The sequence below is a fragment of the Rhipicephalus microplus genome, chromosome 3 (assembly GCF_043290135.1).
Source record: "Rhipicephalus microplus isolate Deutch F79 chromosome 3, USDA_Rmic, whole genome shotgun sequence".
NCBI lineage: Eukaryota > Metazoa > Arthropoda > Arachnida > Ixodida > Ixodidae > Rhipicephalus > Rhipicephalus microplus.
The window spans coordinates 260,635,574-261,158,640 of NC_134702.1; the positions used below are offsets into that span (position 1 = coordinate 260,635,574).

General features: G+C 45.9%; 2 protein-coding genes, 2 long non-coding RNA genes and 1 pseudogene across 4 annotated transcripts; 4 read left to right on the forward strand and 1 right to left on the reverse strand.

Moving 5' to 3' along the window:
• The first annotated feature begins 35,466 nt into the window (after positions 1 to 35,466).
• LOC119173547 (gonadotropin-releasing hormone receptor) lies at positions 35,467 to 346,167 on the forward strand. Its single transcript, XM_075890965.1, has 3 exons — positions 35,467 to 36,333; positions 285,408 to 285,591; positions 344,422 to 346,167. The coding sequence occupies exons 1-3, from the start codon at positions 35,842 to 35,844 to the stop codon at positions 345,081 to 345,083; spliced, it is 1,338 nt and encodes a 445-aa protein (XP_075747080.1). The 5' UTR covers positions 35,467 to 35,841; the 3' UTR covers positions 345,084 to 346,167.
• Positions 189,204 to 195,669, forward strand: LOC142804237 (uncharacterized). Its single transcript, XM_075890964.1, has 2 exons — positions 189,204 to 191,756; positions 193,389 to 195,669. The coding sequence occupies exons 1-2, from the start codon at positions 190,360 to 190,362 to the stop codon at positions 194,419 to 194,421; spliced, it is 2,430 nt and encodes an 809-aa protein (XP_075747079.1). The 5' UTR covers positions 189,204 to 190,359; the 3' UTR covers positions 194,422 to 195,669.
• On the forward strand, positions 196,965 to 198,740 carry LOC142804238 (uncharacterized). Its single transcript, XR_012894533.1, has 3 exons — positions 196,965 to 197,036; positions 197,569 to 197,826; positions 198,502 to 198,740. It is a non-coding gene; the product is annotated as an uncharacterized LOC142804238 (long non-coding RNA).
• LOC142802677 (uncharacterized) lies at positions 324,201 to 343,019 on the reverse strand (annotated as a pseudogene).
• Positions 346,168 to 370,200: 24,033 nt separating the features above from the next.
• On the forward strand, positions 370,201 to 372,840 carry LOC142803550 (uncharacterized). The gene is made up of 2 exons (XR_012894163.1): positions 370,201 to 370,303; positions 370,670 to 372,840. It is a non-coding gene; the product is annotated as an uncharacterized LOC142803550 (long non-coding RNA).
• Positions 372,841 to 523,067: the final 150,227 nt, after the last annotated feature.

The window sequence follows — 523,067 nt, forward strand, 5'->3', positions numbered from 1 at the left end:
GTACTTAAGGCCCTGCTCGACGACCCGACGACAGGACCCCTCGGTGTTTCCCACACGCTCGCAAGGATACAAGAAAGGTATTACTGGCCAAGCCTTACCGCCAACATCGCTCGTAATGTGAGCACATGCCGAGACTGACAGTGACGCAAGACATCACCGACAAAGCCAGCAGGCTTTCTTCAGCCGATCAAATCACATCGACCGTTCCAACAAATTGGGATGTACCTACTCGGGCCGTTCCTGGCGTCGAATTCCGGAAACAAATGGATTGTCGTAGCTACCGACTAGCTTACCCGTTCCGCCGAGACAAACGCCCTGCTCAAAGGTAGTGCATCTAATGTAGCCAAATTCTTCGTCAAAAACGTCGTCCTCCATCAAGGCGCTCCAGAGGTCCTCATCACCGACAGAAGAACGGCATTTACTACTGAGGTAACCCAAGCGATTTTGACATACATCCAGAAACGCCACCACCGTACTACCGCGTACCACCCACAGACCAATGGCCTCACCGAGCGCCTAAACAAGACCATCGCCGACATGCTGGCCTTGTACGTCGACGTCGAATGCAAAAAGTGGGAGGCCATTGTTCCGTACGTGACGTTCGCATACATGACGATAGTTGTAGCGCGAGTACAGAACGATGACAAAGAGACAAGAAGGACAAGAAGGTTGTCGTTCTGTTCTCGAGCTATAACTCGTGAAGTCATACTGTCATCCAAGGTTCTTCATGCCGATTTACATCTCCTGGGCTCAGCCTCGGAGAGTTTTGCTAATAGGGAAAACGCTGTTCGGTTTCAAAGAAAACCCACACAAAAAGTTTACTAGAAAGGTAAAAAGACGAAAAATCCCCCACGACACCGAAGCGCTCAGTAAAAGTTCTCTACACGCGGTGAACACTCAGATTGCACACAAAACTAAACCTGAAGTAAAGACTTTACAGAATATAGTCCTGCCATAGCTGAGCAGCGGAGCCTGGCAAGATGTCAGTTCGGTCTCACCAAACTGAAGTGCTTGACTTTTGAAGTTGATGGTGGTCAGTTGGTTGCACCGAAGGAACGCTGGCTTGAGACGACAAGCGAACGCTGGTGGTGATGACGAAACGCTGGCTGTTGGCAATGCGGCCTGAAATCAGACCGAAACGTGGTGGCTCTGGCTTTAAGTGTGGACACGGGCTGTCGCGGATGAGAGAACGCTGCCTGTTAGCGACGAGTCACGCTGAAATCCGGTGACGATAGGAAAACAGGAACGCGGTGTTTTCAGCCTTAGGAGCAGACACTGGCTGGCTGTTGGTTAGGAAGCCTTCATGTGCACGCGTCTCCGTGTTTTAGGTTGGTGACAATTCCGATCATGGTTGCTTAAAACTGGCCGAAATGGCCCCCATACTTGATGGGCCACCATGTTGGTACTGAGTGGTTGCTCATTTACATTGACGGCAGCGTGGGTTTCAACGAGAAGAGGGGTTTTTTTTTGTATAGCAAGTGCTGAAGGCTTAAGGGTTGTTCTTCGAAGTTAGCCGTGGTTTGGTAGAACAGCAAAGACATGTTCGTGACTCGAGTTTGTATAAAATACTGTTAAAACAGTTCGTTTCTCCCACTTGGTAGACCCACCACACTGGCGGAGTAAGGTTATTTAGGGAGACTATATTTGCGAGGGGAAGAACCTTGTTGTCACTATGAATGAACTTCAATGTCTGCGCGCCATTCATGAAGCATATTCACCTTAGCACTGCAAATACCTCAAAGGCCTAGTGCAAGGCTCAAAACTGTGCTGTTTATATGATGAAACTCGTAACGACCGGGAATGCAAAACAAAAAACCGGGTAGCTCGTGATGTTCTCTGTAAACCGAATAGCTCAGCTAGCCTGCTTCTCATGCCCTAAACATTGCGTTTCTCCGTAATATAGTTTCCTACAACAAGTTTAGTTCCTGCGAACGAATCTGTGCATTGACTGCTTAAACACCTTATAAGCTGTAAGCATTGCCCGAAAAAGTAGGGCATTCAATCACATTACACCACCCTCTCCCTATGCCCACAAGCCTGTATGTTAGGGTACAAGAAAAGCAAAGGGGAGCAACGAGGGACAAATCAAACTTTTTCAGGTCAGATTTTAATGCAAACAGCATCCAAACGGCATCTGGCCTTGTGTCTTCCAACCACCCTGCCTCATTTGCTGGAAGCTTGCGTCCTCGCAGTGGGCCTATAGAGTAAAGCAATAAGACAAAAAATCATACACGGCTCCGACCACATATACGGAGTTCATACACATTTGTCTACAAGCACTAAATAAAAGCAGAGTTTACGATATCAAATCATCTGTGTGTCTGGTTATGAAACAAAAGGACGACACAAATAACGATGCACCACATAGGGCATATTTGAGTTATGGGCTGACAACCGACTTGCTTAGTGCACATATACTGCTCTGTTCAGGACCGACAGATAGACAGAAGGATGGACGGACAAGAACAGTAAATCTGTCGCATTCTATGCCATTAAAGAGAAGTCCTGTTTGCAAATATTGAGTGAGTTTCGGTGTGGTTGCGCGTGTCATTGAAGCGAAGAACGAATACCCCATGGCAAGCCACACAAAAAGTTAGTTGCGTTGCAACGTTGCAAGACAAGCGCCTACAGGGAACGCGTTCATTGGCTCGTCTGTCTACCTCTCCGAATGCCCTTCCTCAGCAACCGAGGTAAAATTGCAGGAATGCGAACATCTGCCAGGAAAGGAAGAAGCGAACGGGAGCGTCTGTAGGTGATTTACGGGCCTGGCGTTTTCCGCGACGAATGCAGCGACGACTTCGGAAACCGACAAAGTGCAGATAGTGAATGCATGCAGGACCACAAATTCGACTAGTCATATTATTCGATTGAGGAACTGCGCTTCGACTACAAGGATAAACAAGCATACTCGACCATCTTCCGCTCACACAGCGTAGCCGAACGAAGCCTAATACATTATTATACAGTGCACGTTGTCAAGCTTACTTTGCTCAAACTGCTTTTCGTTGCATGGCTAGATCAGCCATTCCACGAAATGTGCGGTGATATACTCAACCCACTCGCAATACAGCGGGTACTCACTTCACAAACACGGCGAGAAGTAGTCGCCTCCAAGCAGTCTCACTTCCCTTGTGTAGCCCAGCGTTTTCGTAGCCCAACGTTTCCGGGTACTCAGTTCACAAACACGGCGAGAAGTAGTCGCCTCCAAGCAGTCTCACTTCACTTGTGTAGCCCAGCGTTTCCGTTTGCTAGAGCAAGTCGGGAAGCGCGAAAGTCTCCAGATGGCTTTGCATTGTGGCACGCAGCACCTTGGCATATAGACTTCAAAGTCCTTTTATGTGTGGTTAGCACGAGGATGGTGTCGTGGCGGAAGCTACGTCTATGGGGTAATCAAACGCAGCTCATACCGCAGCTTGCACACCCGCGCCAACATGCAGCTGGTGCAGTGCGACGGACCAGGAACGCCTGGCCGCAAGAACCAACATGGCGCCTGTTGCCATGGAAACCGGGACTGGAAACAATGTGTTTTAGCGGGTGGCGGCAAGTGGTGGGTCAAAGGCTGACACCACCCTGAAACACAGAGACGCGTGAGCATGAAGGCTCTCTACTGTGGTGATGGAGGACGCTGCCTAGTTGCGACGAGTTGAGAAACCAGGGTCAACCTGGCCAGGCAGCTGGGCGCACAGCTCGGGCCCGTAGCCCAACGACTGTTGCTCTCCTGATAGAATCGAAGTCTGCAGGCCCTGGGCAGGAGTTCAGGACCAGATGGCCACGGTCCTTTCGAGCGGGAACACGACGACAGCAGGCCCCTGCCGGTTGAAGTCTTGAAGGCTCGGGTCTGACGCCCGACGGCCCATCTTCAGCGCCCGGTCTGGTGACGACCTTCCCGCACACCCGCCCTGTTCGAACTCCTCTTGCTCTCCTCTGCTCAAGCTTCTGCTTCCACTCTGACCCATTTGTCTCGTCTTGATCGGAGATTCTTCACTTTCGTGGTGCCCAGCCATTGGTCTTTGAAATATCCCTTTATATTTCATTGGATGTCTTCTCCCCTGCTTTACAAGCGTCTCGCCGTGTGTCCTCGTGCTTTCTCTCTCTCTATATCTTCACCATCGTCTTCTTCTACCTCAGCCACCATATGCGCGTTTTGCATTATTTTCCTGTTGCTCGCTTTTTTAAGGCACACACTTTAAACGTGCACTCCAGTTATCACACATACCAACTAGCCCAAACTGCCACATTTCTAAGTTCACATACAACACCACAGTACAAGAAACGACGCCCATGACGCCGTACAGGTTGGTATATGGAAGGATTGCGTCAACGACGCTTGACGCCATGTTACCCGATGTCGCCTACGAAGAGAGCCTCAATGTGAACGAGTTTCTTCAGCGCGCTGAAGAAGCCCGACCACTCGCCCGCCTCCGTATCAAGAACCAACAGATGACGGTTTGCCGCTGTCACAATCTTCGACGACTCTGCACGCAATACCAGCCCAGTGAGCATGCCGACACGCCAACTTAGACCAAGAGAAAAACTTCTACGACAGTATTTTGGATCATACAGGGTAATTCGACGTCTCGGCCAACTTGATTACGAGGTTGTCCCCAACGGCATCACGAACTCTCAACGACGCCGATCACGACCTGAAGTCGTTCATGTCGCGCGACTCAAGCCGTTTTTTGCGCGTTAACGAACTGAAATAGTGTATATTTTGTTGCTGTTACTGTTTGTTGTTGTTACTTTATTTCGCTATCGTAGTTTATTGTTTGTTTTTTTTAGAATTATTTTTTGTATTTTCATATTTCGTTAAGCATTGGTACAATGCCTTTTACAGAGGGCGCAACGCCACGTTCCTTTTCTCACGTTTGATCAATCCGTTACGCTATGTCCAGCGCAAAACCGCCCCTACGGTGTTCGAGAAGCTTCGAGGCTGTAGTAGATCGTTTTAAGTTACGCCGACTTCGTGACCCTTTGAGATTATTCTGGAACCTATGTCGCCGCTATCGATAACGCTAGAATGTTCGATGGCAGGTGTATAAATTCCGACACGCTTCGCCGCTTGTCAGTTGATGGACGGCCGACGCTCTGTTCGCCGCTATCAGCACCAGTGTCGTACGTTCCTTTTGCGTGGCCGCATGTTCAGTCCAAATAAACCGTTACTTTTTCGACGTGGAGTCTGCTCCCATCGTTTAGGTCACCACCCCATTCCATCTTTCTTGCGCACAATGACGACAGGAGAGGACCAGGTGTTTTGGGAGGGTGGAATAAGTTCGCGTTGAAGCATGTTGTCTACTCGTTCGCTAATAAGCTCGTGTTCCGTCGCGAAAACTCGATAGGTTTGTTGGCATAATGCAGAAATCGAGCCTGTAATAATTCGGTAAGGAACGCTCTTTTTTAGGCTCAAGGTTGGCTGTAGTCGAAAGGAAAGTGAAAATCAGGCAGAAGAGCGAGTAGTTCACTGCGATAAAACGGCGGCAGGTCGTCGGCATTCAAAGGGTGAAAAATATTTAGGGCTGAAGACGTCGGAACAAGTGACGTCATGGCATTGCGCTGCAGGTAGGAATTGTTCGCACAGGGTTCCAAGGAACGCAAGAAGGGGATACGTTGTAAATTCCCCACAGTCTCCCCTAGAAGCAACGTCACGGCACACGTGGGCGAGTTGAGAACGAGCATTATCGTCGCGCCAGACTCAAGCGAGAGTGCTGGAAAGTGTAGTCATTAGCCGCGGTGACGAAGGAAGACTTCTGAGGGAGCGGGGAGTGGTGCCACGTTTGGCGCGGTCATACACGTTAGGGCGACAAGGGTCCTCGTGTTGGGGGAATATCTGCGTCCTCGGCGATGACAACTTGGTGAGGAAGGTGTTCTTAAACAGAGGCCTTTAATGCCGTAAGAGCAACTTGTGCACTAGAGCAGTCGATATTGGCGCTGTGGCTTGAAATGATGTCCCATCCGAGAATATTATCGTTGTAGCAAGACAGTAGCACGGAAAACTTGATTACGTAGAGGGTGTCTGGAATTGTATTACGCACCATGCACACAGCGGACGGCGCAATGCACTCGGAGCTGGCAGTGCGAAGCATTAGTCCTGAGAGCGACGTCGTCAGTTTCTTTCGCTTGCGGCACAGTGTCTCAGAGATAACGGAAACGATGGCTTATGTGTCAATAAGCGCTACGGTGGTGGTTCTTTCGACATCGGCGTCAGTTAAAGTGCACGGCGAAACATACGGAGGCCCTGGGCAGCCATACTTACATGAAGCTCCTGCCTTCGGAGCTGCTGCAATCAGTTTTCTTGCTCTGTAGCGTAGCGGCGACACATGCTGGATAGATAGCGTCACAGAGGTTATGGGGGAGGTCACGGAAAAATAAGGGGCGGTTATTCGAGGTGGGAGTCGGTGGCGTGCTTGGCACCAAGAGATTGGGCATGGTCCCCGGATGGAAAAGCAAGGTAGGTAGCAAAGACAGTCGCGAGAGACGTGGCCAGCGAGTCCATAGGTGAAGCAAGGGCTGGTCGTCCGTCGTTTGCCACGCGTCTGAGCGGTGTATTAACGGAAGCGATGGACGTGTGTAGTGAAGCGGTGCTGCAGAATTTATGGATGACGGTGAGGCAGGGGTCGGCATCACAGAGCGGGCATACGATGTAGGCTGTTGAGGGTGCCGCGAGGTGATGACAGCGGAAGCAAGCAGCGCCTAGCCGGAGACACAGCGTGGAAGCTGCAAACAAGCCGAGAGTCGATGGCAGCGTAAGTAAGCGGCGCAGAGACGGGCGGTGGCTGGGGCTTAGAAGGTAGTTCTTCCACAATTTCGTTCCGTATGATGTGATGTGCGTCAGGAGCCAAAGTGTGTTATGGCACGTTCGAGAGAGAGCAATAAAAGCTGCCACCTCACGGATGAAGCCCCTGATGGCGGAAAGCAGGGGCTGCTGGTAAGCATGATGTGCCGTAAAGCTGCAAGTTCGATATTGCCTCGGTTGTTGCGAGGGCTTTGTGGGCGATCGAGTGCTGCCGACGCAGCTTGTCGAAACTCTGACGCAAGGACATCAGTGCTGCGACGCTGGTGGGGTTCTTTGCGATATGTATCTGAAAAACGTCACCTTTGATGCCATTCAGGATTTGGTTGATTTCCTCCTCTTCGGGCAAAGTGGAGTTCACACAGCTGCTGAGTTTTAGCACATCTTCAGCGTAGGCTGGGAATTCTTCACTTGGGAATTGCATTTACTGACACAATCTTTACTCTGCCCGAATCTTGCGAGCCCACGGCCGACTGAAGACGTCCGTGATAGAAATCTTGAAAACGGACAAAGTTAGAAGGTTGCTCTCATGGTTGTTGCGCCACACTTGAGCGACGTGCGTAAGGTAAAACTGAACGTACCGAAGCATCATTTGGTCACCTTACTTCTTACTAGCAGAGGTGCGTCATATTTTGTAAGTGACGCAATACCTAATTTCGCTTATGTGAAGCTAGCGAAACGGCCGTGAGTGCATCATGAGTATGGCATGTAGTCATGTTGTTACATGACCCGCATGTCATGATTATCATGTTTGCACCAGTCACATACCTTCGTCATCCAGTCACGTCCAGTAACACCAAATCTGGTATAGGTGAAGCTAGAAAAACGGGTGCAACCGCATCATAAGCGTGGCATTTGGTCATGTTGTTACAAGACACGCATCTAATGATTATCATGTTCGCACCAGTGGCATACTTTTGTAATCCATTCACGTCCCATAATACCAAATTTGGTATATTTGAAGCTAGCAAAACGGCTGCGAGCGCATCAGGTGCGTGACATGTAGTCAAGTTTTTACATGACACGCATGTCATGATTTTCATGTTACAGTCTGTCGCTTGTGTTGGCCTTGCAGTCATGTCATGTAAAAAGAGTTTTAAATGCGAAGCATTTCTTAGCGAACTGCGCCAACATTGAGCGTATCTATCTATCTACCTACCTACCTATCTATCTATCTATCTATCTATCTATCTATCTATCTATCTATCTATCTATCTATCTATCTATCTATCTATCTATCTATCTATTTAGCCGCCAACCACTTTCAGCTCTCCTGGCCGTTTCGATAATGTTATCATTACCAACTTGGTATGGCATAATATTACTGTATGAAAAACATATTTGACTTGTCATAACATAAAAATCAAGATATGTATACCATGATATACATTTCATGGTCCTACATCTCTTGCAGTGATTTCATTCACATGGCATGTTGCTAAACTGGTATGGTATGACATGATTGCACGGCGAACGCAAGCGACAGAACCTATCATAAAAATCATTACATGCGTGTCATGTAACAACCTGACTACATGCCACTATCATGATGCGCTCGCGGCCGTTTCGCCAGCTTCACATATGCCAAATTTGGTATTACGGTACGTGAAAATATAACGTAGGTATGTTGCTGGTGAAAACATGATAATCATGGGATGCGTGTCATGTAACAACATGACTACATGCACACACATGATGCGCTCGCGGCCGTTTCGCTATCTTCACATATACCAAATTTGGTATTACATGACGTCGATGAATGACGAAGGCATGTGACTGCTGCAAACATGACAATCATGAGATGTGGGCCATGTGAGAACATCAGTACATGCCACAGTGAAGGCGCCAATACATTCCAACGTGACGCGGTGAGCGTGCTTGCCGGCGTGAATTTTGTCGCGTCACGCCGGCGTTGCCACGCCAGGCGCCGGCCCTACCATATACTCGCAGGCGCGCGTCGCGGTGCGTTGCTTTGACGCATGCACGTTTCAGCGCGTCCCGCATCCCTCCGTCACGAAAAGAGGGAGACGCAGTGTTCTCTCGGTGACGCATCGGCGCGAAATGCAGCATGTCGCATTTCGCACCGGTTGCCTTCGGACCGCGCCGATGGACGCTGGTCGCACTGGTCGTGCCTGACGTCATACAATAGAGTGCTCGCATTTTGCTAACGTAGCGTCGCTGTGCTGAGCACGCGCGTGCGTCCACGCTACATTGGAGTATATTGGGCCCTTCATAATGCGCTCGCGGCCTTTTTGCAAGCTCCACATATATCAAATTTGGTGTCACGTGACGTCAATGAAAGACGACAGCATATAACTGGTGCAAAAATAATAATTGCGAGAAGCTTGTCATGTAAGAAAATGACAACATAGCACGCTCATGTGGTGCTCACGGCCTATTTGCTAGCTACACATGTACCAAATTTGGTATAACGTCACGTGAATAGATGACGAAGGTAAACGACACATCCAAACATGATAATCATTACAGGTAAGTTATGTACCGCGTCATTTACCTCAACCTCGTAACATTGTGCTGACTTTAAAGTGACATATCAACTTTTCTTATTCGTGATTCGCATTTCATCGATTCCCGCTGTACGGGGAATCGGACAATTTTTTCAACATGTCTTCTGAACAATACCACCGCAAGAACAGCAAGACCATGAAATATAAAGCATGACAATAACGACATTCATGTCATAATTTTTATATGACTAGTCACATAAGCTCGTCATGCAGTCGTGCTAGGCCATATCAATTTTGGTGTCGATGCCATTATCGAAACGGCCAAGAGAGTTAAAAGTTGTAGATGGCTAGATAGATAGATAGATAGATAGATAGATAGATAGATAGATAGATAGATAGATAGATAGATAGATAGATAGATAGATAGATAGATAGATAGATAGATAGATAGATAGATAGAAAGAAAGTCGCGGAAGTTCGCAAAGAAATGCTTCGCCTTTAAAAACTAGTATCAGAAGGACGCGCTTTAAGCAATACCTGACCACGTTACCCTCGCTAGGCGTAACCTCTTAGGCTTCAGCGTAGTTTAGGTAGGGTTGGGCCACAGTGCCATGAGCTATAGCGGCGGTGAAAGGGAGGATTTATACACCAAGCGCACGCCGTAAGAAAGTGCGCGCGTGGCGCTCCTCTAGTTCTGCCGTGCCACCTCACGTTTAGTCGTTGGAGTGTCCGCTGGATGGCGGTACTCCTGTATAATGAATTTATGACGAAAAGATGCGAGATGGGGGTACTTGAAGCGTTCACTAGATGGGCGGAAGGATGGACAGACGCATGAACAGACGAATGGATGGACAGAGAGGCAGATTTACGAACGGATGCATGAATAGACTGACAGACGGACGGAAGCATGGATAGACGGACGCAAGGATGGATGCATAGACACACGAACGGATGCATGGATGGACGAACGAACGTACAGACCGACGGACGCATGGACGGACGTATGGACGGGCGGATAGACGCATGGACTGTGGCAGTGATGAACGCACGGACGGATGGAAGCGCGGATGCTTTACCCCACTTATCATCATGCCCTTCATGAATATGCTGTGATTTTTAGAAGGTTTTTCGTAATTCCTGCCCACAACCCTTAGGCACAAAAGTTTGCTCCCAGATACAAAAAATCCCTTGAACTTACTGATGGAACAATTCGTCCACTAGCCCAGCTTAAGAACAAAACTCATCTATATCATTTTCAAAATACAGAAAACTAGATCATTCCATGTACACGTTGAGGTTTGAGGGAGCAGATGCTGTGTTAAAGACTTCCAAAACAGCTGAACTACTTGACAGACATGAAATTCTGGTCCAATCAACTAGTAAGAAAACATTAGGGCATTTTTTTCGTGCCTCCTTGATGGTTTATGACAATGATAAATTTCACGTTGTTTTTTTTGTGAGTTTTAATGCGTTTTGACAGTGTTCTTATTTCTGTTTCCTTTCTTTGCAAAACGAAACAAATATATTCACTGTGCCTCTCTTATTTCAGGAGTATAGCATGTGATTTGCCGCACGTACGAAGAATGTTCATTTTTAAAAAAACGCAGCAAAACACAAAATGTACAATCTGTTAGCACATATGCGCGTATCGCACGTTTTTATTTGCACCACAACCACTGTCCCGATGCATGCCTTTTAAGGAGGCCCCGAATCCCCGTCAAGTAAACGGTGTTTCAGGTTTTGTTCGAACCTCCTTAATTTTTTGGGTGCATGGAGAGAAAAATGGAATAAAACATGAATGGAACAAAATATTGAATATATTTCTCCCGTGTGCTCAGATTTGGGCGCACGTTAAAGAACCCCAGGTGGTCGAAATTTCCGGAGCCCTCCACTACGGCGTCTCTCATAATCATATGGTGGTTTTGGGACGTTAAACCCCACATATCAATCAATATATTTCTCAGACACAAGTACCGCCATCTAGCGGACATTCAAAGCATTAAGAAAGAGGTGGCTACTACGACAACGACACAGGACGTTCGACCTGTGGCATAAGCTTCGCTCCTAAAAGAAAGCGATATTTCTGATAGCAGTAGATTCACACTGCAAATTGGTAGGTGTGAAAATAATGGCTTCAACTACTGCGCAAACGACTGTCCAAATTGTAAAGCTAGTGTTCATATTGTAAGGGCTTTCTCATGAGATACGTGCAAATAACGGGCCACAGTTTTGGGCAAACTAGTCCAAAAATTTGTTGCGGGCGGAAGATGACAGCGCATATTGTCACTCCTCCTTACCGTTCTCAATCGAACTGAAGCACCTGCTGACGGATGAACGGAGGCAAAGTTTCAGAGTCCTGCTCAATTTTTTTTACTTTATTTTCATGTGAATAATATTAGGATTAGGTTCGACTTGGCGATTACCGTCACAATTTTTAGGTGACTTGAAATGCTGACAGGGGAATCAGACAGATCATTTTAGAGGGCGATTAGTGATCCATATCGTGTGTGAACGCGCGTACCCTGTCATACTACACAAAAACTGGGCAAACTGTCTGGAAAGCCATACGTTGCTTATTACTTGTGCGTTAATCTCAAATGATGACACCAGATTCGAGAATACTTTAGGTCTTGGAAGGAATCTGCGAACATTCGTAAACATAACGCAGATGTAAAAGGCAGTACTTGGTATGCGAGTGAAATGGCCGTACGGTTAATGTTCACAAGATAGCTGTATTTGTGCTTGCGTACTTTGTGAACTTTCACCAAGGAAAGAACAATTTTAACCGTTGTGCAGCGTTTTACAGCGAAAGCTGTTATCAGGTCAAAACTCGGGTCACGCGCGGCACTGTAGTTGACCGCCACCGCCACAACCACCGCCGCCGCCGCCTGTGTACGTAATCACATCACACGGAACTAGAAAAAAAAACCTAATACCAATGACAGAGTGGGTCTTCAACCCACGTCTGCTGGATGCCGACACAATATTCTACCACTGATCCACGCCAGTACTCGAAACATGTTGGCAAAGTTGCCTTAGGCAGGCTTGATGTCAGGAAAGCAATCACGTTATTACGGCTTAGAAAGCACTTTAAAACAGCGAATGAAGAAGCAGTCATCGCACAATGCGAATAGCGGAAAGATTGGGTCATCAAATGAATGAAGGAAAGAACCTTATTAAGGTCCGGTAGGTCGTGCCTGGGTCTTAGCTCGAAGCGAGCTACTCCCACGTTGGGACCAAAAGACCTAGCCATTCAGCTGCTTCGTGGGCCTGTTGGATTGCCTATAATTTTTCTTCTGATGTAGTACTACGCAAAGCTGCGTCCCATCGTTCTTCAGTATTTTCCTTGTCACTGCGTATCGTGGAGCATTTCCAGAGCATATGAGCAAAGTTTATGGTGTCTTGGCATTTATCACAAGCTGTAAGAACACAGAACTCCGGATGAGTCCTGTTATTTAACCGCGGGTTCAGATAGGTTCTTGTTTGTAATCGCCTGAGAGTGATGGTTTTTTTGAGCTCGTTGTAGGAAAAGAGGTGATCCTGCTTCAGCCAATGACAAAAGCTTGTTCTTGCTCACCCATTAACTGTGGCGTGCGCTCACTTCAGCCATAATTTCTCATCGTCGCCAGTGAGTGCATAAACAATTGGCAAAAATCCTTCAAGGTTAAGCGGATACCAAGCTCCTCAGAAAAATAACGAAAAATAACAATTTCCAGCCTACTATATACCCTGAATTGTTTAATATTAGTGCTGTAGTGGGTATCAAGCACGTGTATTTGCAGCAGGTACCCAATGAGTAGTTGTAACATGCTCTTCTAGCTTTCGCTGTGACTTTGCTGCGCCATACGTGCAAGCCCGTCCTTTTTGTACCTAAATGAACGCGACATCGACTTGCTCTTTGTGAAAGTGTTTACGTGCGTTTCGTACACACTGGGAAAACTTCATATATAGTGGTTACCTTTAAATTTAAGAGTGTTTTTAAGGATTACCTTCTTCACCTCTAAGGCAAAAAACCTGACAATCTTGAGCTTATTAAGGCCAGGGAGAGTTGTGGTGACCTCAACAGTGCGCTTCTTTCATTTTCTTTACTTGTGTGTTATGTTTCATCGTTCGGAGGAAAGCTGCAGTGTTGTTTTTCCTGCACGCAGATGAGATGTAGACTTGGGGATACAATATTATATTCAGTTGTTACAACAGAACAATTCTAAGCTTCATAAAAATGGCTCTCTAAATTTGAAATATGACAGATTGCTATGAATGAGTGAGTGAGTGAATGAACTTTTATTTGGTCTGGCAAAACGTGACAAAACGTGTACCTGGCTAATCCCACCACGGAACCAACAAGTGTAGCCTGCCGGCTTGATCACGGGCACACTGGGCGGCCAAGACTTGATCTTCGAAGACGTGACTTCACAGGAGCGTGACCCACTTTTCCTTGTGGAACGTCGGGCCCAGCGACCAGCACTCCCAGAGCACGTGAGGCAAAGTAGCAACGTCACCAAAAGCCACGCGAGAACTGTTTGTGTGATTTTCCGGATGGATGATTTTAGGTAACGCAGAAGTAGAGTAAAAGTTGGTTTGCAGAAGTCTGAGCATGACCGCCTGCGGTCTGCTTGTCTTAGAATGAGGTGGTGAGAAGAGCTTTCTCTCTAAATAAAAAAATTTCGTTATCTCCTTGTGCGAGCTAAGAGCGTCCCTGTGTCCAGGCGCCTAATCCGAGGGCAGCGAGATCGGTAAAAATACGTGCAGTCTCGTGGGCAGACTCGTTAAGGTTCAGAGAAACCCCCTCAATCGCTCCGACGTGAGCAGAGAACCAGAAGATGCTGTATGTGGCGCCTCTCAAAATATAAATTACTTGCCGTGCTATCCGGCCTTTCTGAAATTCCCTGATGGCTGCTTTGGAGTCGCTATACATGCTGCCTTTTCGACTGTCTTGCATGATGATGGCAATGGCCATTTACTCGGCCACCTCGGGGTCTGTCGTGCGAATCGAAGCACAGTTGATGATCTTGCCCTGCGTGTCCACAACGGAAACCAAAAAAGCCTTGCCATTTCGGAACTCGGCGGCATGTATGAAGCTTGCCTCGATCTTGTACTTGGATATTTGCTGAAGTATCGTCGCCACTCTTGCCTTGCGACGAATTGCGTTGAGTGCTGGATGGACATCGCGGGCCAGTGAAGCAACGACGAGCTTCTCCCTCATTTCTCCAAGTGTGTGTATTACTAGTAAAATTCTTGGTAGGAGTGATCCAAGTTCTATAATCCGCCTTCCGGCCAGCGTGGTAGAGAGACGAGCTAGCTGGGCCCATTCGTGAGCCTCGGCTATCTCCTCCATGGTGTTGTGCATGCCAATCTGAATGAGGTCCTCGGTATGCGTTCTGACGGGCAGCCCAGCGGCTCTCTTGACGATTTTTCGTATGAGGGCATGAAGCTTGTCGCGCTCTGCTCTGAGCCAGTGGGGCATGGCCACCGTGTAAGTGAAGTGACACAGTACAAAGGTGTTGATGAGCCGAAGCAGGTTGTCCTCCTTGACAGCCAGTTGGGCATGGCCACCGTGTAAGTGAAGTGACACAGTACAAAGGTGTTGATGAGCCGAAGCAGGTTGTCCTCCTTGACGCCCCAACATCTGTTCGTGACTCTTCGAAGCAAGTGAAAAGCGTTGTTGATCTTTGCAGTGGTCTTGCGCAACTCAGTGCCATTGCCGCCCCGTAATTCAGTAAACATACCCAGGACTCTGATGGTGTCGAGCTGGGGTATTAGGTCGTCACTCCGAGTGAACAGGTGAATGTCACTTTCAGAGACCGGCTTCCAACTGTTCGGTCAGCCTTTTTTTCTCTTCTTTAATGCAGGAGTTTCGACTTAGTCGGGAAGCACCTGCGTCCGGTAGGTAGGAAGTACTCTTCTATTGCGTCTATGGTCTCTTGTATGGCACTTTCCACTTGCACTTCACTACCTCCGGTGCACCAGACTGTGGTGTCGTTAGCGTAGATGGTGTGGTTGATACTTTCGACTTGGGCCGGTTTCTTCGAAAGACCGACCATGCAGATGTTCAATAGAGTGGGCGAAATGACCGAGCCTTGCGGTGTACCCCGTGGGCCCAGCAGCACCTCGTCAGAGACATAGTCACCCATCCGAAGTTTCGCTCTCCTCCCTGTCAAGAATGAACAGACGTAGTTATACAGTTTGGGGCCCAGCTCGAGGTACACGATAGAAACCGGGATGTATGAGTGAAGAGCATTCTCGAACGCCTTCCCGAGGTCGAGTCCGAGCAAGGCCCTGGCGTCCCTGTTACTGACGTCAATTATTTGATGCTTGATCATCTTCATGGCGTCCTGCGTCGACAAGCTGGCTCGGAAGCCAATCATGCTGTCAGACGTTGTTGTCTTCCAGATATCAGCATAATCGGTTGAGGACGACGTGCTCCGCCACTTTCCCTACGCAGGACGTGAGAGAGATGGGTCGGAGTTTATCAATATTCAGAGTCTTGTCTGGTTTGTGGATCGGGATATTCATGGCGGTCTTCCATTTTTATGGGACGCTGCCGTTTCTCCACGTCTCGTTGATCTTCTCTGTGAGGTAATGGATTGAACTATCATCAAGAATCTGCACAATCTTATTGGGGATGTCATCGGAACCTGGCGCGGACTCTTCATTGAGTGCAAACATTACTGTTATCAATCTGTATGGTTACAAGCAGCTGCTTCAAGGGCTTCGTGGGCTGATTGTGCTCCCAATTGGCTTCAACACACGACAGGCATTAAGCATGGCCAGTGATATATTACTAGAGACAAAAAATTGTGCCTTAACGTATTTAATTAGTGCAATAACATGCGTGATGGGGTGATGAAGGTCTTGCAACACTTTTTTTTGCACGGCGTTCCACTCAACTGACCGATGGCTAGCTCACGCAGTTCGGCAGGCACTGCCACATTATCAGGCCCTGTGTTTCACTCTATTCACTTGCCGCTTGCATTAAAGAACGCACGACAACTTGACAATTGCAATAGGTAGCAAACAATCACTGAAGGGTTGACAGATGAAGTACAAATTCCTCGATTTTTTAGTAAAGGCTGTACAATGAACGGGCCTGCATGAGGAAGTGCCCTGAGTTAGGCGTCACTTTTTATGAACGCCTGCTGAGCCCACAAGGTCATTCCGATAGAGACAGTGGCTGTATAAGTTAATTGGGGAACCAATAATCACCTCCCCGTTTGGACTGGCCAAGCTGCCCAGGGCTCAAACGGTGACTTTGTATGCCACGTTGAGTTCTGAGGAGCTGTCGCACATGTGTAGTCTATGCATTTGCTCGAAACGGTTTCGCGCGCACCTATGATGCGAATGGGGATGATACAGAGAGAGGAAAAAACGTCACAGCTGTCAAATGGGAGGTAATGTGCGTGACGTGGTCATGAGAATCTCGCGTAGAATCTTCTTAACCCTGCTTTTTCCCTCGATATCATAAACTAAGGAGCCCAAACACCTACCCCGCTGGGAAAACATATCGCGCGTCTCTGAAGCCTGACGTTGTCGATTGACACAATGACTGGAATTTTCGCGCCACCTTGCAAATAATTGCAAATTAGCATGCTTTAAACTCTTACTAAAAGTGAAAGAAATATTTAAAATTCTACTATTACTTAATGGTTTCCTTCATACCTGTCTTTTCGTACACAGTACTCAGACAGACAGACAAGAACTTTATTGTGACAGACAAAGAACTTTACAATAAACTGACGTACAGGCTCATTCAATCCGGTGTGCTTTGAGGCAGTGATTTGAGCCCTCTTCTATTTTTATAAATGACCTGTCGTGAGATTTGTCTGTTCCAGTAAGATTCTTTGCAGATGACTGTGTTATATATAGGAATATCACATTCCTGAGAGACCAGTTAGACCTGAACAACAACTTAGACAAAGTTTTCCTTTAATATAATGAATGGCAGATGACTTTACACTCCTTAAAATAAGTTTTCATAAGCATGACAAAAAGGTACCTTTGAAGTATAATTACAAAACTGGTCCCCACGAACTAAAATAGGTAACAGGATATCAATGTTTAGGGCTAATATTTACTCCAGCCTTGAAGTGGAACACTCACGTAGGCTTCACCTGTAGAAAGAAAAATAAAACTCTATGAAGTGTGAGAAGAAGCTCACATAACCCAACATGCGAAGTAACAAGCATTGCGCGCAAATGTTTTAAGACCAATAATCGAATAATATAAAGTAGTATGGCACCCTCACACCACCGCTAACCTATATAAACTGGACAATGTTCAAAGATGGCTTTCAGGTTCATATCCAATAAATATCGACGCATGCACTCGGCTTACAAACTTTGCAACCTTGCAAACCTTCATGCCTTAGAACTTGAAACTAAGTATGACCGTTTCTCATTTGTATTACTCATTATTCTTAATCAGGTTAAAAATAACACATTAGATTTCTTTGATATTTCTTAAGATCAGTGCTGTTGACACAAAGTACATATATATACAGCCACCAGTCACTCAAAACGAGCCATTTAAATACAGCTTCTTTTTAAAGGACATTAAAAAACGGAAAGATTTACCAAACCCAGTCGTGATGTCTTCCTCTATCAAAGCTTTTCTGCAGTTTTAAAATCACTGATTTTCTCAGAAACAGATGGGTTTATAGTCACTTATAATTGTGACTGTAATTATATGGACACTCTCGCCTGTATTTTTCTGCCGGCGTCGCTGTCACCAACACTATATGTAAGGTATCTATAAATGTGTTAACAAAAGAAAAATAATTAAGAAAGAACAATAGGACACATGCAACCGAATGTCGGACCTATGAAGCGTGAGTTTGCGTTGTTAGTCACTGAGTCACCAAAGAGCACCTCCAGCGTTTAACGGCAAGCTATTTATATCTATCACTGCCGGTGACTGGTAGGAAGTCTACGTGACCACTTTTGTTGTGGCGGGGACATATCAAAAGGGCCCTCAAGAAACTCAGCCAAATTGTGTGGGCAATCGGGCATGCTGCTGCCAGCTTCCGCCAAATTTAGCATAATTTTTTGTGCCGCTATTTTGTGGCCAGCTGTACAATCACCCCCTCCCCCACGCTACTCAAGATCTCTAAGATTATTAGCGACTTGCAGTGTATTTTAAAAGGCCATTTTTTATGCTCAAACCTAATTAGTGCAAAAGCGTTTGAAACATCAGGCTTGAAATGTCGGTGACGGCCAGCGTCGGCGTCCACATGTTACCAACGCCTCCCGGTACATGCATCAAGCTCGAAACGTAACCATCGGTGTAGTCCAGCGTTGGAGTCAATACGTTACAAGCATCAAGCTCACAACGTAATTGACAATGCCGTCGTCCAGCGACGGCATCAACACAAATCCTTACGTACATTAAGCGCGAAATGTATCCATCGTTAGCGTCCAGCATCGGCGTGAGCATGCAACGTGCAAAGCTCGAAACTTAAGCGCCGGTGGCGTCGTACAGCGTCAGCGTCAACACGTTACATGCACCAAGCCCGAAGAGTAACCATCGGCGGTGTCCAGCGTCGCCGTCAACGCGTTACATGCATCAAGCGTGAAACGTAACTGGAGATGCCATCGTCCAGCGTTGATACCAGCACGAAAGCTTATGTACTGTTATAAGCAATAGAAGTTCGAACACGCGAGCGCGTGGGAAATAGCCTCGCACTCTACATCGGCCGATTTGCAGCGGCCGTTCTCGAAAGCAAAGCCGGAAAGGCGGCGCGCTTGTGGCATTTGTTGGCACTCCCGCCTCTGTATCGTTGCTGCCAAATGGCGCCTTATAAACGCCCGGCAATGCAGTTTACGAAATCTAATGGTTGCGCCGGAGCACACAGCCTAGCGGGTAGGCGTAGCAAAACCGAATCTTCCAATGCGTAGCCTAGCAAGTAGACGCAGCAAAACCAAACTTGCACGTGCACATCAATATCGTTTCCAGTTGTGAGCAAGCGGTCACGGCTGAATATGTAAGCGCCCAGGAAGCGTTCTTTGCAAACGTGCCAAAAAGGGCACTGACACTTCAGCGTGTCACTGTGTTCAGCGAGCGTTCCATTTTCTTAGTATCCCTGGCGGTCAATACCAGCAATGCTGAGGTGGCCCAAAGTAAAGTCCCTGAAAAATAAACTAAAGTAGCGCCAACCACACCCCTTCGCCTCTACCTCCTCTCCCAGCAGCCACAGCAGCGCCTCTAGGGTGTTCACCAAGAAACTACGAATGCGAAAGCACGCGGGCTCACTGGATGTGCCAGACACTTGGGCAGCTCGGGCACTGCTGCATATAATGCTAAGTACACATACCCCAACATTTCTGCCTCAATCGAAAAAGCAGCCGCTGCGGTCGGCATGGACGAAACCAGAGACGCAACGTTTACACGGCACTAAACGCGGCACGCGTTTCAACTGGCATGCACGTTTACCATCGACGCGGTTACTCTCTTTGTGTGATGCTCGAGCTTGACAGTACCGCAACACTGTAAACACGAATACAAGCGAAACAACAGAGTTTAGCTCGCCGGTATTCACCTCACAAAGCCGCGACGATACAGGGTCCAAGTCAGTCCTTCCGATACGCTGGAGCCACACTTCTTGCAGAGCGGCATTGTCTTTTCCTCGCGGAAGCAAAAATAGCTTCTTTCCTCTGCTGTACCTGCTTTTGCAACCGCTGGCACAGCAGCTCAGCATCCCGAAACGTGCAGGATTACCGTGCACACACTCATGCGTGGTCGAACTCCGGCTACACAACAATACCAAGCGCGCACGCCTAGCCACAAACACCGCGAAAGTGGACAAACAAAATGGCGTTTGCGATACCTTCACAAAGGCTAGTGCGTCATGCTGCAGATTCTTATCAGTTTATCATACAGACAGCAGTGGCGCTGCCATCGAGAGCGACACCGCTGAGCGCGTCTGCATGCAAACGGTGGGCTATCGCGTTGAGTATTGCCTCCTTGCGGTGATGTCTTTTGCCACTGCATGCCACTTGCTTATATACACGTCACATCGTCGTATTTACCGTTACTTTTTAGATTATTTTTCTTTCTCAATCACTCTTTCGGTGCATCGCCTAGAACTGCAGCGCCCAGATGCGCTTTAACGGAAACATGAGCACAAGCTCATCTTTGCGGCCAGGAGCCATACAGCCCCTTAACGAGCGTCGTTTACTATCTGCAATGCACGCGAGGGGAGAGGAGTCTCCACATTGACACGAATGGCGCTACTTTAGTTTATTTTTCAGGGACTTTAGCCCAAAGAGCTTCGTTGCGCCCTCTGGTTCATTGTCGGTTGCCTATAGTGCATTAGTGGTGACAGCGGTCATATGAGCTCACATAACGCGCCCAGTCACGCCCAATGACCCAATAGGCTTTGTAAATATTGGCCGTGACGCAGGCTGCCACGATGTCATGCCTACATTATGTGTATACATGGTGTTGGCTGCACATTTTGACGTCTTTCACACACTTTGTTTTTCGTGTATTTTTTTGTTATTATCGCTAGCGGCAGATTGCACGCAGTCATCTGTTGTTTGTCCGCAACGCTAGCGTAAGGCAGTGTACTGACGGGCGCACTAAGGGTTCGGCCTCAAACAGGCGGGGTCTAGTACGTCTTCACGGAGCAGTTCCCTTGGGCCGGAACTCCGGGATCAACGGCCGCGCCTGTACGCGACCGCGTCACTCACCGAGCTACGGCATCGGAAGCTCGACGACTTCGACTCGGGGAATGTTCGAATGTTCGACTTCGACTCGGGGATTTCGACTCGGCGTTACATCCCGCATCAAGCGTGAAATGTAACCTACCTCTCCATCGGCTACCTCTCCATCGGCTCTGAATGGCACAAGCCTGTTCTGACTCTCACGTGTAGGGTACGGGATATGGGCTTTCTAACTACATGTGTTCGTCTACTCTGGTATGTCGTTCGCGTGTGTAAATACGTTCTCGTGAACTTGTTTACCTGCGTGCTGCGTCGTTCTTCTGGAGCGAATTCTGAATCCAAACGCCACATCACAGGGAGCGCTGACAGTGGACTAGCACCCCTCTTTTCCTCCGTGGTTTGGGCAGGGTCGTCCACGTATCACGTTATCTCAGTTTTAAGACTACTTGACACACGCTCGCGTGTTCGAGCTCATACTGCTCACAATAGTGCAGCAAGCGCGAAAAGTAACCGTCGGTGGCGTCCTGCATCGTCCGTTCATCCGCCCATCCATGTGTCTGACTGTCTGTACGTCCGTGCGCCCGTCTGTCTGTCTGTCTGTCTGTCTGTCTGTCTGTCTGTCTGTCTGTCTGTCTGTCTGCCCGTCCATTCGTCGCTCCATGCGTCCGTCTGTCTGTCTGTCTGTCTGCCTGTCTGACTGTCTGTCTGTCTGTCTGTCTGTTCATCCGCACGTCCGTCACTCAGCCATTCATTCAGTCAGTCACTGGTAGTCAGTCATTCTATCTATACTTTGTCAGTGCATCCGTTCGTGCAGCTGTCCGTCCGCTTCACCCCACTTGTCATCGTTCATCCCGAGGGTATTCTGTGATTTTTCGGGCTATCTGGAACTTTGATGTAAATAATGCTTCGTGTTGACACAGACGTTGGACGACACCGACATTTCTCACTTGACGCATCTACTGCTTCGCGTAAACGCCGACGCTGGATGACACCGACGGTTACATTTCGCGCTTGACGCATCTCCTGTTTCGTGTTAACGCCGATGCTGGACGCCACCGACGGACACACTTCACACTTGATGCATCTACTGCTTCGTGTTGACGCCGACGCGGGACCGTATTCTGGAAGATGAAATAGAGGCAGGCGTACACGCAGTGCGGGCCACAATATGGCGCAACGGCGTGGCATTGTCGTCTCGCAACATTGTGTTTTAGCGGGCAGACGAGCGTTGGTGGCTTGTAGTGCGTCAAAGGCTGGCACCACCCTAAATTATGTTATCATGTAGACTTCTAGTGACGGGCATCTCGCGGTAAACTACTAACGTGTTTTCCGCATTACCAGCGGGATGGCGCAATGAGTGTGTGTTGCTAGCGAGTCTTCATGAGCGCGTCGGCTCCGACCCTCAATTCATGGTGGGGAGAATAGCACACCTTAGGCTTTCGAAAGAACGACTCTGTTGCAGTTACTGAGGCACAGTGGACACTGCACTCGTTGCACAGTCTCCGTTTGCGAAAAGAGCACGCGTTTCAGACAAAACGAAGTAACAACTTAGACGCTAATTCGCGTTGATCTGTACCTTTGGGTACGTTTTGTGCATTAGTTGCGCGTGAGAAATGCGGGGCACGTTTCGATGTTTTTTGTCATTCTGCGTGTGACCTTCTAAATTGTTGCACTCGCGCCCATCGCTTAGCCTTTGCAGCAGAGCTGTGACTGGCTTTTATTACTCTACAATCTTGTCCTCACGATGTATATGTAGATTGCCTCTCTCTTTGTTAATTTTATTTTTCAATGCGCAGATTGTAAGTGTGTATGCCTGTGTTTTATTTTTGCCCATATTGTTGGTGTAAATGCCAATTTCACTGTATTTCTCCATTTTATAACCTATTTCAAGGCCATTTTTTATTTATTTTCGATAGAATTTTAGTACAAACGGGAATGCTATAATTTAAAATCCTACGCGTTTTTCACTCCTGTAGGAACGCCCACATGGGGTTCACAGCTTTTTTAAACAAACAAACTAACAATTGGCAGCAGGCAAGCACATTCCGATAAAAAATGCAGCATATTCACGGAGTAAATGACTATGACTGCGGCGAAGCTTCGGAGGGTTTCATCGGTTAAGCCTTAGCGCTAAATCCACCAGTCTTTCTGTCTGTCTGTACGTTCGACCGTCCGTACCTGCTGAGTGAGCCATAAAACTAGGTGGCCACGTCCCAAGAGCATGTACGGACCGACGACCTAAACAGCAACGCCTCTAAATGCATGCTCGACAGAAAATGTCCTCGAAAGACGATAGTCTTTCTTCCGGAGAGAGTGGATAGAATACAACTTTTATTTCTAGTTTTACGTGATAAAATCACTGAATGAGATTCTGTTGGTGCTGCGTGAGACCTAAGCGCTATTTCGCGGTAATCTCAGAAAACGAAAGGACGGCCTCCGTTATAGTGAGCGCACAGCGTGCGCGCACAATCTTGGAGGAAATATTTTGCAATTTACAGGTAGGTGGCAACACCGCACTATCTTAGCAAAGCGTAGGAAACTAGCCTTTTCGTGCATTGCATCGTATTGGAAGCGTAGCGTAAAAAATGCTACAGTTCTTAGAATTACTCGTGTATTTATTTTCTAGCATAAAGAAACAGCGCAACACACTGAGTTGTTTTTATTGTACCTCAGATATGCGCAGTGTTTATTTTCTTATTCGACAATCACACAACTATGAACGCATAAGCCTGAAAAATAATGGTGGGCACTGCGTGTGTGGCCGTACTTGAGCCGCCTTGGCTGACAAACAGACAAACTGACAGCGAAACTAAAATTGTTGTGTTGATCTCTACTTTCGTCCTAGTTCTGCTGTTGTCACAGAAGATCACGTCTCGAAGCCTTTTGGTTCGTGCTGTGGAGTGAGGCAGGGCGATCCACTTTCGCCTGCTCTCTACGTGCTCGCATTCAAGCCGCTCTTACAGAGGCTTTCTAAACACATCAGCATTGGTAGATTTCCTCTCCCGCCAGGTCCCCCCCCCCCCGTTTACAATGTACACCTATGCTGATGACCTCTGCATTGTCGTCCGGACGAGGCAACTGTTTGCACCATCTTGGATGTTATAGAGGGGTGTTGCTCGGCGAGCGGCGCCAGGATAACTCGAAGAGCGCAATAATGTATCTGAAATGCGCTTCCTCCAGCCCACGTGCCGTGCATGACCTCTTCATAAGGAGTGCTTACGCATATTGCGTTTTCATTTCGAACCGGGTGGTCTGAATACCAAAAAGTGGTGGTTAGCTAGGAAAAAGTAAAGAAGCCCAGGTGGTCAAAATTTCCGGAGCCCTCTACTACAGCGTCTCTCATAATGATAAGTTGCTTTTGGGACGTTAAACCCCACATATCAATGAATAGCTATAGGAAAAAGCTGACTGACAGGATTCAGGAACTCGGTGCCTAGTCTTGTTCACTTACAGCTATGGTCCCGATAATTCGATCGCTGTTGTTTAGTTTTCTTATCCATGTAGGTTCAGGTATGACAGTTGAGCCACATACCAGGATTCTCCAGGAAAAGAAACGTTCCAGTTTTCTTTGGAGTCGTGCATCTCCGTTTCTGTTTTGCTCCCTGCTGAAGTTGCGCGGGGATGAAGGAGGACTCGGTATTCCTCACCTGAGCGTTGTTGCCACAGCGTTACACGTTAGATGGACACGTGTATCTCTCGATTTGGATCTGCTCCTTACTCGAAGCTTTGAATCATATTCTCTGAGCACATGGTTGAGGCTGTTCTCGCCTGGGGCATTTTTGGATTCAGTGCCTCGAGCGGGAATGCCTTCTGCGCTCTGTGCAGGGACCGCTTCTACTTTGGCCCGTCTCCAAGAGGTCAACCTCGAGATAGATTTAACTTCGATCGAGCTCCACGAGCTTGTCGATAGACTCACCCCGGAGTTACCTGCTAACTGTAGAGCATTTATTCTGCCCCACTATAATCCTAACTGGCTGCTCATTACTGCCGATTGCCTGGACGCCAGACGCGCTACATTAATGTATCGCTTGACCAGAGGGTACTTGCACATAAAATTGAGGTCTTCACGAGAATTCCTCAACAAGGAACGTGTGCCTTTTGTAACAGTATGGAGGACCTGATTCACATGTTCTCTCAGTGTGCATTACCAGCCGCCCTCCATCGAAGAATAGCTAGCTTGTTTGGTTACCCCTTTGTTCTTTCAAGCACCGTTTGGTTTTTGCATCCCCTGTCAGGACGAGCGGTTAAGCAGTATGTGCTTCTGCTCGTCGAGTGCTCCTATAAGTGTGCGTGGCATGGCGCTGTGCCATTTTTGGTGGGAGGCGGCCTGTGCTTCTCGAAGTACTTCCAAAAGTAGGAAGGAGGTGTGGTTCGTCCTCCACTGAGAGTGGCAGCGCCTAGGTGCAAAAAAGTTTTACGAAACGTGCACCGTCCGACAGCGATTTTCAGTGAGTGAGGAGGGTACATAAACGTCAATCTTTAACGATGGCACTGTTTACAGTTCCACGGCTAAGCCTAGTGAGCTGGTCACCTCGAGTTTAGCTTGTGTGGTTGTTCGCCTGGTTTTTGCATGCGCTACAGTGACCTTATCGCCTTGTCGGGCTTTACCCGCAAGGTTCGTATTGACCTCTTCTCTGTGCCCAGCGACTCAACTCGCCGATGCGGAGGGTGGCTCCCTTCTTCATGAAGGACTAAGCCGGCATTTAACCGTTGTGGTTTACCAGGCTACGTTGGGTTCGCATGCAGCGGCATTCGCTTCTGCACCAAACAGTAGTCCAGTAGTTCCCAAAGAACGGATTGTGTCTCGCTGGGCCCTAGCGGTCACGAGACAGGCCGTGACCACAGCGCGCTCCCGTTCTGCGATGGCCCACCTTTTCAGAGTACGTCTCCTTTGCGTGTTGTGATGGAAGTTACCGCACCGACGGGTAGCTCTTATGTTGGGTCTGCCTGGCTTGTATGCCGGGGTGCAGGCCACGTCTGTTTGGCGCCTGGCGCCGAGTGGCGGCCACTTTGTCAGGGTATGGCCGTCTGCCCGAAAAAACATTCCCCTCACACGCACTGCCACCCTCACTTTGGCATCCGTGTAACAGGCAACATGTCAGCGATCGGCGGACACTAGCCAACGCCAAGTGAGTCCCTGATTTGTTTATTTTCGCGAAGCCACACACCCGCCCAGCTAAGCCTAACACAGAATGCAAGCCCATCGAGAGACGCGCCGTTAGTGCGCAGCGCGTGCTGGCGACGCTCGAGTGCTTCGGGGAGCATTGCACTGGCGCCAACTCACGCGGCGTCCAGTTTGCAAGATGAGCCAAGAAAGAGAAAAAGCAACCGAAACGCACAGTGATCAGCTGGCCGATGACACGAACGCTATGCATTGGAACGCGACCGAAAAGCGGAACACAGAGACTTCTTGGCGTTATGACGAGAGCAGTGGCAGAACAATTGAACGTGAAAGCGTTTGGATCACGAGAAGAAGAAAAGGCATGAAGGACGCGGGGGAAAACACCACGCCAAAAGAGAAACTTCACAAGGAAGGAACAACAACGCAGCAACACCAATCACACCGTCGCAGGCCTATGATGCCACCCCTACCGTTTGCCGACTACGAGGTCTCCTACCGCCCGCAAGCAGGCCTCGACCTAGCAAAGTGGAACAATATCGCCATCATGCAAGCCATCGGAAGGGCCAGCGATTTGCCGAAGCAATATTTTGGCGAGAAATTGTGCGTACAAGTGCAACGCCAAGAAAACCTGATTATAGCAACCACGGCGGAATAGGAAGACGCGAAAAAACTTGAAGGCATCACCACCATACAACTTTGCGGCACTTTCTTCACCATAAACGGCAACACGAGAACGCCAGACGACGTCTCTCGCAGTGTCATAAGCGGACTTCTGCCGAGCACGACGGAAACAAAACTCAAGGATGGCCTTCGTGCACCAGCGCGGTACACGATTCTCCACGCCCGTATGCTTGGACAATCGTCAGCTGCAGTGATCTTTTTCCAAGGGCCGCATGTTCCCTCTTACGTCCGGTTCTACAGTCTCGACTTTCGATGCAGACCGTATCAAAAATCGATGCAATATTGTAAGACCTGCGGCAACACGGGACACCTTCGGGATGTCTGCCCTCGACCACTTCAAGATTTCTGTCTAAATGTGACAAGGCCAAACAACCATGAGACCACGCGTGGAAACCCGTCTCTAAGATATGCGGAGGGGGCATGAAACTGCAAGCAAGGATTGCAAAAAAAGGCTTAAATTCAATCCGGCACCATTTCACATCCGACAGCAACGAATGGACTGGCTAAAAGCACGAGGCTGCCGTAATAGTCCCGGGAATGAAGACTTGTGGGTTCTAGGAAGCCAAACGACCAATTTGAGCAGCAGCGCTAGCATCACTCCTGCACAAGGTCGATCACGGCCCATACTCCGACGAAGCTCACGATTCCTATCCCGATCACGCTCACGGTCGCACTCGCCCAAAAGAGTGAGCTATGCTGCCGCAGCAAGTGGTTCGAGTAGCTCCGAAGCAACAAGCAAGTGCGTGCCTTCGTCACTTTAAAACGAAGCCTTCCGATCACTCCAAGATATGGTGCACAATCAAGAAAGTGCACAACAGCATCAAGCCAGTCAACTACAGTCAACAAGCCATTATCGACAAGCTGATACATAGCCACCAGGAACAGCAAGACAGTATGAAAAAGCTTCTTAAAACATGTGAGGAGCAAAAGAACCTGATAGACAAGCTTCACCAGAAATGCACTACCATCCAAAAGCATGATGGACAACCGGGTGCCCTCGTTCCCTCAACAATAGTGGAATCTAGTGTCGACGCCCGATTCCAGACCTTACAAGAAACTTTAATGAGAAGCATCCACACTACGGTTGAGAATATTGTACAGACAGCAATAGCGAATTTCACCGTAAGCATAAACAACAAGATTACCACGTTTGACGCCAAAATGGACGGACTTGCAGCGCAGCTGAACAACTTCATAGCATACGTGAAGAAGACCTACGCCACCATAGAGCACCTCGATACTTCTCTAAGTGACGTTCATCCTGACAGGAAGCGGGCACGAGCGAAAGGCCGAAGTGCTTCTCGTTCAGTTTCACCTACCCACGAGCGCCAGCGGGGACCTGAACAAATTGAAGATGGCGGTCCCTAATAAGAAGGCAACAAACACGCTCTCCACTCTGCACATCTGGCAGTGGAACTGTCGTTCCTACCATCCACGTTTTTCTACTTTGCAAGATTTTGTCAAGCAAGACCCACGCGACCTCATAGCACAGCAAGAAACAAATACACATAACGTGCGGCTACAAGGGCACAACGGCCACGTCCAAAGAAAGCGTATAGCAATACTTACAAGAAAGAATCTCCCGGTACAAGAATTAGAACCAGTAAACACACAAATCGCAAAACAGACTCATTGTTGCGAGCGTGTACAGCCCCCCAAAAGACCAACTGCCAGAATTTGACCTTCTGGTTCGAAAACTGAAGAAACGTGCTGATGGCCATCAAGTTGTTACAAGGGTAGACTTTAACGCCCCTCACACAGCTTGGGGCTATCATACCACAACAAAGAAAGGTGTCCGACTACACGACATGGCTTAGCAGCACAGACTGTCTTCGTGGAATGATCCGCTACAGACAATAAGAGTAGGGAAAAGTGTCTCCAGAAACACAAACCCCGATCTCACGTTCACGTTAAATGTGCGTTCAGCGGAGTGAATCTGTTTCCCAGAAACCCTGGGAAGTGACCGCCACATCATCCACTTGACCGTAGCTCATACACGCAAGCCCAGGAGGATTTGCACGACCCAAATAACAGAGCGGGATTCATCCCGAGGTGCTCTAAATGTTGAGACCGCCATCGATGACGTAGACGATTGGGTGAGGAAGGTCCTCAACATTGCGGACCAACACACCAAAAGAATACAGCTGAATGAGGACTCACCAGACGTGGACACGCACCTCCTTCATCTCTGGGAAGCAAGAAGATCTCTTCTCAGGAGATGGAAGAGGCAGGAACTAAATAAGAAACTCAAGAATAGAATCGCCCTGCTCACTGAACAAGCGCACGAATATGCAGAGAAGTCAGGAAGACAGAACTGGTCTGCATTGTGTGACGCACTACAGGGAACTTTAAGCACAAAGAAAATGTGGCACATTCTGCGCGCTCTACTCGACAACAACCCTACAAGAATGGAGCAGCGCCAAAATATTTGCGGGTTGATACACAACTATGCCGGATCAGAGGAGGACCTCCTTCGAGAGCTCCAGAAGAAGCTGTCTGGAGACACACCCATAACCACGACGGCACACGACAAAGCCTACAACGAAAAACCAAATTCCGAACTTGATGAAAATTTTACGTTGGCAGAACTAGGTGCAGCACTAGCTACACCCACTAAAAACACCAGCCCAGGGAAGGATCGCATTATGAACAAGCATCTCCGCAACCTTCCTCAACAGGCCACCGATGCCCTACTCCAGAATCTCAATGCTTGCTGGGAGAGTGATGAGATACCGCCTACCTAAAACATTCCGAGATTACTATGATCCCGAAACCCAACAAGCCCCTCAGCATCGAAAACCTGCGCCCGTTTTCCTTACATCGAGTGTAGGGAAACTTTAGAGCACATGGTACAAAAAAGGCTAACCCCGTACCTGGAAGACAAAGAATATTTTCCGAACACAATGTTCGAATTCAGGCAACACCTATCCAAGCAAGACATCTCCCTTTTGCTCAAAGAAGACCTCATCGATCACCTCAGCACCAGAAGCAGATCTTCAATCGTAGCAATTGATTTAAAGGGAGCCTTCGACCACGTCAGCCATGACGCAATCCTCTGCAATCTTGAACATCTGGACTGCGGGACTCGCTTATACAACTACGTGAGAAATTTCCTCAAGCATCGCAGGGCCACAGTAGAATTTTCAACCTTCGCAGCGACACTTTCCGACTACCGAACAGAGGTACTCCACAGGGTTCGGTCATTTCGCCGTTGCTTTTCAACGTTGCATTGATCAGGTTACCCAGCCTCCTCGATGCTATACAAGACCTGCGATATGCCTTTTATGCGGACGACATTACGTTATGAACTAGGGCCTCAAAGACCGGAATGCAAGAAATGCGCTTACAAGAAGCGGTAGATATCATCGAGAGGTACTTGAAAATATGTGGCCTCGAATGTGCTGCCGAAAAGTCGGAACACCTCATCCTGAAGTCTAGAACGAGAGGGCGGCCTGCCGCCTACATTGAACCTGATCCCAGCGTCACCGTCAACGGAAAGCTCATCAAGAAAGTGGAAACATTAAGAGTACTGGGGCTCCGCATCCACAAATAAGGGTCAGGGGTGGCCACATTCCCTCGACTACAGCGCACGCTATCTCAACTAACGCATCTCGTCAGGCGAGTAACGAACCGTAGAAGCGGCCTTAAAGAGCAAGACACGCTGCGCGTTGTGCAAGCTCTCCTCAGCAGTCGAATAACGTATGACACTCCGTAACTCGCCATGAAGAACGCAGAGGTAGAGAAGCTGAACATCATGATTCGTAAGGCCACCAAAATTGCTTTAGGGCTTTCATTCACGTCTTCCACTGTGAAACTACAGAAAATGGGCGTGCACAATACCTGGCAAGAACTAGCCGAACCCCACAGGGCTAGCCTGCTAGAACGACTGATCATGTCGCCCACTGGAAGATCAGTGCTGCAACGGCTGAACTATAGCGAAACGCTTATGGGCGACACAGACGCGAACCGAAAAGAACGTATTCCGCCAAACATCCGTGAATCTTTCGGTACTGCACGAATCCTACGCAATATGGACCCCACACATCACAAGGAAAAAAAAGGCACGAGCTAATGCTCTACGGCGAAATCACAGCCAAAATCCAGACGCCAGATATACAGACGCAGCCAGCTATCCTGGTAGAGACGCCTACGCTATGAGCGTCGTTCATAGTCGGGTTGTAGAGCTCGCATCTGCCACAGTACGCACCTGATGCCCAGAAACTGCAGAGGAGGCGGCGATTTCCCTAGTTACCACAACGTGCTTGGATGCAGCTGTGGTATTTACAGACTCTCAACCAGCCGTGCGAAACTACAGCAAAGGTCGTGTGTCTACCCAAGCAATTCAGATATTGAAGCGCCGAAGCACTCCAATGCCGTTCATCTGTGTGACATGGGTTCCTGAGCACGGAGGACTGGAGCGAGACGAGGCGGCTCATGCCACGGCCCTCGATCACGCCTACCGGGCCCCCCCTTTTCGCTTTCTAAACGCCAGGACTGTGTCCGTGGAGGCTGAGTCGTTACCTAAGACTTACTCTGCAATAGTGCCACATCATAGGCTGGCGCGCAGAGAGTATCCGCCACCACACTCGAAGCTCAACAAAGAGGACAGCACCATACCGAGAAGACTGCAGAGCAACACGTACACACACGGCATACTAATGCACCGATTGTACCCAACATTACACGAATATGTTTGCCCGATTGGCGCTGTACCTGACACGTTGGCTCACTTGATCTTCGAGTGTAAATGCAATAAAAATACAGATCTATCGCCTTCGCCGAACACCAATGATGCTGGTGAAGAAAACGAACACCTTCTCGAAACGTGGGAGGCCAAGCTCACCTTAGAGGACCTGGACCTACAACGACGTCTTGTCGCCAGGACCAAGGATGCAGCGAAGGCCAGAGGGTTCCTGGAATGAGGAGACCTCCCACCTAAGGTGAACGCGGAACCTACACCGCTACACCATCTCGAAAATAAACGTTTATTTCTCCCCCTCCTCCTCTCACATGGCCCTGGGATGGGGGGGGGGGGAGACATACCGGGCGAGACGTATGTATTATAATGGGTTGATGAATTACGTGAGACTCTGAGACACAGCACTTCCAGGCGCCGCGTCTCCTTCCTATCTGACAACGCCACGTATCCTAAGAAAGACTATCGTCTTAAAAAAAAAAGCCGAGTTCTGCTTCATTTCGTTGTATAATCACACTAAGCATTCCGGAACGACAGTTTTACCTTCGGTTTTCATAGTGTTTTCAGCGCGGCGACAACTTCCCTTGTATTTTTTGAAATTAATTCCTCCACAAGGACCTTGCTATATAAAGTGAGTTTAGGTGAGTGAGTGTTTTCTAGAGTGCTACCGCGAATATTCTGCAGCTTCATGAACCAATCCACGAACATATAGCGAAATGTTGATTGCGTTCAGATTTTGAAGTGTAGACAATCTTTTTTAAGCAGAATTAGCTGAACCACTCATTTCCACGAAGTTTACCCATTAAACATACGGGTATAGGTTTCATTTGTTATTGGCAAAAGGTTGAAGTGACAGTAGGACGGAAACCTGTCTGGTCAGTAACAGACGCGGAAACAATAAAAACAAGACGCTGAAAACAACAAAAAAAACAAATAAAAGCAAGACGTTTCGGCTTCATCATATAATCTATGATAATCCTGACAACGGCGCACACAATATATCGCAGTGCCGGCAGCTTCTAACACGTGTACATACGTTGTTAGTGTGTGTTAGTATGCATGAATTCACTGCTAACGCACTGAATTTTCATTTGGGAACAAGTTTCCAGTACGGCAGCTGAAACACCTGGCTGTATTTGCTTTTTTGTCGTCAGCGCCTTGTTTTACTTGTCTTCATGACAATAGCTTTCATGTGAATGTTATTAAGGGTTATTTTTGTGACTTTACTGATATTTTTCAGCGTTAAAGTGGGCGAAGTTCCGCTTAACTGGCTATTCCAAAATGGCAGAATCTTGAAACACAATATTGTGCTATATTTTTGCTTCTCAGTAAAGACAAGACGAATTAGATTTGACATATATGCAATATGATGAATTATTTGCTGCCATATCTACATTTCACCAAGGTAATATACCGAGGTGCACTGTGAAGTACACTCCGAAACGTCGCTGTTTGGCTGCATTTCCTCATTGTATTCACCTTGTAATTCCTGGATACTGGAATGCGGAAGACGCACCAATGAACCAGCTTAAGTTGCCCGTGACGCCGTTTTAAAACTTTCTTCGCGCATAGTTGTAACTGTGGTGTAGTATATTTCTGATCTTCACTTGTTTTTTTTTTTCACACAAACCGTAATAATAGGTTCCTTGTTCCTTCCTTTAATGCTTAAATAAGTTAGTTAAATATCTGCACTGGAGCCTTTTTGTGATTTTGCACTTTTAGCAACGAGACAACTACCAATTTATAAGCAGTGACTGCGAAAGCTAGCCAACGAACCTGAAAACGACCAAAGGTGTGTCAGTGTACGCTGCTTTTGATCTGAGGCCTATGGTACCAAAACGCGTGCAATATGCGCATCAGAAAGGGGAAAAGGCCTACACTGGTACTTTCGCAGGAGTGCTTGGCAGGGTAGTGAAACATGTTGTTTTTTGTATGGAAGATTTCCTTACAATGTGGTACCTAACCACTTTCAAAACCAAGCAACAAGAAAACAAAAAAAAAATGAGGGGGCGTGCAGGCGAGCGCAATGTGTGCCGTAGTTTGGAAATTGGACACTGCTGCAATACTCATCTGGATTTAGTTGTATTTGCAGGGAACGTATTTGCCTACCGATTTTTTCACACATTACACTTCTTAACATCCCTGCCTTTCCTTTCCTTCCTATTCTTTACATTCTTTCTGCCTTCCTCACGGCACCTCTAACTGAATGTAATTATCCGGGTGGACATTTCCTTTAAACATCTGATTTCTAGCGCTGAAACAACATTCATTGTGTGAGTGTCATCGTCATGTGTTCTCCAATTCTTAAAATCTTTTGTAGACACTCAAGCAACAACCACTCTTGCAATCACCAGAAAATATTGCAACAGTGAACTAGTTTACCATGAAAACTTGAATGCTTCGTAATCATATTCAACATTAGGTTCTTCATATTTTCTCTTTAATATTATGAAGCTACGTATACTGAGCTCCTTACACTGCCTTCAATTTTAGAAAAAAAAAACTTGTCTAATTTTTTATGCATACTGTCTGTGTTCTATATAGGTGTATGTTCAGAACAGTGCCGAGATGTTTGGTTACTGCTAATAACTCCGTATCTGGCGGCATCATAGGTGTGGCTGATGGATTCAGGAATTTTAATTGATCAATCTTAGTGAATTTTCGCCTATTTGCGACTAATTCACGACGAAGCCTTACCAAATGAACTCCATATTCTCCACTCCTGCTGCTTGTCCTCTAGTCCACTATACTCCCTTCTTATCTGTCAAAATGGTGCAAATAATTTTTTATGCCATCACAGAAAGCGTCGCTGTTGACCTCCCGAGTCTCTCATATCTTTCGTTGTTTCCGTCCCATGTCTTGCAATTGGCAGCATGCGACGTTTCTTTCGCATTGAGCTGTAAGGACAGCGGTTTCCCGTCATAATAACCTGTCATAATTTGATAACATCTTCTATAAACGCTACAGCACGTTGTCATTCTTCGGTAGATTTCATTTTCGTCAGTAGCCTTGTCTGTGACCAGTTGCCCTAAGCACACATGCGCAAGTACAGATTTCAAAGATAGTGGTCAATCTTAAGCAGTTTCTTTTTCGGCAGGCTATTATCTTTGTGATACGCACACCCTGCTTTGGGGCTTTTACGTTTAGGTCTTCAGTCGCCAATGAAAAGCACCTAGCTGTGTACAAATAATTTGTTGCTACGATATTCTCCTTAAATATTGATTGATTGATATGTGGGGTTTAAAGTCCTAAAATCACCATATGATTGTGAGAGACGCCGTAGTGGAGGGCTCTGGAAATTTCGACCACCTGGGGTTCTTTAACGTGCACCGAAATCTAAGTACACGGGCCTACAACATTTCCCCCTCCATCTGAAATGCAGCCGCCGCTGCCGGGATTCGATCCCGTGACCTGCGGGTCAGCAGCCGAGTACCTTAGCCACTAACTAGACCAATGCGGCGGGACTCCTTAAATGTTTATGACAATTTTAATGTAATAAACAATTTAAACCACTTGTTCTGTGCATGTAATGCACGGCACTTCACAGAGTTTATCTCATATTCATGTTTGTTTGGTGTAACTAAGGCTGATTCACATTTCACCGCGATGGAAAGTTCTATATTGCTAGTCCGGAAACTGATCTGGGGCGTCGAGATCATGCCAACCATTTATGAGCGACTTTTGGTAGTACTACATTTTATTATTCGAATAACTACAACATAGTAACATTAGTAGCGCCAAAGACATATTCTACGTATTTTGAACCGGCCATAAGAGGGCAACTTAGTCAGCTGTACGTTACACTTCTTTCCACACTTTGCGCAAGACAGCCCGAAAAGGCTCACGGAATTCAATCGACGCCTGAAAAGCGTATGTTCGTGTACCCCGAGATATGATGTGCATTCTTCGATGGGCGCTTTGCGACGTCTAGTGGATGTCAGAGAGCGCCAGCATGTGCTTGGAGTGCGAACTTTCTTGGCGGGAGAAGGGTGTGTGAGGAGGACCGCGATCGGTGCCGCACCGTCGGCGGCGACTCCGCACAGCGACCGAGGCGCGTGTCGCACGCGTGCGTGCCTTCTCCTCCCGAGAGGCGTGCCGCCGTGTGCGCCAGCTCGATGTCGGCTATGGAGTTTCGCTTGACGGGGTACTTTCTTTTCTTGTTTGCGGGCATGGCTCGCGCCTCTCTGACGCTCAGCCCTTCTACGTGCCACGAACTCCTACTATGCGGCGGCCTTCATCGGCCGGGCTTTCATATTCGGCTGACCTTCATGTTACCGGAAAACAAAGGCGCGTACATCTCCCGTTTCACAGCTCGTGTGACCGAGCGAGGTATTCGAAATAGGCCCACGTTTCACTGAGAGTGATACGGCCACGTGAATTTTGCTGGCAGTGCCACGCTTGCTGAGGCCGTCGCAGGTTCTGAAAAGAAAATGAACTACTCAAACGGCACGATCGCTCAACCACCGACGTTGTGTGAGGAGCACTGTGATCTGCCTTCGGCGCCGGTCTTCAAACACTCGTCTCTCGTCCGAGTAGTCGTACTGTGCGTGATCGGCGCCCTGTCTCTCGCGGGCAACTCAGCAACGCTGGCTTCAATTTGGACGCATCGACGTCGGCCTTCTTCGCTCTACATGCTGCTCGCCCACCTTTCTGTGGCCGACCTCCTGGTGACGTTCTTCTGCGTGTTGGCGGAAGCCGTCTGGACGTGGACGGTGCAGTGGGTGGCCGGCGACCCGGTCTGCAAACTTATCAAGTTCCTGCAGGTATTCGCGCTCTACCTGTCGACCTTCATACTGGTGGTGATTGCATTTGACCGCTTCGCCGCCGTGCGCTTTCCCATGCGCCGTGCCAGCGCCCGGCGCACTGCCGCTCGCATGGTGTATCTCGCATGGTCCACAGCAGCACTGCTCAGCTTACCTCAGGTAGGACTCAATCAAACTGTCAAAAAATTGGCAGGTCCCACACTTAGCGCGAATCGGTTTCATGCGAAGCAGCGGGCCACGGATTGTATATGCTCCATTTTTTGGCTCTTAGCCAAGTATTGCGAGGTATATGGACGCGCTTTTGTAGGTGTAGTAGTTCTGATCTCGCCGGCAGTATCGACTATAAAGGGTAACTTGCGGTCTGACGTAACGTTGGCACCGGCGTTAGAGAAAGCATGTCAGTATTATCGAAACCAAGTCCACTTTACGATGCGATGATGTGAAGTTCATCCGGAACTTTCATGGTCCCGTTCCTTCAACGTTAGGCAGCGTAACTCTCTGAATTACTGGAATAAAAATATAATGTTTATTCATTAGCATGCTCTAAAAACGGAGTCCACACAGGAACCACAACTGAACTTAACCAAACATGAACTTTTCATGTAGAAATACGTATGCAATGCTTGTTTTTTTGTTTAAAAAATGAGACAACTAGCACTGCAACCACAACTGGCGTTGCGTGGAGAATACATAAGGTATTTTTTCATAGCTCTTTCAAAATCTGACGTAGTTCTGTGCAAATATACCAGACAAAATGCTTGAATTTGATTGCTGCTTAGCTATACATGCAAATTTGTGACAACATTCGTGGAGTCAACGATGCTATGTCTGTTTTTCTTAACACTCTCGCAATGAAAATACTGATTCCTGTTCTCTAAATTTAAAGGCTTTTTTTTTCCTTCGAATGAGTGAGAGAAACAATCTTACTGGTACACAATAGGCGCAACGCGAGCTGAATTGATAGCACATCACTATGCCAACTCGAGGATGGTCAGGTTAAACCTTGTCGCACTTATAAAAACCGAAACCTACTGTACTGCTGGCTTGCCCAGTTATCCCCGTCTCCAGCGCCCACGTCTAGTTCGTCCCTTCTGCCGCTAAGGCCGTAATCTACGAGCAGCATGGAGCTAGTTAGCACCTGTCTGCTAACGTTAGCTTCAGCGTTTATGCTCATATTTCGGTCAACAGAGCATTCATATAGCCTAATTATTAGGCGTAGTTGCAAAATATTTCTTCAATGAATAATAGACCCTTTTCATAAAATACGCCATCTGATGATGAGCTTTTTGTCAGTTTCGCTTTGCAAAGGAGCGTGGGATAGCTAGCGTCATCATGAGGGCATGGAAAGCGAGCCGTCAATTGCGTGAACGCTGTGATTTTTGTGTTGACGGCTTGTTCTTTGTATCATTCGCGGCAATCGCACCCCTTTCTAGCTTGAACGTGCTCCTAGTACTCTCCGATAAGCTTTCTGAGCTGCTTCCACTGCACAATGAGCAATATTTTGTACCCTTCAAGGGGTTGGACGAGCAGTTTGGCTTGTTATGACTGGCAAGTCGTGGATCCAGCGTGCAAGAGATTTTTATCGGCGAGCCCTTCAGACGCGGTCCACGTCGTGCAGGATCACAAGAGGTGTCTGTGTGCGCTGCAAGAAACGTGCATCAGCGTCACTGGGACGCTGTCAGTAATTCTCTGACAGTAATTCTCCATTTCTCTACAGTGTTCGAGAAGCTTCAGGACTGCGGTAGATCATTTTGTGAAGATTACGCCTACTTCGTCAACATTACAGATTAGTCTCAAACCTACGTCACCGCTAGCCATGACGCTATAATATGCGATGGCAAGTGTATAAATGCCGACACACTTCGACGCTTCTCAGTTATCCGCCGGCCGTTTGCCGCTATCAGTGCCAGTGTACGTCTTGCTGTAACCTGACCTTCAGTTTCCTGGCCACAAGACTGGCCGTATAAACGGTTTCATCTGCACATCGAGTCTGCTGCCTTGGTCCACGTCACAACCTCGTGACATGTTGTGGAGGTGTCATAGAGTAACATAAAAATTACAAGAATGGTTACTCGGGCCAAAACGTGGCTGAGCTACGCAGCTTCACTCCAGCCGTAAGATGGCAACATATCACTTAATGTTTCAAGTAAACACGCGTACTAGTTTATTGAGTTGAACTGACTTTATTTTTTCTGTTTATAACGGAAAGGAAGCAAAATCTAAAAGCCATGTGGCCTGACAAAGGCTTCTGCTCCTACAACAGTTCAGCACGCAGGCCGTACGTAGCACAAGTCAATACAAAATATACTGTACGGACATATTCCACTGAATAGTCACGAAAATAAAAGAACGTGTGCATAAAAAAGTAGAAAAGCGAGAATAAACCCATTATGTCTGCAAAGAACAACAAAATAGTGTTACATATACACTGTTAGGTCATTTTGCCACAGTCAACAACTAAAATTTGCAATTAAAACACGAGAATTGAAAAATCACAGAGCAGCTTTGTCAGACGAACTAAATATTGTAGTAAATGAGCAATGTTATGAATGATTCATTCGAGGCTTTCATAACTTCGTCGTGAGAAAATGTATTCCATTAAGCAGGGGAAGTGCTTGATAACTTTGTAACTGTTTTCCATAATTCGTTCTTATTTTTGGTGTTTTCAGATGGTGATGCTGAAAGCTGTAACACTGGTTAGTGGGCGCATCCGTGATAGAATGTGTCCTGTTTTGTTTGATATGTTGCATTACCTTTTAATGCTACAGCTGATTTGCCTTTAACATAGAGTACTTGATAAAAACAGGCTGTGTTTTGAAATTCTGTAAACGTCCGCGATATCCCTAAAAGCCCGCGGGTCTCTTTTTCGCAGCACAATCAGCTTCTTATAAGTTTTTGTGTGGCCGTGCCCCAGATAATAATGCAGTAGGTTAGTCGGGAGTAAAATAGTGCGTAATACAACGAAATTTTCAGCCAAGAAGGAACCAGAGTATTCAATCTGTATAAGCAACCAACAGTTTTACCTAATTGTGTTACAACTTCATCCACATGTGTGTTCCAGGCCAAATCTTCCTCAAACCAGACTGCTAGAAATTTTTGACATTTAACCTTTTCAATAAGACTGTCTTGAAAACCAAGACTCTCGTTGCAGTTACGGGGTTGATTAGTCGGGGCAAATATATATTTTGTTCTGGAAGCGTTCATTTGTAATTTGTTCAGTCGTAACCATGAAGAGAGTTGCCTCATATAGCAGTTCACCTTTGACTCGTGACCTGGAATAGTGGCAGCTTCGAAGAAAATGTTACTATCCTCTGCGTACTTAACTAATTTTGGTTACTCGGGGATATCACACAAGTCATTATTGAACATCAGAGGTCCAAGTATTGAACCTTGTGGGGCGCCCATAGGGATTTCCGCGTAAGAAGAACATCATTATTTATGCTGGGGTACTGATATCGCTTTGTTAGGTACTTACAAATTTGTCTGAGTGCGTTACCCCGTATACCATACTTTTTAAGCTTATTAATTATTAAGTTGTGGCAAACCGAGTCAAATGTTTTTCAAGACCAACAGATAGACCTAATGTGTACATTCGATTTTGAATATTTCTTATAATTTCATGTTTAATATTAAGAGGAGCTCCTTCACAAGATTTTTTTTGAAAACTGTACTTCATGTCACTGATTACATTCTACTTATTAAAGAATATCTGTAGTATAACGTTCAAGGATCTCTCAAAGACTTCCGATAAAACAGGTAAAACAGAAATGAGCCTGTAATTTGTCATAAGATGCCTATCCCCTCCTTTGTAGATTGAGCACACTCGTGCTCTTTTTTGTAGATCGAGAAATATACCACTTTCGAACATCCTGTTTATGATATGAACTAAAACGGGTGCGATATTATGCGCAATATATTTAATTGGTGCTGGTTTAACGTCATCATGACCAGCAGATACAACGTTCTTCACTTTGAAGAGTAGCTGAGTTACTTCAGCAGCTGTAACAGGTGTAAGTATAATTGAGTGAGGTAGCCTGGTACAGTTCACGATAGGTGTGGTCATATGTCCCTCCTTATCAGGATTCTGGGTGCAGAAAACATTCATTCAAAGCAGCTGCAGCCTTCATACCCGTCAACACTCCTGTGGGTGTTTTTAGGTTGATGTCAGTGCTCTTTGCCTTCATGGCATTGAGGCCTCTGACTTCATTCCTAACTTTTCTCGGGTAAGTCTTTATCTAACCAAATAATTGTGTGTAATACCTAATTTTGCCAGCTTCAGTTCAGCATTCACCTCATTTCAAAATTTCCTAAGGTGACTAAACAGATCAGCACTTCCGCATTTTACAAACTTGTGAAACAACTTGTTTTTCGTCGTTATCATTTTTAACAAATGGGGATTTATCCAACGTTTGCGTATCTTCCTGCTCTTTTGGTTGCGTGGTTTCAGCGGAAATGCTTCGTCATAACAGTGGATCATTTTTTTCAAAGAACGAACCGTACGCAGAATTTGGGTCTTGCGTGTCAAACACACATGACCGATTTCTTGACAGTATCAAGGAGTGCAAAGTTTCTAATGCTGTGGCATAAAAACTCTATGTTATATCATTTCCTTTCTCCCTTCCTCTCGCTCACGAACATAAAAAATGAAGCAGAATATAGGCAGACGATCGCTTATCTCAGCTGATAGCAATCCTGCAACGCAGTCGATTGGGTGTAAGTTATACATCTATCCGGTAACGTTTACTTTATTTACTATACAGTACCTTTTCTAGTGCATTATACGTCTACATGTTCTTGCGTATGTGGTAGTAGTCTGAATACGTCTTTATTGTCTGCGATTGTGCGGTGTGATAACGTTGGGTTGGGATCAGGCATGAATCGGACGCAAGAGAAGTGCACAAGGCGTCGACGCGACGGCCACGGTGTCACGCTTTGTGTTCGTGAGCATTTGCGGCAATGAAGAAGTACGGGCAGCACCAGGGCGATGACATAAAATATGTGCGATAACATGCATGGCGTGCGTCGTGGTCTTCGCTTGTTCCAGCTGCCTCTCAGCCTGGCTGCTGGTAGGTACAAACGCCATGAATAGTATGTTAAGTACGTATTGCATTCGTCATTGAAGCCTTAACATAACATTTCTGACATTGTGTTGTTTGGCGCAGAGGTCTTTCTTGTGCTCTTCAATTCGCGTACTGTTTTCATGGATTGGTTCACACGAAAGAAAACTGTCTGGAATGCTTCATTGCACGTTTGCGAGAAATTTTTTTTTTGGCTTAAGAAATGGAATCGCCGCTCGCGTTGTTAAATTTTCTTTGTGCCACTACATGTATTCCAACGCGCTGCATGAGTGAGATTTTGTGAAATGGGCAGCTATGCTGAGTATGATTATCTGTGCCGTTCACTAATTGCTTGAAGCTCGAACTAACGCAATAAGAGAAGTGGTGAATCTAGAAAAACGTTTGCTAGCTGAAGCTAGGACGTCATCTTTGAGTGAACACTCCTGCCTCTTTAATGGCTTGCATGACGCCTAAAATTGCTTTGTTTTGGCTGCGGCAACTGCGTGTCGCTGTTTTTCGCGAAAAAGCGAAGTAAAGTGTGGAGGACAAAATTAGTGCGAAGGTTAGAAACAAACGTAGCCAACATATTTCTTTTCTTTTTTCGGTTCATGCCGGAGTCATGTGCTGAGGCAACTACTGACATCACGTTGTGCACTGAATGTGCAGCTGTGTGCGTTTAGTGCAGTTTTATTCTGCTGCGGTTCTTGTTATACTGTAGTCTATATGTTCATTTCTTGTGTGTAATTTATAATTATGATATGGCAGCTGTATTTTCACGCGTCGCAGTGCAATGAACCTTTTTTTGCCTGCGTTTATCAAACAATAACTAATTGGCATGTGCTTACCAAGAATATCACTTGAAAAAAAAATTCTCGCTCCTGCAATGATTCTCATGTTTTAATTAAATTGTGTGCGTAGACACACATTGACATTGTGTGCTTGTCGCTTTAGTGCTGCAGCTTACACGAAGCTCATCGATGCATGAAAACGACGCCCTAAAAAATTTAACTATAGCCTCAGAGATTGTCACGCACGTAGAAGTGGCTCGGCGGTTGTATAATATTCCTAGTCACTACAAACTGGTCTTCAAGACAGTATTTTCTGCGGTCTACCGTCTACAAGGCCGCAAAGTTTCACCACAACCGTTTGGTGCGCTGAGAACCCGAATCAGCCGCAGGGGCCTATGGAAGTGTCCTCTCTTCGCCTTTTATATTACTCTATGAAGGTGCTGCTTCTTTGATGTAATGGACGCCCCCGTCAGGCTGCCAACCCACCCCAAGCGGCGAAGAGGACGGCGACGCCGAACAGCGAGAAAGTCGCAGGCAGAGGTGACAGCGGCCAGAATACAGGCTCCTACTCGCAAAAACCAGGCAGGCCCGATTCACGACATTGACAGCGCCAACGATGACAACCCCCGCACAGCCTGCCCCAATCGTTCTCTGGCAGCCCTAGAAGCCACCAACCTTCCGCAGATCGTCAATCAAGGATTCGGGAAGCTGGCTTGAAGCATTCGATTGATTCGCCGCTTTCAACGCTTGGACCACCGAAGATAAGCTTCGACATGTGTACTTCACTTTGGAGAACGCAGCTTGTACCTGGTTTCCAAACCAAGAATGAACGCTGAAAACGTGGGAGATATTTTGCCCCAGGTCCCTCGCCACACTCACGAGCGTCATCCGTGAGGAGAGGGCCGAGGCCTTTCTCGAAACGCGCACCCAGTACCTAAACGAAAGCTTCGCAAGATTATCATGTTTGCCCCATTCATATGGCTTCGTCGTTCATTCACGTCACGTAATACCAAATTTGGTGCATGTGAAGTAGTGAAACGGCCGCGAGTGCGCAATGAGCGTGGCATGTAGTCATGTTCTTAAATGACACACACGTTATGATAATCGCATCTACTCTCGTCATATACTCGTCATATATACGGCGAGGGGGATCATATACGATCACCCTCACCGAACCTGTAACTCTTTCACCTTGAATGTAAACACCTAAAGGTAAACGGCGAAGACTCTATCAGCTCTAAAGGTCACCGTTAAGGCTGATAGAGCCATATACCTTTAGAGCCTAATACCTTTATATTTAGATTGTAATCTTTGTGAATCAGCATGTCAGTCAGTCAGTCAGAAAGACGAGAATTCCCCCGCCAGGTGGTACCGTCTAGAAGCCCCGCCCACGATGGCACCGGGAGGTTAAAGCTCTCGGCGACTTCGCAGGCTCTCTGGACAGCCCTCAGCTGCTGGTCCTTTGCGGAGCTGGTGATAAGCTGGAGCCAGTCTTCCTCAGTGGAGGGAGACCCTGAGCCCCCGTGCAAGTCGTGACAATGCCGCAGCATGTGCTGGAGGGTGGACCTCGAATGACCACAACGCGGGCAGCGTGGGTCTATTCCGTCTACGAATTTTGACCGAATAAACGGACATGGATACGTGTTTGTAACATTCGCAGGGTGATTGCCTGTGGTCTGTTTAGATGTGGGTGTGGAAGCGGAAACTTCCTACGCCCTAGCTAATAGTGCTTACAGACCTCGTTGAAAGTGAGAAGAGGGTCTCTTTGCCACTGCCCTCCCTCAGCCTCCGAGTGCCCACTTCCGGCGCGGTGTGTGAGACCTCACGCCTGGGAGTGTGCAAGTTCGTTGGCGTTTGGGATGGTTTCGTGAGCATCACTGCCCACATGACCAGGAAACCAAATTATATGCTTTTTGCCTGTCCAAGATGCAGCAGAGAGAACGCGCGCGGCTTCTTTGCACACCGAGCCTTTCATAAATGCTCTAGTGGCGGCTCGCGAGTCCGTGTAAATAGTAGACCGGTTCGTTGTGGCCATGGCGATGGCCACTGCCACCTGTTCGGTTTTGCGACAACCGAATTTTTGAGCGTAAGTGATGTCAGCAGCTCTCCCCTTAACGACATAGCTGCTGAAACAAAGTGATTGGAAGCTGCGTATTGCGCTGCGTCTACGAAGGCGACATTGTCCTCAATCGTAGCCGCTGTTTGAAGAAGAGCTCTGGCCCTTGCTTTGCGTCTGCCGCTGTTGTATTAGGGGTGCATGTTTCAAGGTACCTGAGATACCGTATACATTTCCCTGACTTTGATAGGGAGCGCGCACTCCCTCTGTCTGGCAATGGGAGACCGTATACCAATATGCGCTAGTAACTGTCGGCCAGCCTCCGTGGAAGCCAGTCTTGCAACTTGGGCGACCTGTTGTGCCTCTACTATTTCGCAGAAGGTGTTGTGGACACCCAGCGCCAATAGATGTTCAGTACTGGTGCTCTGTGAGAGACCCTGTACCTTTTTTTATGTTCTTGCGAATTATTGATTCTAATCGGGCTTCATCTCTCCTGCTGCACTTGTGGGCCAGGGCGACGTAGTTGATGTGGCTCCTTAGGAAGGCGTGAAAGAGTCTACGAAGGTTCTCCTCGGATAACCCCCCTCGTTTGTTGGCCACTCTCATGAATAATTTTGTCATGGAATTGGCTTTGGCGGCGATGCGTTCTAACGTGTAGGCGCTACTGCCATTCTCCTCCAGGAACATACTGAGGATTCTAACTTTCTTTACGATCGGAATAATAGAGCCGTTCGTTGTGGTGATCAAGATATTGGGGAAACTTTCTTTCTTTGCACCGATTCTTGGCCGGTAAAGGAGCAGTTCCGATTTATTAGCCGACAAGCAGAGTCCTGCCTTGTGAAGAAAATCTCCGACAACCCTGATCGCTGTTTGTAATCGCTCTTCAATTTGCCCATCACTACCTCCCTCGCACCAGACGGTGATGTCGTCAGCGTAGAAGGCGTGACCGAGACTTTCAATCTCGGCCAGACTGTGGGAAAGTGCTCTTAGCGATAAGTTAAATAAAAAATGGGGATAGCACTGCCCCTTGTGGAGTGCCTCTGGGTCCAAGATCAAACGTCTTCGAGCCGAGAGATCCTAGGCGAATGGTAGCTTTTCTTTTCTTAAGAAATGAGCTGATGTAGTTGTAAAAATGTTCTCCTAGACCCGCTTTTTTAATGGAATGAAGTATATGAGAGTGTTTGACCTTGTCGAAGGCCTTTTCCAGGTCAAGTGCCAGAACAGCTCTGGTGTCTCTGGAGACCCTGCCAATGATCTTGTGTTTTAAACGCAACAATACATCCTGCGTTGACATAGACGGCCTGAATCCAATTAGAAAAAATGGGAAGAGATTTCTTTCCTCAGCAAATTTAGTGGACCGCTTGAGGATAACGTGCTCGGCGACCTTCCCTGCACATGAAGTGAGAGATATCAGCCGGAGCGAGCCAAGCTCCAGGGGTTCCCCGGCTTCGGAATGAGGATGACGGTCGCGTCGCGCCACTCTATTGGAACCTCGCCGGTCTCCCACACCTCGTTGATTTTATTCGTTAGAAGCTCGATATCCTCGTCAGGCAAATTCTTTAAGAGTTTGTTACTGGTCCCATCGGGACCCGGAGCTGATCTGCCGTTGAGCTCATATAGAACCTCTCGTACCTCTGCGCACGTGAAGGGGGAACTAAGAGGGTCTGTTCCGTTCTCTGGCAAAGCAGGAGGGTAGTCATTGTGTGTGGCGGGTTCTGTGCAAAGATATCTCGAGAGAGCTCATCGATAATTTGTGTCCCTGTCAGACCAGACTTCTTTAGGTTGTGGATAAGTCTGTCAATTGTAAGCTGCTGATTGGTTTTGGTTTGTTTATCTCCCAGTAGATGTTTGAGGAGGTTCCACTTCGCACCACTCCTCATTTGCCCATCGACGGCATCGCCTACTTCGTCCCATTGCTGTCGAGCTAGCGTTTCACTATGCTCATCTATCTGCCTATTAAGTTCAGGAATTTTTTTGCGTAGGCGTCGGTTTAGTTTCTGCGTTTTCCATTGAGCCTGCATCGCGTTTTTAGCCTCCAGAAGGTGGGCTAATTGACTGTTCATGCGCTCTATCTCTCTTTCTGTCTTCACTTCCTTTGTGGAAGCAGCAACGTCTCCTTTGAGGCGAGTGATTAATTCATCAGCATGTGAGCCTTTATAACTTGGGAAGATAAAAAACACAAAAACGACGACCCACGTAACCAATAGAAGAGAGGATCCATTTAGAAGGTATACTTAGAGAATACGTGGTTAAGAGTGTAGTCATCAGCAAGCTTTCCTCGAGTTTACTGGTCCTATTTCGGAGCCCGAGTACTGATGCGTGTAGCGTCTCAATAAAGCATTGTATGGTGCACAGCATTTTTTTCATGCCCATAATTTCAGGTCGTAAGTGACTCTCGGAACCTACTTCTTTGGTTTCTGTTTGAATCGCCCGTTTTTTTAAATGCGAAGCATTTCTTAGCGAACTTCGGCGACATTGAGCGTATCTATCTATCTATCTATCTATCTATCTATCTATCTATCTATCTATCTATCTATCTATCTATCTATCTATCTATCTATCTATCTATCTATCTATTTATCTATCTATCTATCTATCTATCTATCTATCTATCTATCTATCTATCTATCTATCTATCTATCTATCTATCTATCTATCTATCTATCTAATCTATCTATCTATCTATCTATCTATCTATCCGCCTACGACTTTTAGCTCTCCTGGCCGTTTAGTTAATGGTATCGGGACCAAACTCGGTATGGCATAACATGACTGTATGAAAAACATGTTTGACAACATGAAAGTTATGATATATATGTCATGAATATTATGATTTACATTTCATGATCCTGCAGCTCTTGCGGTGGTTTCGTTCACATGACATGTTGCAAAACGGTGTGGTATCACATGAATGCCTGGCGAGCACAAGCGAGAGACGCTAACATAAAACTCATGATATTCGTGTCATGTAACATGACTAGATGCCCGCCCATGTAGTCATGTAACAACATGACCAATGTCACGCCCATGATGCACTCGTGGCCGTTTCGCTAGTGTCACATTTAGAAAAATTTGTATTATGGTACGTGAATGAATGACGAAGGCATGGGACTGGTGCAAACATGATAATCATGACATGCGTGTAATGTAACAACATGACTACATTCCACGCTCATGATGCGCTGGCAAACGTTTCGCTAGCTTCACTTGTACCAAATTTGTTATTGACGGACGTGGTGTGCGTGCTCGCCGGCATTCATTTCGTCGCGTCAAGCCGGCATTGCCACGCCATGTGCTGGTCCTGCCATATACTCGCAGGCGCGCTCCGCGTACGGTGCTTTGATGCGTGCGCGTTTCAGCACGTCCAGCGTCCCTCCGTGGAGAAAAGCGGGAGACGCAGTGTTGTCTGAGTAACGCATCAGCGCGAAATTCAGCATGTCGCATTTCGCGCCGGTTGCCGTCGAACCACGCCGACGGACGCTAGTCGCGCCTGGCGTCAGACTACAGAGTGCTCGCGTTTTGCTAAAGTAGCGTCGCTGTGCCCAGCGTGCGCTTGCGTCAACGCCAAATTGGAGTATATTGGGCCCTTCATGATGCGCTCACGGCCGTTTTGGTAGCTCCACGTATGACATATTTGGTGTTACGTGACGTCATTAGATGACAAAATATATGACTGGTCTAAACATGATAATCCTGACACGCGTGTCATGTAAGAACATGAGAAAATATCACGCTCATAGCGTGCTCGTGGCCCTTTCGCTAGCTCCACATATAATAAATTTGGTATCACGGGATGTGAATAGATGAAGATGGTAAACGACACATGCAAACATGGTAATCATGACATGGAAGCCATGTACGGCATAATTTACCTGCACCTTGTAACTTTGTGCTAATTTTCAAGTGACATATATCAACCTTTCCCATTCATGCTTCGTATATGATCGGTTCCCACTGTACGTGGTATCTGCCATTTTTTCGTTTTTTTAGAGCTGGAGCGTCTGAGTCTGAAGCGCTCACGTCTGGAGCACTAGCCGGCCCCGAGTGGTGTTCGGTATGTTTGTTTTGTGCTGACACACACGCTCGCACCTGAGTTCTTGCATCTCAGCTTTTGGTCTAGCTCGCGCATCACCGCATTCTCTTCTCTTAACCAATGTTTCCACACATGAACGTGTCTTCGTAAAATTTCCTACTGAAGAAGAAGAACACAAAGGTATTTGACAAAGGCAATTTCACATGGTTAAAACCTTGTATTGATTTTTGATGAACAACGTTTTGTCAACCAAGGAAGTCAATTTCACAGTCCTGAAGAACCACACATCTGAATTTCATCTCAGCAAGTGGCCTTGTTTTCGGAGATGTCTTTTCGCGAGTGTGTCGCTTATCTTATGCTACAGTTCGTGTTGAGAGGCAAGAAAAAAAATATTATATTTAGCACATAGCGGAAGCTTTAGTAATCTCGCAAAGTGCGCTCTATATTCATAAGTAACAAGCCCTTCTTGCCTGTCGAGCGTACGAAAAGGCGTCCTAGACTTTCACTTGCACTACAAAGCAGAATGCCGTAATTCTATTCCGGAATTGGATATGCCACATTGCTCGATTCGAGAGCTTCAGTTTTCTTCGGAGAGCACTTGCTGTATGCGTTCAGGTATTTTGAGGACTTCATTTGATTTCCCTACTTACACTCGAAAAATATTGTCACTGATACAACATGAGAGAAAGTGATGGTAGTTGTGAGTAGAAAGATGATAAAGTGCCGATCTAGTTATTGTTTTCTTCATTACGGAATGAAACATCTCGGTGAGCAAAAACGAAGGGTTGTTGTAGGCCAGCCAAGCTACGCAACCTTTTCTTGAATTGTATTCGTAAAAGAACTTGAATATTTATTTGGTGTTTAAAAAGGCAGCGTCGTAAGCCAGAAACAATTTAGTGTTTTTTGAAAAAAATACTGCAGGGCATTTTGTCCGTGTTCTAATATTTATTGTCGGGTACATTCTAAATATTGTGCAATTATTATGGCATAGCCTCATGAAATGCTTCAGGAATTTAGGACCACCTGAAACTGTTAATGTTCACGGTCTGAAACATTTTCTCTTCCTCCAGAGATCCCGCAACCTTTGAGTATGCAGTCAAGCACCACAATCTTGTGCTGGCTTCTTGCTTGGAGTCGATACTAATCCCTACAATCCTAGACCTGCATAGTGCATTTTGCTGGTTTTGACCTCAGGACATATTTATTTATTTATCTGGATACCCTAAGGAACCCGAGGACATTATATACACAGAGGGGGGGGGGGATACGAAGAAACAAGAAACAAATACCCGCGCATGCGTTTTTTCTTTGTGTCCTGTCTTGTTGCGCAATTTTGTCAGATGTTCCCGTGACAACTTGCCCAACTTTCATTGCTTCTCTGCAGTAAACATTGTACTCGAGATACTAGGGCACTAGAAGCCATATCAGACAGCATACAGTGTTCGCTCTATGAAAACAACGTGGCACTGTGCACGTTCATGAATGTTTCTTGTGTGCGTGCCACAGCAAGCTTGAATTAGGAAGACAGGATAAGGAGCATGCATCGTGCGTGGTCTCTATTTGACTTTAAATAACTCGAAATACTCAGTGGTGAATGGTGAGTAGCTGTGTGGGTTTAACACAACAAAACAAACGGGTATAAATTCAGGAATGATTTAAGATAGAACAACTACCTGGTGATATTTGATCACAACAGGAAGGACTCGCTCCCTCCACCGATATGCACTTAAGTCCATGTGTCAGCGGTACCGATGATGGCGCTCAGCTTAGACAGCAGTGAATGCATGGTGTCAGATATGTGTTCCGCCGCAGCATGTCCCATTTGTTGACAATGGGAACGTGGCATTGCAAGATCCATATTGAGCTGAACAAAAGAGGAGCTCCTCTGCAGTACGTTTTTCCTTTTTTTTGCCTAAAAACTATACTGCGTTGTTTGCCTGGTTTACCATGTTTTGTATACAAGAAAAAGAGTGCGTTAAGATTATTGAACGCTTTCGTGAAAACTACGTCACATTTAGGAGCAGTTATCTAGTCTTGTGGTAACAAAATGTCCTCGTGAAGAGACACGTTCAGGCTTTGACCTCACTAAAACATTTCTAAAATTGCTCCTGCTCCGTTATGTTTTATCCTGTTAAGCCAGCGCAGCAGTACGACTCTTACTGTTGAGCGCTTTTCTTTGTTCAAAGTTAAACCAAGACAACGCACAATGTATGCTAATTGTCGTGTCGTCCTGATCGAAGTGTACTGTGGTGCACACACAGTGAAAAATCATTCATGAACGCACGCAGCACCATGGCATTTCGAGAGACCAAGCAAGCTCTGCTGTGAAAATCTGCTTGCAGCACCCAATCATCACAAATAAAGGCTGAGAGGTTGGCGTCGCACAAGGTTTAATGCAGATTATTGGCCCAGTTCGTGCAAAACCTTGAATACTGTGCACTGGCCAGCAATGCGGCAAGCAAGATCCGCCGTGGCAGATGACACGGTTCAAAACAACACTCCTGAATCATCTGCGTACGCGCGAGCGGCTGTCGGCGCGTGGTTGTAGCGCTGGCCACATCAAAATTCCACGTGCTTCGAGATTTCCCCCAAGTGTGAAACAGCCTGTACATGCTGTACCGGCCCGGTCAATTCTGGTCAGTGAAAACTCCATCGTGAAACTGGTCGAAGACACAGCCAAATGTCGAATTCCCTCCAAGGTAGACATCTGGGCACGTTGGTGTTTCATCTTTAGGAACGGTAAAAGCGCACTAAAAACAGACACAAATAAGGCACGCACGCACGCACACACACACACAACACACACACACACACGCACGCACGCACGCACACACACATACACAGACACACACACACACACACAACCACCCACCCACCCACCCACCCACCCACACACACACACACACACACACACACACACACGCACACACACACACACACACACACACACACACACACACACACACACACACACAGGGTGAAAATAATGACTATGCGCACATCAGTGACGGAGTAGAAGCAGATCATTACTAGGTACAAGCCAGACGCGAAGATAATCAAATTCATTTTCTTCTCAATGCAATAGAGGGCATTGTATTACACTTGTTCTTGTCGTTGAGTGTTTCTCTATTTTATGTGTGTGTTATTTGCGGCCAAAGCATGTCATTATTACATTTGTCAGCGATCTTTTCAATCTCCCCGGCTTTCTATATTTCGCGTGTAAGCTGACCTCAGTTTTTGCAAAAATTCTGCATTTTTCAAACCCAAAACAACCACTCTTCTTATATTGCACTGCTAAAAAGCCGCCTGTCACGTTTCCAACATTGTAGTGGTGTTCAGGCAGCCGTTCATTTAGGCAATGACCAGTTTGACCACCCCGCCGCGGTGGTCTAGTGGCTAAGGTACTCGGCTGCTGACCCGCAGGGCGCGGCTTCGAATCCCGGCTGCGGCGGCTGCATTTCCGATGGAGGCGGAAATGTTGTAGGCCCGTGTGCTCAGATTTGAGTGCACGTTAAAGAACCCCAGGTGGTCTAAATTTCCGGAGCCCTCCACTACGGCGTCTCTCATAATCACATAGTGGTTTTGGGACGTTAAACCCCACATATCAATCAATCAAACCAGTTTGACCGACGTAGCAGCAGCCACAAGATAGCAGCAGGCAATACCACCTCACAACGCAAACAACAAACTTCTGAGCTTTGTTTGGCACCCCCAATTTTTGTTTTCATTTTTTTGTCGTGATCTTGCACAGCTTTCCCAAATTACTTGGTGCTGAAAAAAAGCGCAGGCACCTCGACCCGCGGCGCAATATTTTCCAGAATATGGGAAACCGCGTATAATAAAATACCCTTGTGCGATTCCCTTGCTCTAATGTTCTCGCATCAGGACGGGCTTCGTTTTGCAGTCCTTCAAGATACATTCAGCCACGGGGAGTAGGAAAAGCTGAGGCAATCCTGCAATCAGCCGCATGCTTCGTTGCTGGTCAGAACTGAATTGGACCTTATGGTGGCACAACTTCTTTAAGGCACTCCTCTAACAAAGCTTCGTAATCCCTCTTTTCACTAGTTTAGCATGCGCTGAGTAGTAGGGCAGTAGAGGTTTACGTGCACGTGGTCCACAATGAATACAGGAGTGGTCTTTACTTGGTGACAACCGAGGGCCCAAAAGCCTCATGGTGGCGTTCTTCGGGAGCGCATACGTCACCTCTAATAGCACGAGACACTCTTTCAACACTGGCAACGGGACGTTGAAGTTAGTATTTACATCTTCGAAAGGAAAAGTAAAAAAACAAAGTCGTCGACATATCTAAAACTTTTTACTACTTTTGTATCCAGTAATCCTGCTGACAGCTTCACACAATTCTGAGCTTAAAATAGGTCACACAGTCGGGGAGCTATAGTCAAGAACTGATACAGATGCTTTTTTTTTTGGAAATGTGCACAATCTACTCATAAACCGAAGTTAGACATAAGATACAACGTCAGAAGTTCTAAGAAATGCCCACATGAGACACCGACCTCGTTTACAAACCTAATGACACAAATTCATCAATAAATTCTTCAATGAAACACAATAAATTAGAAGGAGGCATACAATAAAATTTTTACCGTGGATACAAAACACCTGAAGGCATTCGTCATGGTTTAGTTTCATAATATGAACAACCTCTTCGGAATTCCTCACAAGGATCACTGATAGGTAAAATATCAAGCTTGGCTTGAAGGAACAACGCAACTTGTTGTTGCCAGGTGTCATGTTCAGAGATTATAACTCTGACGGGAACATATATTTTGTGAGTCTTTGCTGTGAGAAACACGGCTAGACGATCGCGCTTTTCCTACGCCACCGCCAGCGATAACGCTAAAACATGCGATGGCAAGAGTATAAATGCGACGCACTTCGCCGCTTATCAGTAGTTGATCGACGGCCGACGCTCTGTTCGCCGCTATCAGTCCAAGGCTGCTACTGTAATCGGACTTTCCGTTTACTAGGCACAGGTTCGCCCAAATAAACAGTTAAATTCCAACGCAAATTCTCCTGTCTTCGGCCACGTCACCACCCCGTGACAATGTGATTGTAATTAAGAGACGCTGCACTGGAGGGCACCAAAAATTTCGACCACCTGGAGTTTTTTTAACGTGCACCTAAATCTGAGCACACGGGCTTACATCAGTTTCGCATCCACCGAAAATGAAGCCGCCGCAGCCGGGGTGCAATCCCGTGACCTGTGGGTCCGCAGCCGATACAGACTGCATTTCTTAGCCACTAGACAACCGCGGCGGGGCTGTTATTTAAAGGAGCCGATGTGGTTATGCCACGGCCATTACGATCAGAAATGCATAGTCGGCTACATGAAGGCCACTTAGGCATAAAGAAATAACTCGCGAAAGTGAGGCTTTTGATGTTCTGGCGAGGAATGACTCGGGACATTAGGAACACTATCAGCAGATGTGACACTTGCAAGATCGATGCGTATTCTTAGCAATAAAATTCGCTTTTGATGAAAGAAATTTCGCATTTTCCATGGATTCATGTTGGACCAGGTCTATGCCAAGTAAAGGGTGCCTGGTGATCTACGACGCGTTCTACAAGTGTCCCCAGATTGTAGAGCTACAGGATGCTTCAGTACTTAAAGTGATACGCAAAGTTTTCTCCATTTTCGCTAAGCTTTGAGTGCCAATGAATGTTCTCAGCGACAATGGGCCACAGTTTACACCAAGAGAGTTTGCCCGCTTCATGGCGTCGTTCGACTTCAAGCACAATGCGTCAGATGCTCGCTTCACACTTTCAAATAGACTAGCCGAAAAAGGTGTGTAAGTGGTGAAACATATCTTCAAGAAGACACAGCATTCGAAAGGTGACTTTTATGAGGCCTCCTGAATTATCGCGCAAGCCTTCTGGAGTGCGGCAGTTGACCTGGTATATATCTGATCAATCGCCGCCTCAGGTCCAGTCTTTTCGATTCTAATATACTTCGCAGCCGAAAACTCACAAAGTGACCTCAACATGGTGAACCTAAAGAAACGCTTTCAAGTCTTCTGCCAGGGGACTTTGTTGGCCTGAGAAATCAGAAGGAATGGTCAAGAAGTGCGACGGTGATTAACAAGGTTTTCTTGTTCTTACAAAGTACTTTATGAAGATGGTGAGGAGCACAGGTGAAATAGACAGCGCCTTCGACCGACCTCGGGCGCCTTCAGATTTAGTAGTCTATACGAAGATGACATGACAAAAAATGTGCAGCCACCACACGATTCGGATGTGCCTCGAACGCCTGACCAAGATTACGACGGCAGAACTAGGTCATCCTCTCCTGTGACTGAACCAGTAGAAACTTACATCAAGCCAGAAAGAATTTACGACACAAGTTACTGTCCTGCGACAAGCAGTTCCAACAGATCATCGAGATATAGTGGTGACCAATGCATGTTCGCAAAGAAAGGGAGATGCAGTGGATATTATACAGTCCTCTAGCAACCCCAGGCTGCGTCTCCTTACAATAGTTCTAACGATTAACCAGCGTTTGCTTATGAGATGCTACAGGTACCGCAGCGTCGTGTGGTCTCTCGTGCCGGAGTGCGTCTGTTCTTATAGCATGGCTTAGGCCCAGCGTCGGGCACTAGCACCAACTCCTTCGTTTACATCGCAGTGATATCCGACATGATAAAACAGAGATACCGTACAGCCGAACTCCTAGCTTTGCCCCCTCGATGACGATTTTCTTCCGAATATGCAACATCTAAAGCGTTCGCTCATTCAAGGTCATCGACCCACCTGGAATGGTCGATGTCGCCACAAAAGGCGCCGACAACATAAACCAGGTTGATCTGCTTAACGCCACCCGCACACCTCCCGGTACATCCCAGGCTGATCTCGCGCTCATCCATTCAGCGTCAACCCCAAATTTCACTGTCATTTTGAAGCCACACCATAACTTATCAACACAAAGCAAACGCCTAAAATTGTATTTCAAGAACCACCCAGGGTCGTTTGTAGACTGTCATGGAACTCCCGCGATATTATTTCACCTTCTAAGCTCACTGTCCGTAAACAAACTACCTGCGCTCTTTACGGGTAGTCGCAGTGCAAGGTGTGTCGGCACATGGTAACAACGGAAACTGTAATTAGTACATCCATTGGCTTTCAGCAATCAGGCGCAATCAAAATTGTGACAGCTCCTACGTAGTATACATGCTTGAATGTGATGCCTGTAATCTTCAATATATTGGTAAACTGAAACATTGTTTAGAACGTGATATAGTAGTTATAAGTCACACGTCAAAACACTTTCAAATTTGTCTCTGTCGAAACATCTGACAATGCCTGGTATTTATTTCGACAATATTAAAGCAACGGTATTGTAATGTAGTTTCCGCTAACACCGCAAGCGGAAAATCAGCGAATCGTTTCTGGTATACATGTTCAATACCCTTAAGTCTAGAATAAAGAGACATGTAGGCGTACCCACTAGTCGACCTTCCACTACATAACGCGTGTGATATCACGTCGTCTGAAGATTTTTATTTTACTGTATTTCAGTGATATTTCTTATTTTTCGCACAACTACTCTTGTTCCCTGCTTCAAAAAAGCAGCTCACCTGGTAGTCTTTAGTAGGTATTCGTTTGTTTATATCATCTGCACGTATCGTTGTCACAATGCATTTTCTTAAAACTGAGCGCAAATTCAATGAGCACAAAAATAAAGACAGAAAGATACGGATAGCGCCCTGTCCTATCTTATTGTGTTCGTTCCTTTCCTCGTTGATTTGGCACTTCTAAGTTTTAATAGTATGAACCAACTGGCCCAGCAACGCGTTCTTTCATGTCACAATGCATTCTCATTGCATTCTCACAATGCATTCTCACAATCAATCAATCAATCAATCAATGAAGCTTTATTTTCATAAATAGATATATGCAATTACAGGGATTATTTGGACCGATAGCCTAAAGTGGCTAGTGGACGGTCCAATACAATGTGCAACATAAAAAAGTGTACAGGTCAGCTCTGAGGTAACAACATAAATAAAAAAACAATCATGTGATACAGATAACACAGTAATACATTTTTTCTTGCAGATATGCATATTTATTAGCTTGCAGCTAGTTTCTATACATAGGCACTTATTAAAAAAATACAATGAAAATCGAATCACACACACATGCTTACATGTCTTGACTCCACAGAAAAAATGATTTACATGCCATGCTGAAATTATGTGCCGTTTTAATCTCTAGGGGGACCGTGTTCCATATTTTTGTTCCACTAAACTGTATCAGTCTTTCTCCGTAAACATTAAAACATTTGGGCAGATTGAAATTACCATTCGAAGCATGTCGCGTATTGCGTTTAGGAATTGAAAAAAGATCAGCAGGCAAAGGTGAAGTTCTATTAATTATGTTATTTACTGAAACAGCAATTTTGTAGTCACTGCTGTCACTTCACGGTTTAGGTTTAGGTTCACGGTTTAGGAAACGATTGACTCACAATTTTCAAGCTACTTCATCACATGAGACAAAGCGCTGAGAGCTAGGGGGGCAGCACATGTTTCGGGACGAGCTCTTTACACCTGACACCGAGAACTTGCGGCAAAAGACGGTGCCGCAACTTTCTACTATGTCTGCCATTCGCATTCTACGTTGCCTGACAGTGAGGTCTCAAGGTAAAAGAGGTGTGTTATTTTGAACAGCGTGGATGAACCAGACACTTGAAATGAAAAAGTGGCATAGTACCACAATTTTACAAACTCTTTCGTAAATTACAAATGTCTAAACATGAGAGACCTCTGAAAGATACTCGGGATGTTGATGGCGTCCATTAGTACCATGTGTCAACGAATAATACATGGTGTGTTCTAGTATTGTGCTCACTCTGGCATAAATAAATCAATTTCGAGTGTTTTTGTAAACAGATATTTTGTGCTTGGTTGAGTGTGGCATTTTTGTCGCTATTCTGTTATGTCATGCGTTAAGGTAAACCACTGAAGCGTCACAACATATGCAACAAGACGCGTCAGAATATAAGCTTCACAGACTAATTGCTCAATCTTGCCGGTTTTTTACGTTGTTATACAATGTGGCAAGAACAGGACAGCTCTTCCAATCTGATATACCCCAAAATATGCTTATGTTCTGTTTTCTCTAGCATTTGTCTCCATTTGTCGTCTAGTTCTGTTCGTAGAATAAATATGCTTTGCGCCGCAGACGCGTGCACCTTGGCCGGATGCCAGCACTTTGCGCTTCTAATTCTAGCAGTATTTGCCATCCCGGACATTTCAATGAAAGAATTGCACATCCAACATATGTCGGACAAACATGAGGGAGATGAGCTTAGCAGAAAGACATGCCGTTTCGCCGAACACTGACTAAGGTAGCGGTTCGGTGAACAGAGATCACGTCCGGCGCAAATGACCATAGCGTGTGACGACCTCTGCTTACGCAACAGGTGGCACCTACGAAGCTAATACTATTCATTCATTTATTTGCAAATACTGCAATCCTACGTGGGGTACCATAGCAGCGTAGAAATAGAAATCAGGAGTATTGTATTGTAAATATAAACAAAAATAAAGTTATGTGAGAGAAGCAACGCTGGATCGACGATGCTGTTGACAAAATATATTATAACAAATAGTTGTGGCGTGACGAATGATGATGATGATGATGGTGGTAATGATTGTCTCATATTTCTGGCCCTCACCCAGAAAGACGGATTGGGAAGAACCAGGCGGCAGGATCTTTAAGTTAGTCAGTTAGGTGTCTGAAAGCATCCAGTGAAATTTAAGCAAAAAATTAAAACAACAAGTTGTAAATAATGTACGAAAATGCTAAACTAGCAAGCGGTCAAGTAATAGTATAGTCTCAAAGCCAAAAATAATAAGATTAGACTAACAATGTAATCTTCTTGTTTTCATTATGTACGCAAACACATAAGAGCAAACCTCCCTGTGGCTATACGCTAATGAAATCCCTCCACAAAATAAAATCAATACTGCAACGTTCATTTCTAAACCTACCTTTTAAATGAGATCGACAAGGTATCTCTGTTCCTTTGATAAGGATATCGGCAACAAAATCAAAATAACTGGTCTTTGTTTCTATTTTCTTGCAAAATAGTCATAACAAAGTTTCTGTGAGGCCAGCTTTATGCAGGTTTTTTTTCAGATGCGTATTGTTCAGCGTAATCAGGTAATTGTAACTTCTAACTTCCAAGATCCACCCCAGTGTTTATTTGAGCTAAATATTAAATTTACGAAGTTTCTGACTTCATCCAATGATGACTTGTCTATTTCCTTGTGCAAACAAGCACCTATATATCTTAATGCTGTTGCGTAAGCCAAATCAGATAAAATAGAGAAGAGGGGTCCGCCTAAGGATGCTTTGGCTAACAATTCTGCTATATCACTCAGATACATTTAGCAGTGGCCAGGTATCCATAACAAGTTGAATATTCTCAGGTTTCCTGGTAATAAACTACTAATCATACTCATTGTTGTTAAAACTTTTGCTGTAGGAAGTGCAGTACGTTCTGAGAGAGAATCACTAAGTTGCATGAAGTTTTCGAAGTACTAGAACTATAGCGAAAAATCTAGCAATGAGCATAAGCGTATAATTTGTTAATCGAACTGACAGGGACGAGTGGACAGGTCAATAGGTGCCTACTGCAGCTATTGCGTTCAATACGAATGCATCCATCGCAATAATGTTTATGAACGAATGAGTCAAATAATTTTGTAACGATTATTGAAATAATGAAGGGGCAGTTGTGTTTCAATGGAAGGAAAAATGTCGTCAAATTATATGTGAAGTTTTCAATTGAGCATACATGATGAGGTAATCTTATTCATATTTACAATCGGAGCTTCTAGCAGCGCTTGAACAAACCTAATGTTGGAAGCTGTAATCTTGATCATTGTGGTCCGAAGAATACGCTTGGTTCTTGATTAAAACCGTAAGAAGCTCGTCTCAGAGGTGAATTGTACATTTTTTTTAAGTTTTAACGTTAGGTATCTAAAACTGATTTAAGAAAGGAGGAAAACGTGATCCACTCACAAAACATTATTTGCAACAAACTTGGGGAGCGCAAGACAAAAGCGCAAACTAGGAACCCTGGTGGTTGGTGGGTCATGACGATTGTTATAGTCTTAGTTTGAAGTAAGCGCTCGCCTTTTTGTCCCTTCGTCATCGTTCTCAGCTCGGGCTATCACAATTATCTTAAGAAGCGCCAAGCTTTTCTTTCCAATAATATTAGCTCACTGATTTTATACTGTGCAGTACCAGAAACTATTAGGCCCTGAAATTTCATAATGGGCCCTACATGCATCTTGTAAATCATTATCGATGTATTTCTTCGCGATCATGTTTTTCTGTTGCCAAACTTTTGTTACCACCCCAAGGCACGTGTTGTTTTACAGCCAACTTCTTCTATTAGGCTGTACCAATTTAACGTTCTGTTATATACCATACCTAGTTATTTCAGGTAATCGATCTGGGGAACGATCCTGTTGCGATACATCAGTGAAAGGTTAACAGGATCCTGAAAAGAGAAGGAGAGAAGCGCAATTTTTAAATGCGAAGCATTTCTTGGTGAACTTCAGCGAATTTGAGCGTATCTATCTATCTATCTATCTATCTATCTATCTATCTATCTATCTATCTATCTATCTATCTATCTATCTATCTATCTATCTATCTATCTATCTATCTATCTATTTATTCATCTATCTATCTATCTATCTATTTTTTATCTATCTATCTATCTATCTTTTTATCTATCTATCTTGTTACAGGGGTTTATAAAGGTACGCAGCAACCGAGACGATAGCATCAAGAGCAGGCAAGACGTAGCCAGGGAGCGAACAGCTGAGCGAGGCAGGTGATGGCAATGCGCTTCTGCACGTGCCTATGTTATTCCTCGCAATCTGGCCCTGTATTGAGAGGTAGCCATCCTGGTTACCTGGAGAGAGGTCATAAGAGCATAACATGGTTTGAGACGGTTATAGTGGGCTGTTTCTGGCCCCCGACAACGAAGGCCGGAAAATGGCGTAACGGGTTCAACCACATAAATAACAGGAGAAGCCTGTGCAACCATGCGGTAAGGTCAGTGGTACTTTAGAATTAGCTTAGACGAAAGGCCTGGAGCAGCAACTGGCGGTACTCAAAGCCACGCGAGGGTCAAAAGGGATGCCGGTGACGTGGCGCTCTTTTTGGCGTCACTGTTGGTTGCAGGTGAAACGGCATTTCTCGGCATGTTGAGCCGCTGCAGACACAGGTTGGCAGTCGTCCGGTTGATATGGTAGAATCGTATCGATGGCGCTGGAAGGTGCACGGCCGTATAGCAAAAAAAAAAATAATGAAAATCTGGCGGTGGCTTGGGAGGTGGTATTGTACGCGAATGTGACAAACGGAAGAACAAGAACCCAATTGCAGTAGTCTGATGCAACGTACAACGGCAGATGTCACCAAGAGTTCAGTTGAATTGTTCCGTTAATCCAACTGGCTGTGGGTGATTAATATCCAGTAGTGGTGTGGTGAATGATTCTTCATTTGGATAGGAGTGATTGCTGCACGTCTGACAGAAATACATGGCGGCGATCACTGAGCAGTTCACGAGTGGCACCTTGGCGGAGAAAAAAGCTGCGTAGAATAAACGAGGCAATGTCTTTCGCTGCTGCGGGAGGTAATGCAGCTGCTTCAGCGTATCTTATAAAATAATCCACGGCGACGACAATCCAGTGGTTTTCAGCGCCAGTGCATGGCAGAGGTCTGTACAAATTGCTGCAGAAACAATCAAATGGGTGTGCTGGGCAGGGAAGCAGCTGAAGAGGCGTGAGAGTGGTTTGCGTCATTTGATAACGAGGCAAAAACGAACGTATTTGCATACGAAGCTGTACATACCGCGCCAATATTAGCGGTGGCGAAGGCGCGTGTACGACTTCAACACGCCGCTGTGACCACACTGCGGGTCATTGTGGAAAGCGGAGTATAAATTGTGGAAAGCGGAGTACTTTTGGCAGCAGTGGTTGCGGCTAGAGGACGGCGCTCTAATTCCCTGCTTCTGCGCGATACAGGTTGGTGACAGCCAGCTCGTTTCAAGGACGATCACCTATCCGCCGGTCGATAACGTTCATTCAGCTGCCTGCTGATCGCAACTGCACGGTCACTACACGTGTCTGGGAAACCTGCGTCATCTGCGCTTGGTTACCCTCACCACCGACGGAAAAGACGTCACTGGACAGCTTGGCCTGCCACCCATAGGCGCCTTGGACCCTACATAAGGATTCCCTCTAGTCCTGGCTCGTCACTTTGGCAGCAGTGGTTGCGGCTAGAGGACGGCGCTCTAATTCCCTGCTTCTGCGCGATACAGGTTGGTGACAGCCAGCTCGTTTCAAGGACGATCACCTATCCGCCGGTCGATAACGTTCATTCAGCTGCCTGCTGATCGCAACTGCACGGTCACTACACGTGTCTGGGAAACCTGCGTCATCTGCGCTTGGTTACCCTCACCACCGACGGAAAAGACGTCACTGGACAGCTTGGCCTGCCACCCATAGGCGCCTTGGACCCTACATAAGGATTCCCTCTAGTCCTGGCTCGTCACTTTGGCAGCAGTGGTTGCGGCTAGAGGACGGCGCTCTAATTCCCTGCTTCTGCGCGATACAGGTTGGTTCCTTACTTATTGTTTTGTCTTGGAACTCCTTGCCGCTCCCACTGCTGCCAGCAGTTTTTGTAGTTTTTAGCGTTGTCTTTATTATACTCTTTTTTAGTGTTTTCTACTATTGCTGATGATTATTAGTGTTCTAAGCATTGCATCATGCCAACCACGGCCGAGCTTTCGAGGCAAATTGAGCTGCTTCGTGCTGACCTTGCAGAAATGAAGAATAGCTTGCAAGTGCATAGCCAACTCTACGAGTCCGTTAAGAGCAGAAATGAAGAATTGTCCAAAGAAAACAAAGAACTCAGGGACGAGAGTAAACAACTATGTAATCGTCTGGCTGCCTTGGAGCAATACTCACGCTTAAACAATGTTGAGATAAAGGGTATCCCTGACACGAAAGGTGAAAACTGCCTTGCTATAATGCAGGCAATTGGTGAGAAAGTTGGGTGCCCCGTTGAGCCGACAGACATCGATGTCGTCCACCGTGTCCCGGCGAAAAATGGATCGAACATTATAGCGAGATTTTGCTCCAGGACAAAGAAAGCAGACTTTGCTTCCAAAGCACGGAAAGCACGAATCACGACGGGTGTCATTGGCTTTCGTAAAGAGACGGAAAAACCGGTGTTTGTTAACGATCACCTAACCCCAGAAAACAAGAGATTGTTTGCTCAGGCTTTGGAACTAAAAAAGGCGAAAAATTGGAAGCATCTATGGACAGATTCCTGCGTAATAAAGGCCAGAAAAAGTGATGACAGCCGCGTCTTTCGTATACGTGAAGCAGGCCATCTATCTGTCTTTCAGTAGATGGCTGCCTCTAAGATATCTGGAACAACCATGGATTCCTCTGTTTTGTCTTATCAGCAAACTAAAACATTTCTCAAGAATAAACCCCCAGCTTTATCATTGATTCATTTCAATGTCCGCAGCCTCAGAAAGCATCATAATGACCTCATACACTTCCTGACAGCAATCAATCACACGTTTTCAGTCATATGCCTCTCTGAGACATGGTTAACAAATAACGATGGTAATCTATATGGCATGTCGAACTATACCTCTGAGTACTGCAACCGCGATTCAGCCCGTGGTGGTGGTTCTGCGGTCTTTATTGATTCGTCATTGTCATATAGGCGTCGTCACGATCTTTCTTTTACTAACCTAAACTGTGAATCGGTCTGGCTTGAATTTGACCAAACGGTTTTTTCACTGAACGGCAGAAACACCATCATTGCATCAATCTACCGCTCTCCGTCTTCATCTATTGTTCATTTTTGCTCGCAACTTGAATCCCTTCTAAACCTTCTCGTTTTTGAAAACAAAAACGTCATCATATGCGGCGACATTAACATTAACATACTTGACCTTTACAGTCATTCATGCTCGGATTATGTTCGCGTTTTTCAAAGTTTTGGCTTCTCATCGTTAATCACAGCTCCTACTAGGTGCGATCCATCAGGCACGAATACACTGATTGACCACATTTTGTCCAGTTTGACAGCGAGCGCCTCTGCGGCTGTAATAGACTATCAGTTTAGTGACCATTATCCTGTTTTTCTCAGAATAGAATCCGCTCTCTTGCCCCGTGCCACAAATCATAAACAAGTCATGAAAGCGGTGTTTAACACAGAAACATTTGTTTCCTTGATTAACCAACTAGACTGGACTGATGTCACACAAAACGAATCTGCTGAGCAAGCCTACGACTCATTTTCTGCTCTAATAGCAAACTGCATAACACAGAGCACATCGCATGTCCCTATTTCTTGGCGGTTTAAAGAGCGAAGAAACCCATGGATCACCAACGGATTATTGCACTCAATTTCAAAAAAAGATAAAATGCATAAGAAGCTTAAGGACCAACCATTTAACACAGTGCTACAAATTCGCTATAAAAAATATTCGAATACGCTTGGTGCAATTTTGAAGCGTGCTAAACGTGACTATTTTCAAACGCGCATATTGCTTAATGGAACTGATACTAAACGAAACTGGCAGCTAATTAAAAAGTTTCTGAACAAAACCGATTCCCATGCACGGTTAACGAAAATAAGTACTGCATCCTGCACATTCACTGAGCCAATTGACATTGCCAATGCTTTTAACGACCATTTTGCCAACACTGAAAACAATCAACACCGGCCATCACTTTCCCACTTATCGCGCTGTCCGCAATCTTTTTACTTATATCCTACTTCTAGCGCTGAAGTTCGCTCTGTCATATCATCGTTAAAAACAACCGGGGCGGGTTTAGACTCCATTCACCCTTCACGAGTTAAGCTGATAATCGACTATGTTTCACCTGTTCTTGCTAACATCATCAACAAAATGTTCAAGGATGGCACATTTCCAACCTCCCTAAAAAACGGCAAGATAACTCCCGTCTTCAAGAAAGGTGACCGTGAATGCATTAACAATTACCGTCCTATTTGCATTCTTCCTTTTTTTAGTAAAGTAATCGAAAAGATTTTGTACAAACGCCTCATGTCATATTTCAAAAAATTCGACTTGCTCTCTCCCCATCAGTTTGGTTTCCGTCCAGGTTTCTCAACCGAACTGGCGCTCATTAGTTTCACGGACAAAATCAAACTAGCCATTGATGACGGTTCACTATTTGGTGCAGTCTTTGTTGATCTTACTAAAGCTTTTGACACTATTAATCATTCCATTCTTTTTCACAAGCTCGCATCTTACGGCATTACAGGACCAGCCTTGAGCCTTATTAAGAATTACCTAAAAAACAGGTCGCAAGTTGTACAAATCGACGGTAGTGTTTCCTCTCCCAAGGTTACTAATACAGGAGTGCCTCAAGGATCTATTCTAGGCCCGCTGCTTTTTCTACTCTTCATCAACGATTTGCCCCTAACACTTCGCCATACTGACTGCTTGTTATATGCGGACGATACAACCATATATTCATCTCATAAAAGCATCGCCGTACTGTTACAAAATCTAAATGTTGACTTAAAAAATGTAAGTGATTGGTGCAGTCGTAACTGCCTGCACATTAACCCCACTAAAACTACATTTGTAATATTTCATTCTCCATTATCAAAAGTGCCACCCGTGGTGCTCACGATGGGGGACAATGAAATACCCGTTACTAACAGCGCCAGGTTTCTGGGTGTGACATTAGATGAGCACCTAAAATATAATATTCATGTTCATTCACTAATGCATAAAGTTTCTTTTGGCATACACGTAATCATTAAATCACGTAATTATTTCGAAAGGCCCATTATTCGTTCACTTTATCACTCTTTCATTCATAGCCATCTGTCTTACTGTGTATCATCTTGGGCTAATACTTACTTTTGTCACCTCGATTCCCTTCAACGCCTGCAAAACCAAGCTATACGACTAATGACCTTCAGTAATGTTTTTACCCCCTCTAAACCGCTATACCAAAATCTAAATATTTTGCCACTCTCAGAACTACTTAAACAAAAACTATCTCTATTTATTTTTCGGCTAAAGAGATGTGGCACCTCCATTCCGGCTTACTCAAATGAATTTTTTGTCAACACTAACATTACGAGGTTCTCTTCAAACGACAATCTACTTCTTCCCGCCGCTCGAACAAATTACGCGAAACTAACAGCCCTTTTTTCAGGCATATCCATTTGGAATTCGTTACCATACGAAATTAAATCAGCATCCTCTGTACATACATTTCAAAGCCTTCACAAAAAATACTGTCTCGGCAAATTATGTGGGCAGGCACACTAACTCAGGGATCTGCCATTTTTTTTTTTTTTTTTTTTTCGCGCATGCTTGATTTGCTACCATTACCGCTGAACATTTTGCTATCATTTGCTGAATATTTTGCTATCATTTGCTGAATATTTGCTATTATTACCGATATGAATTAATCTTGCTTTTGTTTTGTAGCCGTAATTATTATAGCGTTTGGTATTCACTATTTTATATGCTGCTATTGTGTTAAAACTTACTATGTTCACTTTGTTTTGATGAATTCATGACGCCTGTGTCATGAAGATTTCCCTTATAACTGTGTTTTTATTTTCCAGCGTATATTACAGTCATAGACTTAAATACCATGCCAGTTTTTTTGTTGCTTTTTGTCTTTTTTTTTTTTTTGTTCATTTCTTGCTTTTACTCTTCTTATGTAGCTCCTTTAGCTTTCCTGTAAATTTTATACATGTATTTTTTCTTTTGCTATCAGAGCACGCTTTTTTCATGCTGCCCACGTTATTCAACTTACACATGTTCTAGTATTAGGAGGTCCCCCCGTCAGTTCCTGAAACTATGGGACCTCCGAATGTATTACTTACTACTAAAGATGTTACATTGTATCCAAAGAAGCTGAATAAATTGATTGATTGATTGATTGATTGAAATCCTGACGAAGATGGCGGGGCACGACTAACAACCATGTGCGGTCATCGTGGTAGTTACGGCGGAGTAAAGGGCCGTCGCGGATATTGTATTGCTGCGCCTGGTGGCGTAGCGCTCGTGGAGCAGGTGTGGTCAAGGGGCTTGACAAAACGTTGAAAATTGTGCTGGTCTATGATTCATTCCGTTGCTCCGAGGCTTTGTTCGAGACCTTAAGTGGCGAATTATTGTGATTGTTACTAGATGCGTTGGCGTCTGAAATTAGTGGGAGCTTGACAGGGCGTCAGCATCAGAGTGTCGGCGGACAGAACGAGATACGACGCGGATGTCGTATTCCTGCAGTCGGAGGGACCATCGAGTGAGATGACCAGAAGGGTCTTTGAGATTTGACAACTAACACAGAGCGTGGTAGTCTGCTACGATGGCAAAAAGACGACCTTAAAGGTCGGAGTTCAACTTCTGAAGAGACCGTTTGATGGCCAGGAACTCTTTTTTGGTTATGGTGTAATTGGTCTGACGTTTCTTTAGTGCACGACTGTCATATGCAACCACGTATTTGGCGTCGGCATCGTCACGTTGTGCGAGCACAGCACCAAGACCGACGCCACAGGCATCAGTGTGAATGTATGTGCGTGCGCTCAGATTGAAGTGACGCAAAATTGGTGGAGACGAAACAGGTGGTGAAGTGTCGTAAACGCATCGTCACAGCCATCTGACCAAGTAGATAGTTCGTTGCCGTCTTGAAGGAGTGCGTTGAGAGGTGCGATGGCAGTAGCAAAATATCGAAAGAAGCGTCGAAAATATGAGCACAGGCCGATGAAGGTGCGCAGTGCTTTCAGGTTACTAGACTTCGAGAACTCGGATGTGGCACGACGTTTAGCAGGATCAGAGAAAATGACTTCTTTGGAGATGACGTGGCCTGGTATAGTTAGTTTGCTAGTGGCAAATAGGCACCTTTTCAAGTTAGGCTGGAGACCGGCACTTAGGAGACAGGTCAAAACTCAATGTAATCGGTGCATGTTGGTCGGAAAATCGGGCGAAAAGACGACAATCTCATCTAGATAGCTGAGACGAGTGCGCCACTTCAGGCCGCGTAAGATGCCGTTCTTCAAGCTTTCAAAGGTGGCGGGCGCGTTACAGAGATCGAATGGAAATACAGTGAATTCGTGAAATCTATCTCGTGTTACAAAAGCGGTTTTGTAGCAGTCAGACTCAGCCATGGGCATTTTCCAGTAGCCAGAGCGGAGATCCAAGGAAGAAAAAAAAACTCTGCTCCTTGAAAACAGTCGAGTGCGTCGTCAATTCGTGGCAACGAGTACACATCCTTTCGGGAAATCTTGTTAACCCTCCAATATTCGACGCAAAATTGTTTCGTTTCATGTTTCTTCCAAACAAGCACGACAGGTGAGGTCCAAGAACTGTTGGAAGGTTGAATAACACCGTGTTTAGGCATGTCATTCACCTGGTCATCGATAACGTACCTTTCATTCGCCGACACTCGGTAGGGAAGCTGTCGAATAGGCGCATGACTTACGGTGTCGATAGTATGTGAAACAGTCGTTTCGCGGCCGAGTGTCCTTGCTTGGCATTCAAAAGAGAAAGAGAAACCGCCGTACGAGCGAAGAAGTTGGTCTCGTTGCGTAAGTGGTAAAGTCGCTGGCCACAGTACGTGTGAAAAATCGTGGTAGTGAACGAGGAGTTGATCTCTCGAGGGTGGCCATATTAGTGGAATTGTCCATGTTGACGAATATCGAAGATGACGCCAGCAGCTCCGCTTTGCCAAGGGTTACGCGGTGGCGCAAAGTAATTGGCTCAGAGGATGGATTTGAAATGTACATCACCGAGGTGCCCGAGTTAAACTCGAGGATGGCAAATTGCAATGGCAGTGACCAGCGGCGAATTAGAAGTTCAGACGGGGCAAAAATCACTAAGCTGTCTGTTTTAAGGTCACAAGAGATGGAGACAAGACCAGTAGAGTGGGCAGGCAAAACGATGTCGTCAAAAGCTGTGATGTTGCGACATATGTCCTTATCATCAATGATGTCTGTCAAAAACATAAATAACTCGAGGTCTGCGCGGGCGCAATTGATCGCACCATGTGTAAAGAGAAAATGGCATCCTAATATCACATCGTGAAAACAAAATGGCAACATGATGAACTCGATGACATGCAGAACATCGCAGATGACGACAAGGGCTGTGCAGGCACCGGATGGCTCCACGTGCTGCGCGTTGGCTGAACGAAAGAATAGTCCAGAAACAGGCGTCGTCACTTTTTCGACATGGCGGCAAATGCGGCAATCAATCGCCGAAAAGGCAGTGCCAGTATCGACAAAGGCTAGTGTCCATGTTCCTGTTATAGCGACTTTATAAAGTTTTTGTGATAATTTTGAGGTTTTATGCACTTCGCCGGAACCACAGTTTTTGCCTACTGAAATGCGCTACATAGTTTTCTTGGCGCATGGCTCTGCCTTCGGCGCATGGGGGAAAAGGAGCGGCGCCAAGAAGAAGGCGATCGGTGAGAGGAGGGTGGTGTCGCGGAGGTAGGAGCAGATTCGTAGTCACCTGGATAACTGCGGTGGGGTTGACGTGGTGCATACGTAAGCCATGGTGAACGCACATTGTTCAAGATGGTCGGTAGGCGGAAATGACAGTAACGGGCCACATCTCCAGCGAGGCCACAATAAATACAAATAGAACGGTTTTTTCCATGCGCCAAAGGTCATCAGCTCGGGTGCGCTGTACGAGTGGTCAGGCGGCTGGTGGTACTGGTGGGCGAATAAGCAGACGACGTGGACTATTACTTGGCAGCACATGCCTGGAAGCGTCTGTGGCGTGCGTCAGGGGAGCAGCAGTCGGAGCCTGATAAGGAGAAGGCGGGAGTTCACCGGCGACCTAGTCTCTGCTGTTTCGGAGAGTGGACGCCAACGGGGAATTCGACTGGTCGTGAACAAGCGGCATCAGCGAAAGCGGGCGAGTGACCTCTTCATGGACAAAATCCTTAATCTATCGCAGAAGAGATGATGTGTCAGCAGCAACAGCCAATCCCAAAATTGAAGTTTCCTGTGGATGAGAGTGGCGAGTGGCTGCATGTTGTTTGCGGAACTCATTGATGCTTTGGCAAAGACTGAGAAGTTCAGACACTGTAGACGGCTTGTTTGCCAGCACCACCTGAAAGCGGCATCTTCAATTCCTTTCAAGATATGCCTGATCTTATCGGCATCGGCCATTGCGACATCAACGTGGTTACATAGGTCAGCAACGTCTTCTATGCAGCTGGTGAATGTTTCACCATTCTGCTGCGCACGGCCACGCAACCGCTGCTCGGCAAAGTGTTTGCGAACAGCGGGGCGCCCGAATACCTTAGTCACTAGTGGTTACAAAGTGGCCCATGTCGGGAAGTCACATAGGTGGTTTCGATGCCACACGCTGGCGACGCCACTGAAATAAAATGACACGTAGTTGAGCTTCGCATCGTCATCCCAGTGATTGATCACGCTTACCCGTTCGTATTCAGCGAGGCAGTATTCAACATCCTCCTGTTCTGTACCACAGAAGATTGGTGGGTCGCGTTGACGCGATAGGCCAGAGCACACCAACGTAGGCACCAGAACAGCAGGTTGTTGCTGTGCTTGAGTTGGTACTTCTTACGGCATTCCAGAGGCTGGCTTGAGTTTCCGGTTGCGAAGTTGCAGGTTTTCGCTAAACAGCACCTCCACCAACTGTTACAGGGTTTATCAAACAGGCCCTGAAACACTTTTTCCACTAACCATAAAATGAATTCACTGAAAGAGCTGATGGCCTCACAATTCAACGCAGCAACAATTTGAGGAATCCGTCCAGTGCCAGTGAAGTTACAAAGGTTTGTCGCATGCTGCATTTGCATTCTCTCTTCTCTCGGCCCGACAAAAGCGCTGCAAGCTAAGCAGGGAGCGATGGCAACGCCACAGAAAAACGTCACGCGCGCTTCGCGACCTTGAGAACTTTCTTTTTCATTTTTTTTATTCGAATGCGCTACTTATCTAAAGTGATCGCGCGCGCACGCGTTGACAAGTAGCGGCCTCCGGCGGTGATCTCTGTAACAAGCGAGTGCGCCTCGTTCAAATCAGCCAATGGCTGTTTAATGGATCATTGATGTAAGGTTTTTGAGCATATAACTTGATTTGTCGTGAAAAACGAAAGCTATTTTCAGCTGACTGATAATTTATTGTGAAATCCAGGCCACGTGCTGTTCTATAGTATTTGGCCCGCGTGTTGTGGGGAGCCTCTACCACCAATTGGCAGCATTTTCTGACCACACTCAAAGAGTCTCGCAGGGCCCCTTTAAGGTATGCAGCGACCGAAATGATAGCAGCAACAGCAGGCAAGGCGTAGCCAGGGAGCGAACAGCTGAGTCAGCCAAGCGATGGCAATGCGCTTTCGCACGTGCCTATCTTCTTCCTCACTATCTATCTATCTATCTATCTATCTATCTATCTATCTATCTATCTATCTATCTATCTATCTATCTATCTATCTATCTATCTATCTATCTATCTATCTATCTGTCTATCTGTCTGTCTGTCTGTCTGTCTGTCTGTCTGTCTGTCTGTCTGTCTGTCTGTCTGTCTGTCTGTGTCTGTGTGTATGTCTGTCTGTCTGTGTCTGTGTGTATGTCTGTCTGTCTGTTTGTCTGTCTATCTATCTATCTATCTATCTATCTATCTATCTATCTATCTATCTATCTATCTATCTATCTATCTATCTATCTATCTATCTATCTATCTATCTATCTATCTATCTATCTATCTATCTATCTATCTATCTAGCCGCCTACGACTTTTAGCTATCCTGGCTGTTTCAATAATGGTATAAATACCAAAATTCGTATGCCATCAAATGACTTTACGACAAGCATAAGTGACTAGTCATGACATGAAAATAACGGAATGTATGTCATGATGTCCATGTGATCGTTTTGTTGCTATTGCAGTGGTTTCCATCACGAGACATGTTGCAAAACTGGTATGGTATAACATGACTGCAAGGCGAGCAGAAGTGGCAGACCCTAACATGGAAATCATGATATGCATGTCATGTAAGTCATGACTACACGCCATGCTCATAGAACACTCGTGGTCAATTCGCTAGATTCGCATATATCAAATTTTGTATTACGAGGCGTAAACTAATGAGGAAGGTATATAACTGGTGCAAACATGATTATCATTACTTGCGTGTCATGTAAAACTGTGACTACATACCGCACTCATGATGCGTTCGTGGCGGTTATGCTAGATTCACATATGCCTAATTTGGTATTACGTGACGATAATGAACGATGAAGTTATGTGGCTGGGGAAAAGGAATGGCGATGAGGTTAAGCGTGGTAAAGAGGTTAATCAGCGACAAAGGTTTGTGACTAGTGCAAACTTGATAATCACGAGATGCGTCCCATGTAAGAACCTGACTACATGTTACGCTCATAATGCGCTCACCGCCATTTCGCAAGCTTCACATGTACCATATTTGGTATTGCGGGACGTGAATGGATGGCGAAGGTATGTGGCTGGTGCAAACATAATAATCATGAGCTAAGTGTCATGTAAAAAACATGTCTACGTTTTACGCTCACAATGCGCTCTCGGCATTTTGCTAGCTTCAAGGTTGCGAAATCATGTATTACGTCACGTGAACAAATGACAAAGGTACATGAATGATGCAAATATGATAACGATGACAAGCGTGCCATGTAACAACAAGACAACATACCACGCTCATGAGGCGCTCGTTGGCGTATCGCTAGCTGCACACATACCAAAGTTCCCGTAATGCTAAATTTGGCATTACATGACGTGAATGGAGGACAAAAATTATTGACGCGTCCAAACATGATAATAATGATTTTTGTCATAAAAAACATGATGACATTCTATTCTCATAGCGCGCGCGTGGCTGTTTCGCTTGTTCTACATATATCAAATTTGATATTACATGACGTGAATTATCGATGAAGGCATTTGACACGTCCAAACATGGTAATCATCATATGCGTGTCATGGAAAATATGACTACATGCTACGCTCATACCGTGCTCACGGCCCTTTCGCTAGATCAACATGTACCAAGTTTGGTATCGCGGTAGGCGAATATACAATGAAGGTAAATGACACTTCCAAACACGTTGATGGCAGTCGATAGATGGATACAACGTAGTGGATAATCATAAGATGAACAGGTTAAGTGCCTCAGACTGGCTGGCTGAAGTTTAAATAGGAGGACGCCTTTAAAAAAGATAGGTACTCCTATCGAAATGTCGGTAAGCCAGTCTGAGACAGTTCATCTGTTCATCTTATGATTATGCACTACTTTCAAACATAGTAATCATCTCATAGACGTCCTGCAGATACTTTACCTCCGCCTCCTAACGTTGTGATGAATTTAAAGTGACATCTCAAGTACCCTTACTCGTGCTTTACATATCATTGATTCCCACTGTACGTAGGATCTGCGCATTATTTTTTGACGTTCAATGATGTATGACTAGTTTTAAGCCATGCCTTCAACTTGTTTATGTAATTTTGTAATGCCTGATACAATGAGTGTAAGTCCCTAATTGTTGCAAAGAAAGCAATATCATCTGTATACACGTAAGTTTGAATATCCCAATGAACTAGAATGGAATTTAGCAATATGTTGAGCAGGTGGTAACACTGAGCCCGGAGGTACACCTCGTCTCTGCCTATAATTTTTACAAGCGCATCCATTAAACAAGCGATAAAATTCTCTGTACCTTACAAATTCTGTAACCCTTCCTGTTACATGTTATGTCAAGCAATCGTCTTCCATATGTTGGATTAGAATAGAACACTTCACTTTATTGCATGCCTTAGCTAAGTGTAGAGTCAATAGTGCACAGTATTTGTGGCGACGTCCAGCCAGCTGTATGCTGCTTTCCAAATTCACATGTGCACATGAAATGGAGTATCCCGATCTCAAGGCAATTGAACTGGGATTGAACATTGAAAGTTCATTGCCATAGTTCATTATTCAGACATTCAACACTCACTCTACTAGTTTTAGTAGGTTAGACGCCAGATGACTTCATTTTATAGAGGGTAAATTTCATTCCCTGCTCTTTTACTGACCCGTTAATCAGCAATCGAGCACAGACAACCTGTCGTCCTCTTTGTCAGGCACACAAGCGCTTTCTTCTATTGAATGTCTCAATGCATGTAGCATAATCTCCGACGACAAAAACGCCACCTCAGGGCATCTAGATGTCAAGGACACCTGGAGAGTGATATGGCTTCAAGAGTTCGCTGTGTGCAATATCGGTGGCCAGTGGGGCAGCTGAAGGTGACGAGGCGGCAGGTGCAGTTTCATAGGTCCCAGCGATAACCTCACAGAAGACTCGGTGTCGACCTCTGTAGCGGGAAAGCAGTTTTTCCGGCAAGCCGACTTGACAGGTTTGGAACCACAGTACAGTGAAGTAGAAGGGGGCAGTGGAGTGACCGAGGCGGCCGCACCGTATGTCGGCTCATTCTCCGGCGGGTGACAGTAGTGGTGGTGCTGTAGTCCCAAGGTACTAAGATCTCAGGAGTGTCTGCATTGGGACCGTGTGTGCCCGAGCCTGCGAAAGCATGTAATTGCTCGTTTTTAGCGTGTTTATTGCGTTTCTGAACCTTTATAAGTCGACGCACCTGCTATGTGCTATGGCGCACGAGTGAATATGTAGGCACGCCGCAATTGAGTTGACGCATTCAGTGTTTCAAAAACCTGCCGACCCACAAAAAATGCCAGTCGGAATTTGCATGCATCTGCCTAGCTTCTCAGTGGGGTTCTTAAGGAAATAAAAATGAATGAAATGAATTAATGAATGAATCAGCGATTTGAGCGGCGTTACATCATAAGTCGCTACTGGCGAACTACAAAAAAAGTAGAAGTATCAAAACCGTGATTAAATCATACGCTCGTTTTGTCGGCAGTCTCTATGATATGCAGAGCACAGTGTTCCTGATATGAGCCTACATGCGCTTGATTGTTTCACGAAAACCCGAGTATAGTTAACGTTGTCAAAACATTAATTGGTGACGACTCTGTTTTATCATGCCAGTTTTGATGAAGATGGTAATTGTTGCTTTCGGAAAGGCTTAATACATATTAAACTTATTCAAACAACACACAAACATAGTAAAAAGTGCCCATATAGCCCGTCTGTTAATCTTCGTATGTTCATTGTAACCAGTTGTAACTTTGTATCGACAGCTCAAACTATGGTGATTTCCATAGCCATTGCGATCGAGGAAATTTATGAGGTTGCTTTGTATTAAAAGTGTAGTTTTATTATTAAGTGTCAAAAGTGTAGGCAGGCAGTGGTGCACCTTGTTTTGAGAAATTTACTTTTCTTGTATCCACACACACACACACACACACACACACACACACACACACACACACACACACACACACACACATATATATATATATATATATATATATATATATATATATATATATATATATATAATGAGATATAACAGACAGTAATGCCAAGGAATGTACAGGGGAAGTTATTAACATTAATGGAATGTAAATAAGAAGAAAGAAAAGTGGATGAAAAAATTACCAACTGTAAGCAGGAATCGAACCTACGACCTTCGAATTCGAAGGTCGTAGGTTCGATTCCTGCTTACAGTTGGTAATTTTTTCATCCACTTTTCTTTCTTCTTATTTACATTCCATTAATGTTAATAACTTCCCCTGTACATTCCTTGGCATTACTGTCTGTTATATCTCATTATTATTGTGTTAAAAACACGGAAAAACGAGCCCTTAGGTATACACTTCTTTCCCTTATATATATATATATATATATATATATATATATATATATATATATATATATATATATATATATATATATATATATATTGTAAGGCAACGCTTTTGGCGGCAAGACACTTCTATTATTTGCCGAGCCTCTGCCCCACAACACAGGTCAGACTGATGATGATGAGTATGTACATATAAGATGACGCGTATGAATAATGCTCACACTTATTTTCCCCCCACGCGTAAGCGGCCAGCCCGGACGCGTCTTAGATAGAAACGGAACGTCGAACGAATGGCTTCAGACGCGATACGTGGACTATCTCCGAACCACGACAGCGACGATCCAAAGAAAGGTTGGTGGGAGTGACACGATAGTTCACTGGGGACGTTTGTTCATTGATTGTATATGGTCCAATGAAGCGTAACTGAAACTTGTCACACAATTCTGGAGTACGAATGGGCGTCTAAAGCAGCACTTCATCCCCCGGACTGAAGGAGACGTCGCGATGAGAGCTGTCGTAGCGTTGCTTGCGATCTTGCTGATTGGCTTCTGTATTAAGGCGAGCCCATTGCCGACATTCTTCGAGCCTTGTGATGAACTGCTCTGCTACGGTTGCCGAGGCGTTGGTTGGCACATTTAGGAAAGAGGCGTCGATGGTGAATGTCGGTGAACGGCCGTACACGAGGTAGGAAGGCGAGTAGCCAGTAGTTCTTTGAACAGCGTTGTTATGGCCAAACGTCACAAAAGGCAAAATTGTATCCCAGTTGTTGTGGCTTGGTGCGATGTACATCGACAGCATGTCTGTTATTGTCCGATGAAATCTCTCTGTCAGCCCATTAGATTGGGGATGGTAGGCTAACGTCGTCTTATGTACTGTGCCACAGGTTGTGAGCAGGGTTTCGATTATGGTGGACAGGAACGTCTTGCCGCGATCACTCAGGAGGACGCGAGGTGCACCGTGACGCAATACAATGGCGTTCAGAAAGAAGTCTGTGACGTCTGAAGCAGAACTTGTGCGTAGTGCAGCAGTCTCTGCATACCGTGTCAGGTGGTCGACAGCAGTCACAATCCAACGATTACCTGCTGGCGTGATGGGGAGAGGTCCGAGTAGGTCTATGCCAACGATGGCAAATAGAGTCTCTGGACACGAGTAGGTTGCAGAAGGCCAGCAGGAGACGAAGTAGGTCGCTTCCGCCATTGACACAGATGGCAAGATGCAACGTACTTGGCCACAAAGGTAAAATGCCTGGCCAGAAGAAACGGTTTCTGATGCGGCTTTGTGTTTTGTGAAATCCCAAGTGGCCTACACATGGGTCGTCGTGAAAGGCTTCGAGGACTTAATGACGTAGAGAACGCGGAAGTAATGGAACCCAGCGGTGTCCCTCAGTAGTGTAAACATAACGATGGAGCACATTGTTATCGAGCTTAAATTGCCGTAGTTGTCGGCGCAATCTAGCATTAGGAGTAGGTGATACGCCATTTAGGCGTTGGATAATGCGATTGCAATATGGATCATCACGCTGGCGTGTGGCGAACTCGGTGTAGCGCTTTGAATCCGGCGTGTCGGTAACCGCAAGGTGTGATAACGTGAAGGGTGACGCAGTGCCTTGCCCACCAGATGAGCAATAAGCTGACCTATGTGATGATGAAAGCGGAAGCGGGCAGCGAGAGAGAGCATCTGCATCTTGGTGTCTTTTGCCAGACTTATAGATGACGTCAAAATCGTACTCTTGTAGGCGGAGCACCCAACGACCAAGGCGACGAGACAAGTTTCTCAGTGTCGATTGATGATTGATTTGTGGGGTTTTAACGTCCCAAAACCAACATATGATTATGAGAGACGCCGTAGTGGAGGGCTCCGGAAATTTCGACCACCTGGGGTTCTTTAACGTGCGCCCAAATTCTCAGTGTCGAGAGCCAGCACAAGGCGTGGTGGTCTGTAATAACCGTGAAGTGGCGTCCGTAAAGATATGGTCAAAATTTTTGTATGCCCAAACGACAGCAAGGCACTCCTGCTTAGTTATGAAGTAGTTCTGTTCAGCAGCCGTAAGAGCACGACTAGCATACGCAATAACTCTTTCCCGTGAAGTGGCATCCCGCTGTAGAAGAACTGCACCAATGTCATGGCCGCTCGCGTCGGTGTGCAGACATGTAGGTGCGTTCTCGTCGAAATGGCACAGAACAGGGTCGGACGTTAAAGAATTCTTGAGCGCTTGAAAGGCATGCTCGCAGTCGTCGTTCCAAGCGAAAGTTGATACGGATCTGAGCAGCTTATCCAGTGGCGACGCGATGGCAGCAAAATGACTAATGAAGCGGCAGAAGTAAGATGCCAGGCCCAGGAAACTTCGTAGGTGTTTCGGATTTTCTGGCCGAGGGAAGCGTATCACGGCAGCAAGCATGCATATATAAATATATGTATATATATACATATATATATATATATATATATATATATATATATATATATTGCCACGTTCCATTACCCAAGTTTTCGTTATCGTCCCAAAACACCACACGATTCTCAGCGCAAACCGCGCCTGCAGTTTTCGAGAAGGTTCCCGACTGTAGTAGATCATTTCGATAAGATCACATCACGCCCACTGTGCGAACGGTACAGATTGTTCTGGAACCTACGCCACCACCAGTGATAACGCTAGAACATTCGACGGCAAGAGTATAAATGCCGACGCGCTTCGCTGCTTGTCAGTTGTTGATCGAAGGCCGACGCTCCGTTCGCCGCTATCAGTCTGAGACTGCTATCTGTGCGAGACTGCTGCTGTAATTGGACTTTCCGTTTACCGGGCTCAGGTTCGCCCAAATAAACAGTTAAATCCCAACACGAAGTCTCCTGTCTTCGGCCACGTCACGACCCCGTGACAATATATATATATATATATATATATATATATATATATATATGCGTGTGTGTGCGTGTGTATTCCTGCAATGCTTCTTAGCACAGCTACTATCTTTAGGCGGTGCATTTCTCGCCCAAGTACGTTAGACTTGAACTAGTTATGAGACCTCATACTGTTGGAAAGTTGAAATCTACAGTGTGCATCTGTAGAGGCATGCTATATTCAGCTTCGCCAACTGTGAACTATTGGCGCTGGGCTACCCATGACAGATTTGTTTCTTTTTCCTTACGGGGTGGGGTGGGCAGCAGAGTGCCTAACTTTCGCACTTGGTGGTGACTGTGAATACGTGTAAATATTTTAGCGTACTCTGAAAAGTTGAATGGTGTATGGGGTTCACATTCCCTTTCTTTCTCCTCTTTACTTATGGCTTTCTGGTACTGCGTGTGGGTGACACAGTATTTGTTTTTTTAATGTCACAGCTTTCTGAGTATAGCTAACTTCCATGAAATCGGCTCAGTTATTCTGTACACTGTAGACGCCAAACCAACAAAGAAAGAGTTAAGAGAGAATCAATTAGTATAAGGCACCCTTTCTAAATTAATTTCGATCTCTCAAGGGCTTTTTTGGAGCTTAAATTCAGTAGTTTGGCATGTCGTGCTTCAATGGCTATGGCATCATGTGCTAGACGTGATTGATGGGCAGGAACAAAGAAATCTGCATCAAAAAAGCGCGATGGAGGAGACGGAGCGCATAGCAGTTCCTGCATGCGGCGCGTGGCTCTTTCAGTACTATTCGACTACAGCGCCACCGCTGCGGTATACGCGGGAGGTATCAGGCGGCGAGGCGCGGTCACACCACTCAACACTTCTAGTACACTCTAACAACAGCTTATTAGCTGGTCGCTGCAGTGGTAGACGGGATGACTGTATAAAGAAAAAAAAGAAGAAAAAGGAAGAAGCAAAAAAAGAGGAAAACCTAAATAAATGCCCGCTGCTGCCGGGCCCGTTCCCTTGGTGGTGGATCGCTGGGAGTAGTCCCCTCCTTTCTTTTTTTCTTTTTGTTACTTCTTTTTTTTTAAATTCTTTTTTGGCCTCTGCCCTATTCATTTATTTATTTTTATTGGATACAAACCCATTATACTTGTGGTACGGGTCGGGGTATGTTCATTTATGTTTTTCTTCTATTTACCCCACAATAACTATTGTATCTAGGGACCTGCGATACAGTAGTGGTGCAGGCTCTTCTCACAATCTGTATCTAGGGGTACCTGCGAAACAGTAGTGGTGCAGGTTCTTCTCACAATCTGTATCTAGGGGTAACCTGCGATACAGTAGTGGTGCAGGCTCTTCTCATATTCTGTATCTAGGGGTAGTGCAGGTCCGCGGCCGAACAGAAAACATGAAGAGTAAATGGCAGTGTCATGGCGTTAAGAATTATATGCAATTGTAACGTATGGTAAAACGTATGGTAGTCAGAATGGTTGAAAAAGCACTTTGCAAGCCTGTCTGTAAGTGTTTGATTCAGACGCTCTTGCAGTTTATTTGTCTGCCGGTGATACAACTTAGTGTCTCGTTTCTCGTGACTGCAGGATATAGGCTATGACCTTCGATAGAAAGGTACGACCAGGACCTGTAAGAATCTGGCGTGGAGCTCCACGTTGCAAAATCACGTCGCGTAGGAAGAAGTCGGTGACATATGTGGCGTGGCTTGTTGGAAGAGCTCGCGTGATGGTGTAGCGCACACTCTTAAGAAGATGGAGTGACGTTCTCTTCATTTAGGGAGGAACGGCGACGTCCCAATGTTCGTCTTTAAATAGAGAAACGTTGCTCCCTTTCTCACGGAGAAACATGTTTCTCCTTATGAAAATCAACATGGCTGCCCCCAGGCGAAGCAAGTAGGCTTAGCGAATTCAACGATTCTCGACAGATAAGGAGTACATGACACTGAAAGTTACAAAACACGGTCCCGCTGAGCTTGATATTGAACGAAATGATTATAAAAACAACCATACGAACCTGTGGCGATGAAAAAGAACGACGGAGCAAGCAGGTTTCGTTCGGTCAGCGAAGTGACGTTCACTCCGAAAGACACGGATACTGCAGAGTCTTCACATGAAGAGTGCATGCTAGGCTTGCTGTATTTCTTTCTCGCAGATTCACATAGTGTAGCGACGTTATCCATGCGTTTACGGGGCTGCAGGTCATGAAATGTGCCTCCAAACCGTAGACTCGATCGCGGCGAAACCATTCAGACTCAGTAGTGCAGCTTTGATAGATAGATGTTCAACGTTATATAAGTAGCTGGAGGTGTGAGAGCGTCATAGCCGTGAAGTAGGTGGTGGCTGGCGCAATCTGGAGAAACTGATTGAATGTACGTGGTCATACCCACTATCACGGTTGCCTTGCGGATCAGATCGTTACGCCTCGGCACATTCAGGAATACTCACTGACACCGGACTCCTATTATGTGCTAATGCAATGGATATAGCTACACATGCACACAAGGACACATACTACACATAGTACGCAACAAGCACGCTAAGGTAAACGCTAACAACTCGCAACAAGAGCACAATCAACCATTCACAGCAGTGGCACACACTTCGACGTGTTTACTCACACCCCACTACGAAAGCGCACAAGCTTATATAGCAATGAATTTCGACTGACAATAGTGGCACAGGTTACAAGTAGGTTTTCTTACACTTTTTGTGCGTTTTGTGACAATACCACAATATGCGCAAGGGTAAATTAATTGTATATGATGCTTAGACAAACGGTATTTTATAAACGGTTGCACATATATGAACGAAATAATTACTAGAGCTTATCTAGTTTTCACGAAAGCGAATACCCCCAAGCCATGCATAGAATGCCCACGGCATTCCGAATGCTGCGCCATCTCTCAACCACTGCCACAGTTATTTTTTTTTCTTGAAGCCTCCGAGAGCGCAAACGCTTGGCGCGCGCTAGCCATTTCGAAGGTCCCGTTTTTTTTATTCTTCTTCTTGTTACTCGGAGACGGTGCAGCATGCAGACCAAACTTAGTCTCCGTCATGGTAGGTGTTCTGTGGTCCTGTCAACCTCGTTTAGTTGTTTCGTGTTAACGTTTACTTATATTCTTTTTACGTGCTTACCACAAGTGTGATTGTTAGCCATAGATACAGTACACTGCTAGCTCATCAATGACAATGTTTTTCATGCGGTAACGACCGTACTAGCAGCGTATACGTACGTCACAACGCGGGTCTTGCGAGAGAAATAAATGAACCTCGCATACCACGGTGTTTTTTCGTGAGCTATGGCAGTGGCTGTTGGTGTCGCGGCAGCTCTAATTAGTAGAGTAACTATCGCTGCAGTGTTAAAATTTACTATAACGTTATAGCATGTTGTGCCTACATACTTTTCTGCTTCAGATGCCTCTCGCGATTCGCCTCGCGTGTCAACTTGCAATCATAGTGCGTGCTACATTGTTGTTGTTAGCGCTGTGACTGTGGTGGTTATTACTCTGGATTTGGAATACTCTTTTCACAAAGGTGAGTGAGCGTTAGTACTTACCTGCTGTGCCCAGCTGTTATTAGAAGGGCATTTTAAGTTGAGTTTCTCACGACAGAGGATAATCATGGACGAGAAAAACATACTGCACGCGTGCTGCATAATTCCGTCTTACCTCTCAGTGCTGTCATGGGCAATTCAAAACGCGTGCGATAGAGAATTTGGTTTACCTGACAGAAGTCATTGGTATAGTTTTCACAAAGGTTTAGTTATGATGCTTAAAACATTTCTGATGGCTGTAACGTAGTCTGGCGAATAAACGCTCGGTGAAACTTCGCAGCCTGTTTCCCATTGTGCTTTCACCTGACGTGGTAGCAGAGCCTTATTGGATGTCGTGTGACTATGTTGGAGGATGCAGGTTTGACTTGCGGCCACGGTGGCCGTATTCGAATGGGGGTAAACTGCAAAGAACATCCATATGGCAGTAGCGGCACGTATAACTCTATCAATTGTATATGATTGTGCTTTCACGCATGAACTGTAGAGTGGTATCAGGTTTTCTAGAATGTTGAAAAATTTAGTGTGATGCTTTTTTATGCGCCTCGTTGAATTCATGAGTGCTGTTGGTGCCGTGCGAAACTAAAAATGAGTGGGCTTACCAAGTATGTCAACACCGAAAAAAAAATCATTATTTTCGTACACTGTAATGTAATCGATAAAGCAAGACTGCTTGGAAAGCAGAGCTCCTTGTATTCGTGACAAATTAGTAGTATCAAACAGCAAGAGACACAAATGCAAGTGTGCGGAGCATCGTGCGAGTGCCTGACGACGAAAAAATAGGCTTTTACTCTACACCAATAAAACAGAAGAAAACGTCCCTCCTCCATTGCTTACACCAATCTTAGCTAAAAGCATTCACTCGCGACTGGCCGCGGCCGGCTAGGCTTGGCGTGCGCATGCGCGCGCGCAAGACCCTTCTGATTGAGGAGAAACTTGAACGCTGAAGGAAGAACGTTGCTCCTTTGCTCCTTGCCGCGAGAGGGCGCCAAGGGCGCCATGGGTAAAGAGCCTGAAAGGGAAGAAGTCGCTGCGCCGAAGGAGGAACGGAGCCCGTTTCTCCATTCTCGCTCTCCTTTTTTTAGAGTGCATGGGAAAATCTGTGGCCACAGCTACCTACTTATTCCGGAGGAACGCAAGAAAAAAGGGTAGAGTAAGCCTAAGCCGATGTGAAAGAACGGCGCTCAAGAAATGTCAGGTAGTTTATGGTGTCCGGTGGAAAGCGTTAATGATGTTTTGTGGCGCTGACGTTTCTCACAAGCCGCGACGTATCTTCTGACTGAGCGTGAAAGCCCTGGTCAAAAGAAGGGCTGGTTCATCTGGGTAAAATTTTGGTGGTATAGTTTACCATCGCGAAGGACTAAGAAGCTAAGGGACTGGTCAGAAGAAGGCCATTCGAGGCGTTCGATAATACCACTCATGGTCACATCACGTGTTGCTAGTCATCCAGGCGAGCTCATTGCGAAACGAAAAAAACGCGAGTGTTGGGGTCGGTGTCAGGGATGGTGCTCGATTCATCGTCAGGTAGCGGGACAGGCTGTCTGCGTCCAGACGTAAGCGTACCGACTTGTACGCCACTGTGCCGGAATACTCTTGCAGTCGTAGCACCGAGCGCCCGAACCGGCCAGTAGAATCATTCAGTGACGAAAGCCAACTTAGCGCGTTGTGGGTGGTTACAGAAAAATTTGTGCCATATAAATATGAGCGGAACTTCGAAATCACCTAAACAAGAGGAAGACAGTCACTTTCTGTAACTAGGTAGTTGGGCTCGGCAGCTGTGGCTAGCGTAGGCGATAACTCGGTTGTGTCCTTGTTAGCGATGGGCTAGTATGGGCCACTAGCATCGGTTCGGACTCCTGCAGCGGCAGACGGATCAAGATAAGCCATTATATATGGAGCTGTAAGGAGTGTGATGAGGTGAAAAACAGCGACAGCTTGAGTTCACCCTCGCGTAAAAGCTACAGCTTTCTTCAGAAGGCCGGTGAGTGGTCGAGCGATTGTTGCAAAATCTTTCACAAACCCAGGAAACTCCTCAAGTCTTTGACGGGCTGGGGTACAGAAAAACTTGTAAGTGCACGAATTTTCTCTGAGTCGGGCTTTACACATGATGCGTTGACAAGGTCACCCAAGACTGTAATCTGCCAGTGGCCTAAGTCACACTACAACGAGTTTAATTGAAGGCCAGCAGTACGGAAAATGTTGAGAATAGCTGACAAGCGTGGAAGCTGAATCCCAAATGTGAACGAATATACAAGGACGTGGTTGAGGTAGCACAGGCATGTTGACCACTTGAACCCTTGTGGCAGCAAGTCAATCATACGCTTGAACGTGGCTGGAGCGTCGCATAATTCAAAGGGCGTTACCTTGAATTGATATAGGCCGTCGTAATTAACAAACGCAGTCCTTCTTTGGTCTTTCTCGTCAACCGCAATCTGCCTATATTTAGAACGTAAGCCTGTTAAAGAAAAAAATCGCTCATCGTAGATACATTCAAGAGCGTCATCAATACGAGGCAAAGGGTAAGCATCCTCTTTGTGATTCGATTAAGATGGCGGTAAAAAAACGAACAAGCTCCACGTGCCATCTTTCTTTTTAACGAGAACAACGAGAGATATCAAGAGCTCGAGGAGGGTTCAACAATACCTTTGGATAGCATCCCATTGACATTTTGCTGAATTACTTTTCGCTATGCGGCAGACACCTGGTACGGTAGGTGGTGATTGGGAAGAGAATTGCCAGTGTTAAAGTGGTGCTTTTCGAGTGAAGTCTCACGGATTGAATGGCTGACGATGTCGCATATGCTGCGATAGGAAGCCAGAAGGCGGCATAGAACGTTTGATTACCCAGGTTTGAGTTCTTGGGCAATAATGGGGCATAAGGACGCATCGACAGATGTGGTATCTTGTGGGTAACATGACAGGTCAGAACATACATCTGCCACAAAAGTGGTGACGTGGTCCTTTATACTGAAGGTCGCAGCGTTGCGGCCGAGATTTCATGAGGGAATACTTTCTTCAAAGACGGAAATTGATAATAGGGAGACTTGTCTGATTATTATAGGTCAGGGTTACGAAGGATTGGGGCACAGTGATAAAACGCACCAGGAGAAAATCAGGAATAAGCGTGACTATATGTTCACTGTCAGGCATGAAAGAGGTTGTCTCCAATTCAAATAATGCGATTGTTTTAGGTTGTATCCGGCAGAAGTCGGTGGTACAGAGGCTGCTCGGGAGTGCGGGGCGGGAATCTGGAAGAAGAGGAAGTTGTAAAGTGAGAGTACCGGTGGAACAGTCGATGAGGCAGAATGCGTTGAAGGAAGTTCATTCGGAAGATGAGGTCGTGAGGACAATTTTTGAACACTGTAAAAAAATCACGAGCATGACAGTCAGCATGGCTAACACGAGCGGTACACATTTCAATGACGGCCACAGTTTCACCATCGGCGACACGGGTGGCTTGGGTTGCGGCAGGTGTTGCGACTTTTTGAGGCGGCGATAGAGATGAGCACTTATTATGGACACCTGAGCTCTAGTGTCAACTAACGCCGTCAAAGAAAGACCGTCCACATGCAGTTTAATCAAGTTGGTATTAGTAGGGAGCGTCAATGAACGACTTCAGTCAGTCGCACTTGATGGAGTGCTACCCCTAAGGGCTGCATGGTCTAATTTGCCGTATGAGAGGATCCGTAGTTGGTTGGCGATGGATAGCGGCGTGGTTGGGGCGATGGAGAACCGTGGCGTTGCGTTGACGGTGAACGAGTGGTAGAGTGGCTGTTATTTCTGTTGGAAGCAGGATACTCACGGCTGGGCGAATATCGACGGTGATTTGTGTATGGGCGAGAAAAAGCCGAAAATATGCTTCAGTGTGAAGGCACATCTTAGTTAAGCGGCAGTATCGGGAGACGTGGTAAGATGGGTGAAAGCGGAAGCAGATTGGTTTGTCGTCTGCAGTTCTGCATTCCACCGGATTGCGAGATCTTGGAAGAAAGTAGGGGTCTAGGCGCGGTGCATTCACTGGCATTTGTCTGGTGTCTCGTCAACAGATGGAGCAGGCGACAGGAAAACCAAGCTCTGCAAGTTCTTGCTATGAAATGGCTTTGGTTTTGCCGTCTCAAGCTCTCGTGGAACGATACGTGTCACGTTGTCCTGAAAGGGAGGGGCGGCGCCTAGATCGGTGGAGGTTGACGGGACAGCCGTAATTCGTAGCAGAGAAAAAGAAGGCAGATTACGGCGGGTTTTGGCAATTTGAAAGCGAAGACACTCTTTGATAATGAGATCGACGCTGTGTGCACAAGCAAGTTGAAAGCGTCGTGTGTGATGCCCTTGAGCAGGTAGTAGTAGTAGTAGTAGTAGTAGTAGTAGTATTTTTATTTACAGTAAGCCAGATACAGAGCTCACTGCAGGGGCAAAGGGCTAAAGGCGAACAGCCTGACAAAGGCCCTTGTCCCTCCGCAGTCCGTGACAGTGCAAGCTTAAACAATATATATATTCAATACATTAGTTTCAAGCAACCTGAAATTGTAAACACAAAATTCAAACATAAATAGCATAAGAAGTTTACATAACACATTTAAAAAATTATAGGTCACTCTCGTTATAATTCACAACTAAACAATATCAATGAAACAACTCAAAAACAGACATAAGAGGCATGTGGATACAATGAATTCCGCGGTATACACTCGTATAATTGACTTATAAGTTTATGAACAATTTAAGCATTTGTAGAGGCATGAGACTCCAATACGTAGTTTCGATAGTGTAGACCGGTGGTTATGAATAAGTTCTTTATTTGTTTCTTGAAAGTCGCACTACTAGCCCTAAAGTTCAATTGATCTGCAAGGGTATTTAAAACCTGAGGCACCTGGTAAGCAATACTTTGTTTTCCATACTTGGTTCTTGTTCTAGGAGCTCGCTTCTTTTGTTCTCGCATACTGTAGTGTGGTCTTTCGGTGCAACTTTCTTCATATAGCTTAGTCTTTTGTATTAACTGAAGTAATTTAAAATGATATAATTTATCAATTCTGAGTATCGAATGTTTAATGAATAGTGGAGCAGTGCGCAAGTCTTGTAGATTCCCCCTGTAATTTTCAAAGCAGCGCAAGGTGACCCAACTTGTTGCTCTCGGTCATTTGCTATTCAACTTTCCGGCACAACGCGAGCACACCCTGCATAAACGAGACGCACGACTCGTGGAGGACCGCAGACGGGTGACGCGTTCTCGCCGCGTGGCCATTGGGCGACTGATACTGTCCCCAAAGACGTCGCGTTGCTCTTTGAAATTGTTTCAGCTGGCAAACTCGGTCTCATGAGCATCGAACCATATATGTGGAGGGCCGTCCAAGTAAAGGATTACGTTAGCGAGCATCACAAGAGGGTCTCAACAGTGAGTCTAACACGCTCGTACATGCGAAGCCAGTAGTCGACGTCAAGGTAAGGCTGCACGGAAAATGTACTGGAATCCCGGGAGTGGGACATCGTGAGGCACGTAGTGGCTGACGAACCAGGTGAAGAGAGGGACGGGTTGTTGTGGTTTGAAGCCATGGCTGGAGGCTGAACGATGCGACTGTGAAGCCTCGTGGCGAGGACGAGGAATGTTCCACCTCAACAAAATACGTTACGTGAGTGGAGGAACACCTGATCTATGAGGATGTAGACAAAATATATAATTACCATCAGTTGTGGCGAGGGCAGTTATTCAGCCACTAAGCTTGTTTGCGTGCAGCCTGGAATCTATGGCGCTTACCCACTCTGAGGAACTGGCCAAGAAAACATATAGTATCCTAAGGGTGGTAACTGCACTATTGCTTAACAAAAATATAGAACAAGGAAGACAATATAAAAACAATCAACAAATATCCAGAGATTGAGAAAAATGTCTATATTCATGTAGCAATATGTAAGCAAAAGACACTTCTCTAAAGTATAAAGAAACACTAATATACAATATAACGGCCACTTCACTAACCACGGTGACAAATTACTACTCAAAATATACAGATTCGTAGATATACCACGTACTTACTGACATAAGCAGGCAACAAATAATACCACCGTTGACTCTGCACAATGTCAAAACCAAAAAGTAGGAGTTAGGCACGATGCAAACATTGTATGTGATGACTGTAAAACAGAGTATTTAGTTGTATTGTCAGAGGCAATGGAGAAGGGGTAATTTTCTTTTCTTGACGCTTTGTTTTACTGTTGTGAAGAAAAATTTTTCGTTCGTTCACATCAGCAAATTGAGCCAGGAGTTGCTCGCTATTGAACTAGAAAACAATCAAACTCAGCCAGATTCATTATTCTAGCGCTGCTCCAACAGTGCTCACCGAAGCAACCAACGAAGAAGCATCCCATATGTTCTATTTGTGTCCTAGTTGCTTGGATATCGTGTTTTTGTGGCTCAATTAGTTTTCCTTGGGCGAGTTGGTACTTATTGATGCACACGATGTTTTAGCGATAAACTCGATTTGAAAGAGTAAGAGCCGAACTTTCCTACTTCTTCCTTCTCTTCATACATTGATTTTAAGATTTGTGCTTCCTCCCGTCGTTTCGTCCTGTCATTTCAAGACAGTATGTTTGAAGCAGAAGACAACAAATAGCGAGACATTGGGCACTGAACAATTCATTGCAGAAGCAGAAGTGATCGGACGCATCAAAACGTGAACAGAGCTAAGGAGAAGAACAGCTGAATCATTAATATTGTATAACGCAACATGCTCATTAGAGCTGTACTGTGCCTGCGTATCTCTTTTAGACTTTCTTATTGCCTCCTCTTGAGGGTGCTCCAAGCTTTCTATTCTTTCTGTAGCTGTAATAATTGCTTAGTGAGAATGATGACAGTAGACATTGTTTAACTCGATTGATATGTCATTTATGTTTTTCGAGTTTTCTGTGTTCACTTTTACTAATATATGTACGAACCTCATGGTTGTGCCCACGCTTGTATCTCCGTTAACGTAATGCCCTTATTGGGCCCTTAGGGTATTCGTATAAAAATAAATACATACATACCATGAAAACCTTGATTATATGTGAAAGATTCGAAAACGCTGTCAACAGTCCAGAACAGTGCGCTTTTCGCCCAAAAGAACTACTCGCTCTACAAGCCGAGTCGGCGCCGTAAGCCCATGTAGCAAAGAATCCACTGACTGAACGAAACGGAAGTTGTTATAGTAGTCGTAAAATACTGCTGAATTGATAATTCTTTAGGATTTAGACTTATTTTGGGACCTGATTTATGTTTAAATGAATTTTACGAGTCTGGACAAGCAAAATATAGATTTAATTACTCAATACCGGTGATAGTGGGCTACACAATTTTAAGCTGCAATAGCGATGTGAGGTACTGGGATGAGGCGTGAGAACTGGAAAAAACGTTTAAGCAGGCCTGACCATACTGCAAGCAGCAACAGCTGCGTTTAACTCATTTTCAGTTAAAGTGTAATGAACTCTTTTAGAAAACAAAAACGTCACAAACATGTGTGAAGAAAATTCTAGAATTTCATATGTATGATGCACGTGCTAAACATACTTTAAACCTATTATTGCGCCTGTAAATTGGTGAACTATCGTTCATCTGAGCTACCATTTTATATACTCCTTTAGGTTCTTTAAATACTTTAATATAATATTGGACACAAATAACTTGCATGTAATACTACATCAGTATACACGAAATAACTTGAGGTAACCTGAACATAGAAGGGTGAAGGCTGGAAAATCTTGAATGATTGTTTCAAAAACTGCGGTAAAAAATCTTGAATGACTGGACAAATCATTCTAAGCTGACAGCGAGGCTGCGTGGAGTGCCTAAGTTGTCATGATAACCAACCGATGTGCCGTGTGCAACTTCATTTCCACATTCGGGAACCATTTTTAACAAAAAGTGCCGGTGCGCCTCAGGGCAATGACTACATCGTCGTTGCTGACGGTTTTTAGAGAATACGACCATCAATGTCCACCTGAACGCGGCAACGTGGAGGTGCAGAGCAATTTTTATTGCGAAAAGTGGCCCTGCGGCATCAATACATATTAAACAAAATATGAAGCCTTCTTTCCACTATGCAGTCGAGGAGGCACTTGTGGTTTGGACCGTAGAGCTTGAAGTCAGGCGACCTGGTGTACTTGAGTCCCGAATGCCGCAGATGGCTTCGACGGCCCGTTTGAGGTACATAGCGTGCCCACAAAAAGTGGTCATGGTGTGCTTCCCGCACCGGCGTGGGGCAAAATGGCAGCTTTATGTGTTGGTGGAGTCGCACTTTGCACGGTCTGAAGGCGTCACAGCTACTTTTATTCGAACTCTTCGAAGTGATGCCTCCTCTTGACGAGTTAGTCCCCTCGGGAGGTCATGACCACGCAAATGTGTGAGAGCTCGCGTGGTGCACCGAAGATTTTGTTTGTGAACGTCCACAGTGTCAGAAGATTGTAGGAAGAGCAAAGGTAAGGGCACATGACAGAGGATGACAAGCGGCGTCTCACGCTGCGTGAGCCAGAACAGGAAATGTTCTGTTCGAGGACACTGGAACAGACCAGGGATAAACTGCAGCACATCAGTGAAGCTGCATGCAACACCCACTGAATGGTCAATACGACGGAGTGCACGAACAGCTTGATCCGAGTCCGTGTAGACGATCACACTTTATGGGTGCTGCATCTCGACAAGTGGCTGAAGAGCTCCAAGCCCATCGCAAAGAACAACCAGCTCTTTCCTTACGGATGTATTTGGGACCTTTAACGCATGGGAACAAGTTTTGTCCACATGTGGGTGAAAACGGCACTATAAGGAAGTGTGCAGCATGAATGGTGTTAACCTGGCATCAACATATGCTCTCAGTTTGGGCTCCTGAGATTTCGAAATTGAAGAGTGCAACTGGGTATGTCGAGACGGATTCACCTGCCAAAGGATACATCTCAGAGGGTTGTAAGTAGTCACTTGGCACTTTTTCCACGGTGACTCTGACAAAGTACGTTCGTCAAGCGAATGTACTTGATTGTTTATGTAATGCGCTAAGGCAGCAGCCGCAAGAACACTGCTGTTGTTTATTATACTTGCTTTGTACCTTTGTTGATTGAGCTCGTCCAGCGTTTTGATTTGTGCTTGTTTTTGTCGTAATCAGACTGAATATTAGAATACCATGCCTAGGTAAGAAACACGAGCTGGAATGACGTTATGTGCTGGATATAAAAATTTTAACGCGATAGCGTTAGAGAGATCGTGTCGCAGGAATTTCGTCGTCGGTGTTGACCCGTTGATTGCGAGCGAAAAATCGTCGGTGAGCGAAAAGGTTCGGTACAGAGGTCTCCGTGGGAGTCCGCTACTTGTCCACGTGTGCGAGCGTGATAACACAGAGAAAGCCGCGCATTAGAAAAAAAAACACAGAAGTGCTCAAGGTCACTAAGCGCGGGTCACATGGTTTCCTTGCCTCTGTCAACCCTTGCTGCTTAGCTTACAGCGCTTTTGTCGGGACGAGAGAAAAGAGAACGCATTTTCAGCATGCGACAAACCTTTTCAACTCCACTCGCACTTGACGAATTCTTAAAATTTTTGCGGCGTTGAATTCGTGAAGCAATAAGCTCTTCCAGTGAAAAGATTCCACAGTTACTTCAAAACGTGTTTCAGGGCTCTGACACATTTTCCTCGACGGGTATCACGACGAAAACGAGCCCAATCGGGGATTTATAGGTGCATTTTTGAGGCCACGAACAACGTCTAAAAAGCTCGGGATAGCGCGGCCATCACCGCTAATAACCCGCAGGAACTTTAAACAGGTCTAAAGATAGACAACTATGTTTATCTAGTGGAAAACATATCATGCATTTAGAGAGGCGTTGAGGAAGCAAATAGCAAAAGCTAGATAACGGGCTGCTATCTGTGAGGCACTGTGAGACTCCTTATGGCTTTCGAGATGGCAAGCGCGTGGCGTGTATTTTGGAGGCAATGCGACTCTTGCTTTAGGTAAAAAACTTGTATGCACGATTCCCACGCGCGCGCTGGTACAATGTACTGTGTGAGTGTGTGTGCCTGCGTGTGTGTGTATGTAAGAAAACATAATAATAGGTATGGACTTAGCGGTTGAAGGGCACACTAGGGGCACAATGTACTGTGTACGTGTGCGTGTGTATGTAACAAAACATAATAATAAGTATACACAGAGTGATTGAGGGGCGCAGTAGGGGCTGGATTTTGCTATCCTGAAAAACAGAACATCGGGTTTATTGCTCTGCTTTATATTTCGTCGGAAAATGTATATTTTGGTCCCATCTCGCCGACAATTCTATTGCCAGGTTTTAAACTGTACCTCACGTCGTTCGCCCATATCTTAAGTTGCGTGTAGCTTGCCATAGAATAGCTATCGGCGTTGCCGCGGTTCAATCATATGAGGGATGCTGTTGCTGCGGTTTAAAAATAGCTCCAGCATGTACCATAGATGGTGTTTTTATTGGACTGTAGGTACATCGTTCTATTGTTTTGGCAATCGTGGTAAGTGCTGCAATATTGATGAAAGCCTTGATTGTGGCAATGATATATATAATCTACCTTCTTTTGGGGGGTATATAACCTGATTAGAACCAGACAGATCCAGCCCACAATGCATTTACTTGCTCACCACTCGTGGTCATGCCTCACTACCTGGTAATTATCGCGCTCACGTGGTCGCTCTAAGAATTACCCACCAAGCTTTCCGGCATGATGAGGCCGAGGGTTCATATCGAGAGAGTTCTACACTCACGTACAGAGAGATATTGACATACTTCATCAGATAGACGCCCCATGCACCCGGTACCACTATGTTTTTCGCGAGAGGAAGAGGTGACGTTCTGCCTACTCCAAACGCATACCATCCCCAACCTCCTCTTCCTCCCGCTACGCAGACTCTTGCCGGGGCTGTGACAGCTCCCCAGTAGTGTTTCCATTTTACGGTGGAGCGCACCGCAAAAGTATTTTCTTCCCTTACCGTCATTCTGCACTTCTTCCCTACCGAAGAGCTGTGGTGTAATGTCCTCTTTGACAGGCCTTCCAACGTCAGCCAAGCCTTGACTAAACGGGTCCAGGAGGTTGCCGAGATAATCATAAGTAGCCTGGACTTGGGTTGCCGCCCACATTTTGGTTTATCTATATGGTAAATCAAATGTTTTTCTATCTGTTTCTAAAGAAAACAAACGGGTAATTTATTGCCATAGCGTGAAGAAAAACTCATCCTTGCAGCCTGAACCTAAAACCTCCCCTCCATTCGTTTTCCGCCAACTAGGTTAAATTGCTCCAACTCGCTCTTCCTCTCTTCCTTTACACCTGCCCTCCGATCAGCGGAAACGGAAGTGTCGCCAATTTGTTTCTGCTGCTTTTCTGGTTCACGACCTACCTCACGGCTAGCCCTATCACTGTTAGGGTGGAGGGGGGAAAGCGTGGATGACTTGTCGTGTCCAGCCCGCTAAAGTTTAACCCCGTCTCATTGATTCTGTCTCACCGCTCGGCCGTCTACCCCGTCGGGCATCCTCGTGCACAGCAGCGAGGTGGAATTTCGCACCGGCTTGGGATGAAACTCGAGACAACACTTGTAGAACGAAGAAAAAATATTACTTTCTCGCGTGTTCGGAAACGAGATGCAAAGAAAAAAGTGAAAGGAAGTGGTTCAATAACATTCTTTTGGAAGCTCCGGAACCACAACTATGCAGAGGCGGTGGAACAATGGTTGGCGCTACACAAAAAGCGGCAGTAGATGCGATGGAGGGGCTTTACATGAACCCGACTAATTCAATGAATAAATATCGAAATTCAGGCTTGAATCACACCCAATCATTCTGCGTGACAATCTAGATTCCTACCGTAGTGCAAAGCCAGGTCTCGAAATTTATTATGAAGAGACCAAAATGTAATTAATGCTGGTGTAAGGTCAAGCGTGGTGTCAGTGCTTGATATATATAGTTTTGTAATCATTACATCTTTACTTCATTGATACGGGGGTTACGTATAATTAACGTCAGTTGCATGCGTAAGCGCTATCCTCTGAAGTTGGTCTACGGGGCGCTTTTTGGTCCTATCAATTTCGCAATAACAGCTAACAATTTTGGTTTTGGCAATACTTATATTGCTAGTGGCGTCATTACTCAACAGCGAACAGCTCGTTGTTTAAATGTAGGACTGTGTAACGTAAGACTCTGTGTACATTTCTACATATATCTAGTGCCGATTTGCAAAATATTGTTTGTTAAAAAATTACAGAACTGTCAGCTTGCATTTTCATGCTTCGATAACATCGACTTCCTTGGTAGCTAGGAGTTTCCAAAGTTTAAGGGCGCAGCTCCTAAAGCTTTGGGTCTGTCCGTCCTAGCTCGTACGTGAATGCCTAGTTCGATGAATCACTCAGCAGGTGCAAATGGACGGACTGATGGGTGGACAGATGAACGGACGGATGGTCATACAAAAAAAACAGGCGGATGGACAGACAGACAGACAGACAGACAGATGGATGTGCGGATGGATGATCCATGGTTTACCGAGAAAACCTACGGAAGCTTCGCCCCACTCATCATGAATAACTCCATGAATATGCTGTGATCTTTTTGTCGTAGTTATTGCAAGAGGTATTGCTGTAAAAGAAACGAGGCTTTGTTTCTGATTTTTAAAATTCACATTATTTTCAAGCCTTCTATTCGCTATGAAACGTCACAGCTTTTGTGTCTCAATTTTGTGTCAGCTTGCGGCTGCTATGTTAGAGGCGTAACGTTCGGACGGGCGCTGAATGCCAGCGATGTTGGCAGCATTCAGCGCACGTCTAGTGAGCGGCCCTCTTTCAATGTATCTTTACTCATCCTTGTGTTAGGTTGCGCTGCGTCCACTACGTTCCGTCCACCCTTCCCGTTGTTTCATGAACATTGTCCCTTCCTGTGCTTCGACTTCGCGTTCATACTTGTTGTTCATTGATGCATTGCGTTGTGCACCAAAGTGATGTTTAGTTTCGCTTGCAGTGCCAATGCCAGCATCTTGTAAATGTTTTTATAACACTCGTCCTATCTCTTTACTTAGAAGAGATCCAAATGGTAAAACAAACTTATGTATTAACGTGTTATGTCTTTTTAGGTGTAGTAGTCTACACTCTCGTCATCATTCTGCTTTTGATGGGGTGTGTCTACGGTGTCCACGAAGCTGACCCTACTGCCACAAAGAGAACTCACGCTGATTGCAAAAGATTGAGTGCAAATAAAAAACTGATGACTAGGGTTGCTTTTATACAACATTTTGATGAATTTCATAAAATAAACCTCAAAATATAATTTGTAAGCTGTTTCCATTACGGTTTTTGATAAACGCTCCGCGAGTTTTTGAAATCAGTTATCATAAAAAGGCAATATCTAGGTATAAATAATACCTAATAAATAAGAATAATTACGGTTGATAGATATGTGGGGTTTAACGTCACAAAACCACCATATGAATATGAGAGATGCCATAGTGGAGGGTTCCGGAAATTTCGACCACCTGGGGTTCTTTATCGTGCACCCAAATATGAGCACACTGGTCTACAACATTTCCGCCTCCATCGGAAATGCAGCCGCCGCAGCCGGGAGTCGATCCCGCGACCTGCGGGTCAGCAGCCGAGTGCGTTAGCCACAAGACCACCGTGGTGGGGCAAGAATAATTAAGAATAACTGACCATCACCTGAGGGGTTTCTTAGAACAGCACGTGAGGGCATCTACTGTTTCTTATTCATAATATGGCACCTGGGTTTAGACAGCGCTTAGTTGGCCCAAGGGCTCAGCAAGGAACGGGCAGTCCGAGAGAGAGCGCGCACACGCGCGATGATGATGGTGGAGACACGCAGTGAAGATGAGGACAGAGACCCGGACGAATGATGAGGATTGTGATAACACATATATGAGAAGAAGCGCATAACAAATGCTCACGCTAATTCTCCCCACAATTTAGCGGCCAACCTGGTTGTAGCAAGCCAATGTGACAAAAACGTCGCCTGAAAGGCTTCATGCGAGAAGCGCGCACGATCTCTGTAGTGCGGGGACGGCGGTCTGTTACGACAACAAGTTTGGTCACATTATAATTAACGGGCGAAGTCTGCTCAATAACTATGCAAGGCTTGTTGAGGAAGGTGAGGAGACACGGTGATGATGAGCCCGTGCCGAGGTCACAGCAATTATTCGAGAAGCAGGCGTAGGCGGAGTCGCCGCTGCAGCGTGCAGCCAGGCCAGGAGCTCAGCCGTTCTTTCTCGTGGCTCATGCAACACGAGCCACGTGGCTCCTTCTTGTTCTGTGCGGCCAGATGGCCGAAACTGGCGTGGCGCTTCATAGGCTTCCCCCTAGCGATTTTGGCGATTTCAAATGATGATTATGATGAATGACGATGGTGATGACGCTACAGATTACTCCCCCCTACAGAAATAAATCAGAAACGAAAACAATGAGCACGTATATACCAGTGAGTCATGTTTGTAAAACCAAACGGTCCGTGAGCAGTCCAGGTCTTCAACGGGAAGGAGCTATCGGTAACCAGCGAGTCTCTGGCGGGCGACTCTGAGAATCGCGCAGCGGGTGAGGGTCGTGGTTGAGGGACGCTTTAGGTGATCGTGAGTAGAACCGACAACGTAACAAATGGTTGAGGGCCAAGAACACACGCGGGCTGTTTCGGTGTGGTCAGCTGTGACGCGCACTTGGGCACTGATGTATGACAGATAAATTCTAGCATGCGCGCAGTACGGCCAGTCTAGTGGGACTTATGTAACGTTCCTGCGGTCCTCGGAGGCAGTTTGTTGACGGTGTTGGTACCGTCGTTTGTGATGGCACATTACCAGCTGGGGCGGCCGCACAGTCTGCCGAGCAGGGTGCAGACAAGCAGGAAGTCGAGTGCTCTGCACAGACGAAGTGCGACTAGCTTAGCGTGATCACTAGCCGCCTGAGATAGTGCCGATAGATGTCCTTTTCCGGCCTTTGATGACGTGCAATGCGTAAGCGTACGCAGATCTGTCGACGCGGTGTTCGCGCGAGAGCCGAATTTGGCGACGCAAGGTCGAGTAGTGGTCTGTGGCGTCACAGTAGTAGAGGCTCTCAACGGCGCTGACATTCTCGAGCACGCGTGAGGAGCGTCCGGTGGGTGGTCTGCCCGTGTGTCTGTTATGGCATACAAGGTGGTGAGGCAATCACCAATCGTGGTAAGGCAGTTGGGCGGTCTCCGGAAGTTTCGGCCATCGTCGCAGCATCATGCACGTTCAGCTGTAAATGGTTAGGGACTCAAACTTCTCTTGCTGGGGGCTTCGAAGACGACGGCTGTCACTGGTGGCAAAATGCGCACAGTGTCGAGGTCGATAAAAAGTCATGTTTGCTACACATTGTAGATTGTGAAAGCTCTGCGATTGGGTGGTGAACAGCGGGTGCAAGGATGTATGCGCCAGACTCCGAGGCGTACGGCAAGGTAGCTGTCGTGGAGTTGGGTGGGGTCATAGTGTCGCGTGCCGTCGATGTTGTGGAAGACGTGCAGGTAGCAGGCACGTGCAACGAAGCTGCGTACGTGGGCTCCGAGGGAATGCACCCCTCTGAGGAGAGGTCAGTCACAGGGGGACGTCTTCTACCTCATGGTGGTCAGGTACATATTTGGATGTTTCTGTGACCGAATCGCAGGCAGAAGTGGTGGTGGTGGTAGTGGTGAGAAGAGAAATAGGCACCTTATTTCTGGGGGCCAGTCGGAAGCACGGCGCAGTGCCTGACAAGTAGTCGAACACGGGGTACCAAGGTATGGGCCAATGGAGGGCTGCAGATTGGTTGGTACCTTGCTCTGCGACGCCGGAGAACTTGCCAGGTGTGAGTAAAGGGAAGCGGGCGGTACGTGTTCCCGTAGCAGGTGAGCACCGCGGTGCAGAGGGCATCGTAAGGCTGCGAGCTGGTGCTCCAAGTGAGAGCGAGATGACACAACTCTACCGAAAGAGCATCAAGAAGAATGGCGTGCATCAGTGGTTGGTCCGTGACGCGATTCACCACAACAATGGCGTCGAGCTGCGTAAACCAAACCTTGGGGTAGGTCAATTGGAACGGAAGCACTGGCAGGCAGAGTCGCGGGAACATGGCAGCCGATGGCTCACCGAAGGGCGTGTCCTTCTTTTCACCCGGTCCTTCAGGTTCGGAACGGTTGCAGAGGCGGGTCAAAGTGTGGCTGCAAGGCTTGAGCTGTCTGGAACATGGCCGCGAAGCTCGGATGCAGCGGTGCAGCATCGGTCGCTTGTCCGTTCGTCCGTGGTCACCATATGTTGAGGAAGGTGAGGAGAGGCGGCGGCGATGAGCCCGTGCCAAGGTTACACCTTTTATTCTAGACATAGGTACGGCGGAGTCGCCGCTGCAGCGTCCAGCCATGCCAGAAGCTTAGCCAGTATTTCTCGTGGCTCGCGCTACACGAGTGACGAGCTCCTTTTTCGGCGTAGCCAGCTGGCTCAAGCTGGCCTGGTGCTACCGGCCCAATGAAGTGTGGGTGAAACTTGTCACACAGACAAGGTGTACGATTAGTGTGAACAAGAGCACCTCGCCACAAGGACGGAAAAATACAAGGTGACGGCATGCGTGATAAGAGACTTTTTGATCGTTCTGTCACGCTTCCGTGTTGATGAGAGCACAATCGTGACACCGGGCTAATCTTGTGATGTATTCTTCGCTGGAAGACGGAGACGGGTTGACGTTGGTGTTGAAAAAAGAAACATCGAGAAAGAAAGTAGAGGATCGTCCGTAAACGAGGTGGGACGGCGAATATCCGGTGGTGCGCTGAACGGCTTTGTTGTAGGCAAAAAGCAAAAGTAAGAAGTAGGAGATGTGTATCCCAGTTTTTGTAGTCTGGACAAACGTAGACGGCTATCTTATGAACAAGAGTATGGTGAAATCTCCTGGAGAAACCATTGTTCTGAGGGTAGTAGACTGAAGCTGTGTTGTGTGTTATTCCAGAGGCGCACAGTATTTTATTTAGCACTTGTCACAGGAACAACCTTCCACGGTCACTGAGCAATATACGAGGGGCGCCGTTGCGCATAACGATTGTGCGGAGAACAAAGTCGGCAATGCCTAAAGCATAGGCAGTTGACGCAGACGTTGTCTCCGCGTAGCTCGTGAGGTGGTCTACGGCGGTCACTATCTATCTTTTCCCTGTGGGTGTGACGGGAAGAGGGCTGTAAAGGTCGACTCCTACAACCTCACATGGCATTGTGGGACACGAGATTGGCTGCAGAGGCCCAGCTGATGCAGTTGCCTGGATTTTACGACGTGGGTATGAGACGCGGGATGTTGGTACACATACCAGGCGAGTAGAATGTGGTCGTGAATTTTTCGAAAACCAAGATGGCCGCAGTCAAGTTAGCCTGGAAGGCTTTAAGCCCGTCAAGTCGATGAGAGCGTGGTTGCACGCGAGCTCGTCATTGACCATCAACATGGTAGATGTCACGGTATAGAACACCACTCTCCAGATTTATTTGCAACAGTTGACGACGAAGCCCCGCGTTAGGTGGATGGGAAGCTCCTGAGAGCTGGTTCATAATATGCCGAGAGTACGGATCATACAAATGGCAGGAATGAAATGTGTGCTTGTCGTCCGAGAATATCCGGTCTATTGAGGTGAGCGAGGACACTGAAGTAGAAGTGATGGCTGAGTTTTGACCGGTACTGATCTGGACAGCTGGTAGCGGGCTTCGCGAAATGGCGTCGGCATGTTGGTGTTTTCTAGCAGACTTGTAAATGATGTTGAATTCATATTCCAGTAGACGTAGAATCCACCGACGCAAGCGTCCAGACAAGTTCTTCAGCATGGAAAGCCAGCTTAAGGCAGTTGGTCCTTTAGGCCCAACTCCGGCGATTTTTCGTGGTCAAGGGATCTCAATGAATTTGCTGGGTACGTTCCTTTGCGCATTTCCTCCATTTAAGCCAACTTACAGGCTTGAGAGACACGCTGATTGTTTGCAAGTGAATTTTAAAGATTTCCTCAAAAAGATAACTTCGCTTGCCAGAATTATTGGGAACACTGTCTGTGTGACGTCATGTTTGGCATTTCAACAGAAAAGGCGCAGCCGACGGCATTGCTACTTTGACTGCTACAACGTTTATTGTGCTGGCCACAAGGCAACAACGGTGGTGTTCGGCACGAGTATAGCACGGGAAAGTTTTCTTCTTCTGTGGTGTTTAGCCAACGCTTCGCTGGTCTGCATTTTGCATTTTTCATACTACGCGTCTGCGGGACAAGTATATGGTCTCCTGCTTTTACCTAATAGTACTTCATGCGCTGACAGGGCGCCTGTTCGGATTTCAGTTTCTGTTTAGTACCTTTTTACATATTAAAAAGTATTTTCGAAGTTCTTGAGCGTTTCAGCTATTGGGCTTGTGACAAGAGTGTCTCAGCAACATTTAAACACCATTACCCTAACATGATCGAAAAATCTCTGGAGATGATGTTTTTTCGGTCGTGCAATGCGTTGATAGTTGCGGAACTTTTGTACTGACCAGACCAAAGTCAAGCATTCCTGCTCAGTTATGGTGTGGCTCTTCTCGGTGGCGGTCAGTACTAGACTGGTATACGCAGCTCTCCCTTGTGAAGAGGTGTCGCGTTTGAGCAGAACGGCACTAATATCGCGGCCCCTAGCGTCCGCATGTGAGATGGTTGGTGCGGCCTCATCAAAGTGGGAGAGTACAGGTTTGGACGAGAGGGCGCACTTTAACAGGTAGAATGCCATTTGACATCCTTCCCACCACAGAAAGGGCACGTCGGAAGCAAGAAGCTGGTGCATTGGAGCTGTTATTTATGCAAAGTTCTATATAAAACGGTGAATATAGGATCTGAGAAAACTTAGCAATTCTTTTGGCCTATCGGGTTGCGGAAAGCGAATGACTGTAGCATTTTTGTCCGAATACGGCTGAATTCCGTCTTTGGTCACGACGTGGCCCAAGACCTTGATAGCTTTTGTGGCGAAACGGCATTTCTGTGTGTGGAGTTGGAGACCAGCGGTGGCAAGGCTCACCAAATCGCCATCCAAACGTTGGAGGTCCTGAAAGAACATTGATGAAAAAATAACGACGTCGTCCAAGCACAAACACGTCTCTCGTTTGAGACCGCATAACACGGTATCAATCATGCACTCAAAAGTAGCGGGCGCGTTTAATAGCCCGAAAGGCATAACACCTCATTCGTATAGCCCATCGGGGGCTACAAATGCCGTTTTCCCTTTATCCTGTTAAGCATAGGATTTTAACAGTATACAGAACGTAGGTCGAGGGTGGAAAAGTACTCAGCGCCTTGTAGAGAATCAAGGGTGTTTTCAATGAATGGCATTGGGTACAGATCTTGCGAGTGGTCCTTGCGAGTAATCGCCATTTTCGCTGAACTTTTACCAAAAAAGTATCCATTCTGCATATGTGTGGCATCCCTCGTAATAAAAATTTCTAACCATGTATACCCTCGAAGAGAGCGGTACCATTCATAAAACCTAAAATATTGACATTTTTAAAGCGAGCCATATCACCTTCACCAAGGCAGCCATGAAAAAAGGCATGCATGCACTAGCAGCATCCCTGAATGCTAGTGCTTCATAACAAAAGCTTGTGATGGCTTCCATTGGAGCCAATACCGCAGGAAGCAATCACTGCAACAAGAGATGAATGGCGTGCCTATCCTGGAGATTTAGAGAATTTTGTTGCCGGGAAATAATCTATTCGATATACGAATAACTTATTAGCAAAACAATGAACATGGATTCGGAAGTATTGCGTAACTGTCGCAATGTCTGCACAACTCTTTATGAATGGTCATGCTCATTCTACTCATTCACCTCACTGCGAATACTGAAGGCTGCTCAAAGAAGACTGACATGCTGGCCCACACAAAAAGTATCTTAGGAACAAATTTAAGCTCTATGTACAAAGCTATGATGCACAACAGCCGGGAAGAAGTCTACAAGCAACTCACGACAGTTGAAGCTGTGGTCGGAACACGCAACCTTACCGTCCCCTAACCACTTCAGAAGCAAAAATTTGAAGAAGCCTAAAGCTCTATAAGCACCTATAGGGCTATAACAACACCAACTCGCGGCATTCGAAGCAGTCCGCTGGCCTAAAGTTTGCTAGGAAAACATGGCGGACGCACCAGTGCGCCAGTACCTTCCAAGGTGAATTAGCAGATACACGCGAGAAACAAAACACACATAGTAAATTGTGCGTTAAGTGCGCCTTGTACAGGTAGGTCTGAAACTACAAAAAATAAAAACAGTTTTGGCGTGCATTTCTTTTGAAGACGCTGAGTATTTATGGCATAACTCAGTCGACACCTAAGCCAAAAATCGCGAAAAATTCGCCAAGCCGGCATTCATAATTTTAGGTCTCCACGAGCCCTTCAAATTCGCCCATTTGGCGAAAAGTGGCCACCAGTGGCAACCCTGTGCACCAATCTCACAGCATTAGGCGTCAAACTGATGAGGAGGAGGAGGAGGAGGAATAAACTTTATTATAAGAAACCAGCAGGTTTAGGTGGCTGGGCCTAAGCCTCCCATGAGGGAACGTCAAAGGCTTGCCTCGACGCTGCCTCACGGGCGTCGAGGCTCTTTACTACCAAACCTGAGTCAAACTGAGAAAGAGAATTATTTTAATGAGGAGCTGGAGAGGTTTGCCTGGCTTTTCACCTGACAGGCTTCTCCAGTTGCTGGGTGATGACAATGATATATAGAATGATAAACACACAACACATACAGTTACATACTCGAATAACAGTCACATAACACATAAAGTCACTCACACGCACTGCACTATTTGCAACGATTCGTTCAAGCCTGTTGCCCTTAAAATGTCAGTAGCGTTTTTGTAGAGTCTAATGCACTGGAGGTGTTCGGCCATGGACCTAGAATATTTTTCAATTTCATGTTTGTGCCCTGTTGTATTTTAAGGCCATCTTCAAAGACTCTCTTTCTGGTGCGTATTTCATACACAAACAGGAGACATGATTGATGTCTTCAACAACGTTACATTGAGCACAAAATACTGAGTTGGACAGTCCAATTTTTTTCCTGAAGTAGTTCGTATATGCAACGCTTAATCGAATGCATTGCAAACATGTTTTATTTTGCCTGTTGAGAGTTCGCGGCATCCTGAAATCACACGATGGATCGATCTTGTACAGAGGCCCATACTGTTGGCCAGGATCTGTCCAGAGGGATCGCTGGAGGCGCCAGGCGTGTGCCGACACTAGTGTTGCTGCGTCTTGCCTCGAGAAAAGTATCTCGACGATTTATGCTGAAGTGTCATGTCCAGCTTTGGCAGCGTCATCCACCCGGACTTTGCCTCGTATTCCGCAGTGGGTAGGTATCCACTGCGGAACAATGCGATGATGGAGGTCACAGGCTTTCTTGCATGGGCATTTCACGTCTATGACGAGTTGGTCCTGTGTGCATGGAGACCTCAGCGACTGCAGCGCTGCTCTTGAGTCAGTGAAGATGACCCAGGATTCGGCTGTCTGGTCCACGATGTAAATAATGACAGCCAGTAGTGCAGCCTGTTCGGTGGCTGTAGATGAGGTGCAGTGACTGAGAGTGGCAGAGATGGTCACATTGGCAGATGAAATCCAGACGCCTATGGCGGATGATGTATACGTTACAGAGCCCTCAGTGTAGATATGCCGATGAGCTGTGTAGCAGTTTTCTAAATGCTCTAGAGCGAAATGTCTGAGTGCTCGTCCGGGTTTGCGTCTTTTGCTCTTGAACCCAGGCACAAGAGCTACTACGGTCCACGAAGAAGTTTTCCACGATGGTTCTGCATGCATTGATGCTCTGTGATAGTGTAGCGGGAAGAGGCTCCACAGAGGACTACTGTCTGAAGCAAGCAGATGATCCGGCGCTGTGATGGCGTAACGCAAGTGGACTCGAAGAAACTCCGGTGGCAGAAGAACAGGAGCTGAAAGGCGCCTATTTTCAGAAAGGGTTCCGATGCTTAATGTTCTCTTTGGTAGGCCAAGGTACACCCTCAGGGCTTGTGCATGGACTCCAATCAGTGCCTGTATGTTCGTTTGAGAAATTTCGTGTATCGTAGGAATGCTGTAACGTAGAATACCTTCGCAGAGAGCGGTATACATTCGTAGCACAGCTATAATGGTACAGCCACTGGCATTGCCTGATAGCAAGCGAAAGATGCTCGCGTATGACGCAACTTTTTCCTTTAATATCCGAACGTGGGGAGTCCACGTCAATAGCCAGTCGATCGTCACTCCCGGAAACTTATGCTTTGTCACGTATCGAATGCGAGAAATAATTAATGTGTAGCGTGAAACATCACGCCTCGCAAAAGCAATGGTGGCACACTTTTCTGGTGACATCGTTAGACTTCATTCGAGCAAAAATTTTTCGATGGTGTTGAGAGCTTTCTGCAATCTTGTTTGTAGAACACGTCTGTTGTGACCGCTTCTTTATATGCAAATGTCATCTGCGTAAACTGAGATTTCTACCGATGCAGGGATGCACTTCTCTTGTCCGATGAAAGAGATGTTGAATAAGGTCGGGCTGAGGACACCACCCTGGGCAACTCCTTCATGCACTGTGTGTGGAGTTGTGTCACCTTCTTCTGTGTTCATGTACTCTGTCCCGTCTTGAGGTAGTTCAAAATTCAGTGGTACATACGACCTCTTACACCTAATGACCTGAGGGCGTTTACGATAGACTAATGAGTTACGTTATCGAATGCTCCCTTGACGTCGAGGAATACACTGATAGTAATGTTGCCGATTGTTTTGTTCAACTTTGCGCAGTTGATAAGATTGATTACATTGGCAATGCTGCTGTGGCCTTTTCTAAATCCAGACAATCGGTGGGGGGTATGCATTTTTGTTCACAAGCAACCACTCCAGGCATATCGACACCATCTTCTCCATCAGCTTTCCTACGCAGCTGAGAAGAGCAATGAGGTGATAGGAATTGAGTTCCGTGGGAGGCTTGCCACGCTTTAGAATAGGAATAACACGAGACAAAGTAACTGAACTGAAGGGATGCAGTTAGGTCGGTGGCATTTTCAGGCTACGAACAATACTTAATATTCTTGACAGCGGCTTTCTTGGGTTTAGTTTTGAACAGGAGAGCCATCATTGCCTCAATCTAGCTTGTCCAGGTGGCGTTTACTTCACTTTTGTATTCGCCTGACATCACGAATGTCATCTGCAGACAATGTCCTACGAGCACGTCTCTCAGATCGGCGACGAATAGCCCGCAGCCTCTCATACTCCACGTCGACGGTTGAGAGACTTTTAAGTGGTTCTAGATGCTTGGTGCTGCTTTGTTTTGCTCAATTCAGAGCAGCCACGATTTCCTCATATGTCATTTCAGATGGCTATGTGTCTTCGACTGCAACGTTATAAGCATTCCAGTCAGTTCATCACACCCTCCTTCTATTTGTGTTTAGGGTAGGATAGCCCAATGAGATGTAGATAGGCACGCGGTCACTCCCATGACTTTCGATATCAGCTAACCAAGTCGCCATAGACATGAGGCAGGAGGAGATCATGGTGACATCCAGGGCGCTGCATCAGCCGTTCTTAAGGAAAGTTGGCTGCCCATCATTAGTAATCACCAGATTGTTTCAATGTGCGATGCCAAAAAGGCGTCTATCACGCACTGAAGTCCTCCTGCTGCCCGAGGCTACGTGATGTGCATTGAAGTCTGCGGTTAGTATGTGAGGTCAAGGTGTTCCATATAATATGTCCTCCAGTCTGTCCACATCGAATGTGGTTAGAGGCGGTATGTATGCCGCAATAACCGCAGATACCAAAGTGTATATACTCAGCATTGTGCAGCATATTCATTGGATGCGTCAGCTGATAAGTGGTGAACTTTTAAAATAAATCGTTGCGAACAGCTAAAATAACTCTACTGATATCTGCTCCTGTCTGTAAGACTATGAAGGTGTATCGTGAAAGACGTATGCCGGTGCGCACTGGGGACTCTGAGGTGGTGATTACCGGAAAGCGGTATTTGTATACAAATTGTCTGAAGTCGGAAAGACGACAGCGGAGACTGCAGGCATTCCATTGAAATGTAGTTGCCTTTTCTCTAATGTTCTTCAGACTAGGTGCCTGGGCCATTAACGCCATTGTGCCAGAACAGGAGACAGAAAATCAAGTAGTGTCAATATAGATTTAGCAACAGGGGAGGACATCGGAGCTAGGAAGCTGCGTACAGCGTCGACAGGTGCAGATAGCAAACAGTATATGTTTCCATTGTCTTGTCGGGCGCTGCATTCGCGTCGAACGCTGTACCATGCCAAGAAGTAGGGGCCCGTGACTCGTTCGACTGGCCAGACGTGCACTTCTGAGCACTTCGTGTGAAAGGAGCTGGATCTGATTGACGTGTCGGTAGAGACGGGAACTGAGCTGTGTCGCCGACCCGTAGCGGATTTGCTGATGTTTGTTTGTGGGCATCAGTTCTTGGCCACCACTTCGAGGTTTCTGTTGATGGCATACCGCATCCTTTGCCAATCGGTACCCAACGTTGTTTTCAACGTTATAGTTGTGGATGCGCTTCTCTTTGCGCAGAATGGCGCAGTCAGTGGAGGTAAATTCATGTTTTTTTCGCACTTAGGACACTGTGGCTCCTCATTTTCACATGCAGATTGAACGTGGTTGCCACCACAGCGAGAACACCGTGCCTGTAGCCTGCAGGCACCAGCAACATGGCCGAAACGCTGACACTTGGTGCACTGTCTTGGAACCTCAATGAACTTGTTCACTCGATTTCGTATATTGCCTGGCATTACGTGTTCAGCAGCGCTTTTTGTGACAAACACAATGTGGTGTTTTCTGACGCTCCCAGCCACCTTACAGACCTGACGGGAGCTCTTTGAAGAAGAGCAGTGAGGATGCCTGCTGGATCAAGGTCTACTTGTACTCCCTTAATGACGCCTACCGTGCAGTTACTCGGTCGTGGCTCGGAGGCTTGTACAAGTATTTATGCAATGCTTGAGATTTTCAGTGGACGTTCGGAAGCGTCTGCATTACGAGTATCTGCAGCCAGAAGATTCAGACGTTCATATGGTCGTGCTTTCAGTACACCATCTGGAGTTGCTTCTTCGAAGGCTGCTTTCAATGCAAGTGGATTGAATTGTATGATAACATGGTCTGGGTTTTTCGGTTTGGATATAATGTTCAAGTTCGGCTTAGGCGTGCTTTATGCTGGCAGATAGTTAGGCGCATGTGCGACCTTTTCAATCCGCGGCAGCGTTGGTTAGGTGCTACATCGACGTGTTTTTTCGAGCTATTGGAAGAAGGCGTGGTCGCATATATGTACGTAGTAGTGGCAGAGTATTCAGACATGTCAGAAAAGTCACCATCTGGATCCTCAGGCAGATTGATGTCGAGACAGGAGACGCGTTCCATGGGAGGGCCTTGGCAAGGTTGTAGCAAGAGATTTGCAGAATAAGGAGTATATATCTTACCTGTAGCCGTTGTAGGCGGCTGCCCTGCGCCAGTTGTTGTCCTGATGCTTATTTGCGCCACTTCCTTTTTGATGTGCTTGGTCTCGCGTGGTATCAGTCTTAATGTCAGGAGGTTTCAGCGGGTGCGGTTCTTGGGGCACCGCGCCCCTTGCTGGGATCATGTTCGATGCTCAGAAATTCAGTGTGCACAAGAAAACGCAGCGAGGCACATAAAATAAGAAAAACTACGCGAAGACGAACAAAGCAGCACAGCCAACACGCAGCTTTTTCTTCTTCGCCGCGTGAAACTGCTTGATGCTTGAGCCTTATTGCATTGGATGTTTTCTTTTGTACACTCTTGGCACCTTGCTAAAACTTAAAATAAGCAATAACTTGCAAAAGCAGATATTCACACACGCGACCCATGCTCACCTCTGTGCGCCTAGTATACAGGACGCAGTTCACAGCACTCCTGCTGTAGCCGGATGTTCACGCTTATCCCGTGCCACTCGACAACGTGAACGTTACTATAGCTTTGTAACGAACCAATATCAATATTTACAACGTCATCTTAGTACAGGCCTTGTTAACGTGAATTGTGTGTAGTCTGTCTATGTGTTATAAAATCTGAGCTTCATGGCCCCGACTATGTAAAAGTTTATCTTGTAAAATATTTCAAATTAATTCTTTGCTTGGCTAATTCGGCTCAACCTTGAGGCTTCATTACTCCTCACAGCAGTAACTTTGGGGAGGACTTGGACGAAGTCCTGTTCAGCCCACACCTCAGCTGTCCCACTCATCCTTGGGTACATTTCCAAAGGTAAACAGCGTTGAACGGCAAAAGTTCAAGCTTTAGGCCTAAAGTTGTTCTTGCAAAAAGTTCAAGGATGACGCGTGTTTCTGGAGACAAATTGGTATTAGCGACTAAGAAGCAGTTTCACTCTCAAAAAGCAGATACTCAGATAGCAAGCACTTGCTTTTGGCACGTGAAAAAGACAATGTCCTGACCAGAAAGCTGCCCGGACCGGAGATTTCACCAGTAAAACCAGGCTGTAGGTATGTTAGAGCCATCTAGAGAGTATTTCGTGAGTGTCCCTGAAATAACTGTAGGAGAGATACACGAGTTGTCCCATTTCTTCAACTGTCTCAAACTTCTTTACTCTCCCATACTGAACAAATCTGCATTTGATTATGTATGTTTGCGTGGAAAAGTGGTAAATGTGAATGATATTTTGTAGAGGAGTCAACAGGCGTATAATACGTTATTCGTGCGAACCTTAATGCTGAATCTCCAGGCCTGCACATGCGAAAAGCAAGCCCGACAGGTTTCTGTGCCCGTTCATTTTCTCTTTGATTGATTTGTGGGGTTTAACGTCCCAAAACCACCATATGATTATGAGAGACGCCGTAGTGGAGGACTCCGGAAATTTTGACCACCTGGGGTTCTTTAACGTGCACCCAAATTCCATTTTTCTCTTTAGGTATCGTGGTCGATAAGATAAAAACATTTTTGGAGACTTTACCTCCGGCTATGTGAGATGTCTTTTCTTTCTTGCTTTGTTTGTTTCGCCTTGGATGGCTGGTTGAATTAGGCAATAAAAGGAAACTATTAACAGAAAAGGTGATCTAGAGATAAGCTGACCTTGGCAGACTTCGTTGAGCGCAATAAAAACACTTTATTTCTGGCTCTTTTAGGGGCGAAGCTCCTTAGGGCGTGGGCTGTGCGTCCCCTGTAGCCTGTATGTAGCCACCTCTAGTTTAGTTCTTGCAGTGTTCACTAGATGGCGGTACCGTCCCCTGTATGTAGCCACCTCTATTTTAGTTCTTGCAGTGTTCACTAGATGGCGGTACCGTCTCCTGTATGTACCGTCTCCTGTATGACTTTGGTAGTGCAATGCCAGAGGTCGGACGTGTTTTTGGAGAGCTCCGGAATGACAGCTACAGATAAGTGTTTTTGCATGTTTCCAGCTTGCCTCTGTATGTAGCGTTATGAGAACGTAAGGCGCTAGCGTAAAGCTTGATTAGGTCTAGTACGGTGTAGGTTTTTTTTAGTATTTTGTACTGTGTCTTTTTTTTCTCCAGCCACCACGTGGCTGAGGCCTGCGCGTAGACCGACCACGTGCAGGCGCAGGTGCTGTGAAGTGTAGCGTATTTATTTATTATTGTGGTTCTTATTGGCTTAGACCAGTGTATTTTAGTACAGTTTCTAACACGTACAGTTTTCTAACACGTGGGCATCGGTAAACTGAGCTAGCCATGGTCAAAAAGACCGTAAAGTGTTCAGAGTGCGGGGTAGGGTGGAAGGTGGAAATTAGTGCGGAGGAGAAAGCAGAAGATGACGCCAAGTGTAGACAGTGCGAGTTCGAGGAGAAAATGAAAAATATGATGGCGGTCCAGAGTGGGCTCATGGAGAAAATCGCAGAGCTGGAGAATGCATTGGCGAAGGAGCGAGAGAAAACGTCAGCCATGGAAGAAAGGCTCCGGGCAGCCGAGAAGGGCCTATCGAAGGTCGTGAAAGGGAACGAAGACGCAGGTGACGGCGGAAGCATTATGGCGACGACCCCCCGTGCGGGAGAGATGAAGGAAACAGGCATGACAAAGGCAGATACATTGGCCACAGGGCCCAGCTACCGGGAAGTAGTTTTGAGGGAGGGAGGGAGCAAACCAGCAGCCGTGACTCACGCTAGTCACCTAGTCAGCAGCCAGGTGCAGGTTTCAGATGGAATGTCTGAACAGGTCATCATCGCCGGTGACTCAAATTTAGTCCGATGCGCAGCGGCAATCAAAGAAAGGGTGAAAGGCGACAAGAGAGTTGCGATAGGGACGTTCCCAGGACAAACGCTGGGGACAGTAATGAGTCAAGCGGGTGAACAACTCGCAGCTAAAGCTAACAATCGTAACCTCGTTGTAATTGCGGGAGGGTTAAATGACGTCCTGAAAAAAGAATCGTCAGGACTAGCGACGACCTTGGCGAAAGGGGTGGATGACATGCGCACCGTGTCCCCCCAGGTGCAAATTGTAGTATGCACAGTACCAGAAGTACCAGTACGCAACGTCAACCTGCAAAGAGCGGTTGTCGACGCAAACAAAGAGATATGGCGAATTAGTCGAGAGAAGGGTTTCGAGGTAGTGGATTTAAACAGGGAAGTGCACAGGTGGGGTGGATTCCAAAGAGACAAGATTCATTTCGATAAGAGGCTTGGACACGAGGTGGGCTGGCGACTGGCAGGACGCGCAGTAGCTTTTTTGGGGGGCTCACGGGCCCTTCGGAGTCCGGGGTAGCTCGTAACAGGGAAAACAACCAGGAGGACGCTTTGACAGGTAGAATTGCGAAAAACCAGAAAAAAGGTAAAAGAAAAAGGAAAAAGGCGCGTGTTGCAATTAGTTACATAAACATGCAGGGTGGCAGAAAGAAGGCAAAATGGTTAGAGATTGAGGAGCAGTTAAACAAAGAACAGATAGGCGTGTATGCGGTTACAGAAACACACCTTAGAGACTTGGAAGAGCCACCACATATTAAAAATTATGTTTGGGAAGGGTGTAACAGGACCATATCGGAAAGGAAAGGTGGGGGTGTAGGAATACTAATTCACCGCGGAGCCAAATGGGTTAGAGTGAAACAGACGTGTTCAGAGCACCTCTGGGTTCTGGGCACAGTAGGTGGAAAGGAAACGTGTCTAGGGGTAGCCTACTTGTGGACGGGGAATAACTGCAGAGAAAAGAATCAGGAGATAGTGGATTGCATGAGTGCGGATATTAAGGAATTTGGTAATGGGGCCGAAATCATCCTTCTAGGGGACATGAATGCCCACATACATGACCTTGACGGATATTCAGACACCAATGGGAAGTTATTACTAGATCTTTGCGAGCAACATAGTCTGGAGATAGTTAACACGGGGCCTAAATGTGACGGCCAGATCACATGGGAAGTCAGAAACAAGCAATCAAGTATCGATTATTGTCTCATGACTGAAGGAATTTACCACAAACTGACAGAAATGAGGATAGACGAGGAAGGCATTAACAGCTTGGGTAGTGATCATAAACGAATAACATTACAAATGGGATACGAAACTGAAAATATGAGCATGGAATCAATGTCTGGCAGCTCGTATTTAAATGACAAACAAATAATAAATATAGCCGCAAGAGTCGAGGAAGAAGTAGGCGAAATACCAGGCAAGGACTGGGAGTATAGTGAGCTGTTACATCTAATGACGAAGGAGATAGGGAAAGAGAAGAAAACTGTTTGCTGGAAAGGAAAAAGGAAGCCAAAAAGTTGGTGGAACAAGGAAATCCGGGAGGCGATCGAGAAGCGACGCGAAGCATCACGGGAGCATATAAAGGCAAAAAAGGAGAAGCGGCCGTATGGCGAAGTAAAAAAAATATGGGAAATATATTTAGAGAAAAAATCCCTTGTACAGAAATTGGTAGAGGCAAAAATTAAAGGTGAAAGTGAACGCTGGATGACAGAGATACACGAAAAAAAGGAGGCCGCGCCTAGGATTTTTTGGAGCCACATAAAGGCGCTAGGTAGGAAGTCTGTCACAACGCAACAACATATTCTAGATGAAGGAGGAAATCAATTGGAAGGGTACGAAGCGCTAGGTTACATCCAAAAGGTAACAGCCGACTCGTTTCAAAAGAGCGTCCAGGGGATCTCCCCGGTGAGTAAAAGTGTGGCGGAGAAAGCAACAGAGGAAGAGCTAGTACTTGATAATTTCAACTGGAAAAAGGCCGAAGGAAAAATTCCAAAGCGCACTGCCGCGGGCTTAGATGGGATTCCCGTTAGCCTCATTAACGAACTAGGACATAACACTAAAGAAGCATTGTTAAAAGCAGTAGAAAAAAGCTTAAAGGACGGACAAATACCGGACAGTTGGCGACAAAGTAGAATGAACTTAATCTATAAAGGCAAGGGAGAAAAGGACAAGATTCGCTCGTATAGACCACTAACCATTACATCGGTACTATACAGGTTGGCGATGCAAGCAGTAACAATGAAAATAGAAACATGGGCCGAACATAACGATATTTTGGGAGAACTTCAGAACGGATTTCGAGTCGACAGGCGGTTAGACGATAACCTGTTTGTTCTCACTCAGTGTATAGAAATATCTAAAATAGAGAATAGGCCCTTGTACGTGGCTTTTCTAGACGTCACTGGGGCATACGACAACGTTAATCAGGAAATTTTGTGGGATCTATTGAAAGGAATGGGCATGGGCGACGACTGTATACAGCTTTTGAGGGAGATATACCGAGCAAATACAGTTTGCATAGAGTGGGAAGGAATGCGTAGCAAAGAGAACGTTGAGGTTAGCAGGGGTCTGAGACAGGGATGTCCTTTGTCCCCGCTGTTATTCATGCTGTACATGGTGAGTATGGAAAAAGCGCTAGAAGGTAGCAACATTGGTTTTAATCTGTCACACAAACAGGGCGGCATGATGATTGAGCAGAAGCTTCCAGGTTTATTTTATGCGGACGATATCGTCTTATTTGCGGACAGTCGAGATGATATACAGCAGCTGGCGAATATATGCGGAAGGGAAGGTGAAGCTCTTGGACTAGGATTCAGTGTAACGAAGTGTGGATTAATGGTATTCAATGATCCCTGTGATCAGACGGTGTCCATACAAGGCCAAGAAATACCGAGGGTAAGTGAATACAAGTACCTTGGAGTATGGGTAAATGAGAGTGATAGATACATGGAGGTACAGGAAAAAGCCTCGGCAGCAAAAGGAAAGAGGAATGCGGCAATAATGAAGCACAGAGCGTTGTGGGGATACAATAGGTATGAGGTGCTTCGAGGTCTGTGGAAGGGTGTAATGGTTCCAGGGCTTACTTTTGGGAACTCAGTGGTGTGCATGAGGGCAGAGGTGCAATCGGGAATGGATGTAAATCAAAGGACTGTGGGACGCCTCGCGTTGGGTGCTCACGGAAAGACGACAAACGAGGCTGTAAAGGGATATGGGGTGGGCAGGTTTTGAGGCGAGGGAAGCGCAGAGCAAAATAAGGTTCGAAGAAAGGCTAAGAAATATGAAGGAGAGTAGATGGGCAGAGAAGGTGTTCCGTTATTTGTATAGGAAGAGCGTGGACACACAGTGGAGAAAAAGAACTAGAAGACTCACTAGTAAATATACGGCTGGTATTGTAAGCCATATGTCAACAAAGAGCGTTAAGGGAAAAGTCAGGGAGGCGGAGAGGATTTACTGGATGGCAGCTATGGAAAAAAAACCGGCTTTGAGTAACTACCGAAAGGGCAAAAATGAAATAAGGAGGGAGGCATTTTACGATAATTCAAGGGGAAGCGCTTTACTGTTTGAAGCGAGATTGGGTTGCCTTAGAACGCGTAGTTATAAAGCAAGATTCAGTAAAGAAGAAGAACAATGCACATGCTGCGGGAAAGATAAGGAAACGGCGGAGCATGTTCTGATTGAATGTGGAGATATCCACCCAGGTGTACGTTTGGGCACGAGCCTACAGGAAGCCTTGGGTTTTAGGGACAACAATGGAAAGCTGAACACACCCGCGATTGAAACAAGTAAGAGACGGTTAGAGTATTGGTGGCAGAAAATTGGAGAGAAAGGACAAAAATAAATATTGGAAAAATAAAATATGGACAGTGTGCCGTAAATGGCAGAGAACTTAAGCTGAAAATTTACCTTTTTTTCCATTAAGATAGAATTTATCGAAGTAGAGGCATTAGGCCAACATAAAAAAGAAAGGTTTTTTTTTTGTCGAGCCTGATGGCATACTTGTCACCACCCCGTTATAAAGGGGACGCTCATAGCATCCATCCATCCATGTAGAGATAACAGATAAATACAAATATCTGGGCGTATGGATGAGCAATGGGACCGAGTTTCTGAGGAAACACGAAATATACGTGACGACTAAAGGTAACAGGAATGCAGCAGTCATGAAAGATAGGGCACTGTGGAATTACAATAGGTATGATGTTGAGAGAAATATGGAAAGGGGTCATGGTTCCTGGGCTGACGTTCGGCAATGCGGTCTTGTGCATGAGATCAGAAGTTCAAGCAAGATTAGAAATTAAGCAACGTGGAATAGGTAGGCTTGCTTTAGGAGTTCACGGGAATACACCAAATCAGGGAGTACAAGGTGATATGGGATGGACATCATTTGAGGGCCGGGAAGCTAGCAGCAAGATAAAATTTGAGAAACGATTGAGAGAAATGGGGGAAGAGCGTTGGGCTAGGAAGGTTTTCAGCTACTTGTACATGAAGAATGTCGATACAAAATGGAGGAAGCGAACCAGGAAGTTGACTGGTAAATACTTAGAAAACAGCAGGTGGCCAAACCAAAAAGAACTATCGGTTAAGAAGAAAGTGAAGGAAACGGAGACTGACATGTGGAGAATGGGCATGATTAAGAAGTCCGCACTAGAGATCTATCGAACTTTTAAGCAGGAAATTGCCAAGGAAAGGATCTATGATAATACTCGGGGTAGTTCTCTACTGTTTGAGGCCAGGACGGGAGTACTGCGAACCAAGACATATCGGGCCAAATACGAAGGGGTAGACACAGTATGCAGTGCGTGTAGAGAGGAAGAAGAAACTGCCGAACACTTGATAATGTTCTGTAAAGGGCTTCACTCTATAGTTCAGGATGATGGCGCAGAGTTTTTCAAACCACTGGGGTTTAGGGACCGGGAGGGCAAAATAAACTTTAAGCGGGTAGACTTAACCAGAAGGAGGTTATCTGATTGGTGGCTAAAGTCAAGACACGAGTGAAAATTAAACTCTTCACTGCAAAGTACGAATCCTCAAACTCACTTTTTAAGGAAAAAAAATAAATATAGTTTTTGGTTCATTAGGTGTTACGGCTTGGTGGCGCTAGCCACCGCCCGATCTAAAGGGTACAGCCATATCCATCCATCCATCCATGTAGCCACCTCTCGTTTAGTTCTTGTAGTGTTTACTAGATGGTGGTACTTGTAGCTGATGATGAAAAGATTCAAGATGTTATAAACTAGAAAGCAGTACTTGTAGTTGATGAAAGACGCGAGATCTTATAAAATAGGAATGATGTCACATATGGCGCGTGTCATTGGTTGAAGGCAATCGTTCGATTTAGTGCGGTGACGTATGCTAGGGGGAGCGATGTAATAAAATCGAGTGGGCAAAATGTACAGAGGATTCATGGTTTACCAGGTTTACCTCCAGAGCTTCGCCCTCTCATCATCATTCACTTCGTGGATATGGCGGATTTTTTTTTTCGCCTAAGGACAATTAGCCGTGAGGCGGTGTCATGAAATGTTTCGTAAACATAATATTTTTAAGGCTCCATTTGGAAATGCAGCCTCTTCATACTATTGATATGTGGGGTTTAACGTCCGAATACCATTTTTGCACTGTTAAGCACTCATAGTCACCATATAAGCTCACATTTGCCAATTTACAGCCAACTGCGTTACCCTAATGGTCGCAATATTGAGAGAACAACATGCACGAGGGCTCGTGGAAAACGTTGCATGCATGCACTCAAGGAGAAGCTACAGAGAAAGCGCTTACAGGAGCAACGAAGAAATTTTAGACTCGTGCTTTGTTTTATAAAAAGAGAAGGTAAATGTGTGTTTCGAAACAGATGTCCGATTTCCCAGAATGTTGCAGCACATATACTACACATCTATGCTGCAGAATGCTAGGTCGTCGGTTTGAAATAAAGTTGTTGATGATAATGTGATATAGATTATCAAACGAGCTGTGACGTAAGACCATCGTCATGAGAACCGCTATAAAAGCAGAGCTTTCACTGAAGAAAGAGATATTCGTTCCCTCGTGGTTCCTGCGTTCGTTTCATTCCTTGGCCGAGATAGAAAAACTGGCGACGAAAATAAGATTGTTAGTACGATCCTGAAGCAAGCACGGGTACAGCGGTTGAAGCGGAACGGACGACTGGCCAGGAATAGAGGGCAAGCGTTTCGAAATGGTGACTACACTATCGCTTCGCAACGTTTCGGAAGTATGCTATAGTTGCACCCTTGAAACAATGACATCAAGTAGTATTTGGAGAGGTTTGAGAACTTTTTGGCACTTAATGGAGTTCCGGAGACAAAGAAGCTGAGACGGCTCTTGAAGGTAGTAGGAACTACATTGTACGGGGAGCTACAGGAAATCTTAGTCCACGAGAGGCCTACTAACAAAACTTTCGCAGAGTTACAGAGTTGTTCTAAAACATCACTACAGCCTTGCATGTTCGGTAATTTCTGAGTGTTGCTAGTTCAAAAAACACATGCAGAGGGAAGGAGAATGCGTCAACGACTTCATGATAGAACCAAAACAATTGGCGCGTAATGACAAGACCAAGGCGTTTCTAAACGATGCGCTGAGAAATCGACGTGGTGCAGGATTACGCACCCAAGAAGCTGAAAGGATATTGATCGCAACAGAAAACTTGACATTTGAAAAATCATGCAAAACTAGGTTTGAATAAAAAAAGCTTGCTGCCAAGCAGGCCATGGAATCACGTCGTCAAGCAATATTGTCGACCGATATTATTGCGGTTCGAAGAAAAACAGCAGCGTAAATCAGACAGTCGGCACATAAAAACGAATATGGTCACACAAAGACCACTTATTATCGCTGTAGGAAAGAGCACAACTCAGAAAAGTATTGGCATCGCAATGCGAAGTGTCGTGCATGTGCCAAGACAGGGCATCTGCAAGTGATGTGCCGCGCAAACTAAGAAAACCGTGCGTTGAACTACGCTGAAGTGACAGACGAGAAAGTGGACGATTCTCAGACATATCACATTGTGATGTGTGCTATAGATGGAAAACGAGGCTATAAAGTATCTTTGCTTATTGAAGGAAAGCCTGTTTCTATGCTTTTGGATACGGCTGCAGCTGTTTAATTGATGCCTGAAAGTGCGTTCAAGCAACGATTCCCGCAAATTGCGTGCCAGCCAACGAAGGACAGTCTGTCAAGCTTAGAGGACAGGTGACTATAACTGTCGAGCATAACTGCTGCAAGACAACGCTTCCATTACCCCGCAGGGGCGAATGCCCGAGTAGGCGTTTGGTGTGTAGTGACACCAAGGACCCGAGCTAACGGGGAGTTTTGACTCCCTCCCACGCCTAGCCGTGCGTGGCTTTGCCGTGTCCGGGGAAAAGGAAATCCTTAGGGTTGAGCCAATGCTGGGTGATTGGACTTTTAAGGCCCCCCAGTGGCGGCAACACACCCCTTTGGCCCCGGCTTCCCGTAGACGGCACCCCTGGGCTGACCCACCCAGGGGAAACCGGCAGTCGCCTTTTCCTGTCTCTCCCTCTCTTCATCTTCGTTTTTCCCTCTTACTTTCAATCTTTCCTGTTCTCTCCTCTCTTCAATTTGCTTCTGTTTTTCCTGGCGGCAAGGGTTAACCTTGTGTGGCTATCCAAACTAGGGTAAACCATGTTGGGTTATAGTAACTGCGCACTGCTGGCGTTGCGCAGACATGGCCACATGCTCTGCCACGTCCCCTTGTTGGACTCCGTGGTGGGTGGTAGGCGCCGTGACCGAAAAATTCACATTTTCCCTTGGGATCCTTGGCCCCCTCTCTAACTGATCGTGCCTCGAAAAGGGTACGCACCGACGCAACTTTCCTACTTTGGCCCAAAAACAGAGAAACTTTTCCAAAATACCATGTCCTCCACTGCGAACAATCATCTACGAAAGCTAGAGCAATCTCACCCTTCCTTTTGGCCAAGTGCTTGAGAGAGACCATTGGAACCGGTTATAAGGCCACGAAGATGGCAAGTGGAGATCTGCTTCTCAAATTAAAATACAAGGAACAGTACAATAAACTCTCGCACCTTGTAGCCTTTGGTAACATCCCCGTCTCTGTGAGCGCACACCATACCATGAATACAGTGAAGGGCGTGGTATCGGACGAAGATTTGATGACACTGAGTGAAGAAAAGCTCCTTGATGGATGGAAGGACCAAGGTGTAATACATGTCCAGCGCATCAAAATCACACATAACAACGAAATAGCGACAAAGAACTTGATATTCACCTTCAACTCAACCAGTTTACCTGAGACTCTCGAAACTGGCTATATAAAACTCCATGTCCGACCCTTCATTCCAAACCCGAGGTGTTGTTTGAAATGCCAGTGATTTGGTCATGCATCCCAGAGCTGCCGAGGACAGCTGATGTGTGCTAAGCGTGGCACAACCGGCCACAGTGCGGATGATTGTAGTCATGACGAGGTCCTCTGTGCTAACTGCGAAGGTAGTCACCCCGCATACTCCAGAGCGTGCCCAGCCTGGAAAAGAGAAAAAGAAATAATAACCATAAAAGTTAAGGAAAATATCACATTCAGGGAAGCAAGACAACGGATCTCGTTATCATTGGCACTAAAAATACCTTTTGCCGACGTGGTGAAACGAAGAACGGCACCACAAAGGCCCTTGGCAGTTGCCCGGACCACGCCTAGCGTGCCGAGTTCAATGCCACAAGCCCCTACCGCGGGAGCAGCCAGCGCTGCCCTGCCCACATTCAGCCTGTCCACACCAGTGACCTCTACAAGCTCTGGCAGCAGCCAGGGCAATCACGAGGCCAAGGGGGTTTCATCGACCCCCAGCTCGGTGGGGACAAAGACTTCGTCGATCGAGGCGAAGTCTAAGTGACGCACAGATCGCTCTGTAGAGCGGCCGTCCAGTGCCTCGCAAGAGGCTATGGACACCAGTTAAAACTAAACGGTGCAGGAAGCGCCGAAGGAGCGGCGAGCTTCTCTCGACCGCCCCAAAAAGGACAAAACGCCGATTACAGGGCCTGTAAAATGAGCTAATCTCCGTCTTCTCTGCACAAAGCACTTTTTCCCCTTTTTCCCACTATGGACAAAATCATACAGTGGAACGTGAGGAGAATACTTAGTAATTTAGATGACGTCCAAGAACTTCTGAGTAAGTTTAACGCGAAAGTGCTATGTGTGAAAGAAACGCACTTAACTCCTAAGCACAAAGTCTTCCTACAGCAATCTATTATTTTCCGAAAAGACCGGGAGGATGCTGTCGTAACATCTAACGGTGTGGCCATTACAGCTGATCGAAGTATAGCATGCCACCACTTGAAGCTCCAAACGGCCCTTGAGGCAATGGCCATTCGAGCTGTACTTTTTAATAAACTCATTACCATATGTTCTATGTACATACCACCGCATCAACAGCTACACAGACGTGATCTAGAATCATTAATAGATGAACTCCCAGAGCCGTTTCTGGTTCTAGGTGATTTTAATGCACACAATGTCCTGTGGGGCGATGCTCACTGTGCTGCGTGAGGACGTCTCATTGAGCAGCTCTTTTTTTCTTCTAGTTTATGTCTTTTAAATATAAAGGAGCCTATGTATTTTAGCCTTGTAAACAACACGTACTCCTCCATAGATCTTAGCACTTTATCACCGTCCCTTTTACCTGTTTTTAAGTGAAATGTTGTTAAAAACTATGGGAGTGACAACTTCCCAATCATCCTGAGTACGCCGAACAAAGATCAACTACCCCCGCAGGTTCCTCGTTGGAAGATTGACTCAGCTGATTAGGAAGGGTATAGAACTCTTACACACATGACATAGACTGAGCTCTCTGCCCTGACCATAGATGACGCTGTCACGTATTTTACAGCTTTTATACTTGATACCGCATCTAAATAAATTGCCCAAACGAGCTGCATGTCTTCTAAGCGGCGAGCCCCATGGTGGAACAACGCATGCAGGAAAGCACGGACCACTCAGAACAAAGCATGGGCGTTGCTTCGCGATTCCCCTACAGCAAAAAAACCTGGAAAATTTCAATCGGGTAAAATCGCAGTCAAGGAGAACGCATCGACAAGCTAGACGAGAGAGCTGGACAAAGTTTATATCGAGTATCAACTCACACACAGATGAGGGAGAAGTGTGGAATAAGGTAAAGAAAATTAAGGGCCAACAAACGTATTGCGTTCCACTAGTAAATAGCCTCGGAGAAAGCTTGGAGGATCAAGCAAACTTTTTTGGCACACATTTCGAACACATATCGAGCTCCTCACATCACTCCGAATCGTTCTAGAATTGCAAGGCACGAATAGAAAAACAAAAGTTAGAAAGTCCGCAAGCAATGACGCATATAATGCACCATTCTGCTTAGCAGAACTGCGAACAACACTCAGCTGCTGTAATACATCTACCCCAGGTTCTGACAACGTAATGTATGTGATGCTGAAGGAACTACCCTCCTAAACTAAAGAAACCCTCCTCTCTCTTTATAATCGCATATAGTTTTCAGGTGTGATCCCCTCCTCCTGGAAGTAGGCTGTTATAATTTTAATTTTGAGGAAGGGAATAGATCCCTCTACTGTATCAAGTTACAGACCTATAGCGTTAACAAGCTGCCTCTGCAAACTATTTGAGAAAATGATTAATTGCCGCTTACTCCACTACTTAGAAACAAACAGAATGCTCGACCCATACCAGTGCGGGTTTAAAGAGGGCCGATCTACCACCTAACATCTTATACGTATCGAGGCACTCATTCGTGAAGCTTTACTTCATAATCAGTTTTTTTTATCTGTGTTCCTCGACATGGAGAAGGCCTACGATACCACGTGGAGGTTTAGAATATTGAGAGACCTCTCACACATAGGTATACACAGTAATATGTTCAGTGTCATTGAAAGCTATCTGTCTGATTGTACATTCCGCGTTAGAGTGAGCAATGTTCTGTCCCGAGCAATTGTACAGGAAACCGGTGCTCAGCTGTACGCTCTTTATTATAAAATTAAATTTTCTCCGTCTGTACATTCCACGTAATATCTTTTATTCAACATATGTCGACGATGTGCAGATAGGTGTTCAATCGTGTTCTTTTGGGATCTGCGAGTGAAAGGTTCAGCTCGCCCTTAACAAGGTATCCAAATGGGCTGATGAAAACGGGTTTAAACTGAACCCACAGAAAAGCACCTGTTTCCTTTTTTCACGAAAAAGAGGCTTGCACCCTGATTTTGAACTGGTCGTTAAGGGTGAGCGTCTACCCGTAAACACAGAACATAAGTTCCTAGGTATTATTTTAGATGCAAAGTTAACCTTTGTACCGCACATAAAACATCTTAAAAATAAATGCTTGAAAACAATGAATATCCTAAACGTGCTGTCACGAACAACGTGGGGCAATGACAGGAAGTGCCGCATAAATCTGTATAGAAGCCTTATACGCTCACGCCTTGAGTATGGGGCGATAGTCAATCACTCTGCCATGCCAAGCGCTCTGAAAATGTTGGACCCTGTTCATCATCAAGGCATCCGCCTGTCCACAGGCGCCTTTAGAACAAGCCCAGTTGAAAGCCTTTATGTAGAATCGGACGAGTGGTCACTCCATCTGCAGAGAACATATTCTTCCTTCATATATTTCCTTAAAGTAAATGCGAACAGTGAGCAACCCGCATATTCCACCATCAACGACCTGTCCAGCTATCAACTTTTTTGCAATCGGCCCGCAATGGCGCGCCCTTTGTCGGTGCGTGTTAGAGACCTAGCTGAAGAAACAGATGTCCCACTGCTTGAATACAACCTCAGCCCCCCCCCTCCCCCCGCTCTGCGGCTCCCGCCATGGCAGTGGCAGGTTATAGACTGTGACACATCTTTCGTAGCTGTCACAAAGCTTGCCTCCCTCATACACATTCAGATGTATTTCTTAGAGCTGCAACATAAATATGACTGTCAAGAATATTATACTGATGCATCCAAGTCCAATACTGGCGTGTCCTATGCGGCGGTCGGCCCATCCTTCTCAGATGCCGGCGTTCTGTCCACCAGCACAAGCATTTTTACAGCCGAGGCTTACGCGTTATTCGTAGCCGTTAAACACATCAAAGAATTGAATACGCCAAGGGTAGTTATATACACAGACTCCCCGAGTGTCGCAAAAGCGTTGAAAAATCTAAAAAACACAGAAACCCTATAATTATATCCCTATATTCAATACTCTGCGTGACCTATGCTTCCAAGCAACATATCATCGTGTGCTGGGTGCCAGGACACCGCGAGATCGAAGGAAATGTGTTGGCCGACCAGCTCGCCACGCCAATTAACGGAAGCACTGCCAACTCTTCAGTTGGTGTCCCTACAATGGACCATAAACCAAACATACGGAAAAAGCTCAGGGCTTACTGGCAGAAGTTATGGGATCTACAAAGTCATAACAAGTTACACTTGATTAAACCATACCTCGGTAAGTGGCCACCCACCTCGAAAACGCGCCGTACAGAGGTCAGTCTCTGTCGGCTTAGAATAGGACACACACACAGCACGCACACACAACTTTTGTCCGGTGGTGACAGATGTGGCCGCCCACTTACCGTACTCCACATACTCCTTGAAAGCTCTGAGCTAGAAGCTTACAGGAAAGAACATTTTCCACTAGCGTACAAGGAACACATACTCCTTCACCCAGCTATGTTTATTGGTCGCCAACCTCTTTTTAAATATTGTTACGGTGCATCATCGACAAGAGCAAGCGTGGCACTTAGCGAAGATGAAGAAGACGCCTGTGCGTTAGGCGCTTGCGCGAGAGGCCACTCAGACATCGTGTTCGGCTGCCGATTCTCGGTGGACGCTATCCTGTAAGCCGAAACCTCGCCCTGTCACATTTGGTGGAGGTGCTGGGTAACCACCTCGCAACGGAACTTTGCAGTCGCCGACGTTTGAAGGGTCATTCCGCAACGATGACGGAGAGTACGGCGTCTGCATCTGCTCCTGGTGTTCCTGCGGCCGGAGATGATGCGGTAACTACATCTCCTTCTGTGACCACAACCTTCGTGCTCGAACACCTGCGGGATCCTGGCACGTTCAGCGGTTCCGGTGATCCAGATGAAGTTGACGTTGAAGATTGGCTGGCAGAGTACGAACGTGTGAGTACTCGATACCGATGGGGCCCGACTCCTATGCTGGCAAACCTGTTATTCTATCTTAGGGGAACCACCAAATTGTGGTATGAGAACCATGAAACAGAACTTGGGAGTTGGGCAGTGTGCAGGGAGAAAATTTTGGACCTGTTCGGAAAGGCGATTGGAAGAAAAATGGCCGCGAACAAAATGCTCGCGTCTCGGGCGCAGACCTCGACCGAGTCTTACGTCTCCTATATAGATGTGTTGTCGTTGTGTCGCAAAGCCAATGCCGAGATGCTGGAGGCTGACAAGGTCGGGCATATTCTTAAGGGGATTGCGGATGACGCATTCAACCTCCTCATCTGCAAAAATTTTTCTACAGTGGACGCCATCATAAAAGAATGTCGGCGCTTTGAGCAAGCGAAGAGCCGGCGGATTAACAGCGTGTTTATTCGCTTTCCGAATACGGCTGCAACATCATCTTGCGAAGACCGTGCAAGAACACAGCCACCACCTCTAGGTTCATCGGATCAGGTGACCTGAATTGTACGGCGCGAACTTGAAGCCATTGCCTCTGCTCCGGCTCACACCGCTGCAAGTGACACGACCCCACTCACTGCTAACATGGTTCAAGCCATCGTCCGCCAAGAACTCGTCAGCATAGGTATTCCCTCGGTGTGCGCTTTGCCCAGCCCGCAGCGAGCTTCATGGCGTTCACCCTCGTCCTATCACGAGCAGCAGTTTACGGCCCGATCTCGCGACCCTGCTGCGTGGAAAACCGTCGACAATCGACCAATTTGTTTTCATTGCCACCGTATCGGTCATGTCGTCCGTTACTGCAATTACTGCTGGTCCTCGCCACCTCGAACTTCATCTAAACCTCACTACCGACAGGACAGCACCCGCTTCGTGTCTGCCGCGCAGCCTTCTCCGCAAAACAACTACAGAATGTTCAACAGCCGATCTCCGTCACCGCATGGTTGTCAGTCGCGTTCGCCTCCAGGACGTCACCAGTCGTCTCGCTCACCGCAGACTCGCAGGCCGTCGTCCCCATTCAACCCCGCTCCTGCCTACCCGGAAAACTAAACCGTGCAGCGCCCGGAGGTGACGCTGCATTTTCGACTCCCTCCACAAATCCTTTCTTGACGCTTCCGACGAGACAAAATTTGTTAGACGTTGCCGTTGATGGTGTGGCTATTTCTGCCCTAATAGATACTGGAGCGCACATTTCTGTAATGAGCGCGATACTTCGCCGACGCCTACATAAAGTGCTCACGCCTGCCGCTTCCCACAAACTTCGTGTCGCTGAAGGGAGGACCCCTGATATTCAAGGCATGTGCACGGCCCGTGTGTCCATTGCCGGTCATCCTACATTAGTTCAGTTCGCCGTCACTGAAATGTGTCCTCATGACCTAATACTTGGCTTGGACTTCCTGTCACGTCATTCTGCGCTCATTGATTGTGCCACTGGTACTCTTCAGCTTGAACTGCCGCAGTTTGCCGATTTTCCAGCTGACTATTCTCCCCGTTTATGCTCTCGTCACCACGTTCGCTAGCCTCCGCAAGCTGCTGCATATGTCACTTTGTCGTGCTCACGTCATGTACCCGATGATGACTACCTCGTAACTCCTAAAGTCGCCGTACTGATGGCCCGAGACGTCGCCCTTGCTCACACTGTTGTCGCCGTCGCTAATAATACAGTGGTTATACCACTACTCAACGTGAGTCTCTTGACTCAAGTTATTCCGCAAGACATGTCTTTGGCCACCCTATCTCCACTTGTCAGCTGCAACGTTACTGGTTTGGACACCGGTACTACATCCCCCTGTCTTGGTCGCAATTACACTCTGCCTGCAGATGACATTAATAAGATGATTGCTCCCGACCTCACTGCAGTGCAAGCTGCCAGCCTCCATAGTCTGCTAACATCATATAGAGACGTTTTCGACTTTGACCACCGCTCTCTCGGCCAAACAACTGCAGTGACTCACCGGATCAACACTGGTGATGCCAGTCCTATACGGCGGCGTCCATATCGCGTATCTCACAAGGAACGCCAAGTAATTCAAAATAAAGTGGATAAATTTATTACTAAAGACGTAATAGAACCCTCATCCAGCCACTGGGCCTCTCCAGTCGTGCTCGTTGAGAAGAAGGATGGCAGCTGGCGCTTTTGCGTGGACTATCGCCATTTAAACAAAGTGACCCACAAAGATATCTACCCTTTGCCTCGGAAAGATGGCACCCTCGATTGACTCCATGGTGCCCAATACTTTTCGTCTATCGACCTTCGGTCCGGCTATTGGCAAATTTCCGTCGACCCCATGGATCGTGAAAAAACCGCTTTCGTTACGCCCGATGGCCTTTATCAGTTCAAAGTCATGCCGTTTGGACTGTGTATTGCGCCGGCAACTTTCGAGCGCATGATGGACTCCCTTCTCTGAGGATATAAGTGGTCCATCTGCTTATGTTACTTAGACGATGTCATCGTCTTTTCACCTACCTTTGACAGCCATATAACACGTCTGTCAGCCGTTCTGGATGTTTTTCGAAGAGCTGCTCTCCAGCTCAATTCTGCAAAATGCCATTTCGGACGTCGCCAAATCACCATACTCGGCCACCTTGTCAGTGCCGATGGTGTTCAACCACATCCCGGAAAGGTGCGAGCAGTACAACAATTTACTGAACCACGCTCAACCAAGGACGTCCGAAGTTTTGTAGGGCTAAGTTCTTATTCTCGTCGATTTGTCCGCAACTTCGCCGACATCGCTCGACAGCTTACTGATCTCCTAAAGAAGGACGTTCCCTTCGCGTGGGGTACAGAGCAAGCGGACGCCTTTTCGGCTCTTATCCATCTGCTGACTACGCCACCAATACTGGCCCATTTCGACCCAGCATCACCTGCAGAGCTTCGGACCGATGCCAGTGGCCATGGAATTGGAGCGGTCCTTGGCCAACGACAGCACGGGCAGGACCGCGTGATTGCTTACGCCAGTCGTCTTCTTTCACCTGCCGAACGGAAGTTCTCTATTACTGAGCGTGAATGTCTAGCTTTAGTGTGGGCCGTGGCGAAATTCAGGCCTTACCTGTATGGCCAAACTTTTTCCGTTGTTATGGACCATCACGCTCTTTGCTAGCTGTCATCGCTAAAGGACCCACCTGGACGTCTTGGTCGCTGGGCGCTCCGTCTGCAAGAATACTCATTCGTGGTCCACTACAAGTCGGGACGCCTCCACACAGACGCAGACTGTTTGTCACGTTATCCGGTTGAAACGCCCGACTTGACAGACCTTGATTCAGACCCCTCCGTTCTCTCCATCCACGCTTTGGGTGATATCTCTACCGAAAAACGACGTGACCCGTCGTTACTCTCCATCATCGAGCGTCTGACCTCAGCTCTAACAGACCCTTCCGTTCACCTGTTCGAACTGCACGGCAACATTCTCTACCGTCGCAGCTTCAACGCTGATGGCCCGGAATCACTACTCGTGCTTCCCCATCACCTGCGTACCAGCGTTTTCGAACAACTACATGACGTACCTACAGCCGGTCACCTAGGCGTCTCTCGTACCTACGATCGTGTGCGACGTCGCTTTTTATGGTCCGGACTGTATCGTTCTGTGATTCGCTACGTCGCTGCTTGCGACCGCTGCCAACGCCGCAAGCGCCCCTCTGTGCTACCGTCTGGCCTCCTACAGCCCATTGACATAACGACTGAACCATTCTTTCGTGTTGGCCTTGACCTGTTGGGCCCGTTTCCTACGTCCACCTCCGGAAATAAATGGGTTGCAGTCACCACAGACAACGCCACACGCTTTGCCATCACTAAAGCACTGCCGACAAGCTGTTCTACTGACGTTGCTGACTTTCTCTTGTATGAAGTCATTCTTCATCACGGCGCTCCGCGGCAGCTGCTTACTGATCGAGGAAGGTACTTTCTTTCACGTGTTGTGGATGACATTCTCCGCGCCTGCTCGACTGGGCACAAGCTTACCACCGCTTATCATCCACAGACAAATGGATTGACCGAGCGTCTGAACAGAACGCTGACGCAGATGCTGTCAATGTACGTTTCGCCAGACCACCGTGACTGGGACAAAGCACTCCCCTTTGTCACGTTCGCGTACAATTCTACACGGCACGACACAGCTAGTTATAGTTATTCGCTGCTTTATTTGCTATTCGGCCGACATCCAGCATTACCATTTCACACGGTCCTTCCTTCGGCTGCCCCCTTGTCTACTGAGTACGCCAGCGATGTCGTTTCTCGAGCCCATGCAGCCCGTCAGCTTGCCCTTGATTGGCTCCACTTGTCGCAAGCGCACCAAAAAGACCGCTATGACAGTCGCCACCAAAGCGTGCACTTCTCGCCGGGGTCTCTGGTACTTCTCTGGACACCAAACCACCAAGTCGGCTTATCAGAGCAGCTACTATCACACTACCATGGCCCCTACAAAGTGTTACGACAACCTAGTGACGTGAGCTACGAGATCGCACCCCTAAACAATGCCTCTTCGACCACCTCACTCCAGACAGACGTTGTACACGTTTCAAGACTGAAACTGTATCAGCCTCCTCGTTCGTCGCCGCCGTACTAAGCACCGTGACCGCGCTTCCGCCGCAGGGGAGTGATGTTACGGTGCATCATCGACAGGAGCAAGCGTGGCACTTAGCGAAGATGAAGAAGACGCCTGTGCGTTAGGCGCTTGCGCGTGAAGCAACTCACATCTTGTTCGGCTGCCGATTCTCGGTGGACGCTATCCTGTAAGCCAAGACCTCGCCCCGTCACAATATAATGCATTGAATGCATTCTTAAAGGAAGTAAGGAATACTTTATTCGAAGGAATTTCAAACAGGTGACGCGCGAAATGAAGGAAACTTTGTATTCTTTGCAGGTCAGGTCCATACTTAATTATGCATGCGTAGTATGGGACCCCCACCAAGACTATATTATAAATAAAATAGAAAAACTTCAGAATCACGCGGGGGGGGGGCACGGAGTGCGGACGTGTTGCGCGTCGGCTCCGCAACTTTCCTATGTTTTTGGTGGATTGTCGAATTTATCGTGGAAAACGCTTCTCACCATCGATCGGCGGCAGTTTCAAGGACTTCCCTGACACCAAGTTTTGCCAGGTGGGACCACTTTTTAGCCACTTATTGGCGCCTTTTATTCCACCACGAAAGCAAGAACGCCAAGTCCAGCGTCTCTGCACACGACGCCATAGGCCGGCCGCTGCGGCGGTGGGGCCTGCAAGCCTAACGTGTCGCCGGACCTCCTCGGAGCTCCCGATCCCCGACGGCAGCGTACAAGGCCTTTGCCAGGGCTAAATGGATGTCGTAGAGGTAGAAGGAGAGGACATTCGGCCGGAAGATTTCGGCGAGGGAGCAGGATGGTGCAGCGTAAACAGAATGAAACAGGCCGACGGCGCGTCCGAGTCAGCGCAAGACCAGAAGACGGAGACGCAGCAACAGGCGGCTGCCGCGGAGACTACAGGGATTGCCCCGGATACTGCCACAGCGGCGCAGAATAAAAATAAGTGTGCTCGTTACTTGCAGCACCTCGCTAAGGCGAGCCGAATGCCAGAGCTACCGCCCGATGACTACAGGATCATTGTGCGCCCCCGCGGCGGATTCAACGGGGCTGAATACAAGATAGATCGCATTTACTGCTGCCTTCGTAACGCGGCAGGTATCGGTAGAGAAGCGGCTAGAGAGGACAGCATCTGCCTCAACGTTAAACAGAACGTCGTGGTGCTCAGCACTCCGTCCGCGGACAGAGCCAAACGCTACGGAGCCATCAGCAAGCTTTGCATCGGGAACCGAGAGTTCGAGGCGAGCGCCTATCAGGCCGCCCCGGAGAACACTTCCAAGGGCCTGATTAGGAACATTTCCAAAGACGAGAGCCCGGAGGACATCGTTAACAACCTAGTGACGCAGCGCAACCCCGGCGTGCTGCATGCCAAGCGAATGGGCACCACGGACAACATCATCGTATTGTTCGACGGTTTCCATGTTCCCGGACACGTATACTATGGACCTCTGCTTGTGAGATGCTCCCTCTACAGAAAGCACATTGACGTGTGCTACGCGTGCGGGAGGCTGGGCCATCGCTCCGACGTGTGTCCCAACCCTGCCGACAAGATTTGCCGTGGCTGCGGAAGCAGTAACCCACCGTCTGACCATCGCTGCGAGCCGCGGTGTCAACTGTGTGGCAAGGATCATCTCACGGGTGACCGCGTCTGCAAGGCGAGATACAAGACTCCTTACATAGTCAAGCGTCGCCGCCTAGAGCGAAAGCGGCGTGAAGAAGAGCAAGCGGCCGCAGCGTCCGACAGCATCTAGAACAGCGGCATTAGCACCGAAGGCAACGGAGGTTACTACAATCATTATCCGGCGTTTGACAGTCATTCATCCAACGCCACCCGAAGAGGACGCTCGACAAGCCGAGACGCGAGAGGCGGCGGCGGTAAATCCCGGTCCCGCTCTCGCAGCCGGACACCAAGGCCGAGAAGCATGTCGAAGACGCGCGGTGGCGCCGTTCCGGGCGCCGCAGCTGTCAACCAAGGCACCCAACAAAGTCAGCAGCATCAGACGTGGCGGCAGCCGCAACAACAAGGACCCATGGGCACATGGCAGCAGGTGAGATGGGCGGATGTAGCTGCCTTTCGCGCCGGCGGCGTTGTTTCGGCGGGACGTCCTGGCGGTCCCGCCGTCGGTGGCGGCGGTGGGAGCGAGCTCAAGCTAGCGGTAGAGCGAGCGCTAGAACAACGCCTAGGACCATTACAATCGATAATTTCAGAGCTGAAACGCGAGAACGCCGCCCTTAGAGCGGAAAATTCCAAATTGAAAGGAGAGGCTCCACGAATGCAACAACCGCAGCAACAGTCGACGGCGCCGCCACCACCGACGCCTCGGTCTTCGACTCCGTCGAGACCCGAGGCGGCGGGGATGGGCACGGATGACGAGAGCAGTTCGGGAGAGGGGGCAGGCGGACGCGAAGACCGCCCGTGTATCGCGAAAAGGATAGCACTAGATCCTGCCAGGCACGAATCCACACAGCGACTTGGCCGTTATGATAAGCTACAGAAACAAATCGATACTATCGAGACCAGCCTCGATGAACGTTTTGCTAAACAGGTGGCACAGATGAATGACATGTTCAATAGTGCGATAGCTAAGCTCTCTGAACAAATGACACAAATGCTCACCGCGCACACGGCGCGCATAGAAAACATTGAAGCGCGACTCCCGCCATCTGCTGGCAGACCGATTAGAACGGTGAGTAAGCCCTACGCTAGACAGCAACAGAGTCAGCAGCAGCCGAACGCGCTGCCAGACGCCGAGCCGCAGATTCAGCCGCACCCCAGTCGCCTCGACGGCGATGGGCTAAATTAAACACAAGCATCACCATGGCTAGACACGCGCACACTCACACCAACACTCACAAACAACAGTACACGATCTGGCAGTGGAACTGCCGGGGATATAGGAGGAAGCGGGAAAATCTCGAGCAATTTATTCGAAGCCGTGAGACGAAACCGGACATTATCCTTTTGCAGGAAACAAATTATCCGGCAAAACTAGCTGGTTACAAAGCCATAAATGCGGCCGCGGCGGACAACAGGCGGAAAGAAAAACGTGCTACACGGCGCTCGGCGCGTGGTGGGGCGCCTGGGGCGGCCGCGGGTCGCCGAGGGCGGGGCGATCCGCTCTCGTCGTCGGCGCGACCGCGGTCGCTGCCGTCGCCCCTGCCGCGTCCGGCGCCGGTCACCGCCGTGCTAGTTAGACGTCACGGTGGCGCAGCGCGAACTTGAGTGCGTAAGGATACCGCATGTTTTTGTAGAATTAATTCCTAAGCGCGGCCGAGGCCTGTTTGTACTTAACGTCTACAGTAAACCCATGCTACAGCACCGATTTGGAGAGATGCTCCGGAGAGCAAGCACGGCCGCCAACGGCGCACCTCTGCTAATTGCGGGTGATTTTAATGCGCCCCATGGGGCCTGGGGATACACGCGTGAAACGCTCAAGGGCAAACACCTTTGGGAAGACTCGCAAGACCAACGGCTTGAACTGACCGCGAACCCCGCCGATCCGACGCGCCGGGGTAACAGCGTGAGCGCAGACACGCTACCGGACCTCGTGTTCGTGTCGAATGTCACAGCGGCGTTTTGTCAAAACACGCAGGAGGACTTAGGGAGTGACCACTCTCTGATAGGGATTACAGTAGACACGGGCCCGAGCGTTCGTAGAACATACTCTGAAAGCACAGGCCGTAAACTCAAATTAGTGCAGTGGGACGCGTTCCGTAAAAAGAGAGCAGAAGGCGGGCGGGGCGACGAGCCGATCACGGATATAGACGAGTGGACCGCGACGCTCAATCGGGACGTAGACGCGGTAACGTGCCACATCCCGCCCGAAGCGAAGCTCGAAGTAATCGACAGCAGGTTCCTACACATGTGGGAAGCAAAGCAAGCCCTACTCAAGAGGTGGAAACGCCAAAGACATAACCGGGCGTTGAGGAAACGCATAGCACGGTTAGACAGAGAAATTGAGGAACATGCGTTCCAAGTCTGTAGGTCACAATGGGAAGACCTGTACAACGGCCTCGAGCGACAGATGCGCAGGGCGAGTGCTTGGCGCCTTTTCCGGCACCTATTGGATCCGGAAGCTACTCGTGCCGCACAAGGCCATAAAACTCGGAGACCTGTGAACGATCATAAAGGCGATGACCTGCTCGGTGCAATACGTGACCGTTACTTTAAGTCGGCAGAGAGCGTCCAACACCCAGATTATGACGGCGTTGCTAATGAGCAACTAGACGCCGAATTTAGCGAAGCGGAAATTCGGGCAGTCCTTTTTGAACTAAACACCCGATCGGCGCCCGGCCTGGACCGGGTTTCGAACAAGGCTCTCCGCAACTTAGATGACGAGTCAATCTCCCGATTTGTGACTTATATCAACGAGTGCTGGCAACGCGGTTCCCTTCCTGAAGCGTGGAAAAGAGCTCGAGTTATCATGATTCCTAAACCGGGCAAGCAGGTTGCGCTTGATAATCTAAGGCCAATTTCGCTCACGTCTTGTGTAGGAAAAGTTCTGGAGCACGCAGTCCTCAAACGCGTGACTGACTTTCTCGAAGTGCGCGATGTATTTCCGCACACCATGCTGGGATTCCGCCGCAATCTCTCCGCACAAGACGCGTTGCTTCAGCTGAAGCACCACATTGTTGATGACATTACCAGCTCAACCAAGGCGATCCTTGGCCTAGATATTAAAAAGGCCTTCGACAGCGTTAAACACGAAGCAATTTTAAACAGAGTTCAAACATTAGGACTAGGACAAAAAACATATAATTACATACGTGACTTCCTTGCCGGCAGACGCGTACGCGTCGTCGTTGGAGATGTGGAACTGCAAGAATTTGAGATGGGCTCGAGGGGCACGCCACAAGGCTCCGTAGTTTCGCCATTACTCTTTAATTTAGTTCTATTGGGGCTACCCGAGAAATTATTAGGCATACAAGGATTGTATCACAGTATCTACGCGGATGACATCACCCTCTGGGTTCCCGGCGGAGGTTGTGATGGTCACGTCGAGCGTACGCTCCAGGCAGGTGTAGACGAAGTTCAGGAGTACTTGCGAGGAACGGGCCTCGAATGCTCGGCAACCAAGTCGGAACTTCTAATCTACAAACCTACAAGTAGAGGTCGCAAAACCCCGCGCGACGAGGAAAGGGAGTGCTACAAAATAAGCGTTCTATTGGCAGATGGCACTCCCATTCCACACGTAGACAAAATTAGAATTCTGGGGTTACACCTGCAGGCAAACGGCCATAATGGTGAGACGGTGCGAAGACTACGTCGTTCGGTAGACGACACGATCCGACTCCTACGTCGTATCACGAACAGACGTACTGGTATGCGCGAACACTGCGCGATCCGTCTAGTGCAGGCGTACGCAATAAGCCGTATAACATACGTTGCCCCCTACCTCAAATGGCTAGGCTCAGAAAAAAACAAGATCGAATGTATAATACGAAAGGCTTTCAAGAGAGCAATTGGAGTTCCACTGAATGCGAGCACTGAAAAGTTACTAGAACTTGGACTGCACAACTCACTCGACGAGTTAATTGAGGCCCATGTCGTTTCGCAAAATGAACGCTTGTCGGGGTCTAAGACGGGTCGACACATCCTCGAGTCACTTGGCATCCGGTACCACACTCAGCAGGGAGAAAAAGCGGATGTTCCTGCCTCGGTTCGCGACCGCCTAATTGTTCCGCCGCTTCCTAAGAATATGCACCCGACGCACCACGTCGGGCGCCGTAACCAGCGAGCTAGTGACCTTCGAAAGAAGTACGGCACTAGCGACGAAGTTGTGTACGTAGATGCCGCGAGATATGGGGACGGGAGACACGCACACGCCGCTGCGGTCGTTGACCGTGTGGGCACATGCCTCGCGAGCGCCACGGTGACCACGAGACATACGGAGGCGGCCGAAGAAGCCGCGATAGCCCTAGCAATCGCTACGGTGCCGAACGCTACGATCGTAATCAGCGACTCGCAGGCAGCAATCCGCGGCTTCGCGCGCGGCCGCGTCTCGCGGGAAGCGGCCCGCATCCTTAAGATGTGCGGTGATGGTGACTCAGCGTCGCGATCGCCACAACAAAATTTAACAGTCTTCCTCCTTTGGACCCCGGCACACACCGATGTCCCGCTTCCGGGCAACGAGGCGGCCCACGCCGCGGCTCGCGGTCTCACTCGCCGAGCCGCGGCACATTCCGTGGCCGCCGCCTCCGCTCCCGAGAACGGGGCTTCTGATCTGCCGGATCGAGACACTTTGACAGACACGCAGCGACAACACAGACCACAATGGTCGTGGGGTGATCGTCTCATCACGTTCCGGGATATTACGCAACACTACAGACTGGAAAGGCGAAAGTTCCCGCCACCGCATGACAAATTAAACAGACACGATGCCGTAAGCTATCGCTTACTACAAACCCACTCTTACCCCAGCCCGGTCGTCTTACGCCACTGCTACCCGCACTTACACATTACCGACCTATGTAAAGCATGCGGGCACAGAGCAACGCTGCGCCACATGCTCTGGGAATGCGCCGATAACAATGGTCGAGAAACGGCCGCCGTTCGCGATGCGCCTATGGCGGCTGCCAATACCAGGCAACAGGAAGCCTCGAGCTCACTCGTTCCCGCCGCCGTCCCGTCTGCGGGAGCCGCGGGGGACCTTCTCCGTCGGCGACGCCGCCGCTGGGAGGCGGCGCTCAGAAGCTCGGAGCTCAACGACCAGCTCTGGGCTGTCCGGCAGGCCGAAGATGCCGCCCGAGTTCAGGGACTCAGCGCCGCCCTCTGAGGACACCAAGACCAAGCTGCCGGCCAAGTTCTAATAAAGTTTCCTCTCTCTCTCTCAGAATCAAGCGGCAAGGTTTGTTTTAAATATTTCTAGCCCCTACGCCAGCGTTTCACAAATGGAGGCCACTTTGGGATGGGATCTGCTACGTGTACGTAGACAGAAACTACGGCTTAAACTGTTGCACCAGGTATATTACTCTAGCACAGGAATCAATCACCATAGCTATCTTGCTCAACCCCCCTACACATCGACTCGCTGTGACAATAGCAAAAAGATATCTACCTTCAAATGCAGATCCAATCCTTTTTTCCACTCATTCTTTCCAAAAACAATAAGAGAGCGGAACAGCTTAAGTGACGACTTGGTTAATATAACAAATAATGATTTATTTTTTTCCATGCTGTGAAATTCTTCTTTTATTAAGTATGTTCTGAGTGTATGTAAATGTATTTTGTGGTGCATTATTATGTTCTGATAAATGTGGTGGTAGTTCTTTTTATTTTTTTATGTGCATTATGTATTTTGCTACGAATTCCTTTGTACTGACTGTTTTTGTTCCCCCCTACGTAATGCCTATATGGCGATGTAGGTACTCTATAAATAAATAAATAAATAAATAAATAAATAAATACTTTCCATGTTATCTACTCAAGTGATCGGTAGCACGGCCTCTGAAAGGAGGCTGCTGCTGCGGAAGCTACATCAAAAGAGAGCACCTGTCTCCCAGCCCTTGGGACCAAGGGTGCTGGGTAGGTATCGGTGTTAATATAACACTCCTATTCTATGGTGTCATGATAACTTAAGACTCGTTCTCACCAGGCATGCTTCAATTCACTTTCATGATTTTAATAAATATGTCTTACGCACCTTTAGAGCGCAGAATCTTAGGCCCTTTTACAGCCATTTAACATAACCATTGCTCTCACCTGATATCATTTCCTGGTGCTCTTTGGCCATCAATGACCCTTGCGCCATTAAACAACATATATCATGATCATCAACGCTTCCGTTACCTATAGTAAACTACCAGGGCAAGGCTATGCCTCTACTCCTAGGCCGCTACTGGCTTGAAAAAATTCAATTTGACTGCAATACTCTCGGTGCTGTCGCAGAAAATGCCGATGTAAGTTCTTTGAGGGAAAAGTTTCCAGAAGTCTTCTATACGACAACAGGGGTAGTGCGAAACTTCGTAGCCAGCATAGCGGTAGACCCAAAGGTTACGCCTGTTTTGCAAAGCCAGGTCGATGACTTTCACTACTAAAGATGCAGTAAGCGAGGAACTCTGACAGCTAGAGAGTCTAGGCATTATAAAGAAAGTCACAACGAGCAAGTGGGCAACTTACACCGTACTGGTTCCGAAGCGTGGAGCGGAATTAGAATTTGCAGTGACTACTAAGTAACGATCAATCAAGTACTTAAAGCTCATTCTTGTCCACCGCCGCTTTCTGAAGATCTGTATTTGATGCTAGCTAGGGTCACAGTATTTTGTGTGCTGGAATTATCTTCCGCGTACCAGCAAGCACCTCTCAGTGAAGTGCTCAAGCCACTGCTCACGATGAACACGCGTCAAGGACTATACGAATTCCAGAGACTTCCATTTTGAAACAGGGTAGCCAGCCGGTCTGAGAACTGGCTAACCTCCCTGTCCTTTCTCATTCATTCCTCCTCCTCCTCCTCCATTTTGAATGGCGAGTGCACCGGCCTTATTCCAGGTAATGATGGACAAAGTTTTATAGGCGTCAGATGCTACACTGATGACGTCATCATCACCGGTAAAAGTTCAGAAGGCTGCTTCACAACAACTACAAATGTCCTGAAAGCACTCAGTGACCACAACAGAATGCTGAAAGAAGAAAATTGGAAGTTTTTTTGTGAATCCATGGTTTACCACGAACACAAAGTCACGGAAAAGGCATCTACCCCACCGATGAAAAGATAAAAGCAATGCCAGATGCGGCAGAGCCAAGCAACATCACTGAACTCAAAGCCTACTTGGGTCTTTTAAACTTCTATAGAAAATTGGCCCGTCAGAATCATCGCTACTTCAATTGTACAATGCTCTATTTGTGGGATACATTCGACACAGCATGCCGGTGCTCTCCAGTATGAGACCTAGTGGTATGAAGACGTTAGAGAGTGTTCAAGTTCAATGCTTACGAAGATGCTTGGGTCTACCGCGCTGTACTTCAACAAATGGGACAATCGCAGAGGCTCGGGCTTGTCCCATCAGTGTATACATGCTCTGCGAGCCACTCAGAGTTCACCTCCGATTGCTGAGCAGACACAGACAGCACCCACTCTCTGTACTACCCGCCACTGACCCAGATTGCAGTTTCTGAAGAGTAATGTCGTGGCATGAAGATATTATAGCATCAAGATTTTCTCCGCCAAATGCCCCTGCAGTGCCTCCATGGGTCCTGCCTAAACCACCTGTTTCTTTTACGATACCTGGAATCACGAAGAAGTCGCTCATTTCTTCTGTTGGCCTCAGACAACTGACCCTATATCACATTTATACAACGTACAGTGATTCTCTGCACGTGTACACCGACGGATCCACCACGCTAAACACCTCCGCCGCAGCCTTTGTCATCCTAGACATGGATATCGCTCGACAATTAAAAGTGGACTTTAAAACCACATCCACTGCCGCAGAGCTTGTCGCAATCCGGGAGGCAATAAGATTTATTTCCGGAGAGCGACCTCGAGCCTGGACGATTTTTTGTGATGCCAAACCCGCTTTTCAAACCATTAATTGCATCATGAAGCAAGGTCCGTATTACAGCTTGGCAATAGAAATCACAGAAGTTATTCGGGTTGCTTCAACAAATATTCATCTTATAACTTTCCAGTGGATTCCCGCTCATTGCGGCGTGATGGGAAACGAAGAGGCAGACGCTGAAGCTAAAAATGCCTTAAGGAGTGCCCCTGAAGTACGCATTGCGTTTTCACGAGCTGACACGAACGCCCTGCTTAGCTGCATGATGCGCAGCTGCACACTTCAGCACTGGACCAAACCGGAACGGCGACACCAGCGACTTCACAAATGGGACCCGGAAATGAGGTTCCGCATGCCCCCTAAATTGAAACGGCAACTCACAAGTATGATCCACCGCATTCGTCTTGGTTAGCGTACACGAGACGTTAGGCACATATCATCGGTCGCAGTGACACCGATCCTAATTGTGAACACTGTAATGTGACAGAAACACTTGAGCATATAATTTGTGTCTGCCCAGCATACGCACGTAAACGACAAACACTGATTTCTTCTACTGAACTATATCGCAGTAGGTCATTAACTGATAAAACCATGTTGGGCCCTTGGCCAGACACCAACAGTGCAACTGCGGTCACAAGAGTAGCTATAACCTTTTTGCAAACAACTGGACTATGTGCGCGGCTATGAAATGTGTCTCAGCTAGAAAGAACACTACATACTCACCTCTCTATCTCACCATTGTCATCCATTATTCTTTCTTTTCCCCTTTCCCTTCCCCCAGTGTGGAGTAGGAGGCTAGAGCAAGCTATCACTCAGGCCGACCTCTCTGCCTTTCTGTAAATAAACTTACCTCCTCCTCCTTCCTATAGAAAATTGTTGCCAAATTTGGCAACTGTGGTAGCCCCACGTTATGAGCTTCTTCAAAAAGAACGCAAGTGAAAATGGACACAACAGTGCAAAAAGGCGGTCGAAGAAGCTAAGGAAATGATTCTGAACAGTGAAGTATTAGCCTTCTACGAAGTAACAGAACCGATTATTATGAACAAACTCGCCAAGAAAAAGAACGGCTATTTGGGCTAGTTGGTTTGAAATTATGGTAATAAGGGCTGCAGTGCGAGCACGAAGGTGCTAGAAGAAACAGACGAAAGACGAGGCAAAGCAAAGAGGACGACACGACAAAGCAAAGAGGACACGGAAAGCAAAGAGGACAACACGAGCGCTGGACAACAAGCGCTTGTGTTGTCCTCTTCGCTTTCCTTGCCTCGTCTTTCGTCTGTTTCTTCTAGCACCTTCGTGCTCACGCTGCAGCCCTTATCGCCAAGAAAGCTACGTTGTCGATCCGACTTAGTTGCGAATCTTCCGCTTATGGCATGGAAGCTATGATTTTTCCTGCAATGCCTGACGGAACAGAACGACCTATCGCATTCGCGTCATGTACAATAACCAGCACTGAACGCAACTATTCTCAAGGTGAAAAAAGAAACGCTCGCACTGATATTTGGTTTGAGACGTTTTCATCGTTATTATGGGGACAAGTTCAGCCTATACACCAACCATCAGCCACTGCTTTGGCTTCTTGGGCGCGATAAGCTACTGCCGACTTTAGCAGCTGCACGAATTCAGAGATTGGCTCAGACGTTGGCGGCTAAGCAGTACGATCTCAAGTTTCATAGCGGCAACGAAACGGAAGTCACTGACGAGCTCTCATGGCTGCCACTGTCTACAGGTTGCGTAAACAATTAACTGGAGTGTTTGGCTGGCTTCGACGCAACACCGCTGGCAGCGAAAGAAGTTACTCGAGAAACGAAATAAGACAACAGACCACCGAATCACCCTGATGAACTGCGGTCATTTTGAATACATACAGATGAACTGTTTGCAGAGCAGGGGTGCTTCACTCGGAGCAATCAAATGATTATGCCGAAAACTTTGCAAGCACATGTTCTCTCATTGCTGCACGAGGGGCATCCAGGAATTACTCGCATGAACATGCTTGGACGGGTGTACGTGTGGTGGCGTTGCCCCAACAAAGACGTAGAAAAAACCACTCGGTAGTTGTCAGCAGCGGCGCCACAGCAAACGGACGACTGATTGACACTCTGCTTTTTCGCAGATATCAAGAAACCCGGTCTTTGTTGAAGTATATCAAGGTTTTTCCAGCTGCGCTGAAACCACGTTGGATCGCTGATTGCTCATCGACTTGTGCGTCTGTGGGGCGCTGCGAACCATCAGAAGTTCGAGCAAGATTAGAAATTGAGCAACGTGGAATAGGTAGGCTTGCTTTAGGAGCTCACGGGAATACACCAAATTAGGAAGTACAAGGTGATATGGGATGGACATCAATTGAGGGCAGGGAAGCTAGCAGCAACATAAAATTTGAGAAGCGATTGAGAGAAATGGGGGAGGAGCGTTGGGCTAGGAAAGTTATCAGCTACTTGTACATGAAGAATGTCGATACAACATGGAGGAAGCGAACCAGGAAATTGACTGGTAAATACTTAGAAAACAGCAGGTGGCCAAACCAAAAAGAACTATCGGTTAAGAAGAAAGTGAAGGAAACGGAAACTGACATAAGGAGAATGGGCATGATTAAGAAGTCCGCACTAGAGATCTATCGAACATTTAAGCAGGAAATTGCCAAGGAAAGGATCTATGATAATACTCGGGGTAGTTCTCTACTGTTTGAGGCAAGGACGGTAGTACTGCGAACCAAGACATATCGGGCCAAATACGAAGAAACTGCCGAACACTTGATAATGTTTTGTAAAGGGCTTCACCCTATAGTTCAGTATGATAGCGCAGAGGTTTTCAAAGCACTGGGGTTTAGGGACCGGGAGGGCAATATAGACTTTAAGCGGGTAGACTTAACTAGAAGGAGGTTATCTGATTGGTGGCTAAAGTCAAGGCACGAGTGAAACTTAAACCCTTCACTGCAAAGTACGAATTCTCAAACCCACTTTTTAAAGAAAAAAAATAAATCTAGCTTTTGGTTCATTAAGTATTACGGCTTGGTGGCGCCAGCCACCTCCCGATCTAAAAGGTACAGCCATATCCATCCATCGGAATGGATACAACCTGCACACTTCGTGCATTCTTGTAGTTGGCAGCAGTGGCAGCACAGTGAACAGATGACTGAATGCAACTCTGCTTTTTCGCAGGTTGGTAGTTCATTTCAGAACGTTCTTCCTAAAATTGCGCCACTGCTGCTGCTGTTGTCACCATTGAAACTGTTGCCTTTGTTGTCGCGGCGCGTTTCTTCAGATTGTGCAGTAATGTCTGTGAAATATGTTTGTCTCTCCTGTAAAAACACTGTTGTCTCACCTTATCTGGCGGTTCATCGCACGGAATGTTCTGCTTGTTACAATTTCGGAGCCTGCTCAAGCCTCACGGAAAACAGTACAGGTGTAAAAGCATAGCAGCTAGGCAGAAGTGGGCGTGCCAAACATGTAAGACTGGAAAAACTAACTAAGGGACTCAGACAGATAGAGCAGCGATGAATGAAATGGCGGAGATAAGACTACTTTTGTGGAACATAAACCAAAAACTGGACGGCTTGATGCCAATTAAGGAGACTGTGTCTAACATCGAATAGGCGGTTCAGATGATGTCAGAAAAGTATGATGAGGTTCTAGAGTGACTGGAAAGGCAGGAAACAACGACTAAGGTCTTTCGAAAACAAATAAACGTGAGTGAAACACAATGCAAAAAAGTTAAGATGAAAAGCACGTGCTGCAAACAGAGCTAAATGACCTTGAGTGGCGAAACAGAAATCTAATTTTGGATTTTCATGTAATCCAGGTAACTGAAAGCGAGAACCTATTGCAGAAGATGAACAACTTGGCTGACGTGATGACTCTGCCAAGACTCTCCGATCTAGATGTTGCTGCTATCTATCACTTGCGAGCGAGACCAGGAAAAGTTCCGGGTGTAATGGTGAGGTACACAAGACAGGCAGTTAGGGTCCATTGGCTGGAAAACCGGCACAAAGTGAGAGGAAATAGTCGTAGAGATATCGTGTTGGAAAACTTGACCAGTTACAACCAGCAGTTGCTTAATGTCGTGAAAGTGTGAGCAAAAGACAATGACTTTCAGTTTGCGTGGCACGAGAACGGAATAGTCTTCGTGCGCAGAGTCAATGGTGAGCGAGCTGTGCGAAACGCGAACGACTTTTCCGCATAATGCTGTTCTGTTCCACTGCAAACACTTGCTAACCTTCTCGTGATGGATGAAAAAAATCATCTATTTATTTTGCAAAGAGTAAATTTTATCGGCTAAAACATATAAAACAAAAATTTATACATGAAACCTTTGAAATGTTTGCATTTTTATGTGAGTTCTCTTGAAAATACACTAGAAGACCTTTAATTTTTCATTCATGCATGTTCATTCATTTTCGACGTCATACTGCTTACTGAAACGTATATATAGCGCAAAGATAAGTATGAAGTGGTTCCTTTCATTTCTTACCAGTCTTTTTGTTTAAATTGGCCAACGCGTCGTGAGGGCGGTGTCATGTCACTGTTGAACATAACACGCAATGCGTATTGTTTTCTGAATTTCGTCTTATGTGTGATGTTTTTGAAATGCCTACAGTTCGATTCGGTAAATATATTTTTTTCTGTGTGTTATAGGCGATCGGAGAGAAACCTTTTTGGCTTCTTTTGCTTCGATGAGACGTTTTTGCGTTTTTCTTGGAACAATACGTATTTCTCGGTATCGGGAGGGGGCTTTAACATTGATATGTTATGCAACTGTGATTGATATGTGAGGTTTAACGCCCCAAAGCTACCATATGATTATGAGAGCCGCCGATGTGCAGGGCTTTGGAAATTTCGACCTCCTAGAGTTCTTTAAGGTGCACCCAAATCTGAGCGTTATGCAACTCTACACCACAGCAAACTATGAATGCAACTATTTCATTGAACAGTTTTTAAAATGTGATTGCTTTGCCGACCAGTGTTACAGAAAAGAGCGCAACTTTGCTAGATATGTTCAGTACAAATACCAACGATATTAACATCTTTGTAGGAGCTTAGTCTGAAGATAACGGCGATCATCTTCCTATTGTCCTTTTTATTAAAAAAAAGCACCTAACAAAAACGTAAGGAGCAGGCGGTGACCATTTAAGATATCTCTGAATCTAGCCTAGAAGATTTTAGAAACGAAATGAGTGGTAGAACCCTTACTGCAATCTTTTAGATGAAAAACGTAGAGCAGGCCTACAATGCATTCTTAGACAATATCTTAGATATTTATAAACGTCGCTTACCCGAAAAAAAAGTTCGTTTCAACAAGAGATCCGTAAGAAATGATTGGCCCGGGACTTGCTTAACAAATTCAACATAAAAATGAACTTTGTCTCATATTTCTTGTGAATAGAAAATCTGCAATGTGTATATATTATAGGGTATACGAAAATTGAATAAATAAGGAAATCATCAAGCGCAGATAAATCTCACACCTTGTGGACGAAGCTGAACCTATTTTTGAACCATAGTACAACACGGGTAAGTGGAGAATCTCACTATAAATGGGCGCAACGTATCAGGAGCTGAACTTACAAATGACCACTTAGTCAACAGCACACATTATGACTTGTCTAATGATTTCTACTAGATCCAAATTTATCTTTCATATTTTTTTAGCCTGTAGTGAACGAAGATGTTTATTTTGTTTGTTTTTTGCTACTTGCAAACACTTATTCTCGTGATATTGATGGTATTCAGATTAGACTCGTCAAATGGGCGCTGTATGTCTGTGTCCCTTATATCACTCACACATTCAATCTCCCTCTGTCAAGTGCAATGTTTTGCGAAAGAATGCAAGAAGCAAAAGTCAGTTTTTTGTTTAAAAAGGTGAAAAAATTGATATTCAAAACTAGTAACCCATATCTATTTTTCCGGTGTTTTCGGAAGGGTTAGAAAAGTTGATGCATAGTCAAGTGTAGTTATAATAATAATGATGTTTGAGAGCCTTGCGCTATATATATAGTGCAAGACCTACATGATACTGCCGCAACACCTGTATATGCACAGGAACGGCATAGGCCTATTAAACATGGCGTATATTTGCTTTCGAAACGTCTTGCTTGTAAAAAAAAAAACAATTTTGAATTCCGCTGCCTGTGATGTCCGTTTACCTCAAACCACATGCATCCAATAATTAATCATCGAAAGGCTTATTCGCACTTTTTTTACCTAACTAGAACAAACCCTGAAAATAGATAATTTTTGTGGTTAGTGTATACTCACGATACCGTAATGAATTTGGCTCTCTTTTTCTTTTTCTCTTGGTGTGGCGAAGTGCCAGTTTGCTAATGACAGGTGCTGTATATCCAGAAGTGTGCACGATTGACTTTGTTGTTGGAGGATGCTTTAAAATTGAAAGCACTGCACTGACAACAAATGGAAGCGAGACTTCTGTTTCTTGTGTCTTCCGTTCTTACGCGCTGTATTGAAGCTGAACTCGCGCTGCAAGTCGCTTTCCTTGCTACAATATCATCTGCGAAGCTCTCTTGATGCTTCTCGTGGATGATGTTTTGGCGCAAAGTACCGGCGCCTTGTTTACAATCATTGTGAACAAGGGCACAATTCGAGTCCCGAAACACGAAGGCATTTTTATGCTGTTGTGGTTATCGTTTTTGTCTTCTTATTTGATGATTCTTCCCCGCCAGACGTTTGTCTGTTGTAGCTTTGATTCAATCCACACAGCATTTGCAGAAAACGTAAGCACAGTGTACCACTGCCAAGCAAACATTTATTGCATTCAGTATGTTACGTCAGCTGTTTCCACCCTGAACCCTTTTTTACAAGAATTTTGTACGTTCATACCTGTTTTCGAAGCATGCACCACCAAAGAGCAGATATAAATTTAAATGTATACTGAACAAAAAATTCGCTCCAAAAATAAATGCTAAAGTGAAAGAATGAATGCTGAAGTGTGTAGACACAACCTTCTTTCCAACTTGAGACTAGCAGAAAATAATGAATATATTTGATTTTTCGCAAATTGATGCATCTCGCTGTTGCGCCGTGAACTAGGCCGTGATCTATCTATCTATCTATCTATCTATCTATCTATCTATCTATCTATCTATATCTATCTATCTATCTATCTATCTATCTATCTATCTATCTATCTATCTATCTATCTATCTATCTATCTATCTATCTACGACTTTTAGCTCTCCTGGCCGTTTCGATAAAGGTATCAATACCAAACTTGGTAGGTATGGCATAACATGACGGTATGAAGAACATATTGGACTAGTTATAACATGCAAATCATGATGTGTATGTCATGAATGTCATATTTGCATTTCATTGTCCTGCAGCTCTTGCAGCGGTTTCGTTCACATGACATGTTACAAACTGGTATGGCATGACATGATTGCATGGTGAACACAAGCGACAGACCCTAACATGAAAATCATGACATGCGTATCATGTAAGAACATGACTACATGCACAGTCATGATGCGCTCGCGGGCGTTTCTCTAGCGTCACATCTACCAAATTTGGTATGAATGGTACGGTACGTGAATGGATGACGAAGGTATGTGACTTGTGCAAACATGATAATCACTAAATATGTGTCATGTAACAGCATGACATGCCACGCTCATGATGCGCTGGCGGCGTTTCGCTAGCTTCACTTATATCAAATATTGGTATTACCAGACGTGAATGGAAGACGAAGAAGGTATGATGCTGGTGCAAACGTGATAAACATGAAATGCGAGTCATGGCCCCGCCGTGGTAGTCTAGTGGCTAAGGTACTCGGCTGCTGACCCGCAGGTCGCGGGTTTGAATCCCGGCTGCAGCGGCTGCATTTTCGATTTAGGCGGAAATGTTGTAGGCCCGTGTGCTCAGATTTGGGTGCACGTTATAAAACCACAGGTAGTCGAAATTTCCGGAGCTCTCCACTACGGCGTCTTTCATAATCATATGGTGGTTTTGGGACGTTAAACCCCACATGTCAATGTCAAATGCGAGTCATGTAACAACATGACAGCATACTACGCTGATGATGCGCTCGCGGCTGTTTGGATAGCTTCACATGTACCAAACTCGGCATTACGTGACATGAACGCACAACTTAGGTAAATGACACAAATAAACATGATAATCACAACATGCGTGTCATGTAACAACATGACTACATGCCACGCTCATGATGCGCTCACTGCCGTTTCGCTATCTTTACATATGCCAAGCTTGGTATTACGTGACGTCAATAAACGACAAAGGTATGTGACTGGTGCGAAGATGATAATCATGAGATGCGTATCATGTGAGAACATGACTTCATGCCACAGTCTAGCGGCCAGTACATTTCGACGTGACGCGGTGCGCGTGCTCGCGGGCGTTCACTTCGTCGGGTCACGCCGGCGTTGCCACGACTGGCACCGGTCCTATACCATATACTCGCAGTGCGCGCCATGCTGCGTTGCTTTCACGCATGCACCCTTCAGCGCGTCCGGCGTCCCTCCTTCACGAAAAGAGGGAGATTCAACGTTGTCTGAGCAATGCATCTGCGCGAAACGCAGCATGTCGCATTTCGTGCCGGTTGCCGTCAGGCCGCGCTGACGCACGCTGGTTGCGTCGGTCACGCCAGGCTTCAGGCTATGCAGTGCTCGCGTTTTGCCAACGTAGCGTCGCTGTGCCCAGTGTGTGCGGGGGAGTATATTGGGCCTTTCATGATGCGCTCGCGGCCGTTTTGCTAGCTCCACGTATACCAAACTGGCGTTACGTAACGTCAATGCATGACGAATGTATATGACTGATGCAAACATGATAATCCTGACATGTGTGTCATGTAAGAACATGATAACATAACACGCTCACAGCGTACTCACGGTCGTTTCGCTAGCTCTACATATACTAAATTTGCTATCACGTGACGTGAATAGAGGACGAAGTTAAACGATACATCTAAACATGGTAATATGACACGAAAGTCATGTACGGCATCATTTATCTCCATCTCGTAACGTAGTGCTTCTTTTACAGTGACACATCATCAATGACAGTCAATATCAAACTTTCTCATTCGTGCTTCGCATACCATCGATTGCCAATGTACAAGGGATCTGCCAATATTTTTAACCACACGATTAATCTTTGCCCTCGTATATAATGCATTGATAAATGCTGCTATTTCCTAGATGACACCAACGTGAAAAGCGAAAAAATAAGCGAAACGAGTCAACATACAGAAACGCCGTCGTCGCTGTGTTTACCTGTGAAATGGCCTTGGATCGCTGCTCACGATCCCACTAGTCGTTTCAAAACAGGCGTTGTCTTTTAGAAATGTCACTTTTTACATATCAGTTTATTCAGTCCGCAATTATTCGGCATCACAAGTGAAATGTATTCGACGGTCTTCACGCCACCGCGAGCAGTGATGTCTACAAATGCTTCCAGGCTTGACTCCACCTACTCTCCTTGGGCATGGTGGGGACACCAGCACATGGTTCAGTGCCACACTCGGCAAGGTATTTCAAGGAAGAGGCGGAGAAAGGCAAGCACTTGATTGCGAGAGAGCGCCGCTTGCCCGCTTGGTGCTGCACATGGCATTACGGCCGCTAACAAGCGCACAGGCGTGCAGACGCCACGATCTCACAATTCACTAGAAATACGGCTATCTGCTAACCATTAAGTAGAACAAACGCTGTTTATAGGAGCAGTCATATCGTCCGAGCAGAACTTCAGTGTTCTTCTAGTTTTCTTTTAGGTTTAGTTCAGCATCTCTTTAGGATACCTTGTTGTCGATTCCGTACTCGGGTACCACCTTGTTTGTTTGGGCCTATGTTAGGCCGCGCCGAGATGGCGAACTTTTCTCGGGCACGGGCCGGGCCCGGGCTTCGCTTTGAGTCACCGGGCCAGCTCAGACAGGTAAGTTTAACGAATTTCAGCCCGGGCCGAGCCCGTGCAATGCTTATTGTAGGGGGCAAACTTCTAAATTACAGATTGAAAAACATGAACAAAGAAGTAAACATTTCAGAACAATAACGAATAAACAAGGAAAACGCAGATTAGTGGCAAGTCAATAACATTTCAGTGTGCATAAAAGAGAAGAAATAAAGCTACATTATAAATAGTGGAAGGCTGACACGCATTTAGCTTTGTGTGGCAAAATACCCAGCAAATTATGCGTAACTACTATTATTAACGCACACACACACACACACACACACACACACACACACACATATATATATATATATATAAATATATATATATAGCGGCACATATTTTAAAAAGAAGACAAAAATTAAGAAAAGAAGAATATAGGCGTAGACATAAGAGAGGTTTAGCAAGTTACGAATATACGGTACGAAAATATGGTAAGGCCGTACAGTAGCGCTCCTCCTTTTTAATTTGTTGTGCTTTTGCCACTCCCGCTTCCAGTGACACTGCCTACCCCAAACTACAGGTGTCACTTCAACAATGTGTACGCGGAAAGGCAGCAATGGGGAGTGACTGCAGCACAGTTTTCTTGAAGAAAGCTTTTGTTGTGTTGGGGAACCTTCGATTGCAAAAAGTCGATGAGCGAAGAAGGACGAACGGTTCCGTCATGTGGTAGCATATTGACGTACCGCGTTTCCATTACTTGCTAGAACTCGCTATTGCCTGCGCACATACCTATTTTGAAAACGCCTTATCTTAAATATGGTTGAAGAAGGAATATATCAAATGGGTGACAGTGTAAGTGAATGAAGGCACAAAAATAGTTTATGACTGTACACGGGCGTCACAGTAAATGGTTTGCTACGTACCAGTGAAACAAAGCACTATATTACGTGATCCACTAGGTGTAGCTAAAACATCGCGCGTATAGGCACGCGCACAGAGGGACGTTGCGTTTCATTCCATTTCATTTCAGTTTTATTGAGCATTTTCTTCACAGAGTTTCGGAAAGAAAACGCAAGGATAAGAGCAAAAAGCTGCTACGCTAGCAGCTTGACGAGGCTTCCACCCCTTTTCACTTGGCATTACAAATCCGCAGAGCACAAATTTGAAAAAAAAAAACAATTTGACGTAGAATTTCAAGCTTCAAGAAATTAGGAAATAAAAAGAAAAGGCATCAAAATACATCAGTTTCAAGTTTACATAAAATGAGCAAACCCCAAAGAGAGAAAAACAACAAATAAAACAAGAAGACAGCGTACGGTCAATCATGAAATAATGCACACTTTTCTAAATGGCTAACAAAGTATTACGAAATGATTATAAAACGTTTACAACACTGGGTATGCGAAAAGCACAAGTTTTAATGTACAAGGGAAACACTTGCGAGTGAAATGTTACATGTTTTACTCGTAAAAAGCAAATAAAAATGGCAAAGAAAGCAAATATCATGGGATGCCATGTTACACACGAGCACTATTATAGGGTGTTTCTTTTACATATAGTATTTTAGCCGGACAATTAGAAGAAGCTAAACTACACGCTGCTATTCTGGATGAGAAGCTTCTTAAGTTGTTTTTTATGTATAGTAAAGATGGCGAAGTTTTTATTTTCAAACATGTTAAAACAAGTAGGAATACAGTGTTCAAGTCTCCTCAAACCATGATTAGCTCGCGAATAAGCAACGAACCAGGAAGGCCTTTTCAGAATGTCATAATAGGATTGTGTAGTTTTCCTGAGGTTACACAGTTTAAGAAAACAAGCTTTGTTTGATAGCAAGCTTTGTTTGTATTTCATAATAAGTTTAAAGCGGTGTATGTGATCGATCAGTAAAATGTTATATTCTCTGAATAAATCACTTGTATGTGCGTCGTATGGTACGTTTGCAATATGACGAATCGCTTTTTTCTGCAGTAGAATTATTTTGTTCCGAGTTTCTTTAGATGTATCTGCCCACATTAGACTACAATAATTTATGTGAGATGAAAACAACGTATTATAGAGTAAAAGTTCAATATTTGCTGGAAACATCTCTCGAAATTTAGAGAGTGTACTACACGTCCTAGCTATATTTAGAGTTACTTTATTAACGTGTTCGTCCCAATGAGGATTTTTATTAAAATTACTCCTAATGACGAAACTTCTCGGCAAACCGCACTTTTTTCGGGCCCTAGGTGCATATTCAAACCACGACAGACAGCCTTCTGAACCGGTGCGAATACCACAGCTTTAGATTTTTTTTGTGTTGATCATTAGATAATTTGCAGTACTCTATATGAAGATGTCGTTAAGAATGTTGTTGGCTGTGACTGCAAGCTTACCTAAATCATTACCATGAAAAAATATACTAGTGTCATCTGCACAGATCATAAAGTCCACATATTTTCTGACACTTGTTATGCCGTTTATATAAATATTAAACTGTAGGGGCCCTAATATGCTGCCCTGAGGTACACCTGACGTTATGGTTAGTAGGGAGGATTGGCTGTCATTTATAACTACAGATTGCTTTCTTTGTGATAAACACGATTTCAGAAAGTCAAGTGGGGTTCCGCGAAAACCATAATGACGCAATTTTGCATAGAGTATTTCGTGGTTAATTCTGTCGAATGCTTTGGACTAGTCAATAAAAACACCCAATGTTAACAGTTTCTTTTTGAATGAGTTAGGTATGAGTTTTTTTTGTGTGAGGAGAGCCAGTTCCGTGGACATGCCCCGTCGGAAGCCGAATTGATGCGGTGATAATATAGAGTACTTTTCACAGAAAGACATGACACGTTGATATATGATTTTCTCTAGCCCTTTAGATATAACAAGAAGTATGGAGATAGGACGTTAGTTAGAAAAGATATTTCGGTCACCAGATTTGTATAAGACACTAACTCTCGCATGCTTTATTCTTTCTGGGAAAACTCCCGTAGATAAGCAGGTATTAATGCTCCGCCGCGATGGTCTAGTGGCTAAGGTACTCGGCTGCTGACCCGCAGGTCGCGGGATCGAATCCCGGCTGCGGCGGCTGCATTTCCGATGGAGGCGGAAATGTTGTAGGCCCGTGTGCTCAGATTTGGGTGCACGTTAAAGAACCCCAGGTGGTTGAAATTTCCGGAGCCCTCCACTACGGCGTCTCTCATAATCATATGGTGGTTTTGGGACGTTAAACCCCACAAATCAATCATTTAAATAGGTAATAAACAGATAGGTAAGAACAGGTAACAAAAGATTAAGTGCTGCTCTAATAGGCTTAATTTGTAGGTCATCTATGTCCAGAGCAGCAGTGTCTTTAGTGACATGAATACAGACAAAACTTCTTCGGGGGTTGTGTATAAAAATATGCAGTGCTCATGTTTGGCACACCTAGAAAGTCCCTGTACTCGCTATTACAGGCACAAGAAGCGTTTGATAAATCGGAGGACACCAGCGTTGTGAAACACACGTTAAATTTATTAGCAAGTTCTGCACCTTATACTATCGTGTTATCTATGTTCAACTCAAATGCGTTGTCTCGAGAGCAACGACTATTTAGAAGCTTATTTATTTCTCGCCAAAGCACGTCGCCACGAGTGCTAAACCTCTTGAAGAGAGCTTCATCGTACGCATCTTTAGTTTTTCTCAGGTGCTTTGTTACAAAATTCCTGTACCGCTTGAATTCCGAAAGATTGTTATGGTGTCATGTTTCCACGGTTTTCGCGTATACAGTAGATTTTTCTTCTTAATAATTTCCGGACATTCTCGCGTCATCCATTATTTCCAACCTTTCTTGAGGGTTTTCACCATTTTACATTAAAGCACTTACGGTAAGTTTTTGTTAACAGGTACATGAATATTTAATACGCCCCATTAGCGTTACTGATTTATAGACATGATCCAAACTAATCTGGGTAATTTAACGCCTTAAAGTGTCTAATGTTTTGTTACTAATTTCCGCATTTTGTATGATTCTGGCGTTTTGTACGTTCATGTCTTGGAACCTGAAGCTCTCGTGTTGTTTGTATGCACTCAACCCTTTCCTGCGCTGAAAATAACTTACACGCTATAATTGCTACTTAGAAGCCCCTTTGCAATTCTGATGCACATCTGATGCGCAAAAGTGGAAAGTATATTTCGTTTACCCAGCTAGCATTTTGGCGGTAAGCTCTCAAAACACGCTTTGAAAGATGCCATCTCAGCCAGCTTCAAAGTGGAGAGTTCAAAAGCGCCGGCAATTCCTTTGATAAGCGGCACCGAAGCCCAACACGCAGCGCACCTCTTCTAGCGTGTGCAATGGACCTCGCCACTTAATTTGAGGAGACCAAAGATAGGGAGAAGGGTACCCTAATGAATGCTCCGTGTGCTCATTGGCATCGCACGCAGATCGAAGCTCAATTTGCTATTCAGTGTTCCACGCAATTGCGGAACGCAAAGGCCATTTAGGTGCTCAAGGGTTGGAAGCTCAGCAATTCTGTCGATAACGGGAGTGCTGGCTTTCGCTGGCGCCTGCAGATGCCCGGAATTGACTTACTAGTGGACTCGAAAAAGTTTGGAGTTTCGCAAGATACGCGTAACAAAGCAAAAAGCAGATTCCTCTTTAAACCAAGTCAACTGCCCTGCTGTGCGACTGCAGCTGGGCACTGAACGTATATGTCCTGAATCCTCATACTGGTGCGCTTTTCCGCAAAGTGTATATAAGGCATTTGCGTTCCAAATTGAAAAGGGAAATTAGGACGCCCTATTGACCTTCAGATTGGATGCTACACCAAGGGAGGGAGCAGCGCGTCGGTGAGCAGAATATTTCACGTGCAATTTCTTGCCCAGGACCAAACAGACGCATACAGATAACCAGGCTATAATGCTACTGCCGTCCTTAAAAAATACAGTCTTCCATTAAAGGGAACCATGTGTACATGCTAAGCAGTGGGCGCTAATGCTTACACTGACGGTGACGTTGACGCTCATCGGGGTGTTGCGATGGAGAGGCGCGAAGCACGCAGTGACGGACTGCAATGTGCCAATCTCTGCTAATGAGCCACAAGAGACAAAAGACTCCAACTGGACACAGATACCTGCAGTCCGTTTTTATTTAACGCACACGCTGTGAATTTTTCGTTCAACAATGCACAGGAGAAATCCCCCTCCGGCGGTCAAAATTTAGTGCCTATATAAACGAAGCGTTCATTGAACTATTGTGCAGCATGAGCCATTGGTTTTATATATATATATATATATATATATATATATATATATATATATATATATATATATATATATATATATATTTATATTTATATATATATATATATATATATATATATATATATATATATATATATATATATATATATATATATATATATATATATATATATATATATATATATATATATAGTTGTTTTTGTTTTGTTTTTTTCAATCAAGAAACTAGCTAGCACATGCTGCCTGCATCGGCAATCGGCGTTCCCAGACGAGAGAGGAGGAGCGAACGAGAGGAGAGAAGTGAGAAGAGGACGTGGGGTGTAATGCCTAGAGGAGAGAGAGGGGGAGCGCTCGAGCGTTGATACAGCGGGAGTCACACGACGTATAAATACACGGGGGATAAAGGCGGAGTCTAGTTACCTCAACAGGCGAGGATAAGTCCCCTGAAATGTCTCTCACTCACACAGGCAAACCGAACGGGGGGGGGGGGGGGGGGGCAGGTTAGTGTGGCCAAAGCATCCGCTATATAATGGAGCGGGAGCACTGAAGAATTATTTGACCTCGAGCCATAGATATCGGCAAGCCTTCGTCTTAGAGGGGGGAGGGGGGCAATTGGCATTTAGGCAACCGCTTCTGGATGTCTCGGTCGTCCACTTCTCGTCCGCAAATCGCCGATCGGCGTCCAGCGGACATTCGCAGAACTCTAAGGCGCATACTAATTGGCGATCCAGCGGGAGTCCTGCGGGTGTCCAGGGGGGATATGCAGATTTTCAATGAACATATATGCCGTTTCATTGTATTATTGTTTTCGCAACCTAATCTCCACTAAATAATTAGCATATGGTAAATCACAGACCATTAGTGGGCACCTAGTCGACCATTCATTTTTTATTTATAATGCCTAATTGGTGCAGCTGGTCATATATGATAGAGGAGGTTCATTGTAAACAAAAGTACAAACAAAACACAAATGGTGTTTGTCTTGTCTCGTTTACTTTCAAGTGGCAGCCAGCCATTACAAACATCATTTGTTTTTTATTTGTTCCCGTGTTTGTCTTTGCACCGTACCTCTTTCATATATATGACCATTTGCACTAATCAAGCATTGTAAATAAAAATGAACGTCCAACTCTGTGTCCACTATTGATTGGTGATTTACCCAATGGATAGGTGGTGGAGTTTGCACACCACTTCCCATGATAACTTTCTAACTATAGTGACACTTGCATCGTTTCGCACTTTTTAACATTTATATATTCATACAAAAGAACACGTTTCTGTGCATTGCAAACTGCTATATTGCAACTGTTAATAATTGAAAAGCGTCATGACTTAAGCCATCACATTTTCGCGAAGCAGCATGAGGACGCAAACTGTATATCTTCAAGATGTAACGATTTGGCCGCCGACTTCCCGTCTCCTCATAGCATCCGTCATGTATGTGTTCCATCTGTTACCGCCCTGTATGTATTTGATATGTAACCGTCTGGTATGTCTTCCAGCTGTCATAATTTTGCTACCATGTTTATGTCTACTCAAGTGTGCATATTGTATGTGTCCTATAAGTAGCCTACCTTTATGCATACCAGAAATTAGGCCAGTTGATAGCCTGTATGGTGCTGAATAATGGAGGCTGTTATAAGTGGAATGTATATCAACAAGCATTTCAAACTGCAAAATTATTTTCTTTTCATTTATGTGAACAGTTGAGAGCATTTTACAGACAATATTTTAACAGGTAACGTACATCAGCTGGTGGTTTAAGACAAATAAGAACAACAGATCAGCCTTAGCCCAATGAAGCTTGAACATATCATTGTTATTGTAAAAGTTTTTACTCTTTCAGCATTTTCCAGGTAATTGAGAGTACAACTATTTCTCGAAAACAAAAACAAATGTTTCACATAAGAAACTCATCAAAACAGTAACTTCTGACCAGAAGGCTCTCTTCAAGGCATTCGTAACTATATTGAGAATATCCTCAGATTAGCTTTGCACACCCAAATTAGCCATCTGTTGTATAATGACATCTGTTGTATATAATATAATATAATGTACGTAAATTATCTCGCAGTGGCTTCTTGGGCTTTATAAGCTAATAACAAATGTATGCAGCCTTACAGAGTATAAAAGCCAGAACAATCATAATGTCAGAACCAACTCACGTGGCAATCAATAAATATTGCAATAAATTGGTAATGTAGTGTGATAGTAAATTACGAATGTGACAAACGCCATCAGTGCACTATCAGAGATACCTGGTTGGAACCAAACTGCAGTACTTAGCATCCATCATCGAAAGCAACACTACAGTATAAAAGCAGCAGTACACTTATTGTAACCCTTGACTGCTGAACTGAAGGCCGCGGAATTGAACCGCTGCTGTTGTGGCCGCATTTTCATAAAAAAAAAGTCTTGAGTTAGACATAGGTGCACTTCCCAGGTGGTCAAAATTTCTTAAGTCTTTCTCTATGTCATCCCTGATATTCATATATTGTGGTTTTGAACACGTCAAACCCATCAATTAGAATTCCTAATAAATATTACGCGAAAAGAAGCAAGCAAATATCAGTATGTAGATGAAAAATGTCACCGTTCTCGTTATTCTATGGACATAAGTTACAATATTCCGGAATGCCTTGATAATTGATATGTGGCGTTTAACGTCCCGAAACCACCATATGATTATGAGAGACGCCGTAGTGGAGGGCTCCGGAAATTTCGACCACCTGGGGTTTTTTAACGTGCACCCTAATCTGAGCACACGGGCCTACAACATTTCCGCCTCCATTGGAAATGCAGCCGCCGAAACCGGGATTTGATCCCGCGACCTGCGGGTCAGCAATGGAGTACCTTAGCCACTAGACCACCGGGGCGGGGCTTCCGGAATGCCTTCTGTCAGTTATAATTAACAATGTCACACATGGTTAAGTATCACTAACATATCACACATGGTTAGGTATTAGCAAAGTAAAGTATGATTAAGCATGACTGTAGGAAATCACTTGATTGCACTTATGGCATTGAATTCCAGAAGACAATGAACTAATATTACAAAAACATAACAAAATAAAATATTTAGCCAATTTTAGAATGAAAGTAATATCAATTGCCTACTACAGCCTTACCACAATGCAAAAAGTTCAATTTTAAAAGGAACTAATTAGACATGACACAAAATTAAAACATGACACGTAAATCCTAAGGGCACCTTAATAAGTAGATTTTGAAGAATATATATATGCTGTAAAAAACTTAGGAAGCAGCACTGACACATTCAAAGTTGTGCGTGCTTTGTACTTGTATTAAAACTTAGCCCTAAAAATAGAAAACTGCCTTTTTAAAACAGTTATGTGTCCAGGAGGACACTAAGAGAGACAATAATGCTGTCAACTGCCCAATAAACTAAGAATAACGAAACGTTGGGGGCTACATTAAGTGGATATGTTTGCACAAAAAAAGTTTGCGGCAGTTGTGATTCTACACACTTCCACATAAAAAAATTCTTCGAGCATGTCTATGCTTCGAGATATTCACTCCGAAGTTTAATTGTGCTTTTCATGATTACACATGCAAGGCAGTTAGTATCAGCAAACTATTGCTCCCTGGTGGGACGAACAGTCACTGCTAGCTCACCAGCCGGTGGTAAAAGGGTAACCCTTATAATGTTTGCCTACGGCTTCGACGCATGGTCAGATTATATGCGGCCATCAAAAATGATATGTGGGGTTTCACGTCTCAAAACCACCTTGTGATTATGAGAGACGCCGTAGTGGAGGGCTCCGAAAATTTTGACCACCTGGATTTCTTTAACGTGCACCCAAATCTTAGCACACGGGTCTGCGAAATTTCCGCTTCCTTCGGAAATGCACCCACCGCAGCCGGGATTCGATCCTGCGACTTGCGGGTCAGCAGCCGAGTACCTTAGTCACTAGGCCACCGCGGCAGGGCGGCCTATCAAGGAGTAGTAGCTGTGTGCTCTCCTATATGCATATTGATGCAAGCCGCAACTAAAATTACTTGTAGGATATCTAAGCACAGGCATTCAAAAATGTTTTGGATCCATGCAGTAATGTGACTGACTCAAATGTGTAATACATGCATAGGGGCCTGCTGCAGTGTAAGTTCAATATTGCATCTTATTCAACGGCACGGCTGACAGTAATAAGTATTGTTGCACATTGTGTCCCCCTGAACACAGAGCTATCTACAAAGGTGGCTTTTACACAAATAACTTACAGCACTGACTTCTTCAAAGAAAAACAAAGGGCTTATTTTGAACATCCTGAAAAAGCGAGCTACTTGAATAAAGCAACCAGGTTGCTCAGTGAAGTTCCCTTTTCACAGAAAACAGAAGCCAGGCGCAGCTGTTGTACATCTGCAGCCAACGTTTCCACGAGCTACCATGATGACAGGCTTGTCCGAAATTCTTTCACACTCAGTTTTCACAAGGAACATGCATAGGCTGTGATGGAAATACAGAAAAAAAACAATTTAGTGACATTATTCTCTTGGTAAAACTGAATTTTTCAGTCTTTTCAAAATTATTTGGAACAATGTGTCTTAAACTAGCAGGATGTACACAAACTAGAGATGTTACAAGATAAACTTTCATGATGTTTTTGGGGAACACAGTTGAAACATTGTAAAATAGTATGCAATTTCCACATCACAGTTGTGTCAAATACATGCTTATTGTGCTCTTGCATAGTGCATTGACATGCGAATTCAATGATACCACAACACACACAGTGGTATGCAATTTCATCAGGTATCCATTGCAGGTAACATATAAAATTGTAATATAAATTTGATTTTAAATGCAACAAATGTAGCTTTCTTCAGGCTGCTCACATTGGAACGATTATATCTATAATGTCAAATATTATAGTCACTAAATTACTATTGTTTGCTGCTTAACTATGGTCATTAGTTTCAATGATTCTTGTTGGCTAAAAACACGGTACGCCTCTCTTAGGCATCACAGACTGTCTAGTGAAAAACAAACGTGGATATAGGTTTAGAAATGTTTCAACTCCAAGGTTGAGCGAGGTGCATACAATATTTACTAAACCAAAACAAAATAACGAAATCCAGCCATAGTGGAAACAAGCAGAGTAAAATCTGTGGTGCTCGAACGCTTAGACTAATTACCGAATTTGTGCTCGCACTGTAAGGTATAGCGATTCGGCCGTATTTAGCCATGAATTACTCGTTCAAAAGGCAGTTCCCTATTAACGAATAGCTTAAAATGCACCAGTTGTGGCCGCATCAGGTAATATCCGTTGCAGGTGTATACCGCAAGTTGTAATTTTACTAAACGAGCTGCATGAAAACCTAAGTGTAAGGCAACCTTTGCGAGCAATACCTAAGACGATGCAACACATTGCAAACGAACACGCATACTCAAGTATTTCTGTAGTTTATAAAGAAGAGTACCGGTGAGGATGCGCACAGCGGCATTCATTCGGCCACTCGCAAGAGAAAAAAACTTCACTGATAGTTGTCGTAATGGATAATAATACTGTAGCTGTTTAAAATAAAACGTACAGCGTATCAAATTGCCATAGACACGTTCACTTCAACAGCACACAATAAATACGATGGGCTTACGTGCCCTAGCCATGATCAACGCCTACAGCCAAGAAACGCCCCAGAATTATTAAACAAAAATAGTGGTCACTTGCGAGCAGAGCCCCCCTCCAACACCACTGCCGACAGAGGCGGGCGCCATTCCGCCTCAGCTCAAATCTGCCACCGAATTTCTGCTGCGTGTGCATGCGCTCCCTGCTTCAAACTCCATACAAAAGAAAAACTCGCCCATGCTTAAATTCGCTCAACCTTGCCTTTATCCTCATTAAATGCTACAGACAAACGGGCTCGCCACGTACACAAAAGCTCACTTACCATGCACATGGTACGAAAAACGAGGTGAACGCGGTGTTAACAGAGCGCTGACCGCAGAAATGTGGTACATACCTGGCGAGTGCTTCACGATACGAAGCCACACAACCTCACTTGAGTGTATCGCATCTTCGTAATCAGCAGCACTTGCAGAACACAAAACACGAACACAGAACGCCACCACACGAGAGAAGTCGACTCAAACACAACCCTTCAAGAGGCGGTCGTCGGTCGAGCAGCGGGTAACAAGTCCAAACAAGTGAGGTAGTTCCCGCCGTGCAGACGCATACCGCGTTTGCGCGTCTTATTTTTTAATGCTGACTAAAAAGTTTGTTATAACAATCAATTATGTAAAATATATGTACATATAAAGTACATAAATACGTAAAGTGTATAATAATTTGATATAAAATATAAAGAAACGTTGAACTTGAAACGTGCAAACTTTGAAACTTTTATTGAAGGTACACATTAAACGCAATTTGGAACAAAGAAATGAACAACAGCGGTAATAAACACAACAAAAAATTCATATTTAGTAAAATAAAAATATACAGTTGTTGATTTACACGCGAAAACATATTGCGACTGATACGGCTTTAGATAAAACAGATAGCAAATACAATATATACAATGCGGGACGTGGTGTGTGTGGTATATATATATATATATATATATATATATATATATATATATATATATATATATATATATATATTGTGAGACGACGTCAGGTACGAAGGAGCGACCGTTTTATTGTCAACCCAGACGCGCGAGCCAGCAACCGAACAAGCAGCGAGCCGCTACGATGATGATGATCACGGTGCTTTGTATGCGCAGGTGAAAGTGAAAATGATGAGCAACACAATCAGCGCTCACACTATTTCCCCCCTACACGAAAGCGGTCTGCAAGACGTTCATTTAGTAAGTGTATGAGCGCTGGATATAAGGTTTCAGGCGAGACACATGGACGATCTCGGTCCCGCGACGACGGCGATCAGAAGCCGAAGTAACCGGCGCGACGCGATAATTTACGGCCGATGTTCGTTCAAGCACGGTGTAAGGACCCAGGTATCTGTGAATGAATTTTTCACAGAGGCCGGGTGTGCGAACAGGTGTCCAGAGGAGCACTTCGTCGCCTGGGTAGAATGACACAACTCGACGTGTCGCATCACAACGAACTTTTCGCTGGGCCTGAATGGTAGAGGTGTTGGCGCGGGCGATTGTGCGGCAGTGGTTGACACGGGCAGCGAATTCTTCCGGAAGGGACGCAGATGGGACAGAAGGCGTGGACAAAAAGCTGGTGTCTAGAACAAAAGATGGTGCACGGCCATACACAAGAAAAAACGGGCTGTAACTTGTAGTGCGTTGTATGGCAGTGTTATAGGCAAACGTGACGAAAGGTAGTATTGTGTCCCAGTTCTTGTGATCGGGTTGGACATACATAGAGATCATGTCTGACAAAGTTCTATGAAAACGCTCAGTAAGACCATTGGTTTGCGGATGATATGCCGAGGTGGTCTTATGGATTGTGTCAGAGGCCTGTAAAACTTCAGCGAGCACACGAGAAAGAAATGTCTTGCCACGGTCACTCAGGAGAACACGAGGGGCGCCGTGGCGCAGGATAATGGCACGCAGAACAAAGTCGGCTACTTCGCTGGCAGCTCCAGTAGGAAGAGCTGCCGTCTCAGCGTAGCGAGTAAGATGGTCTACGGCAGTAACAATCCAGCGGTGACCGGCGGCGGTAAGCGGAAGGGGTCCGTATAAGTCTATGCCGACGAACTCGAAGGGAGCGGATGGGCACGGGAGAGGCTGTAGAGGGCCGGCGGGAAGAGATGTCGAACGTTTTCGGTGCTGACATGATGAACAGGAAGTGACGTACCTGGAAACACTAGTGGAGAGGCCAGGCCAGAAGCAGCGAGTCTTAATGCGATCGTAGGTTTTATGAAAACCCAAGTGGCCAGCCGTCGGGTCGTCATGAAAGGCTTCTAAGACTTGGAGTCGAAGTGAGCGAGGTATGACCGGGACCCATCGGCTACCGAGAGGATGGTAAGTTTGTCGAAGTAGCGTTCCGTCATGAAGTTTGAAACGCGTGAGTTGTCGTCGCAAGCGGCTGTTGGGAGCACGAGATGAGCCGGTGAGCCGATCGATGATTGTACGGCAGTATGTGTCTGCACGTTGGAGCGAGGTGAGGTCTGCGGATTGAAGGAAGTCATCCGGTGCAGTGGGCTCGATGGGACTAAGACTGGTCATCTGCGTGGTCTCTTGGCTGGGAGGTGCTGCGCAGCAGGTAGATGCGTCATGATTTTGCAACAGCGGACAGCGTGACAAAGCGTCGGCATCTTGGTGTTTGCGGCCCGACCGGTATGTGACACTGTAGTCATACTCCTGCAGTCGGAGCACCCAACGACCGAGGCGTCCTGACAAGTTTTTTAATGATGACAACCAACAGAGCGCATGATGATCCGTGACGATCGTGAAGCGGCGGCCATACAAATAGGGGCGAAATTTTTGCACGGACCATACGATAGCGAGACATTCCTGTTCAGTGATGCTGTAATTGCGTTCCGCTGGGGAGAGAGTACGGCTCGCGTAAGCCACGACTTGCTCTTGTGAAGCCTGGTCACGCTGCAGCAGAACAGCGCCGATTCCGTGCCCACTTGCGTCAGTGTGTAATATAGTAGGGGCTGTGGGATCAAAATGGCGAAGAACTGGCCCTGACGTGAGGCATCGCTTCAGGGTCTGGAAAGCAGCTTCACGGTCATCTGTCCAAAGAAATGATGCACTTGTGGTCAGGAGTTTGTGAAGAGGAGCCGCGATAGTGGCAAAATCACGATCAAAACGGCGGAAGTAAGAGGCTAAGCCGAGGAAGCTGCGAAGGTCTTTGAGCGTGGTGGGCTTAGGAAAGTGCAGCACAGCGGCCACTTTGTCGGGATCAGGTTCGATGCCAAGCTTGCTGACAACGTGGCCTAACACTTTGATGCTGCGGCTCGCAAACCGACACTTCTTGGTATTTAGCTGGAGACCGGCTTTGGCTAGACATGTGAGCACCTCGTCTAGACGTTCTAGGTGTTGCGAGAAGCTGGATGAAAAGATGACGATGTCATCCAGGTAACAAAGACAGGTCTTCCATTTTAGGCCACGCAGCACCGTATCGATCATCCGCTCAAATGTGGCTGGGGCATTGCAGAGCCCAAAAGGCATCACATTGAATTCGAAGAGACCATCAGGAGTAGCAAACGCTGTCTTCTCTTTATCAGACTCATGCATCGGGATCTGCCAATACCCAGATCGTAGGTCGAGACTTGAGAAATATTCTGCACCCTGTAAGGTGTCAAGTGCATCGTCAATTCGAGGCATAGGATATACATCCTTGCGCGTAATTTTGTTTAGTGCCCTGTAATCAACGCAAAATCGCACTGATCCGTCCCTTTTCTTAACTAGGACAACAGGAGAAGACCAAGGGCTTGTGGAAGGTCTGATAACGTTGCGTGCGAGCATGTCATTGACTTGTTCCTCGATGACCTTGCGTTCTGAAGACGACACGCGGTAAGGGCGACGGCGGATAATACGAGAACCGTCTGTGGCGATGTGATGAGAGGTCACCGTAGTTTGACCTAAGCCATCCGAACAAACGTCAAAACAAGTCTTGTGTTTTGTTAAAAGGGCCATTAAGTCATTAGTTTGCGTTGGAGTGAGATATGGACTCAAAGTGGCTTTAAGCGCATTAGATGAGCCTCCTGGTGGCGTACACTTAGCGACTGACGGCGGAGACGATACAGTGACGACACATACCGGTGCTATGTCGATAAGGCTGGCAACAGTGGACCCCTCTGGCAGTAGTTGTGGCTCTGTTGTCGTGTTGTAGGCGGTGAGACTGGCATGACCACGCGAAAACCGCACTAGACAACATGCGATGGCGATTCCTCGGAAAATGCAGCGCTGATCGGGGACAACCACTGCGTCACCGTCAATGGTATCGCTGGATCTAATGGTGAGGATACGTTCTTGGGCCGGGGGCAGTACAAAGTCTGCAGCTGCAACAAGGTGAGGCGACGAAAAATCGTAAGCACTAGAATTTTCAGTGTCCGTAATGCGAATAACGGGCGGACCACACGAAATGACAGCGGAAGCGGCTGACAGGAAGTCCCAGCCCAATATAATCGGATGAGCACATGAAGAAAGCACAGCCAATTGTATATGGTGACGAATTCCGTCGATCAGAACACGAACAGTGCATTGTCCAATAGGGTAAATTCTATTTTCATTAGCACCACATAACACCGGACCAACATATGGAGTTTGCACTTTTCGTAGACGATGACATAGTTCGCGATCAATGACCGAAATGGCTGCTCCAGTGTCCACGAGTGCGTCAACCGAAATGCCTTCTACACAAACAGTTAGTAAATTTGCAGGGCGCGCAGGAGGAATTGGGACAATTCGACGACAGGCAGTTTCTCCTCCAAAAACTGCAGCTGCTAGTTTTCCGAGTGGCTGTCGAGGGGCGTCAGGGCAGAACGTAAAGGCGAAGTAGTACGGCGGAAGGGCGATGGTGAACGACGGCGGGGTGAGCGGGAAGAACGAGGTTCACCGTGGGACAAAGGAGGCGAAGGCGAACGTCGTGACGAGGGAATGTAGGTTCCTGGAACGTAGGGGTCAGACCTCGCAGCCCGGTCACTCTCGTACGAAGAATAACCTCGTCGTTCATCTTGCTGGCGCCGACGGCAAAAGCGGGAGATATGTCCTCTTATGCCACAGTAGTAACAGACGGGGCGCGTAGGGCGCCAGGCAGGGAAGTGTGGTTGTGGTGGTGCCTTGGCTGCCATCGCAGCCAAATGGTCGTATACGACGTCCGTAGTTACAGGTGGAGTAGGTGGAGGAGGCCGTGACACGACTTCGGCATACGTAGGCACATGTAAGGGCACAGGAGGCGGGGCACGTGCGACGCTCGTCATCGACGCCAATTCGTCCTTTATAATTTCCCGCAGGTTAGGAGGGGGTGAGCGGGCAGGTGAAGTCGGTGCGCTGGCAGGAACAAGGCTGTGAAGTTCCTCTCTCACTATGGTGCGAATTAGAGCTCGCAGCTCATGCTCGCCAGTAAGACGAGTGTCATAGGAGGCGTGTGGAAGGCGCATTGAGTAAAGTGCGTCCAGGCGCTGGCAGGTGGTAATAATGTCCTGAACTGTTGTCGGGCTCTGCATGACAAGAGCATTAAAGGCGACGGAGTTGATGCCTTTCATTACTTGCCGAATACGATCGGCCTCCGGCATGTCCTTTTGGGCGCGGCGGCAGAGGGCCAGAACGTCTTCAATGTACGATGTGTACGATTCGTCAGGCCCCTGGATGCGGGTAGCGAGCTTCTGTTTAGCTACCTCAGAGCGTCCTGTAGAAGTGCCGAATATTTGACGCAGCTGCACCGTGAATGCTGACCAATCAGGAAAGTCGCGTTCGTGGTTATGATACCACGTCTTAGCAACCTCCTTCAGATAAAAGGGTACATAGCGCAGCTTATGTGCCTCATCCCAGTAATTGCAAGCACTGGTACGGTCGTAACTGTCCAGCCATTCTTCTACGTCCTCACCGCGAAGGCCAGAAAACACTGGAGGGTCTCGTTGCGAGGTACTCACGGTGTGGTGAGGCCCAGCAGGCTGAGCGGGTGGTGCGAAGAAGGCGGTAGGGGGTGGGTCGTTTTGCGCCATCACTGTTGGCAAGCACAGCCGTCGACCTGATCGGAGCTCCAGGGGTGACCGGTAGTGCACGAGGACTTGGGAATCACAGCACGCTCCACCACTTGTGAGACGACGTCAGGTACGAAGGAGCGACCGTTTTATTGTCAACCCAGACGCGCGAGCCAGCAACCGAACAAGCAGCGAGCCGCTACGATGATGATGATCACGGTGCTTTGTATGCGCAGGTGAAAGTGAAAATGATGAGCAACACAATCAGCGCTCACAATATATATATATATATATATATATATATATATATATATTGTAATGATGACAAAGCGGCGATCGTGCTCGGCGCATACCTGAGAGAGACGGAAGACGACGAAGAGGAAGCAGATAAAGAACAGCCGGCCTGCAGCAAAGGCGTTGTCTCTTTGTCTTATTTCTCCACGTTACAATGGCGCAGTCGCGAACTACTGACCCCGATATCCCTGCGTCCACTACACTTCGAAGTGGACGAGTGCTCTCGAACTCCCCACCGATCACGGACGGCGTCCAAGCCTCCACGGCGGCACCGCATCATGACTGCAGCGAGGCCATTTCTCGAGGCTTCTCTCTGTTCGCCCAAGAGCTCAAGACATCCGGGTTTGGCTGCGCCTCTTTTGGATCGTTCAACGAGAACGAAATTCCATATTTTCATGGATTCAAGGATGACCCTACCAACTGGGTAAGCGTGATAAACTCGGTTGCCCTTAAATACTCGTGGAGCGACACGATTAAGAAGTCGGTCGCTGAAGGACGTTTGCGAGGATCTGCCCAAGCGTGGCATCGTTTCCAAGGCAGTACATACGCTACATGGCAAACATGGAGCGCGGCCCTGATGTCCGCGTTTGCGCCGCTTCCGAGCGCTTACGACGACCGTTTCATGACCATGCGGTCACGCCGGCAAGGTGCAACCGAGGACGTCGCGACTTACATCTACGACAAGCTGGACCTTTTACAAGCTTGCGATATACAGTGGACCTCCTCCGCAGCCAGGCAGTACATCATCGACGGGATCCATGACTCGACGCACGCAGCCGTCTTGTCCGCCTACAACCACCCAGTCCACATCTCCACTTTCGTACGCCAGGCAATGGAGTTGCAGGACACGTCTCATCGCCGGGCGGCTGCAGTTGGCCCAAAGGAGCCAGCTTCACCGAGACGCGGATGCTATACGTGTGGCCGCATCGGGCATGGGTATAAAAGCTGCCCACAAAGCCAACCTCAAGCGATGCAATATCAATCACGCCCACTTCCAACCCTCAAGGTCCGCGTCGACGGCATCGGAGAACTGACAGCTCTCGTTGATACCGGAGCTCAACGTACGGCGTTGCTTCGCCGCCACGCCTCCGAACCTCTCCAGCCTTGGACTGAGCCACCACTGCGGGGTCTCGGTGGCGACGTACTACCGGTCGGTGCCCTAAACCTGCAACTCAACACCGAGGCCGGCAGCAAGTTTTTGTCCTCGGTGCCCGTCTTCGACGACCTGCCCACAGACATGGTTTTAGGGGCCGACTACCTGCTCTCCGGAGAAGTGCGCCTCACGGTGGAAGGAAGTACCGTCAACCTCCATCCTGTGGCTCCAAGTGTGCCTCCGGCGCAATCCCAAGGTGAGCTGACGACGCCACTTACACTTCCCGCAATACTCGAGAGGCACGCATCGCTCTTCGCTGATACTACTACTCAGCTTCCCGGAACTAGCGTGCTAGTGCACCATATTACTACCGACAATCATCCGCCGGTGTCCATACCGTTACGTAGATATGCCGAACGAGAGCGGATATTAATTGACCAGCAGGTGCAAGAAATGCTTGCCGCAAGCATAATCAGGCCATCTTCTAGCCCGTGGGCAGCACCTGTTGTCCTAGTCCGTAAAAAGGACGGCAATCTCCGATTCTGTGTTGACTACCGAGAGCTGAACAAGCACACCATACCAGACTCGTACCCGCTGCCACGCATTGACGACGCTATTGACGCCGTACGAAAAGCGAGGTTCTTTTCGTCGCTAGATTTAAAAGCAGGGTATTGGCAGATCAACGTGGCTGAAGAAGATAAGTTTAAGACGGCCTTCCGAACACCATCTGGCTTGTACGAGTTTAATCGGATGCCGTTCGGTCTGCGAACTGCTCCAAGCACCTTTCAGCGTGCCATGAACACAGTGTTAGGCACACTGATAGACCGTGCCTGCGTCGTGTACCTCGATGACGTTCTAGTCATCGGGGAAACAGAAAAACAACATCTACAAAATCTCGACACGGTTCTGCAGAGGCTATACAACACCGGCTTTCGACTTAACCGCGAGAAGTGCCAGTTTGGGTTGACGACAATATCTTATCTTGGTTATCAGATATCTCATAATGGCGTACGACCCTTGCCTGAACGCATAGACGCCGTTGCCAAATACCCTGCACCAACATCTATAAAACAGCTCCAGGTATTCCTAGGAATGGCGTCATACTTGCGCAAGTTTGTACCGAGCTTTGCGTCAACTGCTGCTCCACTCACGGACTTACTGAAGAAAAACGCCCAATTTCAGTGGGGTCCTTTGCAGGATAACGCCTTCCAAACCCTCAAACACCAGCTTACACATAGCCCGGTGCTCTGCCACTTTAATGAAGATTGGATGACAGAAGTCCATACTGATGCGAGTCAGATTGGCCTGGGGGCGGTTTTACTTCAACGTGACTCGAGTGGGCGTGGGCACGTCATCTGCTACGCCAGTCGTAAACTATCGGACGCAGAACGGCATTATCATTCGAATGAACTGGAGTGTTTGGCTGTAGTATGGAGTGTGGATGAAAAGTTCCGCCACTACTTGTTTGGCCGACACTTCACGGTAGTAACAGACAACTCCGCGATTGCGTGGATGTTCCAGAAGCAGCACCTCAAGCACAAGTTTGCCCGATGGATTGTTCGGCTCCAAGACTATACGTACGATCCACAGCTTCTGATACGCGCAGAGACAAGAGAAAACGGAATAACTTTGCGGTGCATGTGTCGCGGATGAAGAACTGCATACGGCGGCAAACGTGACATTGGTTTGTGTTTTTCTTACAGGAGTAGACCAGCTGCAGCGTGGCCGAGTGTAATGATGACAAAGCGGCGATCGTGCTCGGCGCATACCTGAGAGAGACGGAAGACGACGAAGAGGAAGCAGATAAAGAACAGCCGGCCTGCAGCAAAGGCGTTGTCTCTTTGTCTTATTTCTCCACGTTACAATATATATATATATATGACGTATCAAGACATGGTTAGTAGAGAACGAGAAGGAAGAAGTGAGATAGAATAAACATGAGGTATGAGCCAGGCCACGTCTCCCATTCATCATAGCGTCACACGAGTCGACAGGATGAAGACCTGGCCACCACTCGTCAGCCACACATCATTCACGAAGCCACCGGCAGTACGCCTCAACTGAATATCGACCACAGAAGAGGTGATCTCAAGCGCAAGCAGTTACCGGCATCATGGCAGAACCATCGACCGACCTTCCCATCCCCAAGTACACCGGAGCAGCGGACGATGGACCTGTACAGGACTGGTTCGACCTGTTCGAGCTCCACGCTACCGCTGCATCTTGGTCGTAACGGGAGATGGTTACGAACTTCAGCGACTACGTCACCGGTGAGGCATTTAAGTTTTACGTCACCCACATATTCGACAAGGACGAGTCTTGGCAAAAGATAAAAGAAGAAATGATCATCTGGATTCAAGACTATAATGAAGATTCGATTAGCCCACGCACTCTCAGTGCATTCAAACTCAGTCATCGCAGTCATAAGCAGCCTTCACGCACTCGAGTACAGAGCATGAATTTAGAATTCCCGTCAAGTGAAGTTAGCCACATGCTCACGGAAAAACCACGTGGTCATGTTCCCAACCTTCCACCTGATTCCTCATCCGCGGATATATCACCAATGCTCAACTCACCGCTGCATAAAAGAATTGAATCCGCTATCAATGACCGAGATGCATTTAATACTTCATGCCACATGCGTACTTTGCAAACTGACTTGGCATTCGGCTCAGCAGTACCACAAAGACAGAGGCATTCACAATCAGCATCTTGTGAAGGAAAGTCTTCTGCAGAAGCGTCTAGTGTTAATCAATTACAAAATCGAAGTGACGTGAATCCAGTATGCAACCTCACCGCCAACAATGAAAACAAAAGCACAGGTGCGACTTCTGATGACACAAGTAATCTTCAGGCAACCACCAACAATGAACGATTTATGAATACAGAAGATTCAAGTGCACGAAACCCCGCACATTGTTTTGTGCCGGAAACATCTGCATTGGTTCACGTCGTAGAAGCCTGCGAAGGACTTGCTAAGAATCCTGGCGCAACACGATCAATGTCACACCACAAGCAAGTTGACGAAACGAAGAAATTATAACGTCAACGCATACTTCAACATTGTCAACGGCGAAACAAAACTTCATCGAGTGCACTCTTATGGCTTGAAGAACATTGCAAAAAGGCCCATCGTGGTGGATACATTCTCCATCAAAGATCAAGAATATGCCTTCCATCAAACCATCTGCGACATCGCCACAGAAAAAATTCCAAAAGCCACAAAAGCACCCCTTGTACTCGGCAGAAACACAGGCAGCGCCCAATCAACCTCGATCAACGCGCACACAAGCTGCCTGCACGACCTGTGCCACGACGAAGAATTCGATGCCTACGATATCTGAACTGTCCATTCTGCAAAGTGTTCGAACCTCGTTTGTTTTTCACAAGAATGCCGGCTGCGATTTCCGCTATCTCCACGTCCAAAGCATTCTTCGTGTGATGTATCAAGTCATGGTTAGTAGAGGTCGAGAAGGAAGAAGTGAGATAGAATAAACATGGCGTATGAGCCAGGCCACGTCTCCCATTCATCATAGCGTCATATATATATATATATATATATATATATATATATATATATATATATATATATATATATATATATATATATATATTCACAATACGTCCTTCTCGTTATGTCTCGGGGGCGTCCGCTGGAGAAAGCCAAACGGATGTAAAAATTTATTCCGACATAAGTATTCTTCGGATGTCCCATGGACATCTGCTTAGGGCGGACGTGGACGTGCGGACTTTATCTGGATGTCCAAGGAAGTTTCAATGCCCATTGGGCGAGGGGGGGGTGTTTAAAGCTGCGTTCTGTCTTGATTGGAGAAGGAGGAAAGCGCTGGTCATCTTGAGTGAATAAAGTGCTGTTGTGGCTTTAGGAAATACCCCCACTGCTGCTTTGCTGCTTATAAAAACTTTCTTGTTTATATGTCTTGTTTTTTGTGCGCAATGTACACGTGGCGTTGCTGTCGGTTTCACTCGCCACCACAAGCTTTTCTTTTTTGCAGAGATTAACTCGCCCAAAGCGACATTGTGGGCAAGGTAATTGACAATGCCTTTTCCTTTTTTTCGACTACGAAATTACTCACAGCTTCTCTGACTCATTAAATACTACTATTGAGTTGGTAGATAGGAATTTCAGTATCTGTCGATATCGGTTGGTTTTCTGTGAACGAAGGAATCGTGCAATCATAGCATTTCTCTCCGGAGAACATTCGAGAACGGAAGGGATCTAGCCTATTATTATTTGACAATTATCTGTACAAGCATGTCATTATAATTTTAAAACACAAGGTAATAGAAGACCACTTCTGTCTTCATTACGCCAACTCAGCCTACGATTCTGCTGTATCAGTGCATTTGATAAAATAAAATGTGAAGTATGGCATATTTTGGCGCTTAGGGCGCAACTAACAGGTGTCGTGAGGAATGAATAACTACTTGAAAAGAAGCAATGTGGAATTATCGCAGAAGACAGCAGCGTTGTGACTGCTGTTTGACCGTGAGGACGGTGAAGGTGTAGTTAGGGAGTGTTGAACGCGCTAAAAAAAAGCAGGATAGCGGTGACAGCTTTCACGTCTGATACTCGCGAGATTGTTTCAAGAAAACAACGATTCTGCCTTTACTACAGCTAGCAATGCCTCAGTGGTAGATCGTGCATTGGACAACGCTTAGCTCTAGAAGAAATGTTGCTTGGTGGGTTCGGCTGATGACAGTCATAGGGACATTGTCAAACAGGACTGGACAATGCAAGTTGGCATCCGGCGTGGGTGCGAGGAAGTGTTGGGCAGCCGTGAATCATGACGTCTTCAAAGTTATGCTAGCTTCACGGGACGCCTCCGTGGAAGTTGTTTTTACCAAGTCAACTATACTAGATTAACTAAGCCTCTGTGAAGACTCGTGAAGACAGCTTATACTAGGATATTAAACAAGTTGCTGCTCATTAAGAAAGGTCGGGTAGCCGTGATCGTATAGTGGTTAGTACCTTGCGTTGTGGAAATAGAATAATAGAGCTTATAATAATTATCTGGATTTATCAGAGGCTCTGCAGGTAGTGTCTTGCAATAGTAATAGTTTGACTGATCAGAACAACTACAACAGATTGTAGTTTAGAGAGGCGTATAGTGCCTCTGAAGTTAGAGATAATTCCATAAGGTATATTTACTATGTGTAAAAGTTAGGATGGAGCGTACAGGCTTGAGTGTAAGGTGGAGTATCTATATTCATACACCCACCGCTATACGTACACATTTAGTCAAATTCTGCCTACACTACACGCCTCCCTATCGGAAAAAAACGAATGGTGGGCATGGTGGAAACCACCACCCACCATTATAGTGGATTAATGTAGTGGGTGAATGGTGGGAAACACCCACCATGGCGCATGGTGGGTATGGTGGGTGCTGCAGTGCCGGCAACACTTGAGCGCAAAATGACGTCAAAATCACCGTGACGAGCTGCAACAAAAAATAAAAAAGAATTCTATAAAAACGGTATAAAAAAACACCCGTCCCGTAAAAAAAAAAAACAAGGCGCCACGGAGAATCGAACGTGCAACCTGCGGATTTCCATTCGAAGACGCTAACCACTGCGCCACACCAACATGACGGTGGTTGCGTGTTAAATACTTAGTTGGCGTACAAACTTAAGGTTCAACTTAAGTTATGTTTGTCGTGTACACAACATAGACAAGATCTACACCTGCTACTAAAAATTGCACATTTATTAAACACAAGCAACTGCGCCCTGTAACGATTGCCACTATGTTATTGGCACTAGTGCTATTTTTTTTTACAATTCACAACTTAAAGGAAAGAAAAAAACCAAGTGGACTGGGGAGCAGAAAAAGTTTACCGGCGGGGTCTGCCAAGTTTAATATCCGTTTCGCGCTCGTTCTAAAGGGCGACATCTGCTCACGCTTTATGACGCTTCTAGGCTCATTTCATAGATACGCCCGCCTAATTTATTTTAGTGAGTATTGGGATGCTTTTCGCGCAATGTAGAGGGCGGTCGCGCCAGCGCAATGCTGTTGCTCTTTCGCTAAAGCAACAACTACATAACGGCTTGGCCAAAACGAATGCAGTGTACCGGAAACATTACGCTATCATAATGGTTCACCAAGCACACGAATTGCCACGTCTGAGTTCTCGTACAAAAGCTAGAGAAGTGCCGGCGAGTGCGACCGGCGGCTGTCGGTGAGAAGACACTAAATTACGTTCTCTGGGAGTGCTTTAATCACGTCGCATCGATGTTTGTTGCTTCTTGAGCGAACAGCATACACAATGAAAAATGCTTCATTTAGATTGATGCCATATGGCTGCGCTGTATTGTCGTACTTAATCGTCGTAATCGTGTATTCTCAAACCCGGAAGCACGGATAACACAATTGTACGGGCTCGGTCAGTAGGCCTAACCTTTGGTGGAAATCATGATGGTAGAACATGTAGTGTACAGATCCCAGCTTGGTACACTATATAATTTGCCCGCCATTATAAGCCCACCCATCATCTCCTTACTGCTTCCCAGCATTATCGCGATGGTGGGCAGAGCTTCTCAGCTTGGTACACCATGTGGCCCACCATAACAAGCAGCACCCATCATCTGCTTAGTGCTTCCCAGCATTATCGCAATGGTGGGAAGAGTTTCTCAGCTTGGTACACCATGTAGCCCACCATAATAAGCACCACCCACCATATGCTTAGGGCTTCCCAGCATTATCGCAATGGTGGGCAGAGTGTCCCATTATTGCCCACTATCTAGCCTCTGCTTTCCACCATCATTTCCACTTTACCCATCATCTGTACACCATACCACCCAGTATGTCCCGGCATAACCACCATATTTTCCACTACGTCCCACCATAGCCATCATAATTTCCACCATGCCCACTATTATTTCCACCATGCCCACTATTATTTCCACTACGCCCACCATGTTTTCCAGTATCCACCATGGCAATTTTTCCAATAGGGCTGCGTGCAGGAAATCAGGTCAAATTATTGCCGCTCCTACGCGGCTCCGTAACCATGTCCCAGAAAAACCGGGCCGATTTGAAGTGGCCTTCAGAATAGCCGGGATTTTAGTTCAAACTTTTCCTGGCAAGATAAGACCTGCGTTAGGCGTGACATTTCCGTAGGTGGCCCGGCCCTGACGCGGTGGCGGAAAAAAGCATTCTTTTACGCTTTTGAGAGTGGTTTCTCGCCGATAATGCGCCGGATATTATGACTATGGATAATTAGAACACCAATGGTATCACAATGATCTACAAATACGAGATTAACATGCAAAGCACACACAGCCTTGGAATCAAACTCGGGACCGCATGCACGTGAAGCATGTGGGTTACCCAATGCACCACAGCGACACCGCATGAATGCTAGTCTTTTTGCGGGGTATATAGTTACCATGTGGCTTTTTTCACACCATCGGTAAAACCTTGAACTGTTTTTGTGTCATATAAATGCGTTTGATCAGTGAATTGTTTGTAGAGCTTTATGAATGTGAGACAACCACGGTGAATGCTTTCGGCTCCGACTTCGGTTCGTGGTGTACCGTTTCGCAACAACGATTAACTTGTGTTTGTGCGTCGTTTAGTACTTCCCCATGAACCGAGATTGTTACGCTCACCAAAATTAGCGGACGAGCCTGTGTTCGACTGTCGAAACCTACGTATTTTTCTCGCACGCGCGTGTGCTGTGAACAATTTCGCTGATTTCAGTCGTGAAGTACACGCGTGTCAGTGACAGCAGCCTATTTTGAGCTGTTTGAAGACAATGCGTTTTCGCACGTAAATGTTGCATGGGTGTTTTAGCGTGCCTAGTCTAAAATTTACATTTCGTGCGCTCGAACTGCCACGAGCTGCATGCTGGGGCAGCAGCGCCTATTTAGCATTTTGACGATTATTTATTTCTGCAGTTAGAATTTATGCGCATTATTTTGCTATAGAGTGGTTTTTCCTCATTTTCAGTCTTTAACTGATCTTATTTGTGGGAAGTGGCTACTCTTACCTTTATTCAGCTTCACACCGCTGTTAGAGTGAATGCCGAAACGCGTGCCAAGGTCAAGTATGACGAACACAATTGAGCGACGGACGGGTTGGTGTCCCTTCAAATAAATAATGCTTCTGCAAATCTCTTTCGCGAACGTCGGCGTGCAGTTGGGGTCAAGAAATGGTGCAGAACAAACCTCAAAATGTTTATTGTTATGGCATGCAGTTGTGTTTTAGAAAATGGGGATTTTTATAGCAATTACATTTCCTCCACAGCAGTACACTGGTTATCTTGGTCAGGGTTCACTGTTACAAATCCATGATGGAATATAAAAACTCTGCCTAATATTCAAAAGAGTGCGCAAAGTTCTGTGACTTACGCTTTCCTGCTGATTTCTGCACCTGACTTCTGACCTCTGTACTTGATGTTCATGATCAAATTACGGTACCACTAATTAAGCATCAACCAGTCCATTTTCAATTTTGCTCTTTCTCTGTCTCGCTGCTTTAGGTTTGTTTCTTTTTTTCCATGCTTTCTTAAAGTCGTCAGTTAAACTTGTTTCGTAGAACACAAGCATCGACATAGATAGGCCAGTGTTTCAGTAAGCTGTCGCGCATGCACATTTTATTTAGTGCAAGACACAATATCATGCCTCAACAACTGATAAACGAAAAGTTGTTTGTACTCTTTCATTGAAATCAAAAGAGTAACACTGGAACTGCACATCCCAGCGTTTGCCCAAATGCAGGAAGATGTATGATATCTTAAATAAAGTGTGCTGTAAGGCACTGCGAAATGTTTCTGTCCCAGATGATCTCATAGAAAAACGACCATCACCAGATAGTGGAACGAAACGGCGACGCACAAATGCCACGGCATGCATGTGACGGTGAACGTGATGCCGGTGCCACGCTGAGCTGGCGAGGAGGCGAAAAAGGGAGGGGGTGTTTCTTTTTTTTTTCGTGCTCACGCATGTCGCTGAAGGGTTTTGGGTAAATTGATGCTGGCTCGTGGCGCCAGGCTGGCGCGACAGAAACGGCGGCTCTCCCTTTTTTTCTTTTTTTTCCTTATTGTGCCTGCTCTTACCGGCCATAGGCGTTACTGCCGCACCACGCAGCTGTCACGGTTTTTTTTTCATTGCTGGGCTACTTATAGACAGAATTTTGGTCAGTAGGCAGGAGCGCGCTGCCTATATGCCGTTCGTTATGCGGCACCTGGCTTAGAGTGTAGCCATTATCGTTCCTGTGTTCATTTCGTCTTCTCACGGTAGCATGCACAATAGATGTCACGAAGAGTTCATATTTCGTTACTATTATCTTGTGTTGACGGGGAGAACATGGAGTTGTGTTTCTTTGGTTCCCGTTCTAAGTTGCTGCAAATCCCAGGCGACGTGAGTTTCCCACGGCGAGAATACATCAACTTACTTTCCACGGAGGATGTTCCGAGTTCTCGACCATCTTTAAACTCACTCTTGTCTAAGCTCTCCATCTAAAAACACAGGGAGCTGAACAGACCTTGCACACTGATGGCTGCACGTGTCACTTCTCGAGTCACGTGTTGCCTAAACAGCACATGATTGATGGTACTGCACCACTGTATCCCTTAGAAAATCACGAAGTAGATCGTCCCAGAGGATAGATGAGAAGGATGCCTTATGAACACACAGCAGAGCCTCTAGTCCTTGGATGTTTATGAGAACTTGGTCATACAAGCTGCGCTGGCCTTTCGTGTCACTTGACGAACAAAAGAGGCTCAACATCTATAACTTGGCAAAATACTCTTGCTCTAGGCCCGTCCCTGCTCTAGAGCGCGTCTGTAGTATACTGGCGGCATTGTTGTCATACGCAACTAGCGTGAAAAAGTCTATATTTCATTAAATTATGCTAGAAAACCGTCCAAAATATCTATTTGTTATATTTCGCATTGGGAAAGGCTCTGCGAATTCACTCTCGGGCATCTAATACTTGCACAAAATATTCACTAGAGTAATTAGTTCGTGATGTTTAGAATCAGCCTCAGCCGAGTACTATTAAACAGTGCAATAGATATTCAGCAAAGCCTTCTGTCAACTTTTCTTTCGGCAGCACAAGGGCCCACTCACGCTAGCGGCACGTCAGCTGTAACAGCGCTGTGCCGTAGACTGCTGGCCACCACTGTCCGCAGGAGACCTGTTCAAAGTGCATGGCAAGCTTGGCCGGCGAGATATTTGAGCCTCCGACAAACATGGCTGCCTCCGTGGCAGCATCGCGTCTGGTAGCATGCTGTTCGTCTGGTAGCATGCATCGACCCATGCTGTTCGCTGGGCGGGCTGGCCATTACCTGAATGAAGAATCGGTCTCCGATGCAGGTTGACCTCGTTTGTAGTCGGACTGACGCGGCAAGGACCGTCATCATCATAGCGTCGCACGCCGACACGTGAGCCACTCCATCGCGCCTTTCGCCGCCGATTGCTTGTCGGGCACGTCAACGTCCGGCATACCATCCTTCGTACCATGAGGTTCCTGAACTTTCTTTCTTGAACTCGCGTGTATTGTTCTCATATAGCTTAGCTTGTTAAATCGAATCAGTTCTTAGCAAACTTCGGCGCCTTTGGGCGTATCTATCTATCTATCTATCTATCTATCTATCTATCTATCTATCTATCTATCTATCTATCTATCTAGCCGCCTACGACTTTAAGGTCTCCTGGCCGTTTCGATAATAGTATCGATACCCAACTTCGTATGGCATAACATGACTGTATGGAGAAAATATTGATTATTCATAACATGATAAACATGACATGAATGTCATGAATGTCATGATTTATTTTTCATGATCCTGCAGCTCTTGCGGTGGTTTCATTCACATGGCATGTTGCAAAACTGGTATTGTATCACATGATTGCATGGCAAACACAAGGGACAGACCCTAACATGAAACTCATGACATTCGTGTCGTGTAACAACATGACTACATGCCAAGCTCATGATGCGCTCACAGCTGTCTGCTAGCGTCACATTTAACAAACTTCGTATTATTGTACGTGAGTGGATCACGAAGGTATGTGACTGGTGCAAACATGATAATCATGAGATACGTATCGTGTAACAACATGACTACATGGCACGCTAATGATGCGCTGGAGGCCGTTTCGCTAGCTTCCCTTACATTTGGTATTACTGGACGTGAATAGATAACGAAGGTATGATACTGGTGCGAACATGATAAGCATGAGATGTGTGTCATGTATCAAGATGACTACATGCTATGCTCATGATGCACTCGTGGCCGTTTTGCTAGCTTCACATGTACCAAACTCGGTATTACGTGACGCGAACGGGCGACATAAGTAAATGACCCATACAAACATGGCAATCACGACATGCGTGTCATGTAACAACATGACTACATGCAGCACTCAGGATGCGCTCGCGGCCGTTTCGCTAGCTTCTCACATACCAAATATGGTATTACGTGATCTCAATGGATAACGAATGTATGTGTCTGGTGTAAACATGATAATCATGAGATGCGTGTCACGTGAGAACATGACTACATGCTACAGTCTAGGTGCAAATACATTTCGACGTGACGTGGTGCGCGTGCTCGCCAGCGTTTATTTCGACGCGTCACGCCAGCGTTGCGACGCCAGTCGCCGTTCCAGCCATATATTCGCAGGCGCGCACCGCGCTGCGTTGCTTTGACGCATGCGCGCTTCAGCGCGTCTGGCGTCCCTTCGTCACGAATAGAGGGAGACGCAGTGTTGCCTAGGTAAGGCATCGGCGCGAAATGCAACATGTCACATTTCGCACCGTTTGTCGTCGAGCCGCGCCGACGGACGCTGGTCGCGCCTGGCGTCAGACAATAGAGTGCTCGCGTTTTGATAATGTAATGGCGCTGGCCCAGCATGCACGTGCGTGAACGCAACATTCGAGTATATTGGGTCCTTCATGATGCCCTCGCGGCCGCTTTGCTACTTCCACATATACCAAATATGGTATTAAGTGACGTCAATGGATGACTTAAGTACATGACTGGTGCGAACATGATAGTCCTGCCACGCGTGTCATGTAAGAATATGACAACATACCACGCTCATAGATTGCTTGCGGCCATTTCGCTAGATCCACATATACAACATTTGGTATCACGTGATGTGAATAGATGACGAATAGAAACGACAAATCACAACATAATAATTATGACACGGATGTCATTTACGGCAAGATTTATCTCCACCTGGTAACGTTGTGCTGATTTTAAAACGAGATATTAATCTTTCTCATTCGTGCTTCGCATATCATCGGTTCGCACTGTACGTGGAATATGCGCTTTTTATGCTATAAAGACCATTTGTTCTGTTACCACGCTGCCTTTTTGTCCATTTCTCCTCGCAGGGCGCGCATGAGCGCGATGAGCTTTTGTCCTTTCTATATTTTCATTACAGATAGGAATTTTTTGCTAATAACAAAGAATTGAAGACAGATTTGCTTCAGTGACACAAGAGTTTAAAGCAAGAAATCCTTCACCTGGCGATGAGCAGAGCTTCTTTTCATAAAAGCTTAACCTTGGTGCCACCTGATCTGCACGCATTTTGAATGCACCTCGGACTACAGGTACCTTGAAAATTCACAAATATAACAATGGAAGTGATCGTCGCAATTCCAACGCGTTTTACCACTGGGTCTTCTTCCTCAATGCTTTTTGTTCAATGAACATTCGAAAAAAAATATTCGATTGTTTTATTATGCGCTGTTCGAATTTGTATTTAAAATATTCGAATATTCACACATCCGTGATTTTAGAGAGCTCCGATGCATTCCCAGCTCCTTTATGATAGGCACAAGAAGCCTTGACGCTTTGCTGAAATCACGCCGGCCCTAAAGTTGGAATCAAAGCAGGAACACCTTTTTTTTCATTCGTGCATGTTCTGCTTAGTTATGTCTAGAAATGTTTGAAAAATAGTTTATCCTCCTTTTTAGGTCCTTGGTGGATGTTATAGCTATTTCTAGCTACTTCTTTTGCTCTAATCTCTCTGTTTTTGCTCTCCAACGTTTTGCAACACTGCCACGGAGTTCTTTTTGATCAATGGGGCAAAGCGTCTGTCCGTCCGGTCATGCGTCCGTCCGTCTGTTCGTTCCTCCTTTCGTGCGTCTATCCGTTCATCTGTCCATCTGTCCTTGATTTCGTGCTTTCGTTAGTCTGTCTGTCTGTCTGTCTGTCTGTCTGTCTGTCTGTCTGTCTGTCTGTCTGTCTGTCTGTCTGTCTGTCTGTTTGTCTGTCTGTCTGTCTGTTTGTCTGTCTGTCTGTCTGTCCGCCCGCCCGCCCGTCCGTACCTGCTGAGTGAGTCATCGAACAAGACGGTCACGAACCACGATGAGCTGGGAGAGGCAAACCCCTGGCTTAAGAAGCTTCCCCTAAAAACTGTGAGTGTGCAATAGAATTCTATGTATTTCATCTTTCATGTATATTGAAAAATCAGTTGAAGTTTTCTTCTCTGTAGTTGTGCAGCGATTTCGCAGCTGATATTTAAGCATTCGATTAAACGAACTATAGTCTAGATAAGTGAAATAACAAAATATCCTCTTTGGAAAGCCCCCTGTGGCGTCAAAGCGTGCAACAGCGTCGCTTAGACATCTTTTTTGGCACCTAGAGCGCGCCAGGCGTCAGCCGTGCGCTACGCCGCTGCGCAGTAAACACACCAACGTTTTTTATTGTGATAGCAATCTTATGAACAATCTCGGCCGGTTTTTGCCGTCGTTGTCGCTGCCAGCACCACTGATGCCACCGCCGTCATTCAAGTATATGTATATGTAGGTATACATATACGGGAAATGATGCGCTAGGCTTCTCTTTATGGGGAGCAAACATCGCTTTTCTGGCCGGGGTCGTCTGCGCGCACGCTTATCTCGTGAGCGAACAAGGAGGGGGGGGGGCGCTTATAGTTGCCGTGCTAACGCGCCAACGATCAGCGCGCAGCTTGTGTCCCTACAGCAGGCGGTAGTTGCTACGGGCTGCGTCATCAACACGTAAGACGGTGCCAAAAGTGCACCAAAAGTGGCCATGTTCTTTTACACCCGCGTTTTGTAGAGTTACGCGAGATGGGATCTAAATGAGTTGACTGCAAGACTCGCATAGTATATCAACGCCGTCACTAGGTACCACTCTTGTTGTGGTCATTTAGTGCTTCCCCCCGTCACAAGAAACTTGGTTACTTAGCAAGCGCATGTTTACTACAATTATTAGTGCTCCTTAAATGCTAGCCTTGCCTCATAAATTATTCGAATATGTTACTATTGCATTCATTACTGTGCCCTTTTGGCAAAACTGAATTTAACGCGATAGCGTTAAAGAGCTCGTTTTGTAGAAATTATTGAAGTCGGCGTCATTAGTTGTGAGCGAAAGATCATCATTTTATGCGTGATCATGAAATAGAGAACGATGCAACTAAAATAACTTAATCATAAAAAATCCTGGAGCAGAGTGGGGACGGAACGAGGGTTTTTTGTGTGGCAAGCGGATATTCTACCACAATGGCACGATTCTGCTTGTAAAAAAAAAGTGAGAACTTCGTCTTCTTGAAAACACACCGAAAGTAGCTATCATGTTTCGCAAACACGTGTCCTCTATACACGCTTGGCAACGCAACATGAAATATTTTAGTAATAATGCTTGGTACAATCGTCCATTGCCAACGGGTGCCAGAATATAAGAATATCATATTGAATCGTGGTTGAACGCTGGTACCCCAATACAAAATGAACACACGTTGCAGCGCCTTGCCTTAGGGCCTCGTTGTGAGTGCATAGCAAATTCGAAAACGTTTCATGTACTAAGCGTGCCAAGCACCCACTAGGAAAATATGTCGTTATCGCGTTCAACTCCCAAAGGCGAAGCTTTAGGGTCCCCCAATTTTTTATATGCAACAAAACTTAGCCGGAAAACGTACTATTCTGTAATGAAATTTCCAGCTATGCCAGCCTGCTTTATCGGCTGGCTTAATTGCTGCTCCGTGTGCCAGGGGATCACCATGCTATAAACAATGATTGCATACGCACACGCAAATTACTATCGCCGACAAAGTACACGTCGTTACATAAAACACTCATTCATAATGTTTTCTTAGGTCCTCATATGCGCCAACAGCGCTTCTGTGTTGCGCGCTGCACAACCGTTGTCTTGAAACGAGCCGAAAATTGAAACTTGAGCAAGTTGGTGCTGAAAAGAAAAAATGTGACACCACATTTGAATATTAAAACGCCACATGCACCTGTTGATCACAAAGATTATCAGTTCCTTGTTGTTTTATACCTAATATTTGCATGTTTTATTTTTTTGTTAAAGTTGAGTTGCGAATCGGCGCCCGTGCTGGGCCCATTCTTTTCCTCTTAGTCACAGTCCCCCAGGGCACTGGTAAAATCAAGACGAGCCGAGAACGTGACAAGTTCTAGCCACGTCGCAATTGTAGCGCTGCCTTCAGAATCTTCGTTCCATGTTGTGAAGAAAACAGTCTGAGAGGACGTGTTTTATTTATTCCCGGACATTGTATGTGGCGCATGACTTCGTGTCTCACTGCCTGATCTTGTGCTTATCCGTCGTGATGAGGGATGATTTTAAATACGAGTGCATTTCATAGTAGGGTTATGTCAGACAACCAGGGTTGTCCGCGGCGATGTCCGCGCGCCGGCAGGTGTTATCTATCCGCTCTCACTCCCTCTCGCATAGCAACAGCTGCTAGCGCGCGCGCTTATGCTCGCCCCTAGCAACTAGAGCATGAGGAGCGAGAGAGTGTAGGAGAGAGATGGTGCAGTGCTTCGCGCTTCTTCTCTCGCTGTTTGCTTTCTCTCCTTCCTGCCTCTCACTTTCCCGTTCGCTCGTGCCTCACTCTCGACCGTTCGGTGGCTGGGCGGCTCTCAAGAACACCCAGAAATGTTTGCTCGAGACGCCGCTGTGGAGCGCCAAAGCCGACCCGAGAACCTATTTGTTTTCTTCATTTCATAGAATTTTATTATGTGCACTGTATCTACTGGAGTTGGGTGTCTCGCAACAGAAAAACGCCACGTGCGGTGATTGCTACTATTGGCGGCAAGGTCTAAGTAAAAAAAGAAACGTTATACTTCTAACACCATGTTCTCACGTGGAAAACGTCGTTATGAACGCTACGCACTGCATTTATATTTCCTCACGATTCCTTTCGGGGAAGTGGGGGATTTTTTTGTGTGCTCCGCTACTGACCCGAAAATCCCCGGCTCCATCGCAACCGCGTCGGTGTCACCGATTACTGACTGCTGGTGCTGCTGCTGCTGCTGGCGATAAATTGTGTCGTGACTCCCTTAACGAAACCCATTTATTAAGCACACACACGACACACCCTCCATATACAAAGATACAAAACCAAATTCAAGCTAAGTCTGACTAAGCTTACACGCCAATTGCACAATGTCGTAAAGCGTCTTAATCAACGTCGTCGGGCATCTCTATCGCCAAAGTTCCGTTCAGGATTCAGATCGATCTTGCTTATCAGCTCTGATGATCTTGACGCCAATGTCTTAATTTTCGTGTCTGGTACCTGTCGGTGATCTCGACGCTCTCGACGAACGTCTCCGTTGCTACCGCTGCCGACATGGTCGCCCGTCATCGTCGTCGCCTGATATCGGTGGCGTGGCGATGTCTAGGTGGTTTGCCCAGCGGCCATAGGTGATACCCGATGCTACACGCTAACGTGGCCACCCGGGGACTGTCTTCGGTGGCTGGCTTCAAAGAGGGCCGGCGCCAGGAACGTCGGCGCTTGCTGTGCGTGGCTGCTGCATGCCGAGCAGCCTCCCTCGAAGCAGGTCGAGGTGTCTGTATTCTTCTCGGAACGTCCGCGTCAGAGGTTGCCGAGTCGCTGTCCTTCCGCTCCCGTCACCAGTGCGTTTGATGGCGATGTGAATTTCTTCTGCCAAGCCCACGTCGACAATGCTTCGCTGCTCACGTAGCGCTCGCCGTTTGAGTCCCGCTCCTCGTGCTTTTTGTTAGGTGCGCGTGGGCGCGCAGTGCCGACCATTGTCTATATCTGATTGTATTGTTTTTATCTTCTCCTTTTGAAGGGCTCTTCAGTCACCTTTTCTACGAAGGTGAAATACCAGAGGCCCGTGTACTGTGCGACGTCATTGCACGTTGAACAACACCAGAGCGTCAAAATTTACTTCATTAGAACATCTCATATATCCTCTTTCGGGAGCTCATAAGTACGTATTTTACGTAGGCAGCGTCGAGTCTTAGCCAGACGTTTCGTCTTGTCTATTTACTATTGAGAACTAATCTTTTTATGAATATTGTGTCTAACAAAAAGAATGAGCTCTTACATTTAAACTTATTTCCTTCATTATAGTTCTTGTCGCAAATAAAAGCTGGCCGTCGGGTCTGTTAGGTTCAGTGGTCACAAGCATCACATCATCTTGTTCACTGCAGATTACATGCGCTTGACAGTCACGACTGTCGTAGATCATGTGGTCATCATAGAATCATCTTAAGAGGCCATCTTAAGCGGCCATATTAGAGTCAAGCCCTGCCGCGGTGGTCTAGTGGCAGAGGTACTCTGCTGCTGACCCGCAGGTCGCGGGTTGGAATCCCGCCTGCAGCGGCTGCATTTCCGATGGAGGCGGAAATGTTGTAGGCGCGTGCGCTCAGATTTGGGTGCACGTTAGAAAACCCCAGGTGGTCGAAATTTCCGGAGCCCTCCACTATGGCGTCTCTCATAATCATATGATGGTTTGGGACGTTAAACCCAACATATCAATCAATCAATTGTACAAAACACAGATTTGGCTAAATTAGGTTGCACTAGTATAACAGGCCTGGTACTCAAATTGTTACAAAACTATCTGAAAAAAAGAGAATATATTGTATCAATATCTAACACTTACTCGCACCCCAAAACGAGTAACATTGGGGTACCGCAGACATCAATATTAGGTCCACTCTCATTCTTAATATATATTATACACCTTTCAAAATGAATAAAATTATCTGACTGTATTCTTTACGCTGACGACACTACTATTTTCTGATCGGATAACAACATTGATTCATTATTGCGTAAACTTAACCCCGACGCGGATAACATAGTTACCTGTTGTCAACAAAATAAACTACATATTTATGCTACAAAATCAAAGTTCGTCATTTTTTTTATCTAGGCAAAATCTTTTTTTGAGATCTCCATCATTAACATTTGCTTCCAGCACACTCTATTCTACTAATAATGTCTAGTTTCTTCGTGTCACAATAGATAAACACCTCAAATTTCATGAGCGTGTTCTCACGTTGACAAAAAAAAGGAGCTTATGCCATTAAAATATCATGTGAAGTTTGCAATTTGCTTCAATGAGAAACACTAGCTTCTTTTTACAACGCCTTCAATCATACGCATAATAATTATTGCATGTCGTCATAAGGAAAAACCTATGCGGTCCATTTATCACCCTTGCAGCACACTCAACATGAAGCTATGCTTATCATGACACATAGCAGCTACACATCAGAAGCGTTCATTGATCATCGCTAACGCCCTTTTGTTGGTGGGAAAACTTCACAAATACTCACTCGCAATTCTGATGCACAAATCTATCAACGGAAAGCTTCCGTTCCCCAGAGTCATGAAAAGTCAGCATGCTCACTCATTGTCAACCAGTTTCACTTCTAGCAATAGCTATTTATTAGCGACACCCAGAACTACTTATGACAAGTTCACTACAAACCTCTCCACCACACAACTGCGTAACTCAGTCATTATATATTGAGACTATCTCTTATTGCCACAAATTGAAGTTCTACCTTCGTTCTTACTCGCATTCAGCATAATCATTTCATTATCATCATTTGTTTACCTTTTTTTTTAACAGATCTTATTAGTATTATGAACCTTTTGTTACAGGGTTCAGTTTGTGTTCATATATAGCTGTGTTATACATACTTTTGTGACTCATTCCTTATGGAAGGTCCCCTGTACAGTCTGTTGTCCTTGGGACCTCCCTCTGTATCTGTATAATCCCTAATTGCAACTACCATTTCGTGCAAATAAATGATTGATTAGTTGATTGATTAATTGAAAAGATCCATGAGCTTCTATAAGGTGCCATGGATTGCGTCTAGAACTTCTAGGATGCGCCACGGATTGCGTCAAAAAATGGGTAATTAGCTGATGATTAAATTCAGCTGAAGATCATCGGCAACCTACAACAAATAAAAAAGTCAGAATAGTTATTGGTATTCAGAAGCAAGCCAGAAAGTGAGAAAAAAATAAAAAAACGCCAGGCCTGCGTGGGTGGCGCAGCACAGTCAAAGCGAAAGCTGAAAGATCAGCCTATCAGAGCCTCTCCTAAATACCCATTGGGCAAGTGCTACAAGCACACTTGCCTGATACCCACTACGGCATGAGTAATAAACTTTTTTTTAGTAGGAGGCCGCTATTTGCTATATGCTATTTTTCGTCATTCTTCAGAGAAGCGCTAAACACTTCCGCTAAACACTTGCAACAACACTTCCGTACCCTAAACACTTCCGTACTAAACACTTCCGCTAAACACCTCTCGCACACTATACGGACGAAAAAAAAAAAGAACCTCGTCTCTACGCCCCGGCCCCTTCTTCTCCTTATACCAATGTTTGTAAAGCTTTTGATAGTTGCGGCTTGCTCAAATAAGCTGTGCTTTAGCATTTGTAGTTCAAGGAGCGTTTTTTGTTATATTTCAAAGATCTTTTTGACAACCGTGTCAGATTGATCTTGAAGCAGTTTTTTTAATTTATTAATAGGGCGGTTTATAAAACCAAAAGATGAGAGTGTCTTTTTATTGGATTACAACTATATCAATTGAGAGGTTCGGCTACGCTAACGTAGTTATCCATTGTCCAGAAGAAAACAAATTATGGGTGAATAAATGAAATAAGGTATTCCTATCTTATACGCCTGCTTGGGTATTCCGCTGCACACTTCAGTTTACTATCAGATATTTCACTGCTATCAACTTTGAAAACATGTGCACACTCTAGAAAAAGTGTATTATCGAGTGAACAAAGTTGTTCTTGATTAGGCATTGCATGGATCGTCAAGAGCACACGGCACGTAACAGCGATGATGTGCCGCCTTTCTACGCTGGCTGCATTGATTACATTCAACGTATCAGGCAAAGAATCACGCGGAAGTGTTACACGAGAGCAGCTTATAAGTATCTTCATCATGGCTTGTTGCATCACGTCTTGACATTCGTTGTAGCGTGCGGACCGACTGGGAGTAGCAGCGCCTCACGCCTTTTGGGATAGGTGCAAGGACCAATGCTCGGCGAGTAGTGTGGGAATTACGCGCAACAGACCGGCAAGTGGGTACGGTTGCGTCGGTAATTGAAGCTGTGCCACCGCCGTCCATCCCGGTCTGGCCGGGGCAGCATCTCCGACGCTGAAAGCACGAGGGAAGATAGGTGAACTCGCAGAAGAAAATGCGAGACTCGCCGGAAGAGCGCGTCATCAAACGCGCATCTCGCTCATCTCGGCACGATGCGAAAACGGGCAATTAACCACTCCTCTTCGGCCGCCGTTGCAGCCCCCGAGCACCAAGCGAATGCAATTACGCGGCGTCAGGAGTCAGGGGTGGCTGGCTGCGACTAGCCGCTCTTGGCACCAGCTTATATCACTGTAGTGGAAGGGTCGAGAACCTAGCACATACAGTGAACTGCAACTGCAGTCGAGTGACACTTCTACTATATATATATATATATATATATATATATATATATATATATATATATATATATATATATATATGAGATCTAACAGACAGTAATGCCAAGGAATGTACAGGGGAAGTTATTAGAACCAATGGAATGTAAATAAGAAGAAAGAAAAGTGGATGAAAAAATAACCAGCCGTGAGCAGGAAACGAACCTACGACCTTCGAATAACGAGTTCGATGCTCTAACCACTGAGCTACCACCGCGGCCTTCCCTCCATCCACTTTTTTGGGTTTATATGTGAATTTAGATGTAGGAGTGACAGTCAGCGCCATCTATAAGCCAAACGACGAGTGTGAAAACACTCTTATGCAAATGTTTGGCGTCACGTAGCACGTGAACTTATTATGAGCGGGCAGCTGAATAATTGTCCCTCTTATACAACCTAAATACACCAAGTCTGCCAGAACGAGACCCTCGTTCAATGAAATAAGGGAAAGAAGTGTATACCTAAGGGCTCGTTTTTCCGTGTTTTAACACAATATTAATCAGATCTAACAGACAGTAATGCCAAGGAATGTACAGGGGAAGTTATTAGAACCAATGGAATGTAAATAGAAAGAAAGAAAAGTGGATGAAAAAATAACCAGCCGTAAGCATGCCGGCGCCTGTCTCAGGCTTCGAAGTATAAAGTATAACGATTTGGCTACTTTCGCCGCCATTGAATTAACAAGAGCATTTCATGAGCGGTCCTTCTTCTTACTGAAAAAAATATGAAACGGGGACAACCATATTCGTCACGAGCCGTGTGTTTAGGGCCCTCACTGTAGTGCGTAGTATCGGGTCTCTGAGGGACCATTGAAGCTGCACTGCTCGGAAGCGAGTACCTAACTGTAGAAGACCCTTGCGCCAAGAAGACGTTTTAGATACATTCAATTTAGAATGTGAGTTTTACCAAAAAATGCTTCACATAGGAGCTTTAACTGTAGTTTAATTCGACGCGATGATAGAAATTCCTATCCTAGTTCATCTTTCATGTTGTTACAGCTGCCGTTTTTTAGTAATGGTTCAGGACAAACCTTGAAGCCATGTTCTGTCTTTTTTCATATTTGTCGCTTAAAGACATATGACAAGCGATCTCATACGAAACAAGTGCATTCAGGCATATTGTTAATGTATGCTGAATGTGCTCATTGTAACCGTTCATTGTAAACATGCCGGCGCCTGTCTCAGGCTTCGAAGTATAAAGTATAAGGATTTGGCTACTTTCACCGCCATTGAATTAACAAGAGCATTTCATGAGCGGTCCTCCATGGTTTTTCATCCATTGTCCAGCTACCCGTGGCTGCCCAGAAAAACGTGCTCTTCCTTTCCCACCGCGAAACCTCGGTTTTCAGGGCGGTTTTCCAGTACCTTCAGGGCACTGGACAGCTGTCTGTAGAAGGCGGTCGCCACGTCCTCGGCCATAGACGTCACTTTTATTTCCTTACCAATCTTCAAATATATCTTCTTCTTTCGCTGCAGACGATGAGACGTTCTTCAACTTATAGGGCTGCAGAAATAGCGTCTTTTGCACTCCTCATGCTCCTCGTCCAATCACTCGCGGCATGTCAGCTTTGTCTTCATTGAACCTTATATGTTTGAAAATATCAATGTTCGCTTTTTACATGAATAACGATTTCACACCATGCTCGAAAACAAAATTTTGGCTTGAATATTGCTCACATAGGCTCTCATTGGGAAAATAGGTATTTTTAGGCACTATAAACACACCATAAAAGCCTTTCTTAACCTCTAAGTCATACTCATATATCAAAATGGCATGATAAGAACGCAAGGAACAAAATAGACATTTGCTTATAATCCAGTCTCTGTAGATAGTTATAACACATCACAAATCACTATACCACTTTTTATGGTCTCTGAATAGGCTAATGTGTAGTGTAAGAGTGGTTCCACAGAACAGGGGCCGGATTCACAAAACTCACTTACGAAAAAATTTTTGGGCAAGAGAAATTTTGTTGCGTAAGTCGATTCACGAAACGAAAAAACGTCGTAAGAGGCCATCGTTGTCACATCGGCTGCTGTAAATAAAGCGCGCTGTGACTGCCCGGGAACATGTCAGCGATGGTGATGCAGTTGCTATATTTGCTTACGTCACCGAAAAGTGCTCGTAAGTGGATTCACGAAGCGAAATTGTGCGTAAAAACAGCATTGCTGAAATAAAATCCTAAAAGTGGTCCGGACCACTCTTAGGAACAATGTGGCTACTTAGAACCTGCTGCCGCGGCGGTATACTTTGGTGCCCTGGCTGGTTTTGAGTAAAATCACGTTCATTAAGGGCTGCCTGATGACTGCTGGTGAGTTTTTAATTCTTTCGGTGCTTTGAGCTTCGCGTGTTGTTTCCCCTGTACGCAGTGGATGGTGTTGACAACCACCATCGTCCAATAAGTTTGAAGTCGCAGTAATTGAAGAATTCTATTGGGCGTCAATGGCATAAAACTACGCATGTAAAGATTTGTGGTTGGATGAAAACCAGTGTGATACGTGAACGGTCGGTGTATTCGAACGCGGCATGGCATAGGATCAACCTTATCTGTTATGTTGTTGTGTTGCGCCCCATCTCATCCAATTAAAAGTGCGACTCGAGATCCTTGCCTCATTGGTGGAAATTACCACCAAAGAGGTTAATGGGAGCACATTCGTTGTACGCTATTGGAAATAAAAATGAGAGGAAGTTTTCAGTAAGTGGTTCATAAAGTTTGTGCTCTAGTGTACTTTCATTGGCTATAACTGATCAATGGTTGCGATCTCTGAAATACAGCTGTCGATACACTTTGGGACGATCTCGAACAAAGCGTACTTTGTAAACCAAAGCGTATTAGGGGTGCGCGTGATTACGCAAGGAACTACAAACAAATCATGCATCTTCACCCTCACTGTTCAGACACCGATATGGACCGTGATAATATGGCAAGCCATCGGAATGAAATGACCCTAGTAACATTGTATGACACCGAAAATATGCAATTCCTCATGATTCTGGAGCAAACCTTGGCTGAATTCATCCCTGCGTCAATTACCAGCCATTTAACTTGGCGCACGAACATCATTCAAAGGTAGAGCGAGCCACTGACATGTATTTTGTGCGACGCAGCGACCACTTGACCTGAGAATAATAGCGTTGCAAATGCGAATCCCCTGTCGCATGCTCTAATCGAAGCAGACGACAAACGCGAGCAGACGACGGCTTGGCCGACAGGCACAGCTTGTGATTGGTTGTGAAGCAATACCCTCTACATCAGCTCACTCCGTGACGTTGCCAAAACACTTCTTTCATCTGGCACGCCTGTCCTGTTCGTCGTATCACCCCCCTCGCACATAAGAGAAATTTTTTTTTTACGCCGTGACAATAGTGCAAGTACTTTCTAAGAGCTCTCTTACGTGCGGTGCAGTTGTCGAAAACAACATGGCGTCGTAAACAGCATATCGGTCGGTGCGACTTTCAGCAAATGCTTCTCGCATGAGTTACTTCAGCATTTGACCGGATGTGTTGTGATTACAGCAGCTCTTTCGGTGCGTGTAAGCAGTGCGGGAAGCTGCGACAGTACAGTGGTGTACGGTGAAGCGCAGCGAAGCCTGTGCGTCGGTGTGGTTATCCAGCGGGGATCGGCGTCGATGTATCGACGGTGTTGTGATCGGCCCCCATGTCTGGGCGCCGCTTGGACGCGTGGAATGGTTCCGGCTTCGCAGCGCGTCCTGAGACGTCCGGAATCGGCAACAACACAGCAGTAGTACTGCGAATTCCTTGGAGTCGTCGGCTCGTCTTGCCAAAAAGCCCTTTGGGCACGCACGACCGACAGATTACCGGGGGGGGGGGCTGTTCGCTGTCTGGGCTGCCTAGAAGGAGTGGTCATTGCTTGGGTCGTCAACATTCAGCGGACAATGAGCCGAGCGCTTTGTATTCATCTTCGGGGACATTCCTCACGTTCCATGGCGCCTTTCCCGAGCGATGTTTCCTCGAGGAGTCATCTCGGCGCGTCCGACTCCCCGTTCTCGCACTGTGCCAGTGGTGTCGTGTATTGTGTGTGTTACACCCTCGCCGGGCAGCGAACTGGGCGGGCCTCTCCTCCCTTCCTGGGTTGGGAAGGAGGCGGTGTGACTTTCTCTCTTCGGGGGCATAAAAACGCGAGCGCAAGACGCTCGGAGAGAGAGCTTCCTTCCATCATCTAGTATGATGCTTACTCCATGTAACACGCTACCTTCAACATCATGTAAAATAGTGTAAATAAATCGTTCAAGTTATCAGCTCCGGCTCCTCGGCCCGTCTTCGCCCTGACCCTTGGATGGCTCAAGGCCCGACAAATTCCCCCAGTCACAACAGGGATGGCAGCGGTGAGATGATCTGCGCAGGAATTCGACTCCGGCTTGGTGAGTGCACGACCTTTTCTCCTTGAGAGTTGCCAGGCTTAAATTAGTTCTTCCTGGTAACAAGAGTGTTGGAAGCCTGTTCACGGGAACCTTGCTTCAACGCTTTCCCTTGAGAAACTTGTCGGCAGAAAAGTAGCAGCCATGGCTTGGAGAAAGTTGCACAGATCGGACCTAGACGTGATATGCGGGGAATTCGGGATTGATTGCGGGAAACATCTTAAAAAGGCGGAAGTCATCAGGGCTATGGAGGCAAGCAGAGATGACGAGGAGATCGTGGAGTTGTGGGAGGATATAAAAAAAAAAGGGAAGATCAGGAGCGCGAGCGCCATAAAGAAGAGCAGGAACGCGTGCGCGAGCGCGAGCGCAAGCACGAACTGGATAAGAAGCGCCTAGACTTAGAAATAGCTCGGGCAACTACCTCAGGAGGCGCAACACTCAATGCTCCAGTAAGCAAGGCACCAAAAATAAAAGACCTCCTGAATCCTTTTAAGATGGGAGAGGATATCGGGTTATTTTTGGTCAATTTTGAGAGAAGTTGCGAAGGCAAGTTTGAGCGTGAGTTATGGGCACAAATGCTCTTGACCGTGCTTCCATGCGAGGCAGCGGATGTACTGGCTCGTTTGCCGCGAGATGAGGCGAATGACTACGATATTGTAAAGCGTGCGCTACTAAAGAGGTATCGGCTGTCTGCTGAAGCTTTCCGACGACGTTTCAGAAATAGTAGCAAACGTAGCAGTGAATCATTTGCCGATTTTGCATACAGTCTGAGGTGCAATCTCACCGAGTGGCTTAAGGGCGAGGGAGCTTGTGGAGACCATGACAAGGTAGTCGAGTTGATTTGCACGGAGCAATTCCTGAACGTTCTAAGTGACGAAGCACGCTTATGGGTATTAGATCAGCCCGGGGAAAAGAATTTGGAGCGTACCGCAGAACTGGCTGAAGAGTACACCATGAGGCGTGAGGAAATAAGAGAGCGCAACAAACCCGCAAAGAAACCATACCGTGAGAATTCTAAGCAGTCTGAGCGCAACAGTTATGCCCCTATTGCACCAGGAGGGACGAATGAAAAAGACACGCACGGGGAATCGACCATGAGTGGACGCGCTGGCAAAGAGAAAGAACAGGATAAGAATCGCGACAGAGCATTTGAGGCAAAGAAACCCATTGTGTGCTATCGATGTAATGAACCGGGGCACTTAGCAGTGGGTTGCCGTAAGGAAAAACTCGTTTTCTCCCTTTTTAACCATACTGATGAGAACATGAGGTTACTTGAACCGTACTTAAGAGAGATGACTGTCAATGGGCAAAATTGCCGGGTTCTACGCGATTCTGCGGCCACTATGGATGTAATACACCCATCTTACGTGCCCGCGGATGGGTTCACCGGAGACTGCGCGTGGATCAGACAGGTAGCGCAGGAAGACAGTGTGTGTCTGCCAGTGGCCAAAGTCCTCATCAAGGGTCCCTTCGGAGAACTGGAAACAGAGGCTGCCGTGTCACAAAGTTTGCCGAAGCAGTACGGTTACCTTTTTTCTAACCACTCGGAGGACCTGTTAAGAAAGAAAGGTCTGAGCTTTGGAGAACACACTGTACATGCTCTAACGCGGTCTAAGGCAAAGGAGATCGCAAAGGAGCTCGGCAGTTCCCAAAATAGAGAGGCACAGGCCCCCGACGAAACAAGGGCAGACGCGAATCAGGAGAACGTCCCGAGCGATGGCGAAAGCAGCTTTAAGAGTTCCAGTGAGGCCAGCGAGGAAGTTAACCTTCTTTCCGTGCTACCTTGCATGGGCGGGTTCTTGGAGCTATCGAAAGTAAGCCCGGAGGTTATCGCTGCGGAACAGGCCGAGGATAAAACGCTGCAAAAGTTGAGCGATATGGTGGAGGAGGGGTTGGCGCGGAAGAACGTCTTTTTGCACCGCCGCGCCGGAATTTTGTACCGTCAGTACAAAGACTCGAAGGGGGTGCACTATGATCAATTAGTGGTTCCACAGAAATACCGAGCCAAAGTACTGGAGCTGTGTCACGGTGGCGGGTGGTCGGGCCATCTTGGCAAAAAGAAAACGAAGACTCGTCTACTTAGGGAGTTTTATTGGCCCAATTGTTTCAAGGATACCGAGAGGTATGTGCAATCCTGCGATGTGTGCCAAAGAATAGGCAAAGCACACGACCAGCAGAAAGCGCCCTTAAAGTTGGTGCCACTCATTAGTGAACCTTTCCGCCGCCTTGTCGTGGACGTTGTGGGCCCCCTGCCTGTGACAAAGTCAGGGTACCGCTACATCTTAACCTTGATATGTCCTGCCACAAAATTCCCGGAGGCGGTTCCCTTGAAGGAGCAGTCATCTGTAGAAATAGTGGATGCTTTGCTTTCAGTGTTTTCGAGAGTAGGCTTCCCGTCAGAGTTACAGAGCGACCAGGGCAGTGTGTTTACTAGCGCACTAACTACCACATTCTTGGAGAGGTGTGGCATTAGGATAATACACAGTTCCGTCAGACATCCTCAGAGCAATTCAGTAGAAGCATGGCACTCGGTTCTCAAAAGGGTATTACGGGCATTGTGCTACGAGAATCGGAAAGATTGGGAAGCATGCTTGCCAGCCACCATGTTTGCCCTGAGGTCTGTGCCGCACGAGGCCACCGGCTTTAGTCCCGCTGAGCTAGTATATGGGAGATCTCTAAGGACCCCACTTCGCATGCTGCGAGAATCTTGGGAAGGGAGGGGTGAGGATCCCACTGTGATCGAGTATGTGTTGGGCTTACTCGGGCGACTTCAGACCTGTAGAGAACTCGTTGAGGCGAACATGACAATGGCGCAGCTTAAAGCAAAACGTCTGTACGATAAGAACGCACGTCAACGTTCGTTTTCAGAAGGAGATCAGGTGATGCTTTTAGCATCATCTAAAGCGAACAAGCTCGCGGTTCAGTGGGAGGGCCCTGCGAAGGTTATGCAGAAGTTGTCGGACACCAATTATGTGGTCAAACTACCGGGAAGGCGGAAAGAGGTAAAGATTTACCATTCAAACTTGATGAAACCTTACCACCAGCGGTCAGCAGTAGTTCAACTCGCGCTTAACGTTCCGGAAGAATTAGAGACAGATTTTCCTTTTCCCGGGCAGGCTTCTGATTCTCAGTCCCTCGACATCTTGCTAGACACGGTCACCAGTAACTCGAATTTGAATGCAGAACAGAAAAGAGAACTGGAGAACCTACTGCGCGAGTTTGAGGGAGTTTTCGTCGACCGGCCAGGAAGAACCGATTTAGTTGAGCACGACATTGAACTAACTTCTAATGAACCCATTCTTTCACGGCCTTATCGCGTGTCACCCAGGCAAAGGGAAATTCTCGCACGCGAGATTCAAAGAATGTTGGAAATTGGTGTCATCGTCCCGTCGGAGAGTGAGTACACCTCCCCTCTAATACTGGTGGAAGCACCCGGGAAGGAACCGAGACCCTGCATCGATTATCGGAAACTGAATGCCGTCACGCGAGACCAGCTGTACCCTATTCCCAACGTAGAGGAGAGAGTGGAAACTGTTAGCAGGGCTCAGTACGTCTCCACGCTAGACCTCACACGCGGCTACTGGCAGGTGCCTATGACCGAACGAGCCAGTAAATACGCAGCGTTTATCTCCCCCTTGGGCACTTTCCGACCCCTGGTCATGAGTTTTGGGCTCAAAAACGCGCCCTTTTGCTTTTCACGGCTCATGGATCGTGTGCTGGCGGGAGCAGAGAACTACGCTGTTCCTTATCTAGATGATATTGCAGTGTTTTCGGACAGCTGGGAAAAACACCTGAGCCACTTGCGGGACGTCTTGACGCGCTTAAGGAACGCGGGCCTCACTGTTAAAGCAGAAAAGTGTCAATTGGGACAGGCGGAAGTAGAGTATCTGGGGCACATTGTTGGGCGAGGATGCCGGCGGCCCCACGAGGTAAAACTTGCCGCCATCGAGAACTATCCCCGACCTGTCACTAAAACTGATATCAGGGCCTTTCTAGGCCTCACTGGATATTACCAACACTATATCCCCAAATATTCACAGATCGCCAGTCCTCTGACCGACAGTTTAAGGAAGGGAGAGCCCGTTAAAGTCCAGTGGGACGAGTTAAGGGAAAGTTCGTTCCAGGCTTTGAAAGCAGCACTGACGTCTCAACCGATTTTACGAGCTCCGGATTATAACCGACCTTTTGTACTTCAGTGCGACGCTAGTGAAAGGGGTCTTGGGGCTGTTCTGAGTCAGCGAGATGAAAGTAGAGAGGAGCACCCCGTGCTTTTCATTAGTCGTAAGCTTTCCACACGTGAGGAGGCTTATAGCACCTCAGAGAAAGAGTGTGCATGCTTAGTGTGGGCTATTTACAAGCTTCGGTGCTACTTGGCCGGCTCGCCCTTTCTTGTCGAGACAGATCACTGTCCCTTGTCATGGCTTCGGAATATGTCGCCTAAAAATGGCCGCCTACTGAGATGGAGTTTGGCACTGCAAGAACATAATTTTGAGATCCGCTACAAAAAGGGGCGGGATAATGGAAATGCTGATGCTCTCAGCCGAGGCTTCCTGTGATAAGGAGCAAGCGCAATCCGATTGAGTTACGACAGCCCGGGTTTTTTATTTTTGTTATGTCATTCCGTGTATCTTTTCGTTTTGGATTTTTTTTTAACCTTTACTGCATGGTGAACCTGTTACTTAGTCTGCCTGCCACGGCCAGACGATGAGAAAGGGATATAATTTGTTAGTTGAGTTTCCCGACCTTCTCACTTCTCACTCGCCATTTGCCTCAAGGCTATGCGACTTGCGGCTTGAGTGCAATTTATTTAAGGTAAATTCTTCAAAACTTTAGGAGCGTTGCCATATTGCTTTGTTTGGGGACGTTCCAGGCAACGTTCTAGTGTGGCTGCTTTTATGCCGACAACGGGCTAAGAGTTCAGTAGCCTGGCATATCTCGGGAGGGGTGGTGTACCGCCTTGTCGCTGCTTGGGTACTGTGCGGATTTGATCACTAATGTCAGTCCCAGCCTTCGACCTGCGGGGGCCCCTTTGACGGAGAGTGCTACTTACGGACCTGCTGACCCCACTTGAGCGAGAGAGAAAACCTGAGCCGCAGCCGTTCCAGAGCTGCTGCGCTGCCAGGCCTCTTCAAGGTGCAGCGTTGGGCTGCCCATCTACGAGTCCTTTTTCCCGGCGGCGGACGAGCTGTTGTGATCGGCCCCCATGTCTGGGCGCCGCTTGGACGCGTGGAATGGTTCCGGCTTCGCAGCGCGTCCTGAGACGTCCGGAATCGGCAACAACACAGCAGTAGTACTGCGAATTCCTTGGAGTCGTCGGCTCGTCTTGCCAAAAAGCCCTTTGGGCACGCACGACCGACAGATTACCGGGGGGGGGGGCTGTTCGCTGTCTGGGCTGCCTAGAAGGAGTGGTCATTGCTTGGGTCGTCAACATTCAGCGGACAATGAGCCGAGCGCTTTGTATTCATCTTCGGGGACATTCCTCACGTTCCATGGCGCCTTTCCCGAGCGATGTTTCCTCGAGGAGTCATCTCGGCGCGTCCGACTCCCCGTTCTCGCACTGTGCCAGTGGTGTCGTGTATTGTGTGTGTTACACCCTCGCCGGGCAGCGAACTGGGCGGGCCTCTCCTCCCTTCCTGGGTTGGGAAGGAGGCGGTGTGACTTTCTCTCTTCGGGGGCATAAAAACGCGAGCGCAAGACGCTCGGAGAGAGAGCTTCCTTCCATCATCTAGTATGATGCTTACTCCATGTAACACGCTACCTTCAACATCATGTAAAATAGTGTAAATAAATCGTTCAAGTTATCAGCTCCGGCTCCTCGGCCCGTCTTCGCCCTGACCCTTGGATGGCTCAAGGCCCGACAAATTCCCCCAGTCACAACAACGGCAACTAGCACTCGAGAAGCCTGCAATGTGTGTTTGTGTGCCGGTAACAGCTCGTTCGCTTGACTTTCCAGTCTCTCAGTTGGGTGCTGTGAGACATATCGGATTGACAGAGTTTTGACGCGTTACTTGAGTGACCCCAAGTACGTACGGAAACGTATGAACTACGCGCTCGGTTCTTGCTTCGCCACTAGTTAGCCCGTACGCTTCTATTTACTTGAGAGCAATGTACTGTTCGGGAGTGAAACGATGTTCGTTGTAAACAGTGGTGCTGCGTTGACGTTCCAAGACTTGTGAACAAGCTGTGCTCGTGTGACCAAAAATTGAAAGACAGCGTTGATAACTGTTTTGCCCTGCAAAGTTGTGGTGGGGAAGCTTGGCGCTTTTGTTTATTAAGTCGTCACTTCTCCTTTTTGTGATAACCATAGTCCTAGCGCTGTGATGTGATCAACCAAAACTGCGAGATGCTACATTCTGTTGTGGATCGTGTTACTTTGGAAGCGCGCCTAGACTGTTCTTCGGTAACAACTTGAGAGTTCTATGTGGCAGCGAGAGCCCGTGAACGTCAAGCTTCCCTCCGGCCCCCAGACCTAGCGCTGTGATGTGATCAACCAAAGCTGCGAGATGCTACATTCTGTTGTGGATCGTGTTACTTTGGAAGCGCGCCTAGGCTGTTCTTCGGTAACAACTTGAGAGTTCTATGTGGCAGCCAGAGCCCGTGAACGTCAAGCTTCCCTTCGGCCCCCATAAAAAGCAAAGTTTTCACCGGTGCTTTGCTTTGGATGAAGTTGTAGGCCAATATCGCCTAACTACAGGTTTCCGAGTTCGCCTGGCCATCGTTTTGCACGGCACTAGAGCCTTGACAACAGCCGGTCATGGCCAGTTCTTACACTTTATCAATGGACGTGCATGCCTGGCCAGCCCTTCATTTTTTTATTTTATATATTTATTTATTGTACCCTCAGGGCATACAGCATTATAGAGGGGAGTGGGTATAGAAGACAAAAAATACAATTGAAACGTGAAAAACCAATCACATTCAGTACATGCGTACAACACTCGAGAACAACGTGTAAATGACAACGCTTACACAATATCTAAAAAAAAGAAAAAAAAGGAAGCACCGCGACAAATCAAACAAGGAATCCAAAAATCAAACAAGGAAGCACCGCGAGAAAAAAAAAATACCGTAATCATTGCTGTCATTGGCAGCTTCCAGTCTGCGGATGCCCTTTGCCTGTTGGCCGTACTTGGTTCCTCATGACACCGACGGCTACTAAATGCTGCCATCGGTGAGTTCACCTTGCAGAACTAAATTTCACCGGTACTATAAATCACGCAGTTCTATAACGTGTGCAAGTTTTTTAGCCCATCAGATGTAATGTTTCTCTATGGTAAGTTGAAGCATGAAAAATTTACTACTACTGTTATATACATACATATGTTATGGAGCAAATACATAAAAAGTTTTTTGTGATTTGATACAAGTGAGCTCTTGTTTGATTGTGAGGTAGGGCCTGTCGACTGACCACGTTTGATAGTTGGAAATTAATGTGAATTTATTTTTCAGGAGCCAGGTTGCACTTAAAAAATTTAGTTATTTTGGAAAATTAGTTCTTTAGACGATTACCACTGTGGTAGTACTATACTTCACTAGGACATATATATTGCGGTACGTAAATTTTACATGAGGCTTCAGTTTATTTCAAAGTGATTATAGCAGATTTTGGTCACTTTAACGAAGTGATAGCTTCCTCAAATAAGTATTAGAAGTGAGTGCTTTTAATGAATGTTTTTAAATATCTCGTTTTTGGCTCTTCACAGATCGCAGAGATTGGTTTGTTAAGGTCCTGTGATGCATCGGTTGCACATTCTGGCACATCAATCCTCATCATTACTTGGAGCACCTGTACAAAAATAGGAAGGACACGTTCTCCCTAACTATGCAAGCCTATGTCACTGCCGGGACTGTTATCATTCCAAGGATGTGGCGTGGAAGCATGCATGGCAGCCTCATCTGGAAGGACTGCGATCTGCTTGGTAGCTTCGAGGGCACAAAACTGCCTAACGGCGGGCTGCAAGGTTAGTTTTTCTTTAATACATACGATTACGTGAACACCACTTACTGTGCACAGCACAAATTGAAAACCCAAGCATGGTTGCTTTCAGTGGATACCTGTAATATTCTTACACATAGTTCTTACTCAACATTATAGAACTAAATTGCAAGATAATTGAGAATGTTTAAAGCTGAAAACCTGCAGCTTATGAATGAAACTCCAATAATCTGAGACTCAAAAGCTTGTGCTTTGAAACGAGCACAAATACTTTGATTCCTTATTGAGCTCTCGAACTTGTCACTCCCTCTGTGGATCAAGTGCTCTGGAAAGAAATAGCAAGTGGGGGAAAATTGCCTGGCTGTTCACAACTTGCAAGGAGAAAGACCTATTGAAGAAGCCTCAGATGACATAGAGCCAGTAACTGCATCTTTTACCTAATGTAGCTTTTTCTCTCTCTGTGCTGTTGCTTGTGTTTCAGCCGAACATGTTCACCACGATTGCATAGTGTTATATATTCTTCTACAAATTTTACCTGACCTAAGTATGCATTATTGATCTCTAAAGGTGACGTTCAGTGTGTTTCAAAGCCATGGCTTCTCATTTCTCTGCCTGTGGCTAGCCTATTTCAGCAGCAGAGCGATGCAGCTAGCACACGTGCAATCCAAGTCATGGAGCGCTCCTTTGGTGTTCTGTGCAGGACGCAGCATATCCATCCGGCAAGACACTGGTATCAACAATAATGGTGAGTGTTGGTGGCACCTGTAGGAGCCCGTTGTGTTTGTTGCGTATGATTATTTCCCCTGATGAAGTGCATTTTTGAAAGGTTTTCTTCATTTAGAATAATAGATGTCAGCAACAAGCACACTCATAATCCACAAGTTCTTTGTGTCTTCTAGACTGCCCGTTTGCTCCTATACGCAGTACGGTGAGCTGGCTATGTTAGACAGCCTTAAAGTTATGAACATTGTCTGTTGTGTTGTAATGCACTCTAACTTGTGTTTCTTAGTGAACTTAATTGTGCTCTGCTTCTCGCACCTAGGGTAAAGTCAAAATAGAAGAAACTTTATTGGCTTTTTATGTCTGGCAGAAGTTTCATGCCTTCATCTATAACATTGTAGTTTGGCTCTTGTATCATATTAAATATGTTTTCAGTCTTCACTGTTTGTGTGTGTGCGTGTTGAGGCTTGTCATTGGCTTCTGAAAATACAATATCTGTAAATATGAGCACATAATTGACAACTAAACACTCTTGCATGTAGCATGGTTGTAACAATGATCTGTATTTTTCTAAGTTCTAGCAGTAACAAGGGGTTTGGTGCTCCACGGTCATGTACAGTGTATCAAGAACAGAGCACAGAAGACCAACAAGTATAAAGGGACTGCCAGTGACTGTTCTCCTGCTCAAAGTTTACAACAGCAGAAAGAGCACATTGTGATGTCAGGAGCAGCTGCTGCTTAACTTCTTAGCAGTGCATTTTTCAGCAGTTCATTTGCTTGCATTCGAAATTATTTAAATTTTGCATGGAAGATACCTAACTATGACACTAATTTAAAGGCTGCTGTAGTGTTAGTGGGCAAATATTTTTGAGCTGAAGTTTTAACATGTGTGTTAAGTGCCTGCGTGCCTCTACATTTACATGCCAGAAATCACAGCATCCATGGTCGCCAATGGTAACTGTGTTTGCATTCTTTGTAGTACAAGAAGTAAAGCCATGGATGCAGTAATCATGTACTTAGTCGATGTAATTCTTCAGTGTACACTCATTTGTATAGCACCAATGATGCCATAAGTGTATAAGCTCTGGGAAGTGAATCTATGTGGATTATTTTATTTGGAAGGAAGAAGATCATCACTACTCCTAGTATATCTTAACAGTAGATTTTAGTGCTTGGGTATTATCCCACTGCCTGTCCGTCCTTCAGCAGTCTACTTATCTACTGTGTGAGTGTAACTTTTTAAATGTATACTTTGATCGGATAGGTTTGTTCATAATGTAATGCAAGTGACTTATCATCTATGTAGCTCTACTCAGACTAGAAATAAAAGTAGTTATTTTTATATGTATCTATAACATGCATTGAATTGTGTTTTTCTAGGTGCCTGTACAATTGTTTAGCCCTACAAAAGTGCTGGTATACACTAATATTGAATCTGGCATCTTAAAATAGCTTGTTAGTGGAAGTAAGAATGTGTTCACAACCAATATTACTATCCTCATGATGAACTGTGAAAACTGTGGAAATTTATTTACATTTTTTGAACTTTGTGAAGGCAAATGTTGTTATGTTCTTTTATTGTGGTCCCTGTTTCATGCAAATGACACATAATTACTTTGCAGTGGCATAGTATTAGTTATTTTACACATATGTGCTGAGCAACATCGCAGTTGAGGCCAGCAGCAAGACATACATGCAGTGCACTGGAGCATCACCTCACATAGTGTACAGTCTTTGCCCACCAGTAAACTCAATATTTTTCAAGCAGACTAATAGACAGCTGTATGGGAACTGTGTTGATGTGCAAACTTTGAAGTCTTCTTGAGGAGTGTTTTTCATCATTTTTGTCCAAGTGAAGTAGCTACCCAAGGCCACAACTGGTGGGAATGTGGTGGTTTCCTCTCTCCAAAGGCACTCTTACCAGCTGCCTCAATGTTAGCATGGGGTGAATTCACGAACTGGAAAAATAATTGGTCTTTGTTTTCTTGGCCGAAAGAGTCGCTTCCACCGTTGAGCCACCACGACGCGCCAGAATAGAAACTTTTAGCTAAATAAAGTTGATTCTACTTTTGAGAAGTGTTTTGGAGAAACGAAATGGCACCTATAGCTGTCAATATAAACACTGTTTGCACCAAGGAGCTTAGTAGCTTACAATTGTATTATTCATGTTTTGTCTAGAATTTACTCGCGCTGTACCAACTTTCAGCCCAAGTGTCCTTACATGCTTTGTTAGTGCGTTGTGAATGAGCCAAGCTATGTAAATAAACAGAGTGATATTGCAGACATGTACAAAATATTGATGCACAGCCCTTTTCTTTAGCATGACATTGTCAAGGGCTTTATTCTTGTGTTTTTTATAAAAACTGCTTGTCACTGGGCAGCAGCGGAAAACTATGCATCAAGCTTTTGCGAGATGGTTCGAGAAACACCGTGTTCAGACATAACAGTGCCGGTGGATTTCTCTCGTATGTCACTTTCTGTAGTATATTCAAAATGAGTGTATTAGAATTGTTGTTTTATAGTCATTCATTTTAATATTTACACCTGAGTGTATGTATGTATGTATGGGTGTGCATATGTATATGTGTGTGTGCGTGTATGTATGTATGTATGTATGTATGTATGTATGTATGTATGTATGTATGTATGTATGTATGTATGTATGTATGTATGTATGTATGTATGTATGTATGTATGTATGTATGTATGTATGTATGTATGTATGTATGTATGTATGTATGTATGTACGCACGCACGCACGCACGCACGCACGTACGTACGTACATACGTACGTACGTACGTACGTATGTATGTATGTATGTATGTATGTATGTATGTATGTATGTATGTATGTATGTATGTATGTATGTATGTATGTATGTATGTATGTATGTATGTATGTATGTATGTATGTATCTTTTAAATGAGAATCCGTTTATCATTGGTGAGTAAGTTTGGTTATGATTTGGCTGAATTTGTTTCTAGTTATTTCTCTTTTGAGCCATTATACATTTCAATTTGTTTTGTACTGCATAAAAATAAATGTAAGCTTACACAGAATATGTGTGTTCGAAGAAGTTGTTTCATTTACCAACCTGCAGTCATGGGCAAGAAATTGGGTAAAATGGAACGAACCTGCGAAGATTAGTTTGGAGCATAGCTACTCTACATGGCATATCTCATACACATTGCGTTGGTTGAATATGTCGATTTCAACCTTTCAATTTTAATCAGAATAAGCAAGCTTATCACCCGTGGTTGTATATGTGTGTGATATTTATGCATACTGTGATACCGGTTCGCGATTACAATTAAGGTCACAAACCTAGTCAAGCTGAATACACGAATTTTGTCCATGCACCTTTCATCTGCACTGGAACTGTTGTTAATAAAAAATAAACTTCAGTTTAGAAATTTATTCTAGTAACTAAAAGCAGGGTATCTCTTTATCACACAAATCAAATTGCCATTGTTCTGTTCCATTCTGGACAATAGGGGACCCTCTCAGCAGAACTCGATTAACTGCTATAGTTCAATTTAACCATTGACAGCGACATTACACTGAAGCGCGCAGCATGGCAGATAGCGAGAGAGAAGGCACAAACTAATCTCTTTTTGTGTCTGCTCTAACTGTCCATGCTCTTTGGTCTTGCTGCATGTGATGATGCCCATCAAATTAGCACGAAAGCGTATCCCTACAAAGGCAGTCAACATGGATGCAAGCAGTTAGCTCACTGCATGTGTAGATTTTCTTCAAAACACCGTGAAGACTGATTGCTGGTTGAATATGCAAACACGTGAAAAGTAATATACCAGGTATGATATTGGTATTTCAGCACTGGAAACTTTTGCGATAAAAGAGGATGGAGGATAAAATTATGAACCCTGAATTGTTTAATTTTTGAAGGAGCACAGTACAGCGCTTTTGGGTCAAAAGGGGAGTGAAAGAAGCAAGTGCGAAAGCCTACTTCTCAAAAAATTAGTACCCGCCACCACGCATAATGTCAGGCCGGGCAACCTCTTGAAAAAAAAAGTGCTAAGTGATTCTGCGAATCGAACCAAGTACCTCCTAGATTGTAGTTGAGCGCTGTAACCGCTTGTCCACTGCAGCGGTGCTTGCATTCGCCCTATTGCTGATATATCGTCATTCCTTCGAATGAAGCCAAATGCAAAAACGTCCGCTAAAACTTTGTCAAAAATAGAAAAAATAGTTAGAATGCGTTTGCTCAAGGTTACTAGAAGATAGAAACCGCCACGTGTGACTGTATAACCGTGCGCTATTTATTCTTGTACATTACTGTCATCACGTTGGGATAGCCGGCTCTAACGTAGGCTACCTTCTCATAGTTTGCCAAATATAAATAAGAAAATAAAAATATATATCGGCCTGTGACAACGCTACTCAACAATTATGAGTTCACTGTCACTAGTGTCACTTTCACTAGATGAATGCTCAGTTTGCTTCCATTATCGTTATTTAGGAAAGTTTTGGCTCATTAGCTCAACTCCCCTAATTAGCATTGATTCTCACATCTAAGGACAGTCACACTTCATCTCGCTTTCTGAGTGGCTATCGCTCCCATAGAACGCGTACTCCACTTTTTCATGCTCTCCGAGCATCTGACGCTGCTTTGTGGAGACTTTCCCTGACGTCTGCTGGGCCAGAAAATTGTCTTTGTTATCTACCAATTTCAAGCTTTTGCGAAGCCGAAACGAGAGTCACTCTCTCTCTCTCTTCATTCTTTTCGCACGTGTGATAACGTCTATCGACCTCAAGACTCGTATACACGTCCCTTGCTTTGTTTGCGCACTAAAACAACGCTGGACGAAATATTTACACCGTGTTTTGTGAAAAGCATTAGCACTGAGACACCTCCCGACGAGTCTCCCTCATTTTACGTAGACATATACCTAAGCGTAAGTGTATGCACGTTCTCACATTCCGGCTTTACAAAAACGCTGCAGTGCATGGAACCAGCAAAATTGCGCTCACAATTTCATTTGATTACTGCTGTTATTTATTTCCGCACAATTCGTCTGCAGGCACCAAAGTCGCTCATGTGTCTTGTAATAAGAATATTGTAACAAAGGCTACCTTTGACTATAGCTACAAAACACCCTTACGTTCACCACTATACCGTGCTAGATTGCACCGAATTAGTTAAGTAGCAGCGCAGCTTCAATGAAATGTAAGGTAACTGGTCGCGTTAAATAGGGGAAGACATTCGAGGCACATTTTCAAACATTGCATGCATCGATTTATGTGTGGTTTCATTTATGTGGTGCACCTGGAGTGTTGTTTACTTGTACTTGGCGAAATAGTGCATAGATTGCTCGGTGGCTTAAGGCCATCGAGCAATTATTTTTTTCAGCTACAGTCGTTGATTAAAGGCGAGTGCTTGGCTTTGCACAGCCCACCAAAACGTCTATTACAACGTACGCGGCATCGCGTAAGCGCAGTAGCAGATGCTTGCGGAACTGAAACTTAGATGCAGCAAATCATTCGCTATCATCGTATACTCTCGATGCTAGACGCTTTGCGTGCTACCTTGATATTATCGGCACACACTTCTTTCTTTCCTTGTCGTTTCATCGACTATCGTGTGTTCTCCTTGCCCTCTTAAGTGCCGAATAAGTTAAATTCATACCCGCACTATAGTAATCCCTCCAGATAAGAGAATTTTTGGCTAAGAAAATGCGTAGCCAAAGAGAAAGCTTTGTGAATTCGGCCCCAGGACACGTAGCAGGGCTAGTTGGTGATTTATTCATAGTTCAAATGTTCTATCCTTCTATTTTTGTGTGGCGCAGCACTCTTCACTTCAGTTGCAACGTTTTTTGAACCCGCCTTTTTTAGGATAGTGTGGCGAAAATTGGGTCAATCCCACTACTCACTAAAAACGAGGAAAGCACTGATCAGCCCAAAAAATGATTGCGAAGCAACTCGTGCGTAACTATACACAGCCATAAGTCACCCGAAGATTAATCGCACTCCCGAGGAAGAAGCCGCGATGCGAGAAGTGAGACACCATGCGTGAACGTCAACGGCATGAAGCGCTGAGAAGATCCGGAGTGTATAAGGACAGCACAGACTGCAATGGCAACAAGACGCAAGGACCACAAGCGTGCGGCGAATGCTGCTGGTGTGCCTTCGCTGCGATAGGATTCAGACTACGGAGACGCGGGGTGAGTCTGTACATTTAACCCAGCATCGCAGTCCTTGTCAAGGATGAGTTCCCGTGGTGAAGAAACGAGGACGATGAGGCGAAGATGAACACAAAACTTGCTACAACATCAATAAAGCGAACTTCAAACCAAATGAAATTTCGCCACAGCAAAGTTCAAGCCAAGATTGTCACTATAGCCAAGTTATGCCTACATATACGTCTATAAATAAGCATGAGAGTAGTCTACTTCGCGGTGTATCAAGCTTTTATAGGTCCAGTGGAAGCTCTTGACCATTTCTAGCCGCGTTTCGTGACACTCTCAGATAATATGGCTGCACCTGCCGCTTGTCAGAAACAGATGTACTGCTGACATATTCTATGTCAGCGAAAGTCTACTTCCTTATGGTCGCGTAAAAATTGAGGTTGGGATTACGGAAAAAGAAAGAGCTAGTACAGGGCGTGGCATGAATCGTCTTTATCGATCTGAAAACAGTTCAGCCCAGCTGCTTGCCACAGAATGAAGAGACAAAAGTTTTCTTTTTGCGGTTAAGTAAATCGTCAATTACTTTAAAACCGAAGTTTTACCGGCAAATTGCTCTTAAACAAATGCAGCAGCCGGTGCAGTTTCTTCTGGCGTTTCTGCGCAGGCGTTCACCTTATTTATTCTCGTTCATAGAATCATGCCATAAATGCAGAAAGAGATCTTTGCACGATATACTGAAGAGCAAAAAGAAACCTTGGAAAAGAAACGTTTTTGAAATTGTAAAAAGCTGTAGTGCATATTTTCCTAATCCCGTAGGGAGCGAGAGGCTGACCCGGAAAAAAAGACAGACCGGAGAAAAATCGATACGTCAGGAATCCCTGTGCCATAAAGTATGGAGGAATATGGTGTGAGGACTCGATCGCGGCTGTATGGCGTGGTCATTGCGCATCCTCTCTCAATCGAGCCCACTTGATCTCACGGTGGAGCCGACTCGGCTCAGCACATATGTCTATGGTGCAAGCCTTTGTCGGGCATACCTCTTAACAAACGAAGTATGAGCGTGCGTACATGCGAGTGTTTATTTCACAATGCAACGCGTACAAAACGAAAACTCGTGATTTAGCTCCGCCGCCGTGGACTTTTTTTGTAACATTAAGACCCGTATCCACAAACCAACCTTGTCCTCACCTCCGGTTTCGCTCAAGTTTCAGTACTCTCTTCGAGCAAATTAAGGTCACAAAAATGGTAACATGGTAAAAGATAACATCAAGATTGGTTCATGAATACCAGCCGACTTTGTCATTAGGCGCAATCAAGGCGTAAAATCTATGAGGAAAACTCGAAGTAAAGATGAGGTCGGTTTGTGAATACATGCCTAAATGTTTGTCGGGCTTTATGCATCGTTCAGTCATTACTATTGTCACAATTAAGAGAATTGATCTTTTTAACCACATATTCATATAACCAAATCAAAGACAATAAAAATGAGCAACTGTCGTGAAACAAGAAAAATGCCGCTGAAAACTCTATTGTTGTAAATTAGCTGGAGAGCCACGACCGTATTTTATTAAGGTAGCAATGGCACAAGAGAATTGGCACACCAAGCTCGGTTCGATATTTTTCTGTGATCCTAACAAGAAAAGTGTACAGCGTGTCGTTTAACTGTATAACAAATTTGATGCGCAACGCGAAAAAATTGCTGGTGCCGCTGAACCCCATTATTGGCAAAGATAAATTTTTGACATGCAGATGAACTCTACAAAAACTTCTTTACTTTATCATTTTATGCCACGCGAAATGCTGTAAAAAACGCTGGTAAAGAAATGTACCCTGACTTCAACACGTTACTCTGGAGCAGCCGCAATGACAAAAGCTTTATTAGTTGTCGTAATTAGAAAAAACTTAAAATCATTATGCAATAGGAAAACTTTGAAAAGGATGCGCCAAGTATGAAACAAATATTATAAATATATAAAACGAAGAAAACGTCGTAAATGTTATGATGTTTTACAATGTTACGCTGGAGCGTGTTGGTACAGAGTGCATAAAAGACAAAAAACGCTGAAATTTGATCGAACACAAAGGAAGAGGTACGATGACAGGCACTGACACACAAGTGATCTCTACAATTTTTTTTTTCAGAATACAGACACACTTATTGACTGATATGTGGGGTTTAACGGCCCAAAACCACCATATGATTATGAGAGACGCCGTAGTGGAGGGCTTCGGAAATTTCGACCACCTTGGGTTCTTTAACGTGCACCCAAATCTGAGCACACGGTGCTGCAACATTTCCGCCTCCATCGGAAATGCAGCCGCCGCAGCCGGGATTCGATCCCGTGACCTGCGGGTCAGCAGCCGAGTACCTTAGCCACTAGACCACCGCGGCGGCGCCAGACACATTTACACCATCGCATTCAACACACGTGGCTACCACTATTGTGATGCTAACCCTCTGACGTCAACAAAACCGCAACATCATTTCATGTCATAAACCCGCGTGATTCATCTCAAGAATAAAAAGTTGAAGAAATAACAACAGATCTGTGCTAACTAGGTGTGTTTTGGCTGCCAAGGTACAAAACGGTTCGCATTCGAAAAAAAGGATTATCTTTAGGTTAGCCTTCATCGTCGTCTGCCCGTGTGCTCAGATTTGGGTGCACGTTAAAGAACCCCAGGTAGTCGAAATTTCCGGACCCCTCCACTACGGCGTCTCTCATAATCATATGGTGGTTTTGGGACGTTAAACACCACATATCAATCAATCAATTCGTCGTCGTCTGTGTTCCTTTGTGTTCGTGAAAATTTCTTTCGGACTTTCTCCTTCTTTGCAGGAAGCTTTAAATACCGAACCTTTATAAGCGAACAGCAAGCAACTCGACCGTTTCCATATAACCATTCATACATCACGTCCATCCGTCCGTCTGGTCGTTTATTTCTTTATTTATTAAAATTATTTATTAATATTTATTAATTTATTTATTAAAATTTCTTTATTTATTAAAATTATATTTATTTAAATTTATTAAATTATTTATTAAAATTTATTTATTATTAAATTAAAAAGATCTGGCTATTCATATCGTCCCTTCAAGAATACGGCTCACGGCCGTTGCATAAAAAAAAAAAAAACATGGTGCGGCCCGCTGTGTGCCGCCGAAGCGGCGGGACGGGCGTAGTTCACCTCGCGCCCGCTCTGTCGCCACCGTTTCTCAAATTCAGAATCAGAATCCACTTTATTTTCAACAGATTCGTTGGGGGTCCCCCAGGCGAAAAGCTGTGTAAACATCTTGACGGAACCTGGACGCCTACACAGGGCAGCACATGCAGCAGATACTACACAGCTGCAAGCTGTTATAAACTCGGGTTTGATAGCATTCACGTCTGCCACCACTGTTGGAATGTCTTGTTTGTTGCGATGATAGCGGTAGCTGAAAGCGGCGAGCAGTCGAACGGACTTCACTGAAGACTTCGCCTGGAGGTGAAATAGGGAGGCAATCAGTTTTGAAAACAGCAACAAGAAGGTGCGTTTACACTATAGCAGGTTGTCGTTTGTACAGAGCCGGCCAGCACGACAACGTCGGCTGGGGCAAAATACCTCTAAACATGGGGCTAGCATGGCCTTAAATAACGTTTTGGTCTCTCCTACGATACTAGTTCTCGGTGCTTGGAGGAGAATGTGAAGTTTTTCCCGGAACGGCTCGGCGGAGGAGGCGACGCTTTGCTCGGAACTGCATGATGCTGCCTTCTGCGTGGAAGGTGGCGCTAGGATGGAGGGAGACAGTTCTCCGGAACAGTGCTCGATCTCGTGAGAAGAAGCGCTCCCGAACGAGGACCATGTCTGTGGCATAACAAAGCACTGTCAACGATACAAACAGCTTGATACGATTAAAATCTTAAAGTCACATACAGGAACGTCGGATCACTGGTACGACATGATGCACACAACATGAAAAAAAATTAAATCTTCGTCAAGTAATCACGCACATCTGATTTGAACACAGCGAAAGGGGCGCAGAACATTGTATGGTTTTTTTAGGAATATTAAGGAATATGACAATTAAGACCTTATCTTCAAAGTTCGTAGATAACAATTAGGGAAAACAATAAACAAAAACACAAAGGATGAAAATGCAGTCACCGCTGCATGTAAATAATATGTTTAATGTATTCGTGCTTTACATATTGCGACTTTTGATTTATATTACTATATATGTTTATTGCACTGTGTCTGTGTGGGTTTTTTTTTTTTTTTCTTTTTTAGTTTGAAGGCTTTATCAATTCTAATTTTGTTAATGTTGTGTATTCTTGTCAGCTGTGGTGTTCTGTTGCCGCCACCGCCACTGCCTTATGTACGTTGGGGGGTGAGAACTTAGTCAAGCGGATAATCGCTTTTATTCTCACCCCCTCCATCAACTGTGTATTGGTGGAAATAAAAACCATTATTATTATTATTATTACAGAGTGAGTATGCAATACTCTAGTCTAGGTCTGCCGCAGATAGTGCGTGTATGTGGTGTTGGTGTCTGCCTGTTACGTATGCTATAGTCATTACGAGTGTGCTTTTCATGTTTCAGAAGCTTGTTTTTATGCATATAAAGGAAGAGTTTATAATCGTGTAACTTGAAAGTTTTGGCATATCCTGTTTATTAAATAAGGAAGCAGTGGGAGCAGGGCTTGGGTGCCTGATAAGATTTACAAAATTCCTAACACATTCTTTAGCAGCTGTTCTAGTTTATTAAAGTTGGTGGTTGTTGTACCCCAAACTAGGGTGCAGTAATAAAGACGTGATTGAAAATTTGCATATTATATTGAAATTTTCGACCTAGTCGAAAATAAGTCTCCAAGTTTGTAGAGGCATGTAACTGTTTTGCCTAGTTCAATTGTTAGCTTGTTAACATTCGTGTTCCACGACATGGTGTCATTGAACCAAACACATAGAGACGTTTCTGATGAAATGCGCTGAAGGATGATGAAACGCGCTGAAGAGTGAGTTCGCAGTCACAATTTTAATGTTTAAAAAATATATTTGGGTTGCCTAATATTTGAACGTAATCTATTCGGAGTTCAACCATTGTTCAAGTTTACATAAATGGTTATTCATGCAAGTGTTTAGGTTACTTAAAGTTGGTGGGGGAAAGATAACGTTGGTGTCGTCAGCGTACATGACCAGTTTTGGTGAGTCGGGCACATCACAGAAATCATTGATGTGAAGTATGAAAAACAAAGGTCCGAAATTCGAGCTCTAGGGCACCTGGTATTTTACAATAGTAGTTGGATACGCCAGTTCCGGTGAACTTCACACACGGCTTCCTGTTACAGAGATAACTTTTTATGAGTTGGATGGCAACGCCGCGAACACCATAGTCGCGCAGTTTTAACAGTAGAATATCATGATTCACACAGTAAAATGCACTCTTTTAATTGATAAATAAGCCAACACTAAAATGTTTGTTTTAAATATTGCTCAGAATTTTAATTTTAATTCGCCATAACGGCATTTCGGTAGATTCTCCTTTCTGGAAGCCATATTGTGAATCATTTACTACGTGATATTTAGTTGAAACGTTTACGAACAGTGCATTGATGACATTCTCTAATAATTTGGACAGGATCGGCAGCATGGCAATTGCTGGGTAGTTTTCTATTTCACTAACAGCCCCATCTTAGTGTACAGGGATAACACGTGCCACTTTAAGATCAGAGGGAAATATACTCGTTTCTCGCATTTGATTGAATATGTATGTTAACGGAAGGGCTATGATAGAAGCAACGTGTTTATTAGGGTGGCGCTCAGCCCACCCAGGCCAGCAGTGGCGTCATTTCTAATTCTAAAAATAAAACTAAAGCCTCCTTGTTCAGTAACCGGAGAGAAAGTAATTGAATTTGCTAGTGCTGAACGAGTCAACGCCAGCGCGTTTGTGCACCACTGCAGCGGAACGGAGGCAGGTATATAGTCACCGACTAAGGAAGAAAAAAAGTCGTTAATTTTTGTTAGCGCTTCTACATACGTTTTGACTTGAGCAAAACCGGCATTTTTAAGTGGGCACTTTACATTGCAGCTGTTTAATAAATTGTTTATTTCCTGCCATAGCTTCCTCGGATTATTGTACAAACTAGCAAACAGAGATTGATAGTACGAACGGTTTGATTTCTTTAAGTCAGCGCTGAGTTTATTGCGGTACGATTTAATTTCTGCAAACGAGACAGCAGCACGTGATATAACGAAACGATAGTACATTTTGTTTTTTATTATATCTTTGCGCCGCTTTTTTGTCATTCAAGGCTTGCGTAACCTTTTGGTTTGTCTCGTGCTGCGCACCAGGGGAAAGTGGTTTGCATATACAGCTACAATTTTCGTTAGAAAAAGACGATACGCATGGTCTCGGTTGTTTTCGACGTACACATTTTGCCATGTTATCGTTTCTACATCCGAGTAAAAATTCTTCAGTGTAACGGGGTTGATATCGCGATATCTCGAGTTTGCAATATTTGCCTGCTTTTGGAGGACTACTCTGCAAAACGCAAAATTCGGATTGGAAGATGGTCACTGATATCGAGGATGCAAACACCTGATGAGCACCGTTTAGAAGGCGTGCTGATAACACCGATATCAAGGAGCGTTGCGCTATTTTCAGTAATACGAGTAGGCATCGTGATTGAATTTGTGCTGGTAAAAGTACGAAGGACAAGTTTGAAAGGATGACTGGATGAATCTTCGCTGAGCATATTTATGTTCACATCGCCCGTTACTAAAAAGGCTGAGTGCATTCAGTGAAGACTTGGCAGCAGAGTTTCTATAATCTAAAGAAATGGACATATGACCCATTGGAAATCTATAGACTGCTGCATTAACACCATTAGGTCCTAATCCAAGACACTCAACACTGGGCATAATACACGTAAGTTTATTTATAACGTCACATACAACAGAAGTTTTGATGAACAGCGCTATACCTCTTCCGCGTTTTACGAATTGCAAACTACCATGATAATAGTACTCTTGTATTTTTGGTCTGTTATCGCTCGGAGAAAGCAACAATTTTCTCAAAAGTATGACATCAAAATTTACCGATAACCTATCTAAAAAGTGACGCAGGTTGTTTATTTTGCATTCATTGCTACGAGCGTTTAGGTGGAATGCACTGAAGGTAGCTGGTGACCCCTTGATTCCTGCGTTGAAGCTATCAATGACGTTGTTCTTGCAATCTGCCGCGTCAGCCATAGCTAAGTTATATCATACACTAAAGACAAAAGCAAGAGTGAAACCCTCAACACAGCATTTTATTCAGATCTTCTTGGCAGGCACTCGTTATCATTTCAGATGTTTCAGAATTTCTAGCGAAAATCTTCCCACCGTGCGTCCGAACGAACCTCCGGCCCCGTCGCGTTGGTCTAGTGGCCTAGGTACTCGGCTGACGACCCGCAGGTCGCGAGATCGAATCCCGCGGCTGCGGCGGCTGCATATCCGATGGAGGCGGAGATGTTGTAGGCCCGTGTGCTCAGACTTGGGTGCATGTGAAAGAACCCCAGGTGGTCAGAATTTCCGGAGCCCTCCACTACGGCATCTCTCATAATCATATGGTGGTTTTGGGACGTTACACCAGGCATATCAATCAGTCTGAACAAACTACCACCCTATTTCCTACTTCTTTACGTTAGCCGCTCCTAGCAACTGCTTAGCCTGCCTAGTCAAGTGTTCGTTGACAGAAACAGGACCATTTGAATCAAACCCAAGTGTCGCCGTAGTCATATGTGTCTTTCTTGCTTCAGCCGGAACTACATTTGGCTTGTCTCGTCGGATGAAACGCATTACAATATTTTTCACACTTGGCTTATTTGTTCACACTCTGTGGCAAATGTCAATATTGTTATGAGTGAGCGGTTCTTCCAACGCAACACAAATATTCTAGACAGTGTCAAAATACTCACCCTCATTAGCTACGCCTTTGAATTCGAGATTATTCGCCCTTGAATACAGTTCAATTTCTTCAATTTTCATCTTAAGTTGCTTTTTTTTTACGCAGCAAGTCTTTCATTGGCCTTTCGCGTGGTGACCAGCTCTTCATGCAGAGCCTCTATTTCTAAGGAGAGTGCCTTAACACACTGTCACATGTTTCGCCAGAATGTTCAACATTCAGTTCAAAATACCGAAATTCAGCACGTATTTTGCGCATGAAATCCTCGAATGCTTTACTCAGGTCCTTCGCACCTGTCATGGCGATTTTCAGGAACACTGGCACTCTTGTCTGGCACCAGTGCACGCAGTAACAGTATTACAATTGAAACAGTACGAGTCTTACCTGTGAAAAAAAATGTTTTCGTAAGTGTTTTGCGGTCCGCACGCACTGCTGCTGAACTAAGTGGGATACGAAGGGAAGGCAGGTCGCACGAAGGGAAGGCAGGCGAAGGGAAGGCAGGTCGGGTAACTTTGTGAGCCACAGCGCAGGCACAGAGAGCGTAGGCGGACATAGTTGATCGTCGCGACAGCACTGCAGTCTTTGCCGACAATAGAGAATTTTAGTACTACGGGATGGGGCTGCACACGCATCACGCAAGCGCCTTGCGTTACGTAGTGTCATTTGCCCCGAATTGAATTTTATTACGCCGTAGGACCCAGGCACGTAAGGAACGTGAAGCGGGTTGCGCCACTTGGTAGATCAATATAGAAGTACGTGTTGTTGAAGGCCAATCTGAGCCAATCCAAGTGTGCTAGCCGCATTATGGCCATATTTTTTTTTTTTTTGCCGCTGTAGTGCCAAATCATACAAGATGGAAACGTACAGGCGGTCGGTGCTCACCTTTGATGCCGCCATTTTGCGAAACCAAGTTTCGCGCTGTTGTGAACGTGTTCGAGAGCGGCGCGACCACCTCATACGTACGCACACACGCATCGCATGCCTGCGTACGTAGCGGACGCGTACGTAACGCGATACGTGCGCGTTGCGGTCGCCGCATGCGCACTGCGCAAAACGTGGCGTCCTCACGTACGCAACGCCGCCTCGTACAGTACGCACGCAGTACAGCAACTTTTTACTAGCGCCGCTTGACCTTGTTGGAGCCTTTTTTGCGCAGTTACACCAACGTAAAACCGACGGATCGCGTCGAAGGATTGTGCAACTGTGCAAAAAGAAAATGTGTTCGTTTGTATTTTTAAGTCCGCGCGCACTGCTGCCAAACTGTACCACTTCCAGGAAAAACGCTTTCACACGCATTTTTACGCGGCACAGTAGGCCGTAAATAACGCATTCCGTAGCTGCACATCACAGGATAAATTCTGAATTGTTATTAGGAGTACCCATTACACCACATATGTGGACAGTTTGCCCAAGGAATGCCAATCATTCGTGAAGTATAGGCCTCAATACTTTCCATGATTGCCGCCCGTTAGACTCACCTGAAATGAAAAGCCCAACTGATTTCGTTCACGGGGAGAGAATCGCCGGGCAGATTTGGAGGGCTGCCGTACCGGCCCACGAAAAATCACAACCACCCACACTTTAAATATTGGTTCTTTTAATTCATTAACGATGCCGGTGGCGGTCCGTTAAAAAGCAAGAGCTTACGACACAAACAAAATAAGTATTCTCAGCAAAGCCCTCGCACTTATGTGAACATTGGCAGCTACTTAGTACAACTAACTAAATGACTTAGAAGGTATTTATTACAACAGGAACAAACTTAAGCGCTACAAATGCACTCTCAAGCATCATAAATTGTGCGAAAACATTTAGCGGCCCCAAATATTACCAAACGCGTCTACTCCACAATTCCCCGGACGTGTCTCGAAAATTTATTTTCAAGCAAACACTGAAACAACTGCAGCGCTGGTAATTGTCCTGGCGGCACTCTTCAACAGGATACACCAGCGGTGGCATAGATCGATTTTTTTACCATCTGCTGGCTGCACTACACGACTCACTCACACCGCTCAAACATCACAACATCTTGGCCGAAGTTCATCACCAGGGTCCTATACCCTCCGACACCTATAGCTTGAATCCTTCCCAGTTTCACGAACATTCCAAGTAATTTTACTGCGCGTAGCACGTACCAGTGCGGCAGCCAGAAAAAAGGGTTTCGTCTCGCCGCTTCTTTTGCGAAAACGGTCGGCCCCAAAAGGTGCCCCGTTTCGATGTCTGGATTTTTCCTCGTCTGTGCTGGTTGGCTGTCGCATATGTAGAGGGTAAGGGCACGCCCTGAGTGCCTTCTGATGGTTGTTTTCTTGTTTCGTTGCGCGTTTCCATAAATGAAACGCTTGACACGGTGATTGGACCCTGTCGTCTGAAAGCTGTGGCGTGCGTCTGTCAGCGCTCGTTTGTGAAAAATATAAGTGCCCTGTTACAAATACTGCACATTCCCATACGCTTCTTGAAGCTGTAGATTGCAGGGAAATGCATTGTGCTTACATGTAGCGCCTTTTCTCGCGTTCGAGCTGCTCAGTGGCACACAGCAGCTTCGCGGCGTCACATCATTAAAAAGACCGTCTGCCACACATGCGAGCACCAAACAATCGTGTCCGATCACGAAAAACATGAGGCAAATAGGACCCCACACACGATCGCGCGCAAAGAAAGCACGAGAGCACACAAAAACGCAGAAGGACACGCACAAATCCTCACGCAACCACAATGAAACCCGAAGTGCCATCCCCTTCGATGAGTGAAGCGTCAGTGCCCTCCCCAAAAAAGCGGCCGAAACTGTCAACTCTGCCCAGACGCACTCGCATAGTGACGCGTCAACGTGACACAGCAGGTCACACCTTGTTGTTTATCCAGCGGCCATGCACGGTGCATACCAAGCTTGGCTTGGCCAGGCATGACGAACATGATGAACAGATAGGAATAACGTAACACTTTTGTCGCATATTTGAATCCCAATAATAGCGCGAGGTAACAGGGCACAAGAAGAACATGGAGACAAACACACAGCGCTACACTTCCAAAGAATGGTTTATGTTGTAGCTCCACGCGGTTTACGTATGTAAACTTTTTTGCACACAGCTGCAACTAACACATGCTAGAGAAAAAGCAATTATTCTACAACCTTTTTGAGCCGATACTTATGCACGTGAATGATATCGCACAATTAAAAACAAAATTCACATGCCGCGCTGCGTCAGATCATGCGCAGGTACTTTTCCTTTTAAAGACAACCGTCTTCTTTGAGAGAGCAATCGACGGGAGGTTGATACATGCAGTCCCATCCCTATCTATCAATTCAGCTTCTACGCTGAAATGTGTCACTTCATACCCACTCCTACCTAAGATGGTGGTATCCTGAAAGCCTCAATTACACAAGCATTTATCTCAATGCAAGGGCAGGAATTCATGTGGCGTTGTCTGTTCCCTTTTTTGTTTTGCTCACACAGTCTGTCGTTGATGAAATTGTGTAGCTCTTTCCACAACTAACGGAAACTGGTATAGGTCATTTTCCACAGCTGCAGGTTTTTCAATCCAAACTAGATGGAGCTACCGCACCGTGACCCTCCGCTTACCGTGTCTTATGGAAGCGCTGCTCAATTTGTTTTGACAGCGCCTCACTGGCTTTTATAGAGTTCATATACTGACTCTAGAGCAAAATCTGGGCCGCAAAAGCTATTACCACCGAAGCAGTGACATTTCGGAACGTTGTCAATGTAGCCTTCACAATGCTTTAAAGAAGCGGCAGTTTTTAGATGTTTACAACAATCGAGTTTTCGAAGTACAACTCATAAACAAGCGTGTTCACGCATTTTGAACGATCGAAACTTGCATGACACCCATATCAACTACATTTAGGAGACATAACTATGGTCATTTATGGAGTTTGCGGCGCGCAGAATAGAGAATTTGCATGTTTGTTTAGTTGAAGGCGCCACCTGCCTTGTAACGTTGAGAGGGTGGCGGTGAGACCGATCGCGCCGCCTTGCTTGCGTGCCGGGTGAGTGGTATACATTGCCGCGTCGTCTGTGTTTTTCATTGCCATCAGCCAAAAATTGACTTCATGTGACAGTCTCTACTGCAATGTAACAGAGATCCACAAAACGGGGAAAAATGCGAGGTTTATTGCAGCATGCAGTGGAGAGTGCGAGTGAACGTCACCCGAAAGCTGAGTGTCGTTCCTTCAGGGCGGTACCCGTGTAGTTATTGGTTTTAATGCATGAGTCTTAAGAAAGCTTGTCTTCTGGAGTCCGTATGTTAACTCTATCCTGCCTTCCGTTCGCATGGCGTAATCTGCGCACGAGAGTATAGTGAGCAGACGGCAGTGATGGAAATATCGACAGGGGGAAGCCTGTGGATGAAGTTTCCTGCAGCCTCGGGCTTATCACGTCATCGTTCTGCACTGTGCGGCCTCTAAGTTCGCAACCAATGCATTTTTAACTTTTATTTACGTCCAGAAGCTTTGAGAGCTGTACTTGTCAGTATTTTACAGTCTTCTCAAAACTAATTTTCCTATTGTTCGAGAGAAACCTTTGCCGGCATGGTTAAATAACCACCTCTAATTTCGGCAATAAAGACAGAACATACCTGATGCTTTGTCCCCGGCGTGAGATTGTTCGAAGCGATAGCTGATTTCGCATATTATTTATTTATTTGAAGAGAGTGCGCGGAGGAGGTAGTGCGAGTTCGGAGCGAAACGGGCGGTTGCATCTACATGGGTGCAGCCATGTTGGCTTCCAACCCCACTGGCACTTTTACGGCCAGAGCCACTTCGATGGCCCTATGCGTTGGGTGGGGCTGGGAGAAGGACAGTAGTTCTAACCTGCCTAGCCAGAGGAGGGCCAGAATTCCCATTCTAGTACAGGCGCCAGCAGCTATGAACCTGGTGGTGCTCCAACTTACACAATCCGCACTGACTGGTGGCGGCCTCAACTTGCGCCGCCTCGCTTCTTTTTTTTTCTTTTGTCGACTGCTAGAGTCATCCACCAAAGATACCTATTTGAAAGTTCGTCCGCGTGCTGATTATGAAGATCGATAGGGTTTTAAGTCCCAAAATCACGACATTATTACAAGAGTTGTCGTGGGATTCTCGAACTTTTTTAGATGTGGTGGCCTAAATCTGAGCGGTACGCGAGCTCATCACTGTTGCTCCTCGTACGGCGAGGAGGTCCACTCGGTCAGGAAGACAAACGAGCTGTGTCGAAGCGATTGAAAAACGAAACGAGCGATAACCTCTATCGTATCAGCGAATGCCGAAACAAGGGAAAACCTCTCTTGTATCATCAAGCGCATGTAACTCCGTCAATAGGTCAGCGTATCAAAAAATTTGCATCGCCATGAATTCAATCTTTGTAGGCTTTTGCACGTAAAACACCACAAACAAAATATCGACCTCCGGGTGCGGTTTAGGGGCCTTTAGGAACAAGTGGAACGCTATTAAACTCTCGATATGCAATCAGGAATTTGTCAGACTTTCAGTATATGTCATTTTTGTTTGCGAAGACCATAAAGTCGTATGCTGCCTTTTGGTTATTATATCAGACGAATGTATCTGGCAGACTGAGATCATATCTCCACTTATGTTTCTGCATGATAAGCTAGCTATCTTTAGGAATAATGACCCGATTCTTACTCAAATATACTGCAGAGGTTGAGTATTTAGCAGCAAAAATTGCAATTTCGTCAGCCTTTTCAACAGACATAAATGACCTATTTTACAAGTTTACACCACCAGATGTGCTATTAATAAGAGTTGAATAAGCGATTGTAAGCGCTGTTTCGTGTTCCAACAGTTGGATAGTGTCTGTCATTGATTTGCATGCACTTGCAATCGAGAGCTTCCAGTTGAGACAAAGGTATTTAACTGCAAAATACTGCGTTTGTGTTTGGCTGTTTTTATGCACGCTCGATGAAGCCGCGGCCACCGTCAAATGTCACAGTTCTTGCCTATTCTTGCCCAAACAGTAACTGCAGGCCATCTTAGTACGTCAACAGTAACAAGTCCATCGTTGTATACACATATTTCATTTCATTTCATTTTATTTCCTTAAAGACCCGCGAGGGGGTATTATATAAGAGCTGGGTACTTATAAAGACAAAACATAGAAGCCAAATATTTAACATAGAAAGTGCTTATTGATATTTTCTATTAACGATGATGGGCAGGAAATGGTTGCAATTTCACTGGGAAGGCCGTTCCAGTATGGTGCGGTACGTGGAAAAAACGAAGCAGAAAAAGTAGAAGGTCGGGAACATGGCCGAGCAACTTGAAGCCATTGACTCGTGCGGTGAGATATGCGTGGCTCGTCCGTGAGATATGTATATACATATACCTGGTATCATAAGTTGAATAAACAGTTGGCGGTCGGCACTTCCTACAGCCAGTCTCTGTCATCTACTTGCAGTTTTGCACACTGAAATTTGTGTTTGTATCTGATTTGCGGTTATATTTGAAAATAATGTACTGATATGTAAACTAAAATGCAAGATACGCGCCACATTTTAATACGATGCATGATGAAACACTTCTTGAACCGGCGACAACCCATGCCTTGTCGGGCATCCACCAGCGCTCAGCTGGTGTAACTAGAACACCCCCTAGCGGCGAAGTTCGGAACGAGAACCGGCACAGACCGCTCCGTAGAACGCCGCAAGCTAGGCAGGTCAAGAGTACAGTAGGTCGTGGAGAAGGCCAAGTAAGGTCACGCAATCAAACACTGCAGCGCCCGTGCAGCACTGCGAAAAATCGTCTATTCAACGCCGGTACAACAATAGACGTGTGTGTGTGCTATTTTGCATATCTAGGTTTCGTCACTTTACTTGGAATAGTTTTCTGGCATAGATTACGCTAGCCTGTGGAAATAGATATGTAGAATATACCAACAGTTATATTATTAGAAGGCTGCATTAGCATAGCAACAAATTGAGAAGACACTGCCAGATCGAATCCTGTGCTTGCATTGCGAAAATTTCAAAGGCGTAATGCATGCTTTCAGCGTACTGCCATCTTAGGTAGGACTGGGTGTGAAGTAACGCGACTAATTGTAGTAGCTGAATCAATAGATAAGGATGGCTGTGCATCGGTCAGCAGGGTCAGCAGTGCGTCGGTTGCGCTCTCAAAAACACACAAACACGCACGCCAGGCGTGCGCGAGACGCGCAGCTCAGTCACATCAAAAGCATGAAGAGCGGCCTTTCGGGCATTTTGTAAGCTCTTTGGGTAACTCCTACAAGCACACTCACATGGTGCCTACGATTCCACTATTCTTCTAATTTTCGCATAGTGGATAGGCATTCACTATGGCATCCTTTGTCATTCCAAGGAAAATCGTGGTACCCGCTACTCATGTATACATGGAATTTCAGGCAAGGTTTTTAGGCTGTGGTTGAGGACGATGAACAATTCTGCCTTGTTGGGTAACGCGTGTGTCTCAGCTCGCGGTTGCATCTGCGCAGAGCAAATAGACGGAGCGCACAAGGCTACCGCGAGTTAAGGCAACATTTATGTACTGTATAAACAGAGACCTTACGTTTTCGGCACTTACGCCGGCAGCTTAAAAGAGCACTGACATCAAATTTACTTATGTCAACATTTTTGCGTCAATGACTAGCTACCGACTCCATAGCGATTCGCGACCTAAAACGCATCTGAGTGACGAATTAGTATCTGTGAGAGAGAGAATAAAATGAGGAAAAGGCAGGGAGGTTAACCAGAAAATGGAGCATCCGGTTTGCTACCCTGCACTAGGGGAAGGGGGAATGGTGAACAAAGATGGGAAAGAAGCGAAGAGGGCAATAGACGCGCGCAAATAAAGGGGGGGGGGCTTGGGTGCTACAATCTATACAATAGGCCACTGCCACGCATAAAATTCAGTAAGGCCTTCACTGATTTTCTGTGAGCACACAAATCATGTCGCCTTTCCAGCACTGATTGTTCAGACAAAGGTCTGTCGTCAAGGCGAGCTAACGCAGCAGCTAGTTGCCGTCTTTGCACGCTGTAACGAGGGCAGTGACAAAGAACGTGCTCTATAGTTTTATCGCTGCCGCAATGACCGCAAGCAGCACTGTCTTCCATGCCAATTCGGAAGGCGAATGCTTTGGTGAAGGCGACACCAAGCCATAGTCGGCAAAGCACCATTGTCTTGAGTCTAGAGAGTCCAGACGGAGGCCGGAGCCGACAAGACGTGTCCAGTCTATGCAGTCGCGTGTGCCGTAAGCACTCGGCGTTCCACAGGTATTTTAATTTTGCATTAGCGATAATTCGGATTGTCATTGCAGCATCAGTCCTTGAAAATGGTATAGATTCTTCTTCACCATCTTCGTGTGCTGATCGAGTAGCTGCATCAGCATGTTCTTTGCCCAACATGCCGCAGGGACTTGGAAGCCACTGAAACGTGATTCTGTGTCCTTCGTCGAAGAGGTGGTGAAGCAGCTCTCTAATTTCCAGCACTAGTTGTTCATGAGGTCCCCGGCGTAAGGCAAATATCAAACACTGTAGTGCTGCCTTAGAGTCCGTGAACACGCTCTATTTCTTGGCTTCTTGGTGTTTAACGACTTTAATTGCGCTACGTTGAGCAGCAAGTTCCGCAGCTGTCGATGATGTCTGGTGGGATAACCGAAACTTCACCGTTGTCGCTGTTGCAGGAAAGATCACCGACCCTGCAGACCCACCCACTTTAGTTGAAGCGTCAGTATAGAGATGAGTATGCTCACTGTACTTCTCATATAACAAAAGAAGAGAAAGCTGCTTTAGCGCTAGAGACGAGAGCCGGGCTTTTGACCCTATGCCTGGAACCGTGAGTTCAACATGTGCATAGGTCATACTACATGGGGGAGTTGAAATTCTGGATGGAGTTGTATATCCCGCAGGAATGCGTGTGCGATATGACAAGACTGTCTGGCAAAATGAGGCGCGAGGTCGGTCTTCTGGCAGTGAAGCTACATGATGGGCAAGGGCACTAGTAAGATGCCTCACGTGTGCTCTGAGCACTTCCATCATGGTATGCGTCTTGAGCGGGTAGTCATTAGTGATCTGGATTGTCTCAGCTGTTGATGAACATCGCGGTAGCCCCAGACAAACTCGCAGAGCCATAGCCTGGATGCTTTCGAGAGTCCAAATGCTGGTTCTACAGGTATTGGTCACCACAGGCAAACCGTAGCGCAAATAGCCAAGAAAAAGCGTCTTGTAAAATTGCATCATTGCATATACTTAAGTCCCCCAAATTTTTCTTCCAAGATACTTGATTAAGTTAACAATTTCTGTCAGCCTCTTTTTTAAGTGGGCCACATGTGGGCCCCAGCAGAGGTCTCTATTAATGAATACGCCTAGAAATCTGTGCGTCCTGACATATGGTATGACTTGGCCGTCGATAGATATAGCGTATGGTCTCATTGACTTTCGACTAAAAGCAATCAATACGCATTTTTATGGCGAGGTTTTCAGACCCTGGTCCTTGAGGTACACTGATACCAACGTCACAGCTTTCTGAAGTTTTGCGCGTACCTGAGTTCTTGTCACGCCAGATGCCCAGACGCCGATGTCGTCAGCGTACATGGATAACTTGACCACACTTGGTAGTTGTTCTACAAGACCAATAAGAACGAGGTTGAAAAGGGTTGGACTCAAGACGCCACCTTGCGGAACTCCACGATGCGTTGGGTGTTGGGAGGTTGGACCATTTGCAGTGTTCACAAATAAGGTCCGCCCTTGTAAATAACTGCGTGTCCAACAATACAGTTGTCAGCCTACGCCCACTGGCTCAATGGCTTCGAGGATGGCGTCATGTATAACGTTGTCGTATGCTCCTTTTACGTCAAGGAACATGGCAGCAGATAGTCGTTTACATGCCTTTTGTTGCTGGACATATGTGACGATATCTACAACATTGTCGATCGAACTTCAGTGACGGCGAAAACCAGCCATGGCATTCGGATATATCTAATAGTATTCCAAGTACCATTCAAGCCTCGCCAAGATCATTCTCTCCATTACCTTTTTTACGGAACTTGAAAGTGCGATCGGTTGGTAAGAGGCAATGTTCAGGGGAGATTTGTCAGGCTTAAGAATAGTTACCAAGCGGCTAATCTTCCAATCTTTCGGAACGACGCCAGCTTGCCAGGAATCGTTGAAGATGTTAAGGAGTGCTTCTCGTGGCCGTTTACCAAGGTTGCACATAATGCTGTATGAAATGTCATCCGGGCCAGTCGACGATGACTTACTGCATAAGACGAGCGCCGTATCGAGCTCCTGTGATGTAAACGGTAAATCTATGCGCGGGTCCCGTGACTGAGGAACATGATTCACTGTATGTAGGCTTGTGTACGTTGTCTGGCCCACGGTCATAGCGCAGAAACCTGCTACCTCAATTTCGTGCCGGCGATGAAAAAGTGCAAGGGCTTTGAACGGAAAGCGCTGCTCTGGAACAGAACGTAGGCTTCGCACAATTCTCCATATCTGAGGCAGTGGTTTATGAGGATCTAGTGACGCACAAAATTTCTTCTATCGTTGGGTATATTATTTGTCGAGGCGCCGTTGTATCTTCTTTTGGATGCGCCGGGCTGTTCGTAGATCGTCTGTGGAATTGGTGCGTCGGTATTGTTTTTCGGCACGACAACGGATCGCACGAAGTCGCTCCAGCTCGAGGTCAAATACAAAGTACTTCGAAGAGCACCTTATTGTGCGCATAGCCGCATGTGCAGTTTCCTTAATAGCTTGCTGAAGACCACTGGACAGGCTTTCTTCACAAGCATCCTCAAGTTGAGTTTTGAACACAGTCCAATCTATTCTTTGTGTTGTGGTAGAGGAGTACGCGTTCGATATACCTTTAATCTTCAGGTAAGTAGGGATGTGGTCGCTTTTGTATGTTTCAATGTCAAAAACCACTTTACCCGTGTAGCAAATCAGCGTGAAACAAAGAACAAATCAAGGCAGCAGCTGTTATCTGTAGTGCCTCGCAAAAACGTAGGACTGGCGTCATTCAGAAGGACGAGACCATGGCTGGAAACCAATGATGCTAGACGTCGTCCCGTTGAATTAAGACTTGAGCTTTCCTAGCTGGGATGATGCGCGTTGAAATCCCCGGTGATAACCCACGGACCCGGATGTGCCCTTAATATGCAGTCTAGTTCGTTGGCGTCGAATTGACTTGCTGGGGATATATACACACCTAGAAGTGCGAATGTCGCCATTCCTTTTTTAACAGACAAGCGCACATACTGATTGCCGCCATGAGGTTGCACTGGCTGGACGACGTAAGTAAGCTCCCGGCGAATAAATACAACAACCTTGCTACTTTCGATGTCACTTGAGGAGAAAAATGACTCGTAGCCGGATAGTCTGATTGGGTTCGATTATTTCAGTTCACATATAATCATGATAGAAAATTGGTACAGATGAACGAACTGGCGAAAATCAGATATGCGAGATATCAGACCTCTTGCGTTCCACTGAAAAATCGAAGCTTCTCTGACCTCCTGTCGGAACGACTTGTGATTGTCGGCCATAGCTTTACTGGAGGCTTGCAAGAACCAGGCTCAATGCGTCTAGCACCTGTAGGCCGCTCATAGCAGATGGCGTATCGAGAATATTCAATAATATATCGCTATTGAACGCGGTTCAAAATTGGTGGAAAGTCCGACAAATTGTAGTGCTGGCAGCGCTACCTCGTGGTTACGTCTAGGCCGCTGCATACCTGATGCCGCTTTCACAAAAATGGCGACGCCACACTGGCGTTTTGTCTGCTAGGAACGCATGTTTTTGCCACCGGGGTTTGCAGGCACCGGAGGTCTGGGATGAAGTTGTCGAGACAGGAGGAGTTAGACTTGAGGAGGATTTTTTTACATTATATACAGGGTGAGCTCTGGTACATGGTGAGCTTTTTCTTACCTGGCGAGCTCTCGAATCTGGCGTTCCTCTACATGGCGCTCTTGCGAATGAGCCGGGTGGCTCATTATAAAGGGTATGTGCTCCCCAGATCCCTAGATCAGGGAACATGTTCAGATGGTATTGTCCAACCACATATCACACACAACTGGCGAGGGGGACGAGCATGCACGGCCCTTGTGAACATTTAATATTGCGCCGTGATCACTGCAATCTAAGGTGGCGCCAGTGGGGCTCTTCCTCGTCGTTTGTGTGCCGCTGGTCGAGGGGTCCCAAGCTCAAGACAGCATACTTCAAAGGGTGCGCCGAACTGCTCGCTCAATTAGCAAGGCGATTTGTGGCGTGCGGCGGGGGCTACGGTCTCTTCCGAGGAAGATGCTGTACTTGTTGTCCTCTCTCAAACGGCTTATGGTGTCGTGGCGACACGACGTCTCACCCTCCGGCTAGGAGGGACAATGCCTGGCGGTCATAGGCAGCCGGCCTGTCTGCTACATGTTTGAAGATCCAAAGAGCGCCGCTCCCTCGTCAGCTACAGCACCAGTCACAACAATGTACAGTTACAACAATGTACAACAATGAAAACAGTCAGAACAATGTGAAGGCGTAGACATGTCTCTGTGGCCAACATCGTCGTCCTCGCCGTCGCCGTGATCAACATCGGCAAGTGATGATGACAACGACCTGAAATCGGGTATCACCGTGATATGCGATGATCGTTGCTTGACAAGCTCCTCGTTCAATGCAATGTATTTTTCAGTCCTGGCCGTACTGACGCAGCTCAGAAACACAAACTACGCACCTCATCTCGCTGACGTTGGGTGGGTGAATCGCTGCTTTCAGCTGCAGCAAGGCATATGGTAGGAATAGCCCCGGCCTCGAGAAGAGTCCTCGTACTGCCAGTGAAACCGAACGGGTCCACGAACACAGGATTTACCCTGTAGCAGCTCGCCGCAAAGTGAAGGGAGCAAATGCGGCTGTTCTTCACAGGCGTCCAGTCCTTCTGTCGAATGGGGCGTACGAAGTCAACCCACTGGCTGCGCTGAGGTTCCGGGTTTGGAAAGGCATGAAACGCCACGCACTTTCCGCTTTTTCCGCACCTCGACGTGCAGGTTCTCACAACGCAGTGGTTCCCCGACATTTTGTCACGTATTGTCGCTCTGAATGATCGTACTCGCATGCAGTGGAGCACAACGCAAATCAGTCGATGCGACACGATGAATCGCACGCATGCTTCAACACAGCAAGGAGAGCCACTAGTGAGAGCATGGCAGGAGGTCGGCTCTAAACACACTCAGAGATCATCTACGTCATCGTTACTAGCTTATCGTCACTCAGGATGGTATTTGTGGAATGTATCACACCGAACAGGTAACACTAGTGTCGATGTCGCAGGGCAGTCTATTTTTTGTTTTTTCCCCTTAGCTTTTCTACGCTGTTTGACGTCGAAATAAAAGAACTTGGACGCGACTGACTCCATGGAAATTTGTCCAAAAAGACCTATGCATACCAAGTTATTGAATAATGGGCACATCTCGATCTTGAAATTTGATGTCGGTGATCCTTCAAGGCGCTCGAACTGAGGTGCGACGATGAGCCGGGATTTCTTCGGATGCTCTCGGACGCCGCTCCTCGTCTAGCCACTTGGTTCTTTTATAGGCCCTGGGGAGCCCTTGCGTCAACAAGTAGTTTGAAGCTTCCAATCAGGAACCGCCACTAGTCGTGGGCTGGAATTTCACCCATTGGCGAGGGGCTTTCCACGCGTAGGGTAAGGCGCGCGCAAGAGTGGCTGGTGATTGTGTAAGCTGGGTGTAATCGGAGCGGTGGGTGGAGGGAGCTTGCCACGCGTTGCGGAAGACACCCCGTTGCCGGTGATTGCGTCAGCCTGGCTTTTTCGCTGGGTTTGACGCTGGTTGCATTTGCAGAAATGAAGTTCGGTTTGGACTCACGCGTAACAGCACCGCCGCCGCCAGACATATGGCCAGAAACACGAGCTACTTTCACGTGGTACGGATGTCGGGTGTGCTCGTTCCCCAGGGCGTTCGAGGTTCGCCTCCAGGGCCATGGGAACGGATGTGGCTCCAGCCTCAGTTTCGTGAAGAGATTTCATTCTTAAAAAAGGATCCTAGCTTGACTGGCTTGTCGCATAATTTTGTCGACTAGCTTCACACTCGTCTAATTTGATAATTTTGGCTTCAGCAATTGTTCTGCAACTTGTCAAGAACGGTTCGATGATAGGCAACACACGACACAAGCAAATGCCGTCGGTTATCTGACAGAACACCAGACACAATATAGAATATTATATACCTAGCTACATGTCTATCAGAATTTCGTTCCCTTTCCATCAAGAGGCCCACGTAGGACACAAAACTCTTAAAATCAGAGCTCTAAAATTTACACGCGCAACAACGCAATAAAGTAGAATACAACATAAAGTTGGCCCCTTGAGATCACTGAGAATGGGAGCGCTCCGCTAAGGCCTCGGTGAAGAAAGAATTTGCCCCGACCCGCCAGTGAAAGACCGATAGGCTGAGAAGATACTGACTAAAACGAACGGCTCATTGTGTCTGCGTTAGCGTTTAGCTTGCTTTTCCTGTAATGAACGTCTAAGTTGTGCTGTTGGAGTATAATGCTCCACCTCACTAACCAGCCAGTTTTAGGTGACTTGTGGTTCAACCAGGTTAGAGGACAGTGGTCCGTTTCGACGACAAACTTCGAACCGGAGGCATAACATGCCAGCTTTTGAACAGCCCACATGAGGCAAGCAAATTCCTTTTTAGGCGTAGTGCATGCCTCTTCCTTGCCGCTCAGTTTTCGGCCTAATTACAAAACCGGCCTTTCGTTAGCAGTGTTGTCTTCCTAGCACAATATAGCTCCCATGCCACGACCACTCGCGCTGCCTTGAATGAGAAAGCCTCTAGAAAAGTTGGGTGCCATGAGAACGGGCGTTTTGCTTTAGGCTTGTTTCAGCTTGCAAAATGAATCTTCTTTTTTTCTGAATCCCACACCACTTTGACCAGCTCGAAATTTCAAAGGGCATCAGTTAGAGGGCTGGCAATGATAGAGTACTTGTGTACGTAATGCTGATAACATGCAGCTAAGCCCAAGAATCTCATACTTTTGGTTGGTTATCTCATACTTTTGGTTGGTCGTGAAAATTTCACGATGGCGGCTACCTTAATTTCTGAAGTTCTACGCCGGCCACGGCTCACGACGTGTTCCAGGTAAGACACATCACCGCAGTTTAACAGGTTTCGCGATAAGACCAGCTTCTTTTAACCTGTACAGCACGACTCGCAAATGCTCTGCATGTTCTTCCCGGCTGTTCAAGAACATAGCTACTACGTCAAGATATGGCAGAGAGAACTCGGAGAGACCATTAGGTACGCAGTCAATTAAGCCCAAAACACAAAAGGGCGCGTTTTTCAATCCATAGCTCCGCTTAAGTGGACAATACATTCTGAATGAAGAAGCAAATGTGGCATAGCTGCTAGCAGGATACGTAAGGGGGACTCACCAATATCATCGCACAAAATATAACGTGCAATAAAATACACTGTTACACAGTTTCCACCTTCTCCTCTAGATTTGGTATCGGGTAAGTCTGTTCTCGAGTCATGGCGTCAAGACTCCAATAATCGAGGCATGGCCAAGGATCTTTTCACTGCACTTAAACCAATATTAGAGGACGTATATATTCACTCTCGCCCGGTGCTATGACTCCCAACTCCAGCTTTATATCAATATTCCCTGTCATGATCTCATTTTTCACAGGGGAACAACGGCACGGCTTGCTGCTAATCGGTTCCTCAGAGGTTAGCTGGATATTGCGTTCAATAACCATCGTTTTTTTTAGCGCGGTCTGAAAACACCTCTTTCAACTCGGAAACCATCCCCCCGAAGTCTTTCTTCTGGACTCCGATTAACCTTGGCTCCTGGTTCAACTGCTCCAAGATTACCTCTGATCTCCTTTTGATCTTACAACTAGAGCTCAAAATTTATGCTCCTTCTATCGCTGAAGCACTCAAAAACAGATTTACGACCGCTTGAGGTTGAACGTATAGTTTCATCAAGTTACTGTGGTCAATTTTTTACCACAGTAACTGAGAATACTGGGCTGGCTTCCTAATTTCACTGAATAGTTGGTATCCCAAAGCTTCAGTATTACTTTAGCGGGGTCTTCTTAATGAACCTAAAGCTTGTTCGTTCTTTTAGGATGGCCACAGCAGCATTACCTGACTTCCCACTTCAAAGGTACGTTTCTTCACCGATTTGCCATAGTAATCCTTCGACAACACTTGTCCAGCCTTCATGTGACTCTCCACAAGATCTTTTGTTTTTCCAAGTCTCTGAAGGAGGTCCAGAACATACGCAACTATAGGTTAGAGTTTTCATAAAACCCTGCCCAGGATTCGCCTAGCATTCGCAATGGTGTTCTTAAACTATGGCTATTTACATGCTCTGGAGGGCTAAAGTTAGTGCTCTCATGGGGAGCCGATCTCAAAGCGGGCAGAGCGGGAGGAATACATGCTTCCCAGTCGCATTTCTTCTCGTAGGAAAGAGCCTCAGTATCCGTTTCAGAACGGAATGCATACGCTCTACTGGATTAGATTGCGGGTGATGGATCGAGCTGTGCAGTACTTTTATTCTACATTTATCCAAAAAGGTAGAGGCGAGGCAATAAGGGTGATAACTGGGCTAGTGCGTAATTGATCATTTTACCGTGAGGTTAAGTAGCGCAGTTTTGAACATGGGCATTTGCAGAAGCAATGAAGTTTAGTTTGGACTCCAAGGCATAACAGCCTGAAGCTTTTGAAATGGGTTCGAGCATTTAATGCCCCACTCGTTACGCGATTCGCATTTTATCACGCCTGATTTGTCCTTTGCTGCTGTAAAAGGTTTTATTGCTCGTAGTAACGAGATTCATTTTCCGACATTAACCCAGCCTAAGGCCAGTTTGCAACCCTGTTTCAAAGGCCGGCGTAGCTCTGTGGTAAAATACTGGGTTGGCACGCAAGAGACCGAGGTCCTAAACCCATTGTGTTCTTGGTGCTTTGTATTTACTTATTTTTTCCTATATATACTTCACATAAAAGTGGTTAGGACACCACCGGTGGCGGCGGCGGACAACTACGGCGCACGCGATTCTTGTGACGTATGTATTGCTGAGCGGTGGAATACTGGGCTGGCAGGCAGGGAACCTGAATCCGATTGCGTCCTTGGTGTTTTTCATTTACTGAGTTTATTTCTTATTTCGTGTGATAGGATTACAGACACCGGCGAGGCGGTTTCAGTGGCGGGGGCTGCAGACAACTACGGCACCGCACGGGACCAGTGTTGGGATCTCATAACAGCTTTCGCTGTAAAAGGTCAAGTAAAAGGCAAGGAGGTTAACGTGAAAAAAAATTCTTGTCGTGATGGAGTTGTGTAACCAAGCCTCAACGTTAAACAGTGACTTAGCTGTCAAAAGTCAAGACACATATTATAAGCCCTTTTATATAATGGACTGTAAACATAAAGTACTTCTGTAAAGACACATTTTACTTTGTTTTATACAGATTTCTGTGATGGAGGCATCAAGCAATTGTTCATTTATTCATATATCGTCGTAGTAAAGAGGGAAAAATGCCTTGTGATACATGCCAAAAAGTCGAAGGGGGATAGCGTATTCGCGAAAACAGTTTTGTCTTGTATACTCCGCGACCCCATAGTCGTGAGTCGTGGCATCAGACTCGAATAGCCGTAATCTGAAGATTGGAAACATCCGCGCCCTGCGAGGCCGGAGACTTTCTACACGTCGGAAATATAAATAAATGTTATTTTTCTCTCTGCGTGGTTTTATGCATGCTGGAATTGCTGGCATAACCACAGTTGCTACTCGCCACTTGCGATACTACAAAGTGATTCATTCCGCAAGTCTTATCAGTTGTCTGGAATGGAGGACAGAAAGAAGTAAACACGGTCTGAGACTAGTCAAGGCATTTGATTGTAATGTCTGATGAATCATAAGGCAAGGGGCAACATTGTTGTCGGAACGAAAACATCATTGAGTGGGAATGCGTAAATAATTCGATCAAACGAAAACAAAACAAATTGCACGACATGAAGTTGACAGTGGCAACTAGGGTTTACTCGAAAGGTTCAATAATTTTAGAATACTCTAAGAGGCTTGATAATAAAAACTGGTGGTAAAGACACAAAAAAAGTGTAATAAATTTTAGCTATGCAAGTCTCTGCCAAAAGCGGCACCGTCAGGCCGAAGAAGCATATATCTTCTACAAGAGAACGTGTAAGCTCCACACACGCGCCTCTCGTGTTCCGTATTAGACACTCTAAATCGCATGATGAATGCACATTGGAGCTTGAGAAGGGCAAATAATTATGTGAGCTCATAAGTAAAACGTCCAGAGTAGTTGTTGGAGCCCACAAAATAATCAGAAATTGAATGGAGCATATCAGACACGGTTGCAAAGCGCTGTATCATGACAGAGTAACTTTTTAAGACACGCCATTTTACGAATGGCAGTTTTCTGACATGCGTGTTTTATACCACAAACTCCGTGTTTTTATTTTTATTTTTGCCCTTTTTATTCCACTAAAACATGGTTTTGTGCGCTCAAGCTATTCATTGAATGTAACGTTGCATAATCAGCCTGTCTTCCAAATTTTCACCGTAGCTTGTATTTGTTCCGGCAGTTAGTGAAAGCCAGAGATCAAGTAATGTAATATTTTTTCTTTGTCATGGGCTATGAGTGATGCCCGGTTGCATTCGGCATCGTAATCTGGGTCTGGTGGTTTTTATTCGCTCGCGAATAAACTAGTGCTGAAGTGTTCCTGAGCATAATTGTCTACAACGTATATAGCGTTGCTTGCTCGCGATGAATTCTATTCATAGAATTAAGAAATGAAGCGTGTTTACAATCGCTCGTTACTGACTAAAATTTTCTTTTCTGGAAGTAAGGAGCGACAGAACGTTGCACCGCTTGAACTGCAGTAAATTATTTTCCGTCTGCGTTTTCGTCGCCTGATAATTTTATTTCCCATTGCTGTCTTTACTAAACAGATAACCGTTGTTATTGAATGAAATACCTGTCATAAATATAACAACTTCTGCTCCTAAGCAACACCGGAAAGTTGCAAAGATATTTTTTTCCTTTTAGGGCTGGAAGATGCCACACAGCGCTGCTCATTATTGGAAACAAGAAAAGAAATACGCACACGCACCCCCATAGTCATGTCGGCCAGTTTGCGTTGTTCTTTGACTTCGCGTAACAGAACGAAAGCCCGCTGGTGCTGCTACGAGCCATTGTTTCAGTGCGAATGAACACGCCCAGTTGGCTGATGAATGAACTTCGTCTGATGGCCTCGCGCCAAGAACGACTTGTTCGTGTCCGCACATGGGCGCCGGAAAAGAAGGGAGCTCACACTTCATCATCCATTGGCTGGATTGCGTGTTTTTTGTTTGTTTGTTTATGTCGCTATTTTGCGTGAGGGTCTTCGGTTAATGATACCACCATTGGCCTCGGTCCTGCCCGATGCATTCAGCTTAGTATTTTGACCGAAGAAAGCAGGCATCGTGACGGTGGGGGACTAAAGTATCGCATCATTACCCTCGCTGGAGAGGCTGTTTGTACCATCACGCCCCACCGCAATAAACATTGAATTGTCCCAGTATTTTCTGGCTCATCGCGACTTATTGTTGTATTATTATTAACGTGCTTTAGAAGTTCTTTTCATCATTGTTAGTGTATGCTTGTGCATTTCTTTTGCTGGTGTACAAACTTCTTAATACAAAAGCTTTTCTGCCCGCGAGACGTTTAGTTCCATTCATTGCCTCACGGTGATGTTATTGCTCAACGTTTGAATATCAGTTTGTGTGTATGTCTTCGCGCACTTTTTCTAGTGTTCCTGGCAACTGTGCAAATCTTGGTGGGCCTGCGTTGAGAAATAATTTTTGCATTTTTACTAAAAGGTTTTTTTGGAATACCTTAGTAGTTTACATTAAAGCATTATTCTCGTTTGCAGCTCTCGTGTGTTACATAATTTGTTACTAGATTACCAACTACTAATAAAAATGGGATTTATATAATGTGCAATGATTTTTGAGACGCATGTGGTTTCTGCAGAATTCAATCACGTAGGCCATTGTTATTGGGCACTTAAAATAAAATGCCCACAATAATTCACTGTTGCAAAAAATCTGAAAAGGTGGTGAGCGTCGAGCTTGTGCGCGTGGCGCAGAGATGACGTATAGTTTTGATGATGGGTAGAAACGTCTGTTTTGAATGGATTGTGCAGCCGCGTCCACATCTGTGCGTAGTGCGCGAGCAGGCGCTTTTGGCCTGGGGTGGCCGTGGACTGTGGCGTGGTGTGCCCAAGATCATATAGCGTACCCAACAAAACTTTCCATGCCAGTCATGTTTGCTGGCAGCATTCACCACGGGCAAATAAGCGGCTGCTTCCGTACCATTTAAGTCGGAAACAGTCACCAGCCGTCTTAGTTGATGAAGCGGGGTGTTGCTTTGCTCTGCCTATATTCTGGGCTAAAAAACTTTTGCGTTGACATGGTGGAGGCTGCCTGTGATAAAAATGTTAGGCGCCTATTATGGTGGCCTACCCCGGTTTGTAGCTCACGTTGGTGGTGGAAACTCTCTTGCGGAATATTAGAGGCGGAAAAAAACTGGAAATAGCAAGCACGGCTGCAGTGCCCGGCAGTTTCTTGTTTAACAGTAGCTTTTTCGCACTCACCACTGAAAGTGGTCGTATCGGATATTATCATAAAAAGTATGAGAGACGAGATATTTTCCATTTAACAATGGCTTCAATTCACAGTCATATGTCCGCAATCTAGTTAACAAAAAGCATAAAATCATAATTGTTAAAGCCTCATTCTTGCCACACTGCGCCTAGTGGCTATAGAAAAAACTAAATAGTGTCATAAATAAAACCTGCTTGAACTCTAATGACCACATTCAATATATGTCAATTTATAGTAGAACTTAACTATTTTTTAAGGGATGCTTCCTGTATACCAATAAATGAATGATGATAAGTGGGGTTTTGTGGCACAAGGGTAGCCAGAGAGCGCCAGGTCTTTTCGGTGACCAATGAGCTGGATATAGCGCCAGAAGAGCGAGGTGGGTGCACGCAGTGCGAACGTTTGTGCGCCGCGAGAAAACGAAATTGACGTAGAAAGAACGAACCTGGACAACAGAAGCGCGAAAACAGCACAAGCGGGCTTGCGGTGTCCCGTCTCATTCTTTATACGTTGGTTTAGCTTCTGTTTTGCGTGTCGATAGCGGCCAGAATGTTGTAGGACCGTGGGCTCAGATTTAAGTGCACGTAAAGAACTTCAAGTGGTCGAAATTTCCGGAGTCTTCCACTACGGCGTCTCTCATATTCATATGGTGGTTTTGGGACGTTAAAACCCACATATCAATCTTTGTTGCGAGTTAAAGTTTGCACTATCGTTACAGCGCATTGACTAACGAAGTGGACATTCCTCTGTGTCACGTGAATATTTGTCTTGATAGTTTGGTAATGACAGCCGTAATGAAAAATAGATAGGAAACGTTTATAAGTGAGATGAGTGTTCCGAAAGGACGCCATCCACTAAGCTATTGTCGGGTACAACTTTAGAAGGGAGTGGAATTTTCCTATCTAAGGCACACGAGCCTATACCAATAGGCACGCACTTCAGGTGACGTCATGAGCCGGATGACCGGGGGCCATGCCGATTGAGAATATGCTGTCTTCGTTGTCTGCAGCTCAGCGCGCAAATGACCAATCGTTGGCAGCAGTGTGATAAGATAGCTGAGCTTCTAGCTGCCCGAATGAGCATTTCGAGCTAGCCAACGATAATGAGGTTACATTGGTGTGTCAATTCGGATACTTTAGCGTTGAAATATGTTTCTCAGCCACTTATCTAATCGAGCACGACATCTGAGGGACGTTGCTTATCGGAATACGTGCTTTAGAAGGAATCACAATTTTTTTAATGAGACTACTGTTTTAGTCGTGGAGCGAATGGAGTGCTGCGCGTCGGTCACCTGGGTGGCGCTTCTCCTGTAGTCTTAAATTGTAGCCGAATATAATCGAGATGCCGTGCGATACAAGGCCGACATGTCGTACGCGCTTCAATTCAAATCTTGTGGTTGTGCTTTCGGCTGAGTTTGGGCCGATGAACTTTACTGACGTGACCGAACCGGTGCGAAATTCGAACAGCTGATGGCCGGCCATTATTATAGTAACAGCGTTCACTCGATGCCCATTTGCAAATCGTTAGCGTGGCGTAGCTTTTGAGCAGACTGCCGAACACCCGGCACCATCAGCCGCCGACCTGCCTTGATGACGGTCTTTTTTCTCCTCAGGCGGGAAAGAATGCAGGGTCTCTCTTGGGGTATCCTAATTGAATGCTGGACTTGAACATCTTTTACTCTAGTGGAATCACACTTTTCCCACACCAGTCAATAAAATTGAAACTGAGCTGATAAAAATTAGTTAATAGCTTCAGTACTGTGTCCAAGAAAAAAACTCATGAAAACAGATTGGTCCTGCGATTAAAGCTGTCTTACTCCCGTTAACATTTGCTATCCTATGTCTTTCGAAGTAATTGTTTATTTTTTTGGTAGGATAAGTTGAACAAGCAGGAGTGACTATTGACACGAGCGACTGCCACACGCACATGGCAACGTGGCTGAAGCAATGCAAGAAAATCCCTTACTGGCGATCACGTCAGTCATCACAAGTGATAGCTTGTTATTTATTTATTAACTGATAGCTCAAGGTGCCCAACAGATCGTTTCACTAGGGGAGGAAAAGAATATCATGGTAATGTTGCCTAACTAGGAAGGTCAGTAGGGTTTGCGTGGATGGCTGCGTTGTGCCAAACAGGCTGCTGTAGTTTCCCATCTGGCTAGGAAAACTTCATAATGGCATCATGGCTACCCTCATGGCTGCGTTGACTATCTGTTTTGGGGCACTTGAAGCGATCTTTTTATTATCGCCGTGGTGCTACAGCGGTAGCAGTGAAAAGCTGCTAGCAGAAGGCTGCTGGTTGCAGTGTCCGGCTGCGACAGTTGCATTGCCATGAAGGCAAAATGCTAGGGACCTGCGTGCTGTGTGATGTCGTGCCCGTGAAAGAACACCAGATTGTCGAAACTTCCGGAGCCCTTTTCTACGGCGTGCCTCATATGGGCATCACGGTTTTGGAACGTAAAACACCAAGTATTATTATCTTTCACTATTTTCTGTCTTTGTAGCTGCTGCGCGTGCATCCCCTCGCCCGATAGAAGGTACCCCAGCGGAATGCAAGGCAAACCTTTTAAGACGAAGTTGCGCGCACATTCGCGTGGCTCACGCTGCCCACCAGTTATTCTGATGTCACTGTCTCACTAAAGCATGGTGCGTGTTCTCACGCCAGCTTGACAAACAACAAAGTCTACTGTCAAGTTTGCCTATTATTGTTGCAAATCTAATTACTATTTCGGTGTGTGGCTCAAGACTAAGCAGCTTAAATCTCCACGCCCTGTGGTCCTCGTCCTTGTCCGAGTAGTTGCGCCAGTGAGTTCAACTTCAACAAATGTTTGATGTTCCTACTGGCTTGTCGGCTGAAATGTTCCAAATTACTTTGGCAAGATCTATCCTGCTTAACTGTACAGTGGTGCAATGAACATATACGTACTGATAATTACGATGCAGTTTCTCTGCCACCTGATGCTAAATATTGATAAATATGTTTACGGAACCTATTGTCAGAAAATTGCAGGTTATTCGTTCCCACCGAAACACTAACAGTCCGACTGATTACCTCGTAAACAGCCTTGTATTATAGCCCGTCACTTGGTGTGAAGGTTCATATTCCTTCATTATACGCAATGCAAACAGAAAGAATCTGATTCTTCAAATAAATCACGGTGCTAGAGTAGAAGTCATGAAATCTAGCCTTTCTTTCCCCGTCTCTTACATCGTATCGAAGTTCGTGGCTCTTTAGTTTATTTTATAGTTTATACCGCCATAGTGCCCTTCACGACACGTTTGTTTCGTCACATCAGTGCATGTTCCACTGCTTTCGTTGTTATTATGAAGTAGACATCCCAAGTTACAAAACTCCAAATCTTTTCTCACATGCGCAAAAAAAGAGTTCAACCATTTTACTTATTGATAGTCTTCGTGTTGGGGATGCAATAACCATTATTGCAGAAACACTGACTAGCCCTTTAAAAGCCGTAGTTTTTAATTTTTTTTACTTGCTGTACTCTCCTACTTTTTTTCTTTGTGCTTGATTCAGTGTTCTCTTTGATGCTATTGGATTTCCACAATATGAGCAAACAAAGAATAAATAAACGAACGAGTTATTAAATGAATAAAAAATAAAATGTTGTAGCACCTCTGATTTCAAGAGAAACCGAGAGGGAAAAAGGATCTTATTTCAACTTTGTTGAAGTAGTTGCTTGTGTAATAACAAGAACGTTAATCGTAATACCCCTTTTCCTCAGTTTGCCCATGATTTTTGTGACAAAGTGAAATGAAATGGCTACTTTGGTTACTTCACGCTCAAAATTCATTTTCAAGACTACCTGACGCCAACCCTGAATGTAGGCAAGGCAGTCGGCGGAATATTTACAACTCGCCGTTTCTATCATCTGCACCGTACCCTGAGAAGGCGGGCAGTTCTAGCGAACAACGGCTGCGTGAACTTTGTGGAAGAAAGTTGGATTGAAATTACAGAGTTCAGTTAACACCCCCCCCCCCCCCCCCCCCAGTGGTCTAGTAGGTATGGCGCTCGACTGCTAACCCGAAGGTCACGGGATTGAATCCTGGCTGCGGCGGCTGCTTGAGGTGCTTGTGCTTAGATTTACGTGCTCCTTAGGTTACTCCAGATGGTTGAAATTTCCGAAACCGTTTACTACGGCGTCTCTCATAATCAAATGGTGGTTTCGGGACGTCAACTTTAGATATCCAATGAGCCTGCTAAAACCCGCGAAGTTACGAAAGGTTTGTGAAATCTGTACGGATTTTTTCTTGGTGATAAGGGCTGCAGCGTGAGCACGAAGGTGCTAGAATAAACGTGAAACGAAAGGCGAGGCAAGGAAAACAAAGAAGACAACACGGGCGCTGTTGTCCTCTTTGCTTTCCTTGCCCCGCTTTTCGTTTCACGTTTCTTCTAGCACCTTCGTGCTCACGCTGCAGCCCTTATCACCATGGATTATAACCGACTAGCCCAAATAGCCGTTCTTCTTCAATATATTTTTTTGTAGTTCCATGCTACGAATGGAGGGTTGTCTTTTTTCCCAGATATCATGATCCTCATACTGAATTCCGACAGTTTGCCAGAAAAGCATGGTGAGCGGGCTGTCATGACGTGATAATAAACTTGTCTTGGAGACATAAGATGGAGTGGCGGCGATGGCATGGAAGATGCACGAGATCAGGATATTGTCGTGGGGTCGTGACGTCGACGAAAATAGCAGACTCTAGTTCAAAGATCACTATATTTATTCGCCCGCACTTGTCGCCTGTCAACGAAAAGTCAGATTTCAGCAATACACGCTGCCACTGAGAGCGGCAAGCTGAGCGTAGGCCGTTGATCAACTGACAAGCGGCGATACGCGGTGGCATATAAACATGTGTCGTCAAATATCCAGCCTTATCACTGTTCTTCACGCAAGCTTTGGAATATTTCGAATGTCCGCGTCTCGTGGGTAATCCTATGAGAACTATCTACAGTGATAAAAACCTTCTCCACCTGGTGCAATAAAAAACACATGTCTGAGCCTTCGCAGTTCTTGCTCGGGCAAGGACTTCAGCCGTGAGGGTCACGGGACTTGCTGACTCCTTTATTATCAGACTGCAGCCTGTAAAATGAAGGCCTGTCACAAAGTGATGTTCCTTTTAAACCACTGCGTTTTGAAAATTTCATAGACATTTCCTAAACACCATTTGTTTTCATTTTAGGACTGGTAACCTGAAATGAAACAACGCTTGTACTGGCGCTCTTTGGTCTTTGATGCTCTCGCGCCAATAAAACTTAGCGTAAATAAAAAATAGAACAATCAGGTGCAAGCTGAGCATTCCAGACTCAGGCTTAGTGAGTGAAAACCAATTCCAACAAAAGTGACAATACGAAATGCACTTGAAAATATATTCCGCGGCCAAAGGATGAGTGTAACAGAAGAATCTCAAATTATTTCTGAAAAATGGATATCTACAAAGTTAAGAGCCTTAGTGAGTATATATTCATCAGCCTGACTTCGATCACTGCAGGGCGAAGGCCTGTGCCGTGTTCCGCCAATCAACCTGGTCCTGTACTTTCTTCTGCCACGTTATACCTGCAAATTTTATTGTAATAGCAATTGTAAGAACACTCTCGGCTGGTTTTTGCCGCCAGCGTCAGTGTTGTAAGCCGTATATGTATACGTATCTATATATATATGAAAACTCAAGAAAGGAAGAAAGCCGCCCGCGTTTGCCACCCAGCTCGTCGCGAATTGCCAACGCGCGCTTATCTCCCACGCAAGTGTGTACTTTGCCCCGCGAATTGGGGGGGGGGGGGGGGCGAAGGTGAGACGCCTGTGGGTGCACGCTTATCCTACGGTGGGGAGAATCGCGTGCCTTCGACTTTCACCGGAACGAACGATTACGTTTAGTTGCCGGGCGCGGAAAGATCCCTTAACTGGCTGTATATGCACTGTTTGCGAAAATAGTGCGCTTTTCAAACACAGCGAAGTAACAACTGGAACACGTGTTAGTTTGTTCTTATCTGTACTTGTGATTACGTTTGCTGCGTCGTTCTTGTTTAAACAGAGCATAAGTAAGCGTTCTTAGGTCACCCTCATCCGGTGTGTGCGTCATTTGTGCGTGCGCAGCGCGCTGTAAGTTTCGATCTGCTTGCTGATAGTGGTAGAGCCAAGGTTCTTGCCATCGCATTCGTTGCTTCGCCCTCGCGGTGAAACTGTGGCTTTTTTATTCTTATCTGCTCAGCTAGTTTTTTATATTATCTGCCAACCTAGTTTTCTATCTCCCCCTCAAGCGTTTGCCTTCTCTTGAAATTGAGTTGGTTCCTCTAATGACGAGTGGTTATCCTGCCAACGTGCTACGTGCCCAACCCACGTCGATTTCTTCTCAATTTAAACTATGGTGTCCTTAACCCCTGTTTGTTTCAAGTCCCACTGCTCTCGCTTTCTGACTCAAGAAGTTACACCCATTATTTTTTCTTTTCCCAGCTTACAGCGCCACCCTCAATTCAAGTTGAAATTTCAGAATTTTCAGAAGTGGTTTTATTTTATTTGTCATCGAATCATTTACAAAGATTTGTGTATACAGATGGAGGTCCCATAGTCAGAGACTGAATCGGGACCTCCTACAGTAGTGAATATAGAAAAAATAAGTGATGCAGCAAACAGTGGTACAGAAAACAAGAAATGAAATACATCGCAGGTGAAAACGAAAAAGGAGTTCTACTTAAGAAAAACCTTAGCAGAAAGCAGCAACAAAAACTGAAACGAGACAACATTGAAATAGACGTAATTCAGCTCTCCTAAGTAGTTTTCAGATAATTACCATGGCGAAAGTTAGTAAAAATAAACTACTAGAAAAGAAAACTAAACAGTGACATCTGATATCAGCAATGTAGGATGATGATGTGATGCTTTGTTAACGTCAGATTGTGAGAAAGCATGAAAGGGAGCGGGAGTAAAAGAAGTCACTAAAGCTATCTAGTTAATGGATTGGATGGGAGGAAAGTCTTCATATCTTTTTTGAATATGCCGATTGATTCCGAGGCTTTTATTTCTGAATGTATAGTATTCCAGAGATAGATTCCAGTGAAGTGGGCTGTTTGTTTGCCTTAGTTAGTATGAACTATAGGTGAGATAAAAAGGTAATTTTGTGCAAACCTTGTCAAGTTTGTATTCTCTAGGCTAGATGGAGGGATTATACACAAAGGAAGCTGATTTTTATTTGCTTGAAAACTAGCATGCCTAGATTATATTTGAAAGTGTTCTCGACTGTTAGGATGTTGGCATGCAGAAGTGCTTTAGCATCAGTGCGATAATGACTGTGGGTAGGAATTCTAATAGAGTGATTTTGCATAGTTTCAAGGGAGACGAGATGACTGCTGTAGGTATTGCCCCAAGATGTGATACAGTAATTAATATGAGAGTGAATAAAAGCATAGTACAATGAAAGTAATGTGGCTTTGGAAAATATATCCAGGGATTTAATTAAAACAAGTATGCCGTAAGCCGTTTTTTCCCGCAGGTATGCAACATGCGAATGAAGTTTCAAATGATGTTCTAGTCTAATTCCCAAGAATGTCGCCTCATCGTCTGCTTCAATTGCGAATTGATTTAGGAATATTGGCGGGATATAATTATGTTCACGTTGGCGAGAGTGAAAAACAACAAATTTCTTTTTGGTGGGATTTATTTGTAATTTATTACGGATACACCACGCAGCCAAGCCTGAAAGGTCATGATTTAGTTTCTGTGTTAGAGATTGGAGGCATTTATCAGTGTTCACAATTGTTGTGTCGTCTGCATACAATAAGCCTTCTGAGCTGGCAAGGCAAGATGGCAAATCATTTATGTAACTAATGAAAAGAAGTGGGCCGAGTATAGAACCTTGAGGTACTCCTATATTTGTTACCTTAGGTATGAAATTTGTTACCTTAGGTATGAAAATATGCTTCGCGAAAACTAAATTGGGAAATAGATAAAATCTGAAACTTCTTGAGGTATTTCGTCAGACGAATTTCGAGCACTTTTTCGAATATTTTACTGAGAAATGGTATAATGCAAATGGGTCGATAGTTGGATATCAGTGTAGGGTCAACTGCCCCGCCACGGTGGTCTAGTGGCTAAGGTACTCGGCTGCTGACCCGCAGGTCGCGGGTTCGAATCCCGGCTGCGGCGGCTGCATTTCTGATGGAGGCGGAAATGTTGTAAGCCCGTGTACTCAGATTTGGGTGCACGTTAAAGAACCCCAGGTGGTCGAAATTTCCGGAGCCCTCCACTAAGGCCTCTCTCATAATCATCAGTGGGTTTGGGACGTTAAACCCCACATATCAATCAGTGTAGGGTCACCTTTCTTAAAAACTGGGACTACTCTGCTACTTTTCAATTCTACAGGAAAGATGCCAGCTTTGAAAGCTAGGTTGAAGATGGATGCCAAAATATCAGAAACAACATGAACAATCATTTTTACGTGGGTTGGGTGAATGCCATCAGTACCAGCACTTGTTGTGTTCAGGTGGCGAATGACATCATGTACTTCATGAGATGTGGTAGGAAATAGGAATAACGATTGTGACATACGAGAAAGGGGAAGATGAGAGTCAGCTTTGGGGATGAGATCAGAGTTGAAAAAGTGGTTACTGAAGGCCTCCGCAATTTCTAACGGGGTATCATACGTAACGTTTTATACTGAATAGTAATGATGCTAGAATGCCTTTCATTTCTGTTCAGGAATGAGTTGACGATTTCCCATTTTTTCTTACAATTTGAAGCAGCATTTTCAATTTTTCGTTTATATAAAATCTTTTTTGCATTTTTCAGATGCAATGTAAGGGCATTGCAGAATTTTTCGTAACGTGCGAGTAATTTCAAGTTAAAAGGCTTCCGTTTTGTTTTCCTCTAAAGGTTCTCTTTGGCTCTCAGCTCCTTCAGTAATCTTTAAGTTACCCAAGGGTTTTGTGGACTGGCGTATGTTTTTTTTTACATTTGCGAACTTCAGTATGACGCTGAATGTGTGACAATAATATGGATGAAAACTCTGAAAATGCAATTTGGGGATCATTCAAGGGTATTGCTGACGACCAATCAGTGTTCATGATGGCATCGATAAACGTTTCTTTGTCTAGAACACACCTGGTGTAAGATATGCTAGTCGGTGAAGAGATACAGCTGAAACGCAGAAAAATCGGGTAATGGTCAGTGATGTCGACATTAAGAACTCCTGCATCTGGCGCTTGTGATAAATTAGAAAGTGCGTGATCAATCAAGGTACTTGCGCCATTCATGCAGCGTGTGGGAAGGAAGATTAAACATTCATAGCCAAAACTCTGATAAACACTGGAGTAATTCAAAGAACTAGAAGAAGATAGGTCAAGTATGTCAATGTTGAAATCACCCATAATCGCTATATTTCTATGACTAAGAGATAGTGTGTATAATACTTTGCGGAGGGCTTCACAGAAATTTTTGACCGATGAGGATGGGGATTGATAAATGCATCCAAAGATGAAGCTCTTGCTGTCTAGCTTAAGAAAATCGTGGTTAAGTTGTACCCAAACACTTTCGCAGCCAGTTACATTTCGTCGTATGTAGTGTATGTTCGGTGTAATATCAACTTCGACACCTCCATGATTGCTGCTAGGCCTATGCGAGTATTCAGACTTGTATGAGGGGAGACCGAACAACTTTTTGTAATCATCGCTAAGCCAGGTTTCAGAGAGACCGATAAGCGAAAACGGATTGTCAAGAGCAGAGAGAAGAAGCTGTATGTCATCGAAGTGTTTACGGATGCTTCTTGCGTTGATATGAATCGCAGAGCGGGAGACAGGTGAAAGGAAGTAATTGAGATGATCTATTGAGAAATAAGTAGCCGTAATTGAATGGACTTAAGTGCTACAGAGGCAAAAATTGAAATTCAATTAGGTTCGCTTGCAGACTTTGGGCAGGTCGGCTTTGCAGGTGATGCGTAGCACCTTGCTCTCCGTTGTCCTTCTGGCTTTGATTTGACAGTTATCTGTCTACAAGAATTTCCAGTTGTTCGCCTTCTTTAAAGCCAGTGCCTGAGAAAAAAGTGCCTTGTTTTCGGGGGTGAGATGATCGTAAATGTAGACAAGGTTGTTGGCGGCTCCGGGCAGTTCAATGTCACTTAGGCATAGTTTGGCCTTCCGAGCCTTGCTGGCAAATTCAGCCTTTTTCGTCCGAGAGCAGAAGCGAGCAAGCAGGTTCTTTGCGCCAGCTTTCACTGTTGAAACACGGTGAACGATGTCGAGATCACAGGGTGCCAGTTTACAATTAATCTTATCGCCTATAGTCTGCACGATCGTCGCGCAGTCTTCCCCTTCTGTCGCCGGAACGCCCTTGGTCTCGACGTTGTTAATCCGTGAATATTGTTCCATTTGCGTCACTTTACGGGATAGTTCCGCATTTTGTGCTTTTAGCGCCTTGTTTTCCTATAAAGCACGATCATACTGGCCTGAACGACGGCGAAAACAAGAGCAGACGCGGAAGGTCTCCGTGCTCTACGAAAAATTAACCCTGTATATATATATATATATATATATATATATATATATATATATATATATATATATATATATATATATATATATATATATATATATATATATATATATATATGGTGGGGTGATATTCAATGGATCCGGTGGAAAATGCAGTATAAAAAGAGGTCGACAAACGTGCGAAAAAACACTAGTTTTACTAACGTTTCGGCAGGTGGGCCTGCCTTCGTCGGAGTGAATTGTTACACATGGCACACAGGGCACATATATAAGCCGCTTCTTTGCGTATCACACGGCTAAGTCATTATCAGTAGTATAGGAAACAAGATTATATATCACCAAAGGTACGAGGCTATAGTGTATATACAGCTGAAAACGCGTATCATTATACAATAGTGAATTGGCACGTATTAGATACCCTACAACTTGTGTGGAATGAAACAGGTCAGCAAAATAACAAACTGCGCACGCAGTAGCTCACTTGGTCAGTAGCTCACTTGGTTTAGAGAGATAAACAAAATCACAAAGCAGGCAGAGCAAAATGGATGCGAGTAAATGGTGAAGCGACAAAGGCCACCTACATTATGTAGGTAATATTTGACAATAGGCCAACATCGTGCGAAGAATATACACTTGTCAGTAAAACAAAAAAAAAGCGATTTACTAAGGCAATATGCAAGTAAGCGTACCCGGGCTCTCGTTCATGCCGGCAGATAGTGTTTTGAATTTATGAATTAAAAATGACTCTTTTACTTCGCGTTCATGGTGTGATTTAAAACCTGATTCCAGTATTGTAGCTATCATGTTACTGAATGAATGACCTGCCTCGGTGACATGCCTTGAAATCGGTAAGTTAGGAAGGGCATGCACATGAGCTTTATGATTATTGAAACGGTATCGAAAAGCAGTTTCAGTATGACCTATGTATTGTACATGACAGATTGAGCATTCTAGCAAATATACGACATTTGCAGTATCACAAGTAAAACTGCCCTTAATTTTGAACTTGAAGTTCGTCGCAGTACTGGCTGCCAGTGTTGTTGTCGTCATGTGTGCACACACTTTACAGCGGGGCTTTTTACAAGGACGGCAACCAAGCGCCTGGTCGTTATTGCTCTGTCTGGCTTTAGAGGAAGTTAATAAATCTCGCAAATTTCTGCCTCGTCTGTACACAACACGTAGTGGTTCTGGAAACGCTTTTGCAAGGCGTTCGCTCTGCATAAGTATGTTGTGGTGTTTACGGAAAATTGATGCTACGTTAGGTGCCGATGCGTTATGGGTTAAAACCAGGTTAACCTGTGAATGACTTTTAGGATTTTTCTTGGGGATGCAGAGTGCTGTACGGTCTTGTGCGTCGGCACGCCTTACTGCGTCATCGACTAACTTGGGCGGATATTTCTGTTTAAGAAGTGCAGTGCGTAGCTGGTTACAGTTATTATCAAAGTCATATTGCTCAGAGCAAATTCTCTTAAAGCGTAAGGCCTGGCTGTAAGGTATGCTGGATTTGCAGTGCCTTTTGTGGCTGCTTTGAAAGTGTAAATACCTCTGTCTATCAGTCGGCTTGCGGTACAGTTTAGTGCTCAATTTTGCATTATCGAGACAAACGGTTACATCGAGAAAGTTAATGGTCTCTGGTGAATATGTGTGCGAAAAGGATATGGAAGGGTGAGCATTATTAAAGTCCGAAATAAAAGACAAAAGTTCCTCCTCTCCATGTGGCCAAATCATGAAAATGTCGTCAATAAATCTTTTATAATAAAAAGGTTTTAGCGAACGACCCAACAAGAATTTGTTCTCAAGGGATCCCATAAATATATTTGCATAGCTTGGCCCGATCTTAGTACCCATAGACGTACCACTTACTTGAACATAATGCACTCCATTGAATTCAAAGTTGTTGTACTGAAGAATCATTTCAAGCAGTATAGCTATAGTCGAGCTATCAATGGACTTGTCGAGAGCGGAGTGATCGTAAGCCTCCACCACGGACGTTATACCATCCAAGTGCGGTATGCTTGTGTAGAGAGACGCAACATCGAGAGTTACAAGAAGAGCGTTGTTAGGTATAATAAGGTTGGCAATATCAGAAAGAAAGTCGTTAGTATCTCGCAGAAATGACTGGAACGTAGGGGGTATCTGGTTTATCAGGTTATCTACGTAACGCGACAAGTTTTCTGTCACGGTACCTATGCCGGAAACAATTGGGCGACCAGGATTGTTGTGTTTATGGATTTTCGGCAACAAATAGAACCTACCAGCTGCCGGACTAAGAGGGATTAGAGAAGCTGCCCTATCATTTAGTTTTTTCTCCTTTATTAGTTTTCTTAATGTGCCGTCTAATATCGCTTTATAATCCTCAGTCGGATCGGCCTCGAGTCGCTTATAAAACGACCTATCATCAAGCTGACTGTTCGCTTCAGCAATATATTTGGTCGTGTCCATGACAACGATGGCACCTCCTTTGTCCGCAGGTTTTATTGTGATGTCGGTGCGTTTGCCAAGGTTTGCTATAGCTTTTCTTTCTAGGGTCGATAGGTTTCGACGAAAAGACTGGGGTTCATTATAAGCTTGAATGATATCTCGCTGCACTGCCTTAATAAATATGTCCAAGTGTTTGTCACGTTGTGACCCCGGTGTCCAACGTTTAGCCGAGGGTAAAGCGGTTGGATCGTCGGCGGGAGTCGGCTGATCGAAGAAATATTCGCGTAGTCTCATATTTCGTGCGAAGTTGTCTAAATCTTTGTATAACTGAAATTCATTATAGTTACCACTTGCTGGACAGAAGCTTAAACCACGGGATAAAAGACTGAGTTCTTCTTTAGATAAGATAGCAGTTGAAATATTAATAATGTTGTCGGGTGCAGGTTTACATGTTCTTTCCTTGGCCGAAGATGGAGGCGTTGAGTTTCGAAGTTTTACACCATCTCTGAGCAATTTTTTGCGTTTCTGTGCGTTAAGCTTTGAACGTTTCTTTTGCTCATATGCTCTTAGGGACGATGATTCCTCTGGAGAAAGGCTAAACTGATCGAGTAGTTGGCGCTCCCTGTTTATCAGCGATTTCACGGAAGATCGATAATGGTTTAATACTATGTGTACTAGCTCAAGTGAGGCGTTCTTTAAGGTGTCAAACCACTTCCTCGCGTTGCGCTTCGATAGCTTTGATGTTGCTGGCTGTAGACAGAGACTTAAACCTCTAGGCGGAATGGAAGCCGCTAAATATGCTTCTAGAGTAGACACATGTAGCTCGTAACGGACACGTTTCTCGACAGACTTCCTAATTATTTGAAACTGCTTAGAACACTTTGAACTCAGGATACTATTCGACAATGAGTGCTGCAGTCAATTATTCGGTTTTCTTTTTAAAACGTCTGAATATTTGCGTCGAAGTGGGTACCTGGAGCCCGTAAGGGAAACTGCCGTCTTTCGTGGGTCTTGTGGAGCCAAGCTGGCTGATGTTCCTGGTGCGGAATTCCTCTCGGCAGAGCAGGAGTAGCATTTCTCGTTCCGGGGCACACAAGGATGATCCGATGACCGCTGGTTGGCGGACGCTGTAGGCGTTGATTCGGCGAGCATGGCATTGCAGCGTAGCTCCTTCAAGGTGGATTCGTTGCGAGAAGAACTTGCATGACCCTGGATACTTTTGGTCGGCCGGATAGCCCCAGGTTGCCTTTTGCGGGTCTTGGCGGTTTCTGGCGTAGTCCGGTGGCTTCTTTGTGGGGTAAGCCCCCGAAGGTGCTGGGGCGAAGAAACAGCATCGCCCCAACCATTTGAAGTTGCTTCACTTGGGGAGTCGAAGCAAAGCTGGCGTATGTGACTTGCCATCAGCGCGACGCCCTCAAAGCTCACGTGCAGTCCATCGGCTGCCAGTACTCGTCCAGGTGACAGCCATTCGAACATGTGGTCCAGAAAAGACAAATCCCTAGAGCGTTCGCAGAAACTTCGTAATAGGCTGTTGAAATGGCTTGCTTCGCGGTTGAAACGATGGACAAATACTTGGTTATTATTTCTGCGACGTTGATTCGTGGCCCTTGGCAAGACAAGCGTGGCGTACAGACGGCTTATTTCGGGTCGCTCTTCACGGATTAGGTGTAGAAGGTTGCGATAACAACGAAAGGTTGCTTGAGCACTTCTTTTTGCCAAGTCGTTGCTCCCGACGTGTAGAACCAGAGTTCTTGTCGACGAAGGAACTAGGTCAAGCAGTGAAGGAACATCCCTGACCAAAGCGCCCGACTGCGTTATGAACGCCGGTGTTCCTTGTAGCAGGGGGTCGAAGTATTGGAACAGGTACTTTGTCTGTGAATCACCCAAGATAGCCGTGGTTATTCCGAACTTGGGATATTTCCAGGTGGTGCATTTCGACGTTGTCTTCCGGATATCCATAGCAGGAAAATATGGTGGGGTGATATTCAATGGATCCGGTGGAAAATGCAGTATAAAAAGAGGTCGACAAACGTGCGAAAAAACACTAGTTTTACTAACGTTTCGGCAGGTGGGCCTGCCTTCGTCGGAGTGAATTGTTACACATGGCACACAGGGCACATATATAAGCCGCTTCTTTGCGTATCACACGTGTTTTAGTGTTTTTTCGCACGTTTGTCGACCTCTTTTTATACTGCATATATATATATATATATATATATATATATATATATATATATATATATATATATATATATATATATATATATATATATATATATATATATATATATATATATAGTCAAGTATAACCTCCGTGAGCGGTCACAACGTGGTTTATTTCGACGTTTCGGCCTAGAGTCTGCCCTTCATCAGGATCCCGATGAACGCCAGACTCTAGGCCGAAACATCAAAATAAGCCATGTTGTGACCGCTCACGATGAATCTGCTTTACTATATGCAACGCTACGGCCACTCAACCACTCAACCACCATGCCTGCATATATATATATATATATATATATATATATATATATATATATATTTAGTGGTATTACCCAGTGTTTTGGTGCTCCCGCGCTTGAGCTTACCCGGGCATGGGAGAAGGGCCGCTCCGCTCGGCAGTCGAGCTTGTGTAGGCTCAGGGCTAACGGTCCGCTGAAACCCTCGGAAAGCAGATAGGGGCAGCATTCGGAAACATGACCTTTACTGACCGTGCTTGAACTCGACTGTCAAGAGGTCGCTTTTCCGTGCCCGCGCCAGCTCGGGAGCCCGAGCACGAAAACCCAGAGTAATACCTGATATATATATATCAATATATATATATATATATATATATATATATATATATATATATATATATATATATATATATATATATATATATATATATATATATATATATGTACATATATATTTATTATTTTGTCACGTGGTTTATTTGCGCACAGGCGAACACGAAGGCTGAGAAACATCAGCAGTCCGAAATCCAAACAAGCGCAAGCGCGGTTAGCGCGCGTATATCACCAACGCTGTGGCGTGCCTTGCTTGCTTGCTGCTTCATTGTCGTCTCACATTGTTTCCTACAATGGTCCCCAGTGAAGAGCGTAGCCATCCTGGCGACTTAAGGCGTATAGTCACTATAGTGGGGTGATGATAGAGCTTCGGGTGCCTAACATGTACAATTTCTCTACCACGATGACGTAAGTCATCAGACGGTGTGAAAGGCTGAATCTCATAATTGATTGGTGATGTTCGGGCGAGAATGCTGTAGGCCCCGCGGTATTGTGCCTGTTTTTTTTTTTGACGAAAGGCCCGGAGTACTCAGCGGAATCCAGAGCCAAACGAGGCCAATAGTCGTGAAAGTAGAGAGAGTTCGGTCGGTGTCGTGCCATAGCTTCTGGTCGCCTTGGCCCTCCGTTTTATGTGAACGGGCCAATTGTCTGCGATTTTCGGCGTATTTAGCAACATCAGAAACTGCGGTGTACTCAGACGAGTCAGGCGTGAGGGGAGGAGATTGTCCAAGGTGCACGATGGTTCGCGTCCGTTCAACAGAAAGAATGGGGAAAACCCTGCCGTCGCTTGCGTAGCGGTATTGCGTAAGCGCAAGCTAGTGGTATCGCGCAAGCGTAAGTGTAGCGCAAGCGTAAGCGCAAGCGTAGCGGTATTGCGCAAGCGACCCTGCCGTCGCTTGCGTAGCCCATGCGTGACGAATCGAAAGACAGTGTCACAATTGGTCTCATCTGAGGCTGTGTACATTGTCAGGAATTCAGAGTCTCGCTTCAGAACAGGTACTCGGCCCTTATCGAGGAAGCCAGCCATAGCGGGGACGCAATGAATGATAATCTGACGAGTATCATTACGGAGTGTGCAGTGGAAGTTGGAAGTACGTTAGTTAGACAGGACACTGGCAAGCTTTCCCAGAAAACAATGAACCTGATTAAGAAGCGTCAAAGCACCAAAGCCTCAAGTGCAACAGACAAATGAGAGTTGGTAGAACTTTCAAAGTTGATTATTAAGCGTAGGGTATCCGATGGAAGGAGGTATACCACGGAAAGAATTGAACACGCTCTGAAGAACGGAGGTAGCGTCAAAGCAGTAAACAAGTGAACAGAAAGCTTGAGATAGACCAAAATTAGATTGTGCACTAAGAGACAAGGAATGCAAAAGGACTATTAATATGGATAGGATAGTTAAGATAGTGGAGGAGTTCTACAGAGATCTGTACAGTAGCCTTGGTAACCACGACTTTTTAAAAAATAACTAGCTGTAAACCAGTTGACACCCCACCAGTAATGATAGAAGAATTCAGAAAAGCCTTTTAGAGCATGCAAAGAGGCAAAGCTGCTGGTGAGAATTGCATTTCATTTCGTTTTATTTATTTTACCTTAAGAACCCCGCAGGGGTGTTGCATAAGGGTTGGGGTATACAATATTGTCACAGGGGTGTGAGAATGATAGATATAAATGTATTTAATTAAAAGATATACAGGAGAGCTGGAGGCAGCTGCAGCCAAGATGGAGGTCCAACAGCAGCAGCAACACGAGCACGATCCCTTTCATCGTCTTCGTCGTCTATGATGCTCTCTCGTTGCCGATGTCGTGTAACATACAACTCCCGGCCACCGGTAGCGCCGTCTCGGTGCCTAAAAGAGAGTAGCATCATGCGGAGATGTATGGTTTCAGGCGGGACACATGGACGACGTCAGTGGCGGGTGCGGCCGACGATGACTGACTGTCCAACAGAGCGATCTCATACGTGACTTCAGTAAGTATGCGTAAAACCTCGTAAGACACCAAGTAGCGAGACAGGAGCTTCGAAGAAAGGCCGACGTGGTGGCATGGTGTCCAGAGGAGGGCCAATGAACCTGGAGAGTAAGAAAACTACTGTGTGATGGTTATCGTAGCGGGCCTTTTGATAGAGCTGCGAGTCAAAAAGACGTTTTCGTGCGATTTGGCGGGCCACTCAAGCACGAGCAGTGGCATCCCAGGCGTACTCTGTAACCGTCTGCGTAGTCGATGGGAGAAGGGTCTTGAAGGGTAACGCTGGATGGCGGCCGAACAATAAACAGAAGGGGGAGAAACCAGCGGTGTCGTGGCGTGACGAATTGTACGCGATTGTCACACAAAGCAAAGTACTATCCCAATCAAGGTGATTTTTCGAAACGTACATGGAGAGCATTGTTGTCAAGGTTCGATATAGGCGCTTGGTAAGACCATTTGTTTGTGGGTAGTAGGCCGTAGTGAGCTTGTGACGCGTCGAAAACGAGCGCAGGATGTCACCTAATACGTTTACAAGAAATTAGCGGCCATGATCGGTCAGCAGCTGTCGAGGAGCGCCGTGATGAAGAATTACGTCATGAAGCAAGAAGTCCGCGACGTCAGTGGGACAGCTTGTCAATAGCGCTCATGTGATAGCGTATCTTATGGCGTTGTCAGGGGCCACGGCTATGTACTTGTTTCCAGTGAGAGAAATAGGAGATGGCCCAACGAAATCAAGACCGACGCGGTATAAGGGGATGGTGGGTATGTCTATTAGTTTGAGGGGACCAGCTGGTGGCAAGGTGGCAAGGTGGCAAGGATGTTTAGAGTGCTGGCAGGACTCACAAGCAGCAACGTATCGGCGCACAGAACGGTAAAGGCCTGGCCAGAAGAATCTACGCCACACGCGATCGTATGTGCACATGACCCCGAGATGCCCAGCGGTTGGAGCGTCGTGAAGCTGTTCAAGAACCGCAGAACGGAGTGTCGCCGGAACTACGAGTAGTAGCTCTGGTCTCTCGGTGCTGGTGTTGCGTCGATACAGCATGCCATCGCGTTGAACGAACAAGTGTAGCGACGGGTCTACGTGGGGCAAACGTACACTCTGCATGATAGACCGCAAGTGGACATCGCTGAGCTGTTCCTTGCGTATGTCGGTGAAAGCAGACATGGCGAAAACACAAAGGTCATAATCATGTGCTGAAAGGTCGGGTGGGTCCACAGGCTAACGGGATAGACAGTCGGCATCCTGGCGGAATAGGCCAGATTTGTATGCCACGTCAAAGCTGTATTCTTGGAGTTTTAAGGGCCAACGGCGAAGTGGTCCAGTTGGATCTTTAAGGGACGACAGCCAGCACAAGGCATGGTGATCCGTAATTACCGAAAAGTTGCGGCCAAACAAGTATGGCCGAAATTTTCCGACTGCCCAGACTAGTGCGAGGCACTCACGCTCTGTGATGGAAATCTTGCTCTCGGAAGGGGAAAGGAGGCGACTGGCATAAGCGATGACGCGATCCTATCCTCGTCGAAGCTGGGCGAGAACAGCAACGATTCCATGTCCGCTGGCATTGGTACGAACTTCAGTTTGGCCTGACGGGTCGAAATGGGCCAAGATGGGTGGGGAAGTAAGTAATATTATAAGGGTACTGAAAGCAGTTGCTTGGTCAGTACCCCAATAAAAAGACATGTCCTTCTTCAGTAGTTCCGTAAGTGGTCGGGAAAAGTCAGCGAAATTGTCCACAAAACAGCGAAAGTAAGAACAGGCCGATAAAAATTCGCACGTCTTTTGCGGAACGTGGTACGGGAAAAGCCTTGACAACTCTAATTTCGTCGAGATCAGGTTGCACGCCTCGAGCGCTGGCAAAGCGGCCAAGTACAGTGATTTCGCGACGGCCAAAGCGACATTTGGAAGAGTTGAGCTGAAGTCCTGCTGTCTGGAAAACCTCAAGAACAGCTGATAGGCGGCTAAGGTGGCTTTCAAATGTAGGTGAAAATACGATGACGTCCTTGAGATAGCACAGGCATGTGGACCATTTGTATCCATGCAGGAGAGAGTCCATCATTCTTTCAAATGTAGCTGGAGCATTACATAATCTGAATAGCATGACCTTGAACTAGAAAAGTCCATCAGGTGTAATGAATGCGATTTTCTCACGGTCTCGATGATCGACAGAAATCTGGCAGTATCTTGATCGTAAGTCGATAGATGAAATGTAGGACCCATGTAGGCAGTCGAGAGCATCGTCAAAATGCGGCAGTGGACACAAGTCCTTACGTGTTACTTTGTTTAAATGACTGTAGTTTACGCAGAAGCGCCAGCTGCCATCCTTCCTCTTGACTAGCACGACTGGCGATGCCCATGAACTGCGGGATAGTTCGATGACATCTTTTGTGAGCATTTCTTCAACTTCGTGCTGGATAACTTGTCGCTCGTCATTAGACACGCGATAAGGACGTCGTCGGATGGAGCTGGCGTCTCCAGTGTTAATCTTATGGGTTACGGAAAATGTCTGAACCAAAGGGCAGTCATCAAAATCAAAGATGTCACGGTAGGATTGCAGCAGGTGTCAGATATGAGCTGTCTTTGCTGAAAGAAGGTCAGGGGCAATCATCTTGTCGATGATGGCATCCGCTGCGCTCTTCGATGAGAAGAATGAGGCAGGTGAGGGAGAAGATTCGGCAGCGAACGCCGAAATGGCATCATCTATAGAAGAAACTTTTGCCAAAGTCATACCATCTGGGATAACTTGGTTTCACCAGCTGAAGTTTAGGATCGGAAGAGATGCTGTATTTTCTGTGACTGTCAAAAGTGTGTGAGGCATGGCAACATTTTTGGCCACCAGAACGTCAGCAATGGGTGTCAACATGTAGGCACCGTCGGGAACTGGAAGGACAGATCTCAGGTTCACGTAGGTAACGGCTTGAGGTGCTAGGCGAACGTGATCTACAGAACACAGACGTCGTTGAGCTGATGTTGGGTCGTAATGGTAACACGGTAAATCAAGTTGAAGCATGCCGGCTCCACAATCAATAAGGCAGAGTGGGCGGATAAAAAGTCCATGCCGAAGATAAGTTCATGGGAACATTTCTCGAGCACAGCAGACAGCATTGTCTTGGAGCGATCAGCAACTCTTATACGCGTGGAGCACATTCCAAGCACGACAAATGTGCCACCGTCGGCGACCTGGATGAGTGGTACTGTGGGTGGCGTTAAAACTTTCCTAAGGCAGCAACGAAGTTCTGCATTCATCACTGATATGTGAGCCCCTGTGTGCACAAGTGCAACAACGGGTGTGTCGTCTACTTCAACGTCAATAAGGTTGCGTCAAGCCGGCAGCATGGTCAGAGGATTTCGCAGGCAAGTGGTCGATGCAGCATAACCTCCGGGAGCTGCATCGTCTAGTTTTCCCGCCGCAGGTGGTCAGTCGACGACGTTGGTCGGCGAAATTGGGGTAAGCGAGACGACGGGCGACGGAAGAGCGGTGAACGGGACTGGTGAGCATGCGGAGATGGAGAACGATGACGATATGGCTGCATAAAAGGAACGTCTTCACTGGTGGCCTGAGGTGATTCCCGGTAAGGTTGAAAGCGCCCATGATCCCTCTCTGGGCGTTGGGTGCACCCATAGGATACCTGATGCCAATACGACCAAGTGTTACAATGGCGGGCCACATGTCCGATACGGCGGCAGTGTAAACAAATCGGATGGTCGTCAGCAGTCCTCCACTCGGCTGGATTGCGAGGGCGCATCGAAAGGTTTTGGCTTTGTGCATACGAAACATGGGGTCGACGACGGTCGATCGGCTGAGAGGGAGCTGTATTGCACTCGGATGCCAGTCCAGCATGGGAAAGCTCTTGTCGCACAATGGCATGTACCAGTGGCACCATCTGAGGGCTAGAGTCACAGGCATGGGAGCACGTGGACGCAGGAGACAGAGCTTCAAGTTCACGTCCAATGAACTTGGTCACACGCTCTGCAGTTAACGGCGTCTGTAGTGCAGGCCCGTCTTCGCACGACCAGGTTGCTGCTGTGTTTGGTAGCCGAGGGAAATGGTGGGTGATACGTCGACTTTTTGCGCCTCAAAACGCTGGCACTCCTTGATGATGGCGCCGACCATGTTTCAATCCTTGCATATAAGAAGGTTGAACGCATAATCTGCAATTCCTTTCAATCCCAGCACCTCCACCAATTGTCACGGGGCTGAGAGAATGATAGAAATAAATGTATTTACAAAATATACAGGATAGTCGGAGGCAGCTGCGGCCAGAAGGTAGGTACAACAGCAACAACAACACCAGTGCAATCGCATTCATCGTCTTCGTCGTCTACCTGATGCTCTATCGTTGTCGATGTCGTGTAACAATACAAACAGGAAAATAAATACAGAGACTGCTCACAAAAATCTTGTTATTGCGTCCGTGAGGGCAGTTGAGGTGGCGATGGAAGCAATGTGGTGAGGAAGGCCGTTGCACTCTTTGCTTGTGCGATGAAAAAAGGATGACGAGCAAGCGACAGTACGTACACTTGAGCGAGCAACGTTACATGAATGGCCAATGCACAGTGAAATGCGTGAAGGAGGAGAAATGTAAGGTGTGTGGCGATGTGAATTGTTGTAGAACTTGTGATATAATGATAAGCTCGCGATCAGACGGCGATGAGCCATCGATTCCAATCCAGAATATGCTTTTAAAGATGAAACACTGATGTCGTATGGGAATGATCAATGAATATACCTTACTTCGCGACTCTGCACAGACTCTATGGCGTCGTTCAGGTAGTTCTGATGAGGATTCCATAAGGGCGATGCACATACCAGCTTAGGCCTGACAAATGTTTTATGTGCGAGTGGTTTTAAGAGTCGAGGAGCACTGCAAATGTCACGTTTGAGAAATCCTAAATTATTCTTTGCAGATGAAGTGATGTTAGTCACATGGGAGTGCCAGTTGAGATCATGTGTAAATGAAATGCCCAGGTAATTGCATGAGTTGACATGGTCAAAGGGGGCGTCGTCAAATGTGAATGTAATGTGATTACGATTACGTCGGCGAGGAACTGACATGGATGTAAATTTACTTGCATTCAAGACCATCATTCTTCAACCACTGATCACATCAGTTTTTAATGTCATTTATGTCATTCTGGAATGGGATGTGGTCGTTGTTATTGATAGATCGATAAAGGACGCAATTGTCTGCAAAAAATTGAATGTTAGAAGATAAATGAGATGGTAGATTGTTTATGTATATTAGAATAGAACGGCACCTAAAACAGAGCCCAAAGGGACGCCTTACGTGAGTATTGGAAATTCAGAAGCAGTATTGTTAAAATGACAGATTGTGTTTGGTTACTTAGAAATTCCTTTATTCAATTTAAGACGTTAGGGTGCAAGTTTAAGTGAGAAAGGTTTATTATGAGTGTTTGATGAGGTACTTTATTAAATGCTTTCGCAAATTAAAGCAAAATGAGTTGTGTTACAATGTTATGATCCAGGTTTGAGTGGAGGTCGTGCAGAAGTTAAGCTAGTTGGGTTAAATATGATAAATTCTTACGGAAGCCGTGCTGTGACGGATGGAAAAAGTTATTACTGTCAAAAAACTTATTACCTGTAAAAATATGACGTGGTCTATGATTTTGCAAAGTATACTAGTGTTGGATATGGGGCGATAGTTCAATGGTGATTCTTGGTTACCTCCTTTCTAGACTGGAACGACCTTGCTCTTTTTCCACTCGTCTGGAAGGGTGCCTGATGACAACGATTGCGAGAACATCAGTGTTAGGTACATGGAATATAGGCGTTTAGTGTTTGCAGTAACTTCGAAGTGACTTCATTAACAATGACTGATGAGGATAATTTGTGTTTGTCAATCAGTGCAGATATTCAGATTGGTCAAAAAGTTACTTCCGGCATTGAAGGCAGTAGAGGAACAGAATATTCAGGGAGAGGCATGGGCGGTTCGATTGTGAAAACAGGTGCAAAACCGGAGTTAAAATCATTGGCACAATCTATTTTGAATAAAACATCACAGACTTTAGAAATTGTGATACCAGGAGATGAATTGGGGTTGACGACCTGCCAGAATTTCGAGGGGTTGCTATTAGGCATGCGAGGTAGATCTTAATGAAAAAGACGAATATTTGTGTTGTTAAATAGTGACCAAGTAGGTGCGTTCAGGTAACACCAAGATCAGGTAACATAGGATCTGCGAAAAGATGGAGGACATATTGTGTTAGAACTATCCACACTGTTTGCAAGGTGTCTCCTGAAAAGAAGAGTACCAGAAGCTTGGAAGAGCTAACATCATCCTAATAACACATAAGAAAAGAGATGACAATGACTTGAAGAATTACTGGCCGATCAGCTTGCTCTCCGTCGTATACAAGCTATTTACAAAGGGAATTGCCAACAGAGTGAAGACAACATTACAAAGAAATCAACCAAAGGAACAAGGAGGATTTTGAACAGCCTACTCAACAATCGACCATATTGGTACCATCAAGCACGTAATGTAGAAATGCTCAGAGTATAGCCAAAAGCTATACATAGCCTTCATAGATTACGAGAAGGCGTTTGATTCAGTGTAAATATCAGCAGTCATGGAGACACTGCGGAATCAGGGCATCGACGAAGCATATAAAACATCCTGGAAGAAACCTACATGGCATCAACTGCTACCACAGTGCTTCATTAAGAAAGCTACATAATACCAATCAAGAAAGGTGTAAGGCAGGCGGATACAATCTCCTCAATGCTATTTACCGCGTCCTTACAGGATGCTTTCAGAGGCCTAGAATGGGAACAGTTAAGAATAACAGTTGATAGAGAGTACCTTAGTAACTTGTGCTTCACCGATCACATTGCATTGCTGAGTAACTCGGGGGACGAATCACAACTCATGTTTATAGAGTTACACAAGGAGAGCAGAAAGGTAGGTCTCAAAATTAATCTACAGAAAACGAAAGTAATGTAGAACAACCTCGGAGAGAGCAGCGCTTTGAGATAGGTAATAGTGCACTTGAAGTTGCAGAAGAGTTTGCCTTCTTAGGACAGGTAATAACTATAGAGGCGAACCACGAGAATGAAGTAATTAGAAGAATAAGAATGGGTGGATCACATTTGGCAAGCACGCTCACTTTTTGATAGGTAGATTGCCACTATCTCTAAAGAGCAGGGTTGTTGTGACCCTGGTTCACAGGCACCGGAGGTCTGGGATGAAGTTGTCGAGGCAGGAGGAAGAGATACATTATATACATGGTGAGTTCTCGTACATGACGAGCACATTTTACATGGCGAGCTCTCGAATCTGGCGTTCCTCTACATGGTGCTCCTTCGAATAAGCCGGGTGGCTCATTATAAAAGGTATGTTCTTCCCAGATTCTCAGAAGAGGGAACACGTGCAGATGGTACTGTCCAATCACAGATCACACACAACTGTCGAGGGGGACGAGCATGCAGGGCCCACGTGAACGTCCATTATTGAGGCGTGACCACTGCACTTCAAGGTGGTGCCAGTGGGGCTCTTCCTTGGCGTGTGTGTGCCGCTGGTCGATGGGTCCCAAGTCCATGACAGCATTCATTAAAGGGTCCGCCTACCTGTTCGTTTAATTAGCTCTCGAATCTGGCGTTCCTCTACATGGTGCTCCTTCGAATAAGCCGGGTGGCTCATTATAAAAGGTATGTTCTTCCCAGATTCTCAGATGAGGGAACACGTGCAGATGGTACTGTCCAATCACAGATCACACACAACTGTCGAGGGGGACGAGCATGCAGGGCCCACGTGAACGTCCAATATTGAGGCGTGACCACTGCACTTCAAGGTGGTGCCAGTGGGGCTCTTCCTTGGCGTGTGTGTGCCGCTGGTCGATGGGTCCCAAGTCCATGACAGCATTCATTAAAGGGTCCGCCTACCTGTTCGTTTAATTAGCTGGGCAATTTGCGGCGGCCGCTGCGGTCTCTTCCAAGGAAGATGCTGTATTTGTTGTCCTCTCTCGAAGGGCTTACGGCATCGTGACGACACGACATCTTACCTTCCTGCTAAGAGTAACAATACTTGGCGGGCATAGGCAGCCGGCCGGTCGGCTACTTGTTTGAGGTATAAAAGAGCGCCACTCCCTCGTCAGCTCTGGCGTCGGTCACAACAGGGTATATACCAGCTGCATCTCGCCGGTCCTTATCTACAGAGCGAAAACCCGGAGTCTTACAAAGAGGGTTCAGCTTAAATAGGATGATGCAGCGAGCAATGAAAAGGAAAAAGGTAGGTGTAATCTTAAGAGACAAGAAGAAATCAGAGTTTATTGGGAAACAAACCGGGGTTAAAGTTATTATAGTTAAAATCGAGAAGAGAAGTTGGACATGGGCTTGCCATGTAGCGCGTTGGCAGGATAACCGCTGCTCATTAAGGGTAACTAACTGGATTTCCACAGAAGGCAAGCAGGTTAGGGGGAGATGGAAAGTTAGGTGGGCAGATGAGATTAAGAAATTCGTGGGTATAAATTGCCAGCAGTCAGCACAGGGCCAAGCTGACTGGCGGAACATGGGAGAGGCCTTTGTCCTGCAGTGGACATAGTCAGGCGGATGATGATGGTGACATTGTAAACTTATCTCTTAGAGCGCGATGAAATCGTTTTGTGAGGCCGTTCGTCTTCGGGCGATATGCTATCATCATGCGATGAACCGTGTTGCACTGAGCGAACAAGGCTTGAATGGCGTTAGAGAGAAAAACACGCCCCCTGTCCCTCAAAAGTTCGCAGGGAGCACCGTGGCGAAGAACAAAGTTGCGCAAGATAAAAAAACGCAATTTCTCTTGCGGTTGCTGCGGATGGTGCTGCCAACTTCGCGTAACGCGTCAGATGGTCCACGCCACCGATTATCTACCTATGTCCAGAAGCCGACGAGGGAAGTGGTCCGTATAGGCCAATACAGACGCGGTCAATTGGATGCGCTAGACAAGGCAGAGGCTGAAGTGTACCGGCCGGGCGTTCAGGTGAGACTTTGCGTCACTGGCATATGATTGATATGAGGGGTTTAACATACCAAAACCACCATATGTTTAAGAGAGACGCCGTAGTGAATGACTCCGAAAATTCGACCACATAGGGTTTTTTAACGTGCACCCAAATCTGAGTACACAGGCCTACAGCATTTCCGCCTCCATCGAAAGTGCAGCCGCCGCAGCCAGGATTTGATCCCGCAACCTGCGGGTCAGCAGCCGATTACCTTAGCCACTAGAACACCGCGGCGGGGCGACACTGGCATATGCATTACAAGCACGTGCATACCTTCGACCAAATGTGTACATGCCACGCCAGTAGTACCGCTAACGCAGACGGTTGTACGTTTTGAGAGCGCTGGGGTATGCGCTATGGGAGTCGTTGTGGAAAGCAGGACAGATTTCAGAGCGCATGTTGTTGGATATCACCAACAACCACTAACCTTCAGACGTGTAATTCCGCCGACAGAGGAGGTCGCCTCGAATAGCGAAATGTGTGGTTTGATGGCGGATGGTGCCCGGTTGAGCGTACGGATAAGTCAGAAAGCCGAGGAGTTGGGAAATTCACGCATCTTTGCGTTGCTTCGATGCCATGTGTGCGAAGTCAATTAGTGTCATGACAGCTGAGAAGATGACGACGAGGTTGGGTCGGCCAGTAGCAGTGAGCAGGATAGCTTCGGAGTGCTTGCGGCCGGATCGGTACCAAAACGAATATCTTATTCCTGTAGGCGAAGCGCCCAACGACCAAGGTTTCCCGACAGATCTCTGAGCGACGATAGCCAACATAGTGCGTGGTGGTCCGTGGCGACTTCGATAGGACGGTCATAAATGTATGGGCGGAACTTCGCCAAATCCTAGATAATTGCGAGGGAGTCTTTCTCACTGACGAAATTATTACACTCGGCTTTCTTGAGGGTTAGACTCGCGTAAGCGACCACGTATTCTTGGTATTATGGTTTTCGTTGAGCCAATACTGCGCCAAGACCAATACCGCAGCCGCCGGTGTGGACCTACGTACGCATTAAGGTCAAAATGACGTAGTATTGGCGGTGATAATAAAAACCGCCGAAGCGTGGTAAAGGATTCCTCGCACTTTTTCGACCAAGCAGAGATGCCTTTAGAAGTTTTCAGCAGATAGGTAAGAGGTGCCGTGATGGAAGACAAGTCGCGCTGAAATCGACGAAAATAATAGCACAGCCTAATAAAACTTGGAAGCATCTTCCCGGCATTGGGCTTCGGATAGTTGGTCACGGCGCAAAGTTTCACCGGATCCGGGAGAATACCCTCCTTGCAGACGACGTGAGCCAGTATTCAAACTTTCACAGATGCTGACGTCGCCATGCGGAATCCGTCGTAACTGTCGTTTGAGGGATGGCCACGCAGCCACCCCATGCCATCGTTCAGTCAGCCTCACTTTGGTGGTTCACTGCTGCTTTGTATTATATCGCTGGAAAGTTTTGATTGATATGTGGGGTTTAACGTCCCAAAACCACCATATGATTATGAGAGACGCCGTAGTGGAGGGCTCCGGAAATTTCGACCACCTGGGGTACTTTAACGTGCACCCAAATCTGATAACCTCGCAGTACGTGCCCCTAAGAAAGATTTTGTGTATTTATACATTTTCGATCCAAGCCCAACTTCCTCTATCGTTTGAAGGATGTATTTGGGCCAAATGTTGTCGAGTGCTTTCTCTATGTCTAGTCCGAGGATGGCTTTGGTATCTCTAGAGTATCGGTCTAGAATGTCGTGTTTAATCTGCTTTATAGCATCTTGAGTAGATAGTGAGGATCTGAAGCCTAACATATTGTAGGTGTATATGTTGTTGTCCTCCAAGAAATCCTTAAGCCAGTTGAGGATTGCATGCTCGGCAACTTTTCCAATACATGATGTAAGCGATATTGGTCGCAAGTTCTCCAGACTTGGTGGTTTACCCGGTTTCGGTATTAGTATGACTTGAGAAAGTTTCCATTACTCTGGAACTTCACCCGATTTCCATGCTTCGTTAATAAAATCAGTCAGGGATTTAATAGAGGGCTCGTCGAGCTTCCTGAGTGACTTGCTGTTGACGCCATCTGGGCCAGGGGCCGATTTTTTGTTCAACTCACTCAACACTCTTCTGATTTCAGATAAAGTGAAGGGTCGATCCAGCTCCGGCTGAGGGACTCCCCGCTATTCCGATCGTGGAAATTGTTCTGGCTCCTTAGCGACTGGTAGGTATTTGTGTATGAGTTGTTTAGTAACTGTTTCAATGTCTTGATTTTAAAGTGCTGTGTGTATGGCCCGGGGAAGACAGTGTCTCTGGTTGGACCTTAATAAGCACCTCGTCTAAGGCAGCTTAATAGGTTTCCATGCTTTGCCGTTCCTGATCTGCCCATCAATCGTTTCACAAAATTCATCCCACTGCTGCTTACTTAGGTTAGTGCAGTGCAGTTCAATTTGTTTATTCAGTTCTGCTATTTTCTTCCTTAGTTTACGAGTCAGTATTTGAGTGCACCATTTTTAGTAATGGCCTGCTTTGCTTCAATTAAGTGGGCTAGTTAAGAATCCATGGCCTCCACGTTAGCGCCAGTGAGAAGCTTTCTGGTGTCTGATTTGATATAATTCCTGACGGATTCGCACCAGTCTTTGAGGCTTGGTTTGGCAGCATTTGGTTCGCTTTGCGTTCTAATTTTGCGAAAGACATCCCAATAAACAACCTCAAATTCTCGAGTGCAGCCTTTCTCAACCTCCAGCTTAACTTCGAGAACATAGTGATTAATGCCGAAGTTATGACCGGTGTTTGTCTATATGAGATGTTCTACATTCTTGACAAAGGTTAGGTCAGGTGTGGTGTCTCTACAGACAGAATTGCCGATTCTTGTGGGATACCCTTTATCCGTAATCAATACCTGGTCTTGCTCGTCAGCATGATGCCATAGATTCCTGCCTTTAGGGTTTGTCGCAGTATTCCCCAGAGTTCACGAGCAGCGTTGAAGTCCCCTAATATGATTAAAGGCCTAGCTTCTGCGAGTTTCGTAGCTTTCTCAAAACGTATCTTGAACTGTTGCTTGTAGTGCTTCGGGTTACTGTAAATGTTGAGGATGAATAAGCTGTTGCATCTTTGATTTTTGTATGAGACCGGCACTAAAACCTCCATCATGAGATACTATAAGTTCTTGTTCCGAATGTCCAGATCGTGAGAGATATGTGTCAGCTGCCTATTTAAAAACACCTATAAGCCTCTACCATAGCTTTTGCACTCTATAGCTCTATACACAGTGAGCGTGACGTATCCGTACCCAGTTTCTTGAATGCTATTATATCCGGCTTAGGCTGTAGTGATCTGAGATATTGCTGGAGTGTGGCACGTTTGTTGTTGTACCCCCCGCAATTACATTGCCACACTCGAAATTCTCTATTAGTGTAGGCCATATTGGATGTTCGTATGCCCTGCCTGGGGAATCATGGGGCCTGTGTGGAACGATGGTCCACACTGATCTCTGTCGTTGCCGGACGTACTCATCATTTCAAGAGTTTTCACTCTTACGCTAAATGCTTAAGTTCTTCCCTAGGATCATTCATTGTGCTCTGCATTTGTCCCACACTTATCGTCAACTGTGAGACGCTGTCTACGATCATTTTCATTTTAGCTAAAATGAGGCTGGTGTTTGTTCCATTTCCTCAATGTGCGTTTCAGTATTCTTCAGCTTACTTTCGACGGCTCTGCGCTTGGCCGACATGGCCCCGTCACCCATAGGCGCGGAAACTGGCGTTTCCTTTGGCATTTTTTTGTTCTCGGACTGCTTGGTTTCACTTAAAAGTTTTTTATATGCTGCTAATTCTGTAAGCATATTTTTGTTCATTTCCCTTAGCTCTTCATTTTCTTTCTTGAGCCTCTCTATTTCCCTGCTTTGATCTGGGGGTGGGTAACAAAGCATGACACTTACTGGTTCGGTTCGCGCATCATCGGCCCAGGCAAGTCGTCTGTTGTCGGAAGATTGTCCTCTGGTAGTTGGCGTCTTGTCCGTCATTGCCAATTCCTTGACTTGGTCGGCCCACGTCAAACCAATGCCTCCTTCGGATTCTGGGTTAATCAATGAACTCGGATTCCCAGACCACACCACGAATTCGGACCTGGATGCACTCCTTCTTCTGGATCTATATACACTTCTTCCTCTGGATCGGGAGTGATTTCGAGACCTGGACCTGCCGCGAGATGCTGCTGTTGGCTTCGAGTCATCCATTGGAGCTGATGCCGTGGAGTGCCGCTCGGATGAGTGCAGGTTCAACGAATTGTCGACTTGTCTCTTTTCAGCGTCGGCTGCCATTGCTCTTTCACTTCTTCTTCTTCTGACAACGTGTGGAATTTTGTAATGCTGTCTGCACATCTTGTCCGCCGCGGGGTGTGGACCACCGTAAATTCACATCTGGGTTGACACCTGCGTTCCTTAATCACGTTTATATTGCCACATCCTCTACACATGGTCTCTTCCGGTGTGGGGCACACATCAGCTCTGTGACCCAGCTGGCCACAAGCATAACATATATCGATCTTTTTTCTGTAGAGCAAACGCTTCACCAGGATTGGACCATACCTGACGAAATTCGGAACCTTGTAACCGCCGAAGGCGATGATCACCGTGCCGGTATTCTTAATTCTTTTAGCCGCAAGCGCCAAGGGATTTCTTGGGTTGACAATGTTTCTCTCAAGCTCCGCCGGCCCATCGGCGATGTCGATGGTTCTTATCATTCCTTTGCAGGTATCGTATGGTGCAGCCTCGTAGGCATTGATGTCATTATTGCAACCACCCGGGTCTATTGATCTTATTCTCACGTACCTCTCAGCATATTCAAGCTCCGGTGTACTCGCCACCATTATGTTCTGGCTGACGTTCGGGTAGATGATGCCTGACGCCGTCATATCCAAGCCCAACCCTGCAGCTTCTATGATGGCTTTGCCTACCTTGGTGGAACCAATGTTGATAATATTTATGCCGCCACGTTGTCGTAGGATAATCTTCAAGTGATCCTTCGGCCTGTAGGGCATGCGGGACGCCCTGGTGACCCTGTTCTTGACATTATTGCCTTTCTCGAATGTTCTAGACGCCGCGTCTATGTTAGGCCCAGCTCCGGCTGAGTCCCCGCTAGCAGCGGATTGGGTCGACATTCGCTTGGAAACTGATGCTTTCCACCCGAACTGTTCGGTACTTTCATCGGGAGGTATGCTCTCCTCGTCCATCATTACTTGCATGTCGAACGCGCGGCCACTCGCCCCCGACGAACGCCACTTGGCGCGCGTCCGTGTGGCGTTCACCCCGCTCGGCGTAGGCCTACCTCAAGCACGGCGTCGTTGGCACAAAAAGTCTCGTAAATTGATGAAAAGTTCACCCACCACAGAAAATTGATGTAACCTTGTTCTCCTCGATGTTATGCGTGGATCGATGTAATCCATTCATTGACACACATTAACTGGTGAAAACAGACGTTTAAAAGGGAGCCGATATTTTTCTTCCTCACTTTACAGCGCCTGCGGCGTATCCCGCAGTAAGAGACTGTCACCTGAAATCAACTTCTTGGCTCATGGCAAAAAAAAAAAAAACACAGACGACAAGGCAGCGCGTTGGCTGCGCCCAGTCATCCCAGCAGAAAGCGCGCCACCAGCCATTATGAATACGTGACGACGAGCGGAAAAGGTGCGCAAGCTGCCTCCGAGAACTGCGTGTCGGGACGCCTCTCACATGTACACAAGCTGCGGCCGCAACACAGGAAGTTGCAGTCATGGTAGAGGGGTTCTCAAATGAACATATGAGATATCTTGACGTGTAGCTTTATCTTTGAGGACCTCATCAATTTTATGAGTACCTTAACTGCGGAATTGTACCTTATTTGCAAAATATTCTCTTCTGTGCTGCAGCCTAGAACACACTTGCACACTTTAATTTGTACTAACGCAAGGACAGACCATCTCTGCAAGAGGCTTGCTTGCTTGCTTGATCCTTTCTTTTGTGGCTCTCACCCGCTAAGGTTGATTGGCAAAGAAGCCGGTGGTAATGCAAGTCAATACCTTTAGGTTTTCTAGACTAGAGGAATAGGATTACTTTGTTTTGTCTGTGAAATTATTTGGCACAATGTAAAAAAGGGGGGGAAGGAGAGAAATAATAGAATTTGTTGTATATCAGAGGTGTAATCGTTATATGAAATTTTTCTGAAGGTTAGATCATTGCAGTGTAACAGCTAAATAATAAATGGTAGATTGGCTAGTAAAATTAGAGAGCTGATCAATGGCTCAGCAAGGTGATCTATTTGTGTTATATAGGAATTCGCAGAGAACCATGCAGATGTTCTTGTCGCTGTGTCCCAATGAAGCGGCCCCAAAAGACAAATTATTAGGAGTAGGAAGTGATATTCCTAGGTTTATAAATAAAATTTCGAAGCGTTTTTTCTTTGGTTTTTGAAATGGTGACATGTGCTAAGAAAATGGTCGATATGTTCAGGTTCGTTACAGCTTTAGCACAGAGGAAATGGCACCAGACCAGACCTGTTTCAGTAGAAATTAGGAGGTGGCACACGGCAACGTAATTTTGTTTTAAGGACTTCCAGTTTACGCGTGGGACACCATTTATTATTCAACGCGAAGTGCAGGTGCGAGAATTCTGGATTCGGTATCGTAATTTTATATGAGTCTTCAAGAAAGGAAAGTTTTCTGAACCTCGCTGCTGTTGCATAAGCTGCAGGAGGCATGATTGGCACAATCGAAAGATCAAGGGATGTTCGCGCGAGTGTGTCAGCCATCTCATTTATAAATATACTACGATGGCGTGGCACCCATATGATTCGCACTAGACGAATGTTTGCTGGGATTAATAATTTAAAAGTTTCTAGTACTGCTGATGCCGACGACAATGATAAAAATGGACACACGGAATACGAGTCATCACTATCACAGCTGTCGAATGAGTCGCAGGAAGTTTACGAATAGCTTGTATAACGGCCGTTAATTCCGCTTAAAATATTGGTGTATAATCTGGGAGGCGTAACGAAAATGACCAGAATAATTAGAGAAAAAAAAAAGCCACACCTGCCTTCTCACCACTCATAGATGCATCCGTTGCAATTACTATATTAGTACCTAATTCAGATAGGTGTAGTTCTAATAAACCAATCAAATATTTAGAGGGCAAGTGTCTAGTATTCAAGGGGAAGATATTGTCAAATTCTATTTGCACGTTGCCGATTGGTTTGTCAGATGATGTGATCTCGAATATATTAGCATTTAAAGCATCTAGAAGTGTTTGAACAACTAACACTTGGGGTTTATATACACGGGACCGATGCTCGTTTAAAAGGACACCAGGCTTGGCAAAGAATCCAAACTGTCGCCTTCTTGAAGTAGATTCAGAAAACTTTAAATTGGTTTTGACTGTTAAAATACGGACTCCGCAAGCAAGGGTGGGTATCCGAGCTTCCTAATACAAAACATTGTTAGCTGTGAATTTTGACACACCTAAACAACATCGAAGAGCTTCCCGCTCTAAGAGAATCAAGGGGTTTATTTTGTATGCTGGTCCACCAGAGAATAGTACACATCCTAATTCAAGAATTGGACGAACGTACATGCGATAAATCATGATCAGCGTATCTCTGCGAAGACCGGAACGGAGGCGGCCAAGCCTACTTATCATCCCGACAGCGCGTGTAGCCTTAATTTAAATATGTTCAATGTGATCACGCCAGCTCAGTTTTTTATCGTACAATACACCCTGATATTTAATACAGTTAACCTGGAGAATTATTTCTTGACTGTACTGAAGAGAAATAGTAACTGGTACGTCCAATGGAAAAACCATTACAGCACTTTTAGTTACGTTCAGATTCATATGAACTTTCTGAAACCAGGTTTCCAATGTTGCCAAATAAAACTGTAAAGTCGAATGCATTAAATGAATATCACAGTCATATGCAAAAAAACGCAATATCATCTGCATATACATATACTTGTACCTCATCACTCAGCGGTATTGAACTTAACAAATTGTTGAATAGCACAGGCGATAGAACAGAGCCTTTAGGGACACCTCACGTTTGGCTATACTTCGGTGTGAAAACACCTCGTTGGGAGCTATAAGATTTTCTGTCTTTTAAAAGTTCGTATTTCCAATTTATGTACTGCGGGAACGTTTGCTCTATTATGGCATTGATAAGAATAGGATGTTCAACACTATCATATGCCTTAGCTAAATCAAGGGTTACTAGGGCCACATATTGTCGTCTGTGGCGAGCAAGCTTTATACGAGTCTCTAAATTAAGGGACAGTCAAGAGACAGTTCAATTAAATTTACGTGCGTCCACCATATAGAGTAACATGGTCTAAACCCAATCTGGCACGCACTGAGTATTGCATTATCTGTTATGAACTTCGTCACTCTAATGTAAAGTATTCTTTCTATTAACTTAGCTACATGTGATGTTAAAGCGATTGGCCTAATGTTATCTATGTGCATTCCTAGTCCCTGTTTTTTAAGAAGCGGTATTAATTTTGCAAGTTTCCAATAAGGATGTATGCAACTATTTTCAAGTGAATAGTTGACAACGATAAGAAGGTCTTCAGGAGAGATGTCGAATAATATTTTTAACATTCCTGAAGTGACGCCATCTGGTCCAGGACCTGTGTTTTGCAGAATATGAACGACGTGCGCAAGTTCAACCCTACTTACTTCAATAAAATTGTTTCCGAATGATGGTTTTTGCAAACTCTATTTTAATTTGTGATGTAAATCTCTTCTCTTATCCTGATGCAATTTCAGTTAATGTATCTTCCAACGCAGTTGGAGAAAAAATAACTGAGTCAATATTTACGGGTGCTGTAATAGCTCAATGATTACGGAGAAATCTGAATAGAGCTTTCTTGTTACCACTCTTGAATAGATAGCTATACTGTTTATCTTCATAATCGTCTTTCGCTAATGAAACTGTTCTTTTATTTGTAGCTTTGGCAAATAAATAATTTCTACAACTAGTCGGACATTGGTTGGTAAGGAGGTTTGTTTTTTTCCATGCAGCTTTAAGGCGTCTATAATCTCTGGCACAATCCAAATTCCACCAGGCATATATGAATTTTCCTTTTCTTGAAGATATAGTAAACTGTGACTTTTCAATTGTACACTTTAAAATGGAACAAAGGGTCATAGCTTTCATATTTGATTCCATATTGGACAAGGAAGACAACGTTGACTGTAAGTTCGTTTTAAATTTAGAGCAGTTTGCAAAACTTTGCACCTGGCGATCTACCGTCACTAAAGAAATGCTGACTTCAAATATCGGGGGGCAGTGATCACTTGTAGCGGTATCAAGAACAGTCCAAGACGATATTGTCACATTTGAGCTAGCAAATGTCTAATCTAAGACGGACCTCAAAAGAGGCTCTAGAGTACAACAGGCAAATGCGCGGTGCAAAAAATATGTGGCCGTGAATCGTTACGGTAAATCCTCGTATATAATAAATGTGCCTGAGAAGTTATTCATCCAAATGACTAGAACTACCTCGGCGACACTTTCATCCACAACACGCTTGTGGTAATGCTTCAATAACATGATGTGGACAATGCGGTTACGTACTTGTAAGGTCCACTGCTCAATTTGTAGGCTCAAGCTTACGCCGCGAAATGCGCACGACAGGGCTAGTTTCTGGCATGATGTTTTTCTGTGAATTCACACAGACGTGAAAATCTAGTGAAGCGTACCAGACCCAAAACAGGGTACTTGTGTCAGGTGTGTCATCGCAGCCACATATCATTACAAAAAACATGGTTTAAGCTATCCTTTCGTTCGCTGCTACTTTAATGAACCGTACCTAGGCAGAAACAAACACCTGCTTGATAGTTGGCTCAATGACCGAGTGACACCTTTAGTTCACGTCAGTATGGCGATATCATTTTGAAGTGTTGAAGACTTTTGCAGTTATATCAACAATGACAACCGTGGAAAATGCTTCGCATATAAGAATGCTATCCAGAATGTTAACGTGCTTGAGGTAAACGTGCTCGATACGCCTCCACGGCTTAATAAAGAAAGAGTATTTCCGTGGCTTATTCCAACACTTGAGCGAGCTAATCGCTTTTTATGGATAAGCCGCACCAAAACCTAACCGGTGAAGCAGCGTCGAAGGCAAGTTTTCGCGTTTCACAGCTGCGGCTGATCGGCGATGGTTTTCGTGAATAGAAAACTGAAAAAACAAGACATGGTCTATCTTTATTGTGCCTTTCCGTGCAAATCACCGTGAAAGTTCGTTGGTAGAACACTCTTGCTTCTTTTCACGACCACAAACAGTGCTAGCACCAGTCAAAACACAGCAGCGACGGCGGTAGGCTCCGCGGCTTTTACCTACCAAGCGAAACCAAACGCCCGACAACAGCGCCACCGCATTTTTGTGACGTGTTTCCTGTGAAATTAGTGACTCTCTTGACGTGCAAGCAAACCAGTGTAATCGCCCATAGAGTTTCATAAAGTTAACTAGAGGGGACTCTGGCGCTGCGATCATTCAGCGACCATGGGAATGATGGCTAGTACACACATTTGCCTAGTCTTCGAACTTGCGGACGGCGAATCGTACTTGCGGCTTCGTTTATTGCTGTGTTTCGGTTTTGTTTTGACAAAAAAATCAATCCCTTTTCGTGATCGTGACCCGATCTGGAAAGGTAAGTTTAAAAGAATAAGATGGTGAAGCGCAACTGCTGAACATTTGCTAATATTTGCTTCGTAAGTAAACAGTTCCAAGCCACACGAACACCCATGGAGCCAAAAACAGGCGATAATTGCGAATAATAAATAAACGTGTCTACTACTTATCATTACCATACTCGCTGAAGCGCCGTGCGTTGCAGCTCCCACAGACACTAGCGCCAGAGTTCCTTTTAGTATATATTAGGAAACTACATGCAATCGCCCACACGCCGCACCGCCACGCTCTCAGCGTTACATAAAGAGAGGCGCTATTTACAAAACAAACATGCCAATTCTCCATTCTGCGCGCAGTAAATAGCATAAATGACTATTGGTATGCCTCCTACAAGTGGTCGATAAAAAATTCTTGCAATTTTCGTTCGTTCATGATACGTGAACGCGCTTGTCTTGAATCTCTTGAATTGCGAGAGCTTGAGCGTTTGAAACGTCTATATTCACTGCTTTTCTGCAGTATTGTGATTGAAAGTTTGAAAACGTTTCAAGAAGTCAGTGCTTTGGTGGGTTTAGCTTTCTCGGCAAAGTTTTTGCCCAAGAGTGAGTATATTAGCTCTATGGTCAACGCAGGTAGCGTCTGCTGGTGAGTTTCTTGATTAAAAAAATTAGAGGACCCTAAAGCTTCGCCTATCAAAATGAACGTGATAGCTGTGTTCTGATCGTAGTGCAGGTAGTTCATGAAACCTTTCGAACTTGCTATGCCCCCACTACGTGGCCTTAAGGAAATAGATGTAGTAGCGTGTGTTCCTTGTGAAGTGGGCATGGAGCTTTTATGATAATGACATAATCTGACGGCCGTTGGCAATGTACGCTTGAGCACGCATTTTTACTGCCATATTCCATGTTGCATTGTGAAGCATACAGGATGCTTGTGATCGTAAAGCTGAAAGCTACTTTCACTGTACTTCGCTGCCGCGGAAGTTCGTTTCACTGTATTTGCATGCGGACTGATGGTCGTTTGGTAGAACATCCGTTTGCCTTGTAAACGACCACGGTTCGATTACCGCTCGGACCTAAACGGCCTTCGTTTGGTCTACGCTCTGGCCCAATATGTTTTATAATTTATTTTATTTACATTGTTTTTTTATTTTTCAGGCACGCATAAAATAATGATTTTTCTCTCTTAATCTATGACCTCCACACTTAGGCCAACAACGGAATTTCAGTGAAACGAGTTTTTTAACGCAATCGTGTTGAAAAAAAAATAATCCCTGCTCACGTCGCACAATTCTATGGTGGTAAATTCGTATATATAGGCACTCAAGCTTGGCCTCCAACGTGTACCAGTGGATTATTTATCCTCTAAAAAAAATTGCAGCATGCGCAATAACTAAATGCGGATTGCGGGTGTCTGTGTTCAATTGGACACATAGACCCGCAACCAGTTCATCACTGCGTGCTTTGCGCCTCCTCGGGTTTCTCTTCTGTGAAACACCGCGATGAGTGCTAACGTCAACGTTGCTGCTACTGTTGTGTGCGTTGGTGTCCGCTGCTTCACATCTGCACATGGTTTCCTTTATCGGTAGACTGCGCAATGTTTTCTCGGAATCTTTGCGTTTTTTTTTATCTTTGCATTTTTTTGAAGCATGAGCAAGTTTATGCGCGTCAATTGTTTTCGGAATTTCTATGCACTCATTGCATGGTAGTCCTAAGTAAGTGCGCTTAGCAACGTTGTTGTATCCGCTGCCATGCCCTGCCGAGCTGTGTCGGAGGCCCGAAGGACTGCAAGTGACTACACCGACTGAGTACCTCAAATAACTCTGTTTATTTTGATGCGTGATGGTTATTATACACGTGTGGCATGATTGTTTGATATGTCAGGTTTATTGTCCGAAAACCACCATATGTATATGTGACGCATTAACAAGGTGATTCTAGGAGAAGCCGACGAAGAGGAAGTGCGCGTGCGTTAAAATAAACGCATGGCATCTATTCCCGTTAATAAAAATGCTCCTCTTTACGTCTACGCCGATGATATTGCTTTTTTCTCGTCATCCCGAGATATCAATAGTTTGTATCAAGTCTTACAGTCATATTTGAGTGAGCTTGAGGAATGGCTTGGCGGGCTGTCTTTTTCACTTAATGTTAGCAAATGTGCTCTGCTTGTATTCCCTCTATCCGTTCCCGTATTTCTTTCACTGCATTATCAAAATGATCCGATTCCACAAGTAACAGCGCTAAAATATCTTGGTATTGTTTACGTGGACAATTTAAATTGGCAGCAACAAATAGAATCAAACACCCGTAAAGCAGAAAGCGCCGTAGGATTGCTCCGCCGGTTTTGCAATAGGAAGTCAGGGATGCGCAGGGATACGTTACTTTTGATATACAAACTTTACGTACGCGCAATTCTGGAGTTTGGCTGCGTTCTGTTTTCTGGAAGTGCTGAGTACAAATTAAGACCTCTTATATTGCTAGAAAGGCAAGCTCTGCGGCTGTGTCTCGGGCTACCTAGGTGTGTCGCGAATAGCGTGCTTTATTTGGAAGCTAGAATCATTCCACTTGATGCTAGATTTCGACAGCTTACTGTGCAAACATTTTTAAAACTTTACGATGCACCCTTCTTCTGGTCACAGACAGTTTTCATCCAACATCCAGTTTCTTTTTTTCAGCGCCCGTGGTTTCGTTATCAAAGACCCCTAGCCATTTTTGTCGAGTCTCTGTTATCAAATCTTCACGTTTCCCTACGGCATTTAACCCCCCAAACCCAATGCTCGGTGCCAGTTGACTTGATTTTCGATGAGATTTTTCCGAAAAATGCCAAGTTACTTCCAAAGCATGTTCTGGAGGGCCTCGTTATAGACCATCTCAGTCATTTTCCTAAATACGTAGTAATTTCGACGGACGCAACGCAAAATCTTCAGAAGGCTGGAGGTATTTTTTCTCATCAGCTTAATTGGTGTTTTGCGCTCCGATTGCCTGACTTCACACCAATCTATCTCGCAGAATTCCTGGCTATTACATTGGCTCTTCGAAAACTAAATTATCAGCAATCAAAAGCTATTATTATTTCGGATGCTTTGTCTGTATTTACACATCACACGTCCGCAATGAATTCTCCTCTTCTCAGGATATTTTGGTCTCTCGTACCGCATAGCCTATCGGAAGTTCGGTTTATTTGGGTCCCCGGGCATGCTGGAATTGAACTAAATGAAATTGCTGATTCGCTCGCTTCGTCATCTTTAAATTTTCTGGTGGTGCTAGTAGCTCCACAGTTTCCTTTTATTACTGCCGAACGATTCAAACGTCTGTTAATCTTAAAAATCAACGAAACGTCGCTTCTACAATCTGAAGAATTTCGGCACTTGCAATTCACATGGAACACCGCAAAATGCCTTTCCCGTCAATGTGAGGTGACCCTCACAAGATTTCACTGTAGAGTTCCTCTGTTAAATGTTTATCTCAACAAATCAGGATTTTCAATAACTAACCTATGTGTAGTTTGCAATGAACCGGAAACAATAGATCACTTTCTTCTCACATGCCGCCGCTTCGCCTCACTGCGCCGAATAATTCTTGAAAGACCGATTGGTATGCTCGTATTGCCAGTCAATACATCCACCCTATTATCGTTTAGAGCCAGTCAGTTGGGTGTGGGCCGCAGTGCTATTCTGTCAGCGCTACATAAATTCATTCAGGCAACCGGAAGGGTACGCTGCTAGTTGTACTGCCAGATATATCCAGTTTTTTCTTCCCCTTCCTCGATCTTGTTAATTTGTTTTATATAATCTGGTTTATCGCATTCTTCTGCAAATTTTCACGTTTTTTCAAAGGAACATTATTATTGTTCTTATCTAATTTCTCTTTATTTTTTAGCAAGCGTTGTAAAAAATGATTTATTATGAGCGAAGTACAGTGTGGCCAATCCCCCATGTGGGTATGAGCCAAGATCTCCTAGGAGACAAGACAAGACAAGACAAACGCATGGCATCTGGACCATGATGTGTCTCCATTTTGTAGCGTCACACAAGACGACAGGATCGACCTCATCAACGTGCCATGGCTAAGCCAAAGCCTGCGCTCAACATACAGAAGTTCAAGGGAACACCAGAAGACGTCCCCATCGACAAGTGGCTTCTTCTTTTCGACATGAAGGCAGCCGAGGCGTCATGGACTCACCGCGATCGGGTCAGTCACTTCAACGAATACATTGAACGGGAAGCGTTCAAGAGGTACCTGACAGAGATTTTCGGCAACGGCGAAACAACTTCGGACGATATCAAGCGTGACATGCAAGCCCGCTTTGCTACGACTGACGGAGATACCTTCCGTCTCTTCATGCACTACCGACTTAAAGGATTGATTGATTGATTGATTTGTGGGGTTTAACGTCCCAAAACCACCATATGATTATGAGAGACGCCGTAGTGGAGGGCTCCGGAAATTTTGACCACCTGGGGTTCTTTAACGTGCACCCAAATCTGAGTACACGGGCCTACAACATTTCCGCCTCCATCGGAAATGCAGCCGCTGCAGCCGGGAATCGAACCCGCGACCTGCGGGTCAGCAGCCGAGTACCTTAGCCACTAGACCCGACTTAAAGGAGGGCAGACCATCAAGGACTACTACGACGAGAAAAAGCGACTGGGTTCCTTCGCTGACCTGAAAGAGTGCCACATCATTTCTTGACTGACTGATGATGTTCCTCCTGATGTGGAACTGGTGCTCGCCGGACTGTCTTTCAACTCGTCATTAGAGTGGCTCACCGCTGCTCAAGGGGTCGAGACATTTTTAAAACGGGCGAGAGGAGTTTCCTTCACTCGTAACGCTAGTATCGCATCAAAAGCTCCACGTCTCTTCAGCAGACCGCAGCAACCGGCAATAACTCCTCAACCGCGTGCCCCGCAAAACGAATGTAGATACTGCTCAGCTGCTGGTTTTCCACGACAGTTTCACCTCCACAACGAATGTCCGTGCCGCGGCAATGTGTCCGCTATGGATACTGAACGGGGAAACGAGGAGGGCGACCCAGAGTGTCATTAATACACGTCAGTGCTCTCATCAACGGAAAGCCATTAAATGCAATTCTCGATACAGGAGCAACAATTACTTGTATCAGCGAGGATGTGTACAAACAGCTAAAACTTCAGTTTATGAGAGACTCCAGCATCATGGTCCAGCAAGTTGCATCATGAATTCGAACTTTGGGTCGCGTAAACATTCAGTTACGAATTGGGAACGTCATAAAAGAGTTTATGCACATGTGCTGTCAGGCATGAGAACGCAATTAATTCTTGGCCTAGACAGCGCTTCATACTTCAATCTTTCTGTATATCTGGAAAGCAAGTCGGTGACACAAGCACGTTAGAATATGAACCTTCCGCATCACAGTGAAAAGAAAACCATTCACGCCCCACTGATGCGAACCCTGACTTCAGAGAACTTATCAGAGCAAGAGTCTGAAGCGCTCGACTCTCTTTCAAGCAAGTATGACGAAATATTTTCGAAATCTCGGACCGATATAAGGTGCATCATACTGAGAAACATAGGATCGCACTTACCAATGCTGTCCCTAATCGTCGAGCACCATACCGATGTTCACAGGCAGACAAAGTGGAGATCAACAAACAAGTTAACGCTCTCCTAGAGCAAAGTGTTGTGAGGTCTTCATTATCGCCCTACGCCGCACCCGTCATTTTAGCAGAAAAGAAAGGTGAAGAACGCACTCGTCTATGTATTGACTACCGGAAACTCAATGCCATAATGGTACATGACTTTCAACCAATTCCACGTATAGATGATATTCTTGACCACTTGGGAAAGGCGGAGTTTTTCACTACGTTGGACGTAACGTCGGGATACTGGCATGTCCAAATGCATCCTGACAATGTTCAGAAAACTGCATTTGTCACGCCTGATGGTCATTTTGAGTGGTTGGTAATGCGGTTTGGGTTGAAGAACGCTCCAGCTACATTTGAAAGAGCCATGAAATCAATAATAGCGAAACATCAGCTCACCAATGTTATTAATTACTTTGACGATGTGGTTGTATGTTTAGAGACATTTCTTGATAATATACGACACCTTGAGGCGCCGTTGAAAGCTCTCAAAACCGAGAACGTAAAACTCAAACGAAAAAAGTGCCAATTTGCACGCTGCAGCATTGAATACCTGGGTCACAAAATTTCACAAGGAACATTAAAACTTAAGCAAAGTATTGTGGCTGCCATACTCAAACTCCCGACACCAAAACGAGAAAAAGATCTTCAGCGTTTTCTGGGCACTGTAAACACTTACCATCAGTACATTCCCCACTTCCGCGATATCGCTCTTCCACTCACAAAACTACTCCACAAAGGCAGCAAGTGGGTGTGGACAGAAGCATGCGAGCAAGCCTTTCGTGAACTGAAGAAGCGGACAACTGAAGAACAGGTGCTTCGCATATACGACCCTTCGAGACCATGTACTGTGTACTGTGACGCAGCTGGCGAAGGCATCGGTGTAGTGCTGAAACAACCTGATGACAAAGGCAAAGAACATCCTGTTGTTTACTATTCTCACAAACTACTTAAGCACGAGGTGAACTATGCTATTACAGAAAGAGAATGTCTTGCCATTGTAGATGCCATTGATAAATGGCATTGCTACCTTCATGGAAAGTCATTCACTGTTGTAACAGATCACTCGGCACTCCAGTGGCTGAAGAATGTTAAAAATCCACAACGTTGTCTCTTCTGGTGGTATTTGAATCTGTCAATGTATGATGTGAACATCAATCATCAAAAGGGCGCAAGTAATGTCGAAGCAAATGCGCTCTCCAGAGCCCCAATAGTTAATCTTCTATCACACGACGACCTTCAGCGATGCAACAATGAGCGTCCAAAGGGAACGCACTCATTGGAAAATAACATCATCATCGTTAAAAGGAAAGGACTACGGAAAATATACGTGCCCCATGAACTACGCCCAACCATTCTGAAGAATGCACATCAACATTTCGGGCATGTCGGAGTGAAGAAGACGCTATCACTCCTGTCTCCGCAATATTATTGGCCGCATATGGTAACCGATATTTCCACTTACATTCGGCATTGTGATACATGCCAGAGATGCAAGAAGACGAAAACAAAAAAAGTTTGGGACGCTTGAATCACTGCCTCCAGCTGAAAAGCCCTTCGACCTCTTTGCAATAGACATCATAGGAGGATTCTCCGGATATGGCTAGTCAAAAAGGTTTATACACTTGGTTATTGATCATGCGACTCGCTATGTATGGGCGTTTGCTCATAAAAGTAAGAACAGTGCCGCCTACATTTCATGCTTAAAACATTTTTTTCTTCTGGAAAACCATCGAAGCTCCTTTCAGAACGTGGAACAGGGTTTACCGCAGGAAAATTCAAGCAATCTTTAAAACATAATCGTATACACCATCTACTCACCTCATCTCATCATCCACAATGCAACGGCATGAACGAGCGGACAAACCAGACTATCGTAACGAGACCTAAATGTAAGATCAATGACGAACCACAGAAGTCTTGGACTAAGCTGCTTCCGGAGGTAATTGACGTACACAACAGAACACCCCATGAAGTGACCGGCTACGCACCTTCCTTCCTGATGTATGGAACTCCATCTTATCCTACTGTACTGGAACAACGAAGAAAAACTGTCGACGAAGCGCGAAAAACTGCAATTACCAATTCTATCGCCTACCACAATAAGAACAAAGTCATTTATGATAAAGATTCTACGCAAGATTCTACGCAAGGTCTCAACAGTGAACTATGAGATCAACCGCTTTGTGCTACCCTTACGTAGAAAATCTAACATTGTGCATGTCAGCAAACTGCGGCGTTATTTTGAACCTTCTGAACTGAGACTTTCTTGAGGGGAGGGGGAAGTGTGACGCATTAACAAGGTGATTCTAGGAGAAGCCGACGAAGAGGAAGTGCGCGTGCATTAGAATAAACGCATGGCATCTGGACCATGACGTGTCTCCATTTTGTAGCGTCACATATATGAGAGACGCCATATTGTATGCTTCGGAAATTTCTACCACCTGGGGTCTCTTACGTTCACCCAAATCTGAGCAAACGAGACTAGGGTATTTTCGCCTCCTTAGAAATATGTTAGCTGCCATGATGAAGCACGTGCGCGTGCATCTCCGCGTACCTAGGCTATCTAAAGTATAATATACATGCTGATTACAACATTGTTCTTTCCCTAAAAGCAACAGTAAGTGAACACTACCTAGCGCTCAACGGCGTTCGTAGTATTTTAACCACCATAGTAGTCTTTTTTACCTAGTCGGCCACCTCAGTTTTACAGGAGTAGTAGGCCGAGGGTAGGGTAACAGCCGATTCCGATTCGAGGTGCGACCGTCACTTAGTTTGTAGGTGTCTTGGCTACATCGGTCAATGACTGTGAATGGGCTATAGTAGCTCTCAGCGCCCTCAGGCACATATTTTGGCAGCATGATTTGTACCGGTTGACCTGTTGTTAACGTAAAAGGCTCCACAGCTCGTGTACGTCGTGTCGCGGAAATCTTACTTGCTTCTAGCTTCACTTTACCTTGCGGCGGAAGGCAGCATTCATTGCTGCCTTCTGGTCTTTTTACCTGGCGCTCCTACTGGATCCAATTTCGTTCTGGGATGACGACCGTGCAGATAAACGGAGGGCTTCACTCCTGTTATGGCACATGGCGTGAAACTGTAAACTCCCTGGTACTAGGTGAAAGCTTCCTTGTGAGGCCGACGTTGATTCGTGCAGACCTAGACATGCTGTTTAAGCGCACGGTTAAAATTTTCCACCAGACTGTTCATTTGCGGGTTGTTAAATGCATATTACGTATGGGTGATGCGGCTTTCCTTGAGAAAATGATTGATATGTGGTATTTAACGTCCAAAAACTACCACGTGATTATGAGAGACGCCGTAGTGGAGGGCTTCTAAAATTTCGACGATCTTGGGTTCTTTATCGTGCACCTGAAGCTGAGCACATGGGCCTACAGCATTTTCGCTTCCATCGAAAATGCACCCGCCGCAGCCGGGATTAGACTACGGCACCTGCGAGTCAGCAGCCGAGTTTTTTAACCACAAGACCACCACGGTAGGGTTTTCTTACGAAAATAGGGGAACTAAGAGTCTGTACACTGAGGACCATAGTCACTAACAATCTTATATAAGCAAAACTCTGGCCTCTTGATGAAGCAATCAATGACCATGATTGTGAAGTGAAATCTGCAGAGACGTTCGAAAAAAGACCCGCGATGCCGACTCCTAGATTCTGCCAATGTACCGACGGAAATGCAACTGGCTGCACTGTTGCCTTCACTGGTTTCGCAGACTTGTCAACCTATTCGGAGACACTGCAAGATGCAATCAACTACTTTACTTGTATGCACATTGCAGGCCACCAGTATTGTTCACGTAGTCACATTTTGTCCTTGTTATTCCTAGGCTAGACACGCGAGCTGCATCAAGCAGCCGTCCTACGAAAGATGAAAGTGCTTTGAACGTGCCTCCATCAGCAAAACGTCTTCAAAGACTAAGACTCAGCCTGCTCTCTGTAAAATAGAACAGCACTGGCAGGCAACTTCTTCACTGCAGGACATGTTGAAGTCACCCACTCCATGACCTGTTGCAGCAGCTGTTCTTGCATTGTTTCAGTGACAAACTCCCCATGGCTAGCACTTAGTGAGTTCACACAAACGGTCTTCCCAGTCTTTTTCTCCCCCACCTGAACTGGGAGAGGTATCCTTGAAAGATCGTGAGCCGCCGTATTCTTGTCACCCTTCTAGAATTCAATTGTGAAGCTGTCAGTAGTCTGGCATGCTACCTTGCTATTCGGAAGAGACGGCGACCTACTCCGTTTGTACTTAGGAGTGTAGTCAGAGCCTGTTGGACGGTGCGCAAACAGAATGGACGACCCCAAAGGTTCACTCCGCAGTGTTCGCATGCCTACAAGCACGCAAAGGGTTCCAGTTCATCAACAAAGTACTTATGTCTTTGTAGGGTAATCGTGCTAGAAGCAAATGAAAATGTTACTAGCTCGTCATTATTTGTCGCTTGCAACACTGCTCCTAATTAACTCGATAGATTAGACGCCCTTAGTAACGATAACGTCACCAACAGGATGGAAAAGCTGTAGGTGTCTTGTGGACAAGGTACTTTTCAGCTGCTAGAAACAAGCTTGTCTCGCGAAATTCTAGAATAAAGGTGGAATTCTTACGTACAATCTCATGAATAGGCTCAACAAGCACTGCAGTCAGGTACGAACTTTGCGTAATAGCCAATCATGCCTAAGAATGAGCGCAGGGTACTGCTTTTCCTTGGTGCGCAGACCTTATGAAATGAATGTTGCTTTGTAGTGGCTGTATACTCTGATGTCTTATTGTGTGCCCTGGGAATTGTTTTCTGAACATTGAAACTCATTCGTAATTCAGCTTCAATACGGACTACGCATTCTAGCGCAAGACTTGCTTCAGGTTGTGTAAATGCTCCTCAGACGTGCTGCCAAGCACTATCACATCAACTCTGTAGCACAAACTATCTTTGAATTTCTTCAAAATGATGGCCATAAATTTCTGTAAAGCATGCGGTGCTAATGCAAGGCCAGAACAGACACTTTTGAAACGATAGAATTCATTATCAGTCAGTCAACGAACTTTATTCACTAATTGTCCTGAGGAGCCGATGCCTTTCAAGAGGCAGTTATGAAGGTAGTCAATTTTCTACTTTCAAGACTCTGCAGGACTCGGTTGTACGCGGCTGCCAAATCAATCTTCGAAAAATACTTTGCACCGCTAAGATTGTGCTACAGTTCTGTGTGAGGCAAAGGAAATTTGTCAATGGCAACGGCTTTGTTCGGTTCGCGTAGATGGAAGCAAATGCTTGCATTTTTCTTTGCTACTTCTACAATGGGTGATTCTCATTCTGACGCATCACCTTTTTTATCACATCACTCTGCTCACTGAGGCGCTACGGCTCTTCACGAAGCGCGTGTCGCTTTAAAAATGGCAAACGGCATAGCTTAGCAACGACAGGCGTGACTCCTTTTTTTTTTCTTTTGGTCTTATGAATGAGATTTGCTGCTAGTCCTAACTTCCCATAAAACAATTTCAAAAATTCGCCGATGAGTTCAGGATCAAGACCTTGGGACGCTTGCGCACTTTTAGTTCATTGCAGTGACATACCACTGATGTGCAGCCGCAGGGCTTTGATAGTGTCGAAGCCGAGAAGTTTGATACCGCTTTTGACGATGTATAGAAGTATCTCGGTGTGCCGACCTTGGAAGGCGGCTGGGGCCGTAAAACACGCCTAGATGATTCTCCTGCAATTATAAAAGTCGTACAGTGTCGCTGAGGTGGGCTGCTCAGGAGGAAATCTTAGCCTCGAATACGTGACGGCCAACACAATCGAGACAGCAATGCCTGTGTCTACGAGGAGGCGTATACGGACACGTCCTGCACAGGGGCGTCCACATGTATTGCTCTTTTGTTCTGCCGGGCAAGAAGCAACACGTTGAGGTCTTCAGGTGTATTTCGGGTATCCACCTTTTGGGCAGCAACTGCCCGCTTTTATGGCATGCCGCTCTAACAATAATGCTGGAAATGTCCCCGTTTGCCGCACTTGTTTCATGTTTTATCCTGCGCCATGCATGTTTCGGAATCTGTGAGATGCCATGAAGACCCGCAACAAAACCTGCATTTGTGCTTCTGTGCGGCATGAATTCTGATGTTTATCCACCTTTTGGATGCTCGCAGTTGATTAGTGTAGCTCAAGTGAGTATTTCGCGGCTTCTTCAATGCTGTTAGAGATAGTACATGTTGAAGTGTAAGCGAAGTTCCTTCCAAAAGTACGCATTCCCGAGGAACATGGTTGCTCATTTTCGCTACAAGCTGGTTGAGATTTAAGTCGTCAGTTTGTTCACCGAAGTGGCTGGTCATAGTGAACTCGCTCAGTGTCATGACGAATGCTGCAGCGGTCTGCCTAGGCAGTTGGGTGTGCTTTCTAAACCGGTACCGTTCCAAAATGACGTTCATTCCATAAGTAGGCGTTTTCCCTCTCTATATGGTGATGCGTAGTACTGGCTTTCCACCTTGAAGCAGTGCAACAGCAGAGCTGTACGACAAGCATATGAGTCGGCGTCACTCCCCGATGTCAGGACATAATTCTTCAAAAGGCAGTGCCACTGTGTCCATGTAAGGCAGGCTTCGCCAGTGTCGGCAGGAACCAGGACCGTTGGTGCAGGCTTATTGCTTCAGCTTTCGGTCAGTTCACCTCGCGTTGCCAACTTGCATACGCTACCGTACCCTGCCGATCTACGTCAGAAAGCTTCAGGACCGCGAAGTGACTACACCGACTCAGTATATCGAAAAACTCTGTTTATTGTTAGTCGTGATGGTTAGTATACACATATGTCAGGTGACGTGATAAGGGGCGCGTGCGCGCATCTGCGCGTTCCTAGAGCTATCTAGATTATAAAGCACACGCTTAATGGAACAAATGTGTGTACGAAAATTTTTGTATTTAGTGGCTGGCTTTAATTCACGATGCCATTATAATAATTACATGTTCTCACGATTGACGGCAATGTACGCTTGTACCGCACTGTGTTACTGCAACGTAAAATGTTGTATTGTGAAGCCGGTATGCAGGACGCGTGTGTGTTTGTAAAGCATGGATGTTATTTTCAGTAGATTTCCGAGTAAATTCTATTTCCACTGCATATCCAAGCAGATGCGCGGCTGTGATGCAGAACACCTGCTTCCGACGTAAACGGCCTAGATTCGGTTCTCACTCAGGCCCAGAATTTTTTTATTTACTTTATTTACAAGTACTTAGATTTTTCGGTCACGCATGAGACAATCATTTTTTGCTAACAATTAACGATGCCGTAAATCTTGCGAAGCGTGCGCTTTTCCAATATCGCGTAATATCAGAGGTTGCGTTGTTGTGTGCTACTGAAACCCAAATGAGGAACTACTGTGATGCTTCTTAAATTGTGTTCATTCTGTGTATACGGGTGAGTTCGTTTCAAGCATCCTTTCTTCTGATGGAGCAGCGCACTGCAATGGTCGACCTGTGGCACTCCTCCTGTGTGCTCCTCCTGCGCTCCACCTGTGTGCGTTATCGTGTTTCTATTGCGTTGAGCGGTGAGCAACAACTATCAAGCTGTTTTTTTTTGAACGCAGACACTCTTATAATAAAAGCCGATTTTGGCAACAAAAACCGATCATCAGGACTGTTGTTTACCGCCGGTGACACTGGTGCCTGTAAGCGCTAATAAATTAAGAAAATGCGTTGTCTTCATCACACTACCAAATGGTTAACCAATGGAGAGAATGCGTTCCATTTTCTGGACTTTTTTTTTTGGTACCACTTTTTCGTTTTTCATGCAGGACACAAAATAAATGTTTATACTGTCGGCATTCGTTATGCGCTTATTCTCATATATGAATTATCATAATCATCATCATTCGTCTGGGTCTCTGTCCTCATCTTCCCTGGGTGTCACCTCAGTCATCATTTTGTGTGTGCGCGCTCAGTCTCAGACTGCCCGTTGGCTGCTGGGCGCTTGCGTTGAATAAACACTGTCTCAACCCAGACGCCATAGTACTTTTAAAGCTGTTTCTTTCACTTAGGTGAAGGTGATGAATTGACTCGGCTGTGATTCGGTGACGAACGCCGGCTCGCTGCTGCTGCACCTCCATCTATTTTCAATCTTATTGGCAATGGTATTACGAATCAACTCAAGGCTCTTGAGGAACGTGCCGATGTAGACGCTGGGAGTTTCGGAGTGCGGCGGGGGTAGTTTTTGATTGCGCCTTAGCGGTCACTGTATAATTCAGGTCAACTGCTTGGCTGCAATTTTGAAATTGCAGCTGGCGGGGGATGTTTTGAACACGTGACTTTATACAAGTGAAGCCAAGGTGCAGCTTTCCGTGTGGACAGGCACGCCTCTATAGCAGCAGTGGCGTCAGACGAGTGGCTCGCGAACCGTATGTTGCCCATGCACATTCTGGTTGTGGCCTGCGCCCGCACATGACGGTCTCCGTTCAGATGTCCTTGAAAATGATTTTTTTGCTCCTTTACTAAATTGTACTCACGCTGTTTCAAGCGCGCACTGGCTTTTCTGACTAGGATCTCTCGCACACATATCGACAGCGCTCGGTGCCATTAAAAATGAAACATGGTATTATACCGCAGTCGCCCGGTTGGAACACTATTACGAAGGCGCTTCATTGATTGATTGATTTTTGTGTGGGGTTTAACGTCCCAAAGCCGCCATAAGATTATGAGAGACGCCGTAGTGGGGTGATCCAGAAATTTTGACCACCTGGGGTTCTTTACCTTGCACCCAAATATGAGCACACACGGACATACAACATTTCCGCCTCCATCGGAATTGCAGCCGCCGCTGCCGGGATTTGATGCCGCGACCTGCGGGTCAGCAGCCGTGTACCTTAGCCACTAAACCGCCGTGGTAAGGCTGTTACGGAGGGGTGTTGCATACCTCACGTCACTGTAACCCATCTTGTACTTCAGGAACGAGAGTGCTCTGCTCACGGGAAGCACTTGCAGTGATCACGCCATGGAGCTGTTGCTTATGAAACCCTTCGTTTTACACGCCACTTGTCGTATGTTGTTATTGAACCTGTTCATAAGAGTCCGACAACTACTCAGAAAATTAGTCTTGCCTGCTTATCATGCTCATGTTCAATGCCGCTCGCATTGCTCCTTTAGATGCTTGCCGTGCTTTGTGTGATAGCCTAATCTGTTGGTGTCAGATTGATTGCTTAGCCTGTGCAAAAAGAATGACTTTTTTTACTCTCATTCCTGTCGTGATTGCGCAGGTGTTCATCTTCCGTGTCCAGCGGGGCCCGTTTGCCGAGGAGTTCTACCAGTGCGTCACTTATGGTTTCTACTCGGCTCAGTGGCAGGAGCAGCTGTACACCAGCTTCTCACTTGTCTCCATGTTCCTTCTGCCCCTCGCCACCTTGATCACCACCTACATCTTAACATTTTACACAATATCAGGTAATGTGTATATCAGTTTTGAAACGTTAAACCCCACAAATCAATCAACTGTGTATATCAGGTGTTTGTTATCGACAGCTCCCGGTGTCTCATTAAATATCTGTATTCTTAACGGCTGTTTGTCACCATCGTCAAGAAAAAGCCTTGCAAAAAGACAAGAGCACGATAGGCACACATTAGAGCGCTGTCTCAGTAATGGTTTTCACAGACCACAGGACATGAAGGTTAAATTATACACACGAAAATAAAGACCTGTTCAAATATCTCGTCCACGTGTCGACACGTGCAAATCACAAACGGTATACAACTATACAAATCCAGAAACTGATTTTATTTCACGGTCGCTGCTGGTGACACATGTTCACTCATGTGTCATCCTCCTAATTAATGGGGAGAGCTTCGAGTAATAATCAAGCCATTTTGTCAAACAAGCGGCCGAGGACCGTGCTACCTTCAAAGCGATTTTGTTAAAATGCTACCAAGCCAACTTGTCCGCCGAGAAACAATACCAAACTAGATTTATAGAAAATAGGCATGTTGTTACACGCAAATTCTCGGCGACCTGCGAAACTCGCATGCTTAGCTCCAGCATCCATCGAAGAGGGCTTCCACCCAGAGGCGCGATCGTTACTCGGTGGCTACACGCGGTTTTCTAGGCAGGGCCCCATGATCTGCAAGCTCATGCACCCAGAGTGGCAGAGACAGGTGAGGATATACAAGAGGTGACTAAGGTTTTTTGTGGCATCTTCAAATGAAGGTGTTGGTTCATCGCCCACGTGACAGTTCATGAGGACCGTCGGCCATGCAACAAATTTCCTCTAGCAGCGCATGCTTTCCTTATTTTGCGAAGGCTCTGGAAGAAAACTTGTGATGACATACACAGCCGTGTACATGGTGACATCCTGCGAGACATAGCGTCAGCGAAAAATGTAAAGAATGTCCAGTGGTGTGGGTCAAAGTTCGGGGTGGAGCAAAAAAATTAGCGCCTAAGCTTTTAGCGTTTACTGAGCACATATTGCAGGGCTACACGAAAAAAAATGCGGATGGAGGCATGTACAAAGGATGGTCACAAACTCCAACTGTAGCACTTAAGGCCAAAGCAGCTAAATAAATATTGTGGTGATCTTGGCATACAGCCAGACAAGCCAACTCCGCGTGACAGCGCATATCCCTCATGCCAGTGGCCTCACTGAGCGGCCAAACAAGACCGTCGCTGACATGCTGTTCGTGTACGTTGACGTCGAATACAAGACCTTTAGAACGCCATCACTACGTATGTTACCTTGACATACAACATGGCTATGCTGGAGACGACGTAGATAGAGTGTACTAGAAGTGTTGAGTGGCGTGACCGTGCCTCGCCGCCTCGTGCCTTCCGCGTTGCCCGCAGCGGCTGCGCTGCAGTCGAATAGTAATGAAAGAGCTGCTCGCCGCGCGCAGGAACTCTTTTGTGCTCCGGTTTCTCCGGTGCGCATTTTTAATGCTGATTTCTTCGTACCTGGCCATCATTCGTGTGTAGCACATGATATCATAACCCTTGAAGTATGACACGCCAATCTACTCAATTCGAGATCCATAAAAATTTTTGTGAGAGATCGAAACTATTTAGAAAGGGCGTGTCTTATTTTTATTTCTTTTCTCAACTTTTTTTTGTTGAGCAGGCGTCTACATTATCAAGAATAACTGAGTCGATTTATTAAAAGTTAGCTGGGCTCAGTAAGCTGTGAGATGAAAAAAAATACCGTGTCGAACGCACGCAGAACCAGGAGCCCGTAAGTAGAGAGGGGCGAGGAGGGAATCTGAACCCCTTACACCACGAAATGTTTTCGTAGTGTAACTTTTCAGGGTTTACTAAAATACTTACTCGTATTCACAACGATCACCATTTGGCAAAGTTAGTCGTTCTGCTGCAAAAAAAAAAAAAAAATCCTGGGTAGCCCTTCGGCGAACGTTGACAGTTGGCGAAGCTGAATATAGCGTGCCTCTGTACTAATGCGCACTGTAAGTTTCACCTTTTCGACAGCATGAGGTCTGAAAACTAGTTCAAGTCAAAAGTAGTTGGACAAAAAAGGCACGGCGCAAACATAGCGGCTGTTCTAAGGGGCATTGCATGGATATTGTTAAGGGGGCGGTTACGGTTGCCTTAAATGCGTGTGCATGTGGACACACACACACACACACACACACACACACACACAAACATATATATGTATATATATATATATATATATATATATATATCTATATCTATATATATATATATATATATATATATATATATATATATATATATATATATATATATATATATATATATATATATATATATATATATATATATATATATATATATATACGACGAAGGCAGGCCCAGGCCCACCTGCCGAAACGTTAGTAAATTTGTGTTTTTTCGCACGTTGGTCGACCTCTTTTTCTACCATATGTATATATATATATATATATATATATATATATATATATATATCCTTGTTGACAACACTCCAGTTGTGCCATATCCCATATATATATATATATATATATATATATATATATAGAAAGGCATGGTGATTCAGTGGCCGTAACGTTGCAAATAGTCAAGTAGATCCTCCGTGAGCGCTCACAACGTGGTTTATTTCGACGTTTCGGCCTAGAGTCAGGCCTTCATCAGGATTGAGGGTACATAATTGGTGCTCAGCTTTATACAATCTTTAATCATAGGGTGAAAGAGAGAAAGAAGAAAAAAACAAAAAAGACGACGAAAAAAAGCAAAAAGAAGAAAAAGAAAAAAAGGAGAATGTAAGGTGGACTCCCCGGGCACCCCCTTTCACTGTTCCTTCCCCTTGCCCCTACATCTCTCTCCCCTTTCTCCTTTTCACCTTTAGGATGTTTGCGGTCTGTGTATCCTTCCTGTTACTAACGCATTGTTCTCGACCAGACGGCACCTCCTGGCCCTGGCGGTTCAGTGTGGGGGAAAACAAGCTTTTTTAATAAGTTTAAGCCTTTAACTACTGAGCACCCCGTCGAAATCTCGTCATAGAAATAGGGGCACCGCGTATGGCCGCAGAGGCTGGCAAGCGGGTGCAATGGCAATTCTTGCCCGCTTCTGCGTTACGCGTGCAGTAGGGGCCGCCCGACTGTGCACAGGGTTGCTGTAGCGCATGTCATATTTGGCACAATTGATTAAATAGTAAGGGAAAAACAGAAATTGATGACAGCTGTACTTAGGAAGAGTAGTTACACTTGGAATTATTTTTAGTTGTCCAGTGCCCTTCGCAGCTGCAGTGTCATGCACTCAGTTATTTTTTTCATTATTGCCGTTATTGTTTTCTATTGCTTTAATTGCTGTATGTGTACCCGGATTCTCATTTACTCTTTTATCGAGGGTGTTAAAATGGTGGATAAGGTATGACTTTCGTTGTTCACGTTCTCGGTTTGATTTAAATCCTGTCTCTAAGAGCGTTACTGATAGTTTGTCGAATGCATAGTCGGAAAGATTGAGATGTTTTGATAGGGGTAGATTTGGGGCTGATTTCGCATGGTCTCTGTGAATATTGAAGCGAATCCTGAATGGTGTTTCTGTTTGTCCGATGTACTGCACACTGCACACGTTGCATTCGAGTAGATATACCACATTAGAGGAATCGCATGTTAGGTTTTCTAGTATGTTCATTTCATTTCATTTATTTATACTGTTAGCCCAGAAGTGGGCCGTTACAGGGTGGAAGTACAAACAATTATTTGCGAAAAAGAAGTACCGTGCAGGTCTCGAGATAATTTTTCGGTATTATTGTGAGCAGCAACTCGAAGTTATACATAACAAGAAATGGAACACACATGCAATGCAATACATACGCGCAGAACAGCACATGATGCATTTGAGGCGGCACTTTTGCACCGCGCTGAAGATTTGAAAGACAACTACTACAGTCTCATGCAACCAACAAAAAGTACACACGCACACCACTGTTATTCAGAAAATAAACGTTTTAGATTCTGTTCAAATGATGTAAGCGAGGAACAACCAATTATAGACTCTGGCAGCATATTCCAATCTTCAATAGCACGTGGAAAGTAACTAAACTTAAAGCAATCGTTACGTGGGACGAGGGATGATATGTACATATTATGGCGATGTCTGGAGTGTTCTTGTGTGTTGACCTGGAAGTAATCTGAATAGTTTAGTTTAAAATGATTATGAATTAACTGGAAGAGGAATTTCAGACGCTCAATCCTCGTCCTAAGTTCAAGACTATCCAGTCCAGCTTTTTTAGAAAGTTCAGTAGGTGAATGATGTCGGCGATATTTATTAAAAATAAATCTCGCACCAAGTCGCTGTATTTTTGCTATTTTATTGCAGTTTGTCTTTGATGAAGGGTCCCAGACAATTTTAGAATATTCGATAATAGGTCTGACAAGGGTTTTGTAAGCAAGACACTTTATATCAGATGGGGCGGTATAAAGGTTACGTCTAAGGCTATACAGTGCCTTGGTAGCCCTGGAGCATACATTATCAATATGAGTGTTCCACCGGAGGTCGGGCGTGAACCATAACCCAAGATATTTATAGTTTTGTACACGCTTAAGGAAAGCATTGCCAATCTGGTAGTTGTAATCTAGAGGTGCTTTCTTTCTAGTTATAGTCATAAAGACTGTTTTTTTCTGTGTTCAAACTCATTTGCCATTCTTCGCACCAATCCTTTATTCTTTGAAGATTGTTGTTTAGATTAACTTGGTCACGTTCAGTCTCGATTCTGCTATAAACAACACAGTCGTCGGCAAACAACCTTATCGGGACCGTAACCCGGTTTGGTAGGTCATTTATATATAACAAAAATAAAAGGGGACCCAGCACGCTCCCCTGGGGAACTCCGGAAATAACTGCAACTGCTCTAGACTGTTTATTTTTTATTTGAACAAACTGCTGACAGCAGCTGAGATAGGATGAAAACCATTTTGTCAAGTTGTTATTTTGAAACGTTTTGTCAATTTTAAACAGGAGCTTTGAGTGCGACACTTTATCAAATGCCTTTGCGAAATCCAAATATACCACATCAGTTTGACCACGCAAATTGATAGTTTTTGAAAGATCATGAACAAATTCGATTAACTGTGTAGTTGTAGATAAGCCTCGGCGGAAGCCATGCTGCTTCGAAAATAATAGATTGTGCGTATCAAGATAGGACATCAGGTGTTTGTTAATAATGTGCTCGAGTATCTTTGAACATGTACTGATAAGCGAAATAGGACGGTAGTTGCGCTCGTCCCGTGAGGAGCCACTTTTGTGAACAGGGGTAATTTTAGCCCGCTTCCACGCTAGTGGAAAAGAGCCACTGCGCAGGGACGACTGAAATACTTTTGTAAGGAAGCGAGCCGCCCATTCAGCGTATCTGTACAGAAATTCGTTTGGTGTACCATCAGGGCCGGGGATTTTTCTTGTATTTATATTAAGTAAAAGATTTAGGACACCCTCTTCGCTAATTACCACATCATCGATCGGCTGCTGCAATGATGACGTAGAAAACTCGGGCAACATGCCATTATCATGAGTAAACACAGAAGCAAAAAAAGAAATGAAATCATCAACACGTTGTTGAGTAATTTCAGGTGGCCTCGGGGAGCTTGCTGGGGTAGTTATGAAGCGCCAAAACCTTGAGGGGGCTTCCTTCAAGCATTTCGTCAATGTCACATTGAAAAACCGATCCCTGGATTGTTTGATCAGAAGTTTCAGTTCTTGTCTCATTGAAGAAATGCAAGCTGTTCCTTCAGGGGTACAATTTTTTGCACAAGATTTTTGTGTCCGTTTTAGTTTTCTTTTTGTGTGAATGATTTCTCTGGTAATCCAGGGATTGGTTTTACAAATACGTTTTCTAATCCTGGGTACATAGCTGTCTATGCACTTCCCTACAACAATTGAAAAGAAATGCCATAGCCTATCAGTGCTTCAGTCAGTGTTGTAAAGGACCTGAAATTCATCAAAGGACCTTTCAAGATAGTCCAAAATAGACACATCATCAGCCGCCATAAAATTCAATACAGTGCTAAGTGTGGGTTTACCCAAGGTGTCTGGGGACAAAGCTAGGTGCGTTACTACCATTCTGTGGTCGGACAGGCCTTCTACAACTTCACAACGGCTGAGTAACGGCAACAGCTTTGGGGACACAAAAACCAAATCAAGGATAGATGATCTTGTAGTCCCTATCCGAGTAAATTCAGTGACACTTTGCGTTAGCCCGTAGCAGAATGCCAACTCCAGTAGTTGCTCAGCAGTTGCAACCTGTTCCGATCCAGGAGACTGGGATAGCCAATTAATATCCGGAAGATTGAAGTCCCCTAATAATAATACGTTATCTTCGAGGCTAAAATTAGAATCCATAAAATTTCTTAGCTTTGCGATTATATCTAGGGAGGAATTCGGCGCTCTATAAATCCCCCCAATATACACAGTTCGCTCGCTGAACCCACGCCTAATCCACAACATTTCTGTCACAATTATCATCCAACACTGAAAACCTAATGTTATCTTTAATAAGAAACGCAACACCACCACCTCTTCCTTGCCGGTCTTTTCTAACAATTATGTAACCTGTAGGTGTTACTTCGAAATCTGCTACATCCGTATGTAACCAAGTCTCTGTTACGACCATTATATCCGGTTCATGCTCCAGGATTGCGGCTTCAACTGCATCAGCTTTATTCAGCAAGCTTCTGGCGTTTACATTATTAACCTTAACAGATGCTGTTGGTCTCGATTTGTGTCAGTCAGAGCTGGTGAGACCTGGGCTAGCATACCTGAATCGCTCTTTGGTAGCCTCATTCCAGCCATAGAGAACGTTGTTTACTTTCAGTTTATCGATGATTAGTTTAACCTTTGCTCCCTTTGCTCTTTCATCCGCTGATGAAATCCATAGTTGTTTTCTGATTTCAACTACTCGTTTAGAGTAATCTTTGCTGATACTGAATTGTGTCCCCTTGAGGTTGCGGCAGTTTTCCAGTATTTTGGTTTTGTCCCTTAAGTCTTCTACTTTCAAGATGACCGGACGGCGTCTTTCAGGTATTTTCTTACCTAGACGGTGAATTCTCTCAATGGAGCTACACTTTGAGCCAAGCAATTTGTCAAAGATATCGTCATTCACCTTACTTAAGAGTACTGCCTCATCCTCAGATTCTTCTTCTTTCACTCCGCGTACAACAAGGTTGTTGCGTCTAGAACGATTATCTAAGTCATCGATCTGCCTGGAAAGAGCCGTCAATTCACTGTCATGGCGACCAACACTTGATTCTATCATAGTAAGCCGGTTCTGTGTTTCACCTAACCCTTCAAGTTGTTTTTCAATAGTCTGGAGCCTAACATGCATGTCGGAAATGCTGGCATCCGTAGATGACTGCTTGGCCTGAATTTCATTAACTTTAGCTAGTAGTTTACTCTGGTTACTTAATATTTCCTCCAGCATTTTTTCAACCTCGGGCCCAGGATTTTCCTCTACGTCACCGGACAACTTCAGTAACAGGCTTACAACTGAAACACAGTCGTTTAAGCAAACAAGAAGAGTGCGTGGACTCGGCAGCACAATCAGGCAGGTACAGTTACTACGAAAACCATACTTTCGATCATCAACCTGCACAAGTAGAGGCACGTAAGGCGACATCGTCACGGCGGTGCTGCCGTGTCCACTGAAGGTCAAGACCATGGCCCTTGCTTTTATATGCTCCGGGCAGCTTGCTATCGGGGAGGCGGAGGACGTCATCGTGCTCCACGGGGGTGCGCAGTCGACGAACTGCACGTGGCACAGCATCGTTGACGCCACTGGCGGTGATCTAGTTGCGCAGTGGTTGAGTTCCTTCGAGTGCTGGTGCGCATTCTTCATCGGGGTCCATTGGTAGTGTTGTCCAGCGATAACATGGCCCGCTGCTGCGTCCGTGAAGAACCACGCCAAAACCTGCACAAGTAGAGGCACGTAAGGCGACATCGTCACGGCGGTGCTGCCGTGTCCAGTATGTTAATCGAAAGCTTGGATTGTGTGCTGGTTGATTTGTGTGTTTCTCGGATCGCTTTACATACAAAACATCGTGACTTTAAACAAGGTTGGCTTGAATTAATAGGGGGTGACGTATTGATTTGAGAGTGGACAAGTGGGTTTTGAAGGCAGATAAAAGATCTAAATTGAAAAAAAAACTGCTGCACACTTAAGCGTACCACCTGTTTCGATAGCAAACATTTTTCTGCCCGAGTGCGTGAGATTAGAAGAAAGCTATGGCATGCAGCTAAAGCTCGAAAAGAGGCCGGTGGTAAGGCAGTTTAAAATTTTAACTAATTGCGCATCAATGAAGAATTTTACACCAGAAACAATGAAAAGAACAACATTGATTTAATTCCATCCGCATCTCAAGCGACTAATGAAAAAAAAAAACAGCAAAACCAAGTCACGGTCATCACGCCTCCGACCTCGCGCAATGCAACATCGGCTGCAATAACTTTCATGATTGTTAATGTGCATAGCCTACTACCTAAATTAACTTCATTTGAATGTTTTCTTCTCGCTACAAGTCAAGATTTTTCTAGCTATCACGGAAACACGGCTAAACAAAGAGGTGATAGATTTCGAAATAGCTGTACCCGTAAACTTCGTCATACCTACACGCGCTGGAGGGATGGCTATTTAGATCAAGCGCGAAATTCCTTTCTCAGTCATTTTCTGATGCCGAGGGTGTTGAGGCGATTTTTTGTAGATTACACTATCCTGTTCGCCCTTTCGTCGTTGGTTACGTCTATTGTAGCCCTCTCTCAAATATTGATATCATAACGTCATTGCACATTGAGTGTCAATTTTTATGAAAGGGAACACAGCGGTGCGTGGCCTGCGAGCTCCAGAGGCTGCTGGCAGCGCATCCAAGCGGGAGCAAGAGCAACCACCGTCTCTTTTCGAATCATCTCGTGGTGAGCAAAACAACCACTTGTTGCTGATATAAAATGGCAAGATTGCAACCCCTTCCCCTTCAAGGCGAGTACCGGCTCTCGCGTAAGCGCCTTGAAGGAGAAGGAGTTGCAATCTTGCCGCTGGTCCCACATCAGCAACGAATGGTTGATATCCTCACCTCGAGATGACGCGAAAAGAGACGGTGGTTGCTCTCGCTCCCACTTGGACGCACTGCCAACAATCGCCGGAGCGTGCAGGCCACACGTTCCCGTGTTCCCTTTCGTAAAAATATACACTGTACATGCTTCACCATAAAAGGCTAGACTGATTTTGCTTGGGGATTTTAACCTACGTGATATGGACTGGCACACTATGAACTATCGCTCAAGATTGTCTCACGTAATTTTCGAAATAATGTTGTCCTTTAACCTCACCCGAATAGTACACCAACGTACTCGCGTAATAGGTTCTAGCTTTGCTTTGCTAGACTTAGTGTTTCTAAGTGATCAGTTCGATGTAGACTTAGCTAAAACTCTCCTTCTCGACGGATTGGCTGACCACAAAATAACGCTATGCAATATTCTAGCAGTTTCAAACGATTTCACATAAATGTGCGACTACTTTCTTCAACTTCAATGCAGCTGATGACACCAGGGTACTAGATCATCCAAGTTTTTAACTTAGCTTTTTCGGAGACCTAGGTGACGTCAGAAACGCCGACATTGAGACAGTGTGGCAAAGGTTCAATATTATCTCATCCTTTTGCATTCGTAACTTTGTGGCAACTAAAACAAAATGAACAAACAAGCACAACCTGCGGATAAATTGAGATATGATTCCCTTAAAACAGAAAGTGAAGCGTCTCGGGAAATCCCATAAAAACACCCCAACTTATAAACAAGTGCTACTCACAGTGAAACATTCAGAAGCCTGAAATCCAAAATAAAGAAAGCTAAGGATACCTACATTAAATATTTGCTTCCCAATTTAAAAAAAAAAAACTCTCCTCAATAGTTTTCGAACTTCCTAAACCACAAACAAGATGCTGCCTGCCGCAAAACACCTCAAGATAGTAAGCGAATGGCCAACTCAATAAACTTGTACTTGCATTTGTTTTTCACTACGGATAACGGAAGCACCCTAGATATCTTGACTACCTTCACTAGTACAATTAAGCCAATTGAAATAGATGAGGCGGCAGTATTGACCCTGATACTTAACCTAGATACTAAATAAGGAAGTGGACCAGACATTCTAAAACAATTTCTGAAGCGCTATGCAGAATGGGTAGCAAAATACCTGCGTCTTATCTTCGACAAATCCTTAAAGTCTTTTTCCCTCCCTATGAACAAGAAGAATGATTAGATAATTCCTGCATACAAATTGGGTAGTAAAGCAGATGCCTGTAACTACAGGCCCATCTCTCTAACCAACACTTTATGCAAAACTCTTGGACATATCGTTCTCAAACACACACCTGTACACCTCGAACAAAACCTTGTATTATTACCTTGTGAACACGATTTTCACCGGGGACTTTCTAAAGTTACACATTTATTAGAACAGTTACGTGAACTATCCTCAAGCATGAACCACCAAAAGAACATGGACTTAACTCTGCTTGACTTCTCTAAGGCATTCGGCAGAGTATCCCACGCAGAATTGATTAGAAAGCTTCAATTTACGATTGGCGATGGACAAATTACTGAATGTATTAAAAGCTGTTCCTCAAACCAAACTCAGTTCGTCGAAGTAAACAAACAGTTTTCAGAAGTCCTAAAGGTAGCGTCCTCGTCCCTATCTTATTTCTAATATTCATCAACGATCTTCCTGGAGTTGTAAACACTACCATAAGACTGTTCGTTGGCGATTGTATAACCGATCACGCAATCAGTTCGACTGCAGTAATAGCGAAAGTTGGGCTAGTGGTTGGTTCGAGCTTGGAACGCAAAGCAGCGCAAAAAACATAGACAAGGACAGAGGGAAAGACGACACCACGCTGACGGACTAGCCAAACTACCTCGTCTGAAAGTAATATACCAGCTGCTGCATAATTCACTACCCACAGATAGATCACCTGCAGATTACCTGCAGATCACGATATATTCAAGAATGTGCTGAAATTGATAACAGAATGATGTTATCAATGACAAATCACTCTCAATGTCAGAAAATCAGCCGTCCTGCTTCTAATGAGAAAACAAAACGTCTTTCTATACACGTAAACAGCCGACAACACTGCGTTAACAACTGTTAATGATAACAATTAACTAAGAGTGGTATTATCAGATAATCTGAGGTGGAACTCTCATGTGAATGTCATAACATGGAAAGCATAAAAAAACTTTTCTTTCTTTGAACGCGACTATGACATGCGATCCGGACATTAAACTACTCGCCTATACAGCTTTTTTGCGACCTGTTTAAGAATATGCTTATGTAGCCTGGTTTCCGTATACCTAAAACTATGTAACAGAATAGAGTGCAGAGAAAGGCAATCCGATTCATTTATAATGAGTGTAGCCAAAGTGCCTCACCATCTCGACTAATCAACAGAGCTGGGCTACTAACCCTAGAAAGTCGTGCCTAACTAGCTCGTCTGAAAGTAATATACCAGCTGATGCATAACTCACTACCCATAGATAGAACACGCTACCTGTCAAAATCCGTTACAAGACAGAGCCGTCGTAAGCACACTCAAACAATACGAAGCTACCTATTCAGTACCGAATAATTCAGATTTTCACTTTGTCCATTTGAAACCTCAAAATGGAATGACGTGCCCTCTCACAATATTCATGGTCCCGCGCTAGAAACAATCCTTCAATCTGTTGAGTTTCAGTTATTCGCCTCACAAGTATCTCTCTGGCTTTACTTCATTACGTTGTAAATACTTTATTTATATTTTGGGTTTTTCACGTTAACAGTTTACGTTATCTCATTTTTGTAGTTTGTGAAAAATGTATATATTAAAAAAAAGACAGTAACCCGTTACACATTTTTCTACGTTTCGTATCTTGATTATTCGATTGTGTACCTTCGAGAGTGTAGTGTTTGTCTGCTTTTCATAGTGTCACTTTCTTGCTTTTTATGTTAGGTATTGTATTTGATAGCCCTCTCTGTTATGGCTGTTTGTGGGATTGGTAGTATGAATAAATAAATAAGTAAATAAAGAAATCAATAAATTAGCAAAATACACTCGGCTCGCTAACGCGCCTAACACGGCTTGAGGCATGTGACATCGATAACTTCAGGTAACGATCGGCGCCGTTCAGAGTTCGTGATGCCATCGGGAAAAACCACGTAGTTGAGCATGCCGAGCCGTCAAACTACCCTGTATGGTCCGAAGTACTGTCGCAAAAGTTTAATTGTGAAGCATTTCTTAGCGAACTTTGGCGACATTGAGCGTATCTATCTATCTATCTATCTATCTATCTATCTATCTATCTATCTATCTATCTATCTATCTATCTATCTATCTATCTATCTATCTATCTATCTATCTATCTATCTATCTATCTATCTATCTATCTATCTTTTTAGCTCTCTCTCTCTCTCTCTCTCTCTCTCTCTCTCTATATATATATATATATATATATATATATATATATATATATATATATATATTGTGTGTGTGCGTGTGTGTATGTATGTAGAGCTAGCTAGCCGCCTACAACGTTTAGTTCTGATTGATTGATATGTGGGGTTTAACGTCCCAAAACCACCATATCATTCTGAGAGACGCTGTAGTGGAGGACTCTGAAAATTTTGACCACCTGGGGTTGACTTTTTGTTCTCCTGGCCGTTTCAAGAATGGTATCAATGCCAAACTTGGCATGGCATAACATGACTGTATAAATACATATATGACTAGTCATAACATGCAAATCATGACATGCATGTCATGAATGTCAAAATTTACATTTCGTGATCATGCAGCTTTTGCTGTGGATTGCTTCACATGGTAGGTTGCAAAACTGGGTATGGTATGGCATGATTGCTTGGCGAACAGAAGCGGCAGACCCTAACATAAGAATCATGACAAGCGTGTAATGTAACAAGATGACTGCATGCCACGCTCATGATACGCTCGCGGTCGTTTTGCTAGCGTCTCATATGACAAATTTAGTATTACAGTATGCGAATAAATGACGAAAGTATGTGACTGGTGCAAGCATGGTAATCAAGAGATACGTGTCATGTAACGTGACTACATGCTACGCTCATGATGCGCTAGTGGCCGTTTCGCTAACTTCACTTATACCACATTTGGTATTACGGGACGCGAATGGATGAGGAACGTATAATACTGATGCAAACATGACAAACATGAGATGCGTGTCATGTAACAACATGACTACATGCTATGCTTATGGTGCGTTCGCGGCCGTTTCACTAGCTTCACATGTACCAAACTCGGTATTACGCGAAGCGAACGGACGACATAGGTAAATGACCCATCCAAACGTGATAATCACGACATTTGTGTCATGTAACAACATGACTACATGCCACACTGATCATGTGCTTGCGGCCGTATCGCTAGATTAACATAAGCCAAATTTGGTATTACGTGACGTGAATGGATGACGAAGGTATGTGCCTGGTGCGAACATGATAATCATAAGATGCGTGCCATGTGAGAACATGACTACGTACGACAGTCAAGGCGCCAGTACATTTCGACGTGACGTGGTGCGCGTACTCGCCAACGTTCATTTCGTGACGTCACGCCAGCGTTGGCCCGCCAGGCGCCGGTCCTGCCATATACTCGCAGGCGCGCGCCGCGCTGTGTTGCGTTGAGGCATGCGTATTTCAGCGGGTCTGGTGTCCCTCCGTTACGAAAAGAGAGAGACGCAGTGTTGTCTGTATAACGCATCGGCACGAAATGCAGCATGTCGCATTTCGCGCCGGCTGCCGTCGTGCCACGCCAGTGCACGCTGGTCGCGACTGGCGTCACACTTTAGCGTGCTCGCGTTGCTAACATTGCGTCGCTGTGCCCAGTGTGCGCGCGCGTCAACGCTACTTTGAAGTATATTGGGCCCTTCAAGATGCGCTAGTGGCCGTTTTGCTAGCTCCACATATACTAAATTTGGTGTTACGTGACGTCAATGAATGGCAAAAGATATGACTGGCGCGAACATGATAATCTTGCCACGCGTGTCACGTACGGACATAACATACAAGGCTGATAGCGTGCTCGTGGCCGTTTCGCTAGCTCCCCATATACTAAATTTGGTATCACGTGATGGGAACAGATGACGAAGGTATACGACACATTCAAACATGATAATCATGACACGGAAATCATGTAAGGCATCAATTACCTCCACTTTGTAACGTTGTGTTTATTTTAAAGTGACATATCAACATTTCTCATTCGTGCTTCAATATAATCGATTCCCACTGTACATGAAATCTGCCAATTTTTTCACTGAGTCCACGTCGGCGAATTGGCATCTCTATTCAAACACTTTCGCCAGGTTGGTATTCCACGAAGCGTCGTCGAAGATTGTAGCGGCACCTGTCGCTCAACTGCTGGTTTTTGATAGGAGGTGGATGAGTTGTCAGGATTCTTCAGCCCGCTGGAGGTAGACAGTCATGTTGATCTTTTATTCGTCGCTGACGATGGTTGACATGGCCTCGAGCGTCGTGGCTTGGTGCCTCCCATACACTATCTTGTACGGCGTCCTTCGCGTCGGTTCTCACACGACAGTGTTTTATGTGAAGGTGACGTACAGAAGTATTGCATCCCCAGTTTTGTGTTAGACGTCAACGTACAAGGCCAGCATATCGGCGATGGTCTTATTAGGACGCTCGTGAGGCTTTTAGTCTATGGACGGTAAGCGGTGTTCTGGCGTTGAGTTTTTTAGCTGTATATTGGGTTCACTTGAGTTAGGTCCGCCGTAAAGGCCGTAGCTCTGTCAGTAATGAGGGCCTGTGGAGCTCTGTGACGCAAGACGATGTTCTCGACGAAGAACTTTGGTACCTCGGAGGCGCTGTCTTTGAGCAGGACCTTTATCTCGGCGTAGCGCGAGACGTAGTCAGTAGCTGCAACGATCCATTTGTTCTCAGAACTCGACGCCGGAAACGGCCCCAGTAAGTCCATGTCGGTTTGATGAAACGACCGGCAAGATGGCTAGATAGGCCGGAGAAGTCCGCCGGGCCTAGTCGACGGTGTCTTTTTTGGCTGACCGCCTCGGCAGGTCCTGACCTGACGAGTGACTTTAGCGGTAAGTCGTGACAAGTAGTGGCCTTCTGCGTGGCAGTCAAGTATTCTACCTCAGATCTACGTCAGGTCTCGGAACTACTTTTCAAATAGACGCCAATCTTCGTGAAACGTCAATAGTGGTTGCAGTGCTGCCCACCCAATTTTATTAACATGTCATATGTACTCCATTGATATAGCCGTCACGTCAGGTTAACGTCCTTTGTGGTTAGGTCCCATGCGCTGAAGTGTATTTATGTAGCAGTGTTGTTGTTGTTGTTGTTGTTCTCCTATTGTTAGTGGCGCATACCCACTGTGGCGGATTGGCCAAGAATCGAGTGGTTTCAAAATTTACTGTTCAGATTCGGAGTTATGGAGGTTTAACAGAAAGATTACCGATAGCCTAGGATAGTGTGGTGCTTAATGTAATGCATACAAATATTCACATAAACGAATTTATTCTTAGAATAGAGCAATAATCTGATTTTATACGTATACAAATATGTGGACCTGTTGGGATAATGAAACTGGTTAATTAGTCAACCTATTAGTTTCATCAATATAGTCCCGGACAGCCGCGCATGCTGTCGCATTAGAGAAACCAGAAATGGAAGCTCCGAAAGACAAAATGGCAGGCAGAGATAAGTCCATATCAATACCACGTAAAGGTATCCTGGGCCAGCATCTTCGCGAGCATCAGCGCTTCATATCAGCTTCTGGCCTTGCTAATCGCATGTTCCAGTTGACATCGTTGCGCAAGTGCGAACAACTGGTGTATAAAAATCTGCCACTCTTCACCATATGTCTGTGCGTGCAACATTTGTACATATATTTAGCGTCATTTCATGACGTGTCGCTCAACAAGAAAAAAATTTCCTGTTGTAGTGGAGCACACGCACCAACGCGTATGCGCAACGGAAAACGCCATGCTCTGATTGTGCGAGAACCTGTGCCGCTTTTTGCAGACTTGCCGTACGGCCATTTTCTGTTGTAACTTCTCTGGTTGAATGAACATGATCACATTTGGTTGAGGTGCTGGGTAAGCGGCAAGATTTGTAGGGAGGGCATTTCAAATATCAGTGCGTATGGCCTGCTGAAGTGTCAAAGGAAGGCTTGTGGTGGGCGCGTCGCTATGCGGCAGCAGAGCGAGCTCTCGGGCAACTTCCTCCCTGATATAGTCTTTGATCTGGTTGGACAGATTTCCTTGGCGAACGTTGCCATCTCCGAGTTTAACGGCCGAGATTGAACCTGGTGGCGGGACACTCTGTCGGGCGATAGAACGCTGACGGTGCAATTCATTGAAGCTCTGGCACAGGTTTACGAGGACTGCCACCGTGGTCGGGCTTTTCGCCAGCAACATCTAGAATGCGCCATCCTCGATGCCCTTGAGAATCTGTCGAATTTTCTCTTCTTCAGGCATAGGTGAGGTAACAAGCCTGCAGAGGTCGAGCACATCCTCAATACAACTAGTACATGTCTTGCCAGGCTGCTGGGCTTGGTGGCGTAGGCGTTGGTCAGCGTGGAACTTGCGGGCATCTGGTCGGCCGAACGCTCCGGTCACAAGGGTCTTAAAGGTGGACCAGTTGGCGATGGCGGTTTCGCAGTTGGTTAACCAAAGCTTAGCGACGTCAGCCAAGTAAAATATAACGTAGGCGAGCTTAGAGTCGCGATCCCACTTGTTGCTGGCGCTTATGCGTTCGTACAAAGAGACCCAGTCTTCGACGTCTTGCTCACCATTGCCACTGAAGATTGCTCGGTCCCGTTGACGGGTAGCGCCGGGGCAGGTAGACGGAGCAGCTGATGGCGCCTGCTGTGCTGGGATGGGCAGGTTGGCGACTGCGTCAGTCTTGTTGTGCGGTTGTCTCTCGGCCAACTTGCGAGAGCGGAGTTCCAAGTCTGCTTGGGGATCTCAGCAGCCTCCACTAAATGTGATCTCAGCACCCTGCACCCATGCACTTCAGTACCATCTGTTTTCTCAACGGCCGGCTTCGCACCACCTGCGCCACTTTCACCTCTCAGCTACGCAGCTGTGGTTGCGCGGCCCCCACCGCATCCTGTCTCCTTATCGGTTTTACTTCTTCCGGCCGCGCCTGCAGTTTACAGGCCCCCACCTCGCTTTTTCCGTCCATTTATTGAGTGGCGTACCTATGACAACCGTCCTATCAGCATCGCGTGTGGCATCGCTGGCTATATTGCACGCTTCTGCCGCCACCGTCCCACACCTGCGTACGCCTCTTTTGGAACTCAGACCTACACGCCGCAGCTGGCCACCGCGTCTGCATATGAGCAGAAGCAATCCGGCTCAGATCTCCGCCCATCAACTGCTCGTTTCTCATCCCCTCGTTACTGACCGCCATCGCCTATGCGTCGTCAATCACCTCCTGGGGAGGGAATTTAATCAGTGCATTTCCGGAGGCAAGAACTGCGATTTCTGCGCAATTCTGAAGTTCTCTATTTTCGCTGCAAATTCTTATTGACATCGGTGTTGAGGGAGTCGCCACACTAGTGTTAATTACACTGCGGCTTCCGTTTCTGTGATGAACGCAAAATTTTGTCGGAAAGTGAAGAAAGGGACCACATCTCTCTGTGACATGGTGCTGTCCACGGCTAGCGCGCATTGCATTTATCCCTCGGCTGTGTGTACGGCGAGCGTCGTCATCCAAGACGTTTTGTACGTCGTCCAATTTTTTGTTCTACCATCTTGCTCTCATGACCTCATCCTGGGTTGGAATTTCTTATGACGTCATGAAGCTATCATCGATTGTTCACGTGCGGAAATGTCCCTTGTGCCAACATGTGAATTTCCATCGCCCGACCGTTCTCCTTTACTCTGCAAACTCGTCGCTGACGACGACATCACCTTGCCTCCAGAAGCTTCATTCCCTATTAGCCTTTTATGTGTGGCACAATCTGACGCCACGTTGGTGTTTGCGCCATCTCCGGTTTTTACTGAACGCTGGGGCATCGCTCTCCCATTTGCTGTTCTTACAATTGCGTCTGGTTCGAGCGTAATTCTGGTTACCAACCACTGCAACTACTCCATAGGCTTACTCCGTGGTGAAACCTTAGTATATGTATACCATATCGATGACATTATTTTTCCCGATAAAACCCCATATCAGATTGCCACAATCACTCATGCGTCCAAGCCATCAAGTTAGTCGGCCTTCGACAAAGGTTTTAACGCAGATCTTCCCCCTTCGCATCGCCGCTAGCTTCTTGCTCTCTCTAACAAGTTTCGCTCTTCTTTCGACTTTCAAGAACCTGCTTTGGGCCGCACCACGACTATCACTCATACTATAGACACCGGCTCACACTCGCCTCTACGACAGTGTCCATACCACGTTTCCGCTGAAGAGCGCCACGTCATCACGGAGCACGTAGGTTACATGCTTAAACGTGGAGTCTTGCAGCCTTCTCAAAGCGCTTGGTCATAACCTGTGGCTCTGGTAAAGAAAAAAATGGCACTGTTCGATTTTGCGTGGAATATTCCGCTTAAAAGGGATTACGAAGATATATGTCTACCTGCTACCACTACCAGACAATGCTCTTGTCAGTTTACAAGGCACCGAGTACTTTACATCCTTGGATCTGCGTTCTGGGTATTGACAGGTGCAAATGACTGAACGTGATCGCCCTAAAACAGTCTTTGTAACGCCGGACGGCCTATATGAGTTAAAAGTCATGTCATTTGGGCTCTGCAACGGGCCTGCGACATTTCAGCGCATGATCGATACCATCTTGCGTGCCCAGAAGTAGAAAGCTTGCTTGTTTTACCTGGACGACATCGTAGTCTTTTCATCTGATTTCCCGACACATCTTGTTCGTCTCCACGAGATTCTGACGTGTCTAACTTCTGCAGGCCTACAACTTAACATCAAGAAGTGCGACTTCGCAGCACGAAAACTAACCATCTTGGGACATGTCATCACAATTGACGGTGTTCTTCCGGATCACGATAAGCTTCAAGCTGTCGCTGACTTTCCAATGCCCACATCACTGAAAGCCCTAAGAAGCTTCGTTGGCCTCTGCTCCTACTTTTGTCGCTTCGGGCACAACTTCGCGTCCATCATCGCACCTCTAACGAGTCTACTTTGCAACAGGAAAGGTGTATCTGCATAGTCACCTGCATGGTTAGTTTTCGTGCTGCGAAAACTAACCATGCATTTCCCCAGATGAGCCGCCTGTTCACCTCACCACCTATTCTTCCTCACTACGCCCCCACTGCTGCCACAGTTATTAACACCAATGCAAATGGTGTCGGTCTTGGTGCAGTTTTGGCACAACGGAAAGGCACCCAAGCCGAATACGTAGTTGCTTATGCAAGTCGCGCTTTTAAGAAGACTGAATTGAATTACTCCGTGACAGAGAAGGAGTGTTTGGCCATAATCTGGGCGTATACAAAATTTTGCCCGTACTTTTACGGCCATCCTTTCAACGTGGTCACAGAGCACCACGCTTTATGTTGGCTGTCCACCTTGAAAGACCCATCCGGACTACTGGGGCATTGGGCACTTCTATTTCAGGAATACGAAATCCGTGTCGTATATCGTTCCGGTCACAAGCATGCGGATGCCGGTGCACTTTACCGATCGCCATTAACGACAGATGTGGCTTCCATGTCACCCCATTTTACTACCCTGTCTCCCCTCGACACCACTGACATGCTTTTGGAGCAGCGTAAAAATCTATATCTTGCCTTGTTACTCGACTACCTTACCAATCCGTCTGCTATCTTACCAATCCGACGCCGGCAAGCAGCCTACTTTTCTATTCGAGACAACATTCTGTGCCACCGCAACTACATGCCTGGTGGTCGAAAGTGGCTCCTTGCTATCCCTACTCATATGCGCTCTGACATCTGCATGAATTTTTATGCAGATCCCTAAGTGCCCACGCAGGTGTCCTGAAATCTACGAAAGGCTGGGCCAACGATATTACTGGCGAGGAATGTCACACTTGGTGCAAAAATACGTTCACCCTTGCACCATTTGTTAACAGAACAAGACACCTCCGCGGCACCTTACTGGCATGCTACAGCCACTCCCGTGTCCGGCTCGCCCATTCGACCGCGTGGGTATCAACATCTTTGGCCCCCTCTCATATAGTAGCTCTTGAAACCGGTGGATTATTGTCGGCGTCGATCATGTGACACGCTACGCTGAAACTGCAGCTCTACAGGCAGTGACCACCCACGAAGTTGCACTCGTCATTCTGCGCCGCTTCAATCTACACCATAGTGCTCCACGGGAAGTACTCAGTGATAGGGGTCTAGTGTTCCTGTCGGAGGTCATTCAAGCTATCGTCGCTGAATGCAACATTATCTACCGGAAATCTACCGCATACCATTCACAGACCTTTGGTCTCACTGAGCCGTTAAACAGCACACTTGGCGATATGCTGAGGATGCACACCTCCTTCGACCACACTAAGTGGGGCTCTGTATAACCTTTTGTATACCCAGGGGCGACGCCCATGTACTCTTGGCGGCTAAATATTGCAGTTAAGTAGCATTTTCTCGACCTGTTCATTGTGTGTTTTTCTTTTCGCGTTATTAAACCTTAAGTATGCTAAACCAACGAGCCCAGTCAGCCACTTTGTTTTTCACGGCGCCGCGTTCGCGCGTCAAAATTTGGTGTGGGCTTTGTCGAACTGTTCGGGCACTTTCTTCTGTTTTGATGCGATGTTTCACGAGTGTGGTTTTTCTGATTCTCGATGGTGACGAGAATCAGTCCTTAAATTGCAGAAGCAGGGACTTTAAGTGGTTTTACTCGTGCTTGGAAAGGCTCGGGTGGACGTCGAAATCTGTTTTGCGACCTCTATTTGTGGAAGCAGCGTCGGCAGCATGGAAGAGGGAGGAAGAATTGCTGGCGTTCACGAATTCATCAATGTAAGCGACCAGCTTACGACGGATGATGGGCCTGTATTTGTAGATGAAATTTATCAGCACTACCTTTGCTTTGCCGTTATCCAGCTCGGCTAGGCCTCTTGCGACACAAATCTGGCAGCTTATAGGTGTAGGTGCTGATTGCCCTCGCTGACGCCTGTAAGACTTTTGGTTGTTTCGGCGCCAAGAGAAATGATGACGCTGAACAAAGGCGGCATGGTAACCTGCTCATCTAGATCATTCAATATGTGATTCCTTAGCGTTTTGAGGGCCGGCAGCGTGTTTTCTGCCGTTAGTGTAATTGACTCAGACCTCAGGCCACGGCTACGGCTGTTCGCTCCGCTGCTTCTACGTTATAGTGGGACCTTTTCGTCAGGCTGCGAAATTTCGAAGTCGAGACCACTTTCGTCTTGCGGTGGGTGCTTTCGATTTCGTTGTGGCGTCAGCGGCAATGGAGGATCCTCGGTAGTTTGTCGTACAGCAACCGCACCACTATCTGTTGCGGCCCTTATATTTCTGAGGGAGGGCTCAGAGAGCGGCCACGAGAAAGACCAGTGTACTGCCCGCGGTGGAGTAAGGCGTACCGTACCGGCCTGGCGACAGTAAATGATAAGGTCGTCGGGGTGTCGACTGCACTCGCGCGAGATAGTCGACCATGTTATGCATTCGTTCACCCTATCGTGGACGTCAAAGTCCCGTAGACCCATGTGTCAGTATTGGCAACGGCGGTAGGTGTAGCCGGCATCTTCGCAGTGGTAGCAGAGCAGGTGGTTGTCAGGTGCACGCCAAACATTGGTTTTTCTTCACGGTGCTGCGCTCTCCAGCAGGCGAATGTTGGGTCATAGGTGGTGGTGGTGGTGACATCTGGTGATGCAAGTGTGACAGGGTGGTGTCTTGGCGTGAGAATGGCGAAAAGGCATGACGGCGCCCCTTCTCCAGCATATCTCATGATTTGCAGCTACGGCTATGGAGGCTGAGGAGCGCTAAGGGATAGCTGGATCTCCGTGCGTACGAAGTCCATGATGAACTCCACGTAAGGCTACGCTGAAGCAAGCAATTTTCGCAGCTCTTCTCGCACGATCGCCTGGATCGTCTCACGCAAGTCGGTGGTTCCTAGCACCTGGATGCCAGCGTAGCTTGTTGACGAAAAGCTATGGTTGTATTGCTGCGTGCGCATCTCGAGCGTCTTCTGTATCATAGATGCTTCCGAAATGAATTCAGCGACCGTCTTTGACGAGTTCCTAATCAGCCCGGCGAAGAGTTCTTCCTTGATTTCTCCCATAGGCAGACTGACCTCCTTCTCCTCGAACATGTCGCGGTCAGCGTGGTGTAGGAGTTTATTCATATCTTCCGTGAATAGCGCCACGTTTTTGTTTGGCATCTGCAGACGGGTTTTGAGAAGAGCTGCAGCCTTCTCCTTGCCGACCACACCAGCGAAAGGGGTGAAGAGACTGGCGCAAAAGACGTCCTACCTTTTGAGGCACTTGCTCTTGATTTTCAAACAATGTGTGAGCAGCATTATCTAAAGTGAAACGACGTGTCGAAGCTTGACATCGTCGTTCTAGTCATTGAAGACGCCGACGCGGTCGAACCTTTCAAGCCAGCTTTCCGGGTCTGCGAGTGGTGATCCACGGAATGTTGGTCGCTCTTTTTGGGTTGCTGAAGCAGGATTAGTGCACGTGGCACAGGCGCTGTCATTGTCGCCTTGGTCAACGTCAACATCTTGTTCTTCCGAGTCTTGTCGGGTAGAAGCTCATACTCCAGGGGCAGACCTTGTTGCCTGTTGGTACTTCGCTGCTCATCGCCTGCAACGGTGTCTTCTCTGCGGCGTGGGCTGGTTTCACGGCTTGGCGGGGGTGTCCAGTGCATGAAAGAAGCAGCACCCTCACCAAATGTCACGGGTTCGTGACCTGGACGTAGGAAAGAGATTAGATGCTAAGATGAAACTGTTTAACCAGCTGAACTTGTGGCCAGGAAGGGAAGGTTAGATTACTGCAATACAGCGGCAGTGATAGCGGCGAACAGATTGTCAGCCATCGATCAATTGACAAGCGGGGAAGTGAGGTGGTTTTTATACACGTGTCGTCGAATATTCTAGCGTTATCATTAGCGGCCAAGTAGGTTCTAGAATAATTCGAAATGTTCGCGAACTGTGCATGCACTTGACCGCATGATCTACCACAGTCCCGAAGCTTCTCTAACATTCCAGACGCCGGTTGCGCTGAGAATGACGTGTACAGTGTAAAAGGACGATAGCAATAATTTAACAACAAACATGGCGGTATATTTTAAAGAAGGCATTGACACGCCAATTCCCTTGGGACATGCGCTTATTTTGTATATCACTGCACAGACATTGGCGAGCTTACACGCAGCAGAAATGGAAACGTTCTAGCCCAGTAATTGTTGGCAACTTTTTTACAGTGTGTTACACGCAATGGCTGTAGGTTTAGAAAATTGAAATTGCTCCAGCCACAGTTCAAATAGAGTCCGACGTTTCGAGACCGACTCGGTCCCTTCCTCAGGGGGTGACTGTCTTGGTCATAGAAGTGTCGTCGCGTCGTGTTCTCTCACCACGGCTCCGGCTTTCCCTTTCCACCACGTTTCGGAGACCGTGAACGTACACCGAAGGCAATGTTCCCAGCGAGCGGTTCACGTTGGCAGGCGTATGCTGAATGTGCCAAGACTCGAGCAAGAGCCTCTTTCCCAAATTCCGTTCTGTTTCAATAACAGAAGCACCGTCTAAGTCAATCTTGTGGTCGTGCTTCTCGCAGTGCTCCGCCAGAGCGCTACGTTGCACTTCCATCTTCCTGACGTCGTTCTTGTGTTGGCGCATTCTTTCCGGGAAACACTTGCTCTCGCCTATGTAGCAGGCTGGACACCCAGAACACGACACTTTGTAGACAACGCCCGGGTGTAGCTCCCTCGGAGGTCGGTCTTTCGGCCGCGGTAGCAAGCGAGCGAGCGTCGAAACAGGTTTATGGATTACCGTGACCCCGGCTTTTCCTAGGATTCTCGAGAGCTGTTCACTTATGCCCGGCACATATGGAATGGCGACGCGGTTGTTTGGCGCCTTCGTTTTTCTCGTGTGCGGTGGTGTGGCCAGGGCGGAAAGGGGGTCGGGCGGTGTGTCGCTTGCAGGTGTCTTTCCGCGGTGCGGTGGTTGTCGTCTCGACAAACGGCGTGACGCCCGGCGGATGAACGCTTCTGTGTAGCCATTCCTTCGTAGCTCGGCGACAATCCTCTTTTCTTCTTTCTTCCTCTCACCCTCCGACGTGCAGATTACTCGTGCACGTGAAAGGAGTGCCGACACCACTGAAGCTTTGTGGGCAGTTGGATGACAGGAAGCAAAATGCAAATACCTGCCGGTGTGAGTTGGCTTTCTATACACCGAAAAAGTCATGCGCTCGCCCTGTCGTCTGACTAAAACATCGAGAAACGGGAGCGCCCCGTCTCGCTCTCGTTCCACCGTGAACTGTATCGCTTGGTCGATGGAGTTTAGATGTTCGAGGAAGCTGTCTACTGCTGCCTTCTTTATTATGCAAAAACAGTCATCCACGTACCTCACAAATACTTTCGGCCTGTCAATAAAGGAGCCCAGTGCCGTCTCTTCTATGTGTTCCATTGTGAGGTTCGCAGCCGTAACGGAGATCGCCGCTCCCATCGCGGTCCCGCTGGCTTGTCTGTAGAAGCTCCCGTTGACGCTGAAATACGTCCCCTTGAGGCAGTATTCCAGTAGGCGACACAGTTCGTCGACGCCCAGGCAGGTTCTTTCATCCAAGAGCTCGTCTTGGTTCAACGCTGCTCGTGCGCTAGATACCGCTAGTGCTACGGGCACACTGGTGAACAGGGACACGACGTTGAACGAGACGAAGCACTCATCGCTGCTCACGGTCACATCTCTCATGCGCTCCAAGAAGTGGCTGGCGTCGCGTATGTGGGTCGGTGTTTGCCCCACGAGCGGCGCGAGAGTCCGGTGGAGATACTTGGACAGCGCCCGGAGTGGAGATGTTGTAAAATCCACGATAGGACGGAGCGGAACTGTGGGCTTGTGGATCTTGGGAAGCCCGTAAAATCCTGGTGCAGAGCCGTTCCGGCAGATGAGCTGGAGGTATGTGTTTCTCGCCTTCGGGTGCGCTTTAAAGATATCCGCCAGGAGCTTGTTCATTTCCCTTTGGACACTTGGTGTGGGGTCCTTCGTCAGCTTTTCGTAGGCCGGACTGTCCAGCAGGTCTCGCACCCTGTCGTTGTATGCCTCCCTGTCGAGCAGGACCATTGCGTTCCCTTTGTCGGCCGGGAGGATGACAACCTTATCATCATTTCGGAGCGCATGGATCGCCTTACACTCCTCTCTCGACAGGTTGTGCTCACGGCGCTTTCCTATTTTTGATAGTACGCCGATAGCCTTGAGGCGCACGTTCTCCCGAATGCCGCTGTCGAGTCGCCTTATGCCTTCCTCCGTAGCCGCGATGATCTTCGGCAGTGACGGACGTGTCGTGGTCGTGTTGAAGTTGTGTCCCTTTGCCAGCACGTTGTGCTCTGTCGGGGAGAGTTGTTTGGAGGACAGATTGACGACGAAATTCTCGTTGTCAGGACTGTAGTGGTGTTTTTCTCCTTGAAGCGTCACAAGCTTACTATTGAGGGTCGCTTGTTGTTTCTGCGCAGTTGTTGCAGCCACATTTCGTGCGAACTCCTCCAGTGACGGAAAGATGTCGGGCAGTCGATGTTGAAGTTGCCGTCGTAGAAAGAACAGGTCTAATTCCTTTTTCTTGATGACGCTGTGGCACTCATGGATTCGGGCGTTTAGTAGCCGCCGTTCAGCTTGTGCGATGATCTTGTTGCCCTCCGCCGTGTGCACCAGGCGCTTGAGCTGAAGGCTTCGTGGTATCACGTTCCTCTCCCGACAGGTCCTCTTGAAGTCGAGATGGTTGCGGTAGGTCGTGACGCCGCGTGCTACGTTCACGTACCGCTTTGCGAGGAGCGCTGCTTCCTGACCGAAGTCACTGCGTAATGACTTAAATGTAAACATTTTGACAGCAATCTGTCTGGCTGGGTAGAAAAGTTTAGAAAATTGAAATTGCTCCAGCCACAGTTCAAATAGAGTCCGACGTTTCGAGACCGACTCGGTCCCTTCCTCAGGGGGTGACTGTCTTGGTCATAGAAGTGTGGTCGCGTCGTGTTCTCTCACCACGGCTCCGGTTATCCCTTTCAACCACGTTTCGGAGACCGTGAACGTACACCGAAGGCAATGTTCCCAGCGAGCGGTTCACGTTGGCAGGCGTATTCTGAATGTGCCAAGACTCGAGCAAGAGCCTCTTTCCCAAATTCCGTTCTGTTTCAATAACAGAAGCGCCGTCTAAGTCAATTTTGTGGTCATGCTTCTCGCAGTGCTCCGCCAGAGCGCTACGTTGCACTTCCATCTTCCTGACGTCGTTCTTGTGTTGGCGCATTCTTTCCGGGAAACACTTGCTCTCGCCTATGTAGCAGGCTGGACACCCAGAACACGACACTTTGTAGCAACGCCCGGGTGTAGCTCCCTCGGAGGTCGGTCTTTCGGCCGCGGTAGCAAGCGAGCGAGCGTCGAAACAGGTTTATGGATTACCGTGACCCCGGCTTTTCCTAGGATTCTCGAGAGCTGTTCACTTATGCCCGGCACATATGGAATGGCGACGCGGTTGTTTGGCGCCTTCGTTTTTATCGTGTGCGGTGGTGTGGCCAGGGCGGAAAGGGGGTCGGGTGGTGTGTCGCTTGCAGGTGTCTTTCCGCGGTGCGGTGGTTGTCGTCTCGACAAACGGCGTGACGCCCGGCGGATGAACGCTTCTGTGTAGCCATTCCTTCGTAGCTCGGCGACAATCCTCTTTTCTTCTTTCTTCCTCTCACCCTCCGACGTGCAGATTACTCGTGCACGTGAAAGGAGTGCCGACACCACTGAAGCTTTGTGGGCAGTTGGATGACAGGAAGCAAAATGCAAATACCTGCCGGTGTGAGTTGGCTTTCCATACACCGAAAAAGTCATGCGCTCGCCCTGTCGTCTGACTAAAACATCGAGAAACGGGAGCGCCCCGTCTCGCTCTCGTTCCACCGTGAACTGTATCGCTTGGTCGATGGAGTTTATATGTTCGAGGAAGCTGTCTACTGCTGCCTTCTTTATTATGCAAAAACAGTCATCCACGTACCTCACAAATACTTTCGGCCTGTCAATAAAGGAGCCCAGTGCCGTCTCTTCTATGTGTTCCATTGTGAGGTTCGCAGCCGTAACGGAGATCGCCGCTCCCATCGCTGTCCCGCTGGCTTGTCTGTAGAAGCTCCCGTTGACGCTGAAATACGTCCCCTTGAGGCAGTATTCCAGTAGGCGACACAGTTCGTCGACGCCCAGGCAGGTTCTTTCATCCAAGAGCTCGTCTTGGTTCAACGCTGCTCGTGCGCTAGATACCGCTAGTGCTACGGGCACACTGGTGAACAGGGACACGACGTCGAACGAGACGAAGCACTCATCGCTGCTCACGGTCACATCTCTCATGCGCTCCAAGAAGTGGCTGGCGTCGCGTATGTGGGTCGGTGTTTGCCCCACGAGCGGCGCGAGAGTCCGGTGGAGATACTTGGACAGCGCCCGGAGTGGAGATGTTGTAAAATCCACGATAGGACGGAGCGGAACTGTGGGCTTGTGGATCTTGGGAAGCCCGTAAAATCCTGGTGCAGAGCCGTTCCGGCAGATGAGCTGGAGGTATGTGTTTCTCGCCTTCGGGTGCGCTTTAAAGATATCCGCCAGGAGCTTGTTCATTTCCCTTTGGACACTTGGTGTGGGGTCCTTCGTCAGCTTTTCGTAGGCCGGACTGTCCAGCAGGTCTCGCACCCTGTCGTTGTATGCCTCCCTGTCGAGCAGGACCATTGCGTTCCCTTTGTCGGCCGGGAGGATGACAACCTTATCATCATTTCGGAGCGCATGGATCGCCTTACACTCCTCTCTCGACAGGTTGTGCTCACGGCGCTTTCCTATTTTTGATAGTACGCCGATAGCCTTGAGGCGCACGTTCTCCCGAATGCCGCTGTCGAGTCGCCTTATGCCTTCCTCCGTAGCCGCGATGATCTTCGGCAGTGACGGACGTGTCGTGGTCGTGTTGAAGTTGTGTCCCTTTGCCAGCACGTTGTGCTCTGTCGGGGAGAGTTGTTTGGAGGACAGATTGACGACGAAATTCTCGTTGTCAGGACTGTAGTGCTGTTTTTCTCCTTGAAGCGTCACAAGCTTACTATTGAGGGTCGCTTGTTGTTTCTGCGCAGTTGTTGCAGCCACATTTCGTGCGAACTCCTCCAGTGACGGAAAGATGTCGGGCAGTCGATGTTGAAGTTGCCGTCGTAGAAAGAACAGGTCTAATTCCTTTTTCTTGATGACGCTGTGGCACTCATGGATTCGGGCGTTTAGTAGCCGCCGTTCAGCTTGTGCGATGATCTTGTTGCCCTCCGCCGTGTGCACCAGGCTCTTGAGCTGAAGGCTTCGTGGTATCACGTTCCTCTCCCGACAGGTCCTCTTGAAGTCGAGATGGTTGCGGTAGGTCGTGACGCCGCGTGCTACGTTCATATACTGCTTTGCGAGGAGCGCTGCTTCCTGACCGAAGTCACTGCGTAATGACTTAAATGTAAACATTTTGACAGCAATCTGTCTGGCTGGGTAGAAAAGTTTAGAAAATTGAAATTGCTCCAGCCACAGTTCAAATAGAGTCCCACGTTTCGAGACCGACTCGGTCCCTTCCTCAGGGGGTGACTGTCTTGGTCATAGAAGTGTCATCGCGTCGTGTTCTCTCACCACGGCTCCGGCTTTCCCTTTCCACCACGTTTCGGAGACCGTGAACGTACACCGAAGGCAATGTTCCCAGCGAGCGGTTCACGTTGGCAGGCGTATGCTGAATGTGCCAAGACTCGAGCAAGAGCCTCTTTCCCAAATTCCGTTCTGTTTCAATAACAGAAGCGCCGTCTAAGTCAATTTTGTGGTCGTGCTTCTCGCAGTGCTCCGCCAGAGCGCTACGTTGCACTTCCATCTTCCTGACGTCGTTCTTGTGTTGGCGCATTCTTTCCGGGAAACACTTGCTCTCGCCTATGTAGCAGGCTGGACACCCAGAACACGACACTTTGTAGACAACGCCCGGGTGTAGCTCCCTCGGAGGTCGGTCTTTCGGCCGCGGTAGCAAGCGAGCGAGCGTCGAAACAGGTTTATGGATTACCGTGACCCCGGCTTTTCCTAGGATTCTCGAGAGCTGTTCACTTATGCCCGGCACATATGGAATGGCGACGCGGTTGTTTGGCGCCTTCGTTTTTCTCGTGTGCGGTGGTGTGGCCAGGGCGGAAAGGGGGTCGGGCGGTGTGTCGCTTGCAGGTGTCTTTCCGCGGTGCGGTGGTTGTCGTCTCGACAAACGGCGTGACGCCCGGCGGATGAACGCTTCTGTGTAGCCATTCCTTCGTAGCTCGGCGACAATCCTCTTTTCTTCTTTCTTCCTCTCACCCTCCGACGTGCATGAATCCCTTTTGCTTCCTGTCATCCAACTGCCCACAAAGCTTCAGTGGTGTCGGCACTCCTTTCACGTGCACGAGTAATCTGCACGTCGGAGGGTGAGAGGAAGAAAGAAGAAAAGAGGATTGTCGCCGAGCTACGAAGGAATGGCTACACAGAAGCGTTCATCCGCCGGGCGTCACGCCGTTTGTCGAGACGACAACCACCGCACCGCGGAAAGACACCTGCAAGCGACACACCGCCCGACCCCCTTTCCGCCCTGGCCACACCACCGCACACGAGAAAAACGAAGGCGCCAAACAACCGCGTCGCCATTCCATATGTGCCGGGCATAAGTGAACAGCTCTCGAGAATCCTAGGAAAAGCCGGGGTCACGGTAATCCATAAACCTGTTTCGACGCTCGCTCGCTTGCTACCGCGGCCGAAAGACCGACCTCCGAGGGAGCTACACCCGGGCGTTGTCTACAAAGTGTCGTGTTCTGGGTGTCCAGCCTGCTACATAGGCGAGAGCAAGTGTTTCCCGGAAAGAATGCGCCAACACAAGAACGACGTCAGGAAGATGGAAGTGCAACGTAGCGCTCTGGCGGAGCACTGCGAGAAGCACGACCACAAAATTGACTTAGACGGCGCTTCTGTTATTGAAACAGAACGGAATTTGGGAAAGAGGCTCTTGCTCGAGTCTTGGCACATTCAGCATACGCCTGCCAACGTGAACCGCTCGCTGGGAACATTGCCTTCGGTGTACGTTCACGGTCTCCGAAACGTGGTGGAAAGGGAAAGCCGAAGCCGTGGTGAGAGAACACGACGCGACGACACTTCTATGACCAAGACAGTCACCCCCTGAGGAAGAGACCGAGTCGGTCTCAAAACGTCCGACTCTATTTGAACTGTGGCTGGAGCAATTTCAATTTTCTAAACTTTTCTACCCAGCCAGACAGATTGCTGTCAAAATGTTTACATATAAGTCATTACGCAGTGACTTCGGTCAGGAAGCAGCGCTCCTCGCAAAGCGGTACGTGAACGTAGCACGCGGCGTCACGACCTACCGCAACCATCTCGACTTCACGAGGACCTGTCGGGAGAGGAACGTGATACCACGAAGCCTTCAGCTCAAGCGCCTGGTGCACACGGCGGAGGGCAACAAGATCATCGCACAAGCTGAACGGCGGCTACTAAACGCCCGAATCTATGAGTGCCACAGCGTCATCAAGAAAAAGGAATTAGACCTGTTCTTTCTACGACGGCAACTTCAACATCAACTGCCCGACATCTTTCCGTCACTGGAGGAGTTCGCACGAAATGTGGCTGCAACAACTGCGCAGAAACAACAAGCGACCCTCAATAGTAAGCTTGTGACGCTTCAAGGAGAAAAACACCACTACAGTCCTGACAACGAGAATTTCGTCGTCAATCTGTCCTCCAAACAACTCTCCCCGACAGAGCACAACGTGCTGGCAAAGGGACACAACTTCAACACGACCACGACACGTCCGTCACTGCCGAAGATCATCGCGGCTACGGAGGAAGGCATAAGGCGACTCGACAGCGGCATTCGGGAGAACGTGCGCCTCAAGGCTATCGGCCTACTATCAAAAATAGGAAAGCGCCATGAGCACAACCTGTCGAGAGAGGAGTGTAAGGCGATCCATGCGCTCCGAAATGATGATAAGGTTGTCATCCTCCCGGCCGACAAAGGGAACGCAATGGTCCTGCTCGACAGGGAGGCATACAACGACAGGGTGCGAGACCTGCTGGACAGTCCGGCCTACGAAAAGCTGACGAAGGACCCCACACCAAGTGTCCAAAGGGAAATGAACAAGCTCCTGGCGGATATCTTTAAAGCGCACCCGAAGGCGAGAAACACATACCTCCAGCTCATCTGCCGGAACGGCTCTGCACCAGGATTTTACGGGCTTCCCAAGATCCACAAGCCCACAGTTCCGCTCCGTCCTATCGTGGATTTTACAACATCTCCACTCCGGCCGCTGTCCAAGTATCTCCACCGGACTCTCGCGCCGCTCGTGGGGCAAACACCGACCCACATACGCGACGCCAGCCACTTCTTGGAGCGCATGAGAGATGTGACCGTGAGCAGCGATGAGTGCTTCGTCTCGTTCGACGTCGTGTCCCTGTTCACCAGTGTGCCCGTAGCACTAGCGGTATCTAGCGCACGAGCAGCGTTGAACCAAGACGAGCTCTTGGATGAAAGAACCTGCCTGGGCGTCGACGAACTGTGTCGCCTACTGGAATACTGCCTCAAGGGGACGTATTTCAGCGTCAACGGGAGCTTCTACAGACAAGCCAGCGGGACCGCGATGGGAGCGGCGATCTCCGTTACGGCTGCGAACCTCACAATGGAACACATAGAAGAGACGGCACTGGGCTCCTTTATTGACAGGCCGAAAGTATTTGTGAGGTACGTGGATGACTGTTTTTGCATAATAAAGAAGGCAGCAGTAGACAGCTTCCTCGAACATCTAAACTCCATCGACCAAGCGATACAGTTCACGGTGGAACGAGAGCGAGACGGGGCGCTCCCGTTTCTCGATGTTTTAGTCAGACGACAGGGCGAGCGCATGACTTTTTCGGTGTATAGAAAGCCAACTCACACCGGCAGGTATTTGCATTTTGCTTCCTGTCATCCAACTGCCCACAAAGCTTCAGTGGTGTCGGCACTCCTTTCACGTGCACGAGTAATCTGCACGTCGGAGGGTGAGAGGAAGAAAGAAGAAAAGAGGATTGTCGCCGAGCTACGAAGGAATGGCTACACAGAAGCGTTCATCCGCCGGGCGTCACGCCGTTTGTCGAGACGACAACCACCGCACCGCGGAAAGACACCTGCAAGCGACACACCGCCCGACCCCCTTTCCGCCCTGGCCACACCACCGCACACGAGAAAAACGAAGGCGCCAAACAACCGCGTCGCCATTCCATATGTGCCGGGCATAAGTGAACAGCTCTCGAGAATCCTAGGAAAAGCCGGGGTCACGGTAATCCATAAACCTGTTTCGACGCTCGCTCGCTTGCTACCGCGGCCGAAAGACCGACCTCCGAGGGAGCTACACCCGGGCGTTGTCTACAAAGTGTCGTGTTCTGGGTGTCCAGCCTGCTACATAGGCGAGAGCAAGTGTTTCCCGGAAAGAATGCGCCAACACAAGAACGACGTCAGGAAGATGGAAGTGCAACGTAGCGCTCTGGCGGAGCACTGCGAGAAGCACGACCACAAAATTGACTTAGACGGCGCTTCTGTTATTGAAACAGAACGGAATTTGGGAAAGAGGCTCTTGCTCGAGTCCTGGCACATTCAGCATACGCCTGCCAACGTGAACCGCTCGCTGGGAACATTGCCTTCGGTGTACGTTCACGGTCTCCGAAACGTGGTGGAAAGGGAAAGCCGGAGCCGTGGTGAGAGAACACGACGCGATGACACTTCTATGACCAAGACAGTCACCCCCTGAGGAAGGGACCGAGTCGGTCTCGAAACGTGGGACTCTATTTGAACTGTGGCTGGAGCAATTTCAATTTTCTAAACTTTTCTACCCAGCCAGACAGATTGCTGTCAAAATGTTTACATTTAATGGCTGTAGGGCATTGCATGCGCTGGTCTTTTTCCTCTCACATTCTGGCTATACTTTTGAATATCCTCCGCACTCCGAATTGCTAGTTATCTAGAAGTTGAAAGCTTATATGATAGTTAGTCGGCATTCTTCAAGTGTCCTTCCTGAAATGCAAGGATTTCTGAAACCTTATGATGGCGTCATTCATCTGGGACTGAATAATAAAATAAGGAGACGATTGCCCTTTTCATGAACTTAGAATTGTGCACTTTCGTGTTTTAGCAAAGCGTTTGTGGTTCTTGGTGTCTACATATAACATACGTGTTTTCGCGAAAAAAAAGACGTCAATCAAGGATTCAGAGACTTCAATGAAGGATTTAGAGACTAAACGAACATTATCCATGTTCTGTTTGTATGTCTATATTTGTTGTATAATTTTTTATTTATTCATTTATTTTATATCGTTTTGAATAATAATAATAATAATAATAATAATAATAATAATAATAATAATAATAATAATAATAATAATAATGGTAATATTATATTATTATTATTATTATTATTATTATTATTATTATTATTATTATTATTATTATTATTATTATTATTATTATTATTATTATTATTATTATTATTATTATTATTTCACTTTTGTGTTACCTTTTGTCTGTTTGCATTTTTCTAGTTTCCATATTTGTGCACATCTTTCGCACAATATCGCCTAATATGTGTGTTATTAGTTTTCCAATTTCACGTTTTGCCTTTCCCTATATTTCTTAGTCATTTCGTTTAACTTATGTGCCTTGTTATCTGTATGTGAGAAAGCCCAACCAGCGCCAGTCCGTTTCAATCACAGGCACTTTGGAGAGTGCTACAAAGGGGCTAGATACATGCACAAAGCCATATTAACATGTGTCTTTTGGCTCAAGATTTAGCCTTTACTTCTGAGACAGCCTTGTGTGCTTTCATCATTTTTGCCCCCATCTTTGCCCCAAAATCTGCCCCCTGGTATATATATTGCGTATTATCACACTCAAGGTAACGTTGCGTTGACCTGCTCGCTGAGATAGGCCTCGAAGCAGCTCAGTCCGAGCCTCGTTGTGTTCTTGCACACGAAACCACGTGATACCATGCGGCATTAGTCTCTCCTTTGAAAAGAATCGTCTGGATGTTTGTAAATAAAAGAAGAAAAAGATCACAAATACAAGACACGATCACGCAAATAATCAGAGAATTAGTACCCGGAAGAACAAAGAGGGCGCACCAGCACCTGCACCATGCACAACCACGAAACGACCAGTGAACAAGTCGAAAATTAAACACCACACGAGATCACTGTCACATGTTAACAAGGTAACTCGCAGGCACAGAGGCTACTGTGTGCAGTACGGCACAAGTCGTGCAACATGCACAGCTTCAGGAAAAAGTTGTCGACGTGAAGACACTGCGTCGCCCGAAAGCACTTCGTATGTAAGTTTGCTCACACGTCGGATAACCTTGCATGGTCCGAAATGACGGCTCAGAACGTTTTCAGACAAGTCTAGTCATCTAATAGGAGCCCACACTTACACTCATTCGCCAGGGTGGTATGCGACGTTTCGACGGCGAAGGTTGTAATGTTGCGCATCTGCATCTTGTTGGTGGCCGATGTTTACGCGAGCCAGTGGACGAATCTCGTCAGCGTACTGCAAGTATTGCTCGGCTTCTGGAGCAAACGCATCACTATTATCGTGCGGCAGCATAGTGTCAAGCATGGTTTGTACGTTGCCTGCATAAACAAGGTGGAAAAGTAAAAATCTGGTTGTTACGTGCATTGCAGTATTGTATGCGAACGCGATGTATGGCAGAATATTGTCCCAGGCTTTGGGCTGCGTGTCCACGTACATTGACAACATGTCTGATATTTTGGGTTCAGATGCACAATCCGGCGTTTCTCTCGCACTGGACTCAGACGTCAATTCAATGTCTGCAGCGCTTTGTGCAAGCGTCGATGCGAGCTCTTCCACACTTTGAGCCCCGGTGATCTCGGCCCCGTAGGTTACTGCCTTTAGTTGTCCCGACGAGGGCTTAGGGAGAGTCCTAGTACAGCCGTACTAAAACGTGTCCCAATGGCTGTGGGTCAGTATGTCCCGATTGACGCTGTGACAAAAGTAGACATTGCTGGGCGAGGTATTCGTAAATTTCTCCTGGTCACTAACCAGCTAGTGGACGAGGCGAATCAATAGCGAAATTGCTAAGTCCAAGTTGTAGGTACGACCACTTCTGGTTGATGTGACTGGCATCATGGCACTGGAAGCAGAGGAGTCTTTACCCGACGTACGCTAGATATCGGGCTTCCCCGTTGGATCACGGCGACCGTCGATGTCCAAACCAACGAGGCCTGATTGAATTACAACTGGCGACATAGTCTGAATCGAGACTTCAGGATTTGAGACCAGCGTGAAGTACACAAGGCTTCGGCATATGTGCAGTTTCCAACATCAGTGAACGCAAGAGGTGGTTTTAGATTGGTAGTCATCGTGTACAGCGACGACTTGAAGAACCTGCTGGACCTCGTTCCAGATAAAACTGGTGATGCTGTTTACCTCTGGCTGCCTCGTACAGTGCAGCTTCGCCATTTTCTCGCGGAAAACTGAGCGAACGATTTCGCTAATCGATTGAATGCTGTTGCTCTCGAAGGTGGTGCTAAATTAGGGAGAAAAAGCAGCATTTACTTGCCGGTCGAATAGGGCAGACCGGTGATGAAGTACCTTTTCTATCGTAGTGGCTTCGGTCAGAAACTCCGCTTCACTTATCGTAGAACTCCGCACTAGAACAGCAAAAAGCTGCACCTTAACGCATCGAATCAGATAGCGCAGTTTCTTTTCTTCTGCCATTGCTGGATCCGCACAGCTGAAAAGCCGTGTCATGTCCCCTGCGTACACGATGGCGGTCTTATTATGCCTCAGGATGCGTAAGTTCTATGCAAGTTCAGCACGTTTGCAGCGGTCGGGGCCTATGTAGGTCTCCAAGAGGCGATGCTGGAATTCGCGCCAGGATGTCAAGACATCATCTCGGTTCAGAAACCACGTTCGGGCGCCGTCATTCAAGCAAGCGTACACGTTTCGGAGTATGGCGGCTTTGTCCAGGTAGTTGATTGCTGCGAAATGTTTTGAATCGCTCATCGAGTCGTCCACTTCCTCAAAGAGCTCTCCGTAAAAGGTATCAGGCATTAGCCAGTTCTGGTCAAGGCAATAGATCGGTGACGACGTAGAAGTTTCCATGGCGCCTTGAGGTGAAGTCATAGTCGCTGTGTGGATGAGCTGTTCCGCTGCTTCTGGTGGTAGGCCTCGTTGGCGGCTACTTGTTCTGTGAACTGGAGTGTTCACGGGCACAAGGCTTGTGTTCCGGCTCCTGGACGGGCTCTTGTGCATGGGATGGGTGGTGAGTCGTCGTACCCAGCACCTCCCTCAATCTTCTCACGCTCAAGATAACCTTGTGCTGTACTGCTCGCTGATCTATACAAAGAAGCGGCACAGTTCAAATTTATTCGCCCTCTTCCACACCAGACCACGTGAAACCATGTGGCAACTTATAGACGTAGCGTTAAGGAAGCTCGCTGGCTCCGTAGTGAAAACAGAAGCGATAAAGCACGACGTACGACGAAACACTTTCAAATATTAAAGTGTTTTGTATTACGTCGGGCTTTCGCGCTTCCCTTATCGTTATATATATATATATATTGTAACGGGTTTTATTTGCAGAGGAGAACGCAGAAGAAAAAGTCAGCAGCGTCAGGCTGAACGGAGCAAGCAGGAGCTTATTCTGATGGTGATGCCCCTGAGGCTCAGGAAAATGCCACTGAGGCCCATCTTCACTACAATCGCCCTCCGTAGAAAAAGACGCCATCCTGGCGAATTAGGCAGAAAAATCAACTAATAGGTCATAGTATGGCTTAAGGCGACAGACGTGGACAGTGTCACGGCCTCGGTAGCGCAGGTCTGTGGATGGGATGATGGGCTCCACGATGTAGTTGACGAGTGACATTTGCTCAACAACGCGTTATGGTCCGAGGTATTTGGGAAAAGTTTTGCGGAGCGGCCAGGTGCAGTAGCAGGCGCCCCAAGCCATACCGATGAACCAGGTGGAAAGTTTGGAGCCGAACGGTCCCCAGGTTGGCGGTATTGCTGCTGCCACTGGTCCTCGGAAGAAGAAGAGCGGGCAAGCTGGCGGCATTTTTCGGCATGTCGGGTAGCTTTTGACAGAGTGTTACTTTCGGCCTCATCAGGTTTATACTTAAGAATGGTGTCTACTGTATTGAAAGGTTCTCGTCCGTATAGAATAAAGTACGACAAAAACCCGGTAATAGCTTTTACGGCAGTATTATACGCTTAGGTAACGAATGGGTGAAGTTCGTCCCAATTTGAATGATCAGAGGCGACGTACATCGACAGCATATCGCCAAGAGTAGTTGAAGCGCTCCGTCATGCCATTCATCTGAGGGTGCTGCGCTGTACTTGTGCGGTGCACCATTCATCATTCGTTGAGTAATGCCTTCAAGGCGTCAGAAAAGAAGGCACGACATCTGTCAGTTAGGAGCTCGTGGGGGCACCATGACTCAGAACGAAACGTCGCAACAGAAACGCTCCGACGTCACGGGCTGTGACAGTCGGCAACGCGGCTGTTTCGGGATAGCATGTGAGTTGGTCTATCGCAACAATAATTCAGCGATTACCAGCTAGAGTTGATGATAGTGATCTGTGAATGTGAATGCCGACGCAATCAAAAGGTCGACTAGGACAAGGAAGAGGTTGTGACGCGTGACTTGCCCGAGAATTAACTTTCGTCCTTGGCACTGAGCACACGAGCGAATAAATTTCCGCAAGTATAGTGATACATGCCACGCCAATAAAACCTGAGTCGAAGCCTAGCGTATTCTTTGAAGAGGCCTGCGTGGGCGCACTGTGGGTTCTCGTGGAAAGCTTCGCACATAACAGCTCGAACATGGCGAGGTATCACAATGAGCCACTTGCGACTGTCGGAAAGGTAGTTGCGTCAATAAAAAGACCGTCCCTTCGGCAAAAGTTGCAAGCCTGGTGGCGGAAAGTGCGAGACAGCAAAGGAGTGAGATGATCAGAAAGAATGCTTATGATGCCAATGATCCAGAGATCCTTCCGTTGTTCAACCGCGAAGTTCGGCAAGGCGGATGACGCAAGTGCAGGCTCGAGGGAGGACAGGCAAACACCTTCGTACGATACGGGTGAGCGAAAACGGGCATCGGCGTCCGTGTGCTTACGACCGGATCTGTAAATAACGCGTAAGTCGTACTCCTTAAGTTGAGCGCCCAGTGAGCTTGTCGTCCGGAAGGGTCTTAAAGTGTGGATAGCCAACAAAGGGCGTGATAGTCAGTGACGACGTCGAATGCGTGACCATACAGGTAGGGGCGAAATTTTCCAAGGGACGAAATAATAGCTAAACACTCTTTCTCGGTGTCGGAGTTGTTACGTTAGCCTCGGCTTTCATCAGAGTTCAGCTTGCGTAGGCGACGTCATATTCATCAAACCTGCCTGTCGTCGCACAGTCTCACGAGCACAGTGCCAAGTCCAACACCACTAGCATCAGTGGGAGCGGCAGGATTGTAGTGGCAGATGGTGGGTGGTGAAGTTAGCAGGTGGCGTATTTTGGTGAACACATCGTCGCAGGCTGGTGACCAGGTGGAAAGGTCCTTGTTGCCGCTAAGAAGGTCTGTAAGGGGTGCACATACGAAAGCGAAATTTCGAATAATTGATTGATATATGCGGTTTAACGTCCCAAAACCACAATATGAAGATGAGAGACGCCGTAGTGGGAGCTCCGGAAATTTCGACCACCTGGGGTTCTTTAACGTGCATCTACATCTGAGCACATGGGCCTACAACCTTTCCACCTCCATCGGAAACGCAGGCGCCGCAGCTGGGATTTGATCGCGCGACCCGCTGTTCAGCAGCCGAGTACCTTAGCCACTAGACCACTGCGGCGGGGCGAAGTTTTATTAAAGCGTCGGAAGTATGACGACAACCCGACAAAACTTCGAAGTTCCTTTAGGTTCTTTGGCTACGGAAAATTGGCGACTGCTGGAAGCTTAGTGGGGTCTGGAAGTATGCCGTCCCGCGATACGACGTGGCCAAGAATGGTGAGCTTCCGGGCACTTCTTAAGGTTGAGTTGAAGGCCGGCGTCGGTGATGCGTGTTAGGACGTGCTCGAGACGATTAAATGGGTGTCGAAATCGACGTAAAAGACCACTACGTCTTCAAGGTAGCATAAACATGTGTTTCACTTGAGGCCTCGTAAAATAGCGTCCATCATTCTCTCAAAAGTGGCTGAAGCGTTACAAAGGCCGAAAGGCGTAACGGTAAATTTGAGTAATGCATCGGGTGTGAAAAATACTGTTTTCGGTTGGTCAGTTGCTTCCATAGGAACTTCCCAGTAACCAGAACGCGAATCTATTAAACAGAAGTATTCTGCTCTCTGCAAATAGTCAAGGGCATCGTCTGTTCGAGGTAACGAGCAAATATCCTCACGGGCGATCTTGTTCGAGCGTCGGTAGTCGACACAGAACCGAATGGAGCCATCTTTCTCCTTAACAAGAAGCACTTGTGACGCGCAGGGACTGTTAAAAGGCTGTAAATACTCCGCTGGCACATGCCAGCAACCTGGTCGTCAATAACACGGCGCTCGGACGCTGAGACTCGGTAGGAACGCTGCCGTAGAGGCGTATGGCTTCCTGTGTCAATCTTGTGCGAGATGTTCGATGTGCGACCGAGGTCAAAAGCGTGGCTGTCAAAAGAAGTGCGAAAATTTTGCAGCAGGTTGACAAACTGACTTCGTTCTGAAGAAGACGCTGCGACATTGATGGAGTGGTGGAAAGCGTCAAGGAGTGACTGGTCAACAACAGGGTAAGAAATCAATGCGCTGAGGTCCATAGAAAGTATGCTAGACGGAGCGTCGAAAATATGTTGGGCCTCGACCGGATGCACCCAACGAAGACAATCGCCATGGAATAAAGATAAAGGCTCTTCTAGCGTGTTATACACGAGTTCCTTCGTGACGCCATGATGGAGAGTAAGGAGAGCAACGGGCAGTGGAGAACATTTGCGTCGAATGAGCAGGGCAGAGGGCGTAAATAGATTATCACCGTCGGAAATAGCGTGACATGACACAGTCACCAACAGAAAAAAGCACGGTGGTACGATGGTGTCGTCAAAAACAGGCAGTTTAAAATATGGTAGGGAGGCTTCGACAGCGTTAACACCAGGAAGTGCAGACAGCTGAAGTTCAGCGCGACAGAAGTCAATGATAGCATTTATTCGCAAGGTAGTTCCTGCCGAGTATTATGTCATTGAAACACGAGCGCAGCACTACAAATTCGACGATATGGACAATCCCTTCGATGACGACTCATATGGTGCAGGCTGCGAGAGGTGTTGCACTATGTGCGTTAGCCGTTCTAAGTAAAAGACCTGATAATGGCATCAGAACTGGGCGGAGTTTGCAGCCAGGTGGACGGAAAGGACGGAGAGAGCGGCTACGGTGTCAACAAGTGTCATGACAATGATACCATCAACAGACACTTCAATGACATTAGCTGGACAGGGGCGAGGACTTGTCCATGGCGATGGGGATGCAGCTCGTGCCTCGGGAACTGCGGCCGTTAGGTTTTCTGATCGGTGGGTCCGGAACGGCTACGCATATGGGAAGGCGAACATTGACGTGGAGATGAGGAGCGGTGGGTGGGTCCGAGTGGACAATTAGGCGGAAAGAAAGAGCAAGGAGGGCTTGAAAGAGCACAAAAAACTGAGGATCGATAGGGGGCATTTGTCGAATGTTCGGAGTAGCCTGGCGACGACGACAATGACGCGCCACGTGACCAACACCGCCACAACAAAAACATGTCGGACGGTTGTTGTAGGTCCGCCATTGGTTGGAGTAGACGCCGAGTTGCGGCTGGGGGGGGGGCAACAAACTGCGGCCGAGGTTGTATCGGCATAGGCGGTGGTGAATAGGTTGGCGGTGAAAAGGGTGGCGGCGAATACAAAGGCGCTCGCTGGAACGCAAGCTGTCGAGGTCGAGCAACGGGCTCGGCGAACGTGAGAAATGTGGCGACTGGCGGCGGTTCCCGAGCGGGAAGAAGAGCTTGTGTGACTTGGCCTTGACTGTAGTCGCGGAGTGTAGACGTCAATCAGCGTGGTTGATCGGGTACACAGGACATCAACAAGAGTTGACGAGCGACCTCAGCGCGGATAAACTCTTGGATCTTTAAGAGAAGAAGGGCATCGTGGTCTGCCATGCCAAGGATGGACAGGCTAGACAAAGAGTTCCCGGGCACCGAGGGACATGGGGTGGAAAGAATTTGCCTGCGCAACTCGTTGAAACTCAAGCATAACTCGGTCAGTTCTACGTCAGTGTGAGGACTCTTAAAAAGCAACATTTGAAAAGCGTTGTCCTCAATGCCCTTCATGATGTGCTTGATCGTAAGCTCTTCAGACATCAACCCGTTGACTAGCTTGCAAAAATCCAGAACGTCCTCATTTTAGCTTGTGAAATTCTCATCAAGCTGCTGGGACCGAGTATGCAAGCGTTGCACGGCACGGCGTTTTCGTACCTCAGGCAGTCTTAAAACTTGTGTGAGGCTTGTTTTGAAGATGGACCACGTAGAGAGTTTCGTTTTGTGGTCTTTAAACCACAATGAGGGAATGAACCACGCTTGGTCATTCCTGTCAATAAGTGGTCCTTAGTGTACGTGGTGTAGTACCAAAGGTATGCAGGTTCTCTGGATACGTGCGTGCTACGTCTAGGAACGATTTCTTCCTCATCAGAGTTTGACTGGTCGAACTATCCTTGGCGTTTTCCACCCTACCTCTTCAGTTCGCCTATGTGGGCACTTGTCGAGTAGACCCTTCTTTTTCCGCCCATCTCGGTCACTCTGTAGGTGCCTGTCGGGAGAACTTGTACCACTATTAGTGGGCCTTTAAACTTTTTCTGGGTTTTCTTGGGGCATCAGGGTGCTCTGGAACGTTGTGCATGACCACTGCCTCTGGAACGCTTAACTTGTCTGCCTTGAATAGACACGTGCCAAAGTACAACTTTGTCCTTTCTTGCTGGCTTGCTATGTCCCCTTGAGCAAAGCGTGAAGTTGTTCAGGGCATACCCACTCGTTATTCTCAGTGTTCAGCCATCTTAGTACACCATCTTGTATCCTTGGTTGATATCCATGCAAGAGCTTGAACAGGCTAGTCCCTGTTGAGGCAATATAGGTGGTGTTGAGGTAGCCTTCTACATCTTTTACCTTCTGATCTCAGTCCTTGTGAGTTGGCTTCTTGATTTTCGCCATAATACACGGCACCAGCGTTCTGTTCATACGCTCAACTTGACCATTCGCCCTTGGATGGTGTGCAGTCTTCAGAGTGTGGACCACGCCATTTTTTCGGCATAAGGCTTCGAAGCTGTGGGACGTCAAGCAGGAACCAAGGTAAGTGATGATGCGCTCCTGAAGTCCGTATTGTGTTGTAAAGTTCTGCATACACCGCGGCACATTTCTCGCCGAGGTGTCCCACACAGAGTAGAGGCGCACAAACTTGGTCAGATTGTTCGCCAGCACCAACATTCACTGGTTTTTCTTGAAACTTTCCACGAACGGACCAACGTGGTCCACATGAACAACTTGAAATGGTCTCCTACCAGGTGCTACCGAGTGCGGGAGCTCAGGCTTCTTTCATCCTGGTACCTTCGTGATAAGACACTCAAAACACATGAGAATGCACTGGTCCACGTAGCGCTTTATCCGAAGAAACCAAGAAAGTTTCTTGATTTTTGTCATCGTTTGGTCTGCAGCAAAATGTCCCTGTGCGTCATGAAACTTGACGCACAAGGTTTTGGGCATGCCTTTAGGCATTACGAAGAAATTCGTCCATCGTCTTCCAAGTAAAATAGTTTTCCCTCTCTCAGGCGTAAGTCCTTGGCCTTGGCGCTCTCTTCTTGTCTCCTTTATCTGACTGGCTTTTCCAATGTTTCAGCAAGCTTGCCAAATCTGCATCGGAGCGTTGGGTGATCACAACTTCTTTCTCTAATGCCATCGTAAGGCACACTTCGATCCTTGTATCAACAATGCCATTTAGGGTGTCCTTCGGCGCTTCTACAGGTTCACGACTCAAGTAGTCCACAATTGCAATTTTTTTCACTTGATCAGTGCTTCAACTCAAAATCATACTTTTGGACTAAGTCGAACCACTTTGATATTTCTGGTTTAAGAGTCATGTGTGCATTTAAATACACAATTGCTTCAGAATCTACTACTAACGTGAATGAAATGCCTAAAAAAATGAATTAAGTCTTTCCATACTCCAGACAATCGCCATCAACTCCAGCTTTCCCGCATGGTAAATTCTTTCGGCATCAGTGGTATGTTTAGTAACACAGAAAAACAAATGCCAGCATCCAAACTCATCTTGATGTAGGATAATCCCCACAATTCCATGCCTGCTTGCGTCCGTGCAGGGCTCCGTTGGAGCCAAAGGGTTGTACAACTTCAGTACGGGTGGTGTTGTCAGGTACTTTCGAAGCTTGTCGAAAGCTTCTTGCTGTACCATCCTCCATGTGAACTTCGTCTCCTTTTTTGGTCAGACAAGTAAGTGGTTCCACCTTCAAGGCATAATAGGGATTGAATCGTCTGGCAAATACTGTTAGCCCCATAAATCTTCTTACACTGGGAACATCAGTTCGTCTGCTGGCGTCCAGTATGGCTGTTTCACTTGCTTCACTTCACTTACCCTTGCTGCAGCTAGCCCTCCGCTATTTTAAAGAATAAGTAGTCAATTCTGTCACATCCAAACACACACTTAGATATTAAATGTGGAGCATTTCTTAGAGAGCTCCGTGACTTTGAGCATATCTATCTATCTATCTATCTATCTATCTATCTATCTATCTATCTATTTATCTATCTATCTATCTATCTATCTATCTATCTATGTATCTATCTATCTATCTATCTATCTATCTATCTATCTATCTGTTTATCTATTTATCTATCTATGTATTGATCTATCTATCTATCTATCTATTGATGTATCTATCTAATTATCTATCTATCTATCTATCTATCTTTCTTTCTTTCTATCTATCTATCTATCTATTTCTATATTTATCTATCTATCTATTTATCTAATTATCTATCTATTTATCCATCTATCTATATATGACTTTTAGCTCTCCTAGCCGTTTCAATAATGGTATCGATAACAACTTGGTGTGGCAGAACATGACTGTATGAAGAACATATTTGACTAGTCATAAGATAAAAAACATAAAATGTATGTAATGAATGTAATGATTTACATTTTATGGTCCTGCAGCTCTTGCGATGGTTTTGTTCAAATGGCATGTTGCAGGACTAGTATGGTGTAATATAACTGCATTGCGAACACAAGCGACAGGCACTAACAAGAGAATCATGACATGCGTGTCTTGTAACATGACCACATGCCACGCTCATGATGCACTCGTGGCCGTTTCGCTAGCGTCACATATACCAAATTTAGTATTATGGTACGTGAATGGATGACCAATGTATGAGACTGGTGCAAACATAATAATCATGAGGCCATGTCACCAAACGGCATGACTACATGTCATCAACATGCTGCGCTGGCGACCGTTTCGCTAGCTTCACTTATACTCAATTTGGTATTTGGGAACGTGAATGCATAACGAAGGTACGATACTGGTGCAAACATGATAAACATGACATGCGTGTCAAGTAACAGCGTGACTAAATGCTACGCTCATGATGCGTTTGCGGCCGTTTCACTATCTTCACAAGCCCCAAGCTCGGTATTACGTGATGCGAACAGATGGCATAAATAAATGACACATCTAAACAAGATAATCACGACATGCGTGTCACATAACATGACTACATGCCGCACTCGTGATGCGCTCGCGGCCGTTTCGCTAGCTTCACGTATGCCAAATTTGGTATTACATGACGTCAATTAATATCGAACGTATGTCAATGGTGCAAACATGATAATCATGAGATACGTGTCATGTGAGAATATGACTAAATGCCACATTCAAGGCGCCAATACATTTCAACGTGATGCGGTGCGCGTGCTCGCCGGCGTTCATTTCGTCGCGTCACGCCGGCGTTGCCACGCCATGCGCTGGTCCTGCCATATACTCGCAGGTGCGTGCTCCGCGGCGATGCTTTGACGCATGCGCGTTTCAGCATCTTCGATGTCCTTCCGTCACTAAAAGAGAGAGACGCATGGTTGTCTGGGTAACGCATCGGCACGAATCGCAGCATGTTGCATTTGGCGCCGGTTGCCGTCGGCCGCACCGACGGACACTGGTCACGCTGGTCACGCCTTGCGTCAGGCTATAGAGTGCTCTGTTTTGTTATCGTAGCATCGCTGTGCCCGTAGTGCACGCGCGTCAGCGCTACATTGTAGTATATTGGGTCTTCATGATGCGCTCGCGGCCGTTTCGCTAGCTCCACATATACCGAATTCTGTATACGTCACGTCAATAGATGACGAAACATATGGCTGGTGGAAAGATGATAATCCTGACACTCGTGTCATGTACGAACATGACAACATACCACGCTCATATCGTGCTTGCGGGTGTTTCGCTAGCTCGACATATACTAAATTGGTTATCACGTGACATGAATAGATGACGAAGAGAACTGACACATCCTAACATGACAACCTTGACACGGAAGTCATAAACGGCATCATTTACTTCCACCTCGTAACGTCGTCCTGATATTAAAGTAACATATCAACCTTTCTCATTCGTGCTTCGCATATCATTGATTTCGACTGTACATGTAATTTTTTTTCAGGGTTACTCTAGCACCTTGCAGGGAGTCCAACACTTGTTTGAGTCAAACCAACAGCTCTTCTAAATCCTTTGCTGAAATCAACTGGTCGTCCATGCAACACAATACTTCAGTGTTGCGCAGCAATCCGAGTACCTTGTTCATTAGGCGTTGAAACACAGCAGCGCCATTTCTCAAACTGAACACCATGCGTTCAAACTGCCCGGTCTCATGAGGCGTGGTGAATGCAGTCTTGGACTTCGATTTCTCTTTTAGTTGAAGTTGAAGGTATCCGTTTGCAAAGTCTAACACATAGTACGTCTGTGCGCCGGAGAGTCGTTGCGATTGGTTATCATTGTTTGGCAAGGTAAAGTGTTTCGGCACCGTTAGACTATTTACCCGACGGTAATCCATGAGTAGACAATTCTCTCCATTCTTATTTTTCGCCAGCAGCACTGGACATGCATACGGTCAAGATGTTTCGGCTACGATGAGTCTCTTTTGAATCCTTGACAAATTTTTAGATCGCCTTTCTTCTTTGTTAGTCATGTACAGTTTGCAGTTAACTAGGCTGCTCCCGGGACGCTCTGTAATCGTCATCTCTAGTTGATTACAACAGCCCAACTCTGACAAATTCAGCGCAAATCATTTCCTATGTTCATTCAACAATTTCGGCAGTGCGTCAACTTTCTGTTCATTGGCATCTTCTCCGACGTTTACCAGGCTTCGATAAATGGACTTCTGCTAAGGCACAAGTATCACGGGAATTAAGTCTTCGCTCCCCGATAGCAGCTTAGCATGGGCCAACAAACTTCCCTTGACCAGCTGGAGTCTTCATCTTGTCGTTCAACATGGGTATCTGAATAATTTCGTCTTCAACATGAAGTTGTACTTCCTTCCCAGTTCCCGTGGGCAATACAACGTTTTCTTCACTCCTATTGGTCTCCACTGTCACCCAACACACAGTTATTTTGGGCACCACAATGGTCTCCTTGACACGAAGTGGTTCCTTAAAAGGCTTCATCTGGGCGAGGTCAATGTTGCAAAACAGAAGATCATCTCGGTAGCCAATTCTGAGTTCATGTCCCATGCGAATGTATGCATTGTGGTCCTGTTCCGTCCAGGTCCTAACAAACATCACCGCACAGGCAAGGCACTGCTGAGAACAACAACCTTGACGTTATGGCATAACGCATCACCAATTTCTATGTCAACCTCCGAAGTTCCAGTAAACTATAATGTAGTTGTAGCAGTGTTTCCTAACCCGTTCAATGCTTTGGCCTTGCAAATAACGTGCAGGTGGTTGCACCATTCAGCCGCTTGATGCCGCAAAATACAGTATGAATTTTCCGTTTCAATCATCATGGAGAGCTGGGGTGTACCATTGATGATTGCAGTCTTCAGGAATTGAGATGGACCGCTCTCACTTGTTCGATCCTTATTAACCATGTAGTTCCCAGCATAGTTTGTCTTAGAACAGTGTTTCGCTGTGTGCCCGTACCTTCCACAGCTGTAGTATTTTCGCGCAGACCGATCACGCTTGCGAGGTTCTGGCGTTTTCTTCAACGGTCTCCACCTTTTGCTTGGTCAGTAGCGCGTGCATTTGTTATCGCTTGCTCAGCTGGACGCGTGGCACTCTAAGATTTTGAAGGCGAAGTCTTTTAATAAGGTGTCGCAGTACTTGGGTCACCACCGTGTGGCTTGGCTCCTGGATACTGCCGCAATCTGGCTTCGGTTATTCGCTCCAGTTTTCAAAAATCTGCCAGCAATATATCCTTGTCCTTGGGATTCTCCGCCGACATCGAGATGCGTGCATCCTTGAACCGCAGCCTCACCAAGACTTGCTCTTTGGTATCCTGCATACTGAGGCCTAATGCTTTGCTTAATAACGCCTTTTTTCAAGAAAGTATGCAGTGATGGATTCTCCCTACATCTGGACAATTTCCTGCATTTCCTTCCGCTGTTGGGACAGGCTTGTCTAGCCCACAAAGGTCTTTTTGAAGTCTATATTGAAGTCCTCCCATGTATTAAGGTCATCGATACGGGCCTGAAACCAAAATAGAGCGGGTTGCTTCATGTGAAGCCTAGCGTTTTCGAGTCTGAAGCTGTCCGGCCAGCTGTGCAGGCCAACATAGAATCGATACTCGATCATCAATCGTCGCAGACCTCAGCCATTCGCCATGACCGTATGTGAAGAAGAGAAGCCCTTCGTCACTTTATACCGAGACCAGCATCATTACAGAACCATTGACTTACCTTTTCATTCTCAAATACATTGGAGCAGCGGATGCACAGAGTAGCAGAGCTGTACAGAGCAGCGAATGTACACAGCAGCAGACCTGTACAGGACTGGTTCGACCTGTTCGAGTTGCACGCTACCGCTGCCTCCTTGTCAGAACAGGAAATGACGACAAACTTCACTGACTACATCACTGGTGAGGCTTTTAAATTCGATCTAGTACACATCTTTGAACACGACGAATCTTGGTGGAAAAAATATAAAGAAGATATGATTGTCGATTGGATACTACGATGAAGACTCGCTTGCGACTCGTCATCTGAAGGCAATCTATCTCAGTTGTCACAACCACCAGCAGTATTCACGCTTGTGAACTTCCAAAATGTGTCGGCCATTCCAATTCTGTCAAGACCAATGAGAGCATCTGCTCCCTGAAAGACATCAAGATATGTTTCACGAAGAGGTAATCTTCCTCCGCGCTTTGCTACGGCACGAAAATCAACCTTTCCATTTTTAGTGCACCATAGGACTCGTGTTAAGGAACCATTCAGTGCACTCTACTCCCCGCTTGGCCCACCACCTAGCTTTCCGTCACTTGCTCCTTCAGTTGCTTTCAGCAGCTACTTCATGCCTCATACGCTGGCTATGATCAAGATAGAGCAGCAGAATTGGTAAGATACTAGACACTTCTAGTTGGGCATACATAACGAGGCTACGTACGCAACACTGCCACGGAAGAGAACTGCGGATGTGTAGTACGTAGCGTATGTATTCTAGAGATGCATGTCTACGCTCATAACAAGATGTCACGCACGTAACGCAGCACCACGACCTTATCTATAAAGTGTATAGAAGGCCGTGCGCAGCGCTTACTACGTTACGTTCTTGCGAGACGCCGGAGATATGGAAGCTGCATCGGCGTTCGACACGGACAGGAACAGCAGACACGATGCAAGGCATGTGTACTTCACAATGAAAGGCGATGTTTTAAAGCCAGCTGAAGTGCATTCAAGTAGCGCGTTTCGGCATCCCGATGATACAGAAGAAATTTCATGGCGTCTCACAAAAATCTTCAAGAATCTTCTTTATAGGTTGTGTGCGGGAACGCGTCTCCTGCCAGGCCCGTCGGCAATTGAACCCGTAAATAAAACGGCAGCTTGTACGTACTTTTATTCATGGTGGAACGTAACACACCTTAGACGTTGTGCGAGCTCTCATTATATAATTGTGCTGGTAGTACAATGTAACGTCTTGATTTCCTGGAACGCGACCACTTGTTGCGGGGTATGCTCAGCCTCGTCCCCAGAAGCGCTGGCGAGAACGCTGGGGTCGATCTAGTCTGGCCGTTCCCGATAAGACGCTGTTCTTACATTGCTCACCCAAGTTCAGAGCAGCAAAGATAAACGTGCGCATCAGTACACCCAGGAACGGTGCTAAATATCCACAGAGCGAACGCCACGGCCTGACTTGTACACTGGTGGCCCTTACCCTGGCAGTCAGGATATTTTTTGTGCAGATCACAGAGGCCAAGTTATTACTAGGATCTATTATGAGCATGCTTCTAACGCCGGTGGTGCTGGTAAGCATTCGAAACCCTTGCATCTTCCATAGGACTTGTATAATTGAGTGGAACGCATTATTCTACGTTAAACTAAATGTGTTTTAGCACGCTTCGCTTGCACCATGCGCAACGTCATTTTCACAGCCTACGCAACTTCTCCAAACGCCCAACTAAAAGTGTCTACTCAGCCAAGTCCTGCGCTTTTTGTCCTGATTCACGCGTAAACACAGCTGAGCTCCTTACTTACGCAGACAGACAGACATTGCCTAGTAAATTCCGACCAAACCATGGCTCTCATACGGTTATCATGTACGTCGGCCTGAAGTGTAATACACATAAACATATTGAACGAAATGCCGAAATAGATTGTAAAAACTTCAAATGGCTACACTTCTAAACGACATTATTAGGGAACATAACAGTGACATATCTAGCATATCAATAAAACAATTTTGATTGGTGTTTATATAATGATGTGATTCGGCAAATATGTTTTGTGCCTGCATTGTATTCTTTCAATTAGTTTTTTTATGCACAATGTGAAAAGCTGTTTTATTTTGCTTGTTCTAGTTACACGTCTTCTATGCTACTCTGTGTACTAGGGGGTCAGAGACACTCGAGCTCTTCTCACAGCTTTTACCTTCCCTCTTCGTAACATGTTTCTGAAGCTGAATAAAATTTCGGTTTCAGTTTAATACCACAACAATGGAAACACGCTGTTATGTTATCGTGATTCCGAAACCAGAAAAGAAATATGATATAGAAAATATTCGGCTTACGTTTTTCACATCATTTCTGAGAAAGGTGTTCGAAAGATAAGTAGTCATGTTGAAGGAAACAACTTCATGTCCAACGTCATGTTTGGCTTCAGCTTCGGTAAGTCAAAGCGATTGCCAAAACTCCCCGCAAAAGGTGTCGGCAATCGAATTCATTTGGGGCTGCGACAAAAGCAACAGGTTCCGTTGCTCCTCCCACACAATCTGTTGGAGGGTATCACGCAGTTCTTTCGTGCTGAGGGCATGGGCTTCAGCGTAGTTGCCTGTTGAAGAGCGATGGAGCGCATTTCAAGTGCCTTCTCGATAGTCGAGGCTTCCGTGCGGATTCGTTAACCGTCTTGGGCAGGTTGCACACAAGTCCAGCAAACAAATCTTGCTTCACACCCCGCATGAGGAAACGGATCTTCTTGTCCTCACCCATGGCAGGATCGATGTACCGAAACAGTTGCGCCATCTCTTCCGTGAAGATGGTGACAATCTTGTTGGGCAGCTGCACCCGTGTTTCGGGCTAAGCCATGACTCTTCGCGGGCAACGCTAGTGAAAGGTTTCAGGAATGCACCACAAAAAATATTCCAGGATCAAAGGGCTGGCTCCCGATTCTCGACCCAGGTCTTCGCCGCGTTTTCCAGGTAAAAGTACTTGCGACGCAACTTTCTTTCATAGTGCCACTGGTTCAAGGCGGCCACTTGGTCCTACGTCTCCAGCCAAGTCTCCGACAGTAGTTATAACGCGAGAACAGAACGACAACAAAGGGACAAGAAAGAGACGAGCGCTCGTCTACTTTTTGTCCTTTGTCATCGTTCTGTTCTTGCGCTATAACTACGGTAATGCGATACGAGCTAGCCCGAACCGCCACCCTTCCAAGTCTTCGGTTCTTCAAACGATGAACCGTGGATGATCGGTGGCTCCTTTAGCTGCTGCATTGCGACCATGGCGGGCACTGGTACAGGGGCTGTCATATTTGTCGCAGTGGTGGTTGTGGCCTTTGGCTTGCTAGTATTATCGAGTAGAGCCCCGTACTGCGGAAGTAGCCCTTGTTCCTGTCGGCTTCCTTGCAGGTCGAGGTTGGCAGAGATGTTTGCTTCATAGTTGGGGCTTGGCTCTCGACTTCAAGATGTCACGGGGTCATGACGTCAGCCAAACGAGCACACAGTTTTTTTAATAATAAACTGTTTATTTAGCTGAACTTGCGGCAACGCAAAAGAAAAGTCAGATTACAGTAAGACACTGGCACTGATAGCAGCGGGCAGAACGTCGGCCATCGATCAACTGACGAGTGGCGAAGCGTGTCGGCATTATCCACTTGCCATCGAATATTCCAGAGTAATCACTAGCGGCGACGTAGGTTCTATAATAATCTGTAAAGTTCACAAATTTGAACTATTCTTAACAAAATTATCTACCACCCCAATGCTTTCTGAACAGTGTAGGCGTGGTCCGTGCTGAGAATTACTGACAGTGAAACGGGGTGATAACAGAAAATGACGAGAGGATGTGGCAATATATAAGATTGCTCTTGCACTGTGCATTTGCGTTTCATTTAAAGTAAAGCGTGTGGATTCTATTGCGTGCTTCGGCCATTTGTTTGTCATTGCCACCCAACAGCACAACTTTTCTGATTATTTTCGTCAGACAACAATCGGCAACCAGGTAACGCCACGGAATGGTTGTGTTGCTGCCTGTAGTACACCTCGTCCTTTAACGACTGGCATGGTGTCTACTAAGAAATTGACGGCTTACCTTTTGCCGTTTGATACTAAAGTTTAGCACATGTTTGTGACAGGTTTTTACTTGGACAACCAGAATCTCGCTTTTCGCTTTTGTCTATGATTACGTACGACGCAATGTTTTCCTTAGACTCGCAGTCGGCTGCTTTATGTCCAATACATCAGCATGATTTGCATCTCTCAGAATGCGTTGATGCACCACGACATTCAAGAGCCGTATCCGCTACGGTTGCAGAGAAAGCAAGTCGGCGGTTTCTTGTTCTGGAATACAATAGTTTGTTTATTTATATTCTTAACTTGATCTGTAACCTTTGAACTGCTATTTATGCCCTTGGCTTCTAGAAAACTGTCAGTGGTATCCTCAAGGGAAGTAAGGGTTTTGCATTTCCTTTCCTTCGGAAAGATAACTAGCTTCGGGTCACAACAACGTAGGAACTACTCGCTAACGACGTGGTCCGGTAGGCCCTTGAATATTTAAGCAACGCCGGCCATCTCGATGCTATTGTCAAAATAGCTGGATATCGGCGCGACAAAACGCTTCCCTGTCTCACCATCTTGTGGTTGCACCTTCGAAAACTTCTCATTTTATTCCTCGAATGTAAACCTGAACCCTGCACTAGTGCCTTCTTAGCCTTCTCATAGTCGAGGGAGTCTGCTGCGGTCATACGTCCAATCACAGTCAGTGCCTCTCCAATCAAACACATTCTTATGGCGACGGCCAATTTATCTCGAGGCCAGTGCTGTCTCGTGGCTACGTGCTCGAACTTCTGCGGGTACGCATGGAGATCGCCACGTCGCTAATCAAATAGTGGCAGTACCTTCTGCGAGTTCAGGCCGAGAGGGGTTGCTGATGAGGCGAGTGCTTCCGCTGCAGATGGCTCACGTGGGGCACCCTCCTGAAGCTTGAGCTTAAGCTGCTTCAGGATATCGAGCTGCCTTAGTCCGGTAACCACTGCCTTTCTGCTGCTTCTTTGGCTGCATCTCGCTCAGCCGCGCGTTTGTCCCTCTGTCTAATCTGCTCACTTTCGATCCAGTCGCGCAGCTCTACGCCAGACAATTCCAACTGCGTAGGAATGACTGCTGGTTTATTAACATCTACGTCGGTCGTCAATTGCAGCTTGAATACATCTGAATATTGGTCTCCGCGTAAGGTAATTATTTACTATTAGATCCTGGGAGGCTCGCCACTTTTGGGTTTTTGGCCATTTGAACTAATTTACGGCAGGCACGTGTGTGGACCTCTAAGCGTCTGCAAGAGGTTTGGACAAATGAGGACACCGAGCATGATGTGCCAACAGCCTACACCCACAGACTTTAACAAACTGAACATGAAATGGGAAGATTCATTTACCTTCTGTGAAGTTAGGAATCAACTTGACGACGTAAATGTCTTTCGTGGAAAGACAAAGGTAATTTACATCAACATGCTGAAAAAGTACGAAGTGCGGGAAATCATTTTGATGAAGTGGCAATAGCCACCTCTGTCAGCGATTCACCATCAGACATGGACGTTGCTGTGAATGATTCGGAAGAGGGTATCTCCACTCTCAGTCTATGCAAAACGCAGAACGCTGCAGACGTGAAAATACCAACCAACTCAACTTACAAACAGCATGAATATGCTCCGCAATTGTGCCACGTATACGCAAAGATATTTTCGCATCTGCCAGGCAAAAACGAGCTCGTTGAATGTTCACTTTTGTTGGTATACGAAAAGCCGGTATTCTATTTTCCTGGCTTTGAGACAAAATGTGGAAGCCGAGGGACAAGAGATGCTGTGACTAGGCATGATTGCGAAGTCAGTCTTCATATCACGCACTGATCATCGTAGTCAATGAACCTGACCACACGATTCGGTTGTTCACCGATTTCAGCGAACTGAACAAAAGTTGCTCTTTGAAAGTGATCTGATACCCAGGATTGCCACTATCTTTGCACTAGCACGGAAGCAGAAGTTTTTTTTTTTGTTTTTGAAGTTTGACTTAATAAATGATTACCGGCAAGTACCCGTGGCTTCCGGAATCTGTAAAAATACAGCATTTTCAAACACATCAGGACTCTACAACTTCAATTATATGCTGTTCAGAATTCAGACTGTCCCAGTTGCCTTCGCACGCTTAATACCTGCAGTGTTAGCAGATGTGCCCAACGTTCATTACTACTTCGACTACGTAGTGATAGCCACTGCGCTACCTGTATACACCATGCTGAGGCTCTGCGACACGTTTTTCAGAAGATACATGATGCAAACTTTACAAATATTCTGAACAAGTGCCTGATAGGAGAAAGTGCTATTACCTTCCTCGGACACCACATTGAAGGTACGAAAGTTAAACCATTGATGAAGACACTTGACAAAATTTGAAGCGCAGTTAGGGCAATACAAGAAACTGCAGTCTTTTCTCGCCTTCATTTCCGTGCCCATACATTTATGCACGTATATACCCCGACTCGATTGATCCGCATTGCTCGCATTGTGGCTCAATAGCCACACTTAATCACATTCTCTGGGCCTGCAGGGAAGATCCCCCCTCTCTCGATCTCCTAGCCGCTCCCTCGCCAGAGGGGTGGGAGGCAGTTCTGACCTCCACCAGCCTGGCCGTTCAGCTCCAGGCCGTACAAAGGGCAGAGGAGGTGGCCATCAGGTTCAGCCTGGCGGGTCACCTACCTCCTTAAGTCTGACGACAATAAAGTTGTGTTCTCTCTCTCTTCTCGCCTTAATGGTGTACTACAGGCAGTGCATTCCTAACTACACTGAGATTGCCAAACCCCTCACTGACCTCACAAGGTGAGACAAAGGAATATAGTTCTAAGGGGACCACTTCAAGAAAAAACTTCCACCGTCCTCAAGCAAAAACTTGCCGCATGTTCTATACTTAGAGCCCCGGACATCGCGAAGCCTTTCGCGAAACCTCCTTCCTAGAGAAACAGGCTATTATATCATTTAACGGGATTGTTCAGCGCTGGTATGGACCATGCAGAAGTCCCACAATTATCAATGCGGTAAGAGTTTTGTCATACAATGCGACCATCAGCCATTGCACCTGAACAGCCCTGTCCTACGGTGGAGTTTGTTGACGCAAGGGCACCCTTTTACGGCAAAATACACATAAAGTTCGAACAATGTAGGGCTGACTGCTTAAGCCGTATAGGTAATGTCGCATTTTGTGTTGGGTCACTTCGTATTTATACGATTGACTTGTTCTTTTTATCATACATTTGTAAAGTTTAAGTTCTACGAGGACTTTCCTTGAACAATGCGCCCCACCTCCCTTTGTTTTATAGAATAGTTGTGGGCAACTGTCCTAAGTGGTGGCAGATGTGATGATGTGAATAATGGTGCGTGGCCGTGAGAGTACGACGAGGCAGCTGGTGATTATTACCGTGTGGTCACAAGCGAAAGGCAGTTGATGATGATTGAGGCAGAAAAAAAGAACACGGACGGGAAATAATAAGAAGAGCAAAGGCGATCGCGCGCACATCGGCGACAGCAGTTCGTTGAGTTCCTCAGTGCACCAGCAGCCTGCTATTCGAGTGACCTGGTGTGACTATTCCGGTGGTGGCGAGATCTCGCGCTTGGTTCCTGGGTGCACCAGCAACCAGCTGTTTGAGCAGTCTGGTGAAACTGTCCATCGGCTCCGAGATCTCGTGCTTCGTTCCTGGGTGAACCAGCAGCCTGCTGTTCGAGCGGCCTGGTCTGACTGTTCAGCGGCGCCAACGTTCCGTCCTTTGCTCCTTGGTGCGCTAGCAGCCTGCTGCCCTAGTGACCTAGAGCGGGTGTGCCGGAGCGACCACAGGCGATGCCGCAGCTGGAAGCGGCTGACTTACTGCCAGCCAGGCAAAGTAACAACCTGGGATTAACTGGCCGTTACGACTCCCTGTCGAGCATTCACAGCCGGGACGCACGCGATGATGAGCCATCGCAACCTTCGTCGGGCCACGAAGTGACACCGCCACGACGGTGACCAGCACGGTAACTACGACTAAAGCGTCAGGAGGTGAAGTTAGTAATGGCACGTCGCGAGAGTAGATAGATGGTTAATTCCCCGCCGTGGTGGTCTAGTGGCTAAGGTACTAGGCTGCTGACCCGCAGGTCGCGGGTTCGAATCCCGGCTGCGGCTGCTGCATTTCCGATGGAGGCGGAAATGTTGTAGGCCCGTGTGCTCAGATTTGGGTGCACGTTAAAGAACCCCAGGTGGTCAAAATTTCCGGAGCCCTCCACTACGGCGTCTCTCATAATCATATGGTGGTTTTGGGACGTTAAACCCCACATATCAATTAGATAGATGGTTAATTGCCGAACAGCATTTAGGCTTTAAATATTTCGGGTTTTTCTAGTGTTGTCCAAGTCGTCTGTTTTCTTGTTTGAAAGTCCTGATTGCCGAGTAAATTTTATGAACGGATCTTGGACGCACACTTGATCGCGTTTCCATCACACTCGGCGAACAGAGACAGTAGCTTCTACGGGTTCAGGCCTGAAGAGGCTGCTGATGGTGTGAGTGCTGCCGCCGCGGATGGCTAACGTAAGGAACCCTCCTGAAGCTTAAACCTAAGCTTCAGGATCTCGAACTGCCTCTCACCACTGCCTCTCAGCTACTTCTTTGGCTGCATCTTGCTCAGTCGCGTGTTCGTTGTTCAGTCTAACCTGCTCTCTTTCGACCCACTCACGAAGGTCTGCGCCAGACATTTCTAACCACGTAGAAATGACCGCTAACTTATCGAGATCCATGTCCGTCGTATATTGTTGCATGAATACCTCCGAATGTTGGTCTCCGCGTTATAAAATTTACTGGCAAATCTTGACAGGGTAGCCAGTTTATGATGAAAACGCAATTAGATGTGGGCAAAGGATCCATTCATTAAGTGACTCGGAAATCGGGGTCTTCAAACAAGAATTACAGACGACTTTATAGACAACACTAGAAACAACGGGAAATATTTACAGCCTCAATACCCTTCGAGAATTAACCGTTCATCTACTCTCGCGACTTGATACACAATCCTACACTCACCTTCTCAGGTTTTCGTCGCGCTCGCGGTGCTGGTCATCGTCGCAGTGGTGTCACAATGTGGCCCGACGAAGGTTGCGATGGCTCATCACAACGTGCACCCTGGTTGAGACAGGTGGGCCGGGAGTCGTAACGGCCGCTTGATCCCAAGTTGTTACTGTGCCTGGCTGTCAGTAAGCCAGCCACTTCCAGCTGCGGCATCGCCTATTGTGGCATCGCCTATTGTCGCTTGGGAACACCCACAACAGGCCACTAGGGCAGCAGGGCGCTGGCTCACCAAGGAGCCAAGGACGCAATGTGAGTGCCGCTGGACAGTCACACCAGGCTGCTTCAACAGCAGGCCGTTGGTGCACCGAGGAACTCGACGAACTGCTGATGCCGATCTCTGCCCGCTCTCCTTGCGCTCATCATCATCTGCTCTTCGCTTGTTGCTACACGTTGATCATCGTCACCAGCTGCTCCTCGCACCGTCACGGCCAGGCACCACATTCCACAGCACACAGTGCCACACAGTTGATTGCCCCTTTACAAGGGGGCCAATCACAGCATTCATGTAGCGGCTTCAGAAATGTGCTGTCAGGACCTTTCGTTTGATTTTATTACTCCGTGTTTACTTTATTGCACTTTTGCCGGAATATAGAAATGCTATGGTTTATTTGACGGCAGGTTATCATTAGACTGCGGTTGTTTCTCGCGTTGATCTACGTCGCCTTGAGCGTGGTAATATTTGTTTATTTGGCCTTTGCATTTCAGAAACGACTATTGATTGTCGCTCTCACGCACTTCCGCATGTTTACTACATCGGCTCAGTTTTCCCATAAATCTTATGGTAGTTTTTTCACAAAAAAAGCATTTGTAGGGTTCGGCGGTACGATGCATCAGACAGATAGTGCCATGCGTAACATGAATACGTGTCTCACCACTGCTGGACCGTCATGTATTGCTGCGAAACGAGTTATGTGGTCATACGAACTGGACTTTAGCATTTGCACAGACGGCGCCGCACTGTTCTGTATGATGTCGGAATTGATAACACTGCTGTTTGGTAGAGGGAGTTAAAGCGCGTGAGGACTGCCGTTGATCGCTGCTCATAGCAAGGCCACGCACTTTCCTCGTCGCGCGAAAGGCGCAAGAAGACCGATAACCACCTGAAAAATGAGTAATTTGACTTTATCTACTGACAAGTGTGTAAATGACAGCAGATGGTTGGTATCTTGATACGGATTTCGCTCAAATCGAAGGTTATCCGATCAAGCTATAGACATTAGGAAGGGACTTTCGCTCGTTACAGCTGCCGCGTTTACTAGATAGTTAGCTGCTAGCTTTTGTTCATAAGCATTCGATCTCTTTGCTATTGCATTCATTGCTTCACCCTCACAGTAATCTCTGCATTGTTCTATGTCATGATAATGTGAGACGATTAATTCCTCGGGTGAATATGGAAGTGTGAAATTGCGCATTAAATTATTTAATTTCAGCCTCACTGTTCTGTTAGCTGCACAGTAGTGGAAGGTGAAATAAATGTGACTTTTGTAGCTGCTTCATTAACAACATTAGCATCTGCAAATACACATAATATATCTCTTTGTTCTTTTTCTCACAGTCCAGCGAAGCGCCTTCATCACTGGCAAAGATACGACTCAATACCGTTCCGGCAAGAAGGGCGGGCGGAGGCGGGCCCTGGACAAGTCGGAAATGAGGGCCCCGTCATCGATGGAGGAAGCACGGCGACGGCTTCTGCATAGGGCCAAGATGAAGTCCCTGATGATAACTGTGGTCATCGTAGCCGCGTTCATCATATGCTGGACGCCGTACTACTGCATGATGATCATCTTTATTTTCCTGGAGCCCGATGAGCAGCTAACTGAAGAACTGCAAACCGGAATCTTTTTTTTCGGCAGTTCCACGGCCATGATTAACCCTCTCATTTACGGTGTCTTTCATTTGCGGCATCAGCGACCTTCAAGGGGATCACGTCAGTTCAACAGTAGCGCCGCTTCTCGTGCGGTAGACCACTCGACATTACTGCTCGCGGGCTCGCTTAACAAGGCACCTGCCACTCCAGTCGCATCGGCGACAGAGCCTCAGTGCGATGACGACTCAGCAATAAAAGCACAAGACTGTTGCACCCGTGAAACCACCATCGCCTTAAGAGTGGGAAACGGCTGCCTGAAACGGACAGTGTCCTATTCTTCCTCGATGATCCAGCACAGGAAAGAAAAGAGGCGAGAAACAGAAGCAGCTCAAAAGAGCTACACGGGTTGACGCAAACCCCAGGACCTTACAGTTGTGCGCGTCCGAGTGCATGTGCGAATTAAACATTTGTCTGTGTGTGCGATAAAATGAGTTGTCATCAGCCATAAGTGGATGGGTACTATGAAAGATTATGAGTTATCATTAGAAGTAAGTGTGCCTCTCTACTTGGGATCAGCATCTCAAGTCCCTTGCGGAAGCAGTTCAACGCCAACATAGGCAGACTTCTTGAACATGGTGCGACACTAATGTTTTCCGTCAATTGCATGGTTTAAACAGAGTAAGGTACTGAGTGTATTGTGTAGTCGTCACGGTTCTTGGTCGTAGTTTTCCATCAATTCTTGACGTGCTGATTTGCTAGAACTGCACAAATATACGAAGTACGCACCTGATGACATAAATATATTGGTATCCTGTATAACGCCCACGCTCACAGAAGAATCGTTTCCATGTGTATAGTGAGTAAGATGTTCTAACGCGATGGCGTTAAAAAACTCGTTTCGCGAAAATTCCGATGTCGTCGGCGGTGTCAGAGGTTGTGAGCGAAAAATCGTCATCTTATTCATGACTGCGAAAATTGACAACGTTGCAAATAAAATAAATAAATGGCAACCGAACCAGTGCTTTTTGGAGTAAGCGGGAATTGAACCCCAACGTTTTACATCGCAAGAGAATGTTCTACCACATGGCCACGCCTATGCTTCTGAAAAAGAGTGAAAAGAACTTCGTATGCTTAGAAATGCAGTGAAACTTGCTTTCGTGGTTCAAAAACACACGCTCATTGTATACATGCTTCACAATGCAACATGAAATATTGCAGTAATATCGCGTGGTACAAGCGTCCAAGGCCAAGGGGTGTCAGAATGTGTGATTATCATAATGGCTCTGAAGTTAAAAGTCAGTAGGCCACTAAAAAAGGTGCACGCTATTGCGTCTATTCCCTTAAGGCCACGTATAGTGTGTGCTAGCACAATAGAAAAGGTTTCATGCAGTAAGTGTTTAAAATGCGCACTAGAAACAGCATGCCATTACTACGTTCAACTCCTCAAGGCGAAGCCTTAGGTCCCCTTTTTTTTCTGCTTTTCATAAGCAGCGACGTCCGCGCACCCGCACAAAGGAAATGTAACGCTGCGTAGGCTTTATCTTTTCTATTTTCATCATAGTAGTAAGATTCGCTTTATAACATAAGTTAAGATGTTAAAACAGCATGCCTTCAAATAGATAGTTTTTCGAGTGTTCAACAAACACTGTACTGCCCTCCAATTTCAGCGAAACGAGCAATGAAGAGCCCTTCAACATCGCGTTTTCAAAGACGAGCGAGCGACTTTCACCTTGCCTTCGCTACGCTTCACACAAGAAATGTACCCTCCTCACCACCTATTTGTCAAAACACCTGAAAAATCAGCGCTTCAGCCTATTTGGATTTCACACTTCTCGGCTACACGCTGCTATCACCGCTGGCACAGTTGTAAACACACAAAATGAAGTAATATCAGTTGATAGCGCATGATTGTCAAGTGAGAGAATGCAGAATGAATGGGCGGCTGCATGACAAAGCAATGCAGGTGGCAAACTAGGTCTGCTATTTCGCGTATATGAATATTAACGAATTAGAGGTTGTACCTTATATAGATCATGAGAATCACTGTCTTCATAACAACGAGCGCAAAAAAGGTAATAAATGTCAACAGATAGTAATGTGCTCGTTTTCTGTACACAGATAGGCTGGCGACGTGCCCTCTATACAACTTGTTTCGCTCAAATTTTAGTGTTTTCGTTGGCACCGCTGGTTGTGAGTGAAAAATTATCTTCTTGTTTATGATAAAAAATAACTAATAAAAAACCGGGTCCCAATAAGGATCGCACATAGGCGGCCTGCGTGGCAAGCATGTGTTTTACTATGAAACCGCAATATTTGTTGAGACTGCCTAGGAAAAAAAGGCTATATGAATGTCATCTAGTGGAATCGTATAATCCCGTCAGGCTTCAATACATGAAAATTGAGTAAGAAGTTGGTGTTTTGTAGCCCCAGCTATTAAAAAGCACTCAGATATACGTTTACATCATCATTAGCTACAGCTAGTCGCGTTAATAGGGAGGCAATCGGTGGTCTGATTCCAAGCTCTACACGTATCGGCCCGCCCAAACGCACCACGAAAGCACGGACATTTTAGGGTTGGTTGTTTCTCTGCGGCAGCGAACGCCGGCTGTGGTGTAAAGAACGAGGCAGAGCCGAGAGTTGAAAACAGAACAAAAAGATATTCTCGGATAAGGCAAAGCTAACAGCGCATAAATGCGCACGCTCAGCAGTTATCGCATACATTACGACAAGAATCTCAGGATTGTTATTGTAGACTGTTGTCGACTACACTCAAAACGATGGGTACAAACAACGCGCGCTTCAGTGCAATCTCATGTATTAACCAATAAACCTATAGACACAAATGTTTGTTAAACGTATTCAGTCCGAATTCTTAAAAAAAACTTGAATGCTACTCTTCAAGAAAACACTCAGTCCAGGGCTGGCTGTCGGCCCACTGCGTTCGAGATTTCTCTTCCAGGAAACTTTCACGACGTCAACTGTCCGCACTTCAATAACAAAAATTCGTCGCCAGAAACACAAAGGCCACTGACGCACTTCTACGGCAAACACGTCTTCCCCACTGGTAACATACAAACACTAACTGCATCGCCTTCTTGGTCAACAGAAGAAGCCGTCATCATTTGCGGAACAGTGTCCTTATCTCCAGACTCCGCTACTTGCTTATATACACTTGCCGCGGTATTCTGGATATTACCAGGCGTTCTTGCGGTAGGGAAAGGGTGGGACCTTTCGTAACAAAATGATGGGATCTCTCGTAACGTGATGCGACTGCGCAGCACCATGCTCATTTCCTTCGAGATGTTTCTGGAGTTCGCTGGGTCTTAGATCCGAGGACGTTGGTCGGCGTGGCGGTGGTGCCTTCAAGCGGGAGAGAAGGCGAGCGTGCGCCGGCTTATGTTGCTCTTGCACGAACGCTACTATTCTAGTAACGTTGGTTCTCGCAACGTGTGCTTTTTTTGAGTGCTCATTTGTGGCAGTAGCACAACCATTAAAAAGATGAGGATGGTCACAGAGGAAAGAAAAGAAGTGGATCAGTTCGGTCGCTGTTTCTGTGCACAGTTCAATTTCTGCTCTTTTCTTGGACTATTAGGCTGACATCCATTTCTTCGCAGTGTGCCAACAAGACGTCGGGTGAAGACTTCGAGGGCTCGGCGTCTTACAGGTAGGAGGTTCTTTATCAAAGACTTGGCTATTACGCGACCACTACGGTTGTTGGTAGCCATCGCCACGAGCCTTACGCTCGTCCAAGTGCGTTAAACTACATTAGTGATACTGCAGGACACAATTAAAAGCCTGGGGGCTTACAGGTGCGCCCAAACATCATAAAGCCAGCCCGTTTGCTCATGCAGAACCGCGAAATGGCGCCAGCGAGCACAGTAGCAATGGAAGACGATGAAGCTGAGGGCAAGAAGCTTGGCTTAGAAGAGAATCCTCTCGACGATAAAACGTCAACCTATTACCTAAGTGATGAAGACATGGGCGAAGATGAACCATTTACGTCAGTTACTTATAAAAAGAAACGAGCAGAGGGTATCCCAGTCGTCTTTCGTCCAACAGCTGAAGGTGCTAGCTTCTGGAAAGTGAACCCCAATCGAGTGTCAGCTGAAGTAGTTTCCGCTGCTAAAGAAAGAGTGCAGTCATTCAGAACGACCAGAGATGGAAGCTTCAGTGTCAGCGTTGCTTCCTTAGGTTAGTCAAGCGTCTTCTGATGCTTTCAAATGTAGGTGGCCTGGAAGTTAAGCCTTTCATCCCAGAGACATACACTCGGAACGTTGGGAAAGTAAAACATGTTCCTCGGCAGTATTCAGATGAACAACTCCTAGAGTACTTGAGAGATGCAGGGGCTATATCGGCGCGACAGCAAATAAATTACTACCACCAGGAAGATGAAGGAGTAACGTCGCGTACACTTCACTCAGTGATTCTGACTTTTCGAGATGACCGCCCGATTCCAGGAAGAATCTACTTAGGATTCACCAGTCACCCAGTAGAAGAATATCTTGGTCCCGCACTTCGGTGCTATAACTGACAGCGATTCGAACACATGGCGAAAAGTTGCCGTAACACACGCCGGTGTAAGATCTGCTCAGAAGAACACCATCATAAGGAGTTCAACTCAGTTCTTCTGGCTAAGTGTGCAAACTGTGCAGGTAATCACGCTGCCTCATGTTCATGCTGCCCGCAAAGTAAAGCTGCTGCGAAAATGTGTCGGCTTGAGGTCATCCATGGAAGAAAACCGCGCCCCAATGAACCATCTCCAAACCTTGAGATTGTTCATCCTGTACGTGATCCACCTCAGCAGCCACCGCAACAACAGCCGACAAGCATGCCAAGAGAACCGCCAAGAGCACACCCGAGAGACCACTCACGAGAAGTACCTTCAAGTGACCCAACCTACGCGTCAAAGCTGCGAACGCCCACGCGACCTCTGCCGGAAAGTAGCAAAACCGACAGTGCCAGTGTTCGCCCCAAATACAACATCGAAACGTCACGTCATTCTCAACAGGCCTCAGAAAATCAACCATTCAATGGAGACCGTGCCTCTGCATCAGTCATGCAATTGATTCTACCAATGCTTTTCGCAGCACTTAAGGCAACCCTGTCTGCTCTACCGGAAGCAAACAACCTGCCAGAAGTAAAAGCCCTGCTGCCTATGGAAGCACTACTGTGTCAACAATCCGGGTCAAACCTGCCACAAGTAACATATGAATAAGTGCTACAAAGATGTCTCTATATACCAGTCGAATGCCAATGGTCTTCGAAGGAAGTGTGCTGACTTCCGCAAACTCCTTTTGCAGTATAATTTTCCAATACTTTGCATCCAAGAGGCAGGAATGAATGATGATTTCCGCCTCTCCAACTACGTGATATATAAGTCATCTCGTCGAAGTGGTCCTAGCAGAGTGCATTTGTGCGTCAGAAAGGACCTACCTTCTCACCAAGTTCACTCAAGTGATTCGGACTTCCCGGAATTCGTCACTTGCAAAGTATTCTTTGGTGAGCAGTGCGTAACAGTGATTAAGTTTTACCTACAACCTTCAAGCCGAATTTTGGTGGAAGAGCTAACAAATATCTTCAACATTTCTAATTCATATACTTTCATATGCGGAGACTTTATTGCGCACAACATAATCTGGGGTAGTGATCGATGTGATGCACGTGGGAACATTGTTGAGTGTGCCGCAGACAAACGCTATTTGACAATTTTAAAAGACGGCTACCCAACTTTTCGCCGAGGGCATAACTACTCGAGTTGCATGGATGTAGCCTTGTGTTCCCAAGATCTAGTGAATGGTGGGGTATGGACAACGGATGTAGAAACAGGTATGAGTGACCATTTTCCTATTCTAATAAATCACCCCTACTTGCGAAATGACGACACCAGACGCTACAGCAAACTGACGAACTGGAAAGCTTTTCGGTACCACCTAACAAACCAAAATACTGAACTCACAACAGTTTAAAATTTACTAAATTTCTGCAAGGTAATGTGAATAAATGTACAAAGAAAGTCTCGATTCCAAAAGACTATGCTGCAGTCGATAGAGACTATGAACATCTAAGAGCCATCAGACGACGTTCAGAAAGGGCATATTGACGCAGCGGAAGTTTAGAAGCATACAAAAATGCACAGAAAATCCACAGTATAATGCGCAGACGGCTAGAAAATTTAGGTAAACGACGCTGGCGTGATTTCTGTGGCACGCTCTCTCCCCACACACCTGTTCCAACAATTTGGCTTGTAATTCGAGCACTTAGTGGCCATGTATCACAGAGCTTCCCATTTCGTGCTCTTGCTGTAGCCTTCGACAAACCGGAAGCTGTGGTAGCAGATAAATTTTGTCAACTTATCAGTAGGCCCACCGCATCACAATGTGCCTTACTTGATAATTCTGTCGCGTTAGCTAGCCAGAAAATAATGCTTACTTTTGGGCCCAGCATCCTCTACTATGTATTTACGTTAAAAGAGCTGCATTGTGCTATAGCATCATGTCGTCAGGAAAATCGGCCTCTGGACCGGACGGCGTTACGTACAATATGCTAAAGAACCTTGGGCCCACAGGCACAACTATTTTCTTTGATATTTACAATAATCTATGGGTGCAAGAAATTGCACCCGAGTCTTGTAAGTCTGCTCGCATCATACCGATCTTAAAACCGGCTAAGACGTCCTTGAATCTTGAATCCTTCCGTCCAATGTCTGAAAAGCTGTCTATGTAAGGTAACGGAAAAAATGATTGATGCGCGACTTCAATGGTGGTGCAACAGAACTGGTGTATTCTCCAACTACTTGACAGGTTTTAGGAAACAGAGATGCACAATGAATGCAATACTGGACTTAGTAACGTATGTGGAGCATGAACGCGCCTTTGGTAGTTTGACGGTCGCAGTGTTCTTGGACATCAAAAGGGCATTTGACACAGTCAGTCACACTCATGTTCTGCTGAGTATGTTGGAACTCGGACTGTCCGGCAGGTCTTTGCGGTGGGTATCCAAATTTTTATCACGTCGTAAAATATTCATTCAGACGAGTGAAGGAAAAAGTGCAGAACACGACGTCAGACAGGGAGTGCCACAAGGAAGCGTACTCAGCCCTTTTCTTTTCAACTGTGTTATGGCTGATTTAGCTGAAAGACTGCCTTCCAGGTTAAAATACACCTTATATGCCGATGATGTGTGCATTTGGGCATCTGGCACGGGCATACGGTTAATTCAGATTGCATTGCAAGACGGAATAAATATTATCAACAACTTTTTAAAACAAAGAGGAATGATTCTATCGCACGCAAAGACAGCTGTATTGCCCTTCACCCGTAAGGAGTTAAAAAGCTTCAATCTCAATTTAGAAGAAGAATTACTAATAATTGTGACACAGTATCGGTTTCTCGGAGTAATACTTGATAGGCAGCTATCATGGGCACCTCACATAAAAAAACTCGAAAACGAGGTGAATACGCTAGTGAATATACTCCGCAGAATTGCTGGAACATCAGGGGGCGGATCTGTATCATCCATGCTCGCTGTTCACAATGCTTTAATGCGACAAAAAGTTGCATATTCTGCAGCAGTGTTACACGGCCTTTCCCGCACTTCAGAGAAGTGACTTCAAAGACTATTAGCTAGGGGACTGCGCGTCTGCATAGGTGTTCCACGAGCGACTTCCAGCAGCCTTGTCATAGCAGAGACTCGACAACCACCCTTTCCAGTCATGAGAACAATTGAAACATGCCGCCATTTTTTTCGCTTACAGACGCAACACAAGGACCACCCATTGGCACTGGAGATTTTACTAAGGGATAAAAGCAATGCTCATAACGATGTACAGAGTAATGTACACATATTACCCAGAAATGAATTTTGGAGCTCTGAAATGGACTATCCTCCATGGCTGCTTGCAATAACAAGCATTGAATTCTCAGTGGATGGCATTATCAGAAAGAGAGACATGTTCATTCAAGCTGCTCAACAACTAGCGCTTTATCAGATACACATGCGGTATCCAGGGTACATACACATTTACACAGATGGCCCAAGTACTACAACGTCTTCAACATTGGCATTTATCATACCACAGCTCAATATTCAGGAATCGTTTAAATTATGTCGCATGACGTCATCTACTACATCTGAGCTCTTCGCTATTCTGTATGCTCTAAAGTTTATAAACTCGGTAGCAGACGCTAGAAAATGGGTACTTTTCAGTGACTCATAGGCCGCATTAAGATCACTGTCCAGTACAAACAGAACAGTATTAAGTGATAGTATAACATACGAAACGCTGAAAGAGCTCACCAAAGCAAAGAAGGCGCAACATGAGATCAAAGCCCAGTGGATACCTGGCCATTGCAACATTCCTGGAAACACAGCTGCCGATGAGGCAGCACGACAAGCACATCGTAAAGACGTTACTGTTTTTACCAATTTCGAAAAATGAATTGCGTAGTATTATAAAGAATACAACTTTCAGAATGAGCAAAACTGCTTGGTTTGACCAAAGTACAAACAGCTGCGATTTATATCACATCGATCCATTTATTGAATTCAAAATTACGCTGGCATTAGATAGAAGTATGGAAACTCTAATTCACCGATTGAGGCTGGGCCCCTCATACACAAAACATTTTTTGCACAGAATCAGCAGAGCTGAAACTCCCGAATGCGAATGTGGATTTATAGATGAAGACGTATGTCTTCTTCTCATAGACTGTCCACATCATGACACGCCGAGACGCCGTCTTAAGTCCGAACTGTTCGCATTGGACCAGAGACCATTTAGCATGAAAAAACTTCTCGGCCCGTGGCCAACTGGAGTTTTACAGTCCCACGCTTTAAAAGCATTAACACGTTTTTTTACAGGACAGCGGGATTGCTGACAAGTAATAACAAAGAACAAACTTTGATTTGTAACACACGTACTTATTATGTACAGTATCATGTGACAACCATCACGTGTGTGTAGTGAAATGAATGACGTGTCGATTATTCTGTACACGAGCGAATGCATCTTTATAAGGACCAGACGTGTGCTCTGCTGTTTTGTGCTGGTGGACCGAATATTAACGAGGGAAATTTCCAGAGACTTCTTACATTGACTTTCGAACATTTACTTATAATTATGTTGTGATATGTGCGTATAAGTGTGTCTATGCATATCTGCGCACGAGTTTTCTATTTTCCATGCACTGATTTGTATGTTTTGCTTCAAGATACGTGTTCATGTTTCAATCAACGGCTAAGGAGTAGCCGGCGCCATAATAGTGCGCCAACATCTCCTTATATATCATATCAATAAAAAAAGATGAACAGCTGCGTATCTTAGCGTTTTGCTTTATGGACGCGTAGTGGGCTCTATGCTGATTCGTAAAGGGAATAATTATGACGTAGGGGGCACTCAACACGTGTGTTTGCAATAGTCATTCAATGATACTTTGAAGCGGCATAGGTTACGCGTACCTTCCTTAGGCATGGTTCAGACCGGTGCCACGGAGTGGCCAGTATAGTATTGGAATGTCTCCTCAAGCAGTCCACTATTTTGCGACCCTATAATGAAACGTAACATGAATCGGACGAATGAAATAGGAAAAGAATTACATTTTTCCCCGAAACACACAACGTTTTCATCTACTCCCTGTTTTGAACTTCAAACATTACTGAATCAAAGCCTCACCTTTAACAACAAAGCATAATTTGTGAAGTAGCTTGGCTGATTACCAGCTTGGCACGCTTATAAGAAAACGCGCCTACTAGAATTCTATTGTTGTATAGACGGTGTTGTTTTTAGGTTGGCCTTCATTCACGTAGTCGCAGTTCAGTGCCGTAGGTATTCGTCGTGCAGAGCTACACCGGTGGTGTATGAAGGCTTTATGCCTTGCTGTTTTGGACCCCTTTGTGGTGCCCCAGTTGCCTGTTCTATCTCCAACCTTCTTAGCTTTCTTGCAGTGTTAGTGCAGCATTTGCAACAATGCTGTAAACTTTATTGCAGCGTTTCAAATTACGAGAGCACCAGTGCACTATTCATGGTGCAGTGATTGCTAAAGAACTGTTGGTCAATTGCCGGACCTGTAATTGCTGTTGTAGGAGCATTTGTTTCAGTCGATCAAAGTAAAATGAAAGTGAGCGCTCATTTATAACTTACAAAACTGCGAGTGACTGCTGCTGTTCTAGCCCAGGGGATCAGGCGTTCCTGAGTCTCGAGCTGAAAGCTAGTCGGCTCACTTTATCACCGCTACGGGCTGGGATCATTTCGTCGTTATCCTTTTTTTTTCATTTTTTCTTCACTCGGTTTCTTTTACGACTCGGCGCATACCCATGTTCGCATCGCCAAGCAAACAAGGTAATGGAGATGATCTGGCTCAGCTTAGTTATGCAGGCGTGAGTACATGTTTTTAGGGGCAAAGCTCCTTAGGGCGTGGGTCTATCCATCTCTTGTATGTATGTAGTAGTACGTAGCCACCGGTAGCACACACCCGCTCTAGAGCGAGTACGCGCCACAGGGGATGCGAAATGAAAGATGGTGGTATTTGGAGTGCTCGCTAGATGGACGTATGGATGGATGTACAGACAGACTAGCAGTTGGACGGACGGACGAATGGATAGACGCGTCGACGTACGGACGGAGGAACACATGAATAGACAGACAGACAGACAGATGGACGGACTCATACACGGACGCATGGCCAGAAAGATGGACGCATGAATGGACGCAAGGGTGGTCGCGTGGACGGACGGATGCAAGGACGAATGGACGAACGGAAGCAAGGGTGGGCTAATGAACGCTTCGCCAAACTCATCATTCACTCCGTGGATATGCTGTGATTTTTTTCGAAGGCGAAAGGCCACAACACATTCTCTATGACGAAGTTCAGTTACCCAGAGCCGAATGCAGGCGTGGTGTAAAAATGTGAACGATCTTTGAATCTATAAAAAAGAAACAGACGCAAAATAATGTATAAAAAATTCATTATCTAAGTAGATTCTGAAGAGAGAAACAGATTATTTCTGCTTGTTTGTTCATATCTGTACCCCTACAGGAAAGTGGACAGTACTTTATGCACCGCCTGGTCTTGATCTCATCAATAATTTAGTATCTGACACATGTAACATTCGCGAAAAGGTTGACGCTGCGTACCCGCTAGTAAGCAAACACAAATAGTTCTGTTCACTGCATGCATGCGTCTGACGCGTCCTTGACAAGCGTAAGCGCTGATGGGCAGTGCGACCCAGTGTTCCGCATTAGATGCAAAGGCACACTGTGGCGAACGGTGCATTGTTAAAACTAGTACCAGCACACATAAAGGGTTTTGTGTCAGACGCGTGGCAAAACTCCTTGGTGTTCTTCAACGCAACTATTGTCAACCCGAAAATACGCCAGGTAGTCATTGTAGCATTCATAAATTTAATATAAACAGTAATAAAACATCACTTTTCGTTCAAACACGCTGACGTTGCAAATACTCTTGGTAACGGGAGAAGTGCCCCCGCAGAAACAAGTGTGGAGGTTGCCATTCACGAGATATGTCACCAAGCTACTATTCCTCAGCCTTATTTAGGTGTTTCGCATACATTTACACTTAATGCATCTGATGGCATCAACTCTATGGGGTGTCAATTAAGTACTCGATAAAACTATCAAGAGGCATTTCCTTCGTTGAGGAATTACAGGAATCAGATTGTACTGCGCAGCTATTTATGGAGGGGGATAGGGCATCGTTTTTTCATTCAGAGTAATTGAAAGGAATGAAATTGCAGCAAAAGGAAGGCCTCAGAGTAGAACAGGAATGGAAACTGGAGGTGCCCATTACGCAACACTGGTTTAGCCACGCATCGCGAACTGAAGTAGGCGGCAGTTCAGAAGGCAATGCGCACGAGGGCTGAATACGCTATGGCAATTTTCTTCTGTATAGGAAAGCTTGAGGTCCCCCAAATTGTTAGTACACGTGCCTATCTTTTTCATGCCGGATTCGGTCATCAATACTCAAGACATTAATCTTTTCGCAAAAGTTCCCTAGAAAAATAGCACAACCGTAAGGTTAACGTCTGTTGTGGCCTGATCTTTCAATACCGGATTTAGCTATAGTTTACGTAGGACATGACCATTAGGCGAAATAGGCTTTACTGAGTGGGCAACCGTTTATGTAGTTGTTCTTGCCGCTGTTGTGACCGCCATCAGCCTTCGAACTGTCCCGGTAGCTAAAAACCGATAAATAATTCTCGACACGTTACAAGAGCAAGTGTGCGCTGTTGAGACAGGCCTATTACTTCTGTCGAGGGTGAACGAAGGTGTCATTGAACTGGTTCGGCACGATGAAAACCAATGATACAGGAAAAGCTTTTGTGACTTCGACTCCATAAATGGTACAAAAGCATTCCGGGCAAGCGATGAGGCAAGGGGTCATTGTCGAAGCTACCGGGGTACTCGATGTTTAAGGTGGTAACTAAGACTGAACCGGCTGGCGCGGCACGTTTCAAAGAGAACAAAGTTACAAAACTTTGCAGGTGTTCAGAAGTAACTCCTAGAAAAAGACAAGAAGTTAGTCGACCGCAACTCTTAGAAAACGACAAGCAATTAGTCGACCACACCTCATTCACCCTCTCTCCATAGTATCTGCCAAAGGAGGTGGTATGCTTAAAAATAAACCTGCCAGGTCACTACCACGTTTTACTCGAACGCAGACAGGCAAGTTTGGCCCGTGTTCAAAAGAGCCCTTCTTTCCGAATTTAAGACCTGTTTGCTACCTTTTCTTTCTAACCTCAACCCCTCGCCGGAACACTTCTTGAGAACCTTGATCACCTAGAATCGTCAGACATATGCGAAATCTTGGTGTCGTGTGCAAAACCTTACTGTTGTGTGTCGAAGACATTATTTGGACATCGTTGAGACTGTACCTGCTCCACGTTCACTATGTGGTGTTTTTCCCCGCTTGCGCGGGTGGTGCGCCGATACCATCGAGCACCGTATTGGCTGAAGAGGCAGACAAAGCACCTAGGGTTGGAAACGCCGCGCTATTTAGGCGGAAGACATTTTGTATAATTTGAGTTTTTCAACCAGCTTTTACTTACCTGATAATGCACTTGATCACTTTATGTAGACTTCTGATATCATAACCACATAAGAGATCTTTGTCATTCTAACGAGCGCCTCAAATGACTTATTGAACGAAGGATCTTACGACGTGTGCCCACTACCGAAAATGAGACCCGATGGACCCGGAGTCGCACCAACTGGTGGCCGCGGTGGGATGCGGCGAACCCCGGTCGTAACACCACAGTCAGCAGTTAAAGAACTTGCAAGCATACAATATTTGCGATGGAGGGATGATTGCGTGATTTTACAAAGAGAACGTACCACTGGAAGAATGTCTCGAGTAAGTGCTGTAATAAAGCAGTTATTGAATATTCGACCCCGATATCTCGGAGGCATGCCCTCTGGCGTGTGATGTCGTGAGGGCTCAGTTGCAGGTCTGACGTTTGCGCTCGCTACGCGAAGGCTGCTCAACGCTGCGTTGGTCCTGCTCAAGGTCTTGTACTCCTGGTGGGCTAAAACAATTCACAATAAATGACTGAGAGAAGTGCTCGGCGGAATCAGTGCAGTTTCGGTCAAGAGGACCCTCAAAGAAAGACATTGCTGGCCTCATTTGAGAGCCATAAATATATACACATGCTTTGTATGTAAATTTCAGGTGCCGTCAGAGACAGGTTCTTCACACCAAGTACCAGAACTTGGCGCCCAACGTGTCTTCTTAATAAATTAGGGAGTATCAGTGAAGAAGCGGACACGACAGTCGTTCCGTCCCCGTTTCTTTTCATGGTCTCTGTGCTTTCTTGTGTTCACCAGCAGTGTCAAAGGGGGACAGAAAGAAAAGCGAGGGTGCACCGGAACTTATCGCATGTCACCGTGTCTCGCTCCACGCGTTCGAGTTAGAATTCACGCGGCATCTCAGCCAGCTTGAAATCTGACGTGGTTACCACGGTGAAGTCCATAAAAACTTTGAATAAAAAGCACTTTTGACGAATATAGCACGGTTTTTGCACCCATAAAGACTTTCCGGCCAGTTTTCTGTCACTGACATCGGCGTTTAGGCTTAGCTTGCTTTGTCTGCGCTGTAGTAGATTGTTTGTATACAGCGTGCTGCGCGTGTTCGGTAGCCAAGCCTTCTATCGGCTAATGTTCTTTGTTCAGAGTTTTCGGCATATGACGAACTACGCGTGATGCCATTCATATTCATTCATTCATTCATTCATTCATCCATTCATTAATAATGTTAGACCTCAAGGGGACCAGGGTGGAAGGTACAAGTAGGTTTCACGAAACATTTGCTAGAAAAGTCTGAGGTTACCTTGCAGAGTTGATTACAAACAGCAGGAAATGTATACAAATTAGGTGACAAAGGCACACTAAAGAATAAAAATAAAGAGCAGAATAAAGTGCGTCGTGTTCGAAAGCAATTAAAAAACGTTAGATAGCATCAAGAGACAGTCGAAAGCATTATTGCGGAATAAAACCTATATGTAGCCACAAATTTGTGCATATAAAAGCAGCTTTAGACTTCAAATGACGTAAGCGAAAAGCACATACGTTTTTATTTAGGTGACGTATTTCATTATTTGAGAGCACGGGGTAAGTAACTGAACCTAAAATAGTCGTTACGTGAATCAAGGGCCGTTATGTATACATACTATGGCGATGGCTTGAATTTTCCTGCGTGCTAAGCTGAAAGAAAACTGTGTGGGTTAGTTTGAAATGATTGTGAATCAACTGAAAGAGGAACTTTAGTCTCTCAAACTTCGTTATAACTTCCACACTTTCGACACGCACTTGTGCACTGTTACGAAGTGCACCTTCGATGACGTTACGAAGGGCGCCACGAATCTCGCTGCTGCCACCACTGTTACGAATGACGGCGACGTCAACACGGTCCCGAAGGCGCCACTGCTTCCGACTCCGCCGGCAAGGTCACCAGCCGTGGGGTAGCGTAAGGTTTCTCAGCTCGCGACTGCTTCTGCGCAGAGCTGGTAGACGAGCGGATGAGGCGACGGTGAGTTAAACAAGGTTTATGTACAGCATATATACAGAGGGGTTACAAATTCGGCGCTGGGGCCGACAGCTAGACTCGAAGAGCCGAACTCTCTTCTCTGACACGCAGATCTACTACTCGTGACGCGCCGCAGAGTTTTTTTATATGCACCGGGTAGATTCTTTGAGTAACCAATGTCCAACCAGAAGCACCGCTGGTCGTGAGGTCAGAATCCTCCAATGGGGTCGCTGCTGTGCCGCGTCAATCTCATCGAATCTGGAGCCGCTGCGCTGTACGTGGCTGCACCCAAGGTCGAGTGACGTCGCCACGCAATGCGTCAGACTCGCCAGACAGGAAGGCGCCGATTGCTTTGACGAGCTCGCTGGCTGAGGTGACTCACTCTGCGTGCGCGGCAGAAAGGCACCGCCGCGTGATGACGCCGTCGAGTTGTTCGTGTCAGGCAGGCTCGCTCTCTGGCCTTGACAGAGATTGTCTTTTCCAGAGTCATGGACGTTCGCTGTGGACTCGCAGGCATAACAGCATCCCCACTGCCAAACAATGCACCGAAAAAACGAGCTGCTTCCACGTGGCTCGGATGTGAGGCGCGCTCGCACAGTAAAAAATTTTACACTCAAAGGGTGTAAAAAGGGTGCTTTACGAGAAAGCACCCTTTGCTACACTCTTTAACACCCATAAATGATCTATAAAAAAAAGCACCCCTTTGTTTGGGTCCTTGCCTCGATAGCACCCTAAAATAGGCTCTAAGGGTGCTTTTGTGCCTGAGAAGGGTGTAGGTGACGATTTATCATATGGAATATGCAGCAAAAGAACAGCAAATAGTTATATTATTTGGGATTTTACGTCTAAAAAAACGTCGATATAATTATGAGGGTAGTCGTAATCGAAAGCTCCAGAGATTTTGACCATTTGGTGTTCTTTAATGAGCGCTGATATTGTACAGTGCACAGGCTTCTACCTTTTCGCCTCTGTCTTAATTCGACTGCCACGGCTGGCATCAAAACCGCGACCTTCGGATTGGCGGACGAGCAGCATAGCTACTGCACGAATATTTGGACCTTGCGTTAAATGATGGCCTAGACTTAGAATGTGTGAAGGTGCTCTCCGAATACAGTAGAATGCCAGCAGAAGCAAATCACGTTTCATAAATAATGACAATTAACTGCAATCCATGTTACGAAAGCTTTCCTTAGCGTTGGTTATAAGCTACATGTTTTCTATGGATTATATACACGAACATAATGTTCGCCCGAGTATGGGTGTTTGTGTGTGTGAGTCTGCGCACGTGTTCGTGTGTAAGCGCGACTGCGTGTACACCCGTGCATGTGTGCGTGCGCGTGTATGTGCGAGTCCGTGCTTGTGCTAAGCGTGCTTGTGCACATGTGTACGCCTATGCATGCGTGCGTTTATGCTCGCGTGTGTGTGGCCGTATGTGTGTATACGTGTATGTGTGTGCGCCTGTGAATAAGTATGCATCTGTATCAGTCCGTGCGCCCTCAAATTTCGTGTGTGTGTGCGGGGGGGGGGGGCACTGCTTCTTAGTGTTTAAGGTTCCACACCTGTTCAGACTGGGAGTCTATATGGGAGGTTGCTTAAGGAATGGCGGTGGTCAACGCACTGTACATGGACTATTCATCACATGGAAAACAGCTGCACATTCTCGTACCTTATCTTTGCTTACGAACTTACTGTGGTAGCTGATTAGGTACGCTGAGGCGCTTCTACGCTCGAAAACGTGGGTTATGACAAATTCACACGGAAAGCTGTAACTGCACTTATGCACAACCATCGTTGATATTAACAACATTTAACTAACAACGTGCCCTTCCTTTGCTACAGGTGCTTAGCTAGCTCATTGGGCAACCATATGGAATTATGTGCTGATCATGTGGTCAGCAAAAAGTTTGTTATAACAACCTCGGCACGTTTTAGGGTGTGTGACAAGCCTTCTAAACATCCGCGACTGTGGAATAATTTGTTCCAGATTTGACTACGCATTCAGTGTTTGCGGCACTATACGCGGAATTGCCAGAAAGGGACAATGCGAAAAGAAATTCTTCTGAAAAAAGGTGTAGTGATGCTCTCCCGCAAATGCCACCAAGGACGAAATAATTATTATTTCTGGTCATTCCAGGGTGCACTTTGTTTTCCGCAAGTTTTGCTTCACTATTTTCGGCCCACTGCAGTCGCATTCCGTGAAGATACTCAAAGAACCCGAGGCTGGTAAATAACCTGCGCTGCTGTGCGGCAGGGTGGAAGGAGAATTCCTTCCGGTGGGCTCGGTAGCTGTGCGAAAGCGCAGTCTACTAATCCGTTCGTCTTCACTATGCAGATACTCACCGTTCTCACGAGCTCGCTCCTGACGGCTTTCCTGCCTACCGGACAAATGCCGTATCCCGCCCCCAACACCTTTGTGAATGGCTCCCACAACTGGTGCCATCTCTCGACCGATCTTCACTTCATCGTACCGCCGCCAGATGTCTCGATCTACGTTCCAGCCTGGCCATTCTCGTCAAAGCAAACTTCAACGTCACCGGCTATAAAAGAGTGCCACCCGTCTTCGCCGCTCTGTGGGCTCGGTAGCTGTGCGAAAGCGCAGTCTACTAATCTGTTCGTCTTCACTATGCAGGTTGGTAACACCCAGGTTCTCTTTTGTAAAAAGTCAAGTAATTATTCTCTAGTACAGCTGCCGGGCCCGCAGTGCTGTGTTGCTATTATTGTCGAATGTTTTCAAGTGCTGCGCTCATTACTGCTTTTGGGAGGGGATATTGAAACTAACCCGGGGCCTCCAGATACCATACATGCTGTACTCACCGAGCTGAAAAATCTTTCTGTAGCACAAACCAAATTGATCGCGGAACTTCAAACTGTTAAAGATCATCTGCGATCAACTGACGCAGCACTGAATGATGTATGCAAGCGTCTGACTAATCTGGAAACGCATTACTGTCAACTTTCAAGCATGCGCAGAGAGCTAGATGACACAAAAACCTTAACCACTGATATCACCCGGCATTATCATAACTTTCAATCCCGTGCAGACGTTAGCGAAAACCATTCCCGCCGAAATAACCTGATATTTTATGGTATTCCTGATCCTAATCCCAAAGAATCCTTTGCCGATTCAGAGGCAACAGTCATTCGGTGTATCACTGAAAACCTTGAACTAGAAATACAGCCTTCACAAGTGGAACGCGCACACCGCCTTGGTCGCCATTCGCCTGACCGCGTCCGTCCTGTAATTGTAAAATTTAGTTTGTTTAAGGTGAAACAGTCGATCTTCTTGGAAGGCAAGAAATTTAAAGACACTAACTACAGCGTTGGTGAGGACTTTTCCCCTGCCGTCCGACATACACGAAGACACCTTGTCACTTTTGCCAGATCAAAATCTACAGCATTTAAATTAAGCTTCAAAACTTTGCTCATAGGTTCTAAACGCTATGTCTTTGATGAATCCTCCCAGGCAGTGAAGGAAGTAACCTAGCAATCACTGCGTCGTCCGTTATCATCAACTAATCCCCAACCAACGCAGCAAACTACCGTGTCTCTTTCCGTAATCTTCACCAACATTCGCAGTTTCATTTCGAAACGCGAAATCGTCTCTAATCTTGTTTCATCATCCAGTAGCAACTTGCTTTTATTAACGGAAACATGGCCTAATAGTGACGTAAGCGATCAGGAAGTTCTAGCTGACTTAACTAATTTTCAGATCTTCCGTAAGGACCGGACGGCAGAATGGAAGGAGGGGTGCTCATTGCTGTTAGCCAGAGCCTACCCGCAACTTTGGTGAATATTTCGTCAGACTTGGAAATATAATGGATAAAATACCAAGCTGTACCACAATCAGTTTTAATTGGCGTGTGCTACAGGCCCCCACATAGGAATCCTGACTATCCCGGCAAGCTTAATTCGGTGCTAAATGAACTTTCAACAAAGTACCCTAATGCCCATATTATCTTGTTTGGCGACTTTAATTTCCCGAATATTGACTGGCCTAATCTAACTGTTAACGGAGGGCTACAGAGTGAGGCGAGTGAATTTGTTAATGTATGTCTAAATTTCAACCTAGCTCAAGTTGTCACCAAACCAACCCGCGTAACCCAAGACTGTGAAAACATATTAGACCTAATACTAACCAGTATTCCTGATAGTGTAACATCTATTTCCTACTTGTCAGAAATAAGCGACCATAAAGTAATTCAAGCCGACATTTTAATCACTCCTCCAAAACAACGAACCACTAAAAAAACCATACGACTATATGATAAAGGAAACTACACTGCTATAAATGATGAATTAAACTGTTTTCTTCCAATATTCAAAGATAATTTTCTTTATCGCACGGTGCATGATAATTGGAAGTTATTTAAGGATAAATGTGATACACTGGTCGAAAAATTCATCCCTAAGCTCAGTTTCCGTGCCTGTTCCCAAAAACCATGGTTTACTAAAACGCTCAAAAAATTAGAAAATAAGAAAAAACGCCTTTTTCGTTCCGCCAAGCAGCAGAATATCGAAAACGCATGGTTAAAATATTATGCTACTGAAAAAGCTTACCTCACGGCAATACGAAATGCTAAGCATTCTTTTTTTCACTCTCATTTACCGAAATTGCTTGCTAGTAACCCTATGAAATTTTGGCAGGTCATAAATCCCAACCACTCGTGCACTATCACTTTCACTAATGAAGCAGGTGACGTGGCCACTGACTCGGAATGTGCCGACCTGTTTAATAGAGCTTTCTCATCGGTTTTTAGCAAAGAAACTGGCATTCCACCCCCGCCACAGCCTACCGTAGTCAGTACTTCCATGCCGCCAATCCTTTTTGTTGAACCTGGAGTTTTTGCAATCATTGATAAACTTAAATTATCTTCATCATCAGGTATCGACAACATAAATTGGAAATTTCTAAAGAACACTCAACAGATCTATGCAAAATTTTTGTGTCTACTTTACTCGCAGTCTCTTTCCACGGGTGAGCTTCCTAGTGATTGGAAACACGGAAATATCACCCCAGTATTCAAATCAGGTACTAGAAAGTCACCCCTCAATTACCGACCAATTTCATTAACTAGCATTCCATGCAAAATCATCGAACATGTCATCTACACTCGGATTATGGACTTCCTAGACTCAAATAACTTTTTCAATTCCGCGTAGCATGGCTTTCGTAAAGGTTTGTCGTGCGAGACTCAACTGGCAATGTTTTCGCACGACTTGCATATTAACTTGGATTCTAACGTACAGACGGATGCCATATTCCTGGACTTTGCGAAGGCATTCGATAAAGTAGCACATAAACGCCTTCTGTTGAAACTTTCCCGCTTAAACCTACACCCCGACGTCCTAAAGTGGATCCGTGAATTTTTAAGTAACCGCACTCAAGCTGTCTTTGTTAACAATGCTACCTCTACTTCACTTCCGGTAACATCTGGTGTCCCGCAGGGGTCGGTTCTGGGTCCGACTTTATTCCTGATATTTATTAACGATCTCCCAACTCATGTATCCTGTAAAATCCGAATGTTTGCCGACGATTGTATTATTTACCACACTGTTTGTAACGCTTCTGATCAATTAGCTCTACAGAGTGATCTTAACAATGTAAAACAATGGTGCGATGATTGGCTAATGGAACTTAACCCTCACAAATGCAAAGCCTTATCCTTCACCCGCCGCCGTTCTCCACTTGTTTTTCCATATTCCATCAGTAATGTTCCAGTTGAAACTGTTAATTCTTTTAAATATCTGGGGTCACACTCTGCAACGATCTTTCATGGGGTTTGCATATCACGAAAGTCATATCATCGGCAAACAAAACATTGGGATTCTTGCGACGTCATCTACGTAACGCACCTAGAAACGTAAAATTATTAGCTTACAAAAGCCTTGATAGAACTAAACTTGAATATGCTTCCCCAATCTGGAGCCCGCATCAGGCCTATCTTGAAGACGCCCTTGAGTGTATTCAAAACCGTGCCGCTAGGTTTATCAATAATTCTTACTCCCATGACGTCAGCGTATCTTCACTAAAGGCAGAACTTCAACTGCCCCTCCTTTCCCTCCGCCGCCGTATCGCCAGTCTTTCGTTATTTCATAAGTTTTTTCACAGCTCGATGCGCATGCCACCTTATCTTGTTCCCCCAGCGTACATCTCTCAACGAACTAATCATCCACTTCAAGTCGGACGCCCACGTGCACGCACCGTTACTTTTTCAACATCATTTTTTCCTCGCACGGCAGTTGCCTGGAATGGCGTTTCAGGCGACATTCCTGCCATTACTTGTACTTCTACCTTCACAACCAGTATCACTGATCATCTTTCACTTTAGGACAAACAAATTGTTTTCTGCTCAATTTTTATGTACCCACCCCTTATGTAATGCACCGCAAGGGGTCTTTAAGGAAATAAAAAAAATGATGAAATGAAATTGCCATTTACAAGGAGTTATTCTTGAAGCGCAATTCGGTTGCCTTCCGTGTCGAACTGCCGCCCGCCGTATGCGCAATAGCGTTTGCCTTTCGGCACCTTCTTGGCAGGTTTCGTGCTCATCCCGCTCACCCGGGCCAGCCTTGCCCCTGGAACGGCGTTGTAGATAAGCGAATAGTTGCGTCCCCAAACACCTTCGTCGACAGCTACGGCGCCACTTCCAGTGCCTCCTCCTTCTCTCTCTCAACGTTTCTCTCTCTCTCTGTCTCATCCGTCTTTCAAACGCGTTGCGTTGGTCTGGGGTCGTGGTCGCTGTGTGAGTTCTAGCGAACAGGCGCATCTTCAATGGTGGTCACGCATGACAACGTGTTCGAAGTGACGCTCGGATTAAGGAATATTCATGGAGGGGCGGACACGGACAACGTGGGTCTGTTAACGGTGAGTGTACTGTTTTCGTAGGTAGTAATCATACAGCGCTAGCTGGGCGCCTGCTGCAGCTCTTGCGAAGTAGGCTGCCAGTCATTTACAACAGCATGCGTTCGCGGGCCTGTTGCAGATGGCCGATTAAACGTGTGACTTAACGAGTTCACACTGCTACGCGCGATGTTGTGTAAGAGCCTGCATCACTCATACAGTGACTGATGTGATCACTTAACAAGGGCGCGATTAGTTGCTGATTGCAAATTGTCTCTACACTGCTCAAAGTGATTGATATTGTTTCAAGATGCGCTTTAGGCTACATCGTAATAACATTTCTATTAATACTTGAAGCGGTATGAGCCTTTGGACAGAAGATGAAGAAGCGCGAGGGCCGGGGCAGGAAAGAAGAGGAGGATGAAGTGAAAAATAAAGCAGATTAAGATGGACGCCAGTTCCATACTGAAGCTTTAATACTGTTCCGTTATTTTAAGTAGGAACACTACATTATTTTGGCGCAGAAGCCAAACGACGTCCTAAAGCCATTCCTTGGTGTTTTTTGTAATGTGTACATAGACGACATTATAGTCTTCTCCAAAACAGAGGCTGAGCATCAGGACCATCTGTCTCAGGTGTTAAACGCCTTGAGCTTGGCACATCTCAAGGTTAATTTTAAGAAGAGTGTATTCTTTCAACAAAAAGTGGTGTTTCTTGGAAGAGTCTTCGATGGGAACACCAAAAGCACAAAACAAGAGTCCGTCGAGAAGATCTCCCAGTTGAAGAAACCATATGACGTCCATTCACTGCGTGTGTTTTTGGGATTGGCAGGACATTTCCGATCTTTCATAAAGGACTTTGCTGTCAAAACTAGATGCCTCACGCGCTTAACGCAGAAAGAAGTTCCCTTTGAATGGAGTGACGAATGTGAGAGAGTCTACCGTGACTTGGTGCACAGAATTTCTTCTGACCCCGTTCTGCGTATACCAGATTTCACTTTACCCTTTGAATTGAACACTGACGCCTCACATTATGGGACTGGTGCAGTGTTGTATCAAAAATGTATTGAAGCATCTGGCCGAGAAAAGCGACACGTAGTCGGTTACTACAGTTACACTTTCAAGCCGTCTGAAACAAACTACACTACTACGGAAAAAGAAGCACTGGCGGTTCTGAAGGCCGTTGACTACTTCCGCACGTACCTGGAAGGTACGAAGTTCACTTTGTTCACCGATCACCAGGCACTCACTCATCTCTTGAATATGACCCAAACTAAAGGGCGTATCGCCAGATGGGTGAATTACTTGCAGCAATTTGACTTTACCATCTTGCACCGACCAGGACCGCTTTTAACCGATGCAGATGCTCTATCAAGATTGATGGTACAAAACAACACAGAAAAATCTGAAGAAATCAATGAAGTGAAGCTGTGGGAAGGCTCAGAACAACTGGTTTTTACGGAAGGTCGGTATCAAGTCCCACCAACTCTTGTTTCCAAAGTGCTTTACTTGTACCACGATAGCCCAGAATCTGGAGGACACGACGGCTTTTGGCGTACCTACAACAAGTTGGTCAAGAGGTTTACGTGGCCTCACATGAAGAAAGACGTTAGTCAGTACGTTCGTTCATGCCATGTGTGTCAAGTACACAAAGTCAAGTATAAACAGCCTACGGACACCATGATACTACCTTGCCACTCGAACGTGCCTTTTGAAGTAGTTCACCTGGATTTCGCCGAACTTAACAAGAAACGGGAAGGAGTCAGAAAAACGCAAGCTTTTCTGCTGGCCATAGATGAATGCACCAGGATGGTCGCGGCACGAGCAGGAAAAGAAGATGCAAATAGCGTCATAACCCTTCTCGAAAGGGACATGTTTAGAACTACGCGGACAATCGTATGCGATAACGGCCCCGCGTTCAAGAGTGAAAAGCTAGTAAGATGGGCTCGAGATCACAATGTATCGATCAAGTTCTGTGCGCCATACCATCCTGCGGCGAATGGGCTTGCAGAACGTGCCATACGGGACGTGAAACAATACATCAAGATGTACGATAGTTTTCCTGGGGGATGGAAATGTTCTTTAGAAGCAGCCGTAAAACATCATAACCGATCCTACACAAGTGGCTTGGGGTGCAGTCCACAGTACGCTTCTACAGGAGAGACCCCTATTCTGCAGGCAGACCGTGAGTTGGGACTCTTGGAAAACCTCAAGATTGTCGAGGAGAGGCAACAAAAATCACAGGAGGAGAGGTACCGAAAACGAATGAAAAAGAATTTCGACAAGAGGCATCGAGCAGACATGCCAGACATTCAAGTCACCGACCTCGTACTAGTGAGAAAAGGAATAAGAGATTCCAGTGCCAAATTTTATGGGCCTTACTCTGTGACCAAGACAGCCACCCAGAACGGAATTTTGAAGACTGTCTGGTACACTGGTGAACGTGGATCTGTTGAATGTGCTTCAATTGGGAATGTCTTCAAGTATTACCCCAGGAGGGGTAATTAAAAGAAAGCGGGAAGGGTGAAGCGGTATGAGCCTTTGGACAGAAGATGAAGAAGCGCGAGGGCCGGGGCAGGAAAGAAGAGGAGGATGAAGTGAAAAATAAAGCAGATTAAGATGGACGCCAGTTCCATACTGAAGCTTTAATGCTGTTCCGTTATTTTAAGTAGGAACACTACATTACTCAAATGTGCAACGGGCGTCTGTAGGTGTAAGCGTAAAAAAAGAAAGAAAAAGAAAAAGTTATGTACAGAGGCGCACTGTATGCAATGGCTTTTTTTTCTTAAAGACGGTGTAGTTTGAGGTGCTTATGTGCCGCGATGCTCCCAGTACGTGCGCGTCGGTCTTTTAAAATATTTAGGACACATGTCACCAGCAACAGGGAAAGATCTAGTAGACTTCCAAAGGGGCGTTGTTGTAACCATCACCGTGCGTTGTTTTTCCTCGTTCTTTTTGCTGTTTTCGTGCTTTGCTTTCATCTGCGATAACGTTCGGCGTTATAACAGAATCGAGAGAGTATACGTGACTGTGGGAGGTATGTGCAGTAGCTCTAGCATAAGCCATGGCTGCTGCAACGTAGACGGGGTCCGCGCGCGTTGGTGTCGTTCGAGCGCTCCTACTTGCTTGATTGTGTTTAACTGAGTGTTTAGGCACGGGCTACGTTTGTAAATCCCGTGGTCAATAATCGCTAATAGCGTGTCTCTGATTGCCATCAGAGAATGGGCTTGGTTGTCGAAATATACCAGAAGCTTTTCTGAAAGCAAGCTTTGAAGAATTTTTTTAAAAAAGCAATACTTTCATACGTGCTAGGCAGTGCCTATTGCAGGCCCGCAACTCTTTAAAACCTGGACGAGCTATCACATCTTTTATCAAATTACAATGAATTAAGATGATTGAACTATAGATGACGAATTTCTGTGCTAGACTAGATGCACAAAATACATGTTCGCAGCCCTACGTCTAGAAAGCAGGCAAATAGGAAGCGCAGCGTCAAATTTTGATTAGATTCTATGGACGGAGTTTCTTGTGAGGGTAGAAGGGACGAGAAAATTGTTCATTTTTGATGCCCTTAGAGAGGCAGTCAGAATTGCACTGAATGCTGAATTGTCACAATTCCTCAAATTGCTATAGGCGTGTTAAAATCAGTAAATCTTTTACTTTTTGCAGACCCCTTCGCTAGTGCCACGCCAAAGATCATTTGTTCTCATGTAAAAGAGAAAGCAGAGAAGCCTTCACTGTTTGTACCTGAAGAGGTAAGTTTGTTGTGCGTTTTGATTAATGCTACATGTTCTGAACGTTGTACTTTAAGAATTGTTTTTGACACTGGCTCAACATCCTATAAGGAATTTGATTCTTAGGTGAGTTCAGGCTTTCGTAAGTGCGATTTTTGAGCTGTAGTCTTACACTTAACCTCAATTTGGGAATATGCTGTATGCTGGAAAACTATGTTATGTTTGTCATACGAAATTATTGGAATGTATGGTTTGTATGCTTCGAGTTCAGTGTAAAGTCAATAGCACGCCATTTCAAAGGATACACACTACACATTCTTCATATATGGTGCTGCCGGAACAGCACGAACATCATTTCATGAGAAGTCATATTTGCTCTTATCACAGGACGAGAGCGTGCCGATGACGCCATGCGTAGTCTACCCCGGCCCCAGCCTAGAGCAAGCCTAGTTCCTGAACCTCCACGTGGATGACCAAAAATCTTTCGTGTCAATAATGACGAAGAAGGAGTGACAGCACTGATGAGTTGATTTTGTTTTATTTTCAACATTGTCTACGGCCGCAAGGCCTTTAACAACCACCGTGATAGAGCGGCTCTTTCTCGGCGTGAGTTCGCAGTTTATCAAAGAAGTTGTTCAGGCAGTACGACGCTGAAAATCTTAGTGTCACAATGCCTGAACAACTTTTTCTAGTGCGGTCATGGGAGATGAACAAATATTGTTATTTGTATAAGTTATTTTGCTTAAATATAGCTGGACTATTCCATGCTAAATGTCCCAGCCACTTTGGCGACCATCTGAAATGTATTTGAAAAAAAAAATGTGCTGACTTACTGCGTTCAAAAAACAGTGAACTGCTAGAACACTTCAGCGAGAAAAAAAGTTTTCTTTATCTGGCGTGCTTCTGAACTTCCTCGCATAATGATGGCTGTGTGCTGTTTGTGGAAAATTTCATTAAAAAAACCGCTTATTTTTTCTGAAGCAAGTTCAGTCTACATGTTAAGTAAATGTGCTTGTGTAAGGTATTTAAAGCTCAATAATAATAGTGCAATTTTTTTGCCACAATCACTTCCAAGAATCAAGCCAATATGTGTTATGTTTGCATTTTTTATTGCAAAATTGCACTTTGTATGAATATCTGAGCAGTGAATACTTACTCCACAGAAAGTATATATTAAGGAAAAAATATCTTTAGACCTCTCAAGCTGCTGAAATATACGAGAAAATATCAAGAATTTCACAAAATCGTAATCTTTGTCCGTATTGAGATGCAATTTGCTCCATGTTGTGATGCAATGAAAACTCATCATTATACCTAAATTGTAAGTAAATAAAATTCTTTCTATAATAAATATATTATCACAAAAAGGGCCGGAAAGAGCGCTGTCAACTGAATTTTATTGAAGGTGCTACAAGCGTTTTTATACTGAGCACAAGAACAGGGCTCATCTGCAACAACACATTTGGGACCATGACAAAATAATTTCAACCAAGAAAAGAATACTCTTTTTCGGAAAAGATAAGTGAAGGTGTACTGATGCAATTATCCTTGGCCTTCCTGATAAAAAGTTCTAAAATCTCTCATTTTTTTCTGCTTGCTTTTTTTTCAAAAACCGTGTTTTATGAAACCTGGGGCTGCACTTACATTCTTTACGGTATCCGGCCATGAGACTACTATAGCCCTTCCTAACATCTAAAGCATGCTGTCTTGCTCGATCATTGAAGCATTGCCCAGTTTGTCCTATGTTTAATTTTCCACATGTTAGCGGTATGTCGTACACATTAGATTGACATTCAGTAAACCTATTTTAGTGACGAATGGTGCAAGATTGACTATTCCTGGTCCTGTTTGTACATGCACTTTTGAAAGCTTACAAGGGGTGGAAAACAACAATGTCCTATCTGCTGGCTCTTTTCCTAAAATTGTGAGACACTTTATGTACGTAGTACTTTGTAACATGCAAATGTCATTAGTCATTCTGTTTTTTTTTGGTCCTGTTTCCTGTAACTTTACTTTCTGCGGGAGGGTTTCGCAAACGAGTGTGATGATGCTGTTGGGGTATTGGCTGGCGCTATCAGCCCAGGAGTGCTAAGAATGTTCTGCCTTTTGATAGTGGGCATTCAAAAATAGTAAAAAGAGGAATGGACACCACATGTATTCAGGCCACCCTTCAGACGTCATGTTGGCCCAAGGGTGAGGTCAGGCTTAAAAACCAAATTAAAAGAATAAACGATGCTGGAAATCCCAACAGAATCATCACACCCGTTTGAGAAACCGTGATATCATGATAGTGATATCATGGTGATTGTATATATTTGAAAGAATCAATAGTGTATATTTGCCTGTATTTCATTCCTATTAACCGATTGTGTACATGAAGGAGTATTAAACTGGAAACCACTAGGATTGTAGATACTTGAAAGAGTTATAGGGATATATTAGCGTGTATTTCATTTGTAGTCTCTCTGTACTTGAAGCAGTATACTAAACTAAAACCAATGTAATTGTATGTTTCAAAGAATTGTCAATAAAGTGAACCTGAAAAAATATAATAAACATTTGAGGTGTTGCGTGTGTAGTGTACGTATACGTGAACATGTGACACATCTGGTGACAAAGTTGTATGGCAGAAGAAAAGTTATAAATTTTATTTGCCTACTAAATAAATGCAATATGAAAAGGCAGCAAGGCTTAGTTTTCTGTAACGTGCATTACGCATATACTGCGAAGTATATATAGATCCAGCAGAAGTTCATACACGATTGTACGTGTTTATATTTTTGCCCACACGCAATGAATGGAGCTCGGAAGGTGGCGCACCATTGATAATCAGGACCACTTTCTTGAAATAGTGTGTAATCAGTGCATGCTGATATCTATTAGTGCAGTATAAAAGAATACTGGCACCCCTGCCATGGGCACTCAACACCCTTGTGCACCCTTCTCGCACCCTCCTCGGAGGGTGCTAAAAAAGTGACGGACATTGAAGGCACCCTTCCTTAAGGGTGTTTTTGTAACACCCTACAGTTTTTTACATGTACACCCTATTCTAAGGGTGCATAAAAAAGCACCCTTTTTGGAAGGTGCTGAATTAACACGCTTAGTGTGTCGTCCATGGGACAACTTCATTTACACCCTTCTGGGTGTGAAAATTTTTACTGTGCGTTCGCCAGGTCCCTCCAGGTTCACCTCCAGGGCCATGGGGAGAATGCAGCTCCAGACTCTGTTTCGGGAACACATCCCATTCTTGAGGACGGATCTTAGCTCTACTGGCTTGTCGCCGCAACTTGTCGACCAGCTTCGCTCGTCTCTTCTGACGATCTTTGGTTTCAGCACTTGTCGATGGTTCTGCAACTTGTCAAGAACAATTCGACAACAGACAACACACGACACAAGCAAGTGCCTTCGGTCATACGACAGAACACCAGACAAAGTATATTACAACATTTACCTAGCTATGTGTCTATCGAAATTTCGTGCCCTCTACATCAAGAGGCACATGTGGGACACAAGACTGAAAATTAGAACTCAAATTTTCACACGTATAACAACATGTAAAACTCCTTCATTGGGGCCTTTTAGGTATTGTAAATAAATAAATAAATAAACATAACAAAATAATATAGAACATAAAGTTGGCTCGTTGAGATCACTCTGGACGAAAGCGCTCCACTAAGGCCGTGATGAGGACAAAATTTTGCCTCTAATCGCCAGCGAGAAACCAAAAGGTGGAGAAGGTACTAACTAAAACGCACGGCGCAATACGTCTGCATTAGCGTTTAGCGAACGTCAAACGTCTTTTTTGTAGCGAACGTCAAAGTTGTGCTGTTGGAGCATCATGCTCCATCTCAGTGACTGGCCACATTAAGGCGACGATACCTATGCGGTACTAAGGGCTGCTCGTACTTGCGACGTTGCACATCTGTGTAACTACAATATGGGAGTCCAGATTTCTCATAAAAAGAAACATTCCTTTTCAGGTACTCCCTCTGGACTTCACTTAACCTAGGCCCTAGGTTCCACTGCTCCAAAATTACCTTCAATTCTCTTTCGATTACATCACTGGAACTCAAGATTTCTGCTCCCTCTTCCTCTGAAGCATTCAACAGCAGATTTACGACCACTTGACGTTGAACGTGTGGTTTCATCAAGTTACGTACCTTGGTAAATTTTGTTCGGCCGCCTTCCTAATTTCACTTAATAATTGGTATCAGAAAGCTTTATGGGTGCCTTCCACTTGTCCGGGGATTTCCCCGCTTTCTGACAAGTGTCGCATGAGCATACAAAGTCTTCGATATCTTTCCAGCATTTTGGCCAATAAAACTCAAGGGAAACTCTAGCCTTGGTCTTTTTTATGCCGAGATGCCGTGCCCATGAGTTTTTATGAGCCAGTTCCAATAGTTGGCGACGATACTTTTGTGGCAGCAAGAGCTGCTCATACTTGCGACCTTGCGCATTTGTGTAGCTCCGATACAGGAGCCCTGCTTTCTCAAAAAGGAAACATTCTTTTTCTTTTTTTCCAAGTTTACGCTTTCCAACAGCGCTTTAATCAAAAGGTCCCCACGCTGCTCTCGATTGAGCATTTCTCGATCAACCCTCGACAGCTCACTCCAACTTTCCGCTACAGGCGAGAGCGTTGCACCCCTCTCGCTCTGACTCCATGGCGCCATGTCGTCTCCCCCTGCTACGGAAACCGCGCCAGTCACTTCGGCGACGGGCCGCTCGAGTGACTGCTCAAATGACTCACATGCAGAATTTCGTGTCTGAGGATCCGTCTACTCGCTGCCAAGGCTACACAGATCTGCTGCTTTTGACTTGTTTCACCACATTGAACAAGATCGAGCTCCCGCGAAAGCTTCCGCGCTTGCGATCGCGTGAGGGCCATGTACGCTAAGTTGGGGAAGGACGATTTGCCTGCTCTTTGAGAAGCTGCTCTGAATTGTCGGAGAAAAAATAAAGGAAACGATCGGGAAGCGCGGCAGGCACAGCCGCTTCGGTGCGAAGCTTACCGAATGAGCCTTCAATAAAAACCGTAGCGAATGGTAAGCAAGCACTCTGCTCCTCGGCGACTTGTCTGATCCACGCGCATTCTCCTGTAAAATCATCCGGAGACACCAATGAAGGATGGACAACGTTCATGGTGTCCGCTGAGTCTCGAAGTGCTCGACACGTTTTCCCATTCACACTAACTTTTTGGAGATACGGCTCTAACAACCGCATGTTCTTTTCCGATTCTCGCATTGTAGCAAAAGCAAACTTTTGCTTACAGTTTATCGCGATGTGCCCTTCCTTTTTGTAGTTGTAGCATATTAGCGGCTTCCGTGATTCAAACGCCCATGTAGTATCAGTGCGTTGGTTAGGAATCTCACTCGATTTCTCCGCTTCCGTTTGCCCTTCCCCTACAGTGTCCTTCGTAGGAGACGGGTCCTTCTTGAAATTATGGTGCGGAGCGGGTTTCCGTTGATCAGGTTTTTTTGAAAAGCCCTCTTTTCTTTTATCCTTTTCAACGCGCACTGCCCTGCTATGCAACTTTCGGTGAGTGTAATACTCCTCAGCTAACTCTGCTGCCTTGTTTAGCTGTACTTCACTAAGTTTGTCTTGCAGCCAAAGCTTGACATCCTCCTCGATACAGCGGTAGAATTGCTGCAATGCGATGCATTCTACCACTTTATCGCGATCGTCATAAACACCTCCTCCCTTGAGCCATTCAATTAAATCGGCTTTAAAACTAAACGCGAAGTCAATGTGTGACTCATTCACCTTTTTTAGCATACCGGAACCTTCGCCTCGGGTGACAACTTATAACGTCTCAAGAGCACTTCTTTAACCTCGTCATAGCTCTCAAAGGCTTCCCTCGACAAGAAAGTTATCGCGCCGGACACATCGCTGCAAGAATAGCTAAGAGGTTCCGCGCCCAAAGAGACCGCTCTAAAGCATTTCGCTCACAGACGTGTTCAAACTTGACGAGATTCTTCGCCATGTCCTCGCCTACTACGAACGGTGGCAGTTGGTCCCGATTTCTATAACCGCTGACCTGAACTGTCGGAGAATTCACGCTAGGCGCCTGCGAACACTGTAGGATTGCCACTTCCGTTCGTTTCAATTCGAGGCACTCCTGTCTGTCGGCCTCCTCGCGCTCACGACGTTCGCGCCTTTCAGCTTCTTCGCGTTCGCGAACTTCTCGCCTTTCGGCCTCCTCGCGACGTGCTTTGATATCTGCCCAGGCTTCATCGACTTCCTCAGCCGACACTCCTTCATCCTTCATGGTCTCAAGGATCGCTTCCTTTCATTTCGCACGGCCCAAAGTAATGCCGAGTTCCTCACAAGTTTCGATGAGTTCCTTCACTTAAAGTTCTGCATCGATAACACTAGCCTCTTGCTGTTTGCCCCTGTTAAGAATTTCCTTGCCGTACCTACTATAAATCTACAAGCTAGACGCGCAAGCAAATTTCAACACTCCCGTGTTTACACCCTCCACATTAACTTTGCTTTCAAAGCGCTCTGACTTTGCTTGAAACGATCAAAGCTCACACTAATACTTCACACAGCCCTTCTCTAAACTACTATAACCTGAGCTAGAGTAGTCTGGTGAACTTAGGGGAAAACATCAGGCACTCACCGCATCGATGTCGCTGACGCCGGCCGATCCCACCGCTGCCACCACTGTTACGAAGCGCGCCTCCGACGACGTTACGAAGGGCGCCACGAATCTCGCTGCTGCCACCACTGTTACGAAAGACGGCGACGCCAACACGGTCCCGAAGGCGCCACTGCTTCCGACTCCGCCGGGAAGGTCACCAGCCGTTTGGTAGCGTAGGTTTCTCAGCTCGCGACTGCTTCTGCGCAGAGCTGATAAACGAGCGGACGAGACGACGGTGAGTTAAACAAAGATTATGTACAGCCTATATATAGAGGCGTTACAAACTCGACACTGGGGCCGAAAGCTTAGAGACTCAAAGAGCCGAGCTCTTTTCTCTGACACATAGATCTACTACTCGCGACGCACCGCAGGGCTTTTAGGGGCGAAGCTCCTTATGGCGTGGCTTGTGCGTCCCTCGTAGTACGTAATCGCCTGTGGCACTTACCCGAAATAGGTATAACGTTTGACCTCCAAGGTGGTGCCGGTGAGAGATTTCTTCTGTGCGTTGTTTAACAATAAAAAATAGTGCTCATTGTACATGCCAATGGCTGCTAATGGGAAATGAGAGACAAGAGCATTCGGCTTTTAGTCAACGCACACGCTGCGATCTCCATTAGCAGCCATAGGCATGTACATTGAGCACTATTGGACAAGAAACGGTTGCTACATTATACTTGCTGGGTGTAACCTCCTTAGTTGTAGAAATTTTTAGCGAGCATTGAGCCGCAGGGCCATGAATACAATGAACTAGTATATACCATGAATGAATTCGAGGTGGTTAAAGGGGGGAAGCAGATACGAAGCGCAAGCCGTAAGAAATTAAAAGCTGAATCCTCCTGTCTCTCATTTCACATTAGCAGCCACTGGCATGTACATTGAGCACTATCTGACAGGAAAAGGTTGCAACGTTATACTCGCTGGGCGTAACCTCCTTGGTTTTAGAAAGGTTTAGCGAGCATACGGCCGCAGTGCCATGAATACAATGAACTAGTATATACCATAAACTCGAGGTTGTTCAAGGTGGGAAGTAGACCCGAAGCGCAAGCCGTAAGAAAGTGTGCGTGTGCCACCTCTCGTTTAGTCCTTAGAATGTCCACTGAATGGCGGTACTTCTATATGGAGAATATATGATAAAAAGATGCGAGATGGTGGGACTTGGAGTGTTGAATAGATGGACGAACGGACACACATGCAGATGCATGGATGGACGCATGAACGGACGCAGGGGCGGATGCATGAGCGAACGCAGGGACGGGCGCACGAACAGACGCATGGATGGTCACACAGACGGACGCATGAACGGACGAATGCTTCGCCCCTATCTGCATCATTCACTCCGTGGATATGCTGCCATTTTTTATATGCACCGGGTAGATTCTTTGAGTAACCAAATGTCCAATCAGAAGCACCGCTGGTCGTGAGGTCAGAATCCTCCATTGGGGTCGCCCCTGGGCCGCCTCAATCTCATCGAATCTGGAGCTGCTGTGCTGCACGTGGCTGCGCCCAAGGACGAGTGACGTCGCCACGCATTGCGTCAGACTCGCCAGACAGGAAGGCGCCGATTGCTTCGACGGGCTCGCTGGCTGAGGTGACTCACTCTGCGTGCGCGGCAGAAAGGCACCGCCGCGTGATGACGCCGTCGAGTTGTTCGTGTCAGGCAGGCTCGCTCTCTGGCCTTGACAGAGATTGCCTTCTTCGGAGTCATGGACGTTCGCTGTGGACTCGCAGGCATAACAGCACAAAGCTCAGTAGGAGAATTTCGATGGCAATATTTATTAAATATGCATGTACCATAATGTCGCCATACTCTCTTTCTATTTTATTGCAGTTCAACTGTGTATAAGGGTCCATACAATTTTCTAATAATCAACAATTGGCCTAACAGGCTTACTGACATGCTTTGGCTGCAAATAACAGACACACAAAGAAAAGAAACACCCGACGACAAGCAGAAGCAACTTGTCGATGAGTGTTTTTTTACTTTGTGTGAGTGCGTTATTTGCGGCCAAAGCATGTCAGTAAGCAAGTACCAACTAGGCCAACAATCAGTATTGGCCTAACAAAGTTCTTGCAAGCTAGGCACATATCAGAGGGACACCAGTAAAGGTAACGCCGGAGACTGTACAATGCCTTCGAGAAGACATGATGAGTATGCAAACTCCATCGCAGATCACACAATATTCTGAGACATTTGTATTTCTCTCCACGTTTGAGCATAATGGATTTGACTGGTATTCATAGGCCAGCAGCTTTTTCGTTCTCGTTATAAGCATTTAAATTTTTTTAATGAATTCAAGGAATTCAAGGTCTATTGACAGCCTTCACATCAATTTAGAATTTCGCGAAATTTTTCAAGGTTGCGTTCTAAATTAGTTTGATTTTCTTGAGTTTCAATAGTGCTATAAGCTCCACGATTGTTAACGAACAACCTAATCAGGACACTGACATGGTTTGGCAGATCATTATTCAACGATAAAAATAAAAGAGCTTCCGGTACACTATCCTGTGGAACACCAGAATTTACTGAAACCGTACTAGGCTTCTTATTTTTATTTGAACAAATTGCTGTCGAGGAGTAAGATAGGATTGAAACCAAGCTGTGAGCGAACCAATTTGAAACTTGTAGTCAATAATAAATATTAATTTTGCATGGGATAGTTTATCACATGCTTTCGCGAAGTCCATAAACACCACGTCAGTTCGACTATGCGAATATGAAATATGGATGCAGTGACCATTACAGTTGAGAGTATTTGTTCAGATAAAGGTTTTTTAGTACCTGCTGTGTAAGCTTGTCGCATACGTATTTAAAATTCTGTCAGGATCATTAGAAGGTCGTTGGAACAAAGAAAAAGGAATGCATGACATATTCACATGTATGGTCACATCTTTTTATGCATGGTAGTTTATTCCTTGCATTAATCATTTCAGGTTTTCGGACTCATTGAGAGTCGTATAAAAGTTTAATGAAAATAACGGGTGGGTCATACTAACGTGAATAAATACATAGCTCTGATATCGGAAGTCGTCAACTGATGGATCGGAAATAAAAGAGTCCTAATCGCCCTTAGCGGCTGAATGCTAATAGTGCGAGGCGTGATTGTTGTACGAAATTGTATTCAATCTTGTTACAGCAACGAAAAAAATAGCCCCCGCCAAATTCATATTGAATAACAGTTTGCTGGGGGTAATACTCTGTCGCCCATTCTAAGAATTCGAAATGTAGCTACATAAACTACACAATAAATTTTACTGCTGGTGACAATCATGATTGATTGACATGCGGACTTAAACGTCCCAAAACTATCATATGAATATTGCCACGTTCCATTTCCCAAGTTTTTGTTATCGTCCCAAAACACCACACGATTCTCAGCGCAAACCGCGCCTGCAGTTTTCGAGAAGGTTCCGGACTGTAGTAAATCATTTCGATAAGATCACGCCCACTGTGCGAACGGTACAGATTGTTCTGTAACCTACGCCACCGCCAACGATAACGCTAGAACATTCGACGGCAAGAGTATAAATGCCGACGCGCTTCGCCGCTTGTCAGTTGTTGATCGAAGGCCGACGCTCCATTCGCCGCTATCAGTCCGAGACTGCTATCTGTGCGAGACTGCTGCTGTAATTGGACTTTCCTTTTACCGGGCACAGGTTCATCCAAATAAACAGTTAAATCCCAACACGAAGTCTCCTGTCTTCGGCCACGTCACGACCCCGTGACATCTGGTGGAGGTGCTGGGTAAAAGGAAAGTCCAATTACAGCAGCAGTCTCGCACAGATAGCAGTCTCGGACTGATAGCGGCGAACGGAGCGTCGGCCTTCAATCAACAACTGACAAGCGGCGAAGCGCGTCGGCATTTATACTCTTGCCGTTGAATGTTCTAGCGTTATCGCTGGCGTTGGCGTAGGTTCCAGAACAATCTGTACCGTTCGCACAGTGGGCGTGATCTTATCGAAATGATCTACTACAGTGCGGAACCTTCTCGAAAACTGCAGGCGCGGTTTGCGCTGAGAATCGTGTGGTGTTTTGGGACGATAACAAAAACTTGGGAAATGGAACGTGGCATTGCCCCCCTCTGAAAAAAAAACAATCTGTACCATTCGCACAGTGGGCGTGATCTTATCGAAATGATCTACTACAGTCCGGAACCTTCTCGAAAACTGCAGGCGCGGTTTGCGCTGAGAATCGTGTGGTGTTTTGGGACGAAAACAAAAACTTGGAAAATGGAACGTGGCTCCATAACGCCAAGTACTTTTCGTCAATAGACCTCAAGACTGGCTATTGGCAAATCGAAGTCGACGAAAGAGACCGAGAGAAGACGGCGTTTATAACACCGGACGGCCTCTTCGAGTTTAAGGTGATGCCCTTCGGCCTTTGCTCAGCGCCTGCAACTTTTCAACGCGTTATGGATACAGTACTGGCAAGATTGAAGTGGCAGACTTGCCTTGTGTACTTGGACGACGTCGTCGTGTTTCCTCGAGTTTCGACGAGCATCTTCGGCGCCTTGAAGCTGTACTTCAAGCCATCAAGACTTCCGGGCTCACACTGAAGCCAGAAAAGTGCAGATTTGCGCATGAGGAGCTCTTGTTTCTGGGGCACGTTATCAGCAAGTCTGGAGTTCGTCCCGATCCACGGAAAACAGCCGCCATCGCCGACTTCCCGCCGCCCACTGACAAGAAAGCCGTGCGCCGATTTCTGGGCCTGTGCGCCTATTATAGGCGATTCGTGAAAAACTTCACCCGCATCGCCGATCCTCTTACTAACCTTACCAAGGCCGACGTGGAGTTCAAGTGGGAAACGCCACAGGAACAAGCTTTCCAGGAGCTTAAACATCGCCTCCAGACGCCTCCGTTACTTGCCCATTTCGACGAATTCGCCGAAACAGAAATGCATACTGACGCAAGCAGCGTCGGTCTCGGCGCCGTTCTTGTGCAGAGGACTGACGGACTTGAAAGGTTATTAGTTACGCCAGCCGATCGCTATCCAAAGCAGAAGCAAATTATTCCACAACAGAAAAGGAGTGCCTCGCCATCATCTGGGCTACGTCAAAATTTCGCCCCTACCTCTACGGCAGGCCCTTCAAAGTTGTGAGCGACCACCACGCCTTCTGTTGGCTAGCCACCTTGAAGGACCCTTCTGGTCGCCTCGCACGATGGAGCCTGAGACTTCAAGAATATGACATTACTGTCATTTACAAGTCCGGCAAAAAACACTCCGACGCCGACTGTCTTTCTCGTGCGCTTGTCGACCGACCGCTACCCGACGACCCGGATGACGACTACTTCTTGGGTACGATTACTACCGACGACCTCGCTGAATGACAGCAGGCCGACCCGGAACTTAAGGCCCTAATAGAATACCTCGAAGGCAGGACCGCCGAAGTCCCGAAGATATTCAAGCGCGCACTTGCGTCGTTCTTTCTACGAAACGGTCTTCTACAAAAGAAAAACTTTTCACCGCTTCGAGCTAAGTACCTCCTTGTGGTGCCTTCAGCTCTGCGACCAGAACTACTGCAGGCCCTGCACTACGATCCGACGGCAGGGCACCTCGGTGTTTCTCGCATGCTCGCGAGGATACAAGAAAGGTACTACTGGCCACGTCTTACCACCGACGTCACTCCTTATGTGAGAACATGCCGGGACTGTCAGCGACGCAAGACACCGCTGACAAGGCCAGCAGGACTTCTACAGCCAATTGATCCACCTTACCGACCTTTCCAGCAGATTGGTATGGACCTACTGGAGCCGTTCCCGACGTCGGCTTTCGGAAACAAGTGGATCGTGGTAGCTACCGACTACCTCACCCGCAACGCCGAGACAAAAGCCCTGCCAAAAGGCAGTGCATCCGAGGTAGCTAAGTTCTTCGTCAAAAATATCGTCCTACGTCACGGCGCCCCGGAGGTCCTTATCACCGACAGAGGAATGGCATTCACTGCCGACTTAACTCAAGCGATCTTGGTATACAGCCAAACAAACCACCGCCGGACGACAGCGTACCACCCACAGACCAACAGCCTCAACGAGCGGCTTAACAAGACGATCGCCGACATGCTGTCAATGTACGTCGATGTCGAACACAAGACGTGGGACGCCGTTCTTCCGTATGTGACCTTCGCATACAACACGGCGGTGTAGGAGATGGCGCCGATATCTCCATACAAATTGGTCTACGGAAGGAGCCCGGCAACGACGCTCGATGCCATGTTACCCAACGTCACCGACGAAGAAAACCTCAGTGTGAGCGAGTACCTTCAACGCGCCGAAGAAGCCCGACAACTTGCGCGTCTCCGTATCAAGAATCAACAGACGACCGACAGCCACCGTTACAACCTTCGACGACGCTTGGTGGAATACCAGCCCGGTGAACGTGTTTGGGTGTGGACGCCGATACGCCGACGTGGACTAAGTGAAAAGCTTCTGCGACGCTACTTCGGACCGTACAGGGCGGTTCGACGTCTCGGCCTATTTGATTACGAGGTTGTCCCTGACGGCATCACGAACTCTCAACGACGCCGATCGCGACCTGAAGTCATCCATGTCGCGCGCCTCAAGCCGTCTCATGCGCGTTAACAAACTGAAACAGTGTTTTTTGTATTATTGTTGCATCGTAATCTATTCATTGTACTTTCTTGCATTATTATTGTACCTTCATCTTTAGTTAAAACATCGGGACGATGCCTTTTTTTTCAGAGGGGGGCAATGCCACGTTCCATTTCCCAAGTTTTTGTTATCGTCCCAAAACACCACACGATTCTCAGCGCAAACCGCGCCTGCAGTTTTCGAGAAGGTTCCGGACTGTAGTAGATCATTTCGATAAGATCACGCCCACTGTGCGAACGGTACAGATTGTTCTGGAACCTACGCCACCGCCAGCGATAACGCTAGAACATTCGACGGCAAGAGTATAAATGCCGACGCGCTTCGCCGCTTGTCAGTTGTTGATCGAAGGCCGGCGCTCCGTTCGCCGCTATCAGTCCGAGACTGCTATCTGTGCGAGCCTGCTGCTGTAATTGGACTTTCCTTTTACCGGGCACAGGTTCGCCCAAATAAACAGTTAAATCCCAAAAACTTGGGAAATGAAACGTGTCATTTGACCCCGCGAACCCGTGACAATATGAGGGACGCGGTAGTGGAGAGCTCCGTAAATTTCTATCGCCTTGGGTTCTTTAACGTTGGTGACAATCGTGCTAGTCTGACAGAATTCCCATTGTGTATATTGTGTATTCTTTCACGCCACACTTCTTCGGAATCACTCGCTGCAGTGGAGCTCGCGTTCGTCACTCGTTGTAGTCTTTCTTGCTCTCATTCCTTGGAAGGAGAGAGCTGCTTCGCAGACTATCTACGTAGCTGTGAAAAACATACTTCATCGCATGTGCTGGAATTTTAAATGGCCGTGTATTTGTGCTTCTGTAGAACGTCTCTTTATGTACGGAACATCGCAACTTTCTTGCGAAGAAATGGACACCCTAGCTTACGTGCAGAGCTCCTTCATCGGTTCTTTTCTGCAAAGCTTTAGGAATGGACGTCGTGACCTTGAAGTGTGATCACCATTTTGTGGATCACCTGTCTCTGGAAGGCACGTGCTTGTGTTAATTTTCAAGGTAAGTTTTTCATTTTCCTCGCCTTGGCACAATCACTGTATACAATATGAAAACTGATGAAGCATTGAGCGACGCATGTTTTAAGAGCATGGCACTACATAAGTATTGCGGCCTATTAGGCAGTGGTCTAGCGGTTATTAGGTATTGAGGCAATGGTATTGCGGCCTATTAGTATTAGGCAGTGGTCCTCTAGCTATTTTTATTTATAGGAAGTTTTGTTGCCTTCTGTGCGGGTAAGATTTAATGTTATTCGAAAACCCGTGCTACACCAACTAAATTATGACATTTCATAGAAATTAAAAAAAGTTAATAGATTCGTTTTCCCATTTGTTTCAATGCGAAGCATTTTTAGCGAACTTCGGCGACTTTGAGCGTTTCTATCTATCTATCTATCTATCTATCTATCTATCTATCTATCTATCTATCTATCTATCAAGCCGTCAACGGCTTTAGCTCTCCTGGCCAGGTTAATATATTGGTATCGATACTCAACTTGTTATGGCATAACATGATATTATAAAGAAAGTATTTGACTAGTAAAACATAAAAATCATGATATGTATGTCATGAATGTCGTGATTTACTCTTCATGGTCCTGCAGCTCTTGCGGTGGCTTCGTTCACATGGCATGTTGCAAAACTGGTGTGGTAAGGCATGATTGCATGGCGAACACAAGACACAGACCCTAACAAGAAAATTATGACATGCGTATTATGTAACAACATGACTACATGCCACGCTTATGATTTTTTGTGTTTCGGTAGTGCTTGTGGCAGAAGAAGGTGGAGAGGAGAGAGAGGAGGGAGAGAAGGCGACCTCCACCCAACTGCCTACCTTGGGTTGGTTGCGTGCAGCGTTGCCAGATGGAGCGCCGAAAGCTGGAGATTCCGCCGCGCCAGGTGGTAGCGTTGCCGTTGCTGCTTTGCCAGGAATTGGCGCTTTGCCAGTTGACCGGCGCTTTGGTTTTGTTGGGGTCCCCGATGTCCTGGACCCTGGTTGCTGAAGCCTGATGAATTTTTCAGTGCATTCGCGGGAGCTGGTGAGGTGCGGACCCCCGCAAACTATGCACGTTGGGTTGCATTCGTGGGGGGCCATCCCTTCAGGACCAGCGCCCACGTTTTGGCCACAAAGGCTGCATCTTTCGGTGACCGGGTTGGGCAGATATCCGCCCGGTGCCCCAGTGCACCACAGCGGTAGCACGCTGGCACTGTCTTCTTGTACTCCCTGACGGGAGTCAGTTCTGCGTTATAGTGGACGAAACGCGGAACGTTCCTTCCCGCGAAAGTCAACACAGCTACGTTGGAGTTCCCCAGCTTGCGCGCATAGACTAGTTCACCGCCACGCCACTGCACACTATGTTTCAGGGACGCACTGGTTTCGAGGTTGTGCACAGAAATCACGCCGCGACACACATCACCGGTGAGCTTGAGGTGACCGCGAAGCGGCAGCGGTCCTTTGCTGGTGTTGATTTGAAAGTCCGACAGCAGTTTCTGAACCGCCTCGTTATTCTGCGTGCCACAGATGATGTTTTGCTCCCTATTGGGAGAAATGGTGATGTCATTCATGTGCTGCCTTCCGATGAGTTGGGAAACGGCAGCGCCGAGCTCACCTTGTTGAAACGCTGCCTTGAGGGCTACTGTGATGCGTGGCTTGAGCACGATCACGTAGTCGCCAGGATTCATCCTGACCGTTGGTTTCGGCGTCCACTTGGAGACTGGTGAAGTCTTTTGTGGAGTACAGGAATTTAAAGTTACGCTTCAGAACAGGTACTCGGCTCTCATTGAGGAAACCAAGCTTAGCATAGATACAGTGAATGAAAATCTGACGAGTATAATTATGGAGTGTGCAGTGTAAGCTGGAGGCACAGCAGTTAGACAGGACACTGGGAAGCTGTCCCAGGAATTGAAGAATCTCATTAGGAAGCTTCAAAGCATGAAATTCTCAAGTCTAAAAAAAGAAAAAAATAGAACTGGCAGACCTTTCGAAGTTGATTAGTAAGCGTAAGGGATCCGATGTAAAAAGTTATAACATGGAGAGAATCGAACACGCTCTGAAGAACAGAGGAAGCGTCAAAGCAGTGAGGAGGGAACTTGAGATAGGCAAAAATTAGATGTGTGCACCAAGGTACAAAGAAGGCAAAATAACAACCAATATAAATAGGATAATAAAATAGCGGAGCAGTTTTACAGAGATCTCTACAGAAGCTGGGACAACCACGATCTTAATACCATAGGAACTAGCAGTAACCCCGATGGCACCTTACCAGCAATGATAGAAGAAGTCAGAAAAGCCTTGGACAGCATGCAAATTGCAAATTCGCTGGGGATGATCAGGTAACATGAGATCTGATGGAGGACAGATTGTGTTAGAAAAACTAGCCACCCTGTTTACAAAGTGTCTTCTAACGGGAAGAGTACCAGAGTCTTGCAGAAATGCTAACATCATTTCAATACGTAAGAAAGGAGATGACAAGGACATGAAAAATTACAGGCCGATCAGCTTGCTCTCCGTAGTATACAAGCTATTTACAAAGGTAATTGCTAACACAGTTCATTCAATCAACCAAAGAAACACGCAAGATTTTGAACTGGCTACTCAACAATCTACCACATTCATAATATCAATCAGGTAATAGAGAAATGCTCAGAGTATAGCCAACCAATATACATAGCCTTCATAGATTACGAGAAGGTGCTTGATTCAGTAGAAATATCAGCAGTCAAGCAGACACTGTGGAATCAGGGCGTCGATGAAGCATATGAGGAGAGGATAAACTGCTACAATAGTACTCCATAAATAAAGCATCAGATGCCAATAAAGATAACTGTAAGGCAGGAGCATACAATCGCCCCAATGCTATTTAATGCTTGCTTACAGGAGGTTTTCGGAGGCCTAAAATGGGAAGAGTTAAGAATAAAATTCAATATAGAGTACCCTGGTAACCTGGGCTTCGCCGTTGATATTTCATTGCTGAGTAACTCAGGGGACGAATAGCAACTCATGATTACGGAGTCATACAAGGAGAGCAGAAAGGTAGGTCTTAAAATTGATCTGCGGAAAACAAAAGTAATCTAAAACGACCTCGGAAGAGAGCAGCGCTTCGAGATAGGTAATAGTTCACTTGAAGTTGTAAAAGAGTATGTGTACTTAGGGCAGGTAATAACCGCGGAGCCGCACCACAATATTGAAGTAACTAGAGGAATAAGAATAGGGTGGAGCACATTTGGCAAGCACTCTCAAATCATGACAGATAGATTGCCACTATCCTGCAAGAGGAAGGTATATAACAGCTGTATCTTGGTGGTACACAGCTATAGCGCAGAAGTCTGGAAACTTACAAAGAGGGTTCAGCGTAAATTGAGGATGACGCAGTGAGCATGGAAAGAAAAATGGTAGATGTAACCTTAAGAGACAAGAGGAGAGCAGACTGGATTAGGGAACAAACTGGGGTTAAGAATATCATAGTTGAAATCAAGAAGAGGAAATGGACATGGGCCCGGCATGTAGCGCGTAGGCAAGATAACCGCTGGTCATTAAGACTAACTAACTAGATTCCCAGAGAAGGCAAGCCGGTCAGGAGGATACAGGAGGTTAGATGGGCAGATGAGGCAGATGAGATTAAGAAGTTTGTGGGTATAAATTGGCAGCAGCAAGCACAGGACCGAGTTCACTGGCGCAACTTGAGGGATGCCTTTGTCCTGCAGTGAGCGCAGTCAAACTGATGATGATGATGATGATGATGATGATGACTGATTTATGCAAGCCGAAAATTTATTTTACATGCAGATGCCAGCACTATGCTGCTCTCTGGACCTGACGAAAACGTTTTAGTGGCAAAATGTATTCACATCCTTGAAAAGTTAGTATTATGGTCTTAATCTACCTCATAAATATTCCAACAAAAAAGTAGGTACTATTTCATGCCAACAACAAATCGGCTGATTTGTAGCAAGGTATTTCTTGTGATGGACACAACAGCGTCATTGTTAATGAATAGTACAATATCGTGAATGTACACATTCCATGTTATGCGTTCAACATATGTGTCTTCGCCCATAGTCAAGCAATTTATGTTCTGAATTGCATCGCTTCAGCAATACAGTAGTCCAGCACACGCTCCACTGACCGTTGACGAAGTTTCGGTACTTTTTATGAACTGCAGTGCTCGAAACACAACAATCCATCAATTATAAACTGATACAAAGATATAGGTGAAGCCCATATTATTATCGTTACGTCAGATGACTTTTTCAAGATTGTCAGTGTGAGTACTTTATTAGGATACAGGCAAAGCAGTTTCTAGTGAAACATCTATGTCTTCTTCAATAAAGTTTGTAGCGATTTCGCTCAGCCATCAATTCTTATTCGTATTCAAGTGTTTGATTCAGTTTATTTTAATTTTTTTATTTTTGTTTGGTACATATTTGCCCACATTTTATCGATCTGTATGTGTGCCGTTCTTTTTTTTGCCTCATAAATGTGTTTTTGTATGAATAAGATAGATTTCCTCGCCACGTTTAATTATCACATTTATTTATTGTCTATATATTTCGCTGTTTTCTATTTTGATGACATTTCACTTCTGAAATGTTTTACCTGATAAACTTCTATTCACCAAACATATATATGAGGGTTAGGTGCCACGTGTGCCGTGAGTTTAGCCCTGCCTTAGGCTTTTGGTTTTGGGGCTCTGTTGAGCTGAACACGGAAGATTTCAGCCCAGAATACAATCTGAATGTATTTAGAAAAAGAAATAAATTTGAATTTGAGTTAGCACTACACCATACTAGTGCAATTTGTTGATAGCCCTGCAACCCGTTTATCTTTCACGAGTGAGACTTTGACTTAGAGTTTCGAGAGAATTTTACTTGATCTTTTCATAGCTGCTAGCGTGAGCGAGTCGCGATCTTCATTTTGAGACCGTATTTTTGATGATTCACAGCAAAACAGCCATTTCGGCAGTGCTTGCGTAATATCTGGTAAATGGCTAGCAAAAATTGGGCGCTAAAATTGGTTGCTTGTAATTCATTTTTTGAGGTCTTTTACCGTATCAATGAAGATGATGTGGGTATTTTAACGATATTATAATGCACTTGGGGTCACAATGCCTTTTACTGCGAGAGATTATGCTTAGGCATGTTATTATATAGGGCACAAATGAAAGACGAAGAAAAGTGACATGGACAAAGAATTGGGCTTTCAACAGTGCCAACAACACTCGCCGGTCGTTTGATCTGCTGTGCCACTCCGTCAACGGGACAGCTGCTGACAGCTGACGTCACTGGTGTGCATGACACCACTTGAATCTGAACTAGCTGTTAGGTAGAAATACCTGTTTTCTAGCTTTGCATTGGTATCCGAAATTTTTTGTGCATACACACATTCACGGAGGTAGTACTAATTGAAGCGCAGCTGAAATGAGCTATCATGTCAGCCTGGTGAAGATTATCATGCAGGTAAATAAATAATTGAATAATCAACAGACTTTCAACATTGTTTAAATAAACCAACATTTTATGCCGAAGGAGCCGCAGTTACTCTTCCAGCGATGATTTCTCCAGGTCAACAGTTACCGCCATATTCCGGAACGTTCCTTCACACACTGCTTCACCTTCACTAGAAAAAATCAATAGGAGCACCGTTTTTAGGGAGACCATGTTGGCAATATTGGCAATATTCTGCAGCGATTCTTGACAAGCGCAGCACCAATTTCAGTCGAGCAGTGGCGCAGTGCTCTACTCAGTCAAGTGTAGAACGGAATTAGAGTCGAGGATTGTTTCTGAATACGACGGCTCGTTCCTAATATATATCTATATATATATATATCTATATATATATATATATATATATATATATATATATATATATATATATATATATATGAAAGTAGATGCGCTTTCACATAACAACTGTTTATTGTGCCGACGTTTCGACAGGAACCCTGTCTTTTTCAAGGCATATATATATATATATATATATATATATATATATATATATATATATATATATATATATATATATATATATATATATATATATATATTGTAATGATGACAAAAGCAGTGCTCACGCACGGGCGCATATCCAGCTAGAGACAAAAGAGAACGAGGTTAGATAAAGAACAACCGGCTCAGCGAACGGGCGTTGTCTCTGAGTCTCGTTCCTTACAATGGCACAGTCGACGAAGAAGCCTTACGTCCCGGCTTCGTCATACAGGACAGCCGCCAACGTGCAGCCGCGGTAAGCGCCCCTTGAGGACGGCTTCCAGGCTTCATCGGCAGCTATTCACTTGCCGCCATTGCCACAGCCATTCGGGGACGGCGTCAAAGCCTTTTCGGCGGCTCCAGTACACGTTACTGGTACTACTTCACAAGCGATGCCGTCCACGCGTTCTTCGCCATGGATTCCAACGTTAGCGCAGGTCGACAAATGTACTCTTCGGGCCAAACCACCTGTCCATACTCTTGTCGATCATCGGCAGCGTGGTTCTCGCATTGTAGGAATGCGGTTCACGCTTCCTCGAACATGGAGTTCACGACCCGACCACCGCTGCACCTAGCCACTGAAACAATCACGCACGGCGTCCATGCCTCCTCCGTTGTTGCAGGGTACCACTTGACAGACGGCAGAATCCTTCATCTCAGAATGTGCATGGGCTGCTCTTATCTGAGAACGTTGCACACGCTTTCCGTGGCCTGCATCTTGTGTCCGGACCTCTTACAACGAGTGAACATTCAAGAGACGCTGTTCAGGCTTGTTTGAACGTGGATGTCGCAACCGTGAATTCTGCTAGAACCGCCTACTCCGTGGACGCGAACCAACATGGTTCAGAGGCCTCATGCGACAGTGACAAGGAGCTTCGGCGTACCATCGCTCGACTCCACGTCACGGTCAACGCTCTTACAGCCACGAGCTCCGCGCTGTTCCCTGCCATCGTAGCAGTTCTGAGTGCAAGCGAATGCATGTTGGATGCAGTCGCCTCACAAAACCTCGAGGCCTGCTCATCTGAGAAACGCAGGGAGCTGAGATACGGCCTCCTGACGCTTTCGAACGAGATCGGCTGCTTCGACCCAGTAATTTCTGTGTTTTCACGTGCCGACCTACCATCACTGACCGTCAGCGAACCACGGGAATTCGACGGGTTCCAGGACGATGCCGTCGATTGAGTGGTTACCATCCCTTGCGAGCTCTCGGAGCTCGCAAGGGATGAAGCGAAAATCAGATATGGTGCGGTGCCGTACACTGCCTTCAAAATCCTGCCGCGGCGTGGCACAGATATTAAGGTGTGTGGCAGCAATCGTGAGTGGAATGGAGCTGCAATCTGATTGCTGCTTTTGGCCGGACTCCATCCCACCTCTCCGCCAGCGCTGAGACCAATCTGACTGGTACCGAGGAATGAGTTCAAGAAAGGTTTCTTCTCGAGGCTCCAGCTGAGCGCTCCAGTTCACAACATGAGCTTCCAGACTCGTCACTGGTAGCAGACCGAAAATCATGTCAGCCAGCGACCACCGCGTCTTTTTTCATGGGGCGAGATACAGAGGGGCACAGGGTAGCTGGACCCTTTGCCAATGTACCCACTACCATATATCGAGCTGAAGTGGGGTGGCAGCTCGACGTCTCATCGCAGTCCTCATGCCCGAGAACAGGCAACAAGACCACCCTCGCATCTCAGCAATGAAGTTGCGGCCTTCAAAACTGGCACCTCCTGGAGAAGTGGAGTCGTTAATCCCTGTCCTGCCGGAGGGGCCACAACATTACACACCCTACTGGTCTACGATGCCAGCAGTTCCCAGTGATACCAGTAAGGAGAGCAGACTCAGTGATCAGCCGGTAGAGGATTTATCAGCTACATGGCAGTCATTGGCCGAGTGTGCGAGTGCTTCACTCAATCAATAAATGTCTGCCAAAGACAGATGAATGAACTATATGCCTGGGTGACAAACGCGTTTATGTATATTACCCTATCGTCTGTACAAAAACAGCGTTCTTGGCCGAGTAAGAATTCTGTTTCACCGACTTGGATTTACGAACGTCAGACGGCCGCTCGGTGCCAAGACTTCTGCTTCTCGTTGGGGCCCTCGCGTCCCTTAAAAATACCGCGAGCGTCTCCAGAAAGCTCTTGGTTCTCTAAAAGAAGAAAAACAACGATACCGACAAAGTTTGCGACAAAATTTAAAAAATGCTTTTTTGGCTTTGCGTTGTTCTAATCGCGCCGTATCTGCTGGACCGTACATTTTTTAGATCAGCTGTTTGACTAGCCTGTGTAACGTTGTCCCTCCACACAAGGGCGGTGACAAGTAGTGCGCACGCGTGATGTCACTCTCTCCCTAGCCTGTCGCCACTCTCCGTGTGCCATCTCACTCATTTCGCCCTCTCCAGCGCTCGCAACGCTTGAGCCAACTCTTCACTTGCGCCACATATCTCCATTTGTAGGCGAGAAGAAGCCGCGGGAGGCACGTGCTCGCGCGCCGTCGTGTAGCCCGGCCCAGGTCCCGCAACGCCGGCAACGAGGAGAGCGCCACTGCTTGCTGCGGGATCACACCGACGGGCGGGATCTCGCCTGAACAACAGCGAAAACAACAGCAGACGCAAAAGGTCCGCGGTGTACGAAAAAAGAACCCCGTCTGCGCTAGTATTGTATTGTGAATTGCCACGGACGTTAATGAATTTGGTTTTACTGATTGCCGCAGTTTTCGCAAAGCAGAATGGTAGCAGCGCTAAATACAGACCGTTGCCAACGCGTTGGGTAGTCCATTACTCGCGGTCACCACAGCCGTTCGCTTGAGTAAGTGTGGTAATGCAGGTCTCCTGTTATTGTTTGAATAGCCTTGACGTAGAACAGTGATAACTTTGATTATGAAGCTTGACAGACCCTCTCACTGCGGTGCACGACGTGCAATGGTAGACAGCTGACGCCCGCGATAAACATCGCACACGCCGTGAGCCCCGGTAGTCTGAAGTTGTTTTCGCCATACAACAGTACGCACGTAGGGCTCTGAAGGTTCTATAGTTCCCGACTTTAACTAGGAAAAGCGAACACTTGTGTCATACACGTAAATCGCAAAATGATCGCGACCCCAATCAGTTCTTTTCTTTTTCGATCGTTGGTAAGGGTTACGGAAGCTATCTCGGAGTTCGGTTCTCCCTTTTTTTTGTACACTGAGAAAGCGGAGGAGCATGTATCCTCATTTGCAGTATATACAAACAGAAGAATGCCATCAAAAGAGCATTCGAGCATGCGATGCACAAGAAGCGAGAAATCAATTGAGACTTACACTGCAAAGCGAAAATCACCAGGGCCATTCGTGCCGAAGAAAGCGAGCTTCATACCACTGCTCGCACAGATTGTTCGTGCAGCCACTTTGTCGCTTTGACATCATGTGTATGCACAAGTTTAACGTATTTAGTCTTTGTGCTCTTGATCAGGTCCCACCTAAAGTGCTAGATACAGTGTATAAACAGGACATCTTTCGTATATAGATTCCTAAATATTGCCAGCATATAACCAGAACCTGACTTAGAGTGTACATACTGCTCTTTTATTTACTCGTATTGATTTCACCAAGCTTTTAAACGCCGCTGCTAATTTTATTTAATGCAGCTAGCAAGTTACACAAGCCGTGTTTAGCATATTAACCTCCGACACAGAGAACTGCCCCTTGCTACAATGGTAAAGAGTGTTTACCAGCGCAAATGACAGTGCAGGAGGGGACAGGAGAAGAGACGAGACAGAGCGCTGAACTGGCAACAGTTTATTTCTTGCGAAGGTCTTCGCTCTGATACAGTCACTAGACGCAATAGTCACGCGCGCAACACAATGACAATGCATAAGTACATCACACCGACAAGCATAGGAGCAACTTTTGCTTATCGTTGAGTGCGACAGAAGGGGTGCTAACACAAGCATCTTTCTATGAGCAAATCTTTTCTGCCTCTATTCTCTCGCGTGTGGTGCGATCCCTGTATCTTGCGACAATAGTACACTCTGAAAATATTAGCCGGCAGCCATACGTGCTGCTGTGAACGGACAGCCATCCTTGTTTATAGGGATCCACGACGTAAGTACATACGTTCTCTCAGCCTCTCATTTATACAACGACCTGTTTGACCGGCGTAATACTTTCCACACGATAACAGCCGCTGATACACCACATTACAGATGCAATCTCTAAATTTACTTGCATGTTTTGTAGCGTAACCGAGGGTGAGTCATGCTCTACAATGGTCCATGCTCCACATATTGACCACGCTGAACCCACGGGAGACTGCAGTGGTTGACCTTGTTTTATGTGCACCGTAAAGACGCGGTTATGCAAATTGTTGCGACATGTGCTGCTACGTTTATGCACCATTTAACTCACACTGCCGATTCACTCCAAAAGTTTGATATGCAGGCACATAAAATTTGCCTTGGTGACAGGCAGGCACTTTTCTAAAGGATACCCGAGACAGGCAGACGACATAGGCTCCCGTCATGTTGCGGCAGGCTTACACAAGTTGCATGTCATAAGCTTACCTGTACTCTACTATGTACCGTCGAATCAAAAGAAAAGAAAGAGTGATCACTCACTTCACTTTTACGCGACTATCCACAACTGTTCGTCCTGCTTACTTGCCGAATACTCGCACACTACATCGAGTGATTGATTAAAATGCACGTGGCAGGTATGAACAAGAAAGCAATCGTACAGAAGAACTGTAACTTATACTCACCAATGTAATCTGCCTGTCGCTGAGGTTGCTGAGGCAGCTGAAATTCTCCTGCTATGCCTGGAACCCGGACGACAAAATCAGTGTTGCAAGGTCTTGATAAAGGAGCGTTGACAAAATCGGAGAAAATCACTCGAAATGTGGCCAGAGAAGGATTTATTCACAAAAAAACTAAAAATGCTTTTAAGCCTTTCTAACAAAAGTGATACTTTGCACTCAGAAAGGCAGCGATGGTGTAGTCAACCAGCAAATGTCAAAATCTACTGTCGCTCAGCTTGGCGAGTTGGTATCGCGACCGAGGTCGCGGTTGGTGCCCAAGACACTGAAACGGCGCTTTTTTGTTAAGTATCATGCAATTTTAAAATTTTTGTACAACACCATCTCCCTGTATAACCAATAAAACAAGCGTACTACTTACGACAGTGCTAAGCTTGCGCTGCGTTTAACACGGGCACCTATCGTAGCAGTGGGATCAAGACAATTGCGTCTTGCGCATCACGCTTTCCGACTCTGATGCCGTGATTTCCGCGTTTCAGCTGACATCTGCGCCAAACATCTGCGTGATTCTGCGCCAAACACAACCCGACGGGCCTGATCACGATCGAAGGACACCGTTACAATGAATCAGGAGGAAAATTCAAACAATCCTTGCAAAACCACGAAAACCAGCATCAGCTGATCCTATGGCAGCATATATTTTGTTTCATCTTGCCAAAGCTCCGGACGGTATGCAGCTGAAGTAGTTTTGAATCAACATGCGTGAAAAGCCACGGTTCTACGTGCGAGATTGACCGCCGCCAAGCGCACTTCTTGTCCTAATTGAATTAAGTGGTAGTATAGGGTGCTAGGCGTTGTCAAATGGTTGGGTTCAAACTATACAATTCAATACAATAATACCGGTTCTACTACGTGCACCGTGGGCTCGACGCTTCACACAGAAAAAGACTGGCTACGCCCTTGAAAAGCTGACCCAGCATTGTCCGATGTGTGTGTAATTTTAATCTCAGATACACCTCGCTCCGAATGCGACATACACCAGACCACGTGAGCACAATACGGAAGATCGTAGAATACAATAACTAAGCGTATACACATGCATGGTTCAGTAAGAAATGCGCAAAACCATAAAAGTTCACGCCCTTCCACTGTTAACTTAGTCCCAAGAAGATACATGTATACACCCTGGAAAAGTACCAAATTATCCTACCATCGAGTATGTAAGCAAAACAACGCAAAAATATTGAAAACCAAGGCGCTAATTTTCAACATTTTGATAGCTTAACAGCTAAGGAAAGCACTGGATATAAGTGCGAAGTGATCGGTAAGATTATTACCTGTCTTTTAAGGCACAGCAGCGTACCTGCTGCTTTTTGTTGCAACAATATTTTTGAACACTACATTATCACTGTTTCATATATGAAACCGTGGGGCCGCCACATCAGTATGGGATGGTTCGTTGAGAAAGAGTCTGAGAGCTTTCATGACAGAGAGACAAAGAAGAGTGAATTTTTCATATGACAATTAAGTAAACCATGAAATTGATGTTCGACGTAAATTATATTACAAGTACTATCGCAATTGGTCTGCAATTCAAAATAGTTTTTGAAGCAGGCATACCAAATTACGTTTATTGTAAGAATTCATTGGACTGCATTTTCCTCATCTGTCAATAACCATCATCAGTCTTCGCTTCTGCCTCTTTATCATCAGCGCCATCTTGCTGTTGCTCTAATAAAGCGTCTGCTGAACCACGGTATTTCAAGTAGTGGAAGGTGCTTTATGATCTCTTCGACCTCTCTTCTTCCAAATCCAGCTCCTGGAGCTCCATTCTGGACATCGCTTACGCCAGCTGAGCACCATGGCGCAAGAGCAAGCCCAACCGAACCACCCGCCGGCCCAACCACCCACCGCCAACCCCAGCCCGGTCAACTACCGCCCTCGGGAGCCTCCAATCTTCTCCGGTCTGCCTGGCGAAGTTCTCGAAGACTGGCTCGACAGCTATGACCGCGTAGGTGTCTACAACAACTGGAACAAGACATTGAAAGTATGACGCGTCCAGTTTTACGTCTCTCAGGTTGGTAAGATGTGGTTTTTAAATCAGGAGAGCAACTTCCACAATTGGTCTTCCTTCAAAGACCAGCTCCGACGCATTTTAGGCACACCGACCGTCCATTCAGAAGTTGCTTGAAAGAAACTGGCAAAACGCGTTCATTGTGGTGAGTCCTACACTTCTTATATTGAGGACGTGCTTGCACTTTGCCGTCATATGGACGACAGCATGCCCGAAGCTGATCGGGTCCGCCACCTTCTGAAGGGTGTCGGACCTACCGCTTTCAACGCCCTCATCGCGCACAATCCTTCGACGGTTTCCGACGTCGTCTCGGTATGCCAGCGGCTTGATACCTTGCAGTCAATCCGCCTGCGACCCGACTTCTCTGAGAACCCCCTGGCAAACAGTATGGTGCTCCGATCCATCATTCGAGCCATAATTTGTGAGGAATTACAAGTCTGTGTACTTCCTTCTAACAACGTTCCCACTGAACCTGTCTCTACTGATCTGCGTGTAATTATTAAGGAAAACATGTCAGCATTTCAAAGCACCCATCATGCTCCACCTTGCCCCGAACCCACTTCGTACGCACAGATCCCTTCAATGCAACCCTCGTCGTCTCAGTACCACCACCTGTGCCTCATCGCGACCATCTCAACCGTCTAGTCACTCGTCCACCGAACCCTACCTACGATTCTCCCTGGCGAGCCCCATGGCCTATTTGCTACTACTGTGGAATTCGAGGACACATTTACCGGTTCTGCCGAAGTCGGCAGCAAGATGAACGTCGTGGTTATACCGCTTTTGAACGTGACGACACATGTGCTCGAGGTTACTACTGTCATGCGGACAGTCCTTCCAACTGCTGATCCCCGTCTCCTGTGCACATTTCCAGCACGAACAACAGTACACGTGCCTCCCGACCACGCTCCCCTTCGCCACTTTGACGCTCTGTTTCACCACTTCGGCCTGTGTCTCAACTGTCTGCCCAGCGATCGGAAAACTAAACAGTGCAGTTTTTTGGGGGAAACCTGCATCGCGGCGAAATGACCCATGTCCTGAACGACCGTCAAACATGTTATTGGTGACTGTGCAAGGTGTGCAGGTGTTGGCTTTGTTTGTTGGACACGGGAGCATCTATTTCAGTTATGCGTGCCGAATTGTGTTCTCGATTTCGAAAAGTAAAGACGCCCTACCTTGGACCATCCTTGATTGGGGCCAATGGAGCATTATTACACCATCGGCCCAATGTACAGCGCGTGTCTTCATTGATGCTATTTGTTATCACAACACCTTCGCTGTCTTAATTTCGTGTGCTCATGAACTAATTTTAGGTTGGGACTTCTGTCATCAGCATCTGCATTAATTTCTTGCCGTCAACGTGTAGTCCAGATGACCGAGACTGATCACTGCAGCGAACGCGTCGACGAAAAACCAGTGCGTTTTTTCACAGCTTCCGATTCCCTATACTGCTACCGGGTCAGGAGAAACTCATCACCATTACTTCTCCGAATATTGGCAATAGTGACGTCCGTATCACCCCTTTCAGGAACTGTCTAGCTCGCGTAAACGTACTTTCTTCCAGCCTGGTGTGCTTCAAAGACAGTGCTGTGATAATCCTTGACCTGAACCCTGCCCCGCAGCCTGTCCTCCTACACCAAGTTTCCACAGTCTCGTGTTATCTGGAAACCCAACTGATATCTTTGGTTTCTTTTGATGCCTTGCCAGCTCATCCACAAGGCCAGCCTGTTACTTCCTCCTCCTTTGCTGCTGGGATAAATCCTGACCTTTCTGCTTCTCAACGTGAGGCGTTGCTAGATTTGCTAACAAAACACCAGGCCTCCTTCGTCGCCAATGCTTCGTCACTAGGACAGACCACAGTTGCGCATCATCGCATCAACACTGAAGGTCAGACTGTTGTACGCCGTCGTCCCTACCGAGTGTCCTTGGCCGAGCGCAAAATCATCGTGCAGAACGTGACCGATATGCTAAAACAAAACATCATGCGACCCTCTACCCGTTTCTGGTCAACATTGATCGTGTTCGTACAAAAGAACATGGATCGGTACAATTTTGTGTTGATTACCGCACGCTCAACAAGATTACCCGAAAGGATGTATATCCGATGCCCCGTATAGATAATGCACTTGACTCATTGCAAGGCGCCTAATACTTCTCCAGCCTTCACCTTTGGTCCGGATATTGGCGAAATCCAATGGACGAAGCAGACAAAGAAAAGACCGCCTTTTCTACGTCGGACGGTCTTTACGGGTTTACCGTAATGCCATTCGGACTATGTAATGCTCCCGCCACACTCAAGAGGATGATCGACACTGTTCTTCGTGGCCTCAAGTGGAAAACTTGTCTATGCAACCTTGATGATATCGTCGTGTTTTCTTCCACTTTTGCTGATCACCTGCAACGTCTAGATCAAGTGCTCACATGTCTTTCGAACGCTAGACGTCAACTAAACACAAAGAAGTGCCACTTCGGCAACAGAGCTATAAAAGTTCGAGGACATCTCGTTAGTGAAGATGGCATCCAGCCCAATCCAGACAAAATTTCCGCAGTCCTCAATTTTCCGCGCCCCTTTCGTTTCAAAGAACTACGCAGTTTTCTTGGACTCACATTGTACTTTCGCCGATTTATTCGCAACTTTGCCACCATTGCCACTCCTCTCCACAAGCTCCTTGCTAGTACCGGTTCCTTCGATTGGAATGATCAATTTAGAAGCCTCACTTTAAGAACTCAAGCACGCACAGACATCCCCACCAGTGCTCTGTTATTTTGATGACAAGGCACCCACGTTATTACGCACTGACGCTAGTTAGTGGACAAGGAATCGGCACCGTACACCTCAAGCGCGACCATGCCTTTAGCGAGAAAGTTGTCGCGTATGCAAGCCACATTCTGACCTTTGCAGAGACGAGGTACTCGATAACTGAACAAGAGTGCTTGGCTGTTATCTGGTCCATCCAAAAATATCGTCCGTATCTACATGGTCGACATTTTACTGTTGTGACAGACCACCATGCTCTTTGCTGGTTGTCCACAATCAAAAACTTGTCGGGGCGACTTATTCGCCGGATTCTCCGGTTACAATCATATGACTTTGACGCCATCTACAAGACCGGAAGACAACACCAAGATGCTGACGCTTTGTCACGATGCCCTTTGCCGCAGTCTTTGGCGCACGTCACTTCCCCTTGTCCAATTGGCTAAGCGGAGGACGCCTCGTCGATATCATCCATTTTTTCCCTACCTTCATCCACCCGTCCGTCAGTACTTACCACTCACCAGCGAGCCGATTCTTATTGCACTGACTTCATCGATCAGCTTACCGGTGCCTCAGCTTCCCCAAATGCCAGGCTCTGGAAACAACTCCAGCTATTCAAATTGGAGGACGATGTGCTCTATCGATACATTTTCCACTCTGAAAGTCATCGATTGGTTCCCGTAGTACCACGCGCACTACGCACTGAAGTTCTGCGCGCTTCACACGATTACTCAATGTCAGGCCACTTGGGATACCACAAGACATACGAGCGCATTCGCAGTCGATTCTTCTGGCCAGGTATTTTCATGACGGTAGCTAAGGATATTGCCTCGTGCGCACTTTGCCAACACCGCAAGCGGCCCACTACTGCTCCAGTTGGGACCGTATACAACCACTTCCTGCATAGCAGAGTCGCTCTCTGTCATCGAAATTGACCTCTTCGGGCCCCTCACTACTACGTCAGCAGGCAAGAGATGAATCGTCACCGCGGTTGATCACTTGGCCCGGTACGCTGGGACGGCCTCGATCACTTCAGGAACTGTTTCCAAAGTAGCAAGTTTCCTCTTGAATGCTTTTTACCTACGTCACGGAGCCCCTCGTGTTCTTTTGAGCGACCGGGGCAAGACATTTCTTCCAAGCACGCACAGTGTAGTTCTTCAAGCATCAAAAACAGTTCATAAAACAGAATCTAGCTATCACCCACAAACCAATGGCTTAATGAAAAGATTTCATCGCACGCTGCGTGTCATGCTGTCCCTGTATATTCGAACGGACCATCGCAACTCGGATGCTATTCTTCCCTTTCTCACGTATGCATATAACACGTCAGTTCAACGAGCCACAGGCTATTCTCCATTCTTCCTTGTATACGCACAGCAACGGACATCACCCCTCGACACTTCATTCTTTTCTGGCCCCATCAACGCTTCACCATTCATATGTGACCAGTTTCTGTCCCGTGTCACTCAATGTCGTCGTCTTGCCCGTTTAAACACCGAAGCTAGCCAAGAAGATCGCAAACATCGTTACGATGCCACTCATCGCGTCGTCCTCTACCGCCCCGGCGACGATGCACTTCTGTGGACTCCTGCACGAACGCCTGGCTTATGCAAGAAGCCTTCAAAGTTGTCGAACAGACCTCACCGGTGAACTACCGTATCACACCTGATCGTGCCCCCACTGACCAACGCTGCCGCGGGACAGAGGTTGTGCACGCTTCGCGTCTCAAACCATATTGTGTTAGTTCCATAGCGTGATACGCGGCCAGACTGGCCGCTTCTGTTGACGGGGGAAATTAGTGTAAGAATTCATTGGACTTCATCTTCCTCATCTGTCAATAACCATCATCAGTCTTCACTTCAGCCTCTTCGTCATCGGGGCCATCTTGCTGTTGCTTGAATAAAGCGTCAGCTGAACAGCGGTATTTCAATATACTTACAGATTTGGGGACTTCACTCAGCCCATTGTATGTTGTGTGTTGGTGTTACTGTGTTCTGCGAGTTGTACTGAGCTCTTAATCAGGATGCGGACGACTTAGCACCAACAGTCATCTGAGCCTAGCTGTTTCAACGAAGCAACTACACCTGATCAATATACCCAGCACTTCACATTCGTATATAATGTCACAGATACACGATGCAGCAATTTTCTCCAAAATCGGCCTTATGTGGTCCAACCATAAAATCCTTTCAAAAGACGTGTAGCTTTCAAATAACATACTGATAGTGACACTGTTCATTGTGCCTGATCCTCTACATTTGCCATGCGGCTTAAGAAACAACAGAGAGACATTTCAGCGTTTTATCCGGCCTTAAATTCTGTCGTGGTTGCCTCAACAACCAACTCATCGAGAGTTGAAACAGACAAGGACAGTTCACATCTGAATTCTGTAAGCCAACACGTAAACAAGGTACATTTGTCAGCATAATCAGGTGTGCATATGACGTCAAAAAGCTTCCCTTTCCTATCCCTGTCATCCCAACATCCAGTATTCAGCTCTACCCAGGCGGATACTAGAAGCTGATAAGCCCTACAAGTTCCTACTTCGTCCTAATTTTATGAACTACTATACTAACAGTTGTAGCATGGTCTCGGGCTGTTCTACATATTCCCTCCATTTTGTTGTTTTGATACCGAAAATTCTACTATATTAGATTTCCTTAGACGAAGAACTTCTATGCAGGCTTTTGGGGATCAAGAGATGCTTGTGCGACAGTATACGAAACTCCTTGTAGATCAAATGAGATTTCCACTATACATCATCGTAGGACATCTTGATTGCAATTTGTGCGAGATCACCGACTCGTCAAAGGGGTACATATGGCGGCCAATCAGTTCCCTGACATGTCCTGAAAACTTATGCCCACTATCTCAGCAACCTTACAGCATTTCTAGGTGGAGAGTGAAGCCAATAGATCCTCAATAATATCACTGAATCATGTGGTTGGGCCTGTAAACATATCCAGTAATGTCACACTGTGAATGAATCTTGAAGTACTGCGAAGCATTCTACTCAGGTGATACGCACACTCACGTGATGCTATACTACGCCTTTTGTTATTTGCCTGGGGAAGTCTCAAGATTTCTCGTGTACTTGGGTGTACAAGAAAGATTCTCTAATTGTGATATACCTACATATTTGTGCTTACAAGTGGGCATAAATAGTTAGGGCTTATGGCATTTCATTATTATAGGGAAGAAAAAGTGATTTCTTTCTCATATATTATGTGAGTACAACTGTTATCAGTACAAGTTACGCTCCCTCAGCTGCAGTCGTGGCATCCATATTCCCATGAACTGCAGCAGATGTCGAACTTATCAGGAACATATCATAGGAGGCGGCAACATTGTCATTGATGCCCTGTCAATCAACATCTTCTGGAATACATGTTCATACATGTTCTGGAATACATGCTCAACATGTTCACCTGTACCAGAGAAATATAGACCTTAAAAAAGTGGCAACTGGTTGACATCACAACAAATTCTGCCATCTGCAAGATTTATAAGCTTCGTTGCTGCTGGAATTTCAGTGGTGCAGAATTGTTTGCCAAAAAAAGAGACATATTTGCTTCCACGCAGGCTGCGACTGAAGAACTGACCATTTATGCTTGCTTGCAAGCACAATTAGGCATATTCGCACAACCAGACTGTCTTTCACGCCCAAATGCAAGGGAAATCCAAAGGCTTCCTCAGGCAGATAACGTAAGGCGTATGGCATCACCTGGATGTACGTACCACCTGTGCGAATGCTTTGCAGCACTTCAAGATTCAGTCACATCGTGACATTGCTGGATATGTTTGGAGGCCGTACCACTTGACTCAACGACGTTTATGAGGATCTTGTGCTATTGACTATACTGCTGCCTTGCAAAAGACAGACTTGTGGGCTTGTGTTTATCGCATGGTTATATGTTGGGTAGAATATATTTTTACTCCAGACAATACTATGTTACGCGCTGTTGCTCCTGCTTTTGTAGCAGCTGGCTGTATCACTCATATTATTATTGGTGCCAACAGATAAAGAAAGGCAATATGAAGCAACATTATTCCACCAAGCCCTACCTCCTAATGAGCTAAGGAAATATTGGAACGTATATGTATGATATTCAAGGCAGAAATTGGTTGAAACACTGTAAAAGTTGCTTTGGCGTGACTGTAGGCCTATTCAGTGACCATGTTCATTTATTCTGATCGACACAAAGCCCACCTTTCTGCCAGTGATTACACATCTCGACTATATTACATCATAAAGAGGCTTCCACCTATAGCCATGTGACAGCTCATTGGAAGGCACATATGGTAGTTGTGAACTAGACTCCTGTACACGCGTGCATAAAGATATAATATGGGCTAACCATCCCTCATTGGTGTCATGCTGCCAGCTTTACAAAAACCTTTCTCTCACTTAACGTTTAAAGAAGATTTATGAAAACAAAACAGATGATTCATTTCCTATGCACAAATCATCATCAGTGCACAAATGACCTCAAGCAGAAAAAATAACCAATTTACATACCATCAATAAACATTCTCCACAATGCCATGATTAAAATTGCATGTTACCTCGCTTTAAGTCAATCTAGCTTATAATGTTTTTACCAACATCATTTCTTCAGGTAGAGTGAAATAATGTTTTCTGTGTTTTATGCATTTGGTATGTCTGAAATAATAATTCCGGTGTGAAAAAATGCCCCAATGAGTTTGTGACACTTGGGTTATGATGGTTACAAAATTATTGAAAAACAGCTTTATCGTTATTATATGATTCAGTAAATATATGCTTTGCATGGTTTTGTGAATGTGCTACTTCTCGAGTGTCACAAATAAAATGTGAGAAATTTTTTTTGATTTTCTATTGACTGGTACCTATGCTCAAGTGCTATGAAAAATAAAGTGTAACTTCAAGTTTCCTGTGAGCTTGACCTCTGCAACCAGACCTCAATTAAACAAGGTTCAGGCACTATTTTCAATTCCTCAATTTTCAACCAGTTGAAATAGAACACGGTGCGGTCTTGCAGCTTGAGCTTTGTCACATTTGTACATCAATAGGCTCGTGGTCGTAAGTAATGTCCAATTGTCTTTCCTAACTTATTCACAACATAAAAGCACTGAAGATAAAGCCACATTTGCAAAAATAAAAATTAAGATCGTGCATGTGCCCCTGAACAACAAAAAGCAATGTTCACGTAACTAATGTGACGAATGCTTTGTACACTGCCATACATCAAATGGTGCTCCAAACATTTTGAGAGGTATGCTTGGTCATAACTCTGACATGGTTTAGTAATACAACTACAGGAGTCACAAAGCCTAAATAGAACTGACAGACTAAGTTGGTATTGATTCATGATATTAGAAGAGTACAACAAAGAAGATTAAAAACAAATGAGACACAGAAAAACAAGCGCTGATTAACGGCTGAAATTTAATCAAAATTACAGAACAGATATACACAACCACATGGCTGTACGCGAAACCGACCAGCAATACCAAAAAAGAAAAAAAACAAGTTGTACACACAAGAGTAAAGAATTTATTTACCCTACAGTGTAATTGAAAGAAAGCTGACGCATTATAGTGTTTCATTTTCACTGTACCTTCTCAATTAGTTCCTTTTTTTTTCTGAACATCATCACAGGACAACTCGGAAAGCTTGTGCTCCCGCACGTTGCTCAACAGTCTTTTTTTCTTTTTCTTGCCAGTCTAAAAAGCATAAAGCTTACTGAATCTCAAGAATAGGTGCAGTAGTTCTTCCTCTACCTGTTTATGTGATACTGCACTTCTATGAAGTCTTTTCCTCTGCACTGTTGCCATAATTGTTACGTAGCTGTTGCCTGATTAGTTCATTTTGAGTTAACCTTAGTACATTAAAATAATGCTAATAAGACTACCAGCAGCTTTAGTGGAATGAGCTAAAGTTGTCGCTGACAGTTAGTCAATGCAGCAAATATTCCAGAAGATGACTTAGTCAAACACATATTTAAGGCAAATAATGCGAGAGGACAGCTAGTATGACCTTTTTCATATAGAAAAAAGTGCTTGGAACAGGAAAAGGCATTAGATTTTAACAAATGCTATATAAATTGAGGAAAATGTGAGCCCTATCTATATGCATTTTATTAAAAATGTGAGCCGAATCTGACAGGAGCTTTACAAGAAAAAACGTTGATCGTCATTCTCTGATCAGCTTTAGAGTCTCACTTTAGCTGAAGCAAGCCTAGATTTATCCACTCATTGCATTAGAAAGATAGCAAAAACACAGTACAAATATTTCTCTATATTATACACAGTGTAATTAGAGCAACGATTAGGTTTTTGCAATTCTAACGCATCTGAAATGTCTACAAATAAAAGACATCTCAATGTTGACATGCCGCTTTTACTGATATTTATTTATTTCATGCTTTTCATTAGGCGCAACCACTACTCTAACATGTCAACGGGAATATAACAAGTTGCTAAGAAGTGAAAGCTGGTCATAGATGACCATGCAGGCCATTGCTCATTTATTGGAAGAGCACCATCTGCGTGCAGCCCCACCAGTGCCCTCCGCCTGTTTAATTCGATTATACTCCCAGCAACGTGCGAGGCCAAGTTTGCCTTGGAGGACCTGGACCAACAAGGACGACTCGTCGCCAGGACCAAGGAGGCAACGAAGGCCAGAGGGTTGCTGGAGTGAGGAGACCTCCCATCTAAGGTGAATGCGGAATCTACACCGCTACACCGTTTCGAAAATAAATGTTTATTCCTACTCCTTCTCCCAGCAAGAATAAAGGTGGTGAGCCTATTAGAGAGAAATTCGGTGAGGCGGTTTCTATGAACCTGAAAGCAAGAGCATATAACCACGTAAGAATGAGTTGGGTGCGTGTATACGCCCCTGTTGCACATCATGGCGATGGGCAGCGGGTCATCAGAATAATCCTATTTTGTCTAGGAGGTCGAGATTTCAGTTGGGAACGTTGAGTTGGAGTCAGTGTTCAAGAATTCTTGCGGCAGTCACTCTAGCATAAGTTCATGGTTGGTGATTGACGCGTTCATTGTGTTACATTTTAGTCTGCCACAAGTCTCGTTCACTTGCATTCAGCACTTTCATTGCATTCAGCATTCAGCAAGAGTTGTACTGAAAACACTGTTAGGAATCTTAGTTCATCTTCCATCGATGCCTAAGAGCTGGATAAGACTAATGGCTTTCTTCTCTGTCAGTGTGTATTCCTTTTAGCGTTCTTGTGCAAGAAAAGCATTGAAGGTAGCTTTTTACAACTTTTCAGCGCTGTGCAAGAACTGCTGACATGAATGAAAGGCTTTTCTTTTTATTGTGTGGTCTCACTTTGGGCCCCAAAGCCTCCTGTTGCTTTATAATATTTCGCTTCGTAGGATTGCTTTTTGCATGCTTCTTCAGTACTTAGTACCACTGTGGTGTTGATTGTGGTGCTTTTATTTGGTGTTCCACATACTTCTCGCAAGATTTGTTTGCCACAAAGCAAGAAGTCAAAGTATGATGATAACATTTGCGTTGAGTTTTCTGTTGCTCTTAATGTATTTTAGCCAGGGTTGGTGCCAGAATTGTTCTATATGGTGGGTGCACTCACGATAAGTGAGGTCCTTCAGTGGGAGCAGACAGCTGGAGAACTTGGCCATTGTGTTACGACTATATTCCCCCTTGGGATCATAGTCATAACACATAGTCATAACACAACACGAGGGTCAGGCGAAAATTGGGGGAGGGGGGCACCAGCCTCCCTGGGCTTACCCCTAGCATCAACGCCGATTTTAGCCTGTGTCATTTGACTGCTGGCGACCTCGTGTGACAGCTCTCTCTCGTGCACTCGTTGTTTGTCAGTTATTTACTCCTCTTATCAGTTGAATACTGTTCATACTGTCACGTAGGTGACGTTGAGCTGGCCGGTGCGCAGACGAGCGGAAAGGCAGACCCCGGTGGCAATAAAACTTAGGGTACTTTAGTGGGGCTTACTTGCGCCCGAAAGCAAACTAAAGAAACACTGCTCGGCGACAGCGAAAAGAAAAAGACCAAACCAGCGTGCCCGAACGGTGGCTGACTGAATCCCCGCCGGTGGGTGTGAAGATCCCTTATCAATCCGGTATCTTGCAGCTCATCCGGGCATCAAGATGGCTTGCGGATACACTCCAACATACAAAAAGCGGATGAAGTGCCACCCACACAAAAAGCGGATAAAGAAAGTGATTAGGTTAGGTCCGCATCTTTTCTAAACACATGTGGCACTGCCCTTCCGGGAGATATAGCATCGTCCTGATGCCAAAAAAACACACTAGTTAAAAAAAAGTGGAAATTGTTAGCACCTTCTAAGAGCGGAGTGATGAAAATGTCTCTTAGTCTATCGTTGAAAAAAATTTTTGAGACGCGCGACGTGGACTACTTCAGGTCGCGAGCGTTGCTGCAGTGATTGTGTCACTACATCAGGTACAACTTCGAAGACAAGGTGCCCGAGTCGTCGCGTTATCTTGTACGGTCCAAAATACCGGCGTAGGAGTTTCTCCATGAGGCCCCGGCGGCGAATCGGTGTCTACACCATAACGCGGTCAACGGGTGCGTACTGCTGGTCGCGCCGTCGTAGGTTGTAGATTCGGCTGTCCGTGTGTTGCTGCTCTTTGATACGCATTGGCGCGAGCTGGCGGGCTTCTTCGGCACGCTGAAGGAAATCGGCCACGTCCCCATGGGCGCTCCCGTCGTCGACGGGGGGCAACATTGCATCCAGCATGGTACTGGCTGGGCGGGCGAAGACAAGTTCGAAAGGTGTTATCTGCGTTGTCTCTTGTGGTGCGGAGTTGTACGCAAAGATGACGTAAGGGAGGACTTCATCCCAAGTCTTGTGCCCGGCATCAACGTACATGGTGAGCATGTCTGCGAGGGTCTTGTTCAAGCGCTCCGTCAGGCCGTTTGTCTGCGGGTGATAGACTGTGGTTTTGCGATGGAAAGTGTGGCTCAAGCGTAGGATCTGCTGCGTGAGTTCAGCGGTGAATGCCGTACCTCTGTCGGTGATAAGGACCATGGGTGCGCCGTGCCGGAGGACAATGCTCTTTACGAAAAAACTGGCGACTTCGATTGCAGTGCCGGATGGTAGTGAGGCTGTCTCAGCGTAGCGTGCCAGGTAGTCTGTTGCTATCACTATCCACTTGTTCCCGTTGGTAGAATTCGGAAAGGAACCTAGCAGATCCACCCCAATTTGCTGGAATGGTTTCTCCGGTGGTTCGATTGGTTGCGAGAGGCCGGCGGGCCTCGTAGGCGGTGTTTTCTGACGCTGGCAATCTCGGCAGGTTTTGACGCAGCGTGCGACGTCCATGCTCATGCCGGGCCAATAGTATTTTCCTTTGATTCGTCGCAGTGTTCGCGTTAAGCCCATGTGTCCTGCTGTCGGCTCGCCGTGGCACGCCTCTAAAGCTTCTTGCCGTAAACTGACTGGAACCACAAGTAGGTGTGTTGTTTTCTGCGGCGTAAAGTTTTTCTTCACAAGCACGTCATTTCACAGGCACAGCGACGGAATCGCATGCCTGAATATTTTTGGTGGTATATCGGTCTTGCCTTCAAGGTATTCCAGCATGCCGCGAAGATCAGGATCGGCGCGTTTATCTTTTGCGAAGGTATCAGAACTAACGGGACCGAGGAATGCATCATCGTCGTCGTCATTGCATGGCACGAAGGTATTAACGGGGGCTCTCGAAAGGCAGTCGGCGTCTGTGTGCTTTCGGCCTGACTTATAGGCGTCGGTGACGTCGTACTCTTGCAGCCGCAGGCTCCAACGAGCAAGACGACCTGAAGGGTCCCTTATGCTGGCAAGCCAGCACAGGGCGTGGTGGTCAGTAACAACCTTGAAGGGCCTCCCGTAAAGGTATGGTCGAAACTTCGACACTGGCCAAACGACAGCGAGGCATTCCTTTTCTGTCGTTGAATGGTTCAACTCCGCTTTCGACAGGGACCGACTCGCGTAGGCGATGACTCGCTCGAGGTCGTGCTTCTTCTGGATCAATACTGCGCGAAGTCCGACGCCGCTTGCATCTGTGTGGACCTTGGTTTTGGTGCTTTCGTCGAAGTGACCCAGCATGGGCGGTGACTGCAAGCGTCTCTGAAGTTCACAAAAAGCGTCCGCCTGAGGCTTCTGCCACGAGAACTGCACGTCGGCCTTCGCAAGGCGTGTGAGGGGCTCAGCGATCCGTGAGAAGTCTCGCACAAAACGCCTGTAATACGCGCAGAGGCCCAAGAATTTACGGACAGCTTTCTTGTCAGCTGGTGTGGGGAAATTTTCAATGGCTGCCATCTTGCTGGGATCGGGGCGGACTCCTTCGCGACTGACCACGTGTCCAAGAAAAAGAAGCTTTTGGTACGCAAAATGGCATTTCTGCGGTTTCAGAGTGAGTCCCGACGTCTTGATCGCCTCTAGTACGGTCTGCAGCCTGTGAAGATGTTCGTCGAATGTGGGTGGAAAAACGATGACATCGTCGATGTAGACGAGGCATGTCTGCCATTTCAGCCCGGCCAGTACCGTGTCCATGACACGCTGAAATGTCGCCGGTGCTGAGCATAGGCCGAACGGCATGACCTTAAACTCGTAAAGTCCATCCGGCGTGATGAAGACGGTCTTCTCACGGTCCCTCTCGTCCATCATTATCTGCCAGTAGCCGCTCCTGAAGTCCATTGACGAAAAATACCTGGCGCCACAGAGTTGGTCTAAAGTATCGTCGATCCTCGGAAGCGGGAAGACGTCTTTCTTGGTGACGCTGTTTAGGCGGCGATAATCGATGCCGAACCGTAAGGTACCGTCCTTATTTTTCACAAGCACCACGGGTGAAGACCACGAGCTCATCGAGGGCTGTATAATGTCGTCGCGGAACATTTCTTCCACTTGTCCCTTGATTACGTCGCGTTCCCGCGCTGAGACGCGGTAGGGACTTCGGTGGATAGGACGCGCCGATTCATCTGTAATTTTGCGATGCTTTGTTAACGGCGTTTGTCGGATCTTTTCTGACATTGCGAAACATTCGCTGTAATCCAAGAGGATGCGACGTAGCTTCTTCCACTTTTCTTGTGGCAGGTCACGGTTGATTTCGAAGTTTGCCTCATTGGTAGCTATCGATGGCGCTTCTTGTGATGAGTCGGAGAGCGCTAGTACATCGCTCACTTCAGCTAAGTCTTCAAAGAAAGCGACCGTTGTGCTCTTGTTGAGGTGCCTGTGTTCCGCGCTGAATTGGTGGTAAGCACAGCTGCTCTGCCCTGACGTAGCTGGACGACCCCACGCGCGACGCAGACGTGGCGGTAGAGAAGCAGTTGCACGTTCGCTTCCATCATCACATCAACACTTGATAACACATCGGTTTCCACGAGTGCCATGAAGCTTGTATTTGGCGGGATGCTTACTTGGTCGTCGAGGATGGTGAATGGGGCGCGGTGGCGATTTTTCTGTACTGCTGCGAACTGTGTTGTCAGTGTTACGGTTTTCATCTGGAGGTCGATTACTGCGCCGTTTTCGTTCAGAAAGTCCATCCCCAGGATCACGTCGCGAGAGCATTTCTGTATAATGATGAAGCTCACAGTGTAGCTGTGACCATCATTAACCACTCGTGCTGTGCATCGTCCGGTAGGCGTGATCAGGTGGACTCCTGCTGTGCGTATTTGCGGGCCGTCCCACACGGTTTTCACTTTCTTAAGTCGATTAACAAATCACCCGCTAACGACGGAGTAGTCGGCCCCGGTGTCGACCAGTGCGGCCACTGGACATCCGTCGAGGGCGACCTGCAAATCGGCGTTTGATGTCCCGCTTCGATTTCGATTGGTCACCGACCGTGCAGTATGTCGTTTCGCGCGGTCACGGCTGCGCCGGGTGGAAGCATCTCGAGGAAGCTCTGCGGAGTCCAGTCGGATTGTCGTAGTGTCGGATTTTGTAGGAGCGGCGGTTTGCGTCGAGTCGTCTGGTTGCGTCGGGGTCGCTGGAGGGTTTTCCGGTCTTCACTCGAGAGTGGCGTCACCTCCTGACGTCGCTGGCGTTAGTTTCCCCTATGGGGACTGGGTGATCTGCCTTTCGAGTTCCCGCTATAGGGCGATGGCGAGCGATGAGAGGTGGGGGACGGAGACCTGAAGCGACGGGTGGCGGAGTCTTCGGCTTCTCGTAGGTATGCCTAAATATCACGGAGTCGCTGGCCGGGAAGGGGTGGTGTGGCGTTGATGTCGTATCCACGAAGGCCCATCTGGCGATAAGGACAGTATCGCCATTCAGCGATACTGTCCATTCGGCCTATGTAATGCTCCAACCACATTCGAAAGGATAATCGACACTGTTCTTCGTGGCCTCAAGTGGAAAACCTGTCTATGCTACCTTGATGATATCGTCGTCTTTTGTTCCACTGTTGCTGATCACTTGCAATGTCTAGATCCCGTGCTCACATGTCTTTCGAACGCTCGACGTCAACTAAACACAAAGAAGTGCCACTTCGGCATTACAGCTATAAAAGTTCTGGGACATCTCGTTAGTAACGATGGAATCCAGCCCAATCCGGACAAAATTCCTGCAGTCCCCAAATTTCTGCGCCTCTTTCGTTCCAAAGATCTACGCAGTTTTCTTGGACTCGCATCGTACTTTCGCCGATTCATTCGCAAATTTGCCATCATTGCCGCTCCTCTCCACAAGATCCTTGCTAGTACCGGTTCCTTCGATTGTAATGATCAATTTCGAAGCCTCATTTCAAGAACTCAAGCACGCATTGACATCCCCACCAGTGCTTTGTTATTTTGATGACAAGGCACCCAGGTTCTTACACACAGACGCAAGTGGACAAGGAATTGGCACCGTACTCCTCTAGCGCGACCATGCCTTTCGCGAGAAAGTTGTAGCGTATGCAAGCCGCACTCTGACCTCTGCAGAGAAGATGTACTCGATAACTGAACAAGAGTGCTTGGCTGTTGTCTAGTCCATCCAAAAATTTCGTCGGTATCAACATGGTCGACATTTTACTGTTGTGAGAGACTACCATGCTCTTTGCTGGTTGTCCACAATCAAAAACTTGTCGGGGCGACTTGGTCGCTGGATTCTCCGGTTACAATGATATAACTTCGGCGTCATCTACAAGACCGGAAGACACCATGATGCTGACGCTTTGTCACGATGCCCTTTGGCGCAGTCTTCGGTGCACCTCACAACCCCTTGTCATATCGGCAATGCGAAGGACGCCTCGTCTATATCATCCATTTCTTCCATACCTTCACCCGTCCGTCAGTACTTACAACTCACCAGCGAGCCGATTCTTATTGCACTGACTTCATCGATCGGCTTACCGGTGCCCCAGCTTCTCCAAATGCCAGGCTCCAAAAACAACTCCGGCTATTCAAGTTAAAGGACGATTTGTCTATCTATATATTTTTCACCCTGAAAATCATCGATGGGTTCCCATCGTACCACGCGCACTACGCACTGACGTTCTGCGCGCTTCACACGACGACTCGATGTCAGGCCACTTGGGTTACTACAAAACCTACGAGCGCATCCGCAGTCGATTCTTCTGGCCAGGTCTGTCCACGACGGTAGCTAAGTACATTGCCTCGTGCGCACTTTGCCATCCCCGCAAGCGGCCCACTACTGCTCCAGTCGGGACCCTACACTCCAAACAATTTTACACCCATAAAGATGTATTTGCTTCGTCTCGTGGGCAACACCCTTTTAGGGTGTCTAGGAACACCCTAAACAATAAGGTTGTTTAGAAGCCCCTTGAAACGTTGTGTGTAAAGAAACGTTACACCCTACTTTATTAGGTTTTTATGAACACCCCTAAACTATGGTTGTTGGATGAAGATACACCCATGCGAGTGGGGTGTACACTGAAAACCCCCTTGAAACGATGGCAGTTATATGGATAAGCATACTTGATCAAATGAAGAGCAATTAACGGGACAACAAAAGCAGAGACGCAGGAGGTGACGCTTAGTCTTGTGTGTTGAGGAGAGCCGTTCATAGTACTGCATTCCATAAAATATGCATCAACAACTGGCCCAAGCCTCAACTGTTCTCAGGGAGAAGCATATATGAACCTTCTCTGTGGCTGACAGGAAAGAAAGAAGGTACTGGTGTCACCCACTGCACTTATACCAGCAAGCTTGCATATATTATATGAGGAAGAGCTTTATTCGAGGGAAGCTCGAGCTGGCACACTCTCATGATGATATCTACTGATGAGGAAATTCTACAAATGATGATGACACGTCCAATTGATAAAGAAGAGTCGGTAACTACGCTCACACTAATTCCCCGTCACGCTGGAAGCGGTCTCCTGGCCGCGCGAGAGACAATATTTGGAATTGCGTCGAGTGTACAGTTTCAGCCGAGAAACGTTCACAATTTCTGTCCCACGGTAACGGTGGTTGGAGGGAGCGTTAAGTGGTGAGATACGGTAATTAACGGGGGACGTCTGTTCAATCACCGTATAAGGCCCTATAAAACAACTGAGGAATTTTTCGTATAAGCCGTGCACACGCACGGGTGTCCACAGAAGAACTTGGTCTCCTGGGGAAAAGGTGACAGCATGGTCTGTTGAGTCGTAGTGAGACTTGCGCGCTTCCTGAGAGATGCCCGTGTTGATTCGGGCCAGATGACGGCAGTGCTCGAGGCGAGTCAAAAATTGTGTGGTTAAAGGCTTGCTGAGGTAGCAGGAGCCGAAAGGAAGGAGACGTCCAGAGTTACACTTGGAGAGCGGCCATGGACCAGAAAATAGGGAGAAAACCCGGTGGTGCGTTGCGTAGCTGTATTGTAGGCGAACGTTGCGAATGGCAAAATGGCGTCCCAGTTCGTGTGGTCAGGGTTAACGTACATGACAATCATGTCCGAGAGGGTACGATGAAAGCGTTGTGTTAAGCCATTTGTTTGAGGATGATAAGTAGAAGTTGTTTTGTGGATGGTGTTGGCGGCGCGTAGAACCTCAGCAACAATAGAGGAAAGAAAGACCTTGCCTCGGTCACTGAGCAGAACACGTGGAGCTCCATGGCGTAAAAATATGTTACGCAAAAAAAAAATCTGCTACTTCAGTGGCTGTACCAGCGTGCAGTGAGGCGGTTTCCGCGTAACGAGTGAGGTGGTCAACAGCCGTTACAATCCAACGACTGCCAGTGGAGGTCACGGGAAGGGGGCCGTACAATCTATCCCGACGACTTCGAATGGCAAAGCGGGACAAGGAAGAGGTTGGAGAAAGCCAGAAGGAGCAGTAGTGGGTCGTTTCCGCCATTGACATAAGCACACGAAGAAACATATTTGTCAAACGCGGATGAAAGGCCAGGCCAGGTGAACCGACTGCGTATTTTGTCGTACGTTTTGTGATAGCCGAGATGCCCAGCAGCAGGATAAGCGTGGAATGTCTCAAGAACCTGACGTTGCAGACAACGTGGTATATTGGGGTCCCATTTGTTTCCTTCAAGTGGTAAATATAGCGATGTAAAACACCATCGTGATCTTGAATTGTTTCAGTTGTCGGCGAAGTCGGGCGTTAGGAGGAGTGGATGTACCTTCTAAGCGTGGTATTATGCAGCGGCAGTAAGGGTCAACGCGTTAATGCGACACAAGGGTAGAAGGGCGGCCGGATCTTAGCCAACTGAGACCTGCAATGGGTAATGCTGCGGTGGAAATTGGTGACGATGGTCTATTACAGTTGGGTAGAGGGCTGCGAGAGAGAGCATCAGCATCTTGGTGCTTCTTACTATACCTGTAGACGACATCAAAGTTGTGCTCTTGCAAATGAAGCACCCAGCGGCCAAGACGACCCGATAAGTTCTTTAGCGATGAAAGCCAGCACAATGCGTTGTGGTCGCTGACGACTGTGAAGTGGCGGCCGTGGAGGTATGGACGAAATTTTTGTACTGCCCATACAGCCGCAAGACACGCTTGTTCGGTTATTGTATAATTTTTCTCGGCAGCAGTCAAAGCACGACTGGCGTAAGCGATGACACGTTCGCGTGCGGTGTTGTCACGCTGCAGTAGAATGGCACCGAGACCATGACCACTAACGTCAGTGTGAAGAATCGTTGGTGCACATGGATCGAAATGACATAGTACCGGGTCGGATGTCAGGGCTTGCTTCAATGCCAGGAAAGCCTTTTCACAGTATTCAGACAAGATGAATGCCGTGTTACTTGCGAGCAGTTGATCGAGCGGAGAGGCAAGCCTTGCGAAATTGCGTATGAAGCGCCGAAAGTAGGATGCCAAGCCGAGAAAACTGCGCAGGTCTTTTTGACGCAACGGACGGGAAAACTGGAGGACGGCGGCAAGCTTTTCAGGATCCGGTCGAATACCGTCTTTGCTGACTAAGTGCCCTAGAACCTTGATCGTCTTGCTTGCGAAGGTGCACTTTTTCGTATTCAGCTGTAAACCAGTTTTTGCATGGCAACCTGGGAGTTTTTCGAGACGTTGTAGATGTTGCGAAAAGGTAGACGAGAACACTATGATGTCGTCTAGGTAGCATAAGCAGGTTTTCCACTTCAGGCCACGCAGTACGCTGTAGATCATACGTTCGAAGGTAGCAGGCGCGTTACAAAGTCCGAAAGGCATTACGTTAAATTCATATAGCCTATCTGGGGTGGTAAAAATTGTCTTCTCTTTGTCAGATTCGGACATTGGTATTTGCCAGTAGCCCGATCGCAGGTCAAGGCTTTAAAAATACTCTGCGCCATGCAACGAATCTAGTGCGTCATCAATTCTTGGGAGAGGGTAAACATTTTGCGCGTTATTTTGTTCAGTGCCCGGTAATCCACGCAAAAACGTAAAAACGCAAAAACTCGAGTTGGCACACACTGATGATGATATCTACAGATGAGAAAATTATACAAATGATGATGACACGTCCAATTGATAAAGAAGAGTCGGTGACTGCGCTCGCAATATATATGCATATAAATATATATATAAATATGTATATAAATATATAAATCAATAAATAAATGAATATATATATATATATATATATATATATATATATATATATATATATATATATATATCAAAATTATCAACACAACAAAATTTTAACTCGCGACGACCCACGTAGACGAGGTGCCCGACGCCCACGCACCCCACCACACTTTAGAAACTGTTCGCTGCAATGTTATAGGGAATTCACATGGTCGTGGCGATACAGGATGCGTGCGTTGGTGCGTGTGTCTCATTACGGCAAATGCATGTGTTGTACGATTCATTCGCCGTAACTGAACTGATAACCCCCAGTTCCCACACGTCAAGCACTTGCGTGACGTTAACTGGTGCAGCGCTGTGAACGCGAAAAAACTAAATCGGTCACGGCGATAGCATAGCAGGACACACAATACGGTTCGATATGTGTCCGATAGCCGTGAAGTCCAAAGCACTTAGCGTGGCATCGCTGGCGTGATGCGACGCAACGAACGCCGGCGCGCGCGCGCGCCGTATCCCGTCTAAGGGCGTCGCGTATGGCAGTGGCATCCGCGGTTGCTTCATCACAGAGATCTGCACAATTTCAATTCGAGAAAGCACCACATCGGACGTCTGACGGGCGACAAACTCAATAAATGTTTCTCATTAAACTAGTGTACCTTGCGCAACTTCAATCAACAATCATGCATATCAACTAGTTGGGCATGGTATAATAACAAAAATATATTTTTTTGCGCCCGATATATTACTGTCTCAAACTTGAAAAATTGACGCGTGAAGTGGGACCAGTGCCGAAAAGCAGCAGACGCAGAAATTAGATCATACCGGTCCAATGTTACGCCAACGAAGTTGACTCTTTATCTGACGCCGGCAATACGTTTGAATGACGGGCCAATAATGCCAGCCTAATTGCATGGCTTTACCCATATTGGTTGTTACTTGTACAACTTGGTCCATTGTGACCGTTCTAATACGCTGGAACAGCCAATATTGGCGGAAAGCTCTGAATGCTGGCCCAACAATGCCGTTCTATTTGGCTGGCACAGCCATTATTAGCGGTACGTTGACGCACCTGGTTTATTCTTGGGCAATGAACTGCCAATCTATCCATAACATTGGGCCAACTTTCTGTGCTGCCTGCGGTGTAATATGTTATAAATAGTTCTAAGAAAATTTGTCTAGTCAGGTACCGTCATGGTGGTGTAAATGCGGTCACTGAAAAAGTCAAGGTAAAAAGCACAAACTTATACAGGTTCCTTCTTCACACTGAGCAGGAAAGGCCATAGATACAGCTGTTGTCTGCGTAGAGCGACAAAAAAACTTGTATTGGTCGTGACGCATCTGTTGTAGATACGACTCTTGTTTGTTTAGTGTAACAAGAAAGCCGAGTGGGTCCCGAAACGTCCCTATACTTTTCAACTTGACTTGGTCAGTGACCACAGCTACATCCTTATCACGACACCTGGCAACACGAACATTCATAGAGCTCTTGATTACATAACATAAAGCGGTACCTACGGACAATACGCCGCAATGAAGACTCGCCACTTCGTGGCGCTTGTATGAAAAATAGCTGCCTGCAAGTGCCATTCGTCGTTCAACTGGGCGTGCAAATGGCAAGGCCTTGTGCCCAACTTTCTAGGTCTGAAGAAACTGGTAGCGTCAGCGTGGGGCTACAAGATAGTTCCCCAATCTATGAAGTTAGTATCAACATGCGTTCAAGGATGCCGACAGAGAATCGAGAAATGCCAAAGAAAAACGTTCTGGTGAGAACTTCGCTGACGTACAGCTTCACGCCTCCTTCATGGCGACGCTAACGAAACGCAACTGCATTGAAGTCGCAAGAAAGCGAACTAGAGGCATTTGGGCCAACACACGGTGCACAAGCTAAGCCATCGTTTTAGGGGCGAAGCTCCTTAGGGCATGGGCTGTGCGTCCCCTGTAGCCTGTATGTAGCCATCTCTAGTTTAGTTCTTGCAGTGTTCACTAGATGGCGGTACCGTCCCCTGTATGTAGCCACCTCTAGTTTAGTTCTTGCAGCATTCGCTAGATGGCGGTACCGTCTCCTGTATGTAGCCACCTCTCGTTTAGTTCTTGTAGTGTTTACTAGATGGTGGTACTTGTAGCTGATGATGAAAAGATGCAAGATGTTATAAACTAGAAAGCGGTACTTGTAGTTGATGAAAGACGCGAGATCTTATAAAATAGGAATGATGTCACATATGGCGCGTGTCATTGGTTGAAGGCAATCGTTCGATTTAGTGCGGCGACGTACGCTAGGGGGAGCGATGTAATAAAATCGAGTGGGCAAAATGTACAGAGGATTCATGGTTTACCAGGTTTACCTCCGGAGCTTCGCCCACTCATCATAATTCACTTCGTGGATATGGCGGAATTTTTTTCAACTTGTCCCGATACAAACGTGTTACGTAAGAAGTGCCTGTCCTTTGCTAAGTACTAAACCTCTATTCTGGCACCTCAGTGAATTTAATGAGAGTGACTTGTGTCTTGACACAGGCCGTCGCACAGCGTCCTTCTGTAGTAGGGGACAAAGTTCGTAAGCTCGCTATTGGTGTTCTGTAAAACTGTCGAGCGCACGGCCCTCATGCCTGGTCTTCACCAACTGGCTGATCGTCAAGGCCCTCCAAAACAATCCCTCTATTGCCATACTTCCTGCAGACAAAGGAACCGACATCGTCATACAACAGAAGTGAGTATGATCATAAGAAGATGGATTTGCTCTCGGACGGCAACGGAGAGATCCGACGATAAGTCTTGAAACAAACCTTCATACACTGCGCTCGAAAATTTACAATTTCCACCGCCGCACCATCAGCACCTTAACTATCCCCTGCTGAGCAATGTTTGATATGCACCCGCCATTCACAATCTACCAAACTACTCAAACCAGGCATTCTGCTGTTGCAATTGTAGATTCCACAAGGTCAACACTGCGCCGACTTTCCGGTTACTTACACCATGTGTTGAGCCCCTTGCCGAAAAAACAGCTACACTCATAGAGAAGTAATCAGCTTTCGTGAAAATAGTATGCGACGATGCCATGGATAATGACGATGTGATTCTTTCTACGGGAAGTGAGTTGCCCATTTTTCTGGAAAATACTTCTCAAGAGCTAGAAAGCCGCTTAATGGTGCTTACCGATGTCTTCGAAGAGATTACATCGTCGGAAAGAGCACAAGTAGTGAACATATTACCCACACACAGAAAAAAGATGCCTCAGTTTACAGAAGATCTTGCTGGTAAATTGGTGCCGGAAGCCTTCTGTAAATAGATAAAATGCAAGGTCCGTCCCATGGGTGTTCTGTAAATTTGTTATCTGTATCGCCACACACAGCAGACTTCCGTTATTTCGTGTACGCCATCTGTCCATTCCTGAACACGGTAGCTTTGTTATCCTTATCATAGAATAACTCATAGATCGGAATACGGCACATCCGTTATCTAAAAAACGAGAAAGAAGTTATTGCCTCTGAAGGGGCTGCCCGTAAATTATTTTGTTAATTTATGAAATTACAGGCTTTATGCTTCTGTCACCTTAGAGGAAAAATTTAGACACAATACGAAGCACAGGAAGAGAGCTTTATGACGCTTTTTTCCAGTGTTAGATGTTGCTTAAGCGCTTCAAACTTTCCTCTGAGCGTTGTGAAAACTATCCCAGCAACTAGTTCTTCGAGGTACTTCAGTCAAATTTTCTATTTCTCTTAACATTTTTGTCGTTACTGAAAGTGTGAATCAAGCGGCTTTGTTTATTGGGCTTATCTATATTTGGGCTGCCTAACTTTTTGTTATAATCGAGTAAATGTTACTGTTCTACAGGCCATAAGGTACACTCACTTGTAGAGGTCACTTAATTTGCAAAAATAACAAACGTTTTTGCAGAATTGTGGGCAGGTGTAGAACACCAATACTGTGAAAAAGCGGATGTTTGATATGACACTTGATGCTTCTTATGTTTTGAAAGCAGGGTTTTTTTATCATGCTCAATGCTCGCACCGAAAATTGATGTTCCATAAAGCATGGGTGTCTGTACGTTAGACATTGCTGTTTCAACTTCCACTATAATGCTGTCTGCATGTGCAGTGCACACACCAATAATGCTGCTGCAGGCCAAATACATAAAAGCCACCCATTCAACAAAACATGACTGCATTTATTTCAACAAAATAAATAGATGTCGTTAACCGGCTTGTGACATTTTGAAAGTCCTCAGACTGCCACTTCAGCACTTCGTTTACTTCTGAAAGGAATGTAGAAATTGAAAAGTTAGTGCATTTTCGTTGATCAACAATGTACACACTCGGGACTCTTGGCGTGGGTTTAAGGCCTTTGCTGCGCACGTCACCATAATTTCGGTAACCATGGGCAGTGTGCTACACCATTGCCCGATTGGCTCTGATCATGTGCACAGTCGGCAACATCAATTTCAGAAATTCTTGTCGGTATCATAGAGAGAATGTAGCACTTAAAAACGTGAAACTACACACGCCAAAGACTATCATCTACTGTGTGTGTGTGAAGCTACCAGTGCACGAGCTTGGCAATAGAGAAAAAAACACGACCTAACAAGCTGGGGCTAGTAGCTTTTAGATGCGGAAGCATCTTATACTCGCGCCTTGTAGTGCGCCGTCCGCGCCGTCCGCACCGCTTCTCGAACATTCGACAGCTGACGCGCGCGCATGCGCCATCGCGCCGTCGCCCACCATCTGTGCCGCGCGCGCTTCTCCTTCGAGAACGTTCGACAGCTGACAGCGCATGCGCCGTCGCACCGTCGCCATCTGTGCCGCGCGCGCGCTTCTCCTTCGAGAACATTCGACAGCTGACAGCGCATGCGCCGTCGCGCTGTATATATATTCAAGGTCGGCGCTCGCTCGCTCAGTTGCCGCTCGTCCGTTGGTTTGTATGGCGCGTCGACGTCCGAAGTCGCCGTGAAATGAATGCCAACGAATCCACAAACACAATGATCGACGTCTCTTCGACCAGCGCCGCCCTTTTACATACGTGTGTACGTGTTCACTCATTTAACACCCCCTCCTACAACCACGTTAACCAATTTAGCCATCGACCCAAGTAAGTCGCAATTTAATACCCCATTTCACAACCACGTTAACCAATTTAGCCATCGACCCAAGTAAGTCGCACTTTAACACCCCGTTAACCAATTATATGCTCCGCATCCTCCTCAGTGTTCCCCCGAGGGAAGCTGCGGGCAATGTTTTTGTTTGCTTGTTTTTTTTACTTGTCGCGTTAAGTCCGTGTGCTGCTTAGCACAGACATTACATTATTTTTGGCCCCCACGTGCACAAGTTGTCGACATTGGTGCTTGTATAGCATAGACAGCGCTCCTTCCGAGCTATATAGGCTCACGTACACCCCATATACAACCAAAGAGGTTAATACGAGCACAATCCTGGCACGCTATTGGAAATAAAAATGAGCGGAACTTTTCAGTTAGCGGACCATAAAGCCTATTCTGTCATTTTGCTCTAGTGTACTTCGATTGGCTCTGACTGTCTAATGAGCATCTCTGAAATATCTCTGAAATACAGCTGTCGATACACTTTGGAACGATCTGGAACGGGCGCGCACTTTGTAAAACGAAGCGTATTAGAGGTTAGCGTGATTACGCATGGAACTACCAAGAAATCAAGCCCTTCCGCCTTCAGTGTTCAGAAACCGGTATGGGCTGTCATAATTTGGCAAGCAGTCAGGATAAAATGACCCTAGCAATTTTAAATTACGCCGTAAATATGCAAACGCTCACAATTCTGGAGCAAAGTTTGGCTGAATTCGTCCTTGCGACAATGACCAATCAAATAACTTGGCGCACGAATATCACTCAAAGATAAAGCGAGCCACTGACTTGTATTTTGTGTGAAGCAGTGACCACTTGGCCTAGGAATACATTCGTTGCGTAGACGGAACCCCCATCGCATGTTCTGATTGAAGCAGACCAAAAACGCGAGCAGACGCCGGCTTGGCCGACAGGCGCAGCTCGTGATTGGTTGTGATGCAATACTCTCAACATCAGCTCACTCTGTGACGTTGCCGAAACACTTCTTTCATCTGGCCCGCCTGCCGTGTTCATCATATCATCCCCCTCGCTCATACGAGCAAATTTTGTCACGCCGTGAAAAATGCCCAAGTACCTTCTAAAAGCTCTCTTACGTGCTGCGCAGTTGTAGAAAGCAACATCGCGTCGTAAACAGCGTATCGGTCGTTGCGAATTTTAACAAACGCCTCTCACTTGAGTTCCTTCAGCTTTCAACTGGTTATTTTGTGATTACCGATGCTTTTTTGGTGCTATTAGGTTGCGCGAAAACCAGTGGCAGTGTATCGGTGTACGGTGACGCGTAGCGAAGCCTGTGCCTCGGTGTGTTTATCAAGCGAGATCTGCGCCTGTGCATCAACGACAAGTAGCACTGGAGAAGACTGCAGTGTGTTTCACTTTCGCTTCACTTTCCAGACTCTCAGTGGGGTGCTGTGCGGCATTTCTGATTGACAGTGTTTTGGTACGTTATTTAAGTGACCCCAAGTACAGTGCTCACGGATTTAAATAGAACACTCGGAATGCGTGGTCGCTGGCGGAGATAGCGCAGCTCATGGGTGCTCGGAGAACCAAGATGTTGCATTGTGTTATTGAACAACGTGAGAACATCTGCGGAGATGGATTGCTACTTTCAGTCGCCAACGAGTCGGCGTGGAGTTGACCTTGTACACAACGATAGCGTGGCGCTGCGACGCTTGTGACTGCTTCTTTTTTTATTTGTCGCGACAGAAAGCCAAAAATTAACTCGCTATGCTATTGTGCAGATATTTATGTTTATCACGCTTGAAAACGTATGCAAGGCAAAGTTTTTTTGGCCAAATCGTGTTTCTTACATACAGAGCATGCGTTCCGCTTCACTGAAAGGCACAGAGCGAGAGCATGGAGGCGGAAATGTTGTAGGCCCGTGTGCTCAGATTTGGGTGCACGTTAAAGAACCCCAGGTGGTCGAAATTTCCGGAGCCCTCCACTACGGCGTCTATCATAATCAAATGGTGGTTTTGGGACGTTAAACCCTACATATCAATCAATCAAGGCACAGAGCGAGAGCGCCATCTGCTCAAGCCGCTATTTAAGTCGTGTACATCGGCGATAAGGTTGCTACCGGCAAGCCATTTTTTGTCAGCATGCGAAAGTGCGTGAGCCTAGCAGTGCCACACTCGCTGTGTGCACATGGTTAACTACACGCCGACTCGTTAGTGACCGGAAGCAGCAATCCTGCTGCGCAGATGTTCTTCTCCTCGTTCAATACCACAATGCAGCACATTGGTTCCCCGAGCAACCACGGGCTGCACTATCTTTGCCGGTGAACACACGTTTCGATTGTCCTATTTTAATCTGTGAGTACTGTACGCACACAAACGTATTTACTACGCGCTGTGTTCATTTCTTGCTTTGCCGCTGGTTAGCCCGTACACTTCTATTTCCTTGTGAGCAGTCCATTGTTCGGGAGTGAAACGATGTTCGTTGTGAACAGTGGGGCTGCGTTGAGGTTTCCAAGACTTGTGAAGAGACTGTGCTCGTGTGACCGAAAATTGACAAACAGCATTGATAACTGTTTTGCGCTGCGAGGTTGCTGTGGTGAGTTTGGGGTTTTTGTTTGTTAACTCGTCACTTCTTTTTGTGATAGCCATAGTCCGAGCACCGTCATGTGAAGAACTAAAGCGGCGGGATGCTACTATCTGTTGTGGATCGTGTTGCTTTGGTGTCACGCTTAGACTGCTTTTTTCGGTAAGAACTTAAAAGTTCTGTGTGCCAGGGAGAGCCCGTGAACGTCAAGCTTCCTTCCGGCCCTCAGAAAGGGCAAAGATTCTACCGGTGCCTTGCTTTAGATAAAGCTGTAGGCCAGTACCGGCTAACAACAGGTTTTCAAATCTGTCTGGATCATGTTTTGCATGGCCCTAGAACCTTGATCACAGTGGCTTCTGGCCACTTATTACACGATATCAATGGACGTGCACGCCTGACCAGCCTTTCATTGCTATGTCATCGGCAGCTGCCAGTCTGCAGATGTTCTATGCCTGCTGGCCCCAGAGCACACTTGTTCTCCGATGGCACTGACAGCTACTAAATTCTGCCATTGGTAGGTTGACCTTGCGTAACTAAATTTGTTGCTATTCAGGAAGTACAATAAGGTGTGCAAGTTTTTCAGCCGAGCAGATGTAATGTTTCCCTATATTTAGTTCAAGCATGAAAAATTTACTGCTGCTGTTAGATACATACTTATGATATAGAGAGGGGGAAAATACATCAGTAGTTGTTTGTGATTTGATATGAGCGAGCTCTTGTTTGATTATTAAGAATGGCCTGCCTATTTACCACGTTTGATAGTTGCAATTTAAGGTGAATTTACTTTTCAGGAGCCACTTTGCGCCAGGGAATTCGTGTTATATTGAAAAATTTGTTCTACAGACGATTACCGCTGCAGTAGCACTATAGCTCACTAGGACATTCTAAATCGCGGTATGTAAGTCCTACATGGGGCTTCAGTTTCTTTCGAAGAGATTATAGCATATTTTAACTTTGACGAAGTGAGAGCTTCGTAAAATAATTAAGTATTAAAAGTGAGCGTTTTTAATGATTTTTTTAAATTTATTGTTTTTGGCCCTTCACAGATTGCAGATTTTGTTAATGCCCGTGATGCGTCGGTTGCACGCACTGGCACATCGAGCCTCCTCATAACTTGGAGCACTTGTACAAAAGTCGGAAGGACATGTTCTCCCGAAATGTGCAAGTCTAAGTCACTGCTAGGGACTGTAATTATTCAGCAGACCTGTAAGTGGCCTGAAAGCATTCATAGCAGCCTCATCTGGAAGGAGTGTGATCAGCCTGGGAGCTTCGAGGGCACAAAACTGCCTAACAGCTGGTTGCAAGGTTAGTTTTTTAATACATACAATTAAGTAGAGACCACTTACTCTGCATAAATTGAAAACCCAAGCATTGTTGCTTGCAGTGGATACCTGTGTTATCCTCAGACGAATTGTTTATTCAACGATAATAGAAGTAAGCTATGAGATAATTGAGAATATTGAGAGTTGAAAGCTTGCAGGATATGAATGAAACTTCAATCATCTGGAGCTGAAAAGCTCGTGCTTTTAAACGAGTAGAAATACTTTGATTCTCGATCTTGTGACTCAGTGGATCAAGTACTCTGGAAAAAAATAGCTAGTGGGTGAAACTCGCCTGGTTCAGTACTTGCAAGGAAAAAGACCTATCGTACAAGCCTCGGACGACATAAAGCCGGTAACTGCATCTTTTACTTGATGTAGCTTTTTATCTCTCAATGCAGTGGCATGTTGTGTTTCAGCCGAAGGAGTTCACCCCGATTGCATAGTGATATATTTTTTCTACAATTTGTACCATACCTAAGTATGCACTGTTGATCTCTAAAGCTGATGCAAGGTGTTCCTCAAAGCCACGGCTCCTCCATCTCCTCATCTGTGGCTAGCCTACTTGAGCAGAAGTGGGATGCAGCCAGCTCCCATGCAAGCTAAGTTTTGGAGTGCTCTATTGGTGTTTTCTGCAGGACACAGCATATACATCCCGCAAGACGCTGACATCAATAATAAGAGTGAGTGTTGATGGCAACTGTAGGAGCCCGTTGTGTTTATTGCCTATGAGTTTTTCCCCTTATGAAGTGCATTTTGAAAGTTTTTTCTGCTTGGAATAATAGATGTGAGTGACAAGCACATTCGGAATGCACAAGTGCTTTTTGTCTTCTAGACTGTCCATATGCTCCTATAGGCTGTATGGTGAGCTGGCTATGTCAGATAGCTTTAGAGTTATTAACATTAGCGTTTGCCTTCTAACGCAGTCTAACTTGCGTTCCCCAGTGAACTTAATTTGTGGTCGGCTTATCACACCCAGTGTAAAGTCGATATAGAAGATACTCTATTGGCTTGTTATGCTTGGCAGAAGTTTCATGCCTTCATATATAGAAATAGTACAGTGTTTCAAATATCTAGGTGTCACTCTGTCCGCCGATCTAACTTGGAATGCGCATGTCACAAACATTATCTCATCTGCAAACAAAATATTGGGATTCGTGAAACGTCATCTGCGTTGCGCACCTCTACACGTAAAACTTCTCGCATACACATCCCTCATCAGGCCAAAACTGGAATACGCCTCTGCTATATGGAATCCACCTCAAATTTACCTAATCAATAACCTTGAATCAATTCAAAATCGCTCAGTCCGATTCATACATTCGTCATATTCTTATGACATCAGTGTTTCATCCTTAAAAGCCCAATCTGGATTGCAGCCACTTGCCCTTCGACGCCGCATAGCCACTCTTTCCCTGTTTCATAAGCTGTTTCATTCGCCCCTCAACCATCCTCCATACGTCATCCCTCCGACGTACATTTCGCACCGCACCAGCCACCCCCTCCAAGTCTCCCGTTACCGCACTAGGACTGCTACCTTCTCCGCATCCTTCTTTCCGCGTGCTGTGAAGGACTGGAACGACCTCCCAAACCACGTCGTCACAAACACCTGCCCATCAACTTTCGCTAAAAATGTAATAACTCATCTCTGTCAGTGAAACTTTATGGCAATGTATATACCCACACCTATGTAGCATATTTTATATTTTGAATGTAGCAAAAGTTTTATATCCTGTATACCAGCCCCTTATGTGGCAAATGTTTTTTATATCCTGTACATCCACCCCTTATGTAATACCCCCTTGTGGGGTCTTTAAGGAAATAAAATATGATGATGATGATGATGATATAACAATATAGTTCTGCACTTGTAATACAAAACTTTATATTTTCTGTCTTCACTGTCTGTGTGTGTGTTGAGACTTCCTTTCTTCTTATGTCTGCATACTTGTCACCGGCTTCTGAAAATACAGCTTCTGTAAATATGAGCACATATTTAACAACTGTACACTTTTGCGTGTAGTATGGCTGTAACGATGATATGTATTTTTCTATGTTCCTGCAGTAACAAGGAATCAGGTGCTCCATGGTCATGTACAGTGTATCAAAAAAAGAGCCCAAAGGACCAACAACTAGAAAGGGACTGCCAGTGACTGTGTTCTTCTGCTCAAAGTTTACGACAGCAGAAAGAGCACATTATGATGTCTGGAGCAGTTGGAATTGTATGCATAGTAACATTCTGTGCAGCTACAGTTTAACTTCTTAGCAGCGCTCTATTCAGCAGTTATTTTGCGCTGGCGCATTCCAAATAATTAAGTTTTGAATGAAAGATACTAAACTATGACACCAACTCAAAAGCTGTGGTAATGCTAGTGGGCAAATAAATTTGAGCTGCAGTTTTTAATATGCATGTCAATTAAAGTGCCTGCGTGTCTCCGCATTTCACTGCAATAAATCACAGAATCCATGGTCGGCAATGGTAACTGCGTTCGCATTCTCTGTAGTACAAAATAAAGCCATGGACGGGGTGATCATGTCCTTCGGTATACATTCATTTGTATAACACCAATAATGTCAAGTGTGTATAGGCTCTGGGAAGTGCTTTTATGTGGATTATTTTATTTCGAAGGAACGGGATCATCACTACTCTTATTATATCTCATACTTGGTTTTAGTACTTGTGTAATTTTATGCCAGTGCCTGTCTGCCCTTCAACAGTTTACTTCTCTCTTTCTACTGTGTAAGTGTAACTTTTTAAATGTAGTCTTTGCTCGGATAGCTTTGTTCATAATGTAATTGTGTACAATGCAAATTACTTATCATCTATGCAGCTTTACTCCTAATAAAGTAAATGTATTATTTTAATGTATATGTAGCTATACCATGCATATACTTATATTTTTTTCAAGTGCCTGTACCATTCTTTCGCTCTACAAGGATACTGGCATACTCTCAACATTGTAGCAGGGATCTTAAAACTATTTTGTTAGCGGAAGTAACACTGTGTTTAAAACAATTACTACTAATCTCAGATGAGCTGTGAAAACTCTATGGAAATGTATTTACACTTTGAAAGACCATAGCCTTTCTTGGGGACTTTCGACGGAATTTTTTTTGCATGTCTGTCTGTCAGTCTATCTGTCTGTCTACGATTTGTCTGTTTGTCCGCCTTAAACGTTACGTCAAACAGCACCAAACGGCCGACCCTATCCGCAGTACCCAACAATATTGCTCAAGATTCAGCGTTCATAGCTGCGCGATTATCAATTAAAAAGTAACTCTTGCGTATGTCTGAGGTGCCATAACAGCACGTCGTAGTTTTGTAAGTGTGCCTTCATATTAGAAGAGGCACACACAAGTGACTCAAAGGACTGTAGCATTTATCGCGCTGCACTAACAGTGCAACGCGATGCTCAAAAAGGTGCGTGTTTCTGACGCTTTGTTACGACAAAACAGTGGCGGGACTTGCCCGTCGCTTTGAGTTCTACACCTTATCATCTCTGAGACAGGCACACATCTTCCTCCGCAGGCGCGCACGCCTTCGTTTTCAAAAATAAACTGCCAGCTGGCGCTCGTGTCTAACGTGCCTCGATGCGCTCGTTCGCCTCCGCTACACGCTCGAGGCACTCTAACGCAGCACCTCCAGAATACCATTCACCGATTTTCTTGCGCAGAACATCAAACAAACGTTTTGTTCACTCTCTCAAGACGTTTGCAGTGTAACATGCAGATTCAGGGCCAATTTGTTTAACTGTGTGATGGTAAATGTTGTTATGTTTTTTTATTGTGGTCCCCGTTTCATGCAAATGACACATAATTACTTTGTAGTGGCATTGTATTAGTTGTGAATTTACATATATGTGCTGAGTACCATTGCAGTTGAGGCCACCCGCAAGACATACATGCAGTGCAATGGAGCATCACCTCACATACTTGTGCAGTCTTTGCCCACCAGTGAACAATTTTTTTTTCAAGCAGTTTAACAGACAGGTGTTTGCAAACTGTGCTGATCTGCAAACTTTGAAGAGTTTTTGAGGAGTGTTTTTGGAACGAAGTGTGGTCTATAGCTGTCAATATTGCCGCGACAGGTTGGCCACGTTCAAGTAGCCGCCGCAATCATCATGGCAAGAGCACCAGCAAGACCCGGCTGGCATGCGTCACGCGTTCGTGCGCTCAAACAACGAGGAAGAAGAAGTTAGTTGACTCTGTGCCTCTCGGCTACTTGGACTCGACGAGCATAGTCATTAGACTTGTGGGCACAAGTTCGCCCTAGTTACAAGCCATCCGGTCAGCAAAGTTGACAATCAAACCAGAAAAATGCCACTTCTGCTTCGAAGAGCTGAGATTCCTTGGACATGTCATTAGTTCTGACGGTGTCCGTCCAGATCCAGAAAAGACAGCCGCTGTTCAGAGGTTCCCTACACCCAAAGACAAAAAGTCAGTGCGCCGATTTTTGGGTTTATGTGCCTACTATAGGCGATTTGTGGAAACCTTTTCAACGATTGCGGAACCTCTTACAAAACTAACGAAAGACGACGTGCCCTTCACATGGAAAAATGAACAACAGAAAGCTTTTGTTGAATTAAGAAAACGGCTACAGGGTTCACCAATACTTGCCCATTTTGATGAGACAGCCGACACTGAAGTCCACAACGATGCCAGCAATGTCGGCCTCGGCGCCATCCTGGTCCAGTGGCAAAATGGTCAAGAGAAAGTGTTAGCCTATGCCAGCCGCAAACTCTCAAAAGCTGAGGCAAACTACTCTGCTACTGAAAAAGAGTGCCTCGCAGTCATCTGGGCAATAAATAAGTTTCGACCCTACCTTTATGGTAGACCGTTCAGAGCTGTCAGTGACCACCATGCTCTATGCTGGCTAGCAAATCTCAAGGATCCGTCAGGTCGACTAGCCAGATGGAGCCTTAGGCTGCAGGAGTATGACATTACAGTCGTATACAAATCTGGCAGGAAACACAGTGATGCCGACTGCTTGTCACGCTCTCCCGTCGATCCAAGTGTACCTGAAGAGGAAGACTTCCCGTTTCTAGGCGTTGTCGACGCATCCGAAATCGCTCAACAACAACGAGATGACCCGGATTTGCTGGCGCTTATACAACACCTGCAGGGTCTCGACGTTCAAGTACCTCGCAAATTCTCCAGAGGGCTCTCCACCTTCTGCCTTCGAGGAAGTGTCCTTTACAGGAGGAACTTTGAACCTAATGGCGAAACGTTTTTACTAGTCGTGCCCACAGCCATGCGACAGGAAATTCTGCATGCATGCCACGATGAGCCAACGTCCGGCCACATGGGTGTGAGCCGAATATTAACCAGGATTCGCCTGAAGTACTATTGGCCTAAGTTGCTCGCATCAGTGCAGCGCTACGTGAAAACGTGTCGTCAATGTCAACGGCGCAAAACTCCAGCCGTAAAACCAGCCGGCCTTCTCCATCCAATAGACCCTCCGGATGCCCCATTCCAACAAGTCGGCATGGACTTCCTAGGACCTTTCCCGACATCATGCGCAGGCAAGAAATGGATTGTCGTAGCTACAGACTATCTGACCCGTTATGCTGAGACTGACTCTCTGTACAGTGCGACAGCTGCCGAAGTCGCCAAGTTCTTTGTGAACAACATAGTGCTCAGACATGGTGCGCCCATCGTCGTTATTACGGATCGCGGCACAGCATTTACTGCAGACCTTATGCAATGTCTGATGCGCATGACAAATACCGATCACAGAAGAACAACGGCGTATCACCCTCAGTCAAATGGCTTAACCGAACGCCTCAACAGAACTCTGACCGACATGCTATCAATGTATGTCGATGTTGAACATAAACAGTGGGATGAAATATTACCCTACGTAACATTCGCATATAATACAGCCGTTCAAGAAACAACCCACGTTGCCCCTTTCGAACTAGTATTCGGCCGAAGAGTGACCACCCCACTGGATGCCATGTTACCACTACAGGACGAAAACAGCTATCCACCTGACTTAGGTGACTTCTTGCAACGAGCCGAAGAAGCACGACAAATGGCAAGATACCGAATACGCCGTCAACAGCGCGTCGACTCTAGTCGGTACAGCAAGCGACGCAGTGACGCACTTTATCATCCCGGTGACAAAGTGTGGATATGGATCCCAGTGCGCCGCCGCGGACTCTCTGAAAAGCTTCTTTGTCGATACTTCGGCCCTTATGAAGTACTCAACCGTATCAGCGACGTCACTTATGAAGTCAGATCCGCGGGACACGTGAGCTCAAGACGCCGCAATACCACGGAAGTGGTACACGTAGTCCGCATGAAGCCCTATCATGACAGATCGTCGGAAAACGAGTGAGAGGGCGCATGTATCATTTTACTCTCTCAAGCGTCGGGACGATGCGTCTGAAGGGGGGGATAATGCCGCGACAGGTTGGCCACGTTCAAGTAGCCGCCGCAATCATCATGGCAAGAGCACCAGCAAGACCCGGCTGGCATGCGTCACGCGTTCGTGCGCTCAAACAACGAGGAAGAGGAAGTTAGTTGACTCTGTGCCTCTCGGCTACTTGGACTCGACGACCATAGTCATTAGACTTGTGGGCACAAGTTCGCCCTAATAAAGTTGCTTGTTTTTTTTGGCCTGTCTGCCTCAGCATCGCTACAATATAAACACTGTTTGGACCGAGCAGCTTAGTAGCTTAGAATGGTATTATACATATATTGTCTAGAATGTCTTTGCGCTGGGCCGACTTTGTAGTCAAACTGTGTGAATGAACAGAGTAATTTGCAGACATGTAACAAATTGTGATGCACAGCCCTTTGCTTTGGCTTGACATTGTCAAGGGCTTTCTTCTTGTGTTTCTTATAAAAACTGCTTGTCACTGGGCAGCAGCAGGAACGGCGCATCAAGCATGTCAAGAGGGTTCGACAAACACCGTCTTCTGACATATCAGGAATGGGGAGTTTCTCAAGTAAGTTACTCTCTGTATATTCAGAATGAGTGTATTAGAACTGTTGTTTTGCAGCCGTTTATCTTAATATTTACACCTCTTTGTATGTATGTATGTATGTATGTATGTATGTATGTATGTATGTATGTATGTATGTATGTATGTATGTATGTATGTATGTATGTATGTATGTATGTATGTATGTATGTATGTATGTATGTATGTATGTATGTATGTATGTATGTATGTATGTATGTATGTATGTATGTATGTATGTATGTACGTACGTACGTACGTTTGTATGTATGTATGCATGCATGTATGTATGTATGTATGTTTTTTAAAATGAAAATCCATTTATCATTCGTGAGTATGTTTGGTGTTAATTTGGCTGAAATTTCTTCTAGTTGTTTTTCTTTTGAGCCATTATACTTTCAATTTTGTTTTACGGCATAATAATAAATGTAACATACACAAAATATGTGCATTCGAAGTTGTTGTTTCATTTGCCAACGTAAATTCGTGGACGAGAAATTGGGTAAAATGGAACCAACCAGCGAAGATTAGTTTAGAGCTTAGCTCCTTTGCATTGCATATCTTATAGGCATTGCGTTAGTCGAATATGTTGACTTTAACATGGAAATTTCAATCAATGTAAACAAGCTATCAGCCGTGGTTGTAAATGTGTGATATTTATGCCTATTGTAATACCAGTTGGCAATTACGATTAAGGGCACGAACCCAGTAAAGCTGAATACACAGATTTTGTCCATGCACCTTTCATTTTTACTGGAACTACTGTTCATGAAAAATAAACTTCAGTTTAACAATTTATTGTGGTAATCAAAAGCAGAGTATCTCTATATGAAGCAATTCAATTTGCTATTGTTCTGCTCTGCTCTGGAAAATCGGGGACTCTCTCAGAAGAACTCGATCAGCTGCTCTAGTTTCTTTACCCATTGACATCGGCATTACACTGAAGCGCGCAGCATGACAGGTAGCAAGAGTGAAGACACACACTAATCACTCTGCTCGTATCTTTTCCACCTGTTCATGCTCCTTCGCCTAGCTGCATGTAATGATTCCCACCAAAATAGCACAAAAAAAGTCCCGACAAATGCAGTTATCATGGCGCAAAGCAATTCGCTGCTGCAAATCTAGATTTGCTTCAAAACATGGTGATGACTGACCGCTGGTCGAATATTCAAACACGCGAGAAGAAATACAGCAGGTACGACCTTGGTCTTTCGGTAATGGGCACTCTTGCGATTACAGAGGATGGAGGGGGAAAATATGAACCTTGATATATGTATTCATAAATGAGCACGACGCAGCGTTTTGGGTCAAAAGGGGAGCGAAATAAGAGAGTGCGAAAGCCACCTTCTCAATAAATGAGTACCCGCCGCCACGCATAATCTCAGGCCGGGCAACCTCTCAAAAAAAAAAAAGGGGGGGGGGGGCTCGGTGACACTGCGAATCAAACTCAAGGCCTCCTAGATTGTAGTTGAACGCTGTAACTGCACTGCTGCAGTGCTTTTGAGATGAGAGCTTGTAACTGCAGCATTTACCCTATTGATAATATATCTTTAATTCTTCGAATGACGCCAAATGCAAAATGTCCGGTGAAACTTGGTCAAAAATAGGAAAAAATAGCAAGAATGCGTTCGCCCAAAGTTACAAGAAGGTTTAAACCACCAAGTGTGGCTGTATAACAGTGCACTATTTATTCTGTACAATACTGTGATTATGTTGGGATAGCCGGCTCTAACGTAAGCTACATTCCCATATTTTCCCAATTATAAATAAAGAATAAAACGATATCGGCACATGACAATGCTAATCAACTATTCCAAATTCATTGTGTCTAGTGTCTCTTTCACTAAATTAATAATCAGTTTGTTTTCATTATCGTTATTTAAAGAAGATTTCGCTTATAAACTGACAACTCTCCTAATTGGAATTGATTCTCACATCTAAAGATGGTCACACTTCAACTCGCTTTCTGCGTGGCTGTAGCTCCCATAAAACGCGTACTCCACTTTTTTATGCTCTGCAACCATCCAACGCTGCTTTGCGGAAACATTCCTTAACGTCTGCTGTGCCAGAAAATTGTCTTTATCACTTCGATTTCATGCTTTCGCGGAGATGAAACAAGTGTCTTTCTCTCTCTCTCTCTCTCTCTCTTTATTATCCTTTTCGCGCGTGTGGTAACGCCTCTTTACTTCAAGACTTGAATACACGTCCCTTGCCTTCTTCACTCAAGCACCGCTGGACAATATAACTGCACGGTGTTTTGGGAAAATCATTAGTGCTAAAACACGCCCGTCGAGTCTCCCTCGTTTTACGTAGACACATATAGGCGTAAGCGTATGCACATTCTCGCATTCCAGCTTAATCAAAATGCTGTTGTACATGAAACCTGCGATATTGTGGTCACAGTTTCGTTTAACTACTCCTTTTCTCCATTTCTGCAGAATTCGTCCGCAGCTACAAAAGCCGCCCCTCTGTCTTGTAGTGAGATTATTGTAAGAATTGCAACCTTTCATGTCTAGCTAAAAAACACCTTTATGTTCACTATTTCACCATGCTCGATTACACAGGATTAGTTGAGTGGCAGCGCAGCTTCATCAAAACGTAAGGTAATTGGTTGCGGTAAACAGGGGAAAACATTTGGGGCACAATTTCAAACATTGAATGCATCGATTTTTGCGTGGTTTCATTGAGACTGTGCACCTGAAATGTGGTTCGCTTTACTACAGTCATTGATGAAACGCGAGCACTTGGCTGTGCACAACAAACCCAGACGTCTATTACAACGCGGCATCGGGTAACCGCTGTAGCTGACGCCCGCGCAACTTAAACAGAGATGCAGCAAATCATTGGCTGTCATCGTTTACTCTCATGCTAGACGCTTTGCTTGCTACCTTGCTTTTATCAGCACACACTTCTTTCTTTCCTTGCCGTTTCACCGGCTATCGTGTGCACTCGTCGCCCTCTTAAGTGCCGAATAAGTTAAATGCGTACACGCGCTATCTTAATCCCTCACAATAACATAATTCTCGGTTAAGAAAAATGCGTAGCCAAGAAAAAGCTTTGCGAATACTGCCTCAGGTTTTCTTGGAATATATGCATCGGTAATAAAAATAATCCATAAAGAATCCTCTCAGGATTTACTTGTAGTAGTTAACCAATTCGTTATTGATCACTTCGTGAGACAGTCGTGGATTCCGCCTGAGTGCAGCAACGCGAAACTAATTCCTTTAAAGAAACATGGAGCTGGGTTTACTTTGGATAGCATTAGGCCTATTTCTCTCGCATCAAATCCTGATGCGAGCGAAATAGGAGAGATGCGATAGGGAATAGGAGAGATGCGAGAGAAAAAAACTAATCGACAGAATTCTAATCATTAGGATACACAACTGGTTGTACGAAAACAGAATTTTAAGTCCATGTCAAATTGGATTCAGGCAGGGTTGCTCCATTTGGTGGGCCTATGTTGATTTTCAAAGCATGATACAACTAGCTTGTTCTAAAAAACGGGTTGCCGCCGTAGTAACTTCAGATATTGCGAAAGCCTATGACTCTTTGGTACACATTAAACTAATAAATTTACTAAACACATGTTGGTTTACCAAATTACTTTGTGGCATGCGTTTATTCTTTTTTAAAAGATCGAGAATTCTATTGCTATTAATCTGGCATGTCGTCTTCAAAGTATGCACAAACTAGAGGTCTCCCCCAAGGTTCGGTACTATCGCCATTATTATTTACTACTTCATTGCGCACAATTCTAGTACACTATAAGTTCAGATGTATGAATACACTGACGACATCGCATTTTAAGCTATAGCTGCAGATATACATAGAATATACCAGATGGTAGAGTATTATATGAACCCTCTGGACACTAGGTTAGACGATGTTAATTTTTATTAGACATCAAGGAAACTGCAATCGTAATTGTTTCGATAATTGTTCTAGTGCAGACTTCCGTACTTTAGAGACAGGACTTTATGCAGCAGGTGAAATCGACTAAATACTTAGGAATGACTTATACTGAAAACCTAAAATGGAGTCCGCAGATAGAAAATGTGGCAGATAAAGGAGCACGCGTGCTTGAAATGCTTCGTGGTCTAAGCTATAAACGTTCTGGCTTACGTCGTGATGTGCTGGTCATGATATACTGTATGTATATTCGCTCGGTATTGGAGTTTGGCTGTGTGTTGTTTTGTGGAGCACCCGCCTACAGAAATTGACCACTGGTACTTTTAGAACGCGATGCGTTACGATCATGTGTTGTGCTTCCTAAATTTGTCGCAACAAATATTTTATATAAGAAGCGTGCCTGTCTTCTCTTCGTGCTATGTTTAAAATACCAGCAGTTTGTTCCTTCTTAAGATTATCTGCATCCCCAAGGAGGTCACAATATGTTTTCATTATTGAGCCGACACCCTTTTTAAACCAACAGTGGTTTATATAAAGGCGGCCTCAAGTCATCGTCGTACAGAAGCTGTTGCAAACATTGGAAGTAAAACTTTTTGAGGTACTGGTACTAAGAACACCTATTCAAGCAAAGAAAATAGAATTTTACAATATATTTCCTAATATTTGCAAGAACTTCCCAGTGAAAACTTAAATGCAACTTTAAAAGAGCACTTGGCAAGATTAGAAAGACAGATTCCAATAACAACTGATGCCTAAGTTTGCGAAGAAAAGGTAGGAGTCGGAATTGCATGTTCAGTGTTAGATTGGTCTTTTTCGATTCGGTTACCCGATTGTACACCTATTTATCAAGCAGAAGGACTTGGAATATCGTAAAATTACAGAAATAGCCTCAATAATTAACAGATGCTATCATTTTTTCGGACTACCTGTCTGTGTGTAGTTTATTAACTGCGCCTAATGTGTCAAATGCTTTAATATTATTTAACGTGCTTGCCCCAAAACATTTACGACCCATTCGCTCGGTGTGGATACTAGGGCATAAAGGTTTAATCCTCAATGAGTATTCAGAAGCACTCGCAGTTGCCTCATATAGGTAACCCATAATTTCTATATTGCCGACGATAGCCTTTTTTTGCCATGGCCCGCTTTGAAAAATTTACATATCAGACAATTTTGAAAAATCTCGCTAGGCAATGTCTGATTGTCTCATTTTAAAGGCGAACTCTGCGATTTTTCGAGGTCCGTGGATCTCAATGAAATTGACTGGGTATGTTCATTTAGACGTTTGCGCCATTCATGCCAAATTTCAGGCTTGAGAGTCTTACAGATTCTTTCCAAATAAATTTTATAGCTTGACTCGAAATGCTCATCTTGGTTGCCAGAATTAATGGCAACATTGCGTGTGTGACATTGAGTTTTGCCTGGCGGAAGGGATGAACTGATGTGCCACCGCGGCGTCTGCTTGTCTGCTATGGATTGTGTGGGTTTGGCCGGCGCTTTCCTCGTTGAGCGTGTGATTTCCTTTTCAGTGTTGGTGAGCATGCGATAGGTCCTACGTGGTGTTGCGTTGTGAGCCACACACGATTCTCAATATATTCACCATAACAGCGTAAGCGTATTAGCCAATCACCGCAGACGGCGTGGACAGGTAGGGTCATCTGGCCGGTAATAGGTGCAATCAGGCAGGTTCCGGCAGCGTTAGGCAAATATTTACGTCACACGTAGAAGCGCACTCGGTTGGGTTTTGGTTTGGATATTTTGGTTTTTTAGTAATTAAAAATTGTTTTCGAGTTTTTTTAGCATTTCAGTTATCGGGTGTGTGAGAAGAGTGTCTAAGCAACATAAAAGCACCATTATCCTGACATGGTATAAAAATCGCCGGATTTGACCTTCAAGTACCCCTGAAAAAATTGATCGTGCTCCTGTAGAATGGCGGAGATATCAATTACGAGACTACGATGCTAAGTTGCCCCCTAAAATTTTAGCTACCCTGATCACGTCTGGACCAGTCTTCCCTATGCCTCTATTGCAACGAAAGTGAATACTTCATCATTTTCTCTTAACATACAGGTTATATACTAATGAAAAGAAGAACCTCTCCGTAGGTTGGCTCAAAATTTATTCCTTCCACTAATCCTTTTCTTTGGAGCAACTGAAATAGGATTTAGCCGAAGAAACGTTTGTGAGGCCGTATACAATTTTCTTAAGGCTACAAAACGAATAGAACGTTAACCTGAGCCATACATTCTCTTTATTGCAAACCATATTAGGTTGTTCGTTTGTTTTACCTCTATTTCTTTTATTTCTAGTTCATAGTTTACCAATCTGTTCTTTGTTTAAACGTCCCTATCAAAATATCCTTCTTTTCTTGTTACTCGTTATTGGTGCCGTCTTTGTGTGAATAATGCCGTACCAACTCGCCCAAGCAACCACGTCGGCTAAATAACCAAGCTGGTAAAACATTTCTACCTCACCATTGAGCTACCGCTCGTTTCATGGCCGATCCCTCGCGGTGGGTTTCATCAGGCCTCTGAGGGACAACCAACCAACCATCTTTTCCACTTCGGTCCCTGTTGACTTGGTCGTAGCAACACGCAGACAGGTACTGTGGGCGCACTAAACGCTCGAGGAGAGCACACTTTTGGAAGGAGTGGACTTGCGTGAGTTACTAGAGTTTTGATTAAGCAGCACGTACTTCACCTACCGCGAACAGTCTCGCAAGCATATTTACAAAACTGCTATAGAGACTTCTATCTCAGTTACTACGACAAATTCAGTGAAGAAGGTCTTTGAACAGAGGATGCTCACCCACTTTGTTCCGAAACCCTAGATATTCGTTCATTACGTGGACAACTGCTTTTGTACTTTCAATAAGAATGATGCCCCGCGACAACTGCGTCTTCTGAGCTCCATCGAACCTACCATACAATTTACCGTATAAATATAGCGTGACCTCCGGCTTCCTATCGTCATTGCCGAGGTGAACCGCACCGGGACTAGCCTTTAGATTGCTGTGCACTAAAACGCGATGCAAGCTGGTCAATACCTGGAAACCTCGTATCCTGGGTGGTGTACATCCGATCCCGTTAGTTCGCACGGCAAGTTACGTGGCTACATATCTCGTTATTGTCCTAGCTGCCAGCAGGATGAACGAGAAGGCTATGCTGACTTGGAGCGAGACAGATCCAAAGACCAAATATTTAATGCCCAGACTTCTACCCATCCTGGCAGCATGGTCTCGGTCGCCTCCCGCGTCCTCCCGTCAACGTAACAATTCCCGTTCCTCCAGACGACGCCCCCTTCATTCTACCTCTGCTCTGCCTCGCCGCTTCATTCCACCGTTTGCCTTGCTGACCAATATGCGAAAAACTCAGGATTGCAGTTTTTAGAGAGATAACTGTATCCTCTCAAACTCAGAACTTACTTCTTGTTCACCAGGTCAATAGGTTGTCAGCGACTATTCAAGGTGTCCCTGTGCGTGCTTTTATTAACGCTGGTCCTACGGCTTCTGTTTTGTGTAGTGGCTTGCTCTCGCGGCTCCATTAAGTCAGAACATCATATCTGGGACCGTTGTTGTGTTGCGCAAATAAAGTACTGATTCATTACGACGGACAGCCTACGGCTCGCGTTTTCATCAATGGCATACGTCGCCACATCGAGCTAATTGTGTTGCCCATTTGCGTTCATAAAATCATCATCAGTTGGGACTTTCTATATTCTGCTTCCGCTGTGGTATCATTTGAGGAAAACGTCAGTAACAGCACGGATACAATGAATTGTATCATTTTAGTCTTACCACCTTCGACCTCCAGCTTAGTCATTTACTCATTACGTACTGAAGGCTGTGTCCTCCGCCTTGGTCACGAACAGGTGTTAGTTGTCGCACATACCACAATAGCTAACGATAATACACTAGTTGCGCCATCTTTCCGACGAAATTCACGTGGAATTCTCGTTGCCTCTTGTCTCCTCTAGTTTTTTTGTGGCCGCACTCTTATGCTAATTTGGAACGCAACTGCAGTATCAGTGCCTTTGCCAGACGGAATAAGGGTGGCAACTAAACACACCTCTCCATTCACCTCAATCGCAGCACTCTACCCGTGTTCGTCATTAGTGCCACCTTCACTTTCGAAATCTTCCAGTTTTCGAGCTGTCATTGGTTCAGACCTAGCATCTGAACATTTCGAAGCACTATTGGCACTGTTAGCCAAGCACAAAGCTTGATTTGGCAGTCGTGCCACAATGCCGAGGCAAACTTCCATTGCTGTACACCGCATTGAAACCGCCGGTTCTCGTGTGATACCCTGTCGGCCATATCGTGTATATGTATATATAATTCCTCAACTTGTGGCTCACACCCACCATAGCAGATTTGCCGAGAATCAGGTAGCTTAACAAAAAGGAACATATATAAATATTGTCAAAAAGGATATTGACAGAAATATTGATCTTTTGTAAAGGATCTGTTACAAAAAATTTGGATGAAATAATTCCTACTGAAACAAAATTGAATGATTGATATCAAAGAATGTTTTTCAGTAGTCTACAATGGCTAACTGAGAAAATTTTGGAATTGAGGTTATTGAGTGATTCTCTTCGACTGTACAATAAAATCTTGCACGGCCTTGTGTTTCGCTTTCGAAAAAATTTCTGAAAAAGAACTTCACGAACTGCTATCATGGAAAATTATACGACCGTTCAAATTATTGCTCTACCTTTATTCAGTACCACTAACAATTCTGCTAAAATACAGTTTGGTTATATCTTTCCAAAAAGTTAAAACATGATGCTGCTCAGTTTTTCAGAAGCTGCATTGAAAGATATTCTGCCACATACGTCAATAAAAGCAGTCATAGCTACTCATGCGTCACAAAGTAAAGAAAATACTGGATTCGGTATTTTTTCTCTTATCTTAGATTGATCATTTTCGCTTCGCCTACCATATTATCTGCCCATTTTTAAAGCAGAACATTTCACTTTTCGCGATAACTCTATCTCACTGTAAAATAACGCCTTCAGTGATTTCGGCAGTAGTTTTAACGGATTCACTATCAGAATATGCCTCTCTTACTGCAGATGAGAACTCGCGTGCTCAAAGTTCTCTCAAAGCATTAGTTCCTTCACATCTCAATTTGATCAAACTGGTCTGTGTTCCAGGACATAAGCGCATATATATGAATGAAACGGCAGATGCAGGAGCAAAGTGATCTATATATGGGCCTGTTATTGAAGTATTACCAGCATGAAACTTGTTTATGTGCGCTATATTAAGAAGGAAACTGCTGTTAGAGGAATTTTCTGCACATTTTATAACATTCACATCAAAATTCAAGCACTTCATGTAAATGGAACAGTAAAATAGGTCAAACACAAAGAATGGAAGTCGCAATCACACAGAGCTGGTCTGGAAGCCTCCCATTATTGTTCTGTTTGTGGAGTAAATGAGTCAACTGAACATTAACTTATTTCTTGTCATAGATTCTTTGCCTTACGCAAAAACACTTCAGGTGCCGTTTGCCGCCTTTTCGGGATAGACTTAATTGCGAAAAATTGGCTTTTCCGGGTGCTTTGTCTATCGGCCACAGCGACGGCAACATTGTTGATGCATTGCAGGAGTTCGTCAAAGGTTCGAATAATTTTAGGATTGAAGTCATTCTTCGGTAGGTTTTATTACTCTTCCAAATTGACTTTAAATCAAATGCGCCACATGATCGCATATACCTACAGTTAACTATTTATTAATAATATTGTTCTTTTATATTCATCCATAGTTTGATGAAAGACAGCTGCAGGTAGAATATATTCTCCGAAAGAGGCAGCTTCACAAAGGCCCACAGCCACCTTTCAGCGCTACAGCAGAGGCAAACAGTCAGCAATGTGAACTCAACGACAACTGCAAATAGATAAATGAAGAAATAACAAAGTAATAAATAAAGGAAAAATCACGTCCAAATTATAAATGTAAAAATAGCAACCATGATAATACAGTTACTGCAAAGAAATCTTAAAAACTAAACATGTGTATATTGCGTAGTTCAGTCTGGGTACAGTGTAAAAAATCTATGCCAGCTTCCACATATTTAATAAGTAACTTAGGAATTATGTAGGATAATTTATCTGTGGAGTAGTTTGTTTCCGAAGTTTATATTTTCCATGTTTATTTATTTTGTGTTTCAAACATTGTATTATTTGGCTGTAGTTCTGAGAGGTTGTACAAAAATGTGGACATTCTTTCAATTCACTCCTGATCGCCAATTCTAGCATAAAGTTTTAGAGACGATGTACGGGTAGTATTTTATCCTGTTGAAACAATGCGCTTGTGTGAGCATCATACGACAAGTTAAATAGATTCTAATATACTTCTTTTGCATCAGGTACAGTTTTTGGAAGTTCATGTAAGTTGTAGTCCCCCATACCAAGAATAAAATGGGTGAGATGTGAACAGAAAAGTGATTTATAAAGTGAGAGTTTTACCTTGTATGGTAGAACAGTTTTGCCATTTTACACCGTACTCACTACACGAGATAATTGACCCAGCACACTGTCAAGGGGTTTGTTCCAAAGCATATTGCCCGAAAGTGAAACTCCAAGAATTTTTATTCTATTTATTAGCTCAACACACGTATCGCAATACTTGAGATGTATGTTTTCATTAACAGGCTTATTTTAGGTCGGAATAGTACTGCCTTTGTTTTGCTAGTGTTCATATTTAAATTATTACTGCATGACCAAATATTTACTTTTACAAAAATTCTAGTTCATTTTTTCCTCAAGCTTGATACTATATTCAACTCAAACAACCATGATGCCATCATTGGCATATAAAACGTACTTACATATGGTAAATACAAGTTAAATCATTTATGTAGGCAATAAGATGAAGGGGTCTAATGATGCTTCCTTGAGGTACACCCTTCGTAACAGGCTTCAGTTTTCAGAATTTCCTATCTCTTTCAATCGCCTGTTTACGATATTTAAGGTAACTTTATATTGGGTCTAGTGCGGTGGCGCGAATTCCATAGCATTGTAACTTTTCAAACAACTTGCAATGCTGAATAATGTCGAAGGCTTTACTAAAATCAGCAAACATACCGAGAACGGCATGTTTGTTTTCAAATGCAGACAATGTGAACTCTTTTTGTTATATAAATGCCATTTCCTTAGATCAATGTTTCCTCAAACTAAAATTAGTTAGAGAAATCGGGTTGTGTTTTTCTAAAAATTGGTACAGTTGACGGTGCAAAAGCTTTTCTAACCCTTTCAAAAATACCGGCAGAAAATATATGGGTCTCTGGTTTTGAATATCATTTTTGTCGTATATTTAAACAAAACACTGACTTTTGCTATCTGCATTCTTTCGGGAAACGTTGCACTTGAAAAACAGAGATTAAATATGTGAGTGTTATAAGGAACAAGGATATATAGCACATATTTACTGGGTCTATTCTGCATACCACCAATATCACGAGAAGAAATATTTCCAAGTTCTTAGAAAATAAAATAAACGTCTTCGTCCACTACAGGCTCAAAAAAAAATGGAGGATGAATTTGGATTTGGTAGAAAAATAAATAAGATCACTATAAATTCCATTGTGTGTCTTATTGACTAAGAGGTCATTGAATATATTTGCAAGTTCAGCTCCTGATACACAGCGCCGTTTTATAGTCAGATTCTCCACACTTGCCCGTGTATTACCATGGTTCTAAAATAAGTTCAGTTGCTATTTTACTATCAAATTGGTTCTGTTGTATATTTTTTCTTTCTTGTAAATAGATCATTCGTAAACTTTTAATAAGAAAGTAATTCATGAAAACTACCCGGTTCTTGGCCAATCCCGCAGCCTGGGTGTGCGCCTCATCTTTAAGGAACTTGACTCGACCTCTTCGAGTTCCTGGGCATCTCTGGCCGTTTTTATGAAAAAAAACGCGGCTCTGTTCGTTTCTGCGTTGAATACCGCGATTGATATGTGCGGTTTAAAGTCCCAAAACCACCATATGAATATGAGCTACGCTGTAGTGGAGAGCTTCGAAAAATTCAACCCCCTGGGGTTTCCTAAAGGGTGCCCAAATATGAGCACACGCGCCTACAGCGTTTTCGCTTCCATGGGTTGACTACCGAGGGTTAAATAAGATTACACGCAAGGACGTATATCTTATACCTCCAATTGATAATGCTTTATACAAATTTCAATGGGCGAAACACTTTTTTAGCCTTGGTCTATGGTCAGGCAACCTGACGAGTTGCCGTGAACAAGAACGATAAGAAAGTGTCTTTTCTACGGCAGACAGCTGTATATATTGTAATTCCATTTGGCCTGTGCAATGTTCCAGCAACATTTGAGCGCATAATTAATACTGTTCTTAGTGGCCTGTGCCTCTCTTTTAAATAATATCGTTGTGTTTTATGTGCATTTACTCAACATATTCATAGTTTGACGAGATACTTTAATCTCTTTACAAGGCTGGCCTTCAGATAAATACTGAAAACTCACAGTTTCGCCAAATGGGCGACGAAATTATTACGATAACAAATACGAATATTTCGCAAAGGAAGACTAGCATTTTAGGAGCACTATTATTCGCAGTATATATGCGCTAGCTTTTGCAACCAAGATCCTGGTGTCGCGGCTATGGTAGATGACCACAACAAGGCTCGTTTGTAGTGACGACGCCTAAGAGAAGCCCCTCGCTTGGGCAGCCTATTCTGGTACTAAGGGTTCTACGTCGATTGTCGCCGCTGGTGGCAGTTTGTTATGTGTAAAGCGCTTATATAGGCGGACGGCTGATCCAGGTACACTTTTCGGCACCATTTTTTTGGTGTTGACAGCGCAGCTCACAGGAGCTCCCGCCTGCTGTTGGGGCACAAACCGCGCGGTGATTGTTGCCAAGATACGCAGCAACCATGGACGCCCTACCCCGTTGTTCGCTCAGGAGAGAAGCGCGCGCGCAGGCGACCCCGGTCGGAAAAGCGATGTTCACTCCCCAGAGGTTAGTGCAATCTGCCCAGTACATATATACTTACATATACATATACGTGAGGGATGGCGGCTCCTGAGGCGGCGTCGGCAGCGACGACGATGGTAGAAACCATCAGTGACTGTTCATATATTTGATATCGCAAAAAAGTGCACATTTAAAAATATCAATGTCCTCGGTCCCGTCACTTTGAAAGAAAGCATTCGACCAGACAATGACAGGATCGCAGCTGCAGCGCTACGGTTCCCTCGATTATCCAACCAAGAGATGTTGCGCAGGTCTCTTTACCTCACGTCCTACTTTGGTCACTTTATAAGCAGCTTTGCCACCATAGCGGCTCCACTGAATGAGCCGCTGAAGCCGCCGGTGCTTCTTTCTCATGGTCCAACGAGTGCGAGTTTGTGTTTGAAACTCTTAAGGAAAGCTGAAATGTCGGACAAGTGCTGTGCCACTTTCACAAGAGAGCGCCCACTATACTCCACTCTGAGGAAAGCCCGCAAGGCGTTGCAGCAGTCATTCAGCGTGATCCTCCTTTTAAAGAGCAAGTTGTGGCATACGCTAGCAGAACTCTGTTAACAGGTCAGCGGAACTACACCATCACGGAGCAGGGGTGCCTGGCTATCGTCTGGTCGATACAGAAATTCCGCCCGTACCGTTACGGTTGGCATTTGACGATCGCCACCGGCCATCATGCACTCTCTTGGTGGTCATCAATAAAGAATATGTCAGAGCGTCTGGTGCGATGGATTGTGCCCTTTAAAGAGTACAACTTTACCATCTGGTACTGGCCTAGCAAATGTCATCGTTATGCCGACGCGCTGTCTTGCTGCATACTTTCACTCCCTGTAGAAAATACGTCCTCCGCCACGCCTTCGCACGGCTCTGACGCCCAGCCTGCCTCACAAAACGTATCTATCGCCTCGCTTGACCCAATTAAGCCATCTTCAAAATCTTATTTCCGTTCACTTAAGCTGAAAGATTCTTACTCTCGGGCTTTCATTGATCGCCTTCGCGGTGTCTCTAACACACACAACAGCCGCTTGCGACTCCAGCCTCGACAATTTCACCTCGAGGATGGTGTGCACCATCGCTATATTTTCCATCCCGGCGTTAACAAAAGGGTGCCATTTCTTTCCTGCTGCTTTATTCTGTGTTAGACGCATTTCATAAATGATATTGCTGCCAGTCATCTAGGTCCCCACATCACCTATGGCCGCGTGAAGACCCGCTGCTTCTGGATAGCTTGTCCACAATGGTATAGCCTAATGCGTCGGCTTGCAGCGTCGTGTCAGCACCGTATGCGATCGTATACCCTCCCGCTTGTTTTCTTGAGCCTCCTGGCTGTCTGACTTGAGCCTCCTGGCTGTACGTCCATCCTTATGACTGTCTGTCTGTCTGTCTGTCAGTTCGTCTGTGAAACAGAAAGACGAAGGAATAAATGGATAGACGGACGGACAGATGGACGTTTCATTGCACACACCATCATTCACTCCGCGGATGTACTGTGAATTTTTTATTTGAGCATTGTCATTTATGCTGTTTAAATTTCAACAAAACAAAAGCCATTATTGCCACTATTGTTAATCTTTCGAAAGACATGTACACACAACTCTATCTAGTGTGTAACTCTTGAAACCTACTGGCAGACGATACTACTACAACATACTACGAGGTCTCTTATGAAAATGAACTTTGAGAGTCTAATGTGCAGCTAATGCACACCTAATTAGTCACTAGATTGACATTAGACCTGCAAAGCCTAATGTATTTTAGCATCAGGTGTGCAATAGAGACTCAGATGACAACATGCACCAGGATTTCTGATGATCAAAGTACGAAGACCTTCCAGTGCGTGTCCTAATGTCAAAACACATCACAATGAAAAAAAATTTTGCGTTAATCTTTTAGAGCCAACAAAAACTCATTGTCTTACTACTAAATGTAATAATCGCGGAAATTCTAGATCCCAAAACCACTATGTAATAATGAAGAACGCCCTAGCAGAGTGCTTCAGAAATTTCGGCGATCTGTGATTTCTTAACGTGCACTAAGTGTAATTCAATTACTTGGCGATCTCGACATTCACGTACATGTTGTCTTTCGGAAATCTAAAACACTAAACAGTTCGTATTCACATAGATTTTTCGATCATGTTTCAGTAAATATAACATCGACATGAAGGGAATGTCTTCGTACACATGCTTAAGTGTAAATCAGCTACACCATAATAATAATAATAACATGCACCAAAAGAAACCAAGCTCTTAACATTTAAAACGTTAGTACGGCCATTACTTGAATACGGTTGTGTCGTGTGGAATCAACACAAAGCGTCCGACATTGCAAAACTAGAATCCATACAAAAAAAAAAGCCGTCCGTTTTATCTGCCGAAGATATGACCGGGATTTTTCGCCTACGTCCAACTTAGCACCTTTGGGTTTAACTCCTTTATCTGCCAGGCGCCATTCAGAATGCTTAAAGCTCCTGTACACCTTGATTAATTCGCCGCGCTTGCCCTCGCTCCACAGGTATCTGCAGTTTGCCACACCACCCTCTGTTCACACCAGGAGTCAACATGCGCTAAATATTACGCCACTTCACCCCAAAACTGATTTGTTTAAGTATAGTTTTTTTCCCTTCACTATTGAGCTCTGGAACTTGCTACACGGCGATACCCGCGGGCTCCCTTTGGAGCAGTTTCTGAGTGCAATATCACATGCGTGTTGAGTAGATATTTCCATGTTCTTTTGCTTTCTGTGCTCTTGCTCTGTTCATTCTGTATCTTGTGTAGTACTATGAACCACAAATTTGTGCTATATGCTGATGTTTTTGTTTCTGCTTGTTATCACCTGATCATTTGTATGTCCACTCCTGCAATAGCCCTAATAGGGGCTGCAGTATGTATGTATAAATAAATAAATAAATAATAATAATAATAATAATAATAATAATACAATAATCCAGGGTCTCCTCTGCATTATTTCACGTAAGACAACTCGAAGGTGATAGCCATCTCTTTCTTTTTTCCAATCAGTTCATCCTGCCGCCCTTCGAAAACTTTCTGCAACTAATGTGGTTATGCATTGCCTCCACGGTTAATGACACCGTTTTGCGTAGCCAATCAGCCAGCCAGCCTTTGGACAAGCTATGATGGGATTGTGTGCGATGTAATGACTTTATCATGTGGCGCTATAATGACACGTCATCTCGTGGTGATTACTTTTTGCATGCATCTATCGTTCCCTATATTGCAGGATTCGAGACGCTGCCAACGGTCAAATTTTACTTTTAATGAGGCATCGAAGGCTTGCGATTTCATTAGTAATCAATGATTTATTACTTACTTATTCATGTAGCGTGTCCAGAAATAATTATAAGGTTGTACATGTGCGTCTGAAAACAACAGTAACAATTTAATAATAAAATTATTATTATTATTATTATTATTATTATTATTATTATTATTATTATTATTATTATTATTATTATTATTATTATTATTATTATTATTATAGATGATGAAATATTCGTGCCAGAAGCGCGATGTGGAGGCAAACTTTACTGGGGCATTCAGGGGTGCTTTCCACCATCTTGCGCGCATCATGTTTGAATATGTATTTAAGTCTAACAAGCATTGCGTCGATCACTTACGCTGAAGCAGTACCCCAAACAGTTGCATAGACGTGCCAATTTGCCATTTGCATGGAGGGGCATGGTTCCATAAGCCGATCAGTGGACACTGATGATTGATTGATTGATTTGTGGGGTTCAGCGTTTCAAAACCACGTTATGATTACGAGAGACGCCGTAGTGGAGGGCTCCGGAAATTTCGACCACCTGGGGTTCTTTACCCAAATCTGAGGCGCGGGGAGAGGGGAGGGCAGAAAAGGGTACCGGACTCGGTGTGCCAACCCCTAGCTACAGTGTACTAGAATGTACAGAATAGCGCACCAACACCAACAGTGAATGTACAGTGTACAGAACACCACTTCGTAGAGACGTAAAGGAACGGACACCCGGTCAGATACCTTTCTTCTCTGTAGAGCTGGAATGCATGTCATTCATTCTTTTCAGCACACGAACAAAGCCGCTGCTGCAAAAGCATTGCCCTTGAGATCTGTACTTATTGGCGTTGTGTTGCAGGGACTCAGAGATGGCCATTGCTTTTGAAATGAGTTGTGAAACCTTTTTTTTTTTTTGCTATGCAAAACAAAATACAAACAACTGCATAGCTACACATATTGCAAACTAATAAGTAAGAAGGCTTCATATTGCTTGAAAAGTTAAAAATACACTTGATTGTTACTTTAAAATATTTATATAATGACTTGTTAGGGCTGCCACCTGCACACTTATTTTGGTTAAGCTTGTAAATCAGCAGTTGCAACAGGCCTCGTTGTACTGCGGGCTCATCACCAGCTTCACGCAAGAACATGTGCAGCAAGTCCGCCGTTACATAATTGCCGTGTTGATAGATATTGCGTGAATCATATTCTGATCCTTCTTTGGAATTCGTCTACGGGATAGTTTCCGCGTGTCGGGAAGTTCTGCTGCTTTGATCGAGTGGCGGACGAAGACTCGCCGTACGTTGCCTGCTCAAACAGCCACATTGGACGCGCGCCTTCGTGTTTGCTCTAAAAAGTGATTTCTTACTCCATTTATCGATTACTCGTGTTGTTCGCGTGATTCAATGTCGAGTGTGCTTCCGAAAACAATGCTCGACCCCTGGTGTGACAAGCAGTGACTGATGTTATGCAAGGGCGTGAGCTTTTTGACAGGCGACTGAAGAGTGCACAGCCTATGCCATAACTTCGGTAAGTTGCAGAAAGTCGCTGAACTACGTAGCTAGGTTACTTTATTGCGTGAAAAATGTATGCAGGAAACGATGGCCCGGGCGGCTTGTTGGCACAGTGGGGATGACGAACCGGAGACACGATAGGCAGGTATGTTTTGAGGTGGCTTATTTTATATCACCGTAAGAAACAGTCGCTGTGTGCGTTGATTGCATGTTTTAGATTCGCGTTGCGCTACGTGATTTATCGTTCGGTCATGCAAGCCTCTTGTCGTGCTATAATGGCTGTTTACTGCACGTAATTATCCTTTGATCCCTTGCCGCCCTGTAAAAGTGTCTGCTTTTAAACATACTGGTGTCGCGAGAGCAGTTCACGTTCACCCAACTCGATAGTTTGTGCGTTTTTACGCGCAAAACAATCACACGATTGGGCACGTAGATAGAAAAACGCAATTCCCCGTCAAGCACACACGAACGTTTTCGTGGCTGCGCTCCGAATCCTTGTGCCAGAAATCCATGTAATTTTTTTATGGTTAGAATTTCACCCCAGCAGCCTCATAAATATTTTAAGAGAGCTAACTTGAAGTATACGTATTTCAGTAATCTACATTATGTGCTGAATTTAATAGTACACTCCTACCGCTGCATTGAAGATATGTTGATATCAAGTGTTAGTAGAAGAATATGGGAATTCAATTTAGTTAATGAAGCTAACACATGACACCCTTTGTTGCAATATTTGAGTGAACTTTTGTTAGCTATATAAATCTTTGTTTTCTCCTTGAAGTATACCAGGTGCTGCAAGCTGTATTTCCGTGCTTTCTTTTTTACATCAGCGTTGTACTGATATTGCCTACTTGCTTGTGTGACGAGGATGTATAACCTATGTGTAGCATTCAGGGATTTAGTATTTATTTTGTTTTGTGAGGCAGTAAATTAGAAACAAAAAGATCTTATTCCTATGTTTCCAGATGTTGACAGAGAGTTTCAGAATATTATTATTTTTGTGAAGGGCTTATGTAATAAAAGACATCCTACAGATAGCTTGTGTGAACAAAAGTCAAACTACATGCTAATTTGCTTCAGAGTACCAACAGTTTTTTCCTGAGTAGCTTACATTTATGATACAATATATGGCTCGTTCTTACACACGCCATGTGCGCATAAACCATGCACTCTTTGCAAATATTGTTTTCATCATTTAGATCACCCACACACATGTGCATGCTCTGCATAGTGTTATTACGTAGTTTTGTGAATGCGAAACATTCATTGGCACTCTGTCAATTGTCAGCAGGAAGGGGCTAATCCAATATTGCTTGTTTTGATTGTGCCATGATCCCTTTATTCAAGGAATTACGCTTTAATGTATCCGTATACTGGGTCCCGCTCAACGGGTTGAGAGTCCTCCATGCAGAGTAAGCTTCACCACTGGGCCGACGCCTCACAGCCCCTCGAAGCCCACCTGTACCCTGTTTAGCTACTGGTAGGTAGCCGGCTGGCACTGGGGATCGAACCCCGCACCTCCCGTAGCTGAAGCGGACGCGTACGTGCAATGCCACAGTTACGGTAATTTATCACAGACACTTTGCTATGACATGTTTGGTACTCGCTATCTGTGTGTGATATAACGTTTGTTGTGTGTGAAAGTAATATTTTGTGGTATCTTTTATGTATGTATCAGCGATGGCAGCTGTTCATGGTCCCGACACAGAGGACAGGTTGCAGTGCGCGATTGGAGCGGTCTTACTGCAAGCCCTAACGAGCCTTATTAAGTGTTAGGCATTTCTTTTTTGTTACCACGGAGTGATATTTTGGACTCATAGCACCTATTGAGGTACAGCATACACTGTCTTTTAGCTTAGGTGTGGGAAGCCTATCTCCTGCACTTCAGTGCAGTATTCCTTGGACATGGAACATGCATCTTTGTAATCCTTGAACGTGGAATGTTGCCGGATCCAACGTTGTCACACTTAGAGGTGTCTTGATAATGGGAACAGCTGTTCCTTGTCACTGCTGTCTTGAGCAAGGCAAGAGTTCTTGTTGAAGGGTTGCACAAGGAAAAACATTCAGCATTGTTTGTTAAACATTAGGTAATGTTTAGCTCAATATAACAAAAGGGTGAGACCGGTGCACTTTAAACAAAATGGGTTATTGCAACGGAAGCACAAAAATTTGCGGCATGATGCTTACCCTGTATTCTTTAGTGCTTCGGTTGCAATTGACCATTTTATATAAAGTTGCGGCACATGCTGTGTCCTCTCTCATGGTCTTTGTGTTACATTGTGCTAAATATCCCATAAGTTGGAAAATTGGCTGCAGTGATATTCCCTCTTATAGGATTTGTTGGTCTTTTCAAGTTTCCTTCATCAACAACTATTTTGTTTGAACTGTCATGAAATTGTGTGCAGTGAAATCTTACTTATAATCATGTTTCACTTATTGTCATGATGATTGCTTGTACCTTAAATTTTTTAGTGGACATAAAATATTTTTAACTAAGTTCTTTTTTTTACAAGTAGAAGTGTCATTCACTTTTTGTGCTTCTTAAAGGGACTGTAAACAGCATTGAAGTCTAAATGTTTAATGAATATAAATAAGCACACTTTTGCTATGTGCACATTCTGCCGCAAGAATTTGACAAATTCGTGTTCAAGGAAGTCATTAGGGTTGTTTTTTCAGCTCGTTTTTGAATTTTCACGTGTATGAGCAGCTTTGTGGTATTTTTTTAGGTTGTAGTGCAATCTTGTTTTAAGTAACATCGTGCAACATGCAAGTACTTATTCCTTTATAACAAAGCCTTCTCAGATAATCCTTATGCCTGAGAGTTTGATCATCTAAATTAGGGACAGCTTTTCTTGGGAGGCAGCACATACTCATGTTTTATCACATTATTTGGAACATGTTCCCACTACAATCTAAGAAAATACCATGTGTTTATGTAACACAGCTCACAGGACATAGAGGCCTTTCATGCAGAGAAGTGTAATCTGTGTGATAGTACCTTGAATAGCCGTGTTGGACTGCAAAGGTAAATTGTTGAATGAATTTAGGCTTTTTTGGAAGTACAGTACTCACGGATTGAAGCAAGACACTCGGAGCGTGTGGCCGACGGTACATGTGCCGCTGCTCGTGGGTGCGCGCAGAACCAATGTGTTGCGTTATGGTATAGGGGGATACTGGGAAGACCTATGGAGCATGGTTACTCCTTCCGATTGCCAAATTGTCGGCCTGTAGTTCAACCACGTGTACACCACCAGGGCAGTGCTGCAAGACTCACACACATTCGCATGTCTACCAAACTGGCTCGCCACTGCGCACCACTTTTATTGCCACGCCAGCAGACGTCCCTCTCGTTCTGCGTGCTTAGGCATTGCAGTACGCATGCTGTGCAAGTAAGACGCAGGATTCAGTTAGTAAATTGCGCCTTGTGTGCGTTTGTAGACATGATAAACATCTGCACAAAAGCATGAAAAGTTTACTTCGTGGTTTCTGTCTCGAAAAGAAAGAAAATGTGTGGCATGCTTTTCTTCATGCAACATGGAAATAATATCATTTATTAGTGTCGTTAGGGCAAACTGCAGCCGACTGTAGAGTAAAAATGTGAGAAGCTCGCTCGTTCTTCTGTGGCCGACCGCTCTACACATGCTTGCCACGCAAAAAGCCGCACTATTCATTGCTTGGGGCGAGACAAGAAAGTACTTAGTTATTGTTTTATTGCTGCACGGAAACAGGCCCGTGGCTGGTGATTTTCTTTTTCGTTATGACAAAAAGCTTGAAAAACTTCCTATGCTTTTGTGCAGCTATTTATTATGTCAACGAGCGCATTTCAGGTGCAATATTTTAACAGTATCCAATTACTTACTTGCGCAGCCTACGTGCCCCATCGTCGAAGGGCACCGATCACGAGCGTTGTCTGCTAGCGTCACAATATAAATGGTTCGCACAGTCCCGATCGATTCGGGCTGCATGCATGCAAAAAAGATGCAAAAAAGCGCGAGCCTTGCAGCGTCACGCTTGCAGTGTGCACTTTGTGAACTAAATGCCAACTTTTTAGCGACCGAAAGGAGTAAGCCTGCTCTTTGGCTGTTTTTGCCCTCATTCTATAGAATAGTGCTACATCCTGGTTCCACGAGCACCCATGAGCAGCGGCACATGCATTGGCGGCCACGCGCTACGAATGTCCTGTTTCGAACCGTGAGTACTGTACATATATGTTGACCATACTGGGCATGTTGGTACGTACTTGGGAGGAAACAGGAGTGCAAGCAAATACATGGGCTGCTGCATCCATTATTCTTTCTGTGTCGGCGTCTTAGCTCATGACGTTGTTCATTCCTGAGTGTACATTTTATTTCCTCGCTGAGCTCCTACATACACTCTAAAATGTATTATCTCTGTGACGCAAGGGTTCAGGCGCTATTTTTGGCATCTGCATTGTCTAAAATAGTCTTGAGTTCAACACTGTAATGTGCTATTTCCTTAAATACTAGAGTAACGCAAGTGTTTGGTCGGGTTGGTAATTCATCGCCTAGAAACTTTTGTAAGGTACGGCAAAATATCAACAGAGAAAAGGGAGAGGACACAAAGTAGTGCTAGCTCGTGTTGTCGCCCTTTTGATTGTGCATGTTTTTTCTGCTGTTGAAAGTTTTCTTTAGAAACATTTCCTATCCTTGTGCTATCAAGACGTTAAGTAAATGCCAACACACCCCAGTGTAGATTCTTGTGCTTATTATTGACCAGCGATCAATATCATTGTTTGCAATACTGGCTAGTGAACAAGGGCAACTGTGAACTCTAAAGCATGGAGCTAGGTAAAAATATTTCCTTTTTTATAAAGCTTTTGTCACCTCTTCCAGGTAACTAAATAATGTATTTTTAGCGATTGAATAATATGCAAAAATAATCAAGGGTACAAAAATGTTTTGCTTGCTTCCTCCAATCTGTTGCTTGTAGAAAGATGTGTGGAAACGACCTGTAACGTGTTACAACATTCATATCTGTGTATTATACTGTAGGTTACAAAAACCACAATTTTTAATTGTTTTCACTAGAGTTGTGTACGTGTATCACCTAGACGTAGCTCTACATTTCATGTGCCTGTTTGTTGCTCAACTTTATCTTGCACATAGGCGTGCGTATGAGAGTGGGGGCAGCCCCCATCTCCCCCAACTTGTTAACTAAGACGGAGGCTACAAAATTGGAAGCTTACTTAACTAAGTAAGGGGGAGTGTCGTGGTGAACCTCCCTGCCACCCAAGTGTAGGAAAACCCTGCACACGCCTATGACCTTGCACCTTTGAGCATGAGCCCTCAATAGTTCTCAGTTAAAGAAGAGGGATTTTAATGTGGAAGCTTTGTGTATAACAAAGTTGCGGAATATAGACCCACTGTTGCATGCCGTAGTCATACATTGGGTGCCATTGGAATCGTGAAAGGAGGTTATTCTGCAATATTGCCTTAGAGAAGCTGACTCAGCTGATTCTTCTGTTGGTGATAGCTGGCTTCTCTGCAATTACTGATCAATCGGCAGCCCTCTGAACTGATATAGAGTGGTTAGTTTTTTTTTCAATGCAGCATGAAGTCAAGGCTATGTGGTTTGACATTGAATCCAGAGGGATTATATAATATAACTGATAAATGCATATCACTATTTAAAAAAGGCATGGATCATCAATTGTAATGTCTATTCATGTGCTGCGCTAAAATGTATGCTTTAGTGCCTTATAAGTTTTTATGTTCTCTTTTGCAGGTTTTAAATACAGCAGCGGTGCCACCACGACGGTGCTACATAAGACCCTATCATCAGTGCAAAGTCAAAAATAAATACAAATGCAGTTATTCCTGGAAATGTCTCGTTTGGTGTTTCTTTGTGTTTGTAGTTATAAAACAGGACTTTCGCAAGAATTGTAAACAAGGACGAACTAGCTCCATTTATTGTTCTGTTTGAACTGAATTGCTTGACAATGTAATGTGTGTTTCCAAATGCAGGCATTATATAATTGCAGCATTATTTATCGGCTTCGAAAGATTCTGACGTATAAAAAACTATTATTTGTTTGTTGGTGGAAGTGTTGTTGATGGTATTTCCTTTACAATCCTGTAATTTGTGCACACTTTGATATTAATAATGAAGTGATTTATTGATCTGCTTTTCAGCAAATGCTCTGTTGATGGCATAGGACCTTAGTCTACAACGCGATGTTGGATGTCAACCTAATGCATATGCTCGATAGCACTTCACTAGACAATGGCCACCAGAAACTCAGATGTCAGGACTGTATAGACTAACGCTAGCCAATGGTCATCAGAAACTCTCATGTCGGGCTTCTATAGGCTTACGCTAGACTATAGTCATCAGAAACTCTAATGTCAAAACTCTATAGACTTACGCTAGACTATAGTCATCAGAAACTGTAATGTCATAATTCTATAGACTAACGGTGGCCAATTACAACTAGACTCACATTAGGTACGCATTAAGAAAGCGCATTAGACTGATATTAGACAGTTTAAAGAATGTGATGTTGTATGACATTAGCCTGTTTATAAAAGTACACTAATTTTTTTCATAAGGGGTAAGGACACACAAGGAGCTTCTTTCCTTAAAACTGGTGCAACATTTTACAATTTGCTACCTTCGTCTACAATACTGCAATCCAACGATGAACTGACTACAGCTATTTCCCCCCATGTATGAATGATCTGCCACGGTGTTCTTCTTAGCTCCTGTTCCAAGCAGCACGTTGTTCTCAGAATAATTTCCAGCTTAGGTCATGCACTGCCTAAAATTGGTCGTAAAAACACGGAAGCTACCCAACTGCAGAGAAAACGTCGCTGCGAAAGAAAACGATGCGATGTGGCGTCTAATCCCAGCGACCAAGTTTTACTATGGGCGCCGGTTTGAGCGTCAGTGTTTTGCGAGAAATTTCTTCATTGTTATGTTGGCCCATACGCCACTGTACGACGAACTCTCCCAGTGAACAACCGCGTTACCCCGTTTCAGTCCGTCACTGCATGACCACCTCAGCGCAACAAGCAAATCGTTCGCGTCTCGAGCACGAAGCCTTTTGTTACTCGTTCAGCCAATGCTTTGTTGAATTCCAATAGCAGATCATGAGCGCTGGGCTGGATTGCCAAAAAAGCGCGCAGATCAGAGCGGGATTGCACTCGCCAAATCTGCGATTGGAACGCACGCGTCTGGACGGGAGCTCTCAGTGAGTGGAAATTTAGCGAGGGAGCACGAGAGGGTGCGAGAGAGCAAAGCGTTTTCTGGAAGTCCATAGATTATTGCATGAAAGACTGGTGCACAGAATACGTAACTTGAACTTCTGGTCAAATCCGCCGATTTCGGCGAAGCAAGAATGCTTGCTCCACGGAGCAATCTGTTATCTGTGCTCGCTCTATATCTGCCTTTGGAACACACAATTCACGCTCCCAATCTGCTATTGGAATGTGATTGCTTCGCTCAAAGTAGGAAAACGTGATCTTAATCTGTTACTGCAATTCAACATTTGATTGCCTGAATGGTTGCCCGCATCGAAAAGGAGAGGAAGGGAGGACCAGTGAAAGCACATTTGGAGTGCTTCATCGTTCTCACTTGTAGACAGCTATCATAATTATAATTATTTTGTGTATTTCGTGCTGAGGCCAACACTATAAAATAAACAGTACTGCTGAGCCCACCTGGTGATGTCGAAGGAACTGTAGCGGTTTCATCTTTTCCCCTTCTGACATGAATTATGATGCCATCACTAGAAACGCGTCAAACTCGCGTGTCATATTTCCATTTCACTCAGTATTGCATTCCAAGAATGAGAATGAACGAATGTGTTTTGTGTGAGTTTCACTAACTCAACATAATGAGTGTGCAACCAATTTCCTAATTATCTGGCTACTAACTACCGTCAGTACTTGCACTAAAAGAATCCTATTACGGCCAAACTGCGGGCACAGTTACTTTTTCTGATGTATTTGTTTCGAACAGAGGAAAATATACTCTTCACGTTGGTCCTACACCGCAGCATTTCGAACGAACTTCAAACGTTGCAGTTTTTCAAGTAAATTAGATATCCGCCAGAGGTCCATTCAGAAAGCCCACAGGAATGCGCACGCTGAGTTACAAGCTGCTTGAAGAACCAGGCGGCAGGTTACGTGCCTTTGAAATATGCATCCACAAATGTGAATGCTGTGCCTGAAGGTAATTTGGGTGCACGTTAAAGAACCCCAGGTGGTCGAAATTTCCGGAGCCCTCCACTACAGCGTCTCTCATAATCATATGGTGGTTTTGAGACGTTAAACCCCACATATCAATCAATGTGCCTGAAGGTAATAAAGGTGTCGAGAAACGTTCTGCAAAAGTTTTCAACTACATGCGTAGTCAGAAGCATGGTTACCCATTCAATACTATACCTCGACTCGCTTGATTCTCTGGGTTCACTGATTGACTAAATATTATCGGTTTCAGTTTCCGAGCTCACTTTTCCGGCAGCTGTGCAGCTGACGTTATTTTAAGACAGCCAGTGAAAAGTATATCGTCGACGAAACACGCCAAGACAGCAATGTTTTTTAGCCTTCTTGACCATGGATCGTAGCATGATACTGTTTTGATTGCGGCGCCGTCAGCACTATAACAATATCATAGCGTCCCGAACACAAGCTAGGATGACCGACCTTCCCTAACTACAGCGTCGTCTGGCACGATGGAATCGACTCTTGCGATTCAAGCAGTACGCCTACGCACCCATGTGAGAGCATGATCGGCCATCGTCAGAGCAAGACAGTGGTGGCAGCGACAATGGCGAAGAAGCCTGCGCCCTGGAAGCACTCGTATCGGTACCGCTTCGCAGAACCTCTGTTTGCGGAAGTGCAGACCGGGAGCGTTAACTCTGCGTGGCCATAAAAACACCATATCGTCAGGGTCATCACGCTTCATAGCTCGAAGGCACACTGCTCTGCACTGTGTTTAGCTGGGCAGCATGTGAAAGCGAACATTACTGGCACTTCGATAAGTTGTGTACCACTGTCTGACGACGCATTCGTTTGGCACAGCCAGAACTAAACCACGCAGAACACGCAGCCCTATTGCAAAAACCAGCGCCACTGAGTACCAGCGTTCAGCGCCATGCCTGATTATGAGCCCAGTATGGCGCTGGTACCAGTGCCTCCCAGTGCTGGTACTGGGACGCTGGAGTGGCACTGCCCCAATAATTTGCGCAAAATGGCTTCACAGGGTTAAAGGGGGGGGGGGGTGCCGATTCGTCACAAATAAATAAATATATAAATAAAGTATTGCGCAACCACAATGAAAATTAAAAAAACAAAAGTGCAAAACAATAAATAACTTCCGATGGAATTTGAACTGGCCACCTTCCGATTTCGAAACCAAGTACACTAACCATTAAGCTACGCTACAACGTGCTTGCCGAGTTCTAAATTGACTATATATCCAAAGAAAGCACTGTTCCAATTCATGTTTACAAGTTGCACAGTCAAGATATACGCGACATTCCTTTCAAAATAACAATTGCGCCTTGATTTGAAAGTGAAAAACGGCTTCCGAACACCGATTGATGTGCGAATATTAGCAAGAGCGCAAAGATTTTTGAAGCATTCACATTTTCACTCTGAAAAATCGCAAATTGACTGGCGCAGCGGCCAGATTTTGTCGGCTGTTGCAGCCGATAGGTTTTTTTTACTTTGATAGTCGGTTTTCGCACTTGCTACTAGTCAACATGTACAGATAGTTTGAAATAACTTGTTGTAGATATGCATGCACACGAGTGAATATTGAGTATATTTTTTTGCGCAAGCGACGGTGTAGCAGTAAACATCCGGCGTGCTAGATTACATATTTTCATGGAGTTATGTCAATACCTCCAACTAAGAAACCGCCTAAGAAAATACTAATTCTATCCGCTCAAAAAGTATGCCAGTGTGTTAGCTCACTAACGCGTACCAAAGTACCAGATAAAAATGGCGTGTTCTTACATACGAGTCAGAGAAATACCGGCTACTGCGCTCAGAAGGAAGCTTTCGGTGACATCCTGCGTTGCTGAAAGCACGACACATCGATCATCTACGCTCCTTGTGCGGCCACCGCACACACGAAAAAATAGTTGATTTAGGCTCAGGGATATCTAAACGGTACTTTACAGTCATTTTTATTGTGACGTGCCGTTGTGGCCGTCGGATATACTGGGTTCCAAGGCGGCTTAAGAAGGACGTCCACACTCTTTCAAGATCAGTAAAGAACTTCCAGACCCTATTTTTATTCCACGTTTCTCGAGCACTCGCGAGCTCGGCGCTGATTTAATTCGTTTTCCTCGCGCAAAGGCGCGAGACACGCACCGAGCATCGTCAGCAATCGCTCGTCACATGCCGGGGTTTGGAAACTAGTCGTCCCGACTTCAAACACGAAACACTAAGACAGACATAACTAAGCTAACCTAAACAATCCTATCTGTAACTATTTACAAAAGTCAACAAAACATTGTCTATCCCCTTTTATGCACGCCAAACTAAATGCAAGCACCAACAACTATATACTTTGCATGGCGCCCATGTAAACGTTAGTCCGAAGCATTGGGTTGCTCCATGTGAGCAATGGAACTCAGATATGGTCTTAACTTTTAAACATGCACAATGTCACTTCCCATGTTGCCCGCGAGTTTGATCTCGTAGTTCACGGGAGACAGTTTGTTCACTATCTGGAAAGGCCCGGTGTACGATGTAGTTGTTTTCGCACGGGAAGTTGGAGCTTTGAAGAGCACCAGTTGGCCTCTTTCAAACCCAAAGTCCATGTGGTGCTTGTCAAAGTGCCGCTTCTGTATTTCTCCAGCCAGTCGAACGTGCGTGGCCACGAGCTCCCTGGCTTTTTGTTGTCGTACACGCACTTGCGTGAAATAGTTTGATTCTTCTTTGAGCTCTTAGAGCTCTCGGCGGCTGTATACAACATCTAATGGGAGCACTGGATACCAACCGTAGACTAGAAAGAAGGGAATTTGGCAAACCATGTCTTGGCTTGGTACCCGGTGTTGTAACAGAATACAATATATATATATATATATATATATATATATATATATATATATATATATATATATATATATATATATATATGGGAGGACATCGGCCCCTTTTTCTCCTCTGGCAGTAGTCATGACAATCATATGTTTGATTGTCTTAGTGCTCTTTTGCACAAGCCATTTGCTGCAAGGTCACTTTAGATTCAAACCTACTTAAAGTAAAAAGCACTGACAGCATGTACACCGACGCGGCCGGCCCGATAGGCCTCGCTCGGACGGGGCACTGGGTAAGGCTGCTTTCGAAGCAGCTGAGTTGCGATGCTTGAAGTTTCTGCGTTTTAGCTTCGCAACATTTCTAACTGTTACCTAAACTGTCCCTCAAGTAAGTAGAAGGTCAATCATTGCCAGACATGCATTTATGGAGTGGCGATACCGAGCGACAGTCGTTTTTTTGGCCTATGCTGGCAGTATACAGTGGGCAAGCCAGTGTACAGATATATGCAGTTATATCAATAACAACAATTAAAACAACACTAAAAGAAATACTAATGCAATCCGCTGAAAACGTATGCCAGGGAGTCTGTTCACGAAGGCGTACCAAATTACCAATTGGAAATCGCGTGTTGTCACATATCAGTAGGAGAAGTACCGGCTAAGTGGGGCCGGCAGCTTTCGGTGACACTCTGCGTAGCTGAAGGCGAGACACATCGGCCGTCAGCGCTCCTTGTGCGAACATCGACACAAGGAAAAGTAGTTGATTTAGGTTCATGAATGTCTACACTATACTGTAGAGTTATTCTCACACTTTAAAATTGTGTGTACATAAAGCAAGAACCACCGGTATTATATACACTAACGCGGCTGGCACGATAATGCTCGCTTAGCAGGGCACTGGGTAAGACCACTCTCGGCGCGGTGATTTGGGAGGGTTGAAGTTTCTGTATGTAAGCTTCGGAATATTTTTAACTGTTCCCTGAAGTAAACAGAAGGATAAGTGTGGCCAGAGATTCATTTGCGTGGTGGCGGAATCGAACGACAGCTTTTACGCTCGTCTCCGCTGGGAAACCTTGCGATGCGATCGAGAGAGCTCATTTACGTTTCGGCAACTTGGCGGTAAAACCAATTTTCTCTTTCTGTTAGGAGTGGCGTCCAGCTCCTGGCTTATAAACACTCGAACTTAGAATCGTTACTGCAATACACAGCTGATGCGAATATGGCCGGTATACGCGGGGGCATATGCGAAAAACGGGCATTATAATTGCTGCGGTACGTACGTGCCCCGCAAAAGTTATGTATGCTCGGTATTTGTTAACGTTGCATCTATCCGTGCCATTGAATCCAGCATTATATATTCAATAACATCGAAACATACCATGGCTGACGTATACAGTAATGTCCACGCTGCGCTGGTATAAACAGCGCGTGCTAAAGAATTCACCAGCGGTTCCCAATGAAAATTCCCGCGCTTCCAGCGCTTTGCAGTGTGCACCAGCATCACAGTGGTTAAGACAACGCCCCTAGCAGTGCGACACAGCTATTTACCAGTGCACCCAGCAAATGGACAGCAAATACAAGCGTGTACCAGTGTCTTCAGCGTGTACCAGTGCCAAAAAACGTACTAGCATCATGGTGGGGACGCTGTTTTTTGCAATAGGGAGTAGAGGACAAACTGACGCAAGAAGAAAAAAATGACAGCATATTCATAGCGTGAACGATGATAAGTGGGGCGAAATGTCTGTTCGTCCATCCGCACTTTCATCCATCCGTTCGTTCTTGTTTCCGTCCGTCAGTGTGTCCGTCCGTGCATCTGTTCTACCGTCCATGCGTCCGTCCATCCCAACACCTGTTCGTACATCCATCCATGCGTTCACTCGTCTAATCGTTCGTCCATATAATCAAATCCAAGTACCGTTATCTCGCATCTTTTCATCATATATTTGTCATGTAAAAGTACCACCAACCGGCGTATATTCCAAAGACTAAACAAGCGATGGCTATCTACTGCTACGACGACTACTGCTGCTACTAATAATACTATTACTACTACTAGATACATCGTGGACGCATGACTCATGGCAAGGAGCTTCGCCCTCTAAAAACTGGGATGCTGCACTGGCTGCACCGATTGAACCAAGACAACCAGCGGGAAGGGAAAGATGCACATGGGGCAGCGTCCGGATGTACTTGATAGCGAAACCTAGCAGAACACTGCTGTGATTGCACAGCATACAACTCAAAGAGTCAATAAGTCCTCTGGTATTAAAGACGATGGTCTTTCTTGGGGTACTTCAACGCAATAATTTTGGTCGGTCGGTCTGTCTTTCTCTTTTTCTGTACAATTGTCTGTTTGTCCGCCGTAACAATACCCCAATCAACACCACGCAATACCTTAAACGGCCAACCCCATCCGCAGCACCCACCAATATTGCTCAAGTTTCAGCGTTCATACTTATGCGATTGTCAGTTAAAGAGCAAATATTGTGCGTATGTGAGGCACGACAACAACAGGTCAATATTTTGTACGTGTGGCTTTATATTAAAAAATGCACACTTAATTATGTTATTCTAAGAAACAAAGCGTTTAATACAGTGCACGGACAGTTCAACGCGATGCTCAAAAAGGCAATTGTTTGCAACGTTTTGCTAAAACGACACGGTGGTGGCACCTGCCCGTCAATTTGCGTTCTACACCCTATCACCTCCGAGACAGGCGCGCATCGTTTTCCTTGGGCGCGCACGCCTTTCTTCGTTTTCAAAGATGCCTCACAAATGGCGCTTGTGTCTAACGTGCCTCGATGCGCTTGTTCGTCCTTGCTGCACGGATCAAGACTCTTTAACTAACGCAGCACTTTCAGAATAGAATTCATCGATTTTCTCGCAAGGAACATCAAATAAACATTTTGTTCTCTCTCTCAACATGCAAGACTTGTGTCTTTTGACAACATTTCCGGTGAAATATGCAGATACGGGGCCAATCGTTTCGCTTTTCTGTGTTCTATAAATTCATTACTTTATAGCGAAATAAAGCTAACGCTCTGTTTGTAATTTCTTTCACTCAGATGTTTCATTGACTTCACATGTTTAGCGACCAATAGCCCACCACGGTCGCTAGCGAGCCCCAAAATACTGCGATTTCAAACCGGTGTTGTTAGTTAAAGACAAAATATGCGGCCTAGATAAATTGTAATTGGTATGACTATCTTTATTAGTGCAAGAAAAATTGCAAATAGAAAGTTTCAGTCTCAATTCACGACCTTTTAGCTACGTTCGAAAAAAACGTAAAATATTTCCGCAAGATTAGATAGAAACTTTACGACCTTTTTAATGTTTTTACACTGACTCTAAGCAAGGGTCACTGCAGTATGCATGAATGAAACGTTAACTAAGCCAGTGGTGCTGTGGCATGTGAGTGAACGAAAAGAATAGGCGTTCTCCGCGCAGCAGCCCACCTATGAGCGCAGCCCTGCTAGTTTGGAAGCGGTGCTTCGCAGTGTTGGTAATGAAATGTGTTTCGTAAGCTTGGTCAATAACTACAGCAACTACCCACCTGGAACAAAGATTTTATTTTTTCCACCGTAAATATGTTTCGGAAAACGGGAGGCACACTGCACTAGTGACACCACGTGAAGCAAATAATCCCACGCCCATGTTCATGAAGTACATGCTCTAGCTAGTTCGCTGTGATTTTACTCTCCGCTAGAGTTCATTCATGATTTCCCAAAGCGCTGAAAGAACCGAGAGTAGCACCGGTAAAGTTATCTCTTGTTTGTAGTGTACGACTCGTTGGCAGAATGCCATTGACAAATCCAGTCATTCTCCATCATACGCTGCTGTTTCCCGCCGTAACGCTGTTCGTTTAGTGGTGCAGTCCCTCAACTGTACCAATAGGAAAAAAGTTGCGCATGCAAGAAAACTTTTGTCGTGGACCACGAGAATTTTAAAAGGTAATCACAATGTATTGTCATTGCCCCTATCAGCACTACGCATCCACCACTTCGACACTGGAACTCTCATCAATCAACTCGAATATCTACAACATATATACACAAGGTTTATTCAAATGGCGTCAGCATATCGGCACTGAAAACAGAATATATTTTATAATTACTCGCATGTGGTCACCAGACCGGTAGCATTTTTATTTTCCACAAGTTTACTTTACAACTTCTTAGGTAAGCCATCATATATTTTCCCGCGACATGAAACTTCTGTGGCACCAGCCACCAGTAACAAGTTGTGCGCCTACGTGCTTCCACCGTCACCCTATCACATTATGTATTTAGCAACAACAAGAAATATCTTTTCCTACGACCTGTCCTAACTGGTCCTTACACAATTTTGACCACCTTAACACAGGTTATTTTTAACGGTAAAAAAACAATACTTTTATTTTTTCATGTATTTACCCACCAACTATGTGAAACCGCTGCGTTGTGGTTTTTAAGAAATAAAAACGCCAGGCCTGCACTGGAGGTGCAGCACAGTGACAGTGAAAGCTAGAAGAGCACTCTTTCAGAGCCTATTCTAAACACTCATTGGGTAACTGCTGAAAGCACACTTGCTTGATGCCCGCTACGGCATTAATAATACAATGTTTAGGGTAATAGGGCGGCATTATCTATGCTATTTTTCGTCATTCTTGTGAGAAGCGTGGTATCCAGTAAACTATTGCGAAGAATTTTGGGCCACTTGTTCATGCGGTGGCTGACGACGAAGAGGAATCATGCCTGAAGTGGGTATGCGCCGCAGTTCATAGCTGAAAAAAAAAAAAACTTTTGTGATGGGTCGCAGCATTGGATGACTCATTCGTATATGCTATTCACATTGTGCGACGACTGCTTGTTCTTTCGCTGTTTCAAACGTTTGATAAGCCGCATTAATGCGATTGCTTTCTCGACATAAAGTCTAACTAAGGCAAGTTGGCCAACAAGACCCAAGCACCGGCCTGGCTCAATGGTAGAATACTTGGCTGACGCCCAGGCGACCAGGGGTCTAGGCTCTCTGAGTCAATAGTACTAGGCTTTTTTTTCTAATTTCGTTCGAACTGGTTTTGGACACCGGTGGCAGCGAACAACTACGGCGCTATGCGAGACAGGAGTTGTGATCTCAAAACAGGTTTTGCGGTAAAAATCACCATGCGTGCAAACGACGCCCCTACACCCTATTCTATTGCGCTGTGTAACAGCCAGGGTCGCTTCTGATTTTCCAGTAAAATACACCGAAGAACAAGTACAATGTCACGAACACTTATACATGTGAAGCATTTCTTAGCGAACTTCGGTGACTTTATGCACATCTGTCTATCTGTCTATCTATGGGTCTACAACTTTTAGCTCTCCTGGCCGTTTCGATAACGATATCGATACCAAATTTGATATAGCATAACATGACCGTGTGGTGAGGAAAGATGAGTGTTCATAACATAACAAACTTGATACCTATGTTCTTGATGTCATGATTTACATTTCATCATCTTGATGCTCTTGCGTTGGCTCTGTTCACATGACATATTGCAAAACTGGTAAGGTGTGAAATTACTGCATGGCGAACATAAATGACAGATTCCAACGTGAAAATCATGACATGTATTTCATGGAAGTCATGACTACAGCCACGATCGTGGTGCCCTCGCGTTCATTTCGCTAGTTTCACATATACCAAACTTGGTATAACGTGACGTGAATAGATGACGAAGGTAAATGACATGTCCATACATGATAATCTTGATATTCGTGTCATGTAAAACAGGACAAGAAGCTGCGATCATTACGTGCTCACCGCTGTTTCGCTAGCTCCACATATAACATATTTGGCATTACGTGACGTGAATGGTCTACGAATATAATTGAGACGTCAAAACAATAGAATCATGTCATATGAGTCATAGACAGCTTAATTTACATCTGCCTCGTAAAGTTGTGATGAATTTAGGTGAGAGAGAGAGAGATAAGTTTATTTACAGAAAGGAAGAGAGGTTGGCCTGAGCGATAGCTTGCTCTAGCCTGCTACTCTACACTGGGGGAAGGGAAAGGGAAAAGAAAGATTAATGGATAACGATGGTGAGAGTGACATATCAACCTTCCTCATTCGTCTTTTACAAATCATCGATTCCCACTGTACGTGGAATCTGCCGATTTTTTTTCTTCAAAGTTCATCAAGAAAGTCGCCACCCTATATATGCGTTGCGTGTGTTTTAATAAAAAATTGCTAAATATGTACAGCCGCATAGAGTACAGTAGCATCATAACTCCTAAATTATATTCACAATTTTCAAGGCAATTCGCCTCACCCGCTTCCCTAAGGGAGGGCTTAGGACCACATAGGAAAACGCTTCTTAGCTCCGTGAGAAGGCCTCCACAGCTTGAAGGCGCCTATCACTTATTCCGGAAGGCTCCTAACTGAGGTTTGTTTATTGAGGCACTCCTTGGTGCCTCTTAAATTAGGGTAGCGCTGGGGCTGTCTTCGTGCCTTTTTACTTCACTCCTTGCACTGAAAAGGGGCTTCTTTGCAGTGCTCTCGGGCATGCCGACAGGGGAGACCGGAGGTACACAAGCGCTGTACCGCTGTGGCAATGTAAAAAAAAAGCACATTGGTGCTGTGCACATGATTGGCTTGACTTCGCGCAATAAGCCAGTGATTTCTTGGGCGTGATCGGTATCCCCATGAAACACCCTCATTCAGGAATTCGAGGGATTGGTTGAACCATCTAGAATACACATCTGGGAAGATTCTCGGCTGGGTGTCACTTCACGAAGCAGTCTGTGGCCTACACACCGGAAGAGCTGTGCCTCAACATGAGTAATAACTAAAGAGAGCCTCTCCTGCTATTGCTAATGCCGCTAAGCAATCTGAGATTCTACGCGACCAGTCGAAGCTGTGTGTTGTTGGGGACCTTGGCAACATGTCACCGCCGTCACTGAGCAAGACATCTGATTCCAACTTTCCCACAATGATGCAGGTGCGATTGTCCGCGTAGACGAAAATTGTGGCGCGAAGCTTCCTTTTCGTTCCTAACACAGTTGGCATGTTTTCACTGTTGACAGATTTAAAATCTATGAGTCTACGACTTTAGGAAAGTACATGACACTCATCGTACATACCATAAACCAGTTATAGTGGATTATTTTATGAAGGGCTTCTTAATTCCTTGTTAGAATGCCTGTTCTTGATAAATCGCAAAGTTCCCGTAGGGTTTCAAACAATGACATGGTCCACGTGCTTTCAGTTGTCTGCGGACTGATGGAAGAGCTACTGAGATTAGTACTCCATCGTAATGAGACTTTCAGGTGAGTGACCTTTGCCTGAAAACTGGCACCTACTTTAAGCTTGCGGGACTTGTTCTACGGGTTCGAGAAGCAAACACGAATAGACTTTTTGAAAAGCTTAGCAGTTGTGGCCAGAACGTTTTTCACGAACATGGTTCGAAGATTCAGCAAACGCACTCACTTGTGAGAGCGAGCTTTCATGTTTTCTGACCAAATGAATATTCCGACTATTTTTCACTAAAAATGCAAGCTCGAGTTTCCACACAGTCGCTCCACAAATGCACTATGCGTGCTCTCGTTTTTATTGTAAACATGACATTTGAAACGCATGTGCATGCTCAACTATATTGCACCTAATTGATAAAGTTTAACATGCCTAACACGGTTCGGCTCTGAAGACTCCTCTAACCCGCTTCCTGAGCTCTTTAAACTATCTTTATGGCTCGCTTCTATACAACGTGCAGCAGTTATACATCATCAGTAAATTTAGCGAAGTCCAAGACTGCTGCTTCAACAGGTGAAAAATAAACAGGAAGTGATGTGTGTCTATATCGCGAAAAAGCATTCTACATGACATGCCAAAAAATATTCTTCATGTTACGGGGGTTGATTTAGGTACACAGAGACTGGGAAGATAACAGCTGCAGCAGCAGCAGACAAAGCGAAGCCAGAGAGCGAACAGCTGAGCGAGCCAGGCGATAGAAATGCGCTTGTGCATGTGTCCATCTTCTTCCTCACAATAACTCCCATTATCGAGAGGTAGCCATTCTGGCGACTTAGAGAGAGGTCAAAGGGTCATAATACGGCTTGAGACAGTTAATGTGAACTGCTTCTCGCTCCTGACGACGAAGGTTGGAAGATGGCGTAACGAGTTTAACCACATACTTAACAGGAGAGGTCTGCGCAACCACGTGGTAGGGTGCGTGATACTTCGGAAGAAGCTTAGACGAAAGGCAGCGAGAAGCAACTGGCGGGTCCCAAAGCCACACGAGAGAGTTGACGGTGAAAGGGTCAGGAGGGATGTCAGAGTCGTGACGCTGTTTTGGTGACACTGTTGGTCATAGGTGAAAAAACGGGCTAGTTGTCAGCATTTTTTTGGCGAGGTGAGCCACCGAAGACACAGGCTGGTAGTCGTCAAGGTCTGGATGATATGGCATAATCGTATCAATGCTGCTAGTGGGTTCACGGCCGTATAGCAAGAAGATTGGTGGAAATCCGGTGGTGGCTTGGGAGGTGGTGTTGTAGGCGAATGTGACAAAGAAGAACAAGATCCCGATTTCAGTGGTGTGACGCAACGTACATTGACAACATGTCACTCACAGTTCGGTTAAATCGTTCCGTTAATCCGTTTGTCTGTGGGCAATATGCGGTAGTGGTGCAGTGAATAATTCTGCATTCGGATAGGAGTGATTGCAACAAGTCTGAGAGAAATACACGGCCCCGATCACTGAGCAGTTCACGAGGGGCGCCATGGCAGAGAACAAAGCAGCGTAGAACAAACGAGGAAACGTCTTTAGTTGTTGCGGCAGGTAAATCAGTGGTTTCGGCGTATCTTGTCAAGTGATACACGGCGACGACAATCCAGCGGTTGCCAGCTCCAGTGCTTGGGAGAGGCCCGTACAAGTCAATGCCGACGCGATCAAATGGGTGGGCTGGACAGGGAAGTGGCCGGAGGGGTGCTGTGGAGTGGTGCGAGGCTGGTTTGCGTCGTTGGCAGGCAAGGCATTAGCGGACGTATTTGCAGACGAAGCTGTACATTCCGCGCCAATAATAGCGTAGGCGAAGGCGTGTGTACGTCTTGAACACGCCACTGTGGCCACACTGAGGGTCATTGGTCATTGAGGAAAGCGGAGCAGGGATCGCGACGAAGATGGCGGGGCACGACCAATAACCATGTGCGGCCATCGTTGTGGTAGTTACGGCGGATAGCGTAATGCTGCACTTGGCGGCGTAGCGTTCGTGGAGCCGGGGTGGTCAGGGGGCTTTACAAAAAGTTTAGAATTGTGGCGATCCAAGGGTCACTTTGTTGCTGCGAGGCCATGTCCAAGATGTCGAGTGGCGAAATATCGTAATTGTGACTAGATCCGCTTGCGTCTGAAATGAGTGGGAAGCGGGACAGGGTTTCAGCATCAGAGTGTTGTCGGCCACAACGATACACGACACGGATGTCGTACTCCTGGAGCTGGAGGGCTCACCAAGCAAGGTGACCTGACGGGTTCTTGAGGTTTGACAACCTACAAAGAGCGTGGTGGTCTGTTACGACGTATATAGGCCAGGCACTCTTTTTCGGTTATGGTGTAATTGGTCTCAGGTTTTGTGAATGCACGACTGGCATATGCAACCACGTATTTAGCGTTGGCATCGTCACGTTGTGCGAGCACAGCGCCAAGGCCGACACCACTAGCGTCAGTGTGAATTTCTGTGCTTGCGCTCGGAGCGAAGTGACGCAGACTAGGTGGAGACGTAAGCAGGCGTCGTAGTGTCGTAAAGACATCGTCAAAAGCTTCTGACCAAGTAGATAGTTCGTTGTCACCTTGAAGGAGTGCATTGAGGTGTGCGATGACAGTTGCGAAATTACGAACAAAGCGCCGAAAATAAGAGCATAGGCCACTGAAGGTGCGCAGTGCTTCAGGTTAGTAGACTTCGGGAACTCAGATACGGCTCGAAGTTTAGCAGGCTCTATTAGCCATAGTTTTCATATAGGGAATACCCGTGCCTTGCGTGCCCAGTTACTTTCCGCGCGCCGGAAGCGTAAATAAATGCTGTTTCTCTCTCTCTCTCTCTCGGGAAGAATGCCTTCTTTGGAGACGACGTGGCCGAGTATAGTAAGTTTTCCAGCGGCGAATAGGCACTTCTTCAAGCTAGGCTTGAGGCCGGCATTTTGGACACAGGTCAAAGTTTGATGCAACCGTTGTAGATGGGTCGGGAAATCTGACGTAAAGACGACAATACCATTAAAATAGCAGAGGCAAGTGTGCCACTTCAAGCCGAGTATGATGCCGTCCTTCATGCGTTCAAAGGTGGCGGGCGCGTTACAGAGACCGAATGGCATTGCAGTGCATTCGTATAATCCATGTGGTGTTACAAAAGCGGTTTTCGAGCGGTCAGTGTCAGCCATGGGCACTTGCAAGTAGTCAGAGCGGAGATCCAAGGAAGAAAAGAACTCCGTTCCTTGGAAGCAGTCGAGTGCGTCATCAATTCGTGGCAACAGGTACACATCCTTTCGGGTAATCTTGTTAAGCCGGCGATAATCGACGCAAAATCGTATTGTGCCATCTTTCTTCCGAACAAGGATGACAGGTGATGCCCAAGGACAATTGTAAGGTTGAATGACACCACGTTTAAGCAATTCATTCACCTGGTCATCGATAAGACGCCCCTCTTCCTCTGATACTCGGTAAGGACGCTGTAGATTGGGCGCATGGCTTCCGGTGTCGATAGTATGCGCAACAGTCGTTGTGCTGCCGAGTGTCTTTGTTTGGCAGTCAAAAAAGAAAGAGAAGTAGTCGAGCAAGTAAATAAGTTGGTCTCATTGTGTCGTCGTAAGGTCGCTGGCCACAGTAGGCATGAAAATACGCGGTATAGGCCGAGGAGTTGATGTCTCGAGGGTGGTCTTATGAGTGTCGTCCATGGTGTCGAATATCGAAGATGACACTAGCGGCTCAGCTGTGCCGAGGTTTTTCCGGCGTCGGAAAGTGATTGGCTCGGGCAATGGATTGGTGATGTACATCACAGAGGCGCCTGAGTGGAACTCGAGAACGGCAAATGGTAATGGCAGTGATCGGTGGTGAACTACAAGTGCAGACGGTGCGAAAAGCACTAAGCCGCCGTCTTCATAGTCACAAGAGATGGAGACAAGAACTGTAGACTGGGCAGGGACAATGGTGTCGTCACAAACTGTGATTTTGCAAACTGTGATTTTGCGACATGCGTCTTTGTCATTGATGATATCTGTCGAAAGTGGGAACAACTCGAGTTCATCGCGGGAGCAATTAATGATCGCACGACGTGTAGAGAGGAAATCCAACCCTTATATAATGTCGTGAGAACAAGATGGCAGCACAATGAATTCGATGGCATAAAGGACACCCTGGATGACGACACGGGCTGTGCAGGCACCGGGTGACGCGACGTGCTGCACGTTGGCTGTGCGAAGGGATAGTCCAGAAACAGGCGTCGTGACTTTTCTGATATGACGGCAAATGAGGGCAACAATTGCTGAAAGGGCAGCGCCGACGTCGACAAGGGCTAACGTCCATGTTCCTTCTATAGCGACTTCAATATCGTTTCGGGGAGAAATTTGAGGCTTTATGCATTTCGCCGGAACCACAGTTCTCGCCTCCTGAACTGCGCTACTTAGTTTTCGTGGCCCACGGAGCTCCGCCGTCGGTGCATTGGAGAAAGGGAGCGACGGCGAGGAGAAGGCGAGCGGCGAGAGGAGGGTGGGGTCTGGGAGGTAGGATCAGATTCGTGGTCATCTGAATAACTGCAGCGGGGTTGACGTGGCGCATACGTGACCCATGGTGGACGTACACTGTTGGAGATAGGGGCTGCACGAAAGCGAAAGTAACGGGCCACATGTCTAAAGAGGCCACAATGAAAAAAATTAGACGGTTGGCTTGCGTGCGCCAAGGGTTGTCGGCTCGTGCGTACTGTACGACTGAGTGGGCAGGCGGCGATACTTCTGGGCGAATAGGCGGACTACGAGGTCTGTAACCTTGCATGACAGGCCTGGAAGCGACTGCGGCGTACGTCAGGGGAGCAGCAGTCGGTGCCTAATGAAGTGAAGGTGAGACCTCATTGGTGACCTGGTCCCTGATGATGTTTTAGAGAGGGGGCGCCAACGGAGAGTTCGACTGGTCGTGAACAAGCGGCATCAGTGAAAGCTGGCATTTGACCTTTTCATGAACGAAATCCTTAATCTGTTGCAGCAGAGATGAGTTGTCAGGAGCAACAGCCAATCCCAATATTGAAGTCGCCTGTGAATGAGAGTGGCGCGTGGCGGTGCGTTGTTTGAGTACTGCATCAAACTTTGGCAAAGACTGACAAGCTCAGACACGGTGGACGGGTTCTTTGCCAGCAGCACCTGAAAGGCATCGTCTTCAATCTCTTTCAAGATATGCCTTATCTTATCGTCTTCGGCCATTGCGACATCAACGCAGTTACACAGGTCGACAACGTCTTCAATGTAGCTGCTGAATGTTGCACCAATCTGCTGCGCGCGGCAACGCAACCGTTGCTCGGCTCGAAGCTTGTGAACAGCGGGGCGGCTGAATACTTCCATCACGTGCGTTTTGAAAGCAGCCCACGTCGGAAAGTCGCGTTGGTGGTTTCGATGCCACACGCTGGCGACGCCACTGAAACAAAATTACACGTAGCTGAGCTTCGCAGTGTCATCCCAGCGGTTGATCACGCTTACCTGTTTGTATTCGGCGAGCCAGTCTTCAACATCTTCCTCTTCTGTACCGCTGAAGATTGGTGGGTCGCGTTGACGCGATGGGCCAGGGCGGCCGATTCGGTCACCAGGACAGCAGGTTGTTGCTGCGGTTTATTTGGTACTTCATCCGGCATTGCAGAGGCTGGCTTGAGTTTTCGGCTGCGAAGTTCCAGGTTGGCACGACCTAGCAGCTCCACCACTTGTTATGGAGGTTTATTGAGATACACAGCGACCGGGAAGATAGCAGCAGCAGCAGGCAAAGCGTACCCTGGGAGCGAACAGCCGAACGAGCCAGGCGATGGCACTGCGCTTCCGCATGTGTCCATCTTCTTCCTCACACTTATTACTTCTTAAAAAGACACGTTTCGTTCGCATTTCACAGCTACTCTCGATCCTAGACATATGACACACGCGCCTTACATTACTTAAGTGCCATTTAGCAATGCAAGGTCGCAGGCTTTTTGAATACGCTGGCTATCTCAAGGATATTCTTCATAAAACAAGTCATCAAGGCGTCCTCGTCAATTAAATTAGCGAAATGGTCGGAAGTAAGAGCGTTTCAGAATACGGGCCTTAAAGGGCTACGAGACAATTCCCCCGCTTCAACATCGAGCACTAGGTGAGAAAGAGCATGCATGCACGCACGAGCAGCGTTCCTGGTTGCTACCGCCTCATAAAAAATGTTTGTGATGGTTTCAGCTATAACGGGTACAGGGTGGAGCAGTCGCTACAAAAAAAAAGAGGGACGGCGTGTGTAGAGTTCATGTCGATATAGACAATTTCGTTGCAATGAAGTCAGTTGTGCGATAATGAAATAACCTAACTTCAAAACAACAAAATTAAATTCCAAAGTACTGCGGAATCGTCACTACGCCCACACCATGCTTTCTGTATGGTTTAATTTGCCTCAGTGCCGTTTGTAAAAGCTGTTAAAGGAAGCCGGTTTCTTGTCTTGCCTGAAAAGTATATGGTATTAACAAATTTAAAGTGTACACACAAAATTAGGGGGCACTACAGCAGTGAATAAGTTGAGCAGCCATTCACGACAGCTGTTGCTGTAATCGGGACAGGCGACATAACCGCCACATAGCCACTCCAGTATTGAAGCATGAAGGAAGCTTAAAGCTTTACACTACCAACTCGCGGCACGCGAAGCAGTCCGTCTACCTAAATTTTCCTGGCAGTACAGTGCTGGACGCACCAGTGTGATAATGCTGCCAGTATCTAGGTGAATTGAGGAGTTACACTCGCAAAGCACGACAGACGTATGGTCGTGTGCATAGAGTGCGCCTTCTACTGGTAGGTCTAACACTAGAAAAATGGAAAAAATGTTATCGCCTAATAACTTTGAAGACACCTAAGACAGAATGCATGACAAAGTCGAAACCGAAGCTGCAATTCACCAAAATATTGCCACCTTGCCCTTCATAACTTTAGGTCACCACGGATCTCTTAAATTCGTGAATTTGCAAAAAGTAGCCACCAGTGGCAACCCTTGAGACAGCTGAGTTATCAACCGCAAAACTGGCGCGTGATGAAGTAAGTGAAGAAACATGCAGACTGAACAACGTCTTCTAGTGGAGCTGAAATTCCACGGCTCTGCATTAGCCCGCACCCAGTCTGCCGGGTAAGGCATTGTAGGATCGAGCCCGGGCCGGGCTGGTGCCCATGAGCGTTGGGATTGGGTCTGACTCAGGCCCGTAGTAGGCCCGGGTCTGATACATATCGGTTTAATGGCGTGTTTGCGCTCTTTGGCTTTGTTTTTCACCTCCAAATTTAATTTCTTTTGTCGACAGAAAAGCTGAAGGCTTTTGAAAGAAACCGTACTGAAGCTATAAAATTTTGCTGATCCCTCTGAAGTGACCTTCCTCATAGGTGCTAACCTTGTTGAAAGTTGGCTTGTTTTTTACCTTCCATCGTTTGTTTCCCAACATAGTCGCCAGTTTTTTTTCTTTTCACCACACGTCTCATTCACCTGCATTCTAGCTGCCGTGAGCTTGAAACCTGCAACCACAACTGCGAGCCACGTACAACCAGACTTCGCTCCCACCAAGGCCTTCGGTCATCGGCAACGAGGCTACTCACTATCGCGCTTTCGGTCCCTGCGGGGGATCGCACGCCGGACACCCAACACGCCCCATTATAGGGAGAGCACTACAGAAGCCACTGGCTGCTTCACATCGGCGCTCTAATAGAGAGTTACTTTGGAAACCTGTAGACCATACTTGTTTTCAGAAAATAACCATTCCAAAGATGGGAAGCTGTTACATGAACACGATAAGATAGGCATCTTCAAGGAACAGCAATGGTGATGGCTTGCTTGCCACGGGTTTGGCTCCCGTTGACATACTGATACTACTGGGGTGGCTATGACTCGTGAAAAACGGTAGGTTACTGAGCCTTCTTGTTTTGAGCAGGAAAACATAGCATGGGACAATATGTTGTCCCCGGGACACAAGGCCTGCCGCGGAGTCAACACGACGACTTTATGTTGCCCTGCCCAGCCTAGTGTACTTTTCCCAGAAGCAGCTAAAGCATGCTTTAAATGTGAGGTAGCCTATGGCGGAGTTTCATCCGGTAGTGCGTGACGTGACTACCCTTACTCCGCATGCACAACAGATGGCCTGAACACTGCAGGAATGCTCTCACGCGCTAGCAAGTTCTGGCCGTCCAAGGGGTTGGGTAAAATGCCTCTCCCTCTTACACTCTCTCGGCAATGATGTGATGGCGTCCGGAAACGACATTCGGCACACGCGCGAGCAACCTACGCGTTGAATCCTAAACAGAATGCACTCGCACGTGCTAGATCTTTTGGGCTTGCATAAGTGGCTCTAGTCTTTCCCTTTACACTCAGCCAGCAAGCACGTGATGACGGCGAGGAAAATTATTCCGCGAAAGTAGGGTCAACTGGCGTGCTCCCGCTAGGCATGGCGATGAACCCGTGTGACGTGCTCCAACAAGAGATCGCACGAGTAACAGCAACAGAAACTTTCAAGGACGCGTTGACATCAGGTAAGGTGCACGCGATGAAAGAAACTTCAAGTCACCCGTCCGCTGCTCCGCATGCGTCACATGTGTCCCATGTGTCTTAAGAGGGAGATGGGGGATTTTTTTTTCTTTTTGCTCTCATTGCAATGATAGTATCGCTGAGTCGAAGGTACAAAGAACGTACCAAACAAAAGGACAGCGCAGGTGGTGCGCAATTGTTTCGTCACTCCCTTGTGCCTTTCGCTCAGCGAAACTACTATACAATGCCTTACCATCAAGCCCAAATTGAAGTATTGCTGAACGTTATTTCATTGCATTGTGCAATAAACCAAGTTTGCAAAAGACATGATCCTTTTATTCAACATCCTAAGCTCGTATGCACTTTATGTTGAATGAAAATATAATTGTCTGCCATTTTTCCCACTTCATGCAAGTAGTACATTTCGCAGTCGTTTTTTGAAAAGCAAGAAAAGATGGTGCGGTTAGCACTGTGTGCGTGAGGCTGCGAGCTATGACTCCAAGTATAGTTTCTGATGCCCTGAAACATTTCTAAAAATGAAGCGGGTGTAATTACCCGAAAGTACACATAGTACCGGTGAAAGTCAAGAAACTGAGAGGAGTTCTCAAAACACTTTAGAGAGTCTCTTGTTTGTGGCCGATATCTTCACAGTGACCGAAGATCGGACAGTGCCTCGTTTATGATCAAGGCGTAATTGGCTGAATTGGGCCGGGCAGGGCCCAAATGCTTCGGGCACCGGCCAGGTACGCGTGATCTTTAAAACAACGGACCGTAAAAATCGGCCCATGCATTGCTGTAAGCTGGACCACTCAACCGAAAAGTTTGCAGAAATGCGAAAGATTCCTTAATGCAACACGTGCAGTTCGGCGACCCTACGTTTTACTTGTGCGCATCTCAAGTGGTCGTCTTACATATCTGAGGCAAGAATAGCATTGTTTACTGAAAACATTTCCAAAGAAAATCGCAAGGAATATTGTTTACACTCACCATTGAAGAGGGCCTGTGCTTACTTATCGCTGGCTGGTTGCACAAATCGCCCTTTCAGATCATTCTGTCGTGCGTCTGTGCTACAGTTAAACCGGAAACATTATTCTCTTGGCCTTACACTTATTCCTGTTCTCTCTCTGATTGATTCCTTAAAATTACCTTTGTCTTTCGCTAGTGATACTAAAATTATCATGTGCTGTTAACATTCTAAAAGCCTACACGTTTTATGAAGCCTGTCACCTTCATGCCCACGCACTTGCATAGAATGCGGGTATAGCTGACGGAGACACAACGATCCGTAACACGCCGGTTGAAGTTGAAGTGGGCAGTAGGCTTTGGTTGCCACTCGTGGCGCCAGTGGCGCATTGAGGCAGCATGTTGTAGCACCACCTGCTTCAACTGCAGGTAATCCTCGTTTTTCATTATCACCAACTTTCGTCACCTGTTCACACCAGACACACCTTTCACGGCATGGTCATGATTTTATTACTTGTATAATTTTACCCGCCTTCCCGCGAGGAATTTTATGGCCCTTATACAGCCGCTTGTCACAATCATTGTCCATATTTTTAGTTAGATGAACTGGCGCTCTTTGGCCGTGAAATGGCCCTTGCGCCACAAAACATCAAACATCATCATCAACTGTAGGTATTCCATAACGCAACTATCAGTGCTGGATTATGTTCGAACATGAACCTGAACTCTGAAGTCTTGCAGTGGATTGTTAGCCAGCCAACTGTTTTGTTTTTTAATTAATATTAATTGTTGGTGTTTAACGTAGCAAAATATTAGATGAGGGTGCGGTGGAGGGGGGAGGGCTCAGTAATTTTCAGAACCTTAGATTCTTTAACATGCAGTATAGTCAAAGTACATAGGCCTCAAGAATAATTGCGTCCATCGAAAATGCAGACCATCTCGGCCGGAATTCGGTGCCGTGATCTGCGGGTCAGTTGTCGAACCACCCGACGCAAACTCGGCGTAGTTTTGGTTTCAAGAAACATGTATGCTCGTAGTGGTTGCCGGGCATTCTAAAGGCTGGTGCACACCGGCGACTAGCAGCGGTCACACGACCATTCGCGACTGGCGACTAAAAAGCGAGTGATGTTCACGCCGACAGAGGCTGCATGCGAGTGACCGGAAGTCGCAAATCCGGAAAGTCACGTCCAGATCTTGTTATAGGCGATAACTCTGGAGATCGGTGCCGATTAGCTGATCGCCGCGAGCTAAGAGCAAACCGAGCGCGCCGCATTTATTGTTTTCGTCCGTTCTCGCACAGCATTCACAACAGCGTCAAGGAGTTCGATTCAAGCGAAGAACAAGAGATTGTCATGGTGCTGGCGCGCTGCGCCATGGTGTTAGCGCTCACAGCACAGATGCCTCCAAAGAAAAAAAAAGCCGGTGGTGGGTGTGACCGTCCGGTAAATTGCGGTAGTTGGCCGGCCATGCAAGACCCTGCCTCCCAAGCTGCCCTGATATGACGAGAAATATTTCCGAGTGTCGTACGTACTCAGAAACGCTCTTGAATTTATTTTGACTTGTCCCAGCCTCCAAGGCAGCACAAACACGTCTCGAACGCGGTGTCTTAAGTCGTTGCCAAAGCATGAAGCACAAACGCGTTCCAAACGCAGTGCATCGAAGGGGGTGACAAGTCAAGTTCAAGACAAAAGAAAAAAAAAACGATTCTGAATACGGGGGACGGATAGTGCACAATTTATTTTCTCCGCTTCTTGCGAATGCCGCCACGTAAATTTGACACTTTGCTCTAGCTGCTGCGTCCCGCCATCTGCAAGCCAAGTATTCCGTAGTGGCCATGACGCCACAGACCCAGAGGAACGCACTCGATTGTATCTGGCGGCAAAAGGCCAGCGCAATAAAAAAAAAACAAAAAATGGCTGCATATCCACGGAGTCAATGATGGATAGTGGGGCGAAGCATTCGTCCGTCCATTCGTTCTTGCTTCCGTCCATCCATGCATGTGTCTGTTTGGCCGTACGTGCGTCTATTCGCCCATCCGTGCGCGCGTCTGTTCGTGCCTCCGCACGTTCATCTCTGCGTCCGTACTGCTTTCGTCCATGCATCTGTTCCTGCGTTCGTTCATGCGTCCATCCGTCCGTGCAGCCATCCATGTGTCCGTCCATGCATCTGTCTGTGTGTGCGTTCGTCCACCTATTCAACACTCTAAGTAACACCATCTCGCATCTTTCCATCATATATTCCTCACATAGAAGCACCGCCATCCAGCGGACATTCCAAGAACTGAACGAGAGGAGGCACACGCACACTTTCTCACGGCTTGCGCTTCATGTCTATTTCTCATCTTTAACCACCTCCAGTTCATGATATATACTAGTTAACTGTATTCAGGGCACTGCGGCCCAACGCTCGCTAAACCTTTTTAAAATGTTGGACGTTACGCCCAGAGAGTATAACGTAGCAACCCTTTCTTCTCTTCTGTGCGTTGTTGAACAATAAGAAATTAGCAGCGTGCGCGTTAACTAAAAGCCGAATATGCATGTCTCTCATTCCCCCTTAGCAGTCATTAGCATGTACATTGGGCACTATCTTTTGTTGTTCAACAATGCACAGAAGAAATCTCTCACCGGCACCACCTTGGAGGTCAAATTGTTATACTCTTTACACACTACTACAACGGCTACGGGGGACGATCGGGTGCCGCAATCAGAAGCTTCGCCCCTAAAAAAACAAAAAGGGGCGTCGCTGATTGGTTCCAGCAGCTTTGCGACTGCAGTCGCGCGACTGAAAAATTGGCTAGGAAGCGACTAGCCAAAACAGTCACTTTGCGACCATTTGCGAGAGTTTGCGAATGTTTGCGACCAGTCGCATTTGGTCGCGCGACCACTGCTAGTCGCCGGTGTGCACCAACCTTAACCCCCGTATTCACAAACGCTCCTCGGCTCGACCCTTCACTCGAAATGCTCCTTTGGTGCAGTTTTACTTTTCACAAACCGCCCTTCATTTGAAACGCTTCCTTGAGAATATCTTGAGCGTTTCTCCGAGATTGTCAAGGAAGTGACTAAGCTACCTTAAATCGTCCCTCGAGTGAAGTTTCTGCGCCAACATCGCATCCATGGCGGATCACGTCTCACTTTAAGGGCATTTCTCGATAAATTTAGCTGCCACAGCCGCGTTCTTTGAACGATGACGGTTCGCGATTACTACGGAGATGTCGTCGAACGGTTCGGCCATGGCTACTGTGGCACCAGGACAGGCGGGCGTGTTGTCAGAAGGAGCGCTCACCAGTGCCGTGATGTGTTTCGTGCATGAGCCAGTGGATTCCCTGTCTTCGGGTGTGCGTATACTCGTCGTGCGAGTGTTTCATGACTTACTGCGGACGCCAGTGCTTTCAAGTGTTTTGATGAAGCTCGCACATCGCATCAGTTAGAGCGTGGCGCGAAAACTTGATAAACAAGTGGAGAGTGTAATAGCAAACTTCCGATGTGCTGCATTCACCGTACTTCTGAGAGGCTTCCTCTCCAGTGAATCTTTGCTACCCTAGCCGAAATGTACGGCGAAGTATGCTTTCGTTAGATGATCGTCTGGATCTACGAGAAGGTAAGTTCCCATTTTCTTTTTTTGTTCATTCCTCCCCCCTGCTTCGGTCAGATCACTATTAGAGACAGGTCAGGTAGAAAAAAACACAATGCGATTGGGCCCTATGAGTGTGCTGTTGTTGCTATTACGCGTGAAAAGTAGCATTGATATAAAGCGTCTATGCAGCTCACAATACCAATAAACAACCACACTAAGCTATAAGGAATCAAGCAGCAGTTCCCGCTCTGTGAAATGTGCATGTACGCAAGAATGCATGTAATGTCTTAAAAAAACGCAAACATTTGAAATAGAAATACAGCGGACACGTTAAAGGGATGTTTTTTTATGATTGAACCCCCATCTCCACGAAGAGTTATTGCTGGCTACGCCATTGATTCGTGCAATTAGGATAATCGAATTACATAACCATATGCTTGGTGAGCTACCGATGTGCCTGAGCCAAACATGTGTCAAAATAGGGAAAGCTAACCATGTCGGTTCTTTAACGCAAGAAATAATAATAAATATGTGCACCGTGAGAAATAAAAAATGCGGCTTTGGTGTTCTAGCTATTAAGTTTTCTAATATTATTTATTGCCTCGTTTGTGCAGGTGTCAAGCTGTCGACAGAAGAATACAAAAAAAATGGTTTCCTAAAACGTGCCGTATTCGCAATGCATTGAAGAGTTTGCACAACTGTACATAAAAGGACAAAATCTGCAGTGATAGCGCGCAGCTGCACTGCATAAGACACGCTATGGTGTTTACTACCTTGATCTTATTTTTGATGCCCTACAAGCTCGAACTTTATTTTGACAGTGTGCCAGCTGCATATGCTTGATTGGTAAACACAATGAAGTTGCACTATTGTGTTTGCCACATCGCTCTTCATCAGTCACATGTATTAAAGATATAGTGCTATTATTTCCGAACGAATAAAACATATCCTCTAATTTATGTACTGCACAGTTTTTGCAGTGCTATACTGAGGCCACAATCGTTTGAAAGAGGTATTCCCAGCAATCATATTTCAAAAATAAAAGCCAAAACATAAGTGCTTAAGGTCATTCGTACCTTAACGAACGTGCTTGTGAGCTTGCAGATAAAAAAAGAGACAGAACAAAAATGAAGACATGGCCGCTGTATGAACATGGAGGCGGAAGCTACAAAGATGTAATTGTTACGTCTATTTGAATCTGTTATATTATCACATCTATAAATGCAGGGCGAATAGAGCAAAAATGAGAAAAAGTAACTGCTTACTCAAGCATCCTTGGAAGTTTAAAATTTTAAAATTGAAACACACACACACCAACAAACACTGTTGGCTGATTCTATATGCTGCTAATTGAAGAAAACAATAACTTCACAATGCTTTTTTCGTCAATAGTGGAACAAAGTACATGATCGCTTTTGTTATCTTGCGTGGCAGTCTATTTTTAACGCTCAGCCACGAGTGTACCATACCTTTTTTTTTAACGCTATCCTAATATAACTTTGAATAGCAGTTGCGAGAATTCTTTACCAAATTTTCTATTACACACAGATCAACAACTATGAAAGTGCCATGCAGAAAATCGCAGTAAATAAGAAAATATACCTAGCACAGTCCCCTGAAGTTAGGAAGTGTGCGCGGACACACGCAGCGAGAACAAATTTACGTAGAAGAAGTACTTGTTCACAATGCGGTGGTGAAGCTTAAAAGCACGCCAAAATAACGGAAAATATTGTTACATTTACTCCCTCCACCACTTCATCCGCTTGGTCACTATGTCTATGCCAGGATATCGCTGTTAAAGGTATCGAAGGAAAATATCGTCCCTCGAGTGCACCCTCACAGGAATTCACTCTGTCATGGATACTGAGAGATTAGCCGCGGTAGGGTCACAGCTAATTTTGTCCGGCGCAGAATTACGTGAGTGGATTGAGAGCGAACAAGCAAGAGAAAGGAATGAACGTGCTGCCGAAAGAGAAGCCAGAAAAGAAGCAGATGAAAGAGCTCGACAAATTCTTGAGCTGAAGCTAAAGGTTCAAGAAGGAGCTAGTGGAGCTCTAGCAACTATCTCTGAGCCTATGCTCCTGCAGAATCGGCACTTAACATCTTTTAGCCGAGAACTGGTCGCGCACAGGATGCCTGTTACCGTGCAGAGATTGCTTTGTATTGGAGAGGAGGTCGGGTAGTCTTGCGCCGACTTAGAGCGAATGTTGCAAGAAGACCTCAAAGAGTAACATAAGAGAATTGATTTCAAACTGAGGTACATGTGCAAAAATGACCATGAGCGTGTGCGTTTGCGACAGGAAGGAGAGAAGCTGTTGTCTGAGATCAGCACAGCTATCTCGTAAATTCGAGAGATTGCAAATGGGGCAGCGCTTAAGGAAGTTAATGAAAAGGACCAAGTCAATCCTCTCAAGGATGAGATAGTTATTCATGATGTTGACACAAGTCTGTCAGGTACACACGAAAAAGTGTATGTCGGAGATCGTGATGATGTAGCTCGGGGTACATGATCTCCAATTGAATGTGTTAAGCAGACATGTGATAGCATTGAAGGTGACAGAAGTATGGAGCAGCATGGTCTTTGCAGTCGTCAGCTGGAACCTCTCGGCCAAAGAAAGAGCACAAGAATCGAAAGTTGGGCTAGTTGGATATGCATGGTATAACTGTTCGTTCAAGCGCACGAATAAACAGAAAGGAAGAGAGGACAAGCGCTTTCTCGCAACTAAACTATTTATTAGAAAGGGCAGAATATATATACAGGCAATTAAAAAACAACACATACGTGTGCAGGCAAAAATGTACACCCATGGCACATCGAGAAAACAGGGTAAAAAAAAGAAGGAAAAATTATCTAACCATCCACACATGGCTTTAAGATCGCGAGGACAGGTACCATAGCGAATGTGCCAAGATGCCACTCTTGCCTTGCAAACGCATACGGCAATCATTGAAGCCAGCGTGGCCGGATTCGATACATTGAGGTGAGGAAAAGAATTAGTGCCCTGGGTACTAGAAATGAGTTACAACAGAATTGAAAGTTGGGCTAGTTGGATATGCATGGTATAACTGTCATTTCAAGCGCACGAATAAACATAAAGGAAGAGAGGACAAGTGCTTTCTCGCAACTAAACTTTATTAGAAAGGGCAGAATATATATACTGGAAATTAAAAAAACAACGCTTGCCTGCACACGCATGCGTTGTTTTTTAATTGCCTGTATATATATTCTGCCCTTTCTAATAAACAGTTTAGTATCGAGAAAGCGCTTGTCCTCTCTTCCTTTCTGTTTATTCGTGCGCATGAACTGCCAGTTATACCAAAGAAAGAGCACGTCATGCGTATCGGAGACTCTTGATTCGGAGCCCAACGAAAATCTAGTGGCAATGACAAACCCTAAACTAAAGCCAGAAGATTATTATAAATCGAGCAAGGGGGGCCAGAACCCCCAGAATAGTAAAAGAGCTAGGAACGCTGTGAGCCCAAAACATGGTACTCCGTACCGTGCGGAGGCACACCATCTTCAAGACAACCGAAAGATGTGGCGTGCGTCGGACTGCGTAGCTTGGCGCTCGGACCCGAAAGCTCTCAGCAGTCACCAGAAAGGTCTCAGCAAAGCGAAAGTAAACAAAACAAAAGACCGCTTGGCGTGCTTTTTGTCATTACCCACGTAGTCCGTGATTCCCCCAGGTGAAAGTAGGGTCTGAAAACACACACGCGGACACTCACGTAAATATAAACTGCAATATAGAGACGTATAATAGTCGAAATAAAATCAGGACGTCTGAACGTTCGGGAGCAGAGGAAACGCCATGAGCTGTTCACTCAGCTGCTTAGGCGCGACTGTTGCCAGACTTGAAGTGGGGATTTCGCTAACTCTGACGGCTCAAGGCTTACAGAAACTGAGCTACCACGCTAAATTCATGTAGTTTGCTGTATAGTCAATTTATAAAAAATAATAATTAAAAAAAGCGTTCGTTCATTGCATAGAGATGGGCATTTCTTAACCACAATTACGAATACTTTTGTTATCGCCAATTTTTTCGGCCCATGCCGTACACTCAAGTGAAGGGAGCATTTCCAAGGCCTCTCTTGGTGCAGCAAGTGTTAAAGAGTGTTCATGAAACGCAGAGGCTCCTGGAGTGGGGGAGAACGTTCCGCCTTGACTTCGTCAAGTCGAAGGGAACCCTTGAGAAAAGGAGCGTTTGTAAGTACGGGGGTGAGAACCGGTTGAACGGAGTGTGGTTGATGTTGATGTTCACATTTGCTGGCTTTAAACCTTTGTACATATAAAAAATTCGATACCACAGTGGGGAACGTTTTCTGTTGTTTATATGTATTTTCTTGTTACTTATTTTGTGAATGTTATTTATTTATATTTTATATTTATTTAATGTATATTTTATATTGTTTCGTGAATTTTATAACTGGTTCCCTTGAGTTCGTAGCACCTGCCACCACTCCTTCTCGTCGCTCGCTGAGTGATCATACAATTTGAATCGCACTCATTTATCTCGCTTGGTTGATTTGCCAACTACGGGAAGGATAAAGACAGCAAGTTGTGGCGGGGAAAGAATGAAGGCAGCAGCCGGCTACGCCGAGCAAGTCAACCAAGCATTTAACAAAGATGGCAAACCCCAGTATTCATAAACGCACCTCGACTCGATCCATCACTCGAAACGCTCTTTTTTTAGATAGATAATATTTTTATTATTCAATAAAAGATAATACATAGGAAAAAAGTTATACAGAAGGAGGTCCCAAAGCTCTAGGCTGCAAGGGGACCTCCTGTGCTAGTTACATAAAGAAAACAAAACATGTAAAGCAACTCGGTAAACAATAGAATAAGTTTAAAGGAATCAAGTACATTTCATTGCAAAAGAAACAAACAGTCAATTATTGTCAAATCGAAACACTTGATAGCAGATGAAATCCATCAGCAAATGATCAATAACACCTGGCAGCAGAAGAAATGAAACTTGAATTGTATATACACCTAAGTGCATGTTAGATGATAAACGATCGATACAAATATCACATGTGCTGAGTAGTAATAGGTAAAAAAAAGAAAAGTTAAAAGTGGTATGTCTCAAAGCGGCAACAATGCCAGACACATGTTATTCATCTAATTTGGTACAAAACAGATCAAACATAATGAACGATTAGTTCCGAATTGAACAGCATAAACAACGAGATTATTTAAACATTAAGTAAATAGGAATTTAAGCGTTTTTTAAAACTGCTTATGTTTGGAGACGTTTTTACGTCACTTGGAATACCGTTCCAAACGGAAATAGCTGTAAAGGTAGAAGTGAATCTGCCATAGTTAGTTCTAACTTTCGGTAACAGGAGGTTATTATTTGATGCAAATCGAGTTATATTTTGATTAATGAGTTGTTCTTTATTGAAGACCATGAAAGGCATGTTTGAGTGAAGAGAATTGTATGTAAGGGTTGCCATGTTGAAAAGAAAAAGTTTATGAATTGTTAGAATACGAAGCCCTTGTAAAATAGCAGATGCGCTACATCGTGATGGTTGATATGTGATAATGCGAATGGCCTGGTTTTGAACATATTGCAAAGGAGCAAGATGAGTGCTATATGTATTGCACCAGGATGCAATGCAGTAAGTGAAGTGACTGTGAACGAAGGCATAGTAAAGAGAAAGCAAGGTATTTGGCCCAAAGTATGGACGTGCTTTGATGAGAATCCGGATGCCATAAGCTGCTTTTTGCTTTAGGTGTGAGACATGGGAAGTATACTTTAAATTTGCATCAAGAATCACTCCTAGAAATCTACACTGACTGGAGGCTTTGATAGGATAATTATTGACCGTTATAGACGGATATTCAGTGACCTTTTTTTTGAGTGGGGTGAAATAGCACAAAAACTGTTTTACTAGGGTTAATTTCCAGTGAATTATGACGACACCAGCGAATTATATTTTCAAGATCACTGTTTAGTTTAAAAGTAACAGTATCGATCGAGGTGCAAGCAGTTAAAATCGTAGTGTCGTCCGCATACAGATAAGGTAGACAGTGCGATAGGTGAGAAGTTAGATCATTAATGTAAACAGTGAAGAGTATTGGGCCTAGAATTGATCCTTGAGGTACTCCCCGATTGATTATTTTAACATTAGAAAGATGATTGGATATGCTGACAGCCTGTTCTCTGTCAGTTAAGTAGCTGTGAATGAAGTTCAGGGCAGGTCCTACAACACCGGCCGCGTTTAGCTTGGTAATTAAAATTTTATGAAGGATTGAATCGAACGCTTTCGTGAGGTCAATAAACACTGCTCCAGCATATTTACCTGAGTCAATATAGTGTTTAATCGTATCCGTGAATGAAAGAAGCGCGAGGTTGGTAGAGTAGCCTGCACGAAAGCCAAACTGCGAGGCAGACAGAATGCTAAATTTAGTTAAGTAATTTGTTAGTCGCTTTTCAAAGCACTTCTCTATAACTTTGCTGAGCACAGACAGAATTGCAATGGGGCGATAGTTAGAAACCAAACCCTTATCGCCTTTTTTAAAGACAGGAACTATTTTGGCTCTCTTTAAATCAGATGGAAATGTGCCATTTTTAAACAAAAGGTTAATTACATGTGAGAGGGGATCAGCGACGATATCAGCGACATATTTCAAGTGAACTGGTTGAATTTCATCAAGACCCGCGCTTGTTAATTTTAATTTCTTGATCACATTGTGAATTTCTTCTGGTATGGTAGGATATAGAAAAAAGGACTGTGGTTGCCTTTCAAGCGTACCTTCAAAGCTGTCGGAAACGGGTGTGTTATTAACTGTAAAATAATTATTAAATTCATTCGCAATGGCTGTTGGTTCTTTGTAGGTGCCATTAATGCTAGAAATCTCATTTATTAGTGTTTCTTTTGAGTTCCTGTTCAGAAAAGAGTTGATGAGCTTCCATTGTTCAGTGATACCAGAGGCTTCATGAAATTTAGCTTCGTAATACCTTTTTTTGGCGTCTCTCAATAATTTATTTAGGATATTTTTGTAACAGGAATATCGCTGCTGCAATTTGTAGTTAAATGGACAACGTTTCGTCTTTTTGTACATATTGTCTTTCTTACGCATACACTTCAGTAAACCATCAGTGAGCCATGGGTTATGGGGTGCAGGATACCTTTTGTGGCATCTAACAAAAGTGGTTGCTTCGCGAATACATTGCTTCAATACTGATGAGAATGCCTCAAAAGCTAGCTCTGCATTTGTTTCGGATTTAATTCTCGACCAGTCAAATGATGACATGGAATCTATAAATGAAACTTTGTCAAAGAGGGCTTTTCGAAAAGAATGCTTCGTTCGTGACAAGGCCGACGACAAGCGACAAAAAATGGCATAGTGATCGGTGATATCGAGGGGTATTATGCCACATTCATTACTTGATAAGTGGTTAGATAGAATGTGGTCAATAAGCGTGTTTGAGCCACCCGTAATACATCTTGTCGGCAACGTAAGAAGCTGCTCATAACCAAAGCCTGTAAAACAATTTGAATATTCAACCGAACCTTGATTGGAGTCTTCTAATAGATTGATGTTTATATCTCCCATAATAACAACGTTTTTCCTTTCTCGTGAAATTCGATCCAGGGTTTCATGCAGTGCCGAACAAAACTCGGGCACGGATGATGACGGTGAGCGGTAGACGCATGCTAGAATAGTTTTTTCTGAATGGGGTTGTTCAAGATTGTCGTCGATTTCAATCCATACAGATTCCGTGTTATCAGCTAGAATGGCGAGATCGTTACGACGCTTATATTTTACTGAAGATGATATGAATATAGCTGATCCACCATGACTGTTCGATTGGCGGTGACAATATTCTGGAGTGTAGTGTGGTAAGCAATATATGTTTCGGTCGTCAGACGATAGCCACGTTTCAGACATACAGATGAAGGAAAAGTGATGGGCAAGGGATGCTAGATAAACACAGATGTCGTCATAATGTTTTCTGAGACTACGCGTGTTGAAGTGGATGGCCGATAATCCTGGGCTTTCGAAAAAACGTCGAAGCTGGTTAGCGGAGTAATACATTTTGAGGCGTTTTGAAGGTTACTCAGCAATTCAGTTGATTGCCAGACACCAACTAGGAGGCAGAATGAAACACAGAAAGGTCTGCATCCTTCGTGATGCGGTATACCCGACTGTCAACTGATTTTCGTGCTTTGATCTGACAATTGTCGGTCCATAGGAACTTCCAGCCATGTTCCCTCTTAAGCTTCAGTGCCTTAGCGAAAAGTCCTTTCTTTTCCAACGTTAGATGATCATTTACATAAACAGGACGACTTTGCGAGCCCCCAAAGCCTAGTTCATTGGTGTTCAGTTTAGCTTTTCGTGCCTTAGTAATGAAATCTTGTTTCTTAGTACGTGAGCAGAACCGCGCGATGAGATTCTTGTCCCCCGTTCCAACTTTCCCTCGAACGCGATGAACGACGTCAATGTCCCCATCTGTAATAACGCAATCAATTTTTGCCCCTACAGCCTTCAAAATTGCCGTACAGTCTTCTCCCTGTGTACACGGAACATTCTTCAATTCAATGTTGTTTAGCCGAGAGTATTGCTCAAGTTCAGCTACTCTGGTTGTCAAGGCATCATTCTGTGACTGCAGAGCTTGATTGACTGTGCGTAAACGGTCGCTTTCTGACCTCACTTCTTCGACAATAGAATTCAGCATTTCGACACTGGAGACCAAACTGTTGACTTCGGCCTTCAATGCGTCAATTTCAGGTTGCGTTGCGGAGGCTTTTTGGTTCATCTTCGCAACCAGCTTTTCCACTACATCATCCAGTTTACCTTCGGACCAGGCCTCAAGCGACTGGATTCTTTTCGTTAGTTCAGCTACAGTTGGCATAGTAAGACAAGCTACAAGCTATACACTACAAGCTACAATACACTGGCAGCAGCAAATGCGGTAATATGTTTATGAGCACGATGCAATAAGAAAACCCACCAACCTGCAAAGGCAAGTAAGTTCGTTTAGCTTGCGTTCCTCCAGCCGCAGGTGCTGCTGCCAAATGAAGCCGGGCAGCCTCCCGCACTACTTTTGTAGTCTGTTGGTATCAGCAGTCTTTATCACCAGGCGATGTTTCCACGGTTGACACTGGTCACGCAGGCGCGTTAGCCACCGACAGACCAAATCAGATGACCAGGTAGAAAGCGTGCGCACCCGTTGAGCAGTGAGCACGGGCACCCAGCAAAGCCCAGGCGAACCAGCGTCGTGTGGTCAGCTACGTAACCAAGTTGGGAACGTCGCAGAAAGCCCAGGTGAACCAACGCTGTATGGTCTGCAAAGGCAAGTAAGTTCGTTTAGCTTGCGTTCCTCCAGCCGCAGGTGCTGCTGCCAAATGAAGCCGGGCAGCCTCCCGCACTACTTTTGTAGTCTGTTGGTATCAGCAGTCTTTATCACCAGGCGATGTTTCCACGGTTGACACTGGTCACGCAGGCGCGTTAGCCACCGACAGACCAAATCAGATGACCAGGTAGAAAGCGTGCGCACCCGTTGAGCAGTGAGCACGGGCACCCAGCAAAGCCCAGGCGAACCAGCGTCGTGTGGTCAGCTACGTAACCAAGTTGGGAACGTCGCAGAAAGCCCAGGTGAACCAACGCTGTATGGTCTGCAAAGGCAAGTAAGTTCGTTTAGCTTGCGTTCCTCCAGCCGCAGGTGCTGCTGCCAAAAGTTGAGTGGCGTGTTCCCATTCACAAACCGCCCTTCACTTGAAATGCACCTTGACTTGAAAAAATCTCCAGTGTTTTTCTCGGGATTGTTAAGGAAGCGATCGCGCTAACTTCAACGTTTCTTGGGGAAAGTTTCTGCACCAACATCGCGTTCATGGTGGAGCCTGTCTCGCTTTGACGATGTTTCTCGTTCAATTAAGCTGCCACCAGCATGTTCTATCGACAGTGGCGGTACGCGTTTACTACGTAGCTGTCTTCGAAAGGTTCGGCAGGGGCTACTTCGGCGTTAGGACAAGCTGGCGTGGCGTCAAAAGGATCGTTCACTAGTGCCATGATGTGCTGTGTTCCGTGCATGACGCAGTGGATTATCTGCCTTCGGGAGTGCGTATACTCACCGTGCGAGTGCTCAAAGTCTTACTGCAGATGCCAGTGCTTTCAAGAGATTCGATGAAGCTCGCACACTGCGTCAGTTCACGTGTAGCGCGAAAGCTTGAGAAACAAGCGGAAAGGAAACGTAATAGCAAACTTTTGGTACGCTGCAATCACCGTACTGCTGAGTGGCTATATGAATGAGAAGGTTAGTTTTCCTGTGTTTTTTTCTTTTCTTCTGCTTAGGCTAGATAATCATTACTGACAGTTAAGGAAATACAAAACACACTGTATTTGGGCCCCATTAGAGTGCTGTTGCTACAATTTGAATGAACAAGCGAGCCCAATTTGAGGCAATCAAGCAGAAAGTTGTGCTCTGTGAAACCTTTGTGTACGCATTAATGCAGACAGTGTCGTATGAAAACGCAAACATCAGAAAAATAAATACAGGAGATACATTATAGTATTGTTTTTTTTTTGTTTAACCCCCCAAACCTTCCCCCGCAAAGAAATTTCAGGCTCTGCCACTGATTGGTGCAATTAGATAATGAAGAAAACATAATCTAATGCCTGGTCAGCTTCCCAAGTGCCTGAGCCATACTTAAGTAAAATATTCAAAGCTCAACAACGCAATCATGTCTGTTCTTTAACGCGAGAAATTTCATGAATGTGTAGCACAAGAAGTGAAAGAAATGTTGCATAGGTGCCTTACTCTCAAATTATGGCAGGTAGATTGCCACTATCCCTCAAAAGGAAGGTATATAACAGCTGTATCTTGCCGGTACTTAGCTACGGAGCAGAAACCTGGAGACTTACAAAGAGGGTTCAGCCTAAATTGAGGACGACGCAGCGAGCAATGGAAAGAAAAGTGGTTGGTGTAACCTTAAGAGACAAAAAGAGAGCAGAGTGGATTAGGGGACAAACGGGGGTTAAGAATATCATAGTTGAAATAAAGAAAAGGAAATGGACATGGGCCGGGCACGTAGCGCGTAGACAGGATAACCGCTGGTCATTTGGGGAACTAACTGGATTCCCAGAGAAGGGAAGCGGGTTAGGGGGAGACAGAAGGTTAGGTGGGCAGATGAGATTAAGAAGTTTGCGGGTTATAATTGGCAGCAGCAAGCACAGGACCGGGTTAACTGGCGGAACATGGGAGAGGCCTTTGTCCTGCAGTGGACGTAGTCAGGCTGATGATGATGATGAGGTGCCTTATTAGGTTTTTCTAATACTATTTCTCGCCTCTTTTGTGCAGGAGCCAGGCTGCCGACCGAAGAACAGAGAGGGAAACTTTCCTAAAACGTGCCGTATTAAAAATGCATTGCAGAATTAGCACAACTGTATACAAAAGGACAAAATCTGCAGTAAATGTGTTCAGCTGCACTGCATTACACACGCTATGGATCTACCAATATGTGGGGTTTAACGTCCTAAAACCACCACTTGATTATGAGAGACACTGTAATAAAGAGCTCCAAAAACTTTGACCACCTGGGGTTCTTTAACGTGCACCCAAATCTGAGCACACGGGCCTGCAACAGTTCCGACTCAATTGGAAATGCAGCCGCCGAAGCCGGGATTTGATCCCGCAACCTGCGGGTCAGCAGCTGAGTACATTAGCTACTAGAACACCGCGGTGGCGAGGAATTACATAGCACAGGCCCTCCAACTTAGGAACTGTGTAAGTACTCCCGCAGCGAGGAGGTATTTGCATACAAGTAATCTTTCTGAGGGGTAATTCTAGACGCCTAAAGCACCACAGGAAGAAATAATCACATAGAAAGAGCGTCAACTCGCAACTGATTTATTTACAGGAGAAACGCAGGAAATATATAGCCGCACACGCATGTGCAGAGCACACTACTTCACCTAGTCACATGACCACAGACATAAACTGAGGACGTTCAAGCGGCATATCTAATCAAGTAACGAAGCACAAAAATCAAACTCAGACTTGCGCAAGATGACTGACGTGTCACTTATACACAAGTCACCTTTTTCTTTATCCAGAATGCTTCAATTTTTTCACGGGCCAGAGCATCTGGGCTTTTGGCGAGGACAGAAACGCTTGAAAACCTCGCCTCACAAGAACAAGAAATGCAATGCGCAGGCCAATTGTGCTCTGGAATTATTTCGAATTGAAAGCTCATGTTCCCTAATCTCACGTTCAAACACCGTCCAGTATGTCCGATGTAAACCCGGCCACAACTAAGTGGGATTAAGTACACCACACCCACTACGCAAACCACATACATCGAAGCGTATATTTTTCCACAGGTGGAGGCGCTTGGTGTTTTAGAAATACGTGGGCATAGGCCAGCCAGCTTTCGTTTGCTTGGAATCGTTCGTTTGCTCGGAAAGCAATGTTTGCTCGGAATCGGAGTGCTACGTTTCGCGGCGTAGGGGAGAAACGTTGAGCCCAGTTGGCGTTCGTTCTGTTTTACTTTCTGTAGAAAATCAAACGTTTAGAGCTGAACTAACTGAGCTTGCACGTGCGACCCACAACGTTACTCTGGGTATAGATTTTTTTTTTGCGTGAATGTGGTGCCACTGTGAATTGTGGTAGTGGGGGGCTTATTTTTTGTCCCGTGTTGCCCTCTCCATTAACGAAAGGTACCGTTGATGACAGCTCGCAAGTGTTTTTCGTGTCTGAAGACGTCTGCTTGGCCCCGCATACCGCAATGTTTGTGTGCGTAAACACTTCGCGTTCTTGTGTGGGTTCTTACTATAGTTTAGCCGCACCGAACTTCAGTAACACACTGAAGAAAAACGTTATTGTGCCTCGTTACCTCGTGCTAACCGTCGATGGTTGAGCCAATTTGTGGAGTGTGAATGTTTCCGCGCAGCCCTTATCTCTGCCTGCAAAACTCAAATTAGCAAGTTTTCAAAAGCTAAGTACTCTTACCATATGGTCACTTCAACTGTCGGTGGATGTAACGAGCCCCCACACCAAATCGTACCCCGACTATTCTGCCAGCATTGAAGGCATGATCAACAAGTCACTTTCTTCAACTGAATGGTTGCTGCTGCAGGAGGTAATCGGAGGCTACGCCTCAGTCTTCGTCTTCGCCCAAGACGAGACGTCTACCGTTACTACACCATCTTCACGTACGCAACACCGCAACTATACAGGCCAAGCACCACCAATACACCAGAAGCCCTATCGCGTATCGCCTTCCGAAAGGAAAGTCGTCGCTGAGCAAGTTGAAGACATGCTAAAGAAGGGCGTCATACAAGAATCGTGTAGTCCGTGGGCAGCTACTGTCATCCTAGTCAGGAAGAATGATAATTCATGGAGATTCTGCGTAGACTATCGTCACCTAAATGCCATCACAAAAAAGACGTCTACCCTTTGCCACGTATAGAGGACGCCGTGGACTGCCTGCATTCTGCCTCCTATATTTCTTTTGTTAACTCGCGTTCTCGATGTTGGCAAATTTCTATGCATCCTTCAGATAAAGAGAAGACGGTCTTCGTAGCACGTACCAGACGGTATTTTTGAGTTTAACGTTATGCCCTTTGGTTTGTGCGATTCTCCAACGACATTGGAGAGATTTATGGATACACTACTCTGTGGACTAAAACGGGAAACTTGCATGTGCTATTTAGATGGCGTGATTATCTCCGGCAAGACTTTTCAAGAGCATAACCACCGCTTGTCACTTGTATTTGAATGCTTCCGCGAAGCTGGCCTTGTTAGTCCACGAAGTGCCATTTTGAAGAACCTCAAGCCTTCGTATTAGGCTTTCTCGTGGATAAAGACGGCGTATGACCAGAGCCACAGAACCCCGACGTGAGGTCTAGTGGCTAAGGTACTCGGCTGTTGACCCGCAGGTCGCGGGATCGAATCCCGGCTGCGACGGATGCATTTTCGATGGAGGCGGAATTGTTGTAGGCCTGTGTGCTCAGATTTGGGTGCACGTTAAAGATCCCAGGTGAACGAAATTTCCGGAGCCCTCGACTCCGGAGAGGAAGAGGGAGAAGAAATTATGAGTTCTTGTGATGTAATCCAAAGGGGATCGGAGCTAATTATGAAGCAGTTGAACCTAGAGTTTAGGTTAAGTGAAGTCCAGAAGGAGGACCTGAGAAGGAATGTTTCTTTTTATGAGAAATCTGGCCTCCCATATTGTAGTTATATAGCTGTGCAACGTCGCAAGTATGAGCAGCTGTTGGTACCGCATAGGTATCGTCGCCTAAATATGGCCGGTTACTGAGGTGGAGCATGATACTCCAACAACAACACTTTGACGTTCGCAAAAAACAAAGGAAAGCTAAACGCTAATGCAGACGCATTGAGCCGTGCGTGTTAGTACCTTCTCCACCTTTCGGTTTCTCGCTGGCGATTCGGGGCAACATTTTGTCCTCATCAAGGCCTTAGCTGAGCGCTCTCGTCCAGAATGAGCTCAAGGAGCCAACTGTATGTTATATTCTATTTCGTTACGTTGTTGTACGTGTAAAAATTTGAGTTCTCATTTTAAGACTCTTGTATCCCAGATGTGCCTCTTGATGTAGAGGCAACGAAATTCCGACAGAAATGTAGCTAGGCATATGTTGTAATATACTTTGTCTGGTGTTCTGTCGGGTGACTGAGGGCACTTGCTTGTGTCGTGTGTTGTTTGTTGTCGAACTGTTCTTGACAAGTTGCACAGACATCGACAAGTGCTGGGACCAAAGATCGTCAGAAGAGACGAGCGAAGCTGGCCGACAAGTTGTGGCGAAAATCCAGTGGAGCTGGGATTCTTCCTCATGAATGGGATGTGTTCCCGGAACAGAGTCTGGAGCTGCATTCTCCCCATGGCCCTGGAAGCGAACCTGGAGGGACCTGGCGAACGAGCGCACCTGACATCCGAGCCACGTTGAAGTAGCTCGTCTTTCCGGCGCATTGTCTGGCGGCGGGGGTGCTGTTATGCCTGCGATTCCACACCGAACGTCCATGCCTCTGAAAAAGGCATTCTGTGTCAAGGCCAGCAAGCGAGCCCGCCTTACACGAACAACTCAACGGCGTCATCACGTGGTGGGGCCTTGCTGTCGCGCACGCACAGCGAGCCCGTGGCAGCAATAGGCGCCTTCCTGCCTGGCGAGTCTTACGCAATGCGTGGCGACGTCACTCGTCCTTGGCTGCAACCACGCGCAGCGGCTCCGGATTCGATGAGAATGACACGGCCCAGCGGCGACCCCATTGGATGATTCTGACCTTACGGCCAGCGGCGCTTTTGGTTGGACATTTGGTTACTCAAAGAATCATCCCGGTGCATGTAAAAAAAAGCCCTGCGGCACGTCGCGAGCAGTAGATCTATGTGTCAGAGAAGAGAGCTCGGCTCTTCGAGTCTCTAAGCTGTCGGCCCCAGTGCCGAAATTGTAACGCCTCTGTATATATGCTGTACATAAACCTGGTTTAACTCACCGTCGTCTCGTCCGCTCGTCTATCAGCTCTGCACAGAGGCAGTCGCGAGCTGGGAAACCTAGGCTACCAAACGGCTGGTGACCTTTCCGGTGGTGTTCGAAGCAGTGGTGCCTTCGGTACCGTGTTGGCGTCGCCGTTGTTCGTAACAGTGCTTACAGCAGTGAGATTTCGTGGCGCCCTCCGTAACGTCGTTGGAGGAGCGCTTCGTTACAGTACACACCAATGCTGACGACGATGACATTGAGGACTATTTAGTATCTGTCTCTTCCGACTTCCCAGATACTAGCAGCTTCAAACGTGAGCAACAGCGCGACCCTACCCGGAAAGCCTTGCTCGAAGCTGCACATAACTCCGCCGACAAGCACTTTAAATTTCAAATGGCTTGCTGTATAAGAGAAACCACTCAGCCGACAGCCTACCGTTGCTTCCAGTGGTGCCTGGAAGCCTGGACCAGGTCGTCCTTCGTTCTATGCACGATGACATAACATCCAGTCATCTCAGTTTCACACGTACACTACATCGACTACGTGAGAGGTTCTACTGGCCGAAAACGCGGAAGACCACAAAAGAGTACGTCGCCAGCTGCACTATAAGTCAGTGCCACAAGCGATCCACCACTGCCCCGGCAGGTTATTTGCCGCCCATCTCTCCAACGACATCCCCTTTTGAAAAAGTTGGTATCGACTTGCTCGGACTCCTTCCTAAGACCGCATCCGGCCACCGATATGTTATAGTGTGCAAAGGATTATTTAACTCGTTATACGAAAACGGACACACTGACATCGGCCACAGCAGCCACTGTTTCTTCTTTTCTGTTACAACGGTCATACTGCGTCATGGTGCTCCACAGGTTGTCATCAGTGACTGTGGACGGCAATTAATCACCGATGTGGGTGAAGAACTTTTGCGCCTTTGTGGCTCCTCTTATCGCCCCTCCACACCTTACCATCCGCAAACGAATTGTCTCACTGAGAGAACAAGTCGAACTCTCACGAATATGCAATCGATGTACGTTGATGCTGCCCACAGGAACTGGGACGCCGTCTTACCGTTTGTTACTTGCGCGTATAACACCGCCAAGCATGAAGTTACTGGGCATTCGACCTTGTTTCTGCTTTGCGCACAAAATACACGAAGTTTTCTTGACACTCTATTATTTCTCTCACATGAGAAAGATCTCTCTATCACTCAGACGTTGTGTCGTGCTGAAGAAGCACGTCAACTAGCGCGCCTTCGAACATTGTCTTCCCAATAACACAGCAAGAGTCGCTACGATGCCAAGCATATCCACGTAGAGTTTTCTCCTGGTGACTACGTTTGTCTGTAGACTCCCGTTCGTAGAAAAGGATTGTACCGGAAGTTTCTAGCAAACTATTCCGGCTCATTCGTGATAGTCACTCGTCTCAGTGACGTGATTCACGTTGTCGCCCGAGTCACAGCCAATAACCGGCGTTTGCGCACTACGCAAATTGTTCACGTAGCCCGCCTCAAACAGTACCATCATAGGCTTATTTAACTCGCTCGGTGAGCTTCGTCTGCCGCCAGGGGAAATGCAACAAATATGCGCCAGCTTACGGGGTGCGGAAGAGGAAGGGGAGTAGTGGAGCAGCACTTAGACTGTGTGGTTGGGTGAACAAAACTAGGCCTGTCTCAGAAGTACGCTGCTCTTTCGCAATGCTATTTCACCTCTTCTGTAAATAAACAGAATCAATCATAACAATATTTAGGAACAGCGTTCGCTTATTGTACAGAGATAGGCATTTCGTAACCACTATTAGGATTACTATTGTTATTGGGAGCTTTTTTCGGCCCACGCGGTTCCCTCGAGTGAAGCAATCCTTTTCCAAGGCCTGCCTTGGCGAAGGAAATGGCGAAGTAGCGTTAAATAAACGCAGTAGCTCTTTGAGTGGACCATCACGCTCCTAGTTGAATTAGTCACGTTGAGTAGGGTTCTTGAGTGAAGGAGTGTTTGCGAATACGGCGATTATTCGGATAACACATGCTTTTCGTGACTCTGCGATGTGTCGACCTGGAAATTTCGAGTTCCGCCAAAACTCATTTAGATTAGCTTGTGGCGACGAGTGAGCGCACGTATTTGGACCCATTATGTGAGCAGGTATTTATTTTTCTTGAGTACATGAGTAACCTGGGGGCTATTTTGTAAGCGTTCTTGCAATAAAGGGGTAGGATTAAAGGTCGAGTGGCAGACCGACGGGCTTAGTCGAAGCTATTCCAACAATAAAGACGTAAAAATATGGCTACAAAGTGTACATGAAATAAGGATAAGGTTTAGGAGTGAGCTCGAGCGTCGTTCTTACGCTGGAATGGATACAAGATGGTCTCCGGACGTTGTGGATTGGACCAAAACATAGCGTTGGCTAGGAGGAGTGAGTTTTATCTGCACATTTATAGTTTGGCAAAATGACGTTTCCGTTCTCGCTTATGCTGTTTCATCAGTTTCGTGTCACGTGCGTGGCTGTCGCAGTCGCACCGAAATGAAACCTCGGGGTAGAGGTTGCGTTTGAGTTGAGTTGTGGTGGAACATTCGTATGCCTGAGCAAACAGTGCGCAGAGCAAACAGTGTGACGAACTTGACCCCATGATTGGATGCCGGTGGGCTACTGGCATTTCTACTGAAAGTAGGAAGTTGTGGGCAATATCAGTCTTTGCCACCGGGGCTTCCAGGAGAGTGTAGGTGCCAAAGAGCTGATCGGCATGAGTCAGGACACCGAAGCAACACAATTCATGAAGAGGTGGAGTCTATACTTGTTCTCGGTAAACGAAAGAAGTTGGTGGGCTTTGCGTTGACTCCAGTTGCCAAGTTTCCTTGGCAGCTTACGTGGACTTAGAGTTGTGTGCGAGAGTGGGTGAAAAGAGTAATCATAGTCTAGCTATTCAATCAGACGCTTTGTCGGGATTGATGCGAACACGACACTGCTTTTGTACGAAGTTATGGTTTGCCTTTAGCCGCTTTTAAGAACTAAAAATGAATTGCTCCTTCTCTTTCCTCCTTTATTTTACGTTATTAGGCTAACTGTTGAGGTAAACACTAATACGTATAGCTGACTCCTACTGGCTTCTTGTAAGTATATTTACCAGACTCTTTTTCATTTACTACCCCAAAATGTCAGCAAAATAGACTGCAGCCTTAAAGGCAGCACCTGTCTATTATTCAGCAGCTAGAAACTTCTCGTGTTCAATTTTCATCCACTCCAACCGCCCACGACGTATATGCTCAACGGCAGAATCACATGGAAGTAGCCGATTGGTCAGAAAACAGGTCTGTAACTCGTCAATTCACCGAAAGCATCGAAGTAGGGAAGGGGCTGACATTGCAGACACTTTGAAACCAACGATGTCAATATCCACTGAGACAGGAAGACGTTAGGAGAAATCGAACGCGAGGAAAGAAGGGTCGTTCAAGGCGTTATTCCGACATAATCTCACAAGGTCAGCAGCTCGAAACCAATCAAGGTGCTTTTGTTTTGAAAATTAGATTTTCAGACTATTAGGAAAAGAAGGTGAAGCGAGCAACGAGCCAGGTAAAGTTGGAAGCTTATAGGTGGTCAGGTGGCTTTCTACATTGCTGATAAAGTGCTACACACCATTTACTTAGAGATAGCACAGCAGCCAAGCATGCCACGAAAAAATTAGGTTCAAATAGCGATGTTGAACCATTCCCATTTGTATATACACCCAAATTGAGTGGAGAAGGAATAGTTAAACAAGATGCAAAAAAAAGGTCAGTGGTGCAGCATCACTGGTGACCATGCGCCGGTGATGCACCCCCTCACCAGAAGAAAATCGGTGATTCTGCTGCAGTACCTGACCACTACCTAGCATGAAAACAGCTATTAATCATTTTCCCTCAGTCTCTATCGGCTTCGAAGCAATTTTCCATGATGGCAGTGAGACCTTCCGTGCAAGAATAGATGCGAAGAGTCTCTGGGTCCAAATACGCTGTCATTGAAACCTGAACTTGCTACCTTCAATGCTAAAACGCTATCTAGTGAGGGCTGTCTAGATCTGCTATTTGAAGAACTAAATGGTGTTAAATGGGATGTAATATGGCACAGAGAATTTACGAGGACACATAGGTATTATGCAGTGCTGAATAACGGACACGGCCAATGATACCATATATTAGTTGACAGAAAAAAAATTAGAGGCGGGGTTTCTCATACACAAGAATATTCCTGGCAATATGGAGGAATACCATAGCGTCAGTGAGAGGTTGGCAAGTATCCTAATTAAGTTTAACAAAAGGTACAAGATGAAGGTGGTACAGGTACCTACATGGCAACCTACATTGAGCCATAATAATCATTTTGTTGAACACTTTTATGAGGACGTGGAGCCAGCCTTCAATAAAGCAGAAACAAAGTATACTATTCTTATGGCCGACTTTAATGCCAAAGTAGACAAAAAATAGGCCAGAGACCATGTAGTGGGAAATTATGGCATCGGCTCTAGAAATTCCAGAGGAAATTTATTAGTAGAGTAGAACGTAATAGTTTGAGGATTATGAATACCTTCTCCCGAAAACGGGATAATTGTATGTGCTCGTGGCGAAGTCCTAATGGTGAAACTAAAAATGAAATTGACTTCATTCTGTGTGCACGCTGAGACATTGTACAGGATGTAGAAGTTGTTGGCAAGATTAGATGCAGTGACCACAGAATGGTAAAAGCTCATATTCACCTAGAATTAAAAAAGCAAAGACAAAAACTGATATGCAACTACCCAAATAATGAAGTGGAGGTGAGAGAAAATACAGGAAGTCAAAGTTTCCTTGCAGACTATTCGACCCACTAAATGAGATAACCGATGTTAGCGTTGACACAATGAACGATTATCTTACTAGTATCATTCAAGAGCGTGCAATTGAAGTTGGAGGTTCAGTCACTAGACGGGAAACTGGCCGACTATCTCAGGAGACAAAAAATCTTTTCAAGAGACGACCAACGATGAAAGCCTCAGGTGCAACTGACACTGTTGAGCTAGTGGAGCTTTCAAGGTTAATCCATAGGCGTAAAGTAGCCGTCATCAGGACGTATAACATGGAAATAATTGAGCAGGCTGTAGAAAACGGCAAAAATATAAAAGCTGCGAGGGCAGACTTTCGCATACGCGAAATCAGATGTATACATTGAGAAACAAAGAATTAAGGTAATGTCCTAACCAATATGAATAGGATAGTCGAGATGGCGTAGGAGTTCTACAGAGAGCTGTAGAGAAGTCAATGATGTTTTGAGACAGTCTACTGGTCCACGTTAATTCGAAATCCTACCAGTAACAACAGGGGAAATAAGAAAAGCCCTAGAAGGAATGCAAAGAGGAAAAGCCGCTGGTGAGGTTAAAGTAACAACGGACCTCCTGAAAGATGGCGGAGAAATTGTGTAAGAAAAATTAGCCACGTTGTATACAAAGTGTCTCTTAACGGGAAGGGCACCATAATCTTGGAAGAACGCCAACATCATCCTGATCTATAAAAAATGAGACGTCGAGAACTTGAAAAACTACTGGCCAATCAGCTTGCTCTCCGTTCTCCACAAACTATTTACGAAATTATAAGGTAATAGAATTAATACGATAGTATAGTTCAATCAGCCAAAAGACAGAACAGGAGTTCGTACCGGCTGCTCCAGAATAAACCATAATATTACTATCAATCGAGTAATTGCAAAAATACGCTGAATACCATGAAACTTTATACATAGCCTTAATAGATTACGAGAAGACGTTTGACTCAGTCGAGACATCAGCAGTAATGCAGGCACCACGGAATCAGGGCGTAGAAAAACATACATAAACGTACCGGTAAATATCTACAGAGGATCTACAGCTATCATAGCTCTACATAAAGAGAAAGCAATAAAATTCAAATAAAAGGGGTGTAAGGCAGAGAGACACGATGTCTTCATTGCTATTCAAAGGGTGTTTGCAGGAGGTATTCAGGACCCTTCCCTAGGAAGAGTTAGAAGTAAGAGTTAATGAAGAGTACCATAGTAACCTGCAGTTCACTGATGACATTGCCTTGATGAGTAACTCAGGGGGAGATTTACAAATAAAGATTACTCAGCTGGACACGGAAAGCAAAAAAGTAGGTCTGAAATTAATGTGCACAAAACTAAAGTAATGTGCAACAATATCGGCAGAAAACAGCACTGAGATACCTGGAGAGACGCCTGAAGTTGTAAAGGATTATGCTTAGTTGGAATCGGTAATAACCGTGGATCCTAAGCACGAGAATAAGGTAACCAGAAGAATAGAAAATGAATTAAGCACATTTGGCAAGCACTCTCAAATTATTACTGCTAGATCGCCACTATCCCTCAAGAGAAAGGTATATAAGAGGTGCATCTTCCCAGTACTTGCCTATGCAGAAAAAACCTCGAGGCTTACAAAGATGGTTCAGCCTAAATTGAGGACGACGCAGCGAGCGATGGAAAGGAAAATTATAGCTGTAACCTTAAGAGACAAGAAGAGAGCCGAGTCGGTCAGGGAGCAAGCCGGGGTTAAGGATGTTGAGGAACGTGAGACGAGACGGTGGTGCTTGAGACCGTGCCATGATCTCAGATTTTAGTCGGGACGCGGACGTAGACGGAGCAGCAGCTGCAGCGTCCAGCCAGGCCATGAGCTCAGCCATTATCAAATTTCTCGTGGCTCACGCCACACGAGCCACGCGGCTCATTTCTTTCTCGGCACGGCCAGCTGGCCAAATCTAGCGTGGCGCTACATAGGCTTCCTTTCACCCCTAGCTTTTTGCGTGATCGAAAACACGTGTACAAAAAAACAGGGGGACAGATATTATGGGCATGGACGACAATCTGCAAAGTGTCTGTTTGAGGGGTCCGTGTTGTCAACCTGAATGGGCCATCGGTAAGCAGCACCTCTTCGGCAGACGGGACTGTGAAAAACGCTGCGGGCAAAGAAGTAGACGTCGGGGCGTTGTGCCCGTGCTCAAGCGTGTCCCAGGACGAGGTGGTAGGCTCGATAGAGTGTGGACCACGTGGTGTGAGGTTGGGCTGCTAACGTCGCAGTGAATTGGAAGCGCTGGTGTAGAAGATAGTGTCGACATAGCATAGACGTCAGAGTCGTGCCACGTCCGGTGTGCTGCCGAAGAGATGCGTGCCGACGGACGGGGGAGCGTGTCCGAGCAACAGTGCCATGTGCACTGTGGGTAATCAGGCGCACGACAAGTGGTGGGTGATTACGTCCAGAAGACCGAGTAAGCCCTTTCTCCACCTTCAGGGCTTTGACAGCACCGTTTTGCTGCGTAACAAGATGGCTCATAAAGATCCGCAATGTCTTACGCTGTATGCTTTGACTTCGTCGACGTAGTGTCACAGGTGGTAAGCGAGGAGGAGAAATGGGCGTCATCGCTGTTGTGACGATTGAGCCTGCATTGTGGATACACTTCTTGTGGTTGTAGTTTGCGTAAGAGGCTCCGGGGGATGGTGGTTGTGAAACCCTGTCAGCGCGGGCTCTCCCAGAGAATCGGTGGCATACCTGTGCTCGCGAAAGGACCTTCGGTTATCCGCGCCGGAGCATTGTTGTGCAGGTCTTCAGAATCACTGGCCACATTCAAGGCAAACGTGGCATGTGTGATAAGCCCTGTCGGAAGCGGACGAGACACGTCGCCCTCAAGCGCGTCAGTCTTAGTCGCATCGTCACTGAATGTCAGCCATAGTTTGATGGGAACTTGAACTTTCGCTGCAGAAGAATAAGAGGGCGAGGCTGGTCGCTGCTTACAAATCGGACAAAACCTCGAGATGGATAAAATGCTCGGTCAATGACAGTTAGGGTAAAGGAAGTGTCCGTGGCAGGCTCCATGTCGTACGACGAGGTTGCCGTCTTGGAGCCAGGCACGTCAGAGGTGTTGTTGGCTGTGGAGGTTGGCCAAGACGAGCGAATGGCGAGCATGCCTACGGTATCGTCAGCCGAGGATGTTGAAATAACACACCTCGTGGCTTACTGGTTGCATGCAGCACGAATGATCTGAACCTCGTCGGAGGCGCATTCGGACGGGGAACCTGCGTCGCAAGTCGTTTGACGAGACGTTGTAGGAGACGTAGCCAGGGAAGCGAAGACAGGGATGTTGGCCAGTTGATACCGCTCGCTGTGACTCACGGGAAACCGGGAAGTCTCGGATCGATGGATGTGGGCGGTAGGTGTGCTAGGAGGAGGCCAGCACCGCAGAACAGAGGTCATCGTAATGCTGTGGGCTGGAGCTTGAAGCGGCAGCGAAATGACGCAGCTGTACCCGAAGAGCGTCGAGAAGAATGGCGTGCTGCAGCGACTGGTCCCTGACGCCACTCACCGCAAAAACGACGTCGAGCTGCATACACCATTACCTAGAGTAGGTCGGTTGGAACGGTGGCACTGGGGGCCGAGTCTCGGGAACATGGCAGCCGATGGCTCGTCGAAAAGTGCGTCCTTCAGATCAGGAGATCCTTTAGGTGTTGAACGGCAGCAGTGGTTGGTCAAAATGCGGCTGCAAGGCTAGGGCTGGCTGGAACATGACCCCAAAGCTCAGCGGCAGCGGTGCAGTGCCGGTCGCTTGTCCTTTGATCCTGGGTCACCATATGTAGAGGAACGTGAAACGAAACGGTGGTGCTCGAGACCGAGCCGTGGTCTCAGCTTTGATTCGGGACGCGGGCGTAGACGAAGTCACAGCTGCAGCGTCCAGCCAGGCCTGAGCTAAGCCGTTCTGAAATTCCTCGTGGCTCACGCCACACGAGCCACGTGGCTCGTTTCTTTTTCGGCACAGCCATCTGGCCAAATCTAGCGGGGCGCTACAAGGATACGTAGCTGAAATAAAAAAAAAGAAATAATTAATAGCCAGACACGTAGCGTGTAGGCAGGATAAATTGTGGTCATTAAGGGTAACTGACTGGGTTCCCAGAGAAGGCAAACGCACGAAGGGGAGACCAAAAGTTAGGTGACCCGATGAGACTAAAAAGTTCACGGGTAGAACATGGCAACGGAAAGCCCAAGAACTTGTTGATGGCGGAACTTGGGAGAGGCCTTTGCCCTGCAGTGGACGTAGTCAGGCTGCTGCTGCTGCTGCTGCTGCTGCTGCTGCTGCTGCTGCTGATGATGATGATGATGATGATGATGATGATGATGATGACGGTAATGACGATCATGATAATGCCAAGAAAGAGCTGAAGGTGGGGTTTACACAACGTGGCATTTTTTCTGGTGTACTTGCGTGTGCAGACGACACATTGGTTACCATCAAGAAGGTCTCAGTCTTGCAGATGCGGCGAGCTGCTTCATGACCCGAAAGGGTTACATTGCGCTTAACGTGATGGTCGTAAGTCCCTCTGGGCCCCGCCGCGGTGGTCTAGTGGCTAAGGTACTCGGCTGCTGACCCGCACGTCGCGGGTTCGATTCCCGGCTGCGGCGGCTGCATTTACGATGGAGGCGGAAATGTTGTAGGCCCGTGTACTCAGATTCGGGTGCACGTTAAAGAACCCCAGGTGGTCAAAATTTCCGGAGCCCTGCACTACGGTGTCTCTCATAATCAAATGGTGGTTTTGGGACGTTAAACCCCACAAATCAATCAAGTCCATCTGGCTTCTTTCGATTTCTCTAGAAATGTGGTTGCCATTTATGACGGCTATTGTGGAAATATATTTTTTATTTCACTGCACCTGTTCCCGCTGTAGAAATGATACGGCTGCAATACGAGTGTATTTAGTGTCTGGGAAACAAAATACGCAATCGGTAAAGCTTATTGTGCACTATGCAATAATTGGCGTAATGTGCGACCGAGAAAAATGTAGAGAAAAGGACGAGTGACCGTACCCATCGAGAAGCTCATCCGTATACCTCTTCTTTATTCCTAATGCACTCTGATCTTAATGATGATATCAACACTCCTCGTCTTCTACACAATTTTCAGCATCCTACGCGCCCCCCCCCCCCAGTGGCGAATGGCGACAAATAACACTAAAATCTCACGTGTGTTCCGAGTACACAATTTTCATCAAAACGAGTTCCTTGTCAGTCCATGTAGAATCAACCATATTTCTTCCTGCGCTTGGCCTTTCAGTGATGCTAGCGCGCTTATGCCACGTTCGTGCTAGTGAGTGCGTGGACATCGATGTACCTGTGTTCTTGTTGAGCAAAGTTTCTTGACATGAAAACTCGCAGATAAGAGTCTCCTAGCAGGATCTCGTGAAGCTATCTTTGAGGAACCTTTTTCTTGGCTTAGTCTTGCTTGCTAAATTTACTTTCTTAGCCTCAGCCTTCTGTCTGCACCTTCGTCTGGTCCGTCTCATTCACCTGTGTGACAATGTGCGGGCATTTCGAAAATTTGCTGAAATATTATATGCCATGCACATTCCTTTTATTATTGGCTTCTGCAGCTTTCTCGAGAAGCTGAACCTTTCAGCAATGTAAGAGGCTTGCTTCTGTGTTGTCATGGCGTTTCTTTTCTTTCTTCTGGTTGTTCTTGCTTTGTGATCTGGCCTTCCTTTTCCTCCGTCGGGCACTTGAACACAAGCTGATCAGGGCTTTGCAACTTCAGAGTCTACCAGCTTTCGCTTGAACACATTATTATTATCTCGCAGATGCCCTTTTAGATCTACAATGTCTTCTTCCTTCTCAATCATAGGAATACTTTCAACCTCGAACACTGCAGTTGTTGTATACTTCTTGTCGATAGCTTGATGGGCAGAGCACGTTGATTTCTACACAATTCTTTAATGGCGTAGAAGAGGCCTTCTTTGTTGTAGCTGGTGTGCTGCCAATTTGTCCCTCTATTTATCCTGTAGTACAATCATTCAAGTTCTCTGGGATAAATTGGCCGTTGAAAACGTAATTGTTAGATAGCGGTGACATTGTCAGATGAAGTACTTTATTTTGTGCCTCCATTCTCATATGATATCATATGAAATCCAAGTTCGTCTGCCGAGCCTATACTGTATCTGCGATCCTATATTCTGCTCAGACCCTTGCTAAAATAATCATGAACTCGTAAACGTCACCTTCCTTCATCTGTGCTTCCAAATGATTGATGTCAACTGTGCTTTAAATCTGCTCATTAATTCCTCTGAGAAGCTCGTGCTATTCAGTCAAAATGCGGTGAATGTTGTGCAACTCGCATATTGGTGGGCGATTCGATTGTCGAAGACGTTCGATATCTGCGATGACCTGCGCGACGGCCTTGCGTGTTTGACTACGACTTTCATAGAAGGCCTCCATGATCAGGTTCAGTGTCGGAAACGGGAAAAATCACTGGCCGGTCCTGCCATGAGGCAACGTTGGAGTCAAAACGATATCCATTGCGGAAGTTTCACGCAACGAATATGTGGGAATCGTCGAGATGTCACCCTTCACGATCTGGGTGATTGGTAGGGTTAGGCTTCGCACATCAGCTTTGCCCACGGTGGCTTCACAGAAGTCCTCGAGGCTACGACTGCGGTTGATATTCGAGAAGTGCGCGCCATCTCACCTCCGTGGGTCCTTCCTCCCGGGTTTCACGGACCAATATGTAGAGAAAAGGACGAGCCACCATGCACATCGCGAAGCTCACCTCTAGACCTCTTCCTATATGTATATGTAGATGTAGATCGTAAACTTGCGGCTCACACTGACCCTGCGGTATCGGCTAAGAATCGGGTAGCTTAACAAAAAAATCACAACGTATCCACGGAGTGAATGATGAGAAGCGGGACAGAGCGTCAGCGAGCCTGTCTGTGCTTCTGCCCGTCCATTCGTTCTTGCTTCTGTCCGTCCGCGCAACCATCCATGCGTCCATCTATGCGTCTGTCTGTCTTTCCATGCATTCATCCGTTCGTACGTTCATGCGTCCATTCTTCTGTCTTTCCATCTTCTAGTCTGTCTATCCGTCCGTACATGCATTCATCTAGTGAACACTTCAAGTGCCGTAATCTCACATCCCCTGTGCCACATACCCGCTCCGCGCGTCCCTACATCCGTCTGTCTGTCTGCTAGTTTCTCTGTCCATTCGTCCTTGCGTCTATCTAGTGAACACTCCAAGTACCGCCATCTCCCACCTCGCATCCCTTATGGCACATACCCGCTCTACAGCGCGTATGTGCCACCGGTGGCTACGTACGACAAGGGTGGATGGACAGACCGACGCCCTAAATAGCTTCGCCCCTAATCATTCTTATCCACACAATTTACTCTATCACTGTCTTTTAGTCAGCTGCTAAGCATTTTGAACAACTAGCAACAATGTATCGCAAAGGATAACATCACGGCACAGCTCATTTATTATTCTTTAAAGGGATTTCTTTTATGGGCGAAGCTTTTTCTTCTTGTCCATCCTGCGTCGTTGTCGTACGTAGCCACCGGTAGGCGAGATGGGAGATGGCGGTACTTGGAGTGTTCACTAGATGGATGCGTGGACCGGCGCATGGACGGACGGATGACTGAATAGCAGACGAACGGATGGATGGACGGACACGCAGAGCAGGTATGCACCACAGAGGATGCGAGATCTGAGATGGCGGTACTTGGAGTGTGCACTAAATACACGCACGGAAGGATGGGCAGACAGACTAGAAGACAGGCGGACTCGCGGACTTACGGACAGATGGACGTATGAATGGACAGACGGACGCATGTATAGACGCCCGGATGGTCTCGCGGATGAACGGCAGCAAGAACGAACAGATGGACGAAAGCACGGACGGCCTGACGGTCGCTTCGCCCCACTCATCATTATTCACTCAGTGGATATGCTGAGACTTTTTTGGATAGTGTTTTTTACATGAAAGTACAGAGTAGCTTAAACCGAAACACTCCATGCTTCCCATCTGAACTTTCACTACTGATAAGCAGTTAATTCATTTTATTGAATAAAATTTAAACAAAAGTGTCATATATGGGCTGTAAAATAACACGTTATTTCTAATATTACACTACAGCAACTCCCCTTTTTCTCGTGCTGTGTGCCAAGCTGATGCATAGATGTGAAACTGCTGACTGCATCGCGCCGCAGAGAAAAGGTGACATTCATGAAAAAAAAAACGGTTGTCCTACATGAGGGCGATCGCAACGGCTCCATGTGCGAATAGACAGTGATGAATGACAATAGTTATATGAAAATACAACTTAACTGAAGGGATCTAGGGTAGTAGACGACTCCTTTTCTGGCTCAACACAGACTGCAGGGTAATTTTGATGATGATTCGGTACGTGCCGACTATACATAACTTGCACCTACGTCACACCAAGGAACTATAGAACACAATCTCGGCATGCGCCGCCATGGTCCATAATATAGCAGGAGACGACACCAAATCAAGCTGGTGTGCACTCGCATCTCCCGTAAACACGGTACGTCGCTATGGCACTTTGTGTGGTGTTTGCCTGCTGCGCGCAAAACAAGTGCAAAGCGCACCGGGGTGGACCCGACGTGGGAATGCTTTGCTTGCCCTTGGTAGCCAAACACCAATGCGACCGCACAAAAGAGCTGTCCGAGAGGCGAAGAGGACATGTCTTGCGTGCAACAATCCGAAGAACCTCAAGACACTGAACAACGTTCGTGTCTGCGGGCGTCACTCTTCAGGAGAACAGTTATTTTCCTGATGTCCTCACATTTTCACCCAGTGAATTGCCTCGTATCGGTTCGCCAAGCTCGAAGTGAATTTTTGTCAAATGGTGATGCGTCGCTTTGAACGAAGCAAACGCGATTCGGTTTTCAGGAATGTCCGCTAACTTCTTCCTAACACGCTCTAAAGCGGGCTTATGTCAAGGTGGCTATGTACAACAACAGAGGATGGACAGACTCACGCCTTATGGAGCTTCACCCCTGAAAAAAGGGAATATATATATATATATATATATATATATATATATATATATATACATATATATATTTGAGTACCCAGGTGGTCAAAATTTCCGGAGCCCTCCACTACGGCGTCTCTCATAATCATATAGTGGTTTTGGGACGTTAAACCCCACAAATCAATCAATCAATATATATTTGAGTACTGTCGAAAAAGAATTGAGAAAAATTTAAATATCTAGTATCTACTGAATGATATCAATCATTTATTGGTTGAAGGTACAAAACCCGAAGGTACTGCGCCGACAAAAGTAAAAGTTTCAAAAGAAAAAAAAAACACCCAAAAAGGACGTTTTGGCTCCCCCATGGAAGCCTTCTTCACAATGAGCACTGTGAACAAGGAACAAGGAATACGGCAGCGTATTCGAGTGTTAAAACTTGCACGCCTCGGTGAGGACATGAAGTTTTTGAGGTTGTCATTGGATGGTTGAAATCGAGAAAATATTTTAAAGATGGTGTTGAATTCTCGCATAGTCATTGTCTCCGAAATGTAGAAATCTAGAAGCTACTATAAAAGATGTAGGGTTAGTATGGGCAGCTGGTCTGTCTTATGCCGCTTTCGCTAGTGCATCAGCTGATTCACTTAGAGTTACACCTCTATGCCCCGGCACCCATACTATCACGACACCTCGTCTCCTTCACATTTTCGAGAAAAAATACATGTTTCAGGTCTCAAAGTTCGGCCTTCAAAAAGGAAAGAGTAAACTGAATGGTGGAGCGAGAGTTGTTTAACGGTAACTGTAAAGGTACGTAGAACACAAAAATGTTTAGGACCTTGTCATGAGCGTGCTTGGTTAGGGTAATTTTCATTCACGAACTGTTTGTTCACCAGTGTGCAACACTTCTAAACGTGCACGCACTTTTTTTGTGATGGGTGGAAAGAAATGCTTTGAAGCGTACTTGCACACCTTTTCATGTTACTTTTCATTGAAGCTGTGCGACGCAGACGTCTGCATACTGGTCATCGACCACTATTTTGCGGGGCCATGCCACAATTCATTGGTGTTGAAGCACTACGCACTGTGGAAGTGCCTTGCTTTACAAGTTCAGTCTGATGAATGTGCACTTGATGAGGGATGAAAAACACCACCACTAAAAAGTGCAGAGAAGTTTCAATTGGAACTATTCATGACAGTTCACAATTATGAAACGTACTTACCGACAAAGCGTTGCAGCTGCTGCATGTTGGCTTGGCAAATGCTTGAGTGGAATGCGTGTGCGAGCGCAGACAATAATAAGCATGACGTGCGTCATGTTCTTCGTGTCCAGATGACGAAGCCACCTATACAGGTAGGTCTCTGGCCAATTCGCGACCCAGAAACTGAATCCGAAAAGTGTCCACATAAAAAGGACAGTATTTATTTCTTTCGCGAGAATAAAGGAATCTCGGTGCGTGCATCATGCTGCCTGGAGCTATAGAAAACGCTTAAACCAAAGAACGCGCAAGCCGCAAGTATGGTGGCATCATACATTTTAGGGTGATAAAAGTTTACGCAACTTGTGCATTTCTTAGGCAGCACTGTTCTGTATAGAATGTATTTGTCGAAGTTATTAAGGGTTTTTAAGTTGGGTTACACAGTCACAACGTAACAGATACAGGAAAAAGAGTAGGTGTGTCGCCATTACAAGTTGAAAGAAAAGCGAATCGAGAACACGAAATTGTAATCATGGTGCATTTGCAGCAATAAAAATTTATAAAAAACATAAATTGCGAAACGTGCTGCTTTTTGCAGCAGTGCAATAAACAATAAAAACAACAAAGTAAAAATATGCCGCTAAATGGTGGCCATGCTGCTCTTGAACCAATGAAAATAAAATAGGACAAACAATAAAACGAAAATAAAACCTAAAATAGTGTTCGTGCTGCCCTTGCAGCATTCATAGTAAAAAATGAAATAACTATATAACGTTAAGCACAACCCAAACAGCACGTAAAAAGTACTGTGTTCATTTGTCTCCCTCGGAGAGACCTCTTTGTGAGCCCTTCCGTCTCGGAGCTCTTCAAGCATGACCTCCAGTGCGGAATCTGTGCGGAAGCTGTGCGCTTCGCTGCTTCCGCTGAAGCAGGGTCGTACATTCCTCCGCAACAAGGGCCATCCTCCACATGGTGCAGCTGAAGACCTTGAGCTCCTAAATGAACGTGAGGATAACCAAGAATTCTTCGCTACTGGTTGCCGCCTGGGAGCCCTGCTTGCAAACATCTGTGTGCGCACAACAATTTCCTCCCTGTCAAAAAGCCATCCTGCACATGGTGCAGATGATGGCCTTAAGCTCTTGAAATGAGCGTGTGGACAACCAACACTTCTTCTCTACTGGCCGTAGCCTGGGATCCCTGCTTGCAAACATCTGTGTGCGCACAACAGTTTCCTCTCTGTCGAAAAGCCACTGGCCTAGTGGCATCCAGTGGGAATCCAAGTGCGTCGTACTTGGCCTCCCACTGCCTTGCCATGGTGGTCTAGTGGTTAAGGTACTCGGCTGCTGACACAAAGGTCGCGGGATCGAATCCCGGCTGCGGCGGCTGCATTTCCGACGGAGGCGGAAATGTTGTAGGGTTGTGTGCTCAGATTTGGGTGCACGCTAGAGAACCCCAGGTGGTCTAAATTTCCAGAGCCCTCCACTACTGCGTCTCTCATAATAATACGGTAGTTTTGGGACGTTAAACCCCACATATCAATCAATTGGCCTCCCACTGGATACCACTAGGCCAGTGGCTCCCGGTCACGTCGCGACTCCTTTCATCTATGTCATGAAGCTTGACGTCGAAAGAAGTCGACTAGAAATCGAAGATGAAACTGTTTATTCGGATCAAACGTTTGGGCAACAAATTGAAAGGAAAATTACAGAAAGGCACACGCACTGATAGCAGCAGGCAGAGCGTTGGCCGTCGATCAACTGACAAGCGGCGAAGCGTGTCGCCATTTTACACTCGTCATTGAACACTCTTGCGTTATCGCTAGCGGTGACATAGATTACAGAATAATCTGAAGCACTCACGAAGGGAGCGTAATCTGAACAAAATTATCTACTGCAGTCCTCAAGCTTCTTCAACATTGTAGGCGCAGTTGGCGCAGAGAATCGCGTACAGCGCAACGAGTGATAAGAAAACTTGAAGAAAGAACGTGGCAATATGCACCGTTTATTTTGACATATGAAAGTCTTGCTAGAAGTCCTCCTCACTCACATCTTTAACCTCCAAACAGCCCTTTTCAGGTCAAACCAGCTATGTTTCTGGCTGTAGTAAACCTGAAAAGCTTGGACTCCATTTCCAAGTGTCATGTTCGTTTCCAATGTGTGCTCACAGTAGGTTTATTTTACACAGTTACGAATCCATTATGAATGAAGAGTAAAAAAAAAGTTCTCCTTCAATAACCTGCAATATAAATATGGCTCTGCTTAGCTTTAAAGGTCTGTTCTCTGCTCAACACTGGAGGCACACTGTGACATCATATCGATCAATATATGTTGCCGTGGTGTTAGAGCAGGCCACCGTTGAGGTGGCGCAATGAGGCGGTGTTTCCGGAAAACAGGCAAAATTTAATGGAGTTCACAGCACTGAACATTACGTATCAGGGTACAGACAATGACTGGATGTACGTGTTCATGGGATTCTTTGAAGTTTAAAACTTGTTAAGTTAACCGTGTGCTTGCAAATAAGTAGCACTTACCTGAAGGAGCTGCCACAGCTTCAAGGCTGCACCGGTCGGTGGCTCACGTGCATCTGCAGTTGCAGCAAAAGAGCGAATTCAATGCATCACATGTGAACACATTTGGCTAAATGTGAAAAACAAAGTCGCTCTGGTTGGCACTTAGACCTGCATCTTGCGCCTGCCGCATCCATGCTCGGCACCACCCCCATGGGTGCCGGAGGTGCATCATCCTCGTAAGTGTCGACATGTCAGCCTCCCTTCACTTGACTGTAATGCATTCCGCAGTTATGCACACCTAACTGCTACTGCATGCGCGCAGTGTCCTGCCGTGATCAAGTAGTTAACGATCACATTCCTTAAAGGCTTGTTTTTCTAAATGACTGCAGATACACTTATTTTATGAATACGATCGTAATTCTGTCAAGCTGCACAAAAACATCTTAGATTGGTTGCAAGGATAATGTTGCCATTTTTGTTCGCGTCAGCATGAGGCACAAATTGTGGATAGTAGGCGTAAGTTTGCGAAGTTTCGGCGTGGATTATCGTTGAATACTTAGCTTACCTGCTAGTTGTCTAGCGACAGTCAGGCGCAGTGTTCCTGTCAGTTGTAGCACAGGTACATAAAAGCAGGAAGTGCAACCCATGCCCGTGCTCCTGGGAATGCATACTCATTGTAGGACGAATCGGTCTGGGCAGTTGGTGTTCGCTCACCGCTTCGGCAATCACTGCGGCGTCTGGATGTGCGATGTATACTTGCTTCCGCCACCAGTCTTGCCACTGTTCGTCAGATTTGGTGATGGTTACCGGGCTGTTAGGCAAGTCCCAGAGTTCGCTCTATGTTCTACCCCTCTCAGCTACCGTAATGCGCACGGCTCTCTTTACTAGTGCGTACGCCGTGACTAGGTGCGAATGCTGTTCCATAAATGAGAGCAGTGGTGGTAGCGGTTATTGAAAGAAAGGGAAAAAGTTCATTTTTGTCAATCTAATCTGGCGACATGGCTAAGCTCCTTCAGGGGGACGGGGATGAAAAGAAAAAGCAGAAATATACAGAATAGGAAGCACTTGCTGCACAAGATCGATAAGAAGAAACTAAGAAAAAGAGATAAGGAATCTACGGCACCAAAAGGCGGGAGCTACACGGCACGAGTAGATCGCGGATAACACTACCGATCAACTCAAAATTCACCGAGCGAGTCCATGATTTGATTTATTTGTGGGGTTTAACGTCCCAAAACCATTATATAATTATGAGAGACGCCGTAGTGAAGGGCCCCGGAAATTTTGACCTCCTGGGGTTCTTTAACGTGCACCCAAATCTGAGTACACGGGCCTACAATATTTCCGCCTCCATCGGAAATGCAGCCGCCACAGCCGGGATTTGGTCCCGTGACCTGCGGGTCAGCAGCCAAGTACCTTAGTCAATAGACCACCGTGGCGGGGCACCGAGCGAGTCCAGAGCACAAATTCTCTTTGGTTATCAGAAAAGCGTGGGCCTCTTCTCCATCACTGCACCGTTTTGACAACTGGTATCGGTTTGAATTGTCGCGCCCATAAAATTTCACAAGGGCACTAATACTAGAAGCATTAATTGAAACAGCGTGGTGGCCAGCACCACCACCGAATGTCTCGTGAAAATGTGACACCACCTGGCACTATGTCAATAAATTGCAACAAATAAATTTTTACAGTTCCCACGTTCTTTATTATCAAGCTGTGAACAACATGGAATCTCAATATTTAGGTTTATCCATAATAATTATACAATTGTTGTGCACTGGCTACATGCTTAAATATCCAGCTCACCTGCTGGCTGTCTATTTTTCCCTCTACTTTTGGTCGATCTTGCCCGCTCTATTGTAATAAGGCTTTCAAAATAGAAGCCCTGTTTTCTGCAAGCCTGGCTACACTGAGAAAAGTTCAGTTTCTCTGGACTAATTGGTCAACATGGCAGCCAAGCTGTTAAAAATTGTTAAATGAAAGGTTCGACTACATGTTGGCTCGGCTACATAGTTTTTGCTTCGTTAGCTTCTGGCACGTACTTCAAATAATGTCAAGTAATTATAGGCTCCTTCCTATTTATGCAAGTTTGGGCGGCTGCGCTTTGAGTATTTAGTGATAATAGTGTCACATAAATATATGTGATAGACTAAAAGCTTTTAAAAATGACTGCAGGAGGTGGCACTTGACTTAAAGTTTTCACAACTGAACGTTCTTTTCATCAAGGCAACGCTGTTGCCCTGATGAAGAGAAGTCAACTGGCCGAAACACTGTTTCCAGCGATGCTCTCTCTTGAACAATTTATGATCGCTTCAAGCCTATTCATGCATCTCAACTTTAGTCTCGTTTAGTAATCAAATTCAGCAAGAAAACTATGTGTGCCGTCATAACAAGCGTAATTGATTCTAGCACGATGTGTCCTACTCGTGATTGTTCATAATTTTCACATTGGTGCGGATATACTGGGTTCAAAGTTTGTTCCTCATGTTCATGTGTAGGTTGTCAATTGAAATTCCTTTTATAGATTGACACAATCACGCGACATGTTTGTCTCCACTGATTTCATTCAAAATGTGGAATAGAGTTTTCATTTTATTATATGTGATAGACCCACCGCGGTGGTCTAGTAGCTAAGGTACTCGGCCGCTGAGCCGCAGGTCTCAGGATCGAATCCCGGCTGCAGCGGCTGCATTTCCGATAGAGGCGAAAATGTTGTAGACCCGTGTCTTCAGATTTGCATGCACGTTAAAGAATGCCAGCTGGTCAAAACTTTCGAATTCCTCCACTAAAGTGTCTCTCATATTTGTATGGTGGTTTTGAAACGTTAAACTCCACATATCAGTCATTATGTGTGCCAATCGAGTTTCGTCTTTCTGAGGAATCGGTCAGCTTAACATTGGCCACTTCAGAAAACACAAACAAAAGTAAAAAAGATACAAATTTTTTCCACATGACCGCACGGCCTAAGTGGCCAGCAGGCTAGCGCATTCCGCTTGTATGCAAAGTGAGAAAGGAGGGCTTCCACGGCAACCTCCTCTTTTCGGGTTTTCGTCCTTTCCATCTAATTGGTGACTTTATCAATGAAGTCGTGAAAGAAATGGTTCGTTCCTGATTGATTTTAACTTAGATGTCCGGCAGCCTTCAATCGTCAAAGTGGCGCAGCCGCTGCGAGTCAGCTTACGAGAGCACGTACATGAAAGGTATAAGGAGTTTCCGTCCTTGGTTGTGCGTCACGTTCTTTAGAGCACCCGGTCGAGTGTTTTAGACTTAAGATTACAAGTATGCTTATCGTTATTCAAACGGGATGATTGTTCTTTGTTATAGCAATCGCAGGATAATTGTACCTACTTCTTGCGATGCCGGTTGTGGCATACTTTATTTTGTCTAAGCATAACCTGAGTAATCTTGCAGAGTTTTGACAGTTTGTTGTGGGCGTAAAACAACAATTCCACCGCAGAGTTATGGACACTTTTTCTGATATTGGCACAAGCCAAGCTCAAACTACGCGCGCTCTTCGATTCTTACGCTGTCTGCATAGTGGACGGCCTACTAGGAAAACAGACCACAAATTCAGGAAGTAGCGCGTGTTAGCTCGAGCCATACAACAGAAGTCACACGAGAGACTGAAGAGAAAGAAAAGAAGACAAGGTGGATGCTTTTGAAGGGGACCGTTGGCTGCACCGGCCTCATAGACTTTGAGTTGTCTGTTTCTTGGGCACAAGTTTGCTCCAACCACTTGATTTCATTAAAGTGTACTCTTTTATTGTGCGTTACAAACTGGCGAAGGTGCTGGGTATGATTCCAAGCCCTTCTCAAGTCCTGGAACGCAGTCGAGAGCCACAGCAACTTGAATACAATAAGCTCACCGCAGTTCATCAGCGCTGTCACCGACGTTTGCGCGGTGAGGCCCCCGAACTTTCACCTTTGTTGGTGTCTATCAGGGTCTCAACGGCTATGAACGGAAAGGCTGGCGGCATGACAACTCTTGTTGTTTCAGCTAACATCCTAGTGAATCCTCCCCTGACGCCGGAGCTTTTTTCACGGAGAGGCCTACGAATACGTGGCGGATTGGCTAGAACAATTTGAGTGCGTTGCGAAAGCTAACGGATGGAAAGCAGGTCACAGAGTGGCATGCGTTTACTTCGCATTGCAGGATAACGCTCGAACGTGTTTCGAAAACCACGAGTGTCCAATGCAGTCAAGGGAAGTCTTCCGACGGGAGCTGCTCGGAACACACCCGTGTGCAGATTGCAGAGATAAAGGCGAAGCTGCCCTCCAAGCGAAAAGCCAGCGCAACAACGAAAACATGGCCATGTACATCGAGAATATGCCTCGCCTATTCCCCCGAGTGGATCCCAACATGAGCGAGGACAAGAAACTGCGTGCTCTAATGCGAGGAGTAAAACAGGAACTGTTTGCCGGCCTGATTCGCAGCCAACCACGCACTGTCACAGAGTTTTAATGACGATAGTCTTTCTTGAACACCTTGGACGCAAAAATTTTGGTCTGTCTGTCTGTGCAGCTGTCTGTTTGTCCGCCCTTATTGGTACTTTAAACGGCACCAAAGTGGCAAAACGATACTTCAAACAGCCCACCCCATCTGTCCACCAACATTGCTCAAGATTCAGCATTCATATTTGTGCCAATTTCAATTAAAAAGCAATTATTGCAGATATTTGAGACCCCATAACAAAACGTCGATATTCTGTGTGTCTTTTACTAGAAAAGATATACATCAATAATTCTGAAGGCCGTAGCGTTTATCACGTAGCGCTGACCATGCAACGCTTGCACAAAAGGCAAGCGTTTCCGACACTTCGCTAAGACGACACCGTGGTGACACTTAGCCGTCGCCTTGTGTTCAACACCCTATCGCCTCCGAGGCGGGCGCGCAGGGCGCGCATGCTTCGTTTGCCGAGATAACTGCCAGATAGCGCTCGTGTCTCACGTGTGACGTGACTTGATGCGCCAATTTGCCTCCGCTGAACTCTTGAGGCGCCTCCAGAATACCATTCACCAGTTTTATTGCTCAGAACATCAAATAAAGGTTTTATTCACTCTCCAGACGCAAGACTATCGTATTTTGACGATATTTGCGATGTAACATGCAGATACGGGGCCAATTTTTTGTTCCGAGGCGGCTGCGATGGAAAGAACGCTTCAACAGCGAGCAAACATGTACAGCAGTGAGAGTAACGTGGCTACTTTGGATGCACTGCCGGCAGCATTTGGATACAGCATGGAGATTTTGCGGAAGCTGTAACAGTGTGTAGTACGAAAAGAACTCTAGAAAAAGGGCCTTGGCCAGAATGCTTCCGTGCTTTCATCTCTAGCCGATGTGAAGCGCCAGAAAGTTTGACAGGCAGTACAGGAAACGCACACACAGAATGCACCCCACATAAGTAAGTGCCTTTGCAGAAGCGGCACTACCGCGTCAGAAAAAGTTGTCCTATGCCGATGTCCTGCGGCAAGAAACTCCCAGACATGCAGACGTTGCAGCCACGACTCTTATGCAGCACCCTAAGTCTTCAAGCCCAATGCAGCCACGACCTGTAGGGAGACTCAGAAAGAGTGATATCTGGTGATCTCCCGATAGGATACCTCTGTGCTACCACTGTGGAGAGGCCAGCCGTCTTTACCAAATGGGTTGTTATCACCAGCCGGGACTTCATTGTTTCCCTGTGAGTGCACCTCGACCACGGAATGATGAGCGTCCATTTGAAATTGAAGAATACCTGTCAACTCGTCAAGGCTCACGTAGCTTTCAACAGCAACCTCGATCAACAACGTCATCGAGGTGTCAGTCACCCAGTCCCCGTCTTTTAACTTGCTTTCCAAGACACCACTCACCTAGCCCAGGTCGGGGAAACTGAAGTCAGAGACTTGGGAAGGTAAGGCCGCTGTCAAAGCTGAAGCACACTGACCTCCATCGCTAACTGCAACTGACGACGAAACATTCGGCGACCGGTGCTGTAACGACGACGTCACTTCTGATTTGCGCGTGCTTGTTGATGGCTACGAAGTCGTTGCGCTGGTGGATACAAGCACAGACTATTCGGTAATGAGCCGTGAACTTTCTAAAACGTGGCGCAAAGTGCTGGCGCCAAGGACGGAGCCACAAGTTTGGACAGCAGGAGGACACTTCATAGACCCAACGGGAATATGCATCGCGAAAATTGGAGAACGAAGTTTAACGTACAAGCAAGTTTCACAGTGCTGCCGAAGTGCTCAAGAGAATTATTTATAGGCATGGACTTTTTGCAGGATAACGGTGCAATGATTACCTTGCGAGAATCCTGTGTCTCATTTTCAACGAGGCGTACTATCTCAACTTCGACACTGTCAAAAACGTCTATGACCTCTGTATTGCGGACGACAACGTCATGGTACGGCCGATATCGTGAGTATGTGTTACAGTAACAAGCAGTGCGTTCAGTGACTTCGAAGGAGTCGCCGACAGCAACTGAGGGCTGGTACTTCAAAAAGGAATCTACATGGTACGAGGCCTCGTTCAGCTATACGGAGGATGTACGGCAGCGACGTCTTGCTGAACAAGATTTATTGATATGTGGGGTTTAACAACCCGAAGCCACCTTATGATTATGAGAGACGCCATATAGTGAAGGGCTCCGGCAATTTGACCACCTGGGGTTCTTTAACGTGCACCCTAATCTGTGCACACGGGCTCTCACCTACTTTGAAAACGAGGTGCAGCACATCGCGAAGAGAACTGTCATTGCCACTCTCAATGACTTTGTCCAGGTTACAGAGGTAAATATTGATTCTGTCACCGCGTCCATCGACAATGAACCACGATTACTACCCGACCAGGAGGAACAAATCAAGTGCCTCGTAAGGGAATTCGCCGCATGCTTCTTGGTAACATCCCAAGTTCGACGCACAGCTATTGACAACAATGTATTACTGTGAACGAATCGGTGAGGCTAATAAATCAGCATTCCTACCAAGTGTTGCCAAAAGAGAGAGGCTATCGGAAGTCAAGGCAAAGAAATGCTTCGGGACGACGCAATCCAACCATCAGCAAGCGCACTGACGTCACCTGTGGTTTTTGTAAATAAGAAAGATCACACCTTACGTTTCTGCATAGACTACCAAAAACTGAACGCCGTTACTAAACGCCATGTTTCTCCTCTTCCAGGAATTGATGACACTCGATAGAGTACGAGATGCGAAGATCTTTTTATCCCTTGTAAATAAAAGTGGATGTTGGCAAATAGACGTTTATGAAAGAGATCGCGAGAAGACGGCATCTGTGACAGCAGGCGGTTTACGCGAATTCAAAATGCCTTTGTTCAGCACCCGCCTGCCGCTCTTCCGACGTCAAATGAAGGGCTAAAGCATCCACTATCTCATTCCCTTTCCGGCCAGCGTGAGTTTGGTCGCCGTATCAGGGTAGATACAAAGTGCCAACCGTCTGTGGCGCATACCCGCATAATAGTTGCACATACCTGCCCTCGCGTATGTGCATCTGTCTGGCAGATTTGTTTGGCGACGTACGTGATGTCGTATCGACATTATTCATCTCTCACTAGCGCGCCATATTCATCACACGATCTTGCTCTACCATACTAATTTTAGTTCACGCCAAATTCCGGCAGGGACCACGAGAGCACCCAGATGTAAGCGACCAGTTAGATAGATAGATAGATAGATAGATAGATAGATAGATAGATAGATAGATAGATAGATATTATCTAAAAGTGCATCCAGCACACAACGAAGTGCTTGGCATTTAAAATACTGCGAGTGAAATTCTAGAGACCGTTAAAATTGCCATTGTGCGTGCTTCATGCGTCAGTGCTAGATCGATCTTTCAAGCAAGGAGCTTGAACACATGTGTGGCGCATGTGTGGTATCATGGTAGTAGAGGGTAACACTGATTATGCCTCGTCAAATTTTAATTCGTTGCGGTTGCTTCTAACACGTATAAAAGAGGAGGGTGTATGACTAACATGCTTAAGAGCACTTCAGCCAGCCCCGTCTGATTTCCTGTCCCTCTCTGTCTGCGTTAATTTCATTATGATTAGGTACCAACACGCTCAACTGCATGCCTTCTATTTGAAGCAATACCACAATGATCAGCATGGGCTATAGGGGCAATTCATGGACTATTTATTTTTTACTGATTAATTTATATATTTTAGCACAATTTTTCACTGACTGAAATACAAATTGCTCGACTAGTGGAAATACTCATTTTTGCATTCACGCATTTATGGATTTATTTCCCTTTTAGCAAATTTTTTGCAAGTGAGCCGGAGGA

Coding starts and splice junctions, on each gene's coding strand:
- LOC119173547 (XM_075890965.1), top strand. CDS start 35,842: ATGAACTACTCAAACGGCACGATCGCTCAACCACCGACGTTGTGTGAG. Junction 36,334..285,407: donor CACTGCTCAGCTTACCTCAG/GTAGGACTCAAT, acceptor GTGATTGCGCAG/GTGTTCATCTTCCGTGTCCA. Junction 285,592..344,421: donor AACATTTTACACAATATCAG/GTAATGTGTATA, acceptor TTTTTCTCACAG/TCCAGCGAAGCGCCTTCATC.
- LOC142804237 (XM_075890964.1), top strand. CDS start 190,360: ATGGGAGAGGATATCGGGTTATTTTTGGTCAATTTTGAGAGAAGTTGC. Junction 191,757..193,388: donor AGCGATATGGTGGAGGAGGG/GTTGGCGCGGAA, acceptor CGTAGAGGAGAG/AGTGGAAACTGTTAGCAGGG.